This window comes from Rhinolophus sinicus, linkage group LG07 (assembly GCF_036562045.2).
Source record: "Rhinolophus sinicus isolate RSC01 linkage group LG07, ASM3656204v1, whole genome shotgun sequence".
NCBI lineage: Eukaryota > Metazoa > Chordata > Mammalia > Chiroptera > Rhinolophidae > Rhinolophus > Rhinolophus sinicus.
In genome coordinates, this window is record NC_133757.1 from 109,716,574 (window position 1) to 110,293,289 (window position 576,716).

General features: G+C 39.8%; 7 protein-coding genes, 1 long non-coding RNA gene and 2 pseudogenes across 23 annotated transcripts in view; 5 read left to right on the plus strand and 5 right to left on the minus strand.

Moving 5' to 3' along the window:
* Window positions 1-1,762: 1,762 nt before the first annotated feature.
* Window positions 1,763-155,189, plus strand: ZNF827 (zinc finger protein 827). Of its 11 annotated transcripts, XR_012498201.1 has the most exons (16): window positions 1,763-2,418; window positions 31,461-32,504; window positions 41,496-41,668; window positions 47,180-47,660; window positions 63,239-63,472; window positions 84,151-84,390; window positions 86,865-86,922; window positions 103,149-103,252; window positions 138,934-139,071; window positions 142,108-142,279; window positions 143,363-143,529; window positions 147,008-147,199; window positions 147,525-147,717; window positions 149,393-149,459; window positions 149,756-149,788; window positions 151,225-151,313. XR_012498201.1 is itself a non-coding variant. In XM_074338471.1 (15 exons), the coding sequence occupies exons 1-14, from the start codon at window positions 2,376-2,378 to the stop codon at window positions 149,769-149,771; spliced, it is 3,240 nt and encodes a 1,079-aa protein (XP_074194572.1). In that variant the 5' UTR covers window positions 1,763-2,375; the 3' UTR covers window positions 149,772-149,788; window positions 151,225-155,189. The 11 variants fall into 11 exon arrangements, 10 of the variants coding, with proteins under 10 accessions (XP_074194572.1, XP_074194567.1, XP_074194566.1 ...); XM_074338471.1 differs by lacking the exon at window positions 149,393-149,459 and having other exon boundaries at window positions 147,540-147,717; window positions 151,225-155,189; XM_074338466.1 differs by lacking the exon at window positions 149,393-149,459 and having other exon boundaries at window positions 151,225-151,362.
* Window positions 152,636-194,010, minus strand: LG07H4orf51 (linkage group 07 C4orf51 homolog). Its single transcript, XM_019730745.2, has 8 exons — window positions 193,933-194,010; window positions 193,245-193,283; window positions 191,742-191,921; window positions 184,887-184,963; window positions 175,141-175,199; window positions 174,222-174,279; window positions 173,754-173,827; window positions 152,636-152,812 (listed from the first exon to the last, which is right to left on the minus strand). The coding sequence occupies exons 1-8, from the start codon at window positions 193,980-193,982 to the stop codon at window positions 152,636-152,638; spliced, it is 714 nt and encodes a 237-aa protein (XP_019586304.2). The 5' UTR covers window positions 193,983-194,010.
* An 11,162-nt stretch (window positions 194,011-205,172) lies between these two features.
* MMAA (metabolism of cobalamin associated A) lies at window positions 205,173-223,888 on the minus strand. 3 transcript variants are annotated; one of them, XM_019730750.2, is made up of 7 exons: window positions 223,773-223,888; window positions 215,760-216,264; window positions 213,188-213,310; window positions 210,969-211,139; window positions 208,548-208,633; window positions 206,575-206,724; window positions 205,173-205,547 (listed from the first exon to the last, which is right to left on the minus strand). In XM_019730750.2, exons 2-7 carry the CDS (start codon window positions 216,202-216,204, stop codon window positions 205,239-205,241), a joined length of 1,284 nt encoding a protein of 427 aa, XP_019586309.2. In that variant the 5' UTR covers window positions 216,205-216,264; window positions 223,773-223,888; the 3' UTR covers window positions 205,173-205,238. The 3 variants fall into 3 exon arrangements, with proteins under 3 accessions (XP_019586309.2, XP_019586305.2, XP_019586308.2); XM_019730746.2 differs by having other exon boundaries at window positions 222,644-223,778; XM_019730749.2 differs by lacking the exon at window positions 223,773-223,888 and adding an exon at window positions 218,900-219,517.
* Window positions 223,824-224,961, plus strand: LOC109446914 (uncharacterized). The gene is made up of 2 exons (XR_002137294.2): window positions 223,824-223,927; window positions 224,036-224,961. It is a non-coding gene; the product is annotated as an uncharacterized LOC109446914 (long non-coding RNA).
* A 27,971-nt stretch (window positions 224,962-252,932) lies between these two features.
* Window positions 252,933-320,617, minus strand: SMAD1 (SMAD family member 1). Its single transcript, XM_074338727.1, has 6 exons — window positions 320,379-320,617; window positions 291,260-291,843; window positions 266,827-267,084; window positions 264,194-264,310; window positions 257,410-257,759; window positions 252,933-254,308 (listed from the first exon to the last, which is right to left on the minus strand). Exons 2-6 carry the CDS (start codon window positions 291,657-291,659, stop codon window positions 254,165-254,167), a joined length of 1,269 nt encoding a protein of 422 aa, XP_074194828.1. The 5' UTR covers window positions 291,660-291,843; window positions 320,379-320,617; the 3' UTR covers window positions 252,933-254,164.
* Window positions 320,618-442,629: 122,012 nt separating this feature from the next.
* Window positions 442,630-443,112, plus strand: LOC109446893 (small ribosomal subunit protein uS12; annotated as a pseudogene).
* A 31,612-nt stretch (window positions 443,113-474,724) lies between these two features.
* On the minus strand, window positions 474,725-475,097 carry LOC109446894 (ribose-phosphate pyrophosphokinase 1; annotated as a pseudogene).
* A 14,909-nt stretch (window positions 475,098-490,006) lies between these two features.
* On the plus strand, window positions 490,007-536,454 carry OTUD4 (OTU deubiquitinase 4). The gene is made up of 21 exons (XM_074338473.1): window positions 490,007-490,749; window positions 495,179-495,262; window positions 497,752-497,802; window positions 508,164-508,210; window positions 508,865-508,937; window positions 510,425-510,506; window positions 512,115-512,247; window positions 515,473-515,530; window positions 515,758-515,875; window positions 515,968-516,032; window positions 518,389-518,483; window positions 519,470-519,573; window positions 519,675-519,858; window positions 522,897-523,059; window positions 525,124-525,247; window positions 525,532-525,587; window positions 526,281-526,361; window positions 527,880-528,018; window positions 528,608-528,868; window positions 529,883-529,923; window positions 531,487-536,454. Exons 1-21 carry the CDS (start codon window positions 490,591-490,593, stop codon window positions 532,699-532,701), a joined length of 3,333 nt encoding a protein of 1,110 aa, XP_074194574.1. The 5' UTR covers window positions 490,007-490,590; the 3' UTR covers window positions 532,702-536,454.
* Window positions 536,455-541,323: 4,869 nt separating this feature from the next.
* ABCE1 (ATP binding cassette subfamily E member 1) lies at window positions 541,324-565,075 on the minus strand. Its single transcript, XM_019730763.2, has 18 exons — window positions 564,938-565,075; window positions 559,306-559,435; window positions 558,175-558,260; window positions 555,965-556,062; window positions 554,869-554,986; window positions 554,381-554,518; window positions 554,125-554,194; window positions 553,362-553,458; window positions 552,262-552,351; window positions 549,440-549,561; window positions 548,166-548,387; window positions 547,111-547,170; window positions 546,955-547,013; window positions 545,403-545,513; window positions 545,186-545,328; window positions 544,943-545,065; window positions 543,444-543,555; window positions 541,324-541,833 (listed from the first exon to the last, which is right to left on the minus strand). The coding sequence occupies exons 2-18, from the start codon at window positions 559,406-559,408 to the stop codon at window positions 541,786-541,788; spliced, it is 1,800 nt and encodes a 599-aa protein (XP_019586322.2). The 5' UTR covers window positions 559,409-559,435; window positions 564,938-565,075; the 3' UTR covers window positions 541,324-541,785.
* Window positions 564,458-576,716, plus strand: part of ANAPC10 (anaphase promoting complex subunit 10) — a 274,574-nt gene continuing 262,315 nt past the window's right edge. For 2 of the 4 annotated variants that reach the window (XR_002137295.2, XM_019730767.2), the window contains exons 1-3: window positions 565,136-565,258; window positions 566,739-566,865; window positions 574,067-574,157. Coding sequence is in view for 3 of the 4 variants with exons in the window: in XM_019730767.2 (XP_019586326.2) it covers window positions 566,751-566,865; window positions 574,067-574,157 (206 nt within the window). In the remaining variant the exon portion in view is untranslated. Of the gene's footprint in view, window positions 564,596-565,116; window positions 565,259-566,738; window positions 566,866-574,066; window positions 574,158-576,716 lie in introns of those variants that run through there. The other 2 variants (XM_019730764.2, XM_019730769.2) reach the window with 2 other exon arrangements.

The following is a 576,716-nucleotide window of genomic DNA, read 5'->3' on the forward strand; positions in this document are numbered from 1 at the left end:
TAGGTTTAAAGATCCTCTACACTCTGGGCAATGAGTCTACTTGGAATGGGTGGGCTCTGATATATCATTCATATATTAATTTCAAGTCCAACCCTACTGACAGTAGACAAAGTCATGGCAAGTTGAGTTTGATCTGAGTTGAAATATAGTTTTTATATCAAATTAATTGTAACACAGGGAAACTACCAGTTACTTAAGCCAACACTCAAGGAAGAATTGGTTTCGGAAGATGTTCCATTTTAAACTTGATTGCTCTCTGTTTTGGTTTTAGATTTGAATTCAAGCAGGTGTTTCAAAACCTGCTTCAGATAGCATTGCGTGTCACTGGGAAGCTAGATCTTTCAGGGGAGTTGGCAGGTAGGGTGTCATCTTGAGATTTAATTATCAATAAAAAACATCTTTTGGGAGATTCAACACTCTTTAAGCTCCTTTAATAAAAGTGTGCAATATAAAGCCTTACTGTTATTTTTAAAGGGATACAGAGGGATTTTACCCCCATGGCTGTCTTGAATACCACTTGAGTTGTGAGAATTAAGTCAGAATCTCAAAGAAACATTAGCTACCACGTAAGCTGATAGAGTGTCATTTTAATGTTTGTATCTTCACCGTGCCTCCACCTTTTTTGATGAAAAAGTCTATTTTAAAACTGGTTAGAAAATATTTAACATAATAAGATGATGAGTCAGTTTTTAAAAAGCTAAAACGGGAAGATGTAGTTAAATAATGCACCTTTTTATTTTTTAGCTACAGCTGACTCATGACATATAATGTATTCTGCTTAAGCTCAAAGTTTCCTCTTACAAAGAGAGTTTTATGAAACAACTCTTCTTCAGACCATTTTCACTTCAATTACAGTAGCAGGTTTTGGAGTTTAAATCATTAACAACCTCTGAGTGAACTTTTATCCAAATGACTCCAAGTCACAAAGAGAACAGTCCTCTTTCACCAAGTACCTTTTGTGCTAGAGTGAGACCCATCCTTTTCTATTTCCCCCCTTTATGTCTCTCTTTGAAGAAAGATGTGTGATTTCTAAAGTAAGGAAAGTATGTATATAAGTTAATGAAAACTGCCATATTGGGCTTATAATGCAAACTGTAATTGCTTCAATGTAAGCTTCATATACCTGCATTATAGCTGGGAAAAAAGTAAATTTCAGAAGTCAAGATCCTTGTGTGCACTGTAGGAGTATCAAGTAGCAGTTAAATCAACCATCAGGGGTGACCTAATCTTATTTCCCCCCCTTTGTCAAGGAGCTGTAATTTTCATTTAGGCAGCATTTTTCAGTTTTAACTCCACTGGACACTCCCAAACTGGGCACTTATTATATCAGCCTCCTTATTGATTTCACCATATGTTATCTTTTTATTAAAAAAATATTTTTTATTGGAATGTTTTTGGAGAGTGGGTGGGAGACTGTAATCTCCACACACTTAAGGTGATGGGGTAAGAGTCATTCTTTTAGGGACAAAAGCCTGAAGAATTTTATACAGAAGAAAATGTAGTTTAATAAACAAAAGAAAAGTTATGAGAAAAATCTATTTCCTTTTTAAAAGTCAGTGAGAATAACGAACTAATCGTTGTTTAAACAGTGGGAAAAACTTTACCCCCCCCCCCCCCAGATTTGGCGAATAGCGGGATAAATTTGAAGAACTCCATCCCACCCCCGCTCATGCGCCCCCCATTCTTTCCAGACCTAGAGGCTGCAAATCCCAGGCTGAGTCCGCCCTGGGAGCCTTAGGGCACCTTCCTCTTAGCTCTGCGTGTGTGTGTGTGTGTGTGTGTGTGTGTGTGTGTGTGTCTAGCTCTCGCTCTTTCCCTCAGTCTGTGCCTCTGTGTGTGAGAGAGAGAGCGAGAGAGCGAGAGAGAGAGAGAGAAAGAGAGAGAGCGCGAGAGGAGAGAGAGCGAGAGAGCGAGAGCGAGAGAGCGAGCTGTGAGCTGTGCTGCCGCCGCCGCTGCCCTTTGATCCCGACATTAGTGTTAGGGGCTCGGAGACACAGAGCGCGGCCATAGACACCGCCGCACCGGCACTCATTTATTTATACCTCCCATCACACACGCGAGCATAGGACACACACACACTCACACCTATTAGATCCGTTTCCATTGAAGAATATTACGCTCGGGGGACAAGCCAGGTGCACGACCAAAATTTAAAAAAAAAAAAAGGAAAAAAGAAAGAAAAGAAGAAAACCCCTCTCTTCTGGCTCCAGGAAACAAGCTTCAACCCATTGCACACACCGGAGAGAAGGGGTTTCCCCCTGCCCGCCCGCCCCCCAACTACCTCCCCGCTCCTACCAGTGTCTGCCTCTCTGCCCCCACGGGGGTTTATTTGATCTCACATTAACCAAGGAGGAGAATGTGAGAAAAGGGGGAAAATGCCCAGGAGGAAGCAGGAGCAGCCCAAGCGCCTTCCCTCACGTAAGTCATCCCTTCTCCACCTCCTCTCGTGCCATTTTCTCGCCCTCCCTCTCCTCTTTCCCCTCCGCAGCCTCCTCCGTTGTTTTCTGCATTAGTTTAGGGTTACAGAGGTGAAACTGACAAAGACACAGCCCGGGTTACTCCTCGTTTAGGTCTATGCTGAGGCAGCCATGTTGGTGATGATCAGCCCCGTGCCCTTTCTATTCTCTCTCTCTTTTTCTTTCTTTCTCTCACCCCCCCTCTTTTTTTTTCCTTGAGATCGGGCTTTCCCCCCCTTTCCTTCCCCCTCCCCCTCCTCACTCCGGGTTGCTGGGGGGAGGGGGCAAGAGGAGGGAAGAGGGGAGTAGTGTGGATGCCAGCGTTTTTTTTTTTTTTTAAATCGGGGGTGTGGGGGGAGGTGGGAGAGGTTGGAATCTTAAAAAAAAAAAAAATCCTTGCGGATCCCAGTGCCTGAGGGTGCGGGGGTCGGGGCGCGCGGAGGACTGGGGGCCTTGACATGGCGTTTGGGGGTGTCGGGGCGAGGGAGCGCGGCCGCCTGCCGGGTACAGGATCCAGGGAGAGGTCCGTCTCCGGCTAAAGGTTGCGCCGGGGTTGGTCGGCCCCGGAGCCGCCGGCGGCCGCGGCGGCGGCGGCAGGAGCAGGAGGAGGCGGAGGTGGAGGCGGCGGCGGAGGAGGGGAGTCGGGGGCGGGCGAGGCGGGAGCGGCTGGGGAGGGTGTGGGGCACCGCACACAAACACGGGTACACACGCGCCGCGGGGCGGCTGCTCCCGAGGCGAGGGGGCGCGCCGGGGCGCGGGGCAGCCGGGCGGGGGGCGAGGCCGGGCAGCGGCGGGCGGATGTGGGGTGCGGGAGCTGCGCCGAGGCGGAGGCAGGAGGCAGGGCGGCTCGCGGCGCGCGAGGTCCCTGCAGAGCTGAGGGGAGGGAGGAGCAGGGCTCCTGGCCGCAATAAAATGCGGGGTCAGTCGGAGCACACGGAGCCAGGCGAGACTCGGGCGCTCAGACCCCCCTCCCTGGCGAGCCTGAGCAGAGTCCAGGACTAAAGTGCATCACAGCCGTCCCCGGCTGCAGCCACACACACCAACTGGAGACACATACCCGCCGGCACGGCCCGGTCCCCTACCCCTCCTCCACCCGCGCCCCCGGTCCCTCTCCGCCCTCCCTCCGGCTTTTCTTTGCAAGACTCCTAACTTTTCCCCCACTCCCTCTCCAGCTCTACCCCCCCACCCCCAATCTTTCTCCGCTTTGAGTGTTCTGAGATGCTGCTAAAGCTAAAAGTGAAGGAGAAAGAAGCGACTAAAAATATCCCCCGGGGCCGCCCGGCTCCTTGAATGCAGGGAGGAGGGGGCAGGGGAGAAGGCGTGGGGCGGGGTGACGGGGAGGAGGGGACGCTGGAGGCGCCGGAGGGAGGGGTCGGGGGAGACGGAGGGTCAATTTCTCTTCACTCCCCCCGCATTGCTCCCTTCTTGGGGCGGTTTGGCGCTGCTCGGAGCCCGATCCTGCAAAACCCGGGCTGGGGGCGGGAGCGGAACCGGAGCGCCCGCCCGCCGGGGTGTCAGGCCGACGTGGTCGGTCACCTGAAGTTCACGGAGGGTGGGGGAAGGGTTAAGGTTATGGTGTCTCGGGCTCGGGTTGTATGTGAGCGTGTGCGTTTCCGCTGCAGACAGGCAGCGCGATCGATCTCCCCCTCGCGAAATATCTGTGGCGGTGCCTGCCCGGGGGCCGGGCAGGGGGCGCGTGTGGCTCGGGCTGGGCGCCCTCGCTGCTCCGTGTCACCCGGGCCGCGGCCAAAGTGGCGAGCAAGGGCACTTGCAGGGAGCCCTCTCCGCAAACATTCCTCTTTCTTTTCCCCTTCCCGGTACGCAGGAGTCGACGCACAGGGCTAGGGTTGTGCTTTTTTTCCCTTCCTTAAAAAAAAAAAAAAAATGCCCCTGTGCAGTCCTTTCTTCGCCTGCCCGCTAGAGGTTCCGAGGATAATATCACATATGTAATATATATGCACATAAAATCACTCGCAGGCGGCTGCGTGTGTAGGGAAATTTTGTGTGGGTAAAGAGAGGCGGTGGAGTCGGGGAGAGCGAGTTGGGAGGCTCCGCGCTGCGATTCACAGAAAACTCGCAGCAGTTGGTGGCAGAGTGTGTGCGTGCACATGGCCGGCCAGCCACAGTTCCCAGCTCTTTTCGGGGGCGTGTGGGGGGAGGGAGAGAAGGCAGGAATCCTGGCGGGGTCGGGGGGAGGCTTGCCCTACTCGGACAAAATGGGCTTCAGTGTTCTCTGCGAACTTGCCCTTAGATGGCAACTTTGGGAGCCCATAAGCTTGTGTGCGAAAAGCAGGCGGTGAGGTTATTTGGTCATTTTCCTTTCTTCTCGTCTCCCTCTGCTTAAAAAAAAAAAAAAAAAAAACACAAAAAAACGTTGGCGGGGTTAGAGGCAGGGTAGGAGAGGAGAAGGGTTTTATCTGTTTCGGCTTTGATGGAGATGGACTGCCTCCCCTCCGGTTGTGTGTAGCGCTGTCGGGCAGCTGCAGCCTGCCCTGCTGGTGACCTTGACCCTGACCTCGTGCGACTACCCTCTCTGTCTGAGAGGAAATTCAGGCTCCATTTTAGCTCGCGTACTTGGTGGACCTCTCCTGCGCGCTGGTGCCTGGTGATTAAGTTATATTTTGAGAGTGTGTTCTCCCACCCTGTTCTCTAATTGAATGCTGTTATGCAGTCACTTAAAAAAAATCAGCTCTCTCTTCTAGTCGCATAAAGCCACTTTTACTGAAGTAAGAAGCAATTACCTTTGGAAACACTGTAAATGTCCCTCCAGTTTTTAAAGGGAAGCCTAATTTCAGAAGCTTTGCCACTTACCTTTGCATTGAATGGATTTTTGTGGATGTGTGCTGCCTGTTCTAAGCATGGTTTACAAATGTTTTATAAGCAATTTGCATTGGGACTAAGCAATTTCTGGGCAGATTGTGTATTTTGCAATTCAGATGCAGAAACCCAAGGCTTGCTAAGTGCTGAGTGAGTCTTGAAGAAACTTGCAGTGGTATGGAGATGTAACAAATATTGACTTTGGTAAAATTAGTGGTAATTGGTATTTAATGTAGAATATAATTGTAGTCCTAAGTCCTAGTTTTAATGCTAAATTCTTTGTTATTTGTTTGCTTCTGTGTGGGGGAAGGAATTTTGTTTCCCTAGAGAACAGTTTTGTGTTAAAGTTAAAAAATATAGGTAGTCTGGGGATTAAAATTGCCCTGATAGAAGTCGTCCTAGGGTTTTAAGAAATTATCTAGGGGCAGATTTAAAATTTGACTCTAAAAGGAGTGGTGTGTGTAATTTGGGGGGTAGGGAAGGTCGGAGGGGGAATGAGGTGGGGAAAATTGCTTTTGAAACCCAAGAGCCCTTCTGAGGAAACACAAAGATGGTTAACAGCCACTATCGATATAAGGTTTTAAGACTCTAGAGAACCTATAAACACATTTAAGAAGTTCACATTAGAATACCAAAAAAAAAAAAAAAAGAAAGAAAGAAACTTGTGAAAACTGAATCTATAGAAAATTTGGGACGCTTTCCACTTAGTCTTCGGTGTCCTGTCGTCTCCCCGCCCCCCCCCCCCACATTGTCTGTGCACCTCCCATAAATAATGGCTACTAATAGGCTCTTTCTATGTGTTGAATCTCGTTTTCTGCTATTAAATATAATACTAGTCAGGTACAGTGTGGATGTGCGCAGACCACAGGCCTCCCACTCTGCAGCACAGACACCAGGGAACCTGGAAGTTCCACCCTTGAGTAGATTAGTCCTGGAAATCCAGACTAGCACTTGGTATTATCTGATATCAAGTCTGGGGTGAGCCTCGGCCCCTGGCACAGAGTCCCAGCAATTCCCCAGGCTGGGCTTCGGCCTGCTAAGGTTTCCTAGCTCCTTCTGTTCAACTAGACACCCATGGGACTGTTCAGAACTGAATTAGCTTTGGGGATGGGCAAGCCTTTAACCTGACACTACTAACCTAAGCATTAGATTTCTGACTTAAAATTCTACGCAGTCATTTCCTCCTGGGCCTCTGAAGTGTGTGTGTGTGTGTGTGTGTGTGTGTGTGTGTGTGGTGCATGTACAGGGAAAAACAAAAAGGCCTCTCCTGTAGAGTTGAATGGTGATCTTATTGGCTACAAATCAAAAAGAAGTTCTATAGTAGCTTTTGGAGGGGAACTCCAACAAAGGTTGTTAAACCTAAATTATTTTTGAGAAGTGGCTTTAAAAATTATTACTTAAAGCCTTTATTTCTTGGCCTAGAGCAATCATTATCATTTTGGGATTTAAGTATGATTGCTGCTGCTGTTGATGGCTCTTTTACAAAAGTTCTTTCCATTAACAAGGTCCAATACCATGTTCAAAACAAACAAAAAAATGTCCTAGAGGTCCTTGGAGTTATACCATGTGCTTATCTTTAGCAGAATCCCAAACTGCATCGCTTAAAAATGTCAGCCTAAGAAAGAGGAAGAGGGGGAAACTGATACTGTCTGTGACTGTTGGCCAGACCTGGGGCTCAGCCCTTGAACATTATTACATCGAGGATTTGAGGAGGGGAAGGGTAAGAAAAGGGCTTTCTCCTGTGTTTGTTGCATCTGTGAGTCCTTTTTCCAGTGGTGCCATCAGCACTTTTAAGATTTCCTCATTAGCTTCAGCTTACCTAGAAACGTGTATGAGTTTAGATCCTCTTTTATTTATCACTCGAAATCTGCCTGTTCCCAAGGGGGAGCACAAAGGAAAAGTTAAGAAAACAGTTGTTTTGTTATTCTAGTCTTTTCATTGTTTACTCAGTTGTAGGTCAAGACCAGAACAGGTTATTGTGATCTTCATGAACAGAACTTAAAAAAATTCTCTCTTGCTGTCTAGTAAAATTGGGAAGTAAAATGACTGACAAGCAACAGAATCCCTTAGTTTTATATTTTGAAGAGTCTTTATGTGTCTGTTGAAAGAGAAAGGGGAGGAGACTTAACTCTTTCCTCCACTTATTTTTATTAGTTTCTTTTTCCAGTGATGAGGCAATACCTCCTGACTGTGACAGGAGCCACAGGGAAAAAATTTAGAGTCTGAACTAGTAAAATATTTCACTGCTCCTGTCACCCACAGCTAATGATTCTGAGGTACACGTAGCAGGAGAGGCTGATACTGGGCAATAATGGCTATTTATTCTCCTAAAAGAAATCCATATATTCTTAATACGGTAAGTAGGGTCCACTGAGCTTTCCTGTTAAAATAAGAAAGATAGCTCAAAATCACATTCCTTCTAATGCTTCAAAATAGTTTCTAATAAAAAAATTGATTTTTAATTTATCTACGTGCTGCCATTTTGCCCTGGGGATGACACAGCTGGTGTGAGTTGACAAGCCTCCTGCACAAAGTGTTAATAAATCATGCTGGAGAAGTATAAACTGGACAGCTTTCAGCCAGGGTTAGAGCTCATTGTGCATTTGAAGTTTTAGAGTCTTTGAATGGCCTCTGTTCGGAGAGTTCCAAGAGAGGTGTGGAAAATCTCTGTCTCCCGAGGCTTATAAAATTAGATAGACAAAGGCTGGGGAAACACGCAAGGGACAGTGTTGTATTGGTAGAGTAACCAGGCAGGCTTCTTGTGGGGTCAAAAGTTGGTTTAAAATACAAGGAGTCCTATTAACATCAAGATGTCCTTGTAGGAAAGATTGGATTAGAAATGTAGGGTGCCCAGCTGGGTTGCTAAACTGTTTCGTAATCCCAGTAGTTTGGGTTCAGATCGTGTCTGGATGAGTTTAGTTTCACCAAAGAGAAAAACTCATCCAGTGTCACTGACTTTGATCATTTATATGCAAAGTGGTATCTTTGGACTCAAAAATGACAAGGTATGAAAGAAATGATGGTGGAGCCCAAGTTGCCAGTGTGAAAAGCTCCCGGTTTCTGTGTCTGGTCAGTAGTGCTGTCTGTGAAAGCTAAAGGGCAGTTTATTCCTGAGAGTAGTTTAATACAGTGTATCCCTCAGGCTTCCTTGCCTGAAGTTGCCTTGTCCCTCCTCCATTCTTCCTTTTAAAATAGTTCCTGGAGTATTAGGATAGGACAGAAAAACAAACAGAGTAGGCTGGAGCTGATCTCCATTCTGAATGATGGATTACTAATTTTCTATAATTTAATCAGACTGATCGCAGAATGAGGTAATGAGAGTATGACCTACAAAATAGGACTTTTGGGGGCATTAAATGCTTTCTAGCTTAAGGTTTTTACAAGACCACGGGCTCTGTGGTGAAAGAATAGATTTTCAGTTTTCTCTTATCGAAAAGAAATCCAGACCAGGCCTCGTTATGGTAAGACATGTGGGTTTTCTTTCATCAGATTTCATTACTATTCTGGCTTAGTTAAGGTACTGTTGAATCACATTTTAGAGCTATAGCTTGTAAATGAAGATGTTGGGTCCTGTTGCTGATGTATTCTTTTCTGTTTCCTGGTTTGCTAGGTGTAGCTCAGTAATTCATACCATCTAGGGCCAAGTGTACAAAATACTTTCTAGTTCGTGGTAGCTGAAATGCCCTTTGTCATATTTCCTAAGAAACCAATGTGCAAAGCACAGACCTTAGACTAGAAAGAATATTTGATGGGCTGAAAAGTTTCTAGCTGCTTTCTCCGCTACTGTTGAGGAGCAAGTTTTGTATTTCTGTCTTCTGTCTGTAAATTATATTTTTATGACCTTAGAGAATAGTGTGTGACTAGGTGCTGTGGTAGGGGCCTCTTAGATGACTCTTGTGGTTCCCCAAGGACCTACCTTGGAATAGAATTGCTATAGTTATAGGTAGTTTCATAAATTAAAATCAGATTTGGATTGCTACTGGTCTTTAGCTGCTTGGGTGCATATTGCTGTTTATTTTATAAAAGTCAGCTTCACTGGGTGTACACACACACACACACACACACACACACACACACACACACCCTGAGGCTGCACTGTAGCTAATTTTATAAAATGTACAGTGATACACGCCCACGGTGTGAGATCAGCATATGGCCTTTAGCAACTCTGCTTTTCACAGACAGACCTAGGGTTATATTAAATGCAGCAGATTCTGTGTGCCTAAAAAGGATATTGTTTCCAGCCACCCATTCCCTTCTTATTAAAAAACAAGCTCCACCACTAAAGTTCTGTTTCTAGAGTTCTTAAATGACTAAGGCTTGGGTAGGTAGTCTGCTTCTGTTTTTAAGACAGTCCAAATTCAGCCAAGTTTTATCTACCAGCAAGGAAGAAACACGTGGACCTTTTCTGAGGCTTGGTCCTGAAAAGGCTGACCTTAAAATAATGTCTGTTTCTCTTTCTCCCTTTCTTTTAATTTCTGCATGGGTCCAGAAAGTGGTTAGAACCCATTAGAAGCGTGGTGTGAAGGAAAAAAGACAAGGGCTGAGAGAGAGATTCGAGCTCATGGTGAACTGTTTGGAGTGCACTGAAGAAGTTGGCTTTCAAAGGAGACCAGAGAAGGTCAGGGGGGGAAATAGCCTTTTACGTGACCAGCAGCGCTCTGCTTATCTGAGCTTTTGAAACAAACTACTGTACTTGTGGAAGGCGACAGATTTTTCTAAAGTTATAGAGTGCTGGTGTCCTAAGTTGTTTAGTGGTGTATTTTTAAAAGCTTTCGTTGTTGTTTTGTAACAAGAGGGAGAAAATTATAATGTGACTTTGCCCTCTTTTCACTATGTCGACTGTATACGGCCCGACTTAGGTAAAATCAGAGACGCACATGCTTTTTGAGTTCATAGCATAGTGGTCAAGTGTACAGACTCTGGAGTCAGGTTGTTCAGATCCCAGCTCTGCCACTAACTAGCTGTGTGACCTTGAGCAAGTTATTTAACTTCCCTGTCCTCCGTTTTCCTCGTCTTTTGATAGTGATGATAGTCCCCATATCATAAAGTTTTTGTAAGGATTAATTGAATACTTATATAAATAACAATATTACACACACACACACACACACACACACACACAACATGCCTAATTAGTAGTGCTTGCTGCATTGAAAGAGCACACGGAGAATTAGCTATTATTAAGTATATGAAATAGGTTTCCATTTGCTTTCATTGTGATTATACTAATGGCATTTCTGACCCAGAACTTTTTGGTGATTACTGTGTTTTTAATTTTTTTTCAATTTTTTGTATTTCATTAAAGTGATGAGTACTAATATGGTCAAATTCTTTTATAAGGCTGTTACAATAGGGCTTGAGTAATATTTGTTACATAGGCCAATGATATTACGTTAGACTTTTACTATAGGAAGATGTTCCTCTGTGTATATGATTTGACCTGAATTGTATTCAAATTGTATAATAATCATGTGAATTATGACTGGGTTTTACTGTAACGTGAGAATAGTAAAATCCATGTTCTCATTTATAGTGAGATTCAAATGAGAGAATCGGTGTTTAATAAATGTTTATTTATTCATTTATTCAGCAGTCAGTCCACCGATTAAAATCACCCAGGGGAAATTTATATTGGTTTTCCCATGTGTTATACAGGTAATACTTGAAATTTTGCATGAAAAAAAAAAAAAAGGCAGGGCCTGCTGTTTCTGATTGCAGGGAACCAATCTAAGGGGACATAGTAAATGAATTTTAAATGAAGGATTGAGAGGTGTGTGTGTTTGTGTTTTTGTATGTGAGACAGATCATCTAAGTGGACCCAAGCTAATGGCCTACTGATGTATTTTGCCCTACACAGTATGTTTAACAACTTGAAACAACATTTGGAAATGGGCGGTTTCACATAAAAATCTGAATTTTTAGCTTCTTTGCAAAACTTGGAAGAGCCAGCAGCACTGGGTCCACCTCCCCACATGGCAGCAATCTGCTGTCGTCGGTGGCGGCTGTCTCCCTTCCCCGGGCATGTGCTTGTCAGTCTGCCACCGTTCCTACCACTCTGCTGCCATGTCTCCATCTGCACGTACACCTGCCCTCCACCCTTGTGTATCTTACCTCCCGGACTCTGCGGACATTTTCGTTAGAAACTGGCTACCTTCCCCAACATTCTGTGGTCTTTTAATTCATCACCGAGGCTAAGGCATTGTAAACCACGTTCTGTGGCAACACCAAGAAGCAACATAGTGTGGGGAATCACATCCTGGTACCAGATGCATGAGTTCCATCCTGGCTGTACCACATTTCAGCCCTGACCTGGCAAGTTACTGCAGTTTGCTGCCTGTTTTCTCATCTGTAAAATGGGGGAGCATTGCAGGTTCTGTGGAAAGTAAGGAGTTCATACATGTAGATATTTAAATTTAGACTCATGTCTGGCACATAGTGTATGCACAATAAATGCCCGCCACATCGATACATGAGATGAATTCACTTCAACTAAGGATCTCAGTAGGATGGCTTTAACCGCGCTGTGTAATTAATCAAAGACAACTATTTCTCCCTATCAGTTTCTGAGCACCATCAGCCAACTTAGCAGTGCTCGACCCTGGCTGCGTATTAGAATCACCAGGGAGATTTGAAAAATGCAAACACCCCCAGAGATTTAAATTTAATTGGCCCAGAATGGAGCCTGGGCATGGGCATTCTTAAAAACTCCCTGGGTGAGTCTAATGGACAGTAAGCGTTGAGGACTCCTGAACTAACCAGACCTCCCACACTGGGCTGATGCCATTTCAGTCAAAAATAAAGATATGTGATGTTAAGCCGGGGCAGCTTATCGACGATAATTTGTTAGACTCTTCAAATCCTAAAAATAACTCATGGATCTGAGTAATTGACTCCAACTCCTGCAGGTGAGAAACCAGAGGCTCAGGGAAGACTCTGCACTAGGCAGATACACGGACTCTCGTTTTCCCTGTCACCCTTTCCCACCATGGTCATCAGTGTTGCTCACCAGCTTTGTGACCTTGGGCAGGTCACTTAACCCTTCTCTGCTTATATAACACCATCTTGTAAAACGGATAATAGGACATTAACCACACTTTCTATTTATATTATGCTTCCTTGTTCACAAAGTATTTTCGCTGATATCTTTTGCCTGTGAGGCAGACAGGGACAGGCTCCTTCCACCCAAGTGGAAACTGAGTCATGGCGAGGAAGAAAGTAGCTCGAGGTCTCCAGTGTCAGCGCTGTCAAGGACGAGATGGACCAGGTGCTGCTCTGTTGAGGCCCATTGCGTCTCTGAGGTCTGTGGGATCTTTACGGGGGTCCCACGACCTGAGGGACATGCCGGTCGCAGGGGTGCTTGCGCTCAGAGACCCTCCACGACAGGAGGACCCCTTAGGTACTGATGGAGCACATGGCTCTGTGATTCATGAAAATTGGTGTCACCAATAATATTTTTTTCAGAGATTGATTTTGACTTTAGACTAAGCAGAAGGTAATAGAATAAAGTCACGTGCAGTGACTCTTTCTGGGGTCTGCATGATAAGCTCCATATGGAGAACAACCGCCTTTGTATAATGGCCTAGAATTATGAGTTGTTTTCTAATCTGTGCTTGTTTGGCCCTACTTGTTAACCCAACTATCCTCTCTAGAGCATGAAACACAGCTGTATTTGGGAGGAAACAAAGTGTGGGGCACCCTGTGCTTTAGGAAATAGTCCTAAAATGTGCATTATGATTTCTCTCTTCTAGGGAAGAGCAGATTTCAGATAATAACTTACTGGGTTTTAATCTGACCTTAAGAAAGAGGGAAATCAAATTATAGTGAACTGCTTTCTGACATTTATTGGAAGAGAGAAATTTCATAATCTAGAAGTAGGGTTTGGGTTGGCTAGGCTACTTGATCATAGAAGCACTGTACACCGATGGCTACTCCAATACTTGTTGATAGGTGAGGAAATACATACAAAAGAAAAATAAATACAAGTGCCTTAAATATGACTCAAGTATACTCCACGAAGCAGGAACCATAGAAATTACAGATATTAACTCTGTTTATTTTTAAAAAACCTATATTGGCTTTTAATTACAAAAGTAGTCCATGCTTAATATCAATAATTAAAGTTATGTAGGAATGTTTAAAGTAAAATGGAAAATGCCTTGCCATAACTTCTACCGCCGGAGATAACCACTATTCATCAACATTTAAAATCCAGCTTTCGTTTGAAGAACAGATGCATTTCAGAAGAGTTAGCTGAGTTAATTTAAGTACTGAATTCAGAACAAGGACAGCGACATTGGTCTTGTAAACTGATGAGATCTCATGTATAATATTGAATCCCAGATTGGTTGTGTCAGTTTAAAGGGGGGAAATTGATAACGTACTCACCAGAAGGGAGGCAACTAGAATGTTGTGGGCTCTTGAAATCATCATACTTATTGAGGCAATTGGGAGTGCTTAATTTGAAGAGAAGAGTGAGGGTGGATAAAAATCACGCGTGGTAACTACATTCAAATATAGGAAGTTCTGTCAAGTGAAAAAGGGAGTAAACTTACTCTGAATTGTCAATCATCTGAACTTCTCAGTTTGTGCTGAATAACTGATACATGTAACTGATTCCTTGATTCATTCGTTGATTCATTGATTCATTTGTGCAGCAGTGACAGTGCTGCTGTGCCAGGGATTAGGGATCTGCAGAGCTGAATAGAGCCTGTTCCCAGCTCTCAAGGAGCTCAGAAATAGTGGGTGGAAATAGAGATGGAAACAAATAATTAAAATTTGGCTTGAAAAGTATTTTCATAGATTTATGAATGCCGAGCAGAAAACAGACAAGGACCAATATGGTACAAGTTATAGGGAAGATAACTTTGATTTTTTAAGATAAGGGTTTGTTGAGAAAATAAAACTGCCCCCAAAACGAAACTGAAGATCTGATCTTGTATTTACTAAGAAGTTGGTTCAATCCCCCCCAATCAGGGGTGAGTTTTCTAATCAAGTAATGAGGAGTAGGGTGGGGAGGAGAAATATTCAATCTAAATCGTTTCATATTATGAAAAAGAATTCTATAAAGCAAATGCTGTTTTGCTTGGTTTCTGTTAATAAAATGGGAACCCGGTTCCTACGGCAGGGGAAACCATATTTCAATACAGTGACTGGAAAGTCTTTTGGGAATAAGACTTTATGTCAGCACACATGGTGTCACATTAGAATAGTGAGGATTTGATCTTTGGTAGGCTGAGAATTGTAGTCCCTACTTACACTCTTTCATTAAGAAGACGTTTTGAGCATGTACCTGGATCACGGAAGTTGTATAGATAGAATGCAGTCTCTGCGGACTGTTTTTTCAAATGTTGACATAAAACAATCACAGAAAATAAGGGCAAATCAATATGCTAACAACTGCGAGACAATGTAATGTGAATTGGAGGTATAAATGGTTGAGGAAACTCAGAGTAAGAATGATGGGTAAAATATTCTTGGAGAGGAGTGATACTTAAATGTTAATTCTAAATAGCATATTTTTATAAAAATACCTTTTCCAAAAAAATTTAGTGAGAAGAGTGGCATTATTTTATGTCTTTGCAAACCTCTTTAATGTCTGGCTCAATAGAAGACAACTAGATTCTCATTTATGCTGCTGCATTCAGTCAATTATAACGCGTTGTTTTGGATGGAGTGTATGAAGAAAATCCAGCTTCACACAGATGTGTAATAGCCTTTTCGGATAATTATGGATATTCTTTGATACTCCAGCACTACGCCAAGGTTCAAAAAGAGGGAGCTTCTTAAAGGTTAGTTGTAATGTGGAATCTGAAACTCTTTCAGTGAACTTTTTGTATTATGCTATATTAAAATCTACTGATCTTGACTTTGAATGCATTGTCATGCATGTAATATCATGCATTGGTCATTTGAAATATATTGGTTTATTGAGTTATGTAGATCTGCCAAATGTTGACACATTTCATTATACAATGAAAAAACATTTATTAACATCAGCACTGATCTTATTTGGAAAGTCTGTATGGGGAAGATGTCAGGTTCACAGGATATGGGTTTTCCAAAATTTAATTCTTGCTTGAAAGCTTGAATTTTGTCATTGGCTGCAAATACTGTCAGTTTTTCCTTAAAGTTTCAGCCTTACTTCATTCATTCCCAAGACAGTCTGCCAGATATCCAAATTTGAATGACCGTAGTTTGCGTTATTCTTTCAATTAAAAGTGATATTCCATGAAAAAAGTGGCTAGGCCATCTCCCAGTTCAATCACACGTCCTTTTCCTTGAGATGGCAATCGTACTTCAGTAATGCAGAAGTGCTTTATGCATACATTTTATTACATGTAATGTAATATTAAAGTGATGTTTACTCAAGGGTCAGTCTTTAGTCAAATTAATGATTTTTACTGCTGCTTCATTGAAGGCATTCCTAAGTGAAACTGGCAGGGCTATTTTGTTTTTGTCTTTTTGTGAGTGTGTGTGTGTGTGTGTGTGTGTGTGTGTGTTTACTGTGAGTATATGGTGGTGAAGAATATACTAAGTACTAATATGACTTGTTGCCACCGCCTTGTTTCGAGTTAAGGTGTCAGCATTTTACCCACTATTGCTTTTGCATCACCAGTGCAAATATCAACAGAGTAAAGAGGGCAAATAACAGCTTAGTGCTATTATATTTTGATCTTGAGAGTCCTTGAAAGGATCTCAGAGACCCCTGAGGGTCCACAGAGCACACTTGGAGAACCACTACTCAAAGGTGTCTACATAGGAATGGAACTGCCAAGTCTCTTTGTTTGTGTTTCTGCAGTTTTACTTGATGATATTATAATGCAGCACTTTGTGAATATTTTCTGGAGAACCCAAAAGGCAGAGAACTCTGAAGACAGGGAACCCTTATCTCACTCACCAGGGTTCTCAGCTTCTAAGAGATCTTTTTGAAGAATTTTTAAAGTCTCTTGTTCTAATCTGCAAATTTGGAGGAAAATATACATTTCACTTTATAAGATAGCTGTCTGTTTTAAAATAAAAGTAATGTTTCAAATAAATTCATCAGTTAAATTACATGTACACAAATACGTATATAATGTCATTGGTGTATGAAGTGCTTCAGGTTTATGCTATGCCTTCCCTGTACCCCTGTTAGATAGAGATGGAGAGCTCCAGTGGTACCATGAGTCTAGAATGGCTTATCTTGGAGAGTGCATGGTTGCATTTAAGAGAGGGCTGTAGTTTTCAGGCCTGGGGAACTAGGAATATTTCTGGTCTTCTGGCCTGTGTTCTCTTTCTGGGTTGCTTACTATCCTTACTAGCCATTAACCCACTCACCCAAGACAGAAACCTGGGTATAATCCTAGATGCCATCCACTTCCTTTCCTCCCACACTGAATTAATCACCAAGTCTTGTGGATTATATTTCCAAAATAGCTCTAGAATTCATCATGCCCACTCCCTGCCACTGCTTTAGTTTATGCTCTTATTTTCTCCCATAAGAATTGAGATCTTTCCTTTTTTTTTTTGGCCTCAGTCTCATCTCCCCGTTCCCCTCACCCAGCCCCTGGAGTCCAGTCTTCACAGCAGACTTTCTAAAACACTCATGTAACCCAGATAATCCTTATTTAGGATCTTTTAAACATTCCTAAAAGGATAAAGTTTGCTCTTCTTAAGTATAGGAGATACTTCAGCATCGGAGCCTCTTTTCTTCTGCCCTCCTTTACTTTCCTGGTTTCATTCATACTGAATTCTCTGTTTTGCAAACCACCATGCTCATATGTCCTCACTTTGGCATATGCTTTTCCCTATTTCTGGGATGTCTTCAACCCGTCTCATTTGCCCGATAACCTTCTGCTTATCCCTCAACACTCAGTTCTCTAAGAAGCCTTCCTGCTTCCATACCAGTGTCCCGCTCACGGGGCAGCGTTGCACACACCCTCCCTGGTTTCCACAGGTCTTTCATAATTCCTCCCAAGCTGCATTACACTTGCTCATTCATCTATGTCCTCTGGACTGTGAGCTTTTTAAGGATGTGGACTATTTATTCATTTTTGCACATTCTTGCACATTCCAGTACCTGGTGTATAGTGGGGGATCAGTAAATATTGTTGAACAATGAATGAAATGAGAAGTTAAGAACAGGTCAGAGAGTCAAAGATGGGAGCTGTTCCATACACACTGTTGAATAGATGAATGAATGGGTCACAGAATCTAAAGGTTTAAGGGGTAGAAAGGACTTTGGAGAACGTCTCCTGCTGTCTTCCTCTGTCAGAAGTGAGAGAACGATTTGCCTAGCTTTCACAACTGGGCTGGGTAGGGGTGATGAACAGTGCCACAGACATTCATTTGGATGTGGCCTAGAGCTGACTGGTGAAAGTCATGTGCTTCTGGAGGAGACTTGCCGAGAAGAGCAAAGGCCATGGCCTACACCACAGGGGGATACCACAGTGGAAGTGCAAGAGAACTTTTGTGGTTGGAAGTCTGTGGCACATTCCAGACTGTAGAGTCTCCCCTCAGCCATTGGCTGTTGCTCTCTCTCTGTCCTCAAACTGTGCCAAGACTGTAAGATTTTCCTGATGACTGGGCATATTCCACATCTGGATTCCATGGTCATAAAAACTAGAAGTTTCCTGTCCTCTTTGGTTGAGGTGATTATGATATAGAGTGGGGTAGCAATATCAACAATTTTGAGGAAAGCCCCGCTACTTCAAATATAATGTTCTTTCATCTGAGATTTCTAGGTGCCAAGGAAGGAGGGAAAGCGGAAACTGTTCTTCACTAAGGGCTAACTGTATGCCAGGTGCTTTACTTACAGAATTCTGACCTACCTTCACAATAACCCTGGGAAATTGCAGATATCAGTACCCTGTTCTATAAATGAGAGATTGGGCTTAGAGATATCAGGTGGGTTTAGAGGGAGGCAGGGTGGGATTCGAGTGGGAATGTCTGGAGCTAAAGCTGTGTCTACGCTTGTGCCCTTTCTATTTGCCAGGCTGCTTCATGTTCTAGAAATGGTTTTGTTTTGTTTTTTGGTTTTTTTGCAATGCAAAACCTATTGGGGACTTATTTGATCAATTTGGTAAGTTCTTGAAGTTGCATATATTTCATGTACTTGAGGAGAATATATAGTTTTCTAGTTTATGTTGTCTATGCTTTGCAGTTTACAGATGCTTTGCCATCTCTGCAGGACCACCTGTGAGTGGGAGAAGGCGCAGGTGTTATGACCCTGCTTTATGGATTGAGGATCCGAGTAATGGAGGCAGAGTGTTCCACATCTGTCTGGTTCATCTCTGGGTTCCTAACACCCAGTCTATGAGTTAGTATTTAGGCTCTCCAGTTTGTGTTCAGTAAACATCAGGAGTTAGAGAACTGGTAAGTTCCATATTCAGACTAGAACCCAGATGTTTGAATCTCACTGCAGTCCTCCTTCCACTCCTAAACCATCTTGCTTTTCCCACACTTCTAAGCAGAGAGATGCAAAAATGAATTCTGTCTCATTAGCAGGGGTAGGGCTTGGGAACCGTCTGATGTGGCTATCTGGTGGGTTTCCACGAATCTAAACTAGCTTTGGTGGCCCCTTAGAAAAAGATCTTTCTTGCTTGTGCTTCTCTTTGTTTATATTTTTCAGTATAGGATTTTAAATCGTTTCCTGTCCACCGGATGCGTCCCAATAAAATGATTGCAAAGGGATCCATAATCTTACACTGGATTTCTAGAGGATTAGCACCAGGAGGATTTCTGGGGGCATCTAACACAGTGTTTTTCAAAATTAAAACCAAACTAAACTAAAATAAATAGTGGAGCCCCTGCTTTTATGGAGCATTCCAGTAACCCCACAGGGTCAAAGCCGCAGTGCTGGTGAGGGGGATGCTGAGGCAGCAGGTGGGGGCATGGATCTGCAGGGCCATTCCTTTCCCTGGAGTCCCAGGGCTCCTTGAAGAACGGCTTATCCATCACTGATCTGTTCTAACCCTTCATTTTATAGGACAAGAAACTGAGGCACAAAGGTGTTTAGTGACTCACACAAGTGGATGGATTAAGAAGAGGATGATGAAACTGGTCGCTGTATATCTGAATTTCTGATACTGTTTTAAAGCACTGTTCTGCTGTTATGACAAAGAAAAAGTACCTATTCTTTAGAGCAGAGGTCAGCAAACCGTGGCCTGTTTTTGTGTAGCCCCTTGAGCTAAGAATGGTTTTTACATTTTTCAAAGGTTGTTAAAACAAAACCAAAAAGCAACAGCTGTGACAGCAACACCACGAAACAAAGAATATGGGACAGAAACTACGTGCCCCACAAAGCCTAAAATATTTACTGTCCGGTCGTTTACAGGAAAAGATTGCTGACCTCACTGTACAGGATTAACTATTGCTGATAGTAACGTGGCAATACCAGAAGAATTTGGCTTTCTCTAAGTAACTCCAAAACACGTAGATTTATAATAAAGCCGGATTAATTGAGCACATTTATATCAAAAAGCTTTTCAAACTTATTCCTCAAATGAACTTTTTGAAATTGCCCAATACATTTTCATCCTCCTTTTCAAATACAAGTTTTTGGTGGAGAATAAGTGAGTGAACTAAGTTCTTATAAGACATAGCAGACATGGCAGCTGGAGAACTGTAGACAGTTCCATAAGATGGAAAGGAAGTGGTGTGCTTGTTCAAAGACAGAATTAGGGTATTTTATAGACCCACCGCCCCAAAGGCTAATAAGAACAAGAGGACCTGATGTATGAATAATGTAAGAGGTCATTCCCAGGAAATGGCTGTGATCACGCTTTGGGACTGTATGTTCACTGTGGGGCCCCACCTATGCCAAAGGGTTTTTTGTTGTTGTTTTGTTTTTGTGAGCATTTACCTTGGGTTGAGCTTTCCTCTGAAGCAGCAGTAGAGGGTATTCCCTAACCTCATCCTTACCACTTGATGCATTTCCAGAAGCATTGAGCTCTGTTGGGAAGTGGAATGGTTTCTCTGGAGCCTCACTCTTGGTGACAGAGCACTAGAAAACAGCGGCAGATTTCTTTCAGGTGAAAGACCCAGCAAAGCTTAGGGAAACCCCAAGAGGCATGCCTGAGGAAAGCCCGAGGAGAAAGGAAACCACCCCTGGGGTTCTTGTAAGAGAAGTGAGTGGCTAAAACTATTGGACTCCGTGTTTGGAAGGGGACGATCATCCAGCCACAGGGTGTCCTGGCCATTGGAATTGCCCTAGTGCTTCATTTTCGTTTGGCCACCCATCAGTAATGTCTTATGCGTGTGCCTGGAGATCGGCAGGGAAAATAAAAGAAGACAACGAATAGGAATACATTCGACCACTTGATAGCAGCCCTGGCACAAAGCCGGGTGAGAGTAAAGGTTAAACATGTTGGTCCAAATCAGTGTTGAAAGTTAACTTTGAGTGAGGGCTGTCCTTGTAATCTGTGTCCTTTGGTGCCACAAATTCCTGTGCTTCACCACAACTATATTCTCTCATAATTCCATGGCACCAGTATCCTTTCCCGAAGATGTGGGAGGTTGGGAGCTGCTTCCTCTGCAGCTTTTGTTTTATATGTATTTAATCACTAAATAAAAAGCAATTCCATCTCCTCTCCCTTGCTAAATCTCTAATCCCCCAAGGCACTTTTCTTTCTGGATAGATACATATTTTTAGTAAATAAAGGACTTACTGTGTGAAATTTCCCATTGACAGGCAGAATGATGATGGCCATGAAATGTTTCATTACAAGGTGCATGATGTCAATGCTTGGTAAATGTGCCCAGGAAGGAATGTCGCATTTTATGCATAAGCTAAGATTTCAATAAGTAGCCATTTATCTCTTGATGGAGTGCCGTTCTTAGACTACAGAATGCATTATTATGTTATTAGGGCGCTTTTTTTTGTTGTTAAGTTCTTTTTTGATCTATTAAGCATTTCCTGGTGATTTCAGTAGCTTGGTAATTTATCGTTCATCTTATAACAGGTATTGGTAATGGTGGGATGGAAACATTTATACAAGAGGAAATAAAAGTCAAGGAAGCAGATAATCGACCGATTTATCAGCCTTAGCAGACAATTTTTCTGATAACGCCATGGTAGCCATGGTAAATTTACTTCTGATTGCTTGAGGGGACACCTTCTATATGCTTTTTGTAACATGGAGCAGCATGAAAGGGTGAAGAAGCAGGTGATCAATCCGTGGGTTAACCAGTACTGTTTTGGCCTCCAGATTGGCTTTTCGGCCTGTGAGTTCATGTTGTATTTTGAACTGTCCCTTTCTTATTAATTAGCTATAACATATGTGGTGATCGATCATATGCGCGTATATGTTTTTGTTTGGAGATTTCTAAGTAGCTCTCGTAGTAGAACACTTCTCTTGCTTACTGTCTTTCTCAAAATCTTCCATTTGAAAGACGTTTGGCTGAAGTTTAGAGATGGGCAAAAATAACCTATTCGTCTGCTCATATTCTTTCTGGCCATGGAGGACTTGACCCTGAGCGGCAGTGTGGTCAGTTGTGTATAATAATACCTGGCTTATATAAATACAAAACCTACAGTACTAACTGAGGCTACGGTTTAGAATCCAGAGGTGAACAAACCCAGAAAAAAGTCACAGGCCTTCATTCAAACTTAGGTGTATCCGTTTGCTGGGGCTTCCATAACAAAGGACCACAGGCTGCATGGCTTAAACAACAAAAACTGTCTCACCGTTCTGGAGGCAAGAACTCCAAGATCAACGTCCCTCTGACGACACTAGGATAGGGTCTGCTGCAGGTTGCTCTCCCTGCTGCTGGTAATTCCTTGCCTGGTGGCAGCATAACTCCAGTGTGCACATCACGTTGTCCCTGTGTCCAAATTTTCCCTTTTTATAAGGACACCAGTCGTGCTGGATTGGGGCTCATCCCAATGACCTCATGTTCACATGATCATTTGAAAAGACGCTGCTTCCCGATAAGGTCAGATCCACAGATTATTGGAGGTTGGACTTCAACATCTTTTCGTGGGATACAATTCAACTCCTAACACTAGGTTTTCATGCTTAGTTTGCACAGTGTTGCTCTGCCTGGTGATTGTTATCTCAGCTATGGCGACAGAAAGCCACAGATTTAGAAGGAAGGGGCCCTGAGGAGGGCATGATAGAGAAAAAGAATTCAAAAGGACCATTAACTTTAAATAGGAATAGTAACCTAAAATATAGTTAGTTGGTTAGGGCCATTTAATATGGGGGTCAAGCTGCTGGAAAGTCCCAGTTGCCTCTGAGACACATCTATGGGTTACAAATATAATGATCATATTGAACACGTTATGTGTGAGTGTCTCTGCATTTTTAAATCCCATCAGAATGAAATTTTAACATGTTGACTGCTTGAAGGTATCTTGGTACTTCTTGGTTACTTGAAAAATTGCTTTTTTTGGGTCAGGCTACTCTTGTTCTGTTAGATGTTTTGAAGATTTGGGTTTGAGTCTCACTTTGTTACTTGCGACATGTGTTTTTAGGTAAGCCATTAACCGTTTGGAACCTGGGTTTGCTGGTCTATCAAATGAAGACACTATGGTCTAGCACATAACATTTTTGTGCAGATCAACTTTTCTGATGAATATTAAAATATGTAATACAGCAGCAGGTATATTTTTCAGTGCTTTGTGCACAATTGTTCATTCATTTGACAAATGTTTACTGGGAGCCTATTATGTTCCAGCTTTGTTCTAGAATTAATTCATTCACTTGATGATAATTACACCCTGATTTAGTAGTAGCAGCGCTGGTCTTTGGATTGGGACATCTCAGCTCCAGTCCTGCCTATGTTTTTAAATCAGCTGTGGGTCTGGGACATATCACTGGCCGTCTCTCAGCCACTGCTTAGAGATGAGCTATATGGACTAGATCTCTAAGGCTTTGCCATCTCCAAAACAATTCATACAACCAAATTCTAATTCAGCAGATAGGATCATAGTTCCTGATATGCTACAGATCTGTGTATAATCCTGGGAAGTTACCCTCCGTGCTTTAGTTTTCTCTCTGAAGTGGGGTAATAGGACAGCTGCTATCTGTTTTCTGAGAGTAATAATAGTAACAATGACCGCCACGCTTTATTGAGCTTTGACACTGCTGGGTACTTTGCATGCATTCTTGCTTCTCCAAATAGGGTGGGTACATGTTTCTCCAAAGCAGGTGGATATCCAGAGAAACATGGTGCATCCTCCTGGAGAATAAATTTTCCTGAATGGTTTGTGAGAAACGTTCTCTAATTATTGAGTAAGGACAAACACAGCTATAGTATAGAGTACAGAATTCACTTGTAAGGTTAAGCTAAAACTCAGAGAAATTTGGGGCTTCCTGGAGGGGACTTCAGCTTCAGTCCCAAGATCCCCTAGGGTGCAGCTCACTTTTCTTGGCTACTAGGGAGATTTTGCTGGGAAAGTTGGCAAAACAGACTCTTTTCCATGTTTGACTCATTTGAGAAAAATAGAATTAACATTTGTAATTTTGAAAATAGGTCTCCTTTCTAGTACTGACTAAGTGCTACCTTTCTGATAGTCAATCCCATTCTTCTTTCTTATGCATACATTTGACAAATAATTGTCTGCTCTGTATTTGGTAATACAGCACTCTAATGCTTTGAGGATACAGCAGCAAACAGTACAAAGCCCTCTCTTTCATGGCGCTTTTATTTTAATAAACAGTGATGTTTGAGGGGAAAACTGAGGAAGTAAGGGGATCAACCATGTGGCTATTTTGGGGGAGTGGGGAAAAAAGATTCCAGGCCAAGGAAACGGCAAGTGCAAAGGCCCTGAGGCAGGAGCTTGCTTTATTAGCAAGGGAGAGCAGTAGGAGATGAGGTTAGAGGGACACAGATGACACAGGGCCTAGAAATCAAGGTAAGGGGTTTAGATTTTATTCTGAGAAATGAGAGAAACCATTGTGGAGGCTTTGGGGATGGGAGTAGTGGAACCTGACATAATATTTTTAAAAGATTACTCTGGCTGCTGGCTGGGAATAGTGGGGCAAGAATCAGAAGTAAGGAGACCAGTTGAAAGGCTACTGCCATAGTTCAGGCGAAGGATGGTTGTGCCGTATACCAGCGTGGTAGTGGTAAAAATGGTGAAAAGTGGCAAGATTTGGGATGTATATTGAAGGTAGGATCAACCAAATCCGCAAATGAATTAGATGTGGGGTATGAGAGAAAGAAGAGCCAAGGCCGGCTGCAGAAATTTCGGCCTAAGCAATTGTGAGGATGGAGGATTTGCCCTTGATGTCGAGAGGGGGCAGTTTGTGGGATGGGCTTGGGTGCCTCCTCAGTCGCTGGAAGAGCTGACTGACAAGCAACTTTATATGACAACATTGAAACTGGCTTAGATACTGTTTGGGACTCATATTGAAGATAAGGAGGGATGTGTTAATTTGTGTTCCCTCTTTTTGACTCGTGGACATTTAAAACAATCATTTGAACATATTGCTGTGTGCGAAATGTTCATCTCGACCCAGGAGCCCTCCCTGCTGTCTCAGTGCGGGAACTCGCGTCCTCTCCAGACTTCCTGCCATTTCTCCGTGCCCTCACAGCACCTTTCCCCCAGCTGGACTGATGACAGGACTCTGGTTGTCTTCTCTACCCTGGCAGTTTTAAATAACTAGCAGTTCTTAAATTTTCTTCCTGGCCATGCTGAAAGTGGTTGGGTGCTCTGGGCATCGATGTTTCAATAACTGTGATCTCTGAGGCTTTGTCCTGTGGAGCCGATTACCGCCCGTGCATTTAACTCAGGCTGTGGACTTGGAGCCCCGAACCCTTGGGTGCAGGCAGACCTGGTGTGGGGGATGTGCGAAGGCTTTCAGGCTACAAACGGGCAACTCAAAACTTGGCAGGTAAAACAGGTGTAAAGGAGGATATGTTTTATGATTAAATTATAAAATTGGTTCAGAACAGCCTGATGTGGAGCATACTAAACCTTTATTAAACATTATAGAGGTCATTGCTTTTATCTTCCTGGTGCCTCTTCCCTGTCCTTTCTTCTGTGACCCACATTGAGCCAATTGTAGAACCGCCCTCTGGCTTCAGTGATAGGACCAGGGAGCAGAACATGACCTCTAACAGGCCAATCAGAGGGGGAAAGACCTTTCTCTAGTGGTAAGTCATTGACAGTGAAAACCCAGAACCTGTGCAGCCAGGTTTTCTGCCACCTGGGAGAGGTCTCCTGAGAGGATGAGGCTGACCTCTGAGAGAAGAGACTGGAAGCAAATGAGCGAGTGCCCTGAGAGAGCTTTGACATGCTCTCTGCTGCTGGTAGCTCCTCTGTGCCCCTCTCAGTGTTTGGTATAGGGACTGAGAACACTAGCTATGGCTTCCTGCAGTTTCCGTAGTAATTACAGCCACAGGAGCCCGCGTGCCCCTGCACTGAGCAGAAGTGCAAAAATGAGTAACTCACGGTCCTGCCTCCGGTATTGACAAGCTGATGGTTTGATTTCACCACTAGTGAGTATGGTAAGATGATTGATAAAATCTGCCCATAACATCTCAATAGATGGCGTCTTTTTAAAATGAGAAGAATTAAGAATATAAAACATTTTTCATTCGGTTGATTTATCCAGCAGTGATCACCTAAACAGCTTTGTCCATGACTAAGCTATTGCCTGTTTGATAGTTTGTAGAGCAGCAAGCCCGCTTCTAAGGGAATTTTTCAACATTGTCTGTTAAAATCTTCATCCTTCAAGGTCTATTCCCATAGCCACCTTCACACTGGAATGAATCACTCCCTCTTTCGTGCAGACACAACCCTTGCTCTGTTCTATGGTGCTTCCTATGCTTGTGCGACCCTTGCACTGTTGGGCCAGAAACTGTTGCATCTCTGAGCCTCCTTGTTGCAGAGAACAAACAGTTCCTTGAACATAGTAAATGCTCAGTAAACGTTTGTTGAATTAAATCAATTACCAGCATTGCTTTTGCTAATAACTTTTGTGTACGGCTCCTTAAACTTTGCAAACCACTTCTGTATAAAATTGCATGGGAAACTTGGTTGTATGATTTGAGGGAGGTATTATAGATGTAACTGAGAATCCTGATAGAGCTACGTGGTCCGAAAAGATAGGTACAGGTATTTAGCTATAGATGTGTATTCAGTGGAAAGGTAAAATTTGGAAGATTTTTAGATGCAGCTGAACCAGAAGGTGAGTTGGTAGGTACCAGGTGGACATACTTGTGGTCACAAGAAGAGTGTGTTGACTGCCAGAGAACTGACTGTGAGTCAGCTCCATGCATGGGAGTTTGAGCTTATTGTCTTCCGAACCTGCTGGTAAGATTTATGTGAACCGGCTGGTGGGAATGGCTTATTAGTAGATTTAGAAGTGGGGCTTTTGGGCTTCCATCTCCACCTGCTTTAACTTCAGCTAGAAGGTATGCAAATTAATAGATGTCTCTTATATTTTTTTTCTGCTTCGATCTTTCTGAATGAGGACCTTAGATGACTATTGGCCCAATTAAATGCATCTGATTACAACTGTCAAACCAAAAAGGAAGTGAGTTGAAAAAATGCAGCAAGAGTTGTGAATATTGAGTTACTGAGTTTCTGCTTGAGAACCAAAGAATTATAAATAAATGTGTTAGGTAGTGGAATTTCGTTTTGTTTTCCCCAAAGGAGAAATTGTTGCCACATGGAAACAAAATTTATTCGGCATATTTTCATTCTGTAATTGCACCACTTCTATTCTTAATTCTTTGAGTTTCTGATTTAAAGTGAAAAACACAAAAACAGACTGTTGTGTAAAATTGACAGAAATGAGTGTGAACTTGGGCATGAGAGACATAGGTTGTTGCAAAATTAGCCATGGAAATTGCTTCCTATTCTGGAGGTTAAAAATAATGTATTGAGACGGAAGTTATTTACATTGGCCGTTTAGAGGCTTCCCTGGGAGACTTAGTTAGGAAAGCTGTAAAATCCACTGTCAGTGGTTGTGTGCAGGAAGCATTTCCAGGACGGTGGCAAGTGCGGTGCCCTGTGATTACGTGCCACCATTCCATGCTGGTGACAGACAGGGAAATGGAGCTGTCTCGCTGCCCAGGGGCTTCTCAGATTGTGAAAGAAAGTCAAGAGTCAAGCCTTGCTTGTTCTGAAGTTTGTGGTGTCCAAGAAATTAATTCCTTAGATTGCAAGAATGCTTTGTTTGGACCTCCCTGATGAGAGACCCTTTTCTCATGATGGAGTGTCAGAAGGCTGGGGGTTATCCTGCAGACCCTGCTGACGGGAAGCTTCCCACAACTGGACCAGTGCAGCCTTGCAGAACCCCTCCTTGATGAAACTGAATGCGAAAACAGAGAGCAGGCCGGCAGGGGGGAAAAGGAATATTTGTGGGAGAAAATCCTGTTGTCGCTGTTTTGTGAACTGTGAGCATATTTGTTTGAGCCGCTTCGATTTTTCTCTAACCTCTCCACCTCTCCACGTCTCTTGCATTCATTTCTCTGAAAGCTTCCCCCACCTTTCGCTTGACCTCAGGTGATGCCAGAATAATTTCAGATCTGTTTCTCCTCAGGTTTCTGGCCTGGCTCTTTCTAGGCTGTGCATTACAATCATTTGGTGGTTTATTACTTGAATAACCTCAGTTTCAATTGCAGCATCTTCGGAAAAGCGATTAATAGAGTATTATGAGTTTAAAAATATTCTTTATGTATCTGAGATTTTTTGCAGTCCAGAAGAGAGTGTTATCTCTGTGTTTGTGTCAGTGAAGATCGGAGAAATGAATAGTTGAGAAATAGTCAGGTATTGCAGAGAACATAAACCAGTCTGTTTAAGATACGCTTTGCTTGCTTGTTTGGTGCTTGTGTTTTGCCAAGGTTGGGAAGTTGCTTTAAAGGTAGATATCAGCTGTTGGTATATTCAGCTGTTTGGCTCTCCTATCCCTGCTTTGTAGGATTGGAGCCTGAATTGACAACTTCTTTAGTTTTTTGACATGCTTACCCACTACCCACTTGAGCACGTTTGAAAGGGGCGTACTTTTGCTCACTAAGGGTATATGAGGAGCAGGTCAGAAATTTAGCTTTACCTTTGGGGCTTTGCCAGTAGATGTACTGAATTCTTTAGGCATTTAAATCAATTTTTGATTAACTGCAACCAAGAAGAGGCAGAGAGAGAGAACAAAGAGATTCGGGTGTAAGAATATGGGTATTTACCTCTTAATGGTTTGTCTCACTATCGAGAGAATACTGTCCTTATCTAGGAGAAATTTTCTTGCTGATTTCTGTTTCAAGAGGGTGGAAGAATGGATGAGTGGGGGTGTGAGGGCAGACAGCGCTCCCTAGAAGTTGCCATTCAGAGGGCATCTGGCAGACCATCCACTGAGGCTTTGCAGAGAAACACAGGGTCAAGTCTCTGTTGAGAGATTTAGATTCTTTGGTTTGGGCACTAAGGTAGCTGTGTATCTGATTCAACCAGGTAACTTTTAGGATATTTAATAGTCTCAGGAAAATGATGGGCCTGGACATGTGGTTGTAGATTTTTGTGTGTTGGTTTTTTTTTTGTGTTTTTTTTGTCGTTCTCAAAACCCTGATTTTACATACACCTTGTTAGCTGAGCCTTATAGCAAGGTTCTAGACTAACCTTGATGATCTAAGAGCTACTCTAGTTTGACAAAAATAGAATCTGACAGTATTTACTTTTGAATCATCTATTTTCCTGTGTAAGTTCATGTAGCGACTATCAATAAAGATCAAAGAAGAGGAGATATTTAACTAATTCTTACTCTGATTTTTAAATCGTAGTCCCAGGCGATTGTACTGAAAGATGAGATATTTCATCTGAAATCAGGAAAGGTGGCTCGCTAAAAGAACATAAAATTAGTCCAATTGTTGAAATTGGTGTTGGCTGCTGAGGGTCTGGTCAAAAGCATCAGTAGGAGAAGCCTAGATGCGTAGTTCAGGGTCCCACTGATTTCAGCACAGATGAAAAATGTTGGAATCAAAAGGGAATAAGGAAATGTGGCAAATCGCAAGGAACCAGACTGTTTTTTAAATGAGAAAAATTCAATTTTATCTGCTTTTTTCCCAGCAAATTCCATTTGATATTTTACATTTTCTTGATAACTTAATAAAGACCCACAGGAAAGAGTTGCAGAACTTAAGCTTCGTGAAAGAGAATTTGTCATTTGTGACATTTCTTCTCCAAATAGCATGGGAAGATCAATGTATTAGCTTGTAGTTCGTGCATTACTAGTTCTAACTTTCTATTCAGAAAAGACAGCATGTTAGGTAGCAAAACTATCTAACATGGGGAATTTGGGCTCAGTCTCTAAGTATTCACTGGACTCTGCTAGGGACGAGGTATTGTGCTGGGAGGTGTGGGATATGTAGATACTAGTAAACTCCCTGCCTTCAAGGAACATCACACTTATCTTTCAGAAGATAAGCCAACAGCAGACAGATAATTTAGAGTGATATGAAATCAGTGGAAACTAAACGTGGGCATGTTGGCCCGGCATACAGAACCTGGCTACTTCTCACCTGCTGCTCTCACCTTGATCTGCTCTGATCCGTGTACTTGAATTCTCTTTTCCATCTAGCAGCTAGAACAATCCTTTGACAATGTAAGTCACATGGTAGGACTCCCTTCCCTAAACCCTCCAGTGGTCCCCAGTTTCACCAGATGCCAAAGACCTTCAGTGTTTTCCAGTGTCCTACCGATTGGTTATGCAGCCCTCCCCTTCACTGTCTCTCCCCCGCCCCCCTTTCTCTGACCCTCACTCACTCCACTCTGCCCACACTGGTTTCCTTCCCAGGCATGTCCCACATGAGGGCTTTTACCCTGACTCCCTGTGCATGAACTCTCTCCCGGAGATGCTGCATGAACAGCTCCTCACTTCTTTCAAGTCTTTGCTCGAAGGTCGCCACCTCGGTGAAGCCTCACCCTGACCACCCTGTTTAAAATGGCAGCTCCCCTCCTGCCTATCACCCCCAATCCTCCTTCTAATTTTGTTTTATATCTGTCTTCTTCCACTGAAATGTTAGCTCCAAGAAGGCAGGATCTTTGTTCTGTTCAGTGTTGTTCAATCTAGAACAATGCCTGGCATGCAGCAGGTAATTCATAATTACTTGTTGACTAAGTGAGTGAATACATGAGAGGAAGAGATGATTTCTGACAGTGTTCTAGGGAGAATCATGAGGAAGAAACATTTGAGCTGGGTGTTGAAGGACGAGCAGGGTTGGACAATCAGGTTTTCTGGGGAAAGACATTCCCTACGGAAGGAATGTTTTTGAGCAAAGGCAGAAAAGCGACAGAGCTCGTCCGTGCTCCTCGAACGACAAGGAGCCCATCCCAACTGACTGGTGCTTGGGGAGCGGGGCAGTGAGAGTGGTCGTGGCGGGTGCGCGGATTAATGGATAGAAAATAATTTAAGGGCACTCTTAGTGGAGTGAGGGAACGAATTACTAATCACGACCTCGGATAAGACAGCAGGCATAGTGGTGATTGGAACTGAGGATTCTCAGACAAGGAGCGTGCCTAACGTGGGAGATATTGTGACCTTAAGAAATCAGTAGTGTGAACGGTATTTGCTAACAAGATCTGATTTTTATGTAGCACTTGACTGTTTTCAAAACATGGTCACGTGTGTATTATGATTTAAGCTTCATAATAACTGGGTGAAGTTGCTATATACGATAGGCAGGTATTATTTACGTTTTTTGATAAACTTGAAAATAATTAATTGCATCCTATATCAAACCAGCTAAGTGACTTGCCTGAGGTCATGGAGTTAGAAAGTGGGGAATTGGCTTCGCACTGTTCTGTGATTCACAGCCAACGTTTTCCCATTCCCAGCTGCCTCTAATTCTGACTCGATACTAAAGATCCCATGTTGGTTTTATTTACAAAGGTACCAGCTTCTTTCCATTCCCCCCAGTCATTGCAAACAGCAGTTTCTTCATCCAGTTACTTCTGCAACAGATCCGTTTTTGTCTTGCCTCCTTTCCCTTTTCAACTGATCTGGAATCATTACTAGAAGGGTTAATACATGCCATCAGTGGGTGTGTGTTTTTTACCTTTGCCTGTTTAGCATTTTACCTTCTTTCAGGCTTATGCCAAGACTGTCTGACTCAGCAGCTGACATTCTAGTCAGGTCGCTGCTGTCTTTCCTGTGGTCGTTGGGTGGAAGGGAAGAGGAAGCATGTCGGCAGCTCCATTTGAATGTCTTCAGACTTGCCTGTTGCTCACTTTGGGAGTAAACCTGATCTTCTTAATTCCCCCAGATGTTAGTAGGCAGGAAGAGGCGGAGGGCGAGCTCAGTGAAGGAGAGCACTGGTATGGAAACTCTTCGGAGACGCCGTCGGAAGCATCCTATGGAGAAGTCCAGGAGAACTATAAGCTGTCTCTGGAGGACCGGGTCCAGGAGCAGTCCACTTCTCCGGACACCTCCTTGGGAAGTGCCACTCCCAGCAGTCACACGTTGGAGCTGGTGGCACTTGACGGTGAGGTCCTGCGAGACTCCCTGCAGTGTCAAGATCACCTCTCCCCTGGCCTGTCCTCATTGTGTGAAGATGACTCCCCAGGTTCCACTAAACCCTTGAGCAGCAACTTGAGGCGGCTGCTGGAGGCTGGGTCCCTCAAACTCGACGCCACAGCCACGGCCAATGGCAGGGTGGAGTCCCCGGTAAACATTGGCTCGAACCTCTCCTTTTCCCCACCATCCCACCATGCCCAGCAGCTCAGTGTTCTTGCCAGGAAGTTGGCTGAGAAGCAGGAACAGAATGACCAATACACTCCAAGTAATCGTTTTATATGGACTCAAGGTAAGTGGTTGCCAAACTCAACCACCACCTGCGGCTTGTCCCCGGATTCAGCCATCCTTAAACTGAAAGCTGCAGCCAATGCTGTCCTGCAGGACAAATCTCTCACCAGGACTGAGGACACCATGCGATTTGAGTCCTTTCCCTCCCCTTTTAGCTCCCAGTCTGCCAGTTCTACTTTGGCAGCTTTATCCAAGAAAGTCAGTGAGAGAAGCTTGACTCCTGGCCAGGAGCACCCACCTCCGGCCAGCTCTTTCCTTTCTCTGGCTTCCATGACCTCCTCGGCGGCCCTTCTGAAAGAGGTAGCAGCAAGGGCTGCTGGGAGCCTTCTGGCTGAGAAATCATCACTGGTGCCTGAGGATCCCCTACCGCCACCGCCTTCAGAGAAGAAGCAAGAAAAGGTGACCCCGCCACCTCCGCCGCCACCCCCGCCACCACCGCCACAATCCTTGGAATTATTGTTACTCCCAGTTCCTAAGGGAAGAGTTTCTAAACCCTCCAACTCAGGTATGGAATCTTTTATTTCAATCATCGTGTAAGTCTTTCTGACTGTCAATTGCGATGCCTTATTTCATTTTTGCCTTGTTTGGTTGGGTTCCCATCTGATCAGAGGCAGGAATAAAACACTCAGGAGCACAACAAAGTGGGAACCTCAATACTTTGAATAAGCAGTGCAGTGGTCTTTCATGTATGTGTTCCACAAAGGTTTCATTTTTGAAAGGTAATGAATAATCTTAGAGATACACAGTACTCTCCTCCCTTTCATATAAATGATTTTTTTTTTCTTACCAGGTTCAGGCTAGGTCCATACAAGATATATTTAATGGGGGAAGATCAAAGCATCTTTGTCACAGAGAGCATGGTATCACTGAACACAGGGGGAGAAAAAACCCACTGCTTTTGAAACAGTGGACAAGGGAGAACCCCCTCTCCCGCTGCTTCCGTCACAAATGGACTTTTGTATAATCAGTGACTACTCTGTCCTCATTTATCACGCTATACACATTTATGCTAGTATTTTTATTACTTATTTTGTGGAATTGAAGCCTTTTCGCTTATCTTATTTTTTTTATTATTTCTTGTCATGTGAGAACTCTAAAGAATATTGTCATTCAGACATAATCAAAGCATTTCTCGCAAATGCTTTATTTTATTCAAATCCAATGGGATTCTGAAGGACTGTGCATAGGGAGAATTTGAATCCCAAGCTTTTCATGGGAGGACAGCCTTTCCAAAGGGGGAGTCGCTGTCGTACAGACCTGACTTTCACAGTTATTCACCTGAGGGAGAAATTGAGTCACCTGAGTTCTCACAGTGGGAACCTCATTTCTGAGACTGGTTTGTTTTTCAATTGTGCGCGTGATAAATACACAGTCCTGGAGATGGATGTGTGGAGTTTCAGGTGTCTCTCAAGGGTATGTTGCCAGACTGGAACAGAAAGTAGGATATGAGTGTCCCCATTAGTATAAACACTACAGTTGTGTGTGTTTAGCCAACTTTGATTATTTGCAGCCACATTGATGACGAGTGCTTAGAATGGCAGATAATTGACTGAACCATCACAGCTAACATCAATTTGACACATTTATGACAAATTTCCATTTAAATTGCTGAGTGAGCTATATGCACTAATTATAATTACTTTAAAATTTGAGTAAACAGCAGAATAGAACTAGGAAAATGCATCTCTGGAACTTTCATGACTCTAAGTGATCCAAACCTTTCACTCCAGAGTTTCTGAAATGTCAATAAAATCCTGAATTGTTTATCCGTTCTGAGTTTCACTTCTTACCTGCCATCTGGTGAAACAGAGACATGGCTAAAATTTGGAAACAAGGAGAAGAACAGAGGCGCTGAGTAATCTTGCAATGGAATGAATCACTCCTGTTTTATAGAAATTTCATTTAGGGTAGAAGCAGAAGGAGAGCTATGGCTATATGTAAAATGTAATTTGATAAATATTCTCCGCATCTGGTTATTGAATAAATGTATTAATGGTGTTTATACTGTATATTCACCTGGACATTAGTTATTTGGAAAAGCTTATGCAAAATTAATGATAAAGTTTAGTTGACTGAAGAATTGGTAAAAGGTAACTGAGAAAACTGCTTCCTAAAGGTAAACTAGTGGCATTGTTATTTTAAAGTGCCTCAGGCATAACCAGCAATAGTTGTGAAGTATAATTTTTTCACTCAAGTGACCAGATGCATGTAAAGATGAGAAAGAGGTCGTGAGCTTCCAGTGTAGTGTAGACTTTCTGCCTGTTTTGTTGTATATATACACCTGAGGGAGAAGGTGTATTCCTTTTTTGGTTGAAATGTACAAAATCCAAGTCAACACCTCAGTGAGGTTCTCAGCAGGATTTAATGTGGTGATCTATAAGAAATCGTTTTTTCCTTTTCTTTTTACTGAATTTATTCTATTGCCGAAACACTTCATATTTTAATCAATGAATGTTTAAAATGTGCAAGTTGAAAGAAGAGAGAAAGGAACTTCTCGGGTTGGGGCTCTGCAACCGCCTGCTGTTGACTGGTACCTGTGCCCCCTGTTTTCCTGCCTCTGTTCACAATCCAAGACTTGGTAAAAGCAGCTCCCTCAACAGACGGAGTATTTGTGTTGAAAAATCACTCATTTTGTAAAACTCATGCAAGAGGAAAGGTCGCTGTGGAAAAAACAAACAAACATGAGGGCTCTTGAAATGGTCACTTGAAAGATGTTCCAGGCGTCCGTCCATATGGACGCATCCTAACTGCAAGGTTTGTTTTTTATCGCGTGGATTGGAAATAGGAGAGGTGCTCTGCCTCTGAACACTTTTCAGTCAAAGTAAATGTTGTCTGGCATCCTAACTAGATTATGGGTTAAGAAGAAGTTGGTAGAATATCTAATTTTGTTGTTTACTTTTATATCATGGAGAGATGATTTGGTTGGTGTTACTTGGATCACTGATTTTTGAATCTCAGGAGTGAAAGGAAAGGTGGGTCTAGTCCATTTGCCCCCTCTGCTCCCCTTTACACACTGTGCTATTGGTTTCAGGGCAACCTGGGGGCTGGATTCAGAGGTCATTTGGCTTTGCCTAAAAGGCATTTATGGGAATGTGGTGACAGTTGTCACCCACTTTTCTAAACACATCTCATTTTTTTTCTCTACCTTAGAAAGAAATCTTCGTTTCAGTCAAAATAGATAGGTGGACTGATTTCTCACAGCAAATCAAGGGTTTCTGTTGCTTAACGACTTAAATAAATAAATAATAACCCAAAACAAAAATCCACAAAAATAAACGACACACCATCCTGATTTCAAGCAAGGCTTCTATTTTCAAGCTATTTCTCAAAATGTTGCAAAAAGGGCATATAAAGTTGATTCTAGAGTTACAAAGAGGTAGTAATGTGCTAGAAAAGCCAATGTATTGAGTAATTTGGGCTTCAGCATTTCTTTGACCTTCTTTAGGTCAAGGGAAGTCCAAACCATGAAAAAGAAAAAAAGTGTCTTTTCAGTCTGGCCTTCCTCCTCTTTTTTGAACAGGATTCGGTTGTTGCCAGGTCATGGTGTATTTAATTCCTTAAAGAGTCCACTACTCGGTAGCCTTTCCCCCTGCGAGAGAGACGTGACACTTGAGGAGGAGTTTTCTTTCATGTGACCCTGTGCCCCAGCACATGCTACACTGCTCCTCTGAAAGGGGACATGATGGACAGAAGATTATGTCCCTTTGCTATAAAGATAAATGTCACACATTGATTCAATTCTCTTTGAAGTGACTGTTGTGTTGCACCTTAGAATAAAATAATGGTTTTTATTTTAAAGACAACGTTTCTTGTGGAAGGCCAACACGATTCTCTGGATTTCAGGCTCCTAGTTAAATAACAAGGAGCATTTCAGAGAGAGGGTCTCTAAAACATCTTATTTCCCTGAACAAAATTTAAATATACTTAAAAGCAGGCAGGTGTCATGTACCTGGATCAATAGATAGGGGGTGCCTGGCTGCTGTTTCCTGTCATATTTATGTAATCTTATTAACATTATTGCAAAAGCATAGAAAGTGAGGAACCTCTCCCGATACTCGTATTAGGTCCATGGTTATTCTAGCTATAATCTGAGAATGACTACATGTAGGAACTTGCTAAGAAAATTCACTTTTTAATCAAGATTCAGAAGTATCTGTCGCTGATCTCAATTATGTTTCCCCAGTGATTTCAATTTAGACTGCCTCTAGATAGCAGACTTCTCTCTTAGTTTTATTGAATACCTACTGTTAAAATATGTATCGATATCAATAACGGATAAACCCAGTGATATCTATTATTAACATAGTTTTTTGTTTTCCACAGTAGCATTTGAGAGCCATGCCCAAGAAATTCTATTGAAAGATATTAAGTCCATGTATATTGTTGGGAAGGAGGATGGGTCCTCTTACACCTCGTGGGTTGGCAGGCCTACGGTGGAGATGGCGATGATGTATGGATTTTGCATACACAGCGTCACCTGGCATCTTGAACTCCTTTGATGTATATGGTGAAGTCTATATGCGAAAACAACCCACTTGCAACCCACTTATCTAGATTTTCTGCACATTGTCAGATAGGATCCAACAAGAGAAAGTTTGATTTCCTATAAAATAATTACGTTTGTTTTAAAAATACCTTCCTTGAATTAAAACGAGGAAGTTAATAAAACCCTCCATGATTTTTTTTTCTTTCCTTTTTTTTTTTTTTTTTAGCTCAGTGAAATTTTGTTGTTGTAGCTTTGTAGGGAAGAGATTTGCCTTGATCTCCACCCCGTCACTCACACATTACACTTCACTTCAGTTTTCTCATCTACACACTCAGCTAGTTGGGAATTATCGGCAAGATTTCTTCCTGCTTAAAAATTCTTTGCTTTTGCTTTCTGCTTATTCTTTAACTCTGGCTATCAACTCAAGAACTCTTTTATTTTTATTTTTTAAATTGAATATATGCCTTCTTAAAATTCATGCTCCAACCTCCCACAGGATGGTCTCTGCCTTGGGCAGATCTTGTCCATTGTAAGTTGTTTAAATATATATCATTGTACTTTATTAATGATGTAGTCACACTGTGTGCATTTTTAATATGAGCTGCTCCAGGTCCTTTCTGGAAATGGGTCAGGTGTAAGTACACAAATAGCTCTCTGTGTGGACACCATTCATTGAAGAGGTGTGTTAGCTACTGTGTGAAAAGCATGCACTTTTGAGTGAACACTACTTCCGCTGAGACCTACTGGCAGTCTCCTGTATCTTTTGCTTTCACGTCCTGTGCTCATCTCACTTTTCCATACTCTCTTGATCCTGCTCTTTTCACTTAATCTCTTTACCATATACCACACAGTTGTTGAATTGTACGTTGTATCAGCACTGTTTTGGGTGCTGGAGACACCAAGGTGAGGACTTCCAGCCTTGCCCCAGCCAATTCCCCCTTCAGCCGTCTCCTCCCCTCCTATTTTCTCCATTGCTCATTTCCCTGCCAAGCTGAATGTGGCCATCAGAATTCTGGCTAGGCTGAGCCATATCCTACCTGGGCAGTGCAATGGACTCCTGGTTCTTCTGTTTTCTCTTGGCGTCAGTGATAAGCTACCACGATGGGCCAGGCCCTGAGCTTAATATGTATTTATTATGTGATGCCAGTGATTTAAATGTACATCTGCTCTGATGGTGAATTTCCTGCTTTGGAGCACATGACCAGAGTTTATTGTCACTACTAGTACTATTTATTACAGCTGCTACCAATAGCTTCCATTTACTGCATAACAGGCATTTCACACACATTTATTATCTCTTGTATTCCAATAACATTGCCTATAAAGAGAACATGTTTTCTCCAAACTAACAAATTAGCAGCTATCCATCCCACTGGGTTTATTAGCATTTGGTGGGATTTAGTTTTGTTTGCAATGATAATAATTAGCCAATGATATATTTGAGGGAAATTGTTTATCAGACAGTTGTAAACTAGGTAAAATTGTGAACATTTCAATCCTATTGCCTCAAAAATGTGTAGATTATTCTGAGGAAGTGGTCATATTTGCTTTGGCTCTGAATCTGAGTGAAATTTACAGCTGTCAGTTAGTTCCTTGAAAATAGTTTGGCGTACAAGTAGAATACATCCTTACTTCCTCCCTTCTCTAAATATCATATATACATGGAGGGCATCCCACTAAACTACGAATTTTTTTTTTTTTTTTTTTCAATAAATAAAAATGTAGATGTTACCAGGGGAGACTACTGGCCAACTTTGAAAACTGATCATTGTATTCTGGTTATTTTTTACCACTTGGCTTGTTTTCTTCCTTTCCTGCCATGATCAGTTAAAAATCTCAAAATTATAGTAACGTAGTTGTTGACCACATAACTTGCAATTAGCTTCTTTTTACTATGAGTATTCTAATTTTTTCCCAGTCATTCAAGGACACCCTAATTTGTACACGATTCATGTGTATTTTAGTATTAATTAAAACTAAGGAAGGGTAGCTCCAAAATAAAATAGATTTATGTGAAATACTAACGTGCGGGGCTTAATGTAGCGTACTCTGTAATACATTCGCGATACAGGATAAGTGATGAGTGTGGGGCTGGGAAAAATAAGGGAGTATATTGGTCACATTAGGCAAAGCAAGGTGTCTGGGGAAATCGGCAGTGTTCCTTTTGTCAGTTCATGCCTTTTTATTGCCTTCCTATGATGTGCCATGAAATCTCAGGTCAGTGGAAGACATCTCTCAGACAATTTTTTTCTTTCATCTCTCAGACAATTCTGTAAAATTAGGCAGTTTAGGGTTTCAATAGTGGGAACTACTTCCTGAAGACGGGGATTGGCAGCCTGTATCTCTTTTCTTACTACTTTGATGTACTTACAGTCCTAAATAGACATCAGTATCGGTTTTTTCTCCCTCTAGTTTATGGCAATAATCTCACCTAGAGGACTGCTTCAGTCCTTTCTGTCCAGGCGGTTGTTCAACATGCAGTCTTTGTGATCAAGATATCAGAGTGGAAGAAATAACAATGAAGGGTAGAAAATGAGAGGCCCAATGAGGTATAGGACTCCAGGTCAGCAGAGGCAATCAGAGGCAGACAGCAGGAAAGCTCTAGTGGGTTAATAAAGAAGCTTGTTTATAGACCTCAGCAGAGTATGCTTTTCCTGGGGAAGAAGGAAACCCTCCATCCCCACCCCATCCCCCAATCAGAAGAGGAAATACTTGTGATGAAACACAAGCAGAATTTCCAGACTTGAAGGATGTATTTTTAGATATGCAATTCTTTTTAAAGTTACTTGGTTAAGCTAACCAATATTACTTATACCTGTGTTCGTGAAACAGCATTTTTGGAATGCCTTAACTTTATTCCAGACCCCTTCTGGTTCCATCCATTTTAAGTGGCTTTTTGTATGTGGAGACTCCGTTGACTCAATGAATGAATAATAAAATTACTTTGAACTTTACACGTGGGAATATTTCCTTTTAAAATGATAAAAATAACGTGTACATTAAAAATTTCAAATAGTACGAAAGAATATGAAATGAAAACAAAAGTTTCCCTGCCTGACCCCTCTTTTTTAATCCACAGTCTTTCAAAGTCAACTGCTTAATGGTTTCTTGGGTATTGCTTCCAGACAATTTTTATACAAATGAAAGGATATCATTTTTGTTTCATTTATTCATCTTACTCCCCCATTCTTCCTACTCCCCCTCTTTTTTTGCTCAAGTGTTTTAAATCAAATCCCAGCATCATATCCATTTGCTTGTAAATGTTTCCATGTATATTCAACAGATGAGAACTTAAAAAAATAATCACAATAATTATTATGACATGTAACAGGATCAATAATTGTTACATGATACTATGGAACACCCGGGCTATAATCAGTATTCTTCAATTATCTCAAAAGTGGGTATTTTTTTTTGTAATTTTATAATCAGGATCAAAATAAGCTTTACAACTTGTGGGGTGTTTTGTTTTGTTTTGTTTTGTTTTGTTTTAATGTCTCATAAGTGTCTTTTCATCTATAACCCCTGTTCTTTTTAAAATGCCTTTTCCTTGTTGAAGAAGAAACTGGGTCATTTGTCCTGCAGATCTTTCCACATTCTGAATTTGGCTGTTCTGTCCCCTTTGTGTGTTTAACATGTTGTTGTTTTAATCACCTTTATTTCCAGTAAACTGCTAGTTAGAGGCCTGATTAAATTTTTCTGAGAATATTTATTTTGTAGATGGTTTATCAGAAGGCACACGTCTGTCCCCTTTTTAGTGAAGTTTAGATAAATCAATGGTTTCATGTGTTGTCAGCTTGATGCATCCTTTATAAAGTTCCCTATCAACCTTTCACCTAATGGTTTTAGCAACAATTGATTCCCATTTTCTAGAAAACAAAAATAGAACCGCCCTAGACATAGTTTCATGTCTTCCTTTATCCACTAACTCTTTAGTGTCTTTGGCATGTTTCTATATCAGCATCTATAGATGTAGCTCCTTTTTAAGATAGCTTCATATATTTTATTTTATGAGTGTATTACAATTTATTTAACAGTTTGGAAATATTTCTGGTCCCTCAGGATTAAGAAGGGAACGTCTGAGACTTTAACTCTACCTGCTTTTATTTTCTATATTCCCAAATTGCAAGGGCTAGTGTGGCACTGACGAGTATAAACGCATCTGCCCGATGTGTAGGAACAGTGTCACAGCAGAGACCCTTCCCCGTGGGGGTGGTGGAAGAGACAGTGAGCTTAGCTTGCCTTGGAGGAAGTGGTTGGTTGGTTTTCTTTCCTGAAAAATTGAAGCACGTGGGGCTGCCTGGTTGTAGCTCTTCCCAGAATGGGCAGCGAGGCCCAGTCACAAGGCAGAGGAAGCAGCATTTCTTGTTAGTGGCAGCCAGAGGGACAGAAATGAGAGGGTGAAAAGCCCTGACCTTAAGACCCCCTGATGGCTGAATTGGCAGCAGCATCTGCTCAGGCCATAACTAAACAAGACAGCAGTAGGGAGCCTAAAATGGGTCTCCGTTGGAGTTTGGTTTGTGAGGTTTATGATGGCTGTTTGGTTTTCAGCGTGCTGCAGTGCGTTCTTCTCTGTCCCATGTGATTTGTCTTTAGTACTTGCCGTTTTCCACGTTCAGGAATTCATATACGGACTTGAGTCTGGCAGTTTCCTTCAGGACAGCAAGCCTCTGAACGGAGGCTTCTCAACTGAGCCAGGTCAGGCCCAGCAAAGCCCTTTGCAGATGCCTTCCCAAGTGTGGGATGGCCCTTGGAAGTAAGACTTTCAGAAGGCAGGATGATCCGATTTTGAAAAATGGCATCCAGATGGAAGTCAGCAGATGAACATGGGCTTCTACCTGAAGAAAAACAGTAATAAAACTTCCTCGTGGGTAAAGTCTTGAGATTGCCAAGAAAAAAACATCAACTCGTTGTTAGCGTCCTTTACAAAGCAATGCAGTGCGAATGAGTGCTAGATGTAATGTGCCTGTTTGTTTTCCTTAATTTTCCTTTCTTTCTCCTTCTTCCAAGCCTCAGAAGAGGAAAGCGGAAAGCCTTTCCAGTGTCCAATATGTGGTTTGGTTATAAAAAGGAAGAGTTACTGGAAGCGGCACATGGTGATTCACACAGGTTTAAAAAGCCATCAGTGTCCGCTCTGTCCATTCCGGTGTGCTCGCAAGGACAATCTCAAATCCCACATGAAGGTAAGCCAGCCGCGGACAGGCCTCGTGCGGAGGCCCGCCCAGCCAAGGCTGTGGTGCAGGCTGGAGCGAGAGGCTTCTAGGCAGGAGAGGGGCCAGTGGCGGAGCCCACGGATGACGTGCTCAAGGTCCCAAGAGCGGAATGTAACCCAAATGATTCACCTTGAAAAGAGTCTTCATGTAAAGGTCTTCACATCCAATTTACAGCCAAGAATTTAAAGCCAGAGAGAAGCTTCAATACACTATATATGTCGTGTAGAGCCATCCTGTTTTGGGGAGCAGTAGCCTAACCTGGCCTTACATGGCGATGCATTTCTGGGGTACTCAAAGAAGTAGAGAAAGACCTGCACCCCTTCCTAGAGACACTGCCTTCTTCTGCTGCTTATAAACCCAGAGTATAACACCCAGACACCTTATAGGAGGTGTGAGGACATTGAACATACCTGGGCTTCAAGTTTAGGCCTGCGGGAAGTTTGGGCCATTCCTGACAAGATGGAGTCCTCCCTAAGGCTGTCAGGTTCAAGCTGTCGTAGTTCCCAGGGTCACGTTTACCAAACATTGTTTTCAATGTCTTATTGCAAACAATGAGGGGCTTGTGCCTTTAATAAACATATAGTCTTGGGTACACTCTATGTGTCACTCTTCTGTGAGATCTGGGAAAACTTAGTCATCTAGAAATCTTTTTAGCAGACGCCATTAGTACGAAGAGTTTTGTCTGACATTCAAGGAGGAAACTCATAAGATCAAGAGCGTGGGCTTTTGAATTTGATAGATCCTCATTTAAATCTTGTTATGCAACTTACTAGCTAATTGGCCTTGAGCAAATGAGCTTTTAGACTCTTTAATTTTCTCACCTGTTAAATGGGAACAGTAATGTTTAGGAGAGCTGTCATTAGTATTTAAGGAGATAATATTAGCAAAGTATCTAACATAGCAATGTTCTTTAATAGTTATATAATTTCAATAACTACCTTTTAGCACCTTAGTAATAACAACAGTCATTTTCACTGATATTTTCAGTATGGTTTGGCTGTTGACATTGTTTATAAAGTTTTTACGCTCCTGCCGTAAGGATAGTGCCTGGACATATTAAGATATTTGCTTTTTTTTCCAAAACTTGTAGTCTAACCTTTCTAATAGATCAGTACTCACTGTTCAGAATGGTAGCTCTGAAAAAGTGTGATCGGACAGAACCTCTATTGACTTTAGGAAATGGCTTAGAAGATTAAAAAAATATTAAATCCATGATGTAATTTGTTTTCTATCATTTGCCTTTTTCTCCGGGGAGTAACATGCCCTTCATCTTCAGAATCCATTTAACCAAGAGTTCTGGTTGGTTGAATTTTAGTGAGCCTACTTAGTTTTTACTTTAACCCTCCTCATCCTCTATCACCTCTTCCCCAAAGTAAAATCTCACATTTTATACCTGCAAAGTGGATTTCATTAACAGGATGAGACTTCAAGAGAAATGCCTTTAAAACTAAAATTTGTTTTCGTTACTGTGTCCTACGTTGTGTTCAGAAATCGGGTCTGGCAAATTTAAAGCTTCAGTGAGCAGGAAACTTGCATCTCGCCTGACACCTTGTAAGCTTGGTTTCAGCTCAGGGTCACTTAAAACAACCTATTTATAAACCCATGGAAAAAAAGCTGGGTTTTCAAGAGCAGGAACTAGTGACCCTGAAACTACAGGGAGATGAGTTGGGTCCCTTGATGATACAGACGGTCGGCCATGACAGTGTTATAGATGAGAGCTGCAAGGGCTTTGCGGGTCGTGGGGTCTTAGAATGCTTTCAGAACAAATCAATAACCAGTACAATAAAGCAGTTGTGTGAAATTACCACTTTATTCAAACTTATTGTGTCCTAACCTGTTGAGGTAAGACTGGAGCTTTTGATAAGGGAAGTGTGAGAAGGGCTCATGCAAGTTTAATTTTATCAAATGGTGTACTGTTTCTTTTCTCTGCTCTACACCTCACTTGTGGGCCTTTTAAAATTCTTTAATCAAAGGATTCATGGTTTTATTTTCATTAGATATACTTGAATTTTGCTAAATTTTGCAAATGTAGTCCACATAGAAATATAATGGCTGTGGTCTTAGGAATAGATACCCTCTACTGGGTTCATCAGAGACTACAAATAAAGATAGATTTTTCTAAAAGGAATTTTGCCTAAGAAGTGGGGGCAGCATAGCCTATAGATTAAGATCTCCAGCTGTGTGGTCAGAAAAACCCGTAGTTAGAATCTCAGTTCCACGACTTGTAGTAGCTGTGAGACTTTGGGCAAATCATTTAACCTTTCCAAGTTTCTGTTTCTATTCATGGAGATAATCATCATGCAATCTACCTCATGGAGTTGTTATAAGAGTTAAATGAGATAATAGACATGAGCCACTTAACCCAGTGCCCAGCATGAAGTAATTATTATCCGAAAGTATATTATCTGAAGGTATATTAATGATTACGTGTAGAAATACACTAGTGACATGGTCTAAAACAATACATTTTCTTGCTTTTGTCTTTTTTGGATCGATCTTTAGTGTTGAGAATTTAGAAAAACCCACAAAAATAGTATAAAAGTGATCTTTAATCTCATCATACAGAAATAACCATTAGTATCATTCGACTGTGTATCCTGCTATCTAGATTATATAGATTTATTTAAGAAAAAAATCAGATTCTGCTTTATTTGTTCCACCAATATGGTATTAACAGCGTTCGTACTGGGTGCTTGGCCCTGTATGTTTTTTTTAAGCCTGCTTTTCCTCCTTCATATATTGTGCAAATGTTTTTACGAGCTGCTACGGAAGGAGATGTAAATGCCTCCAGCTTCCTCGAGGTTATCTTAGATTTCCATTAAGTCTTTTACAACTTTCCTGGATGAGGGAGCATACAGGAATTCAATGTGAAATTCACCAGCTAACGTTGAACAGAAAAGGTGAGGAGGGCTGCTGCGATAAAGAGTGTTGGGGAAGCAATGGCCAGAAAGAGGCAGGTTGCTGATTGAGTCCCACCGTCTCAAGCCTGCCATCTTGGGAGCTGTGACTCTTGGGTAAGCCCCTTCCCTGCCTGGCCAGGTCCCCTAAGGGGGATGGAGGACATGTCCCCCAAGTTTCCTCATGTTCATCCGACTGCAGGAACTCGACTTAACGATGTGACAGCTCCTTCCCTGCCCACCCCTTAGCGTGGGTGCTGTGCTCTTGGTGCAGAATGACCAGTGGATACGTACGTCTCTGTGTGGCCTGGAAAGAATGACATGTTTTAGACAAGAGTTTTTTCTCATTAGCAGACTAGGGGATTTTAAAGTCAATGTTAGCTAAAGAGAATAAAAATTGTAACAGAAAGTGCTTTTCTGTCGGAGAGAAGAGGAGAAACTAACTGGAGGATGGAGGTAATACTGTTCTCTAAGGCCGAATGTGGTATATAGCCCCTTTGGGAAGGTGTAGCTCAAATAAAATTAATTATAAGTGTGAAAGCCAACACCACCTCCACTGTTTTTCCTTTAAACTGTCACTAATTTCCCCACAACTAAATATAGCCAGGCCAGGACCTGGTGGGAAAAAAGCCCGCATATAATATATGCGCACAGACCCTTTTCCAACTCTGGCTAGGGCTCCCTTTTGACTATAGAACTTGCTTTTCCTTTTTCCAGAAACTCCTACTGGAGCTTCTGTTCTTGGATGAGCTCCTCTCCTCTCCTGGGTCAGTAGATGGAAGGACACTTATGAAATGGAATCTGCCCCACTACACTGCTCCCGGGGACCATGCAAGCTTTCTGCCCTGTGACCTTACCACCTGGTTCCCGGGCATGCTTTGGGCAGCACCTGTCAGGGTCTCCTGGGGCTGTGACCTGATGCCCCCTGAGGTGCCTGCTTCTTCGTGAATGGGGTGGAGGGTGGTGGTGGGGAAATCATCACGCTTCTGTGAGAAAGCAAACGAACCCATCAGCTCCAGAGTGAGATCCCTTGGTGGTGAAAGAACAAGAGGGGTGATGTTCACAGGCAGTGACAGTGTCCATTCCCCTCTCTCCACTCCCCAGACCTTCCAGACCTGGCAGGGAAAGGCTCTAATGGGCAAGGCTTTGCTGCAACTGAATTTATATGATGATTTCTGTTGAAAAATGGATGCTTTGAGGGGGGGGTACCCAGAATCACTTCTGTTGTTTTTTTCAAAAAGCCACAGTGGGGTGCTGTAGCGACAGGATCTCACCATTAACGTTTAATTTCTTTGCTTTTGTTGGTCACTTAACATTATTTAAAAGTATGTTTTGGCTGGTGAATAATGCTTTTGGATTGCATTCAGAATGCATAAACAGCTGTAGTAAAACTTGCTTTCTTGGAAAGGAAGCCTGTGTAGAGGGGCCAGGTGGTGCAGTGGATTAACGAACCAGCCTTTAACCTTTCTCAGACATGGGTTCAAATCCCGCTCAGATCACCACTGGAAGATGAGGTGTCAGTTTTGTTTTGGTTTTGAATTCCAGTTGCTGACTTGTTTGTCCAGATCATACAACTCCCCAAATCATTTGGCCCAAATCTACACAATTGGCAGTTTCTACTCAAGGGAAGGCCAGTCCTGAAATAGCAGGGTGTAACAGGTCAGCACCGAAGTACATTGGCAGAGATGAAAGGGGAAGTTACAAGCTTATGAGCACCTGCCAGCTCGAAGCCTGGCTTGGGCCAGTGCAATGATTTCCTCACTTTTTCAAGCACTAAATTTGGCAGTGACAGGAAGACAAAAAGTTTCTTGCAATTTTTGCAGGTATACACATGCGTGCAAGACTGGAACTGGATTCAAAAGTCAGCATTCTTTCATTGCAGATATCAGAATCTGAGCATGATAGCCCCATGTTTGGAAACACTCGTTTCATCTTGCTGAGACTCCTTGGTGGAGATCAGACCCTGGTTTTTCCCCCCACTCTACTTTCTTCATACGTCATTTTGCTCAAGCCACTCACTCCGGAGTCTCAATTTCCCTGTCTATGAAATGGGAATACCCTGGAGACATTATTTTCCACATTCTTAATTACCTAGAGAAGCATTATGAAAATTGAAATTATGTTTGCAAAACAACCGATTCTGTGGGTGGCAATAATTGGGTACATGCAAAGTGTTACCATTATGAGAGGAATTACTTGACAGATTACCTCTTCTGACCCACCACGAGTAATTATGTAAGTTCGCATTCTGCTGGGTTTGTAATATTTTCTCTGAAGACATCAACCGAGATCAGATGACTGGACTATTAAGAGGATACTGCCCCAAAAGGCCTCCATTGACAGACAGCATCCTCAGTTGTGAACGTGGCTCTAATGATGGACTCTTAACCTACCTGGGCCCGCTCTGTGTTTAGGGATGCCCTCATTACCTGGAGCACAGTAACGAAATGCTCCTCTGGTTATTTTATTTCCTGGGCCAGCCCTTTGTACTGGGAGGTAATTGTTGACAAATAGTGTGGATGTGCAGCAAGGCATTTTCCATACGCACACGGTGGATAGCTCATTCTTCTTGCTTCTTCGTCAGGTTCATCAGCACCAGGACCGGGGAGAGACCTTTCAGTGCCAGCTATGCCCTTTCACTTCCTCACGCCACTTCAGCCTGAAACTCCACATGCGTTGCCATCAGCACTTCCTGAGGACAGAAGCCAAGGTGAAGGAGGAGATCCCAGACCCAGATGTCAAGGGATCTTCCCACCTCAGTGACAGTGCCTGCCTGGGGCAGCAAAGGGAAGGAGGAGGGACAGAGCTAGTGGGGACCATGATGACGGCCAACACTCCAGAGAGGACTAGCCAGGGAGGGGCTGGCGTCTCGCCTTTGCTGGTGAAGGAGGAACCCAAGGAAGATAACGGCCTGCCAGCCTCCTTTACCCTGAATGCTGCCGACAGGCCGGCCAACCACACAAAGCTGAAAGACCCGTCCGAGTATGTGGCCAACAGTGCGTCAGCATTGTTCAGCCAGGACATCTCTGTTAAGATGGCGTCTGATTTTCTCATGAAGCTGTCAGGTACTTGAATAGGGTTGTATTCTCTCTCTCTCTCTCCTTCTCGACCAGTATTCTCATCTGTAAAATGGACTGGTAGGACTAGATGATTGCAAGGTCTCTTTTTACATTCTAATAGTCTGCACCTTCATAATTTTTCCTTTTTTCTTTCTTTTTTTTTTTGGCAGTGCTTTAGAAGTAGGCATTGCTGTATTGCTGTGCTTTGGGTCTAGAAACAGTAGAGATTGTTGATTTCCTTCTGGTTTTTCTCCTTTATGGGTTCTTGTTGTGGGGGGAAGATCACATGGTGAACTAGGTTGGTGGCCGTTCTTTCTGTTGACCTTGGTCCCTATTTAACTTGTCTCTGCATTGGGTTCTTCAAAGTGCTTGTGTGGAACATCTCGTTCGGCATCATTCAAGTTCATTTGTTTTCATCTGAAAGAGTTTTAAAGGACCTACATCCAGAGACAACTATTAGGAATGAGAGACTGTTAAAACTCAAGCAAATGATAAAGATTATCTTAACTTTTTTTTTTCCCCAGTGGAAAATTTTTTTATTGTGGTGAAATATGTCCAACATAAAAGTACCCATTTTTAAGTGTACAGTTCCTTCACATTAAGTACATTCGCATTATCGTAGGAAACATCACCACCATCCATCTCCAGAACTTTCTCATCTTCCCAAACCGAAACCTTGTACCCATTATGTAATAACTCTCCACCCTTCCCTCCCCCAGGTCCTGGTAGCAACGCTTCCATTTTCTGTCTCTATGAAGTTGACTACTCTAGGTACCTCATGTAAAGTGGAATTATAACTTAAAAAAAAAAAAGCGTTTCTAACTGCCCCAGTGCCATTTGGAAAGACAATAGAATGTAAAGTTGTAAAAATGTATTCTTATTCATAGAAATCACTTTCACCATCAAATGATATGTGATGTTTCTTTTAGTTATCTTTTTTTTTTTTCCCCCAATTTCTTTGATTAAGTTGTGGAGTTGAACGGGGGCGTAGAGACACTGAGGGAGGCTGTTTTTCCTGACTCCCTTGGAATGATAAAGCATGTCCTGGGACGGTGCTGCTACTCATTACGGTTTTTTTAAAGTATGATTTTAAATTTTAAAGGCGATGTGGAGGGTGGGGAAAGGTCGGCTGAGAATTGGTTCTGTCTTGCAGTGAAGCCGGCAGTCCCCACGATGATTTCCAAATGCCATTTCAGCTCTTTGGAGAGTGACAATACCCTTTTAAATGGAGAATAATTGGTCACCGCCTTCCTTTAAATGGACTGTGAGTCGCATTTCACTAAATGTCATTGCCAGGTGAATTAGAGGTTCAGCTTCACTCCGAACGCCCTGTGCTCAGTGACACTTCAGTCAGGTCTTTTGGAATGTCCCTGTCACCCCAGATCTTTGCCCCTCAGGAGTACACGACACTAGTTGGAAGAAATGAGAAAAGGTAGGGGATGGAAATGAGGCGTCACAGAAATGAGCTGAGGAGGAAAAGAGAGCGAAGAACTGACAGGCGCCAACCTGCAGTGCAGGTGAGGAAGTCTTGGGAATGATTAAGTCCCAGGAATTCAAGTGTGTCTGACTGTGGCCCAGAAGGACTGGGGGCTCTCTACTCCTCTTCCCCCCACCTTCCCCCTTTTCCATCTCAATCCAGAGGAAAATGGGCTTTTAGAGACTCTGAGTTTTATATGGAACCATTTTTGAAACTATGGAGAACGTGCAGGCTTCTAGTGCCCCTTTTGCCGCTGACCCTTTAATTTTCACCTCCGTGGGATCCCTGGTTCTTTCTTGATGATCTCCCCACCAATAGTATAGCAAAAAGGGGTCCTTTGGGGGTCTTTTCCAGTGCACTCCCAAGAAAGCAAATGGCATCATCACTTAGTGTAACTTAGAAAGGGGTAGTTTCTTTACTTAACAGATGGGGAAAACTAAGTGGGGGTGAATAACTCTTAGTAAGGGGTTACTCTCTTTACTCCACAACCCCAGGAAATTTTCAAGCATGCAGGAAGGCCAGAGGGGATGAAGGAAGGATTAGATAAAACACTTGGTGTATGATGCACCACTCCTGCTCGGCTCAGCTCTGGGTGTCCCACATCCAACTGTAACGAACTCCAGTCCCAATCTCAGGGAGCTTAACATAAGGCCTGCGGCTGCTGAGAGCCAGAATTGCAAACAGGAGCAACACCCGCCGAAAGCATGTTGGTAGATTGGGGTGAAACACTGTGCACCAAAGTCTTCTGTTGTGATCTGTTTTCTCAGTTAGCTATTGATGGGGATTTGTTTACGATTTGGCAGTCGCAGTATTTACCCACTGATCAATTGGCAGAAGAAAACAGATAACAAATGCACACTATTTATGCAAAAGGCCCATGCAGCTATTTTATGGTGGCTTACTAGAGGTCCTGAAACCCGACTTGTGTGCACTGTTACCTAGCAACCTGTTATAAAGTCACCGGGGAGTGAGATGCATCGGTAATTTTTTGTGTGTGTGCATATTTGGATGTAAATGTAAACTTGGTGACTGTGGCAATGCAGCCCATGGGAAGAGAAGATGTTAAAAGGAAAGGAATACATTTTCTGGAGGGATTTTTTTTTTTTTTTTTTGAATTCCACTAACTCTTTGGTTGGTGGGGCCCTGTGATTGATAGCTGCTGTCACCGTGGTGCTGTGCCTGCCGTTGTCTGTGGCTGTGATCCCAGGACCAAAAGGCCAAATCCCAGAGAGCTGTAGCTGGGTTTCTAGCTCTTTCCCTCATCAAATGTAGTGTAGTAGTGGTTAGCACTGGGTCTCGTCCCTCGGCGTCATAACGGTGCCATTGTTCTTGCGATGATTTTTGAGCTGGGCTCTGTGCGTGCACCTGCTGGGACTGTCGGGTGCAGCTGTTTGTGGGCACCGAGTCTGCGAGTCTCTGTGCCAGCCACGCCACTGTCTGCAGAACTGGAACACAGTGACAAATTCAAGCATGCACATACCTACTTGTGTCCAAAGGAGGGGTGGAAAACACTTGATTCTTTCTTGCTTGGTTATTAAGGGGAGTCTTTCTTGCTCCTTCAACTAAAACTGAGCATAAAAATGACTTAGGAGAACCCAGTGGGATTAAAAATCTCTGGTGGAATGGTGCTTTAAATGGACTCTAAATCTTCCTCCTGTCCCCACCTTGGTTGTGATGTTTCCCAGCGTGTGTGATTGTGAAATCAAACCCCTTCTCCAAAGCATCAACTCTTCTTCTGCCTGAGCCCACGCTTAACATTCCTTGGTCCTTCAAGATGAATGCTGCTCCCCGGAACCGAGGCTTCTCCGGCTCAGCACCATAATTGATTCCGGGAAGAGAATGGGGCAGCCCTTGATCCTGGCTTTCTGGACTGAGCGAAAAGAATAATTCTATAAACTTTGCTCAGGGTTTCGCCCTAGAAGGCAGCCCTTTGAGGGCTGCAGCCCTGCGTATTCACATAGATTTTTCTCGGGAGCCAGCAGACATATACACATCATTGCATGTCAGGGCACGTGATCCAGGGGTCCCATGATGGGGTGTGCATGGGAGAGGGGCATACCTAACCTCAGAGCACTGAAGTTACCGCTGCTTCGTGCCTTGTCTCCAGTATTTCTGTATACTTATCTGGTATCCAGCAGCAGTTCTGACTCTGGCTGCACATTACACTTACCTGGGGTGTTGTGTTTTGTTTGTTTGTTTGTATTGTTTTTAATGCCAGGGTCCAGCCCCACTCCCAGAAATTATGATTTAATTGGTCTAGAATAAGGACTAGTCACTGGTATTTTCTTTAAAATCCTCAAATGATTCTAAAATGCAGCCGAGATTGAGGATCACTGCTGTGGAATATAAGCTTGGTAAGTGGTACAGTTTTTTTCAGGACAGCTCTCTTCCCTTGCCTTCTCTCCCCGACCATAAGAAAGGGCACAGTGCTGGGAGATGGGTCTGAGGCATTCACTGCAGGTCCAGGTTGGCATGAATGAGAGACCTGGGTGAGTCATATTCATCGAGCCCCCCCCGTTTTTCCTCATGGGGCCTCATGACAGGAGAACTAAAAGAAGCATCTTAATGTTCTCTAATTAGAACTAGAAAGTCTCAAGACTCATCTAGAACGTCAAGGAGCTGGTAGTATTACCACTTGGAGGCTGGTTCCAAGTTGCCTGCCATGAATGGCCTTACCTTATCTCTTGTTTCTGAAAACTATACTTTTCAAGATCTAAAATTGAATTCTAGCTCTCCAAATTATAACCAAGCAGTTGACAGAAAATTGACATGTCAGTTTGTTGGTGGAGAATATCTTTTTGTTCCTGGTTTTCGAAAATAAAAGATATGAGCCATTTCAACTACTTTTAATTGGGAAACTGGCAAAAAAAAATTTATGCATTCTCCCACATGCTATTCCTTTTAAAAATTGAGACTGAAACAATTTTAACTAGGAGAGGTGAACTTTTTAAAGCAATGACTTACAAATGGGTGCAAGCTGAATTGTTTTTTAATTTACTAGGAGCTCAGCCATAAAATAGCAAAGGTGTTTTTGTATACAGGAAGGGGAGCTGGTGAATGTGTTTGTATCCCACAGGCCTTTGTTCTGCCGCTTCATCTGTTTCCTACAATTTTGTGCATTCATAGTTATACTATGGTTAGTCAATGAATGGTAGCGCCCCATCCTGTGATACCTTGTTTGTGCTGCTGGAGAAGGAAGAATGGGGGATGCCCAGTAAACTGGCTTATCCTTATTGCCTGGTGGTTCTGATTGGCTTCCTATAAAACATCTTAACAAATGAGACTTCTTTCAAGGAAATGCCATCCTTGTGGCTGTCACGCCCTAAGACTTCAAGACCTGGAGCCAGGGGGCTCTCCCAACGCCCCATGCTCAGGTGCCTTCTGCAATGAGCTTATTTTCCACAAAGTTCTGTCTTCAGTTTGGCCTTCTTTTTAATCCTGCCTTGCTTTTCTCATGATGGGCACTCACTGACCATGTGACTAAAATTCCTGGTGTCAGATGTGGATTTAGGGGCCTGATACCTACAGACGGCCTGAATGCCCTTGAAATCTTAGATTTTTATTGAACCTGGTGGTGATTCCTGTAAGAAGGACAGTGTGGCTCCTTCCTGTTGTTCAGTGACTTGGCTCCATGAAACGAGGACTGATCTGAGTCACAGGAAGGGGCAGGTGACATTACAAGAAAGTGGGACCTGGAGTCACACATGCGTGTGCCGGAACTTCAGTGGATGGAGACTTTGTGACATTTACTCACTGTTCAGTATTTTTCCTTAATAATCACTTACATAGTGCTTTACTCTGAGCCATTTAATGCATTTGAACTTCATAACAGCCTTATAGCAAAATAGTATTCCCATTTTACAGGCGAAAACTAAGGAATAGAGTGGTTAAGAGACTTGCCCAAGTTTACACAGTTAATAAAAATGGTGGAACTGACATCACCACCAAACCAGTATTACAGGGAATCACAGAGGAACTTCTTTAAGATGGGAGGGGGGTTAAGGATGGGTGAAAGGGGAAGAGATTAAGAAGTACAAATTGGTTGTTACACAGTAGTCATGGGGATGTAGGGTACAGCATAAGGAACAGTCAGTAATATTGTAATAACCAGGTATGGTGCCAGATGGGTACTAGATCTATCAGGGTGATAGATGGCAATGGGGTTGGGGGGAGGGTGAAAAGGTGAAGGCATTAAGAAACACAAATTGATAGTTAATACAGTACGGGGAATATAATCAACAATGTTGTAAAGATCATGTAACTTGCCAGATGGGCACTGGACTTATCAGGGGGATCATTTCATAGACTGTGTAGATGTCTGACCACTGTGCTGTACACCTGAAGCTGAAGTAGAATAATACTGAATGTCACCTATAACTAATATATAAGTAGATATAGTCACGGGATGTGGAGTACAGCATAGGGAAGATGGTCAATGGTATTATAACAGCTATATAAGAAGTCAGGGGTGGTAGCTTGGGGGGCAGGGTTTATGAGGGGTTTACATGTCTAACTATTACATTACTTTGTACACCTGAAACTAATAAAAAAAAAAGGTGGGACTGAGATTCTAATCCGGGGGGCCTGGCTCTGGTGTTCCCTCCCCTAGTAAGTTAGCAGTGAAACCAGAACTTGGCTCCTCTCTCTGTCCTGTGACGTTGTAGAGTTAGCCAGAGTTTCCAGCATGGGTGCCACTCTCTGAACGCGGTATGTTAGACGCCATTGGAAGTTGCATTAATACTTGGAGGCTTTTCAGGAATTACTTAGTGCAAAGAAGAGTAGTAACTATAAGGCCAATTTATATTTCTGTAGGGCTTTCTAGTGTAAAGCGTGCTTCCAAATATATTGTCTGACAACAACCATTAGGTGAGGAAACCAAGACTCGGCGTAAATCCTGTAAAAGAATCATGACTGGATTCCAGCCAGATCTTTCTTTTCTCGCTGCTGGACAGAGTATATCTAGTTCTAGAATTGCCCTCTAGAATAATTTTTTTTATCCTGACAGACCCCTGGAAAAGCTTTTCAAAGTCTATGTTTGTGCAAAACTGAATTCAGTTCATTTTCTTCCTTTTCTCAGAAATACATTTTCTTCTACTTAATAATGTTACTGTTGTTACTACTTCTGCTGTTACTATTATAAGCATTATTACTAATGAATTGTGTTTACAGTGAGCTGGGCACTGTGCCAACAACTTCATGTCTCTTTTCCTTTAACCCTCTCAACAGCCCTGTGGGGTTAATAATATGGAACCTATTTTATAGATGAGGAAGGTGAGGCTTAAAAGGCTGCAGCTACAAGGGACGGAGCAAAGATTCAGCGCTGCCTAACTGCAAAGCCGTGGCTCACGACCACTTCATTAGCGATTACCTAATTTTTTTTCTCAGTTGAGTGAGCTGTCTTTTGACCTCGTCTGCTTCACTGTTTATTTTCCTTGGCTTCAAACCATGGCATCGTTTCTAACGCATGTTAATTCAGTCACTAATCTGGTTAAAGTTTTCGGTGTCTTCTGAAATAGATGTACAGTCCCGCCCTTCACATGCAGCCCTTCCTGGCCATCACGTCACACCTAGACAGCTGGCCCCTCCGGGCCCCCCACCCCCAGGTGCTCCCCCACCCCCAGGCCCTCCAATGCATTCTGAAGGACCCTTCTTTTAATACCTCTTGCATCGGGCTATGCCTCCACCTGCCTGCTTTCTACTGAGTAACTGTATTCCCACGGCCTTCACAAGCTTATAGGTACACCCCTCTCGTTTCCGTTTCTCTGGCTTTGCTCATGCTCCAGGGGTCTGGTCATTTGAACTATGGAGTTCCATATATCTTCTTCCTCCTGTTAGATAAAATGGTGGTGGAAGGGGGCGGGGGAGGGGGGCTTTTTCTAAAAATAATTAATAATGTTATTAAAGCTAAAGTAACTATTTTCATGCACCTCTGCCCCACAGTGGTCCTGTATATAGAGAATTTCTTGCAACGCAGGTGCCATTCCTGTCATGCCTTTCCCCTGCTGCCTAGCCTGTGGAAACGCTAGCCACCCTTCCAACAATAGTGCCCACTTCTTTAGTAAAACCTTTTCCTGTTGTTCTGGTCTTTACTACTTGTCCCCATTGTGAATTCCAGCGGTACCTAGAGTCTTTATCGTCCAGGCTGCTGCTTGTATTATTGCTAGTTCATTCTATTGCTGAGTGATAATCTTGCTTCTTCCCCTGTTTCAAGTTACTGTGGGGGGAGATAATGTTTCTTTTATAACGTCTTTGTCTTTGTATCATCCACAATGCATTCCATGATGGATTGATTATAAGAAAAATATTCCATTAGTCATATTCTAGAAGTCAGGTTTGCAGAGGTCGTGATATTACTTCACTTGAAAAGGTTTTGCAAATTCACACCCACCTCCATCGTGCTTAAGAAAGAAGATGGAATAGAAGGTGGTGGTCTGTGGAAAGTAAGCAGGCTGTTTAAAGGGAGCCCCGAAGGGTGTGATGACCTTGGTGTTGCCCTATGTCTTATGTTCTAGGACCTCAGCTTATAGGGTCAAGTCTAGGAACTGGACTCTGTCACAGAGTTAAGTAAGAAAGTGTTGCACAATTTAGCAGCTCAAAACAATCACCCTTTTCTTAGTTTATGATTTTGTGGATTGGCAACTCGGGTGTGGTTCATCACGGTGCTTCTTCGGGTCTCCCCTGGGCTAACGCATCCGTCTCATCCATCTGCAGTCCATTGCCAGGTGGGCTGGGGGCTGGCTGGACTGGGGTAGCCTCAGCTGGGGTGGCTTCTCTCTGCTCCCCAGGGTGTCGTTCTTCAAAGGGCTAGCCCAGGCTCGTTCACATGGCAGCTGGGCAGGGTTCCAAGGAGAGAGCAGAAGGGCACGAGACCTCGAGGCGAGGCTCAGACCTGGCCCACCACCTTCCACTGACCAACGCAGGCCACAACTCCAGCTCAGATTCAGAGTGGGAAAATAGACCCTACCTCTTAATGGGAGAAGGAACAAAGTCCCATTGTAAAGGCGTGGGCTTTTAGGGAGGCGGGGCGGATCATTTTGGCCATTGTATAATCTCCCACAGCCCAGAGTTCTTCAAACTCTCTGGGTGTTCCAGGATGACATAAATCATTTAAAAAACTGATGTATAAACCAGAATGTCAGCATAGTAATTTCAAATGGCAAGCGTAGCCATCAAGAGGAGATGTCATTTTGGGCAGATGGTCACGAACTTCCCTGAAAAGTGTTGGAAATATATTATCCACTCTTTAGGCGTTCTTTTTTCTAGGCTCCAATCATGTCTTGCTATTCATACATTTCATTCTTTGGATTTAATAGGATGAATTTAAAATACAGCTTTCTTTCACATTTACTCATGGCTTGATTGGTTTTGCAGGACTTATCCTTCCTGCTTTTGACAAGGGAGATATCCTGTCTGTTAAGTGGATTTCTGCAGATTATGTGCTTGCTGGTTTTAGTGGTTTCGTTCATGGAGAAAAACCTTATTTATTTATTTTACAGTTCTTAAAGCTCCACTCATTGTTATTACTCTGACCCTGTGCCAGACACTGTTTTGTTTTCCCTTTGTCACTATGTCTATAATTGTCGTAGCTGTCATAGGGGACCTATGCAGTCTTGGTTTGGGGACACACATCCTGAAGTGTGGCCAAGGATTAGCTGAGGTGGGGATTAATGAGAAATACGAGATGGTTAAAACTTCACTAAACACTAATTACAAAACTACTTAAGGCAAATTAAGTAGTTTACCTTATTGGAGAGCAAGATTTAAAAATATTTAGCTAATGTTTTAAACATTCTATTTAGATATAATATGCTTAACATCTAAACGTAATACTCCACTGTTATTATTATTTAATTAAATTTTAGCTTTCCTTATGATTGCAGAGAGCAGTTTTTTCTCACTTACAGTGCATAAAATTATCAAAAAATCCCAGGTCCCCAGCCAGGTCATACACACTTACATGTATTTATAAGGGAACTTGGGGACTTGTAACAGCACTGGTTTGTAATCTGGAGAGTTGAGCTCTGATTCCATCATTAACAAGCTATGTGATTTTTAAAAGGCCGTATCCTTCTCTGAGCCTGTTTTCTTATTATAAAATGAGGAAGTGGAAAACAGTCATGGTTTGCATTTTGTTTGTTTTTTTTAACTGTGAACCTATTTGTTTTCAAACAAAATCTTAAGTGCACACTCAACATATAAAACACATAACGTGTATTTCTAAATATAACTTTAGCTTTTTTAGTTCACATTTATTATATTTGTGTAAGCAGTCAAGCAATTAGAAAAGCGTTGCTGTTTGGTAAGCATGAAACGTGAAATTACTGTTATGATCAGATGAGGTCTTACGGCAGTGTAAGTATTGAGTGTATTTCTAAATTTATTTCTCTGATTGCCGTTTCAAGAAACACCCTTTACATGGGAACACTGTGGCAAATGAGGGCATATTTCAAACAATTCAACTTGTAATCACAGGATCCCTTCACTTAAATATATTCAGATGCTTAAAAGGAGACTATAATAATAAAAAGTTTTGCTTCAAAGTCGACATTTAGCAACTGCCCTCCTTCTTTCTCGTAATAAATGGCAGACTGGTAGTATCCCAAACTTTCAATATGCACTAACCCATCTGTCATTCTATAGTAACTCTTGGTTATTAGTCAATCAGCTGTTATTTGGAAATTGATTTCATTTCACTAGTCTCCGATTCCTCATCTGCAGAATGGGGATAATACAGCCGTAGTCCCTACTTCAAAAAATTGTTGTGAACATCAGAGAAATTAATCTATGTGAACACTTAGCATAGCCCCTGGCCTGGAGTAAGTGTTCTATAAATGATATTATACGTCCAGCTGTATCTATATATCTACATATGTCTGTTATCTATGATAGCAGCTTCACCAAAGCAGATATACTTGCATCTATCCTGGCATTTATTGAAGGCAGTGTTTCTCAGCTAGGGGCATACCCAGGGGACAGTTAGCAAAGTCTGGGGAAATTTTCGTTGTCACAATTGGGAAGTATATTGGCATCATGTGGGTAAAGGCCAGGGTTGCTGATGACATCCTATAATGTGCAAGACAGTCTCCCACAGCACATTACCCAGCCCAGAATGCCAGTGGTGCCAAGGTAGAGAAAGCCTGATTTAAGAAATGCCTATAGACTCTAGTAATACCATAACTGTACAGTTTTACATGGGTACACATGCACAGGCGTGAATTTTTTGAAAGATCAGTGCATAGCCAACGACTTCCTTATTAATGATCAATTACTAGAACGCTAACACTTTTATGATAGCAGGAGAAACTGTATTACCTGTGACACACAAAAACCTGAATTAACTTGTCAAGATAAGTTAACATATTAGTGTTCTCCAGTGGATTGACATTTTATATATAACGCAGCAGCTGAGGGTGTGTGTTTTAAAATTAATTTTAAAACAATCTTCAAAACTTAAATTAGAAATAAACATGTGTTGGAACCCCGAAGTATATCCTAGGGTTCCTTGAAACACTGTTTGGAAACCACTGATATATGGTGCCTTCCAGGTCCAAGAGTCTTTGGCTCTGCTTTAAGATGAGGTAGTTAAGTAACATTCTCGTTGGTCTAGTCTTTTCATGTAGCTGTTTAGCATTCACAAAATTGCTAGATTCTGAAGTAAAAGTGAGAGCTCTGTCTTATTAAACTCAAGGAAAATGCCATTTTCCTTCACCCGAGGGAACTGACGGAACAGAAGCTGTCGTGCTGCCGCGTGTTCCTCCTCTTCCATCCTCGTAGTCCAATCTCCACCAAATTCTTTCCTACCAGAAAACATCCCTTACCTTCAAGTCATGCCCCACTCGTCCCTTCCTCATGAACAGTATTTAGTTCACTTTGGATTAATTTTGCAAAGCCCACCATCCAGCTGCTTAGGGTTGTATCCTTGAAGAAACTTGGGCTGTCTTGGAGAGAGATTGGGGGATTTTTAACCAGAAGCCCTAGAGTCTAGCAGTTCTGTGATTTTTTTTTTTGGGGGGGGAATGTGGGGAGGCTCAGTCTGTTAACCGCTTGGGACCTTACTTTCCTCACCTATAAGATGAGGATAGTAATGACATTTACCTTGTGTGGTTGACAGAAGGATCAATGCCTGCGTAACTATTCAAATGCTAGTTGTATGCTTTATTAAAACAATTAAAATAATGGTCTTTAAGGAAGTTATATAGAATTTTCCTCAAGGAGGGGCGTTGTGCTCGCAAGGAAAGCTCCATGTGAACTGATGACACGATGCTTTAAAGAGGGTTTTCTTTTACAACTCATCAATGCCTGCCTATTAGAATTGGAAGCGTAGAATCATTTTATCCCAGTAGCCATTCCTTTCCTTTGCCATGTTAGCCTTTGTCTTGAATCCTCAAAAAGCTGATTTGTCTCCTTTGAATGGCTGCACAACTCCGTTGAGTACAGGAACCTACAGATATGACTCATCTGTGGTAATTGGCTCAGGTCCTAAAATGTTTAGAACAAACAGTAAGAGAAGGGGCCTCTTGATTAGTGGGGCTTCTTCACGGCGTTAGAGTACCGGGAAGCTTTAAGATACATACACAGAAATCAAGGCAGGTGCTGTGCAAGTCCTGTACGAAGTGAGTTCTATATGTGCACAAATGTTTTTGTTAGTAAGAATGAAGTCGAGACTATGTAGTGAGTCAGAAATGATTGTTTTTCTCTTAGCAATTTTCCCAAAGGAAAAAGAAAACACTTTTAATTCCACCTTGCTCTGTAGAAAGACTGCGGGTTTTTAAACTTAAGATAATGAAAAACGATGGCAATTATTCAGTCATTAATTTTAAAGTACAGGCTTTTTGTACTGTTCTCAGTGCAAATGTTTCTGGTTATTGAAAGAAAGCAGGGTAGCCTTCATATTTCTATTTTTCCATTTTTTATTTTGACCCAAATGGTTCGGAAACTAAAACTTGAGCAAAGACGTGTCTCCCACATGTTTTTTTGACATGTCATTAGCCTTGTTTACATTTCCCCAACACTTTATTAGTTTCATGCCATTCTTGGCATTGTCAGGCTGAAAACCAGGTAGAAAGGGCCTCGCAAGTGTATAATCCAACCACATCCAGCTTGCTGTTGTTTTTTTAAGTGTCTTATTGAAGTTCTGTTAAATCCGGGGTGTACCAACAATCCTAAATAGCTTTCTTTTTTTCTTAAGTCTTAAGTAGCATGTATTCTGCCTAATGCTCCCAGAAGCTACTTACATCTTTAAAGGGCATCAGTATAATGGTTGCCCTCTCTTAGAAGCTGGGATTTGCTTCTAGGGCCGCAATCGTTTCTTATCTTTTTCCTAGCCTCACCTTAGAATTTTGAAACATTTTAAAATAAAAGATGCAGCACTGAAGCATTTAAAAAACACACAAAAAACCTAACCATTCACTTTATATCATTCCTTCCCAAAGAATTGAAGTTACAGACAGAACAGACCACACACCGTTTAATTACTCTGTTACACCTAACTGGGATGATCTCAGAAAAGGATTTTATGAAGGGTCCTGGAAGAAAGGCGCAGGGCAAGGGAAGCTTTAGAAGGCAGTTAGCAAAACCCCCGGAAGTGGGAGAAATATGCTAAATAAACAAAGTCCTCTTAGGAGCTACCTTCCTAGAGTTGGGAATACATACTTGTTGCTGATTGCTCTAGAGACTGTCTTGGTTCCCTTTGGTTCAGATTCTGATGCCATTGTCCCCAAAAGGCTAGCCGTTAAGCACTTTCCTTCAGGTCTGGGCTCCTTTAGTCATGCTAGAGTCCAAGTGATTACTAAAAGACACCTCAGTAAGCACTGTGATATAGGCCACAAAGCTTTTAACTTTATCTCTAAGGTCTTATCTCCAATCTAATGATGAGATCCAGGGAAAGCATTTCTGATTGCCTTTGGTGGAATATTTTGAGATTCTTAGTTTTTGTTTACCACAGGTAATAGAGGAGTGCCAGTTGATGTCACTAATTTGTGGCCAATACATTTTGTTCATTCAACAAATACAGATATTGAGCACCTACTATGTGCCAGGCACTGTTCTAAGCACTCGAGATCCATCAGCATTAAAACAAAGATCATTGGCTTCACGAAGAACAGACCATACATGGTCAACGTAATAAATAAGAAAATTATATAGTATGTGATTAGTCCGTTTGGGCTGCTATAACAGAATACCACAGACTAAGTGGCTGGAACAACAGAAATTTATTTCTCACAGTTCTGAAGGCTGGAGGTTCAGGCTCAATGTGTTTCTCCTGAGGCCCCCCTCTCCTTAGTTTGAAGATGGCCACCTTCTTGCTGTGTCCTCACATATGTCTCTCTTTTTATAAGGACACCAGTCATATTGGATTAGGACCCTACTCTAACGGCCTCATTTAATGTTAATTACCTCCCTATCTCCAAATATAGTCACCATGGGGGTTAGGGCTTCGACGTAGGAATTTGGGGGAGGGGGACACAATTTAATCCATAACCGTATGTTATCGGGAGATGAATATTTTGGGAAAAGGAAGATTAGGGTAGGAGAGATTGGAGTACTGTCGGAGTGGGGATTGCAATTTTGAACAGAGTGGACTTCATTGAGAAGGTGGTATTTTAGCAGACTTGAAGGTCAAGTGACATTCAATTGTTGTTACACAGCATAGGGACCAAAGATGGAGAAATGGTGTGAGGGAGGGAGGTAAGGGACACAAGATGGCAGCCCGTGGACCTAAGTTCCAACCCTAGCTCTTCCACTTTATGGTAGCAAAACTTCCAAATGTCATACTGGCCCTCTAGAGTCCAATTTCCAAATAGGCTGGTCTATGTGAACTTGTGATTCCAGAATATACATTCTTGGCATGAGATAGAAAGAAAGGACCCTTCTATCTCATGCCCGTGTGTTGGCTGGGGACAGGGGCAGATAGTGTTTGCTTTGGGGGATTTGTTTTCTTCCTCGCATTTGTTCAGCAGGAATGGGCTTAAGGCTCATTCTAATAAGTGTTACTAAGAACCTTGTATTAGGATGAGATCTTCTTTCTCAAAAGACAAACACACCCAAAATAAGCAGCCTAAAATTCCTACTGTGTGGCCCTTTAAAGGAGAGCAAGATGCCTGTGAAAGGGACAAGTGGTAAGAGAGGAAGCCTGTCTTCTCGGTGTTTCCTGGGTAGTATGTAGCTTAGTGGGTGAAGGCCTGGTACAGTGTGGCCAAGCCACAGAATCCATCCCATAATAGGCCAGTTAGCTCTGCCCTGACCACACACTCCACACCAATCAACCCTGCTAAAAATGGAAAAAGGACATAAGTGGAAAAACTGGTGAAATCTGAATAGAATCTGCAGCTTAGATCATCGTAATGTGAATTTCTTAGTTCTGACAACTGTACCATGGTTATGTAAGCTGTTAACATTAGGGATACTGGGCGAAGGATATATGGGAACACTGCAAACCATCTTTGCAACTTCTCTGCAAATCTATTCCCCAAATAAACAATTTTTCATTAAAAATGCCCTTTGTGGACTCAGAGATGACTTGGGCTACAGACAGGAACCCAAAACACAGTGCCAACGGCATGCGCCACTGTTTGTGGTATATCTCTTAAGTGGCAAAAGTGGTATATCTCTAGTCTGAGCTCTTCTCGCTGGCAAATTCTCCATCCTCACTTTTCACCCCACCCCAGGTTTTCACTCTGGGGATTGCCTCTGACATATGTTTATAATCAATATTTTATGGCAGAACAACTGCCCGAAGGCATTATTCTGTACCAGGATTAGACAGGGAGAGGACAAACAGGTCAGGGTGGCAGCATCCTATCCAGGAAAGAAGACATTGAGGGAAACCAAAGAGAAAAGGCCCAAACACTTTGTAGAGGCAGCATTTCCTAAAATAGGATAGGTTTGGAAGATTCAGAAGCCCACATGCTCTTGGAGTGTATTGTGTTTTCGTGCCCAGGGTCAGCCAGTTTTGATTAGGCCGTGCTCCCTCCTGCTGTTAGCACAATATGATCGTGTATCCATCCTTCATTAAGTTGGGGGCAGCTAAGAGGGGGTGTGGCCTTGTGTGTGTGTGTGTGTGTGTGTGTGTGTGTGTGTGTATAAAATCCCTTTTTTCTTTTGACAGCTGCAAATCAGAAGGAGCCCATGAGTCTTAACTTTAAAGTAAAAGAGGAGCCAAAGGAAGAAGAGGCCCTCAGTGCCACCTTGCCTCGGTCCAGCTACGTGTTCAGCCCGGAATCTGAAGTACCAGCCCCAGGCATCTCTGAGGACACCCTTAAGCCCCAGGAAGGGAAGGCGAATGTGCTAAGGCGGGATGTGTCCGTCAAAGCAGCATCTGAACTTCTCATGAAACTATCAGGTAATTGATTTATTCTAAAATGTTCACATTCGGATTATTTCACTTGCAAACCAACTGGGCTGCTTCCTGCGTGGGTTATAATTAGCCTAATGGCGACAGCATCGCAGTATTGTGCTGAATTCAGGAATGATTGGATTACTTGGCTTACATACCTGTGTTGTGCGTGTGAGTGTGTTTGCAAACGCTAGCCGTGTACCTGTCCTAGTAAACACAGCCTTCTTTTTCTGGCTCTGACTGCAAATTGTGGGAAAACACTGCTGCTTCCCAAGATGATGTGGATCCTAATTTTAAATGGATTCTAATGATATTCAAAGCACTTTTGCTAATTGATCAAAATATCTATTTTTTCTTAATAGACAACCTTACATTTTTGTGCATTTATACTTTATATTCTGTAAGGGCCATTAAAAGTATTTTTCTTCACTTAATAAGCAGTTGAGATGGCACTTGAAGTAATTACCAATAGAGTTGCAATGAGATTTTAGGAATAGAAAATTTCATAATGGGATATTACAATAATTAATCTAAGTCCTTGAGATGAATGAATGCTTTTTTTTTTTCACTAGTATCTGAATGTAATCCCAGCCTATCAAATGTTGGAAAAATAGGTTATAATTTGAAATTCAAGTACTTTGGATTCTTTTCCACCCAGTCTCCAGTCTGTCCCATCCCTTTTGGAACAGGAAAGCTAAACATTTAGTGTCTTTCAAATTCAAAGGTATGACTTTCAGAACATAGAAAGAAAACTTGTGTCAATAAGAGTACTTACCAATTTATATCCCATCCTTAGTTCACTACTGCTTAAAGATAATTTTTAGAAACTATATTCAAAATGCTAAAATCAATCAAAAGCTGTTTTCAGTTTGTAACTTGCTGTGCTTAGAGGATGAAAGCAAGATATGCTTTGGAGGGGGCTCTTTCTTTCTGTCACTTCATGAACGATTCTGACTGTTTCTGGTTGACCAGTAAGTTGGAAGGTAAGACATTCATAGTGAGTAACTTAGAGTCATTGTATCAGAACAGATGAAATTCCTGTATTTGCCAGTTGGTGGGGTTAAGAATTCTTTCCTTTGGTGTTAATTCAGAACGGACGTTAACTTCAGGGGAACATGATTTGTTATAGACAATGTAAAATGCTACAATTATTACATCCTGTTGTAGCCCCATTTTTCTAAACTTTGCAATGACAGTGCAGCTTCTCTTCTGTTAATGGGAGGTCTAGCAAGATTGTGCTGATTGCTGAACGCTTAAAGTTTCAAAAAATGATGTTCAAACTAACATATTTTCATATAGTTGATCCCTCCCTTCTGTGTCAAAAGGTCTCGGTGACCGAATCTGTCTGTTGATTTTCCAGTCAATTCAGATTTTCTATAGCATAAGCTTTCACAGCACAGTGATTTTAATTCTCTTCCGACAGTGACTCGTGTTCCCTCCTGATGGTAAAATGTTAGTATGTGATATTTCTGTTTCAGAGTTTGCTGTGCAGCCACTATTGTGAGCAGGGAAAGCTGGGGTGGCACCAAAAGATAATATGCAAAAATGAGATTTCAGGGAAAATGTTCTTTCAGAAAACATTTTATCTTCTTAATCTGTTGGCTGATGCTGTTTGAGTCAATGAAGTAGGAAATCATGTCCTCGATAATGAGGCCCCTCAAACAGAATACAGCTAAGCAGCCATGTACATTTGATGGTATTGGTGGACAGCAATGGCCTTTCTAAATGTTTATGTTGAGTTTTATTGAGTCCATGTGCTGTGGGGTTAAACAACAGTTGAATGGATGACATGGTCATCTTTCCAAAGGACATCTGTCCCGCTTTGTGGTGTGGAAGTGAAAATTTGTTTGAAGACTAAGATAACACTTTTTGCTCCAGCATTCAAGGTGCAAGAGACCTAGGTCAAAAAAATGTGTCCCAGTCCCTACCCTCTAGATGCTTATGTCTAGTCAGAAGAAATCCAAGGCAAGGAAACTCATTCAGCAAGTGACGTGCGCTTGGCACTTCCTACTTCTATGCCCTAACAGAGTGTGGTCAGGTAAACTGCAAAGAAGTTTCCAAGTTAGTCCTAAAAATAGGCCTGTGACGTAAAAACAAATGTTTTCATTCCTAAGCTGCAAGGTAAAGAGGACTCACCCTTTAGTAGGTTTAAAGTAGATATTAGAGTTTGTAATCACGGATAGATCAGTGCTCTCAAAAGAAGGAAGATGTGAGGAAAAAACTTGCTGTGCTTCCTTTCTTCAAGTTGTAACTTTAGTAATTTCAATGTTGTTGCCCTGAAGACATCCAAGTACAGGGCTTGTCAGTTTGTTCAGATCCCCTTTTCCATGATTCCCTTTCCTGTAGTCAAGAGTAGTAATTCGTTTCCCGAAGCATCTACACAGGTCAGTCAGAGCCGTTCCAGGTGCATCTCACCTGATACCCCAAAGCCTTACCGTAGGCATTCTCGTGAGTGGGAGTCCCTGTTGCTTCCTGCTGTGCTAATTTTCATTTACTGCCTCTGTCCTGCTGGGGAAAATCCTGCTCAGAAAGAGTTGGGTGAGGAACGTACATCCCGTGCATTGTCATACATCTTTTTCCCTCTTTCAATTTAGACCCAAGGAAGAGCTAAGATGTAGAATAAAAGGATTCTTCTCTGATACCTCATTCTTGGAGAATAGAAGCTGTGATCTGTAGTAGTTTAGGCCCTTTCAGCCTTTTCGTTGAATTAATAAGAGGAAACCAGCCAATAATTTTGGCTGCTTTATTTCTAGTTTTCAGTTAATTTATGTCAATTCCTTAACAATGGATGTTGGGCACATGGCCCAGTCAAATATCATGTGAAACTTTCCTATGTGAAGAAACCTCTGTAGGTATATTGTTTTCCTACAACATTGACATTTATGTTTTATGGGAAAAAACACAGATGAGTTAGAGACTAAGCTAAATTTTTTATTAACTGCGTGTTTGGGAAAATCTGCGTTTTCTTCCTTCCTGCGTCTCAAGTTCTATTTCCAATTGTTAATTGGGAAGTCAAGTGCCTGACAGCTGGGCCAAGTAAATTGATTACCATAAAGAAAGCAACCTGCTCTGAGGAAAACACTGGATGCCTGCAACTAACTACCTGTTGTGATGTGATACCAGGCAGCCAAAATAATCAGACTTTTCTGCTTACAGTTGCCAAAGATAATTCCCAGAAGTCTTGATTTCAGGAGGCCCAAAATTCCGAAGTTCAGTATGGAGGACAGGTAACATTAGGTAGACTAAGAGAATTAAGTCCCTATTAAACTCTGGTTTTGCAATGTCGGGTGACCTCGCAAACTGAGGGAACAGATGTGTTACCACAGATAAGTCGGAGTGCTGGAGAGGACACAAAATTGTATCTAGACTCAAAGAGATGAAGTGTGCTCGTCTTCCCTTGGGGAGCCACATGGTTACATGGAAATGCAGATATAAAATGTACTGTGTAGCAACTATACACCAACAAATTAGACAATCTGGAAGAAATCGATCATTTTCTAGAAACATACAACCTTCCAAGGCTGAATCAAGAAGAAACAGAAAATCTAAACAGACAGATTACTCCCAGTGAAATTGAATCAGTAATCAACAAGCTCCCAAGAAACAAAAGTCCTGGACCAGATGGCTTTATAGGTGAATTTTACCAAACATTCAAAAAAGAATTACCACCTACTCTCCTCAGAATATTCCCAGAAATCCAGAAGGAAGGAAGGCTCCCAGACTCTTTTCACGAGGCCTGTCACTTGATCCCAAAACCAGACAAAGACATTAGAAAAAAAGAAAACTACAGGCCGATATCCCTAATGAACATAGATGCAAAAATCCTCAACAAAATATTAGCAAACCGAATTCATCAATATGTTAACAAAATATATATCACGTATGGTTGAACCTAGAAGTAGCAGATAAGAATTCCATTTAAAAATATGAATTGCACACAAATAAGTAGCTGTGAAGTTGGAGTTCTTCAGAAACATTATTGAAAAATTAAACATTTAAATGTATCTCACATGGTAAATAAATCTTCGTATTCAGACCTGAATTTGAAACACGTCTATTGGTTTTCTTATTTCTATGCTGAAAAAAAGAAACGGAGGGGATTTATATTCATTTATCCCTGCCTAGTCTTGGAGAGAAATATAAATTATAATTGCCTCTTGTGGAGGAATCTGAGCAGGACCTGGATTTGAAATACATAGTGATGTAGGGCTCAGGTAATCACCTAAGTAAGCTAGGGCTTCAGTTGGAGATACTTAGAAGCAGGTAAACTTGGGTAGAAAGAAGTTTTAAGATGAATTTAATTTCTGAGTGAACTGAAGCAGAGAGGAAAGTTACCTAAAGATTGACCTTATTAACAGTTTCAATTAAGGCCCTTTTGATTGTCAAGAACAAGTCCCCTCGAGCCAATTTAGGCAAGAAAGAAGCATTTAACAGAAGATGGGGGTTTGGGGTTGACTATGGAACAAACCCTGGGGCAGGGATGCAGCAGGGCCTCAGTCCCCAACTGGAGCCAGAGGCTGGAGGACCGCACGGAAGCCAGGAGGCTCCCCCTCTCCACCTCAGTCCTGCTTCTCTCTGTGCATACAGATGGACTTCTTGTTACCCAGCCACATGGTGGAAAACGGAAGTTGCCATCAGCCTCTGAGTTCAAAAGAGCAACTAATTTCTTAGTCACAATTCCCACTGATTGCCTCATGTCCGACTGGTACCCACCAGTGGACACTTCAGTATCTAAGGGTAAGAACATGTTGGGCAGATGTGGCTGCTGTCATGTAGGATGGCTGAGAGGAGAAGAATCCCCAGAAACCCACCTTGGGTGGGCAAGAGTGAGGGTGCTGTGAGACCAGCAAGAGAAACAATATGTAGGAGCCGCAAAAATTGAGGGGTGGTCATTACTGTTATTGAAATGTTAAATGTGAATGTGTGATGGCCTTTGGGTGATGTTTACCTTTCCTTTCTGGTAGACTCTCGGAGAAGTCCTGCCCAGCCTGGACTTTGCCTAGCCAGCCCCAACTCAAGATGTGCTGAAGGCAGCCCTTGTCAATCAAAGTGTGGTTCCCCACACCTGCAGAATCAGCATGTTGAGGAGGATACAGAAGTACTAGAAATGCACATTCTTGAACGCTACTCAGGACTAAGGTTTTGACAAGCCCCACAAGTGATTCTGACAGCTAGGTTTTGAGAAGCACTGAGCGGAGGAAATGGTTAAACTAGAGAAATAAGTTTTGTCCAGCTGAAAAGAATGCCTTAGGCTGACGCTGATAAAAGAACAAAGCTCTATTAAATGTACATTTTACTTTTCAGAAAGAATCATGTCTCTTCAGTGGCGATTCTTTTTTATTTATTATGAAATAATGGTACCTGGGAACCTTTTTTAGAAGGACACATGTACCTAATATATCAAGAGGATGTTATGAGCCTCAGATAATACTACTGTTTTCAGTGTTTTTTGCTGTTGAATTTCATGATTATTCCTCAGCAATGCTGGCATTCTTTTAGCAGGAAAAAGCTCTCCCCTCACCCCATACTCCCTTTCCCCAACAAATCAGACCATGTCAGGGATCTTCTAAAGAATTCCTTGAAATACATTAGAGATTTTAGCTAAATAATTTCTCGGGGCAAAAGTTATTCATTGTTCTATTTGGTATGTCTCCCTTGGGAAAATTATAGTGTATTAAACTTTATAAGCGATAGGACTTCAATAATCATCTACAAGGCTGGAACATAGGTGTTTTGGTTTTATATTAATGTCATCTCACATTTGCCTCCTTCACACTTACCTAATTAAGGCGCGAGCAATGGAGGCCTCACTGTATCTGCTACCTTGTGACTCTACCTGCTTCCGTACAGCTGAGTGTAGAGCTCATGACTAAAGTGAACAGGTGGACATGTTAGCAAAGCCATGTAAAAGAGTTCAAGAGGAATTTAGAATCATCAGTAGAAAACTACCTCTTTATTTGATTGTTTGTTTATCCCCTTGTCATACGTGGTACTGAAGACGTTGAGAGCAAAAGGCTGTCAAAACGGCATAGTCTAGTCCATCTGAAATGGAACACTGCTTTTTTTCATGTCAACTTTTTTTTTGCGCACCGGGAGAAATCTGTTAAACCCAGGACTCGACTTTTCTAAGAGTTTATATATTTTAGATTGTTCTGTTTTACAGGGGACATCTAGCCTGATTTTTAAAAGCATCTTTATTGAGCTATAATATACATGCCATAGAATTGACCCATTTCAAGTGTGCAACTCAGTGGGTTTTAGTATAGTCAGAGGTGGGCCACCATCACCATATCTACTTAGGGAACATTTTCATTGCCCCAGAAAGAAACTCTACCCATTAACAGTCATTCCTTGTCCTCCCAGAACTACCCTCCCCAGCCCTAGGCAACTACTAATCTACTGTCTATCTCAATAGATTTGCCTGTTTTGCTGTTTCATATAAATGGAATCACACAATATGTGCTCTTTTGTTAACTGGCTTGTTTCACTTAGCATAATGTTTTCAAGGTTCATCTATGATGTTACGTGTGTCTGTACTTTATTCCTTTTTATGAGTGAATAATATTTCATTGGATATTATTAGAATGGATACCAGAATAATGTAATATTAATTTTATACATGGTATAAATGTATATACCACATTTTGTTTCTCTGTTTATCTGTTGATGATCATTTGGGTTGTGGCCCAACTTTTGCTACTATGACTGTTCCTGTACAAGTCTTTTTGTGGACATACATTGTGTTTTTCTTGGTATATAGGTAGCTAAGAGAGGAATTGCTGGGTCAAGTGGTGACGTTTTGAGACACTGCGAAGCTCCCAAAGCAGCCACACCATTTTATATCCCTATCAGCAATGTATAAGAGTTCCGATTTTTTTGCCATTCTTGCCAAAACGTGTTGTTGTCTGTCTTTTTTATTATAGCCATCAGACTGGGTGTGAACTAGTATTTCATTGTGGTTTTGATTTGCATTTCCCTGATGACTAATGGTGTTGAGTATATTTTCGTGTGCTTATTGGCCATTTATATATCTTCTTTGGAAAAAGGTCTATTCAAGTCCGTTTCCCACTTTCTAATTGAATTGTCTTTTTATTTTTAAGTTGTAAAAGTTCCTTCTATATTCAGGGTCTAAGTCCCTTATCAGATATGTAATTTGCAAATATTTTTTCCCATTCTGCTGATTATCTCTTCACTTGCTTGATGGTGTAATTTACAGCACAAAAGGTTTTAATTTTGATATAGTCCAATTTATTTCCCTTTTCTTTAGTTGCTAGTGATAATTATGGCATTATCACATTTTCCATAATTACAAAAATTGTGTAAAAATGCAGACTTGTTTAATATTAAAATAAAAGCCTCTCTTTACTTAATATTAGCACAGTATTTAATTTTCAGATATAAAGCCTAGTTTATTGACTAAATGCTGTCAGGGTGGAGTTGACACTTCTGAGTTCTGTATTTGTATATAGCGTTCTGCACTTGAGCCGATGGCAAGGAATATTTGTATGTCAAATTTTTTTAAGTGACTTAGAATGAATATGACTGGCAATTGGCTTACGACTAAATGGACAGGTGACTTCCCTCATTGCCGTATGTATCCTAAGCAACTCTCAGGATATACCGGGAAGTTAAATCTAAGTGAGGAATTAGGCTCTTTTTTTTTTAGGGCTTGAAAACTCAGAATTGAAGGTATTTGGAGTGCGAAAACTATCTTATACAAACAGGGAATAAATCACTTTAATAAGATAAAAATGTGACATGTTTATATACCCAGAGAATTCTTTCCTTGAAGGTCTAGATCTTGTGAAGCTCAGAGGATATGCAGCGGTGTTATTTACCTGACCGTTTAGGCAGGATGGAGTCAGAAATAGCTGATTGCTGTTCTAGAAAGGCCATTCTTACCCCAGCAAGACGAGGGGACTTGCTTCTGACAGGCTCCCCACCATTGACTGATGTTACCCTCGCTCTTTGACTAGTGAGCACCCCCTATTTATTTTGTAACTTCATACACAGCTGCAGACCTTTGAACCCACACACCTGAATGGCTGTTGCTGCTCTCCCACTTCATGTGGGGCGCTCTTCCAGCTCACACCCTCAGGGTACTGCCCCTGGGCCCCCCTTTCCTCTCAGAGCTGTCACCCATCCGCCACCCTTTTGCTTTCTTGACCTGGCTTCCTCCACCTCCCACACGGAGGACTCCGAAAGGCCAGACTCAAAAGGGCTCTTGTTTTATTATCTTCTCCCTGTTGCATAGTTGCATATGTTAATGTAGCCACGAAAATTTGTATTGGCTTGTGTTCCCAGAAACCAGGCAAGAACTCTGAAAGGAATTCCATGTGCTCCACCTTCATTAGAGATTCCTTTTCTGTTTGGCTGGACTGGGGGAGGGAGGGGTTTGATCACAGCTGTAAGGCTGAAGGTGGGGCTGTGGAGGGGGTTGGGGGGGCGGGGGCGGGCTAGGGTAGGGCATGGTGGAGCGGGTTTAAGATACACCTTTGCAATGTTGAGCAAAAGAATTAAGAAGGACACCTAGGAAGTGTGTTGCAGGGGGATAGTGTGCCCTCCTCCTGTATTCCTGTGTCGTTTTCTTTTTCTGGTATAAATGATTATACATGTTACTTTATCCACAACACAAACTTGTGGCACAGAGAGGCCATTAGCAGATACTACTTGGTGGGGACGCCACTAAGAAGCTTTATTTTCTGAGGGATCCAATTGCAGTGTGGATGCAAATATTTGAGTAACCAGTCAAACATTCTGTTCCATTTCTCATTCAGAGGATAAATTTCCCTGCAAGGTAGAAGCTGTGTACCTTATCGGTGCCTTCGAATAGTCTACACCACTCTAGCCTTTTATGGTTCCTCCTCCCAGACTTTTTGGCTATCATGTTACCCCAGTTATGGTCTTGTGAGGAGCAGCACAACCATTATTTTTCTCAACGAGAGATCTAAGACATTCTCATTCCGCAGTGGTTTTTCTTTTCATCGTCATGTTGACCTTTCACCTTTAACTTAGTCATATCAAAGAAGGGGGACATTTGCATGTGTAATTAAACCCCATGTATCATGTGCCCACCTTGGTACACACTGGTATTGCAGACCTACCTCTGGAGAAGGGAATCCTCTCCCCAATGCCAGGTAGGCTGTTTGCTGTGGCCACGTCCCACTCAGCATCTGTGAGCACCGGACGATGCACACAGTTTGAGAGTGATGGTACCAATTGCACTGGGCAGGGGAGTATCTATATTAACCCAAGAAAGGAGCACTTTTACGAGAACTGTTTGTCCCTTGTTGCCTCTGTTATTCTTATCCACAGCACAAACTGTGGCACAAACAGAGAGGCCATTAGTAAATATTATTTGATGGCAACTCTCTGAGAAGTTTTAATTTCTGAGGGATCACAGGAAGACAAAGGATTGCAAAGCAGTATTTTTCTCTTTATGGCAGTCTGAGGACCTCTGGCTTTCTTTCTGAAGGGATCTGGGTATTCCCTCCTCATAATTCTTCTGTTTACTCCACCCATGTGTATTTTCCCCATATGTAAGCCATCCTGAGTTTGTGCTGGGAGTTGATTGACTTCCTGTTTTCTAAATATGGGATAGCACTTTTCCTGGTTTCCCATGGCTTGCCATATGCTTGTATCATTTATCCCCACAGCTGGAGAACTGAGAGAGGTGATAGGATACACATGTGACCCACCACATTTTATCTTAGGTCTAAAGTCAGGTGGTGAGGGTTCACTGTTCAAAGAATAAGTTACAAACTCATCTTCTTAACTTCCTACTGCTGCCGTCCTTACCCCCATAAGCACGCAAACATGTGCGTCCCGTTCCCTATGTTGCTACCAGAAACCCTCCTACCGCTTTGGAGTTGGGACATTCCTGGGGACAGCCTTACTGGAAGGTCCATATACATGTTGCCAACTATACACTTAAAAGCCCCAGTAATCAAGAGCGAGGGGGGCCCCAGCAGAGCTGAAGGATTGATGAGGACTAATGATGACATTGCAATGCTTTGGGGAACTTACTCTGAGAGTGGACTCATCACGCCTCGACCTATGTGTTTGCCTATCGGTAGGAACTTCGCTTGGAATTCATCAATGCTTATTCAGCCAATATATTGGGTAATCTGTAGATAATCCTTATTTTTCTTCTGTACTTTTTTTTTAAGAGCTGTAGCGAATAAAGAAGAAAACAGACGACTAGGAAGATAATGTAATCAAGACAGATGGTTATCTTTTTTCAATTACTTGTGTGAAAACCTTTTGCACTCTGTTTATCCCATCTGAATACTGTTGAAAATATTTTCCCCTAAAACGTTGTTCACATTAGAACAATTTTCCTATCTGACTCTGTCTTAACTTTCTTGGAGACACCCAGAGTTTGAGTACTCATCCTGTGTGTGGCCGTGAGTGTGCAGGTACTATTAGGGCCTGGTTCTCAGTGGAGGGGTGACCTCCTCCTCTGTTTTCTTCCTCTTCAGCACCTGCTCCAGAGAGGACACAGGAACAGAGAGAGGAAGGGAAATTAAACTGAGTCACTTACGCTACTTGTGAGTAGCTTTTGGTGTAAAACCATTTGGAAAAGAAGGTTGAAACATAGCCAAAATACAGTGTAAGGATATGTATGTACTCTGTGTCCAAAAACCATGGGGTAAAATTAAGAGCCCAGAGGGATCATTTTCTACCATCAGATGGTCCCACCGTCAGTCCATGGACTCCCACAGGCAAGGTACTAGAAACAGGGCCCTATCAAAGGGAAAGCCTCATATCATTGGCTATTAGGGCTTTGATTTTTGGCAAAAGTATACAAAGATTTCTGGGTGGTTAAATGAACCCTATACTTTATCTTTCTTCTACTTGTCATTCTATCTTTCCATTTATTTTCTATTCTTCCTTTTTCCCCCACTTACTCATTCATACAACAAATATTTATTGAGCGCCTACTATTTTCCAAGCCCCGCTTTGGGCATTAGGGATGCAAAGATGAACAAGACAGTGCGTTCTGCTGCATGAAACCTACATTCGCTTCCCATCCCATCTCTTGGTACCCATTTCTCACTCTAGTTAGTGCTGGGTTCTAGTCTCTCTTGTTATGTGATGCTATATTCCCTGCACCATGCTTACCAGCCCCTCCTGGCTGCTAGAAACATCGACCAATGGGAGAGAAGTAGTAAAGACCTCTGGACAGAGATGCATACGCTTGTAACAGGATTCAGTAATATTTAGCATCACCTAAGAGAAGCATTTTAAACTTGTCTGCATGTACTAGAGCCCTTTTACCATCTGTTAGTGGAAACTACTTTAAAGTTTGGTAAAACTCCCAGTGATTGAAATGCTCTTTGCTTGCTCCTGCGTCTCTTTGGGCGTTAAGGACTCCCTCTGTCCTTCTTCCCCGCTTTGTGCATAAAGCAGCGGTCAACTCATCACTTGATAGAGATGGACATTGCTTGTTGGTAATTTTTTATGTCACCAGGAATTCTATTGAGTCTTTCAGGAATTCGGTTTTAAACCTACGTGTACACAACCCACTCCCCCCCCACCCCTCCAGCATTCAGGTTCATGGAAAGATATAGAAAAGCCTATTAATCACAACAAATGAGGGGAACAGGGCTTAGATTTATTAAATGGCAAAGGATAATGATGTTAAATAGCTAAGGTTAGATCAGATACAAGAATTGACCCTATTCCTTTTCTTTTTTTAATGTGAGACAAGAAAAGTATGTTCTGGACATTAGATGAAAAATAGGTTAATTTTTTTTAAATGAGATCATTTGGAATGTTACCAAATGGCAGACATACAGTTTAAATGCACCTCTTTAGCTAATTTCTAGTGAAATCATCAGATGAAAAGAAAACAAGATGATTGGGAGAGGTTTTGCATTAGCACCGGGACACTCAGAGTTCACCGGATAATGACTGAACCACTGCACGTCATTGCTGGTTGGAGACGCTGATCTCTCAGAGCCCCCAATATATTTGATTGTCGTTGGGACGAAAGTGAAATGGACAGAAGTGAAATGTGATGGACGTATTCTGATTTGTGATCGTCGTCCACGTGACCTCTCTGACAGGTCATGTGAATCTCCCCGGTAGTCTAATGCCAGGAGCATCTTACCCAGAATTAAGTCCAAAACTTGTGCTGCAGCCGAGGGTGCAGTTTTGTCACGAGTCTGAAAACATTAATAAATGCCCAGTTGTCTCAGGCAAGGACCTGTTGCACTGTTGGCTGGTATAGGGATTGCAAAGACTGATTAAAAAAATCGACAGAAGAATATAGCATCATGTACTTTGCTCTGATAGAAAATATGTTTCTTGCATCCGTGAAAGGGAGCTTCCAGGTCTCACGAACTCTTTATTGCCTTTAAAGTTCAAGCGTCATTTTTTAGGGCATATCTATTCCTTGCAGATTCAGAACAATTAGTGAAATGGAACACCTGGGGCTGCTCATTGTGTGTTTTTAAAAACTTGATTCTAACTTGACCCCCTGCTTACTTCTAATTGTGAATTCTAGTGTGCATAGCTAATTCTTCTGATGTTTGTTAATTCTCCTTCCTAGGTCTCCAGGTAGTGCACTGATATACAGGGAAAACGCTAGTTTACGGTTTTGGTGATTCGATTCAAAAGGTCCATTCTGATCAAATATCTTTGAACTGTGGGGGTGTGTGTGTGTGTGTGTGTGTGTGTGTGTGTGTGTGTGTGTGTGTGTGTGTACGTACTATAGGGCTCTTCTGTTGGAAAATACTGTTCTTTTTTTTTTAGTTGGGGCGTGGGGGAGTTCAATTTCCTACCTTACACCATTTAGCACCCCTGCCCTCAACTGTGCCTGTTATCCTATAGTCTAGAGACCATGCGTTTTATCCATTCCAGAGAATAAATTTCCCATTCCACTGTTCCAACGAGGAGCTGGAAAATGCTGTTCTTGAAGGTTCTTGTATATTACCGTGTTTCCCCGAAAATATGACCTAGAGTGGACCATCAGCTCTAATGTGTCTTTTGGAGCAAAACTAATATAAGACCCAGTCTTATTTTACTATAAGACCAGGTATAGTATAACATAATATAATATAAATAAAATACCGGGTCTTATATTAATTTTTGCTCCAAAAGATGCATTAGAGGTGATGGTCTTGCGAGGTCTTATTTTTGGGAAAACACAGTATGAGATCTATTAAAAAATCTGCTGCACCACTGTTTTCTTTCATGGAGAGGGTTTCCTCCGTTTCCCTCCAGGAACAGATGGCCAGTATGTTCGGTAAGGAAAGTAGGTAACTGACCAGAACCTGTGTTGTTGCATCTCTCTGGGATGTGGCAGCACGCGTGGGAAAGCCTCCCCCTTGGATTTCGTTCCACACAGCAGAACTAGGGAGTTCTTCCCCATGGAGGACATTGGATTCTGAGCATTGTGCAAAGAATCAAGGGCCGCACCATAGAGAAAAGTGAAATTTCATATACAACTTCCCATGGAGAAGCCTATAACAATCCAAGATTTTAAAGCACACGAAACTGGTCTCAGTTTGCATATGCTTCTGTTTGTGTGATAGCTCCTAGAGAGAAAGAGAGAGAAAGAGGAAAGGAAGGGTAACACTCAGTATCTAAGCATCTGGTTCTTAATTCTCATCACAAGAATAGAGCTACATCATCCCTGTTCCTGGGGACCTAGCTCCCTAACTTAGGGGGAGGGAATGGCTTTGCTCTCACACCGCTTCTCTCTGAGAAGATAAGAGTCCGATCAATGCAGTGTCAGACTTCTGTGGAATAACATTTCCATGTCTGCCTCCATCCTTGCCTCTGCTTTAATAGGTCTGGGGCTTGGTCTCTCCCGGTGCCACCAAGGAAACCCAGCCCAACTCTTCATTCCATTTTGATTTTGGCAAGGGCAAAATCAAGTAAGAGAAAGCAAAGGGAGAAGGCAGCTCGCCTTTATCAGATGCCAGCGAGTGCCAGGTCCTGCGATAGGATGTTACCATGTAATCTCATTTCTTGTTTCTGGTCGTTTGTTTCACTTCACTTCCCCTTGGCCTGCATTGTTGTTTGCAAAGTGTTAAGGAATAAACCCAACACCGACAGGAATCAAGTTTCATACCTGGCTGGTGTTTTCATGCCCAACCATCTTTGAGGATGGCAAGTTAGAGATGAAAGATTTCTAATTTATCTGACAGGAATATCCCTCTAGAATGTGAATTGTTTCCACATGGCACAGCTGGCATTGCTTCTAGAGGCTTTCGAAGCTTCTTGTTACTCTAAAATGCTACTAGTTCAGGATCGTGACAGTGAGCAGTCTAGAGAGAGAGTGGTCACTTATTAGTTTATTTCAGTGCTATTGCCAGTGCTTTATCCTTTCATATTTTGTCTTTAAGTTTAGAGCACGTATAAGTATCTATGGCAGATTGAAGGATCAGGAAAGGGAGCATAGCATTACACACGTATTGTGCGCAGTACTCTTTAGGTGACGAACATACATTAAGTGTATTGAGTGTGCCAGGCCCTGTGCAAAGTCTTAGGGATGAAAGATGAATAAGAATCTAGTGCTCCCCCAAGAGTTCAGTCCGGAGGGAACACGAATCTATAAGTAATAATGGCAGCACACCACAGTATTTGCAAGGTCTATACAATCTAGACGTATGATAGAGCAGCGTGCCAGTCAGGAGAGAGAAAGGAATGCTGCTCACGGAGGGGACATCTAAGTAGTTCTGAAATCTGAATAGGGTGTTGTTGGGAATTTAAGAAGGGAATAAGGTGAGAAACCACCTGGCGTGTCCAGGCAACGGGAATGTGTCAGTGTTGCAGGAGCGTGAAGGCAATGGGAGGCGTGCTGGGAGCCGATGCTGGCAGAGTGGGGCTGGGACTTGACGAAGAGAAGGAATCATTGTAAGCAGACAGGAGCCCAAGGGCAGGATGCAGGAGCGGGAAGGAGGAGCCTCTCACGGAGGTGCTGGTGGTGCCGGTGGTGCCGGTGGTGCCTCTCCCCTTCTCTCTGGGCTTCCGGGGCACACACCTGCTGGGCTAGCCCCTCCCCACCTCTTCTCCTCACCTTTCTTTCTCCTCCTCTCTAAGAGTAGATGGTAACCACCCCACCTACTGCACTCTAACGCCTTCCCTCGCTGGTTTCCCCAGCCCCCTGATTCAGATGACCCCCTGATCTGTGTGTCACTGGCGATTCTTCTCTCACCGCCACTTCCTGCAGAAATCATAAATACTTGGCCAAAACAGAACTGAAAATGTTCCTCCGTATTTCTCCCTACCCCAACTTTTCTATTTCCCTACTCCTATTAATAGCAGCTTCCAAATCACAAGGCTTAAAAGTCATAGAATTATTATTTTTTTTTAATCACACTACCTTTATCCAGGCCACATACAAAGTTTCTTCATAATTTCTCTCACATTGGTCTCGTCATTCTTAATTCGGACCCCTGGTAGGTCCACCACCAATTTCTCCCCATTCAACCTCTGGAATTTCTTGTGAATCTTTTCTATTCTCATGACCATTGATTCAGGCCCTCATTATCTCCTTGCCTGGATTACTACAATAAGCTCCTAGCAACTCCCCTCATTTCCATTTCCTCCCATTCCTTCAAAGTGCCACTGCCAGTTGGTCTTCTGCAATGCAATCTGACCACGTGACTGCCCTGCACACACCGTCCAGTGGCTGGCTCTGGGCTCCCTGTCCAGTACGAGCTTCTGGGCCCAGCACCTGAGATTCCATATTCTGCCCCTTCCTACCTCTCCAGTTTTGTTTCTCTGCAATACAACCTGACACTCTTTGCTAAACAGTATGTCAAGTGGAAGGTTTGGCGTTGGCACCAAGGTTACAGCAGGAAGAATTTAAAAAAGAACAAAATACACTTGGCATAGAGTCAGAAAGTAGACTGATGGTTGCCAGAGGTTGGTGGAAAGGGGAAATGGGGAGTGAGTGTTTAATGGGTAGGATTTCAGTTGGGGAAGATAACACATTCTGGAGTTGGATGATGGATGGTTGGTGATGGTTGCACAACAATGTGATCTACTTAATGCCACTGAACTGCACACTTAAACATGGTTAAATTGGTAGTTAAGTGTCTTTTAACACACACGCATACTATCAATCTCTCAATCTCTCTCTCTCTCTCTCTCTCTCTCTCTCTCTCTCTCTCTCTCTCTTTCTCGCTCCCTCTTGGCCAAATTGAGAGAACATAAAAACGAGAGGTTATTGAAGGTCTGCTACCCCCACTACAGGGTGGAGGAGATGGGGGAAGCAGTATCAGCCCCTCACCCCAAATCTAGAGAGCATGGCTTAAGGGACACCATGTGGGAAGTTTGTCATGTGTTTTCGTCAGTTGGGGAGCCTGGTGGACTGGGGCCTGACGTCGGCCTGAGAACTCTAGAGGCTGAGAAGTGGCCTGGCAAGCTGCTTTGGCGGCTGAGTGAAAGGGAGTTGCTGCTGTGCTGAATGGGGCCTGAACTCGCCTTTTGTCTGATCAGATAAGAGGCAATTGTTTCCTGGGGCCCCGACATAGCCCAAAATTTCCACAAAAGGCCTGGCACGGGTATTGATTTAAGTGCTGTCCAGTGGGGCTGCTTAGAGAATTGATGGTACCTCAATACAAAGGGAAATGGGAGTGGACAGGTGGGTTCCTAGGGGCAGTGCAGGAAATAAATGACCTCAGGCAAGAGGGAGTTCATCCAGGTAAAGGGACGTGCAGGGGAGAGATCAAGGTTAAAGGTCTCTGAAGATCCCATGTGCAAATCCCATAAAGGCCTACTGGCCTCAAGAAGGTAAAACCATTCTAGAACTGGAGAGTGAAGTAAGACCTTTCTTATCCCCTCAGCTCTACTGCCTGCCCTTCTCTGGGGTCTGAAAGGGCAGCTAGTGTGTTGAGGAGAAGCCACAAGAAAGGGAGAACGCGCTCACCACACCCTCCCTCCCTCCGCCTGTAATAGGCAACCCGCAGACTCTTCTAGAAAGCGGGAAGGACGTAGTTTCAAAGGAAGGTTGAACTGTGAATGAGCACATGGGACTGGGCTTTCTGGATTGTGAATCAAGACTGTTTTGCTGTTTGAAGGGTCTGTAAGGCTTTGTATCATCTAAAAATTACCAGGTACGGGCCTGCCTGAGTTTTCACCTAGAGAGAAGGAAGGAACTCTTAGGTTTAAAGAGACAATGGAAAACGAAAATCGAGTTGCTTTTCTGCTTACCCCTATGGGTCCTGCTTATTCAAGCTACCAGTTCCACCTCTCAGTACTGGCCCTCCAGCCAGACCAGACAACATGATATTCCCTGAACACGCCAGGTAGACTACAATTCCTCCTCTGTGCTTTGGTTCAAGGTCTTCCTTGACGCCTCTTCCCACTCTGTATTTTAATTTTACTTCTTGCATTAGAGGGATGTTTATACTTGTCTAATCATTCATTTGGATTTAAACTATGTCACGGCAAGAACCACGTCTTATTCATGCCTGTGCCCCACACATCACCTACCACAGTACTTAGCTCACAGGAGACATTTCAACAAGATGATAGAGTGACCGAATAACTGATGAATGAAATAACACAGTTCGATAGCTAGTATGTGTTATGTTTATGGAGGCAGAAAAGACAGCATTATTGCTCATTGCTTTTCCCTTTCTACTGCCAAGCTCAGGTTGAATAGGGCTTATTGGATTCACAGACCAACTCTTCGATGCTGTCAGCATACACAGTGTTCTAAACACTTCAAAAGAGGAAATACCAGCTTTTTATGGGTGTATATAAATGTTTTTTTAAAAAATTAGGTAAATAACAACGTACCCATATTTTTCATAGAAAAATTACAAAATACAAATAAGCATCGCAATAAACAGTCACCTACAACCCACCTCCCAGGCATAACCTACTGTTACCATGGTCCCTCATCTTTTTCCGTGTGCCAGTTTCTTTCTTGGAATAGCAGGATAGGCTGCTTCGGGTAAAACTAATATTTGTCCTGTTACTGGAGGAAGAGATTCTGATTCTAAAAGGATTTACAATGTGTGTGGAGAGGGAAGACGATGGGAAAGAATCCTGGATGTGTAGGCATGTTCCTGGGTGTGGGAGTCAAAGCTAAGTCAGTGAAATGATTCATTCAACCATTGTTATGTTAGGACGCCCCAGGCTGAAGGGCGAGAGCTGGCCTGGGGACCAAGTAGGGTCTGTAGGAGAAAGCCTGTTCCCAGGTCAGCCTGCCTCCTGTATCCTAGGCCAGCCTGTCCAGGCACCTGGCCGAGGTGGTGATGAATATGCCAGGAGGCCTAAGCTAGAATTTTAGAAGAGCTTTTCCTTTCTTCTTTAAAGCTGTGGGTGCTTGTTTAAATTGGGGGGGGGGGGGGGGTGAGGATTGAAAACTAGACTGTGGCAGAAACCTTAGAGCAGTGGTTTTCAGCAGGGGTGACTTTGACCCCCAGAGGACATTGGCAAAGTCTGGAGTTATCTGTGGTGTCACAACTAGGGGGAGGGAGCTACTGGCATCTACTGGGTAGAGAACAGGGAGGTTGTTAATCATTTGACAATGCACAGCACAGTCTCTCACAACAAAGAAGTCTCTGGCCCCAGATGTCAACAGTGCTGAGGGTGAGAAACCCTGCTTAAAATAGAAGGGAAGAAAACACTTGGCAGTAATGCCTGGAACAGCCAGGACTATAAAAATATTTATTGTATTGTCTCACTTGCCCATTGAGATGTCATTTGGAAAACTCTTCTCCATGAGACTGGAGTCCATCAGGTAGATGAAGAATGTTAGAGGGTTTTATCAGTGGTCAGTGTTTTGTATAGTTTCGAAAGGTTAAGAGTTGTCATAAGAAAGGGCAGAGAGCACTTCATGGAAATTACACTCGAAATTATCCTAAGTAGCTTTTAAAATTGGATTTCATTAAATTCAGTGGTGCAAATAGCCAGGTGTTTTTAAATCCAGGAGCAAAGCTGGGGAAAGGTGTGTGGGGGGGTGTCGGGGGAGATAAATGATGGATTTTCTTTCCAGTTCTGCTCTGTATGTTGTTGAGGTGTTTTTTTCCAAATGGATCTGTTTCTAGTATTCTTTTGTGTTTGTCTTCAGGCTTGGGAATGACTTGCAGGGTTCAAAGACATCATTATGTACCTGTGACAGTGACCCCACTGTTTGTTTTCCAAAGAAAAGAACTTTGAGGGAACACAAAGAGGGAAACCTGTGTTGTGAGTGCACCTATGGGTGATCCAGCTGGAAGACGGGAAGGCTGTCAGGTGCACAGATTCCCTAAGGGGGCAGGAGGCGAGGTCAGTCCTCAAGGAAGAATCAGGTGGGCTGGAAGTGCAGGCACAGAAGCTAGGCATGCAACTCACAAAGCATTTTGGTTGTTTTTTTTTAGCATGATTGAATCAATGAACTTGGTTTTTATGAGCTTCGCGGACATACAGAGAAAAAACAGCTTGGTAGAGATAGGGGGAGGAGGAAGGGATCTAAATTAAATATAACAGTTGCCGGCGGTTTAGTTGCTGACAAAAACAAGTCATTTTCCCTGAGAAGCATGTGTAATATGTCAAGAAGAAAAAAGAACAATTAGCACACTTTGCATGAAAGCTTATTGATAGCACCACATTAATGTTAAGCATTTAATTAAAAATGTTTCTCTGTCGTCTTTACTGCAAATCAATAAACTATACTTGTACTTGACTTTCACCTGTCTCATACTTAGCAAGGAGTGCATAATTTTCTCTGACCACCCAGCTTACAACAATGAGATTTCCTCTTTTACATCCCATAGATCGATCTATCTATCTATCTATCTATCTATCTATCTATCTATCTATCTATCTATCTATCCATCCTTTTTGTTTTCTGGAATGCTGAGTCCACAGTAGTTGCTAATAAATGTTTATTGATTTGAAAGTGTAGCCTTATTGTAAAGTGACCCAAATTAATGTCTGGGCTAATTGTCCCACCTTGTTTCAAAGATGTTCTGTCATTAGCTCTAAGGAATACGTGAACCTAAAGACACTCCAACCTTCCCAAGTGAATGTATGTTTCAGACTAAAGACCAAACATCTAGTAGCCACACTTAAATCAAGACCCGTCTGTAAATTGAACTGTTATTATAACCTGTAAGATTGCTGTTTTTCTAAGAGTTAATCCTTGGGCTGCAATTAACATCCTAGGTGGTCTTGAGGATTGCTAGCTCCCAGCAAGGTGTAAATGTTTCAGTAGAATCAACCCTATTTATCCTTTATTACTTTAGGTGTCTTAGAGAAAGAAAAAAAAATGATCAGAGCTTAAAAAACAGAGAGAAAATCATTATATTAATACACTCGCTCTAATTTGATTCACCAAAATTGAGTAAACTATAAAACAAAGACAGGTATGTACCATCTTCGCCATAAGTGCTGGAAGCAACATGGCAGAGAAGGCGTGTGTGGGAGTGTCAGGAGATTCTGGTCAAGAACCCTGATTTCTAGATCTGGAGACCTAGGTGTGGTTCTGCTGCCATTTGTGTGGCCTTGGGCAAATCACTTACTTTTCTGGGCTTCAGTTCTCTACCTTTTCAGGAAACCAGAGGTGTTAAACTAGTAGTTTTTCCAAATACGTCCCAGGGTGCCGTGGCACTGTCTTCTGAACTGTTTGCTCCCTGACACAACCCCCATAGTTTTCTCTGTGATTGGAAACTGGGTTTGGTTCAGAATTAAGAAACTGGTGTTTCTGTTTCTCTTCACTCACCTGCTCACAGCGGAAAGCTACAAGGAAACTCAGATGGTGAAGATTAAAGAGGAACCCATGGAGGTTGACATCCAGGACTCGCATGTCTCCATATCACCCAACCGGAATGTTGGCTACAGCACTTTAATCGGGCGAGAGAAAACCGAACCCTTACAGAAGATGCCAGAGGGCAGAGTGCCCCCGGAGAGAAACCTCTTTAGTCAGGATATCTCTGTGAAGATGGCTTCCGAGCTTTTGTTTCAACTGTCAGGTATGTTTTTGTGCAGAAAAATGTCAATAATTGGAAATAAATGGGAAGGAATGCCAGTCTTAACAAAGTGGAAAAAAAGAAAAAAAATAAATAAATAAAACACCCGTCTTACAGAATTTTTTTAGACACAAATCAGTTTTGCTACGTTAACATGCGTACTGCCACTCAACCTCACAGTTAATCAAATGTTGCCAAGTAGAACTCCTGCCAAACTTTCTTTAATAAATAGTTAAGAATTGTTTGAAATTAGAACTCTATTCAGTTCTGTGCAAATGATCCCTGTTGACTGGGCTAAACATCTCACCTCTAATTTTGTTTAGGCAGTTGATCTGATTAACAGTCTTTTTTTTTTCCTAACGTGCAAAAGATAAATTACAATTTACTCCAACAGTGTCTGAATTGCCATGAATTTCAAATTAGTGTGCTCTGAATTAATGAGATTTTACTGTATCTTGCAAAAAAAAAAAAAAAAAAATCAAGAAAAGGGCAAAGCAAAAGATGAAGTACGAGGACTCTTTCCAGCTCTGGGCGAGTAGAACATTTTCTGTAAACCAACTGTCTGCTTCAAATACTTGGAATTCAGAAGTGCAGTAATTACCAGCTCGGCTAAGTGTATGTTTTTTTTGTTTGTTTTTTTTTCAGCTAAGGGTCTGGATAGAATAGTGAAGGGTTCTAGTACCTAAATTTTTCCCTTTGTTAACTCTTTCCAGCTGCATATTGTTTGTCCTTAACAGATTGTGTGCTCGTGATTGAGGTTGACGATACGTACACATGTAAGATTCAGATTTACATAGAAATATACCTACCTTGCCCAGAGTCATACATTGGCCTACATATTGAAGAAGCATCAGTACAGTTTGGTACTAGTGTGGGATACACGCTTCTGTTACGGAAAGCAAATTTACAACACCCATTGAGTACCTCATTATTTAAGTATTCACTTGTTTTCCCCCTATGAAAAAATACCAGGAAAGAGAAAAGAAGCTAGAATCTACGTGCCGTCATGATAGTGTACCTTCTCATTGGCCCAGTGACACACCCCATAGCTGTGAAACTATCAGTTGCTGCCAAAAACGGCAGCCTCCAGGTTCTCACACAAGGACTGTATTTGTGCAGAGCTCTGCCATAGTGGAAACAGTTAATTCCGTAAACATAATAGGACACATAGAGCTTTGCAAGCTCCAAAAAGCCTCAAAACGTGTAAGATGCTTCCCACCCCTCCACCTCTTCCACCCGTGCCCCCCGCCCAACACATACACATAGGCTGAAAACGAATCTAAAAACAACATAACTTTGAAGATGATTTAGCCGTGAAAATTTTCAAAAGTGAGGCCGGTGTGGTTCTTTTCAGAGCGTCTCCAGTACATTATCACAGTCTACTATCAGCTAAAAACTCTGTGTCTGAGAGTTCTCACCCTGGCACTGTCACAACTGCCTGGGTGACCTCAGGCAAGCCATTTAGCCCCGATTTCCTGCCTTCTGAAAGAATACTGCCTGGGAATCTAAATTCACCCTCATTGTCACTGGTGAGTGGACAGAAAGGAATTGTCCACGTAAACTGGCATGCAGCAGCTTCAGATTCATGTTACAGACTATGGGACAGATGTTGTAAATCTTTGTTGACATTTTTCCAAAAAATCCGTAAGATTAGGAGTTTTTTTTACTTGCCCTGCCGTTGAAACCTGAAACCCTTGTAGAGTTGGCCAGGTTTTCTCTGGATACTTAAAAGAAGCCATTGAGAGCTGTGACAGGCAGGGCAGAATCCTCACATTGAACTGCACTGGGGAGGCCAGAGTTCAACTTTTTTGTTCTTGAAAGCTAATTAAATAATTTCTGACAGCTGGTAGATACAGACCTCAAGACAGCGTAAGGGAGGGTTTACCTCTTCTTGTCTAATGATATTTTTTGTCCCTTGTGACATTTATCAGAATAAGTGCTCGATGACTGCAGCACCCAGAGGTCTTATGGCTGTTTTTATACCCCTTCTCACAAAGGGGCCTGACAATACAGAATGTTTAAAGGTTGTCATCAAAGTCAGAAGCGGAACAGTTGCAACAACTGCAGTTTTCATGCTGAATCAGAGGAAAGCAGAAATTTTCAGCTGGGAAAAGATCTAGTAGAAGTGTGTGTGTGTGTGTGAGTGTGTGTTTTACTCGGGCATGTGTGTGTGTGTGTGTGTGTGTGTGTGTGTTTTACTCGGGCCTGATGAAAACCAGACAATACACTTCAAATTTGTTAGTAACTATTTCCCTTGGATTGATTTTTAAAGAACTATTTTTGTGGATGCTAGCTACATGCTTTTGATGATGGTCTTTACCAAGAAGACAGGGAGAGCTTGGATGTTTAAAAAAGAAACCAAAAGAAAACCATAAGAGAGAAAGAGAAATGTTGATGGTGTTTCTTCTTAAGCCGTAAGGACACCAGTTGAGTGTGAGAGACCTAAGAGGTACGTGTTTCGTTCTTTCTCCTTACAGAAAAAGTGAGCAAAGAGCACAACCACACAAAAGAAAACACCATCCGGACGACTACCAGGTAGGCTCTTTATGTGGGGTCCCCTTGGGATACCACTTGTGTGGGGGTCATAAGGCCCACACCACAGGTTGAATGTTGTTCCCCAAACCTTTTCCTCCCGCTGGCTTCAAAGGAGTGACGTCCTTGACCACCATTTTGTCTGAGCACTTTGGTTGGTGGTAACATTACAGAAAGTTAGGACACCAAGGGGGAGGACCATTAATATTTATTAAACATCCAAAAGGTATCACTTTGCTGGGGACTTTTCTATATGTGCTAGTTTTTATTCTTTATGATAATCTTGTGAAGTAGATATTATTAGGTTGGTGCAAAAGTGATTGCAGTTTAAAAGGTTAAAAATCATTGCAAAACCACAATGACTTTTGCACCAACCTAATCTCTTTGCAGACGTTTCTGGACTTGAATGTTCAGTTGAGTGACACAACTGTGATTGGCAGCTGGAGCTGTCCGTCAGGAAGGTCCCTCTCAGTTGGGTGCTTATTGCAGCTGTGCTCCCAAGTAGCTCTGTAGCTATAGGCTGATAATTCATCACCAAGGATATCCCAGCTTTTTATCTCACAACATTACTAGGTGGGCAAAAAAGTAAAAAGCAGAAGAAAGACAAAGCTTTAAAAAATTGCAGGAAAACCAGTGTCGCTAACAACTGTGGGTAAGGAAGCTTTCCATGGGCCGAAGGCAGTTTGAGAAGGTCAGCCAGGGTGTGTTGCCCACAAGTCCTCCAGACAAAGGAGGGGGACCCGCCAGTGCTGCTCTGCTCATCCCGAGACTGAACTGGGGGAGGTAAGCGCCAGCCAGCGCACACCCCACCACTGTGGGAAAGGACCTCTGGGAGATGTGACCTCCCGCTCCGAAGGCTTTCAGTCGAGGCACTTTGCTTTCCTGAGTGAACTTAGATTTGTCCTGATGGGAGCGTTGATTGGTTTTGTGCTTTTCATTATTGCAACAAAAGATAAACAGATGCTTTTCTCTTTGATGTGGTGTGAACTGACCTCAGGGCATCATCAGGCATGTGGACAGTGCTCGGTGGAACCTTAACCTGAGTTGTGTTTTCTTTTTAATTCTATGAATTGGAATAGAAGAATATCACATATCAAACAGTAATTAAAATAGAGCCAGCTTGCCTCACACAGAGTTTATATGGTGTTAGGGAAAGTACTGTCCCTCTAGTAGAGAGTGGTGTAAGCCATGTCTCCGTGGATAAGTACACAAATGGGAAATGAGTCTTTTGATTTGGTCTGTGTGTTGCTTTGGGAAATGGGTCTGAAAGGTGGAAAAGCTATTTTGTCAATTTAGTGGGACGTCCAAATAAGAAACATATGCTATTATAGATCCCAGCCTATCTCCTACTGGTAATCTTAAGGCTATTCAGTGTATGTGTTTGGGTCTATGGATTAATAAACACATGACCTTGGCCATATTGGTAGACAGGGAAAGGTGGAGACTAATAACAATAAGTGTTCATTTTCATTTGCTTCCATGAGCTTCTCGGAAGTGTCACAGGTCTGGTTCCCTAGCAGTAGAGCCTACAATGGGGATTCCTGTTGGAGGGGCTTTATTGAGGTGTGTTCTCAGAGGAACCTGCAGGAAGTGATGGGAAGGAGAGGGAAGGAACCTGCAGGAAGTGATGGAGCAGGAGAGGGAAGAAGTTGCGGAGCAAGCATGTGATTTTAGCTGGATGCTGGCCTCAGCTCTATCCCACAGAGGATTCTGGAGCATGAACTGCACCACAGAGTAAGAGTGAGTCCTACCTCGAGGCAAGGGGGCCATCTCGTTGTAGCCCCTTATTATTCATTAACTTCATCAGGGGCTGTGTAGCCTCCCAGGTGAGGGCACAGCCATCACTCCCAGCCACTGGGAGAGAACACTAGTGCCCTAGAGGGCATCTGGGCAGGACCCCAGCAGTAGCTCCTATGGAGGGTTTCTGCTGGCCCTTTAAGATTACCTGATAATATTTGTATAGCAGAAAGGTATGTGGCCAGACCATGTTATTTTATGCTTTTCAGGTGTTCTCTGGGAAGGTAAGAGGAGGTTTGAACTATCCCCAAACAAGTAAAATGTGCCTCCTGGCCCAAATTACCTTGGCTGAAGCTGGAGCATAATTATAGGATAGAAAAAGTGTTTTGTTTTATTTTGTTTTGTTTTTTAGCCATTTGGCAAAAATGAAGCAATCCTTAAATTCTCCTCCTGCTAGTAGATTATGAGTAAGAAGAAATGAGATTTTTCGCCCGAAGCAAAGGGAGCGGTGCATCGTGTAAGCCCCCCACACCCACCCCATCCCGTGATACAGTATTCAGAAGTCAGTATTACAGAATTCTCAGTTTATTGCTCTTCTACAAAATCCTCAGTGTGTTTTTATTTTTCTTTCAGTAGGCAACCTGCTCAATTAGCCTCTCCTCAAATAGATCTCTTTTTTACCTTCTCACCTCATTACTTCAGGTGGAATAGAATCAAGCTGCTTTGTGCCAAGAAATCCTCTTTAACCTGAGTTAACTGATAGCAGGGACGGGAAAAAATGCCAACGCTCTCTATTCTTTTGTGAGTCCTGGTTTAGAAGGAACTCTTCTTTTGTATGCACAAGGTCAGCTTATGGGTTATGTCTTAAGGTATGATTTGTGATACTTTTCAAAAAGATTTACATCATCTCCAAATTTCCGTACCTTCAGATTTGTAAGTCCTTAGTGGGATGTTTGGTTAGTTATCAGACTGTTCGTGTTTGATTTCCTAGAAGCAGCGGGCTGTCCAAAACAATGGCTCATGATTGGGATCAAGGTCAGAATCTTCTGTTTGCGAGTTGCTAGGTACATTTAAGGTAGTTTAATTGTGAAGGGCAGCCATGGGACGCTGGCCTCAGCGAAGTATTCAGATCAACTCTTCTAAATGCCGATGGAGGCATGAGCTCTTCCAGTCAGTGAGATCTGCTGCCCATAGGGTCTGACATCCAGGGGGACGAGGGGAGAGCAGAGACATGCAGTACTGAAGAAAGAAGCTGATTCTCTTCCTGTCTTTTATAAACCCACAGTTGTTTATCATTGATCTTGACTCTCATTGCAGCCACAAGAACTGAGGAAAAGTGTAGCAACCCAGGATGAAATACTTGATAGCATGGCATTTCAATGTGTGCTTAGCAATGAGACATGGGGGTGCTGATTTCCCTGCCTGGGAACCAAGAGAGCATGAAGCCTGTGGATGTGTGTGTAGTTAACTCTCCATCCCACTCAGGCCGATGATTGCCCTCCCTCCTCCTCAAACCCTGCCTGGTCCTGGCTATCCATTGGCAACTCTGTTTGTTAATAGCTCTATTAGAAGGTGGGGCGGTGTGGAGAGGGAAAATGGTGTTAGACAGCATTCCTTGTTAGCAATGTTTAAAAAGAGGTTTAGGTGAAGCTAAAGGTTGAAACTAATAACTAGCAAGTTTCTGGATCATTGGTTCTCCACCTCATTTTTTTTTTTAAACTCTTACAATGGAAAATTTCAAAAGTCGAGAATGTAGCCATCACCCAGTTTGAACAATTCACGACTCAGTTGTTTCATCTCTCCCCTCCTTTTGTTTCCCCTCCCTCCCTCTAAATTATTTTGAAGCAAATCCCAGACATTTAAACAACCGGTTTGAAAAATGCCATTTAAAAAAAAAAAAATCCTAAGGACTTATACTCCGCTATTTAAAATAGGATCATCTTCCCAAAAGTAAAGAAGAAAAACAATCACCAAAGCACACCTTGTAGCCAGGCAGAAAAATCAATCTACTTAGCAGCTAGAATGATTGGATCATGTGGTCCTGCTCACCAGTGCCCTGACCTCACCCCTTCCTTCTGCCTCCTCGGGCACCTTCGTCCCACCAGTCCTTTAGTTGGAACTTCACTGTAAACGCTAAAACAGCCGTCCTTTTGCCTGTTTAACCTTAGAGTCCAGAAAATTCAATCTAAGTGCGTCCCCTTTGAGGTGTTGTGTGGCCTGAGTGTTCTTAATGCCATTCCACCTGACAAATGAGATGACGAGACAGTCCAGTCAGCCCCAGGAGAACAGAAGGACTGACCACTTAGGTGACTGATAAAATCCTGATTTTTCTGTTTCCTTTCCCAGCACAAGCCTAGGTTCTACAGGGAACAGATAACCAGCTAACTTGATCATTTGTAGATGAAAATATATGAGCTATGGTATCATAACCAGATCCCAAAGTTTAATGGAATAAAAAGAAGATCTCCATCTTCTAACATGGACCATCACCCAGCCAGATGCTGGATAAGATCGAAATAGGAAAATGGAACCCTAGAGGCAGAATCAGATAGCTCCTGGCAGGTGAATTGGACATGCTCAATGTTGTGTGACACCATGAACTTCAAACAATGGCTGCCAGGAACCCTCTCTTGGTTATTTGTTCTCTTTTCCCCATTAATAATGCAGTGTCCATGGGGATATACGATTGCAAGCTTATAAGAAAAACTTCTCACCCCTGGCTTGCTGTATTCCAAAAGCAAGGAAGTGTTTACCTGAATTGTCCTTTTCTGCATTACTACACAAAAAGCAAAAGTGGGAAAATCAGAGAAAGGTAGAGTCACATTATGCTGTGCCGACCAACATTTAATTTGCCCAATTTTCAGAATTTGAAATGTGGGCTATTATTCTGTGATTTAGATAATAGCACTTCCAGTGTTTACTGAAGGACATAGGTACCTGGAAGTGTTCAATGTAGAGTTTTCCGGTGTGATGGTTTGGATATATGTCCTTAAATATTTATGATTCAGTAATAGAAATTGCACAAATTTATAAAAGTATGATGTGCTGCCTTAATTTGTGCAATTTTCCCTTTTAGTTTTTTGAAAGACCTAAGAGAACAATGCTCCATTACCTTGAAAAGTAAAAGATTATATACAAAGAACTCTGGAGTAGACAGAAGCAATTAAGAAAATACACAGGAAACAGAGCAGATGAAATTGGTGATTTTTGAGGAGCTCTCCCTACATTGTCTTTACTCTTTATATTTTATGACTTTAAGATTAAATGCACTGAGAATTCTATTTCTAAAAAATGGAAATTACTACTAATTTCATGGAGTGCCTTCAGTTAGGACATTCAGTGAATGCTTTTTTGGTGAAGTCAAGGCTGTTGGTGGGCTATAGTAAATTTTTAAAAAACACCCTTCCTCAAGACACTGCCATCTACTGGAATACGGTCATAATAAATAAGTAAATCTTTGATGTCTGTGATGTTAAGTATGCCCCCCCTGAATGTGGTACGTTTGTGCAGTGCACAGCCTACACCGCTGTCTGTAGCTGCCCTGACTCAAATATTCACTTGAGAGTCTTTTCATTGGCAATACATGCTTTTCAACTTATCTTTGAGTTTTCGTTTTTTCAAAGGAATTAAGCTAATCTTGGAAAACAATGGATCATTTAAAAAAAAAAAAATACGTGTAGCCTGAAACTAGTTTGCGCACTGCTGCCACTTGAGGGTTTTTTTCTTCTTATTTTACCGTACCTTTCTCAGTACTTTTATCTATTGCTATACTGCATTGTCCCGTAGGTATCAGCCTCTGCCATTTCTTCTCCCACCTGTGACATCTATATTGAACTGTTCTAGGTGAAACAGTATGCTTCCAGAACTGTTTACTGTTGTGTTATGTGAAAAAGGCATGTTTAAAATCTCCTTTTCAGGGTCTGAAGAGGGCTGTGACTTTCTTTTTTTCATTTTCCATGGGCTCTCCCACCTTTGTTTCTCCAGGCTTGCAACAGTACCCCGTCTTGTTTGTATAACTCAGAACAATCGGGAACAAAGTGTAAATTTGTAGGTCTCTGTAAGTAGACACCCAAAACCTATATTCTCTCCTAGTCACTTTTGACAGGTTATGCAGAGGTGACATGGCCACAAGGTGGCTTAGATGCAGGCTTCACTCCTGTGCTTCTTATCTGGAATTTGCTCTCCAGAGTGTCTCCATGGTTGTTACTAGAAAGATATCAAATAGTCAAGGGTTGACCTCTGTTGAGGGGTGAAAAGTCCTTTTGGCTGATGCAGCGGGCCAGGGGCATCCACATCTCTCTGGTGTTACTACCTCCAGCTTCCACACGACAGAGTCCTGCGTCTCTGCAGAGAAGACAGCTCATCTGTTCTCTGCTCACCTCTGCAGAGGGCCCGCTGTCCTTGTTTATGTAGAAAGTCCGATTCCTGCGGGAGATCCAGGTCCCTCCACAGGCTGACATTTCTCGGATCCGGACGTGCAGGTTCACTTCCGTGGCCTGTGGTTGGCTCTGGCTCTCTGGGCCTGGCCTCGCGGCTGCAGCAACCCCCGACAAGGCCTGCCATTGTGTGCCTTGTCCTGAGAAGTTTCCTGGCTCCACAGTGGATGAATGCTCCAGCCTTCCTCAACAGGAATTGTTCCTGAAAACTTGGTGTTGGGTTGTACGGGTTGGCCCGCCTCTGAGACAACCCTAAATAGAAGGCATTTGTACTTTTCAGAGGAGAAAATAAAAAACATTACCAATATATATTTCTTCCTTAGATGTGCTATTGTTCTCCTGCAATATTTTAAACAGCCTCTTCCTTCTACGGCTTTCAGCCTTTTGTACCTGAACTTCAGTGATACTGGTGGAATCATAATTTAGACACAGTTGTCTCTGCCTGTGTCTTTTACAACTGCCTTAAAATACATCATCCCTCAGCTTTACTCTTTACAAGACTAAGAGTCTCTTTAAAAAAAAAGAAAGGATCTTAAACTGTAAAACTTAATCTTTTTATAGTTTAAAAAACACTTTTATTTCCAGAGAATATAGGACAGCATAAAGAAGAAAAAATAATCATTTATAATCAGTCCTGCTACCCATAGACAACCACTGCCAAGTTGGTGGTGTATATCCCGGCTCAATTTATATATATTTTCCTATAAAAATTGGATACTACTATATATACAGTTTTGTACCCTTCTGTTTTCACCTAGCAATATTTTAAGAACTTCTTTCCATGTCAATGAGCATAGCTCAATATTACTCTTCTAATGTTTGCATTAGTATTCAATGTTTGCATGTGTCATAATATATTTAATCAGTCTCCTGTTATTGGATATGAAGGGTTTTGTTTTCCCAAGTTGTTGCTATTACAAATGATCCTGGGATAAATTGACTCAAAAAAGCATTCACAGTTTTCAGGCTTTTGCTATGGATTGTCTAAATGACTTTCAGAAAGGTTGAATCTACAATTCTACCATAAACTAATGAAAGAGAGAATATTTCAGAGATCTCTGCTTTACCATTAAAATTCTTTTTTTTACCAATTGGGAGGTTAAAAATTATATCTTATAGTCAAAACCTTTTCATTTATTGATTCCTAGCGATATCAAGTATTTTGTTCACGAGGGAGCATTTATATTTGTTCTTTTGTATATTTTCTTGTATTGTCACTTATTATTCTGTTTGGTGGTTTATTTGGGTTGAACATTTTGTTTGTTGCTATTGATTTTTTTTTTTACTATGTAAAATTTCAAAACAAAGTAGAAGGGATAATGTAACATCAGCATATCCCCATCACCCAGATTGAACAAACATTTGCTATGCTTACCTCACCAATCCTTTTGTCCCCTATATTTTAAATCACATCCTGGACATCATAGCATTCACTCCCAGGTTCTTTGATATATATCTCTGAAAAATGGAAATATTTTCTGCAATACCATTGCACACCCTACAAAATTAACAACGCATTTCACTGTTTTTTAATTGGTGAGCAGATTCTATTTGATCTGCACCAGTGAAGTACACAAGCTATGTCCATGGACTAGGAGGAGAAGGAAACACGTCTTCGCTTTCTTGTCAGTCAAAATTAAAGAAGGGACTGGTGTCTGCAGGGGTAATAGAATGATGAAGTGACCTTGATTCTCCGTCTACCACTAGCCCCATTTGGAACCCACTGAATCCGCAGTGCCAGCCTCAGTGTCTAGATAACTACCCAGCTACAGCTTGACGATGTGTAGCGATTAATTAAATTTTATTCCCTGCAGTCTTCTTTCGTTGAAAATGTGTCTACCCAACAGGATCGGTAACTGGATTTCCAGACCTGGCCCATTTGGAGTCACAGGAGGGCTTCTCTGTTGCATCCCTTTTAAGCTTGAATATGGAATTAAATGTTTTGGATGGTCAGGGTTGACTTCAGGTCAGAGACGCCGAATCATTTTCAATCTTGAGCACTCTTCTCCACCCCCGTGCCTCCTGACTTACCATCCAGGGTTCTTTCATTAAAATAAGTAAATAAAATCATTCACGAGTAGGGGTGCTCGTTTCTGTGGTATTAAAAAGGGAAGGACAGTGTTCACGAGCACCACTAAACTTGTGTTTCCTTTCACTGTAGATTTCCTTTTTAACTGACTATAAGAATGCTGGTAGGAAAACGGGCATTGACTGTTACACCGAAAATGTTAATATCTAGGCCCATTTTGAAAGAAATGCAGCTACACTATCTCTCATCCAAAATGAAATTGAGGGCCCAAGGTAGAAATTAGGACCACGTACAGTCCAAGGTGACATTTAGAGATTGCTTTACCAGAGCAAAATGACCTTACTGAGATTTTTTTTAAGTGCTCAAAACTCTTTTACAAAAATCTATGGAATGAAGTTTGTAATCTATTTCAAATACAATCATTTATAAATATGTTACAAAATATATAGATATGTAAAAAATATTAAGCATCTATTCTGTTATAAATTATTAGCAAATTAATTAATCAAGGACAGTAATATTTGAGAAAAAATAAACACTACCCTAAAAAATGAGGAAAATTGCATTAATCATGAACTTTAGGTTGAAAATGAAATCATGTTATTTGGTCTTTTTCAAAAGTGGAATATCTGAAAATAAAGTGTGGCAACGTTTCTGCTGTTGAGTTCTGAGCATATTTACATGCAGGCTTTTTCACCTCAGAAAGTTTCATCTGACCTTAAAGTATTTCAGGAAATATTGAGAAGGCAGTTATAACTACTCCAAATATTTCCCTTATTCCTTACCTTCGAATAATCCCATCTTGTTTATTTGATATGTTTGAAAGACTTAAAAAAAAAAAAACTTTCGTTTTTTGGCAAGGCCTGTGTTCTGTTATTGTTACCAAGGTTTAGGTTTTGCTCAAAGAAAACATTTCCAGTTTGTTGTCATTTCCTTTAGTTTCATTATATGGACGTGGAGATTCCATATGGACATTACCTGTATCCATTTCAATCTGTCACAGCCATGTTCCACATCTTCAGAGAGTCTTTTAACTAGAGTACCATTTGTTCTTGGAATAACTTTGGCCAATTGCCCACCTCTTCTTGAGGCTTTGGGAGGCATGGGAGATGGTTGTTTTCAACTCAGGTTTCCTGTTCATTTTTAAATGTTATGCAGTGTGTCACTCTTGGGTATGTCTCAAGGTCTGTGATTTAGAGGTCAGAGTTTTAAAAAGACCAGTACAAGGGTTTTAAAGAAATATATGGAATTTCAGTTCTTTAAAAATAACATGACATCAATACAGAAAACTAGTATTTCAGGGCTCTGATGTCATAGCTGGGGTGAAGTAGAGCTTGAGGAGGCCCCCTTACCATGAGGGATAAACAACCATCTAGGTGGCCCAGAGGCTGGGGTCTGCTGGTGAGCAGGTAGCAGCCAGAGAAAGAAAACATTGGCTCCCACAGAACTTTGCCAACCCAGAATGGGGCTGCTGGCTCTCCTTCTGCCACCTACAGCTTCTTAGAAATATCTAAGTCAGATAATTTCGTCTTAAAATTTCCTTAGAAGAAAACAAAGCAAAATAAAAATTAACCCAAATTATTTTGAACAAATTTTACCCAGCTCTTGGGGAAAAAATCTGGAAGCCCTGTTACGTTGTATGATACAGAGCTGGATGGATACTCAAATACTTTTACTTAAAATACCCCATCTTTTTTTTTTTAATTCATTAAAGAAAATTTTGTTCATGTGTCTATTGCAGTCAAAATATCACTTCAGGATGATTTGCTGGAAACTTAAATTTAAAAGAATTTCATTCTATCCTAAAATACATAGATCCTTACGTGTTCTGAGTAAAAAACTCATTATGGAGCAAAACCTTTTTTTTTTTCCCCTATGTTTAATCTTTCTATTTGCCATCCTCAAGTTTGGTCCTAAGAGGTAATATTATTATTGTCTTTTAGGAGGGAAAAAAATCTCTTTGTTGCTCCTTAAAAATTACTGCCATTACTAATTTTTTTTTCTTAACTTTCTCTTACATACTGTATCCACCTTCTTTTCCTTTTTGTTGTGTTTTGCTGTTGCCATCAAGCTGAGAATTCCCGTAATGTTTGGTTTCAGTGGTAGATGGGGAGGGGTGTTTTTAAGTAGATGGGGCTTCGTTTCTGCGTGCAGCACAGCTCCCCGTTGGCACTCAGATGTGAAAGGTGGAGATATTTGTGCCACAATTGGCACTTAGCAAAATGTATCACTATTTAGAGCCATAATCTTTTATAGACTGTTTTATTATTTATTGTAAATCTTTTCTTTTTGCAGCTTCGTGCTGTTGACCCTTCAGGCCGTCTCATGCCTGGAATTGTCCAGTTACAGTGACAGTAGAGCCTGTCACATTTTAACCCTTAGAGTTTCTACAGTGTGTGTGTGTGGGGGGGGGGGGGGAATAAAAATAACACATTCAACATCCATTTCATTTTTATCCAGAAAAGAAACTTGAATAGAAAAAAGTTTTGTCTTTACTAAGTAACAAAAGGCAGGAAAAGTAATGGGGTGTTGGCCAGTCCTAATTCTACAGCTTCCAGATGCAACTTCTGAATACTTATTGAATAAATATTTATACAAATGAGCTAAGTTTTTCAGGTAGCCTGTTACTGTGCAGGCCTAAGGGAACCTCTTGTGGTATATGGTGATTTTGTTCAGTAACAAACAATCCTCTCCCCGTTAGCTGTTAGTTTCAGCCTGCTTCTCTACCAACTTTTTAACCAAAAATGTTAATCAGAAATAATTGCTTTAACAGTTTTTGCCTTTTTCCAGTTCCTTTGCCCACTTTCTGATGGAGAGGCTTTTTCATTGTGAAATGACTCAAGTTCAAGTAGCTGAAGAGTTAGGAAGTGGGATCCTTGCAACATTTACAAACTGGCCCCTTTTCTGGAAGAACTGGTAACTGTCTAAGTTACCAGCTGAAGGACAGCACAAAGGTGCTTCAGAATTGACTACATCGTAAAGCCTGTATTTCATGTATTGTTTTCCTCCCTGGGAAGATGCAGACCCAGTTCATCCTGTGTCTGAATGAAACGAACGTCCCTCTCTCCCACCCTCTCCCACCTCGGTAGTCCCTGCAGCCGGAATGCGGTGCCAGCTTTGCCCACCTAGGCTAAGCTGGGCATCCCTGAGAGTGGGTGGCCTTCTGCACTTTACAAACACGGTGAGGCCCGGGAGCAGAAAAGGAGTTTGAGGAATATCATCTCAACACGAAAAATCACATTGCTCGCTGGCACTAAGTTATAAGAGCAGTGTCCTCTGTCCTCAGAACACAGGCAGAGAGTGAAAGATGACTAGTGATAGTGGAGATCTCATCCATTCAGCAAGCACATGCCGTCGGGGGATGTTCCAAGTTTGGTGGCCTCTCGTTCTCCTCTTCCTGAAACATGGATGTCAGGCTAGGCGGCCAAAAGGTTCATACACAGATGGCTGTGTGGTTAGTCATAGTGCCACCATGAGCTCCCTCTCTGTGCCAAACACCTCAGGACCGCGTTACCCTTCCCCCTTCATCTGGGCTTGCCCCAGGAAGCAGTGGGTACAGACAGTGGACAGGGGTGAGGACTGCAAAGTGACCCGTTCCCCGTGTTGTGGAAGTATCAGAAAAGTGGGGCATTTCTTAACTTCTAGAGAGAAGTAAAGACTGAAGTCCTTTTCACTTGCTCTATTTCTTAATTGCAAAAGTCTTCCTTCAGTTACCTAGGCGCCTGCATACTCAGTGACTTCTCCCATGCGCCCTTCATGCCTGCTGCCTCCATCTCTTTTGTTTTACCTGTTCCAAGAAGGACTGGTGATACTGTGTTATCCACGAGTTGTGTAGCTGTTACGAGACCACACAGAAGGTAGCGTAGCTTAGTGGGTAAGAGTGCAGTCTGGGATGCCAGCCAGCCTGGATTCAAATCCTGGCTCAGCTCATGGGCCTGGGCAATGCGTTCTCTGTGTAATAATAATGGTAGCTATGCCATGGAATCCTTGTGGAGATCAAGAGACGTTAATACACACAGACGACCTTAGAACAGGGCCAGACATTTTGTAAGTGATACATGTGTTGGTTACTGCTTTTCACTGAGCATGTACTGTGGCCTGAGAACTTGAACGTGAAGTACCTTCTGTAACCCTTACATCACCTATGAAGGTGGTATCGTTAAACCTCTTTTCCAGGCTAGAGAGGTTGTGGATTTGACAAAAGTCACTTAACGCTTCAGTGACCCATATGGAATTCAGGCTCAGATCCTTTTAATTCCAAACTCTGTGTAACCCACTGCACTCCCCACGGCCCATCATGGGTGGGTAATTATGTCAAGCGTTGCAGTGGCATGTCTGAGACTGTTGCTCTGTTCACCAAATACCTTCTCTTTATAGGTAAAACCTTCCACCAGGCGTATGCTGTCTTGACTGGGGAACATTTCTCCACTGATTTTTTCGCCCTGTAATATCACGGTCCTTTTGTGCACTTTTAGTATTCAGCGTGACCCCCTTCGAATTTCTGCTCCCTCAGAAGAAGCCTTTTCTTTTCTATACAAGATAAAACTAGCATCCAGGGTAGAAAATTATTTGGAATGTTGTTCCCCTAAGTGATTGTCTCCCTTTCGACTCAATTTCTTCTGAGCGGCTGGGTGATAATAGGGGTTCATTCCTCGCATCAGTGGAAATCTTTGCTGTTGAAGAGAACATGTGATGACACAGAGCTAGCCCATCTACCTGTGATCTTCACCTGCCTGATCTTTTCAACTATTTTTCAGTCTGTGTGTCGATGCCTGTTTGTCACATTGGCCACCAGTGTCACCGTGTCCAATATGGACTGCTCCTCTGGCCGCCTGCCTTGTCTACTGCCGGCACCCCCCTGCCCCCCAAGCAGAGCTTCCTGGAACTGAAATCCTATTCTGTACACCACCCCCCACTCAAAACAGTGCCGGCAGGGCTTCCCAGTCGTGTGAAGACAAAGTCGTGATCCCTGCAGACAGTGTAGTCAGCCCGCCTGCCACGCCAGCCTCACCTCCCTCATAATGGGCCTGCTTCCAGCTCTGCAGACTCTGTTCTCTCCCTGTGCAGGGGACACTTTCTCCGGCCCCTTGGGACCTCACAACTCTCCTCTCCATTCAGGTCTCAGCTCCGTTGTGGCTTCTGCAGCAAAGTCCTTCCAGGGCTTCCTGGCCAGGCCAGACCCCCCACAATAACATGGCGCCTGTCTTCCACAGCACTGGTCGTAGTGGCAGTTCCCTTCCATGTACCCACACAGGTCTCTGCGCTCCCTGAGATATGCAACAGTAGTCAGTCTTGCTGACCATTATGTTCCCAGGCCCTGGCACTTCATAAGCATTCAATAAATTTTACTGTAAAACTGAGGGAATGAGGGCAGTACACATGTTTCTCTGTAGTAAGAAGGGTGGTATTTTCAGATACCCTGTAGGGGCCCCTCTTGGGACTCTTGGTGTCTCCCAAAGGAAGTGCCCACATTTCAGACCAAGCAGTTCTTCGGGATATCCTGAACTCTCAGATTTTAAGGTAATTGCGATAGCCAGAGTCACAGTAAAATGCAGGCCCATTGCTGCCCTTTACCCTGAGCCCAGGGGCTAACCCATGGTAAACTGTCCACTCAGACAGGAGGATATCACTGTCACCTTGTATAGAAGCATCAGAGCTAAGGAGGTGGGAATCGAGAAATCTTACTCTCAGTTTGACCAGTAACCCTCCAAGGTCTCCACTTCCTTAAAAGGTTTTTGATTCTGAGATTAATCTAATCACCCCCAATAGTCAATTGACCTTTGAAACTCAGAGCAATCTTTTCTTCGTTCATTTTATACAGGGAAACTACACTTTTTATCAACCTGTGAGGGTAGGTTGATTAACTCATGTTCCCTTTTGGGCTAGACAGAGATACAAATTAAAAAAATGTATAGCTCACATTTATTGAGCACTCACTGTTTGCCAGGCATATGCGTATTCCATGAACTGTCTTATTCAATCTTCACAGCTCGTGTGTGAAGTGTGGTTACTGTTATCCTCCCTTTTATAGACAAGAAATGAAGGCTCAGAGAAGTTAACTATTTGTGCCAGCTCCCACAGTCACAGACACCATGCTACACTGCCTCGTCCTTTCTAGTGTTTTGTATCACTTAGAGGTTATGAGATACTAGGCATAAAACGGCACGTCTCCCCACTCCTCAACCAACTGTCCTATAGCCAGTTCATTTTCTTAAGTCTATTTAAATTGTTTTATGTTTAAGACATAACTAAAAAGCATTAAATCTAGCCTAATGGTCATGTAAACCTATATTGTTTATTAATGTATGTTTTACTTTAAAAAAATGTTTATGGATGTCTTCCATTTACCTTTGTATTTCCTTTATAATATTTAATAATAGTAACCATAGGCTTGTGGCATGTTTAGAAAAGCAACACCAGTCATGGGAGTTCTAGGCTTGTGTGCTCTCGGATCTTTTCCTTCCCCTGATTTGTGGGGTTTTTTTGTTTTTTGTTAATTTTATTAAACTTACCGGATTGACATTGGTTAATAAAGTTATATAGGTTTCAAGTGTACAATTCTGTACGACCTCATATGTGTATTGCATTGTGTGTCTACCACTCAAAGCCAGATCTCCTTCCGTCACCATATATTTGACCCCCTTTACCTTCTTCTGCCCTCCCCCACTCCCATTTCCCTCTAGTGAACACCATACTGTCATCTGTGTCTTTGAGTTTGTGTTTGTTTATTTCTCTTGCTCCTTTGTTGCTTTCAGTTTTATATCCCATATGAGTGAAAGCATATGATCTGCAGTTCTGCAGGGGCCTGATCCCTACAGGCTGTGTTTCTCTGGCTTCAGAGAGGGTTCAACCAATCAGAGGCCCTGATGGGAAATGGGGGTGGGTCTTAAGGAAGAGCTAAGGTGTTTCTCCCTCTCCATCTCCTGCAGCATCTGGATCACCTCTGTGACTCCAGCTCTCACCAGGTGGCCCCAGGCCCTGGGCTCCATTTTCCTCTTTTTGTCTCTCCAGTTGGGGTGGGGGGAGGGCTCCTGCTTTTCTTATCTCTGGGTTGCATTACTGCTCCCTATGAACTGTCCACTACCTGTGTACCCAGTTCCCTCAATTTCATTTTCCCTGTTGTAAGTAGGCCTTTCCGTTCTCCAGGTTGAACGCTGCTGGATATTCCCGTGTTCTCACATGTGATCGTAATACTTATTTATAGTTTACTTTAAGGCATGGAATATGGATGCTCTGACTGGGTTAAAACCCTCTGATTAAAAGCATCCAAAGCCTTTGTGTTCACTGTGGCTGTGGTATTAGCAGAGACCCTGGCTCGGCGTCTGGTGTCCCTGGTTCTAGTTCCTGCTGAGTCACTAGGGGAGAATCGCTCAAGTCAGAGCCTCAGTCGCATGGAAAATGAAGGTGCACCCAGTGTCCTTTCTGGCTTCCCTGTTAGCTGGCTTTAACTCCTTGCAAACCAAGACAATTCTAGGATGCAGTTTCAGTTTCTGTGGGGACCAGTGAGATGTCTCCTTCAGTGCAGTGGTCCCTGACTTCTGCCATCTGCCCTTCTGAGGTGTGCTATTGGTCCCCGAGGGATCAGGTGACAGAATGTGGGTGAGCAAGGACAAATCTATCACCACTCTGGGAAGAACCTTGAACAGGCTTTCCTGATTCTGACCCAGATGATTAGTCTTCTTTTGGTCACACTCACAGAACATATAGCACAAGAGCAAAATGTACTGCTCAGCTGTCCTGACTGCGTTTAATCGTCTTTCAAAGGTGATATTTCATATATTCACCTTAAATATAAGACCAGTAGGCAGAATGTGGAGATGGTACTTGTCTGATGTAATATAGTTTCTCTGTCTCCATTTTAAATACAATCTTCTTAATAGTCTCTAAACACCATTAAAAAGAAAAACAACCTAATTCAATGTGTGTGTGTGTGTGTGTGTGTGTGTGTGTGTGTGTGTGGCCAGATGCTCTGAGTCCTTTAAATAACTTTAATTTACTAAACTTCACTCCTCCTCCCCCACCCCCAGCCCTTTCTTTTCAGAAGATACATTTAGACAATCACCATTCACCTCCAGTTCAAAAGAGCTGCTGCCCAGTGAGTCTGTGCTTCACGGAAGAATATCAGCTCCAGGTATGGAAACACGTTGGCTTTGCTTCTACTATTGATCGCTTAACAATTCCTTTTCTGAAATGTGTGAATTTTCAGATACTTTCAGCGCATGTGTTGATGTTATTCATATGAAGCTAGCTTTTTAAAAAAGAGGGAGAAACTCAATTTAAACCGCCACCAAAGCTTATTAAAAGAAAATGCAGACAGTAAGAAAATGCGTCTTTGCTTGAGGAGCTGATTGTTGTTTACCTGTTTCATTTGTATAGTGAATTTGTTTTTCTTTGAAATAGCGAAGTATAACCTGAAAACAACTTTTCACTTGCTTTTCACATTGTCAGTATTTTAGGCAGGCATCCATCAAGGTAGGGGAGGGCAGTGGCCAGAACACTAATCGCCATCAGGGCAGGGCAGGGCCCTGGTGGGGTGTGGGCTGCCACAAAGACCACTTTGGATTCATGGAGTAACACAGCTCCTTAAGACAATCTTGCCGTTCAGATTTCAGTATCTTCATATATCCATCTAATGCTCCTTTTTGCCATTTCAGCAACAGTACGTAATTTCTTATCCACTCTTACTTTCTCGTTTCTCCTTTCCAGAGTAAAAAGAAAGATGTACTTGCTGTCCCCTTATCAACAGCATGGCCGTCCCTCAGGGCTCGTGTGTGTGTTGTCAGAGTTATGAAATGAGGATATTTGAGAACCACTGAACTGTAGTTCATCCTCCCTGCTCACCCGCTACCCCCACCCCGACACCAATCCAGCAGCCAGGAAACTTCCTGCTGTGGTTACCTTTGTTCCCAGCCACTGAGAGAATTTCAGTAGTTCTCGGTGGTCTCCATACCCATTCATTTGTGCAGGATGAACCATTTGTGCGGTGGGAGAACCAAGGCTCCGTGCATGTGCAGGAGAGGTTCGCTGCAGGATTGCTGGCTGGGAACCCCTGCAAGAATAAAGTCCAGATGTCCTCCATATCCCGAGGAGCACGGTGTCACAGACAGCTGGAGATCTGAGCATTGTGCAATTCAGAAAGAGCCAAGTAGCATCTTAGGAAATGTTTGCTTGGGTATCACAAGTCATTGGAAGGGGTTTGTAACAGTTGGGAAAAGGCAACTCTCTGTTGTCCTGTAGTCTTGTGGTGGCAGATCCATTTGTTCTCATCTCCAGAGTCCAGGTACCTGCATGCTTTTTAGCTTTGCAGGGGATTTTGAATTCAAACACCATAAATAACATGCTTACACAAAAAACACATTACATAATGCCTGGTTCTAGAGGTGTAAAGAAATTCTGCTTAGTTGATGTCTTCATTCTCAAACAGGGGCTATTTGAACTACTATTTACTTCCCACAGTGTCATTTTGAATAGCCATCTTCCAAGTCCCCAAATTATTGCCCTGCTGTTAAGTTGATGGATTGTGACTTTCTAATGTCAAAATAACTGCCTAGGAATTGCAAGTCTGAGTGCTGTGACCCATCCAGCCAGCATCCTATGATGTATATACAAGCCCTGCATTGCTGGCTTAATGTTTGGCTTGGCTATATTTTAAGAATGGTTTATTGGTCAAGTTACATCTTGACCTCAAAGAATGATATCAGTATATGTTTAACTGAGCGTAGAGGGGTTTCTGTGATTTGCTTGGTAGATATTACACATTAGATGAACTCACTTTTAAAAGTTAACTTTTATTTGATGAGGGGAGTCAGCAGAACTGGAATTTTTGAAATGTAAATCCACCATTCTGAGGGAGAACCAATCTCTCTGTACTTCAAAAAGCCTTTCTGTAAGCAGAGGAAACGCAAAGTAACTGTATTTACATTTTGCTAAAATGGACAACTACAAAGGGACTTTTTAAAAAATAAGCAAGGTGAAAATACTTTAGAAATAGAGTTAAAATTAGAGAAATTAAAAATGATAAGGACAACCTTGTGGTCACAGATGTTTCATAATCTGAAGACTAATTTTGTAAAGAAAGCCTCAGTAATTTGGACTAATTGTGGAGAAAACCAGTCTGAATTAACAAAAGATTGAAGTATGGAGACTTTTCAAGTAAATTTTTTTTTTCAAGTCTGGACCGTGATAAGTGGCCACTGTATACTTACTGTAGCTCCCCAATCCCTTCCCCACAATTCTGAAATCCAAAAACCAGAAGGTTCTGAATAAGTTACTTGGTGACACAAAGGCGATTTATAGCCTTTATGTATTACGCCAAGGGTGAAATTCATACATTTTATTGCTGAACTATCAATGTACTTGACTGTGAAGGCCCACTGGAACGATGCATAAAATCTGGGTGATGCACCATATTATCATTGTGGAATCAGAAAAAGTATGAATCCCAAAATACATCAGGCCCCAGGGGTCTCAGATGTGGTGGCCCCACATTTATTCTAGTTCTCTGCTTAAATGCTATGCTGGTAGCAAGGAAACGGAAGCTACAGCTGAGGATTTTAAAGGTTGTGCGGTGTAAGAGTCATGGATTCCTATAGAAAATTTCAGGAGGCCAAGTGGGCAGCAGATTGCTGACTCGTTGGAGAAGACGTGACAAGAAAGAGGAGTCCAGCGGGGACGCCCTACTGCTGGGACAGCGTTAGGAATGAGGCCGGGGTTCGAGAGAAAAGGAGGAGGGGATGAGAGAAGCAGAGAAAGGGCTAGTTGCCTGGTTTGGGAGGCTGGTTAGCTTTCCCATGAGCAGGCTGAGTTAAGGAATGAGAGAAGCCAAGAAGCAGACAGCTGGCTTTAGTAACTAGGCAGAAAATAATTTGTGGTTAGTATATAAATAAAAGCCTCAGAGTCCTTAGAAATAGTCTGTCGCGTGGTTTAAACGTTGCCATTAAAATATTATTTCAACTCTCTATATACTTTGCATATTTCTTTTTTCCACAGATAATGCAAAAGTAAATGGCAGCCGGGAGAATTCTCAGACTCCCAATTAGTAAAGACCATAATGAATGAGGTTTCACGTGCTTGGTTCTAATCTAAGAAATAGCTCACAAATGCTGAAAATGCATAGCATTAATCCAACAGTATATATATATATGTATTGGTATATATTTCTATCCCTTTTCTCAATGGGATGAAATTCTCTTCCAAACACCTTTGGGGTGAGCCATGGGGCAGGGAGGTGCACCCCATGAGGGTCTCATTTACCGCCAGTGTGTTGTGATTGTGTGGCAGGCCTGCAGAGAATGAGACCGCAGCGTGGGGGACAGCTAAGTGGGGGGCGATGGGTAGGACGGTGGACTGTGAACAGATCGAGAATAGCACAGTTAACTAGGCATTTGCCTTTGGCAGATGGTCTCTGAGACACACAGCTGCCACCGTCCCAGAGACACAGAATAAACACAGAGCTCCACCGCCTCCTGGCCTCCGCCGTTGCCACTATTTCTAGACTGACTTTCCTGAGAACCAAAGAATGCTCATGAGCCGAGACCTAATGCTTTTACTTGCTGTGAATGTCTGAGACAGAGGTAACACCAGGAATCCTTCATAAAACGATGAGTTAAAAGCTGCTGTCACTTTCTGCTGGAGGGACGTGGGGACGAAATATCTTTAAAGCTGCGAGTAGATGACTGAGGGAACCCTGGGTGGTGGTGTTGCTGGTGATGATTTTACAAAAGAAGGAAAAGAACTTCCCTGTTGTGGGGGAGAAAGAATGACGGACTGTGTATCATGTCACGTGCTTCGTCTAATTTATAGCTTTCTCACTTCGCAAAGGATTTATATTAATAGAGGAGAGATGTGAGGTCAGGTGTCTTTCAGAGCACGAAGGGCGTGAAGAGCTCTTCTGTGTGAAGAGCAGACTCATCCCCCCTTGTACCTGAAGCTACTATTTACGTTTCCTGTCGTCTTTCTGTAGCAAAGGCTAGGAAGAGAATTTATATCTCGGCACTGCTTTTAAACAATGGGAGCTTGCTTCTGTTTTATTGTGATATTTGTAGTCACAGTCTGTTTGCTCTGTGTTAAGCCAAAAAACAAAAACACAACCGGGGCGGGTGTGAAGGAAAACGTGGGTCTCCGTGGAGTTCTTTCACAGTGTTTGGAATCGTCGACACTTCTCTGTGTTGTTTCAGATGGAGCTTAGTGTTAGACAATGTAAAACGTATCAGCAATTATATTTGTAAATCCCTACCCTCATTGTTTGCTAACTTCTTTAAAAAAAGAAAAGAAACCGAAAACTCTTTTTGTAGTTATTGCTCATGACATACCAACAAGAAGCACAGAACATGGGAAAAATTTAGTTCCTTTCGGGACCCGATAGGCCGATCAGGATCTGAGCTTAAATAAAAAGGCTGGTTTAGGATGGTGTCCCTTGTCCCCAGGCCAATTCTTGATCCATTTGCCTCTCTGTTCTGCCCCTCAATCTAATATAAGTAGTACCATGTCATACTTTTTTGAAATCTAAATACATAATGCCTTACGTTACGTGCCACCTGTAACTAACCCAGCCTGCCATACTACTAGCCAGACATGAATGACCTCTTTCAGAGAGCTGGCTTAAAAGATGGACATGTCACATTTTCATGTTAAGACTTCCCGACTCATACCTCAAGAGAGAGACATGCAAAGCTGTCCTGGATTACAGTAAAGTGTTTTCTTCAATCCTTTTTCAAACACAGCACATTCCTTTTAAATTCAGACTAAGTCATGGATACACAACAGAACGTGGGGTGTCGTTGGTGTTTATCATTTTGTAACGTACGCTCCTTTTTGATTAAACAGATTCATTCTGTACAGAGAAGGAAGCTAGTAGTTATCAAGGACCTTCTAAATTGTTAGGCATCAGACCTGTGTCACCTCCTTTAATTCTGAAAGCAACGCATTGGGACAGAAGAATGGCGCTCAACTTACAGATGACTAAATGGAGGTTCAGAAATATTTAATAACTTTTTTCCTAGTCTTATTGAGCTATAATTGACATATAGCGTTGTATTCGTTTAATGTATATAATGACTTACTACATATGTGGCAAAATGATCACCACAATAAGTTTACTTAATATTCACCACCTCACATAGTTCTACTTTTTTTCTTGTGATGAGAACCTTTAAGATCTACTCTCTGAACAACTTTCAAATATACAGTACAGTATTGTTAACTATAGTCCCAGACTGTATAGTGGATCCCCCGGATTTATTTATCTTTTAACTGGAAGTTTACACCTTTTGCAGAGATTTAATCACTTGTTCAAAGTCATACAGTTTGTGAGTGAACTGCATAATTCATCTTGTCTTTTTGCTCTGTCATGCTGCCCTCTAAGTCAGATGATGTGTCACCAGCAGTGAGCAACGGAACACATCTCCCCAGTGTCAACCCACACATACCCACAGTCGGCATGTGAAGTATTACTAATACGATGCCTTTTTGTGTGTGTATGTAACATGCCGTTGAGTCGGCTCCAATTCCTGGCGACCCTGTAAAGGAGTGACGTCCCCAGTGTCCTGTCCTCAGCAGCCCTGCTCGGCTCTGTGGACTCCTTCCGGTGGCTTCTTTCATGGATTTGATCCATCTCACCTTTGGTCTGCCTCTTTTCCTGCTGCCTTCTATTTTCCCAGCATTATTCTTTTTCCCCAAAGAACCCTTCCTTCTCATGATGTGCCTGAAGTAAGACAGCTTTAGTGTTGCCATTTTTGCCTCCAGCGATGTTTCAGGCTTCATTTGCTCTAGGACCCACTTGTTCGTCTTTCTGGCGGTGCAGGGTATCCGTAGAGCTGTCCTCCAACACCGTATTTCAAGTGATTCCAGTTTTTTCCTTTCAGCTTTCTTCACTGTCCATCTTTCACATCCGTGCATAGTAACTGGGAACACAAGAGAATGCCTTCTTTTACTTAGGAATAAAATGTGGGTCTTTAAGGTATTTCAAAGAATTTACAAGATAAGAATGTACTATTTATTCATATCATTCTAATTTTGTCTTCTTCCTTTTCTGTCTTCTCTTTCTTCCTTTAATACTTTGACATCTGGTAATCATAGTCCCTTGCAATGTTTCTTTCAGTTAAGAAAGTTAAACAGTTAATGTTCCTTTTCAGTAATCTTTAATGGATTGTTTGGGCCATAGAAATAGTTTCATGAAACTGTGTGAAAATCTCTTGGTGAAATGAGAAGTTGGTGACAATCTGGTCGGCAGCGCAGAAGGAAAAGTTCTAGGCTGGGAATCTGGAGAACCCAGGTTTAGTCCTACCCCAGTTCCCATTGGAAAGAGACGAGAAGATGGCCACGCACCTTCCATATCCCTTCTTTTTCAAAAACTCTGCCATCTGTACTGCTACTATCACTTCAGCCCAGGTTCTTTTATTGTCTTGGTAGGGCCAAAACTGTATGCTGGTACAGGGGGAAATCCGAGTCTAGTCTGTGTCTTTACCCCTGAAATTCTACCATCCCCACTAAGACTTGGGGAACAGGACAAGGCAATGCAAATAATTCTCAAAACACATGGTTTTGGCGGTGGTAGTGACTAGAAAGGGGTCCAAGAAGGGCTTCGAGGAAGCTGGGACATTCCATTTCTTTATCTGGCTGTGGACTACACACATATGTAATTTTGTGAGAATTCATCGAGCTGTGTACTTGTGACAGTATTTCAGTATTTGTTAGGGCTGATTGGCTTATTCACATATAAGTGGGATAGGTTAGATGCTAAGAGGTCACCTCCACATCGAGCGCCGTGCATATTCACTTCCGAGACCACAGCAGTCATGATGACAACAGCGGTCCTTCCATTTGCAGGAACATTTCCACAGGTAGCGTGAACTTATTGCCCTGAACTAAATGACATATAGGTCGATATATCCGATACCTGTTATGTTTCACATTGAGAAGCTATTCCACACTGCTTGCAGCGTTTCTTTGATGGACTTGCAGTAGATGAGCTATAGCCTGTCCAGCTGTTTACTAGAGGGAGAAGTTCTCATTGTTACGGATTTCCCCAGTCCAGATGCTGTTATCTGAGGCTAAAAATGACATGCTCACAACGAGCCCTCTCTGTCCCTCACCAGCCTACTTTGGTTGTAGAGTGTAGGTGAATTCCAAAGGGGAGCGACTGAAACCATTAAGAACTCTTTGTAGAGAAAGAAAGGCCTTGCATTTAGCACTGCCCATTTTGTGTCCAAGTTTGTCCTCAAAAATATAACTTACCAGGTCTCTGCAGACCAACAATTGTGGGGTTCACACACTGAAGTGCAGGCACACTTTTTTTTTAAGGGTGGCAACCTTTCCAAAGGAGAGATTTATACCCGGTTTAGATGCATCACCTGAGCTCTCTATAGAAAGCCACAAAGACAGAGAAAAAAAGAAAACTGTGGGTTTTTTTGGCCAAGCCTCTTTACCTCCACCCAGATGGCACAGGGGTTGAGTCACTTGGTATTGAAGATAATCATCAACACTTTCATCTTTGTACTTTGTGGGAAATGGTAACATCCAAAAGCCCTTTGAAAAACCCAGTTTGAGGACTTTGTTTTTCAGGTGCAGGTTCCCCCTAAGGCTGTGGCCACTTCAGGCCTGGCCTGGTATCTTCTTATGAGCAGAGAAAATATGTATGTGCTTGCGTAAACTTTTCCACACGCCACGTATAAGGTCTCAGCAGTGCCTGTGGTTGTGTTGTTACTTTTGCAAAGACTGTTGAGATGGCTTGAGAATGAATAGTGCTATAAAAGGCCAAATTCTTGAGTATGTGTCCTGGACGACGCAGAATGTTTGTTTGCAGACGGCCATGGAGTGTCCTGGCTTCAGTTGGGGACTGGCTCCTTCCATCTATAAGGCCTTTTCTGTATATACAATATGTTCTTCCATTCCTTTGCTTATCAAAAATACCTATTCTCATTCCATGCAGTTTCTTCTTTGTGTTTATTTCTTTTCAGGGCAGCAACCAGGGTAGAAAAAAAGTCATTCCACTTGCAAACTAGCCCATCTATTTTCATTCAGACAAATCCATCTGTATTACCACTTGTAGGCCAAACGGGTGCCTCTCCCTGGTAAGAAACCCCCATGTCACCCTTTCTTGATGTAGTGACTGGAATGACAGGCAGGGGCTTCACTTTTTGGCTGTTCTCCCTGTGCAGTGTGTTTCCTTTAGCAAAGTACTTATCATTCTGTTCTCCGTTTAGCATCCAGACAAGGAAGACGCTACCCGGGCGCACTCAAGGTCGGGCAGTCTGCATTTACTTAGCGATGTGAGGTGCACCGCACCGTCCGCTGGTGTGCTACCGAAACATCCCCCACACACATCCCTCGACTCTTTAAATTCAACAGGTCCCAAACTTAACATATCATTTCTACCACCTCCCACTGTCCCCGTACCTTCCCTCCAAAATTCATTAATGAAACCCTCCTCTCCAGCTTGTTTTTTTTTTTTTTTTGGTTGTAGTATATAGTACCTTCACCTTCACCCACCATGACACAAACCATTAAGACTGGACACCATTTGTTTGGGTTCCCATGAAGCAGGTCCTAAGACAAGTAGTTTTTTAGGAAGTGAGGTCAGAAAATACGCGAAGTGAGCCAGGGAAAAGAAGGCAGCCAGTAAAGGGTACGTTATCACACAGGTAACCTACTGGGGACAACTGGAGATTAAGTTCCCTGGGAACTCTGGGAAGTGACGGAGGACACACACCTCAGTGTTTCCTCTCCAGGGGTGAGAGAGAACTAGGATACTTATGCAGTCAGTCTCCGGTTACAGGAGAATCAATTCCCCAACACTCTGGTCTACCACACAGAAAATCTACTGATTTTCACAAGTAAGACTAAATTTCTCAGGCATAAAATTCTCTGTAGAATGCAAAGTACAACATAGGGAATATAATCAGTAACATTGTAATAACTATATGTGGTGCCGGATGGGTACTAAACTTACCAGGAAGATCACTTCGTAAGTTACAGAATGTCTAACCACTATGCTGTACATCTGAAACTACTATAATACTGTATGTAAATTGTAATTGAAACAAAGAAAAAGAAAATGCCAGAATAAGAAAAAAACAGCTTGGAATTATTTCAAATAGAACTCTTTCCCATCTGTGAGCTGACCGCTCTATCAAATGAGCTTATTTTTTAAAGTTAATTATTTTATTGAGGGACGGTATTAAATTTTGATCCAAATAAGGCAAAAGTTTACATCGGAATCTCTCATAAATGCTAATGGGAAACTTTGTGTAAGACATATTTGAATTCAGGCCTGAATCTTTCTGAAATTTAGGCAGCTGATGAAATGGAAATATTTCTTTCTCTCAAATTATTTAAAAATTGAACATGGCATTTTCCTCTTGCATGGAAAACATGTCCCACAAACCTTATGACACTGCCTTAGTTGTTTCTTACACGTGAAGAGAGAAACAATTTTCTACAGCTGTCAGGCTGCACACTGCTCTAGTCTGACACTTTTCTCTTCACCTTTTCGAGAAACAACAGACAGACCAGGCCCTACTGGAGGCTGGAAATTCAGTTGGAAATTCCCCCACACATAGCCATTTCTGCCCTTCGCTACCTATCTGTACACTCAGATGCTTTTGCATTCTACCTCATCCCAAGCTTTTCTTTTCCTTTTTCTATTGTGAGCCATAATGGGGCTTACATGAGGTAAGACTTACATTAAATACTCTATTAAACATGTAAATAAGAAATGAGTTCTCCAAGTTGCAGAGAAATACAATGCTCCATGTTGTTGTGTGAACTTGGACCGTGATGTCCCATTCTAGGAATTTAATGTACAAATAGACCTGAGGACGTAACACTAAGGTACACAGACGAGAGTGTGCTTTGTGGCATAAAGATCTGAAAACAAACTAGACGTCCATAGGTCGGGAACTGGTGAAGGGAACCACAGGACATTTGGTGGGAAATTCCACAGCTCTTTTAAAAAGTATGAAGGAAGTCTGTTAGAATTTATTTGAAAAGATATCCAAAATATATTGTAGATTTAGAAAGCAAAAACAAACAAACAAAAACTGGCTGCAGAGAACGTGTGACATGACCTTATTTATGATTTTTTAAAAAGAAATGGTACATTGTGTGTGCCCATAATATGCTCGCATGTACAAAGATGATTTCTCAACAGATAAATTGTTAACAGGGATTACCACTGAGGCACGAAAAGGACAGGGATGGGGAGAAGAGGATAAGTGAGAGATGCTTTTTCATTTTTCAGTTTATATCCTTTGTACTATTTTTTTTTTTAACCATGAATTTATATTACTTAAAAAAAATTTTAAAGTTAAAAAAAGTATGATACCTATGTGTTCAAGCCACTTTTTCTTTTTAGAATCTGTCATTTACAGATATGACGACTTGGATCCTTAATGAGTAATCTCTGAATTAAGTGAACTACTACAAATGTAAAGCAATGATTCTTAGCCATCCCTCCTTCAGTAAGCTTCCTTTCTTCCTCTCCCAATTAGGTGCCAGAGTTAAATGAGTTTTCCGTACAGTTCATGAGAATATAAAGCAGGTTACAAATCCACATGAGTGGTATGATCCTGTGGTTTGTGAAAACGTGTGCATACAGGAAAAAAATCAGGAAGGATAGATGTAGAAGTGTTAACTGTTACCTCTTTAATTAGTATTTCAAGTGATTTTTACTTATATTTTGTGGACTTCTGTTTTTAAAATAAGCATATGTTATTTTTATAATCAGAAAACATCAATAAGCGCTTCATTTTGTACAAAGGAGAAACTGTCTTGCATATTTTGGTACTGAATGCTTGACACCAAATCTGTCTGGAGGTTTGTATCATGAGGATATGCCTAGAGCTTTGGACAAAGAGATCAACTGCAACAGAACCACATTTAAATGTGATCCCAGAAAAATCATGGTAGACCTAAAAGCAACAAAAGTGGATACGCTTCAGCTGGAGGAGATGAAAATGTTGGAAAAAAACTGGTAAGGGGTGTTAGGAAAGGAGACTCCATCTTAAGACATCAAAGTATTTCAGACTAAGGGATATTGTTTCAATGTCTTGTGTTTATTGGCACCTACTGCCTTCGTGATTTTCCCGTTCTCTGTTACATGCACCCTTGGGTACCTTTTCCCATCCAGGGCTTTCTGTCAAAATGACTCATACATCTGCAGAATCTACTCCCCCCCGCCCCCCCCCGCCGCCCCCCCCCGCCCCCCAGCTGTGAGTATCCAGGAATGAGTCACTCAGATCAGTTGCTTCTCTTTTAACTTGAATGGAATTAGGCTCAGGGACATTCAATTGAAAGATTTATGAAAGTGTGGGTCCCAGGAAAGGCAGTGGTGAGGTTAATCAGGGAAATCAGCTATATGATAGGAAACAGAATAATCAGGGAGTCCAATAGCCCAGAGGTAGAACGATCTACAAAAAAAGATTAGGTCCAAACTCTGGCTGTCAGCCTTCACTCGAGTATGGAGGCAGGAATTACTTGGTTATGCGGGTTTTAGGTAACTATTTTGTCTTCAGGGCAAGGTGACTCATACAATTTATTTTTTTTGCTCACTAATTTTGTATGTATTGTGTAGGTACTTGCCAAAAGAAAAGCAGAGGAAAATTTTACTCAGGAAAAAAAATTGTGTACTCTTGCAAATGGTTTTAACATGTAGGCATGCTTTCGGTATGTGAAAGTTATTTTTTGACACTATTTTTGGCCAAATTGTTTTTCATTTTTATGAAAAAATGTTAATTTTTAAAACACTCTGGTCTATCTCCCAACTGTTACTTTTATCACTCGAAAATGTGGTATTTTAAAAATATCATCACTGGTGTCATACTAAGACTTGCCTTGGATTACAAGTCTTTCATAGTAATTAATTTTTTTTAAGCATTTGGACATGAAAAAGGAATAACATGAAAGCCACCAAAATGCTCAAGGCAGTTGTCTTTGAATGATGACGGGAGCTGTAGTTGTGGTTTTGGGGGTATTTTTTCTCCACTTTTCTACAATAGCATGGAACACTTTTATAAAGAAAAAAGTCAAATTTATTACAAAGCGTAAGGTGTTAAGGAACAAAGATAAGATTCATGATGCTTTGAGTTATACTATAATAGTTAATTGTGGTCACACACAAGATAGGCTTTTGCCCAAGGCTTCTAAGCATCTTGTGTTACAATGAACACATATTGGCAGAGTTGTTTCAAAAAATTCAAGTTACATATCCTGCAAGTTATTAACAAAGAGTGTGAAATCTTCATGTGAAATACACACATGACCACAGTCGTTTCAATATGTATTTCAATTTGGGTACTTACTAAGCTCACTTGCGAAATGATTGAAGTTTGAGGATGGTTACTTATTTTTAACCTTACAAGGGAGATTAATGAATTAAATTTATCTCAGGGCACCAGCTGTTAGAAAGGAACTGCACACCATCTTTTTAACGTGGTTGTTGAAAATAGTGTTTAATGGAACAGTCTGCTGTACTGTTGCATTGCGCTATTAGTCTCATAAATATCATTTACGCAGGTGTAACTAATCAAATAATAGCTACTAATGGAGGATATTTTCAATAGTTATATCAAGAAGTATAATGAGCATTTGTTCACATTTCTGTTGCATCTATTTAGTTTCCGAACAGAAGAGGTCAATTAGAAAAATGATCTCTGGCTATAGATGGATTCATTGACATTCCCCTTAGATTATCTTCAGTCTTCTCCATCGGTGTCAGAGGATACCGATGTTATGAAACAAAAATTGAATATAAAAGGATCTGAATGTCATGAAGTATTTGATGAGCAGTGTGTGAAAAGCTATTGTGCGGCTTATGTACCACTAGGGTGAAACGAAAGTTCATTCATTCAACAAATACTTATTGAACACCTATTATATGCTAGGTACTTTTTAGGTCCTGAGGAACAGCCCCTGTCTTTATGGGGTTTACACTCTAGGGAGAGAAACAGACAATACATGATTATTCAGGGTGTGCGTCTATATACCAGGGGTGAAAAAAAAAATGTACACAAGAAGACACTTTGGTCAATGTTGTCCAAGCAGTAGTTCACTGTAATCAGACGTGTCTGGACGCTGATGGTAACCACTTTGAGCACCTCTTGTAATTGCAGAAGTCAAATGTGACTTGTATTCATCTTTTGCTATATTGAGTATTACAATTTTAATACAGTTTTCCTTTCTTAAAATGTGTACACATTTTTTTGGCACCCTCTGTGTATGTGTGTGTGTTTGCGTGTGTGTATTTACATATATAACATGACAACATCATAAAAAACATAATACATATTTATATGTAATATGTAATTATATATGTATATATATAAATGTGTATATATTATATATATATATATATATATATATATATATATATATATATATACATGTATGCACATACACATATACTATATAAAAAAATCTTGAAAAAACTAAGCAAGGTAAGGTGAGGGGCTAGGAAAGGGCCATCTAAGGTAGGGTGCTCAGAGCAAGTTCTCTCTAAGAAGGTACAATTCGAGCAGATATCTGAAGCAAAATCATGTCACGATGTGTGGGACAGAGTGTTCTGGGTAAATGGAGCAGTAACTGCAAGGCCCTGGGATGAGAATGAACTTGGCTTTGGGAAGTGACAACAGGAAGGGAGGTGAGGCTGGAGGGGAAGGAGGGAGGTTGGCTTATAGGGTCTCGTAGTTGAGTAGCAAAGACTTGGGCTTTTATTGCAAGAATGCCAGAAACTATTGGAATGTTTTGAGTAGAGAAGTGACATGATCTCACTTCCATTTTTTAAGTTAACCTGACTCTTTCAGGTTTAATCGTTAAAGCCTGAATAAAGTCCCCTGAAAGGCTTAATGGAAACAGAGAAGCCCAGCATAAAGAGGCAAAGAAAGTTAATCTAATTTTCTGGGTATTATTTTTATAGTGGATGGAATTGGTGCATATCCCTTTAATAATTAATTATTGTTAGTGAGTGTTGCCCAATATTTCTCATTTCATTTTTCTTACTATTAAGTTATAAAAGACGGATTATATTTTTACGTTATTATGTTTAGTTAAAATAGTGGGTTTTTTTCTTAACCAGTTAAAAATGACTGTCTAGACATTTAACTGAATATTTATGGGAAAAAGTTGATAAAACTCATCTCAATAACACAATAACAAAAGCCTCAGGAAGTTACAGAGCTTGAATCAGAATTAAAAAAAAAAAAAAGAAACACAACAAGACAAATCCATTATTTAGGATTCCTTGTAAAATAAAAAAAAGAGAATAGCTTCATAAGAGAAATTAGCTTCATACCAGGAGTGCTCCAGCATTATTTCTAAGGAGCTATGTCAAGGAACTATGAATTCACCAATAAAACTGCAAATATTCTAACAGATGCTTACAAAGCATTCCTAGAGACTATTGTATATGTGTGTTTTGCCGGTATTGCCATTGAAGAGGTGGTTGACAATTCTCAAATCACTAATGATGGCATTTTACAAATCATATACTAAATTGATTGGGTAAGACAATAACACCCGTTATTTACAACAGAATTCCTAAATATTTGTTACATACCTGAATTATTGATCATCAAAAGAGTTCATACTTGCTAGTTCACTATATGAATGTTTTGGAATGGGATGTTTGCCTGTGTCCCATTCATGGAAATAGCACTTAATAAGGGATTGCATTGCCTCCCATACTTAAAAACACTACCATGTACTAAATCATCAAAAGCCTAGGTACTTAGCAAGATGGTCATCACCACGGAAAGACTCAGGCTCAAGACCACCTTTCAGTTATGTGTACCACTTTCCACCAATCTCCATAATCCTCAGATGTTGAAATCACTTTTAAAAAATACTTTGTAATCCATAATAGCTAAGGAAATGTAGATTCTTCATAGAGTTTTCAAGACTTGCATTATATAAATACATTGTTTGGCTAAATTTTTGTTTTAGGTCTTTTTTAGCCACCAGAAGAGAGTCGTTGATTGTCTAGTCTAGACCTGTTACTTCAGCCAAGCTGTTCAGAGGCAGTTTGCTGAGACAAGAGTGAGATAATATGTTTCAGTGATAAAATAAGCTGTCCACTCCTTGCTGGCAAGCTGTGAGGTTGACTACTTAGTACAGAGCTAGAGAGTGAGTCTGAATTACAGTTTCCCCCCCAGATGATACAAGCTGCAGAATTCACTGGGGTAAGGAAGGGGTGAGGGTGGAGAGAGGAGAAACCTTCACAAGTGGTCCATTTACATCCATTTTCACGTGTGTGTGTGTGTGTATGTGTGTGTGTGTGTGTGTGTGTTCATTTCCTTTTGGCATGTGAGAGCAAACTGGTCAAAAATCTCTAAAAGGGCTTTGGTATTTTAAATAGAAATTTCCACTTAAGAAATGTTATAGTTAAAAAAAGAAAGTTCTTAGTTGACTAATTGTTCTCTTGCCATGCTGGCTGCTCTTCAAGGTAGCACACCATATATTAGAACGAGCTATCACAAACAGAAATGAATTTAAGGAAAACTGCATGCATTTTGAGAAACTGGAATTTTTTATTTTTTTTTTTGATGTATAAATAACCCAACCAGGATGTTCCTGGGTGCTTAGCACACTGCATGCATTTATGTCATTTTCATTTCACTGAGGAACTGGCATAAACCTGCATTTGGACCTTCGGGAAATCATTCCTGGCTCAAGCTAAACGATATTGCTGACTCCATTACAGTCTCAGAGTCTTGCGGAGTCATATACACTAATTTATAAGGAATCTTTTGATCAATTGGAAAAACTTCTCTCAGCTCAAAATGAAGGCAGAGAAGATGTCTCACGAGGTCAGCTTGTGTGGTTGACATTCTCAAGATGATGATATTAACTGCTCTCAGACTCTGTCCATGACGCTTTCTAAATCCTTCTGCAAACAGCTGGATTCCAACATGACGGCCTTTATTTGTGCAAGTGAAGAACTAGAAGTGATCCTGATACACTGTTTGCTAGCAAAGAAATGATTTTCTTACCCCCTTGAAGGTGGTAACCAGCTTGGGCTCATTTTTCTTTTTTTTTTTTTTCTCAAATTGCTGAGTTTGGTGGGATTAAAGAGATTTCTAAAAGAAGGAATTTTAAATCTGCAGTAGGAAACAGATATTTGTTGTTGTGTTATGTGTTGGTTCTAACAGACTTGGACTTTTAAAATCTTTTGCCATAACAAAGTAGTTAGAATGATGTACTGTGTTAGTGGCTTTGAAATTTTTTTTGACAAAAACCCAGAGTGAATTTCATGTGTGTATGTATATGTGTGTTAAGTGACTGTGTGTGTGTGTGTGTGTATCATAGATTCATAGATAGATAGATATAAATGAAGCAATCTTCATACATGTACTATGTCTGATATTTTCTAATCTATCCTATTTTATTTCACCTTCTTTTTAATGCTGGTTCAGACCCACTAAGTTTATTTCATTATGTGCCAGTGGGTCACAAGCAGAAATTTGAACATCACTCAGCCAACCAACTGTTAAAGATACCTGGAGTCCTCCCCACCTTTGAGTTCCCTTTTGGGAAACCTAAGAAGGTGGGTGCCAGCTGCTTTGGTTTTGACTCAGCAGGCAGGTGTGTGCTAAACACTTTGTGGATCCTAACTCCCGTCCTTATTGAGATGACTGGGTCACTCCTCAGCCAGACTTTTGAAGCTGTGCCCCACAGTACGAAAAAAAACCAAAACAGTAAGAACCAAACCCTTCCCCAGTGTGGGCTGCTAATATTCAGCTTTGCATCTTATTAGGAAAGAGAAAGTAATGATGTTTCACATTTGTGTGAATCTCATTGAAGAACAAATGTCTCTGAATTGCTTTTCAAAATCTTAAAGTAATGGCAAAGTGAAAATAAGTGGGAGGAAAAAGAAAAAAATTTTAAATTCTGCATTTAGCCATTAATTGAACTCTTATTAGAGTCCTTAATAGCTGAAACTAATCTTTGGTTTTGCACCTTCTTGGATGTAGGTAGCTATGACAATGTCCAGCCTTCATTCGTATTCAGGACGATACGTAAGGGATAAATGACCTACTCCATCCAGTATGTTGCCTTTAATTTCCATTGTTTTAAATAATCTCTTCTTATGAATAGCTGATCACTCTTTCTGCTTCCTCCACAACCCTCCCTTCATGAATGGTAAAATGTACAGATTGAAATAATGAAGTTTTTTAGTTGCTGGAAATGATGGATGACAGCAATCAGCTAAGCTTTTAAAGCATATATATTAAAAGGGAAAAGAAGATATGTCTTGGATTCTACCCACTCCAGAAATCAGCAAAGAGAGAATTCTCTCAATTAAAAGAGAATGTAATTTCCATTCCGCCTTGGGGCATTACTTCTGCGATGTTGATGAAAATGAACATCAAATTGATTGGCTTCCCTTGCCTTGACAGTCATTAATTATGCCAAAGGTGCTGGGGACCTGCCCATCGAGTGGAGGGAGCAGAAAGAAACGCAAGGTGACAGCTTTTTCCTCCCCTCACTCTTGGAGTCCCGTCTCAGGACAGGTGGTAGGACTGATGTATCTTTTTCCACTACATGTCTTCCCTACTCTTTCTAATAAGAGACTTTGAAGATATTATTTGCTTTGAATGAGCTGATCCCATGAAGCACAGAAAAGTCTTCATTCATCAAAATGGATCTAACGCTAAGTATGATGGGGAGTATCGAGGTAGAAGAATTTGACTGGTAGGGCTGAAAAAGCTTACGTATTTGAAAATACCTGCAAATAATTCTCATTTATATAATATCCAAATGTCTGAAAATATGGAGCTAGCAACATAAAAAGGCTATAGGAACTGGAAGTTTAATAGGGCAATACTCTTGATTCAAATTTTCTTTTATAATTAGAGTTTCTATAAAAGAATTCTATTCATACATGGAGGAATTTTTTTTGTTTTTTTTTTACTTCACATAGGCAATTATTTCCATCTGAACCTTGGATAGAGGAAGTTGAACTAATAGCTCAGTGTGCTTGGAATTATGCCTATGACTTTTTTACTACCCTGTGAATTTTCTTCTTGAAAGCTCAGTGAACTTCTTAATTTAAAGAATAAGAATCAGCTCATGCTCCCTGTCCGTGGTTCACAGGGCACCACTGTCATCAGAAGCGTATTAAAGACCTACCTGTCTGTATCCTGCTAGAATTTAAATAGTATAGTCTCTGCTTTTTCCCTGTGTGCGACCTAGAATACATGAGCTGTGTGATTCTCAACTGGGGGTGGTTTTTGCCCCCCAAGGGACATTTAACCGTGTTTGGTGATATTTTTAATTGTCAGGACTAGGGGACAGGTATACCGGCATCTAGTAGCTAGAAGCCAGGAATGCTATTAAACACCCTACAATGCACAGGACAGGCCCCACAACAAAAGGATCTGGTCCAAAATGTCAGTAGTGTTAGGGTAAGAAACCTACCTCAGGTGTTGCAGCTGCAGGTAAAGGGCATATTAAAAACTGAAAGTCATGGACCAGATGGACAAATTAAACAGCATTGCTTCAACTGTGTATAAACATGTACTTCTGGAAATTCTTTCAAGTTTCGCAGCTACAGTTTGGTTATTTAATAGCTCTATTAACACTTGTACTTGTTTCATAATAAACAACTGAGCGACTTTGACACTATTTCAGTATAACAGTGGCCTGAAAAACAAGTATCAAACATGAGAGAAGCGTACTCATGAATTATTAAAATCTCAGGAAACACAAAGTATGCATTATAGAGAGGGACGCCCACCCCTTATAAACTAACTGAGCGTACTTTAGATGATAAAAAAAAAGTTACATGTAACAGTTAGGATAAAGTTTCTACGGCTGGACGGCTATACAAAGGCTAAAATAATGGTGGCTTAAATAATGTAGAAGTTTGTTTCTCGCTTATATAGCAGCCAGAGTGTAAACAGTCCACTTCTGATGTGGTGATGCCAGGATGCTCAGACTCTTTCTATCTTGCTCTGCCAACCTGGGCGTATGGCTTCCATTTCATGGTCTGTTACGGCTGCTCCAACTCCCACCGTCACTTCTACATCCTAAACAGCAGGAAGTCAAGAAGAAAGTCGAGGGCATCGTCCTCCTTTTAAGGGCATAACTTAGATGTTACGCACATCACTTCCGTTCATCTGTTGTCTGGAACTTAGTCACATGGTCTCACCTCACTGTTAGGGAGATTGACAAAGGATTTTCTTGGGTAGCCGTGTGCCCAGCTAACCCTCAGGGGTTCCTTTATTAAAGGTAGAAGACAAGCATGGATGTTGGAGGACAGCTCGCAGTCTCTGCCTCAGATGTCTTGTCTTTGGTTAATTCAAGGTCAGAGAACCCAAAGGCTGTTTAATAATTGCAGATGACCTTTGGTCAGAACAAAGGTCACAGGCTGTGGCGGTGTCTAAAATCGTCTGTTATTTCACTCGGTGACATTAATCCTAAATCACCTGAGAGTCAGTACTGGCTCAAGTGCAAACCTTGAGGGTTCCAGTCTTCTCTCTGCCACTTGCCAGCTGAGTCGTGCCTGGATTTCCTCCTCTGTGAATTGCTGATGATAATAGCCCCTAACTTCTCAGGTTGTGGGAAGGATTAGTGAAGTAATACGTGTGACACTCATTACAGTGCCTCACCTAGTGAGCCCTGCCAACAGCTCTAAACTCTGTCATCATTGTAGGCCATCCTGTGCCTGACTAGCTAATTTGAAGTCTGCTGATTTGAGCTTAATTTATTATGCACCAATGTCTGTTCATCTCATTCGGTTTGAAAATTTCAGTAAATAGCTGTTGCTTTGATCTAATTTTGAGTTACCCTCACCACCAATGAAGTATCCAAACATGGGATTTGATTTGCAATGAAGATAATGCTAGATTGGGGTTGATGTGAACTTGAACTAACACAGGAAACCAGTGGATTTGCCAGCATTTTACATCCGAGCTACGTTGGTGGACAAGCTACAGATTCAGTGTCGACAACCGATGTCCCAGCTGCGTTATCACATTTCTTGATTTCTCAACTGATGTCAAAGATTTCTGGTGTGGTCCAACGAAGTTCCTTAAACTCTAGGTAATGCTTTACTCCTCAGTAAGGAATTGAAGCACTCATCGTGACAACATTGCAACTCAGAAGGCCTACAAATGGCAGTAGTTGTCTTGCTTTCTCCAGTATCTCAGAGTTCAACATCTTGTAGCAGATCCTTTCCTTGTCAGTTCCCCTAATAAGCAGATGACTAAAGATAAGGTTAGAGTACCTTTACAACTGCACACATATGTGTGTGTGTGTGCGTGTGTCAGGGTGTGTGTGTGTATGTTAGAGAAAATCTTGGCCACTAAAACACACATGTGCGTCGTTAGGTCATTTCATACTTTTACCAGTGTAAATTTTGAAAGCAGCTCAATATTTTACCTCTATATATAAAGTGATAGAAGTGCAAGTCATGTATATTGTTGTGTGGAAAGCAGGATTTTCTGTAGGTTATAAATACTCTGATGTGAATATGAAGTTAGTGGGGGCAGCCATACTCTAGATACAATCCTTGCTCTTGATTTTCTTTTTAAATTCCCTTTGGTCCTTACAACATATTATAAAAGTTAATAGGATGATTCTGTATCTACTTAATCTTAAATTCAGTGAGGGAAAATGATGTTGATCCATTATAGTAATTCTTATTTTGTCAACAGAAAATGATAAAGAAAACAATTTCATACAATCATATGGAAATGGAAATTATATTAGACTGGCCTATGTCAAAATATTTACCAGGCTGGCTAAAAATTTGAAGCACTCAGAGGGTGTGTGGGTTTAACAACAATAAAATGAGAATTTTCAGAATAAATCAATTCCATTTCTACCACAGAAGATTTTATCTCTTAAAACTCAACCTATTACAGTATATATAATGCTTAAAACTTATTCAGGCTTTAAGTTAGTTCCTCCAAACAGAAAATGAAGGATTCCACTCTTTTTCTTTTAAAAATAAATGAATACAGGAAACAGAGTAGATGAGAACGGGGGCTGGTAGTCTTACAAGGATGAACAAGCCCCACAGAAAAAGTCCTCTTCCTGTAAGTCAGCATTTGTGAGTTGGGGCGGGCTGGGGAAAGGGGGTGTATGAATAATCTCTTAAAGTTCAAGGACTTCACAAACCTCTCCTTGGCCAACTGGAACGAAGCATAAGACTCTTGTGAGTGACCAGGTGAATGCTTGTCACTTGATAGGATGATAATCCTCTGGCTATTATTATATCAGAGCAGCAGAGGAAGTGTCAGTAAAGGTCAATGTGAAGCTTTCTAAAATACTTTTGCCTAAAGGCAAAGGTTTCCCTCTAAGAGCAAGGTCTGTACTTTGTTCTATAGCGTTTTTTTTCTCCAACATAGGGAAACTCATACTCTGACTTGAGCCAGATGTGATTGTTTGTGAGACACTCTTCAAGAGCTCTAATTTTTGTTTTGGGATAGTATACCAGGATTCCATTGTTTAATAATTATTGCAAATAAAGTCCCAGAATTGTGTGACTCGGGGCCCTTGACCCTAAAAGACCAAAATTCTTTATAAAACATAACAGTGCCTCTGACCTTGTCTCTGACTTGGTATGACCCTTGGAAGGACACCCCCAAGATGTGTGGCTCTGGTCCGCGAGTGTGGTTCGGTTCAGCACCCACCCCATAGGTAGTTAGGGGAAGCAAATGATATCATTTACGTCAGGTATTTTACAGAGCACCTGGCGTGTTGTTAGCTCTGTAAATGTTTTTATTGGGCTATTGTCGTATTTCCTGCACAGGCGTTAAGAGGGTCAGTGGAGAGGTGATACCAAATTTTCAGAGTTGGTTAAAATTTTATTTGCCAGTGATAAAATAAGGTGTCCCTCCCCCTCTTCTCCCCACCACAGGTTCATGCTCCCTGCTCCTGACACCCTCACCCCCTCTCCCTCACCCTTCTCCTTCACTTAAGTATTACCAGTGTAATGGGCAGCCTTCCAGAGCTACTGTATGCACAGACACGTGAAACAATATCTGTGTATATCGATATTTGGGGGGGAACATTTGTTCTTAAGCAGCCCTCCACTTGAAAGAATCAAGAACCTCCTTTCTCATTGAAATGGAGAAATGAAGGAAGAATCTCTTCCCTTCATAGTTGTAAACGGCAAGTTTGATTGCTACCCTATGGAAAGAAATGGTTCCGTCCTGTCTGACTAAAAATGCTATAGAGGACATCAGCATCCTTCTGACAGGGTAGACACTGAGGCCCAAAGTCCTGGTTCGGTGGAGTCCTGTCGGAGCGGATTGCTGCAGTCAGTAAGCCATTTTGTCTCCATCTAGAGACAGGATCTTTTTTTTTTTTTTGTTAATTTATTTTTTAAATTTATTGGGGTGACAATTGTTAGTAAAATTACATAGATTTCAGGTGTACAATTCTGTATTACATCATCTATAAATCCCATTGTGTGTTCACCACCCAGAGTCAGTTCTCCTTCCATCACCATATATTTGATGAGACAGGATCTTTTAACTGCTTGGGCCAAACATGGATGCCCCATCCACACCAAATCTCTTGTACATATTTTTATACGATTTATTTGACTGGCTCCAAATTAAATTGAAAGGGAATTAGAAGCCTCGGAGGAGGAGCCATTGTGTAAAACACCCTACTCGCTGAACAGGTACAGCAAAGAATGTCAGAAAAATCGACAGCTGATTCCACTTCCCGTCTGTTCAACATCCCCCTGGTCCCACATACGTGAACCTAATCAAATTGTGACTTAGCTCTTCCACATTGTGTCACTTAGGATAAAAAACGGTTGGGTTAGAAGTGCATGGTGCCTAAGTAATGTGGTGACATTACCTATAAATAATGCAGTGAGGGAAGACATGCACAGCCACTCCATCTAAGCAGCTGAAGGTGTATCTGATGGCATTTGGCAGACACGTGTGGTGAATAGACCTCATCTAGGTATGGTAGGTTGACATTTGGTTCAGCCTTCACTTTGGAAGAAGTGAGTGTGTCCGTCCATTTGAAAGCCCTGCCTGTGCAAACTCACTTTTTACCCATGGCTACCTGTCAGACCAGTATTTGGTATCTGGTGTTATTCAGTGCTCTGTCCTGCTGTGGATGTTACTAGTTTCCTTAACAGTAGAAAGAGCTCTGTGAATTCGGTCTTGACAGGTAGAGTTTTTCTACTGGTCTTTACCGGTCGGTGTTGGGTATGTGTCTGCTTTTTAAATGAGAAATGTAGTTATCTCTAGGAGTTTCACCTGACATTATCTCCTGTAAGTTTAGAATGTGACCACATTTTCAGCTCCCAAGACACCAATAGGACCTTGAGGCAAATTCATATGCTGAAAAAGCAGCCAGCTGTAAACTACTGAAATCAGAATGTGGCAGCGTTCCAACTTGAGGAGCATTTGTGAGTTCCTGTATTAATATTAAATGCAAGAATCTCCGTTCGTGCAACATTAAGGTTACAAATGTCCACATGCCAAAATTGGAAAATAGCAGAAAATACGATTCTCATGGTGACATCTGTTCTCCACTATAGTGCATGTTCTATAATACAGTGTACAGTTTGAAGGCTGGTTAGTTATGCAAAGCCTTTGGTATGTAGTGTGATTAAGAACCTGAACTTCAGCATGTGGGGAGGCGGAGGATGAGGTGAAGAGAGCGCGAAGAGGGGGTCACTTCCAGTCTGGGTTTTTTTACTATATGACTTGAGGCAAGCACTTAGCCGACCTACACCCCACGTTCTCTAAAACTTAGAAGCAATAATGTGCTTTCTCCCCAGTAATCAGAAGGTGAGGTATAGATTCTGCTGAGGTGCGATCTCCAAGGAATGCTGTACTGCTATCAAAGTTAGAGGTAATGACTTTCTGTCACGGGATAGGAAGTGGTGCAATAGGGACTGTCTAGGACAGCTCAGCCTGTTTATTTGCATGTGATTTGCATTAATTTACATATAGTATGCATCAATACATGTTTTCTCTCCTTTGCCTATAATTAGTGAAATTTTAATCAAATCAAAAAATATTTATTGACTATCTATTATATTTGAGGTCTATGTAAAGACAGAGGATAGGAAGAGATGCTTTCAAAGATGACCAAATCAGAATGTACAAGAAAAACACATACATACAACCTACAGGACACGTAACTACAATATATTGCGTTTCTACTATAGATTAAGATAGTGCCTCCATATTTCCAATTTTATTATTTGATTTTTCTAGAGTTTGATTCGTAAACAAAATATTGGATTGATAATTTTGTATTCGATTTCCTTTTCGATTTAAAAATTCAAATGGAAGATGCCTTTTTTCTTTTTCTTTTTCTTTTTTATTTCTCCTTTTGTTCAACTACTTCTTGGAGTTGCATCACGGAGTATTATCTGTTTCTTAACATTTCTTTAGGCTGTTGGACATTTACAGTTCTAGTTCATGAACTGAAAATCCACTTCTGACTCTTTCAATCCTTAAATGATTAAATAGAAGTTGTTTAGCTTTTTTATTTAGTTATATTGATAATGGTAATGCCTTCACCTTTATACACAAGTTCAATGCTTCAGACCCCTTCTTGATAGGATATGTGTCTGGAATAGGATTCAATTTACGTTGAACCTCCCACACTTCTAACTCCATTCTGTTGTTCAACAAGTATATTTGTGTTCAAAGCAGCTGATAAAGTTGTATTTTCATCTGAGGCCATCAAATGCAGTGGCACTTGCCACCTGGAAAGAGAAAATCACATGACCTAGTCCAAAGGAAGGTCATCAGCCTTTAAGAAATGTCAAAGCCAGCAACTGGCAGCCTTTCCCTACTTTGACATAGAGATTAAAGGTCCTTCACAAAGAGGGGTGACAGCCCCATGGACACCCCTAGAGTTACGTGCAGTATCAGGGAAGCCATGGAGTGTATACCCTTCCAGGTTGGGTTCCCTGGGTTCAGATCCTGGCTCTCTCGCCAGCTGTGTGAAAACAGGCGAATTCCTTAATCAGTCTGAGTTTTGATTTTTCTCATCTATAACATGAGGATAATAATGAGGCCAACCTTAGCATGTTTTTGTGAGGATTAAATGAAATAATATAAATAAAGGGCTTAGCCTTCACACAGTGCCTGGAACAAACAAAGTGCCAAGTAAATCTTAGCTAGTTGCATGTATAATGCCTCTTGTAGCTTCATCTAAATTCACAGCTTTCTCCCCCATTAAAAAAGTACATGGGTATTTGAATTCTCGACAGTGATCTTATTACAAAAATAGCCTATTTTATTTATTTAAAAATAAAATGTTTGCCAAATGTGTTCCTTATTATTATTGGTAACACATTACCAGTGCTGCCAATCATTCTGACATACTTTCACAGGAAAATACTAACCATCCCTTCCTTCCCTCCTCTACAAGCTAACGAACTTTTTCCCAGTCCTATGTGATCCCTACCTGGAGGAAAATAATTACACAAACCAGCAAACAGAATTCTCCACCATATAAAAATATATACCGCTGCTTAATCAAATAAACAGTATTTCTGGGTCAAGGAGAAAAAATATTTGTGATTGGTGTTACCTCGAAATGTTAAATCTGCCATCAACTAACATAAATTTTATAATGTGCTAAAACCCAAGGTCAAGAGAAATGTAAAAAAAGAAAGAAGAATTAAAGTTTCTGTTAATGCAGAATTCAATAGATTAGCAGCAGAGAGAGAAGAAGACTGAAAAATTGAAATTGGATGTAGTCACACAAGAATATTGCAGTGTCTGGGAGCTGATAAGGGTTTTAAGGAAATTTAGAAATCTTTAAAGGAATGGATGATACGATCAAGGCTTGTCCGTTAAGAAAAGAGGACTCGAATAATTGAGAATACCAGTGGGTTCCAGTCTTAGTGAAAAGACCTGCAGAAACCCTAGGGGCTTACTTGGATAATATTTGGAAATGACTGTGGCTTGAATTTTAAAAGAAACATATTAAATATTTTTAAAATACTCTATTGGTGGGATGCATAGAGCACATCATATCATTTTAGGAGTAAATGGACATTAAAATTTTAGTATTTTAGAAAATAGGAGTTTTCATATTTTAGAATTTTTTTTTGAAAGGTTAATTTCTTTAACAGTGGTGATGTCTATTTTCTTTTAGTTTATTCATTCCCTCATTTATTCAGTAAATATATACTGAGCACCCAGTTCAACAATAAACAAAGGAAAGAGAGGCAATTCTCCTATTTGCCCCCCCCCCCAAAAAAAGCTAATGTTTTCCCTCAAGATGTTCTCATATGGGCCCATACTTCATAAAATTTGTAGAAGAAACTCTTTTGGGTTTAAAGATTCGCCACCACCTAATACAGTCATGGGATGGCTCCACACTTGAAAGCCTATTCTTTTTCTTCACTGGGAAAAGTTGAAAGAACAGTCATTATAGGGTCTTATATCTGGGGCAAGTGAAAGCTGACCTGAAAGGAGTTTAGTAATTAAAATTTACATAATTGGTGCTCAGATTTTTGCTAGGCAGCCACCAGCTAGCAGGAAAGATCTAGAAAGAAGCTGAGAGGGCTTAGGCAAGAGAAATGAGGTGGAGGCTCCTGGCTCCATCATTCTCTTCATCTAGGTCCTGAGGGAAGCATTTGGGTTGCCCTAAGAAAGCCCCCTTTACATTTATGTGACCATAGATGCTTCTTCTTTATGGTTGGTGAATACAGGAAAATTTAAAGTAGAAAAAAAAAATCAAGATTGTAGATTTGTCTCTGGTGAAATAAATCAGAACCCTTAGATTTTCTTCTTTGATCTTGTGGTGTTGTAGTATAACTTAACGAATAGTTAAGGGCTTTGGAGTCAGATAGACTCGGGTTTGAGATAGGCTGTCACTTACCAGCTGGGTGAGCTGGAATTCATTGTTCAACCTCCCTGAACCTGACATACCTTTTTTTTTTTTTTTTTTTTTGTGAAATGGGAACAGTATAGTATCTATTGTATAGTGCTCTTATAAGGCTAAATAAAATATGTGTCAACTGCATAGTACATTGCCTAATTGTGACTTAACCAAATGGGGGTCAGCTTTTGTCACATAATAAGGAATTCAGAAGTAGGCAGTATAGAGTGGGTGCAACAGTGTGAGGACCCAGCCTCCTAATTTTCTGCTCTGCCACGCTTATCAGACGGGTTTCATCTTCGTGGCTAAAAGAGGGCTGCTCCACCTCCAGACATCCAAGGAAGAAAAGCCTAGGGTGAAAGGCCTTTTTTCCAGGGAGTAGGGGAGTGTCAGAGACTCCCCAGGGACTCCCACCTACACCTCATTGGCTACAACTGTGTTTCATGGCTGGCACCTAACAGCAGTGGAAGCTGGGAAGGCACGTGCATGTTTTTAACTGGGCACCCTAAAAAAATAATTGTAGCGCTGTTGGATTTTGTGTACAAGCCATCAGCAGTGTCTGCCACAAAGCCACAAAGAAGGCCACAGCTCCCAAACCTGGTGGTTTTCTTGCAACATTGGGACATTCTGAGGGCATTTGCTAAGACTTGGAGTCCTACCATCATCATCAAGAAGAGAGGTGGTCACTCGCCCATGTCACAGGCAAGATAATAACCAAAGCCCTTTAGATATGATTCCTGAATCAATATCGTCAGTTTACTTCTATGTTGCAATGTAAAATTAGGTTGTCATGTAGTTCAACAATCGTGGTCTTTGTGATGCGACTGCCTCATTTATTCAGTAAGCATTTATTGAGGATCCACTGATCTTGGAAACACTAGTAGAAAAATAGACAAGCAACACCCCAAATCCCAATGGGTGTTTTAAAGGTTAAAGCACATAGAGGTGGCAGACATCAGTTTGCCTAGATTCTGGCACTGATGCCGTGTTTGGATGCTTTGATAAGTTCACTGAAGTTCTCGAGTTCTATGTGATCAGCCCACCCATTTCTAGAGGAATCAAGGTTTTCTTCTATTGGTTTTAAGTGACCTGAGTCAAAAAACAGATGTAGAATACTTTTGTGGTTCTTGACCAGTTTAACACATTACAAGTCAATCAGTAAGGATTCATTGAGGATACTAACTATTGCCCAGCATGAAGCAAAAAAATGTTACACATCTTTTCTGGGTTGATCCCAAGGTGTTTAGTAAGAAGCATTCCACAAACCCTCCTTCGTTATAGACTTTGGCGTTGATTTCTTGTGGCTGAGAGGAGCTTGGATGAGACAATGGGGCAATTACTTAAGTTGGGGGGGGGGCTCAGTTTCCTTATATGTCAGAAGAGAACATTGAATAAGGTGATCTGTAAGGTTCCTGCCTGAACTAAGGTTGGGGCAGGATGGAGACTGTTACTGTGGAAACCTAGATTCTGGTACTCAGCCCTGTGTAAATTATGGGGTGCCCTGGGGTGGGAGAGGTCCTGGACCTTTACGCCTCGGTTTCATCCTCATGGAAATGAAGGGGTTGGATTCCAAGAAATCTGAGTCTACTACTTGATCTGTTCTGTCAAGTAGAATTGATAGAGCGCCCTCCCAGATTCTATCAGATGGGTTTATTTCATGGAAATTCGGGGGGAAATACTTGATGGGTTTCATCTTCCCAGGACCTATGTGTGGGCTCTGCTAAGTTTGTTAAGCATTAAAGTTTGAAATGAGCCCAAAGAAGATCAAGGCTGTGAACTCTTTTATGCCTAATAATCTCCGCCCAGTGTTTTTAATTGGCCACAGATTAGCAAAAACTATTGCTAAATTCTGCTATCTCAGCTGTTCCTTGAACTGACGTCTTGACCGGCAGGAAATCCCATACTTTGGGAGTCTTTGAAATGGTCCTTAAAGGGGTTCTGGTTACACCAAGTCCTGCAGAGAGATGGTCACAGGGGACCTAACAGATCTGTTAGGTTCCGCCAAGTTACCCTAAGTTAAAGAGACCCTTAAAAAAAATTAAACATATAGAAGAACCACAAGCACTAAAGCAAAGATATGAACCCCCAAAGAGTCCTTAACCACGGCTGACTCCTTAATTCACGAGCAGAAGGTGGCAACTGGTTTTAAGCAGAGCCCATGAACCAAAGGATAGAGCCAGAAGGGCTCTAACCAGAAAAATCACATGTTCTGCCTAAAAATCGCCTTGTAGCTTTTAACCTATCCAGGGTACTGACTCCAAATACACAGGACTTCAGAATTTCTACAGAGGATTTCAGAATTTCAGCTACAGTATGCCTTGAAACTCTTCAGGCTTGATGAGGAAAGAAAGATCAAAATACCATCTGTCATAATGGAAAACCCAAGCGGCCCCAAAGCCTCTTCCTCAATGAGCAGCCGATGCAGATTGGGTCAATCTGGACAGTTATTTATGCACTGAGGTCACATTTTGGCCCATGATTTCCTTACGGCTTTAACCAAATAAAGCCTTCTCTCTCTGCATTTCTCTTGCCAAAGTCAGGTTGAGAGATGGTTCTTTGGGAGGATTGTTTTGGCAGGAGACACAGGATTTTCTCACACAGCAAAACGCAGCAACGCAGCCAAATGATACACCACTCAGGGGGCCAAATGGTGTTAAAATTGAAAAGAAGCAAACTAGAGTCCTTTCCTTTGTCCCTTTCATCTTTTTGGTTTGGTTTGGGTTTTGGTGTTTGTTTGTTTTACCAAAAATGCTCCCCAAATGTCAATGAACGGTCCAAGGGAGCAGTCTTCAGTAATAACTAGTTTACCTCAGAGGCGACTGGCTTTTAGGATTCTCCTGTTTGATCTTCCTCCTGTTCCTTGTATATTCTGATTTTTGCCATATTACAGTTCCTGACTTCTCTGTGGCTAGAAATATTTTCAGCTGACACCTTCAAGAAAAGAGGCGGAAAGAAATCCTAGTGTCTGTCAATTGTTGCTAAATCCACACGTGTCCACTTGTAACCAAGAATATTAAACTCAGAGCCAAAGAACAGGAGGAGAAGAAAAACCCCTTCCTTGTTTGTTGTAGACTTTGGCATTGATTCCTTACGGCTTGGAGGAGCTTCAGTGAGACCGTGGGTGTGGGCTGTGTTCTCCCAGTCACTAGCCAGGTTACCTGGGGCAATTACTGACGTTCTCTGGGCCCTACTTTCCTTAGATATAAGAAGGGAACATTGAACAAGATGATCTTTAAGGTGCCTCCCTGAGCTAAGGTTTGGGGCAGATGGTGACTTAGCCACTGTGGAAACCCTGATTCTGTTCCTTAGCCCTGTAGAAGTGGGGTGCCCTGGGGTGGGAGACGTCCCAGACTTTTATGCCTCGGTTTCATCCTCGTGGAAGTGAAGGAGTTGGGTTCTCAGAAATCTGAGCCCTCTACTTGATGTGTTCTGTCACGTCTGTCAAGCGCCCTCCCAGATTCTATCAGATGGGTTTATTTCATGGGAATATTTGGAGAAATGCTCAATGGGATTCATCATCCCAGGACTGTGCATGATGAGACTTGTCCCCTTGGATCCCTAGGTCCAGAGTTTGGCGTACTGTCTCTTGGTCACTAAGGCTCATCATTATGAATGAGGGGGCTCAGTTCACTATAAACGAGGAGAGCTAGGAGCCTTGTGTCAGGACCGCTAAATCGGGGTGACTCTCTGTGTCTGTGTGTCCTTATACTCTGTTCCTGCTTCTCCGGCACCACAAAGATCCCTAAAGGGCTTGCTCCTGTGTACGGATTTACTTCATTTAAAACAAAAACAAAACCTGTTTAAGGAAGAGGAAAATCCCCAATGACATTCAAGGCAAAGACCATATGAGTAGGTGGAAAAAATAGAAGAGCATCTATTCAGATAGTACCTCGTAGCCAGGAATTTATGGAAACAATTTATGGATGTCCCAGGACTCAGAGTATAGGAGAATGAGGATAAATACAATGCTTGTAGGAGACGGAAATCCTCTGAGACTTGGTATTAAATAATATATTGGCTTTAGAAGTGTTATTGTGCTATGAAACAATGTAGCAAAGGAAACCATCAACAAAATGAAAAGCCAATCTATCTAATGAGAGAAAATATTTGCAAATTATGTATCTGGTAAGGGGCTAATGTCCAAAATAAATAAAGAATTTATACAACTCAATAGCAAAAAAAAAAAAAATCAAACAATCCAATTAAAAAATGGGCAGAAGATCTGAATAGACATTTTTCCACAGAAAACATACAAATGGCCAACAGGCATATGAAAAGGTGCTCAACATCACTAATCATCAGGGAAATGCAAGTCAAAACCACAGTGAGATATCACCTTTCATCTGTTAGAATAGCTATTATTGAAAAGACAAGAAATAACAAGTGTTGGTGAGGATGCAGAGAAATGGGGAGCCCTCGTGCACTGTTGCTTGGTACAAAAAGGGCTGCAGCCATTATAGAAAACAGTATGGATTGTCCTCAAAAAATTAAAAATAGAACTGCCATATGATCTAGCAATTATGTCTTTTTTATCCAAAGAAAACAAACAAACAAAAAAAAACCCACTAACTTGAAAAGATATACTTGTATGCACCCTTATGTTCATTGCAGCATTATTTACAATAGCCAAGATATGGGAGCAACCTAAGTGCCCATCAATGGATGTATGGGTTAAGAAATTATTAATGCTCTGTCTCTCTCTCTCTCTCACACACAGACACACACACTGGAATATTACTGAACCATAAAAAAGAAGGAAATCTTTTTTTCAATTACAGTTGACATTCAATATTATTTTATATTAGTTTCAGGTGTACAGCATAGTGGTTAGACATATATATATATATAATTTACGAAGTGATTCCACCAGTTAGTCTAATACCTATCTGGCACTATAGATAGTTATTACAATATTATTGACTATATTCCCTATGCTGTATTTTACATCCCTGTGTAACTACCAATTTGTACTTCTTAATCCCTTCATCTTTTTCACCCAGCCCCCTAACCCTCCTCCCATGTGGCAACCATCAGTTTGTTCTCCGTATCTATGAGTCTGTTTCTGTTTTGTTTGCTCATTTATTTTGTTCTTTAGGTTCCGCATATAAGTGAGATAGAAGGTATTTGTCTTTCTCTGTCCGACTTATTTCACTTAGCTTAACAACCTCTAGGTCCAGCCAGGTTGTCACAAGAAAATGGTAAGATTTCATTCTTTGTTATGGCTGAGTAATATTCCATTGTATATATGTAGCACATCTTCTTTATCCGATCCTCTACTGGTGGGCACTTAGGTTGCTTCCATATCTTGGCTATTACAAATAATGCTGCAGTGAACATAAGGATGCACATACCTTTTCGAATTAGCTGGACTTCGTTGTACAAAAGAAGTGCTGGGGTAGGGACTTGCTTTGGGTGGAGACATAGTTGATTCAAACACTGATGGCTTAAAAGAGACTTGCTTGATCCCAAAAGGGCAGGTAGCTCTCTCTGCTGAGCCTTTGGGTGGTGGGAGATGAAGTGGGGAGCTGAAGGTGGGAGGTGGTTTCAGCCAGGTTGTGAAGGAGCTCAGAAGCCACGTGAAAGAGTTTGGCCTTGGGGAGCCATTGGAATTCAGGACAAGACATGATAAGATTTGTGCCTCTGAAAGATCATTCTGGAACCTGTGAGGAGGAACTATTGGACTGGATAGAGGCTGGTAGCAGAGAGGCTATTTGGGAAGCTTTTGCAAAAATCCCGGTGAGAGATGATGCCTCAATTAAGGCAATAGGGTTTTTTTTCCTCCTTCTTCTTGGTTTCCAAAGTTTATTAAAAAATCAAAGTTTATTAAAAATGTCAACTTTAGCTTCCATATTGTTGTCCCCACACACACGCAAAATCAAAATACGGTATCTTTTTGTTAAACCTATAACGTGTGACCAGGGGTAGTAGCCAGGCCAATTCGTCCGGTTCACTGTGAGATGGAGCCTGGCGCCAGTGTCTATGAATAGAGCTTTACAGTGTGCACCCCGGGGACACTGGCCACTGTCCCTGCAGTGGTTTCCTTAATGTAGGGTTACCATCGATATTGCTAATGCATAGAGATTAGCACAGGCCTATGTATCAGTTTTTACAAGTCTTTCTTCACCAGTAGGTTCATATTTTAAGTATTTTAAAAGATTTCTGATAACTTACGATCATCGAGCACCGCAGACAAAATATGCTACTTATCCCAGAGAACCTGGGGTCGCAGCTGGCAGCTCTTGGTGAGAATGTGGGCCAGTCCTGCTTCAGAAAGGCAGACCGTAGACCTTTGGAAGCGTGTCTTAGCGGGGGGCTCCTCCCATTCAGCGCTCACTCTAGAACTAGATGGACAACTTTGAGTGGCTGATTGAATACGTTGGTGGGGAGGGATCAAAAAAGATTCTGAGATTTCTCACATGGCATTTGCGTGGTACCATTCACAGGAAACGTGGAAGAATGTGGCATGTGCTGAAATGCATTTCAGCTCTGTGAAAAGAGGAGCGGGCCTTTTACTTCAGTGCTGGTTCTGTTAAAGTAATACTCTTCCAGCCCAGCCTCACCCAGCTGTGACTTCATATTCTGGGACAAAGCTCCAAACAGCCCGTGGTTGGGTTGGCTTGTTGCATGCAAAATGAAAACAGGTGGCTGGAGTAAATGCAGACAGCAAGCGGGGAGAGGAGCCAATGTCTGGACAAGGCTTGGGGTTCAGGCGCAGGCATGTGGCTGACCAGTACATGGAGTTAATCGTGGGGGCTCTGGCCTGCCCCGCCACTGCTGCACTGTGTTCTTTCTGCTTCGCTGAAGCACAGTCTTCATAGTTTTCATAGTTTCTTAAGGCCGGTGGAGGGGATTGGACTTTTCATGATGCTTCAACTTCTCAAGTGCATGACTAATACTTGAAGGAATTATTAAGAGACTCCTTTATTTTTAATTGCATCACCTTCTTTGGTATTAATTCATTCTTGCGAACGTATGGGAAGACCCTGTACCTTCTTGAACTCTCCTTGTAATGACTATCGCCCTCCTTTGAAGCACTGTCTTGATTACACACTTGATAGGAACTTCTAGAATACCCTCTCGTCGCTGCGTGGCTGAAAGGCCCACTGCCTGGGCTCAAGGACAGCCATCTGAGAGGGCTTTGTGTCCTCAGCAGGCCAATGGCCTGTAGCTTCCTTTTCACCTCCCTTTCCACCACAATGCTAGCGGTATTTTGTCCCACATTCCTACTTTAATAAGAAAACTAGCTCTTCTCCCTGAGGCCTGAAGAGCAGTGTTTTAACAAACACAGACAAATCAATAAATGTGCTTTATCACTGTTGGCACTGCTGGCAGATGCCTCACAGCAAACATTACAACAATGTCACCGTCCTTCCTCCCTCCTTCTCTTTCGGATTTGTCACTGTCTGGCAAATCTTCATTCAGATGAAAATGGATCCAGTTGACTCACCCAAGTACAGATGGAAGCCTGTATTTCGGAAGCAGTTTTAACCAAATTGTGGGAAATAAAGTTCTTGGTTCCATGTTGTTTCTGACTGGTGGCCTGAGCATTGTCATCCGCATGGATCTTATGAAAAGTCTCTCCACCATGTAATTACCACAACGTGGTATCTGGTTCTGTAAAGCAATACTGTGCTTTAAGAAGATTCACAGTAATTTACTGATGTTAACTCAGTAAATTATCTATCTTGTTCTTCAAAGTAAGGCCGAAAGGCCTTTTAGTAGCCCAGGCAAGTGTCATTATGGAAGCATCCCCTTCCCTCTTTTTGGTACTCTCTCTGTCACCTATCTCCTGATATTACTATAGAGGGAATGTTTGTATAATCCGTTAAGTTTAGTAGGAAGAAATATGGATGAAAATTAAAGGCAATCCTATGGGTAATGATGAGAAAATGTAAAGTTTTTAAGATGACAGAGGATGTATTAACCTCCACGTATTTCATTCACAGTTGAGAATTATGTACAGATAACTTGGGGCACTCACCGTTTTCCCAAATATGAGACCTTTGGGGAAACTCAGGTTGTGCACTCTTGCATCTGAGAGTTTTATGTTGAAGTGTCTTAATCCGTTCATACTGCTGTAACAAAATACTCCAGACTGGGTGGCTTCAACACAACAGAAATGTATCTCTTGCAGTTCTGGAGGCTGGAAATCCCAGATGAGGATGCCAGCACGGACAAGTGAGGGTTCTTTTCAGGATCGCAGACTTCTTACCGTGTCCTTACATGGTGGAAGGAGTGAGAAAGCTCTGTGGGTTTCTTTTTAAAGGCACTAATCCCATTGATGAGGGCTCCACCCTCATGACCTAAGCACCTCCCAGAAGCCCCACTTCCTAACACCATCACTTTGAAGATTAGGATTTCAACAAATGAATGTGAGGGAGGGGCGTCACACAAACATTCAAACCATAGCAGGCAGCAGGCAGTTACTGTCACTGAGTCTCTATAACATACTAAGTTCCTCATTAAGGATTTTGCACAACTCAGAACATAGGGCAAAACTTTTCGTCATAAAGGTCAGTGAAAGTGTATTTCCTTTGAAGGGACCAAACCATTTGTTTTCACATCAGAATCTGAGACTCAGCATTCTTGATGTACTGTCTTGTGGCAAGAGTCCACATTTCTGGAATTTTAACATGCAACTCAACCATGCACTCACTCAACAGATTTGTATTGAGTACTGACCGTGTAGTGGGTACAATGCAAAACCCTGCTACCAACCTACTAGAGGGTTGGGTTGGCTGACCTTTAGTGATAAAAAAGAGAAAACACTGGAGACTTGACTAAAACTGGAATCCATTTGCCACCACAACTTTGAAGAATAACCTTCTTACAGACAGGAAAAGAGCATGAAGCAGAGGCTACTGGGACTTATTTGCAATTACCAGCCACATTGTTCAGTAGGAAGCCTCTGCTTAAATCCTGAATGTTGACTAAACTGAAATTTGTTTATGTTGCCTTATTTATGCTTCATGATGCTTTGTTCTTTTGGTCCAGAAACAGAAAAGCTAGTACTAGAGGCAGGAAACGGATTGCCATCCTGGAAGTTCAATGACCAGCTTTTCCCCTGTGATGTGTGTGGGAAAGTATTTGGCCGACAGCAGACGTTGTCCCGACATCTCTCGCTGCACACAGGTGAGTCAGAGCCTGACTACTATGCCCTGCCCACTCTGAACCACCAGATTCTCTATTATCAAGAAACTGAGTTTCTCTGAGAATTATAATAAGAAGTGGTGGGAATGTTTTTACCCTGACTTTTTCAAGCCATTTTATGGAGCATGTTCAAATAAGGCCCTGGAAAGGGTTTTTTATTTGTATTGAAAGGACTCATAGAGTTCAGGTAGGATTGATGAGAAAAGATACACACGTAGGCACATCCAGGTAAAATTCCTCAACTCTAAGGAATGTATTGCTCTCATTTTGAAGACACAGGGAATGGGCTGCACCGTCTTATTGGATTCCTCTTACTGTAAGTGAGAGCCGCGGGGGGACAGAGCACCTTGGTGGAGAAACAGTTGCTCTCTTCACATAAAATAGAGAAATATGGTTGATTCTGTGTGTCGGGAAAGGGAAGGCAACCAAATTAACAAGTGAAAGAAGAAGAAATATTAACTTAATGCAGCAAAAATGAGTGAAGACAAAAAGAAATATGGTAAAATCAGTTGTAAACATAAAGCAAGATGTAAATAATAAAAATGAAGTTTTTCCATTTTTACACTGAAGATCAGACTTTTTAAAAGTTGAGATGTATCTTATGTACAGGAAATGAAAAACAAAATGAAGAAAATAAATAGAGGTTTTGCATAGCACATGAAATAAAAAAGAAGGCAGACAGACAGTATTACTATGACAAGGTTAATTTTCTCTTTTTTATATATATTTTTACATATAAAAATATTTTAATCTTAAATATTAGACTACTAAAGACAACATTTAGTCATATACTTCACCACAAAGAAAACTTTAACATGTTCAAAAAAATGGAGGTTTTATAGGCCATATTTTCTGAGCATACTTAAATGAAATTTAAAATAACCAAGGATCAATAAAACCTCCTACCTAATCAGGTCAAAGAAAAAGGAAGAAAGTCAAAATACAAATTATAGACATCTAGAAGAAACAAAAAAGAGAACACTTCGTACCTAGCCCTGGAATAGCTACAGCTCTAGTTAGAGGAAAATTCATAGACTTAAATATTTTAATTAGAAGAAAAGAAAACTAAAATAAAGGAACTTAGCACTTACCTTAAAGAATTAGTACAAGAACTACAAAATCTAGGAAGAAGACCATAAAACAGATAAATTTCTTTAAGCCTGATTAAGAAAGGAAAAGGAAGCAAAAATATTCAAAAATAGGAATGAAAAAGAAAGCCTCATCGTTAATATAGATGCTATTAAAGAATTATTGGAGAATAATGGCAACTATATGGCAAAAGGAAAAAAGGCCAAAAACTTAGACAACAAAGATAATTTAAGCAAAATTTCCAAAATTGACCTAAGAGGGGAGGGAAAAAAATCTTAAGTAAATCAGTTACCAAAGGGAAATTTTTGAGGGACTTACTCATACTATCAATAAAGGCATCAGGTCCAGGTGGGTTCTTTCTAACCTTTTGAGACTGGGAAATTCTGGTATTATTAAACCTTTCCAAATGACAGAAAAAGAGAAAGTTCAACAATTCACTTTTTAAAAATTCTTTCAATATTTTATTATAAAATTGGTTCTTGAGACACCAACTGGAGTACAAAATTGCCATGTATGTAATTTACACATTTGGGGCAAACATTTATAAAATACTTTTTTTTTTTTAATGGTGAGTTGAAAGTGTTCTTTGAGAAATAGGAATCAAAATGACTAATTTTACAAATGAGAAATCTGTGATATGGAAAGAACTTATTGAAAATTATACCCAATTAGTAAAAGAGGCAGGACTAGACGTTGGTATTTGTTCATATTTCCTTTAGCCTGTGTCTTTTTTTAATACTTTATTTTCCAATTACAGTTGACATAAAATATTACTAGTTTTAGATGATCAGACATTTATATAACTTACCAAGTGATCCCCCCAATAAGTCTAGTGCCCATCTAACACTATACATAGTTATTACAATATTATTGACTATTGCCTCTATGCTGTACTTTACATCCCTGTGAACAATTCACTTTTAACCGAAACTTAACAACCTTGCTTATTAATACAAACGCAAAAATTCTAAAGAAAGGACTCTATTTTACCGGTAGCACAGGGACCCTTTTCCTAGCCCTGCCCCAGGCCACCAGCACTTCAGGTATTGGGGACCACTGTAATAATAATGATGCTTTACATTTTGTTGTAGAAAGACTTTTTCCATGTTCTTCCCTGTGAAGTAGATAAGACAGGTATTTTTTTGAAGGCAAGCTCAGTATTACAAAGTAAGAATTAAGGAAAGAATGAAGTTGTTCTTGTCTCCTGCTTCCGTTCGTTCCCTTTATCTGTTATGAAAGCAAAACCTTCTCCTTTTACTTTAATTTGCTTGATTAACCAAATGAATTCAGAATGCCACTCTGGAAACAGTCCTGAAACACTGTCAGTTTTAGGAGAGGGTTTCCATTAAGAATTAATTGAAATTTTTTATTTTATTTACATAAAATGAAAATTTCCAATTAAATTATTTCAAGAGTCATTTATTTTTCCTTTAATTTCATTAGTGTGTTTTTTCCCTTTTTTCATTTCTTGGCTGACCCAGGCCTGGAGCTTAGGGGAAATGATGGGGCTTGTCTTACACACAAGTCCTATGAATGCTGTGTTTCCCTCCCCCTTCCCCAGCTCAGCACCCACCCATCCACGCCTGACAACTGGGGAGACACATACACACACACTCACCACATACTCACACACAACGCAGTACGCTTTTAGCTCACCTTAGCAGGAAGAGGGGCTTGTGGGTGGCAGGAAAAAGCAGATGGTCTGTTGCCCTGGGACTTTATCTATGACAGTATTCATACAGGAGTGACCTGCTGGGTACGACTTTAGATATTTATAATTCTAGGGTGTTCTCTTTGTCCCCACTTGAAAATAGTCTTGAACCCTCCTTTCCTTGATACTTTTAAGTGTTCTCTTGCAAGGTGTCGGGATTTTAATTTTGAGAGTGGTTGGGTTTTTTTTTTTTTTCTTCCTGTTCTTTCTCCCCCCAGAGGAAAGAAAATACAAATGCCACTTGTGCCCCTATGCTGCTAAGTGCCGTGCAAACCTGAACCAGCATCTGACCGTCCATTCGGTGAAGCTGGTGAGTACGGACACTGAGGACATTGTCAGCGCCGTCACCTCTGAAGGCAGTGACGGGAAGAAGCACCCTTATTATTACAGGTGAGCTGCAGGTGGAACCCACTAGTCCAGCATTCCCAACACTCCCTGCCCATCTGCGAGGGCACATGTGACAAGGCGCCTCTTCTCAGTCACCGTGATGACCTTCGTTTTAATACTTGCTTTGCTTAGATGGAACCCTGCAGTTGCACTGACTCCTCTCTTGGCCTGGGTGGCCCTCGTAGAATTAATTGAAAGGGAAATGGTGTTGGAGGTGGCTCCTGGGTAGAGCTCAAGAGAATGGCAGGGTTCTGGGGGTTACTAGCTTCTGGGTCTGTGCAGCTGGCAAGCTTCCACCTTTGTAACTGAGCACCTTGGTGCATCCTGAGAACTGTCCCAAGGAAAAGACGACCAGGAAAAATAAATCTGAGAACTGCGGAAATAGCCCTGAAAGCATAGTGCTGCATATTTTCCCTGAGTTGTGTTGTCCTTTAGTACCTGGAATTGTATGGTCTTTTCCCATATTCAACCATGACTCAGTGTTTGGTTTGGTTGCCATAAACCCCCAAGCTTCAGGCTCTCTACCAAATCTTGCCCCAGAGAGGGGCCGTACAGATTGGTGGAAACTTGCTTTGGCACAAAGTGTCTCCATGGATGAGTGGCTTCTATCGGGAATTGTCACAGACAGGAGTTCCATCCGACGACCTGTACGTGCGTTCATTCCTACACGGAAGGTTCCCGGAGACAGTGGGAGGCTCAGCGCGTACGCAGGGTGCGCCGGGTTTATCAGTGGCCCAGCCCGTTAATGTCTGGCAAGTCTACACCGCATCCCTTAGCCCAGAGGAATCAGTTAGGAGACGTGCAGCATCTGGAATCTATAATTTTTAATTAACTCTATGGTTATTTAGTAGCGTCATTATCGCATGTATGGGATTGTTACATTATGCTGGCACTTAGTCCATTTGGCACAGTGACCACGGCAGAGGCACCCCAGCGAGCAGCGTTGTCTAATGCAAAGCCTTCTGGTGGGGAGGGAAACGTGTGCAAAAAGCCCCGTTTTCTCAGTGTACTGGGTATAAAGGGGTCGCTTCCATTTAGAACACCTCTCTTCTCTCTCCCCCTCTTGTCTTTCGTCCTCGCCTACAGCTGTCATGTGTGTGGATTTGAGACCGAGCTCAACGTCCAGTTCGTCAGCCACATGTCGCTGCACGTGGACAAGGAGCAGTGGATGTTTTCCATCTGCTGTACTGCCTGCGACTTCGTCACCATGGAGGAGGCAGAGATAAAGGCGCACATTGGCACCAAGCACTCAGGTGACCCTTCCTGCCGGGCCTGCTCACGCTTCTCTCCTCCGTCCGTGCCTGCCCACCTGGCAGACGCCTCCTCATCGCCGCGCGACACAAACATTCCCATCCTCAGGAGGCAGGACCCCTACACACAGAGCCACATTTCCCCGTAACCACAATGCCATTGCCTTGCACGGCTTTGTCCCTCGCTGACCCAAAAGACTCACCAGGTGGGACAGCGGAGAGGTGCTGAGCTGTTTGCTTGTCCGTCATCATCACCATCCTAGGTAACAGCCATTGAGGTCCCCTGGGCTTGCACTGTGGCATGCTGGGACCCGCGTAAGCCTCACAGCCACCCTCTGAGGTCAGTACTATTGTTAGCATACGATGTAGGCGGAGAAACTGAGGCTTAGCACAGGGGAGGTGTTCTGTCCATGGTCATCAATAGATGTGGCTCTAGGAACTCAGACCAGAAGGGCTTTCACTCGAGAGCCCTCTCTCTCTATCACTGCTGTCCTGGCAGCCCTGTGCAAGCCTTGGCAGAGGTTGAGTGTCTCTGTTTTGCTGGGCCAGGGCATTGTGCACTATTTCTGCAGTCTCTGCTTCTGGCCAGGACCCTGCGGCCCTGACACTCTCCCTAATGACGCACGGCGGGTCTGTTCAGGGGCAGAGAAAACCGGAACCTCCAGAAACAGCCCGATCGCTCTCGAGGCCACGGCCAGGACTTGGCCAGCGCTCGCCTTTCATTTCAGGCTCTTGCCATTCTGGCTAACTGCTTCCATTTAATGATGTTCACATTTTGACTTCATCATGCAATTATCCTCTCGCAAGTGATGGTTACAAATGACACCGGCGAGGGGTCATTATGTGAGAATGAGGAGGAGCTCCCCTGTGTTTGCAGGGCTTACACGTTACAAGCTGATGTTGCTGCCGCAGCCCTGGGGGTGGGGTCAGCCCCTCACATCATCGGCACTTGAAGGATTCGGGAAGGGAAATTTCCCTGACAGTTGTGCTGACGATGTGCATGGCCGGGAAGGATCTCTCGGTGCTTTTCCTGGCCGCATTGGCTCCGTGGTGCCAACAGCAATAAAAGCTTGTTTTTGTCAGTAAGTTGAGCAGCTCTGACTTGGAGGTCTGCAGAGAGCCATTCTGCTGAGTGAGAAGGTGCCATTTTTACAGTCGGTTTTCTGACCATAACCACATTAGCACCGTGGGCAGCAGGTGAGCTGGGAAACCCACGCAGAAGACAAATTAAAGTCAGCATTTCTGGAGTGGCGAGTGGAGAGAAAAGCCAGGAGCCTCTCCTCCATTTCCACTGGCTTTTCTGATATTCTGTTTTCTCTTTTCTATTACACCCCCTTTCTTCTATCGCTCTCCACCCCAAAGGTTTCCTAAACCCAGCTGAGAACCTTCCCCCTCCCTCCCTACACCTCAGCCCCCTCCATCACCACCTGACTTCAAGGAAACCATAGAAACCATAACGGCTGGAAAGAAGTCACTTAATTGTCATCCATGGAAACTTCACATTCACAATTAACTGATGTAAACACACTCATCTCCTAATTGCCACAGAGAACTCAGCAAAGATGTTGTTCCCTCTGAGGTGGCGGGCTCCTTGTCTAGCTGGGAAGCCTAGTCTTGCTCATTATCACTCAGAGCCCAGAGTGGAACACATTAAAGAACTTCCTGTTTTAATGCAGTAGAAGCCTTTACTGCTGCTGTTAGACAGTAAGCTTATAACCTGTTTCATAAGCCGGGGGCGCTAGCAAGTGGTTTGCTTTGTTTGTGTTGTTTTAAAGGGCCAGATAGCAAAAATTTTAGGCTTTCAGGCCACATAGTGTGTCACTACTATTCAACTCTTTCCCTGGGATTCGAAAGTAGCCTTAGACCAGGGGTGTCCAAACTTTTTTCAACGTTTTTTACCAAGGGCCATATGCAGTAAAATACACAAACAGCCGGGCCCCTCACTCGAGGTGAAGCACATATTGCCTCACCTGGTTTATTTAAGTAAACTAAATATATTTTTGGAATTTGCTGCGGGCCAATTAACAATGGATCGCGGGCTGCAGTTGGCCCATGGGCCGCAGTTTGGACACCCCTGCCTTAGACAACACAAAAAGGAATGGGTGTGGCAGTGCTCCAATAAAACTTTATTTACAAAGACAGGAGGCTATGGTTTACTCTCCCATCATAAGCTAATGGTCTCATAGTGAGGGTTTTGAGGTGTTTGAATTTGAAACAAAATATGTCAGTCTAAATCAGTAAATTAATAAGCTATGTAACCGCAGTGTTATATAATGCAATGTATGTGCTGTATGATACATATCACAATGTACATTCCTGAGAAGAGGCAGCTTACCGAAGTTGCAGCTGTAGCTCCAGAGCCCGGACCAGTACCTGCACAGTATAGGTGGGGAGTAGAGTCTTCCAGTGAGTGAATGTACGTGTGCAAGCACATCTCACATGTGTGTGTGCGCTAAGGAAGGAGATTACACAAACATGGCCCTGCTTGAACCATAGAGTCTCCTGACTTGTGTACATAGTCTATGTGGAAGAAGTTACTTGGAGTGGAGGACAGCACACGTTGGATGCTAGATCCTCACAGGGTTCTAGAACCTTACGTTGCCATAAACAGCACTGTGAATGTAGGAGCTATTTGAACTTCTCTGGGCCTCCATCCCTTCCCTGGATTTTTCAATGGGCAAGAGATGCCCAATGGGCCTCCCTGCACTGGAGCCTAGAAAGTCTTTCCAGGCAGGAAGCAGGGCAACCATAGGGCCCACCTCTTTGCTTTCCTGTCTCTCAGGAATCACTCTTCTGTACTGCCTGATGTCCTATGCTATAAAAACGATTGTTTGATAAGTTTTGCCTGGGTTTGTCAGTTCTTTCAGTAACAATGGGAAATCCCATCTCTGATTCGCCATCTTGAATGGAAGCAGAAGACCCCTGACACTAGATTTTAATGGCCTGTTGACTTGTTTACTTCTGGCTGTGAAGGGAAGTCCCCTGCACTGATGAAGAGCATGGCTGCTGGAGTCCTGTCCACTGAAATCTCTGCTTCCTCACCTCCTGGCCATGTGACCTAACCCAAGCTAACCCCGCTGTGCCTCCCTCCCCCATCTATAAAATGGGGGTGATAACAGTTGTGTCTCAGCAGATTTTTGAGAGGATAGAATGGGATAAAGCACTTAGAGCATGCAACAGTTTCTGGAACTTGGTAACACATTCAGTACATCTTAGCTATTATTGTCATTTTATTTTAATTATTGTAAGACTTCCATAAATACTCGTCAAATGAATGAGGGCCTGCTGTTGGCCCCAAGTATCACAAGTGTCAGCACCAGAGGTTAACTGGGCCCCTAGTGGGTGCACTGGGGGAGCTGGAAACCTCAGCCTGTACTCCCTGAATGATGACGCCGTCATGAAACCCAATTCCACAACCCCCAATTGCTATTATTGTAGGGTTTGCATCTCCTAAGTCACAAACCTGTTTTTTGTCCCCCAGGGGAAGACAGGAAGACCCCTAGTGAAGCAAATAGCCCCTCGTCATCCTCCCTCTCAGCTCTGAGTGATTCAGCTAACAGCAAAGACGATTCAGACAGCTCCCAGAAAAATAAGAGCGGGAACAACCTACTGGTCATCTCTGTCCTGCCTGGGAGCCAGCCCTCACTGAATAGTGAGGAAAAGCCAGAGAAAGGTAAGGGAGAAGGCGGGTTGGCCTGCTTAACCCTCTCCAGTCTGGGGCGATGACCCAGTTTGGAGAATAAGCCCTTGTCAGAAGTGGTATTAGAAAACAGATATTAGCCCTGGGAACACTCCTTTTGGTTTCATTTGCATCCAATACTGGGTGGCAGGATGGGGCGTGTGACGTTGACTCGGAAGCTGTATGTTTAACTTCATTTAGCACAGACATGCAGGGAACAGTGCCTGGAAGGGCATAGCTCGGGGAAAGGGGGAAGAAGAGGAATCTTGGCCCCACTCTTGCCCTCCCGTCCCTCTGCCCCATGCACCTGTACACCCAGCTTCGGTCCTTCCAGGGTTCGAATGCGTTTTTTGCAACTTTGTCTGCAAGACGAAGAACATGTTTGAGCGCCATCTGCAGATACACCTCATCACCCGGATGTTTGAGTGTGACGTGTGCCACAAGTTCATGAAGACCCCCGAACAGCTGCTGGAGCATAAGAAATGCCACACTGTCCCCACCGGTGGGCTCAAGTAAGGAAAGCAAGTACAGAACCTTTTACTGTGTTGTTATTAAATACCCTCTCCCCATCCCTCCCCGTCCCTCCCCTGAAGGTTTTCGGGTCTTGGAGAGGGAGAGTTTGGCATGAGGGGAGTGAGACAGGCACCTCTGCTGCCTTTAGCTGGCAGTGAATTAGACCTGTCCTCCAGGAGGTCAGCAGACATCAGCAGGAGAATCCATTGCACAAATAACCCGGGATTGTGAGCAAGCGAGAAGTCATGTTGGAGCGTCTCAACACGAGTCTCAGGAAGAGTACACGCATCCTACACTGCTTGAGTTTTATTCAGACTTGATTTTAGTGGACTCGGGTTCGTGTCCCCAAGTGTAAATCGTTACACTGTCACTGCACGTCATCCTATTTTCTAGGTGATTTGCCGTATATCTTTTAATTACAACCACTCCATTCACACCCCCAAATATTGGAACCTTGCCAGTTTGAACAGCCAGGAGGCAACGTTCTTCATGCAAAGCCCATGTGCCTGTGGTGTTCCTGCAAACATGCCTTATGCTTCCCAGGAACCGGAATTGGGATCTCCCCACATGAGATCTGACCTTTTCAGTCACATGATATTCACAGATCCCCCCAAGCCCCAAAGACCTAGAGCATTCGCATCATCATTAACCAATATTTGCAAGAAGCCCTCTGGTCTGAAGTGAGACCAGTCAGTTCTTATCAAATGCACTGTGTGTCTGGCTTGATAATAGGTGTTAAAGAGCAAACAAGGAACCAAACCTAATTTCCACCCTCAGGAAGTTTATGTCCTAGCATGATCAAGATTTAATCTTCCTAGTGATTCTGAAATCAGGGTCCCTGTTCACAGGGCACTTATGGTTTAAGAAAGAGAAAGAAACGTATGTCATTGGACACAGAAAGACACACAGTTTTCAAGGCATAATTATTCACGTTTAGCTGAAATGATCATGTAATTAAAAGAATAAAAATAATTACATTTTACTTAATATAAGAGGGAAAAAAAACTTGCTTTAAAACATTTTTAACTTTGAAACTCACAACCTGCCAGAGGGAGGGGTGGCCTGACTTTCCTGAATAGGCATGGGATGCAGAGACCCAGAACGACCTGGCGTCAAGTGTTGGGGGGCAATGCAGGATTGTCTCCCCCTGGCTCCTGCCTGGTCAGGAGGATGCTCCTCAAAGACTTTCCCAAGCAGAGGAGTCAGGGAGCAGCATCAATTGTCAAATTCCATTTTGTTTCAGTCTTGGGGTGGGGGGCGCTTAAGTGGGAGGGGGAGGGGAGGGGGGGCTCAAGAGATGGGGGAGGGGTAGTTCTCATTCAAGACAACCCATAAATGGGAAATGCCAAGCAAGAACTTATTTGAGAATCTGATTTGGTTTGGTCCCACTGTCCCTTTCTAAATATGTGTGTACTCCTATATGGGAAAAAAAAAAAAAAAGACCACGTATTTCTGTGGTGGGACTAGTAGTGCTCACAACCATTAACTCTGTCACAACCCAGTCACAACCATTAACTCTGCGGCCCAGCCATTTGTGGCTCTGCCAGTTAGCCTTTCCTCCGGGACCAAGGGCGTCCCAAGCCTCCGAGCCACTGGGGAGAATGCACAGTGATCGCTGATACTTTGCCGGTACAGACACTTCCCATGCGGTGCTAACGGTCCCCTGTGTAATAGTTTATGTTCTAGGATGACCAAGTAGAAGAATACTTTGAAAAAATTGATAATGCCTTCTGGCTATACAGTGAGTCTTTTTTGTTTTGTTTTGTTTTGTTTTTGTTTTGTTTTCCCTTTGCCATACCAGAGAATTAATTTGCCTGAGAGAGTGTCGTTACGATAAATAATGGGAACATGCAACACCCTTAGCACTTTCCCTGAGCAGCGCAACAAAGATTGAGCTGTGGGTCACAGAAATGTCCTTAAAATGAAACAGACTGCCGATGTCTAAATTGCTTTTCTGTGATGGAACTGCTTGTACTCTATATCCTGTTCATAATGCAGATCAAATAAGATTATACTATTATTTTTCTTTTGCCGTAGCTCAGGACAGTGGTGAGTTTCAGACTCCTCTAGGTAAGGCCCAGCTTGGCGTAGGGGTTGTGTGTGCACCTGACCTGGGAATGGGCTTTTATTTCTCTCGTGTGCACTCTTCTGTGAGCTGAGGTTCAAAGGCTAACGGCGAGCTTGGCGCTGAGGAGCAGTGCACGGTTCACTTGGTTGTGTTGGGCTCTGCTGAACACCTCTCCAAACCCTCAGGGGACAATTCACTATGGGCCCTGCCCTGCTGGTGCCTAGCAAGAGCTGAGGCAGCCACTTTTGCATTTGCATTCTGTTTGTAAAGAGAGCAAACACGCTACAGCTATCATATCAGCCACTGACTCGAGCCTGGCAGCATCTCAAAGAGCAGCTCAGCAGAACTTGTAAACATGCCCTCCCTGCTCCTCCTAGCCCCTCTGGACAGCCAGGAGGCTTGGGGAGAGCGTAGCCTCATTGCACAGGATGGAGAAACCAAGCCACGGAGGGGCCCAGGCTTTGGCCCAGGGCATATCCAGCTAGAGCCCGGGAAGGTGACGGAGCTGGGACCGGACTCTGTCCAGTAATGACACAGTACCTACCATGTGCTGTACTTACCAGCACTGCCGAATGCAGAAGAAGTGTAAGATACGGTCCTGCCCGCTGAGAATTTATGCTCCAGTTGGATTATTATTATCTCCATGATGTAATAATGTATGAACAATGTCTTCAAGCTCCAGATAGTAGCTGTCACCCTCCCTCTTTACCCCTCACTGGTAGACAGGCTGGTGGGTGGGCGTCCTTCTCCCATGCCCCTGTCCTGGTCCTCACCTTCCTTCCCTGTGTTGGGGACCAGTGTTGTGAGAGTAGGTGCTATGAGTCCAGATCTATGTATACACACACACTCTCACACACACAGACACACGCAGGCCTTCTCATCCTAACAGCCTTTCATAAGCACGATTCTGACCCTACGACTTTCTGTTTGCTGGAGGTAGCTCTCCCCCTGTAAGCTGTTCTTTAAAACTCTTAGCCTTTTCTGCGTGTGCTTGGTGTGGTGCATGAAACGTCGATTCTTTGTGTTGCTCCCATCTAGAGGGGAGGTTGTGAGGTTTAGACCTCTGCTATGTCCGGTTGGGAGTGGGGAGGGCTGGGAAGGGCTGGGCGGGGAGGATGGAGGGAAGTAACAGCTAATTCCTCACATTTTTCTCTGCTCCCCTTCCTGAGGGTTGGCGTTCGCTCTTCTGGCCAGAAGACCCAGAGTAGGCTGAGCGCATCTCGTCAGAGCGCCTCCTTAGTGGGGATGGCTCTGTCAGCAGAGAGAGCCAAAGGGGGTCATGTTAACCTCTGAGAGGCAGCAGGGCTGGGCTGGGCAGGGGCAGGCCAGGCCTCCGAGTTTGCAGGGTGGCATAAGGGAAGGCCGGTGAGGAGGGGAGAAGCAGGGCCACAGCAGAAGCTGTCTGGCTGACCCTCCCTTTCATTGCTTCCCCCGGCAGGTGCCCATTCTGCATTTATTCCACCAACCGCCCCGCTGCCATGGAGTGCCACCTCAAGACCCACTACAAGATGGAGTACAAGTGCCGGATCTGCCAGACGGTGAAGGCCAACCAGCTGGAGCTGGAGACGCACACCCGGGAGCATCGCCTCGGCAACCACTACAAGTGCGACCAGTGCGGCTACCTGTCCAAGACCGCCAACAAGCTCATCGAGCACGTGCGCGTCCACACCGGGGAGCGGCCCTTCCACTGTGACCAGTGCAGCTACAGCTGCAAGCGCAAGGACAATCTCAACCTGCACAAGAAGCTGAAGCACGCCCCACGCCAGACCTTCAGCTGCGGAGAGTGCCTGTTCAAGACCACACACCCTTTCGTCTTCAGCCGCCACGTCAAGAAGCACCAGAGTGGGGACTTCCCCGAGGAGGATAAGAAGGGCCTGTGCGCAGCCTCCAAGGACCCAGCCGGCGCCGGGGCCCCGCTCCTTGTTGTGGGGAGCTCCCGGAATCTCCTGTCTCCCCTGTCGGTCATGTCCGCCTCCCAGGCTCTGCAGACTGTGGCCCTGTCAGCTGCCCACGGCAGCAGCTCAGAGCCCAACCTGGCACTCAAGTCTCTGGCCTTCAACGGCTCCCCTTTGCGTTTTGACAAGTACCGGAACTCGGATTTTGCCCATCTCATTCCCTTGACAATGTTATACCCCAAGAACCACTTGGATCTCACATTCCACCCTCCCAGACCTCAGACTGCGCCTCCCAGCATCCCCTCACCCAAACACTCCTTCCTCGCCTATCTCGGACTACGAGAAAGAGCAGAGACTGTCTGAGGGCAGCCATGTTCTGTACCAAAAACAAAGACAGAGACAAAAAAACACACACAAAAAACAAACCCACAAAACTTAAACACAACCCCAGCAGGTGTATGTTGCTGCAAAACCTACAGACCCCCATGGGTCTGAACCACGTGTACTGTATATCTTTAGTAAGGAATAGAGAATTGGCTCTGTGTGTATACCTATTGCATTGACCTGAAAGCTGCTTTATCCAATCTTCAGAGAGGTGACCGACTGCATACATCTACCTTCAGAGGCATGCCTCCCCAGCCACCCACTCCCACTCTCAGCCCTTCTCCGTACTTTGACCTGAAAACGAATTTTGTCTTGTTAAACCCTAAAGAGAGTGCCCTTAATAGCAATCAGCGCTTGTAAGCTTACATACTGGTGCATTTTGTTTTCTGTTGGGTGAATGGGGTGTGTGGGCGTTTGTGGGTTCTGAAAGAGAAAGCCGTGTGTCGTGTGCCATTGACGTTTCTATTGCACATTCTTCGTACTGGCTTCTTTCACAGCGATGATCGTTTCCCTCCTGGGTTGTTCATCCACTGCAATCTCCCCCCGAGCTCCTTCGTCACCATCCCCTCTCTATTTTATGGCTACAGAGTGGTAGGGTCTGGTGCTTGCTTCATCGATGAAGGAATGGTAGACAGCCGCAGTACTGCTTGACATTTCCGACAGAGGGTTGGACAACTTGTGCTCAGATCTTCTCTGGTTATGAAGACGTGCGGCAGCAAGAGTCCGATTTGGAAATTTCTCGCAGCACTGTAACCAACATCACAAAACTTAAGTGTGTTTTGTGTGTGTGTCCATACGTACACAACGTGTGGTATACACACACAGTGCAAAAATTTTTTTAAGGGCAGATGGTTATTTATATATATATATATATATATATATATATATATATATATATATATATGATGTATTAATTCAGTGGTTACCATTTGTTTGCAGGAAAAAAGATAGTATGAGTGAAAAATTTTATGGTTGATAAATCCAGCCAAGGAGATTAAAAGGGGTTTGGATAAATTCTGGGTATAAATGCTCAGACTAAAAAAAAAGAAACGGCAGTTTTGCACAGTGCTTTGGTCTTGCACTAGTTTTTCTCATCTGCAAAAAATAAAAGGAAGAAAATGTACCTTTTATATGGAACGAGTAGACTGTATGTTTGAAAATTTTGTCACACCCTCGTTGACACATAACCACCCAACAACAAGGTGCTGTTTAGTCCTACGGTTCAGTTTATGCCCCTGAGAAGTTTCCATTGTGTTTGCAGGTCGTCTGATGCTAGCGGTATTCTCCATGTTAGTAATAATTCTGTATTCCATTTTGTTAACGCCTGGTAGATATAACCTGCTAGGAGGCTAACTTTATACTTATTTAAAGCTCTTATTTTGTGGTCATTAAAATGGCAACTTATGTGCAGCACTTTATTGCAGCAAGAAGCAGATGTGTTGGTTGCATAGCCCTTTGCTAATCTTTAGAAGTAATGGGTGATTTCAAAGGAAAAGATTCTTTGGCTGACTGTGTTAATTGCTTGTATTTTTAAGACAACAGAATTTCCACTATGAAACAGGCTGAAAGAGCAGGAAGAAATGTGCTTTGTATAATAATGGGAAGTTTGGGATATAAAAGTTTATATATTATTTATCTATTGAAGAACTGGTGTACAGGAGGAATGCTTTCTTACTGCGTTGCTGTTTTCCATCACATGTTATAATCCTAGAGTTGGGATTTTTTTTTTTCATCTGTTTCACCAGGGGAAAATAAAAGCATCCCTAATTTTTTTCCTCTAGTCAGTTTGCTTCTCTGAAGCCCCCCTCGAAATTGGTACAGTTCTGCAGGAAGCCAGGAGACTGTACCATTTGTCCACAGCACGGCTCCCCACACACACACACCCACCCTTCTTCCCCCAGACCTAGAGCAGGTGCGCTCCACCTCCCTTTGCCAGTGGCAAACCTGTTTACACTAAGGAGATGTCCGTGGGGGCAGGGAGGCTGAGCCAGCTAGGGCGGGCATCCCCCACACCCTCGGTCATTCTCCAGCAGACATTTGTTTTTGGCCATGTTTGAAACGTCACTCAACCTCGCCATGTCAATGTCTCAATAAAAGACACTATAAACAGTTATGGACAATACACTCCAAGAATACCGGGCAAATGGGTGGGTTGGTTTTTTTTTAAAGTCATGTCTTTATCCCCATATAATGGAGAATGTGCCACTTGGCTAATAATGTGCTTTCAAAATTACAAGTTCAGTGATGACAAGTAACAGGGCCACGGTGACCCCACCACAAAGGCTGGCAGAAAAGACCAGTCACGCATGAAGCATACCAGCAGGTTAAAAACCTGAAAGGGTGGCCCTGACAGGACTGCAGATTTCACAGCATGCCACTTGTGCAATATGAGGTCCTAGGCTGAAACTTTCAAGATCGAGAGGGATGTTGGAAGGAGACGTTTACTGCTCAAATGCCATGCATTCACTGCTTGCCACTGAACTTGTATTTGAATGACTTAGTTATGCTTAATGTAATTGGGCAACTTTTTTAGCACTTTGGAAAGCGTCATCAACCTTTCTGGTAAATTATAAAAGTTTTCTGAGTGAGAAAAGGTGTGTTTGGAGTTTGTTTGACTTTTTATATTATTATTGTTGTTATTAATAAAGAAAAAAAACTCTACAGCATTTTTCAGACTCCACTGAGATAATGTGTACCCCTGAATTTGGTTTGCAGTTTGATACTCAGGGAAGGATGTATTCCATAGATATCCTTTCCGTGTAAAACACTAACGTCTTTGAGAAATTCACCTGCCAACTAACTTTCAATTCTGTTTTCACTATGCATTCTTCAATGAAAGCTAGCTTATTTTTCCATATAGTAATGCAGTTAGTTTTCTCAGCACTTTCTTTCTGCTGTCCTTTTTTTAACCCCTCATATTATGTTCAGATGATCATACTGTCAGGTTTGTGTACATTACTGAAAATTTGTATTGTATAAAGCTTTTTGCATTACAAGGCTGTACAGGGTCATTTTGACAGTAACTGGTATATTCCTTTGCATCTTATGTTGCATTGCCAATTTCTAGTGTATCCAGTTTGGAAGTATAATATACTCTAATTAAAAAAAAAAAAAAGGTTGGCTATACTCTTGTTTCTTTTTCTTTCTTGGTTGCCATCCTTCACCGCTGGTTAGACTCAGGCTTTGGTTTGTCTTGCTTTGTTCTGATTTTTTTTTTTTTTCACTTTTCAGTGTATTTTACATAAGGTTAGGAAATGCCCAGTACTAGTTAGAACTGTTGTAAAATGCTAGTCTCGAACAGCCATGGTACAATGCAAACTGTTGAATGTAAGTCATCGATAGCCATTCAGGTTGCCAGCATAGCCATCATTCAGCACAATTGCAGGCCGGCTCCTTCCTGAAATTACTTCGTGACATTTGAAAGTGTTTACCAGCCTTATCCTCACCCACTTCACATCACTTTATTGACCCCATAGCCAAAAAAAGGAGGGGGGACCTGACTAATTCCATTTATTTTAATGAAGTTTGACAACTATGAGATTTTAATAAGGAGGAAAATGGTATGTTTTGTAAATGAAATAATCTATCCAAATGCAAGCAGTAGTTCACCATTCAAAAGAAGGTACCAAAGAAAGAAACAGACCAAAAGGATGGAGAGAGGAAAGACACACTAAGTTAAAACAATTTTTTTAAATCCATTTTAAAGTTCTATCTGTTAGAGACCTTCCCCATGAATCTGATGGTTGATAAAAAAAAAGATAAAGCAGCAAAAGAGAATGTTTTGCCTGGTTCACAACTGGCATGCTTATAAATGTTCTTTGCTCATTGCAAGAAATTATGAACTGCTTCATTCTAACATTTGGAAAAAAATTTACTTTTTATAAAGTTAGACAATGTCGGAGAAGCCACTTTGAGAATGACCAGTCAGTAATCAGATACTATTTTCCCCTTCATTTTTTTCATCCAATAGCTATTTTTCAGGTGATTGAATCAAGCTCTCTCACTTGATTCAAATACCAGCTTTGTTTTGGGGTGGCTAACATTTATTGAAAAATATTAAAACAAGTCAGACTTCTTTGCTTGTTGCTAGCACTAGAGGCAGGAGTGGCTTCTCATTTTCTATACATTTTTTTCCCCTGAAGATTCCACACCTACATCACATTTTCCCTGTGGTTGAAAAAAGCCAGAAATACAAAGAAAATAATCAGTTTGCTAATCCTCTCCTGTGAATGGGTTCCAGTGACCTTGAGGAATGGCCAGGATCGGAGCCACCCGTGACAGAACACACTCTTCCATCCTCACTGCCCTAGACAGCACTACATGTGGGCGGGGGCATCTCCAAGCCAGTGATGTGCCCCTGTTTGAACTTAATCCAAGATCATGCATAACCTTTCCCTCCTCTCATGTTAAATGTATTTTAAGCTGAGACTCAATGCCATGTTTTCTATAATGTGTCTGTGGCTGATCGGCTCCATTTGGGGCCACTGAAAACTGTCCCTGACCACTTAACAGAGCTGCAACACTGATCGCAGGGGAGCAAGGAGACATAGCAAGACGTGATGAGCCCATACATCTCCTTACCCACAGTCAGAAGAATCACATTAGAACGCTTGCCTGCCAGAGGGCACAGGGGTGCTCATGAACGATTGGAGGGGAAAGGCACATCTCACTAGTTGCCAAAACAGAAATAAAGTCACGGTGATGCTTTCACTCCATGCGGAAGAAGGAGCAAGAGGAGCCCAGTACATCTAAATAGGTCGGGAAGGAAGGAAGGGGATAGCAGCCGAGTGATTCCATCCGTGCTTCTAGAAGACAGAGCATGTGAAACAGAGCCTTCCCGAGAGTGCCTTGGAACCTGTGAGCAAAATCACAGGGCAGAAGAGGAGACTCCATTCTAAGAGTCATCAACCACAAGTATTTAAGAGATTCCAGCCAACATTCTTACTTGTATCACACTCACAAAATGACGTTTATTGTGCAAATAACTACGATTAATTAAGAAAGCAAATGTCCCTAAAGCAGGCTCTGGGGTAAATAAAGTGCGGTGACCCTGGGGGCAAGGGGGCCCATTCTACCCCGTCCAGAGTCTGAATGGTCTCAGGTTAGCAATCGAGACCTCTTCAGCAGACCTCCCAATTGTTTCCTGAGAGCTGGATCTGTAAAACAGGAAAATGTAAACCCCCACATTGGTAGGAGCCGCACCAGGAGAGGAAATCCATTGCTGTATTCCCTTGGAATTCCTTTTTAATAAAGTGAAGGTAAATATTAGTGAATTCGTTTTCAATAGATTTATAGATCTAGAGCAGCGAATGTACCTCAATTCATACTTCAAAATTATTTTCCCCTACACCAGTCCTCCAGGTGGCCTTCTACCCTGTTTAGTGAGAATATATGGATTACAGATGATGTTTTCCAACCATGACGGATATTACCATCGAGCCAGATCACCTGAGTTTGAAGCCTGGCGTGGCAGCAACTTTAAAAAAGAGGTTGAGCTAGATGACCTCTGAGACCCTTTTCCACCTAACAGATAAAATACAATAATATACAGTAAGCCCTCACTTCACCTCATCGATAGGTTCTGTGACTTTAAGTGAAAAGATGTATAGTGAAACCATTTTACCATAGACTAACCGAAATAAGAGTCAAGTTCCGATGCCTTCTCATCAACATTATAACACAGTGACATAGAAGGAAACAACATTATTCGAGGACCTGCTGTACTAAGACTGACTCTTTCTAAACTAGCAAAACTTGCCTTTTGAAGCAGAGTGGTCACAAAGCAGAACCCAGTTATAGCAAAAACGGCACCTCAATGTTTTCAAGCCACAGCAGATTGAAGGGAGAAAAAAAAAATGGCTAAAAATATTTGTCTGCCCACTTGAGAGTTTGGGAAGTCTAAAATTTTTCTCTTCTCATTAAACACTAACTCGTCATACTTGGATTGCCTACAGACATCTTGAGGGTGGCCTAAACATATTTTACCAAACGAGGGGCACTTGATCTGGTGCGATGAGTTGGGGGGCAGCCCAGTGGGCATGGGAAGGTTTCATCCTGCCCATCTTGATCTCTGATGCTGCCCCCTCCTTTTCCCACCACCCGACCGTTTCCCACTTCCTTCAGATGTCTGCAGTTGTGACCACTGAGAACTCTGCCATCCACATTTGAAATATTTTCCGTAGAAGAGCAAATGATTTCTTTTAACAGGCAATAAAAGACATGTTAGTGTTAATATAAGGAAAGAATATACTAAATATTTTTATTCAGCCACTTCTTTGAAAGAGACTCAGCCTGAGAACTCTAAGTGTATGAATGCTCCCAGTCACTTCCCTTGGATGGAAAGGCTCCATGTGTCAGCAGAGACACAGGGAAATAACTGAATGTCTCCATCATCAGACGAGTGAAGCCGGAAGAGTATACACTGGGCTGAGACCCGGGAAACTTACCTGGCCATCCTCTGCCCTGAACATAGAGTTCCACCCAAACCATCCCAGAATGGCCAGTGTCTTTCTAGTCTTACAGATTTCTAGATAGAAGATGCCGTCATCTCCTTGGCTTTAGTGTTCTCTTATTTTTATTTTAACTGCAAGGAACAGTCCACAGACTTTTCAGTGTGTGTTATAAAGAACCAATAAGCCCGTCCCCTTATGTCCCACTTCAAACAGAATGTCTGTTAGAACATTCTCCATACAATTGGTTTGATCCGCATTTATAATCTCAGTCTGTCTATCTGTCTATCTATCTAGCTATCTATCTATCATCTATATCATCTATTTTCTGGGTTTCCCTAAAAAGCAGAGCCCTGAGATTTATTTTAGAAAGCAATTCCAGAAACAAAAGTGGTGAACTAGAAAGAGTGAAGCAAGGAAAAAGGGAAAGCCAACCCCAGGGCACACTGGCAGCTATTCATTGCTGTGAACTGGGGTGCAGTCCCTCTGGCACCCCCACAAGGAGATGTGTAAATGTATCTCAGAATCCACAGCCCAAGAGACAGAGGGAAAAAGAGGCTTGAGTGGCCCCAGAGAGTGTTAACTCCCTGGCACTTCCAGGTTTGCCCATGATTCAGAGTGACTGAGTACCTTCCCACAGGCAGCCACAGAGATGGCAAAGAAGCCAGTGGTGCAGAAAGCACGAGATGCGTGGGGAAGCTGAGGTGAGGTGCTGTCAACTACACATGCCTGACCATAGCTGGCTGTTACAGTAAAGGCTGGAGGAAGAAGTTTATAAAACGGGGAACAACAGGGTTCCGATAAAATGATCATATTTGGCATGAATGTTGCCACCGCTTTGCCTCTAAACCAATGTTGGCGATGCGTCCAACCTATTGAGTTAGCTCGAAGCTCTTCTCCTTTGCCCCAGTGGCAGCTGGGCACAGCCAATAGCAGTTTGGGGTCATGATGCTAAGGAATGGAAGCGGCGACACATGAGAAGCAGGTAAAGGCTCTCTCCTCCATATGGCTGAGTCTCTGTAGAGCCCTCCCTTTCTTGGCTTGTGCTTTTTGATTTCCCAAATGGGATTGAGCTCTTCTAGGACTCTGTTACAGGGAAGTCGCAAGTCCGTTACATGGACTGCCTCGGAGCTCAGAGACGCCCCTTGACTCGGGAAAGCCACACGAGAGCCCAAATGAGGCCAGAGAGGAGCCTCCCCAGCCTCTGAGGTCAGCCTCGAGCCCAAATTAAAGGCATCCTGGTGGTTCTCAAATGTCCTAACTTACCATATTTGGGGGTCCAACGAGGGGTTAGCAGCCAGACCTCAGCCAGAGGCTACATTTGCCTGGCATTTTCTTTGTACATATATGTCCCTCAGGAACCGGGGGCTAGCCAGGGTAGTTAGTATCTGTCCTCGTGGAAAACAGCTGATTGAAAATTGAAATATTCCACATATAAGTTATCCCTGTTTTTTCCATCTCTAACCCACAACTAGTGGTCCTTTTACTAATGGAAGATTGGACTGATGGATGGTGACATAGATACATCAAATATATTATATACATATATTATATATGCATAGCATACATACATAGTATAGATATAAACAAGGTAGATATGTATTTATGGGAGCGCATCCAAAAGGAAGGCCATGAATTTTATTCTGGGAGTCACAATACTAAAATATAATATTTTTCATGTTTCCTTTGTGCTGCTGAAAATATAGGTTGATGAAAGAGTAACATATGAAAACAATAATTAAGGGTCAAAGAAATTTCATTAATGAGAATATCCCCTTGCCCATTGTCTCTACAATTAAATAAATGGGCATAACCATGGGTCATCACCACACCATCAGTCAGGGGCCCATCGCAATGGCATCAGACGACAGACATACCAGCAGCAATAGCTAAGTATTCAGGAGTTGTGGTTACACACAGAGGCCATGCATCTTTTTAAATGGGCAGAATAATTAAATTTCCTGCTGATGAAGAACTTCACAATTTGGCTTCTCTGCCTGTGAATGAGGTTAAACTGTGTACAAGCATGATTCTGTCTCCCAGGATCCTGTCTTTAAATATGAGCCCTTCACATTACCCATAGTCCAATGCTCCCCTCATTATTATTCTCCACACCTATTCTTCACAACCCAAAGTTCCCATCCCATTTGGCCATATTCTAAAGCAAGTTCAAGTCTATCCTATCAATCACTTCTCCCCCACAGACTCCCCTTCCGTTCTAACCTTAACCAATTTCTCTCTCTCCTTTTCATTTATTATTTAATGAGTGACAAATATGTGGAAAGTCATATGCTACTAGCTGGTAAGAAATGAAGACAAGATACATTCCCTAGCTTTAAGTAGTTTACCAACCAACAAAAGAAATGCATGTTTAAATAAATGCATTGTAATACCAGGAAAAACACACACAAATTGCTGTGGAGCTACTGAGTAAAGAGCTACTAATTCCAAGTAGGTAGGGGGAGGCTTTCTGGGGGTGTAGCAGGCAAACTGTCGTCTAAAGGGTGAGTAGGATTTTCATAGACAGAAAAAGTGGGGCGGGCATTCCAGATTGAGAGAACAGCTTGAGAAAAGGCAAGAAGGTGAGAAATTGCATGGTGGGTTCTGTTGTGCTAGAAGCTGATAATGAAACCAAACAAAGCCAGCTTGTGTGGGGCTTCGACTCCCTTGTGAAGGAGACTGGATGTTTAAACTACTCTGTAGTTAATCAGAGCTAAGAAAAATTTTGAGTAGGAGAATGGCATGATCTGACCCTGTGTTTTCGGAAGATGATTCTAGCAGCGCTACCAAAGGAAGACTCGAAAGACAGAAAAGACTGAGAGATGCGGTATGTTCAAAATGTCCTAAACTGAAGCTGTCATCTTCTTCCTCAAATCTGCCCCTTATCCATATATTTCTTAGCCCAGTAAAGGCAAACCCACCCTCCAACTTACCCAAACTATAAAACTAAGGCTCAACTTTGCCCCCTTCTATCTCTCCTCCTCCTTTCTCTTCACTTTCTTCGGGCAGCTAATCCATCCGAGTCCTGTTTATTTTGTCTGCCGTGTATTTGATGACTCTGCCTCGTCTTCCCACTCTGAACACCTGGTACAGGTCCTCCGCATCCTTGCCAGGCGTCTCACAATAGCTTCCTGTCTGACTTGGACATGCTTGTGTAGAAAGGATTGTGAAAAATGCATTCCAGAGCTCAGAAGAAAGTTCGTGATCAGACTTGTAGACACAAAGAGGATATGTGGAGCCAGCGGAGTGGGTGATCACACCACAGGGGCGAATAGCACCAGTGACAAGAACAAGGGCACCAAAGACAAGACCTTTGGAGATGCCCGCTTTAATGGAGAAGGTGGAGGAGGCAACACAGGGGACGGAGAAGAAACAATCTGAGAGGCCGTCGGCAAGCACCATCCTGTTAGGTGAAAGGATTTACGTGGAATTGTAAGAAGGATGAATAGGGTGGTCTTGGTGGTCGTTAAGGTCCAGTTTCAGTGACAGGTTGCAGGTGGGAACCAAATTCCAATAGGTTAAAGAATGAACTGTTAGCAAGGAGCTGGTGACAAAGAGAAAAGTCTACTCTTGTATTAAATTTGGCAGTGTGAGAAAAAGAAAAAATCATGCCTACCGAGCACTCGCCAAAGGATGCCAAATCTTCCATTTCCTCTCAGAGAAATCTAACCTTTTCTCATTCCTCCTTCACATTCCTTCAAAGAGGAGAAACATAAGCTACCGACATTACAATCCCCAACCACACTCCAAACCAATTCTCCATAGCCCTTTTGGTGTAACTCATCCTTGGAAGCACCTTAGTCTGTCTTCACACCATCCCTGCTACTGATGTCTGCCTGGACCCGTTTCTTTAGCCACAGACATCCGCAAGAAACACACTGCATGGATAAAATTCAGTAGCACCTGTCCCAAATACAGGAGTCTAGAGAATTGCAAAAAAAAAAAAAAAAAAAAAAAAAAAAAATGGTCAAGGGATGGAAAGTCACTCTCACGACAATTCTATAGGATTCCAGTGTGGAAAGGTGAAGACTTAGAAGGGAATATGACAGGCCTCTAGAAAAACATCATCGATATGGCCAGAGAGCACAGGCTCAGTGACCAAATTCCAGAATATTAGATCTGGGGGGTAAATCTTGACGCTTGAAAGAGGTTGCTCAGGGAGGAGTGCTGGTCTCCTGCTACTCTGATCGTCCCTTTCTGATGCAAAACCTCACCTTGGCTCTCAACCCCTTCTAGGGGGCACACCGCTTCAGCTGGGAAAAAGAGATACAATACAGCTCAGCTGTCCGGCCCACACTTGCTGCCGCCTCACTGACAGGAAAAAAATAACCCTCATCAGACATAATGGGAAAAAAAGGGACTGTGTTTTATGAGATAGAAATGAAATAATCTGCTTTTTATTAAATCACATGAGAAAGTTATTAATTCATGCCAGAAACACAAATGTAAACATCATATTGAAAGCATTTATTCTGAAGGAGACCATCTGGCAGAGCCTCACAGACCACACTTTGAGAAGCAAAGAGTATGTGTCACCATGCCAGGCTCTTCCATGAAAGCAGCAAATCCAGAGGAAGTGAAAATTTAAGGAGAGTACTTTGTAGTAATGACATCTGCTAGATACGTGTCACATGTCTCTCTAGAGGTGGGCCTGCTTTTACAAACACTGTTATATGAAAACGTAAAATTTCAAAACAAGGGGTGGTTATCATTTCAGAATCTCTCCCTTTAAGAATGGACCTTTTCCTTGGGCACCAAATTCCAGAAGGGTCTTTACAGACAAATGCATGGAGCATTAATTGTTTAGCATAAAGGCTGGAGGGAAGATGAAAGATAATGTAGGAAATCTAAAGAGTTAGGAGCCACAGTCAACGACAGATTAACCAAAATTGAAAATACATGATCTTGAAATTATAAACACGTGGGTCGTCGCTTTTTTTAAAAAAAATAAAATGCAGTTATAAAAACCTCACACTCACTTTTTTTTTTTTTTTTTTTTTTTGCAGAAAGCCATGGATATATACAATTTGGAAAGCACGTCGCCCTCTCTGGAGATGGATGGGATACTGGTTACACACACAAAGTAGAAGAAATCTTGCTTTCCAGAAAAGAAGACATGCTGACACAACTTGAAGAAATGCCCGATTCCCTTCAAAACCCACATAAACTCTTTGCACCTGGCTGCCGTACAGTTTCAGAGTTTGTATGCATCTTCTGTCTCCGTTTGCTCAGAGATGCTGGTGTGGGTTGAATATCAGTTCTGTGTTTGAGCCTTTCCCAAATCTCTCTCCTCTGTGTCACACATCAACTCCAGTGAGTGGATACAGAACATCCATGGAACAAATTCCTCAGTCTAGACAAGGGGAGGTCAGCAGAGCTTGACCTTGAGAGTTCATTCCCATCTTGGTCAAATTCAAAACGGTCAGACATCCACCTACCGAAGTAGAATCACTATGCATGCAGTCATCTGAAAAGGGCCACATTACGTGCACATCAAAATGGTATTAATATGACATCCAACTTGCTCAGGCACGTCTCAAATTCTGGTAAGCATAGCAGCAGCTATCACCTAGGAGCTCAGTGTTTGTCCGGGGCATTGGGGCCGCAGCTACTCCTGCCCTAATTACCGTTTAGTTAGGAGAGTAATTCAGATCATACAGACTGCACGTTTACTGTATCTTCGTATCAAACATTTTAACGTGTATATTAAAATAGGAAGAAACAGCCCTTTCTTATGCAATCCAAATCTCCTAGGAGAATTTGGGCCCTCAATGATTACTCCTATATTCCTCATACTTTTAAAAGCTGAATAACTATCTCTCGTACTTTTTAAAAGGTAACACATGCGCACGATAAAATCAAAACTGATTCAATGATTATGTGTCAAGACAAATAATTTCATTTTGTTTGCACCTTCTGCCTTCATTTGCTCAGAGATGCTATTGCGGGTTGAGTGTTCCCAAATATCTCTCCTCTGTGCCACATATCAACTCCGGTGGGTCCAAGAGAATCTACAGATGGAAATCCTCAGTCTAGAGTAGTAAGTGTCCGGGGAGGTTGGCACCGCTTCAAGCACCAGATCTTAAGTCAAGCGTCCTGACCTGCTACAAGCTTGGTCACTATGCCGTCTTCTCTGTCCAAAGCTATAATCTATTCATAACCGCTCATTTGGTAACAAATTAGAGAAATGAGTGAACAAACTATTTGTCAATGCTGCTTATAAGCTATTAATTAACAAAGAATAGGCAGTTAGGTAGATGAAAGATGCAGAAGAGAGAGCGACTGAGAGGTATGGAGAAATAGCAGGACTTTAGAGCATCTAATTATATTTCCTCATTACATAAAAGAAGAAACTGAGACCTTAACAGGGTGGAGGAATCTTAAGCGGGGGGCAAGATTGCTTATTAATTTAAAATAATAATTGTTTCTATAACTCATATTTACCCCAAGCAGTTTGTGTTTCAGTTTCAGTATCAAATCACAGAAAAAACAGTCCCACAGAAAAAATATAATTAACAGCAATTCAAGTCTTAACTTCTCCATAAAACCCCAAAGAGGGAATACATTCTTGATGTAAATCCAAAGATCTTAAACATCTTCGGGCATTTTCCTCACCTTCCTGGCAATGAAATCTCCAAACCTCCCTCCCCTTCCTTTCTCTAAAACCCCTTACCATTCTTCCCAACACTCAGGCCACACAGACCCTTTCTCTTCTCTTCAGCACTTCATTACATAGATGCATTTAACCTTTCTGGTTTTTTCCTTGCCACCCCACACCCTAGAACTAAAGAAAGTCCCCAGCCCTCAGACTGAAAGAGCCTATCAGTGCCAAGGAGGATAACTTTAAAAATAAGCTCACACATAGAGAGAGCGTAATAAAACTCCTGAACATCAACGTGAAAAAGACCATCCTAAAAGGTACAATAAGACACAAGTAAATTACCTATAAAGGAGGGAGATTCACATCAACCATAGCAGTTTCAAGAAACTAATGGGACAATAAATTAAAAATGCTCAGGAAAAATAAATTCCAACTTAGAGTTCTGTAACAAGCCAAACTAACACTCAAAACAGAGATGAAAATAAATTCTGACACATAAGCCCTCAAAAAATATTGTCCACAGACTCTCTGGCAGAGAAAGGAGGGAGGACAAAAGAAAACCTACCAGAGGATGTACTCCAGCAAGAAGGAAAATGAATCCAAAAGGTAATCAAGTAGCAAAGAAGAATGCATTCATGTTTTATTTTTATAATTAAAAAGTCATTTTTTAAAAGGTTGGGGAGAAAGGAAGGTAGGAAACAAGTGAATTCTTTATTTTTATTTCCATTTCATCTTACCTTTGCATATGTCATTACTATTTACAAAATGCCTGCGGATACATTGTCAGTACCCCACATCGCAGGACCTGCAAAAATGTTTGAAGGGGTACCATATTGAGGACAAATAATATTCCAATAAAATTTGGAAATGCAAGTTTCCCTGAGTGTAGTAATGTGCTTCCTGCCATGGAAGCTGGCTGCCTTAACCAGTCATCGTGGTGACAATGACAGTGGTCTAAGGAAGGGCGACGAACTTCTGATTTAGCAGTCTTTCTTCCTTTCTCTCTCTCTCTCTCTCTCTCTCTCTCTCTCTCTCTCCCTCTCTCTCTCTCTCTCCTCCTCTCCCTCTCCCTCTCCCTCTCCCTCTCCCTCTCCCTCTCTCACCCCTCCCTTCCTTCCTGCTTTTTTTCCTATCTTCCTTTATTTCTGTGCTTACCGAGTTGGACTAGATTATGAACCGGAAGAGGAGGAGATGAATGAACATAAGAACTATAAAACTTCAGACCAGCTGACCCCCAAAAGGGCCTCCTTGGATGTCCAGGCTGTGAGTCCGTGAACTAGAGGCCTTGCTGCCAGAGGACAGCAGGAGATGTGCTCTGTGCAAGAGGCTGCTAGTGAAAGCTCTTATGCTCCACAAAGGCTTCTGTTGAGACTTCATGGTACTATTGCCTATGTCATACACCATGAATTTAGGGCTTGGAATCTCTCACTTGAACTTTTTTATGACATCCCAGTGTGTGCCAAAAAAAAGAGCAGCTGCCAAAAAGCAAACATTTTCCTGTCTCTAAAAATAAGTACTGGCAACACTTCAGGCCCCTGTGCCAAGACCTGGCCCTTCCCAGGATAAACAATAGGTGGCTAAGCTGATCAGGGGCAATCACTGAGCCCTGAAGTAGGCCTAGGTCCAGCCTGGATGCCCAGGTCAGGGCATGTGCAGCTGGAAAGCCCAAAGCCAGAGGTGGCTTCCCCCCTCCACAGCAGATGGAGGGCAGCTGCGCCCCCCAGCCAGGGGCCACATATGGCTGAGAGTGGGTAGCCTTGGGTTACACCAGAAACCAGGACCAACCGAGGTCACAGAGCTCGCACCAGCCTCTGCCCCCAAAACCCCGGAGGTACACGGTGACAGATCTGAGATCCTGTCCAGAGAAAGCTCCCAGGGAAGGAAAGTCTCATACATATCCATCTGTATTTGTCACTCAGGCCCATGCCCGTCACCTGTCAAAACCCCTCACGCCCAGCTGAAAGCCCTCACCTGCGAGACACAGACCCAACAAAACCACCTTCGCGTATAAATGCTATAATAACAGTCATCATTCCCACTCTAATTGCCTCCCAACTCGTCAGCTGCTCCTACAGCACTTACTTTTTCAAGCCCCTGTGCCTTGTCATTAGGATTCAAATCTTCCCTTGACCATAAGCTTGGCTTTTTGTTGGTTTGAGGAGTTAAAAGGGCTAAGAGGGGGTTAGGGAAGGAGAGGGGCTAAATATAGCAACTATTTGCAGGCATAATCACTCCATAAACATGCTTCAGTGGAACAGAGTGGAGGGCCGACCCAGATGACGGATGTCACTCACCCGAGTGTCACATCATAAATAAAACTGAATGAGCCCATTCTCCTACAGAACCGGAGTGACGCCTGTTTCGCACTATAAATATTTATGAAGTCATGGTCCTTAAAAGACTTTATTTTTCCAGGTAAGTAGACTTTAATGAAAAAGTGAAGCAGAGCTCTTCCTGCAATTACGGAATAGTCACCACAGCTTTTCAATGGCTATTCCGTGGAAAGGAAAAGAAAAACAGAGAGAAGAAAAGGAGAAATACGGCCTGTTCTACGGGGCTACTGCAGGGAGACCTCCTTTATGCCAGTCAAGGTTCATTTTCATTCAGAAAGTGACAGTCTTGCCGGGCAGGGTGGCGGCAACCAGAAGCGCCATCAGTCATGCTCGGCCCGGGCCTGTGGGACGAAGCCCGCACAAACAGCTCCTTGTCACCTAGCAGAGACCCCTCCCGCCACTTCTAAGGACACAGTCTCCTTAGAGCTCCCAGCTCTCTCAGCCTGTCTCTTAGTAACAGAAAAAATGTACACCTCACCCCATTACTAGGCTCATTTGAAAAGAATCCTGAGAATGTGAGGATGTGTGCCTGGGTGTCTCTCGGGTGTTTATGTAAAGCCTACCACTCGCATTCCTAGTTACTCCTTCTGAGTGCATTAGCAATGGCACCCCAGAAACCCCACCAGAATTGGACCAGCTTTTCCTGCACTCGTCACCACACTGCTGCAAAGAACAAACACCTCTGGGGGCTCACAGGCCATTGTCTCCACAATACATGTCACTTTGCAGCTCCCATGTTATCCAACTCTTAAAGGCACCAAAAACCCTTGCCCAAGTCCATCAAGCCTGTTTCTTTCCCAGGGATGGCCTTCTTCCCAGGCTCCCTCCCCTCCAAACCTCAAGGTGGCCCTGCTATGTCAGGTTGAACTGGCCCCCGCGGGAAACGCTGATGATCCTTTGGCTCCAGCCTCCGGGAAACCTTGTTCCACAAGGAACAGACGCTCTGGTTTTGTGAAATGAGTCACAGGCTGCCTTTACTGACCTATCTGGGGAGGCCAGGCTGCCATGTATGGTCTGTGCTCTGTGCCACCCACCTCTCCATGTAAGTCGGAGTTCTTTGCCAGGACAGCCTGAGTCATAAAACTCAGCACATTCCTTAGGCGTTGGATAGTCTTTCCTTGTAATTACTCTGCTTTTGTTTTATACAGCACCTGGTTTCATTTTAAAAACCCAAATAAAATCTTATGTTCGGGGCTCGGGTAGGATGGGGGATAGAAAGGAAAGGAAAAGAGAAAGAAGGGAGTGAAGTTTAGGAGAGGGAAAACAGGAAAGGGCTGTAAAATAGGCAAGACCTTGAGTGGGACAAAGAGGGAACCGCAAAGTAAAGGGAGAGAGGGAGGGAGAGAGAGAGAGAGAGAGAGAGAGAGAGAGAGAGGATGTGCTAAAATTAAATTGAATTTGGTCAAAATCCCTTTTGCTGTATCTGATGTAACAACTTGATGTCTACGTCTCCTTGCCAAACTAGGCCACAGTACTTTAGTACTTTACTCATAAGCCACGTGACATTCCCTAAGCCCCAAACTTTCTGAGTCTTCTTAATAAACGGACACTAATTTTTGATAAGCTCTAAGGAACTTTCAAGTTATAGCACTCTGATTCTATGAACCAGCCTGTTCCCTTTCTTCTTGGACCACAAACCCTAACCCAAGTGTAAGGGAATATTTTTCCATAAGCTAACATTTGTTTTCTTGTCTTTGGGGGTGGGGGAGGTAAAGGAGTGGGGGACAGCAAGGTAGAAAAGTGGCGTAGACCCAACCATACAAATGTTGCTGGTCAAAATGAATTTCTGTGGCCAGGTTATTTAGTAAAATCATCTACAAAGCTATCAACGTAGGTTTTTAGAATTAAAACAGAATTCTAACAAGCTGCGCCTTGCGTAGTTAAAAAATACTGAATGAACGAATAATAATCATTAGCATGAAGAACTGACTTTCTTGGAATAGGAAAGCATATTCATTACAGCTAAGACCAGGACCATCAGGTAATGGACTCAGAACTTTAAAAGAGGCCTGAGATTCTCTAAATGAGACTGGACAGGACAGAAGTCCTGGAGGTTCCTGAGTGGTTGCAGGGCTGCACTGAAAATGCCCCGTTTGGCAAACTTAATGGAAACCATACGAAGGGGTCTGGGAATGAGACCAGATGGCTTGCTGGGAATGTATTTAGCCTAACCTGGGCTAAAGAACAAAAGTAACCACTTGCAGGTTTTTCTTTCTTTTTTTTGGTGGTGGTGGTGGTAGGGGTGGCTGATGGTGTGACTTTTAATTACCGTTTCAATTCAACAGAAATCATAAAGAGAAGGACGGTCTTGGTCAACAGGAGTAAGTGGAGCAGGGGGCAGAGGGCGGGGAGGGGTGAGGAGGAAGAGGGGGCAGGAGGCAGCTACTTTCCTGACCACACGTGGTTCTGCCTGTTTTCCCAGGACGAGAGCTGCGGGGCCCTTTGCCGCCCTGGATTGTGGCGGGTCCTTCCCGTGTGCAGGGTCCCCGCCTGGGCCTTCCCTCCTGCTCGGTGGATGGGGGTGTTCGTGGGAGGGCCAATGCGGAGGAAGAAGGGATGTAGAAGAGGAAGAGGGAGAATATCGTGGAGGGAGGAGGAGGAGAAGGGCCTGCCGGAAACGGGGACGTGAACCAACGGGGAGGAGAGAAGACCCGGGCAGGGGACCTGGCCGTGGGCGGGGCTTTGGGGACCCGGGGCCCCTCGGGAAAGAGCCAGGGTGTGAAAGGCCTTGACTCGGGTTGCCCCCGCCCGCGAGAAGGCCAGAGCCAATTTGCTTCCCTGCAACTTCGCGCGCAGGACAACCTGGCTGCTTCGGGGCCACTGCGCTGAATACAAAAAGTCTTTCTCACACCCCTGCACCCTGCCCCGCCGGGACTCCCAGACGGAAGGGGACTCGCTCCCTTGGATGCTGGAGCTCACAGCTGTAGGGGCCACACCAGCACTTCTGTGGTTCTTGCAAAAACGTGCAGTTCCAAGTGTTTAAAGGAAAATTTAATAATGAGGATAACGATAACTTCTGTTCCCTCTTCCAATTAAAGAGAACCCAAACTGAGGGGCGAAGGCGTTTGAAGTCCGGGAGAAGTGCCCAGGAAACCCGGCCTGCAAATTCCGCGTATTCCCCAGCACTCTCCTACCTCACAGTCGTGAGTTAAGCGAACTCCGGGCCTCCAGCTTTGTTTCCGACTCCTCTAAATGACTCTTAACGGTCCTCCCAGACTATAAACGTAGTATTGATCAGCGTCTGAGTCTTCAGACGAGGCAACCTTGCTTGCAGAATTACACTGTTCCGGAGGCTGGAGAGAAACGGCTCGGTTGTCAGCACTCACCCAACCAAAGGTTACCTTTTGCGCAGAACTGGGAATGAGATTGCCAGACACCCCTCCTTAGCGGGACGTGGGATTGGTCTACATTGTCTCCCATCGCCTTTGACCTTCCTAGTTCATCTATCCTGTCTCTGCCAGGAAGGCCAGATCAATAAGCAGGAGAGAGAAAAAGAGGCAAGTCCTGGAATCACTGACTGAACCACCCACTGCTTCTCTGCTGCCCCTCACACCGTCCTTTAGCGGCAAGGTCTTTGCCCTGACTGGCCCACCACCCTCCTTTAGTCTGCGTGTAATGAATTTCTCTGCTTTTCAGTTTTACATCATGAACTTCTTGAAGATAGGGCCCAGAAATATAAATATTTAGACGTTTGTTACCAAAGGGATTAGACACCAAGCAAATACTTTTTAAAGTGAGAATATTGTTAATGATGGTTGTAAATTGCACTCAAGCGCTGCTTGATGCTGAGCAGGAATTTCTGCATTTTACATCTCAATGCTTGTTCTTTTCCCAATATAACGTCTATACAAACAAATTAAGTTTTGCCTTATCTAATAAATAAAAAGTCATGATTTATGTTTTAGTCAGAACTCTAGGCCCAGTGTTTCCCAAACAAGTGCTCCATATGAATTATATGGGTGTATGGGTGTGTGTGTGTGCGCGTGTGTGAGTGTACTTTTGCTGTACCATTAACACAGGAGCAAGATGTAATGTCCCTAATTTGTCGGGAATTGTTGACTTAAATGAGGCTACTGTGATGTAGAGAATTCACTTTAGGGGAGGCGTTGGGGAAGCACCTCAAAGAGAAAGGCAACTGTTCCCCAGAACAGCTGTGGACACTGGCAGTAGAATTGCCTGGCACCAGTACAACTCCATGCAGCAAGAGGGATTTATTTATTTAACAATAGTTAATGATTCTCCCAAGAACTCCCGGGAGTCCAGCTAGCAGTAAATATACTTTCAGGAAATTGTCTGTCCTTCCTCGAAGCGTGCACCAACCCTGCAGGGAAGGGAGGTCCCCGGCTGCCCGCACACTATAATTTTCAGTGGATGGCCTAGCTCTACTTGCCCCCAAATAACTTCCTCCACAGCCTGCCACCACACTGCCTTCCCATGCTTGAAGTGTTCCATAGGAAAGCTACCAGGTCTTACAGCAGAAAAATCAAGAAAAAGGCACTATTTCTGGAAAACCACCATTGAATAGACCTGGGAACCGAGGTGGACTGTCCAACCCTGTTCCATCAGCTAAATTTACCAGATTAGCTAGTTGGTGCCCATAAACAAGCATTTTCCAGAATGACATCTATACATAAATGGTGGTTCTTGTGATAATGTGAGGTGATACCTGAAAAACATTTTTTATTTTAATGGTCAGGTTTGTTTTTTCCTAATACACATAACTAGCATACCAAACCCATGTTATTGCAAATATAACTACTTAGGGTAAGGCTGAGTTATTGGGTTGTTGTTGTTTTTTTAAGTCAATTTAGAGAAATCTTAATAAACCAAAGCCCTATAGGAAGCAAAAATAGTTGTAACAGTTGTATGAATGAGGGGAAGTCAGTGGGGTACTTGCAGAAACCAGTTTTTATTCTTGCAACTCATTCTCTAGGAGTCTCTGCCAGAACTCTAAGACATAGAAAGAATCCCATTTTAACATCCTGTTAAAAATTACAGGGTTTTACAATGAGATATCATCTCACAGTTGTTAGAATAGCTGTCATCAACAAGGCAAATAATAACAAGTGTTGGAAAAAAGGGAACTCTCACTCACTGCTGGAGGGAATGTAAATTAGTACAGCCACTACGGAAAACAGTATGGCAGTTCCTCAAAAAATTAAGACCAGAATTACCATATGACCCAGCAATCCCTCTTCTGGGTATCTGCCCCCAAAATCTGGAAACATTTATCCGTAAAGATATATGCACCCGATGTTCATTGCAGCATTATTCACAGTGGCCAGGACACAGAAACAACCAAAGTGTCCTTCGATAGATGATTGGATAAAGAAGATGTGGTACATATCCACAATGGAATACTACTCGGCCATAAGAAAAGATGAAATAGTGCCATTTGCAACAACATGGATAGATCTGGAGATTATCATGCTAAGCAAAATAAGTCAGACAGAAAAAGTCAAGAACCACATGACTTCACTCATATATGGGATATAAAACTCAAAGCAAATAAGGAACAAGAAAACAAACAAACAAAAATTCATAGACACACAACAATTTAGTGGTTACCAGAGGCTAAGGGGGGTGGGTGGTAGATGAGGGTAAAAGGGATCAGAAGGACAGACTTTGGTGGCGGAAGAACTGACTCTGGGTGGTGAACACACAATGCAATTTATAAATGATGCATTACAGAACTGTATACTTGACACATATAATTTTACTAACCAATGTCACCCCCAGTAAATTTAATTTAAAAAATTACAGGGGTTTGAGAAAGTCTGGTCAGGCAAGACAGAACCCCTGCTCTGCAGGGCCATGTCAGGGGGTGCATGGACAGCCACATGAGGAGAGTGGGCCCAGGACACCAGGCACCCAGAGTGGGTTCCCGGAAGGGAGGACGGTCTGAGCACATAATGCCTTCTTTGCAAGAGGCAGAATCCAGCAAGTCACTGATATCACTCATGAAAATTTGGACCGTACAAGAGGAATTCCAATCCCCTTCGAGGCTTGTTTCCAAAACAACTGGAGAGCTCTAGACAAGAAACGTTTACTGCTTCAAGGGAGACTGCTTATCAGAACAGTACTTTTCTGTTTGTCGCTTAATTATAAATTAAGGGATTACTTTCACACCAACTCTAAACACACACGCCACCAACTCTAAACACACACAGGCCACCGACTCTAAACATACATACATGACCAACTCTAAACACACACACGGCGCCATCGCCATCACTGCCACACTGTGCACTTACTGATGCTACCCCAGGGATCCACTTCCGGGAGACAAGTAAAAAGATGCTTACACGCCTCAGAAAGTCTGTCCTTCGTCGACTGTAGTTCATCAGATTCTCAAATGCTGGCTTTTTAATCTTTGCATCTAGCATGAACAGACAGCCAGCCAATGGGTAAGGGCTTGTGATAAACAGAGTCTACCATGGTATGAACAAATGAAATTTACTGATATTCCTAAACCATTTTTTAATCAATAGTTCCAAACCCTCACTTACACACTACCCCGCACCCCAAACCTCTGTAACCACCACAACTTTCTCACACATTTGCTCTTTTTTCAGAGCTGCTGCTGACAAATGTCTCTGTGGGATTTCGCCCTCCTTTTATTTCTTACTGTTACAATGAAGTAACAAGGAGGCAGAAATGCCAAAGGCCTTAAAAGCCTCAGACTCTGGACGAGATGAATATATCACGTGAAGATCTTAATTAAAATAAAGGCAGAACATGAATGTAAAGTAGTAGTATAGGATAGGACTTACCGGTTTTTTCATAATTTGGAGGTGCTGGAGAAAAATCATGGAACAGAATTTGGTGTGCCTGTGAAAAAGAGAGAGAAAGATACATACCAATCACTTTCACAGCAACAAACATTTAACAAAATTCCTTTTCCAATGTTGTCCACCCCATTCAAAAGGCATTTTGATACTGCTGCCAAAAGCCACTATAGTAACAGATACTAATAGTAAAATGGAAAGATAAAATTGGGGAAAATATTTATAAAACATGATAGGTAAAAGAATACTACCCTACTATGCAAATAGCTTATATAAATCAATAAACTAAAAACCCCAATAGAAAAATAGGCAAAGGAAATGAATACCATCGATCCTCATTAGTCATGGATTCTGTATGTGTGAATTTGCATAGTCACTAAAATTTATTTGTAACCCCAAAGTCAATACTTGCACTTTTGAGGTCATTCAAGGACATGCACAGAGTGGTGAACAGGCACATTCTCAGTCGAGGTCGAGCAAGAGGGTACTTTGCTTCGTTTCAGCTCTCACACTGTAAATAAGTGTCCTTTTTTGCGGCCTATGTGGTGTCCCATTTTCTGCATTTTTAAACTTTTTGTCAGTGACTTTACTGCTTAAAATGGCACCCACAAGAAGACTGTGATGAGCCTTATGTAGAACATATGTGTGTTGGATGATTTTCATTTAGGTATGAATTCCAGTGCTGTTGGCCGTGAGTTCAACGTTAATGAATCAACGACATAGAGTAAATAAGGTGTCTTTAAACAGAAACTCACATAAAACAAATTTACGTATTGATCAGTTGGTGAAAATGTGGTAACCAGAGGCTCACAAGAACCTGACGTGACATTTCGCCTAGGAGCAATGGTGTGCCATCATCTAAGCTCTCCGCGGGGAAATGATCATTGAGACATGCTGGCCTTACCACTTTGTGCTTGAGATCCAGGGACTTTCTGAAGGAACGGGTTATATGAGGGAGCAATCCTGCATGCAAACAAACAGGGAAAACCAATGTTACCTTAAAATTTCCTACACTCCCAGTTAGGTTATACCCATAAATTGTACACACATCACTTATTTTCTTTTAGAATCTCACCAACAGAAAAGTAAGCATCAGTGGTAAGATGAAACTGTGATGAAAAGTTAATTCTTAGTAAACCCTCTGGCGTTTTTGGTGGTGGGGGTGGGTAAAATTTTTTATGGTACACATTTCAATTTTGTTTTAAAAAGCAAACAGTACTGATAACAGCTAAGGAGACACTGAAATTATATGAGTCTATAATAAAAGTAATCAGAATAATTCATTTCACATGTCCTTTAGCTTTCGCTGTGAGGGTTTCCTGAAGTAAGTCTGTGATTGGGTCTCAGTCTTTCGTGAGCTTATGCCTCTAAACGGTGAACTTCACCAGTGTTTTCAGTTGTTGTTTTTTCTCTTCTGTCCCGCTTAGGTAGAACAGGATGGTTAGAGTGGGCTGGAAGTGGGTGTTTCCTTTTTCCAGGGTCAGTTAGGCTATAACACCCCAGCAGACTAATTTCTGGTTAACTAGTTTCTCCTTGTTAAGAACATAGTGCTCTGGAATATTTCAAAATCTTTCCTTTTTCCCTCCCTTTGCCAGAAGCATACAGGGTATTTTTCCAGTATTTCACTCTGGGACCCTGGTCGAGTTCCTGGAGGGAAAGCTTACAATGCTGTAGGGACGCCCTATGCTTGGGCCTCCCTGGAGTTAACTCCCAGACTTGTCCACATTGAGCCTCCAGCAGTTTGTCAGTCACAGTTCAGACACTGAGACCCTGGCACTGGTTCTGAGGGGGTTCCCGCTGGGGAGTCTCTGCTCAGGAAGTTGCGATTCCCTGTATTTGCATGTCTGTCTCTCGCTCGGTTTTGGGGGCAGTGGTTTGCCCTGTGTCCACCCCTCTCTTAAGGATCTAAGAAGAGTTAATTTTTTCAGCCTGTTCAGCTTTTTACCTGTTGTTTGGAATGGAGTTATGACTTCCAAGCTCTTTACATGCAGAACTGGAAACCAGAAATCGGGGTAAACATTTTTCTGCCTGGGACAATCTTCTATGATACACAGCGTATACTCTTAGCATCAGAGGCAACCAAATCATGCTGACATTCTGAGGCGATAAATTCTTCTCAAGGTCTGAAGAAGGTATATTTTTCAAACAAGTTTCTTGAGGTATAACTTAGATACCATAAAAGTGACCCACTTTAAAGTGTACAGTTGAATAATGTTGAGTAAATGTATCAAGTTATGCAACCATCACTATAACACTGAAGTCTAGTTGTAGAGCATTTGCATTTTCCTGATAAGATCCCTTATGCCTATTTATGGCTAATCTCCTTTCCTACATCCAGCCCCAGAAAACCACTAACCCACTTTCCTTCGCTATAGATTTGCCTTTATTGGACATTCCACATAAATGGAATCATGCATTATGTGGTCTTTTATGACTAGCTTCTTTTACTTATAATGTTTGTGAGGTTCATCCATCTGGTGGCTGTTTTAGTATTTTGTTGCTTTTTATTGATAAGTGGTATTCTGTGATATGAATAAACCATATTTTGTTATTCATTTACCAGGTGATGGACATAAGGGTTATTTCCAATTTGGGCTATAACGGATAATGCTGCAGTGAACAGTCACGTGTAAGTCTTTGTGCAGACATTGGCTTTATTTCTCTTGGATAACTACCTAGGTGTGGAATTGTTGGACCCTATGGTAAATGCATGTTTCACTTCTAAAGAAACTGTCAACGTGTTTCCCAAAGTGGCTTTACTATTTTACACTCCCACCACCAATGAATGAAGGTTCCAGTTTCTCCATATCCTTACCCAATATTTGTTATTGTCTGATTTTCTGATTACAGCCATTCTTACGGATGCGAAGTGGTATCTCATTGTGATTTTAATTTGCATTTCCCTAATGACTAATCATGTTGAGTTCTCTGGCATTTTTAATTTAAAAAAAAGAAAAAAGAAAAACAAATTAATTTGATTAAGAGTAAATAAAAATTGATCAGTAAAGAAAAATGGGGACTTGTTGGTATAATATGATGGGGTCTGGTCACTGGGGATGAGCCAAGGGAGAGGAATAGCCTTTGGTAAAAACTCATTGTTATTTGTGTTATTTTATGCTGATACTTTTAAAAACTAGATAGCTTAAGCAAAAGTCAAACAAAGAGTTCAACAGTTATCTAGCTAAATTCAAGAAAGAACCACTTTTTCACAGTGACAGTAAAAGCAGGTGGGTAAGAAGTTTATCGTGTATAATTAGCTCTGATTATTCCACTGGCTGGAATCCTAAAAGCTCTGTAAGGATTTTATAAATCCCATAGGCCTGCCTAAGGCTAGTTTTTTGTCACCCTTCCTTTCAAGAATTATATGAGATAATCGTTAATTAGTAAATGATATATTATATTAAAATTTTACAAAGTCATATTGAGGCATTCAGTAGATTATGGGAGAAAAACAGTCATTAGAATTTTTGCTAGACAACTGCATGAGGGATTTACACATTTATGCCCATTTTCTAACCAAATTTGGTCATTTTTCTAACTGAGCTAGAAATCTTTTCGTTAGTCCGCTTATAGAAACACCAGCAACCTCACATATGTGGAAGTATGGTTAGCTAAAGATTCTTTTCCTTATGAGTTCACAGTTGACAAAATCGCGCCCACCTGACCTTGGCAGTTTCAGCTGGCCTTTTGATAAAGGACATTTAATGTGAACCTAGTTTGCTTGTGTGTATCCACCTGCCTGCTTCTGCTTCCTAGTCCTAGAACTGGAACCAAATTAGGCGATTTTGTTGATGGAAAGAAATAACCATGTTAGTGAATGCCAACAAATTCTACCTTTATGTACTAGGCCCTTACATGTTGTGCCTACCCTGAAGGAATGCTACGGGGATTTGGTTTTTAACATCAATTATCAAGAAAGCCAATGTGGGTTGGTGAGCATAGGCTCTTTGAGAATCGGAGAATCTCAAGTTTAGGAGGGTTCATCTAGGTCTTCTAATCACTTAGTCCACCTGTTGGTGTCTGTCATAGCACAAGTCTTAGCTGTATTCGTGACTCAGTTTCCTTTCCATAGATGGGGGATAATATGATCTCCTACCTACTCATCTCTGAGTTCCTTGAAACTTTGAGTTTCTTGAAATGAACCCTCATGAACACAAAACATAATGTTGGAAAGCAAAGTCGAGCCATTCTTCACCTTTTTGAGTACTGTGGTCTTAAATTGTAGGTACACAGACGAGGAGAATTTAGATCGAAGGTTAACAACGCTTTAACCTAGAGTTTGTGGACACCTGGAGGAATCCACGATGTGTGCATGGATGGCTTGCGGAAGTGTCTTTGTAGCTATTTTCCTGAAGGTAGGGTCCAAAGCTTTCATCAGATTTTTCAAACTGCCTCAAAAATGTGAGGTGTCTTAAAGAGAGAGCTGTTAACCATTGGGATAGATGACAGAGAAAATCTTTTCCTGGCAGATTTTTAAGAATGAGGCATTTAATGAACTATATATTAGGTGTAATAAAAATTATTCTATCAACATTGAGTTTCTTAACTGTGATAATACTACTATGGTTCTGTAAGAGAACATTCTTAGGCTTAGGAGGCACATGCTGAAGCATTTAAGGACATACTGTAATGGTGTCTCTATTTCACTCTCAATAGTTCGGCAGGAAGTATATATAAGTATCAACAGAGAGAGAATGAGATAAAGCCACGTGTTAACAAATGTGGCAAAATGTTCAAACTGATGCATCTAGGTGAGGGTAGGTGAATACTGATTGGACTATTCCTTCAACTTTTCTATGGATGAAAAAACTTGTTAAATTGTAAATAAAAGCATAAGGCATTCATTTATCTGCCTTAATTTCACAATTATTGGTAAAGAAGGAATGCTATCATCATATTTTATAGTTGGCTAAAATGATTAGGCAGAAAAAGATTAGGAAAGCCAGCGGGCAGCAGGCCGAATCACATCTGAGCGATAACCAAGGGCAGACCCGAAACCAATGCTTCGTCTTCCTCTTATCTTCTCCCCACATGACTCCAGCCCATCCTGTCGGTAGACACACGGTTTGCTCACACAACCCACGAAAGTCACTGGTGTGCCCACTAAAGGGCTACCTCTCAAGTTCACAGGCAAAAGCAATGGCAGCCACCTCCTAGTTGACGTTATGCTTGACCAGTGAAGTGCACACGGTAACAGATGGCACTTGTGACCTTCTTAATAACAGGCTTGGTTGCCAGTGTTCCCTGGTGTCCAGTCTCTGCAGGGAATTTGGAAACTGTTGCCTGAGACTTGAATATTTTCTGGCAAACACATTTAACCATTTATTAGACTGTTTCCTAATTTAAAAGAGAGAGAGAGCAAAACAAAATTCTCAACACCTGAAAAGGACACTGGTATTCCTGAGTCTGGGGGCCATCCTGGAAATTGTCCGGGGTGTGGGGACACTCAGCCAGCATATTGTGTCATTGTCAGTGTGGTGATGACCTCAGTCCCAGGCAAATTGCTTATCAGGCTTTCTAGAGTTACTGGTGGCCAGTGACAACTTTTTCCTTTCTGTAGTTTACAGGAAATGTATGCACTTCCCACAGCAAGGCATACAAATTGGTCAGAAAACAAACTAGCGCCAGCATTCACAGGTCCCGATGCTGTGACAGCCCACACCAGGAGTGAATGTGGGAAGCCCATGGAGAACGAGCGAGGCTTGTTCTAAGTCACCTCGTTCCCTCTGCTGCACACCCTGGGCAGCAGTGCTGTCAAGGTACCCAGTGAGAGCAGGCGGAGCGGGGTGAGGGCGGGGATGAGGTGAGGGGCAGCCTGCCGGTCCGGCCCTCCCAGGCCCCAACCTTCCCACAGGGGCAGCTTTCCTTTGTGAACCGTGGAAGGCAAACCAGTGTGGCTCTAGGAGAGGACAGTGAAGACACGTGGGCCAAAGCCTGAGGAGTCCTCGGCTCCTCTCACCAGAATAGACTGAAAGGGCTATACCAGGTGCAAGTGGAAAAATCCGTCCCCCGTCAGGCAACGTGTGTGGGGAAGATGACAAAGAAAAGGCAAGAAGGACATTCCCAGGGCATGTGATGGGAGTGGGAAGTGAGGGACGGACTTCAGGGTAGAAACGATCCACAGGACAGGCACAGGACAGTGTGGAGCCACACACAGGACGAGCTGGATAAGAACCAGTTTCTAGGGGGGAGGGGAGTGCGCAAGGGCAGGGGTGCGGGAGGTTTTCATTCGCACTTTTCGTGTTTCTCCCAGTAGCTGCAGGGGAGGTAACAGTCTTTCCGGGTGGCCCCACTTCTGGACTTCAGAACAAAGGATGCCTTAGCGAGGGGACAGTCCCCTGATGGCTCTGCCTCGGCAAAGCTAGCCTGCCTGTGAAGGAGCCTTCACTAGGGAGCTGTGTGTCTTTCCCAGGGAAGCCAGGGGCAGGTGGCCTGGTTTGGCGCCATATAGCAGTTTAGGATTCCAGGCCAGGACCAGCCTGCTGTCCCCTTTTCTCAGGCAGACTGGAAATCTGTGTGGAAAGCCCCTTCTATTCAGACATGCCCTAACCCTTTGGCTTCCACCTTCATTCTGGGGTCCCAGCCTCCAGGAGCAGTAAGTTTTGGAAAAGGTCCCAAAACAGCACCAGGGGGCACAATCCCTGAGACATTATGAAAGCAAAGTTAACGAAGCTTGGAAGCCACTAGGCACCCCCACATTACTAAGAAATGGAAGGTACTTCCTTGCTTGGGCCCCAGAGGCACCAGGTGTTCTCGGGTTGTCTTTCCTCCTTGCCTCTCACCCCAAGTGAGTGGCCATCACTTGTTTCTACTACTGCACGTGTATGTTCCAGATTTGGAGGTCACCTGGCTGTATCTCCTTCAGCCCGTTCCAGAACATGGGTGGGGGATGGAGAGGATGTATAACTAAAATCATGTACCTATGCAACAATGTCACATGCTATTTATCCATTAATCTTTTTAAAGTATTACAATTCTATGTGCTGCTACATAGGATTCTAAAGACAGTTTTTGAAAGGTTGCTTCTATGGAAACTACATTCCAATTTTAAAAAGTACTTTATAAATTCCCTTTCAGAAGACACATTAATAAGAAGCTGCCTCCATAAGGAAGCATGTTGTGAAGAAGAAAAAGTCAACAATGGAAGGTCCATAATTGTTAAACACATAATTATAGGGCATCTGGTTTGTGTTGAGCTCTGTCCCAGATGCTGGAGATACAGAGACAAACAAGACAGACAAGCTCCTGCTCTCATGAAGCTTACACTCTAGAAAGAGAAATAATAAACAAGTAAACAAATACAATAATATATACAAAGCAAACTAGTCACCAAGATAGAAATTAAGATGGAAAGAGTGGGAAGAACTTACTTTAAATATGGTGGCCAGGGAAAACTCTCTTTAGAGGTGACACTTAAATTCAGACTGAAGTTTACAGATCAGCAGAGCCAGGATAATTGCATTTCAGCAGACAATGTACGTACAAATGTCCTGAGGTAGGAAATGGCTCACCGTTTTCAAACTATTAAAGGAAGCCACTGTAACTGGAACAGAGTGAACAAAAGGAAGGAAAGGCATGAAATGGGATTAGAAAGATAGACAGGGTCACATCCATGCAAGACCTAAAAAGCCTTGGAAAAAATTAGAATTTGATTGCTAGTGTGACAGGAAACAGAAGTGACATCCTCCTGTTTATGCTTTCAGACCTCACTGTGTGAAGACATGACTTATGGGGTGGTCTGGTGCGTTCTTATTGCTTTTAGAAATTTTCGAGGTTTGGGGAAGGCTTCACAGAGAACTAAAAGTGGGAGTAAAAGAAATAGAAGAAAAAAAAGGATTTTACAAATGGGCACAGACACTCTTGAAGTAACAGGACAAACCCTATTCATGTTGCTTAGAATATTACTTGGTTCATGTCAATATTCTCCTAAGACACTGTCATTCTTGTAAAAGGCTGTGTAACATCAGAACTGTTCCGGTCACTGCTTCAGACACTTAGAATTTGTTATCTGTCGTTAGGGACTATCCCAGGGAGATCTTACACATATGGTCACATCTGGGCTTTGATGTGGTCATACTATGTAACACCTCTTCCCTAGTACAGATTACGTCTCCTGAAACAGCAAGAGTAAAAGAGGCCAGTGTACCCTTTGCAAAGGGGAACTTGGGCTCATCTCAGGAGGACGCAGGTGTGGGACGCAGGCATAGTGCTAAGAACAAGCGAAGGGGTGGGGCTAGCCCGCGAGGGGTGCCCCAGCCCTGCCACAGTCTGCACTCCACCACCTCTTCATGAATTGTGTCTGCTGGAGAGAAGCTTTTGAAGCAAACAAAACTTGCTAGAATCTGTTTGAGCAGAGCGTCAATGGGGGAAAAGTTCAATTGTTTAGCAGCTCCTGCTGGTAGTACTGAAGTTTTATGACGCGTGATTTCTATTTTTATTAGCAATTGCTTCATTCTTCTTTGAATAGGAAAGGTGAGCATATGATGGGGCCATAACAGGAAAAAGCCACAACCAAATCAAAGACTTAGAAAGAGAATTAATAGCAATATAAAAGGAAAACCACCTTCGTACAGGCAGAACAAATAAGACCGAACTCTTTGAAAGGCAGATGTGAGAATTTGAGAACTTTGTTCCTATGATGACGGTGAAATCACACTTAAGCCCAGCTCATCTGATGTGCATATCTATATAAATGGATACATTTCTACGAAGAGACAATCAATAGACTGGTGTCTACCAGTGGTGAGTAAATTCATATAGCTGGCTTGTACTGATGATTTGACCGTTGGCTTCCAATTTTAACTCCCTTCATTAGGGGTTTCTAGAACAATTAAAGTTGATAATCCAAACATTAAACATGGAAATTGAAAGGAAACACAAGGAGAAGTTATCATTTGGCCAAATTACATGATTCTGCCTTGATATACTATCACCCCTTCACGAAGAGAGTAGCTATCAGTTAAATTAACATGACCATTTGAGGAGAATGAAAAAGAAACATGGACAAAATCTATTAAGAAGTCATCATTATGAATATATACACTTATGTCATTTCTACCTTTCCTGCTATCAATACTTCACCATAAAAACAGGAGAGGAGACAGGAAAACAAAGTTGTATCTATCATAGCGGTAAATGATTGCTTTTGCTGCTCATGTTACCTCCCTTCAAATACTCCCACCCATCAACTGGGGGGCTGCTCAGCTATCAGCTCTCACTAGGCCAGGTTCTCTCATAGGTGATTAGCAGGTTAATCAGATTCCTGACGGGCACAAATAGCACATCAATGGAATAGGATTGGACTTCGTGCAACTCACATCCGTAGCACTGTCACCTCAGCTTACTAAGAATGATGTGGTCAGGCTGTTTAATTTCCTGTACCCTAGCTCCGACTTGTTTCCCAGCCACGTACTGTGTTTCCATTTTATGTTCATTACTGCAAACGGGAGAAAGAAAGTCTTTCTTGATTTTAGCAGTTGCACCAATGGTTAGCTGTCCTGTCCTCTGGCCTCAACAAACCATAGGAGGACGCATAAAATTCATCTCAAATGGACTATTCCCATAAAGTCAAATTTTATTAGGAAAGCCAGCGGAATAGCAATCATCCAAGGCAGCTGTTAAAAACCTGTGTCTCCATTATTTCAGAAAACCCCATGGGGCTGCAGCATAGCTCTTTTCACCACCCACCCCTGTCCCAACACACGCATATGTATGAAACCTTTAAATGTACTACAGCAGAAAATATTACCAGAAAATTTCATAAAGTGCTAAAAAAAATCCTAATTTGTGATTACATTAGTCTTATTAAGCCTTCAAAGATTCAGTCCTGAGAAATGGAAATTATATGGGAAAAGCCTATTGTGTTTCTTCCTCAAAATCAGAGTGTGTGGCAGGATGGCCAGCTTTTCCTTTCCAGTGTGTGTAGCTATTACTAGGATGTGGCTGCCCAGCCGAGGAATCCATTTCTGAGCTGACATCTAGGTGGACGCTTGTGACTAATTCTCCCATTGGAATGTGAGCATAAGAGGTGCGTGTCATCTCCAGGTGGAAGTGGTCAAAAAGCAGGTGTGCCTTCTCCACCCTTTACCCCCACCTGCTGGATAGAGCCAAGGGATTCTGGGGCCCAAGATGAAGGAAGTCTGTGCCTTTAAATCACCATGTGGAAGGTCTACCTGAAATACACCCAACCTTGTCCTTTCTAGGAAGGGAAAAAAGTCTTTTACTGTGTTCAGCAACTGGAACTTGGAGGTTTATTATAGCAGCTAGTGTTATCCTACTTTAACTGAAACAGGGTGGAGTAGTTATAGATTCGCTACTATAGTTTACTAGTTGGTGGTTTATAGCTTTGCTTGCTCCTCCTAGTTCTTTGCTGTACCACGTAAAGCTCTAGATTACATTACCTAGAGCTCCAAGCTCTGGCAGAAGTTCCATTCTGGGACTAATTGGAGGAGGAAAATTTGTGCCCCGTAATAACTGTCATATTTTTCAGAGTGACAGATCCAGAATGGAAGATGCTCAGTTTCCTGCTAACGGCCCCAGGCCTCTGGTAGACACGTGGAAACCACAAGGGCCACCGTCAAGAACCTAAAAGTTATCAACACAGCAACCTTGGCTAAGGGCTCTGCCCAGCACTGAGCTCGCTGCTCTTACCTTTAACAGCCGCAGCGTCTTGGGGACCAGCCCTGCAGAGCGTAGGGCTGCCAGCGGTGCAGTTTGGTGATGACATCCTAAAGGAAGCAAGCAGAAGAAACAATGACACATTAACAGGTTTATAAGTCACAGCCTAAGGATTTAGAGGGATTTTCACCCATCTTCCCATTTGATTTCTTAAACGCTGGCTTCCTCTCTCCCCCCCTTTTTCCACACTCCTGACCATAACCCTGCACTCCCATTAAATCAACCCAAGCTGGACTTTCTCATTGTCTTTAGTGATTTATTTGTTCCCCGATGTCATAAAAGGGTAAATATGTTCAACTTTTATACATGAAAACCTCAACCGTTAAGTTGATAATTGTTATAATAGGATTTATGAGTCTTGCTCTAAGGAGCTGTTTTCAAAATAAATGCTGTGAATAGAATAGGAAATATTCCATTCCATAATTATGTTGGTTTCCCAGCGAAACTTAGAGCTTCACTGCAGTGGAGTAAGTTGGGGACCCATCGATGCTGTGTGTAGGCCTTGAAACACATCTCTACCTCAGTTTCCCTGACGCCAGATATGACACTCTCCTTAGACAAGCCGGGGCTTATTGGGAAGCATACACTATTTTGTATGGAATGGACAGTCATCCATTTCTAGAGCATCACATCGTGGCTATTGTTTTAAGGCCTCCGATTAAGGGAAAGAGGGTCTCCAGGCTCCAGAGACCTGGAGCTGTGTGCGTGAGGTGAGGTACAGTGGAGTTGATGTCAGCCTGGAGCATCCGATGTTTTCAGCCAAGAAACTAGTCCTAATCGTCCCTGAGACAGGGGTGGTGGCCCACCTTGCATCTTTGTTTTCCTAACGTACTAGAGCAGCAACTGAATCTCCTGAGGGTATTGATTTAAAAACGCAGATTTTTGCGTCCAAGCCCAGCAATTACTTTTCAATAGATTTGGGGCAGGTGGTCTCATACAGGTGGTCGGTAGAGCAGTTTCCTGACTTCTGTGGGGTTCCCTTCTTAGCTTCTCTTCAATTTGTATTACCTAAGCAGACAATCCAAACACTACAGTTTGGTTGGGGCTGGGTTGTTGTTTTTTTAATTTCATATATGGAAGTATATAATATGTATTTCATCTGGCTCAAAATGCTCAGCATTAGGTTTGTGTCATTCCTGGGTATTGCCATACTTTGTTCATATTTACTGACATTGTACAAACATCCCATGGCATCTCCATTCTGCTATGGATGGATTGCAGTTATTCTACATTTGGCTTGTTTTCAGTGTTTTGGCTATTATGAAAAAGGCTGCTATGAACATACTTGTACATGTCTCTTGGTGCACATGTGAAAACGCCTGTCAGCTGGATATATACTTAGAAGTAGAACAGCTAAGTCTTAGACTATCCACAGCATCAACTTTAGAAGATGAGACCAAACTGGTTTTCTAAAGACTTGTATCCATGTACATTCCCCACCAGCTGTATTGAGAGATCGCACGGTTCTACGTCCTCACCAACACTTCGTATCGATGGTCTTTTTCCTTTGACCCTTTCTGGAGGATTACATGAGGAAACTCACTGTGGTTTTGATTAGCATTTCCAGATCACTAGTGTGGTTAAGTGCCTTTTGATAAGTTTATTGGTCACTTGGATATCTTGGTTTATGAATTTCACTTTTTAAAGTCTCCCATATTTCTAGTGGGTTGTCTTTTTCATATTAATAAGAGTTTTTTTATACCTATCATAGTTATGAGCCCTTTGTCAGTCACTGAGTTGAAAATAATCTTCTTGCTCTCTGTGGCTCATTTTGATACATTTAGTGGTATATTTCATTAAACAGAACTACTTAATATTGAGGGAGTCCAATTTATCTTATTTTTATTTGTGGAGAGTACTTTTTGTGTTCTGTTTAAGAAGTCTTTGCCAAGCTCAGGTCATCAAGATATTCTCTATATTGTCATCTAATGATTTATTGTTTTGCCTTTCACACTTAGTTCTTTAATTCATCTAGAATTAATCTGCCTGCAATTGAAAACATTCAACTGAAGTTTGGTATCAGGGGGCCCTGTTGCCAGAACAGAGTTTTCACCACCACCCCTACAAAATGGCGTTTCCCGTTGTTTTCTCATCATAAAAGTCATGTGGAGAGTTTGTTAAACATATCGGTCCACTCGTGCCTCACAATCAGAATTTCTTAGGGGAATGGCTGGAGAATCATCATTTTTAACAAAACGGATCATTCTCGTGATCAAACAAGAGTAGGAACCACTGCTCTCAGGAATTATCAAGGGGATGAGAGTGATCAAGCTTCAAAGCCACAAACCCTTCGGTTATTACCAAAGTCCTGCCTTTTTCCCTGAAAACACACTCCTCAGGTTGTTGACACATTAACTAGCGGGCATACTTTATTCAGATTTCCTGTTTTTCCCTAAATGTCCTTTTTCTATTCCAGGATCCCATTGACATTCACTCACCATGTTTCCTTAGGCGCCTCACAGTTGTGAGTTTCTCAGACGTCCCTTGCTTTGATGACCTTGACAATGTTGAGGATTACTGATCAGGAATTTTGTAGAATGCCCCTGAACTGGATTGGGAGCTGATGTTTTTCTCATGGTTACATGAGGGTAATGTACTTTGGGGAGTAAGGCCCCAGAGATGAAGGACTATCCTCATACATCATACGAAGGGTAGAGACCATCAGAACGGCTTATCATTGTTGATATTATCCCTGATCAGCTTGTTTACAGTAGTGTTTGTCAGGTTTCCTCACTATAAAGTTACTCTCTTCTCCTTTCTGTATTCACTGGAAGAGTCATACACACACAGCTCACACTTAAGGAGTAGTGAGTTATGCTCCACCTCCTTCAGTACAAACTACAGAAAGTATTTGCAATTATTCCACATGGGAGATGGGTCCCTTCTACCTCAGTAAGGTATTTATTAATATTTATTCACTTTATTTTTTATAGTATGGACACATGGATATTTACTTTACACTTGGGTCTACAATCCAGTACTACTTTATTTTGTTGATCGAATTTTTCCAGATTTGGCAATTGGAAGCTCTTTCAGTTGGCTCCATCATTGTTTTGTTGATATTTTCATACTCTCTGGCACTACAAGATACCCCAAACTCATCTTGTGTATCTCCTGTCCCATTTAAGAATTGCCATTTCTCCAAGAAACCTCAGTTCCTTTATTGGAGAATGGTATTAGAAACCAAAATCTTGGTATTAGTTGTGGTTGTTGTTAGAAGATATTGTTTCTAGTCTCTCAGCTGATGGTCCATACTGGACCATAAGGACTGCATATAGAGACTGTCTTCCAGAGAACAAAGAAAAGCATGTGTATATGAACCTGTGCATTTATACAATCCTATAAATCTTTTTATATGTAACCACCTATATCAATATTAAGCTAAATATGAATTCATACCAATTTATCCAATTCTAATCCATTACCATGGATTATTCTAGTCTCTTCCCCTTGTTTATGTTTAACCTCCCACTCCAACAGCAAGAAATCTGACTCCCACCATCCACCATCCATTCACTTAATTGTTCATAGTGGTTTCAGAATTGTTACCTGCCCACACCCCAGGGGAAACAACTTTATCAACCAGAGCATAGCACTTACGTACAGTTCCTTTAACCTTTTAGCCTTACAAATTCCATTCATTTCCAAAGTTACTTAGACCAGCACCTTATTCCCACACCCCTTTCAGTGAGGTTATTTCATACATTTGTAATGCAACAGTCCTTTGTCATATTTTGTATTTCATCCTGGGATTCCCCTAGTGTCCTAAATAATTGCTTAAATTTATATATATTAAGGTTTACTCTTTGTTCTATAAAGTTCTATGGGTTTTCACAAAAATGGAATGTCTTATATTCACCATTATAATATCATACAGAATAAGTTCACTGACATAAAAAAAAAAATCCCTGTGCTTTACCTGTCAACCCTCACCCATACTCTGACAACCACAAATCTGTTTACTGTCTTACTTTGCTTTTCCGGAATATCATATAATTGAAATCTTACCGTGTTTCCCCGAAAATAAGACCTAGCCGGACCATTAGCTCTAATGCATCTTTTGGAGCAAAAATTAATATAAGACCCAGTCTTATTTTAATATAAGACTGGGTATAATATACTACAATATAATATAATATTATTAAATACCAGATCTTACATTAATTTTTGCTCCAAAAGAGGAATTAGAGCTGATGGTCTGGCTAGGTCTTATTTTTGGGGAAACGCCATATAGTATGTGATGTTTTCAGACTGGTTTCTTTCATTTAGGAATATGGAGCTAAGATTCATCCATGTCTTTTTTGGCTTGATACCTCATTTCTTTTTATCCCTGAATAATATCCCATTGCATACTCGTAGATGTATCACAGTTTAACTATTCACCTACTGAAGGACATCTTGGTTCCTTCCAGTTTGGGGCAATTATGAATAAAGCTGCTATAAACATTCACGTGCAGGTTTTTGTGTGGACATAAATTTACAGATCAGTTAGGTAAATACCTACAAGCGTAACTAGCAGCTCTTATAGTTGGACTGTGTTTAGTTTTATAAGAAACTGCTACCCCTCTTTGTTTTTAACAAAGTTCCCTGTTTGTTTCCTTCAAACTACACATGGTTTGTTTCCCTGAGGAAGCTCCAGGAAGACAAGGGCCATATATGCTTTAATGACTGCTGTAGCCACAGCATGTAGCCTAAAAGACCTTCCACAGAGTAGGACCTTAATAAATAGTTGATTCATAAATGAATAATTTAATGAATAAACAAACCATCTGGCCTTAAAAATCTATACTTGTGCCATACTTTTGTCTTAGGAATTCCAAAATGCAACTTTCCCCTTATTTTAACCTTGGCAGACAACTGGAATTGATACTGATATTCCATAATAACCTGGGTTCTGTACCACACTAACCTCCATCTCCCAATGGAGTATCATTCTTTTTGCATGTTTATGAATGTCACATATTTGCTGTTAAAACTGATTCAGCACCAAATGATCAAGCTTTCTACCAAGTTTCCTCTGTCTTGCACAATATGGGTTTTCAATGTATGTGGTGAATAAAGAAGGTGAATAAAAAGTACTGTTGTGTATTCGCTAATATTTTCCTGACTTGACCCATTTTTAAGTGATCGGTCATTTCATATTTTATTCAATAATCCCCCTCAGACCATTTTAATTTTGTAGCAGTGCAAAAATGTCTCTTTATAGCCTTACAAAATTTTAATCAAACAGCTTTTGCTCAGAACTTAAGACATTTGTCCTTGGGGCTAAAATTAACCAAGAAAAAGATTTTTTTTTTAAAGTGAATTTAGAATATAACCAGTACTTTCAAAATGAGCTTAATCTGCCCTTCATCTTCATTCATAACCTTTGCTGCTTCTTAGTCTGCAATAGAATAAGCAGTAGTTGTGCAAAGGATATATTTACATTTCTGAGGTTCCAAAAAAAACAGATAAACCTCACAAAGTTGTGCTCTTTTGTGGTTTGCAATGTCATGCCCTGGTTGGAATGATTCACATAATGATCATACTCTAAATAGGAAACAAGTTTAAAGTTCAGTACATTTTCACCAGATGTCATATTTCTGCATTTTTTTCAGTTATTAAATATATTTTTTTCTACTCTGATGAGTGGGTATGTTTGGATACCAGCTTTCAAACACTACTTTCAGACAGGACCCCAGCAGTCAGACAGGACCCCCAGAAGATTTCCCTATCTGGCCAAGAGGTGCCTTGACATTCACAGAATTAGCAAAGGAACTTGCAAAATTAATTGCAGTATCAACATACTTGACAGCTATTAAAAATGCAGACACTGTAGCTTGTTGGAATCAACCAGACAACTGGATTGTGTACATCCAGTTGGAAAGTACTTCTGAGACATTTTAACTTTAAGCATTGATTTGATCATTTGGAAAGCTCTGGAAAGCAATATAACTAATATTTATTAGGGTATTATTTGAGTTATTCCTTACATCTCAACTTGGAGCCAATAATCTGATTGATTTCCAAATAGATTTCCAGAGTTTAGACAAGATATTTGACAATGAATATACACAGGGACATATTTCATAATGAGTCCTCCTGTTTTTCCACATCCCCACTTACGCTGTCTGCAGTTCTCTGATCATGCTTGGGATTCAATGCTGTTTTTACTTTGTGCATCCTCGCTTCACTCAGCGCACCTTTCCTTTCCCCATCTTCTAAACAATCTCAAAGGAAACCTGCTTTATTGAGATCTTTCTCACAATCCCCCTTCCCCCACCACAGACACATAACATCTTCCCGCCTCGTGATGACTTAATTCTATGGTTTCAGTTACTATATTAAACTGAAATTCATTTTTTTTTCCTGTGGGCCTATCACAGGGCTTGGCTTACAGTAAACACTCGGAAAATGTCTTTCGGGCCCTCAACACTGCTCTCACCAATAGACAATACAAGGGTCGGGGAAGTAGAGGATTTAGACGACTTCCTGCTCTGAGGGAATTTTTCAGCTCAAACTGGAAAAGTAGAACTAGACAAGAAACAAAGTGAAATGCTCAGGGGCATCACTTTGCTGAGCAGAGAACCCCGAAATATCTACATTTTAAATCAAATACTCCTATTTTTATCTTTTCAAGAGTACGTACATTATTATATACTGTTTTACATAATTTTATGAGCACTAAATAGAGAAGACGTAATTTCAGCTGATAACTGACATTTACACAGGAAAATACGAAGTGTTCAAGTCTGGGAAGTCTCTCAGGTTTACAATACCCTTTTTTCTAATAGCATTCTTGTCTATTTATAGTGACATATCCAGGTGCAAACTACAAAGAAATCTTACTGGCGACATGCGGGCCACCGCTGTCCTGCATTAAATCGGCTGCATATGGATTCATCCAGTTGTTTTTTCCGGTAACTGCCCGCGTATGTTGTTACACAAGAATCTGACCATCTTGTTTCATTCTGCCAAGATGCTCCAGCCTTGCGTCTGATCAGATCAAACTCTTGAGAAGTAAGAGGGCTAAAGGGCAGAAGAATTTCTGGAGTCAAGTAGAAGAAGTGTGACATAGCTATAGGCAGCCTGCTCTGAATGACAACTTTTCAAGCCCTCCACATAATGAAGCTTAACTGTCTTAAAGTTGCCAAGCAACAGATCACAAAATTCCACAAATACCACCACCTACCCTTCCAAATTTTAACCAGCAAATTTGTAAGTGATATAACTTTCTGGCCTTTGTTCTCAGCAATATACTGATACACATTATGTCAGGAAAGCAGGTGACAACTGCTTTTATAAATAAAACAGCGAATGCTAATGATGGTAGCTTAAGAGGTGGGAAAAGACATAAGAGCATAGCGCCAAGAGTTCACGTCCACTAAAGTCTGGCCTCCAAGGATCTGGAGGCAAACCTGAAGGGCTTGTGATGTCAACAATAGCAGGTGACTCAAACAGCTTCTCATATGTCACAGAGCAATGGTTCTCAAGCTGGCTGCCCGCAATCATTGATGGTAGGCTCAGGAGCTTTAAAATGAGCAGTAGCTCAGGCCTCACTCTCTCACTCCTATAGATTCTGATTTAAGTGGTCTGGAATGGGGCCCCTGCATTGGTCTTTTTTAAAAGCTCACTCCTGGAGAATTCTAAAGGGCATCTGGGGTTAAGAATTAAGGTCACTGAAATGTCAATGTGATCTTTTTTAGGTTGACAGGTCCTAGTATTCGATCTATTCACATGTTTTCCTCCATCCTTCATTAATAATTACTCTAAATCTGGTTAATATGCTTGCCTGTCCTTCTCCCCATTAACAAACAATCCGTTGGCAAACAGAAATAGATCTTTCAACATTCCTCCTTTCTTTAATCAACTCTTGAAGCAGTAGTTCTCAAGTCTTGTACTCATTCACTTAACCTGTGGAATTCTTTATAAATACAGAGATCATGCCTCACCTTGATTGGCAACTGAGTGGATTCATCATCAGCATTAAAAAAAAAAATCCCCATAGGTGATCGGATTAGCGCCGATGGGGCACAGCAGACATTTGGAGGACTGAGTCCCACCTTCACAGACTATAGGTTTGAGGAAAAGCCCAGAAATCAGCATATATATTTATATTGTTCCATGATTCTGATGCAATTGATCTCTGAATACTGGGAATACTGCTCCAGGAACTGAATTTAAAGTCTTCTAAAATGAGATGGACATATTATGGGGATGTGTCTCTGAGAATAAAATTATTTGCAAGTAATTGTAAGTATTTAAATCTAGGAGTTTCTTTCCTTAAAACTTTGAAATTTGAAACCTCAGCACCTTGCTCTAGAAAGATTAGGCAGATCTTTGCAGACCTACCTGCTTTTTCTCATGAAGTTGAAGGCTGCCTGGAGAAATCTAGACGTAATAAGAAGACGGAGATAAAAGAGTGAAGGAGGGGAATAAAAACTGGACTGCCCCACTCTTTTTGACCCACCCAGTGTCAGGTAGCAACTGCTTACATGCTTAAACCTTTAGCCATTCTAGCAAAAATGGTAGTTTCAAAGAAATCTCTGTCAGCTCCATATATTGTTTTGAGACAGGAAAATAGACAGGACTGTGAAAGGTTATTTGTAGAAAACATTTAAAATTTTTCCTTTTAGGCTGTGTAGGAGTCTATAAACAAATACATCCTAAGACAAGCTCTTTGAAAAATAGATTATGGTGTAAGTTACTTTATGATATTCCTGTCCTTTACATTATTTTTATTTCTTCTCTCCAAATCAATTAGGATACCATTTTAACAATTATAACCTCAAGAACCAAGATAGTAAAACTTAACAATTTCAATGAAAACATCTGATCTTGCGTTTAGATGGAATCATAGCATAGTTCATCAATCTATTAGAGGTTGAAGAAGTCTGTTAAAAATAAGGTGGACTTCAAATTAGAGAGTAAGTAGAACAGACTAACTGAATTGTCATACATATTTAATCTCTAAAACCCTAGAATTCTAAAGGACCTCACACTCATTCTTTATTCTCATTTTATCAGATGCTTCACTTACTTCTCTTGGACACCGGTATTCCGTGCTGATGTGTCTGATCTTACTTCCATGTTGAGAGCCTGCACTTAAAATTTCCTTTTGCAATTGAATTATGGCAAGTTATGTTGTTCAGTTATGTCAAATGTGAAGCAAAAACCTAATTAAGAGCACGTTGACAATGAACTCTGCATTGTGAGCACGATTTAGTGAAACTAGAAACTTCCTGAGTGACCTCACACACAACAAAACCAGCAGGGGGCGCGCATCTCACCTGGGGAGGGGGCATGCCAGGTTTCTGTCTAAACCTAAGTTGATTATTCTAATGAGGTGTTAATAGATATTTATTAAGAGTTTCACGGTTAAGTAAGTTTCTGACAAGTTGGGATACACATGTTTCTTTGCTGTAGGACTTAGAGACTATAACATTTCAATGGACATTGTGAATCTTTCAAAGGCGCCTAGATCAGGTGGCATTTCCTAAACATACTGGACTACAAAACTCCTTTTGTGGGGTGGGGAGCATCTCTGGGTACTGCTGTTCTATGGAACAGTCCAGGAAATGAAGAGACTAGTGGTCCCTATAGCTAAGACAGTGAATGGTCTGTAGTCTCTGGAACTTACTAGATCTTGACTAGATATCCAGCCTAAACCACTGACAGACTGGCAAGAGGGTGGGGTCAAGAAGTATTTTTTTAATTGAAATGTAACATCAAACAGTAAAGTACACAAATATATTTTACATGTGTACATCCATGTAACCACTACGAAGATGCATCACTTTTGTTCCTTTCCACTCAAAACAGCACACACACACACACACACACAGGTAACCACTGTTTGGATTTCTATCACTATAGACTAGATACGTCAAGCTGTATTTAGTGAAGACAGAAACTTACCGATGTTACTCCAAGATGATACCCAGAAGAAACCAAGTAACATAGAAGCCTGGAAAAGCAGAGTTCCCTTGAGAAAAAAAGATCCCATATGAAGCTGAAGCTTCCATCTCAGCAAGAATCTGTCTCCTTCCAGAAGGTGCCAAATCCTGATATTTGGATAAGTGTGGCCAACAGCTGAAGGAGCATACGTAATATGTTCTAGTTAATAACTTTGAGTCTGTCAGTTATAACAATATTAACTCTCAGTCCTTCATCTTGCAATAATTTCTCCATGCTTACCAGCTGTGTAATTTGGAAATTTTTAGTAACTTACTTATCAAAAACTGTGGTACACAGTCTGAAGGACACAGGAAACACAGAACCAACAGCAACAGCACTAGACAGAAATAAAAGGGTAAAGTGCAAAGGAACAGGAAAAGGAAATTGATAAAATTGGTGAGGAGAAACCTACCTAAAAGAGTCTTTTTTCTTTTCTTTCTTGACATTTATTTTTCGTTATGTTTACTATTTGAAAACTGAAATTAACTTCAAACAGTGTACAAACTTTGATCCCAATTTTGTTTAATAAAAAGTACATGTGTGTTTATGTATTTATAAGAAAAGACCTAGTGGGTTATATATAAAGTGTTAATACTTATTATAGCTGAGTAGAAGGATTACATGTGATTTTTATATTTTACACTCTTTATTTTTTAATCTTTTAACAATGAATATAAGTAATATAATCAGAGATGTTATTTTACAAAAGGTGTTATTTTACAAAAACTAAAACCAATGGAACACATCCATATATAACCGATCTCCCCAGTCTTGCAAAGAATCTCTTTTAGGTTTACAATTACTCTTCTCTTCTACTTCTCTAGAGTCTAGGCCTTAAACAAACAAACAAACAAGCAAACAAACAAACAACTCTAGGGCAAAGAGATAGGAGTCAAATATGATTCTTTAAAAACTCCCTCTTGTTTTGGATCCAATAATTAGGTAGGGAAAAAAAAGACATACAGTTCTTTCAAGGTGTGTGTGTGTGTGTGTGTGTGTGTGTGTAAAAAAGACAGACAGCTCTTTCAAGGGTGTGTGTGTGTGTGTGTGTGTGTTGGATGGGAAATAAGGAACAGGGAAACAGATAGCGGTAAAGATCAGTTATATAGTAGACTCCAAAGTGAGGAAACTTGACTTCATGGCAGCTATTTTCCAAGGAAACCTGTCTACTCATAGGTCCCCACAAGGAGGTAACCCACAAATTGTGTCACAGAAACAAACAAAAAAACAAAGACTCATAACAACTGAAACTAAAAACTGAGCCACAATAATCGGCAAGGCTTTCTGGATTTCACAGCTGTACCAGCACACAAGTATAGTGACAGCTGATTTCTTCAGTTCACCTAAGGAGTGAGGGGGAAGCAGACTCACAAGCTGAGTGGCCCCATCTTCCCTGCACTATAAAATTAGCCATCACGGTATAATTCTGCTTGTACAACACGCTTAGTCTTACACAGAACCCAATATTAGGATAATCAAAAGTCATTGAGAAGAATATCCTAAAAGGTACTTCAAAGTCCTATTCTTGCTTACATAACCTGAGTCTCACAGGAGAGTTTCATGTAAATAATAACAACAACAATAGAAGCAAATACTTATACGTTCTAGATACTTTCTAAACCCTATACATAAATTTATTTAACTCAAACAACCCTAGGAGGAAGATACTATTATCCCTGTTTTACAGATAAGGAAACTGACCCACAAAAAGTTTCCCCAACGTTCCACTGCTAGGAAGTGGTAGAACTGGAGCTGAAACCCAGGCAGTGTGAATGCCCAGTCTGGACTTTGTAGACTAAAACCTCCATCTTTAGCTTGCTTTACTCTCCTCATCTGTTGTCTTCACCTATCTCTGCCAATGCACCCCACCCCTGCCCCCCACCCTTTGTCTGGTCCCATACCAGCTGACTCTCCCCCCTAACTACCTGTATATTACTGAATTTCATATTCAGAGAGGCTTCTAATCGATGACCTAATAAATGTGCCCGGCAGAGAAAGAATTAGTCTTTATTTTTTTAAATAAACTACCTTGTGTTCCCCAAGCTGAGGTCCACAGACTTGTACATAAGGAAAGAGGTGCACAGCTTTCTGTTATACACATCATTTAATACTCTGAAGATTCTGAAATCAAGTTTAAGAACCATGCGTCAAATGTTGTCAATTAAATATTAACGTGCAAAACCTCACAACCCCAGAAATTTTCCAAGCTGAGAGATTTGAAGCAATGATCACCTATGCATTCCTAACTGGGATTCTAAAAAATTCTGTTAAAAAGAAATTAATCTTAGATTATAGTTTCTGAATGCTTGACGACAAACAATAGGTATATGAACTCCTCAGGGCTTTGAATCCCACCTGGAAGGCGGTGGCAGGGGTAGGGGGCAGGCCCAAAATAAAGGTGCTAAAACGATCAGTTACTACATGTATGTTGGTAAGTCCTCTTACTGTTTAATTGACAGACCCTTCAGTGGCTCCCAATTCAACAGAAAGTTTATTTCCTATGTTGTTGGCTTAGTCAAATATGAACCCCAGTTCTACTCCCTTTTCTGTTACTAAATCTTGTCCACAAGTTTAGACACGCACAGGAGGAAAGTGCACAAGACCTGGGAAGAGACTTCCCTAGAACGACCACAGTTAATGCTCTACCCTCCTCCTTTGGATGCTAAATCTGCTTGGTGGCACATTAAAATGTACAGAGGTATTCACATGCTTGTTTCTGCATTTCCAGGTTATACCGAGGAATGCTACATGAGAGACACAACAGCCTTTTGTCCTACAGAAATGTGGGTATCCTGACAAATGCAGTTTTAGGGTACTCTAGAGAACTGGATTAATTCAATATATTCCTGCCCTTTGATTTGCCATTCTTTGTTACGGATTGTTCGATATGTGGCTTTGTCTCTGTGGCTATGTATAAGCTTTGCTCAGAATTTATTCATTCATCCATTCATTCCATAAATATTTATTGTGCATCTATTCTGGGTCACTGAACAAAACATCATTTATTATTTTGTGCTGTACTGGTCTGCTCCCTACAAATACATGCTACTCCTGTGGCATTTTTCCTGACACCCTAGTTAAGATTCGTGCACTAATCAAGAGCTATTTCAGTAGGGGACTGTGTTAAAAGATAGCATAAACAGAATACAAACTTAATTGGGCACACTTTCTAAATACTGCAAAGTAGGTACACCATGTATGATGAAGTACCTTTTGTTGTTATCTCGATCTCAAACCTCTGCTATAGTTTCTCAAAAAATGATTAAGGCTAAATTATTTTGAGCTAAAAATTCATATTGCAAATACTATATGATAGAGCTCGATGCTAGCGAAGCTTAATACACACTATAAAAAGCTGAATAAACCAGAGTGGGTTTTGTAAGGGTAGCACACTTTTTATGTGCTCCATCCATTCCCCACTCTCTGGTGGGTAGACGTTACCTTCTCCAGGCATAAAAGTCTGGAGTGGCCAGACATTTCATGATGACTTTTCTGCTGCTCATGGCCAATTGCTTTAGAATGTCTCTGTAATTTCCTGAATCACTCTTACTGGAACTCAGCCTCCCAGACTTGTAAAATGTAGGTCCTTTGGGATAGTCAATGCGCAATACTGAATTGTGGCGTATCAACAGAAGCAGGGTACCTTGTCAAGAGAAACACAAGGAATCTCTTGTGTTCCTTTTGTTTTATGCGTTTTCAAGGGACTGAGGGAAGCTGAAATTGGGAGGTCGAAATATATAGTCTTATTTGGGGTGGGGAAGAGAGTAAAAAAAAATCTTTGTAGAATTTCCCTCGTTTAGTTAGGCTCAGGGGGTTGACAACTGTATGTTTCCCAGGGCTGCTATAACAATGTACCACAAACTGGGTGACTTCCAACAACAGGAATGTATTGTCTCCCAGTTCTGGAGGCCAGAAGTCTGAACTCAGGTGTTGGCCGGGACACGCTCCCTGTGAATCGTGTGGGAGAACCCTTCCTCACATTTTCCTAGACTCCGGTGGCTTCCTGGCAATCCTGGCCATGCTTTGGCTTGCAGCTGCGCCCCTCCAGTCACCCCTTCATCATCACACAGCGCTCTCCCTGTGCCTTTGTCTTAAGGACATCAGTCATACTGGACTGGGGCCCTCCAACTCCAACATGACTTCATCTTAGCTCACCACATTGCAAATCGCAACAACCTTATTTCCAAATAAGATCACAGTCTGAGATACTGGCGATTAGAAATGTCAACGTACCTTCTCAGGTGAACCTAATCCAAACCATAGCAATGACGATGATGCAGGATGAATACTATCTGGGCAATGAAATGTTCTGTGATTCACTGAGTGAAATGGTCTCTGTATCCTCTATTATTCCAAGAGCCCCAGTGACTGGAACTAGTGGGAAGGAAGTTTCTGGACCTGGCAACATCACTGGTTTTATCAAGAGGTGGTATGATTTCTCAAATTCTTATCCTAAATAAAGATAGCAGATCTCTGGTCAACAATGACATTTCTAGAATTAAATAGACTGATATCCTTCAAAGGAAGAGCAGGAATAAGTAAAATATGGCCAACAAGAAATACATTTTTCTTAAGAGCTCATTTCTAATCCATGTAACAGAGAGATCCCTGAGTAAACAGATAGGAATGGTAGGTTTCAGTGACAGTAATACTGGCAGCTTAAGCAAATCATTTCATCCCTCTGAAGCTCATTTATCGACCTAATAATTTGTTCAGTGGTGGAAGTATACATCGCTGTTTGCACCACGCACAAATCTGAAGAAACAGTGCCTTACAAACTTGCTGAATAAAAAGAAATCATATTATAATTTATTCACCCCTTGAAACATAGATTGACGTGGGCAACTGATTCTGGGCAATCCACCCATAGATTTCTGTCAGTGACCTCTATTGCCTCCAAAAGATAAAACAGGCCAATCAGGAACTTCAAACTGGGAACCAAGAAACTATGAAGTGTTTAAGTGGGAACTACAGCTGTAAAAATGAGACAAGAATTAGAGCTTAGAAGGCCCCTCGTGTCTATAAATATCTCACTTCTGTGTTTTGGTGGTATATTCCAATAATTAGTTAATAATTAATCTTTTTCATGAAGCTCACATCTTTTAATGTATCAATAACATTTATTTATTTATCTCTCTCCTTATTCCATAACAAATTAAAGCATCTGCAGCAGACATCTGTTTTGTCTGTCTGGCATCCTACTTTATTCTGTGACTAACGACCCACTTATTTTAGAGAACTGGTCTTCCCCCAACTCCACGTGTTTTCAGTCAATCATATTACTCCACACGACCGGCCATGGACCTATGACCTTTCCAGCAGGCCAATCTGTGCTTCTCCGAGATTTTCAAAATTGGATCTATGAGGAAAGGGGAAGTCCTTCCCCTGGACCGACACGCTGGTGGTTGCCACATCTCCAGCGATGTGGAGGAAGCTGGAAAATGAAGTCAGTACACAGGAAGAGATGACATATGGTGAATCTTAGCCATCATTTATTTGTGTCCCCAAAGCTAGTTGCACTCCTACGCTTCACCCTCTATGACAAAATGAGCCAATCAATTCCTCTTTTTTTGCCCAAGCTAGAGGGTTTCTGTTATTTCTAGCCAAGAGTCCTGGCTAATATAGACGCTAATATTAAGTTCTGTTTGGGTTTGGTTTTTAATGTCTAAAATATTATCTTCAAACATAAGCAGAAAAGTCTCCTGGAAAAAAATAACTTGAGGCATCATTCTCCAAAAGAGCAAAATCCAAGATAGTATTTTACAGAAGAAAGGCCCTAAAGAAAAAACACTAAGCAGGCACCTACCGACTGGACTATGTACAAATCCTTTATCCATTCAATACCAGAGCATCTATAAATGAAGATACTGTCACTGAACTATCTTATGGAAAGTATGAAATGAAGATCATAAAGTGCTTTGAGCAACTTGGAAAATAGTGTTTTTTAAATCTAATGTATAAATGCATCATATTTAGGAATTTGGATACATTTCTTAATATTCCTATTGTTCAATTTCTTTCTGTACAATGGGCATTCTACTACCTCTCTTGAGGGGTTGTTGACAGAATTAGCAATCATGTATGTGTGAAGCTGAGAGTTCATGACTCAACCTAAGGTTGATCTGACAGAAAAAGAGGTAACCCTGCATCTTTTGCAGGAGTCAACATTTGAAAAGGGGGCTTTCGTGGGGTGGGGGGTTTTCTGCAGAGGCTGTATGCTTACGTCCTGGAGGAAGAGGCAGGAGGGCTAAGCATGATGAGAGATGGTATCGTATCGGGTCCTACCCCAGCCCAGTGGACTAGCCCCTACGAGGAGAGAAGTGCTGTACACTGGGAACAGCACTATTTCAAAAGGAGTGCAGAACTTCTCCTATAGGAACAGCAGCAGCTAAAACAGTGCGGGCCCAACAGAAGTCGGGCAGCACAGGAGGGTGAGTCTGTTTGTGAATCAGTGGGGAACCCTTGGGACTTCCAAAAATACTTGGGGAGAGGATTTTTCAGGAGACTGAGATCCTGCACGATGTGATGGAACCCTAAGTCAGAAAAATTTGGGTGTAAAAGCTAGTGTGATTTTATTCATTGGAAGAGAGTGTTGATCCTTGAAATAGTTGGGTTCTACATGTAATAAGATTTGGCACATACATATTTGTGTGCTAAATTGCTTTACTGTCAACCTAAGGTGGCTCTCCACAGAATTCTCATCTTAAGATTGGCCAGGTGGATATTACAGAACTTTGCAGATGAAGTCATAATTCTTCTGTGTTAGTTAAAAGCAACATTAGCTGAAATTAAGCATTTAGAGTGCTGAGAGTAGAATAGTTTACTGACTCACATGTGCCCTCACCTCATTCCCTCAAACTGAGGTCTCTAAGCAAAATAAATTACTCCAAGACTACCTTTATGCATCCAATTTTCAGGTAAAGATGAACACAATTTAACTCTTGTTAGTGGCATCTACATTTTACAGAACAAAGTTATTTTTTTTTCTGAAAAAAAGGCATTCAATATTTTATAACTGCTTTTGTGCCATTCTAAAATTTTGTTATGAAACATACCACTAATGACAAAAAAGTGAACTTATATAAACTTCATGGGGCAGGACTTATCACCAAGATTTACGTCACATGGGTTAAGGCGGTTCATAAATTTACTAACCAACTAACCAAAATTCTATAGTGGAAGCAAAGAAAAACAAACAAGCTAAAATCTCTTTCTGATTCTTCTTTCTAAAGGAAAATTTCAACTTGTTCATCATTTCTGAGTCTTACCTGAATAACAATGCTAACAGTGAGTACTGGTGACAGAACCAGTCTAGCACTCGACAGGAATTAACAGTGGTGCCCCCAGATACGCCCCTTAGGTGATGAGAATTCGACTTAATGAGGAATTTATACATAAAGTCTGACTTAGGAAGCATTTGTGTATATGACGCCCCACATGGATTATTCCACCATCTGCACTAATCTATAGAGTTGCTTTTCTTCTCGAAGTCCTGGTAGTTGACTAGTTTTCAGCAGTAGCGTCGTGATTTCTATGATGGCCATCGACTGGGTGAGTGCAATATTAGAATCGTTTTCATTGATTTTATTTTCCTGTTTGTTTTTCCTGCATTAAAGTTGAATTACATGAAGACTGAGTAACATATGTATGCTGTTCATTATCTTTTGTCTTCAGTGCATGCTGGGTAATAGCTACAAGAGCTTCAGGAAAGAGTTAAATAGCCACATGATTGAGTGATTATGATGGCAAAATTCCTTGCTAGGTTGTATTGTGATTGCTAATGTTAACTGTAGCTGTAACTGTACAATTGTAGTCACTTAAATGAAATCTGATATTGTTCTAGCAAAGCGTCTGTCAATTTTGGAGTTCAGTTTGAAACATAACACGTTTTTACCTTCCTACAGAAATTAATGGTATAATTATCCTTTTGACAATTATTGAGTGCTAAGCATTTTACATACAATGTCTCATTGAATTATCCCAATAACTTTATAAAGTAGCTATTCTTACCCTCATTTTACAGACAAGCAAACTGGTGCACAGAGGAGAAATAACTTGCCCCAAATCATATGCTTGTTAGTGACAGCTGAGATTTGACTCTATGTGTAAGTCAAAACCAATGCTTTTGACCAAGTCAGGCGTCTAGCCTGATAAGATCACAGATGGGGGGGGGGGGTTGGCATTTTTGAGCTTCACAAAAGGGAGTATGGATTTAAAAAAAAAAAAAGGCCATGAATATTTTACTAACATTACGCAACTTCCAGTATAGCGAATAACAGAAATAAAGGTGAACAGTATCTTAGAAATTGGTCTCTATATCATAGCCAATGATGCAACAACATAAGGACAAGGCACAGTTTCTAATGCTTTTTACAACTATAACATTTAAAAGTAGTTCGAGCTGAGAAGAAATGCATAGTTGAATTTAGGGCAAACAAAAAACACCCTTTCTGTACCTTCTTTTATAATGCAGTGTACGTCTGTTCCACCGCCACTGACATCGGCATTGTACCACAGATCACAGGTTCGTTAGTCCCTTATCAAGGGAAATTATAAAATTCCTTCTCTGGAAGTTTTTTAAAAGTTTTTCATCGAATAGGCGGATTTGATGGTGGACTCTTCTGAAATTAGGGAACTGACTGGATAACTTCTCAATGTTTCTCCTAACCCTCATATACCGTGTTTCCCCGAAAATAAGACCTAACCAGACAATCAGCTCTAATGCGTCTTTTGGAGCAAAAATTAATAAAAACCCCGTCTTATTTTATATTAATAAAGACCCAGTATTTTATTTTATTTTATATTATATTATTATATTATATTATATTATATTATATTATATTATATTATATTATATTATACCCGGTCTTATATTATAGTAAAATAAGGCCAGGTCTTACTTTCGGGGAAACATGGTATGATGTAGATATGCCAATAATACAAATCTTTTAAAAAAAATGTAAAGGAATGTTTGCTAAAATAGAAATTGGATTCCAAATAGGAGGTTAAGTAACAATGAAAGCTGACATACTGTGTAAAATACTATAAAGGATTCAGAATAGAGTATTTTGAAATTTCTGGGAAGGCATTTTGTGCAATGGAGAGATTTTACGGTTAGAAATAATTCAATTCAAATGTACATAGTTATAACTACCATCAAATAGTATAAAATATATTCAAAGACTTAACTAGAGCAGGAGCTTTAAAGACAATTCTAAAATATCGTAAGAGCATGATGGTAGTAATAAGACCATGAGACAAAACTGAACTCTTATCTAAGGTTTGTGCAGTTTCAGGTATCCCTAACTTTCATATAATAATAGCAAGCAGCCTCTGAGTATTTTCTATGTACCATTCATTACAATGGCCAAATAATTTTCCTGTGTTCTCATTTAATCCTCACTAACACTATAAAGTTAGTACGTCAATTCCATTTTACCAGGGAGAAAACTAAAACTTACATAGGTAGGTTACTTATCAAACTTACACACAGCTAGTAAGCGACTGATCTAGGTTTAAAGTTAAAACCCACACAAACTCCAGAACCCATGCTCTCAATCACTGTGTCATGCTTCCTCCAGAGGACAAAACTTGTTCCTCACCACCAACAATAAAGGAGATTTTTAAGATGCTAGTATGAAGGCAAATGGCCAAGGAGGAAGAGAAGCAAAAATCTTTGATGACATTCACACTGAATTATACTTGAATCACTCTGACCTCACTTGGGTCCTTTGGGGGTGTACTCCAACTCTTGGGGATTAACGGGCGCACATTACTTGAAGATATATTTCCCCAGTTCCCTCTGGGCAGGGGGATAGGGGGTGGGAGGGGAGTGGGGGTCCCAGAGACTAGACAAATAGACTCTAAAGTTTTGTTCACCTCACTACACACTCTGACTGTTTGGTTACTCGTGTACATGGCCATTTCAGAAATTCCTGGAATAGTCGGGTACACTAAATGTCAGTCATGATTGTCAGCTCTTAGAAACCCACTGTGTATTATTCTGGCCTCAAGTAAGACTTCAAAAATGTGGTGATTCTTGCTTACGTTTTCTCTTGAAACTCCCAGAGAATATAGAATCAAAAAAAGCATTTTAAGGTATCTGATCTTCCACTGTCCTCCTCAGTTTTCTCTGTTCCTGACTGATGAGAAGAAACAATCCCACAGTGCCTGGGTTTAAGAATAGGAAGAAAAGGAAATCATAACAGACAGCAGGTACCTTATGAACACTGCCCGACTGCCTGACCTTGGCCATCCATACCTAACATTCTTCGAGTTTTCAAGCACGGTTCACAAATAAGAAGGCCGAGAGCGACAAAAGCATTACTGAAAATATAACCACACAAGTGACTTTTAATATTAAAATACTTCACGAAACGATATACAAAATTATTGTATAGGATGAATTTCATTAGTCTCTGTTTTAAAAGCTTTCAACAACAAGTCTGCTGCTAGGCCTGGGGACAGGGCTCCACTCAGAACCTTTCTTTCCAGAAGAGGAATCTGTTCCCGGACTGTTGGGTGGGTCCTGAAATGTTCTAACACACTTTCCTGAATGAGATTCCACATCCAAACTTTCTGCTGCTTCTGTCGTCTGGCAATCAGCTCCCCACTGGCAAGCATTAAGTCCCGGAATTCTTTCATTTTATCCCACATTTCAGTGATCCCCTCTCCACTTCTGGAAGAAATACGAACTACCTATTGAAAAGGGAAAAACCGGAACCATTTTATTTAAAATGATAGAACACATTCTCATGGGGACTCTGATATTTGCCAATTAATTCTTACAGTCTATGGAAATAGGCAAGTTGCAAAAATGAGACATTTTATTGCGTGTCAAAGTTAATATACTGAAGTAACACACTAGGATTTCTAAGTGCATAGCAGAAATAAATTACTGATTCAAGGTCAAGTTTTTAGCCCAGAGATTTATTTGGATTGAGGATTGCTCAGATGGTCTCGAGAGGCATCATGGAGGAACTGTAAGAGGGTCACAAGGATGAGAAGGGCAATCCTAGGTAGGTTTCTCTGAGGCCTGAGAGCCAGGAGATGAAACTAAGTTGAGCAAACAGCCCCACTGCCTCTGTCAAAGTTGCCTGACTAAGTGCTAAGAGCCGAGCGCCCAGCACCTACATGTACAAGACGGCCCAGACCCAACATACAGTGTGTCTGAGGAGACTGGGAGCTGGCGGTCAGCTACGTCATCACTGTTCTCACTACAGTGATTTGCCCTTACTCTTTAATAAGTGTCCTCCTGCAGACAAAGCTGTCCACATCACTGTTACTGCACCACTTACTACAGGAGTTCCCTTTTTCTCCCTTGTCCCTATTGAAAACAGCATCCAACAAGTATAATGGGAAGGGAAGTTATCACATTAAGACCCTTTTCTCTCTTACTCAAACTCTAATACAGATAATCAAATCATTAACTGCTCCATAATCTTAAGGACTGTTCCCCTTTCAGAATGGATTTGCTTTCACTTCCAAATGGCTCGAGTCAAGCATTAAGCAATCTAATCTATCACCTCACATCTAGTTTTTGACATCTAGTGGTTGAGGGATTATATTTAAAATCATGACTGCCTGCTCTGGCTTTGTCGTAATTTTTTAAATTGCAATCTCACATACAAAGATTGATTATATGTCTAGCTTGGGACTTTCCTCCTTTCTTCTACTGCGCACAGTCCACTCAAGGTAGAAAATGCAGAACAGAATGCAAGCTCACCTTGGGTCTCCAGACTTCCGAACGCTTGCGGAGTAACTTCAGCGCGCTCACATACTCCGCCTGTATCCTCCGCGCTGGTACAACCAAGTCCCCGTCAGATTTAGTTATAGCTACCAGATCTGCCATCTCAATTATACCTCTTTTGATACCCTAAAGAAAGCAGTTTATCAGAATCATTCAATTTAATTACAGCAAAAAATGAGACACCAGACAACGCTAAGATTTTGAAAGTCATACCCTTCTTTAACTCATGTGTTCTCTGCATCCTCCCAAGCCCTGGATACCAGGAATCACAGTGACTAGACAGAAATTACTCAAAAGCACCTGCTCTTGGGATTATGGAAGTCATCTGTCACATCTCTTCTAAACTTAGAGAACAACATGCTGAAATACACTCAGAATTAGAGTAAGTATGTCATCAACATACATGACTGAGTGGCAGGAGGCAGTTCAGATTGTCTCATGATGGATTCTGCTTCTCATGAGCTAACAATGCAAAACCATCCACCACTAAGGTGCTTAAACAGAAAACACACTGATTACTAACATCTGCATTTCCAGAAACAAAGTCTTTGAAGTTTTCCTTAAATGTATAGCTTTCTTTGTGCAATTTGCATTTAAGGAAAAATAACCTGATGGCTAAAAATCCCTCACTCCCTTGATTTAAATTACGTTGCATAAAAACACTAGACGTTCTAAGGTCAAGCTTCATTTAGAAAAATGTAGATTTTTTTCCATCTAAGATTGAAATTTCTTTTCACATACTTTTAAACATAACTTTCAATGATTAAATTCTAATAGTTAATGTTTCTAAATTGCAGCATCCCTATTGTTTTAGAATCCTACAATTGAAAGGGAAGTATTGTGTAATAAAGAATTTTTCTGGTCTTTGTCCAAGGTTCCTGGGAAGTAACCTCTAAATCCTTGGAATTTCCCCAGTGACAGCAGTGTCTTTGTTATTCACCAGGAGTGCCTGGGACAGGACCTGAGTTTATGCAAGAACCCTCCAATGGGGGCTGACCACACCAGAAAGACCAACCATGTGATTAGAGGGTTGGGCCCTTAAGTCATGTGAGATCAGCCTGACCTCCGCGGACGTGTGGCCTGGGACTGAGTTCTATCACATGGTCAATGATTCAGCCAATCGGGCTTATATAAAGAAATCCCTGCAAGAACTCTGACCACTGAAGCTCAGTGAACTCTCTGGTAAGTGACACACATCAACGTGCCAGGAGGGAAATGTGTCCTGAGGACAGAGAAGCTTCAAGTTCGGGACTCTTCCAGACCTTTCCCTGTGAATCTTCATTTGGCTGCTCCTGATATGTATTGTTTATAATACAACTGTAACTAGAATACAGTGCTTTCCCTAAGTTGACTAGAATGTGAGTTCACTAGAATTCACTAGAATGTGAGTCATTCTAGTGAATTATCAGACCTGAGGGGTAGTGGGAACCACATTTGCAGCCGGTTGGTCTGAGCCGTGGGTGGCTCAGAGTGAGGGCAGTCTTGTGGAGAGCGGTGCCCTCAACCTGTGGAGGCTGTTACCACCAGGCAGTCAGTGCCAGAATTGCATTGCAGGAGGAAAGTAAGAATTCTATTTTACAATATGTAAACTATGATAGTGGGATCCCAGTGAAAATGATGTCTTATGACCAACTTTTGAACCAACTACACTACAAACACCCATGCAGCAGTGGTGTCTTTTGACTAGAGCTGCCCATGTATTCCAACTCTCACAGGTGGAAAAATGTACGTTGCATGATTAACTCAAGGTCATAAATTCTATATTGTAAGTTGGGAAGAAATATATAGAATCTGCCTTTGACTCAAGTATTTTAGTCAAATGTGAATGATGTTTTTTTCCTGACTCTAATATAAACTTGATTTACAAAAACACGATCTTGGAAACTTGTACTTTTAGAGATGCATACTTCGTGTTTTGGGGGGAGCGAGGGGGGAGCCAAAACAATTACCTGCAATTCATCTCCTCCTGCTGGCGGCAGTAGTAAAACAAACATGTCAACCATATCAGCAACAGCAAACTCCGACTGACCCACACCTGAAATTTTAAATCACAACTATATACTAAAACATCCACAGTAATTGGAATCTCAACTACACTGATCATCCTTTCCATTCCACTTCATTCACTCGTACAATCACACACTCAACCTCATCCCACTTTAAACACCCCACTTCTGAAGAATCTATTAAATGCCACTGTCTTACCCTATGAGCAAACCGTTAGCCTTCCCGTCTCTCTCCCTCCCTTGTTCCCATTGGTCTTGGTCTTTGTTTGAGGGGAGAACCTCCAGGCCTCCGTTCTCGCCTCCCTCTTGCAGCTTTCTTGGCTTCCCTTTTATCAGTGAGCAGTTTGAACACTGTGATTCTAATCTTAGACTATGCCTGTCAATACTTTCAGCTTCCTTGCCTTCTCATCCTTCTATGTCAGCCCTGAAAACCTCCACCCATGGAGCAATCCAACTGTGTTCCATCCTTTATATTCTGCGGGAGAAATCGCTCCACTGTATGGACCTAAGCGACCCTACAGGGTCATGGGCTCCAACGTCTGCTGCACTTTCCACACGGCCCAGCAAAAGCAATGCCCTAAAATGCCCTCTGTCAGCTTCCTGCCCACTTCTCACAGTGGCTATTACAACACTCACTGTCCCATAATCTCCCCGCATGAGGATGACTTCCCAGTGAAATAAAGGCAAGAACTGCCTCAGCTCCCCGGCCCTCCACAAACAAGCAGATAGAGTACAGGCTCGGCCTTGCTGCCTCCTCTCCACCCGGGTGGTAGAAGTACTGGCTGACAACTACCCTCTTTCCTTCGCACTTCCGCTGGGCCCTCGCTCTGCTTTCTCTCTAACCTCGCCTTTGTCTACAGGCTCTTGTCCGTCAGCACGTCACACAAATTGTACTCAAGTCTTTCTCATCTGAAACCGAACAAGAATAAGACAAAAACTCACAGCCTCCTCCAATCATCACCAGATTTCTCTCTCTCTCTTTATTGCTAAGTTTCTAGATAAAAGCAACATATGCTCACTGTCTTTTGACTACTTCCTATTAATCTCAATCCACTTAAACCTGATTTCCACATTCCCCACTTCACTAAAACTCCTCTCAAAACTCCCTCCTTCCTTCGTGTGGCGGGCTTCTAGTTGTCCAGTCAGTATTTACTCTTCCCTATTTCCTTACCCCAGTGTTACTAAGAGCATCAAGGTACCAGTGAAAGACCACATTCACCAGACCCCTTTCAGCTAGAGGTGATTAGCGAGTGAAAGCAAATCATTAGATGAGGGTTCCAGGAAAGGGTTTTTTCTTTCAAGGAGGCGTACCCCAGCCAGGAGGTATACCTCCTCTGCCTGCCTGCCCCTTCTCCCTGGAACACAGCCGTGACAGAGCTTTGTCAGCCATTTTTTAGCCACGAGCAACCTTCAGGATGGTAGGACCACCACGCCTGCTCGGGGCTGCCTGTCTCCAGGCTTCTTTTACTCACAAAAAAACAAACCTCTTTCTCATCTGAGTCAGTCATTTTGAGTCTCTGAGACAAGCAGCCAAATGCAACTTCTGGGTGATACACTTGGGTTTTCATGGTCCTCTTCTCCCCTGATTCTGTTACTACGCAGGCACCTTTTCCTCCACCCACCCTTAGATGGCGGAGTTCCCAGCCGGGTCTCTTTACTGAACCGCCTTCACACTTTCTGCTCTGAGAATCCTGAGCAAACTGCAGTTCTCTGAGTGGGTCACGTTCTCTCACTCAGCTGTGTCTGCAAATGCCCCTTAGCCCATACTTCATGTAACTCCAACTCTTCCTTCAACACCGAGTTCAACTGTCACCTCCTCCCAGAAGTCTTCCCTGATCCCCAAACATAAGTCAGATTTGTCACAAACATTTATCATACAGTAATATAATAGACTGTCTCTCCACAAAAATGTGAATTTCTTGGGGTTTCCATGTCAGTATTTTCATCACATATAATTATGTGCTAGGGATATAAAAATGAAATAAAACTTGGCCGTGTATTCAAGAAGCACCCAATTCCATCAACATTCTTAGCAAATATTGTAGACATACGAAATGTGCTGAAAGAAAACAGGCGTTATGTTAAAGTGCTGTTTCCATAAGTCATCCTGATGCTTACAGTTCTCCTCTGGCACTTATACCCCCTTGTATAACAGTTACCTAGATACGTGGCTTATTTTTCTTTTAAGGGTAGGATTATAGCCCATATACTCATATCTCCTATAGAATCTGAGATACCTTGTATTTAATTACCTCTTTAGTGAATATCCGCTGAATGAACAAAACGAAATTAGTTGTCACTCATCTTTAGATAGAGTTCATTAGAATAGTATTTTACTGCTATGAAGTAGAAAATCACACTCACCTACGGTTTCAATTAGAATGATGTCATATCCCCCTCCTTCACACAACAGAATAGCTTCATTTGTGGTTCTTGTCACACCTCCTAAAGTACCTCTAGTAGGAGATGGTCTGATGTATGCATTCATATCTCTTGATAACTCAGTCATTCGGGTTTTATCACCCAACAATGATCCTAAAACACAGTTACATTTTTCATCATGAAAACACCTATAAGGGCCAATTATCGATCAGCCAGTTCCTAGGGGAAGTGCTTTATGACACTTTCTCCAAAAATCTCAAATTGTGTTTCATATTATCGAACTTTCCTCTCACACACTATATACAATGATGTGAAATTAATCTTGTTAACATTTCAAGCCCCTCAAAATCTGTAATGGCTTTCCACTGCGTGGAGGGTCACGTCTAGATTCTCCAGCCCAGCTACTAAACATTGAGAAGTTCCTTCAAGATATGATATTTTCCCTTATGATTCCAGTTTAGAGCTCTCATAGGTTCTAATCCTAGAGCTCAGACCTACCAGATATCTCAACTACGTTACTTACTGCACATAAAACTTTTTTTCTAAAGTAATTTTTCGCATGAAATCATGTCTGTGTAAGTCAACAATCTGCCAAAGCTATATTTTATTCTCCTATATATCCAAACACACTGAACTAAACATTATGAAATTACTCTCCCATATAATTGTCTTTGCCAATGAATCCAAAACTGTTGTGTGCAGACTCTCAGGGAGGTCTCAAAGCTACTGCAGAGGGTCTGTGAATACAAAGCACAAGGAGGATTGATTATGGGCCAAAAACTAATGCTTCTCAAATCTTAATGTAAGGTTATTTTTCAAATGGATGTACTGTTGTGATGTGGTAGAAATCTACACTTACAGTGTACTATTTATACTTGTGTATTTTTTTCAAAGTCTATATACAGAGGGTGCCAAAAAAATGTATACACATTTTAAGAAAAAACTATTAAAATTGTGATACTCAATATATACCAATAATAAAAGATGAATACAAGTCACGTTTGACTTCTGCAATTACAAGAGGTGCTCAAAGTGGTTACCATCAGCGTCCAGACACTTCTAATTACGGAGAACTACTACTGTTTGAGCAACATCGACCAAAGTGTCCACTTGTATATATATTTTTGGCACCCCTGGTATATTTTTACATGGGAAAGGGAACCTCATTTTTGGTTTCAGAAAGGTCAGGAACCACATAGCTATGCAACTTTAATCAGACTACCTTATGCCAATCTTTCCGCTAGTATTAGAATGAAACCCACGGCATACAAACCAAACACTTCCACAAAGCACCCTGTATTTCCCTTCACAACACACATTACATTGTAATAGCCTGTGTTTCCCTCATATGATATAAAGTTCCATAAGGCCAAAAGGTCTTATTCACCATTAGACAATGCAGTCCCTTCCTTGGAGAATGCCTCACCTACAATAGGCACTGAAATACTTCTTAAATGAATAACTGTAATGTGAGAAGCTTAAATCATAAAGAAGGATACGAGAAGAAACCTCTCCTGAGTATTTATACGGTATGCTTTATGTTTTCCTTAAATGATCCTTTGTGGAACTACATTTATTCATTATATCTCTGATGAGCTGCAAATTAAACTTTGAGTGACGGCAGGACCTCAAATCAGTAAGTAATGGCAGAGCACTGAGAGCAACGTACTGCACTAAGTGCTGGAGGGAAGCAGTAGTATATTACACGGGACATCTAAGAGCTTCCTGTTGAGCTGAACATGTAATATACACAGGTGACAAGTCATAAAGAGCAATAAGGGTTTTTTTTAAGCTTAAGAGATGTTACAACATTAAGAGGCTAATAATGAATAAGGGCCCATTTTCTGAATTGTGTAGGGGCTGATGTAGCCAGGAAAAACAACAAGAGGGAAGAGGGGCCTAACCTCAGGCCCTGATAGACAAAGGGCTGAAATTCGCTTTTGATTATCTTCAATTTCTGGCAGCGTTCTCCCAGCTCTCTAAGTACCCAGTCTACTCCTGGGCTAACCTTGTCTGTAGAGCCCAAAGCCCAACACTGCCTTCCTCAGCCTCCACTTGCCCACCAGGACTCCCTTCCTTCAGTGTGACCAAACTCAGCTAGAGGTTAGAAGTCACTGGACGACGCCAATTCCCCGTAAGTTGCAACAGAGAAGCCCAAGAGAGCCCTAACTCTGCAATTTAAGAAGATCAGCAATACTCACCACCACTAGTACAGGAAGAAGGGTCCACAGCTAGCACAGATAATTTGTGCCCTCTCTCAGTAAGCATTTTTCCAAAATATTCTATAAAGGTTGATTTTCCAGCACCCGGGGGCCCAGACAATCCTATAGTGAAAAGAGATCTTCTAATTTAATGAAATAAATGAAACGAAATCAGCACTATGATGAGTTCTATTAAAATATCAGACCACCTTGTTTCTCCTAATTTATTAAAACCATCATTAATGTATTTTAACGTTTCCTAAAGGAGTAAATGAAAACCCATTTATTTATCCAGTTCCTGAGTAACAGGGATATAAAAAGGAAATAATTCCAAGTTCCATATGTTCATCAGATTCACTTATAAAAACTTGTCTTTTTACTACAATGTGGACCTTTCGGGACAGACTTCATTGCCTGTTATCAATGTGCTGAATTTCTACATCTGCCCACCTCTCATCATGCTCAGTAATTATTCCACCTACCCCAATTTTGTACACTTTATCTTTCCACTGGGAAAACAACTCATGACTCTAGAAATTGCCAGTGATTAAGTTTTCTATTTATGAGAGAAGTTTTTCATCTTACCCATAACTCAAAGAATACATAATTTGTCTTCAGCAGGAAATTCCCCTACTTGGAGAGTTAGTAGAGAATGGCAGGTAAGAGCACAAAATCAGAGCCAGCAGGTCAGATCTATTTCTAGTTCTGCCTCTTAGGAGCTGTGTAATCTTGGGTAAGTCACTTAACCATTCTGTACCTCAGTATACTCTGCAAATGGATATAATGGCACCTATTTCTTCAGGCTGTTGTAAGGATTAAATGAGGTAATATTGGCAATAAGTCTAGAACAGCTCATGGGATAAAGTAAGAGATATATAAGTGTATGTTCAATAAAGTATATAAAACAAGCATTTAACTGTAACTATATTCAAAAGTACGTATGGCATATAGTATGCTTGGTTCCTTCCCACAATTTTCAGGGCATGTCTTTGTCTTAAACATCTTTATGGGTCAGTAAACATTTTTTGCTTTTATTGATAATACTGATAAAATAACTTCAATAAAGACATATGTTTATAAGGCCTTATAACATGGAAGAACCAGAATAACATCGCAAAACTATGAGTAGCTAGTTGTGTGCGTTGCTGGTTAACTCCAGATATTTCTGGGACATTTTCTCTTCAAAGAACCTCTAAAGCCTAACAAGTAAACACTCTGTCATAACTGAAATTTCTCTTTGGGACTTTGCTATTTTGTCTGCCTACAATACATAAAGATTATTAACAACCAATGTATACTCTCAAAATGAGGGTTCCCTCAATGAGGGCAGAATAAATGTGTGAAAAACCAGGTGGTGAGCTCTTTTTGAAATTATCTTTAAAGCATTGATGCCTGTTATTCTAAAAACTAAGAGGTTTTAGTCCCCATGTTACCAATAAACTGAGATACAAAAATCTAATGTAATGCCAGTCCATTTTTAAGTGTATTTATCCATTCCTCACAAAGTTTCTGTGCTTAGCTCACGATTACAAGTTGTTTTTAGTGAGAGGATTGGTTGGGAACACCTAATTAGCCATTATGAAAAGCTCTTATGCCACCCAAAACTGACTTAATTCTGATGGTCAAACATATCTAAATTATTTTAAAATGCACAATTTCAAAAATATAGCAAGCTTATTTGCAATTACAGAAACAAGTCAATTGTTCAAGAAATTAAATGAACACCTAATATTTTTAGACTGAAAATAAATATGGTCTTGCCTTTAAAATACATTTTGGTATTGAGATGGCTGTAGTCAGAGCCAAATCACTCCCAGAAACTCTTAACAAAAAGTGTCTGAAAGAAGCGATACTTGCCTATAGGAAGACTAATGAAAACACCCAAGAAATAGAACTTTGAAATGTGAGAATAATAATAACTGATAAAACCACCAAAACGGAATTCGCTTTAGACTAGTACGCAGAAGGACTACTGAGTGGAAGGAGTGAGCTGGTTAACAGTTATTCCCCATTCATATTTCTACCGTGTTTCCTGAAAATAAAAGACCTAGCCATTCAGCTCTAATGTGTCTTTTGGAGCAAAAATTAATATAAGACCCAGTCTTATTTTAATATAAGACTGGGTCTAATATAATAATATAATATAATATAATATAATATAATATAATATAATATAATATAATATAATATAATATAATATAATACAATACCGGGTCTTATATAAGACCAAGTCTTATATTAATTTCTGCTCCAAAAGACACATTAGAGCTGATTGTCCGGCTAGGTCTTTTATTTTCGGGGAAACAGGGTATTCTGGGAGCCACATCAAGATTCTTCCCAATAGAAATCTTACATTATTCTCTTAAAATACAGAGCCTTAGTTCAAATGGTCATGGCGTTTTTTTTCCAACATAGCAAGACTAATATTTGCAAACAAAAGGCATTTAAAATTCATCTCAAAGTTCTGAAAAGCAAAAAAAAAAAAAACAATAGAATGCAAACTATTTAGACTTTTTAAAGAGAATTTAGAAAAATATTTACAGAACAGGCCAAAAAAAAAAAAAGGACTGACCCACTCGAAAGGCTCGTGGCTTTCCTTTATTTAACTGTTCTTGTTCTCTGTGATAGACCAAGACTTTCTGAAGAAGGACCTGGGCTAACTCTTTTTTTCTGCTGTGAGTTGATTCTATAAGTGTTATGGCCTCTGCTAAGTGGGCCCTTTGTCCTTGGATTAAACCAGTATAAAGTTTATCCACAAATCTTTGTTCTTTATCAGAAAGTCCTTCTGTGTGTTTCTTTAAGGTTGTTTGTACACATAATTTTCTCTTTAAACCATCTGACAGCAGCATCCACTTTGTACAATGGAGTCTAAGAGACTCAAACGGCCGAGCCCATGGGCTTCCTGATCTGAGATGAGTACTTGAGTGAAAGATTAAGTGGTAACATCGGAAAGGTGTTCTCAAAAGGCGTTTTAGGAAATGCCGGTGAGGATGTCGTAGCAGCACGGGAACATTCATTTTATTTGTAGCTGAAGAAAACAATGGACGCTTTTTTGGCTCAGTGTGATTTGTGATTCTCTAAAAGAAAGAAAAACATATTTTTGCCAGTTCAATATACAACTAAGATACTGAAGTAGTGAAACTACAAGTGTTAGCGTTTTCCCTATATTCTAAAACACACATAACCAGGGTTCGCGGTAGGACAAATGCGTGAAAGTTTCTTACCAAGACACCTTGTTGCTTACGGTTACTATTAAGAGTAACCCAAATCATGGAACTATTGCTCTACTGTGAAGTGCAATGTACATTCAAATTTTCTTCTAAATAGAAAACAAACACACACACACACACACACACACACACACACACACAAAATCCATTAGGGTAGAAATTTTATGTCATGCTCATTTTCTAAGGACTTTACATTCACCTAAACAATTTCTCAGATCAAACATACCCTATTCTGAAGTTCATTCAAAAGGTTAAAAAAGAAATCGCTCTGGTGCTGGCCTTTTATTCATTCTCTACACAAGAAGTGTGATTAGCAGTGCAGGCACTTGAGGCCTAAGTTTAGATACAGTATGTGTTCATGAGACTCACCCTGGGGCACAGATATATGCAAAGGATGACCTAACATAAGCACAAAACAAGCCTTCATGTGGAATGAACTTCGAGGACCGTATACTAACCAGCTCAGTGTGGTCAGAACTGCGTGGGTGCTTATTAACAATGCATGTACCCAGCCCCACGAGTGAGAATCTCTGCAGGTAGGCACACACTACAGTTTGAACCACTAGGGAATTAGATGAGGATCCTTTACTTAGATTTACTGATATTCTCCATTTCAAATTGTATTAGATAATGAAAGCTGATTCAATACACCGAGAGTCAGGAAAGCACAGAGGTTATGAGCCACGGTCACTGAATCTTTGCCACTTAAGCTATAATGACCTTGAGCAAGTTACTGAACCACTTTATACCTCAGCTTCCTCTGTTGAGAGAATAGTTAAGAGAATAGGGTGGCTGTGAGAACGAAATGAGTTCATTCATGAAAAAAGCTTGGAACAGTGCCTAGCACAGAGTAAGAGCTCAATAAACATTAGCTTTTATTATGATTAAAACAATTTATAAAACTTTAGTAAAAATTAGGTCATAGACCTAGCTTCCAGTGGCAAACTAAAATTTAAAGACAAATGATACACACAGACTACCAAGTTTGGGTTTATGATTATTTGAAAATTTTGGTACCTCACAGCACAATGCAATAAATTATTGCTCCAAAGTACCTCTCTAAATTGTATTTCAATGGCCAAGCAGCATAACATTAATTTTAGCTAAATAGCATTAGGGAAAAGAAATAACATTTTTGTATTAGAACTAAAACTGCTCATTTTTCTGTTTTGAGTGGGAGGGGAAAGTTATGACTTCTATTTGTACAATTAGTCTTATTCCAAAAGGATAGTGCATAAAAAATGTGTAAAAATGTTTCTAAAAAAATTTATTAAACACATCCACTACCATCCTTCACACAACACTCAAAAAGACATTTAAAACAAACAAAATATAGTTGCTATGGTAAAAAACAAAAAACAAAAATCTCTCTTTAAAATTTAGAATTTTTATAATTTCAATGAGAAATATCTAATAACGATTCATGATTTAATTTTTATCTTGCCATCACCTGTAACTTGCTTCCCTATCTGCATTTAAATTTCTCATAATATGAGAATCAAACTTGATGAATCCTAATTTAGCCAGTTATTGTGACCATCATTATTATATTTCTATGTCGTTTTCTAAAGCAGACATAAAATTAGCATATATATCCAAAACCCTAGTAAAGAGAATTATGTGCAAGGTGAAAACAGTGATAATCGTGTTTTAGCTATGTTTCTATGCACAGAAATTCTATCAGAATCATTGTATTAAGATTTAAAGTTCGACAGTACTCTGAAATAATGTGATGTCCATGGACTAGTGACCATTTTTAAGCATGGTAGATTTCTTTTTTAAACCCATCTACATGCTATAATAAAAATTAGGTACCCGCAATGCATATCTTCCACTTTTCTGCCTGACAAACTCCTACTCAGTTCAAACACCCCCTCTTCTAAGACACATCTTCCCCCCACCTTTCCCAGGCAGTCAAATGTTCAATCTTCAATGCTCCACAGCCTTTTGTTCACATCTCAGGTAGAGTATTTGTCCTCTTATGTTCTAATTTATCTTTTTATAGACCTCTCCCCACTAATTCTCACTCCTCATCACAGGTGACGATCCTCCCAGAGAAAAGACAGTATCTTACTCTTGATTTCCTCAGAATCTAACATAACACTTGGCGCATGGTAACCTGTTAATTGTTGCTTTAAGGTTCCTGGGTGGATACTCTATCTACTTTATGTTGATCTAATATACTATAAAGAAAAGTTTGAGTAATAATCTTAACCTGGGTGACCTGAGAACCTTTACTAAAAACATTCCACCTTCTAAATTGCTTGTTGAATCAAGGTACCTTAGACATCCAACTAATCGTCCAGAACAGAAAGATTAGCTTGCAAGGAATCAAAACCCTGTAACAAGAACTCAACTAGATGAAAATACGTCCACTTGTAATCATGCAAGCAAGTAACAGTCCCTAAATAAATGAGATGAATAAAACGATCTAGTAAATAGTATATAGATTGCTCTAACATTTAAAATAGTGATTTCTTACAATTGCAGTCTTTCTCAGAAAATCCATGTCAACTATCTGACAAGTTTATGATTTATACTGCAGGGTCATCAGTCTAGGACTGTGTTCTCCGCCCTTTGATGCCAATACAAATCTTAAAAGGTTCCTAAGAAAAAAGAGCCAGGAAAAGGTTACCATTTTACTCCATTCTTTTGCCAAAACCAAGAAGTTATCCAGATGTACATAATTCTAGGTTTTTACATCTTCAACTCTCTCCCTGGGGGCTGATTTTCTTGGTGCCCCCAAACCCTGGGGACCATCTGAATGGCAGAGCAGCAGTTGCTAGTCTTTACTGGATGTTTATATGTGAGATATTGTGCATGCATTTCCTCAGCTAAGCCTCACTACATAGGTCAGATTCTATTTTACGGGTGAGGCTCAGGAAGGTTACACTAGTTGTGAGGCCTGACCAAGGCCTCACAACGAGCAGCAGAGCTTGGGAAAAACTGTGGATTTCATAAACCCAGATGTGTATGGTACCAACTGTAGATTATCACATAAAAAGAGGAATGGTGTCATGTCACATCAAGAGACCATCAAATAACCCTTTACATTTGAGTATGAAAGATGATGGCAAGCTGTTTATCTTCATTTTGTTTATCTTTTTCTTTCTTTCTTTTTTTGCTTAGGCCAAAGTGAGAAATTAGTTTACATTTTCTGTGCAAACCTTATCAGTAGAAGATCCCAATAATGTATTAGGTGACAAAACAGACCAAATTCTTAAAAATTTTTAATGTTTTTTGCTCCACAGGGAATAATTCATACCTGGTAACAAAAAGCATAATATATTTAAAGCAATTAATTTAACCAATCAACCAGACTTTAAATGAGTCTATAAATATTTTAAAGCCAGTGTAACTCAGCCTTGTGTGAGCAATTTTCTACCCTTATATATATGTCACAGGCACAACAGACTAAGTCTACTGGAGTGGCAAAATCATGGAGATAGGGAGAAGGATTTCTCACTTGCTCGTGTAATTAAGCCTCCTTTTCTGCTTTCTTATGGGAAGAAATCAAAGAACCTGGCAAATAATCAAATCAAACTGTTTCAATGAATTTTCATGATTCCCGGGAGGGAGTACACTTTCATCCTATGATTTTAAGCTGAACATTACTGAAATATAAGAGAAATGTTGCAGCATTTACAATATTCAGTAAGATACCTCAAAGCAGTGCCATTCCTAATAAGCCAGAATGTCACTGTATTAATTTACAATGGAAAACATCCAGTGGACAAAAATAGTGAAATAGGCTGGTAGGTGCACCTCCTCCCCTGCAAGGTTCATGTGGACAGCAGCACTTTAGGATTTGTATTTGTTTTCCTCCAAAGTATCTTTTATATTCATTCCCTCCTCTCCAACCTCATTCCTACATTTCTCTCTGATAATGGCTTTCAAGCTTTGATCACAGCCCATAGGAAAAAATATACTTACATCAGTCGACACACAGGCATAAAACTGAAACAAGTTTCACAACACCTTACTTACTTCTATTACACGTGATACATTCTAATAGTCTTTTTCCCTATTCTTTTAATGTAGATCGTAACCTACCAATTGGGCACAACCTTAATAAAAAGCCCCGACCTACTATAGCCACTTCCACCTCTATGACAGTAATTCATTTCCCACACTAGTACGTATGCTGATAAAATCTAAATCTGACTATATTATTCCTCTGCTTAAAATATTTTTTTAACTTCTCTCTGCTGTATCTGTAAAAAATGTTTTTCTGTGATTCAGCCATTCACTCACTCAGCAACTATTTAGTGAGAACCTACTATATGCTAGGCACTGTGCCAGGCCTTGGAATACATTAGTATGTGGGTCTAACATGGCTCCTAACATCATGAAGTTTACAATCCAGCCAAGACAGTCATTACATAAATATCTCATACTCCATTTGAGTGCTCTTACCCATCTCTCCAACTTAATTCATTCACCTCCTCCACTTTTATCACATTGCTGTAACTATTCTGATCTGCACACAGGTCCTGGGGAAAGCCACGCTTTTTCATACATCTCGGCCATTGTCCTGTGATGTTCCTTCTAATTGGAATGCCCTCCTCTCCTTTAATCACCTCACAAATTCCTCCTCAACCTTCAAGAATCAACTCAAGTTCCCTGGCCTCCTCTCCATGTCCTTTCAGGTGTCCTCCTATCTCTTGCCATCATATCACAACCCTCCATTATAGTAACGATCACACTGTTTTGTGATCATTTTTTAAGATGTCACTCTTGCCTAGACTATGAGTTTTCCTTGTATCCACAACATAGTTTATTGCTCACACAATAAATGAATATATACTATAATTTTGTATGAGTCAATAACTCCATTAAGCTGATTACTCAACCAATGTTTGAAAACATACGTTTTTTTCTAATTTTACAGTAAACATACATTTATTTTAAGGACTTCCTTTTTAAAGTCTGATTTCAATATATGGATTTTTTCCTTCATTAAAAATTTGCTCAGCAACAGCCAGTCTGACTTGAAATATTTGTCTTGAAATTGATCCAATGAATCTTTTCAATTTCAATAACTATTATGGCAAGAAAAAGCATACAAGATTTCCAAAATTAATCCATTAGGTCAGTGTCCATAGCACAGCACAGTTCAATGCAGTGTTACACCATGAGTTTCCACTTCTCAATGCTAATCAATTTTGATCTGAAGATAAACTGTCAGATGCCATTAATCTGTTTACCATCTCCCACCACCTCCATAGAAGGCTTTACTTTCTCCTTTTCAATTAATTTCAGGAATTTTGGTAGAGCAGAATGACTTTTTAAATAAGCAACTTTAAAACAGGTCACTGTTATGTAAGAGTCGTACAGAACACATACTGAATTCATGCAGGAAATATTCTAGAGTTCTCTGTCCACTTTATCTTTGATCACCTTTCTAGTTAAGACTCAGATGTCCCAATTTCTACTTTTAGGTTTCCATCTACTTGAAAAGTCTCTATTTCTCTAAATTCCATCACCATTAAATGTTTTGATTCATTTCCACAGCTACCACCCTAGCTCAAATCTGAATTAGCAGAGGGCTCTGAGAGTAGCTATGGGAACTTGGCAATCTCTACTTCTCTCCCTATAAAAATACTAAAACCAAACATTAGGGTTTAGTGAATATGAAAAGAAATAGTGTGCATGAGAGAGCCTGGCAGAGGGCCTAGTATTAAGCAGATGCTAATTAACTGTAAGGAACATTCTTTTCTCCCTCTCCCCAGTCTTCTGTCTTGGACTTCACAGCAGAATTCGTACTGAACGGTGAATGTAATTGATCTCCTTACTATCCACCTCAAATTCCTCCAACAGTTCCCCACATCCTAGTACAGGGTTCTCAAAATGCTGTCCCCAGACCAGCAGCAGCAGCATCACCTGCAAACTGCTGGGAAAAGGAAACCCTCAGGCCCCACTCCAGACCTTCTGAATCAGAGACTCTGGAGGTGGGAGCCAGCAATCTCGTTTCAGAGGCCTTCCAGGTGATTCTGATTTGTCAAGTTTGAGAACCACTAGAATAAAGTCTAGTCTGGAGTTGGGCATTGTAGGGTTTCCCAAACCAGTTCTCTTCCAGTTACTGCACTTTGCGTTCTCAGACCTCTTCTCTTCTAGGAGAGTTTACTCATTATCTCCACTTACTTTCCCAACAGAGACTTTAATCACCTCTCTGAGACACCTCTCCTATCTGACCCAGCTTAAATCCATTTTCTTAAACTCTTACCTGACCATCAGTTTCCAGGTATTTTTTCCTTTCAATTCCAATTATTTCTGAATACTCAGGTGACAATCTGCAGCAGTCACAAACTGCCTGTTCCTGGGCCACGGAGGGTGTGTAAGTGAAGTGGTTGTCAATTAACATTAAAAAACTTTTTTAATCACATAGAGATTTTCAGCCTTTGCTGGAGAAAAATCAGATCTGTGTTTGAGGTACCCACATTCCCACGTGGCAACAATCAGCTGAGAGGCAAATGTTTCAAACACTCACCAGCGCTTTCCATGCCAAACATAGGTTTTTCTTTAGACATCGTCAAATACCTCAAACCGTGATTTCCATTTCTTATGGTTATGGAACTTTTCACATGTTTATTTTGTCTCTCCTGATAGAATACAGCCCTCAAAATAATAATTAAATTTTTATTACATGGAACACAAAGTGATGTGACATGTTCACTACATAAAAGAATATTCTGGACATCCAAGACGACCCCAAGATGATTTAGAATCTGCACAGGACTTCTGGAAACAATTGGGTTTCAACAACTTGGAAAAGTTATAGTAATTTGTTCTTCATTTTGTTTTCCAAAGTATATGTATTAGCACATAACTCTTAAGAAAGGTAATAAAATAAGAAATACCATTTGCTTTATCTTTCATTTTCTAGTGAGAAATACAAATTATTTTAAACAGTATGTTTGCTGGAAGAGACCTAGCCCGTGCCCGGGCACAACATAGTTTCACCCTCTGGCAGTAGCCATCCTGGACTATCCCTGCTATAGTTAACCATTTGCCGGGTTTGGCGGCGGCAAGGGGCGAGTCGCCTTACTGCAGCACAACGGAAAACTCACACACCTGCACAAAATGATGATGATGAAAGTTTTAAAACACTGTTTACAGAGCATTTCCTTTTTTAAGGAGAAAACAAGGAACCTTCCCTCTGAGCCCATTTTGCCGATGTCTGCCTGCCCATACAACCAGCACCCCCAACATCACCCAGTTCAATATTCTTCTTTTTTCCCCAACCCCCAAATCCTCCAGGGGGCGCCCCCGACGACGGGTGGGTCGCTCCCGCAGCCCTAGACCGGAGCCCCAGAACAGGTTCCGGACGCCGCACAAACCCCACCCGTACTCACCCGTTCAGGCCGCGGAAGTGCGGCTTCGCCCCGCCCCTTCCGCCGGAAATGTTCTCACTGCCGCGCGCAGGCGCAGAGCCCACTGCAGGGCGTGGGAGTGGGCGTGGCCAGGGTCCCGGCGGACGTGGCCGCAGGATTCTGGCTTGTGGCAAAGGGTGCGTGAGCATGACTGTCTGCGGTTTTGCGGCCCTGCGGCGGGGCGCTGGGTACTGAAGAAGGAAGGGTGGTTTATGGCCTTCCGGGTATCTTTGGCTTTTCTTCAGGTCCAGATTGGATCTTTCGCCTGCTAAACTCCAGGGTATCGTGCATCACCCGGTTTTGGCGCTTCGCGATGTCCGGGAGACGGAGCCGGCGTTCAGCCCGCGGCCCCGCAGCCCGCGGCGGCCAGCATACGCAGACCTCCTGCCGTTCCCGGGAACCTTAAAGTGTCGGCTGGAGGGCGAGATATGGGGCGTCTGACGAGCTGGTGAAAGAAGAAAACTCAGACTCCGCGAAGCAATTTGCAGCCTGTTGGAATAAATGCTCAACGTTCCGCAGAAATAATAGCTCAAGTTTTTAAACCCTGGAGTGGTTTTTAATGGCTGACGGTCTCGCAGTTTTTTCTTTTAAAAGTTTCCCATTCATATAGGTTAATGTTTCGTAACTTGCACCAAAAGCGAGGACCTGTGCTGATCTCCTTCGGCAAGTCACCCGGGGGAGAGGCTCTCGCCTGAAACGGAGATGAGAAGGAACATGCTTAATATTTGCTCCCTCACTGCGGGGGAGAATGGTAACTAATTTTTTGAAAACCTGTTAGGTTATGTAATAAGCAGTAAAACCTGAGTTTTAGAATTTTTAGGAAAAACTTAATTCTCCAAAATGTTTGCTGTAATGTAATAATGACGGCATCAATGGACGATAACAAGGATCAAGTGATGGCGACTAGGAAAGAAAGGTCATAAATGGGGGTTATGTTACAGATAGTTATCTGGGGGTTATGTTACAGATAGTCCCCACATAGGATTTGCATAGTTGCAAACACGTATGATGGATGGGGGCTTCCTTAACTTGATATGGTTTGATTCTAACTGAACATAGAACAATAAAAAAATTCCTTCTTTAGCGTCTTCATTTTTATTATTTAGACTAAAAGACCACTGCTTTTACCTTAGAGGAATTGTAGACCCAAGAATAGTCAATTACAAACAAATTAAATTGAACATAAGTACAGATGAACCACAGGGTCTAGTAGAAAGAACATGGAAACAGACCTGGTTTCAAATCTCAGCTCCTGAACACAGTGAATACAATAAGGATAGAACGTGGGTGAAGTCAGTTAATTTCTTTAAGCTGAGGGTTGCTCATCTATACAATGTTTTGGAGTTGTTCTGGGTTTTTTTGCTTTTCATTTTTGGTCAGTGTTAACATTTTATGAAAGCTCAGCTTGCATTACCTAAGGCAATGAAGTTTCTTAATTTAAAAATGATTTTTAATCCTTTCCTGTTTTTTATTCTACAAACTCTTAAACACTTCAGTGCGTTTCACTTTTTTTCCCCTTGTACAGGTAGGTGTTCCCTAACCTGTGTTCCATGGAACATTAGTCCTTTGCAAAATGTTATTAGGTGCTTCATGGAAGAAATTTCTAGTACCAATATTGGGGAAAACACAAATCTGTTGCTGTGAGGTTTTTAGAAGTACATCTGTGTAGTATTCTTGCCAAAAACGTTTAGCCTGAATCTGTGAAGAAACACTCAGATAAATTCAGAACATGACTTATAGAATGTCAATATCAAAAAGACAAAATAAAAAGACAGAAGGACTGATCTGCATTAAAAACTATTGAACTGGATAGGATGATGGATGTTTCAAAAGTTATACAGAACATTTGTGGACAGTTGGGGAAATTTGAACATGGAAGCATCATAGATATATTGGTGACTTAAATTTCTCAGGCACCATAATGATATTGTCATTATTAGAAGAATGCTTTTGTTCTTAAGATATGTATGCTTAAGTATTCAGGAGTGAGGTCATGATACCCACACACTTCTTTCAGACAGTCCAGGCCAAAAAAAAAAAAGAATGTAAGAGGAAATATGGCACTATTTTAATTGTGGTTCTATGTGAATAGTAGTACAGTTGACCTAGAACAACGCAAGATTTAGGAGTGCCAACCTCCCCTTCTCCCACACAGTCGAAAATCTTTTGACTCCCCAAAAATCTGCTAATAGCCTCCTGTTGACCAGAAGCCTTACTGATAATCAGTCGATTAACATGTCTTTAATATTGATTTCTTTCAGGTCCAATGGTACCTACATTATGTTTTGTTTTATGGGATAGGCAAAGGTTTACAACTTCTTGCCCTTTAAGGAAGCTAGAATTCCATTTCTGCCTCCCAGCAGGTGGCAGCAAATCAGTACTCTATAAAGTGCAGTAAAATTGTAATTTTTCTTGTCCTGGTAAATGTTCTGGAGGTTATAGATTATGGCTTTTCTTAGCTAGAAGAGCAAAAAGAATATGCTGCCAGATTGTAGGAATTTATATCAACTGATCAGCTAGTTGGGAGAGTATATTTAATTATGTGACTAAATTGTATTACATATTTATATTAATATTGTTCTTCATTGCTTGTATATCACAGAACAAAAAGTCCATTTGTAAGCAGTTCTGTTGGGATAACATTCAGTAATGGTTGTATGTTATCTCCATAGATAAACAATACTCTTCACAGCCGTTAATTGGCAAATACCATCAACACAACATAGCATTTCAAAATTTATGGGACATAGATAAATATTCTTAGAGGAGAAAGTATAGCTTTTTCATTCTTTTATTAGAAAAGATGAGTTAATGATCTAAGTCAAGGCCTGCAAAATCATCCATAGGCCACATCTGGGGCATATCCTGCTTTCGTATACCTTATAAAACTTAACAAAACTAATTTAAAAATAGAGACAAATTACCAGTATCTGGAACAGAAGATCCTACAAACATTAAAACTGGTTCTCAACCAGAGATATTTTGTTCCCAAGGAACATTTGGCAATGTCTAGAGACATTTTTGGTTGTCACAATTGGGGTGGCTATTAACAATATCTAGTGAGTAGAGAACAGAATGCTGCTAAAATTATTCCACGGTACCCCACAGCAATTTTCTGGCCCCAAATATCACTAGTACTAAGATTGAAAAATTCTAATTAAAACCATAAAATGAGAACATTACAAATTTAGGTCAATAAAATTTGATAACTTAGAAAAAACTAACAAACTCCTTGAAAAACAAAAGTTACCAAAACTGACTGAAGAAGAAACCGAAAATCTGAGTAGTTATACATTTATAATAGAATTTGAATTTATAATTAAAAACCACTTGACAAAGAAAAATCCTGGCCCCGATGACTTCACTGGTGAATTCTATCAACATTTAAAGAACACAAAATAAAAAAAAATTAAAAAAAAAAAGAACACAAAATGTCAATCTTATATAAACTCTGAGAAAATAGAGGAGGAGAGAATACTATCCAACTAATTTTATAACGCCAACATAGCCTTGATGGAAATATCTGACAAAGACATTAGAAAAAAAAAATCAGACCAATATCACTCATGAACATAGATGCAAAAATCCTATATAAAATACGAGCAAATTGAACACAGCAATACAGAAAAAGGATAAAATAACAATGGCCAATTGGGGTTTTCCCCAGAATGTAAGATTTGCCCAACATTTAATAAACTAATCACATTAATAAAGGAGAAAAAAATCATGTCTCAATAAATCCAGAAAAAGCATTTGACTCATTTATTGCCAATTCATGATGAAAATAATCACAAAACTAGAAATAAAAGAGAACTAACTTCGTTTTATAAAGGACATCTACAAAAGACCAATATCTACTTAGTGGTGAAATACTCAGTTCCTAGGGTTGGGAAGAAGATGAGAATTTCTGCTCTCATCACTTCTATTCAACTTTGTATCAGTGCACTAGACAAAAATTAAGTAAAGTGAAAGGTGTATAAGATTGGAAAGGAGGAGTAAAACACTATTTACAGTGGTCCATGTAGAAAGCCTATCTTTAAAAAGTTTTAGATTAGATCAAATATATGGTGATGGAAGAACTGACTCTGGGTGGTGAACACACAATGGGATTTATATATGATGTAATACTGAATTGTACACCTGAAATCTATGTAATTTTACTAACAAGTGTCACACCAATAAATTTGAAAAATAAATTTTAAAAAAAGCAAAAAAAAAAAGTTTTAGATTAATAATACATGGTCCATGTAGAAAATCTTTTAAATCTAGAATTTATCATTGAAATCGGTGTGCTCAGAGGAAAGAAGATCAGTATATAAAAATATTTTAAGTATTAGCAAGCAGCAATTAGAAAATGAAATTTTAAAATATACCATATATAATAGTACAAATACTTAGGAATGAGTTTAATGAAAGACATGCAAAAGCTGTACTTGGAAACTGCAAAACATTTTTGAAATGAAAGAAGATCTAAATAGATATGAGTATACAATATTCATGTACACAGAACATGTACCAAGAAAAACCATATTCTGGGCTATAAAATAAGTCTCTATGAGGATTCAGATTGTACAAAATATATTCTCTGAAATTACAATAGAAGTCAATAACAGATTTATGGAAAATTCCCAAATCTCAGTAATCGAAGGCATAGATTGCTCAGGCTGCGGACCTGAGATGTTCAGGTTCACACTGAAGACGTTTTCCTTCTCTGCAGGGCCAGTTGAATCACAGAGGAGTTGATTATGGACATGTCAATGCCACATTCTAACCAACGGGCACTAACCTGGCACTGCCCTGAGATTGGGGTATGCTGGAAGTGGCAGATGTCTGTTACATATTTGAATATTACACTTCAACAGTTACAGCATATTTGAAATTCATGAAATCATCCCCGTTTCTTTCTTTTTCCATCACAGTCTGAAAATACTGAACGGAAAGTCGGAAGCAAGGCTGTGGGCGTAGTTGACAAAACAGAAAATCTGCTCCTGGACAGCTTTTGATGAATTTAATAAGGAGAAAGATAATGAGCATAGACGACATTTGCATAATGGCATAACAAGGATTCATTGAACAATGCTGTCTGGGGAATCTACCGTTTGGAAACCAAATGTAAGATTCTGGTTCTGGTTCTGGCAAAATTACCCATTGTATTTAATGATGATGTGTGGGTTTGGGGGTGTGGGATACCCCATATGCTTTATTCTCTGATCTTAAATATCTTTTCATCCAATTTTTCTAACAAAATAATTGAAATTCATTTTCTAATAAAAAAAAGTTCTAACATCCAGATTTGTCCTAGTGTAGCTCTTTCAACAAGTTATAAAAGTGTACTTTGTTCTTGAATAGACCTTTGAAGGGATTTGGGACCATAAATCATTTTTATATTAAAAAGTTTTTTCACCCTTGAATAGGATTTTAAGTTACGTTCCCCCATAATAATTTATTTTGACTGTCAATTATGGCTAATTTAACCAGATAATTTTCAAATTTCACTTTGTAAGTGGAATTTAGGAGACCTTTCATTCTAGATGTTTCCTTGTAGAAAAAGCACTTTAAGTGTTTTTTCAATATCTACATTGTGCAGGTTTTAACTTCATGCTACTTCAGATCATTCTGGAAATAATTTACCATTTTGGTATAATTTTCTGAAATCACAGGGAAGTGTTCTTTTCTGATACTCTTTCTACTCTGCATTTGAACATAAAGGGAAAATCAAATATAGTTTGTTAATAGCTCATCGTAATTGATATTATTGAACAATGATGGCCATTGTGCTATTATTCTAACATTAATTGTTTCTCTCAACATCCCTATGAGATAGATGGGCCTGATATCCCCGTACTTATGAGGAAACTGGGCTCAAGGAGATTAACATGCCCAAGGTCACATCATAAGTGGGAGAGCCAAGATTTGAGTGCATGTGGTTGAACTCCGGTGTCCACATCTTTAATCACTGGTGTTACTAACTCCCATTTTCCTGTGCATTTACTAAAGTTACAGGATTATTTCAGATCCCCCAACTTATTATGACCTCTCCAGTTTCAGTGTTATCTCTATAGTATAAAATGTGATATAATGGCACCCTATTTTTCTATGTGCAGCAGATTTTCCAATGTGATTCACAATTTCACCACATGATGGTAGCAATGAGGTGAAAACCCATGTGCTTCTAGTATTTGACATTAGGCTCAGACCTAAGTATAAATGTCAACAGAAAGTAATTCAAGGTGTTAAAAAGAGTATTTGTTTTAAGGCAGCCATAAAGAATTAGTTTAGAGGATCTTTTTAAAACATAAGGAATGAAAAGATCACGATTTTGAATGAAAAGGGAGAAGAGTAATTGACTCATAAATGTTAAAAAGATAAAAGATGAGCCTTTGTGTTCATAAAAACGTATGTGGGACAGATGTCAGAACTTCCCACAGGAAGGAGAAAGCCAAAGGAAGAATTAAATGAGAACATGACTTACAGAGAGAGAGAGAGAGAGAGAGAGAGAGAGAGAGAGAGAGACCAGCTGTACAGTGATGTAGTCCCAAGGTCAAATGGATGTGTTCCAAGTGAGATTCCACAGTAAGTACAAATAGGTTAGCAAGAGCCAGTGACTAAAAGATAACCTTTAGTAGGCATCACTACTTCCTTTTCTAACCAGGATAAGCATGACTATTTCTTTTCTCTGCAATACCAAAGGTATAACCTATTATGGAAGGAAGAAGCATTGGTTTTTAGAAATTTATGGAAGCAAATTCTTACACATTCTGTTAATTACCGTGATTCCAGTGACTCTCAGAATGTGGTCCCTGGACCATCAACATGTTTATGCAAATTTTTGCCCCCTCCAGATGAACTGAATCAGAAACTCTAAGCATGGGGCCCTCCAGCTACTTCAGATGTACCTGAAAGTTCAAGGTCCACTGTATTACTTAAGGGGAAAAAAAATTATCAAAGAATTATTAATAATGTAAAGATACTGGAAATTATATTCTAATATTAAAGGAATATTAAGTAAATGGAATGTTATGAAATTTAAACATGACTGATGGTTTTTAATAACTGAAAATGCCTATAATATATAATAGTGGAAATTATAAAATTGATCTCAATAATGTAAAAATTCTTTAAAATAAGAAATAAAAAAAGCTAGTTAACAGTGATTGTCTTGAAGTGATGGGATTGTATGCACATTTTTTTTTTTTTGCTTTATATTGCAAATGTTGTTTTCAAATGTTCAATGAGGAGCCATTTTACACCTATAAAAAAAACCCCAGTTTTATCAATATAATGATTAATGATGAAAGAGAGAAAGACTTTCCAAAGTCAAAATACTGTTTAGAGATTACATCCTTGCCTATTTTTTCCTAAATACATAGTTAATAGGAAAAAATTGACAGTGACAGTCCAAAGCATAAAGAAAAAGCAGTTGTCATGTTGCTTACTAGAGAGACAAGGCACAAATAGACCATAGTTGATATGTTCAGTGTTGAAAGAGGTACAGAGTAAAAATTTGACAGTGAGAGAAAATAATCTTGTTTCAGATACTAACGATGGGCTTTGCTCTTTCAAGTATCATTAGTAAGTAAAAAAAAAAATTAAGTATTCTGAAGTAACGTAAACGAAAATGTCTTCAAATTTAGAAAAGAATAGGCTTAGACATGTTACCCTTCAGGAAAGATTCTTATTTTATTCTATGTTATTTGAATTAATGACCTAGCAAGTCAAGCAAGGTCAACAACAAGAACCAGCAGAAAAAACCCTCATAAGATTAGAATTTTAAAAATTAATGTCTATCTATATTTATGTATCTCTTGAATGTTACATTTTATGTACGATTACTTCTTTATGACAAGTACCTATATAATATATTAAAATTGATACTATATTAGGCCACACAACATGCAGTAAGTTTTTTTAAAATCTGAAACTAAACAGACCACATTCTCTAAAAATAAGAAAATAACAATAAAAATTAATAAGTGATCAAACAAGAGGAAGAAAAGTAATCATTTGGAAATTTAAGAGGGAAATTATTCCAAATAAGTCTTAGAACAGAAAGGAAATCAAAACAATTATATATCCTTTAGAAAAGAAGAATATGAAATAATAAAACTAATGGAATACATCCAAAGATGTACTCAAAAACAAATTCAATATTTAATTATTTTCATAATTTAAAAAGAAAACCTAAAAGTAAATGAACTAAGCCTTCAATTCAACAAATTAGAGAATTTTAAAATCAGGAGAAAGGAAATAATGATAAAAGCAGAAATTAAAGAATTATAAAATAAAAACTATTAGAGTTATGGTGGTGTGTTTGAAGGAAAAATAATACAGAAATACCCTGGGAATTTCTATTAAGAAACACACACATGCACACACACACTAATACATTAGAAATGAGAAAGGGGATAGAAATACAGGTTGGATATAATTTTATAAAAGAAGATCTCCATTTCCAATAAAGGGCAGGCTTCATTATTGAAACCAATGCTCCCAACAGAATGGAACAACTGAAAATGATAGACAGCACATAAAAATAGGTTCTTAAAAGCAACAAAGATCTAATGAGATAGTAAGGAATTTCCAGGCCAAAATGTAAATAGAGAAGAACCCCCAGAGATAGTATTATAGCAGAGCACTTAAACTGCTTTTGCCCTAAGAGCACTTGCTAAACAAACAAACTTTGGCTTTGGTGGCCTTGTAGAGCATGGACAGAAGAAATGAAAGCCCAGGGTTTACCCAAGGTGAAGATCTAAAAGGAGACCCTTCCCCCAGAAAGCCAAGATACTAAAGGGATATTCCTTCCAAATAAAGATGAACCAGAAGTTCCTGCCCCAAGTTGCCTTGGCTCTATGCAGAGCGGGGATGCGAAATAAAAACCATCTCCCAGAAGTTGTAATCATATGAATGCTTCAGGATGCCATATTTCCGTCACCAAGGTAGTCCCAAAAACCGTAAGCCATGTTTTTAAGTTATTTCTGAACTGATAATGCTTCTGTGCACCAAGCAGGGCCAAAGACATCTTCAATTTTGGCCTCTAGGAATCCTCAAAAATAATTTTCCAAGGGAAAGCAATAAGCAGGTCACAGTCAAAAGTAACCAAATGCCACAGGGAAATAAGCCACCATCAACAAGAACCAGCAGAAACAAATTACAGAAACAAATCTACATTGAATTTAGATATTGGAATTTTTCAGTGACAGATAATAAAATTACTATGTTTTTAAAAATGAAGAACAAGCTTAAAATATCTTCAGAGAATGGGAGACTGAAAAATAAACTAGCGTATTTATAAGAGAACTAAACAGCAGAGGGATATTTGAACGTGCTTAATGGTATTTGATGAGGAATCAAAGTAGACCCAAATCCCTGGATTGGTCTCCATCTCCTGATGTCATAAAACTTCCACTTACTGTGAGCGGATTTTAGAGCCTAAATAAGGCCTAGTCAAAGAAGAGGTAGCAGATCATTAAGTCTGACAAGCTTCTTCAATAGAAAGCTCACTACGGAGGCCAACATGAAACAAATGGAGAAACATTAATAACTTTCCTTCACAACAGCAAAACCAGTTAGAAGTCACAATAAAAAAAATGCCTGGTTCACAATACCAACAAAAACTTTGTATATGATACAAAGGTGACATTACTAAAGGGAAAAGAAGGTATTATTTAACAAATGGAAAATTTGGTTAATTAGGTGGGGGAAGCAACGGTAAAGGCATTATGTGAAGCTGGGATTGCCACCACTATTCCTCTTTGAGGTGCCCTGGTAGAAACAGGAAAGACATCAGATCTGAGAGTTTTCTGCCTCAGCTAGCAAATCTCCTAGTAATGTGTGATTCCTAGATCTACATCCAGCTTTATTTATTTAGAGTTTGGAAGGAGATACACCATGTGAGCAGTGGTTGTCTCCCAGTTTCACAGTGTTTTAGTTTAACATGCAAAGTGCACTTTTTCACTTTTATGAATAAAAATCTTAACATTTAAAAATGATAGCAGAGACATATTCTGCTTTTGGTCCCAACAAGATGATGTAACCTTGTTTCTCCCTGCCCTGCTCAACTAAGGACAACTATAAACCCTGGCCATCACGCAGACCCCAGGACAGCAGGACACCTTCACCCAGCTTTTGTTTTTGTTTTATTTTGTATTAATCAGAGAAGTCTGTCTCTAAGGAGCTTCCAAGAATAGGTAAACAATTTTGTTCCACAGAATTTTTAAGCAAAAAAAAAAGAACCTAAATTAGGGTTGCACATTTAGCAAATAAAAATACCGGGTACCTATGCAATATTTGGGACATACTGATCTCCTAAATACTAAGAAATGTATTCGTTGTTTATCCGAAATTCAAATTTAACTAAGCATCCTCTGTTTTGTCTGCCAACCTAACCTAAAACTAAATGCATTTTGAATTTATAGAATTTTGATACATTTGATATATTTTGATATTTGAAATATTGCGTAGGTACTTGGAATTTTGATAGTTACATTACCACAATTATTTTTTTAGGACAGTGGTAGATTATAATCAACTACAGAGCTAGACTCTCAGGGATGGGAACTGGAAATCAATATTTTTTAAATGGACCCTGCCCCACTCTCTCCATGGTCCACCCCTGTCCCAACCATGATCCTAATGTTAGGTCAAAGTTGAGAAAAAATGATCAATATTTTCAGGTGTTTAAATATTCTTCAGTTTACATAGAGCGCCATAAAATGAAAAATCTAGTTTCCAAAATAATTACCATAATCTAATTTGATGTCTCTAAACACGTTGTCTTAACTTGACAGTAATATGTGCAGTATATCTGACATGACCACATAACTTTAAAGGTACGCTGTTTTTTACCATATTTCTTTGGAAATGTTAAGCTTGCTTTCTTCTCCTCAGGAGAAAAATTGCTAAAGATGATGATATAAAAGCAAGCAAAAGCTCTTCCCTATGCCGAGACAAAAAGCAATGCAATGTATTTTTTAAATTGTATTTAGTCATAGCTTTTTATTTCAAAGTAGAAGGAAAGAAATTTTAGGGAAAAAAAACAGATATTAAAAGTATGAGCAGTTGCCTTGAAGCATAATTCAATATTTATCAAATTCTTTGTGTATTTCTACTGAACTTGGAAAGAGCAGCTTTGGGCTCAGACAACTAATATTCAACTGTCTATGATAAATATTCTTAGTTCCACTTACATCAAATTCAAATGTGTTTATTTTGCTTTTTGATTTGACAAGGAGACAAGACTGAACTGCTGGATGTTGCTGTTTTGATCTTATGCACTATTTCAGCTTGTTCGAATAAATGCGAAGTGTCTGTTCATTTGACTAAAAGAACTCCACTGTCCATGTCGGCCCATCTTCTTAGTCACAGTGCAGGCAGCTACACAGCTACACTTACAAAAGGATCAAAAGTTGTGGGTTCAATTGCTCCTACATTTTCTAGACGATTTTGACAGTTCTTGGGACTATCAGCCAATCTTTTGAAAATGGCTTATTTTAAACCTTGAACCCTGTTGAAATCATTAATTCCTCCCTAGGGATAGTTGATGAGGTGCCTCGCAAAATCTCGTGATTTTTGCCTAATGTAAACTGTTGTTTGGAAAGAGAACTTGCCCTGAAGCCAGTAGTTTCGAATGGAAAGCCTGCTGGTCCCCAAAACAGGGGATGGGGGGCACTACCTGGGGCTGATGTCTCTCTCCATGGCCAGCCTTTGGCCTCGCAGGTTTGACTTGTAATCTCAGGTAGAGACTCATGTGAAGCACACTCCTGGAGTGAGTGTGCAACCAGAATGCCAATTTACTGATTGGTTATAAAAATAAAACATATACTTGTCAATAATTCTCTCTACAGGAAAATTTTGATATACAGCCAAATGTCAATCAGAAGAGAGGAAGATAATGGCTAGTGTCATCAGCCTGTAATACCTGCTACTGCAGCTCCGGTTCAGGCTTTTATCTTCTACGTTGCTGATCAGCTGTTGTAATTAATATGTGCCTTTTGTTTTCCAGCATATGATTAAACATTCAATCAGATTACAGTCAAGTATTGGGCAAAGGTGTATGTCTTATTCCCATGGTGATCTTGCGTTATTGGTGAAACGATGCTTCGTAAGCTTTTTAAATAGTTTACTCCCGAGTTTAGCTATGTTTTTCTCTTTTCCTACTTACGTGGAGCATCTCGACTCTGAAGAACAGCTGCATAGAACAGAAATCTTGTCTGTCTCATTCACAACTGTACCCCCAGAGCCGAGAACAGTACCTGTAACATAGTAAGCACTAATAATAATAATTGAATGAAAGAACAAGTTGATGTTGTCACTAGATCTTCCTACACTACACAAATATTATTAGAAAAAAGAACATATGCTAAATTCTCATGGATTCTCATTTTGGAGGATATCAAAAGGAACTAGCTTACACAGCACTTGCCCCTGACCCACCAATTTAAATTAGACTCCCTGTCCCCACCTGCCACTTTATTATTCTCTCTCAGCTTTCTTTTCCTTCAGCATTTACCACAACTGATAGTTTGCCATGTATTTGTGTTTACTTCTTTAAGGTCTGAATCATAAGTTCTGGAAGGCAGGGACTGTGTCTGTTTTATTTATACCAGAATCTACCTACCACCTATCTTTAGGCCACAGACTTCATGTATTTAATAGAAGTCACCTTGAATTTTATGAACTTGATCTACCTTGACGTCGTAGGAGGAATAACTAATGACTTGGGGACTTTGGATATCAGACTAGTTGGATGGTGAGCTATTTGGAGGGCAGGCCACTGTCCTAACACCCCAAAATCCCATCCCATCAGGCAGTACAGCTCACAGCCAACCATGGATCATTGGTGTTCCCCAGGCTGGCTATAGAAGAGCAAGGAAACAGTTTAGTTCATGTTCATTTTGTAAATTTGACAGTCGAGATTAATTTACTATATTTTATTATACTTATATTAATTTATATATTTAATAAATTTACAATTTATTATAAATTGGCATTCTAGTTGCATATTTAATAATCACTAAGTTCCTAAAAGTTATTCATGTCAGCTCACATTCCGTTAATGGTGTACTTTGCCTCGTCTACTGAATTTTATATAAATGCCATTTACATCTGTTAATGCTACCCTTTTTTTTTATTGTGTGTTATGATAGCCAATTCACAGAAATAAATCAAGTGCTTAAAGGTAGTGGGGTGGAAAAGTAGTACTGAGCATACGTAGGCATGTAACTAGAACAGCACAGCCCTATAAATGTGCACCATGGACCGGAGTCCAGTGCAGAGACCGAATGTGAAGCTGCATGTGCCGGCACAAGAGAATCTTGATGCACACGTGAAAATTGGGTTTTATCAGACCAGCAATCAATTGGCCTCTAGTTTCTATTGCATTGTCTGTTACAAAACTTTGTTAAAGAATGGCAAGAAGCCACGGGAGCTTTTGCATTGCTTTCCAAGTACTGTGACCTTTCTGATAAACTGATTGAGTTTTTCCTGAACAAGCACAAAATAATGCTTCCTAATATGAAATTGATAAATTGTGTCATTTAAAGGTGGAGGAGACCAAAACTAAACCATTATTCAAAGTTGTGCGCGCATGCATGCACACACACACACACACACACACACACACACACTATTGCTAAAAAGTTTATAAATCCAGCCGAAAGGCTAATGAATAATCATCAAGCTCAGGAAGAAACTTCAGCTGTAGGAATTTCACAGTCAAAATGGACTGTTGTACATCTTACAATAGGAATGGCAAACAGCACAGAAGGGCAGTGTCTCTCATGAGGGCATGCTAGCAGATATCTGGCTTACATTTGGAAAGAATCACAGATGTGCAGAGTATCAATCAATGCTTGGCAGAAATGCACCAAAATATATGAAAGGGAAGTGTTCAGTGACGATGGGTTAGTCATTGCTCCGGCCCCACGCTAGAGGAGATTTTGCACACAGTTGGCAGTTCCTTTGTGAGCCACGATATAGGCTGGAAAGACACTGACAGCATCAGTAATGCATTCAATGAGGAAGTGGTTACTTCTTTGGATAAAATGGTTGTCCCTTTACCCATTGTTTCACCCCAGAACAGAGCTGGTGGAAGTAGTTAATAATGTGGTCAACGAGTGTTTATCCTTTAAGCGACTTCGTGAAGAAATTGGCAGTAAGTACAAGCCTCCAACTCCACACAAAAGTAAATTATCGAGGTGCAAGTTTTAAACCAGCTTTTGAAATCAGAGATGAGATAAAAGAATTTCTTTATGAACTAGTAATGCCAATATTTTTCAAAAAGTAGTTTTGTCCAGCAGCATATTTCAATGACATATTCTATTTTTAGAAGCCTCAATTTATTATGTCAGAGTGTAAATTTTAACATTTTAAATATTGTGGCTATCAGGATTTCTTAAGAAGGCCAAACTACAGTATAAATATCTTAATCAATAAGCTTGAGTTTAACACTTGATTTTTTCATTCTTTAGAGAAATCCAAGAAATTATGGGACATACTTATATGTCATATCCCCCAAAATAAGATAAATAAAAGAAGTAAATCCAAATCCAAACCTGGAGAAAAACTTTCCAAAGCTAAATGAAATCAAAGTAGAGTAGGACCCCATTTATCATCATCTCTGAGGTTGAAACAGAAAACGTTCCAGATATAGTGATTTAAAAAAAAATCCTACTGTCTGACTTACCACTGAGAGAGAAATCAGAACACATAGGGAGCTCCAACTTTTCTCAGTATATTTCTGAGCTATCTATTTAGACTTATCAGACAGACATTCTGAACACCTTTGCCAATCCTGATGCTCAATAATGATGATTAGGACTTTCTGTTTTAGTACAAATCAGGTAAGAAAAGAAACTGAGGCACAGGCTCTAACCTATGCCTCAAGCTCTTCACCTTTTAGAGGGTTACAGAAACCGTGGTGAGAGATTACAAACAGTATCTCTTTCACTAATATGAAATATTAATAATGACTATTAATTGCAAACTAGTTTGTTTTGGAAGAACCTGGAAAACATGGTAAATAAAATAAGCCTGACAGAAAAGGACAAATATTGCATGATTCCACTTATATGAATTTCCCAAAATAATCAAATTTCTAAAGACAGAAAGTAAAATAGAATTTACCAGGGAGGTGAAGGTGGAAGAGAAGGGGCAGTGAAGAGCGGGTGTTTAATGGGCACAGTGTTTCTATCTAGGGTGATCAAAAAGTTCTAGAAATGGATAGTGATGATGGTTGCATAACAATGTGAATATACTGAATGCCACTGAATTGTACACTTGAAAATGGTTAACATGGTAAATAGAACATTGTGTATATTTTACCACAGTAAAAAATGAATATTTAATTCCTATTTTAAAATTGTAATAAAAGCGTATTTAAATGTACCCTGAATTGTTAGTTTTGTGTGTGCCAAGCATCCAACAAGTGGTCTGCGCATGCATGCTGGAAGCCAGCTCTGGAAATTCTCCTTAGGGATTTTTGAAGTAGCATTTCTACAGAACGGAGGAAGTGCGAACCCACTGGGAGAGGCTGAGAGGACGGCTTGAAGAACTAAGGCCCGGAGGTGAAAGCTGGAGCTCCTCGTAGTTTGCTGTGGGAGAATTCGCTCTCTTCTTATCTGTGGAGATACAGTCTAACGAGAATTTTAATGTTTGGTTTCCTTCTCACTGATGTGAATTCAGTCTGGTGTCAGGCGACAGAAGCACACTTGTTGCTGTTTGATAGCTCTGTATTTATGTTGCCCTTTAACTCATTAGGCATATTAAACTGAAAGTCTTTGGTTGTGGAATTCCTTCTTTTGGTAAAGTATTCAAAATAGGAGGCCTTTGGGAATTAAAACAAAGAAGAGTGTCCTCTCAGACTTTACTGGAAGACAGTTTTCCCTAAAATGGGCCATGGAATGATATGTGTTCCACGAAAAAAAGGTTATTTGTGGTGAAGTAATCATCACCACAGGTTTCTCCATGGCAGAACTTTCCAGAAAGCATTTTGAATTGACAGAAAGATTAGTCCCTTTTTAAAATGTTGTTGATATTGTGATAGGTCTTAAAAACGACCTCCTTTTTATTTTTCACAGAGCATTCTGTGTGACGTGTGTTCTGGGAGCACACTTTAGAGAAGCTTGGCCCTAAGGAATTGTGATATTGTGGTTTATAAGAAGAAATAGATATTTGGTCTTCCTCCCCCGTTTCTGGCACAGAACTCCCAAAACTCCAGGAATTTCCTAAGTGATAAGAGGGATAAAGGTGTCTTGATGTGCATAATAAACTCCTTTCAACCACACCACAGTTTATGTGAATGAGGTAAATTTTGGAAAGTACCTAAGGCTGCGGACTGGTTGTCAGGGGAACCAATTGTGTGATTGGAGGATTGGAACTTTCATTCCCACCCCCTTGATCTAACCTGTGACTCCATGCCAATATTGATCCACAGTGCAATTTTAATAGCTAAAAAATTTCATATTTGTAAATATATATGTATAATATTACAATGCAGTTCTAAACTATTGACATAGTCTGTAGGTTCAAGGACTATATCAATGCCTTCATTCATTTTCTCTCTTCTGTGTTGCACTTTAATGCAATTTTAAAGAAAGGATTTGCTCAGCCTTTCCTAAGCCCTCCACAGCTGCATTTTGACTCTAGCTATAGCCACAGCTGATCAAGGTTATGTGTTTCGCTAACATATTTGCTTGTAATAGAGTTCTTAGATGAATCCTGAAAAATGGCTGTAAATTTCTAGAGACATCTGTTAGCCGCTCACGTGTGTTTATTTATACACTGATTGCTGTCTCACTGTGTACTATAAACTATAAATGATGGTAAGCAACTGAAGCACCACATTTCATATAGAAAATGAGAAAAGCATGAAACTTCTTCCAGGAAAGGAATTTGGAATTGATTTCCATTTTGAATTGAAATCTGTAGAGACCACCACTGCTTTTCCACAGATGATGCTACCTAAATGTTTCCATGTGCCTCCCAAAGCCCTATTTGTAATTATGTTCCTATTTCAAAGGCCCTTGGAGATCAAAAGGGATTGAGGACTGCATTCTGCTGGAGGAACCCCTGTTTCTCAAGAAGGAAAGAATGTGTTGGTGAAAGGAAGACATTTCCCCTGTAGCCTTTTTCAGTGAGCCCCAGTGAGGCTCTCCCCAGCCTGTCAGTCACGGATCCTCTCGCTGCCTCAGCGTCACCCAAACAAATCACAGTAGAGACACATTTTCCTGTGAGTTCAGCCAACCCACACCTGAGTTCCTACTCTGTCTATGGCCAGAGGGACTGCTCCTCTGGTGCGATCACAAACCCCCTTAAATCTGAGGGCCAAGTGGGTCACCAACTCAAAGCTCCTGAAGGCTAGAGGGTTTCTGTCAAAGTAGGAATTAAAATTATGAAAATCAAGCATACTCTGAAATTAAATTAAAAGATGGAAGTGCATATGTTTATTTTTAAAGATATATAGGCAATTGATTCACTTAAGGTATTGCTGTTTCTAAACCATAAACATTGCTAATCAAGCACAAGAAAAACCACAAACTGATAAAGGATTAAAAATCACACACTTTAAGAAACAGAGCTGGCCTGATTCTAAAGTCTATTTTGGTTCATTGATCACATATAAGTTTCTCCTTTCCTTTTGTCAATTCACTCAGGCCATTTCTAAGTATACTTCTATGGACTTAGAAAATAGAGTTTGTGTTTCTCCCAAAGAGAGCTTTCATTACCAATAAATAAACTACACACTTTAAGATATACTATCTGAAAAACTACAGCATATCCATAAAATAAGAATAGGATCATATAAAAAAAAATCATGGAACAATAGTTTTTGGAAACTGAAACATGATATCTGAAATAAAGCATTTAGTTGAAGGGTTGGATAATAAACATGATAAACATGTTAATAAACACCAAAAAACAATCTGTATTGGTTTCCTATTGCTGCTGTAACAAATTACCACAAATTTAGTGGCTTAAAACCACACAAATTTATTATCTTACAGTTCTGGAGGTCAGAAGTCCAAAATGGGTCGTCCTGACACAGAAAAGATCCCTAAAGCTTTCAGTGGAAAAAAAACCCAATAGGTCATCTTAAAAAGATTGATAATCAAACTGGCATTGGTTTCTCACCAGGAATCCTAGATAGCAAAGAGCAACTCTTTCAGTGCCTTCAAAGTTCTTGGGGGAAATCATATTCAACCTGCAGAGCAAAATGTAAAACATTTTCTCGAAGCTATCTTCCATTTTCTTTTTAAAGAAGTAACTTAGCTACACTCCAACAAAATGAGAAAGTAAACCAACAAAGTGCATGAAACGGTATCCAAGAAACATAAGTTCAACCTGGGAGAACAGTGAAAGTAAGTCCTGGGAAGGTGGCTAGCTGTGCAGACCTGGAGAGTGAATTATGTAAATTGGAGGGGTAGGTAACCAGCTTCAGGAGGGAGGGCTCCAGAAAAAAGGAGGATTTGGTAGACTAAATAGTATAATAAAGACATTGGTAAACTTGAAGATGTGATAAATGAACAGAAGGATTCAAGGAGAAAAGCAAAACCAGTTAGAGATGATAGAAGACAGGGATAGATAGATAGAGATACATACATATATACATACATACATATAGGTAAATTTATTACAAAGAACTGGCTCACATGATTATGGGGCAAGTCTGAAATCCATAGGTGAGGTTATCAGGAAGGGAAGAAGACCACACAGGCTTGACTCCGCAGGCACAGAATGAAGCTGTAGCTTCAGGTGGAATTTCTTCTCTGTCTTGGAGGGAAACCAGCCCACCCACGTTAATCTGCCTTCCTTGGAATCAGCTGATTGGGAACTTTAATTACATCTTGAAAATCCCTTTACAGCAACACCTAGATTAGAGTTTAGTAACAGGACTCTAGCCTAGTCAAGATGACATATCAGAAACCCATCACATGCAAGCAAAAGAAAAGGAATCAGCAACTGCAAGAAAAAACAGAAAATTCCTTTATTAGGAAGTTATGGTCCAAATAAAAAGCAAACTAGAAAATGTTATTTTGATTACATGGTAGAACACAGAAAAGGAGAACTTTGAACTTGACTCTAGACTCATCTTCCACTTACAGGCCCAGTTGTTGTGATATTGGATCCATAGAGGAGGATGGATGATCTGAGCTCACCACTTGGTTCTAGATGGATACATTTACCTAGTTATGAACATGTAAATGCTGTGCGTTGGCTTGGAACCTTTAGAAACAACCTGTGGGCAAGTCACAGGAAACTTGACTCTGTTTAAGGAACACTATAAATGCCATCAACCTTGACATTCTACAAATAGAGGTTCAGGTTGTAAGGTTGGGAGGAGAAGTTGAGGGCAAAGTGACGGAAATAAGAATCTTTGAGAGGAGGTGGGAAGGGGATGTGGGAGCCACATAAGTTAGCTAAATCCTCCATCACAGGAGGGAATAAACGAGGTCTAGAATCGATATATTAAGAAACAGAAGTAGAGGCTTGTTAGTTAGAACTGCAGAGATGGCAACCAAAAAAACAAAACCAGAAAACAACAGCAGCAATAACCGATGTACCAATGGTTGCCTCAGAGCAGCAAAATTAGGAAAGGGGAGAGCGGAGTCTAGGATTGCTGCTTTTCAATTAGTATAAGTCCTTCTATACTCTTTGATTGTTAATCAATCCTGTGCATGTCACCTTTATAATAAAATTTTAAACAATTGTATTTTTAACCAAAGTCTCGATCAGAAACAAAGGGACCTGGGAGATACGTAAAAGAGGAAAGTTAGACAAAAGCGAGCACTGGAGGAATCATACTATTCACAGTGGGAATCCAGGATTACCATCTCTATTGCCCATGCCCTCAGTGAAGTCCCGCCCAGGTTGGTGTTTTGGGGTCAGCGTTCAGCATGGTAGAGCACACAGCCAGCCTGGACCAGGGAAGCATCCCAGAGAACAAGTATAGCGTCCTAACAAGACATCCCACCCCTAATCGATAGCAGAGGGCATTTCTCCCATTGCCTGGCGTCTCGGGACATCGGCACTGTGTCCACTCACCTGTACAGTCGGCTCAGATGAAACAGGGCTTGACTACCCTGGGAAGGAACCTGGGGACAGGGAACCATTTAGCCAGTGACCCCAATTCTATTAGATTGTAACCACACACTGCTGGTGATTATGGCTCTTGTTGGAACTGTCCCAGTGTTCATTTCCTCATCGCGTTTCCTGGCAGCCCTGCTCCAAGGCTAGATGAAATCTTGATTCTTGCCAGAAACCATTCTCAACAAACGTTTGCTGAATAAATGCTTGCATACATGAATGGATGATTAGAAGCGGGAGGAATAAGCTTCCAAGAGGAGCTTGGAGACAGCAGGGCAGCAAGCAGGTAGCTTGGGTATCTCTGCAAGTGGGGGTGCAGGGTGGGGACACGAGAAAGGTGCAGGAAGGGGGATGGAGGGCAGACAGCAGCGCTGGCTTCTCTTCTCAGTCTCTTCCTGTTCCTTTACGTTGTCAGTTCTCAACTCTTGTTTCTCTCCTGCCCGTGTGTTTCTTTGCACCTGGCCCGGGTTTTGGTGCCTCTTTCAGGGACCCCTGCTCCTGTTCCTCCGGGTTCTGTTCTGCATTTGCCATGTGCGGGCATGTGACCCTCCCACACACAATGAAAATGCTTTATTTCTCCATATTCACATAACATTCCTATCATTTTCCTTCTGGTCTTTCTTTCTCTGTCCCATCTAGTCTTTTTAGGAATTCCTAGAAAGGACAGAGCTCCACCCCGACATCTCCCCACCAAGCTAGCAGTCTTTTAATGATCGTGACATATCTCATTGAGCTCTTCTGCAATTGGAGCTTCTTCTCCCTGCCTCCCGCTCTTGGAGCTCTCCTTGTGAGACTTTCCCAGCAATCATTCCAAGCTTTAAGTAGAATCACCATAGGCAGCTGTGCGACTGGGAAAGAACCTCCTGTTCTCCTTCAGTGTTATTTAAAAGCCAAGACAACGGCTCCTCGATGACAGATCATTCTTGTCACATTTGTCAGCAATCTCATCGAGGCCGTAGTAACTAAAGAGGGGCGCCTTCAATGAGAAACAGAAATACAGAACCTCTTTTCTTACGACTCCAAAACAGAGAGCCTGGATGCCTCTCTTGCTAAAATCATAAAAAATGGAGTTGAAACAAGAACTTTCCAGGGAACTTCTGACTGTCATTTCCTACAGAGAAAACAAAGTAACAAAACACATAGTAGTCCCTTTAAAAGAGTTCAGTAACTTGGCTCATGAATAAATAAAGCCAGTTGTCATAACTTTAGAAATTAAGAACCTACGAAAATGCAACTTTCAAAGCTCCAACACAGTTCAGTAATTTTATTGTAAAATTTGCATTCTGACCTGTAGTACAAATGCAAAAGATTCTCCAAAGTGTGTGGGGGAGAAAAAAATGAAAGTATCGAATAGCACTTAATCATAGCACAGTTAGATAATCTGGTGTAACACGGAAATCAAATGCAATAAGCGTATTCCTTACCTCTAGTTTTAAAGGGGTGCCCTTTGATATTGTATCTGACTTAGCACATATGGGATACTGCCATCAGTTTAAGAAGCCTTTCTCAGGAAACTGCCGGAAGCATCAGACTTCTCTGACGGGACGGCACCACGGACAAACAGTACAAAGATCCCTGGAGACTGGGTGCTAGACACAGCTGTGACACTGACGTGCTGTGATGCCCGGGACAAAGCATCCAACTGCCCAGGCCTCAGTCTTCTTTGTAAAAGGAGAGGAGTTGATACTGGACTACATCTTCACCTTTTATTGGTCTCGGATGGTTTTGAGAATTTGATGAAAGCTATGGGCCCGTCCACCCTCAGGGAAAACACACCTCAGGACATACACAGAACATTTTATGCACAACTTCAGGGGCTCAGCCCCCCACCCCTAATGCCCACACATGGGCCATCTGAGGGCGTGGGGGGCTACGTGAGCTCCCTGGTCCTTCAAGCTCTCGCCTCCACGATTGTCTGCTGGGCCATTTCAACATAGTTATGAACCAGGCTGGGCCACGTCCTCCACTCTTGGAAACCCCACTGTAGTGTTATGGTCACAAATGCCCTCGAAAAAATATTGTTGAATTTCATGTACGTAAATATTCACCTGCCTGCACGCCTCTCCTGGGTTTTTACGGAAAAATATTCTGGAGAGGTGGAACCTACAAATTCCAAAGAAAGAAAGTGCAGATCTCACCTTCTGACTCAGAGTGAGCTTTCCCTGTGGAAAAAGTGAATCGTGTTCAACTCTAAAAGGATAAAAATCATACTTAAAATAGCAGTTTCTGGGATACCCATTTATTCCAGCAAGAAGAGTTATGAAGCTTTAGGTGAATTCATTCTTTCATTGAGCCAAGCGTTTACTGAGTGCCTATTATATTCCAAGCCAGTGGGTAGCACTGGGGCTCCTAAGGTGAACGAGATACAATCCTGTAATCAAACAGCAGCGAGGGGAATGGAGGAATGTGACGAGAAATATTGACTAGAAATGTTTATGGTTTGAAGGGGTATGTAGAGAGTGCTATGGGAACATAATGGAGGGGACACCCAACGCTACCAGGGACAGACTACACAGAAAAGGTTATGCCTCAAATATTTTTGATGATGAGTTAGAATTTTCTGGGCAGCAGGGGGACCTCTCAGACAGGGGCTATGGGGAAGGATGACAAATTTTCCAGTGTGACTGGAGCTCGGGGCCTGTGTAGGCACACGCTCGGAGACGGGTGAAGCCAGACTATCTTCACATGGTCCGCAAAGAGGTGACACTGTTTGATCTCATTATTACACGTCATATATGGTGATAAGGACTTACTGAGGGATTTTCATCAGGTTAGAGAGGTAACATCGGTATTTTAGAGAGGGGGTGTAGGGAGGATGGATTGGAGGTGAGGGAGGCAGGTTAAGTAACACTCTTTACACACATCTCTTTTTGTATACTCTCTTCGATAAAAGTTTTATTCGCTTAAGCCCTGTGTCCATATGCCAATTTTTGATGCAGATAATTTGCTTTTTAGTGATCAATACTTGTTGGGAATCATCTGACGTCATGTTCATCCATTAGGATTTTATTTTTAACCCCAGTTTGAGCAACATGTCACTTATATTAGACCCCTGCCCAACACATGCCCACAAATATATTTTAATTACGAACTACCACACCTCATTGGAAAAGAAGAGCTTGCCAAATACTGTGAATGTCACTTTCAGTTAGCACTAATTTGCAGTCTCTGAAATGATGCATATGGGTGGGTACCATAGGTGCTACCATATTGCTTCAAATGCTGAAACATTTTATTTCATAATGCAAAACTTTATAGTTTTGTATGTTGTAGAAGTATGAATCCTATTTACATATTACCACCAAGATGCTTTACCTGGCCTAACCTTTATCATTCTTTCATGCCATGGGCGGGAGAATGGAGGAGGTCACCTTGGGACAGTGTGTGCATGGAGCAGAGAAGGCAGCAGGAAAGCCGTGAGGGCCTCCAACACCATGAAATGAGGCCCTCTAGTAATCATTCCATTAAGAGAAAACACCGAAGTTTTTACATTCATTTTAATGGGGATATTTAATGATGGATAACACCGGTTTTGTCTTATGAACAAAAATTTTGGAACTAATTATACTCATTTATCAAAGCATGAGAATGTACTTTTTCATGAATTTCAAATTATTTCCCAACGCATAAAGCGTGATTATCAAAACACTCTTACGATACAAAAGTCGTAGTTAATGTTTGGGTTAAGGGCAAGCTACCTAGTGTTCTCATGGAAAAGTAGATGAAGTCCACTCATCAATATTGGTTGGTCATCTGCAGAATAGGCACGGAGGTGTTTCAGCTTAAAAATCTCTTATATTTTCTAAGGGAACTTCATAGGTTCCATTTTCTGAATTTTAAAAATCTTTCTTTTTTACATATTTATTGAGATATAACTTGGATACCATACAACTTTAATGTTTTCGAATCTGAAGGCAGTTACAGTGAATTTTCAAATAGACACATAAATTAAAAACATCCCACCAGCTTAACCAAACATAATAATGGCACCTACTGTATATTAGGCACCAACTCAGGTGACAGGTATGAAAAGCAGCACTTTACATAACAGTTCCTAATCTTCACACCATACCTGAAGAATACATCTCCCATTTAAAGCTGAGAACATCCAGCTTTAAAGGCTCAGAGAACTTCACAGAGGTCACTAGGGAGGGAGTTCAAGGGTAGGACCTGGATGTAGGTCTGACTCAAGGCCTTTCTCTTCTGTACTTAATCCTGCTACCAGTCTCATGAAAGACAGAAGCTAGAGTCTGGAATCTATACAGAAATCCTCCACCCATTTTAAAGATAGAGCCATGTCACAACCCATTGCTTTGGTGTTGTCAAGGTTTAAATTTTAAAGTGTTTTACTATCATATGGGGATTAGCTTCAGAGACATTTCTTAGTGGTATTACATTTAATGCCTTATGCTTAAGTAGAATTACATATCCTACAAAGGTTAAATTGGCTTTTCTTGTCTCCTTCCTCTCGAAAGGACCTGTGCTAATTGAAGTTTCTAAATATATTTAGGCAAGTGCCGGGGTGGAGAAGGAAAATTGGTAAGGACGTGAGTTAATGGATTTTACTAGATACAAATGAGTTATTAATATATGACGACTGGTAACGGTAGAATCTGCTGTGTATTTAGGCAGACACCCAGGGCAGAGTGGCTGCCAGGTCACCCAGTTGGGAACCATAAACTTCCAGAAGTAGCATAGGAGCTTTTGATGTCCTGACCAGAGGAGAGAAAATTACACTACCAAAATAAATCCTTCCCTACAAAGGGATAAACAAGAATTTAGAATGGAATTACACAGAAAGACAATAGCTAACGTTGTGGTGAAGGAATCCACTGGATGTGAATTGCCAGTGGGGCGTCCTTTCAGCAGATGAAGTAGAACGTGTGTGAAAGTAAGAAGCTAAGAAGAGCTTGAATCCTGGGGGGTTAGCGGCGCTCTAAGACTGGTGCTGGGAATTCCAATTGGAGATCAGGTGTGGCCAACATCCAAGGTAGAATAACCCGGGATGGAACCAGGAATAAAGAAATTATGTTATTATTGGAAATCACAAGGGTAAGAGGTGTCCTAACAGGCAGCTAGTCTATAAATTAAGGGTGGCTTAGGGAGTGATGTAAATGAAAGTCAATTATTAGTTTCAGGAATAGCATAATGGGTAGACATTTATACAACTTACAAAGTGGTCCCTCCGACAAGTCTAGTATGCCCGACACCATCCATAGTTATCACAATATTACTGACTATATCCCTGTGCTGTCTTTTCCATCCCCGTGACTATTTTGTAACTGCCGGTATGGACATTATTCCTGACATGGTAAGATCTGGGGAAGCAACAAATCCATAACATGAAATACAAGACTCTCGGGAGGCTGGGAATTCTGCCCAGTGTGCTTCACCAATCGCATTTCTCTTCTCGCCTGTTCCCTTTTTCCTGAGTTCCTGCTTTAACTGTATCACAAACGCTATGGACTGAGCTAGAAATCCTTCCAAAACCTCAGGTATAGGGAATCTTTGAGAGACACAGATGACATGATTAACGTCGATGAAAAACACCGAGCTCTGGGATGATACCAGCCTCTGCCAAGTGCTGGGAGAAGGAAGCTCTTCACCTTTCAACGTGCTCCTTTCCTGATTCCAGGATAAACTGATGGATGTCCCTGATTCTCTCTGGCTTTTTTTTTCTCCCCTGTGTCTTTCTTCTCTGAGCCCTGTTCTTCTGGATTCTTGATGGTGTAATTTTTTTTTCACCACTATGTCTCTGCTCCTCCCTCGCCCTAATTCCACTGTCACCTTTCGGTGTCTCCTACATCACCCTAAATGACTTCAACGTCCATGTGACTAGACCATATCATTCATTCATTCATTTATTCAGTCAGTCAGTCATTGTTTATGGAGTGCCTACTATCAGTCAAGCACTATCTGGTGACAGCATAAGCAAAAACACCTAACTCCTCTCAGCCTGCTTCTTGGTTCCTTGATTTTTCTCTCCTCCAGTGACCTTCCCAACTCTCCACTACATCAGCATTCTTCATGAAGGGCCTTGGTTCAGGATTTATTGTCTGAGAATTTTGAGAGGCTGCGTTCTCAAATTCCTCTGAGTGAAGTCATGAGAGAAGGCCGGGGTCACTGACACTGAATGTGCTCTTTGCTCTCACCTCAGCTGCCCTGCAGCTGTTTTGGCTTCTTGTATCTAGTCGGCTTCTTAGCCTGGACCACAGAGGCCATCGTTCCGATGCTGGGCATTCATTTCCTAGAATTTTCCCAAGGCTGCATTGTCAATCCTCAACTTCAGGTATTTTACCACATTCTTTTTCTATAATCCTGCCCCCACATTCCAGAGCCTGTATGTAACCCTGCAGGTTGGATCTACAGGTGAGGCCACACCACCCAACCTCAGTTGTGCCACTGATGCTCTTCCCAGGGCTTGAGCTAACTGTTAGTTGACACCCCTCTTCACAGCAACTGCTCTGACCTTCCTGTTCCTCTTCAGCCCAGCTTCAGTCCCCTTCTAGTGGATGACCTTGAGGCGGACATCACACATGCATGCTACAACTCTGTCCTAACACAGCCTTCCTTCACATCTCCTCTCTCTCTCTAGCCACCACCTTCAGATCTCCGTGTCCTCCTCACCAATAAACTTTCCTAGAATCAAATGCTGTTTGCCTCCACTTTTTCAGTTCAAACTCTCAAACCCTCACGGTCTGGCTTTTTGCACGACCCCAAAATACTTCTTTGGTCACTAAAGACTTCCTGATGACCAAACGTAAACCTTTTCTACCTTCTCAATCCTGTACTATTATCCCCTTGCCCGTCAAGCCCTCCTTGTTGAAAACTCTCCTCATGGCTTCTATTTCTGTCTTTCTTAGCTCTTCTCTGCTCCTTGTGTGTACGCCTCACTGTCTGTTCTCTCCTAGACCCTGGACTGTTTCTCTCAACCTTTCTAGGCTGAGCTCTCTAGGAGCTAAAATCCTGGGTGGCGAGGGGGGGGGGGGCGCGCGGAAATCCCATTTCTTAGTATAATGTACACAAGCTCTGTATTGACCTGGCCGCTTCCTACCTTTCCATTCTTTACCTTCACTAGTTGCCCAGCACTCCAGCTACATGGCATCACTGTTCCCCAATGTGCCAGGCTCTCCCATTCTGTCCCTTCTGCATGCCTTGTATACATCTTCCTGTCTCCATCCCTTGCCTGTAAATTCCGACTTAGCACACCATCTCCTTTGAGAAGGCTTCCCTTCCTCTTCCCGTCCAGTTTATGTTCCCTTCTGTAGCCTTGCCTTCACAGCACGGTGTCATTGTTTATTCACTTGTCTGCCTTTCTCACGAGAGTGCAGGCTCCCTGAGGGTGGGGCCAAGGATCTGTTCACTTTTATCACCCAGCACAGAGGCTGGCACAGGATTGGTGCCAATACCTGCTTAACAAATGGAGCTGGTAAGACTAACCGTTAGATCCAAAATGCCTACATAATGCTGAATATCTCTATGACAAGTTGTCATAATCACCTAGTTCAATCACCTTGTTCACTAGGACAAACTAATTCAATTATCAAGTGTTAGTACAGGTGGCTTTTAATTTCTTCTTTTTTATTTTCTTGGACTTTAAAAATCTTTAGTGAACAAGTAAAGATAATTCTCTACAGAAATGAACTAGGAGTCATGTCTTGAGACAAGCTTTATTGCCTCTATGTTACAGATGAGGAATGGGTGCAGCAAAGTTAAGAAACTGGCTGGTGGTCACCCACTACCAACGGAGGCAGTGAGGCAGTGCTACTAGCTCCAGGGCCCCCCTCTTCTAAGCAGCCCAGCTAGCCGTCTCTTAGTGGCAGAAAATACATCCACTAGGAGACAGTTTGCTTTGTTTTCCTTAGTTCAAACTAGCTTAATTTTTTTCTAGTAATCAAACAAATAGTTCCTTTGACTTTTTCATTCCTTTCGTCGAAAACTTCCAGGAGACTTAATAGCCTCGTATGGCTGATGACATTGATTTTCACTAAGATTTTACCAAAAATACAAAGAGCTGCACACAAGCCAAGTTATGCACCAGGCTGCAAAGTCTGAGGCTCCCAATCCAGTAGCCTTCAATCTCCTGAGGATGCTGGGGTTTCTTCTTGGGTAAATCTCCAAGCGGCCAGCGCTGCTGCTACACCCAATTATCAGCTTGCATGACTGACCCGTGAGGCAGCCACGAGAACTCGGAGAAAAATTGCTGTTCACTAGGAAAAGGGTGAGAAACCCTGACCTGACCTCTTTAATGTTAGACAATTTCTAGTTATACCTCACTGTTGAAGCCCAGTAGTTTTAATTTAATCTTCTTTTATTATATCCCACCAATCATCATCATCGCTCCAGAACACCTGTGCCAGGAATGATTTAGCAGGTAAGTGGGAAAACAGAGTACGAGGGAGGGTTCAAGAAAACAGTGACCCTTATACTTACACAGCAGTTATGTCCCCAAGGTATTTCCACATGTGTTTCTTCCAACAGATCTCACCTCAACTCTGTGGTGAGGATACAACATCATCTCCATCCATTTTGCAGATGAGGAAACAGAAGTTCACAGATGCTAAGTGATCCGGCAAAGACACACATGAATTTGTGTTATAACATTACGTCTTCTATCCGGGGTTTTCTCCATTTGCACTGTGATGTTTCTGGAAATAGCAAGATGCGGTAGACATTTCTCCTTGGTCATAGTTTGATGACTAAATGGGGTTGGTAAATAACTCTGGAAAGAGGTATGAAAATGTAAAGGAGAAAGAGTGGCATCTATTTGGCCAGGGAAGAATCTACATCTCCTCAAATCTGCGTCTTTAATGGGCAAACTTTGTTTTAGGGGTGAGGTAGGGGGTGGATGGAGGTGGGGATGGACAGAGAGGATAAGATCACCCCAGGCCGAGTAGATTGTAAAAGTACAGTAAATCCTCATTTAGTGTCTGTAAACATTGTAAATGAAACCAATTTTACCACAGACTATCTGAGAAAAATCTCTCAAGAGAGTAGTGAATCTTATGGATCGTAAAATCTAGTGTGTGAAGAAAGGAAATAACAAATTTTTAATCAAAGTAAGCAATAATGACAGGTTTATTTAAAATTTCCAGTAGAGAAAACCCACTAGTTTTGGAATAAAAGTACTCAATGTATGAGAGCATAAGTGAATATAAAAGATTAGCAGAAGAAAAACAAAACCAAACATAGTACAAAAAAATTTAAAAAGTTTGAAATGGATTTCAACAGGGATGTTCTTTAAACCCTCCAAATACTTAACAGTTACTAAGTTTGGCAAACAATTCACTTGAAAATTAAAGCCTATTTTTGTACTGTAAACTCCATAAAAACTGCTTATTGAAATTCAAGCACTCCATACAATTGATGTTGAAACATATAGGCAGTCAATTTCAGAATAGCAGGAATTATTCATTTGCTCTCACAGTTATATGAAATTAACCAGCTGCATAACTGCTTTCTGGAGCGAATGAGATAGAAGATGACAAAAAAAAAAAAAAAAAAAAGGTAGGATAAAATCTCTAAAAAATTGAAACACAGCAAAATTCAGACATCAGTTTGTTTCTTTAAAACAACAAACTGAAGTTTTACAGTATATTCTACATCTGCAGTTGTCATTTCCCTTACCTCCCCCCACCCCCTCAAATACTCCTAAATCCACTAGTCTAATCAATTCTTAGCTTCCAAATATTCTGTACAGATATATTTAGCAAAGAGCATATGCCTAACATTATTCTGACAGCAGTATGGTTAGCATACAATTTTAGGAAGATTACTATGTATATCATCAAGATTAACCTTTACTTAAAAAACAAACAAACAAAAACCATTACTAAACAAATAGTTTTAAAATATTATGAAAACCCATGAAAAGAAGACTCAACATGGGCTCTAAACCTGATAAAAACACACTTCAGAAAGACTATTAATGCTAAACTTTTGCCAAACGATGACCTTAAAGTGCCAAACACAAAAGAATCTCTTAGGACCGTTTTTTTCCAACAGATAATTTGTCCCTGGCTTGGCCATCTCTCCTTTAACTATACACAAAGTCCTGCTAAAAGTATGCATTGTAGGTGATTTTACAATAGAATGTTAGAATGTAAACTAAACAGGTTCTTGATATCAACAGTATGTTACCAAGGTTTTTTAAATTTCTGAATCCAACAGTTGGTCACAGAGGTCAAGTATTATCAAGGCTCCTTTGTCAGTTCTCAATCGTGTCTGACTCATCCATCCTTCAAGTACATGCAAGGCTCAATAGTTTGCAAGAGGCAGAAGCCCTAGGCCATTTAAGACACAGATGAAATAGGATTATGAGGTGATCCCATCTGAGTAAGAACTTTATCCAGCCACTGGAGGGGGCCGTGCAGATGGATCTCAATCCAGCAGGGGGTGCTAGTAACATCTTGGCGGTGGTATTCGGCTCCCCAACCCTAGAAACAACATATTGGAGGTCATTCAACTTGCTTAACTCAGTGCTTAGACTTATTAAGGAAAAAGACTTCACATAATCAGGCACTTAAAGATACGGGTGCTTTCCACACACTTGCACACACAAATGCACACAATTTGGCAGGCAATTTCAGGGTGTGTTCACAGTTTCGTGACGTTCATCTATGGATTCTGGATTAAGAGGTACTGGTCTTGGGGAACGAATGTTTTAAAATACATTATAAGGCTGTTTTAATCAAGACAGTTTTAAACTTCCATTTTCATTGCCTGTTATGTTACTGATGGTATTGTAATAAATATTATTAAATTCTCACTTGATCCTTAAGAAAATAAGGAAAGTTGTGTTAGACAAACAGACATGCTGTTTTTTCCCTATGCAGCCACTGAAGGTCCTCCTATTAACACAGATTTCTTGAGCTTTTAATCTCTAATCAGAACTGGCAGGAGCACGAAAGTATCCAAAAAGCTAATATTGACAGCTAATCATTGCCTTGAATCAACAGATTCCATTATTCATTTGTACAAGAAGGTAGCTTGCCAGATTATCTCCAGGATTACTGAATTAAGACACCAAGTTTGCAGAGAAGAAAGTCACTATGTGAAAGAGAAAAGTGAGTTAGCTATTGCAAAGATCAATAACTCACCGGTGTGGTGGACACGGAATATGAAATTCTGATAAACTCTTGTTTCATGAGGAACATCAGAGAAGACTGGGTTCTATTTCTCTGAAGGCAGGGATCAGGTTTTATTTATCTTTGATCTCAAACATCTAGCACAGTGATTGGTACACAGCAGAAGCTCTATAGAAATACTTGTTCAGCTGAACTGACACAGATTTTTTCAGACTTTACTGTGCAAATAATTTATAAAATATACGTTTTGTGGTAAAGTCCAAAAAAGATCATCTTACAAATAGCACAAGATTGGCTATTAATATTACTCAAATGTCCTGCACCATTTCTCTAAGATGCTAACTGTGAGAGGGCCAAGTATCCAGGCCTTATGATAATAAAGAACAATATTGTACTGGGAGCAAATGTTTTGTTGCTAATGTATGATAAGCAGCTGCCCTTTATCATGTCAGCAGGAGTTTTAAAATAAGATTAGTTTATCCTTAACTCTTCATTCCAGCACTTATCACATTATAATTAAACACATACTAGGCCATAAGCATCTTGAAGCTAGAGACTTTAGGTGCTTTCTCACCTTTGTATTTAATTCTCTGGAATAGTACTAAAAGTATTTGCTGAATGAATGAAATCTAACACATTTTTAATGCATACCTTGTGTTATAAACACTTTTTATTAGCGTAAAGGTTGTTTTGACTTGTGTAAAAGTAAATAATTAAAAACGTGTAAAAGTAAAGTAATTAAAATTGATTGGGTAATCAATATGAAATGAGTTTGAGGAGAAAGCCAAATGAGCATTAGAGTCATAAATTCTTCTAGAACGGCCCTTCAATAATAAAAGCCTCAGCAAGGGACCTTAGCAATGACTGCCACAGTTCTCGACTCCATTCACCCATTTTAAAGAGGAAGAGCATGAGGGTCAGAAAAGAATCCCCAGGTCTTAACCACACAGTTAAAATGGCACACAGAACGAGAACCTCGATCTCTTACTCTCAGAGGTAGTCTTTCTTCCACACCAATAAAAGCAGCACACAAAAAACAACGCTGGCAAGTCACTGTCCTCATTTTAAAATTCATTTTAGCCCAAATGCTAAGTCAAAAATGTTAATAATGGATGAGAAAGGTCTGTGTCGTCTCATAGGTGCAAAACATACAGGTAAAAATCCTCCTTTAATACTAAAAAGGTGCCAGGCTCAGCTATGAAGCATTATAGAATTATGTTTCGAGAAAACAAACACTAAGAGACTACAATGAAAATCTGCTAACATGATTTAAAGTAGGGGTAAAAAAAGATATTCAGGGAAAGATACCTTTGATCTAAAGGATGATTAACAAAGTCAGGTTCCAAAATTGCCCTCTGTAATAAATACATTACAAAACAGGTTTAACAACAAGTTAGGTGAGCTTCTGAAGAGAGGACATGAAAGGTGGTTGCCTCACCCAAATATATAATTAATTTTGTTTCTCAAGGTAACAGGATAAAAATTTATCTTTGAGAACTCAGAGATAAGTCAGTCACTAGAATAAGTTACTGACTCATGAAATCTAATCAGACATTTTAATTTTTTTACATTTCAATGGCATCTTAAATTCTTTTTTCATTTCCCAGAGGTAGAAAAGGAGGCAGCAAAGAAATCAATTATTGAGAGCAATGTCTTTAAACTTCTCCCTCCTCAAACCTTACAAGACAATCTTAGAGCTAAAGGCATCTATTTCTCTTTGGGAAAAGGCCTTATTAACTTTTGAATTATAAGAAAATCATGAGGTTTACTGGAACCATTAAAAAAAAAAAAAACTCGACCAATCAAAAATAAATCTCACGAGACGAACTTCTATTTTTACAAAAAGATCACTTGGTTATAGTTGAAACAAAAGCAAGAGGTGTTACCATCATAAAAGTATGAAAAACAGAATGAAAAGAAAGGGGGGGATGTGTTTATTGAATTGATCTCAAAAGACAATCATACATTTAAACTATACCTACATGTTAAGTATAGAACATAACGTACTGTAATGGTATTACAATAGCTTAAATAGCGCTATTCAAATAAGGAAAAGTTATTACAGCCTGCTACTACTGACATTTAACACACACACTCCTATATTCTGATGATACTCAACTAACTCCTTACTTAATGTTCTTCAACTTTACATGAAACAATGTACAACGAATATAACGAAACCAATTTCACCACAGGCTAATTGATAGAAAAAAGAGTTAAGTCTCTGTGGTATCTCATCAATGTCATAACAAAATGACGTTGAATGAAACGATGTTATTCAAGGACTGGCTGTTTTCTCCTAATAACTGATATCCTTGTTGAAGTCTAAAAATGCCTAGATAACATGTGGGTTTCTATGGACATGTATTAAGAGGAAATAGATTTGCACATTGGGGGAAAGCGCAGCAAGGCGTGTGAAATCCCAACCAGAGGAGTCCGGGCTCACTTACCTTCACAAAGCTCATGCGTATAGTACACATTTTTGTGAGCTCGTAGACGGTCTCAAAGCCATGGTTCACAGACTGTGCCAGTAACTGAGCAAATTCTTGGTTATTAAAAATTTTCAAACTACACCCACTCGGGATCTTGCAAACAGTAGTAGGATGAAATCCGTGATGGTAGTTGCAGTTCCGACTTTGCACAAAGATGCTGCTGTCACTGAGGCACTCGGCATATACCTCCCCTCCAACATAATAAAGATGGACGCCTACAGGACGACAAAGCATAGAACTAGTCACTCTCGTTTTTTTACAGCTGAAAAGCATCTGTGTAGCTTCAGCGTATGAATTTACATGGATTTAAACTCTGGCTAATTAGAGAAATATTCTCCAACTCTTGCACAACTGAGAAAATCTTAACTAACTGTATTAGTTAATACAATGCCCATATGTCACCATGCATGTCTTGGTTTCTAGGAAATAATATAACAGTCTATTAAAAATTTGTGACAAAGTACAGCCATTTCATCTTGATAAGCATTTAATGCCCTATTTGGTCATGGATTGAAAGCACAGTCTCACTTAAATGTAGCACAATAAAGGTGGACTTTATTATGGGTTCCTGCAAGTATTTATCACATACGGTAGTTCTCTGGCATTTACTTTGTGGCTAAGCTGTTTGAAAATTTTTAGGGTAGGAGAAGGGAGGATCGAACAAAGTAAAAGAACTAGCAAACCACAGGTGGAGGAAGTATTGCTGAGAGCTGTAAGATGTAAGGTTCAGGGGGAAAAAAAACTAGAAAAATTACTCATACTGTGTGGAATCTGATCTCACTGAACTACCATCTGCTCCCAACTTCTTCCTGTGAGAGCTGGAGTGCCAGGAGTGTAGGAAATTGATCCTACCCAGACTTTAAATAAAGGAAAGGGGGGGAGAAAAACCATTCTGGCAAAGCCCCACACCATTAAGGGCGATTACTTTATTACAGGCCACCCAGCAAACACAGTCACATCCCCTGTGGCTTTAAACCATCTACCTTGCAGGGAACGATGGCCCGGCTTAGTGAACATTAACACTATGTCTCACACAAAATATCACGTGTTGTGTTTATATGTACACAGGGTGGCTAAGATTTCTGTAACAATTAAATAGCTGCTGGACCAGAAGTCCATTTTTCTGTCTGACGTAGAGAAAACAATGTAAGAGTGTGTGTTGTGTGTTTTTGTTTTTCACTTTTTTCCCTCGATTATAAAAATGGGAAATTCTCATTTTAGACAATTTAGAAGGTAAAACAAAATATAAAGAAGCAGAGAATACTCTCACTCCTTTAGTGACCTAGAGGGAAGAACTGTTAGCAGTTCGATACACTATTCGGTTTTGAGTATCATTAAACTTTCTTCGCAAACATTTAAAATATCTACATGATTGTAGGGATACAACCATTTATTTAAGTATATTCCCGTTACTGGACCATTGTGTTTACAATAATTTTCTGCAGTTATAACAATGCCATGATAAATGTGTCTGGATCATTTTTGATAATATCCTTAGAAGAGATTCCTGGACATTAAATCATTGGATTGCAGGCTCTTGATTCACTTTGCCAAACGACTTTCCAGAATGCTTGTATCAATTTACACCCTCACCAGTAGCGTATGCGTGCCTCTCTCATATCCCTCATGCCAGCACTGAGTCTGAGTTTAAAACAAAAGCAAAATGTCCCTATTTTAAAGCTGAAAAACAGTATTGTTTTAATTTGCACATGAGGTTGGATATGACTTCATGCTTATTAGCCATCTATGTTTCTCTTATGAATTTACTGTTCATATTTCTTACCTATTTATCCCAGTGGGGTTCTAGTATTTTTAAGAATTTTTTTATGAGCTGCACCTATAGGAAAGATATAAATAATTTACTTCTTATTTGTTTCCTCATTAGTCCTTTGTCTTTTAATTTTGTTCATGGTCTTTTTTTAAACCTATATAAGTTTGAAATCTTTCATTAGTCAAATCTCTTGCAATTTTTTCTACTGCTTTTTATGCTTAGAAAATTTCTACCTCTCTGATCAAATATATTTTCTTCTAGCTTTTTGATAGCTTGCTTTTTAAAAAAAATTCAGTTCAATCTATTTGCATATACATTTGAACCCCTGGCCTCACCCAAAAGCTAACTTTGTTATTGAAGGACCATTAGAAGAATATTCTACTGATTTATTTTGCTCCACTTAACATACATTAAATTTTTAAATATAGTATAGTCTGAGTTTAATTTATTCTACTGTTTTGTCTGCACACTGATTTAATTGTAGTTTCATGTTTTATTAACCCCAACATCAAGAATATTTTCTTTACTCTTCCATTAAAAAATTTAGCTATTTTTACTTGTTTATAATATTCAAAATACATTTTCCAACTTTCAAAAAACATCACATTGTGATTCTGGCATGGATTGTTTTAAATTATAAATTAAATTAGGAAGAATGAATAGCCTCAAAAATTTTCTCACAATATTAGGGCTTCTCTTTAAGAAACACAGACTGTATATTTAATTTATTCAAATTTTCTCTCTCTCTCAATAAAATTTGGTTTTCTTTACATAAATCTCACATATTGCTGGTTCCAATTATTTCCCACAAAATTATGTTTTCTGTTGCTACTGGGAATGTAATTTTCCCCTCCAGTATATCTTCTAATTGGTTATTGCCAGATTAAAGGAAACTGATACATAATTTCCAAAAATAGGTTCTTTAGAGGTTTCTAGATAAACAACCATATCATATGAATCGACACAATGACCATAAGTAATACTGACAGGGGAGAAGGAGGAAACGCACTCATAAATTTCTGATACAAGAAGAAATTAATAAAAACTTCCTGGAAAGTAAATTGGTCAAATACACCAAGAGCCTTTGACCTACTAATTTCACTTGAATCTATCCAAAGAATTTCAGCAATCAATTAATTAATCATATCATCTGCAAAAAACAATTATTTTGGCTTATTTACATTATCTGTAATTCTACATTTGAATAAACTACTCAAGGCATCTGGAAAGATTTTAACAGCATTCCCAGAATTCTTATTTTCTTCCTAATTTTTAATAGGAATGTTCCAGAGTACAATTGCTGATTTTTACTCTCTCTTGAAACGAATAGGCAGCCTGTGAGGAAACACTTTAAGACCATGTAAATATCCTGATTCTTATTTTAAAAATCTCTATACTCCGTATCCATTAATGATTCCTGCCTGATGACTACGAAATGATGACTTTCCAACTCCAGCACTCACTACATTTACCAATCATCCTTCCCCCTTCATTTACCTATTTATTATTGGCATGGACTTATGAATAACTATTGTTTTTCAGGGTTTAATATTCATCACTGTACTTTATTCTGGTGCTCAAATTACCCTAGAGTTGGCTAATGAAAGCCCCTCCAAGTTGCCTCCTGTGATATGTCCACATCATTTTCATAAGCATTTCTTTACTTCCTGACATAACAAAATGTTCCAGGCTCATCTTGTGCCTCCCTGTCCCAGTCTCCACAGGGTTTATTTTTTGCCCTCCTCCATATTTACACGTCTCTGATTTCACAGTGAAAACCTTATTTCACAGAACAATACTACACATTTAGTCATTTGCTTAATCTTATAATACCTTCTAAAAGTTTCAGAACTGATTCATTCATACTGCTACTAAGTAAACAAGTCTACTAAAAACACACAGGGTTCTTTGCAATTACTCTACCCTACCTGCCCCAAACTGAGGATATATAGCCAAGTACTATATTCATAAGTTGTTTTGGATTAATTCTTTTTTTTATTACCCAGTGAGTTGTTGTTCATCTGAAATACATTAGGTTTACTTGTTTTAATTTGCTTTTAGTTTTAGGTTATAAGCAATTTTTTAACATCAGTTCTGTTCTGTAACAATAGATAACAATAGACTCGTGCTGCCAAACAGCAAATCACTACCTCAGCTAATTACTACCAACCATTATGAGTTGATAGACCACAAAAATCACCGATTGGTAAGTGAAGTCAAAAAAAAGGGGGAAGAGAACAATAGAGGAGAGGAAATATGCCAAAGGTGCTGGCCAAAAAAGGAATTCCTTTCTACAGAGCCGCAGTATGCCGATGCTTTTTCAAAGCAATGAAAATCAGTTTCTAATTATTGATAAGAAGTTACTTTACTTCACAGGGAGTTGCCAATAACTACCATAGCTACGCTCTGCTCCAGTCCTCAGAGGCAGGAAGAAACCTTGCCAGCTGGCTATTCTTACAGAATGAATCATATCTCTCTCATCCAGATTTCATGCTAACTTCCTTATATTTGCTTTAAGTCATGCAGAGCAGGTGTGTTTTGTCTCTCCATTCCCAGAATGGGCCAACAATGGAAATTACCCAACTTTACCGACAGGATGCAGCTTGTTAAGTCAAATCTCTTAAGACTAACAAATCTCCCAACAGAACATGCTTCTAAACATTTGCAACTAAAAAGGTTCTAAAGAGAAGTTCGTTCTGTAGTAAAATCTCTTATACCACCACGTTAAGACATTCCAGGAATACAAACTCCGTCTACCCAGTATGCCAATATGCAATGATTTGAGGTTTATGAAGTCTTGGGTGTACAATCATAAAAAAAGAAAGAAAATGCACACTGGCGGCATGAACTGTAACTGTTAAAGCAAAAAGTACTTCTGTTTTCTTAACATCACCCTCCACAAATATTAAAATGCACTTTACTTGAGAATTTGGTAAACAAGAAAAATGATCATTAAAAAAACCACACAAACATCAGCTGCTTTATACACTTAAGCAGGTGAGCCGAAAACAAACATACACTCTCTTCTGTTTGCTAAGGAGCTATCCCTTCTGAATTTGCTCTTATTTCAAAGAACAACATTTTAATGATTTGCAAGTGCCAAACCTTAAGTAAGGCCACAACATCATTAAGAGAGGGCTTTTATCAGCTATCAGGGTTGTTCAAAAAACTATCCATCTAGGTTGAAGGTTGACAATTTTTTTTTCTATAAAAGACCAGAAAGGTTTTGTGGGCCATATGGTCTCTATTGCAAGTATTCAATTGTGCCCTACTAGTGCAAAAGCAGCCACAGCTAATAGGTAATGAATGAACACAGCTGTACTGCAATAAAGCTTTATTTACAAAAAGAGGCAGCAGGCTGAATTGGCCTGTGGGCTGTAGTTTGACGATTCCTGCTCTAAGAAAACCACCAAAGGTAAAAACAACAGCGACAAAAAGGCCAACATTCCTTCCTCATGAAAACATTCTCTGTAAACTTATTTTAACTGGGGGGGAAAAAAAAAGTAAGCAATTTAAAGGTCTAGTTCCTGAAATCTGACATTATAGGCTTAGCAATAGCCAGAACGTCCACAAACTCATGAGTATACAGAAGTGCTGTGTCTGTTCTTTCCTGATATCCTGTTCTCCAAGTAAAAATTCCAAAGACATGTGAGATAGGAGTTATTTTCCCCAACCAGAATCTTTGTTGGCTCATAATTATACCATGTTTCCCCAAAAATAAGACCTAACTGGAAAATAAGCCCTAACACGATTTCTCAGGATGACATGCCCTGAACATAAGCCCTAATGCGTCTTTTGGAGCAAAAATTAATATAAGACCCGGTCTTATTTTCGGGGAAATGGTATGTTTGAGAGGATGTTCTAGAGATGATCAAGAGCTGTAAAATATGGAGCCAATAAAACAGGCATGAAAATCTGTTACAGATTAAAAGGGTGTACATTCCAGTTTATTACACTGCGCATCTAAGAAAGGTGCTTTCAGTTCACCGTCAAATTTTGAGAACTTACATGCAAGCAACTGTGACAAAGTCTGAGGTATCTCCAATTTTAATTAAAACGTTGATAAGAATGAAATAAGACATACTCAGCAGTCGAATTGCATTTAACTTCAATTTGCATAACATTTATACAAGTTCCATGAGCCATGCCACGTGCTGAGTGCACCAGGGAAGCACTTTCCTCTTATTTGGGAGCAGTTTTTATTCCCGGTGTGGCGATGACTTTCTCCTGACACTTCTTTCCCTGAGCTCCCTGAACCCTTCAGCCTACTCAACTCACCCCTGCAGCAGCTCTGGATGAATGAGGGCAACCTCGCCTCAGTCACTGCCAGGGCACATGCAGAGCTGGAAGCAGACTCACCCTCCACTAGAGAGGGCAAGAAATGTCTGGTTCTGCTTAAAGTTCTTCCAGGTGAGAACAGGAAAAACATGAGCCTCGATTCCTTTTTGGAACACGGTTAGAAACAAATGAATACAGCAAGAAAGAAATGCTATTAGTTTGTTCCTCTTGCAGTTATACGTAAATGAGGGCTAGAAAATAGATGGGGTTTATGAAGATCTATCCTAACTACAAAAGAACCTTTTAGAAAGCTTTGTTATATGAACTTCTAAGTTTGGAAATCACCAGTGGAAACTCTATTTCGGTATTGTTTGGCTCATTGTTTCTCAAAACCCTTTTGTCTTTCCCTTAAAAATATTCTTCTATCAGCAACTCAAAATTATTAAGTATTGAAGCTCTGAACAGATGACTACACAATTACACTCAGACCTTCACTAGTTAAATCTGTATTTGTTCTTCATGTAAGAGACTTATTGGTAAGCCAAATAACTCTTTCTATAGAGCTTCTCTTACTGGGCTGTCTTTCTCAAATTGCTATCTTTATAATGACTAACAGAAATTTGTGAGAGAAAGTAACATTTGGACAGATGAACTTTAGGCCCTAAAAAGGGAGTAAGCAGCCATGCATTTTACCTCCTCTGCTGATTTCTGAGGGCAGTGAAGGTGCCATCATATTTGTGTCCATTGGCTGAGAGCCATCCTGGGTCATGGGGTCTTCAGGAGGCAGGTAAGCAGGTGGGGGTGTATCCGCTACAAAGTTAAAAAAAATGTTTTTTTTATCCTCAGTAAACACACACTTGTTTACTAAAATTCTATGCTGAAATTCTCAAGAGATTAAGTTGCCATTTCAACCTTCCAATCAGAAGACTGGTTACTACAGACACTGGACTTGATGCAAACTTGCAGAATTACTACCATCTCACGATGTTCTAAAATTTTAGTGAAAATTCAGTGAGGAGGGGGAAAAGCATGAAATGCCAGTTCCAAAAGCTGTCTGCCTACCCAGGATCATGCCATTTAAAAACAGTCAGAGGAGCATTTAAACATGCTTTCATGCACTCTATTTCAAGAGGGACCTCTGTTTTGTAGTTTCACCAGTGGATGGAAAACCTTTGAATGCTACACAGGACTTAACAGAAGGAGCTTCAGGGTCTCCTGCATTAAATCCATGGGCTCTTAGGAATTTCCCAACTGAGTTTCATCACAATCAACTTACTGACTTAAATTGTTCATCTCCTGAGACTTCTGGCAATCTGTTAGGACTCCCATCTCCCTACCCACTAGTTTTAAAATCCCTAGTAGCAGGGTAATAGAAAACAAATCAGATTATCACGGTTATCTTTTATTTCAGAATTTACACATATGTTTCTTCTGGGACGCTCACTGCCAGCAGGCAAATAAGAGGCAAACAATATGATTTTTGAAACAAAGAACACTAACATAAGTCTTCTGTTTTCTTAAATAAAATAAAGGGTATGGGTTTCCCACAAACAATTCTTTGTGATCAAACTTCAAGTTCCTCAGTGGCTATGGTGAGCCACGTAGCTGTTACGCAGAGCGGGGAACAAAGTCTAACCTCAGGGAAGCAGGAACAACCTGGCTAAGTCCTCTGGACCACCCCCGGCCACTAACCGCCATAAACAGCTAATAGTGCTCCCTGGAGTTCTCAGACATTTCCAAGACCGACTCTGCAGCGGAATCACAACCCAGTGATTTCCACCATCCAGCTGCTAAGAAGCAAGAACTCAGAGAACAAAGACAGGCCTGTGGGGACCTTCTCTGGATGCCTTGTTCACTCTTTCTCCATCTTCTTTTAATTCGGGTTCTTCCGTGCAGCCAGAACACTGACTCGGCTTTACTTCAAGCCAGGAATGAAGACAAAGAACCTCCTCTGAGACCAAATGCCACACATTTCTGCACACAAGCTGGTGAAGATTTCACGGGCAACCTCTGGCAGGCATTAGCACCAAGAGGGAGCAGAGTAGCTACTGGTGGTGTCCACTATTCCCTCAAGGACCTCTTCCACCCCGGGTGACTTTCTCTTCTCCATATTTCCTCTATTTGGCCTATGTCTTAATCCGTGGCAGCCAGGGGGAAAGTGTAAATTCAACCAATAATCTTCAGTTTTTTTCATTCTTGGGCCCACCCTGGGTTTGCCCCTGCAGCTATCTACTCCCCTACTCGCTGTTCATCAAACCCAATGGGTCTGGGAAGGAGTGGACAGGACATCACCAGATGATATTAGTTTGATTTTTAAACTAAGGAATGTCCCACCCTCATCCTGAACAGTTTTGGACTGAAAAACAAACAAAACAATGCAAAATAAACAGACTTGAAATAAAACGAAGCAATACAAATATCCATAAAAGATAGCAGTATCAAGTGTGAACCACTTTTCAATTTTTGAGGACATATCAGCACTGTTGTTGAATTCGAATTTACTTAAAAAGCACTGCAAGTGGCCCAATAAACACGCATGCCCACTCGTTTTCCCTTCTTGAAATGTTAATAGGTGTCAGGTATATCTTTGTTTAGAGTATCTTTCTTGAGGTCCACTGGCAAGAAATTTGGCACTAATCATTTTGTTCTTCGAGATGCTTGCTTATTCACCTATGAACTTGAAAAATGTACTCTCCTAATTAATCATTTATTTTGATAAATATTACACCACCAGTTAAGTCTAAAAAAGGAGGATAATTGTTTTTTGTCTTTGCTAAGTTAAACAAGCAGATGGTTTCCAGTACTTCTGTTGCAATTCCTTTGTTGCTAAAGTATATGTTTCTCGGGATTACATCACCACTTAGATGAATTTAATTAAGTAGGGGGCTGTGATCCCTCAGGAAATATTTTTTCTGAGGTTGCACTGATAGCAGGATTTTTTTCCCACATATGAAATGATGTTGATGGAGGCTGTGTTTCTCCTAAAGCAAATGTGTGCAACGCAGTCTTTCTTTCTCTCTTTTATCATGAGTGAATCCTATAACGATGATGCCACTCCCCGAAGGATGCAGCTGTTTTAAAACCTTTCAAAATAAAAAAACCAAAACTTATTCAAGCAACTGTGGCTGAGGAATAAAAGGAGGCATGTGCTTATTATTTGGCCCCGGGTGTTCTTTCAGCCACAGTCGAATGCTGGGTTCTAGAGCACAGCACCAAGTACCAGAGAAGAAAAGCTCCCTTCATTCCAGGTGTACCAGCTTCTCCTGGACACTGTGATACCAACCATCTAATCTGACCACAGAACAGCACCCAACATTCCAACCTACCTGGCATCTGAAAAGGGCTTCCTGGGTCTGAGCTGGTGGGAGAGTGAGGGTAGGTGCTACTGCTGCTTCCAGGAGAGTTCGGGTAGCTGCTATTGGGAGAATGGGGAAACGGATGGCTGTTGGGTTGCTGGAAGGAATCCGGGAACGTGGCATTGAGTGGCATGTGAGGCTCATTTTGTCCTAAGTTACGGAACTGAGCTAAGAGGCTGTGCTGTGGATTATATTCGCTGTGTCTTGGAACCAGCACTGGAGGAAGAACTGGGAAAAAGGAAAGAGAAAAAAAAGAGACAAAAATGAAAATGTTGAAAATCTGTAACAACGTCACAATAAAGTTGAAACATGATCTGTAAGTAACAACAAATTATCTGAACCCTGTCCTGCTGCCAGCTCAAAAGCACCATTCAAATGAAAAGGCATTTTCCACTCAGGAACAAATGCAGTAAAAAAGTAGTGTCCTTAGTTAGCAGTATAAAATCCAAATGCCAATGAACATAGTTAATTAGACAAAATATGATGTTTTGTGGGACAGACTTTACATTGTGTTCTACTAGTCATACAGTCACATGCCGCTCAATAACAGGGACACGTTCTGAAAACATATATTCGTTGTTAGGCGATTTCGTGGTTGTGCGAACATCGTAGAGTGTATGTACACAGAGACAGATAGATAGGTAGGTAGGTAGATAGACAGACAGATGATAGACAGACAGACAGACCTAGATATACACAGCCCATTACTGTACTTGTACATGCTATACTTTCACAGGACTGGCAGCACAGGTATGTTTGCAGCAGCGTCCTCACAGGTACGTAACGCCTTATACTACATCACCACAGCTCTACAACTAGGTGATAAGAATTCTTTAGCTTCCATTATAATCTTATGGGACCATCAGCATATATGTGGTCCATCACGGACTGAAAAGTCGCCGTGCAGAGCATGACTGTACGTTACAAACCCCTTTTCTCTAAGGATCTTAATGTTTTTACCCACCTCTCAGTAATCCTTATCATTATCTGATATGAAAAAAAAAAGAAATAGGTTATAAAATCCACATTCCATTAACCAAATACTTAAGTATAAAGGTCAAAAATGTTTGTACCAGTAGAGAAGGAAAGAAAACAAGTCAAGGGCCGGCCTGGTGGCTCAGGCGGTTTTGCTCCTAACACCAAAGGCGGCCAGTTCCATTCCCACATGGGCCAGTGCCAGATGTGGCTCAGTTGGTTGGAGAGCGGGTTTTCAACCACAAGGTTGCTAGTTCAACTCCTCGAGTCCCTCAAGGGATGGTGCGCAGTGCACCCTGCAACTAAGGTTGAACACAGCACCTTGAGCTGAGCTGCCACTGGGCTCCCGGATGGCTCAGTTGGTTGGAGCGCGTCCTCTCAACCACAAGGTTGCCGGTTTGACTCCTGCAAGGGATGGTGGGCTGAGCCCCCTGTAACTAAGAACGGCAACTGGACCTGGAGCTGAGCTGTGCCCTCCACAAGTAAGATTGAATGGACAACAACTTGACTTGGAAAAAATCCTGGAAGTACACACTGTTCCCCAATAAAGTCCTGTTCACCTTCCCCAATAAAAAAAAAAAAGAAAAAAAGAAAGAAAACAAGTCATTCCTAAAAGCTCTATGTGATAGGAACCTCAGGAGTTAATAGTTAGCATGGTCAGAAGCCTCCAGAGGCAGAGCCACCACAAACGCAGTGATAATCAAAGGGAAGGGTGACTAACAGCCCTAAGCAGGGTTAGAGCCTCAGCTTCCTGCCAGAGGCACCAGATGGCTCTTCCCAATAATAAAGGCCCTTGGATTCCCTAGCTCGTGGCCTTGGCCAGAAAGAGAAACACAGCCCATTTGGTCAACTGTATGGGAGGAGAGAGGAAGAGATTTAAAATATGTTACTGTTACTGGAAGTTAGGACTCAGAATCTATTTTCCCAAAGAAACAATACTTAGTGGCATTGGGAATTAAGTAGATTGTTGTGGGCTTTCCTGAGTATCAATCCATAATTTCTAAGCTTTCTATAGGAAAAAATGTTCTTACCACTTGGATTATCATGTACTCATGAGCTGAGACTAAGTGAAAATACGTTTTGAAGGTATTAAAATTTCTCATACACTGTTTAAGTTTCACATAATCCTGTACTCGTAGCAATAAGATTTGCTTATTTCCCTACTATTTGACCCCTTAGAAACGAATCTTTTTAGTGTAAGAAACGTATTTTATTTTTAGCACTGATGGAATCTGCCCAAACCAAGTCATCAAAAGAATTCCTCCTTCCACCTTTCAATCGCCATCTGAAATGTAAACTCCTTTGTTTTGCTGAACACAAACATTCCCGATAGTCATAAAGGCTCCCCCAACGCCAACAGAAGTCTATATTCCAAAATAAACTCATGCTATGAAATATCTCAATGCTTTTAAATTCCTTATGCAATCCAACATTCTCTTTTTCTTTTAGCTGCTGCAGCTTGAGTTACGCTTCCCAACTTGCCTTTTTTGGTCATCCAGCTATAGCCTCAATTCTGATTCATACCTTTAAAAGGGGGCAAATATTGGCCTCATCCCCTCCCCGCAAGTGCAGCACCAGACAGCAATCTGAGTCAATCCTCCAGCTCATCCCTTCAGAGGACCCCCTACCCCCCAACACACACATTCTCCCCCCGAACCATCTCTCTTACTGGATCCCGTTTTTAGTGACGCCTATTGCCTGACAGGTTTAGAACTGGAATTCGCCTCTTCCTGTTGCAGAGGGCACTGTATTTGTGCACCCTGAGTTGCTCCTGCAGCAACTGCTGTGTGGTGAGTAGGGGTCTGGCTCTAAGGCACAGCGCTGTCCTTACTGCGCGTTACAGGTGAGATCCATCAGCTTTTGCAGGTAACCTGGGAAGTGAGCCACCAGCTACAACAAATCAGCATCCTATAGATGAACTTGACAAGGAAAACAACCTTTTTCCTCCCTCTGATTGTTAACATATTTTGACACTGCTGACATAGGTACAGGCATCTTTAGTAAACTTAAGAAATGTATTGAGGTATCACACATCTATACTGAAATGCACAAATCTTCATATAAATGCAATCGCATGTACTCTAGTGTCTAGCTTGTTTGGTTCAACAGTATGTCTGTTAAGACTCACCCAATTTTGTGTGTAGCATCTTATATGGAAACATTAGAATTTCTTACTTAGTTCCCCCACTTAACCTCCTCAGAAGATAATCAATTTCCTTTTGCTAGTGTATCCTTCCTGGGTTTCTTCTTGAAAAAATTCAAGCACATAAATATATGCTTTCAGAGTTCATTTTTGTCACTAAAAAGAAAGGCAGCCTACTATACATACTTCTGTACTTCGCTTCACTATCTCCTAGAATTCACTTCATTTTAGTTTATAGCAATCTTCCTCATTTGTTTTTACAGCTAATAGCACCACAGTTTATTCAACCATTCTCCCGTGTCTGGCCATGGGAGACAAGGGAGACAAAATACTGTCTAGTTTACAATATTTTACCATCATATGTAACACTGCAGTGAATAACTGAGTGGATGTATACTGTAGGACTGTTATAGGTGTATCTCCAGGGCAAATTCCTAGACGTGGAAAGACTGGGTGAAACGGTAAATGCAGGTATCATTTTGTTTTCATCAAGTACTCCGTACTAGGGTTGTACCCTTTTGCATTGCCACCAGCAACGTATGAGAGCGAATTTTTCCCCATAGCTTCCAGAAGAGATTATCTTTTGTCACGCTTTTTTTTTTTTTTTTTTTTGACAATTTGATGGGCTAGAAATGGTATTTTGGTGCAATTTTAATTTACATCTCTCTTAATATGGTGAAAGTTAATCAACTTTTCATGTATTTCAGGGGACATTTTAGTATCTTTTTGTGAATTGTCTGCTTGTGTCTTTTGACCACTTTTGGTCTTTTTCATTTAATAATATATGAGATACTAGCTCATGATTTATTATACATTACAAGTATTTTATCACGATCTGTCTTTGACTTTGCTTATATGCAAAAGTTTATTTTTTAATTTTTTGGTAATCAAATTTATCAGTATTTCCTCTTATTGAATATGGATTTTGGTTCATAGAAAGCTTTCTCCTACACCCAGATTGTAAGGAGGAATTCATCCATGCATAGTCGGAATGCACATACAGTTTCTTATTATTTCAGATCTCTGATCCATTTGGAGTTGGCTTATTTATAGTATGAGGAATAGATCTAATTTTATCTTTTTCAAAGTGGTTAGCCAGTTGCCCCAACACCATTTATTAAAAAGCCCGTCTTTGTCCCTGAGATTGAAGGTACCACCATTCTCATAAACTTCCATACATTTATAGGCATTCCATTCCATTTTATTCCAGTCTGTGCCCTAGTACCACTCTGTTTTAATTATAGAAGCTTCATAGTATGTTTTAATATCTGATAGACTAAGTCAGCTTTCCCAGTTCTTCCTTTTCAGTGTTTTGCTTGCATGCATCTTCTTCCATACGAACTTCATTATCACCTTGTCTACCTCCAGAAAGAAAAGATTATTGTTACTTTTACTGAGATCACATTATATTTATACACTAACTTAGTAAGAATTCATGTCTTGATGATGTTGAAATGTCCTAGTTAAGAACCTAGTCAAGGTCTGCTCCAGTCTACTTTTGTGTATTTCAGGAGAGTTCCACCACTACTGTCTGCATTAGTTTGCTGGGCTTACCATAACAAAATACCACAGACCAGGGGCTTAAACAACAGAAATTTATTTCCTCAAAGTTCAGGTGGCTGGAAGTCCAAGGTCAAGGTGCGGGCAGGTTGGTTTGTCCTGAGGTTTCTCTTCTTGGCTTGTAGATGGCCACTTCCTCACTGTGACTTCACATGGCTTCTTTCCCTAGTGTTTTCCTGTGTGTCCTAATCTCTTTTTCTTATAAGGACACCAGTCAGATTGGATAAGGGCTCACTCCGATGGCCTCATTTTAACTTCTTTTACGGCCCTATCTCCAAATAGTCACATACTGAGGAACTTATGATTAGGGCTTCGGGTATATAAATTTTGAGGGAACACAATTCAATCTATAACACAGCATATAGGTTTAGACATTTCTTATTAAATGTATTCATAAGTATTCTGTCTTTTCTGTTGCTCTTTTAAATGGGGTTTTCTCTTCCATTGTATCTTCTAATGGGTAATGATTTATATATACATGAAGGTTACTGATATTTCTATGTTACTTCTATATCCGATTACCTGGCTAAATTCGTTTGTTGTCTGAGTTAGTTTTACCATTGATTTTTTTATATAGAGTTCTCCAGATAAACAATCATATCACCAACAAATAGATAAAGTTTTAATTTTTCCTTTTCAATTGTTGTCTCCTGTCTAATTGCATTGGCTAACAGTGCCAATATAATGTTAAAAAGGTAGTAGAGACAGTCAACTTCCTTGACTTCTTCTTAACCTTGGTGGGAATGCTTCTACTCTTTCCCCATTAAGAAGCTGACTTTAGGGCTGAGGGTATGTGCGTATATTTAAGGAAGTATCCACTTGTAACACTGTCATAAATCCAGTGCAAAAGTATTTCCCAAGTTCTTGCACATTTAAATCTTTTTTCTGTAGCCTTGACACATGAAGAATTTGGCTTGCCTTTCATTTCTTTAAACTTCTAATGTTTTTTCACTAATGCCCATTTCTGTATGATGCTTTGAGAAGTCTGATTTCACCCTACTTTCTTGCCTTTGCAAGTAATGTGCTTTTTTTGCCCTAAAGACTTTTCTTTGTCTTCAAAGTCTAAGTTTTACTAGGATGTGTCTCAAGTTAATCATTGTATGTGGATTTTACAAGTACATGGCAGGTCCTTTCGATATGCAGATTTAGGTTTTCTCTAATTTCTGGAGTTTCCCTTGAATTATAGTTTTACATTCGTTCTGTTCTGCTGTCTCCGGGAACTTGGGAGCTGGAATTATTCATATGTTGGATCTTCTTTGTTGTTCATTCCAATCGCTTTCTCTTAGACCTTTTTCTATGTCTTTTTAAATCTCCTACTTATTCTTTTAGTTGTTTTCTTGCCTTTCTTCAATGAACCCCATTACATTTTAACATGAATCTATTCTCCCTTTGACATATTGAAATTTATTCTTTATTTATGAAGTGTTTTTGTCATTTAAATTTATTTTGAGTGTCATCAACTCTCATAGATTTTCTTTCAATTTTTGTCAATTTCTGTACTTAAGTTTCTGAATTTCTAATTACCCCCTCCCAAAAACTTGTCTGAGGATATTTAATTTATTTTGATGTATTGTCTTACGTGTAACATATTCAAGCCATAGACTCAAAGGAAAATATTTTTAAATCACATATGAGGAAAAAAATAATTTGTCCTGAATAAAGAACCTCAAAACTCATTAAAAAAAATAAAATCCAGTTAAAAATTAGGCAAAAGATTTGAATAGACGCTTCACTAAAGAAGATGGAGCTTAAAAACATTATGCTTACTGAAATAAGACCCAGAAGAACAAATATTTTATCATTCTAATTATATGATGAACTTAGAGACAAAAGTTAGGATAGCGGTTACCAGGGGCCGAGGGAAAAGGAAGAGTTGTTGTTAATAGGTAGAGTTTTGTCGAGGGATGATGAGAAAGCTCTGGACATGGATAGTGGTAATGGTTATAGAACACTGTGAATGTACTTAATGCAATGGAATTGTACATTTACAAATGGTTGAAATGACAAGTAGCGTAATTCCCCAAAAATGAGACCTAGCCGGACAATCAGCTCTAATGCGTGTTTTGGAGCAAAAATTAATATAAGACCCAGTATTATATATTATATTACATTATGTATTATATTATACCCAGTCTTATATTATAGTAAAATAAAACCGGGTCTTATAGGTATTAATTTTTGCTCCAAAAGATGCATTAGAACTGATTATCTGGCTAGGTCTTATTTTCAGAGAAATGCAATATGATGTTATGCATATTTTACCACAGTAATTTTTTTTTTTAATTAAAAGGGTTGACCATACCAAGTGTTGACAACAGGAATTCTCGTACATTGCTGGCTATAATATAAAACTGTACAACCACTTTAGACAACATTTTGGAAGTTTCTTATGAAGTTAAACATGCACTTACCATATGACCCAGCCATTCTATTTATAGATATTTACCCAAATGAAATGAAAACATGTCTGTACACAGAGGTGTGTATTTTATTTGTGGTAGCAAAAAACTGGAAACAAACCAAATATCCATCAACAAGTGAATGAATAAACAGATTATGGTACATCCATTCAACGGACTACTACTCAACAATAAAAAGGAATGAAGTATTGATTCACATGACATGAATGAAGGTGAAAATATTGAGAGAAGGCAGACAAAAAAGAGTGCAAATGGTATGATTTCATGCACATAAAATCTAGAATATGCAAACAAATGTATCAGTAGTTCAGTAGTTGCCTGCGGATGAGGCTAAGGGCTGGAGGGAGAGATTGCAAAGGTGCAGGAATAAACCTGTGTGCGTATGATGAGTGTATTCATTACCATGACTGTGGTGATGCTTTCAGAGATATACATCAAAAATAATCACAATGTACATTTTAAACATGTGTAGTTTATTCTATACCAACTATTATTCTCAGTAACGCTGTTAAAAAAAAAATGTGAAAAGGCAATTAAAATTGTCCTTTGCCAATTTTTAAAAATGGCTAAAGTTTTCTATTATCTAGTCCTTTTCCAGTCCCATCTGCAAGGTTTGGGAACCAATCACTCTGAGCTCTCAACAGAATATTCCCAACTAAAAGTTTAGTTTTACCATCTCCATGACCTACCATGTGCTACTTTGGGGCCTCTAAAATGCATATCTCCCAACTCAGAATCCCCATCCAGGAAAGGAATTCCAGTTCACTATCACAGATACAGCAGCTCTTACAGCAAAAACCAACAAAAGATACTGAAAGGGAAGAAGAGGAGCAGAAAGCCACATGTGAAAGTGGTGGCAACACTTAAGATGTTTTTTTGGGGGCCATTAAAATGCTAATAAGCAGAGCAGCAAGATAAACAATCTTTCTAAGAGATATTTCCCCAGTATTTCTCAACATTTACCACCAAAGTAAACATCAGTGCCAGAGGAGAGTAAACTCTTTGGGGGTCCCAGCAGCTCCACTGGAATAGTGAAATTACATTCAAATTTGCTTTATCTTACCAAATTCACATACGTTTTAGATTCTACTCCTCTTTACTTCTCAAATGTAAAAGAATGATATTTTAAGTAATTTACAATGAAGTAAAACTGGTACTCCGAGAGGCGTGCCATGCTACCTATGGCACTGAGGACTCGGTATGGCACACTGTGCTGGGGTGGGTGGTGCCCTCGTTTGAATGTGTGGGTTTCTGATGTACTCAGTGTCATCATTCTAACAAGTTATTAATTTCGCAGAAAATGACAGTAAAACGTGGCTGGTAACAGCAAGGAGGGAGACAGTTATAGTATAAAATTAGACTCTAGAGCTAAGAGCATACATATAGAAGCAAGGAAACACTCATCCAGTTGATTTTAGGTGACCACCATGTTCTACAGAATTCCCACTATCACCACCACGAATATTTGCTCCAGGCCTGGAACCATGCTGAGCACATCAGACCGCTGTGCAAGTAAGAGTGTTAGGCGGTAACTTACTTACACCAAGTATCAAGCATTGGCAAGGCAACGAGCGCCCTCTAGCACGATGATTACCGCATCATGTCCGCCCAAGTCTCCAGGAATGTTCAATTATGTTCTACACAGTTGGCTTGAGAGAGGGATGCGTAAAATAAATTCCAGAATGTCTATGACAAATGCAAGTTACGGTCACTCAATGTAAAGGAGAAAACTTTAGTCTAATGTAGTAAGTTCCATTATGAGAAGTACCTAATTTCCTGATGGTGTGTAATAAATGAATCATTATCAAATCTGATTTGTATCATTTGATGATTTCTAAGTAGGGCATCTGTGACGTCTGGCTTGCCCGTGACAGTCCCAATGCATACCTGTTGTCTCATGGAATTATTAATAGGTGACCCCGGTCACTCTCAAAAGTGTCCTGGTTTGGACAATAAATTACATGACCACCCAAACTATAAACAATAACTAATTAAATTCAGGAGAAGAAAGAGATGGGTATGGGGTCTGGAACAGCTGCTAGCCCTAGAGAGAAGTGCTAACGTGGAAGAGAAGAGACACACGGAAGCTAGTTAGGCCGGGCTGAGCTTACACACACAAGTTGTGCTACAGTAACAAGGCCCGGGCACCTCTCACCTGTGTGGGAACCTAAGGGGCAACGCTGACGTGCTCTAAGATTTCTCTCCACCTCACCCCGTTCTTCCTTCCACTTCACCAATATTTCAGGTAAGGAATAACAATGGTATCTGTTTTCTGTTGGTGGACGAGGAAAGAATAAACACCCAGACTAATTATCCATGTTTAAACACACCTACGTATGTGCGATTCTTATTTCTTAGGTGAGCGGCTGAAAGAATTAGGATTTCTGTACCAATGGGTAGCAGCTAGGTATTATCCATCATGCCTGTGCCGACAAACCATGGGCATGGGCCTGGCATAGCACAGCACAAGAAACACAGTCAATAATATTATAATAACTATAAAGAAAAAGAATTAGGATTTGCAAACTCTAGGCCTGACTCAGGTCAGGAATAGAAAGGAAGACAGGGTGAAGAATGTCTTCCTCTGAATCTCTTCTTTCCCTGTTTCGGGCTATTTCTATTTGATGGGAACAAACATGGGAGCCCTGACTCCCCTGGGGGGCTGTTTTCTTCAGTGCACTGAATAAGGTTCTTCCCTCTTGGCACCATCAGAGAAGGGCTGAAGTCTGCGGCTTCCCTTTAAGGGTTGATCTTACTGCTTAATCTGAATTACAAGAATCTCCTTTGAAAGAGGAGGCCAACATGAAAACACTTTCTTTATACCCCCACATTTCTCTTAGATTTGAATCATTTAAAAATCAGACTGTGTTGCGTCATTCCCACATCCTAGGAGTTCCAACCCAGGTAAAAAGCCCTAACGTAGTTTCGCATCACCTCTTCAGATGTATCCTGGAGGGAGAAAGCAAGGCTCCTCTTGCGTGATTTCACCACCCCTCCCCGCCACCCACTTGCAAAGCTCTAATTGCTGTATTCCTTTAAAAGAAGGAAGTGTTCTTCCCTTCTTTCCCTGACTTCTCGGGAGGAAAAACAGTCAGATTTCTGCCTTTTCTCAATGATGCACCTCTGCTTTTCAAAGTATTTATGCATCTCTTTCAGTTAAGAAATAAATAAAATCCCTTTTCTAGTCAGCAGGGAAACCAAACTAAGAAAGTTTCAGGAGATATTTTTGTTTCAGGAAGCCAGTTTCAAGAGACATTTGTGATTCTGCTACTGGACTCGGCTTTACAGCGTTGCCAAGGCACAAGGAAAAGCAATGAGAAAGAAACAGCTAAAACTGGAAAGCGGGGCTGAGCTCTGGGAAGCATTCCTGTACACCCTCCAGACTGGTGAGCTTTTTCAAGATTTGGAAAAACTGTTTGAAATTCTATCACCACGTTCTCAGTGGTGAAGTCGTCTAGAAACCGGATGAAGGCTGACAAGATCCCACCTGGGTGGGAACCCCCGAAATGTTCGTGGACAAGCTTTTTTGTTTTCAACAAACAAGTTCTGATAGCAAAGTTGCCAGGCCCATGTTTGTCCGCATAGACATAATGGGAAATAGCTAGCTGCTACCTACTCAGAGGTACAGAAACGCTTTTTAGTTCTGAAGCCTCGGAAAAGGCATTTAGGTAAGGAGTCAAGACTCCCAGTGCCGGCTCTGGCTTTGCCTTCGATCAAATCGCTTGACTTTTCAGGGTGTCAATTCCCTCCTGCAGAAAAGCCAGGGATTTGAACTCCAATTTACTGCTCTCAGCTGTCAAGTCTTCTGACTGATGGCAATGCTGCTTTATGTATGTCTGGAGCTTCACAGTGTACCAAGTTCAGGGCCAGTCTGCATCTCGGGACACGTCACTGAGGTCACCTAAGAGACGGATAGTGGCCAGGGATAATCAGGAATGGTCTGAGAGCAGGTCCCGCTGCAGCAATTCTCACTTAAGGACAGGCTGAAGGGGAGGGGCAGCCATGCTGCCAAAGCAGCTGTGCCCAGTGGAATATCGAGACCAGATACACGGCCCTGGATACAGTGTGCATCCAGTGACCTTCTAAACAGAAACATTTCAGGCAGAAAGTGGGGGAGAGGGGAAGATCACTTCCAAGTTAGCAGTATATGCATTTGTGAAATTGAATTCCTACCTGGGGATACGGCAGGGAAACTTTACACTGAAAAAAACACCCTCAGAACCTTTCACCGAGGTTCAATGAAAATATATATATATCTCCAGAGTACATCCTCGAAGATGCCAGGTTAGCGTTCCAGCCTCCAGTTCCAGGTTAGCGTCGGGGGTGACTGTCCTCTCACCCTACTCTTCACCCAGCCCTCGAAGCTTCTTGCAGTCTCTACCTGCTAGTTTCATACTTCTGTACCCTTTACTGACTTGGCCATATTTCCAAGTCCAGTTCTAATGTCATCTCCTTCAGGGTCTTTCTACCCACTCCCAGTAAAAACAAATTCCTCTTTGCTTTTTGCCCCACTGTGGCCTAAACAGACTTCCATCACAGCATCTGTAACATTTCATTGCTAATTTGACTTTATCTCATCCAGACCATAAGCCCCTTGAGAGTAGAACTGGGTTTTCTTTCTTGTGAATCATCCAGTGTCCGGCACACAGTAGGTCCTCAATGTTTTGTGTTTTGTTTTGTTTTTGTTTTTCAATTAATGTGTATTTGTGAACCATATGACTATTCCTGGACTTTTTATTTAAGCTGATTAATACAGAACAGCCTTTCTCAAAGTATAGTCCTCAGACTTGCTGTATCTAAATGAGCAAGATCCTTGTATAAACAGGCAGATTCTTGTACCTCATCCCAGACACGGTAACTCAGAACCTCCTGGAGTTTGGCTGAAAACAGCCTGAGTGAAGAAAGACAGGAGCGCTGGTGGTGCTGGTGGTGGTGCTGTGGTCACTGGTAACATAGCACTAGGTGTCTTGCTCTCTAGATCTCTAACTACCTGTGGAATTTGAACTTCAATTTTCTCATCTTAAGTCAAATTTCTAGCAATCATCCGTCTCACCTCTAAAACCCTATACAGTGTCAGTCCTGATTCTCAGGACTACAGATTAAAATTAGGGTGATACAGAAAAGACCAATATGGCGTTACACTAAGCTGACAAGAAAATTCACAAAGTGTCCAGTTTTTTGGCCAGGCAACACGGTATCGTGTAAAAAGCAAGGGTTTTGTTTGGATCAAGATAGCACAGGATCCTAGCTGTATAATTTAGGCAGCATACGTTCTTGCCTGTGTTTCCACGTAGGGATGATAAAATAAGTTCCCAGCAGCTCTGTGAGGACTGAGCACGCTGGCTCGTGGCAGGCGCTCAAACCCTGACTCCCTCCCTGTATCTTCTCCTCCTATCCTTACCCGTTTCCTTTCCTTTGCCCAATTATTTATTTGCTTAACTACCACAGAAGGAAGGTGCTATGTTTATTAGAGACTTCATAGCTTGTTAGAGGTAGAGAACTTCAGAGTGCAAGCTAAAAATATCAGGGAAAACTTCAAAAGACACACGTGATGTATAACAACAGGTAAAGGGGTTTTAGTTTTAGACTGGGGAAATTGGAAGCCCTGCACAATTATTTTCTAGCCAATTAACGGTGGCAATTTATCATTATTATTTTTAGTTAGCAATTTGTTCTTTAAAATTCACTTCTTTCTTCTTAAAATGGAAATAACAGTACTTCTCTCAGATTTTCTTTTTACTTAACATTTATATAGTTCTTATACATGCCAAGCGCTGTCCCAAACATCAAGTCATTTTATCCTAACAACTCTGACCTACGCACTGTTATTACCTCCATTTTATAAAACTGGATATTGAGGTGAGACATGAAGTGGCTTGCCTGTGAGTGTGTAACCAGAGGAGGCAGGCGTCCCACCCAGGCAGTCTGGCTTCGGAATCCAGACTCTCACCACAGTCCTTGGTGTGTCTCTCAGAGCTGCACAAGTTACTTCTGACAAGGTCCTGGGCCACGGTGAGCGCTCAGGGAGGGCAGTTACTATTACACTAACGCAGCCGGCGGGCCTAATCATGTTAGACACGTCTCATATGGAAATGACACTTCCCCAGGTGTCACGCTTGGCAATGCGGCTTGATTTGTAGTTGAAGTTGAATGTAATTAGTCCTCATGCTGAGTTCAAATTTGATTCGTGTAATATATTAAACAGACACTAATCTATGAAACAGACACTAGCTGTCAATGATGAAGACTGACCAATGGGAAATAAAGTCTCCATAAACACTTGAAGCACAGGTGTGGACTTTCTCAATTTATCATCGTCAACCCAAATTCATGCATTTCAGGTCACATACATGTGCTACTACCATGTTTTCCCGAAAATAAGACCTCGCCAGACAATCAGCTCTAATGCGTCTTTTGGAGCAAAAATTAATATAAGATCCGGTCTTATTTTACTATAAGACCGAGTCTTATATTTAATTTAATATAATATAATATAATATAATATAATATAATATAATATAATATAATATAATATAATATAATACAGGGTCTTATGTTAATTTTTGCTCCAAAAGACGCATTCGAGCTGATTGTCTGGTTAGGTCTTATTTTCGGGGAAACACAGCACTAAAAAGTCTGCATACCCTTCCCCTTTGAGAAAGAGAAAAACTGATTAAAGGGGGAAAACACTGCTTCTATGGGAAGCAGCACAGTTTGGTGGATTCTGGATTTAGACTGGATTTTGGAGTTAGACTTCTATTTGAATTCTGGCTCTCCGGTTAATTACAAGTTGTGACAACTTACTCAGCTGCATCTCAGTGGCCCTGCTGGTACCTCTACTTCTCACAGTTGTGGTCGGGATTAAATGAGAAAACATGGAAAGTGATAAACACAGTGCCTGACACACAGTAGGCATTAAAAGTTGCTATTTTAATTTTTATCATTACTATTACTGTTGCAACCATGATCCTCCATTTTCCGAAGATTTGTTTAGTGAAAACTTATTTAATGTTATATTCTAAAGAAGAAGTGCACAAAAGTTGCATTGCTTATTTCACTATTGTGGCCACATTACGTTTCAGGAATGCATAGTCTTTTCACAAGCATTATTTATCTGAATCCTTGCCACAACCCTGGACAGTAGGTATGTTCACTCCCCATGTCACAGGTTAGCCAACACTAGTTCAAAGAAGACAAGTAACTCGCTCAAGGTCAAAGATATCAAGGGCCAAAATTTTAGTCCAGGTCTTCTGACCCAACATTCTCCCTGACCATATTTTCACCTTACAGCTAAAGAGAAATATGTATCTCCTTTAAATTATCTTATTTGTCCTGAATAAAAGAAAAATCCACATTTATCAGTCAGCAACCCGCATTCTACTGTGAGCCAGAGCCCCTCCCAACTCCCCAATTCATTCTCAGCATGGATTCCTGTTTTTATCCCCCAGTGGTTTATATTATAATTCATTTCTGTCCTTATTTTGTTGATCAAACTGTCTGATTTAGCCAGGGGCAGCCTCTTTGGGCTGCCCCATGTCCTTATGACATGCTCCTATCAGCTTTCTTTTTAAAAAAATAACTCATTTTAAAATTAGCTGTTGTTCTTATTTAAAAGCTGCAGGTTACCTGTCCCAAAAGCATTTACCCAGAACTGTTCCCAACTTGATCTTACCTAAATACCTGTCCAGTGCACTACCATACTCTGGATAAACTTTTTAGATGCTCAGAGAAAAATACTGTCAGAAAAAAAAAAAAATACTGCTGAATCTGCTACAGAGCCAGCCAGGTATAACAGAGGGACATTAAAGGGAAACATAAAGGAGAAAACATACCAGGCAATTCTACTGTATTGTCATATATGTTTACTTTTAGTTTACAGGAAGTGCCCAAATCTCACTTATAAAAATTAGAGGCTCTCCTCTTGCCTTATTGTGACTGAAGACCCCAGACAGCCAAGCAGGCAGGTGGTCAGGTGACAGTGATGTGACTACGTAAGCCAGGTAACTACTTAGACATGGCTTCTTTCCTGTGAAAGAGTGAAGAGCTAAGAATAGCAGCATCTCGTGGAGAGGTGGTTTAGAACTGAGGTGGTGATGTAGTAGCACGTAAACCTCATCTTTCATTATAAGGTCTGCTACGATTCCAGAGCGTAAAAATGACAATTCAAAGTACTGGGGGGAAAATATGCCAAACAGTCCCTTGTTGACCTAAATCATTTCATTTACGTGTAGCCCATGTTTCCAGACTCTAGCTCTTTTATCAGGGAAGTTCCAGTTACTCCTGGTTGCATAACCCAGGTCACTCCTCGTAGTTGTACGAAGAGCACGTGTGCAATAGAGCAGCACAAGCGGCTTCAGTGCTAATGGTCACAGGCGCGGAGAAACCTTGCTGAGGGCACGGATGACAGTGGGATGGGTAAGCGGGCAAGTTCAGTTATCTCTCCATCTCCCACACAAGGGGAAGAACTCTGTTGACACAGTGGAAGCCCAGAGCAGACTAGACGCAGGGAAACAGAAGTCTGCAGCTTTTCAAACTAGTCCTAAAAGCAGTGTCTAAGGACTGCACTCATCCCCAGCCAAGATGGCAAAGTAACAAAATTGGGGTTTTGCAGCTCTCCCACACTTCAGGTCCTGAGATGGCTAGCACAGTGCTCGTGGGACCAACAGCGGCCCAACGTCCCCGAACTTTCCTCTTTAAATATTCTTTTTGCTTCCCTGTCTCCTTCCCAAACAAATCTCATTTTTCCAAGTATCGTGGCAGAGGTCTGATGACTTGGCTAATTCTTATCATTAGGTCCGATGCTGAGTCTTTCAAGAGAACATTTGCATTTCAAAGTGGAAAAAGACAAAGGGGTGGGATATACATTTGGGGGTAAGAAATCTCCAGTCTTTTCTTTGCCTTTTGGTATCTAGTACCAAGGTGGCTGAAAGTAAAACTGAGATAATCAGCCTGAGATTATGTAAACCCACCCTGCCTTCCATGTCTCTCACTTTTGCGAATCTCCATCAAGAGCATAAGGTACTCCCAGCATGAGGCGAGTCACCTGTCACTCCTCCACCCCAACCACACAAAACACTCCCAAACCTACAAAAAAAATGGCTGTCTGAGGATGAGCCACAGGTGGGCAAAATAAGCCAAAAAGTATAACTCGCAGGTCTCAATATTATTTCACCCAAAGCTAGTCTCAGAAGTATTAGCCAGGGTTTTCCTTATTGTCACACAATTGCAATCAGTTCTTTCATTTATTATAACAAACATTTTTTTGCTGTGGTTTTCGAAATTGTTCCTTTTCCTCAGCCATGTTTTCTTGTGTTGTTTCTAACATTAGCTGGCTAGTGTTCCTTTGCCTTATAAACTAGCAGTGTTGGATCAAAGAGCATTGGACTTTAAGTAAATCAGAAAGTTCTGAAAATGTTTTCTCTCGCCCACCTAATGTGGCACACGTGAAAAATGAATGGAGCTAATGGTCAGGAAAGCAAAAGTATGAGAAAAAGATATTTGTATCATCTGTAACATACAATCTCATAATTTCGAATTGGAGCAGATTTGGCAACAGAAAAATTCCACCCCAAAACAAATCACATAATTGTCTAGATGCCTGCTTCAAAGTATATAATTCATGTAAAAATCATGTACAGTAACTGCTAAAACTTTCCATATGTTCTTTGATTAATAAGTAACACAAAACCAATGCCCCAAATAAGGCATTAGAAACAGTTGTTCAGGAAAAAAAAAATCAGAATAATAAACTACATTTTGCCTTGGATTTAAGAATATGGAATCCACTGAAAGATATGGGTATAAAATCCTACTTGTGACTATATTACTTCCTCTGTTCTAGTAACAGGGTAGATGACAACAGTGAAATTACCAAACACAAGCCACATGCCAATGGTAGCAGTCTCTTGGAGGAAAGTTCACCATCTCCACGTCCACTTGGCTATGTGTGGAGCTTGGACAGAAGCAGAAATAGTGACCAAATGCTTTTGTTCAGAATAGAGCTTCCACATGGGTGGCAGAACGGCTTCCTGAGCAGACTGGGAGCATGGCTGCACAGGCCGGGACACTCCTTGCCCCAAGGCGTGGCTCCCGAGGAAGCCTCTGCAAACCGACTCGGTGGCTTTTCCCAGCACCCACTCACTCGTTAGGCACACGTGCCTGGATCTGCACCTCTCACAGCTTTTAAAGCATTCTTCTTCATCCCAGTGGTACATGTATGGCTCCCCTACAGCAAAAGGTACTAGAGAACCATCCTGACTAGGGCTAGGAACGTAGTAACTATACACAGCAGTATGTCTGTACCACAGTAACTCTTACAGAACACATATGTGCTAATTGTCCTAAGTCTTGACCTTCTATTTTAATTTGTTTCTCCGGTCTACTTTATTTGTAACAATTTCTACTTTGCTGTATGTCTTCTTATAAACCGATTTAAATCCTCTGTACAATGAAATATCCACATGTATCTGTACCACCACATAGACTGGAACAGAATATCCAGATGTGTTAGGGTTGAGTGAGCTTCTTTTGTGGCCCCTCTCAAGCTTATAGGAGTTACTTAGCTGCATGCCCTGAGCACACTTGTTATTCAGTTTAGCACACTGTGCTGTAATTCATTACACACCAGTCTTTCCTGGGCGGACTCAGTTCCTGAGGAGCTGCATTAGGTCAGTGCAAAAGTAACTGCGGTTTTCGCAATTATGTTCAACCATTTAAACCGCAATGACTTTTGCACCAACCTAATATATGCACCATAAATGCTTGAAGAGAAATTTAGACGTAGATGAACACAGTATGTGACGGTTAATTATATGTGTCAACGTGACTGGGCTGAGGGATGCCCAGAGAGCTGGTAACACATTATTTCTGGCTGTGTCTGTGTGTCTTTGGAGGAGACTGGCATTTGAATCACTGGACTGAGTAAACAGGTTGCCCTCATTCATACAGGTGGGCATCATCCAATCTGCTGAGCACCTGAACAGAAGAAAAAGGCAGAAGAAGGCAAATGTGCTGTTTTGCCTGAGCTGGGACATCCATCTTCTGCCCTCAGACATTAGTGCTCCTGGTTCTCAGGTCTTTGCACCGGGACTTACACCAGCGGCTTTCCTGGGTCTCCTGCTTGCAGACAGCAGGTTAGGAGACATCTCAGCCTCCATATGCACAGGAGCCAATTCCTATAATAAATCTCCTCTCATCTATCTATCTATCTATCTATCTATCTATCTATCTATCTATCTATCTATCTAATCTATCTATCTAATCTATCTATCTATCTATCTATCTATCTATCTATCTATCTACCTATCTATCTAGCTATCGGTTCAGTTTCTCTAGAGAACCCTAATATACAGGTCACCATGTTTTACTTTGATTTTTATAGTTAAGATTGTTGCTATTTAATCCCAAATTTTCAAAACACTTGTAATGACCATATCTTGACATCTGGATTGTAACTTTAGTTATCAGACACCTGGAATTCATCACTCAGATAAACTTAAAGGTCGATATTTCTCCTGTCCCTTCCCTTTGAATGGATAAACTAACACAAGACTTAAAAACAAAACAAAACAAAAAAAACACAATAAACCCAAACTTGAATTAGATAGACATTTCTGTCACCGCTGGTTCAAATAAAGACATTCACACTATAAACACATTTTAAAATTTCTTTCTCTTTTTAAAAATATTAATTTTACTAAACCTTGATCCTTGAGTGTCTTTTTAATATTCTGCGTGACAAATAAGTACACAGAGCACCTTTGTTGCACATCCACGTACAGGGCTGTCTTGAGGAAAAGCACTAGTGGGACTGTTGGAGTCGTGAGCTGAACTAGTTGTGAGCTGCTTTTTCCCTGAATCACTATTTTTTAAATTGATGTAATTGCAGATATACGTGCAGCTATAAGAAATAATACAGAGAAATCTTGCCTGCCCTTTACCCAATTTCTTCCAATGGTAACATCTTGCAAAACTACTGAACAACATGACAATCAGAGTACCGACACTTTACAGTCAGACGTGGACAATTTCCATAAACCCCAGGATCCCTCATGTTGCCCTTTTATAGCCACACCCACTCCCTTTCTGCCCCTCTCAACCTCCTCAACCCCTGGCAACCACCCATTCGTTCTCCATTTCTATAATTTTAAGACTCTCTTCTTAAGGTAAAATTTACCAAGTGATGAATTACATGGTGACTGAGGCAGCCAGAGTCAGAAACTTCATTCAGTCACCGGTGAAGAGGATTTTAGGTGTATTTTATTTTTAAACAGCCAGGAGCTGTGATACTGAAAATGAAAGCACCTAGAAGATAACTCCAGGGTGTTAAACATCAAAATTGAAATCTCAGAATTTCAAGCTCAGGTTTAAGATGGCCTTTCAAGTTGATTAAGTTCAAAGTACAGAAAGTGATTTTCAAGAACCATGTGACAAACATAAAATAAAAAAAAAAGAAAAAAAAAAGAAAAGCCCAAATGACAGGAAGTGTCCATGAAGGCATTTTAACGGCAGCAGATAGCAACTGAATGGTCTTCTCAGTACCACAGTCAGATAGCTTACTTCACCACTGGCAGCATTTCCTTTGGTGAAGAAAAAGAAAACCTGCATTTAACCCAACCACTAATAAGTAGCCTTGATTCTAAAGGCTACTAAAAATCCAAGTAAATAGTCACCTGTTACATCACCAGTAGGGTCATAGCCTTCAGAAGCTACACAAACTTTCTCTTTTCTGTAACCGTCCACGCACTTGCAGAAAAAGAAATTCTTAACATCATGTACCCAAACATAATATTGTTTGCATCTACAATCATGCCTCAACGACATGGGGATGCATTCTGGGAAAGGCATCGTTAGGCGATTTTGTCGTTTTGTGAACCTCATAGAGCGCACGTACACAGACCTAGAAGGTGCAGCCTCCTGCTCACCCGGCCATATGGTCTGGCCTTCTGCTCCTAGGCTGCAAGCCTGTACAGCACGTTACTGTAAAGAACAGTGTAAGCAACTATAACACAGTTTTAAGTATCTGTGCATCTAAACACATCTAAACACAAAAAAGGTACAGTAAAAATATGGTATAAAAGATAAAGAATGGTCCACCTGTACCGGGCATTTACCGTGAATGGCTTACAGGGCTGGACGCTGCTCTGGGTGAGCCAGTGAGTGAGTGGGGAGTGAGTGAGAAGGCCTCTGATGTGACTGCACACTGCTGTAGCTTTCTAAACACTGTACCCTTAGGCTACACTAAATTTATGAAAATATTTTTTCTTTCTTCATAGATTACTGTAACTATTTTACTTTATAAACTTTTAATGTTTTTAACTTTTCAACTCTTGTAACAACATCTAGCTTAGAACACAAACATTGTACAGATGTACAAAAACATGTTCTTTCTTTATATCTTTATAAGCTTTTTCTATTTTTAATTTTTTTTGTTTTTTTTACTTTTTAAACTTTGTTATTAAAAATTAAGACACAGACACACACGAGCCCAGGCCTCCACGGGGTCACCGTCAGCATCACTGTCTCCGCTTCCACGTCTTGTCCCATTGGAAGGTGTTCAGGGGCAGGAAAACACAGGGAGCTGGCTGTCTTCTGTGACAAAGGCCTTCTTCTGGAAGACCTGCCTGAGGCTCTTTTCCAGGAGGTGTCACCCTTTTCAGAAATATGTCCATAGTGGTTTGCCTGGTTTGTTTCTTTTTTCATCACAGATTTTCTTATAAGCAGATAATGCACCATGAACATTCCTCAGTATGAATGAAAACCTTTCAATGTGGGGGCCCGTGTTTTGAAACTTTTTAAGAAGATTGGTGAGGTCTGCAAATGTTTCTGCTAAATGCTACCCTGTGAATTTTCTTGGGGGTTCTTCTTTTCTTCTCCCGCAGTTTCCTTTTCTCTTGCCCCTTCGTCAGCTGTGCGTTCCTATTCCAGCTCCCATGACGACTCCTTAGTCAGTTCCTCAGGAACCCCCTCCTGGAGCAACAGTGTCTTCTTCCAGATGCCGTTCACACACTCCTTGGTGATGACACCACCCCAAGCTCAAGCTAGGTGTTTAATGCAAAACCTTGAATATCACAGATGCAGTGATCTTTCCAAAACTGCATCAGTGTCTCCTCAGCTGCAGCAATAGCCTGAGCAAAGGTCCTCCTCAGGCAGGAGGCCTTAAAAGCTGGTACAACTCCTTGATCCATTGGTGGGATCAAAGAGGCGGTGTCTGCAGGGACAAACACCACTTTGATATTGGGATGAAGATCCCCAAGCAAAGGTCCAGGAGCCTTAGCAACAAGAAGTGAAATCTTGAAAGGCACATTATTCTCCAAACCGCACTTCTCCATTTCTCTGGCATAGCAATGAGGGCATCCTGGAAGGAGCTGGGTCATCCACGCCTTCTTACGCTCCTGTAGGACCCTGCAGGCGTGTGCTTACTGATATGCTTGAAGGCCCTGGGTTCTCACTGCCAGATCACAAAGGGGTTTAATTTGTAGCCTGCAACACGGCCCAAGCATGACTGTTACCCTGTCCTTAACAGCCATGAATCCTGGCCTGGATTTGGCCTCCTTACACACGGAAGTCCTTTCAGGCATCCATTTCCAGAATAGGGAGATTTCATCCATATTAAATATTTCTCTGGCAAGTAACTTCCCCCCGTTATTAGCTTATCTAGAGTTTCCCAAAATTCTTCAGCTGCCTTCACATCAGCACTCACAGTAAATTCAGCATCATAGTCAGGTCCAGTCTTTTCTTTCAACATCGCAAACACACTCTTCGCTTTGGCTATGATCTTCCCGGTGCTGACAGACAGACACTTCTGTGTCTGGTCTTCCATCCAGGTCACTGGAAGCCTCTTCATGTCTGACATAGGCCCTTCTCGAAATTTTGTTAGTCTCACTGCCTTCAATGAAGAGCTCCTCTAACAGCTCCTGTCACTTTGTTCTAGCTCAAGATTGTAGCCATGGTGGGATGGGACATGCCTCCCTGGACGGAAAGCAGAAACTATCACTGATTTTCCACCTTCATAGTCCTTCATCACTTTTCATTTCGTTTTCAGGTCAACCACTCGATGTGGCCCCTTACTGGCAACACTAGCAGTGGGTTCTGTACACGTAGGGGCCATGATGAACAAAACAACACAAGAGTAAAACAAGCACAAGAGAAAAGGACGCAATCAAGAGACTCGGCAAACGTGAGACGTATGAGGCTGCTGCTGATCAACACGGCAAAGTAGAAAGAACACACTCTTAAAATAATGATAGAAAGTGTAGTACAGTAAATGCATAAACCAGTAACAGTCTTTTTTATCATTATCAAATATTATGTGCTGTACATGATTGTATGTGCTGTACTTTTATATGACTAGCCGTGCAGTGGGCTTGTTTGCAGCGGCACCACCACAAACACACGAGGGACGCATTGTGTTACGATGTACGATAGCATAGGCCTCACGAAGTGACAGGAATTGTTCAGCACCATGATAATCCAATGGGACCCTGTCGTATATGTGGTCAGCTGTTGACCGAAACGCCGTTACATGGCACATAACTACATTACCTAGACACTACTTTTTACTCTCCAAAACTCTTAACTCCATTTCAGTGTTTGGATAAAAGACCATGTATCTCTGTGTTGAATTTTTAAAAAAATTAACATCACAGCAGATAGGTAACGAGCAGTAAGAATGTCTATATTAGAATGAGGGGAATTCAGTAAAGTTGTTGGAAAAAAGCAAGTACAGGCCCAGCAAGAGCAAGTGTAACAAAATGTAACTTTAAAAGGGACACAATAAAACGCAAACAGTTATCTATAAATAAATCGAAGAAAAGATGTATAAGAACTTTCTGGAGGAAAATGAAAGAAAAAGACCTAAATAAATTTAGAAAAATATTATGCTCAAGAGCATAAATATGTCAATCTGCCCTCAAATGAAATCACTGAAATTCCAACAAAATCTCTGGAGGATTTTTCACAGAACTCGACAAGGTAATCCTAAAGGATCTGACAGAGAAATCACAAAAGCATAGTGCTAATGAATGAATATAACAAGTTGTAGAAAGATCCTCCAATATCATTATATAATACTTTTAAATATACAAGATAATATTAGATACTGCTGTGAATTCATACACATGTACTAACAGTGTGAGAGTATGCACGGGAACGATAAACATCAAATTCAACCGTCAAGTAATTCAAAATACTAGTTACTGAAGGGAACAGGATCATAGACGCATAAACTGGAGTTTATGTTTTATTTGTAATCTTTTATTTCTTAAAACTGGGTGGTGGATACGAAGATGTGATTAGATTATTCCCTGGTCTTTAAACTTTTTTTACGTGTCTTAAATATTCCATTAAAAAACCCCAGAATGCCTTTGATTTAAGAACCATGTTATTCCATGATCTAACAAATATCAATCCAACAGCTACATCAACAACACCTGAAGTACTTGTTAAATACGGATCACCAGGCTACGCCAGAATCAGAATTTCTGGGAGGGGAGCCATGGGATTCCAACCAACGCACAGCCTCATTTGGGAACTCTTGGTAACCACTAGCTATGAATGACTAATCCATCAGCAAAACTGGTTCCAATCTGAAGATGAGATATTTAAGTGGTTAAGATTGCCTAACCACTTTCCAATTGATGCAAATGTCTAGAATGTGGACTCTGATTTGAGAGCTAACCCGTATGAATTTTCAAGCAGTAATATCCTTTGCCCTACCCGCTCTCCCCCCAAAGGTCATACGAGTACATGGAAAAACTGCTAATATCGTATAAAGTAACAGTATCGAAGGATTCCACAGCAGAACATAATTCCTTTATATCCTCCATAGTGAGAATGTCACAGCAAAACTCCACCAAAGATGATAAAAGATGCTATTCTCAAGGACACCGTGGTACAAATCCCTGGCAACTGCCCTCAACATGTATATCCCTCAAGTTCGTAGACGGCAACAGCATGCTTCTTTACTTTGCTAATTGTCTTCCCTTGTATTAAAATCATAGCTAAATTTGTCTAGAGAAATGCACAGAACCAATGGGAAACATAAAAAATTAATTTAGAAAGAAAACAATTAACTAAAAGTTCCAAGTACGAGTACCATGATGACAACTGTATCCCCTGCTCCTAGGAAATGCAGTTAACTAGGGAGGATTAAGTTGTTAGGATGCATGACATATTCGAGGGCTGACAAATATATATATTTTCCCTGATATTTAAAAGTCACAACTGAAAACAGGAAGAGGAATTACTGTGTTATTTTAAAGGACACAAATCAGCTAAATGCCCTCAATCACAAGGACGCACTTACCAGGGCTTTCCACTCGCTTATAGTGGTAGGGATTGATGCACACCTCCTTTTGCTTGGAACCAAAAGGAAACTCGCAGCATTCCAGTGGTTTTAGTTCATGGTGGCTCTGCAGGTCGGGCCAGCGCCACACGCGGCAGTAAATGACATGAGGCAGTCCCTTCCGGTGGGAAACTTGCAGCCTGCCATCCAGAGAGCGGGGAATGGTGACACAGTTACTGGGCTGCCCTGGGCAGCTCAGGGCCTTCTCCAGTTCCTCCATGGCCCCTTTCTTCTTCTTCAGTTTTTTCACCAAAGCATCAACAGCTTTCTCTGCCCATTTTTCTTCTTCATCGCCCTGTTTCCACCCAAGAAGTCTCTTCACCGCTGGACTTGTGAAGGAAAACAAACTGGTCACATTCATAGTGATGGCACTAGGTACACACTCCTTGAGTGTGGTGAAACGAAGGAGTCTCCAAAATGCGAAATGCCAAGAGAAGACAGTTCCCTTTAATTATACAGAATTCTCTTTAGCTGCTTAGTTTTGAGGTCATGAAAAGTAGAAATTACCATTCCTAGTGTTGCAAAACGTAACCCAAAGTCAGCACCTAGAAAAGACAAAAGGAAAAAAAAATGTTTAAAATCATTTCTACCACAAAAACCACAATTTCTTAAAGAATGACTATGGCCAGGTCCGATTTTGAGTGCTTTTATGTACTTCAGTATGCTATGGACTGAATTATGGCCTCCCTGAAACTCATGTTGAAACCCTAGCCCCCAATGTCACTATATCTGGAGACGGAGGCTCTAAAGAAGGAGGATAAATGAGGTCATGACAGTGGGGCCATCATCTGATAGGATTGGTGGCTTTCTAAGAGGAAGGGAGAGCCCTCTCTCTCTCTCTCTCCCCATGCACTGAGGAAAGGCCATGTGAGGACACAGAGAGAAGGCAGCCATCTGCAAGACTGGAAGAAAAAACCAGAAACCAAATTGGCTGAAACCTTGATCTTGGACTTTCTAGCCTCCCCAACTGTGACAAATAAATTTCTGTTCTTTAAACCACCCAGTCTATGGTACATTAAGTCCTCGCTTAACCTCGATAGTTTCTGTATCTTTAAGCACACGAGGTATAAGAAAACCAATTTCACCATAGGCTACTCCATACAAACAAGACTTATGCTCCTATGGCATCACATCAACATTATAACAAAACAACATTGAACAAAATGACATTATTCAAGGACATGTATTTTGCTATGGCAGCCCAAGCAGACTAATAATACACAGTACTTAATCCTTTAAATAATCCTTTCAACTAGGTAATAAAATCACTGCCGTTTCAGACTGAGACACAGATTAAACTGAGACACACTTTAAAAAGTAGCATGTTACTGTTTACATGAGTTCTGAGATAGAAGCAACAGACACCGTAGTGCAAAGAAGTCCAAGTTCTCAACAGATACTGTTTTCTATTTAGATTCATTTATAGGTACTAAAAATATATTTCAAGACACACCTCAATCAACAAAAATTGAAAGCCACAGGAAAAAAATAAAAATACAATAGTTTTAACATCTTTTTTTTTTCTATTAACATCTGTTTTTAGTTTGTTCCTTGAGTATTTCTTGTGCTAAGAGGAAAGGTAGATTATACTTCTACTACATAAATGTAGCAGCATTTGAGGGTATTTATTCCGTGAACAAGCCTGTGCCGATGGGCCACAGGGCAAGTGAGGTTAGGGAATTTATGTCCCACTTTTTTAAATTTGCTTTTTATTGACATGAGAGAAATGAAGCCCATGAACACATATTGTACCAAACTCTTTAGTCAAGTTGTCTCATTTAAAACTTCCAGTTATTCTTCACCAGATGAAAACATGAAAGGTGAGAAAGATTAAAGAGGATGCCTTTACACAAACTCTGGCTAAGATACAGTACCATGTATCAAAACAACCTCCTCCCAAGATGCTGGAGAGAAGGAAAAAGTAATGAAATGAGCTGAACGTGCTTCACAGTGTTTCTGCCTAAGGCAGTTGCCAAAGCCTATGCTATAAGCAGCACGAGGCCTAGTAGCCAAGCCGAAAAAGAACTAGGCAGAGATTTCAGTGGCCTCACAGTGTTGAGGAGACCAAAAAAAAGTTAAGAGTTGAGGGCCTGCTGAGAAGGCAGACCTACCTGGTAAATACACTAGGTTTTCAGTTCAGACCACTAAGCGGGTGGCCCAGTATAAGGGCAAAAACGAAATGGAGCCGTTTTTATACTGAAACACATCCTAGAATTGGATCAAGGTGATGGGAGAAGAGGAGAAAAAACTTACAGAAGAGACAATATTTTCAGATATTGGCCAAGGCTTTTCCAAAACTGACAATACACCTCTAGCCACAGATTCATGAAAGCCTACAAATTCCAAGAAGGACACATACAAAGAAATCTACAAGTTTTGATGTATCGTATCAAAGAAAAATTACTGAAACCCTATGACAAAATTCTTTAAAGACAGATTATTCTCAAATGTACAGTAAGGCTGACAGCTGACATTTCAACAGAAACGATGGAAACAAGAAGACAGTGAAATATCATGTCAGTGTACCAAATGTCAATAAATAGCTGGTGACTTAGAATTCTATGCTTAGTGGTAAAAAACATGCAAAAAATGATTGTGAAATAAGGATGCTTTCCAACAAACAAGATCTGAGAGAACTGGCTTCCAGCAGGAATTCGTCAGGCAAAAGGAAAAAGATCCTAGAAAGCAAGCAACTCCAGGAAAGAATGAGTTCCAGAGGGTAAATAAGGGTAAATCTAAATGAACACTGACTTTACAAAACAATAATAGGAATCTCTTGTGTTGTTTAAAATATACAATTAAAATGCATGATAAAAACAGGGGAAAAGGGTAAATGAAGTTGGTATTCTAAGGTCCCTCCCTGTATTACCCAGGCTGTGATAAAGCATTAAATTATTACTGATATAATTAGTTTTGAAGTACGTCATAATAAAACAACCACTGAAAGAATAATTTAAAAACTATTAAGAGGTAATAGAGGAGTTAAAAAATATGACATGATTTTTTTAAAATATGACTAATACAAAAAATATGAGAAAGGAGAAAAAGGAGCAAATAATGGATGGGACAAATAAAAAACACTATGATTTAGATCTAATCCCTGAAATATCAGCAATTACTTAAATATAAACAGATTAAATATGCAAGTAGAAGGCAGGGGTGGGATGCGGAGTACCACTTAACTATGGTGACTTGCCAGAGACACACATTAAAATAAGAACAAAGAAAGGTTGGGGAAAAAAGGATATAAAAAGATACCCACACATATTCTAGCCAATAAAGCTGGCAAAGCTATCCAATTAGACAAAATAGACTTTAAACTAAGGAGCATCACCAGAGATAAAAAAGAGACATTTCAGGCTGCCCCAGTGGCTCAGGCGGTTAGAGCTCCATGCTCCTAACTCGGAAGGCGGCCAGTTCGATTATTCCCACATGGGCCAGTGGGCTCTCAACCGCAAGTTTGCTGGTTCAACTCCTCGAGTCCCACAAACGATGGTGGGCTCTGCCCCCTGCAACTAAGATTGAACATGGCACCTTGAGCTGAGCTGCCGCTGAGCTGCTGCTGAGCTCCCAGATGGCTCAGTTGGTTGGAGCGCGGGCTCTCAACCACAAGGTTGCCGGTTCAACTTCCACAAGGGATGGTGGGCTGCGCCCCCTGCAACTAGAAATAGCAACTAGACCTGGAGCTGAGCTGTGCCCTCCACAACTAAGACTGAAAGGACAACAACTTGACTTGGAAAAAAGGCCTGGAAGTACACACTATTCCCCAATAAAGTCCTGTTCCCCTGCCCCAATTAAAAAAAAATAGATTTCAAATAATAATAAAATCGGTATGAAAATCTCAAAACCAGAAGAAGACATGGTTTTAGAACAAAATTTTTAAAAAAAGGACATTTCATTTAAGAGTTGATCCACCATGACTAGATCACAGTCACACCATGAATATATCAAATTTTCAGCATGTAATTAGTCTCAAAATACATAAAGCAGAAACTGACAGAATTAAAATGACAGACACAAACCCACAAGTTAGTAAGTACCATACTAACAGATACACAAAAATCAATAGATATAGAAGATTAACAACGTTTAAAAACTTGATCCAACTCATGTACAAAGACCACTGAACCCAACAACAGTGAATGCATATGCGTAATACTTTCAAATACACACGGAATACTTACCCAAATTGACCATATAATGAACCATAAAGCAAATCTCTACACATATCAAACCCGTACGAAATGTCCTTTGATCACAGCATAACTAAGAAGTTAATAACAAAAATTTTGTTATTGAAAATAATTATACTTTTCAATAACTCACGGGTCAAAGAAGAAAACGACTACAAGAACAACAACAAAAAAGGAAAAGTAAATTAAACCCAAAGAAAGTAGAGGGAAATGAGAGCAGAAAAAAGCATAACAGAGAACACCTATAAAATCAAAGTTGGTTCTCTGAAAATACTGATAACCTGGGGTAAATGTCTAGGAAAACTAATCAGTGAAAGAGAAGGTACAGATTACCAATCACAGGAATAAAAGGGGAAAATCATTACTGATCCTCAGAAATTGAAAAGCTAAAGACACTGAACAGCTGTCACAGTGAATTGTGCATGTACACAGTACCACGCGGCCGTCCACACGTCCGTCTCCTCACAATAGGAAAACGATGGGGGAATTAATTCAATCTTACTGTCTTCCTGTCTTTAGAGCCCCAGACTGTACCTCGACAGAGCAGATTCTCAATGAATGTTTAATGAATGATTTAGCTCCCTGAAGAAATTAGAAGGCCAAGTGTGGGGCTTCAACTTTATTCAATAAAATATGAATGAATATCACTAAATGTAAGTATTCCATAAGCTGTAGGGAATCAGTTGTTTCTTTTTTTTAAAATAAAGAATTTTATCCAAATTTACCAGTTTTTTGAAACTGGTATTATTTTTAGTTAACAGAAAACAAAACTATGCTATTATCAAAAGTCACACTTGGCCAGAGTGTTACCTATTGAAATGATCATTTACTAAAGGTTAGTTTTGCAAAAGAACGAGAAAGACATCTAGTCCTTCGTCACCACTGATGAAGGGAATATATTTATTATTATCCTGGATATCTTGTTCTTCTATTCCAAAGACTGCTTTTTATATTTTTGCCAATGACTTTCAAATAGAGGGGGTGTGTTTGTATCAAAATCACTTGGGGCTATTTCAAATTCTATCACGGATAGGTTTGTTATATAAGGTACGTGTCTTGAGAGTGTGGGGAGGATTAAGAGCCACCCTTTCAGACCTTTGTTTTAACTATTCAAATTGACATTCATTCAACACAACTGCACTGAGCGCCTGCTAAGTACCTGGCGCTGGGCTGTACACGAGGACACAGGCAAAGATGGCTACCCCCAACCCCGAAGGAGCTCACAATCCAAGGCAAGAGCCAGTGTGGAAACAACTAAGTCTGCTGGGGCAGACTGGTTTCCTGGCATGACAACACCAGAGGTTTGCGGGGAGAAGGCGTAGGCTGTCTGAGAGCCTCAGCCAGGAGAGCGTGACTGTCCCAAGGTCAGCCAGGAGCACAGGACTAGGAGAACAGGAGGCCCATGGACGGTGCATTTGCCCACCATGAACGAACTACAATCCTGTGTGACAAGCGCTTGAAAACAGGTATAAACAGTAACATATAAAAGCAGAAAAAGAGAGAACCAATAATTTCAGGGATTTCAGGAAGTTTTTCCGAGGAAATATCAAACAGGTCTTCAAGGATGAGCAGAATTCTGTGAAACAATAGAGCTAACATTTTGAGTGATCATTGCATGACAGACAATGTCCCAGGTACTTTCCATCTATTAACTAGTTTAATCTTTGCAACAAACCCTCCAAAGTCAACACTGCCATATGCTTCATTTTATAGGTAAGGAAAGTGCAATATAGAAAAGTTTAATAACTTGCCCAAAGTTTACGTACACGGCTATCTGGCAGAGCCAGGGTTTGAACTCCTGATATTGGGCTCTAGAGCCTCAATTTGTTAACCACTTTTCTAAATTGCCAGTCCTAACAGACACATGACAGAAATGCCAAGGTTCAAGGTGGTTGGAGGCAATCCAGGCTGATAGCAAGGGCAAGGGCCAGGCTGTGAAGGGCCTGGGATACATCTTATCCCGCAGACAAGTGGAAGGTTTCAAATCAGAGCATTGCCATGATGAGATACATGTTTTAGAAAGACAGCTACGATGATATCCTCAATACAGGAAGTATTCTCCATACAGAAAACAAAAATCTAAAACAAAACAAAACAGAAAAACTACCACCTCCAAACACCGCAGGGGCCAGTCAGGAGGTGAACATCTTGATGCCACTCACAAAAATTAAAGTGACAAGATCACAAACTTTTGCATAGGAATGTGCATCGATGAAACAAAATGCAGGCTGATCACTAATTTTTGCCTTATTGAGTTAAGCTTTTTTTTTTTTAAATACGCAAGTCAAATAAGTCATCTACCTCCCATTAGGAATCCAAATGAGTCCATGATACTATGGCCTTGGCAAAACAACTCCTTTTTTTCTCTGTCCCTTTTTTGTACTTCCTGCTTTAGTTTATGTCAAAAGTTAAGTGCCCTTATCAGTTTAAAGTGCAAAATAAAAACATGAGTCAGCAAACAGAGATTTCCTTCCCTCTTCTCCAAATACAAACATTTAACGCTGACCAAAAAAAAAAAAAAAAAAAAAGCATTCATCCAGGAAAGAAACCCCCAGAAGCCTTAAAAAAAAAAAACTTACTCTAAGTAAATATTCTGAACCAGAAAAGGTAAAAAGTTTTCATACAAGATTTTCATCAGAGCATTATTTACTAAAAGAGAAAAAAAATCTAATAATTAGGAAATAGTTACATAAGCTTAGAACAATTCACTTTAAACATTATGTTCATGAAAACTATGTAATAACTTGGGAAAAAACCTTAAGCAGAACATAAAACAGTATAGCATAAACAATTATGTAAATATACTAAAATATTAATAGTGGCTGAGTTTGGAAGGTTTGTCATACCTCTCTCCTACTTTTCTAAACCTTTCAAACACTCTTTAATGAAAAATTGTAACTTCCAATTTTTTAAAAAAGCCTCTATATGTAATTTAATAATTACCCAAAAAAATCAATTTCATAAGCTCAAGCCACACACGAACTCTACTTATACATCAGATTGGACTTGGAGTGTGATCTGATTTCAGAAGTAATAAAAACACAGTTTAAAATAGGGTTCTGAATTCAGAACCCTTTCCTATGGAGTCTTGCCCCTAAGAAGGGTTTCTATAGCACTGCCAGAAGTCAAATGAGAAAAATACTCTTATAATGCTCCTTTTGACTTGGATATTTAATTTTGCAACTTATGTGATATTCCTTAATGTTAAAAGTAAAGCAAAAAAAAAAAAATTTAAATACCTTTAACAGCTATGTAACTTGCTTTATATTTAAAGGCAAGCTAATTAGCCAACTGCACAATAGGTATTTTCTTCATCTTGGCCTCATCTAGTAAAGAAACATGTAATTATCCAACTGTGGGAATATCAACAAAATATACTCTCTGCCGTTCAACCTTTCAGATCCCAGTATCCCACAGAAAGTTTTAAAAGAAAATTATTCTAATGTGTATCTGAAGATACATTTAAAAAGGCAGGGGGAGGATAGCCGCCAAGTGTTACAAATGTAGTACCTTTAATAAAAGAATGAGGGGGAGAGACAGGTTAACGACCAACGGCCTCTGTAGCTTCAGACTAGTGCCATTTTATAATTCTTGCACTGGCATGGAATTCAGTGAGCTAGACAAAATAAACGATCCCATTAAATATTGACAAAATAATTAGATCATTCAATAAAATAAACATAAAATATAGGCTCCAAAAAGTGACTGGGGGAAAAAAGACTCCTAGTACACCTTAAAATAAGGAACTGACAGAGATAAATGGTCTATTTTCAGTGAAGCAAGCAACTCATTTTTTTAATTCACTTCTTGTTCTTTGGTTCATTATTCTATCTTAACTCTAATGGTAAAACATCAAAGCATAAAAGATCAAAAGAATGAAGGAACTAAAATCACAGGGTATTGATTAACTGCACTTTGAAACTGTTTACCAGTTGGATAAGCTATTTAAGAAACAAGACTTTATAAAAATTATTTTTCTATAAAAATGTTTGATCCTTTTTTGGGGAAACAAGTATTTCCAAGTAAGTAAATAAACTAACTTTGTGCGTATTTCCTGACTTAAACCACTAGCTTTCTTCTTAAACAGATGATCCTGTGAATAAACAGAAAAAGACTTGAGCTTCCAAAGACGAGCTACAGTGGGGCTTCAGAGAAATTGTAAGCAAACTGTTATGATTTTTGTAGTTCAGTAGTTTTTAGATCTATAACACATCAGCATACAGAATGCTATGGAGATGTAAAAGACCTCAGAGATGTGTTCTACAAAGTGATCAGTGGCAATATTAATCAATATTATGGAAAGGTATGTGTCATCTATCCTAACACCCAATGTTAGATAGGCCTGATGAGAAATCTTGCTTCCTCTGAGACGCTTAGCTCAAGTAAAAAGTCAAAAAGGGTCAAAAAGTGAACATGCCAGGGGATCCATCTTGTAATATAATTTTTCATTACTCCAAAATGGACTTTTTTTTTTTAACCTACTTGATTTCATTTAGGTACCCAAGTCAACTGTATACTCCTACTATGAAAATGAATAAAGAAAAACCTCATTCAAAATGGAGTCATGAAGGGAGGGCTCTCACATACATACCACAAATCTAGCTTATTTTACGTACCCCAGCAGGAAAGAGCTTACTTTACATAGCCTCCTGCAGGAAGAGGCAGATTTTCTCCTTGCCCAGCAACAACTCAACCAATGAGAGGCTGCCACAATCCCAAATTCTTGCTAAAGACCTTTAGTTCAAAACCTGCCCTCCCAACTTCCTCCCTTCGTCTAAAAAAACATGTTCCTCTCTCTTCTCCGGAATGGTGTGCTTGTCCCAAATTGCTTTTCCTGAGTAAATTCATTTGCTGCTTCATAACCTTTGTTGTTTAATTTTTAAGGTTGACACTACCAAAGGCAGAATTGTCAAGAAAGATCATGATTCCCAAGGAAGATGAAACCAAGATGCCCTAAAAATTCCTAACACTCATAAAAACCATAGAATCACAGAAGACTAAACACTACAGATTAGGGTTAAAAATGCTTAAAAAGATGAAGGCTACAAAGGAGAATGTTTGAGATTCAATACCAGTAAATATTTTAAAACATAAAGAGCAAGCCATCATTAAGCCAAGAATTGCAATTATTGGTAAGGGTAAGGTAGAGAATTCACAAAATGGGGGAGGGGGGAGAGCAGGGGGGAGTCATAACCATGTCCATTAGACTTAAATAAATTAAGACTACAGAATTAATCAAAAGTCCTCAAGAATTGGGAACTTCCAAACTTTTGATAAACAAACCTGAATACCTATCACTCGCAAGTGGAACAGCAGGCAATCCGGTTGCCCGCATAGCAGGATGGCCAAGGTAGAAGCAGCACATATACTCCCGTCCCAGATGGCGAACAACCCTATGAGCAGTACCCACAAAAACCAGTACAGTAGTCTCCCCCTTATCCACGTTTTCAACCGTGACCCGAAAATATTAAGCAGAAAATTCCAGAAATAAACAATTCTTAAGTTTTAAACTGCACACTGTTCTGAGTAGCGTGATGAAACTGTGCGCCACCCACTCTGCTACCTGGGACATGAATCACCCGTGTCCAGCGTCCCCACGCAGTAGACGCTCCCGCCCATTAGCTACTTAGTAGCTGTCTTGGTTATCATTGGACGGGCTATCAAGGCATCGCAGTGCTTGTGTTAAGTAATCCTAGTTTACTTGCTAATGGCCCCAAAGCACAAGATTAGTGATGCTGCCAATTTGGATACGACAAAAAGAAGCTGTAAAGTGCCTCTTTTAAGTGAAAAAAAGGTGAGTACAGTAAATATTTTGAGAGAGCACATTCACTTAACTTTTATTAATCTGTTATTGTGCCTAACTGATAAACTTTCGCACGGGTATGTATGTATAAAGAAAAACATAATATATAGAGGGTTTGGAACAATCTGCAGTTTCAGGCATCCACCGGGGGTCTCAGAATGTCATCTCCCACAGATAAGGGAGGGGCTACTGTAATGAAGACGTGTGGAGACAGCACTCTGGAACAAGAACACAACTCTGAGCGGTTCCTAATACCATGTTGCTCCGAAAATAAGACCTAGTCGGACTATCAGGCCTAATGTGTCTTTTGGAGCAAAAATTTATATAAGACCTGGTATAATATAATATATAATATTAAAATAAGACCGGGTCGTATACTAATTTTTGCTCCAAAAGACACATTAGGGCTGATAGTCCGGCTAGGTCTTATTTTCGGGGAAACACAGTAAAAGCATCAGAGAGTATTTATTATACGGCTCCTTAAGAAAAATGATACATCTTTACTCCAAGCCAAACAGGAAAAAAAAGTTTGCTACACAAGAATAATGCCATTACAACAATGAATATAAAAACAGAGCTGGGTTTTCTCTAGCTATTTCAGTCTTAGAAAATACCCCAAAGTAACAATGCTCTGTGACTTGGTTTCAACAAATAATCTGTTCAAATGTTTCTTCTCCCCTGTTACGCCAATTAGGCACTAACTTGGTTTTGAGATAGTTGTTTTGCAGGAGAAAACAGGTCAAGGGCCTCTGCATTTCTTTTTCCTGTTTTAAAACAGCAGTTAGCACAGGACTTTCAACATTTCTCAATTTCAAATGGGTCAGATGTAGCTAAATAAAACTTATTACTAACCAAAATAAGGGGGGGGGGGAATCCTAGAAGAAGAAGAAAGGGAGGATGGATCTAACCTCTCTTCATTTCTCTCATAGATTCTAAAGCACCTGTTTAACTACCTACTCCATTGCTTAGGAGTTGGGCTAAGAGGAACTCGACTTCAACTGAGTCCTCAGAAAATGAAAACATATTTAAACAAACTTCCTAGGCAACAAAGCGATATGAAGATCCACTGGAGATCACAGAAGAGTTCTGCCCCGTCTTAAAGCAGAAGCTATGTCCTGCTCTCACCAACACCCAGATGTCACATTTCACCTTACTGAGCCTTTCACTATGAAGCCTTGTTTTGGTTACTTCCAAACATGTCCCAACTTTCTAAATGTGTGATTGACGCCACAGAATAGCTAGTTTGCCACTTTCTCACTAAATTGTTTTTCCAGAGATTAATTTTCCAGATCTGAGTAGCATGATGAAATTGTGCGCCATCCAGTATGCTACCTGGGACACGAATCACCCCTGTGTCCGGCGTCTCATGCTGAAGAAACTGGGGGGTGAAGGTGGGAGAGCGGACAAGCTCTTGAAAGCCTGTTTTTAGTAATGCAATTATGCGGACACTAACAGCTAGTCTTCCAGTCTCTCAGGTGTGACTTAAGTGACATGCTAGTGAGAGACGTGATGGGGTCTCTCAGGAGTGTGAAGTGAGTGGGAATCTTAGGAACCAAAAAGGAAAAAAAGAAAAGAAAAAAAGGAGTAACACATAAGCTTTGAATTCCAGCTTACCACTTACTTCTCACTTGTAAGTTCACTGCAAGCTGTGACATTTCAGTCAAATGATTTCAAAAGTGGTGTCCCCATGATGAAAATGAAGCAAGGAATTTATGGATGTCACAATTACATGAGTTTCTAAGGATACAACTGTAGTTTATAGATTTAGGTGTGTCAAGTATTGCTACTCAATATATCTCCATTGTGTTAGAAACTCTTTAACACAAGAACTCTTTCATGTTCTGCTCTGCACACACAAGTCCCTCCATCCTGACAAATCTGGACGGCTTGTAGGGCAACTTGTCAATTTCTCTTAGTCATAGAGATTCCCTACAGAATAGCAAGTGTCAGTTCTCTTTTGTTTTAATAGATGATTATTTGTTAAGTAGACTGAAGGCACTTAAGTTTTCTTACTGTCCTCAATTCCAACAAACAAAGTTGGCTTCTTTCGCTATCTCCTTGGCACTTCTTCTAAAAGTTTACAACATTCCTGAATCCCACTGAATCCCAAATCCCAATTCCAAAACTCATGCTTCTAACAGAAAACTGAACTTCAGTACATGCTGGCCTTCAAGAAGGCCAGGTCCTAACTACCTCACACTGATAACTTTCAATTGTATTCATCTCAGCTCAAAAGCTGTAGTGTTATTTGCCCTGTAAGTGCTCTTTTCTGACGACCAAAGGCATTTTAAAATTTAATTTCACTGACTGCAGAGGGAAAAAGCCTACAGTAGTTGTCTCTTAGAAAAAACTAGTATTCTCTTTGACTCCTTGCTATTGTAGAATAGCAATTTTATAGACAGCAAAGAATGCTAAATGTGGTAAATTTCCGTAAGGGGCCAGTTCTGAATGATTCATCATTAACAAATGAATGAAATTATTTTAATTGACCTATTCACTTACGTCAGCATTATATTGATTGTTTTTACAAACATCTTATTGACTCCTTACAGGAATTCTTCAAGGTGTATGTCATTATCTCAATTTTATTAATTAACTTGAGGATCAAGACCATATTCTAGCAAAGGGTACATCTGCATTTTAAACCAGAACAGATACGAAAGTCTACCAATCAGGTTAGAAAAAAAAAAAAAAAAAGGCAATGCAAATTCCAAATTCACAGATGAAAATGGAACAGGCTAGAGGAAGAAAAAAAACTATCCCTTTTATTTAAAAAAAAAAAAAAATCCTGCTTTATTTCATTTTTGGGAACATATTTTTCTTGTTCCACTGATCTCACAGGTGCTGTTTATGACAACAAACACCGACATCTGTAGGGCTGAGCTGACTGACATTCACAAGGCAGGACAGCCTGAACCCTCTCCCTATATTTAGATCCTTCAGCTCAGATCTTAATTGAATAATTTAATCAGGACCCTCTAGAAGGGAAACACATCCATATTCATCACAGGCATCAAAGGAAACATCTTTGCAAGTTATATCCTTTTACAAACCAACATATGGTCTCACGCCATTCTCCCAATTGTTGAACTCCTCCTCTGGGAAGAACATGGAATTTTATTTCTTTTTATCACTTGAAAAAATCACTTCCCTCCTAATTCAGTAAAACTGGGTGGAGGCCACTTCCTCCACAGGTGAGAGAAATAAAACTTGTTGATATGTCATTGTCAGGAATTTTAAAGTTAACCATTTATTTTATGTACTTTCAAATGGAAACAAAAGGCAGACTAAATCCAGAGTAAAAAATCAGGCACATTCTTCACACTTTCAAATAAAACCCCTACAAATTTTTCTGTCATTTTTAAGATGTTTTTAAAAATGGAATAAGAGACAGATTTGAACAGCAGCTTTCTACTTAGTAGCTGCACTGTGAACCAAACATTTCTCTGAGCCTCAATTTTCTTCTCCACAAAACTTTGTTTCTACCACCTACCCCACTGGTTGTTATGAGGACCAAATATGAATATGTGAAACTGATCTGAAAACTGTAACATGCGGAAAACTGTGACGTACTCTATTAAGAGCAGTTTCACAAATAAGAAAGCTAATTTTAATATTTCACATATATCAAAAAGCAAAGTTTCTGTCCTAGTTCTAACGTTCTGTTTTTAAAAATGGTAAAAAGAAAATCCGATAAGCCCCACAGTCATTCAGTTTATTTGACAAACACGAACTTGTGCCAGACACTATTCTAAGCATGGACATAGCACTGCACAAAAGACCCAAAACAGTATTGTTTAGAATGAGACCCACATTCTCGTGGTTATGGGAGGCCCTACTGAGAAGGTGATGTCCCCACAGAAGCCTGAGAAGGTGAGGGGCTGCGCCACATGGTACCTGGGGGAGCGCACTGCCAGCAGAGGGAAAGGCAAGTGCAAAGGACCGAAGGCAGGACCGTGGCTGAAATGTTCACACAGCAAGGAGGCCGATAAGGTGGGAATGGACGGAGGAGGAGCGAGTGGTGGGAGACGACGCTGGGGAGGGGAGCAGACACGTAGGAACGCGGAGGCACTTCTTAGCTTTCACTCGGAAAAAGACGGGGACCACCGGGAGATGCGAGCAGAGATGTCAGCCATGACTGACTCACGGTTTACGGGAGCTCTGCGCTGACTGGGTTGAGAACAGACGAAAACGATGGAAGGAGGACATCGTAGGGAGACCAGCTGGAAGCTATGGCAATTGTTAAGGTTTCAGATGATAAAAGGTTTGGATCAGCGTGGCAGAAAGGGTCAGATTCTGGATGTATTCTGAAGGTCCCACCATGAACAAATACATTTTCCTGCTTAAGAAAGAAAATAATCAACCCTAAACTTAGAGAAATCTGTTCAATTGTTACAAGTGTAAAAAAGTCCCTTCTGATGGGACTGAGTACCTGAGGTGAGATCAAAGGTCAGCGGGGAGAGAAGTCCCGGAATGATCACAGGAGCAGTGCGGAGGAAACGATGGCTAGAAGCTAAAATCTTGTAGGGATGAGGGTGAATGATGGGGAGTGAAGCAGTGAGTGAGTCACAAGGAAGGGAAGTGAGTCGCAGAAGCTGACATAATGTTCAAAGCTGGGTTTTTCATGGAGGGTGGTGGGAGGATGGGCCAAGGGTGGCAATGAAGGGGACACCACCTCCTGGCCCTATGCTATGAGGGTTAGAAAACAGCCAGCACCTAAGGGACCTACCAGGAAAGCTGCATCCTTAGATGAGCTTGGTCTATGCCCAAGGTCACTCACGTTCCAAACAACCCAGATGTCTAACGGTAAGGGAATGATTACATAATTTACGGTACACCCGACAATGATATAACTGCTAAAAAAGAAAAAAAAAGACACTTTAATGTCTAACATGGAAACAAAAACCATACCATAATTGTTCAGTTCAAAAAAGTTGCAGAACAATATACATAATGTGATCCCATTTTAAAAACAGACAGAAGCAAAACTTGTATTACATGTATAAATACATGTGCATCTTTCAAGGCCTGAAAGGAAATAAACGAAACTGAACAGGTTACCTTCAGGAGTGAGGTAGGAAGGAGAAGGGAGTGCAGGAGAGTACTGTTTTTTTCTTCTAATCAATTATGGTTTTCAATTTTAAAACTCCAATACTACAAATAAAAACTGAAAGTAGGTAAGAGATTTATTCTCTGTGGCTCCAAAAGACAGCATTATGACCAAGAGGTGGTAAGATTTATCTTTTTATAAAGGAAAAAAATAATTGAAAGTGTTTCTGCACAGAATGGAAATACCACTGAACTGGGATTTTTCAGAGAAATTTATTCCTGTACACAGGGCTGGAATATATGGCCTAATTCTGGGAGAACATGGTATGGGTGGGAATGTAACATTTTTTATTAAGCAATTCAGGCACATGATCATAAAATTCAATTTTACAAAGTGCCATAATATAACAAAAAAGTAAGTTTCCTTCCCATTCTAGTTCCCTAGTCCCCTTTCCATTAACAGTTCCAATATCGTTCAAAATTTTCAGTGCATGAATCTCACCCCAAAATGTTTTGTGTTACTCGAATATCTCAAGAGTAATTTGGTCCTGTGCATTTTCCAGTACATAAATCTGTTATTTAGAAGAATAAAATAACTTCTAAAAATCAAAGTTTACATAATCACTGAAACAAACACTGAGATCAGCCAGATTTCATTCTCCTCCACATGACAATCAATGACATCCTGTTTTCAATCTGCCAAAAACTGGACTCGACTTAGAAACGTTCACTTGGCCACCTCACAGGAGAAAATGAACAAAGAGCAGCAGCCCTCTTCCAGCACTGTAAGAGCTCCCTCCAGCTAAGAGCTAAAAGCAGCCAACGCCACGTCTTTCCCTGGGTCAGAGACATAATGCTGAGGATACCGGCATCTCCTGCAGGACGCGGTGAGCCAGTGAGACCTGCACCAGAAACGCAGCCCTTTGCTGCCTCATCACTGTTCAGCCCAGGGCTGTCCGTTAACCTCCCCACAGGGACCGACTTACCAACCAGAATGGGAAACCCTAAGAGTGCCCTTTGAAGGCTTAAGAGCTCAAGGTCTCCCCCTTCTCACGTTCCACTAAGAGCGCGCTGGTCGCCACTAATGCACTATTTAACTGAACAGTTCTTTTAAGCGCGTGCCACATAAAGGTGCCGTGGAAAGAGAATGAGTATGAGACAGTTCCCATTGCCATCACTACCAAGCTTACAGCTATAAAGCGCGCGGGAGGGATGGGAGGGCCATGTTATAAGGTTGATGGTGATAAGTCACATGACACGATCAGGCTGTTTAAGGAGGAACAGACATGGAGAGTGGCCAATTCTTTGCTGCAACTACATCTCCCGGGCATCCGGGGCTCTGTGACACCGACTGTGCAATGGAAATCCAAATGAGTTCAACCGACTACCACCCAGGGGGGTCAATGGTGTGAACTGTGGAACGGATCATCCAAAGCAGACTTAGTAAGAATTAGCCGTTGCTTTTGGAATGTATTCTGCTTTATCAGAGAAAGCTTTCAATTCCTTGTCATGTTTTGCTTACACTAATAATAAAACTATTCAATACTCTGAGAAGACAGTAAATTCTAAAGAAATGCCTGTTCAAGACTCAAATATTTCTGTGGAAAATCTGTAAGTGGATGACGAACAGTTAACTACAATGGTTTTATTGTCCTATAAAAACTTACAAATGTATTTTATAATATGAATCACTCTATCATCCTCTCAAAATTCTATAGACAAAAAGGCTTTATAGAGCATCTGAAACATCCCAGCTGAGGACTCAATAACCTCTCTTTACCATCAGCACCAACTTCCAAGGCAGAGAGTTGTCGTGCAGGCATGGGAGACTGCGTCCGAGTACATGCGTGGCCTCTGTCAATTTTCAGCTCAAGGAGTCAGAAAGAGTCAAATGCCATTCTCAGACCATCAGCACGCCACCACAAAGCACGGAGCACTGTTCTGAGCACTTGAGACCTATTAACTCTCCTAATCCTTACGAGAATTCCAGAAGGTAAGGACTATTTCAGAGATGATGAAACTGAGGTGCAGAAAGGTGACGGGACTTGCCAAGGCAGCCCCTCTCCCAGCCCGCTTCTCCTAAGTACCCTCCTCCTCTGTCTCATGCAGAAAGCAGAGGGACTGACAAGCAAGGATTTGCTTCGAGTTTTATTTTAATCCCTCCAATTCCTTCCCTTCCCAATTCATTTTTTTATTGTTGTTACCTTCCTTCTTTCCTTCTTCCCACTTTCCTAGAGTTTTATGAGGGTAGCAGTGACAAAATTAAGCTCATTTTAACCTAAAGAGCCTAGAACAGGATAAGAAGCTATAAGCGATCCCTCAACAAGGCATAGGAAATTGACACCATTACATCACACCAACAGCCCACGTATGTGTTCAACTATTGATACTCTTTTCTTATGATGAGACTGTGGAACATTAAAATTAAACTCCTTTTAAGAAATTCATTTTCTTTACATTCGCACCGATTATTCTTAGAGTCCTGTACTGAAAACATAAACAAAACAGAACACAAATAACTGGCTCATTTTTCTTGAAGTAATTCTTTTCCATCCAAGCAAATGTAGAGGAGAAAATTTAACTAAAGAACTCTTTCAAGTATTGTATTTTATTACAGGTAAAATATTAAAATACTCATTTGAATGGCTCGTGCACAGCTGGCAGTCACAATGCTATCTACAGATACTGGCAAAAAATACTCCTCTCCACCGCGCAGGATGTGGGTGCAGCGGGGGCTGACAAAGCAAACCGTGTCCCAGAGGGGCAGAAATGGGTCAGTGACACTCACTTCAGTATCCCCTCTGCCTCCTGATACCCCCTTTCCTCCTCTCTTCCAGGGTTTCTCAACCTTAGCTTTATAGGCTATTTAGCAGCACCCTGGTCTCTGCTCACCAGATGCTGGCAGAAACACCCGTCACCCTCCCGCAAGGGAACAACCAAAAGTTCTCCATGGAGACGTGGCCAGATGAACCGCTATATTCAACCCCCCTTTGCTATTCCTTTTCTCCTTCTAATTTAAGCACCTTGGGCCTCCACACCTTTACTTAGCTCCACTTCTGGATTCCAGGACGCAAGGATTGCTGATGTCTGCAGGAAGGAATCAGGGAAAGACATCAAACACACATACCTGGTCTTCCTAGCACTTTCCTCCTCAAATAAGAAAAGGGGGAGCAAATAGTTAATCCTCAGAATTAACTGATATGTCTAGCTCACAAAGCACCAAGTGCTGCTGAGTATAAAATACACGTGCACACTCAAAACAAACTTACAACACAACACAGGTCATGTGGCTGTGATTCTCATGGGCAGGCAAGGTGAGGACCACTCACTGTGCCGACAGAGATCGTAGAGCCACTGTCCATACTTACACCCTCGAGGAACTGTCTAAAGAACAACTGTAATAAAAGTGATTAAAACAGAAGCTAGATGAGACAAGCAGGTAGGTATTACTCCTCAAAGATACAAGATCCTCAGCATAAGCCCTACATTTATGACCCCTTATCCCAACTTTATGAAGTTGCATAAAAAATATACTATGAACAGAAGTATAAATATAAATACACTCAAAAACTTGCTGAAAGAATCAATTAAGGTAGAAATGGGCTCTACCAACTGCATCAGATTTCTCTCCCAATCCTTGATCTTGAAAGACTATCCCAATTATAAGAGAAATACCTTCAAGCTAAGATGATGTAGCATCAATAACAATGCTTGGTGTTTACCTTTTCCTATCATCATATTCTCCCCTTCCCAGTAAGATCGCTTCTTCAGGGCAGAAACTGACTCACACATTTCTCTGTCCCTCTCAAAACAGGGCCCGGTGCTGGATACACAGTAGGAATCCATGAAATACTTGCTGAATTATTTATCAGCTTAACAAAAAACAGAACCCCACCGTAGGGATGCACCTTTTTTAAAGGAGGTTTTCCCGGCCAATGCGACAAGACAAACCTTTTTGGTGTTTAAATGCGAATACGTGCTGTAAGTACAGCTTGGGTGCCAATCACTTAAATGATAAGCTAATTTTGCTCACAGTTAACCAAAAACATTTAAAATCAATCAAACGTTCCCTCAAGCTTGAACAAACTAAACCAAAGTCCTGAGCACACAAACATGAGCAGAGGGACAATAAAGAGGTTCTTATTAATTACTCCAGACTGCAAAGCCAGCAACAGGCAAAAAGCAAAACAGGGAGCTGAAACGGAGGAGCTGGCAAGCTTTACACCACTATCAGCCGTGCTGAGCGTTAGTAGGGCTACACGTACAATTTCTAAGGCAGCATTCACTGCGTCATTCTTCTCTTTCATGAACAGCTACTCCCTTTCACAAAATTCAGACCCATTTGCTCTGCGTTCATCCCGCCTCTCCAACTCCAGCTTTCAGAGTCTGAAGGACGGTCCGACTTAGCATCCCAGTGCAGGCTCCCTCCTCCCTGTCACTGTCATTCAGAAAGGACCTAAGAATGGGGAGGGATGGTAGCTGGCCAAGTGCTGAGCCTGGAGGTGAGATTTAAAGCCTTTTCTTTTTCTAACTTTGAAATATCTGCAGATCATTTACAAGAAAGAAGATGGTGAGGCAGAAGACGCTGTCGAGTGGCTAGGAAAGCGCTCACTGCTGAGCTAAGACTGCATTTCGCTTAGGTGAGGCTCCCACCAATGGCCAGCACAGTGTTCCCTTACGGCAGCCTATGAAAAGCCTTTTTCATACCCACGACCCAGCCATCACCCTTAAGAGAAAATCTGGGAAATTAAATGCTGATGCCTAATTGTTTCAATTTTGTTTTTCATTTTATAAGGGATTTTACTACTTGGGGGAACTTTTCTCACTTTATTTTAATGCATTATTTACTAGTCCATCTCAATCATCAAAACCGTATTCTAAGACCATCTCTGAGTCTCATAAGAATGAGGAAAGATCACTATAAATAAACGCGAAGACTGCAGGTAGGAGAGAAAGAGGCCCATTTCAATGTGCTCTATTAAGCACTGGTGTCTGTAAGGTTCGTCGATCGTGCGCCACTTGACTAAGAAACTTCATCACTGACAGGACACTGAAGAGCTGGGAACACCTCACACTCTAACGAGGAGTCTTCTATCCCAAATTCATGACCTGGAGGGCAGTACGGTAATATCAAGGAAATGAGACGGAGAAGGCCTGTCTCTTAAAACACCAGCTTACGTATACCAGGTACCTCCTTGGAACTCCAGCTTCTCTTAGGAGGCAGGGAAACTGTGGTTCCCTTTCCTTCAATGAGAACAGCCCAGTTTTCCCAGTCTGATAACTTCCTGGTCAACAAACAGTAATACAATACAGAAAAAGAGAAGACTTCGCCCCCATTCCAGTAAAGACTCTGGTCAAGGACACCAAAAACTTTTTATGTTTAGTAGCTGTTTGCGTTTCATTTGTTTGTGAATTGTTTGGTCACATGCTTTACCAATTTTTCTATCGGGGCGGTGTTTCCCACTGATTTAAAAAGATTCTTACAAGAACAGTAACTCACTGCAAATCTGTTACCTGAAAGATCGTTTGTGAGTGTGTACTTGGTCATTTGCATGTGTTCGGTCACATAAGTCCTGTCAAATGTATACATTTTTCCTTTACGTTTTCTGCCTTTGGAGCCACATTTTGAAAAGCTCTCTCTACAGCTGTTTATACCGCTCCATCTCTTGAAATGGCACAAATCAATCCCCCTTTCCTCCTGACACTATGACAAGAATCCATGCCACCCACAATCTTTCTGCATTGAGCATATATTACTCAAATGAAAAAAAAAATTAACACTAATGAATGCTATAAGAAAGGCCACTGATAAATTCAGAATACTTACTTTTTAAAGCTCTGGGCAATTTAAATAACTTTTTAAAAATCATTACAGGGCATTCTTCTCTTAGTCCAATTAACTATACTTTTCTTAAAAACTTTTATCTAGACTCGTCAGGGAAATGCTCTATTTACAAATTCCCACACTTGATATTTCACAACTTCGTTACCAGCATTCCCATTGCTTAACGCTTCTCAGTTCATTTGGTTCATTAGACTCCTTATAACCTGTGACCCCCTTATCTAGATTGGATTCGATACTGTGCTCATTAACATTCTAGACCCTAAAATCACATTGATTTTTATAAATGTTACAAATAACATTTCCCAAGTGCTTAGCACGTGCCAGGTCCTATGCTATGCCCGTGGGGTATTCTGCATTTTACTGACTGTAAAAGATGCACCTCCCTCCCCCCCTCCCATTTTAACAACTCTGAAACCAGGAAACTTATAATCAATGGTATGTCATGTCTAATTGCCAGCTTTTTCGATAGTGCATGAAATAGTTATCTTACAATCGGCATTATCTTCGATTAGATGAACTATGGAAGTACAACTCATTTCATGTTCCAATCAATCCTAAGGCTGGTATGTGCTTTTTCAGATGAGGAAAAGCAAGGTACTAAAGTTAATGGTAGGTAGCTTTCCCAAAGTTATAAAAAGCCAAGCACGGTTTGGGACTTGGACTTAAACCCAAGTACCCTGATTCTAGAACCTCATTTCTTAACCGATTTGCTATCCCGAGGCCAGACTCATCTCTGCCAACATTTCCCTCCAACTATCAGGCCACCAAGTTCTAGTAGAAAGCAACAACTAGCTCATCTTCTCCAGTCACACTGCACTTTACCTCAGGTTCCCCCCTACTGTTTAGACTTTGAATTCTCTATAGATTTCCTGACACGCCAGCTACAGCTCTTCCAAAGCTTCTCCAATATTCTTAGTCTCCCAGGGCCATCTGCTGATTCCCCACCTCACGATCCAGACGAAGGCACTTGCCTCTACACTACAGGCGAGGCCGGCACCGGCGGGCATGAGCTCTGCTATGCTTTCCTTCCTAACCCCATTTTGCTTCTTTCTCAGCCAGGACTCCCTCCTTAGCATGGCTAATACTGCGGCACCTGGGCTCTAGATCACTAACTCTGCCATCTTTGACTGTTTTCTATCCATTAACTGTTGTCCAATACTATAGCCACAGGTGACTATTTAAACATAAATTAGAATTTAAAATGCAGCTCTCCAAGGTTGCACCAGCCACGTTTTCAGTGCTCAGTAGCCACGCGTGGCCAGTGGCTGCCGTGTTGGACAGAGCTGCTCCAGAGATCTCAACACTCACGCTTCCCTCCAGAGGCTTCCCCTTCGTGACTGCCCAGGACACCCGCCTTGTACCTGCGCAAACCGGCAAGTCCTCGGACACCAGCGGTCCTCCCCGAGGGTCTCTACAACTCACTCCTATATCACCTCGAAACAACTCCTGCAATGTTGTTGCATTTCATGTTTTTCATTTTTGTGTGTCTTCTTACCAATGACTGACTAAGCTGCTCAGAACTAACAAATACTCACTGAATAAATTAAGCATACACTTACATTACAGCATCAAAATGATCAAATAAGGGCATATTTAAAATCCTTCTTCCATTAAAATGACACATTTTCTTTCCATCTAACAAACAAAAGGTCCTGCATTTGGCTAACTAACTAATGACTTAATTTACTGTCTAATTATAATACTTAATAGATAATTAGTTCCCTTTTTTCTTGTGGTGTTTGAAATTGAAAGAAAAAGCTGTACAAGTGTGAAATACTTCCACTTTTCATAAGCACACCGCAAAGAAACCACAAAAGACAGACAATCAGAGGAAAATGAATGAATAGCTTTAGTAACTATACCCTAACTATCTGAGATTGTAGGAAAAAAATAGCTATAATACAGCTGCCCTAAAAATTCAGGGGAAACTACAAATAAAGCATTAAAAATTATGTACATAAATATATTTTTGAATAAAAAGCTAGACTCCTGTCGCCTCCTCTTCCCAAGCTTGACCCGGTGAGGAGTACTGACTTACATTCTGAGCTCAAAAGCACACAGATATATAATTAACTGTTGTGTGTGTATGTGTTCCTTTAAATTCAGACTTGTCCAGAAAATTAGTTAAAAAACCAATCCACCACACCACAGACCTGGGTTCTTACAAGGGAACAAGGCTCTGCCTTATTCCAAACACTAGGAACCAAGTAAAGGTTTGACAGAATCGCCAGGTACAGATTCCCATGAACCATGGAGGGTCTGGTGCTTTATTTTCAAGAGGCAGTGTTCCCTAAAGTTCTGATTTTAGCTTGTAACAAATATTACAACGATGTGAAAGTGCTCAAATCCTGCAGTTTCCAGTACCTTCCTGAGAAACTGATGTATTCACTGGAGTCACTGTTTATGAGTTTTGGCTTTTCTCAACTGAAATAAAGCTTCCTGTACACAAATGACTCTTCTACAGAACCTGCTCGTTTCTGCAAGTCAGCAAGCAGTTGCTATAAATGTTGTAATGCTTCTACCTATAGTACTAGTCATGTATCTCTAAACCTGATACCATCTTAATAATGCACACCAAAGTGAAGATTTTAATTTAGATTTTAAGTATGTACATTCATGCTACCTAGCTTAGCGATTTTTTTTTTTAAAGGAAGTTACTCTAGAATAAGTGTTAAAAATATTTCAGGTGTTTTGTGGCAAATCAGATGACAGATCACCAGATTAGACTGAATAGTTGCACTACCAGGTAGTAGCAGAAAAGGAATATAAAGAATCAAAGAGATTTCGGTTTGGGGCCACATGGCGACGCCTCCCTGTGTTATCAAAGCACACCTGGCTAATCTTGGTACCAAAAGGAAAACCAGAGCTGCCAGGTTGTTGAACTCATCCAGGTGCTGTGACAGTGGCACACCTGGAGAGGGCATGGCAGTTCTGGCCCCTCCCCCCGACCTTGCCCTATGTATTGGCTACTCCTGAGTTGTATCCTTTATAATAAAACTAGTAATAGTAAGTTTTAAAAATAAGAAAAACCACATATAGAAGTACAAGTACAGAAAACACATCAGCCTTAATGGCATTTTATAACGTATATCAAACCTCTCTACCTTTTTATATTTAAATTATCCTTTTTCTTCTCAGATCTTTCCAATTCTCTCTCCAGAACCCCCGCTCTTTCTGTACGTACCCCAAAGTTTAGCTTTTGGTTAGGTATGTGAGTTGCTTTTCAGAGTCAAGACATGAGATTCGTATAGCATAATCGCCTGATTTAATTTGAACTTTGTGCAGTCTCGGATCCCCCATTTTCTAGTAAGGTCCAATTGATTAAATCAGACACAGGTCTTTTCCATCTCTAAAATGAAAAAAAAATTCCATTTTAATCTGTAAAAAAAATCTCTCTGAGGTTGTCAGACTTGATTTCTACTCAGCTCCAACAACATTAGGTACAAAAAATAAGTATCATACCAAGAAATTCTTTGCTCCCCTCCCCAAATTACCATACACTGGATATGCTCACACCAAAGCCTCAGGAACACTGCGAGTGTGGTGGGGAAAAACAAAGAAACAAATGGGAACTGAACAACAAGAAGAGTGACACAGGGTCTGGCTTTCCCTCTTCCGATCACTAGATGGGTGACTTTAGGCAAGTCAGCTATCTTCTCTCGACCTCAGATTGCACAACTTGATACAAACCAACTGGATCAGAAAATCTTCAAAGCAACTTTTAACACTAAATAGCTCTATTCTCTACGAAGAAAAATAAAAATCTTAATGTTTACGAAAGCACTTAGCAAGGCAGTGCCATGGATGCCATCATCTGAAATATCACGCAATTTGGATACGTAAGTGTACACACAAGCCTCCCAGGGCATGTAAGAACATTTGGATCAGAGGATGGGAGTGAGAAGAGGGTACAGGAGTCACGGTTTCATCAGATTCTTCAACTGACCGGACCAAAAAAAAAAAAAGTTAAGAATGACTGAACTATAAAGACTACACAAAAGTCGACATTAAATATAAGGAAAAAAATGCTAAGGAATTTGCAAAAAAACTATTCGCATCTCAAGCTGCAGTGTTTACGAGCCAAGGGAAGAATAATTTTGATGAGATAAATTGAACTACTAGAACTTCCTTTTTCAGTACCACCAGCTTATGATTATACAAGAAAAAATGCAAGGGGAAAGTGGCAGGAATTATCCAGAATAGCAAAGATACAACTAAATTGGCTTTGAAATGCATTATTTTTATGTCAGATTTATTCTTCCCATTCTGTTCTGCTTAGCTATGTATTAACATTATGTTTCCTTTCCTTCAAACACTGAAAAGATAACCAAGAAAAGCGTAATAGCACAAAATTTGTCTAAAGGCCTAAAAAATAAAAGCACAGTCGTCTCTACTGGAATAATCGAGTCCGGCAGAACAAGGATTATGTGGGTGTACGTAATAGTTAGGAGTGAGGCTCTAGTCAGCCCTCCTCATTCACATCGTCACCACTAGGTGTGCAGCCTGAGGCAAGGCAGTGAATCACACCAAACTCAGTTTCTTTAGCTGTCAAATGACTCAAAGTTACAACAGTACTCAGGAAAGTTTGGAAGCTTAAATGACATAGCGGTATTAGAAACAAAGCAACAGTAAAAAGTCAGAAAAGAAATAGCTACAATTATTTCTCCTACCCATAGCTCTACGTCCAATTAGAACCCGCGACACCAATGACAAATACCCGTAATCAACCTCATTTTCTCTAGTAGCTTCAATGGTCACATCCCAACTGTTTTCTACCAAGAGCAACTAATAATCGCTTAGTAGCAAAATTAACTGATATATCTCTTTCTTTCTTTGGCTCCACAAACTCCTCAGCAGAGGTAACAAGCTGAGAACTAACTGAAAGATGAGTAAAAAGGAAGGAAAAGGAGAAGTCCAGGTCCCAGAGCAGCACCGTTAATAGAATCTTCTACGAGGGAAATGTTCTATGCGGACACTGTCCAGTATGGTAACCACTAACCATACGTGGCTACTGAACACCTGAAATGTAGCCAGTGCTACTGAGAAGACACATTTTTATTTTTACTTAATTTTAATTAATTTCAACTTAAATGCCCACATGTAGTTATTGGCTACCTTACTGGACAGCACAGCTTTAGATGACCCATAAATTGAATAAAGGTTTCCAGAAAACTAAGCAAAAAACAAGGGTCTTCTTTTTCTGAATTGTTCATATGTGCAATTCAAATATATTTTTCAGTGGAGACCTGATAACTATGACTAGATAAAGATATAACATGTCAGCGGATACATCAATACAGGGCAACTCGGTTCTAATAAAGGGATCAGAAATAAGAAGGATGTTGTCCTCTGATATTTTAGAAGGTCCCTAAGGTCAAGTTAAATTCAAGCTCATACGAAGCGTGACCCACTACAGGGATCAGAGCTGCCAAGGTCTTTATCAGCACCCCCAAAGCATCTGTCTCTCCACTACCAAATGGAAAGCTACTTAAACAATGCAGACTAGACATCTCTGCATTTCTGTTCAATTTTTTCAAAAATTCAGAGTTCTGTAAACCTTCTGCTCTTTCAGAAAAAAATCAGCATTCCTGGTCAGTTCAGCCTTTCCACTATAAACAAAATCCATGTACCACCCATATCTGAAGTATAACGCCAGACTCCTGCTTAGCTGCCCCTGTAATATGGTTTAATTATGATGACTGAACTAATAGGCTGACATCATAGACTTTTACAGGCTGACCCCATGTCATCCTGATGTATCATTTTGCACCAGTTCAGTGCTGTAAATCAATTTAAGATCTCGAGCAGGTTGAAAAGGCTGGTAATGATGCTTTCTCTGCTGTCTCTGGAGACTCTACATTATACACAACTTACATTATTTATAAAGCCTCAATGATGCCTCCATTAGCCTTGTAAGACTACACAAATGAGATCTTTTATACACACAACTTGGCCTTGATTATGTAGGCGACTGCAGTTTAAATATACTCGTCTAATTACACTCAAGTTTATTCTTTTTGCTCAAGTTTATTCTTTTTCCACTCTAACCAAGTTACTATGTTTTATCTTTAAGCCAGAATTATTAGAAATCACAATTACAGTCTGAAATTTAGTTTTTAACTAACAAATATATTGGGGAAAATGAGACTTACTTCCTCTTAATATACTTTAATGAACTCAGTAGAAAGGAATTAATTATCAAGCTCCAAGAGGTGGAAGAGCTTAAAATTTTTAATTGCCTAAAAACTGTCATTCCTCCAAAATGCAAAGGTCCTCAGCTCTTCAAGAGTATAAAATCAAAGGGTTCTGAAAATAGGAAAAATGGATTTGGTTACATACCTAAGGTTGGAGGGATCAAAACTAAATCAAGGACAAATCCCTACCCTTAGAAGAAACCCGATACCACCTGGATCCTCCAGAGGCTCTAGCATCACCCACCTCTAGAAAATCATCTCTCAGGACCCTGGTTACAGTTTCCTAAAAATTGCAATGTTACACAAATGTACACCACCTGCACAGAAATATCAAATGACTGCAAATGGGAAAGAGGGCGGGAGAGGGGAGAGCAAACACTTTAATCAGTATAGCCTATTAGGCCAGGTACCTCATTCAGAATAACACCGACGCAAAATACTTATACGAATTGAAAATGCTGGGGCAGTGAACACTGCCTCTACCTCCATTCTTTTTCAATCGTTCCAGTGCAGCTCATCCACCTCCAATAAAACGTAAAGTGGTAATTATCAGCACGGTGAAAAATCAACATGGGCAGAGAACAGTTTTCTCATTACTGAACGTAGGCATGTTACCCACCGCAGGCAGTTAGAGCAAGAAACGTTGGGAAATAAAGGCATTCTGTGATTTAGGTGCTGAGAGTGTCAGCCAGAGGAAAGACAGACAGAAATCATGCAACTTCTGTATCAATTTCACCTACTTTGCAACTTCAGATACAATGGATAGAGAACATGAGGAGGAAGAAAAAGGCCAGATGTCACAGCACTCACGAAAACGATGCTTTCTCAGGAGATGGTTCTGAGCCGCGCCTCATTTTCAGAAGGGAAGCCTTCGCCTTCCTGGTGATCTCGCACAGTGTATTTAAAAACCGTACGCGCCTCAAAATAAACAAAAGCCGCACCACTGTAGTTGTGAGATCCGGCAGGCGTCTGTCCTTCCTCACTCCCTAAGTACAGTAAGGAAACGCTCTCCCTTTAAGCCGTCATATATATTTGGCAACTAGAAAAACAAGCCCACGTCTCTCTCTGCTCTCACACCCACCACCCCCACCTTCTACAGAAACAACCCCGAGAAACCCTCACAAAGCCAGGGAGCAAAGTAAAAGAACAGTTGTTCAACAGCGAACTCACAAATACACATGCAGTGAGGCAATCGAATCCGGTCAAGGGAAAGGAATGAGACGACACTTGGAGACGCAGGCGGGTGTAGGCGGAAGAGAAAAAAAAAAAAATTACGCGCCGCCGCCGCCAAATCTTTGAATAAATTAGAGGGAATTTCGGTACGAACTTCCCTTGACCTCGACCCCCAAGAGGGTCGTTGGGGCAGAGAAGGGAACCTGTCTGGACGCGGAGGGACCCAGGGCACCGGGTGTCCCCTTCGTGCGAGACCGGCTCCCCGAGGAGCCGAGTGCTTACAGGGCAGCGCCGGCGGCCGCCCTCCAACTCCCGCAAGGGTGGCCCTGGCCGGCGCGGGACACAATGGGCCCGCGGGCCGCGCGGACGGGCCTGGGCCCGGCTGCCGAAAAGGAAAGGGAAACAGAGAGCGGGCGGAGGGGGAGGGTGGCCCGGAGGTCCCGCAGGTCCCGCCGCGGCCAGGGCCGGGGGCGAGGCTCCAGCGAAGGAACGCGGCTTCCCCACCGCAGACCCAACAAAGACGCGAGGGAATCCCGGCCGAGCCCGGTGCGGCCGGCTGGGGCGAGAGAAGAAGGTGGCAGGTTCGCTCCTCAGAGCGACTGGGAGACGCCATCATGGGGGAGGGGGGGTCCCCGTTCCGACCCACGCGGGGAAGAGCCGCCTCCCCGCCGCGGCCCGCGCCCGGCCCTGACGATCGCGGCCGCCCTGCGGGCCCGCGCCCGTCCCATCTGAGGCAGCGGCGGCGCTGGAAAGCCCAGGGTGCCGACAGGCGGGCGGGGACGCGGCAGAGGGGAAAGTTGGGTTCGGGTATGTTTCGTTTTACCGGGTTGGCGACGCGCCCGTCCGCGCGGGCGCAGGAGTGGCCGGACGAGCGGGGTCCCGCGGCCCCGGTCCGGCCGGCCAGGCGCTGCGCTCGCAGGGTCCCTCCCCGCGCCTCGGCCCGGGCTGAGCCGCTCGGCCTCTCCTTCCTCCTCCCGCCCGCCCTCTCGCTCCCGGAGCCTGGATTGATCTGGTCGTGCTGGCGTCAGGGAGTCGGAGCCGCCCAGCCTCCACTCCTCCGCTGCCAATACCCAGCGCACTCGCCCGCCCGCCCGCTCGTTTGCTCACACGCGCACCCGCGCGCCGCCGCCGCCGCCGCGCGACCAGGGATCCTCTCCAAATTCCCCGCCCCGCCGGCGCGAGCGCGGCGCTGGGAGGCCCGAGGACCGCGAGGGGAGCGGCCCCAGCCCCCGGCCCCCTTGATTCCAGCAGGAAAAACAACGCGCATTCTTGCCTCCCCCTGCCTCCTTTCGTCCGGGTGAGCGGACTTGGTGCATTATCTGCAAGTGAAGTTCTGTGTTCGGCGTTTATTTTCTGAAATGCTCATTTACACGTCCACCGCGCCCACCGGAACGTACTGTTAATGTGGAGTACATGTTTGACAATTATCGTTTCAGACTCGCTTTTTGTGTCTCGTTTTCATTGCCCCTCACTTACTCCCCAATGATTTGCAAGCCTCAGAAGTTGCACGTACTCAGAATTGGATAGCCTGTGAACCGATACATGCGTGAAAATCGATTGCATGTGAATCAATACATGCGTTTCGTGCCTAATGGTTCGAGTAGGTAACTTCATTGCTCCAAATCATGACAGATGCCACAATAGCACTCTAAATTTTTGACCCAATTTCTACAATCTTTTCGATGACACCCCTCCCCTCAATTAAAACAGACTAGCTCTCATCTACCTGATCTGCATAGACATTGAAAATACCTTTTAGAATTAATTTTTCTATTAACCAGCTCTCTGGAAGCTGGCATGAAATCTTGGATAATGTACCATAACATTATGTTTAGAGATGAATCCTAAGGAATAAATTTTACATGAACCACAAGTATCATTACCACCAAAATAAAATGTCAAAGATCTCTGTAAATTAATGGTACTTCTAGTTGTTCACATACGTTTACATGTACACATTCCATTTAAAATTCTTCCTTATTAACTATTTTACTATTTCTGCATTCCATGTTTAATTATCCAAAGAAAATGTAACAAACCCCACAAAACACAAAATAACAGTTTATAAATTATAGATCAGAATATTTCTGCTAATTTTTTTGTTAAACTACTTGAGCACTTACTGGTCAACTCTTGGTCCTCATCTTATTTTTCCTAAAAGCAGCATTTGACACAGTTCGTCATTCTCTGCTCCTTGGAACAACACCTGGAGTGAGCCTTGTTAAATGCCACTCAGATCAGGTCGCTATGTTCAAAACCCTTGATAAATAGAATGTGCTATCTCCATCCAATGGAATATTATTCAGTCATAAAAAGAAATGGAGTTATGACACATGCTACATGGATAAACCTTGAGAACATTGTTAAGTGAAAGAAGTCAGGCACAGAAGACCACAAATCGTATACTTCTACTTACTGTATATAAAATATCCAGAATAGGCAAATAATCTATAGAGACAGAAAGCAGAATGGTGGTTGTCTATGTTTGGGGAGGAGGTTAGATGGTGATAGCTAAAGGTTATGGGGTTTCTTTTGGGGGCTAACAAAATGTTCTAAAACTAGTTTGTGGTGATGGTTGCACAATTCTGTGGATGTACTAAAAACCATTGAATCATACACTTGAAATGGGTGAATTACGTGGTATGTGAATTTTAGTTCAATAAATCTTTTTTTTTTTTTAAAGGCATGACAAATAAATGCAGTGTATGCTCCTCGACCGGATCCTGGGTTAGGGAGGAAAGCTATAAAATGACATTATAAAACTGTTAATTTTTTTAGCCAATGGATGACCTTTCTTAGTGAAATCCTACTAGCCCCAAATAGTAATTATTGATACTACACAATCTATGAAATTTGATTTTGCCCCTTGTGCAACTTATTTCTGTAAACAGTGATAGAAAATTGGACTTTAAAATAAAAGGACATTGCCATGGCCAAGCATTTGGTATTCAACGCCAAGAAGTAGAAAAATAAAGAATAAAAAAAAGGCTATTATCGGAACAATTATGAAAACTTGAATATGGGTTGTATACTAATATAGTATCAAAACAACAAAATCCTCCCTTGGCTTCCCATTTCACTCAAAATAAAAGTTCTCACAATGTGTACAAGACTGTACATGATTTTTCCTCCCCGCCCTTCTCTACCACTCTATGCTCGTCTCCTATTCTCTACCTTGCTCACTTCCTCAAGTCACTCTGGCCTCCTTACAAGTCCTGGAACAACCTGGGCACACTGCCACGTCAGGACCTTTGCACTAGCTGTTTCCTCTCTGGAAAGCCGGTACCACAGATGTTCACATGGCCCACTCCCTCACCTCCCTCACGTCTTCACTCAAGGTTTCCTCTTGCAATGAAGTCTACCCTGGCCACTTTATTTAAAATTTCACACACACACACACACACACACACACACACACACACACACACACACACTGCATACCCCTCCCATTTTATATTCTCTTTCCCTGTTTGGCATGGATATTTTACTTATCAGTACCTAACTTCTTACTTAGTCAAAAGCAACGTTCTGTTTATTACTATACTTTCAATGCCTGATAGGAGCTCATTCAATACCTGTTGAATGAACGAATCAAGTATTGTTCAAGTCACAGGAGACATGGTGGCAAAACAGAGAAAAATCCCTACTCTCATCAAGGAAGACAAATCATGAATACATACGGGCATGCACCACAGAAGGACACTTCGGTCAACAACAGACCACATATACAATGGTGGTCCTATAAGATTATAATGGAGCTGAAAAATTCCTGTTGTGATGTCATAGCACAAGGCATTGCTCGTGTGTTTGTGGTGACGCTGGTGTAAACAAGCCTGCTGTGCTGCCCGTCCTATAAAAGTATAGTGCATACAATCATGTCCAGTCCATGAGAATTGATAATGATAATAAACGACTATGTAACTGGTTTATGTATTTACTATGATAGACTTTATCATTACTTTAGAGTGTACTCTTTCTTCTTATAAAAAAATAAAAAGTTTCCTAAATGCCAGGTTAGCAGCAGCCTCATACAGCTCATGCTTATCGAGTTTCTTGATTGCATCATTTTCTCTTGTGCTTGATTTAATCTCATGTTGTTTCATACACTAAGGTGCTGTCCAGGCTTGTAGCCTAGGAGCAATAGGCCAGACCACATGACCTAGTATGTAATAGGCTACACCATCTAGGTTCCTGTACGTACATTCTGTGATATGTTCATACAACAATAAAATAGCCTAAGAATGTATTTCTCAGTATCCACATCATTAAGCGGCCCTTGACTGTATACGAATATGCTAGGTGGTCATACATGGGATAGAAGCAGCAAGATTAGAGGGGTTGGGAACAGGGAGGTTGATATTTCCATAGGGGAAGGGAAAAGCTCACTGACAAGAGGTCCTGAAGGAAGAGGCAGCATGCCACATGATCTGGGAGGAGGTTTTCCAACCTCCCAAGCAGAGGTAAGAGAAGGGCAAAGACCTTCCCCCATGAGTCTCCTTCCCCCATTCACAGAAGAGCCACAAAGAGCCAGCCACAGGAGCGGAGGCGGAGTGTGTGGGCCCAAGTGCTCATGGGCTGGTGGTTGTGGAGTTGGAAACACAGGAACCTTCTTTTCTGTCTGCTTCTCTTATCTTGGTGGAATAGCCATGGACCCTTTTTCCTGAGAATGGTGAGCGTGGAAGAGATGTTGGAGGTTGGAAAAGAGGAGCCAATATGAAGCACTGATATTCTGGGAGAGTTTGAGAGCAAATGAACATTGGGAATGTGGTGAGATTGCCAGGCAGAGCTTCTAAGTGCCTCTTTGAGGTTAGTGGTCATGAATTTAAAGCAAGGCCAGTCAGCATGGCTGTGGATTCTTCTCCAGCCTCCTCAGCCATAGGGGGCAGAGCTGGGTTTAACCAGGGATGCAGTTGTACAGGTGGCTGTGATGGAAGGAGAGTATCCGAGAGCAGAGGGTGTTAGCAAGGGTGTGACTATGCAGAACTGTGAGAAGGAGGGAAGAGAGGATATAAAGGAGTGGGGGCCAAGGGAGAGGCGATAGGATAATAGATTGAAGGTCTCAGTGGGGTCCAAGAATTGCTGGAGTTAGGAACCATTCCCAACACCTGGGGAACAGCCTGAGAATAGGATGCTTGAAATTGAAATCACAGAGCTGGGACAGTTTGGGGTAATGCCAAGATCTAGTGTTGTGACCAGAGACAGCAGATGGCTGAGGCAGGTAGAGGACAGGATCCTGGATCCCAAGGTCCCTCCAAGTATGACTCTGATACGCATTTTTGCCTGGTCTCCTTCACACTCCCACACACACGCTGGCAAATTTGCAACGATATTCCTCTATTTTATTTAAATATCATATCCTTTGTTCATACTTGGATATGATATTCCTCCTTTTTCATATTTAAAAGACATTTAAACATGATATCCTTTGTTCATCCTTGGTATATGATCCTGGCTCCTCCAATTTTCAAAATTCTACCTATTCTTTAAGGCCTGACATCATCTTCTAGATAGTCAGCAAACAAACAAAAATGATTTTTAAAGCTGCAATTGATGGGTTTGTTGAGCTCAAAATTCTCATTTTAACAAATGAGAGAAATGGCATCTAGAAAAGTTAAATAATTTGCTCAAGGCCAAAACACTAGTAAGTGGCAGAATCAGGTCCAATTCCAGGTGTCCTAACAGAGTTCTCTCTTCTCTATTCCAAAGCCTCATCCCTGAGGCCTTCTCTGCTCCCTTCCTCTTGCTGTGCCGTGAATTATGCTTGTATATTATGAAACCCCGTATGTACATTATAGAAATGGATAAATAATGACTAGCCTTCCCTTCCACAAAAAACTAGGTTTTTTTCTTTACCGATGCAGTATTTTGGCACAAATCTCACTAAAAGAGGCTCATTCGAGTGCTGCTATTGCATCAAGCTCATAATACGTAAGGAGCTCATACTAGCTAGAGTTTACTGAGTGTTACATGCTAAACGCTTTAGAAGCATCATCTCTTTCTAGTCTTAGAATCCCTCTGAGATAGATGCCATTATCCTCATCTGCTGGTAATATCAGTGCCTATTGAATAGGGCTTGTGGGGAGTAATAATAATGATGATAACAGCTAACACTTATTTAGTGTTTACTATTTGCCAGGCATTGTTTTGAACAGTACTTTATCCTTAAAAACAACCCTAATGATACATCTCTTATATTATCTCCATTTCATAGGTGAGGAAACTGAGGCACCAAGATATTAAGTGAATTGCTCAAGGTCGTACAACATGGATGTGGTATAATATATGTGTTCAATAGAGGCAGCCAATATTCTTTTCACTCAGTGTTCATAGAGATGTGGTGAGAATAAATTTCTGCCTCCAAAGTCAAGTATTTTAGGTAGACTCACACCAGAAAAATTATTTAGTGGATTATTCAGTTTTTAAAAGTTTTAATGACCGTAATTATCAGGAAAAAAATTAATTTTGTTTCTGGTAGTAATTTCTCTTCACTAGACCTGCATCCATTGGCAAGTTCACCCGAGTTGAAAGGCAGGCTTTGGCTGCATTTAACACAAAACCTAAATGACAGTGGCTTAAGCAAAAATAGGAATTTATCTTATCTCTTGAAAAAAGAAGATCAGAAATAGGAATTCCAGGAATGAGGAGGCAACTCAGGATGTCAAGGCCAAGGTCTCTGTGATTTCCTTGGCCTCTCCTTCATTGTTGATTATAAAATGGGTGCTGTAGCTCCAGTCATCATGTCTGCATTCCAGGCAGGGGAAAAGAAAAAGGATCAAGACAAAAGGAGTGGACTGAGTCTAAAGCCCCTTTAGAGAACACACCACCAGCACCACCATCTATGGTGGGCCATCACCACTACCATGACATCCACCTTCTTCTCATCAATAAATACTGTCTTATGGTCTCCCCTATCTGCAAAGATGGCTACAAAATGTCATGTTTTTCACTTTTAATCTTAGAAAATTGCCAGTGCAACCAAATGGAATTTTTGCTAGTGAAAGAGAAGGGAGAATGAATGTAGCAATGTGCTCCAAATGGCTCACTCTGGCTTGTGAGAGCCGATGGTTAAATTTTTAGGTTTTTTACAAGGCGGTTGTTAAACGCATTGGTAGCTTGAAATTGGTCACAGTGGGAGTATTTACACCACAAAAATCAGCAAACACCACAAATTAAGTCCCCCCCCCTCGTGTTTTTTTTCTTTTTTTTTTGAGAGCCAGTTGTTAAACATTTACCAGCACCCCACTGAATATTGGATAGGTAACTAAGAGTCCCTGCCACAGAAGGCTTTTCATTTTCCTTATTATATTTGTCATTTATCTCTGACTATAATGCTTGAGACTTATGAACACTTAGGCAGGTAATCTTTTGAAGTACTTGGTATATTAATAATCCCCCTCTTTATCCCTTAAAGATGATAGGCACATTCATTTACATTAGGCTTTAGTATTTCCCAGAGAATGTGCAAGTTGTTCTTCGGTATTAAGCTAGGGATGTCATGAAACTATTGTAAATTTCTGTTCAGGAACTTGAAAAAGTTTTATGTAAAAATATTCTGTTCTGGTCAGATTCAGACCTGTGCAGCCTCTGCATTTTGTATTTGAGACAACTGTCATATTAAGTTATTGCTAAGACAGATCAGCTTTTCTAAGTTAAGGTATAACTTTACTGAAGTATTTTACTTTAAAATAAATTCTTCTTCCAAAATTTAACCCTGGAAAATGAGTAAAGTGGAACAATTTTTCCTCCTGGGTATAAGGAGGAATCAACAGTTTTTCATTTGTAAGGAGGAGACTCCCCAGGTGGGTCTTTTCGTTTTTCTTTTGAACACAAACAGGCACTTAGAAACACAGCCCTGATAAGACAGTATAAATTCAGTTGGAAGATATACCAACTGAATTTCATATATAAATATATATAAATTCAGTTGGAAGGTATACCGAAGGTTTTTATTTTTATTTTTTATGATAAATGGACAAAACTGACAAAAAGAAGCCTTCGAAATTTTGCATTAAACTTTAACTTTTTATTTCTTTGGATAATATATTTTATGACAGGAATTTTTACTGTTGTTTTGTCACCTTTAGAGTCCATTATACAAATAAAGATAGTAAATCCTTTACTGTCCAAAAGATTTCTCTTTTTAAAATCTTGCTTTGTATGATATACATTAACTAATGTTATCCAACTGTAGCAGTTGTGATGAAGAATCTTATTCGAAAATAAAAACAATGATCAGTAGCAATCAATCTATAAGGCTTGTGTATCCCATTGAATCAACTATATTTGAGCACTGTCCGTTTAGGGTTTTTTGGAGGATGGTCAACAAATAACATCTGCTTCCTCTCCTGAGTATGGAGACAAATAAAAACCACACCCAGAAGTCAGACAGATGGAACTCAAAATATGATCGTTATGATCTATAAAGCGGATTGGAATATTTAGCCATAGATCTGTGGCCAAATTGGTTTGCCAATATTTTACCTCCAGATTAGAAAGCCTCAGGCATTAACACAGTGGGACAGCCACAGGCTGAAATTTACTTGTACAACTGTGGATCACAAGGGTCACTCCCTTTCAGAGAATGCCCTTCTTCTGGTTTCCTAAAGGATTCTTCCACTCTGCATCAGCATATACCCTGACTTAGCTCATCTTTCAAAAGAAAGGCTAATGTTGCACTTTCCCACTTGAGACAAGGTGATCAGGTTTTTTTCCAGTTAACCCAGGGATACTCCACTTTGCCTAAATAAAGCTCCCTGAAGTTTGCATTTTGTTTTTAGGGAGCTCAAACTCAAATTTTTTCCACTTCAAATTTCTGCAGTTGTTTTGACCGCAAAAGCCATTAACAGTTAAATTGAAATGCTGTGTGTAAAATCAAAGGAGAGAAACTAATATGTAAAAAGATGGGAAGATGACTTACTATAGAAGGTCCCAGCAAAAGTCAAAGAGCAATATTAATTCAGTCAGCAAATGCATATTGAGTGCCTACTGTATGCTGGGCACAGTTTAAGGCACTAGAGTTACTACAATGAAGAAGGAGCTTTTGCTTTTGGTTGGCACATATTTTAAGTGGGGAGATAGACAATGAAGAAAGCAACACAAGTTAAGATGTGATCTTATAAGCTACGAGGACAATAAAACAAGGCAATTAGATAGATTATGACTTTAGGGAATGGGTAGGGTTCTGTTTTAGATAAAGTGGCAAGAAAAAGGCCTCTCTGAGGGAAGAGCTTTGAGCTGAGGTGTTGACAATGAGAAGGAGGCTGAAGAAGGTGCAGCTAATCATTTCAGACCCTCACAAGGACTTTGGAGTTCTGCTAAGTGCAACAGGAAATCACCGAATGCTTTAAAGCAGGGGGCAGACAGGATTTGGGCTACATTGTCCTGGCTTCTCTGTAGAAAAGTAGGAACTACAGATGACCTTAAAAGGCTCCTAACATGGTCACAAAAGAAGATGGCAGCTTGAACTAGGGGTTAGTGATAGTGATGGATCAAAAAGGATAGAACACTATAGCAAGGATAACGGATAAATGCTTCTTTTATTACAAGCTTCTAGAGGACAAGAGTCAGGCCAGTGAAATTTGCCTTTTCATAGTGACATGAGTTCCTGTAAATTTCAGAAAATGTATTTTAAAACAATGCTTGTCTCACATTTATATTTTCCAATCATACTTTCAACAACCTCAAGAGTTTTCTCTCCCAAAATGAAGAAGTACAGAATTTCCCTGCTTACAACACCTTCTTTTCCTCTTTTTTTTAACTTTTTCTCTTTATGGCTCCTTCCCCGATACAATAAACATTCTCTACTAACATCTTCCATCCTAAAAATACAGCTACACATTTATAAACATATAAAACAGAGCCACGAAAACAAAACCCCTCTTGTTCTGAAATATTTCTCTACTTATGGCTCCATGTCTCTGCTCGTCCACACTTCCTGAAAGAGTAGTTTATACTTCCTGCTGCCTCCATTTTCTTATGTTACATTCACCCCGTAACCTGCTATACTCTGATTTCAGTTTGGATCATAACACTGAAACTATTCTTGCTCAGCTAGGGCCACGCATACTGCTGGGTAGGTTGTGTTTGTACAACTTAGCCCTGGTTAATACTTCACTGACCTTCTCATTGCCAAACCCAATGAATATCTTTCTGTCTTCTATTGGATGGGTTGGATTCACTGGACACCACCAGTCATTCTCTCATTCTCAAAAAACTTCAGCTTTGTAAAAATTAGGAAACAACCCAAATATCCATTCCGAGAGGACTGGTTGAATTAAAATAATGGAATACATTGGAGCTGTAATAAGGAGTATGGGCTATTTCCCATAGGCTACATGAAGTAATCTCCAGGGTATCTTGTTAAATAAAAAAAGTGAGGTGGAAAAAAAAGCATGTATAGTATGTTATCATCTGTTTTAATAAAGTGGAGGGATATGAAAATATATCTATGTATATTTGCTCATAATGAAACAATAATGGAAGGATAAACCAAAACTTTTTTTAAGAAGCTACGTACAGGGATGAGAGAGAATAAGACGGAGGAAACAGGGACGGAGCTAGATTTCTCTGATTATACCACGCTTGTGGATTTCACTTTGGAACCATGGAAATGTTTTACCTAATTATAAAGCAAAAGTAATTTTTAAAAAAGAATCAATTAAAACTAAAATCAAAATGAAACAAGTGAACCTAACTGTAAATCAAGACTGTGACATAAACACACAGAGAGGAATTATTTTAATGACAAAAAAAAATACAGTGATCTGACTGTAAATTCCTACTGTACCATAATTTAAGGACAAAGAGAACTAAACAAAATCTTAAACTGTTTTAAGTATCATTAGTAGTATTAATAATATTTGGCTTTTTTATTCTGAAATTATCATAAAAACATATTTAAAAGTAATTATTTTAACATTGTTGCAAACCACACTTTTCAGCACAAGAAAAAAGCAACACAAATACTAATTTAACTAAAGATGTTTTAATCTTAATTTGAATTGGGAATATTAGCATGAACTCATGATGTATTTTATCTAAAAATACATATTCTCTGGCCTTTTGAAGGAAAATTCCTAGAAACAATTACGAATGCAAAGGGAATGAGATTGTGGTCCGTAAAAGAAACCAGAACATTTTAGAGAAATAACTGAATCTAGATGTGGACCAACAAATAGGTAAGATGACTATGGATCATCTTGTCATACAGAAAACAAAAAATAAAAATAAAATGCTACTGGAGTTAATTCAGAAAACTCAGGAAACAACTTAGAAAAACTCCGATGGGACAATTTGTACAGTGATAATAAGATTGTCTATGAGTTCACCACTGTTGATGGCTCTATGGGAAATCACTATACTCTATTTTTATGTTTGAAATTTTATATAATAAAAAGTAAAACACACAAATAAATAAAAACCCTTGGCTCCCATGACAGTGCACTCCCCCAGCTCTCTCCTCCTTCCCTGACCACTTCTTTTGTCCCTCTTTCACGGGATCCTTCTTTGCCTCGTCCATAAAATTTGGTGTTTCATTCTTAACTCACTTCTCTTCTCACTCTACCTACTTCCCATGGGCAATTTCATTCCGCAATCTCACGGCTCTGACTACCACTTCTGGCTCTAACGACCACGTATTTGCCAGTAGGTTCCAAAAAGGAACCTCTCTCTCTGGCCCAGAGCTCTCACTCTCTGAGCTTTAGAGCTCACGTCCAACTACCTAATGATTTATTCTGGAACTCTCACACATCCTTCAAACACAACACATCCAAAACAGATGATCTTTATCCTGGAGTGTGGGCGGCGGTTAGTGGCATTGCTCATAGCCATCCAGAGTAGAAATCTGGAAGTCAGGCTTGTTTTGTTCTATCTCACCTCCCACATCATCAGGTAGGGTCAGTTTTATCTCCTGAGTATTTCTTGAATCTATTATTCATTTATTCATTTGGTGGCTGTTTATTGAGCACCTACTATGTGATAGGCACTAATCTAGGTGCTGGAAATACAGAACTAAACAAAATAGACAAAATCCCTGCTCTCGTAGAGCTTATATTCTAGTTCTAGATTTTAATTTAGATGTTCCTTTCTCTTTCCTGAATTACTGACCTATCCTCCTAAGAGGTCTCCAGCCGTGCCCTCTTTGACTACATCCTCTACAACAGTACTTCTGAAAATGTGGTTCCTGCAGCTGCAGTGACATCACCTGCCACTTGCCAGGAAGCAGATTCTCAGGCCTCACACCAAGCCCACTGAATAAGAAACTCAGGCAGCCTCAGGGTGACGTGGACACATATGCTGAAGTTTGACATCCACTCTCTAAGGAAACCATTGGAGAAAGCTATCTAAAATGCAAGACTGGCCATGTGGTTTCCCCGCTTCGAACCTTTCAGTGAATCTCCCTGAATACAGAAAAAGCCCAAGCTCTGGGGGAGGACACACAGGGCTCTCCATGGTCATGTTAGCCGTCCACTTATAGTGCCTGCTCATCTGTTAGGGCTTACTTCCTTCGTTGTTCTCTCCACCCCAGTCAAAACCCTGAGTCTGTGTTTTTACAATACTGTGCATTTATCCATCATTTGCATGTCCATCATCTGCATATACATATAAGTAAAGGAATGTTTCAAGGGCTCTGGAACCAGATTAGCCGTGAATTTGGCCAAGAAACTCAAGATCTTTGCTCCTTCATCTATACGAGGAATGATTAAAAAAAAAAAAAGAAAACAGTTAATGCTTACATAAAAAAATTCATTACAGTAAAAGACACATTGCCATTAATCCCCCTCAAAATACTCCCCCTCGCTTCAAACACACTTATCCCATCGTTCTTGCCACTTTCTGAAGCAGTTCTGGAAGTCCTCTTTTGTGAGTGTCTTTACTTCAGCCTCCATCATGACAATGCTCCGTGTCACACATCGCTTCTGGTACGGCAACTTCTGTCCCATAAAAACATTACGGTGTGTCCTCATTCAACTTATTCACCGGATCTGGCACCGTGTGACTTCTGGCTCTTCCCCAAAGTCAAAATGACTATGAAAGTTAAACATTTTGAATTGATTCAGGACATGGAGGCAGCCATGACAGCACAACTAAAAACAGTCACAAAGAGGACTTCCAGAACTGCTTCAGAAAGTGGCAAGAACAATGGGATAAGTATGTTAGAAGTGAGAGGGAGTATTCTGAGGGGGATTAATGGCAATGTGTCTTTTACTGTAATACATTTTTTTATTTAAACATTCACTGCATTTTATGATCACATCTCATATAATGGATTAACAGGCTACACCGTAAGGGTGTGAGAATTATGTACAGTGCTGGCTTGTGCTTGGTAAGAGCTCAGTGCTACCTATTTTTATGATTTATCTCTGTGTATGCATCTCCTCACTAGATTATGTGCTGCTACCGGGCAAGTGCCTGGGTGCTATTCAGCAGTGTGTTCAAAAGACTTACCACAGGGTCTGCCAACATAAGAAATGTACCATACATACCTGTAAATGAGTTAATTTCCCAAATGTTCATTTAAAATAGAAGACTCAATGGTTGGGCTCTAAATCTCTGTTGCTAAGTGATCAATATATTGCTTATAGTGAAACATTTATTACTAGAGTAATGCATGAAATCTAAATGGAAAAGTATGATAAATACAGGTAATTTAGTTGACTATTCTACTTAAGTTTCTTAATAATGCTAATTGTGTAAAACGATCTCACTACTAGTTTATTCTTTTGGCAAAACTGTTTTTCACACATTTAAATGGTCCTTTTTTTAAATCAAAGATAAAATATTCTTGTCCTTGAAGCTATTCTGACCCTTTCAGTCACTCTTTGGAGAAATCAATTTTTAGCACATGCTCAGCCACAGGAATCCTTGGATAAGGTACATCTTCCCGTCTTCCCATTTCTTCTCACTTAGTCTAGACATCACAATATGACTTAGGCCTCAAGCCTCCCTCACAGTGTAGCTCCTAAAATTATAGAGAAAACAGCAGAAAACTTCTTTCCCCACATTCTCTGTTATAGTAAGCCCTCACTTAATGTCTTCAATAAGTTCTTGGAATCTGTGACGTTAAGCGAAACAATGTATAACAAACCAATTTTACCATAGGCTCATTGATAGAAACAAGTGTTCAGTCCCATGACATATTTCTGTTCACAGAAACATCCCCAAACTTCTAAATAAAGACCCAAAACACTTCTAATATTAAACATCAAAACAAAGTGAACTATACATACATTTAGAAAGATGAGTATAAACAAGTAAGGTAATTCTTTTCCAACCTGCTTTTTACAGTTCAGGGTCCCGGTGGCTGGCGCTCAGGACACGAGGCAGGACCCCACCCTGGACAGGACACCCCTCTATCACAAAGCCACTCCCATCCACACACATACACGCACTCATACTGGGACAACTGAGACAGGTCAATTCACCTAACACCTAACACCTTTGGGATGTGGGAGGAAACCAGAGTGCCCCGAGAAAACCCACGCAGACATGGGGAGAATATGCACACTCTACACAGACAGTGGCACCGGCCAGGAATCAAACATTTTTTTTCTCTCATCAACATTATAACAAAATGATGTTATTCAAGGACGTGCCGTATTTCCCGGACACACATCACACAAGGCCGACTAACCCACACAGGGAGGAAAACGTACAATCTGAAATAAGTCTTAAGGTATTGTCTCTTTTGCCTGTCACCTGCTGGAATATCTGGCATCAGGCCCAGAAAATCGAGATTTATTTCCCCTTCTTGGAAGCTCTCTATTTCCTCTAGGTAGAGATCCTCATCAGTAAGCAAATGTTCTTTGGCTCAGTGTGGCTTAAAGGGGCCTAGACTGAAGCCCTCCATCACATAAGCCTTCTCCCCAGTGCATTTGTATTAATGTGTTCCTTCCTCTCTCCAGCCTCTCCCAGGAAACTTCTCCCTCCCTGGTAGTGTTTTCAATGGACAGAAATGAACCCTCATCAATCTTCACTCCTACAATGTAGTGTTTGGATACCTTCACGTCCGTTAGCTCACTAGATTCATTTGTTTGTTCAATAAACATTTACTGAGCATCTACCAGGCCCTCTTATAGGGCAAGAAGCAATGCACAACTCTTGCTTTCCAGGCAGTATGCAAGTATGGACGGAACAGCATAAAGAACTGGACTAGCAAGTGCAGATTTCCTGTTCTCAAAGCTCTCGTTATATTACATATAAAAATGGGTCCACTTTTCCCATAGACGGGCTGCATGCTTTACTTCTTATATTCCCAGAAACATTGGGCTAACTGCAGGTGTTGTGGGAATATGTTTAAGCAATTTTAAGACATACCATAAGGGAAATGACTCATGTCAATAGTATATCTGGAATGATCCACTTTATTGACTTGGAGTACAAACACAATCGCCTCACTTTTACTTACTCAATTTATTGCTTGAGCACCCACCTGCCCTTAGTGACAGGAAGTGCACTTACTTCCCTAGGCCTCCCCTAAACCCGCTACTTGGGCAGGAATACTAGGAACTTACTTCACAGGACATGAGTCCTGCTGCAGAAAGCTAGGAAGAGAGAGAAAGCCAGAAGTGTGACCATTCCACTAACGTCATGGCTTGGGATTCTGCCACATAAGGTTACAGGTGGGTCCTGCACATTCTGTTGTCAGGAAATTTGTTCGTGATTGCTATGATACGCGGACTCCTATTGATTCAGCTCTTTCCTTCCCATTAGCTCAGCAGTGGCCTGGCTGAGCTCTGAGGCCACACCTCTTTTAGCTCACACTCCATGCTCAGCCAGCCATTTGCCCTAATGCTTAGGACAGTGCCAGGTGGGCCACAGCTGCAGAAGAACCCAGCCGCAACCTCCTGTCACACTGGAGTAAGTCTTCCCCACGAAGCCTGGTTCGGTCCACGTGGCATCTTCCCTGCGTGGGACCACCTCAGCACATCCCAACAAGGGGTCTCCCTGATGCACATAAAGGCGAAAGACAGGTGTTACTAAGCGATAAACACACACATTTTGCACACCTACATCTACATACAGGCTTTCATAGGCAAGGATTGCCTGTTTGCCTTAAGTTTTCATAACTTGGAGGGTGTTTTAAATGATTCTCTACAGTGAAGCAACATTCTCCAAGCTACTGTTCTTGGCTGTATAATGTAGAAGTGGCAACCCATTCCAACACCAATGTTTCATAAAGAAAAGTCTGCTTCTTGGACTATGGCTTTTGAGTGAGGCCAAGAAATCATCTTTCAGGTCTTGAATGCTCTGCGGAGATGAGGGAGGTAGTTAATTAGACCGTTTGCATCTCCCCTTAACATCTGGTAGTTCTACTGAGCATTACCCTTTTAATAACTGAAGAAAATATTAAAGGGAGAATGTTAGTGTGCTATTTGTGTTGCTTTAAATAGGGAGGGTGGTGTTGAACAAATACAAACCAACGGTGGTGACGACATCCCAGATTCTCCGAGGACAGAGCACTCATTTTAAGGCTCAGCTCTGCTCCTTTCTCCTTCAAACACCTCATCAACTTTCAATGACACGACATGGACTGCAGAACCAAGTCAACATCTTCAGCCAAGCATTCAAAGTCTTCTACAATCTCGGCCTTACCCACCGGTTCATCTTAATTTACCACGATTTTCCTAACCAATTTCTGAGCCTCGGTTATATTTGTTTACTCACTATCTCACGAACTCAGCTCACACGTTTTTGAAGATAAACTTTAATTTGGAATCACTTTAAATTTACAGAAAATCTGCGAAGATGGTACAGAAACTTCCTATATACACCTCACTTAGTGTCTCCTAATGTTAACCTCTTTTGTTATCATGGTACATTGATCAAAATAAAGAAAACAACATCGATATGTTACTGTTAGCTAAACACCAGTTTTCCTTCCAACGTCCTTTGGCTGTTCCAGGGTGCACTCCAGGACGCCAGGTTGCATTTAGACCACACACATTTTCTTTGTCTCTAGCCTCTGTTTACCACATTTTTCCTCCCTCATTCCCTTTCCTCTCCTGACCTATTTAAGTTCTACCTATTCTTCAAGTCCATCCAAATCTTATCTCTGCAATGTCTTTCCTAATTGTTTCTGTCCTCAGGGATTTCTCTCACCTTCAAATTCCAGGACTGCTTTGGTCTGGATCACTATTTGGAATGTGACATATGTTGGCCTGTATTGTTATGTATGTTTTGTTTTTTTAAATTTCATTTGGCAGTTAGCATTTAAGGAAAGGATAAGGTCTCATTCATTTTCTGGCACACCTGGAAGCATTGTGTTCTCAATGAATGTTTATTGGTCATGAATTTATATATTCATGATGTTATTTTATCATTAGCATACATAACTGGGAGTAGGCTGTAAATATTAATTGAATTCTTAGAGGCCCAAGGTTACTACATTTACATTTTATAATGTAATAGAAGGAAATACAATTTGATGAGCAATAATGAGAACGAATATTTACTGAGTGCAGACCATATGTCAGGCAACCTGCTAAATGTTCATAATTCTTAAGAAACTTTATGTGGCAAATACTACAGTTATCCCCATTTGAGGTTAAGTAATTCGCCCAAGACTATCCAACAAGAAAGAGGATGGAGCCAGGACTCATGCCCAAGCAGTATGGCTCTAGAGCTTCTAACCACTTCTCTATAAAATGCTTGTTGTCCCAACAATGACTTCTGATGAGTGATTTGCCCATAATGCTCCTTTTCATCAGCATGCAGTCTTTTCCTAAACTTCTAAATCCCGGTGTCCCCAGTAGCCCACTCACACTGTTCCTGAAAGTTTCACATTACTTTTTTTCTTATTTGTTCCAGTCGCCTTATAATTTGTGTCATGATGTTTCTATTCTCCACACTGAGTTTGAACTTAGAAGCTGTTTTGCATCATGTCCCATTTGTACTCTCCGAGGGCAGGGACTTTGTATCCTCGGCCCAGGACTAAGCTTTGAACACCACAGAATACAACACCAACTGTATTTCCTCTTTGTGACAATATTTTGACTGTCTTAAATTTTTTAAGTTATAGAAGAAGTTTATGCTCATTAAGAAATTCTAAAGCATATAGAGAGAGAGTAGTGAGAGATACCTTCTTTCCTTCCTAGTCCTCGGGGATAGTGTTTAAAATTGGGGCCTTGACACAGATTGTTAAAAATGATGAATATTTTTAATTATTAAAAAAAAAAATACTGACCCATGATTAAAAAACAGAAAACTTTCCAATTATATAGAAGCATATACAAAAACAAAAGCTCCCTAAATTCTGCTTTTCACAGTAAATTGCTCTTAAAAGTTGACTATTGTGAAACCTCCAGAATATTTCTACACGTATAAGCATTTTGGGTTTTGATTTTGTTTTGGGCAGGAATAGAAGCTGGCATGCACTGTGACAGGTGTCTTAGACTTCTGTTGTCTTTAACAGTTACCCATTCTTCCCCCACACACACACACATTCTAGCCACTCTCATTTCCTAGACACTAATCAATCCTTTTCCTCTTTCTTAGTCTTCCCCTTTCTGACTCCAGTTTATCACGGATGTCTGTTCCTTCTCTGAATATCTTTATCCTCAGAAAGTTTACCCATTCTCTGGGCAGGCTACCACCTTCTCTCACTCTACTCTCTTGCTGCCACAATTCTTTTTAGACTTTCTCAACGCACCCTCATTTCTCAGCCCCTTGGTATCTGCCTCACATCCGCCACTCCAGTAAAATTACATCTGAAGGTTCCTGAGACGTCTCTTAATCACAGCAATCCCCTTAGACTCCCACCGTAAGTGCTTCTGAGTGTCCTTTTGTCTCCTTTCTGTTAGAAGCACGCCCTTCTGGCTTCTGAGACATTGCAAACTCGCAGTTCTTCCTTCATCTTTAGGTTTGGAGCCTCCCCTGCTGCTGGCCCTCTGGGTCTTTCGTTCTGATCTCTATCTCTCCCAGTGTGCTTCTCCCTGGGGAATGTCTTCACCTCTCACAACCTCAAACATTGCCCAACTCCACGTGCCCAACAAGAACTAACCTCTCTCAAATTCCAAGTCCACATTTCCAACTATCTGCTGGTCAGAGTCACAATTTTACCTCAAGGCCAGCATGTCAAAGCTTAAAGTCACACCACCTAAAAACATGTCCTCTTCCTGACTTCCTTATTTCTGTTATTAGGTTGGTGCAAAAGTAATTGCGGTTTTTGCAATTGTTTTTAACCTTTTAAACCACAATTACTTTTGCACTAACCTAATAATATTGCTACCACTATCTTGGTCAACTAGGGAACATACTGGTCATTTTCTTCTCCAGTGCCCCTTGCGTCTCATCAATCATCTCTCCCATGAATTCTACTGCAGTCTCTTTTTGCCTGCTTCTTCTATCTAGACCCACCACCTCATGGCTTGGCTTCTCGACTTCACCCTTACCACCTTCTGATTGTTTTATCTTCACACAACGCCCCTTCATTGTCTGTCTCCCCACAAATTGCCAGATAAGTCTTCCCCAAAGCCCGACTCTAATCTTGCACTTCCCTGCTCAGAACTCTTCAGTGAAAAGCCACTGCCTGTGAGTGAAAGACAAATTTTTCAACATAGTTTTAGAAATCCTCTGTAACAGCCATTCTCAAACATTTTTCACTCTGAAAAATTATTGACCCCAAAGTGCTTTCATGTATATGGGCTGTATCTATCGCTATTTATTGTATTAGAAGTTATGACTGCAGAAAGTTTTTAACTATTTCCTTATGTATTTAAATATAACATGAACAAACCCATTCCATGTTAACATGAATACCACATTTTATGAAACAATAACTGTTTTCTAAAACAAAAAAATGAATGAGGAGAGTAGCATTCTTTCACAGTTTTGTCAAATCTCTCCAAGGTCTGACTTGATAGAAGATAGCTGTAATCTCCTATCTGCTTCTGTATTTAATCTGTTATAATATCACAAGCCATGGAGCCACTGGAAAATTCCATTGTGTCCTTAGAGAGGAGTGTGAAAAGGCAAATAACGCCTCAGCATGGATGGGAAAACAGCTTTGGCCTTACAGCCCCTTTGAAAGGGTGGCAGGTCCCAGACCATGCACTGAAAACCACGGCTGTGTCCTCTCTCACTGCTCCTCAACCAAACTTCATACTTCAGTTAATGCAGACTGTCCTTTATCCCCTAAACGTATCCACATTCTCACAGCTCTCCTCTGAAATAATTTTGGTAAACACTTTTGTTTATTGGGATTGACCTATGGTTTGCCAGGGTACAGGGAGTTAGTGAAAAAACAAAAAAGAGATGAGATTCTCCCCCCCCCCCTCTGATTTGCTGGGAGGCACTCTAGACTGGGAATCAAGGAAATTACACAGTAGTGACAATTCTGTAACTAACATTTTATGTCACCTTGGACAAGTCATTTAACTTAGTTAACATCTTGGTTCTCAGTTCTTGAATTTATAAACAGAGGAAACACGATCTCTGGAAGTTGTTCCAGTTCTAAAATAATCAGTGATTTAGAATTAAATGATCCTGAAGTCTATTCTGAATAAATAGTAAAGATGTGCTACCTACAATCTTCGTATGCATCTCTCTCTCATTCTTTCTCTCTCCCTCCCTCCCACCCTCCCTCTCTTAAGTAGAAATTGCTGTCTTTTTATGAGTGCATAAAAAATCAAGTTCTCTGTGTTTACAGTTTCTAATGACTGTCTTGAAGGGCTTCAACGTAGAACCTTTGTTGAATTTTTTTTAAAACTGAGATATAACTGATGTATAACATCATATTAGTTTCAGGTGTGCAACGTAATGATTCGATATTTGTATATATTGCAGAATGATCACAAGTCTAGTTATCCATCACCACACATAGTTACAACTTTTTTCTTATTACGATAATTTTTAAGATCTACTCTCTTAACTTTCAAATATACAATACTAACTACAGTCACCATGCTGCACATTACATCTCTGTGACTTATTTACCTTATCACTGGATGTTTGTACCTTTTGGCCCCCTTTATCGATTTTGCCCACCTCTCACTCACAGTGACTACCAATCAATCTCTTCTCTGTATCTGTAGTTCAGTTTTTGGTTTTTCTTTAATTTTATCTTTTAAGATTCTCCATGTAAGTGAGATCATACGGTATATGTCTTTCTCCTTTTGACTTATTTCACTTAGCATAATGCCCTCAAGTTTCATCCATGTTGTTACAAATGACAAAATTTCCTTCTTTCTTGTGGCTAAATGATATATATATATGCCACATTTTCTTTTTTTTCTATTGGAGAACAGTGTGTTTTCCGAGGACCCCTCAGCTCCAAATCATTGTCCTTCAATCTAGTTGTGGAGCGAGCAACTCAGCTCCAAGTCCAGTTGCCGCTTTCAATCTTTAGTTACAGGGGGCATAACCCATCATCCCATGCGGGAATTGAACCAGCAGCCTTGTTGTTAAGAGCTCGTGCTCTAACCAACTGAGCCATCCGGCCGCCCACCACACTTTTTTAATTCATTCATCCATCGATGGCCACTTAGGAGTTGCTTGAATTGCAGGTAGTTTTAATTAAACTGAGAATAAATTTCCAATACATTTCATGAAATCTGGAATAATTTCAGCCATTATTTCCTCAGTCCTTTCAGCATTCCTTTCTTCTTTGCTCCTCTCCTGCAGGAACTCCACTTGTCACACACCCATGGTGCTCTGTTATTTTTCTTCTTTTTTTCTCTCTGTGTTTCATTTTGGATAGTTTCTATGGCTATGTCTTCAAATTTGTTAATCTTTTCTTAAAACAGTGTTTACTCTCTGTTAATCCCATCCGGTGTAGTTTTCATCTCTAGCAGTTTATTTGGGTCTTTTTTTCTTTATCCCTTTCAAGTCTCTTAACATGCTCATGTTTGCCTCTACTTTCTACAACTTATGGAGTATATTTATGACAGCTGTTTTAACATCCTTATCCACTAATTCTATAATTTATTTCATTGGGTCTGTTCTTATTGATTTTTCTGCTCATTATAGATCATATTTTTCTTTTCTTTGGCAAAGTTTTCTTCTTGCTTGCTTGCCTGGAAATTTCTATTGGATGCCAGACATTGTGAATTTCACATTGTGCATGCTGGATGTATCTTTATTCCTTTAAGTATTCTTGAACTGTGATCTGGGATGCAGTTAAGCTACTTGGAAACAGTTTGGTCTTTTCAAAACTTGCTTTTAAGCTTGTTTAGGTGGGACCAGAGCAGCCTTCAGTCTAGGGTTAATTTGGCCCCATTCTGGAGCAGTACCTTTCTCAATGAGTACTCTGTTGCCCTGTGGAGTGTGAGGTTTTTCCATTCTGGCTGCATGAGCCCTGTGTGATCTCTGGAGATTATTCCAACTGCTCCTTTCTGATGATTCTTTCCCGGCCTCTCAGCACATGCATGAGATGATCGATCTTCAAGGGGAAACCTCTGCAAATCTCCAGAGCTCTCTTTATGCAGGTCTTTCCTGGCTGTGCAGCAATCTCTTCGGTACTCTGTTGTACAATTCCAGCGGCCGTGTCCTCCCTGAATTCTCAACTCTGTCTCCTTAACTCTGGGAGCCACCAGGCTCTATTTGGGTTCCTCCTCCCTGCACTGCAGCCTGGAAATTTTCTTTACGCACTAAATTGGGGGTAATTCCAGGGCTTACTTGGTTAGTTTCCATTCTCTCAGGGATTGCTGACCTGAGCTGCCTGATGTCCAATGTCTGAAAACTCTTGCTTCATATCTATGTTCTCTTTAAGTTTTGTTAAAGTGTTAAAGGTTTTGTCTTTCACATTTAAGCCTTTGATCAAGCTGTAATAAATTTTTCTTTTCAATGGTATATAGTCGGTGTTATGTACTGAACTGTGTCCCTTCCAGATTCGTATGTGGAAGCCCTAACCCCCCAATGTGGATGTATTTGGATATGGGGCTTAGGGAGTTAATTAAGGTTAAATGAGGTCATAAGGGTGGGGCTCTAATGTAATAGGACTGGTGTTCTTATAAAGAGATAAACAGACACCAGGAGAGCATGCACACATAGAGGAAAGGCCGTGTGAGGACACCGGGGAAAGGCGCCATGTGTAAGCCAAGCAGGAAGGTCTCATCAGAAACCAACCCTGCTGACACCTTGATCTTGGACTTCCAGCCTCCAGAACTGTGAGGAAAATAAATTTCTGTTGTTTAAGCCACCCAGTCTGTGGTACTTTTTATGGCAACCCTAGCAGACAAATACAGTAGGATCTAACTTCATTTATACATGTTATCCTACCATGTGTTCTGACAGTCTCATCTTTTCTCCACAGAACTGTGACCTCTGCCATATACTAAATGTCCTGTCTCTGAGCTTTCTATTCTGTTCCACTGGTTAGTTCATCTCTTCCTGCACCAAAACAATACTGTCTTAATTATTATGATTTTATAATGTTTTACTATCTGGTGGGCTAATGTATTGACCTTCATCTTTGTTAGGAGTATTGGTAATTCCTAGTACACCGCTCTTCTGTATGCATTTTAGAAGCAGTTTGTCAAGTGCTACCAAAAGCAATGTAGGGGTTTTAATTGTGTTGCATTGGAACTAAAGATCCTCTTAGGGAGTATTGATATATTTCAAATACTGAGTCTTCCTGTTCATGAATATGGGATCTTCCTTACTTCTTCTTTAATGTCTTTCAATAACATTCTATAGATTATCTATAAGTCTTGCATATTTCTTGTGAGATTTGTTCTTAAATACTTTTTATTGTTGTTGTCATTGTAAATAAATGTTCAGAGTCCATTTGAGTTTTGTGGCTGGTATATATAAATGCAGTTGATTTTTGTGTTTTGAGCTTTTGGCCAACCTCTTTGCCAAATTCATAATTTCAGTAATTGGTCTACAGATTCTTTTGTGTTTCTGTGTATGTCTATCATCTATGAAAAATGACTACTTTTGTTTCTTCTTTCCATTCCTTGTTCTTATTTCTTTCTCTTGACGTATTGCACTGGCTTAGGATATGTAGCAGGTGGAACTTTAAAAAGCAGGCGGAACTTTTTGTGTTGGTCCTGATTTTAAAGGGAATATTTTCAGTGTTCGTCATTTAAAATGACAGTGTATATAAGTTTTTGGTAGTTATCCTTTATCAGGTTGAGAAATTTCTCTTCTGTTTCTAATTTAATAGGCAGTTTTTATGAAAAACGAGTGATACATTTATACTATTTTTATGCTACATCTGTTGAAAATATCACATGGTTTTTCTCCTTTAACACTGTGTAAGCGGGCGTTTTCCCGCCAAATCGCGTGGTAACGCGGGGCTTTTTTGACATTTTCTCGCCAAAATGAGACTTTCCGTAAAATATTCATATCTTTCGATCTATTTGATATTTTTCTATGAAACTTTCAGTGTTTTAGTTTAAAAAGAGGTCTCTATTTATTTACTTTGCAAAATTTTTGCCGGTTCCAACTAGAGGCGATATGACGAGTTTACTCGTTTCCCACAAACAATGTAATATTTATGTGGCAATTGACATATACAGAGTTTCTAATATTAAACCACTCTTGCATTCTTAGGATAAACACACAACTTAGTTATGGTATATCTTCTTTTTCTGTACATGCTAGATTCAGTTTGCTAATATTTTAAGCTTTTGCATTGTGTTCCTAAATTAGATTGACTTATAATTGCCTTTTGTACTATTCTTTATTAATTTAAAAATGCCTCTCAGAGAATGCATTCCTGTTTTTCCTCTTTTTACAATTCTGTGTAAGTCTGTATGAGACTAGAATTATTCATTTCATAAAGTTTGGTAAAATTTGCCTATTGCATTTATATAACAGATACACACCTGAGTCAATTTCAGGATATATTTATCTAAGAATTTGTGCATTTTGCCTTTATTTTCAAATTTATGTTGACATAAGCTTGTTCATAGTACTCAATATTATAACCATGGATAGAACACAAATGTTATGACTCCCTTTTCAATCCAATACTGATCATGTGGTCTGTCTCTGTCACTCTCTCCTTCTTCCTTGATCAATTTTACAAGAGATTGACCTCTTAATAACTATTTGTAAAGAACAAACTTTATAGTTTTGTTGATTTTCTCTTTTGTAATTGTTTCCTAATTTATTAATTTCCATTCTTACTTTTATTACCTCCTTCCTGCCAGCTTATACTGCTTTTTTCCCTAACTTATTAGTTGAATATTTAACACAATTTTCAATCTCTATTCTTTTCTATAACACTCCCTCAAAGTGCCATTTTCACCTCATTCCACAAGTTTTGATAAGTTAAGTTTCATTCATTTGTAAGTGTCTTAAAATTTATTTTTGAACCATGATTTAGTAGTCTATTCTCAATTTCCAAGTGTACATGGATTTTATGTATCTTTTCATTATTGATGTTGCCTCATAAATTTTTAGCATTATTATCTAATTTGGGAAAACTTCAATCCAGTTTCTTTAATGTATGGGCTATAAGATTTCAGGGCATTTCAAGCTTTCTAATGCAGGACACATTTTAAATAAATAGTCTTTGAACTGAAAACACTAAATAAGTAACTTGTCATAGAAGGTTGACGTTCTTGTTCAGTAGAGCATTATGAATTTTATGCTATCTTGGATTACATTTAGAATTTTGACAAATCAGCAAGGAATTTATATTTTTCCTATGGATTTATATGCATAATTTTCTTAATTAATTGCACCACACCATCAGAAACCTAGTCATTATTTCTGTTTGAAATGGATCTATTTTTCTTAATGAATTATGATTTTTTGGAATGACCTGAAAAATTTTTTGCTTTATGTCAAAATTATGTCAAATAATTCCTATTGATTTCATCAATCATCTTTATTATTTTCATATTCTAGTAGTTTTAATTGAGTTTCCTTCTGTTGTTGAATATATAAATTTATAGATGACAAAAGAAAATACTCTTCACATATGTCCAAATCAGGCATTTTTAATGTTTCAAACATCTGTACAAATTGCAGTTAAAATGGCATAATTGGCTATATCAATTTTTTGAATAAACATTTTTCATAAAGGAAAATGGATTTGGATTTGGGTTTCTCTTCCAATTCTTTGAAAATTTGGTTATCCCTAAAATGCAAGATGTGAACTGCCTTATAGAGGACAAACCATTTGGGTACATACAGTTTCTTTAAAGAAAAATCCAAGGTAGCATATACGAGTATATTAGTTCACTAGGGTTATCATTAAAAAATACACTACAGACTAGGTAACTTAAACAACAGAAATTTATTTTCTCACACTTCTGGAGTCCAAGATCTAAGTTTTGGCAGTATTGGTTTCTGATGAGGCCTCTCCCGTTGGTTTACAGACGGCCATCTTCTCCCTATGTCTTCACATGATTCCCCTTCTGTGCGGGTCTGTGTCTAAATCTCTTCTCGTAAGGACACTAGTCAAATTGGATTACTGCCCACCTGACCGCCTCATTTTAACTTAATCACCGCTGCAAGGGCCTGTCTCCAAGTACAGTCCCATTCTGAGGTATTGAGGGTTACGAACTTCAACATATGAATTTTAGGGGGCAATAATTCAGCTCATGACAACCTACATATTTAAAATGGTCCATCTTTTGGGTAAACTGGAAAGACTTTGCAAAACATGAATGAGATGAAAGAAATGAGCCTTACGTGGCCTGTATGCAAACATATGAATGTTTTAAGTTGGACTTGAACTCCTTTGTCCTCACTTTCACAGCAAGAGTATTGTCCTTCGATCGACAATGGCTGTTGTTCAACGGCAGGTTATAATCATCCAGAACTTCACTTTGTTGAACAACAGAAAGATGATTTTCCATTAACAATAAAAGTTAAAAATTGCTCTTAGGGTTTCCCATCATAACTGTGTCACACAATAATTACCATCTGATTAGTATTTGTCACATCTGGTGTGGCATCTCTAAGAATGGAATAATATCTGTTGTCTGGTGAATTTATTCATTTTGTACATATTTCCACCTTGTTTTTGTTAATTCTTCATAAACTATTTTGGATAAAAAAACCACGTTGAGTTTTTATTTTCACATGTTTCCATGTGCCCATGGGTGGAAAAAAGAACAAATTCAGCACTGGTTTGATGTAGTCCATGAAATTTTCATCGTTTGAAGTGCACCACGTTCCACTGTGATCTCAGAACATATCCCCGTTGTTAAGGGTATGAGACTGAGCACATGAAAAAGCGGCAAAGCTCATGCTTTCCAAACAGCTATTGGAGACCAGTTCTGAAGGACGGATAGAAATCCAATTATTTTCTAACCAAGGATAACACTACAAAACAAAGTGTATTTTCAAGATACAAACTTAGTAAAATTGGTAGTCCCAACAAATCCTACCGTGTTTCCCCGAAAATAAGACCTAGCCAGATCATCAGCTCTAATGTGTCTTTTGGAGAAAAAATTAATATAAGACCCAGTCTTATTTTACTATAATATAAGACCAGGTCTTTATAATATTATAATATAATATAATATAATATAATATAATATAATATAATATAATATAATATAATATAATATAAAATACTGGGTGTTATATTAATGTTTGCTCCAAAAGACGCATTAGAGCTGATTGTCCGGCTAGGTCTTATTTTCGGGGAAACGGTAGGTACTTTATAACAAGGTTTGTGAAAGAAAAGGCTGAAGGTTCTTAGCATTAAGCTTCCATGTACTTGGAGTCAATTATGAGAACAACCTGCTTACACTGTTTAGACAATCCTGACTCAAAAGAGAGTTTCACAAATAATAGTGATCACCCCAAAGCAACGCTGGGACAATCCAGCCTACATATCAGTCAGGCCAATTCCGAGTCATCAGAGGCACTGAAGCAGAAGCCAGTTGTCATTTACTGTGGCGCAGGTATTTTTAAAAGCTGAGCACAGCAGAGCCTCCCCCATCAATTCTGACTGGCCTCAATCTGTTGCCTGGAGCTATACTGCAGAACCTCTGATGTACTGCCAGAGGGGTCACTGGAGAATTGTGTATTTGCTCAAAGGTACTCTAACCCTCTTGTCGTTGCCCATAAGTCATAGCATTGAAATGCTCGAATTGGCAAAAACTACTCCAGCTGCCCAGGGCTTCTTATGACAAGCCCTTCAGATCTTCTGCCATCATATCTAACAGTATGTGGAAAACACAGAGATACCTGTATCTCTTGAAATAATAAGCACAGCACCAGGACTGGGGAGTCTGAAGGAAATCCAAGAGGTTAACAACACGTCATAGCAACAACTTGAGGCAGCCAAGTTCCACATCTATAAGAGCATCCCTTATTCATACAAAGAATTAGAACTGCTCACTATTAGAAAGTACAAGCAGTGAAGCATGAGGATCAACTGCAGCTTCCTCAAGTAGATGGTGTCACTGGGGTACAAACAGTATCCTAATTGTGGCCTCCCCTCTGCTCAGACCAGGACTACAGAGGGGGCACCGTTTCTAACCGGTCAGTCAAAAGGTGATACATTTTTGTAAGCCCGACCCAGAGGGATCTGGATGGGATTTCTGTCTCCTCTGTTAAAAGGCACTTTATGTTCTAGCATCAGCCCTGCAGGCAGGGACATTGTGCCATTCATACTTTAACCCTCAGTGACAGGTGCAGTGAAAGACATGGGGACAGGCAATAAGATACAAGTTGGTTGAACTGAATGTCAAACTGGGGTTTAACATCCTGGCGTCTGCCTCCAAGAGTACGCTCACAGTAAAGCTGATGAATCCATCTTCTCTGCCTCCCCCACTACATGGACAGTTGGCGTTTTGAGAGTGGGAATCATGTGTCCACTCCCTTTATGATCCTCGAAGCAGCATGCATGGTGTTATGCCCAAAGTAGGTATTCAATGAACGTTGGTGAATGGCTCGTCCACGTGAAATAGAGGGTTTGTTTTAAAACCCATGTCGTAGGCCTACGCCATTTGAGAACCACTAGAGCTGATTTGCGGGGACTCTCCACTTCAATGTAACTTTTGACACAAAACTCTGAAGTCCCTACAGGCAAATTTTAATTTATACAAGTGTTCAAAAGAGACTACCCTGAAGGTATGCAGGTGTTTCTTAACACAGGTGAGTCAAGCCTGGCAATGGGAACAAAAAAGTTTCTGGGTTCCTTAAAGAAACAGTATGTATAGGAAAAGAGAGAGAATCCTTCTTCTCTTATTTCCTAGAGCTTAGCTAAAACATAGATATAACATGTTTACAGGCAAATTACATGGCCTAATTGGTTTCCAATTCCATCTCACCTTCCTCAGAAAACATAAATCAAACACTCACAAGTAGAAACTGAAATAACATGCTAAATACCTGGCTGGCCCTACTGATCCCTCCCTTATTTTCCAAGAGAAATTATTCATAAAAAGGAAGAAAATGTTCCAAAAGGTTAATGGTGGCCCACTATGGATGGTGAAATATTTATATTCTCTTTTTTTATACTTGTCTAAAATTTCCACAATTTTTATAAATGACAAATTTTAATTAAAAAAATATGCTTAAAAAAAAATAACACAGTATCCTGCTTTCCCTTGGCCAATGGGTGGGCGCATGTTCTGGGCTGACTGGAGTCCTTGATTTTTAGTATTCCTTACATAGCCCGGCTTTCTGCAGATATCACGGATGATATTTCCAAGCTGCTACCTTCATTCTTCCAGCTATGGGACTCGAGAGATAAGACCCCTTGTCCTCCAGCTCCAAATGGAAAAATCGTAGAGAAGGGAAGGACTCTTCCACCCTTAAGTATTTATCCAAGAAAAATGAAAGCATATGTCCATTCTGAAATGAGCGGACATTCTGAAATAAAAGCCTCCTGTCCACTTGTACAGATGTGTGCATAGCAGCTTTATTTGTAAAAGCCCAAAACTAAAAAGACCATAGTGTCTACCAAAAGGAGAATGGGTAAGTAAATGATGACATAATCATTTAATGGAATACTGCTGCATAACACAAAGGAATAAACTATTGATACATGTAACACATGAATAATCCTCTACCCCACCCCCACACAAAAGAATCTATACAATATACATAATCCATGTGTATAAAATTCCAAAAGATGAAAACTAGTTTCTAGTGACAATGCAGACCAGTGGGTTTTGGGGGACAGGAGGAATGCAGGGGCAGGAAGGAGGGACTAGAAAAGGAGTCGGAAGAAACTTTTGATGGTGATGGATATGTTCATTAATCCTGACTGTGCTAATGGCTCCACAGGGGTTTATACCGGGGGTGTCAAAAAAATCTATACACATGACTTGTATTCATCTTTTGTTATCGGTATATATTGATTATTACAATTTTAATAGTTTTTCCTTTCTTAAAATGTGTGTACATTTTTTTGCACCCTCTGTATGTGTCAAAACTTATCAGACTTTACACTTAAAATAGACGCAGTTTACTGTATGTCAGGTATACTTTAATAAAGCTGTTTTTTAAAAAACACAAGGCAATAACAATTAAATCTCTCTTAGATACTATTTTAGGGGCTATAGTTATTCACTGATAATAGTAAAAGAAACGTGCTCCATGTCAGTTTCGTTCACTTGTCCAGTGGCAAGGAGTTCCGGAGGGACTGCCCGAACACAAAGTCACCTATTCTAGTTACCTATTCTAATATGATTGTGATGCCTTCATCTCTGTTTGCTTAGCAGGCTGTGTGTACTTCATCCGTGCAATCTTCCTTTTCTTCCACCCAGCTCTTTGTACAAAAAACAAAAGTAAATTTCACCTCTGCAATATCATTTGGAAATGCTAAAGAGCATCAGAAACAAAGAAACAAAACATAGTTCAAGTGGAAAGGGAAAATCCAGAGGCAACTGGATAATATAACTTTGGCTAATTAGGAGGCTGTCAGTCTGTTTTTTGCACCATAAACCCAGGCCCTACATTTTCAGGAATGGTGTTTTAAAGATTCTAAACATCATAAGGAAGACCAATGCCTTTTACTTCTTCTGCGACGTCCACAAAGCTAGCTTGCCTCAGGTAGGGTACAGGGTACTGATTAAACACAACAGATTGGTGTGATTGATGGCTGTGGAAACTTGAACAAGTTGCTTAATCTCTCTGACACACAATTTCATTACCTGTAAAATGGAGTAACAGTTCTCACCTAGGAAGCGTTGTTTTGAGTCTAAAATGAGAGGCTTTCTTAGAGCAACTGTCCAATGATACATTTTGAGTTCTAGATGTTTTAGGGTAATTCACTTAATCTTCATGACACCCTTGCAAAATAGGCATTATCGCACACCCACACACACTTTACAAATTAAGAAACTGAAGCTCAAAAGTTAAATAATTTATCAAGACAATAGAATTGGTGGCAAAGCAGATTAATCTGACTCAAAAGGCCAATATCTTTTCACTAAGCCATATTATTTTTCTGGCATAGTTAATAAATATTTGCTGATTGGCTGGTATTCAAGATATGACTTTAAAAGTTACTATAATTTAAATATCCAAACCATGGGGGCGGGGTTCTCTATGGAAAGTAGTTAGTTATGTTGTCTGTGCTCAAATGTTTTAAATAGAAATACCATAAGAATCTAGTTCATGCTTTTTAATGTGCTCAATGGTGGCAAAATTTTAAGATGGATATGATTAAGGAAAGTAGACAAACACATTAAATACATTAGTGTGAGTGACTAACTAATCTAGGTAGTTTGGGATAAAAAGCTAGATGGTAATATTGATCCTGTTTTTTCTTTGTAGTTGTCAAAGATAATTTCAAAGAAGGATTGCGAAAAATTCATCAGGTAATGATGGTATCAATAGAAATAAGTGGGTAGTCTTTTATGGTGCCCATTTTAAAGTGGCAAACACTAATTTTAGTGAGATCTGATGCTTAATTGAAAAATATGAAACTCATATCACAGTCATAGCTCATTTAGCTTTGATCTGACTCTGGTTCAAGCAGTGATTCAAGGGTGGCAAATCATTTAAGCTTCTGCTACAGTAGCTTTGCCTGTATAAACATTATAGTTGAGCGTATTGTTAATAGCTGGTTAGTTGTCTTTGGATGTTAATTTAGAATAATTTTAAAATCTATTACATAGATACTATCTATGCTTGTTTGAATATTATAGATTTTTCACTACTGCAATTTTTTAACATTGGAAAAGAATAATAGTTATTCTAACCAATTTAAATTTAGAACCTGGGTTTATAAATAAAGTTAATTATAACAGCAATTCACAGATTTATTGCTGCTAGACAAGAAAGAGGCTGAGTGTCAAAATGCCCGGTTTTAGTTCCAGCTGGAGCTGCTGAGTGACTGCAGACAAATGGTAATTCCCTCTGATCTATCTTTCTCCCATTTTAGAAAGTTAAGTGATATGTCACATTTCTTGTTAATGGCAGCACCTCGGCATTTTTGGATAGACTATAAGTTTAAACAGCTTTTTTGGATTTAAACTCCATTTTCACTGCAGCTATGAGAAACTAATTAAATGTTTTGATGGCAAGGGCTTTTCCTTTATCCAGTGCTTGAAATACGGGGAGAAAATGTTATCCTGTTATTAATCAAGTGAATGTTGTCAAAAAGGATGTAATTGGAAGACAACCTCAATATCTATAAAGACTATCCTGTAGGGAGAAAGAACCTTGAGTAAAATATACAACTTTATCAACTATAAATTTTCTTATATAGAACTGAGTCATACACATTATAATTTGTAATAAATTGAACGCACAAATCATTCTGCTCATTTCCACCTATGACCTAGAATACCTGGTGGAACAAAGCTTTCAAAAGTGAAAGACCAATTGGCCAACTTCCAAGTCATCCGGCACACTAATGTTAATCATTTAAGATTCACATAGCTACACAGCTTCATTGCTTATTCCCAAAGCACACAATACAAAGTATGGCCTAGTTTCTGGTGAACACTGCTATTTAAATTCTTTGTTGTAAACTATTTTCCAAATGCCCCACAGAGAATTCATTTCTTTTTTGCCAGCTGATTAGTCAGGAACCAAAGAAGACGACCATCAATAAGTGATGCCTATGTTTGATGTCTTTGGAAGGCGGCCACACTGCACACACGCACGCGCGCGCGCGCACACACACACACACACACGGAAAAATAATTAACTGAACATCTGTTATTTTCTTTCAAATTTGGGCTTGGCTAAAAGGACACAAAGTACACAGCAACAACCAGCTGCTGACAAGCAAAGTTCAAACATTTTAAGTCTGTGCCAAACTGCGTACTACCTCTTCCTCTGTAAAATTTGATTGTGAAATACAGAATCACAAAATATATAGGACTCTTAATTATGGAACATAATCCGAATTAAGACAGGCTAAATTTGTATGCTACCATGAGAATACACGCTACTAGAATCAAGTTTTATCTTTAAAGATAAGAATTCACCTCTAAGAATTCAGTCTGATGCTAGCAACCTAGACTTTTTAGATTTGGCATCTAGACTTTAATGGGCCAATGCAGGTAGACCCCTAATCAACACATTTTAGTTATAACCTTCAACATCTCAGGTTGTACTTTGTCACTTTATTGCCTTTCAATTTTCTGAATGCACAAATAGAAAATGTAGCAATTAACAAGTGTGTATACTCTGAGAGACATTGGCAAATTAACCAGAGTACCTCTTGTCATCTTTAGGCATATACAGCAGTCTATTCACTTATTTCTACAAATATTCACAGCACTTACTATGTGCCCAGCATGATCTCTGTGGATACAACTATGCACAAGACACTCTCCTTTCTCCAAAGAGGTTATTATACCATATTGCAAACAAGAAGCAAGTACTTTCATCTCAAATAACCAAGTAAAAGAGCTTTGTGCAAAAGGGGAAGATTTTTACAGCTTCTTTTTCATTCATCAATTTGGGGATATGCCTAGAAGTGTGAAGCATTTGTTAGCTACTAACCATACTTAGGAAACTCTATCTGTGGGATTTCAGTAGGGAAACTATGCTAGGCATTTGCAAATGAAGATGTGAACACCTAGCAGCTAACATTAAAATTACTTCCAGTAGTGGAGACATATTTCCGAGGCATGCAGGAGTTCAGTTGTAGGAAATGCCATCAATCTTATGGGGATTTAGTGACTGGTGGTGTATAAAATGAGAAGAAAAATGATGATATAAAAATGTTTTACAGCGTTTAAGACAAAAAATTTAGACATAGTCAATTTCTGTTTTCTAATCATATACTCATAGCTTTTACCCAATTACACCCAACCTCAGTTTTCACCAAGTGGGAATAAACTCAATGATAAATTTTAATATTTTCCTGGTTGCCCATACCCCAAGGACATAACTCTCTTTAACAGCTGCCCAACAACATTAAAGACCTCAGCTTCTAGACACAATAGAATGACAAGGATCAGATTTATTTCCCCATCTTAAACAAATATAAAACTAGACAAAATATAATTACAAAATATAATAGCATACATGATAATTAATAGAAAAGGACATTAAGCTATCTATACCAATAATACATATATTTAAAAAGGTAGAGAAAAGCAGAAACATGATAAACCAAGAAATGGAAGACATAAAAAAGACCCAAATGTAACTTTTAGAGATAAAATATATAATACCTGAGACCAAAAAAAATGCATTGGATGAAATTAACAGGAGATTAGATACTGCAGAAGAAAAAAAACAGTGAACTTGAAGACCTAGCAATAGAAACTATTGAAATAAAACACAGAGGATAAAAAGACTGGAAAAAAGTGAATAGGACATCAGCAAGCTGTAGAACAAGCCTACTGTATTTGTAGTTGGAGCCCCAGAAAAGGTATGTCAGAGAAGAGAACAGAAAAGTTATTTAAATAAACAATGGCCACAATTTTCTAAATTTGATGGAAAGTATAAACTCACAGATCCAAGCTCAACAAACCCCAAGTAGAAAACACAAAGGAAATCATGTGACGGTATAATCAAATTGCTGGAAACCAGTAATAAAGAGAAAAGATAAATGTTACATATAGAAGAATAAAGAAATATTAGTCAGCTCTAGCTTCCATAACAAAACGCTATAGTTGGAGTGGCTTAAATCATGGAAATTTATCTTCTCTCAGTTCTGGAAGCTGAAAGTTCAAGATCATGTGCCAGAATGGTTGAGTTACGATGAGGGATCTCCTCCTGGTTTGCAGATGGCAGCTTTCTGGCTGTTTGCTCACATGGCCTTTTCTCTGTGCAGGCACATGGAGAAAGACAGAGCGTGAGAAAGAGATTTTTCTCTTTAAAAGATAATTGATTGCTAAAAGTAATCATGTATTGTAGGACTTATAACACGTAAAAGTGAAATGTATGATAGCAATACCACTAAGGTTAAGGTTTGGAATAAGCATATATTGCTATAAGGTATATAAAAATGATATGTTATTTGAAGGCAAACTGTAATCAGTGGAAAATGTACACTGTAAACCCAAGAGGAATCACACACACACACACACACACACACACACACACAGAGGGGGGGGGAAACAAAAGCCAATAACAGACGTAAAATGAAATCATAAAAAACATAAACCAAAAAAAGGCAGGAAAAGAAGAAAAAGGTCACAAAGGACAGATGAAAAAAACAAAACAAATAGGAAGATAGTTACTATAGACTGAATGTTTATGTTCCCCCAAAACTCACATGTTGAAACCTAATCCTCAATATGATAGGTTTGGAGGTGGGGCCTTTGGGATGTAATTAATTAGATTATGAGAGCAGAGCCCTTGTAAATGTGATTGGTGCCCTTGTAAGAAGCCCCAGAGGTCTTCCTTGCCCTCTTCCACCATGTGAGGACAGTGAAAAGACAGCAGTCCAGGAATCAGGAAGTGCTCCTCACAAGACACTTGGATGTTGGGCTTCGCAGCTTCCAGAAGTGTAAAAAATAAATTCCTGTAGTTTATAAGCCACCCAGTCTATAGTATTTTTTTATAGTAGGCTTAACTAAGGGCATGATAGATTTAAAACCAACCATCCTGAAATTACTTTAAGTGTAATTGGGCTAAACACCCAATATAAAAGGCAGAGATTGTGAGCTCTGAACAACAGGGTTGCTGGTTTGATTTCCACATGAGCCAGTGAGCTGCGCCCTCCACAACTAGATTGAAGATAACGGGATGCCGCTGAGCTTCCAGAGAGATGGCCAGATGGCTCAGTCCGTTAGAGCGAGAGCTTTTAACAATAAGGCAGCCGGTTCAATTCCTGCATGGGATGGTGGGCTGCACCCCCTGAAACTAAAGATTGAAAGTGGCAACTGGACTTGGAGCTGAGCTGCGCCCTCCACAACTAGATTGAAGGACAACGACTTGGAGCTGATGGGCCCTGGAGAAACACACTGTTCCCCAATATTCCCCAATTAAAAAATTTTTAAAAGGCAGAGATTATCAGATGAGATGAAAAGCAAGATCCAAGCATATGCTATCTTTCAGAAGCCCACTTTAAATATAAAGCCATATAAGTTAAAGTACAAGGATAGAAAATATACCATGTTAAAATGAATTTCATAAAAGCCGAGCGGCTCTAATTAATATCAGACAAAGTAAATTTCAGAACATAGAAAATCACCAGGAACCAAAGGAGTCATTTCGTAAAGATAACCAATTCATCAAGACTTAAAATACTAAATATTTATGTATCTAATAACAGAGTTTTAAAGTACACGAAATAAAACCTCATAGAACCAAAAGGAAAAAAAAATGAATGCACAATTATGGTTGGAGATTTCAACATCCTCCTCTCAAGAATTGGTTATGATGAATTATTCCCTTTTTGCTTAACAAATGTTAAGCAAAATAATAATCAGTTTGTCCTGGACACTCTTACTTCTCTTCTACTCAACTCTTTGTACAAGAACAAACTACCTTTCATCTCTGAGGTAGTATGTTAGAGATGCTAAAGAGAATGAAAAAAAAAAGAAGAAAAGAGAAAATAACCAAGTTGGAAAGAGAAAACCAAGGAACAATTGGGTAATACAGCTTTGGGAGGTCAGATACAAATGTCAATTAGGCGGTTGTCTGTCTGTTTTTGTGCGATACACCTAATTCCTATATTTTTAGGAATGGTGTTTTAAAGATTCTAAGTCACGAGGAAGAAGACTAGTGTCTTTTTCTGTGATGCTCATAATACATAGCAGGTATCAGGTGGGACACAGTGTAATGATTAATTACAACAGGTTTAGATCAAAAAAGTCAAGTTTGACAGATGGCTATGGAACCTTGAAAGTTACTTAATCTCTCTGGCACATAGTTTTACTATCTGCAAAATGAGGGTAATAGAACCGTATTTGTTTCTTAGGGCTGCCATACAAATTATCACAAACTAGGGGGCTTAAAACAACAGAAATGTATTCTCTCACAGTTCTGGAAACCAGAAGGCTGAAATCCAGGCATCAGCAGGGCTGTGCTGCCTCTGAAGTCTCTAGGGGAGAAACCTTCCTTGCTTCTTCCAGATTCTAGTGGCCCCAGGTGTTCTTTGGCTTTTTCCATTGTTAATGAAGTGCTCGTTTAGGCACACTGATTTGGTCTTTTGGTGGCAACATGAATACATTTAGGGTAATGGTCTACATGGTAATAAATGGCACCCAGGACCCAAAAATCTGTAGTATAGCCAGGTGAGGTTTAAGTGAAAGAGCTTTCTATTATAGAGCATATCTATATGGTTTGTTAAGTCTATATGGTTTGTCTCATTGTTAGGTCAAAACTCCTAGAGTGTCATGGTTAAGAGAACTTTAGGGACTCGTGGAAGGTAAACATGTAATGGACATCATTGGCCACTTGCCCTGTTACAGACTGTAATAATCGGACTACAGTTTTTGATGTTTTACTGCTGACAGCTTTTAAGCCTCAGCGCTTCTTTTGTCCCACATCTGAGCAAGATGGTAAGAAAGCCAGGGTGCCCTCCTTTGGCATCAATGGAAAATTCAAACCACAAAAGGTCCTGCTCTCAGCCTGCCCCAACTCCTAACCACAAAGAAAAAAAAACAACCCCTAACCAATCTCCTTAACTTGCTCTTTCAAGACATTTTTGGACCAGTTTGGGAGGCTTGCCATGCTCTCCCCAAAAAGCCTCATCATAATAAGCCCTTTAACACCCTCCTGGTATGTGTGTAGCTTCACCAGTATTGGCACTTGTATCCAGTTGTACATGGGAGTGGCTCCCATGCCCTGGGATGGCCACAATACACACTCTTCTAAGCATTTTACACGGGTTTCCCATTATACAGCTGAGGAAACTGAGACGCAGGGTAACTGGCTAAGGGTCGCAGGGTGAGTAGTAGACCTACTACTAGGATTCACACCAAAGGCCAAACTGTCAGGAAAGACAGCTTTCTGCTGATCAAACCAGAACGACAATGGTGACAAGCAGCAGCACGAGGATGAGACATGTCGTTGTTATTGAAAGTATCAAGACACTGAAGGGATTTTGAAAGGCTGCTTCAAAATAGGATGCAACAGCCTTGCCTTAGCTATCTGGTAATTCAGGCTGCTGTTAGGTTAGCCTAACACGTTCAACCTACGAGTGTTAAAGATGCAGCTCTAGAAAGCCAAGGCTGGTCAATTTGGCACTAGAAAGAATTGTTTCAGGAATGTCTCCTTTTGACCCTCTCCTGGTATTAGGTGGCCCCAGCAATCGGCACACTTTATCTAGATAAAGAAACAGAGGACTCTATTTCAAATGTCTTTCCAAAACTGGCGGATGACCCACAAATTAAAGAATGTGTCACGTAGTTACAAGGTGGCTTTGCTGTTATGGAAGTATCAAATGGGTGAAGCCTTCCTGGAATTTTGGCAGTAGAAAGAGGTAGCTTATATGGGATCCCCTACAAATAGAACCAAAACAGTTAAAAATGCAGTCATGGGTAAATTACCCAGGCGGGGAGGGGGGCAGTCAGGAGTTCCTTTGGAAGTAAATGCTGCTTTTTCTTGATCTTTTACACTGATATAATATTTAACACCAAAGTATGCAGTAGTAGGTGTCATGTTTGAAAGATGTGCAAAAGGACAGTTAAAGGTACTTAAAAAAAAGAAAAAAAGATTGACTAGAGGCCCAAACAAGGGATGAGAAGAATATCAGAACAACCACGTTTGACATTTCTGAGATCTTCCTGTTTCTCAGGTACGCAAAGCACTTCCCATTTGTCATCTCACTCAGCCCCTATAGAAATCCTTAGAAGGAGAGATTATTCCCATTTTACAAGTGAGCAAGCGGAGACTCAGAGAGATGCAGTACCTTATCCAAGGTTACACTCCTGGTAGGTGGCGAAGTCCCAATGCGACCCTCACTCCAAAGACCACACACACCCTGTAATACCGTCTCTGAACGGCTGCCTCCTGACTGCTTCCCCAAGCCTGTGTGGGAACCAGAACGCTATCTATCATTTGAAGATCCAACTTCATTTCCCGCCCCCCCACCGTCATTTGCATTTAAGATAAATGACTATCGATTCGCTCCTCAATATACAATAACTCTTAAGTACACCAGTGGTACATTTACTTCCAAATATTTCCTAAACAATGTTTTACACACTTCATTTTTTCGTATCTACTTAATGTTTTCCTTTAGCTGTTTCTTTTTACTTTAGCGTCTTCCTAAGTCGTAATACTCATCACGTCATAGGTTTGATATGTTACTTACATTTTTCCAACAAATATGAAACACATTTAATTATTAACATAAAAATGTCCACCTGATTCCACAGTGGCTCACATTCCACCACCTGGGAAACTGTTCTTGAACTTGTAAGCAAGGAAAATTGAAATGCGCCCCACCCCACGCCCCACAGAACTGACCTTTTCATAAAGAATGCCATCCCTGTTCCCTAAGGTAGATATTTTTGTTTCAGCCTCATCCAACCAAACGGTGAGATGTCTTCCCAGTTTCCAGAATCTAAAACCTTCTGCCCTCACTTGGTAGAATTGACCATCCAATGATGTGGAGAGAACTGTGTCAGGACCCTGAGACCTTCCCCTGATCTGTTTCTAACTGCTCCCCACTCTGGTTCAGAGTTGTACCACCAAATTGTACCACGACTTGTCCGTCTCCCGTCATCCCCCAACCCAAGCAGGGTCCTCTACTCATCTTCAAAATCTCCTTTAATCTTGAGACATTTCTCCAGGGTACAGTACAATTTCCCATCTTATTATGCCAAGTGTGGAATTAATAAATGAATGCAACGCGTCTCCCAGGTAAAATATTTGCACGTGAATTGGTCTGTCTGGAGGCCACAGTACAGCTCTAAAGGTGGAACTCCAGGTATTTGGGCAGCCTGTGGTGAGACAGTCCTTCCGTGTCCTTCAGCTGATGGCATCAGGTACGTGGCCACCAGTCCCCTCTCGGTATGGTCTGATCCTGCCTCCACCAGGTATCCCTGAGGCCCAGGATAACATGGCTAAGCTTGGAAGTTTACCCCTGTGATATTTCTGAGGGATTGGTTTGGCTCTCCTTCTATTACAAAAGCCGCCTTTTTAAAAATAATAATAATCTCTCCTGTCAACATTTCCAGAAGACATCCCACTATTTGTAAAAAATTTATCATTGTGTTCACTATTTTAAAATCTACTTTATTATTAATATGTTTTCCCATTATTACCCCATTGTTCGTATGTAAAAAAACACATGTCTATATATTAATTATATATCACTTAATTTTGCCTAACTTTGTTTTGTTTTGGTGATCAAAGCACAAAACTGTCACTCCTGGGGATCTTGCAGACCCAACTTTTATGCCTGAAGATTGAAAGAATAAAAGTATCTCCTCCATTAATCTAAAAGTCAGAAACTAGGACCCGCTCTAGAATGGTCCTGCAAAGTTCAAGACAATTTTACGTCTAGTCTAAGAGAAAACAACCAAATGATGTTGAATAAGATATGAGATATCGAATGCAGTTGGGAGAACATGATACATTGCTATCTGTGCTCTTGATCTTTCAATTTGCCTTTATTTATGTATTTCAGGCTCAGCAGCTGCCTCCACACCTAACTGAGGAACTATTGGTATGTTCACTCCCTCTTCTTCCTGGAGGGTGCATCTCCTGGTCCGCGTGGTTTTGGGGTTTTTCTTTTCTTTTCTTTCTTTTTTTTTCCCCATTGCTGCTAAAAGAACATCCACAAAAAGTGAGAGAGGGCTGACCAAAAGGAGTTGGAATTGGCCCAAAACATATGACTATTTCTTGGCATCTGAGAAAGGAAGAAACTTCTTATTATTAAGAATAGTAATGTCCTCCCTGTTCCCTAAACATATGCTGTCTTGAGCAGCTGTGTGTCCCGGGAGCCCTTCTGTTAACTTAGGAAACACTCTAAATGTGGCCCCGTCACCTTTTCATCAAAGAAATCAAACATTCTATCAGATTTTTCCTTCCCAGCTAAAAATGGACATGTTGGGAACTGTAGAACTTGCTCAGACAAGTCTTTTACTAAATATAAAAGCACCCCATTTCTTAGAACTGTAGAGTTGATTCTCCTCCCTCAAATAGCAACATGGGGAAATGTTGGCAAAATATGTCTTTATTCCTAGAGCCCTCAGTCTGAAAATTGTACGTTTGTGACTTAAATATAAAGCACTGGCATCAATTAAAGCAAATGGGAATTTACAAGTCTGTGGTTACATTCTTCATGCATATAAGTGAAAATGATGCCTTTTCTTTTTTTTCCCCCAAGGCAAATTTTGTCACATTTTAAAGTTTGAGTAAATAAAGCTTTTGAACATATTGGGATTAATCAAGAATACCTAAAACCAAATTCTTGTATCTCTAGGAAGAGCAAAAAGGTGGCCAGTTTATTTCTACTGACTTATACCATTACTGATGTAATGATTACTTGCCATCAACATGTCTATTTGTATCAGAGATACCTCGGCGGAAAGTAAATGCTCCTTCATTATTTTCCTCATCTGAGTATGAAAATATTAGTATTTTTTTAAGCTCATATTCTATGCCTGGCACTGTGCTGGCCCTGGGGATAGGAAAGTAAATAAGACACAGTTCATACTCTTGAGAAAAGGTTTCTGTGGAGCCCAGCCCCAGACAAAGAAGTCAAATGTCTACCAAGTCTATTCTTTGGATGAACAAGTTTCATAATTCAACCTGCAGAGAAGGTTGGAATGAATGGTAGTGCAGGCACGGGAAGTGGACATGAGACAACTAGGACATCCCCTAGTCGGTCGGCCTCGTAACATCTGGCTACATTTTGGCAGGCCTGTGTAAAGACAGCACTGGTGAGTAAACTATACATAAGCCATAGCTGTTCTTCAGTTTGTTTTGGCCCCAAGCATTGCCTAGAAGTGAATGAAGCAAGAGGCACCCATTATTCAGGCTATCACCTAGGCCTAAACAAAGAGAATACTGCTGTTGTAAAAGACATTAGATTATCTATCTGGTTTTCACCTGTTGTCTCTCAATTTCAAGCCTATCCTTATGGAGTCCCTGACATACCAGGAGGGAGGAGAAACTGGTAGTTGTTTCTTTGACCCCACCATAGTTCCTTAGGATGGTTCTCAGCAGGACTGGGACCACAGATAGCTCTCCTTTAGTTGAGTCTCTAAGGAATATCTGTATGTTGCCCAAGAACAGTGTTTCTCAAAGGATGAGTCAACCAGGGTGGATTTTTCTTAAAAACAAGGATTCTTGGACACACCCAAATTTGCTGACCCAGAATCTCTAAAAATGGAGCCTGAAATCAACAATTTTAACATCTTTCAAGGGTATTCTTTGGCATACTGAAGTTTGGGAAAAAGTCCACTGCAGAATAGCCTGAAGAGACTGATTTGGGTTTAAGGAACTCAGTGAATGTAGTTAATGTTTACAGGAGAATTAAGATGCTTTGAAGAATCCTAGATACCCATAATGTAAAAAGAGCCAGTGGGTGACAGATGAAACCCTTCAGTTAGTCACACCACTTGAAATTCTTCAATAGTCAAATACTGATTTGATTAAATAAGCTTAAGTCTTTCAATTTGTATGTTCTCTGATGGATTCCAGGAGGAGCTATCGGTCAATTACATTTTGGTATAAATTAATCTTAATGGCTTTATATAAGATAATGGGATAAAAGATAAAAAAAGGAATGTTAGCCCACTTAATGTGTCTCTCACAGCTCAATTGAAAATGCATATATTCCTAAGACTGCCCTTGATGGTCAGTTTTATGTATCATGTTGGCAAGGCTATAATATTCAGTTATTTAATGATAACTACCGTGTTTCCCCGAAAATAAAACCTAGCCGGACCATCAGCTCTAATGCCTCTTTTGGAGCAAAAATTAATATAAGACCCGGCTTTATATTATATTATGTTAGATAAGACCTGATCTTATATTATAGTAAAATAAGACCGGGTCTTACATTAATTTTTGCTCCAAAAGATGCATTAGAGCTGATGGTCCGGCTAGGTCAAATTTTCGGGGAAACAGGGTAATCTAACAATTGTGAGAGTATTTTGTGTGGTTAAATCAGCTGACTTTAAGGAGATTATCTTTGATAATCTGGCTGGGCCTTATCCAATCAACTGAAAAGTCCATAAAAGGAAAACAGGTTTTTCTGAAAAGTAGAAATTGTGCCTTCAGACTGCAGCGTCCACTCCTGACAATGTCTGCAGACCTGCCCTACAAATTTCAGGTTTGCCAGTCCCTCCACAATCATGTAAATCAATTCCTTTAAATAAATGTCTCTGAATAGCTAGATAGATAAGATTATATATATAATATTCCTTTATATTATATATGATATGTACCATTATATATATACACCCACGTGTGTGTGTGTGTGTGTGTGTGTGTGTGTGTCCTACTAGTTCTATTTCTCTGAAGAACCCTGACCAATACACCATCTTACAAACTTTTCTCTTCCTATCTTAACAGAAGGGAGTTGGGGTGGGGGAAGTGTGATGCTCTCAAGGGAAAAGAATGCCACATCCTTGGACGTCATGTTCCTGCCTCAGAGGAAGAAGGCAGGGATACAAGACGAAGTGGCTCCCTGCTCTACTAGAGCAACAAGGGCTCTTAGGCTCAAGGGCAAATAGACTCCTTTTATTTCCAAAACGCCTCCAGAGATGCCATCTGACCCTGACTTAAAGTACCATTCCCATGCTCTGCCCAGGCTTCTAAACCTACCTTCCCTGCACCCCTCACCTGCAGAGCCATGTGAGGGAGAATGGGTGAGCAGTCTACCAGAAGACCATTAGGCTGGACTTCAATGTTGAAACCCTCAAGTGTACACACTTCCTGCTTTGTCCCCACTTCAAGTTCACTCCCTTATTTGTTCCTCAGATTAATTTTTTTTAAAAAAACAAAACTGAAGTTTTCCTGGTTGAAGGCCAAAAAAGGTCTATAAAATGTCCTCCCTTTGAAAATCTTCCTTATAGCAAGTGAACTAACCCTCAGAGCTCTATTTCACTGGCCATTAATAATAACCTTAGAATCCAGAAATAACTTGCCATTTGTGGTTTCCTATGCCTGCTCCCTACAACACACCCCATTAAAGACTCACCTTATTGAAATGGAGTTGGATCAAAGCTGTTGCCTTTGTTTGCTACACCTGTGAGGTGCCTGAAAGTGCTGACACTATAGAAATATTAGAAAGAAAGAAGTGCCACAGGTCAGCAGTTATTTGCCCAGCCAAGGTAATTCATCTTATCAAAAACCAAGCATGGTGTCCATTCCACAATTCTTACTGCCTTCCTCAGTAGATGAGGTCATTAAGTGATTTGGCATTTAAAGGTTCAGCAGTTGCAAGTGCTGGCAACAATTAAAGGAAATAAAAGCTGATTCTCAAAAATCATCCTAGCAAGCAGTGGTTTCCCACCACAAAGAATCTCTTATTTTATCACACCATAGACTTTAGATTTCATGTTGAGATATGTTTTAGGCATTGCTCTTTCTACTTAAAAATTTAATGTAAGGTTTCACATAAGAAAACTACAAAAGGACTTGGCACTGACTTCTGGAATTTATCCAGAACACAGCTTTTATTGTGTTCCACAGCAATTTATCTGTTTAACAAGTGCCACAGCTAGTAAGGGGCAGAAACAGGATTTCAAACCCCCTCTGATCAGGTTCAAAGCCCATATGCATTCTTTCATTCACTCATTTAACAGAGACTTATTAGTCACTCACTCAGTACCAGGCAGTGTGTTATATATGTCAGATCATCTGAAAGAAAGGTTAAGAAGGAATAGTGGTGGTGCCTGCCCAAATCTACCTCCCACCAATCGGAAGTCATGGAAAGGGACTCAGACAGCTCCTGAGACTACAATAGATTGAGCAAAATCTGTGATTACACTATTTACAAATAAGAAACATCACTCAGAAAAGTTATCCATTCCTCTAGTGTTAACACAGACCCAGTCCACTTCTACCCTTCGATGTCCTAAAATGAAACCATTTGGAAACACCCGCACTTTCGGGTGAAACAGGTAATCCTCATTGTTTACTATTTAACCATTTATGTGCACTGAACAAGAAATGTAATTTCTGGAAATATATCTTTGTCGTGCAGGGTGCCAGGCAGGGTCTCGGCTCCCGCTCCCCACATAAGAACGCAGGATATGGTGAGGCCAAAAAGGAACACCCACGGAGCCATAAGTAGAGAAGTCATACCACTATGTTCTCGCTGGCGGCATCCGCCTCTCTGCAATCCGCTCTTGCCAGCCCAGCCACCATCTTCTTGCTAGCCCCCATTTTCTGCTAGCGTAGCCACAGCAGTTATATTAGTGGCCAATGGCTCACTAGTTACAGCTGACGGCCAACTAGCCACAGCTGATGGCCATGCAATCACAGTTGATGGCCATTTACTACCTGAGCCAGCACCTTTCTATGTGAGGCGAAGAGCCTGGAAACTGCACTCCTGGCTCTGTCCCCACAATCTTTTAAAAATAATCCAAAATATGGACCATGTTTCATGCATGAAAATCTTTACTGCCATGTTATTTATAATTAAAAGTTGGGAAAGAGTGGATAAATTATGGTGTGTCTGGGCAAATAATGGTATTCTGCAGTCATTAAAAAAATGTGTAGATTATTAATCATATGAAAATTGTTATGAAACAATGTTAAGGGGAAAAAGCGACCTACAGTACTGTATGGGTATACTATGATTAAAACCTTTTATTTTAACATACCCCAAAAAGACCAAAATGAACCATGATGCTAAAAGTGGTTGTTTTAAAATGGTAGGCTATCTATTACGTGGTAGCTTTCCCTTGTTTTTTAAGCATTCTTTGTAGAGAAAATAAATAAAATAAAAAAAGTTAATACCCTAGTAATAGACAGGACACCCCATGCTAAGTGAATTGATGGCAATTACTATCCCAGTGTGTGGGGAGAAGTCATGCTGGAGGCAAATTAAAAACAGGTAATGAACAGCAAAAAGTCTTCTACAGATGTGGTTACTACTCTCCGAACTAATCCTTCACAGGCATAACACTTTAATTTTATTGCAATTTGTTTGCTTTATAGTTTTTTTCTGTTTTATCTTAACACAGTGACTAGAGAGACACCATTCCTTGCCAAAAGCCGTCTAGATCTAAAACTCTTCTGCTAATGGAATATCTTATCTGCCTGAAGCCAGAGAATTGAGCCAAATGGTTTCTTGGATTCTCTGTCAGCTCTAGGGTCTAAGCTTTGGTGACTTCACTTCTTAGTGTCACTGTGCTGGCAGCCTGGCAGCCCTGTTTTGACTTCATACCATTTCAAGAAAATAGCTGACAAATCAAAACAGAGCTGGGAAGACTGTGAGAGCCCGGCAGATATTAGTGAAAAGCTGGGCACGATTTCTGCAGGGGCTGCTCCCTGTCAGAAAGCTGGAAGAACAGCAGGAGGAAGACTTTTCCTGAATGAATCCCTCAGCTTTCCACCTGGCTGGGCAAGATACCAATCCTAAGAAATCGCATTTTAGAGAAAACCAAACAATTGGATGCAACAGTTTGAGAAACATTGGCCAAAAGTGTAGATGTCGCTTTTACATATCTCTACTTAAGAGATGTTTCACTTTTTATAACTGTCTTGGATTCGATTAAGCAATATTGAGCAAAACACATTAAAAACGTTCCTGCCCCTTGACCAAGGAATTCTAGGACCTAATAATTCATCTAAAGGAGACAATCAGAGAAGGTAGGAAGAAATTTAGGTACTAGACAATGTATGATAAAATATCAGTATCATAAGCAGGAGAAACAGCAACTCTATTAGATTTCTCCAGAGAAACAGAACCAATAGGATATATATAATAATATAATATGATAAATAAAGTTATATATATATATATATATATATATATATATATATATATGAAATGAGGAGTTGGCTTATGTGATGATGGAGGCTGAGAAGTCCCAAAATCTGTCCTCTGAAAGTTGGCAACGCAGAAAAGCTGGTGATGTAATTCAGTCCGAAGGTCCGAGAACCAGAGAAGCTGATGGTGTACATTCCAGTCCAAGAGCAGAAGATGGGATGAGATGTTGCAGCTCAAGTGGACAGACACATAGAAAAAGGGACCAGTTCCTCCTTCCTCTGCTTTTTGTTCTCTTAGCTCCCCCCACACACACACACACTGGGGAGAGCTATCTACTTTACTATCAATTAAAATGTTTATCTCTTCTGGAAACACTCTCACAGATATACCCAGAGTAATAACCTTGAATCTGGATACTCCATGACTCAATCAAGTTGACACATTAAAGTAACCAAAACAACAAATGGAAACACTCCAAATATCCAACAGTAAAGGATGAGTTAAATTATGGTATATCCAAACAATGGAATACCACATGGCCATTCAAAGTGATATTGTATCTCTATTGTTACTGATGCTGATGGATTTTCATAACATATTAAATGACAGAAAGATTATAAGAGACTATCTAGTGTATACCATTTCCATACATGAACTGCTAGCAACTTTGGTTCCCTGAAGGCCATGTAAGGAAGTGTTAACTTTATCCTGAGAACCAAGGGAAATCATACAAAGACTGAGATGTACAGAAGAAAAATGGGAGCAGGGAAGAGAGGTTTCTGGGAGGTCATGTGAGAGATGATTGGTGGCTGGTAGTGGAGGTGGGGAGGAGGAAAACGTGGAAAAATATGTAGGAGATGTGAAGGTCTGGGAAGGAAAATGTTCACAGGCAAACCTTTGGGCTTTGGCTTAAATGGTATAGAAAAGTCAATGTCACAGATTCATGTTAGTAGGCAGAGTCCAGAATATCTGTGAAGGCTTATAAGATAAGGCTTAGGGGGTTTGGTTACTGAGACACCATCCCTTAACTAGGTCTTCAACTACATCTTGCCTCACTCTCTCCTTTAATTATTGTACTCCAGCCATACTGTCTTTTAGCTTGCTCTGATGTGGGGATTGAAAACCTTTAGTGCTATAGGAGGCTGGCAGGTAAATGAGTGACGCAGGTCCAGTGCAGACTGTGAACTGGGAAAGCTTATGTCAAGTGCAAAAGGGTAGCAGCTAACCCCTGTCTTCCCACTGTCTTCTGCATTAGACCTTAAGCTCTATCAGGGCAAAGTTCAAGTTTGTTTTTACTCATCATCATATCCTCAGCAAAGTGCCTGACATATAATAAACACTCAGTGAATGCTTAGGAATAGATGCAGGGATGGCAGGATGTATAATTCAATAATGGCAGAAGCCATGTTTTGATGTACTGCAGTCAATGAGATTTTAGCTATCCAATGCAAAGTAAAATTGTGCCTTCATAATTGTATGTAGGATGAGTGAAAATGTTATTACTCCCAAATCTCAGTGTCTGAATAAAATAAAAGCTTAGCTCTACCTTAGACAACGGTTCACCATGGGTGCCCCTAGTCTGCTGGCTTTCCTCCCAGTGGTGGCTGTGACTGAGGAGCCAGGCTCCTTCTATCCAGTGTTTCTCTCATTCCCTAGAGCAGGGATTGGCAAGCTTTTTTCTGTAGTGGTCCCACTAGTCAGTATTCTAGGTTTTATAGGCCACGTGAAGGTCACAGCTGCTCATGAAAGCAGCCATAGACCATAAGCTTATTGGCTCTTTGTGGATTCCTGACCTAGGGTGTCAGACCTTCCTTGGAGCTCTGCTTCTGGACAACAAAAGAAGAGAGAGTATGGATGATTATATAGGAGATTATGAACCATACCTAGAAGTGGCAATTTTTGCCTATATCTCACTGGTCATAACTCAGTTTCCTGGCCCCAGCCAACTTCCGGGTGAGGGGGACTGGGAAATGTAGTCTAGCTATGTATCCAGGAAGAAAAGAAAACTAGCTTTGGTGAGTTCATAGCATGTCTTTGCCTCAGTCTGCCCTTCTACTCAACAAAGATCTGTTAACTATATGGGAAGATCTCTTCCTATACATAGAACACACTTAAGTTTTTCCCAACGAGGCAATTCAAAATCCGAAGTAGTCCTTGCACGCGGCTCAAAGTCCAGGATCTCCTGGTGAAGCCAGACCTTGCCATCAGGTCCAGATGTAATTCCTCATGGCTGTAAAAGACAGCCATGAGGAATTACTATCCCTGTCCCATAACTCCCCTCCCTAATGAACAATTATGGGACAGGGATAGTACTCCCACAATAACAACCCCTATTTGGAAAGGATAAGAAGACACAAAGCAGGCATTGGTTTGCATTTATCAAAGCCCACAGTGCAGGCCTTCTGAAAGCGCTCTACGCTCTGATCAGGCTCTGATTCAGACCGCTGTCGGGAGCACCACTGTCCATTGCTCTCCCTATCCTCTGCCTCCACCCTCTTGGAGGTCCCATCTTATCCATCATCTTTGTTGGCCACATCTGAAACAGGCCCTGAATGGGGAGGGACCATGTTCTCTTTAGGGCCTTCCCAGCTTTGTAGATTGCTCTCTGTTGGATTGACTTTTGGCCTTAAAAGTTTTTCCCCATTTCAAAGACATTTTAAAGATGGTCATGATGTCTTTGACACTAAAATTACTTTAAAAAATTAAAAAGCTTCTGGCCAGTTCCTTGTACCACTAGACTCAAAATTATTGCCTACACATAAAATCTCAAATTAACGTTATTTCTTAATCTACTCACTATAAGCCATTATCCTTCAATATAATGACCTCTACCCTATGTCCATCTAAAAGATTATGTGGGAAGGACACATTCCTAACATGATCTTTGCCCCAGGGCTGAGTCTTTTGTTTAACTGAAGAGTAGGGTTTCCAGGTGGGAATTCCCACCTGTTCACAGGAAATTTTTTCACTTTCCCATTCCCAAATCCTGAGACACAAACTGTTTTCTGTTTTCCACGATGCATCGTGTCCACAAAGTGACAGCTGATACTACCAACTACCTGGGTTCAAGAAGCCGATTTTCCTGATTTCCTGACCAACTTTTCTCGGTATTCAGGAACAGGAAAGCGAAAAAAATTTCCTGAGAACAGGCAGGTATTCCCACCCTGAAACCCTACTGAAGAGTGTCACTGGCTCAAAGACTTACCTCTTACTCTTTAGGAACCTGAAAGGTATCATCTATCCTAACATTTCAACACCCCAGATTTCTTGACTCTTTATTCCCTTTCATTTCAGCTTGCAAACCAGCCAGTTCATTCCTGAACTCATTTCTTGCCTACAAAACATTAGCAAAGACAGCTAATAGTAGCCAATACTCATTAGCGCTCAAATTATCCCAACCACTTCCCCTAGAGCTCTGGTTCAGTAAGCACATGGTCTTTCGAGATACTACAGGTGACAATTTTTCAAAGTGTCTTGCCACTTTATAGCATAGTATCTATCATTCTAGCTACTGCCATCAGTTTTCTTATCATTCACAACTCACTCACATATTTCAGGTTTCTGCTATGGCAGCACCCCACTTCAAGGTACCAGTTTCTGAATTGTAACAAAAGTACCAACATTTCAGTGGTTTAAAATGATTTAAAAAAAACTAATTTTGACCTGAAACAGTTCTACACAGGTGTCCATGGCTGGAGGGATCTCCCAGGTATCTTTCTTCCATACGGCAACTCGGGAACCCAGATTCTTCCAATCTAGTGGCTTTACTATCCTCCAGGCTGTTGGAATTCACCAGATCTCTGCCTCCAGCCATTAGACATATGACTGATCAATGTCCCATTGGCTAGAACTCAGTTAGATGGCTCTGCCCAACAGCATAGGAGCCTAGGAAATATAGCCCAGTTGGATGCCCAGGAGGGAAAAAATGATGTTGGTGAACAAATAGCATTCTCTCTGGAGATGGTTTATGTAGCACAGTTTTCCTAATACCTAGCAGGCAGTCATGGGTCACCAGACATGTAGGAGTGACCCCATTCTCTCCCTCCCTCAGCTTCTATGTTCTTTCTAGTCATGAAAGGAAAGAAGTTGAGAGTTGTAGCGAGAAGCACAAGCGGCAAGAAACAGACACAGTGAGATAGGGAGAGCAAATAGGGAAAGCCTGTGAGGTAAAAGCCTCTCAACTGACAGCTGAAACTGTGGACAGCTGTAAAAAGGCAAACCCGGTGTCAAACGGCTTCAATCTGTGAACACAGTCCAGGGATCTTAACACTGTGAGTTGAAATATAGTTGAAACTTTCTAATCTGGATAGGGAAAGCTAGAGAACTACATTCAGGAGTGATTTAATAGAGTTCAATGTGAGAAGGTGAGGTATTTATAGCTAGACAGTTACATATCTTTGAATAATATTCTTATTTTATGCTTTTGTTCTTTTTCATTTCACATTTTAGGGTTAGCTATCTGTTTATTTTTGGAAATCGCAATTGATTGAATTATGAACCTTTCTCACTCTTTTTACTTGGCTGCATTCACTAATTAATTCATCCATTGATTCAATACATATTTATTAAAGTCCTATTAAGTGTTAGACACTGTATTAAATATTATTATTAAAGTGCAAATTGGTCCCTGCCCTCATGGAATTTGCAGTCTACTGGGAAAAACAAACATTAAATAAATACTCTGGGACCAACAATGATTTGTTTTAGCATGACATACAAAGTATGATGTTAAGGTTGTAATAGTATCTGGTTATGAAGGAGAAGCACAGAAAGCTTTCAGATGGATTATACAAAAGCCTGAGGAGTCGAGGACAGCTTCCTTGGTAAAATGACATTTCGTTTTCAATTAAATGTTATTTATTTAAAACTTACAAAAGCATATATAGTGAATAGTGTTTTACTGCCTGCCCCCTCTGTCCCAGCCTTCTGGAAGTAACTATCATTCTAAGTGCTTTACATATATTAACTTGCTAAATCTTCCCCAAAATTCTGTGAGTGAACTTTAGTTAATATACCCATTTTAGTAAGGAGGAAACTGAGGCACTGGGAAATTAAATAAGTTGACTTGGGTCACATAGACTTAGGTCTAGGCAGCTTGGCTCCACAATTGTTAATGGACTCTCCTTTATGGTGCCTTGTACCCAGGGTGTGGTTGAGGTTGTTGTTTTAAAACAGCCAATTAGATTTTTTGTTTTAAATAGGTGATTTTAGCCCATTTGTACTTCTTGCTTTGACAGAGGTATTTGGATTTACTTGTGCCATTTTTGAGCTGTTTTATTGCTTAAAAAATTTTTTTTCATTATTTCCTTTCCTTGTGTGCGTATGTGTGTAATATTTCTGATTACTTGGAAGGTTTGTGTGTTTGTTTTAGTGATTATCTTTATGTACTGTAATTTTATATTATATATATAAATATATATATATTTTTGTATATATATATATATATATATATGTATATATATATATATAGAGAGAGAGAGAGAGAGAGAGAGAATTTAATTCTCTATTTCTTTAGGAACTATTGACTGGCTTCTTACTCAAGCATAAGCAAGTCAATTCATTAACTTCGTCCAAAGCTAGTTCTCTGAACCAATTCACCAAAAGTCAATTTGCTGTAATGCCAACTTGTTAAATGACTTTTAAAAAACTGTCCTGAAGCCATTCCGAATAATAGTAAAATTAACATATTTCCTTTCCTTCCTTACCTCCCACTGTGAAAGAAAAAATTATTTATGACACTTGTTAAAGAAAGTAAGGCTGACTTTATTCAGAGGGATGACTACAATAGGTTTTGTACTTTTCTGACTACAACAAGAACAAAGTGGGAATCGATAGCCCAGGAGCAGGGGGGAGAGTCAATGGACGGAAAATTACCAAGAGGAAAGATGAAAGCTAGGGGGATTCTTGCTAGACCAACTCAACAGGATTCTTGCTGAAGGTAGGCCAGGGTGATAAGACACCAAGTATGGCGAATGAGGAATGTGATCAGATATCAACAGTGAAAGATTTGCCCCAAACTGACCCAGCAGGATTCTTGCTGAAACTGGACTAAATGGGCCACAGGCAGAGTCCAAGACCAGGGACTAGTCAGAAAGGGGACTCAGAAGAGCCTGATTCAAGTCTGGTCAAAAGAGAGTCTTTGCCACTACCCCTCCACCACTTATTTTAGTTAGTTATGTTTTTTTCTTAGTGTTTATTGTTACAACTTGAAGTAAAATTATACTTGGTGTTTCTTGATTTATCTTTATCTTTTTACCCCTGGTCATAAAAGATGGGGACATCTGCATATTTATCTTTCATCGTGTCTCCCTTTCTCTCCCACTTTTTTTCAGTTATTTCATTTATGCTTTGTCATGAGTGATAACATTGATAGTCTGTTGTGGACCATTATCCTCACAATTTGCTTTGATTTTACAAATTAAATGGATTGACTGTTTCCTGTTAATCTGTTCACTGTAGTGTTTTTTTGTTTGTTTGTTTGTTTTTATTGGGGAAGGGGAACAGGACTTTTATTAGGGAACGGTGTGTATGTCCAGGACTTTTTTTCCAAGTCAAGTTGTCCTTTCAGTCTTAGTTGTGGAGGGCGCAGCTCAGCTCCAGGTCCAGTTGCTGTTGTTAGTTGCAGGGGGTGCAGCCCACCATCCCTTGTGGGAGTTGAACTGGCAACCTTGTTGTTGAGAGGACTCGCTCCAACCAACTGAGCCATCTGGGAACTCAGCAGCAGCTCAGCTCAAGGTGCCGTGTTCAATCTTAGTTGCAGGGGGCGCTGCCCACCATCCTTTGTGGGATTCGAGGAATCGAACTGGCAACCTTGTGGTTGAGAGCCCACTGGCCCATGTGGGAATCCAACCAGCAGGCAGCCTTTGGAGTTAGGAGCACGGAGCTCCAACCACCTGAGCCACAGGGCCAGCCCTGACTGTAATGTTTTTACTTATCATTTGATTGGCTGAAATTTCACTTCCTCAAGAGCATCATGAGGGGAGCATTTGAAATCTTGCTCCCTGGCATATGCTGTCAGTTTGGCTCAAATAGACTCTTATAAAAATTCAAAAAACAAAGAGGATCATGGGATCTTTATTCCTTGAGTTTTTGTATGTTCAAAAATATTTGTCAGGGAAAAGGACAAGAACCACATGATTTCACTCATCTGTGGGCTATAAAACAGAAACCAACAAATGAACACACAAAACAAAGAAACCTCATTGACACAGACAACAGTACGGTGGTTACCAAAGGGACGGGTGAGTAGGGGGAGGTTGAAGAGGGTAAAGGGGGTCATATATATAGTGATGGAGGGAGACAACTTTGGGTGGTGAACACAATGCAATATACAGATGATGAATTATAGAACTGTACATTTGAAACTTATCTAATGTTACTAATTAATGTCACACCAATAAATGCAATAAAAATATATTTGTTTGTTGCCTTAATACTTGAAAAACAGGAGTAAAATTTTAGATAACAATTTATTTCTTAAATATATGGTAAGTACTACTGCACTTTTTTCTAGTGCTAAATGTTGATATGAGAGGTATGAAATCATCTGTTGGTTTCTTCTTATGGGTGACATATATTTTGACAGAATACTCAAAACTATTCACCTTTTCAAGTGTTAATTTTTACCTGTCCCAACTAATCCCAATTCCCATTACCCTGAGGCAGTAACTTTCATTTTCTCACATATTTTTTCTATGTTTCTCTGTATTAATTAGTGATGCTATTTCATAATTTTTCAGATATAGATATTATGCATTGATTTCCTACAATGGAGCATTTAGTTCTTTTACAACCCAACCCCAACCCACATTATCTATATGTACACACATACTTACTACTATACACTTCCCCTCCTTTCCCCTTCCTCGCCATTTGGAGTTAAATCAATATTCAGTGGTCATATTATGACTGTATAACTATTTCATAGCAGAACTACATAGTGGACAATGATTGTATTTCCTTTCTTGAACAAATTCTTTTGTTTTTTGTTTTTTCTTGTTTGGTTTTTTGGAGTTAAAATTTGCTTCCTTTTTGTATAATTTTCCACGTAGCAGTACCAAACCCTTACCAGAACTGAAAACTTCATTAAAATATATTCAAACATATCAAGTATTGTATACACTTCATATTCTTCTTGAAAATGTCTCTCCTGTATTCCTGTGTCTTTCTGCTCCAGCCAGGATTGTGCCATCGAGGGCTCTGGTCAGCTCTCAGCCTAGGACTTCCCTTCATCATCCATCCTGGCAATTCCTTTCCTCTCTAGAGCCCTTCTTATCTGTACGATTTCTTCATTCTTGGTTATGTCCTCATTTCATTTCCCATTAACCTTCTGGGAAGGTAGGCTTGGGAGAAAAATTGAGACCTTGCACTTTCAAATTATCTTTGTTCCACCCTCCGAATGTATCATTTGGTTGGGTATGGCATTCTAAGTGGAAAATAATTACATCAGAAATTTAAAGAAATTGTTTCACTGTCTTCTAGTGCTAATGTAAAATGTTGCTCCAACTAAATGCTGAAAGAAAAGCACTATCATTCGGAATTCTTTATCTAACAGGATATAGTTCAGGAATAAAGGGAGGGAAAATCAAGACCTTCTCAGATGAAGGAAAAAGGAAATTTGTCACCAGCAGACCTATCCTAAATGAATGGCTAAAGGAAGTTCTTAAAACAAAAACAAAGAAAGGGAGGGGGTGTAGAGAGAGAGAGAGAAGAAGGAAGGGAGGAAGGAAGGAAGGAAGGAAGGAAGGAAGGAAGGAAGGAAGGAAGGAAGGAAGGAATAATTGGTGGTTGGAACATCAAGAAAGAAGAAAGTACAACAAAAAGAGTATAAATATGGGTAAACACATAGACCTTCTATCTCCTCTTGAGTTTTCTGAAGTATGTTTTATGGAAGCAAAAGAGAAGACAAACAATTCCCAGATTAAGTACAAAGGGAATAAAGGAGAACTCACTGCCACAATAAATAGGAGGTCTGGGCAAAGCTTCCCAATTTATGTAGAAATAAGATAAAACAAAACAAAATTAGAAAAAAAAACAACAGTGTCAAACCCTGTTGACATTTACAGGCAGAAAGGAATATGTAATTCACAAAAGAGATGAATAACCAATCTGTCTGAAAACATAACCTATGAATCAGAAAGTAATTCTCCAGAAGTATTTCATGATGTGGAAAAACCTTATAAAAACATCAGTATAATAGAACAAGATGCAAGATCCTGGTGATAAACACAAGAAAAATTGAAAGTGGAGATTGAAGAGCTGGGGAAAAAAACTGAAGTAAACAAAAACTCCATTTCAAAATCAATAAACTAGAAACTTCAAGGAATAACATAGATCTGGCTAAAATACAGAAAAGACTTGTGTTAATTATATAAATGCAGAGGTATTTCTTTTTAATTTTACGATTATAGAAAAGGTAATAGATATGGAAGAAAGACAAAGATGATCCACCATAAAGATATCTTCTGAAGTAGAGAATCCCACAAATAAACACAAAAGGTACACAATATAGAAAAAAATTTCCCAAAATATAATGTATGAATGTGCAGTTTGAAACGGTACACCACATTTTAGCTAAAATTGACAGAACTATCAACATAAAATCAACTAAAACATAACAAAAAATTCTCAGCATTCAGAAAAATACAATCTAAGTCACCTGGAGGTCATCTTCCAACTAACTTGGCCCCATTACTGGGTCTAATAATTTTTTGACAGCTCTAGTTGATTGTTTCAATTGTTAAAAGGTCTTTCTCCTCTGGCTAGTGGGAAGATGCATTATTTCCAAATCTGTGTGATTTTCAAGAATTGTTGCAGCTGCTCCTTTCTAGCAGTTCTTTCTCTGACAGGATCGCTTTCCCAACACATAACCTGATCAATACTTAAGCAAAGATTTAAGGAAAATGCTCTGTAGATCGCCAGAGCTCTTTCTCTCTGAAGATTTTCCTTCCCTGTGACTGTCTCATGAATTCTATGCATCTTGACCTCCCTCAACTAAGAACTCTGACTTCGCATCTCAGTGAGGGTACTGGGTTCGTTTGGGTGCACACTCCCTGTTCTGAGACATGGAGACTCTCTCTAGGAAGCGAGGTGAGCCAATCATAGGATTTTTCTTATTTGTTTTCCTTGTCTCAGAAATCATTCTTCTGTACTATTTGTTGTCCAACGTCTAAAAGTCATTGTTTCATAGATTTCATTCAGCTCTTTAATACTTTAAAGTAGGCAGAGGGATAAATCAAGTCCCTGTTATTCCATAGGGACTAGCAAAAGTCTCAAGCTTCTCTCTCTTTTGTTTTCTTCAAAACCCTAGAGATTTTTCTTAGGAAATAATATTTATGTTGGTTAAGAGACATTTGTTTAAAGTTCCTCAATTCCTTCAGTTTTATTTCTATATTTCTATGGATTTCAAGTAAAAATAAACTTAATATTTTTAATTTAAAAGTAGTTTGATTTTTCTAGGAATTATATCTGTTTATTGTTGTTTCTTTCCATGTGTAAGTATAAAGAGACATCTGAAATAATGGTCAGATGTGTTAATGATAGTGATTCTAGGTGGTAGGAGCTGGGGTGACTTTCCACTCTTTTTCTACCTGGATATTTGTATGTATCACTTTTTACAAAAAATTTAAAGACATCTTGCGATATTTTTAAGGTAAATAGAAAGATTAGGCCAAATGTGGGAGTAATTTTTACAAGGATACTTCAGAGGAGGAAAAATACCTTTTTTCTCTGAGATAAAAGGATAAAAAGATAATTGTAGAGATTTAAAAAAATAATCTGTGTTAAGGGATACAGTTCACACCAGATGTTCAGATGAGCTCCATCATTTTAGAAAAGTAAGAGGTGAGGTCATTTCCAGTGAAATCATTTTTTCATAAAAAACACTTCATGAAAAACATGGACTCCAGGTTTTGAGGCAATTGAATCTTCTGATCTGAGAATTAAATGAGTGTGTCAGTTTTCTGACACCATTATTCCCTGTCTAAATTATAATGTAGTTGAATAAAATGTGAGGGATGAAAATGTAAATAGGCAAGTGGGAACATGGTGAATTGAAGGGGAATAATAATAATAGTAGCAGTAGTAGCAGCAGCAACAGCTACCATTTATTAAATGCATGCTATATGCCAAGCAGAATGATAAATGCTTTCCCTATATTTGGTCCTCTTAGCAACTAAGTTTTATAGAGGTTAAGAAATCTGCCCACAATCACACAGCTAGCCAATGGCAGAATTAGAATCTGAACCCAGACTGTCTGACAAAGATAAAGCTTCAGTTTTTAAATAAGAGTTTTTGATATATCTTTTCTTTATATACTTCTCAAATAGAGATCTACTTTTTAATAGTTTTAATGGCCTTATTGAATTTTGTGTTTCCTTAAATATATTAAAAGAACACCCGATGGCTCAGGTGGTTGGAGCTCCATGCTCCTAACTCCGAAGGCTTCAGGTTCGATTCCCACATGGGCCAGTGGGCTCTCAACCACAAGATTGCCAGTTCAATTCCTCGAGTCCTGCAACGGATGGTGGGCCCCACCCCCTGCAACTAAGATTGAACACGGCACCTTGAGCTGAGCTGCCACTGAGCTCATGGATGGCTCACTTGGTTGAAGCTCCTCCTCTCAACCACAAGGTTGCAGGTTAGACTCCCGCAAGGGATGGTGGGCTGCGCCCCATGCAACTAACAACTGACAAAAGCAACTGGACCTGGAGCTGAGCTGTGCCCTCCACAAGACTGAAAGGACAACAACTTGACTTGGAAAAAAGTCCTGGAAGTACACACTATTCCCCAATAAAGTCCTGTTCCCCTTCCCCAATTAAAAAAAAAACAAAAAGCAAACAAACAAACAAAAAAAACACACACTCAAATGCCCTCCAAGTGTTCTCATCACTGCATGATGAAAATTGAGTTTCCTCTATCTTCTTTCTTGCCTCTTATGTTACTTTCATTTTTTCAAACTCAATTTCTTCCAAAATCATTGGAATGGCACCTTCTAACTCAGCCTGGATAGAGTATCCATCCTTATCTCCTCCTGTTTGGTAATGTGATACCCGGATGTGGATCCAGGACTTCAATTTCAAGTGCCGACACACATTCTCTCTTTGACCCTGGCCAATCTTTTTGCTTTCTTGCCCTTATATGTATAAAGCCAGCAGTGAGAACTGCATGTAAGAATACTCAAGGCCTAGAATATTTATTTTTAAAGCGTTGGAAAGGTCTTTGACAAAACACTGAATTGTGAAGTATTAATTATTTATTGCTTCAAAATAAGGTAAAGTTTCCTAACACAGTATTAAAATAACTCAAACTCCTACTGTGTTTCCCCGAAAATAAGATCTAACTGGAAAATATGCCTTAGCATGATTTTTCAGGCTGCTCGTAATGTAAAATAAGCCCTACCGTATTTCCCCCAAAATAAGACTGGGTCTTATATTAACTTTTGCTCCAAAAGACGCATTAAGGCTTATTTCATATTACGAGCATCCTGAAAAATCATGCTAGGGCTTATTATCTGGTTAGGTCTTATTTTGGAGGAAACACGGTATGAATAATTCACTAGTCTATAGCATTTCCACCAATGCACCCCACATGTGAAAAGTACAAAGTAATTATGCTCACTGACAGTTTGACCCAGGATATGGCTAAAGGCAGTAAAATGCAGCATCTCAAGGGTACCGGTCTTTATTAATATATTTTCTCAACTGCTGCCTAGATTCTTTTTTTATTTGCCCTAATATTTTCAGATCCTGGACTGGAACCTGGGGCTACCATGAACAATCAACCACACTCAAAAGACTTTAGAAGCTCCAATTTTTCTTTACATTTGGGGGCTATGTTTGAGGGAAAATAGCAAATAAATATGCCTATGAGAGCCCATCTTGTGTTCAAGGCTAATGGATCTGAAAGTTGGGGACAGAGTAAGATCAATCCACTTTCTTGGTGAGAGAAAACAAAACGTTAGTACTTTGGTATACTAACTTAGCACTTTTCTTTTGTGAAATCAGAGTACATCACATACTTTCACTTCTGATCTGCAGTTTGTTTACTAAAGAATAACACTGGTTAGGTGGGCTTTCTAAGATACGAAGGGAAGATGAAATCTTCCAGGTCTTACTGCAATAAATACAGAGCCTGCATACAGGTATATGATAATCATCTAGTTATTTCTTCTCTTTTAACTCAGGAGAACGTATCTACTTGCCTTCCTTCAGAGAGGCTACACTTTCCCCTATCTTCTGACATTCTTTAGACTCTGAGCTGGTGTTTGAAAGACTTAATTTAAAGGTGGGTAAGAAAGCCCACTTGAGGAATTAGCAAAATGACAAAGTTCACTGTGTCTGTTCTTTGGCTCACATGGGAAGCAGTGTGGTGCAGTAGCAAGGACCTTAGAGCAGGCAATATAAATTATCTATGTTATAGTTCTGTGATTTATATTTATGTCTATAATCCATTTTGAATTAATTTTTGTGAGAGGTATAAGTTCTCCATCTAGATTTATTTGTTAATAGGAACGTCCAATTGTTTCATCACCATTTGTGAAAAGACTATCTTTTCTTCAATGAATTGCCTTTACTCCTTTGAGAAAATCAGTTGACTACATTTGTGTGTGTCTATTTCTGGGCTCCCTAGTCTGTTCCATTGATCAATGTGTCCTTTCTTTTGCTGTTACCCTGCTGCCTTGATTTCCATAGCTTTATAGTAAGTCCTAAAGTTGGATAACATGTCAGTTCTTGACTTTATTCTTTTTTCTCAATATTGTGTTTGCTATTCTCAATCTTTTGCCTTTCCATACAAACTTTAGTATTAATTTGTCAATATCCACAAAATAGTTTGCTGACATTTTGATGGGGATTGCATTGAATCTATACATCGGGGGGAAGAACTGACATCTTGACAATCTTGAGTCATCCTATACATGAACATGGAATATCTCTCCATTTATTTAGATTAATTTTTTTCATGAGAGTTTTGTAGTTTTCCTCATATAGATTCCTCATATAGATTTGTATCTGGGTATTTCATTTTGGGGGGCCTAATATAAATGGCAAAATATTTTTAATTTTAAGTTCAAATTTGTTTTGAATTTTGTTGCTGGGATATAGGAAAACAATTGACTTTTGTATATTAGCCTGGTATCTTGCAAACTTGCTGTAATTGTTTATTAACTCCAGGATTTTTATTTTTTTTTGTCAATTCTTTAGGATTTTCTACATAGACAGTCATTTCATCTGCAAACCAACAGTTTTATTTCTCCTTTCCCAATCTACATTCCTTTTATTTCTTCTTGTTGTCTTAATGCACTATCTAGGACTTCCAGTATGATGTTGAATAGGAGAGAGGACATCCTTATCATGGTCTGATCTCAGGGCAAAATCATCTGTTTCTCTTCATTAAGTATGGTGATAGTTGTAATTTTTTTGTAGATGTTCTTTATCAAGTGAGGAAGTCCCTTCTATTCTTAGTTTGCTAACAGTTTTTATCTTGAATGGATATTGAATATTGTCAGGCTCTTTTTCTGCATCAATTGTTATGAGCATATAATTTTTATTCTTTATCCTGTTGATGAGCTCAGTTTAATTAATTGATTTTTGAATATTGAACCAGCCTTATATACCTGTTATAAATCCCAATGGCTTGTGGTATATAATTCTTTTTATACATTGTTTGATATGATTTGCTAATATTTTATTGAGGATTTTTGCATCTATATTCACAAAAGATATTGATCTATAGTTTTCCTTCTTGTAATGTCTTTATTTGGTTTAGTATCAGGATAATTCTGGCTTCATAGAATCGGTTAGGAAGTATTCCCTTCATTTCTATTTTCTGAAAGTGACTATAGAAAATTGGTATTATTTCTTCCTTAAATGTTTTATAGAATTCACTAGTAAAAGTATCTGGGGCTGGTGCTTTCTTTTTCTCGAGGTTATCAGTTATTGTTTCAGTTGCTTCAGCAGTTACAGACTGTGATGGTTCATTTTTTGTGTCAGTTTGGCTGGGCCATAGGGTGCTCAGATATTTGGTCAAATATTATTCTGGTGTTTCTGGATGAGATTAAATCTGTGGACTTTGAGTAAAGTAGATTGCCTTCCATAATGTGGGTGGGCCTTATCCAATTGGTTGAAAGTCTGAATATAACAAACAGACTGGCCCCCTCCCCAAGCAAGAGAAAAATTCTCCAGCAGACTGCCTTCAGACCTCATCTGCAACACTGGCACTTCCTGATTCTACAGCAGACAGCCTTAGGAATAGAACTGTAGCATTGATTTTCCTGGGTCTCCAGCCTGCTGGCCCACCCTGCAGATTTTGGAGTAAGTCAATACTTCGCAATAAATCATACATGTATACATATGTAATTGATATATACGTGTGTATATATACATGTATATATTGATATATACATGTATATGTATACATGTATATATACATACACGTGTATACATATACACATATATACATATAAATATATACATGTATATATGTATAAATATATACATGTATATGTATATATAAATATAGACATACACAAATCTTGTTGGTTATGTTTTTCTGAAGAACCCCGATTAATATGTGGAACTATTCAGATTATCTATTTTTCCTTGTGTCGATATTGATAATTGGTATGTTTTAAGAAATTAGTACACGTCATCTAAATGATCAAATTTGTCGGCATAAAGTTGTTAATAATAATTCCCTAATTATCATTTTATTGTCCATGAGTTCAGTAGTAATGAATCCTTTCATTCCTGATATTATTAATTTGTGTCTTTTTTCTTGATTAGCCTTGCTGGAAGTTCATCCATTTTATTGATATTTTCAAAGAACCAGTTTTTGATTTCTCTGTTGATTTCCTGTTTTTCATTTCATTGATTCCTGCTTTAATTTTGATTATTTTTCTTCTGTTTGCTTCAGGCTTAAATTGTTCTTTCCCTAGTTTCCTAAGATGGAAGCTTAGATGATTGATTTTAGCTTTCTTCTTTTCTAATAGAGGCACTTGATATTATAAATTTCCCTCTAATTATAGACTGTATTTTCTTATTTTCATGTAGCACAAAACACAGGGCCTGTGTCGATGAATGTTCTGGGTGAGCCATCAACTCCATTTTAATTTTAAAAAATTAACACAGATTCAAAGTGAATTTACAAAATGAACGAGGCAAAATGGAAGTCGAAGCAAGACTAGGGAAGAATTAAGACGTTCCTCCTTCAGTTGACTACAGTGATAAAATAAATTTCCCAGCTTGACTTACCACATACCTGTCTAACCATCCATGTAAACAGCCTTTTGAAATAGTTTTTATTTAATTTTTTATTTTCAGGTGAGCTGTCTGCATCAGAGATCTTAAAAGATGGAGAAACTGCAATCTGTTAACTCTAACTCTTCAGTTATGTCCCGGTGTGGCATTGTTCAGGTTGCATCTAATGCAGTGCCATGTAGTTATTGGGCCCATGGGGATGAAAGTTACATGCCATGTTTTGCTTCTGATCCCCACTTGCACATGCCACACATACCGCAACCGAAAATAAACATCAAGGGCTGCTGACATTTCAATAAAAGAGTAATCTATTTTGTTGTTGATGATGGTTTATTTTTTGGTTGGCAGCATCAACTGGCAAGTGTCTAGTATATTACCACTACTCATATCGCCAATGACAATTTTGCCAGCAGGATGATGAAAATGATGATTAAACTTTAGTGGTAACGTAGGTTATAGGTGACTTGTCTTTTCTCCAAGACTTCTTATCCCTACTGAATTCCAGTCTTTCAGAAAGACAAAATTCCAGCAGCAATAATCCCACCTCCAGCTCCATTTGTGGCAGGGCCAGCTTCCAGAGGGTTTGGCTGGCTCTCCTGGCTGGGCTTGTAGCTCCAAGGTCTCTCAGCAGACTGGCTGAGGCCCTCACCCATGCAGTCTCAGTACCAGGAAAACGGAGTTAAATCTCTGGTGTGAGTCCAGTCAGAGATTCTACAAAATGGACTGAGGGTCTGTTTGAAAAGACTTTTTAAAAAAGTGGATCTTGTTCTGTAAGATTATTAGCAGCTCCTTGTCGAAGCTGTTCACGAGTAGAAGGGCATCACACACATAACAGTTTATATCTCAGTTGTTCCACCAGTCCCCCTGTCCCCCAAGTTCTTAGAAATTACAAGGTGCTCCTGGAATTAGAACATTAAATAGGACTTGGCTCAGACTGCTCTGGGGACAAAGAGGCGAGTCAGGGGTGAAGCTGCACCCAAGTCTCTCAGCCCCTTGGCTGGATGACAAGAGACTGTTCCAGCCACAGAGTGAAAGGTGATAGGTCACTTACCACCCTGCCCTCCTACCAACCTCAGAGAAGGCTTAACATCTTCCCCCAAAGGGAACCTTTGTCCTTAGAAACCAAGACAGTAAAAATATTCTTCAGGATGTTTCCAACGGTCCCCACTAAATGTTTGTTCTTCTTTCAGTTTTCTATCACTAAATTCCTGGCACTGCCAACCTGAGCAGGACTTGTATGAGGACCACAAAATGAGGTGTTGCCATTACCCTGCTTGGATGGTTTCGCTTCGTTTCGCTTTCCTTATAACCCAGAGTATGGGACAAAGTCAGGCCGCAGGCTGTGCTGAAATGGACAGAGGCTCCCTGAGTTCTAGTCCAAGTTCTGCCCCCACAACCTTCTTTGGGCCTTGGTTTCTTTGTCTCCAAAATTGATCACCTCCAAAACTTATTGTGAGGTAGAATACAATAGTTTCCATTCTATGAAATTTGGAATTTATAGAATATTTTCACATACATTTAAGCCTTACAACATGTAGGAAAGGTATTATCATCTTTCTAGAATAGGAATGAAAACTAAGGAGAAAGAGTGGATCTTACCCAAGATCATAAAACATGTGGAACCCAATTAGATCCTTGGGCTCCAAATTCAGTGCAAACGTTTTATTTATTTATTCATTCATTCATTTATTTTTTGGAGGGGATAGTTGTGGATTTTTTGGTGGTAAGATACACAAAATATAAAACTCACCATTTTAACCATTTTTAAGTGTACTGTTCAGTGGTATTAAGACATTCACACTGTTCTACAACCATCTACAACACTGTTCACCACCCATCTCCAGGACTTTTCATCTTCCCAAACTGAAACTCTGTAACCAATTAAACACTAACTCCTCGCCCTCTTCTCCCCCTACCCCTAGCTAACACCATGCTGCTTTCTGTCTCTGTGAATTTGACAATTTTAGGTATGTCACGTTAGTGGAATCCTGCAATATTTGTCCTTTGTGACTAGCTTATTTCACTTAGCGTTCTCCGTTCCTTTTCCCTAAGCATTCCCTCCTGTGTCCCCAGTGCATAGGCACTTTTTGCATCCTACTTATCAGACCACGTTTTAGTTTCTGGTTTCTCTCTCTTCTCTAGGCTGAGCGCACCCTGAGGGCTGGCACTGTGTCATTCATTCTCCTTTCCCTGGTGTTTGCCACGATGCCCAGCATGTAACATACTCCTATGCTCAAAAATTATTTGAGACATGAAAAATATATGTAATGACATGAACAAATAAAGGAGTCAAGGTTGATTTTCAAGGGCACACAAGTCATTTACACAGGACACAGGCGCATCCCTCCCCTTGCAAAAAAGTAACACCCCCGTTCTCTACCCCAGGGGTAGATGGTTGTTAACACCACTCTTCTTCCTTCCACTCTCCAATGTTCTAGAAGGGAATAGGGACTAGACAGGAGGAGCATTGATTTGGAAAGGTTGACCTCTGGTGTAGAGGGATTCAAATGTAATGTACACAAAAGCCGCAAGCATGACAGTTAAAAAGTAGTGGGGAGCCCTGAGGTTCCTCGTGACTGAGCGGGAGACACAAAGGGCAGAGAAGCTTTTCACTGGTGATTGTGAATGGGATTGGGGCTGGGAGATGGAGAGTTCCTTTCAGGGAAGATTATTTCTTGTTTATCTTCCTAAGTAGCTGGCAAAGGGTGGGCTTCACTAGAGGGTTACTGAACTCAGCTGAAATTGATGCACAAATTGTTATCAATAAAGAAATCCAATTGGCTAGAAACTAGCGAAGCCATCAATTTTAATGAAATGAGAAGGTGTCAAAATCCTAAATGGCAACTTCAAAGTTGCAACGAACCTGCTTTTGTACTTTTGAGAGTTCCTGCCATGGTGAATGGATGTATCTTCCAAAGGATCGCTCTAAGTCAAATGTTTGAAACAGAGAATTCACATGCCATAGAGATGTTATGAGCGGTGGTGGGTCCGTCCCCAGGCCCTCACACAAATGCCTATTTTACCTGCATGGTTAAGCACTGAATCCTGTGGTAGAAAGAACTCAGGCTTCAGAGATGACCAGAGGTGGCTATTACATTTAAGAAGAAAACCAGACCCCAACTAGCACCTAGACAGTGATGTCACAAGTAGTGTCTGAAGGAGTGAGTAGGGAGGGGTAGGGGTGAGAAGACAGGGGGCAGCACAGTGCTAAAAACCCTCCTAAGGGTTCCGTGGCCATGGAGCTGAGGGTGCTAAGAGAGACTGGGATGCTGGTCTAATCTTCTGGGCCGCATCAGAATTACCTGGATATTAACAAACAGCAATTCTGGGCCCTATTGGACCAGAATCTCCAGATGGAGCCCGGGAATTGGTGTGTTTAACAAACTCCCTAACTAATCCTGGTGCACAGCCCAGTTTGGGAACTAATCTCAAACCTCTGCTATCTCTCTTCCAATTAATAGGCTCTGGAATGAGCAAAGAAGGGGAATGGAGAAGCTAGGGAGCTGAAAAACTTTGGGGAGCTGCTGAAATATGGATGGGAAGTCCATAGTTTTAGTGGCTAGGAGGGAAAGGTTGCAATGGTTGCAAGGAAATTGAATCTTAGCTAAGGTCCCAGAGTAGGTGGGAGAGCTGGGATTCTAACTCAGGCCTGTCTCGTTCCACAGCCTTTCCCGTCCTGTGCTGCAAAATTCTGCCTCTCCCATATGGTGAGCAGATACTCTTCAGAGCCTGCCAGTGCTGTTAAACTGTGAATTCCTAAGAATGTTAACCTAACAGTAAAGTTCAGGTGACAAAGGAAAAATCTGGAGGGCAGGCCAGACCAACCAGACCCAGCAAAGCCCATGGAGGCCATCTTCCAAACCTCCTTGTTGACCTCAGTGGAATGGTGCTTTTGCTGCACGCTCAGTTCCTCCAGCCGTACAATAAAGATGATAGTATTTATAGATCTTTACAGCACGCAGTGCAACTCAATTAGCTCATGTTTACTGTGTCCTTTGAAGATGAAAAGTTCTGTATAAGAGCTGTTTTATTAGCCCACATTTCTTGATTTTATTCGACAAGTCTAGAGCTCTACATTGTATAAGACTCTTCTTTTTCTTTATTTTCTGTTACTTCTAATCTGGTCTCAACCTGGAACTAGTGGAATTTCTTGACCTTTCCTAACTATAAATGGTTTGAAGGCTCTAATCACTGGCTAGGATTGACGGGAGGGAGGGGGAGGAGGAAAGAAGCATGTCTGAACAGAAGCTCCAAGCATTCTGAGATCTGCTCCTCAACCTGGAATCCTGCGGCCCTCCCAGCCTTGGCTTTGACCTCCAGCTTGTTGCTTTGTGCATTTATAGCCTCAGAGCTCCTGGCCTTTCAAGTCGCCCTCACTCACCCTGTCCTTCCCCTCCACTTCCACACACATGCACACCATCCCAATGAATGTGAGATGTGGGAGGAGGATGGAAATTTGTTTTTTTATGCAGTATTTGGCAGTTTTCACATGACTTTATAGAAGCATTAAAATGTTATGAAATCTCTGCTCTTTAAAATATTGCTCCTTACCCTTTGCTGAAGACAGTGAGTACTATGTCATGAAAGAGAGAATATTTTTTGACCTATAGAAGTAGCAGAATTAAATGCTGCTTTCAAGATAATGAAAACGATTTTACAGTCCTTAAACCAACAAGTTTTCTTAAAAGCATTAAAATTTGGTAAGGCAGCTCCTTTTTCAAGAAATAAAACTCAATACAAAACTATGTTTAATTTGAAGGCTTGAAAACCTTGCTTACCATTCTGGTGGTCATTCGCCTCAATTCCTTTCAGTGGAATAACTCTTCAGTGTACAAGCTGGCCCTCGGCTGTGTTGCGAGTTTGGGGCAGTTTGTGTTTGGCATCCAAGTGTCCAGTTGTATGTTCTTCTATTGAGTTCCCACTGTTGCTCCATTCCTGTTAAGCACAAAGAGGAGTTGTCCCAGATACTCTCCTTTTGTTCTAGTGTCCCCTCTCCCCTGCCCCCATCTCCACACTTCTCCAATCTGCATGGTGGAGAGAGGGAAGCAGGAGTGATATCCTGAGGTCTGAGTGGCCACCAGGCAACGCCACAGAGAGGTCTAGAGTTCAAGGGTTGAAATGATACATGAATTGCATGGTGGTCCTAGGTCTGCCAAGAAAAAGGAGGGTTTCATCTCTTAGTTCACGTAGTTTTATATACATATATGTATGTTATATGTGCTTATATATGTATTGTAGGTATATATTTGTAGGTATATTCAAAAGGATACATAGAGTGCCCTGTACGCATAATCTAGGCACACAGCCTAAACTGGAGCCAGAGCTCAGAAGACTGATGAAGTTATAACTGACCCGGTCCCTGGCTAGGTAGGGGCAGGACAGTGGTCAGAGCGAAGAAATAAGCCTGACTCTCTTCAGGTTTCCACAAAATAAAGGACGTGGTTCAGTCACATTTTTCTTTATTTTGAGGGAGAAGAACAGTCAGCTTGATTGAGGCAAGAGAAAAATATGAGAAAGAGAAGAGAAAAAGGGCAATGGTGTTAGCATTGTGATCAGCTAGGATTCATTCCTAGACCTTCCATGAGATCCATGGCATAGGAAATTCCTCTCTGGGGACTTGCCTTGTAGGAGGCACTGGGTGGTGGCTGAGAACCTGCCTGGCAGACCTTGAACTCCAGGTTGGCTGCTAAGAATCACTTTCCCAAGCATTTGCATTGTACCACCCACCCCCAGATGATTCCAATGCACATTAAAATCTGAGAGTCACTGCTACGAGTCAGGAAGCAGCAACTGTTGCTTTTGAAAATGACAGCTGTTTTTGAATTCAGATTTAAAGTTCTATTATCTATGGGTTTACATTCGTACCATTCAAAAGAAAGGTAACCTCTTTTAGCCTGGGAGGAGGGCCAACCAGGGTCCTGATCAGACAGCAGCAGATGTTAGGACTGATGGGATCCCGTTGCCCCAGGAGATCAGAGAGGTGAACAGGGAAAGGCTCCTCAACCCAGCATCGGGCCCACTTAGTCTGTTGTTTCTGTTTGTACATGGATTAAACTAAAGTTGGGGGTCGGGCAAAAAAGTTCCTTAGCTGTGAGCTAACGGGCATCCCCAGCCCCAACTCATCTCATAAATAAACAGGGAGACAGTGAGGCCCAAAGTCATTTGGGAGAACTTGAGGGTTCGTGAAGAGAGACAACAAAAGCAGTTGTTCTAACACAATATTCAGAAGAAACATCAGAAAATGTATGTGCTTTTACAACCATCGTTTCTGGAAGGTCAAGCGCCTGACTGAAGCAGGAAACTGAAACAAGGGGCATGTTACTTGTTCCGACATCTCTTCGTTGTTGGAGTCATTGGTGGAGGGAGTAACGCTGCCGATAAAATGAAGGGCAAAAGGAGGAGGCCAAGAAAGCATTTTTTTAAAGGAGCTGGAAAAAAGTACAAAGTGAGAAAAACAAAGGAGGATAAAGATTAGGAAAATGAGAGAAGAAGAAAATCTGGTTGCTTTGTGGTTTGGGGTTTTACATGCATCACTATCAGCAGTTGTCCAGGAAGAACTGTGATCTATGTTTTAATCAAATAACTTTCCATCCATTTTTTTCTGTGTGTATAAGGAAACAATCCTAAGACAGCTGAGTGAATTGTAAGCATCTTCCTGCATCCTGTACATCTGATGGTTTACGCTGAAAATCTGGGTCACAAAGGAAAAATTTTAGAAAGGAGTCCCCTGATGCATTAACCATATTTCTATAGACATTCCCCCTTCTAGGCTTTCTGAAAAAAGAAAAAAAAAATGACTGCAAACATAGAATTTACAGCTCTGGCTACAACACTGAAGGTAAATTTATCTTACTCTAGGGAGCAGTCCAATAGTTGGCAGGGGACTATAGGATAAATGGCATTTTTCTAGAGCTGGAGGAAGTGCCAGCAGAGGCTACTGTCCCTGGAAATTACCTTGTGTTCTGTTATGGGGATTCACCATTTGAAACCTGCTTAAAAATTCCTTGACAAAAATTACAGTGGTTCCAACTGCTTTTACTGTGTTGTTGTTTTTTTCTTGTACCCTGACAAGCATTAGTTGAAAACACAAGTGCTTACAGGGGCTAGGTTGAAAATACAGTTGAGTGAAGCAGGCCATGACTAAGAGTATACAGGACTGCAGAAAACTGGAGAACATCGGCTCAGTTCTAAAGCCTGGCAAATCTATATCCACGAATCAATTTAGCTTCCCCCATCCTCCTTTCTGATACCCAGGTGCGGGAATGATGGAGAGAATCACATGATGTGTTAGGAATCCTAAGCCATCCAAATCACACTACACGCCAACCATTACTTTGTAAATTCTAAGATATGCCAAATCAAGATTACACGCATTCCTGGTTTTCTGTTTTTCTTTTCTTTCTACCCCCATATTTTCACTTATCTTTTAAATCAGTATATCAAGCCCTAGTTCCATATCGATACCCGCATATATCTACCATATGCAGGTAGGCACCATAAGAATATCTAAAGAATGACACAGAGTCTCTGACCTCAGGGAAGTTTAGAATATACTAGAGAAGGCAAGAAACGAACAAGAGATAAAGCAAGATGGAATATATAACCCAAGAGATGTCTCCAGGTGGTTAGCAAATGTGTTACTATGACTCCAGAGGAATTACAGATCAAAGTGGAATGAACTGCAGGGCTCTCAAGTTTCTTGAACAAGATGTGACTTGAAAAACCTTGAAAAGGAAGTAAGATTTAGCTAGTTAGAGGAGCGGAGAGTTTAGATGATAGGTACAGTGAGCAGAGGAATACAAGTAGGTCAAGCTTTTATCCTTCCTTTCCTTCCCTTAGAGGTAACCCAAACTCTAAGTTACCAAGGATGATCAAAAAATAATGGAAAGTAATTGGAAAACGTTGAGGGAGAGGTGTGGCCCTGATTGAATGGGGAACAGCATTTCTTTTCCTTGTATTTTAGAAAGTCCTTTGTGAGTCTGTGTTACTCATTGTAGATTCTGAATTCCTAATGCTTTGTGGCTCTGGCCTGAAACTATGCCAAGGAAAGCACTAACTCCACATTTTGCAGCAGGAATTAAGTCTTAGACAGGATGTCAGGTAGAGTGTAGCCTTTGACTGAAAACAGCAGAAAACACAGCTCGAAACGGCGTAAACAATAAAGAACTGAATTATCTCATGTAACAAGAAGTACAGGGGTTGGCAATATTCTCCAGGTTGGTTAATGCAGTGACCTGACAACATCATCCAAAACTAGGTTTTCTCCAGTTTTCCTCTCCACCATCCTCTGAGCATGTTACCTTTCCCCTTAGAACACCAGCTCTAGAGTTAGATGCCTTGGGTTTAAATCCTAGTTCAGTCACTTATTAAATAATTATATTCTGAAAAGTGATGTGACCATTTTAAGCCTCAGTTTCCTCATAGGTTTGTTGAGAGGATTAAATAACATAATGCAGGTAAAGCTAGTTGCATGTGATGGCATTTAGTAAGTACTCAATAAATGCAGGCAATTGTTATCTACATTCTAGCAGCACATTTTTTATAAATAAACAAATTTTGAAATGACAGAGTTGTATATTTTATGCGCTTGATAGTTTATAGTTCATTTCGCTTCCATATAATAAATATGTAAAGTGCATTTTGTAGGAACTTGGAGCACACTTTTATTAATTTAATAGTATATAAATTTATATATGGAGCTTTGCCTTATAATTTATTTCTGGTCATACTCTGGATCAGGAAGTCAATTCCAAATTACAATCTCATGCCTAAAGGGAAGTACAGTCTGCCAGTATAATGATCTATTTGTACGTGCTTCTTAGAATGCTTTGCAGTGGAAAGTTAGGTGGCCTCTACGTCCTTGCTTCTCCCACACAGCACAGTCTGTAGAAGGTACTCCATTTTATTTGCTTAAGCTGGCTTTTTTATTAGTATAAAGATTAATAGAAACCTAAGTCAGTTTCTGCTTGTGCCTTAGAATCTGTTAATAATTCAGTTCACTGTCCACCAGACAGGCTGGGCCTGGTTCTGCCAGTTTGGAATTCTCTCTTCTCACGTCTCCGTGACCCGAGCTGGCCGGCCGGATGGACAGTCAGCAGTCCCCTGACAGGTTGCTGCCTTCCTCTTTCGGATCCAGAATGTTAAGCTCCCTTTGGCCCAGTGAGTTTTCTAGGATAAGCCTCCAAAATCAATATCTGATGTCTCTATTTGCTCTGGCACCTGCCATTGACTTAGGTAGTGGCAAACAGGTTTAGAATACTCCGAGTTTTCCATCTTCCTGTCATATAGCCAGGGTCACCTGAGGCTCCAGACTAACCCTCCAGCTGGAAGCGCAGAGTATTCTGGGCAGAATTCTTAGCCAATGGACATGTGCTGCACCTGGCAATCAAGAGTCAAGAAGGAGTCCAGTTCCCAATGCTCTTAGGTTTTGAATTTTAAATAAAGCTAAGATTTAAAAATATAAAATAATTTTTGTGATTTTTTTTTTCCTACGATACTTTGCTGTCGTCATTAATTCCTTTAGAACCACAAAGCAATCATCCAGAAGCCTAACGTTTCTCTCTCAGTCTTAATGGGACCATATGCTAAACATCCTTCATTTACATTATTGTGATCCAGACGCATGGATTACTTGAACAGATTTATATCTTGAATCAGTTTATACTGCTGTTGTTCTGTTGTCCTTAGTCTTCATGATTTTGTGCAAGTTAATTAGAGTCCACTCTTCTTGACTTAGGTTTCCAGACTAGAATCCTGATTTTTATACAACAGTATTTATATGGTTAGTTCTGCATTCCCTTCATTATTTTAGGTGCCCACCTGCCTCAGGATCTGCACTTGCTTGTTTATCTTACATATTTTACATGCCGTTTCTCTCTTATCAGGAAAAAACATGCTCTTTATGGAGAAAACAACACTGTGTTTTACGTATGTTGAACATTTCCAAACCCTGGCAATTAGTTGCCTAATCTCATCGTTCCATAGTTTTTAGGAAATTCAGAAACAGACTTGTTTGCATAAGGAATGAATCTGTTTTCTGTAATATTCAGAAAATTTAAACTCCTAGACCTGGAGATTCCCTTATTGTAATTGTATTTGATACAACCAACAGAGTGAAAAGGCAAGCCATAGAATGAGAAAAAACATATGCAAATCATACATCTGATAAGGAATTAATATCCAGAATATATAAGGAACTCCTGAAACTCAATAACACAAAAACAAGTAATGCAATTTAAAAATGGGCGAAAAGCTTGAATAGACATTCCTTCAAAGATGATATACAAATGGCAAACAGTATATGAAAAGATGCTCAACATCACTAATTAGGGAAATGCAAATCAAAACCACAATGATATGTCCAAAGACATGCAAAACACTAATTCAGAAAGATATATGCACTCCTATGTTCACTGCAGCACTATTTATAATAGCCAAGATATGGAAACAACTGAAAAGTCTATCAATAGACAATTGGATACAAAAATTGTGGAGTATTACTCTGCCATAAAAAGAATAAAATCTTACAATTTGCAACAACATGGATGGACCGAGAGGGTATTATTCTAAATGAAATAAGTCAAACAAAGACAAATACCGTATTTCCCGGAAAATAAGGCCTAGCCAGACAATCAGTTCTAATGCGTCTTTTGGAGCAAAAATTAATATAAGACCGATCTTATTTTACTATAAAACTGGGTTTTATATAATCTAATCTAATCTAACCTAATCTAATCTGATATAAGAGCTGGTCTTAACTTACTACAAGACCGGGTATAATATATATAATATTATATATATATATATATATATATATATATACACACATATATATATATATATATACACACACACACAATACATATATAATATATAATATATAATACATAATACATAATACATAATACATAATATATAATATATAATATATAATATATAATATATAATACCAGGTCTTATATGAATTTTTGCTCCAAAGGACGCATTAGAGCTGATTGTCCGGCTAGGTTTTATTTTCAGGAAAACATGGTACCATCTGATCCCCCTTATATATGGAATTTAAAGAACAGAATAAATGAACAAACAAAACAGAAAAAGACTCATAGATACAGAGAACAAACTGATGGTTACAATAGGAGGGGGGTTGCGGGTCTGTGTGAGAAAGGTGAAGGGATTAAGAAGTACAAATTGATAGTTACAGGAGAGTCATGGGGATGTAAAGTACAGTATGAGGAATATAGTCAATAGTATTTTAAACACTACATATAGTGTCACATGGGGAGACTTATTGGTGGGATCACTTCATAAATTATATAAATGTCTAAGCACTATGCTATACACCTGAAACTAATGTAAAACAATATTGAATGTCAACTTAATTTTAAAAATTAATCATGGGGATTTGTAGTACAGCATGAGGAATATAGTCAATGTTCTAATAATCATGTACAGTGTCGGGTAGTCAGTAGACTTGTTGGGGTTATCACTTTGTGAGTTATGTAAATGTCTGACCACTATGTTGTTCTGTATGCCTGAAACTAATAAAAAAGTTAACCCCTCCCCACAATATCACCATATACCCATTAGGATGGATACTATAAAGAAAAAGAAAAAACAGAAAATATCAAATGTTAATGAGGATGTGGGGAAACTGGAACTCTTGTACACTTCTGCTGGGAATGCAAAATGATGCAGCTGCTATGGGAAAAAATATGGAGGTTCATAATAAAAAAAGAATTACCATACGATCCAGCAATTCCACTTCTAAATATATATATTGGATATATACGTAAGTGTGAATATATATGTAAACACTCCCAACTCTATCTACCTATATACATATATAGTCATATATATATATATATATACATATAGCCAAAAAAATGTATACACATTTTAAGAAAGGAAAACTGCATTAAAATTGTAATAATATATACTGACAACAAAAGATGAATGCAAGGTACGTTTGACTTTTGCAATTACAAGAGGTGCTCAAAGTGATTACCATCAGTGTAATTTTAATAGTTTTTTCCTTTCTTAAAATGTGTATACATTTTTTGGAGCTATATATATATATATATATATACACATATATACACACACACATACATATATAAACATATATATATATATATATATATATATATATATATATATATATATATATATATATATATATATCCATATCCAAAACAATTGAAAACAGGATCTCAAAGTGATATTTGCACACCCAAGTTCATAGCAGCACTATTAACATTGCTAAGAGGTGAAGCAACCTAAGCGTCCATTGAGAGATGAATGAATAAACAAGGGGTACATACATACAATGGAACATTATTCAGCCTTAAAGAGGAAGGAAATTCTGACACCTGCTACAACATGGATGAACATTGAACATTCAGGACATTATGCTAAGTGAAATAAGCCAGTAACAAGAAGACAAATACTATATGATTTTACAGGTATGAGGTATCCAGAGTAGTCAAATTCATAGACATAGAAAGTAGAATGGCGGTTGCCAGGGGCTGGGGGTGGGGTGGGGGTTGAATGGAGCGATGCTATTTAGTGGGTATAGAGTTTCATTTTGCAAAATGGAAAAGTCCTGGACATTGGTTGCACAACAGTGTGAATATAGTTAATACCATCACTGAGCTGTGTATTTAGAAATGGTTAAGATAGTATATTTTATATGATGTGTTTTTTACCACAATAAAAAAGGTATGTAGTGAACATAGGAGAACCAGGCATGAATTTGATGCAGACATGAATGAATATGATGTCATTCAGGTGACTGGCAGGAATGAATATATCTTAGTCCTCTTTGTATCCCCAGTTGTTGACAACAAATTCTGTTGAATCTGAGCAAGGTTCAAGAACTTGAGAACACGTAGATGTGTGTGTGTCTTGCGTTGAAGAGGAAAGAGTTGGGATGGTATACATACACATATACACATACATATACATACAAAAAAAATTGTTATCTTCAGAAAAATCTAAACACTGTAGTCTGCCAAGCTGACTCATCTGGCAAGATGTCTGTCGGTAATTATTTTTCCCCAATCACATTCAGAATCACTTTATTCATGCCTTCTAAGACACTAATATCAATTTTTTGGACAGGAATTTCAGGTCATTTGAAAGACCAAGTAGTAAGTCTTTAAATTACTAAACAAAAGACACTACAACGCTGTCAAAAACTTCTGCCATATTAAGCTACAGTGGCAACATGAAGCGCAAATGACAGGGATTATGATGGGGAGGGAGTTTTCCTCCCAGAAGGGCCAATAGAAACAATTGTCGCTATATTCTGATCATTTGGACCCAGGAGAACACATGCCAGGAAAGGTCCAGAGGGCTGAAGGTGAAAGCCAAATGGAAAAGTATAAAGGAGAGAGCTGCCTGCCCCACAGGGAGTCGTGGCTGCACATGCCAGCACCGTCCTGACGCTCTCCAATGACTGCTTAAGCTAAAAGCTTTGAGCTCCTGCCTTCTAGGGGCTCTGCCACCAGGACTACCAGGTTCGGGGGGCATGCGTTTTCTGATGAATTTTACAGACCTTGAGGAACTCTTTCCACAGTGTGTGTGTGTTGGCACCAGTGCTACCAGAGTGGATGCTATCCTAACTCATGGAATCTTTGCTACTCACCATTTCTCAAACTGCCACTAAGTGCTAGGAAGTAGTTGTACCATGGAATTCCATACTTCAGGGCCAAGCACCGATCCAAAATAAGGAGGACAGATGTCTCCGAGAAGCTTGCAGAAGCCATCAGGAGAACCCCAAGTAATTTCTGAGACTTAAAAGTAAAACCAACCCTACCTTTCACCTCTCCTACCACCAGCTCTCCCAGCTGATAACCTGATAAAAATTCTGCAGGAGACCCAGCCTACCTATCCACTTTTTCATATCAGGTATGTTAAAGTTTATCTCAAACTGAGAAAACTCAGATTGAGATTAAGTGCTGGAATTCCTCCTTGCAATGCCTCATTCTGGCTTCTTGGATGATTTTTGTGAGCCGCACAGCTTTCACTGCACTGCAGCTTTGCAAGATTTTAGACTTTCGAGGGTGTTGCGTAGGGGTATTTGGATTTGATTGGAGAAACTTAAAATAGTTTGCATGGGCATGCTCCCAGTGTTTCTTTGTTTAAAGAACTAGCAGCATATTGTGCATGTTGAGTGAGAAAGCAAAGACAGAATCATTTATAATTGTCCCACTGCTTTTGATCACATAGTAAATATAGCAAAACAACAGGATGTTGACATTATTTTCTTATCTCTCCTATTGGTCTATAAGTTCTTTAAAGGCAGTGTCTGTGTCTGCTTCATTTTGGGCATCTTACAAGGCGAGTTCCATACCTTGCAAACAGTAAATTATCAAAAAAGTTTACGAACTAAGTGAATAATATTAATAAGAAAAAAAATAAGTCCCAGGTGTCCCAAGGTGGTTAGCTTTTCACTAACAGTGTCTGAGGCAGTGCAAACTATCCCCACCGGAATATTGTCTTCATTAGCTCACCTGTATCTGCCTCTCAAACAGTAGAAAAATAAGATCTGCTAATCCGAAGTTTTGTCCTTATCTGAAAGAAGTTAACTTATTCTGAATTGACTTCTGCACTCAGCAAGCTGTTTTGAAAAGTTAGTTGTATTTATCAATCTCAAAAGAAAATTGGGTGTTATGTGCAAGCCTTTGGGAGTAAAGAGCTACTGATCTCTTGACCCAACAGCAGTGGGTCAGGCACTTGGAGCTGCTTTTCCTGAAGCAGTAATGGATTTGTATCCATCCACCTGCATTCTCACACTCACACATCTGCCCCATCACCATTGTGCTGAACGATTAATTAAAAGCATTTTTGAGGCAACAGCTGGACTTGGGGGTACACTCCAGGCAGTTAGACAAGATCAACATAATTGGCCTGAGGATTGAACCTGCACGCAATGACCTCATCAAATAAAGCTCTTTATATAAATACATATCACGTTCCTTACCTTTCCCTGAAGAAACATATACGAAAGGACACAAATACACAAATATATGTCATGCAAAGATTGAAGTGGGTTTGAGCATGTATGTATAAAAGCAGTTTCTGTGACTTTTTCTGAGGTCTGGTAGTCTGATTTGTCCTAAGAACACCTAGGTTTTTATCCATATGACTATTAATGTCTCCTTGAAACATAGACTCAAACCTTCAGAGAAGAGCGAAACAACAATCCCCTCTTCTATTAGTGCTTCTCTGAGGCTCTCAGCTTCCTGCCCTGAACTCCCCCTCCCAAATGCCTTGCATCCTCCCTCCCTCCCTCCCTCCCTCAGGAAATAATCTTTTTGGGTCCAAGGCACAAGCATCTGAACAAGTTCTCGAAAAGGAGAAGAAGGAGAGGGAGGAGAAAGGGAGAAAGAGAGAAAACTTGAGTGGAATCTACAGAGGGGAACATAGGTTTTGCTGAGTTAAGTCCAGATATGCCCAAGGCAACCAGCAGGAGCGCTCAGGATAATCACGCAGATGAGGTCTGGGTTTGTCTGCATGGGCCAAATGTGCAGGTGTTACAAGAGAGCCCCTCGAAGAGAAGAAAAGCATCCAAATCATTGCTGCTATCAATATTTTAATCTTTAAGAGCATCAGTGAATGACTGCTATGTTCTAGATCCTGTGAGAAATGCTAGAAATGCAAACATAAGTAAAACACAGCTCTTCTCAGGTTTGGATGAATTTACCCACCACAAGTTTATATGAGTCCCACCCAAACTGAACTGACTGCCACTAACTAGTCTTCATTGGTTTAGTCCTCTTAGATATAACTACAAATTAGGATAACAGTGGGAAGCATAATGTCTGTGTCAGATACATATATAAAATACGACCCAAACATAAGTAGAATGGAGGAAAAAATCCAGAATAAGTGTGGTCTTACATCCTATAAATAACAGGGCAAGAAAGCATTTCTTACATTTTTGATTGGCATGCATATCATGAGGAATATTTTAAGTTAATATATGAATGCCCTGCTGGGTTATCTGTCTTGAATCTAGAGGAGGGCTGATAACCACGTGCTCTGGGAAGAATATCCTTCTGGACCCAACAATTATCAAACATTTACTGAAGCCACTTTTACTTCAGAGCACCCATTTTCCAACAAGAGTCAGACTCAAGTCTTGTAACCAAAACACAACCAAAGAAAGAGGTCAAAGGCTTTTTGTACTTTTACACACATGCCAAATGATATTCATGGCCCTTGGAAAGGAAAACTTTCCCCTATGCCTCACAGGTTACCAGCCAGGGGCCCTGTAAATTAGATGGACAAAAGGCAGATTAACAAGAGAAAAACACAAGAATACTTAGTGATGAGTAATTCAAAGAGGTGGTCACAACTTGAGCTTATATACCATCTTAATAAGAACAAAGAATTTTTAGAGAAGTGACAAGATAAAGGGAAAACACTTTGTTTCTAGGGTGGCAAACTGTGGGAAGGTAAATATATGTGGGAACTAATGGAAGATAAGAGCTAGTTATTAAAGCTTATTATGTAGATTCCTCTGGTGCTATCTGTAGGCTGATAGGGGTTTAGAATGATCTCTGATGATTAATTAACTTCTGTCTTTCCTGGTAGAGAAGGGTGGGGGACACCTTTACAATTTTATGTCCTGTTTTCAGGCAAAAAGGGGGAGGGCAGAGAACTTTCCTTGTATCTGCTTCTTCTCAATAGCCTTCAGCTTAAAATAATCCTTATACCAACGTGGCATATTTGGGGATGGCATATTCTGATACCCTTCATATCATGACACATTGTACACTGATGGCCCTATGACCAACCAAGTAGTTTTCCTGCCTCCACAAAAAAATTCATTTGTAGATGTATTTCTGAGTTTTAGGTTTCTAATCCTTGAAAAAACAAAATAAAAACACCATCTTACCTATCTTTCCATCATATCAGGGAGTTACAAGGAGCTGTGCTCATTCCCCTAGCTATAGTCAAGTCTTAACTGTTGCACTAAATGAAATAGATCTATGGGTGACTTTAAATGGCATCTTTAAAATTATGTATATTTGACTTTAAAATATGTTCTGGAATGGCACTCGGTGATAGAACTAGTTGATATGCTAATAATAAATTGTATTTGAATTTGTGAATATTTACTAGGAAGATTTGATTTCAAAACTCTAGTTTCTCAAACTCCCTTGAACAACCTTTCCTGTGCTCTATTCTATGCTCTCTCACCAAAAGTTGAGTTCGCTTTCCCTGAAAATTTTCCTATAGTAAGAAAGATGGTGAAATACTTGGGTATCATTATAATATAAACAAAAGGAAATAAGATATTGACCATCAGAACATCAGTGAGGACCAAAATAGAGTAACAATGAAAAATTTTGATAGATTAACAGAAAAAAGGGGAAAGGGAAGTTTTCCAGTTTTATTCTGGTCTATAGCAGAAAGTGCTATGCAATCAGATAACTGGAAAGTGCCTTGCCTTTTATTAGCTGTCTGACTTTGAGCAAGTTACTTAAGCTCTCTGATATTCTGGGGTTTTTTTTCCCCTTCTATAAAATGAGAAAAATAATCCCTACTTTTCCATATGGTGAGAATTAGACATGTCTTTAAAACACCTTGTTTGGTGACAATGAGTGTTAGCCGCTGGAATAGTGACCAGCACATGGTATTTAATATTTATTGAATGAATGGCAGCTATAACAACAATAATAATATAGAAGACTTTTAAAAAAAAACACAATCATATATAAAATAAAATTATTACTACATTTTTATGCAATTTATTACATTTTATGCAATTCTGAAATAACCTGAGTCACCAGTTTTTGGGCCAGGGGACACTAAGAGACAAACAGTTTAATTTTCATACTGAGAGGATTAATTCCATCCTCTGAAAGAGAAACGTATTATCCAAAATTGTGGTGTTTAATAGTTCCTCTGAAAGAATTGGAATTTTTAAAGAATTCCAGGAAACCGGAGGCTTCTAGGTAATGAATCATAGAGAAAGAAGTCACCATTTTCTGACCAGAGGTTGATTCGCTAATGTTAAAAAAAGGTCATAGACTTTCCATTACCTTAACTTAAGCTGACCTCTTCTAATGACAAAGCCAAGTATGACTCAGGGAAACCCTGAAGGCTTGGCCAGTGAAAAAGTGTCTCTTTCTGCCATTGACATAGATGTCTTGTATGAGCTTGAACTTCTGCTTTACTCTGCTCTGGGTCTCCTTTCCAAAATAAATTATTCTTTGGCCTTTTCTTTATTCCAATCTTAATTTCATTTGGGTATTTACTGCTTACTTTCCTAAGATGCATGTAAGCAGAAGTAATATATATATATATATGTACACATACACACACACATGCATTTACTACTGTGTGTGTGTGTGTGTGTGTGTGCATGTTTTAGTCTCTTGTGCTTTCCATTTAATAGCATAGCCCCATGACCTTTCTCTGCATGTTAGTTCTGCTCCTTTTATGGAGTTGGGGTGACGCTCCGCCATGTACAGAGTACCATGAACTTGTCCTCATCTGTTCTCTGAGTGTAATCCCTGACCTTTCCTTCTCACGACAGTAATTGCAAGTGCAGAGATCCGTGTTTCCTCTTCCAACAAACCTCTTCATTAAGCATTCAAAAGTCCCACAGTGCACAGGGGTGGTGTGAGGAGGAGGATCAAGTTGAAGTAACACTAAGGTCTGTGGCCCAGGGGCCTTGACTGCTGCACGAAAGCTCATCTTGGAGAGTCACAGTTAAAAGGCAGACGAGGGGGAAGTACTCGATTTTTCTAGTAGCCAAGGGGCCTGGAGGCCTCGGCCCTGTGGGTCAGTGTCACTCACAGGGGGACTTTCAATCAAGCCAGGCAGGATCTGCCTGCTTACAGCCCTTTGACTTCTCTATTGCTTCCGAGAGCTCCGGCTTCGTAAGCTCTGGCTCCTGAGAAGCAGGGCGCTGAATACTGAGAGATCTGGACTAAAGGTGTCTCCGAACACGTGTTTGGAGTCCTCTGGGACAAGATCAAGAAGATGAAAGATGCCCACACCCGGAAGCCAGGTCCAGGGCAGGGCTCGAGCTCGTGGAGGGGGCCCATCCTCTACACCTGCCACTTCCGAAGTGCTTCTTCATGGGGAAAGGCCATCTGCAGCATCTTGTCCTATTGCAGGACGCTCACGCCTGCCATTCCCGATCCCAAAGAGCTCTTAGTGATCCAACTCTTTCAATTCATGTTTAGAGTCACTTCTCAGAATGCAACATGGCCCCAGGAGGGCCTGGCCAAGGAAAGTCTCACCTTTTTTCTGCAGTGATGGCCTCACAACTTTTTAAAGACACTTAAAACATCCAAGTTCTGGTTACACTCTTCTCCTAGAGTAACGACCAGCTCACGCCACACATCAGTGACTCAGAAAGGTCACTTAAGTGACTCTTTGCAGAACAAGAAAAACCATTTCCGCGTGGTACTGCCCACCAGGACAATAGAGTTTATTCGCACCATACTTAAGGGAGGGAGGGGACCATGGACGCATTTCTTCCTCTAACAACAATGATCTGCTTCACTGCATTTTCTGCCCTCTACTCACTATATACTGAAACAGCCGCCACCTCCTGTCAAGGGCACCCACAACAGATGCCCCGATGCTTTGTTGGTTTATTTCTCACTTGCATCCTGTGTGTTAGCTTCTCAGTTCTGTATATTAAGTGAAAAGCTAAATGACCTTCCCTCAGTGAAAATGACAGCCTGTTTAAATATGTGAACACGCACACATAATGTTGATATATATCCCACTGACAAAATCTGAAATGGAGTTTTTGCCTTTGCTTTGCAAAGCTGCCTAAAAACTATGATCTTAACTGTATTTAATAGAATATATTTCAGAAGTAGGGGAAACAAATAGGTGAGTAGAAGAGCTAATGTCATGACACACTCACCTAAGTTCCATAATGCTAAGAAAGCTTCAATCACATTTGCATAGAAAGTAAGGAGCTGTGGCAGAATCCCACCATAATGTGACAAGCAGTGTCCAACAAGATGTACTATATAGACTGTGTAACATGGGCAGTTGCATTACTGTGAGGTGAATAAAATGACCTAACCTGCCCACCAGGAGGTATCCTAGAGAATTTTTAGTGTTCTCCACACCCAGATCCCTGCTGCATTTTGGAACCACTTGGTGGGAGTTCTTCCTGCCCCCACCTCCACCCCCTCACCAGCCAAATATCCGTGCAGATGATTCTGGGTCTCACGGTGGCTGGGACTTCCAGGACAGTGAGAGTGACTCCAGGAATCTCCTGCCCTGTGAAAAGCTGGTCCATCAACCCCACCTGAAAGATGGACCCAATGGGATACTGCAGATCTAGGCTCTGGTTGCCTGGTTCCCAGTCTGACTGCCCACAGCTTCCCCATGAAAAACTTCATGCTCCCCTCCAAAGTCTCAGAACTTCCCAGGACATAAGAACATTAACCCACGTGCATTTGAAAATTAAGGCTGAACAAAGGTGAGGAGCTAATTGGATTATATGCAAATTTGCATTATCCTGGGTATGTTAACGTGGGGTTTTACTCTGTTATAGCCCTGTGTGCTTGTCTCCCTCACCCATATCCTAAACTCCCACTTAAGCCTAGAAGCAAATAAATATTTTTTAAAATCATTATAGAGCTTCTTTTATTCTACGTTGTACAATAATATAGATGATCCCACAATAAATCAATAATAGCAGAGCCAAGAATATATGTCGAGTGTGTTGGGCCCATGAATAACATAACTTACATCTTCTTATGGCTGGTACAAACATTTAAAGAGTAACAGGTAGCTGCTGCTCTTCAAAGGTTCCTGAAATCACACAATATTAAATGGATGGTATCTTAGAAGTCAAAGACAATTATCAGAAAAACCTTCATAAAGCAAAATTTTGAGCTGTGGTTGGCAGTGAGAGGTTTTGTCTGGAGAGAGATTGCATTACGTTACCACAATAATAATTAGGCACAAAAAATGTCATTTCTGTGCCAGTGGTAAAACGAAAATGTCTGGATGTCAATAGAAATAGGCATCAGGGTATGATACAAGGAGTTGAAAACATCATTGAAATGGTGGGTGTTTTGTTGGCAAAAGGAAGACATTGAGCAAGCATATATGTTATTCCAGGAAGCCACAGACTGTAAGAAATCAAAGCTCAGTTGTAAAAGTGCGTGTTTTCTCTTCAGAGAGGAGGCAAAAAGCATGGGTACTTTCCAAGCTGGGAAACCAAACATTCATTAGTTGGGAACACCTGATACATATCGGTACAGCTGCAGTCACAAGTTTTCCTCCTGGGACAGGGGTGTGGAAAGACAAATATGTGTTACAGGGTGAAGAGGAGGCAAATGGAATTGATGCTTATCATGAACAGCCTGTTTAGCGAGATGTTACTGTCCATCCTAAGAGTGAGATTTTCAACCGAAAGTGAGTTTGGAAATCAGAGGTGCCTGCAAATACCTTACAACTTTGTGCGTTTTTTGAAAGTAATTTTAAATGAAGAAGACAGTTTAAGAAAGGATATCTAAATGACTTTAACCTCTTCCATTCCTCGGAACTACATGCTAGGTCTTCAGAGCCAGAAATACGAACTGGCTCACTTCTTCGTCATTGCTGAGAGTTGTATGTATATGTAATGTCTATGGACCAGCTTAAGGCTGCGGTGGGAGGTCCGGGATGCCGCTTCCTTAGCCCTTTCACCCAGCATTGTTCAGGAAAGGATATGTGCAGTAGCCCACACTGAAGTTGCACCATCATTAGCTTTGTGGCTCCTGTATCTGGATTCCCAAAGCAACTCAGAGGAAGCCGTGAAGTAGGGATGGTTTGACCTATTTCTCAGGGTGTGTAGACACTGCCCCAAGTTTTTTAAAAAGTCTCTCTTTTATAAACAATTAAACATGTTACCTACAAATAACATGAGCAATTCTCACTAATATACAATTTAAACCATCACTTCAAGGTAATTGTTCCCAAAGTATATTAATGAGTAGCCTCCTGTGGCCTCCCCAATGGAACCATGACAAAATGGTATCAAATTTCCATAGAAGCCTGGAGCCAACTAAGTGTTTTCTCCAGAGTGCTCCAAGAGAACTGGGAAAATCAAACAAAACCTTAACATCCTAGCTGCTTATGAATAAATAACCCAGTTGATATAACCATATCCTCCCCATGTCCAAGCTCTTCAAACTATCCTATTTAATTCAGCAAACTTTGGGCATTTCCTCTAGGCCAGGTGCTGTGCTTGGCGAACAACAGTATTAAAATAGTCTGTAATATACTTAGGTTACTCTTAGGTTAAGCTATAGCATCTTAATAATGTATCAGCTCAGGTATGATCAGCCAACATTCCAGAGGAGACAACTACAGTCCATTCTGTTCTCCGTATCTCGAGATCAAAACCTGTACTCTGCTAATCAACATCCTGAATGTCAGAAACAAATCTCTGGTGTTTAACCACGTTGACTGACATGACAAATGTTGTATGTTAGATATCGGACATCACTGGTGAAATTACAAGTATTCACGATGCGTGGATTGGTTATAAATATTTTAGAGACTCTCTCCACTTTTCCATGAATAGGGTATAAGAAGCAAACAAAGACTTAGCCTTTACCCTTAGACCCAGAGCTCAAGGCTTGACCCCTAAATAGTCTGGGGTGTAGCTGTTGGTTACAAGGACTTCTGATGGCCTGATGAGTACCACAGGATTAAAGATTCCTGACTTTGTAGCGCTGTGTCAGCCTCTAATCAGGCACGGTAGTTTTCAGGGTTCCTAAGATGACAGAAAGCTGGGACTTGTTAAACTTCCAGTACAGCACAGTTTTGGACCTGCTTGCTAATCAATGTATGGCTAATAAATATCTGTTTATGTGGCAGAATTTGGTTTGAGACTTGCTTTTATTATAACCTAATAGCAAGGTTGAAGAGTAACTAGCCCTCATCCACGTCAACTTCTCATTGGCTACTCTTATCTTCCAGAAAGAACCTAGGAACTGTGTATGACCAAATTGACTTAGATCAGTTGCAATACATGGGCCCTACTTTCAAAGAATTCACAGAGAAGTTTCTACAGGCCTAATTGCCACTCATCAGAGACTACAAAAGTTCCAAGACACTGACCAAATCAATAACCAAGGTCCTCAATGACACGTGTATATATACTCGTATCTCCATTAAGCTAAGGTCCTTGATGAAAGATACTGATTAAAAGTTTGTGGAGAAGGCAATCTTACAGTTTGTTGTGGGCCCAATATTAAAAGTATCAGAGAAGATTTCTTGATGTCTCTCCTCAACTTTGCAGTTCACAGGTAAAGAAAGAATTCTGAATGGCGAAGGTAAAGATAGAAGGCCTTGTACCTCACTATTCAATTCTCGGTTTCTCTCTCCTCAAAAGCTTTTGGTCTTAAGTTGGAATTTTTGTTTATTTTTTTCCCCCAACATTAAAGTTGGGTCACTGCAGTCCTATGACGGGGGTTCTCCTGGCAGTTGCCTGGCATAACTGTTAATACGGAAATACAAGCCAAAATGCATCTTTGTGTTATATCAAAAATGCAACCTGAGTTCTAAAAGTGTGAGTAACAGTCCTTTGGTTGACTCGCCCTCTGACTGCCATTTGCAAGGCATCGTGCTCCTGCCACAAGCTATAATTTACAAAACTGTAAACTTCGCTTCCCTCCATTTCCTCCTCCTTACCCATTCCATCAACCACCACAGCTTTTAAATATAGAGCTGTCCTTTTTGGTCCTACATAGTTCATGGCTAGTTATAGCAAGACTCCCTTGATACTCAGCCAGACTTTGATGATTTTTTTTAAGGTACCAGTTAAGAATACCATAAGTTAAGAATAAACTTCTCCACAAGTTCAGAGTAAAATTCTCCTGCTCCCTTTCCCATAACTACTAAAATAAAGTTAAGAAGTCCCTTTATTTCCCATCCCCACAAAACTATATTTTGGTTCAAATAGCTCTTCTTCCTCATGTTTGAAATCAATAGCCAATATTCATTCACCGTGCATTTTTCTAAACACAGTCTATGGCGGGTATCACACTGGAGTGAACTTTAAAAAAGACTGAGACATATGTACATGAGGTCTGACAATTAAGTTTGCGAACTTGTTGCAACAGTGTTGCTAGCCTTTTTTGATATCAGAAGGATTATACATTATGAATTTGTACCAGCTGGACAGTTAACCAAATTTACTAGTTGGAAGTGCTGAAAAGGCTCTGCGAAAAGTTAGACGACCTGAACTTTTCACAAACAATTCCTGCCTCTTACATCATGACAATGCACCAACTCACATGGTGCTGTCTGTGAGGGAGTTTTTAGCCAATAAACAAATAACTGTATTGGAACACCCCCCCTATTTACCTGACCTCACCCCCAATGACTTCTTTCTTTACCCAAAAGTTAAGGAAACACTGAAAGGATGACATTTTGTTGACATTCAGGACATCAAGGGTAATACATGAGCTCTGATGGCCATTCCAGAAAAATAGTTCCAAAATTGCTTTGAAGGGTGGACTAGGTGCTGGCGTGGGTGCATAGCTTCCCAAGGGGAGTACTTCGAAGGTGACCATAGTGATATTCAGCAATGAGGTTTGTAGCACTTTTTCTAGGATGAGTTCAGCTGGTATACCCTCAAGGAGCTCACAAGACTCATGGAGGAGGAAGACTAGAATACAAATAATTACCACCCGAGGGCGGCCAGATGGCTCAGTTGGTTAGAGCGCGAGCTCTGAACAACAGAGTTGCCAGTTCGATTCCCACATGGGTCAGTGAGCTGTGCCCTCCACAACTACCGTGTTTCCTCGAAAACAAGACCCAATAGGACCTAGCCGGACCATCAGCTCTAATGCGTCTTTTGGAGCAAAAATTAATAATAGACCTGATCTTATATTATATTAATTTTCAGGGAAACATGAGCTGCTGCTGAGCGGTCTGAGGGTCAGCAGGATGGCTCAGTTGCTTACAGCGTGAGTTCTCAACAACTAGGTTGCTATTTTGCATGGGATGGTGGGCTGTGCCCCCTGCAACTAAAGACTGAAAACGGCGACTGGACTTGGAGCTGAGCTGTGCCCCCCACAACTAGATTGAAGGACAATGACTTGGAGCTGATGGGACCTGGAGAAACACATGTTCCCCAATATTCCCCAATAAAAAATTTAAAAATAAATAAATAAATAATCACCACCCAATGACACATGTGATGAGTGATTATGGGTAATAAAATGGAGCTTCTAGAACCCTGGGACATGTGGGCTACTCCTCCGATTGTAGCATACATGATAATTAAGATCACTGGCTTTGGAGACAAACCATTTGCCTTCAGATCTACCCCCATCATTTATTAATTGTATAGTATCGGACAAGTTACATAATCTCCCACATGTAAAATAGAGCTAATATTAATTCCTCTTTCATAGTGGATATAAAGCACTTAGTACGGTGTCTGGCACTCAATAAATGTTAAGCGCTCAATAAATGTTAGCGCTCAAAAAATGTTTATTACTCATTTGTCAAGGTTCAAATCAAATGTGAAGGCTTTATATTCTAGATAAATCCTACTCTCCAATTTTATTTTTTGCAAATTAAAAATTAAAACAACAAAAAATTAAAATAAGTGTGCATATAGAACACAAAAGTATTATATTGTTCCTTAATTTAAAAATATATTTCTTCATTACAAATACCTCAGCCTTGTAAGTGGTGTGGATTTCAAGAACAGTCCAGTAAAACGATGAATAAGAATATAAATTTAAATCAATGAAGCTGAGAGAGGTAATTGTTCTACATAAGAAAATAGCATGTGCTTAGTTATGGTAAATTGGGAATTTTTCTCCCAAGAATCTGCTAAAATGATAAGTAGATTTTAAAATTACAGAACAAACACAAATAAAACAGATCACAATGGGCAATATTGCTGATGAGAGAGTTAACAAAATTTTTGGAAGGCGTAAATTAAATCAAAGAGTGGTGACAGACTTAGCTGCCATCCAAAGGGGCACCTGATTAAAAACAAGCCAAAGCTCTGAGACGTTAAAAAAGGACTGGGAGGCACTTGGTATTACAGAGGGTAAAACAGGAATAGTGAAAAACAGGGGTATGGGTCCAATGTTTGAAAATGGAGTAGTGGGATTCGTACGTAGATAGACCACTAACTCTTGGCACTCTCACCTGCTCACAGGAAAACGAGGCCAGGGACCCGATGTGGGGGTTACTCCAACTGCCACGTATGCCAATCCTAGTTATATACTTGGGGACCAGAGAAATGACCACCTTTAGGTCTATGGACTCTCATGTAAGCCAGACTTTGGCCAGAACTTCATTTAGTACCTGACCTCCTCCCATGTGTCAGGGGAGCCACGGTGATGCTGTGTGTCTCTGGATACCAATGTCCATTTGACCCTGTGTCCCACAAGACCTCACAATATCTAGATATTCCCTTTCCTCCCAAATAAATGGTTGTAGGTCTCTGGGGAAAGACTAGGGTAAGCATTACAGTGTATATTTGCCATAATAGGGTGTGTGTGTGTGTGTGTGTGTGTGTGTGTGTGTGTGTGTGTAAAGAGCTAGGTAGTAACTCCAGAAAAAACAATAGATTATGAAAGAAAGTATATAATCATACTATGTAGTACATTACGTGGCTCTATAAAAAACAATATTGACAGTCAGTATATACTCGTAAAACAAAAAGTTATTATTTCAGCCACAAAAAGTGATGTAAATATAATGATAGGGTGAGGGAGAAAAAGTAGGGTCAGAGTACCGCCTGTGAGCTGGCCCTTCAGCTGGCCCTTCAGCAGGCCACCGTAACACTCAGTCACCACTCTTGTGTGCTGGCTGGTATTGAGAAGGGAAAGCTACTTGTGCATGCTCATAAGGTTCAGAAGAGCCTGGAGAGTCCAAATCTATAGTGGCATCCACCTAGATGTCCTCATCTCATGTGTCAGGGACTCGGGTTTGTCCAACCACAGTCATGACTACCTTGGTTGAGTTTCCAACCATCTTTGAAGTTTATCCAGTCCGAATATAAATTCCAAACTTGATACTCAGTTTTTCCTCTGTGAGCCCATTACAGGAGATAAGAGCTTCTTTGAAAGATACCAAAGAGATGCTCTGGCTTTTACACTTAGTATTACATTTGTTGATTGCCCTCAGCTTTTCATTATCAATCTGTAGTTTCAATGCAATTTAGGAAACAACCACCCAACTCCACTCCGACTGTATTTCTCACCCCACTTCCCTGATACACACACACACACACACACACACACACACAAGCATTTCATATGCCTGAAGCATCTCATTGGCCACTGCATTTTCCTTTGAGGACACATCCTGGCTCACTACCTGTGAAAGTTTTATCAATTGGCCTGCCACCTTGTTCCAGGAACTGCCACGAGAAATTGGTTCTTCATCACCAGCCAGGGAGGGAGTGAACTGGCTCCTACACCCACCTTACTGCCTGCTTTCTCAGACCACTTCTGACACCAATGGTCACAGATTGGATTCTCCAGAAAACAGATGTGAGCTTGACTGGGGAGTGCAAAGCATATGGGAAGGAACACTTGTAAAAGAAAGGGGATGGAAACAAGATTAGGCAGGATAAGTGTCAGACCACAATGCAGATGTGACAAATTCTTCCAGCCCAAAGGGAGGTCTGGAGTGGAGTTGTGAGAGGCATCCTGCAAGACCTGTGAAAGAAGTTCTCTGAAGGGCCAGGCCCTTTTGCCACCGTCACAAACTAGGGCTCCCAGAGGAAAAGTATGAGCTCAGCCACTCTGCTCTGCTCAGTCATTGACTGGAAGGTTCCCCAAGAAAAGGATGACCTTGAGTTAGATGCTGATCTGACCCTGAAGGAGCTAACTGCAGTGAGTCCTTTCTTAAAGGAGGATTTGAACCATACATCTCTGTGTCTGCCACTACCTGGGTCCTATGCTGCACTTACATTCTGGTGAAGGGAACAGATATGTGAACATAAGGCTGCTATTCAATGTGATATGCACAATTCACAAGGTCAACTCAACAAAGCTAAGTGGAAGAGTGAATGGGTGGGATAGAGCAGGAGTGAAGACTCTCTTGCTTTTATCTGCACTGAATACCAATCCTAGGGTCCTGATCATCTTCCATCCCCCTTACTTCACATAGCAACTTGAAAGACCGAAATACGACCATACCATGTATAATACGTGTATTCACAGAGGGTCAATTTATCTTTTAATCCCTAAATGAAAATAACTAAAATGATACTTGGCATCTTCCAACCACAAACAGTAAACTATTTAGCCAAAGTGGAAAGTAATTTGATTTTCCATGGGGTTATAAAAGAAAGCCAAGAAAATGTCTTAGTGCAGGATGCTTTATGCTTTCACAATTTTAGGAATTTAATAGATTTTTCTAATAATCATCAAAAAGGTTTTATCAGGAGATTATGCTTAGCATGGTCCTCATAGGAGGAAAAAACTTTACTGTGGAATGTATTTTGAACTTGGGATAATCAATAAATCATTCTAACTTCTAGATTAACCATCATCTAGAAAAACTCTTGATCTATTCCTTCAAACTGCAACTGCTAGAGTCATTATAAACATACCTGGTTTTTTTCCTTCACTGGAATTTTTAAATTACAGAAGAACATATTTTAGTTGAAAAAAAAGAAAAGAGAATAACACATAAATAGTAACACATCATCTCTCCTTTAGAGGAAGAATGTCAGTTTTGTGATTTCCCAGATGCTTTAATGGGTATCTTCATTTTACTCTGGGCAACTTGCTTCACCTTGCATGCGTAGAATCAGCAGCCTTAGCATTCAAATGTATTTACTGACTAGATCACAATTACCTACAATAGCTTGTTTTATCACTGAATAATTACAATATAGCACACCAAGATAGAGATAAGTGAACTCCACTGTTTGCCCAATCTTACTTAGCCACTATCAAGATCCCTTTGAGTTGAATGATGAAATCACCTTGCAGGATTTCCCCCCAGAATTTTTCTGAAGAAATCATTCTTATCTTGGTTTCCTAGATGTTTTCCCTTCTTATTTATTGAACAGGATACATATAGATACAGATATAGATATAGACAAATGGATATACATTCTATAAAAATACCTGTGGCTATAGATATTCCTTAAAGATTATAAACAATTCTATCAAGTAGTAGTGGGTAGATAATGGATTTCAGGATCTGAAAAGGTCTCAAATATTTGATACTTGCATAAGATCTGTAAGAAAAACTCCTCACAAATGAACAATTTAGGCCTTTCTATACTAATAATATTCTAAGTTCACCAGAAGCCAGAGTACTATGCATGGCTAGTTTACTCTGAGGAACCAAAAGTCATGGTACTTAGAGCAAATGCCTCTACAAGTCCTTAGTCAATGCAATGGAAACCATCTGCTATCAATCATATATCCCATGATAGTAGATTCTCCTTGACTTTAGTAGTGTGACCTTTGTCGAATGGTGTGCAAGAAAACTACTGAGATTCTACAGATTCACATATCCATCCGGGTTTGATATAGTTCATCTATCAAACACTTGTGTGCAATTTTTCAGACACATGGTTTGCTTCTCAAGTAAGTTCTGTTTACTTAGGCAGATGCTACAAATTAGCTCTTAAAATATTGCAAATTAAGTAACGAAATCCTTTATAGTAGATCTGAGTCTAATATGAATTTTGTTACTGATTCACAAGACAGACTAATCCCAGAATTCTATGCAAGTCCCCAAGCAAAGATGTTTTTTAAAAAAGTTATGGACATTTCCCCCAGCACTTCTTTGTTCCTTGGCAGGTGGTATTGCACCTTATAGGTATCCCAGAGATTTGGAAAATTTTGAGCTCAGATTCATTCTTGGCCATAGAAATTGTGAGCTCCCTTAACCTTTTCCCAGCTTCTTCAGTTGCTCCATTAAACCAAAATTCTATTGTGAAAGAAGTACTATTAAAGCATCCACTTAAAAACAAAAACAAAACAAAACAAAAAAGCATCCACTTAAAATTCTAGTTGTAAGAACTTCATTCATTAGGCATGTGTCAGTTCATTGAATACACCATGAGGCAACAGTAATTTATAGCATTTATATCCAGTTAAGACACTTTAAAATGCTGCTTCAAGAATATACCCTATGAATAAAAAATGTTTTTTAATCATCATGCAGAGAATACCGAGGTTTTTCTTTTAAGTCAGTGCCATCAAAAAGGAATGAACTACGGACGTTTTTTAAACAATAGAATCAATTGTCTCTCAGTAAGCTCATCCAGTCACGTTTTCCACCATCTACCCTTTCCTGATGACTCCTAAATCTATGGTTTCAATACACATTTCTCCAAAATATTCCAGCCCCTTATTTTCAACTGTCTGCACTGTGATTCCACTTGGATGTGACTAGAACTCATAACAATGACTCCAAAAGGAATCATATTATCAATTATACCTTATCCAGGAAAGTGAGATGCTTACATTTGACACTCAAAGTATGCTTTGAGCATCAGCATTATTGGCATAATAAGGGAGCTTAAACGCAGAATCTTAGGCCCTCCCCCAGACCTACTGAATCATTACCTACATTTTAACAAGATTCTTAGGTAATTTTTCTACACGTTGCAAGTTGAGAAACACAGAATTAGACTACATGGATTTTAGGGTCTGACAATTTTCAGTTTGTTTTCCAGTTCTGTGACTTATTGACTTGGGAGACCATGAGCAAACTCCTCAGCCTCCCCGACTCCCCATTTGCTCATCTGTAAAAGGATAATGAGACTTACTTGAAAAGGTTGTTGCAGACACATCCAAAAGTATTTTTTTCTGTGTGTGAGAGAAAATTAAATAAGTTAGTTATATAAACTATTAGGTTGAATGGTCAAACATTGACAATTTCATACAGTTCAACCTTACCTGACCTAGTAAGCTCTTAATAAACTACAGGTAATAGGTATCTAGATTAGTTTCTTGGGCTACCATAACAAATTACAGCACACTTAGTAGCTTAAAACAGTAGCAACTTCTCTCTCATAGTTCCGGAGACCAGAAGTCTGAAATCAAGATGTTGGTAGGGTTGACTCCTTCTAGAAGTTCTCCCTATCTTCTGATGGTTGCCCACAGATCTTGCCATTTTTTGGCTTATGTATACATCACTCCAACCTCTGCCACCATCTTCACATGGCCTTTGTTTCTGTGTCTCTGTGTGTCTTCCCCTCTTCTGGTAAAGACGCCTGTCACTGTATTTAGTGCTTGTCCTAAATCCAGTATTATCTCATCTCGAGATCACATTCTGAGATTCTGGATGAACATAAATTTTGGGAGGATGCACCATTCAACCCCACTATGGGACCCTTCCTCCCTTCCTTCCGAGATACTGGTAACAGCAGTCTTAAAAACTCAAGAGTTATTTATGACTCTTCACTGTCTCATATTTCTTATATTCAGCTGTGCCCAGGTGTAGCAATTTCCTTCTTCAAAATGTTTCTCAGCTTTTAGTAAGATGGGGCAAGGCCTGTGTTTTAAAGTTAAGCAAAAATAGAGCAGGATGTAACAAAGTTCAGGCTGTAAAAGGCTCCACTTTTGGGTGAAAACAGCCCCAAGGGCACAGGGCTTGGTAGGTTTATAACATCTTTATTAGCAAAAGGCTCACTCTCTGGGCCAGTGCAGCCCTGCTTTCAATGCCCATTTACTCCCTCTTAACTGAATTGTTGTATCTAATGCCTCCTACTGCAAAGAAGGAAGCATAACCCTTCCTAGGCTTCTTTGGGTTCCAGAGCACCACATTCCACACCTAGGAATACTGCTTCAGTCTACTAACTAGATAACACAGGATGCTGCCATGTTTGAGTGGAATCGAGAGCAAGACAGGGCTCTGCAGCAGCCTAGAAGGCAGTGCTCTGCCACTTGGGCCATATGATCTGGCAGACATCGTGCTGATGGAGACATCAGTGATGAAACAGAGATGTAGAGTAGAGTTTATGACAAACCCAATGGAAGACTCCAGGGTTCTGAAGCAGTGCCATTCCATCTGCAGTGGAGAATTACATAAACACCTTTTGAAAAAAATGGTTCTTCGAGGGCTACTGAGCTGTGGTGGAAAACTGGAACGTTTGAGCAAGGAACACTGAAGTGATTATGCATGCCAAACCTTACAACATGAGCTGGAGCCTACTGACCATGCCAAACTGTATGCCCAGCTTGAGCAGAGGGCACAGCAAGCTGCCTGAGCAGGGAGCCCAGACCGGCCTGGTAACCATCACAGTTTCACCAGCGTCCTGCTCCCAGCTCATACCTCTGGTTGTATCAGGGGACAGAGTGGGAGTCCCATATGATCAAATAAAAGAGAAAAAAATGCCCAAGCTTTGTATACAGATGAATTGGTTTGGCATATACAGGCCAAAATTTGTACGGCAGCAGTGTGACATTCCCACTCAAGAGTGAACTTGAGAGACAAATGCAAAGAGATCAACTTCTCAATTGGGAAGACTATTACCTGAGTGGTGCACTTGCCCGTATTCACTTTGTAGGAAAGGGGAAGTAGCTTGAGATGGAATATATATAGACTCTGGGAGTAGAAAGTGGCTTGTCTGGGTAGTCAAAGACCTGGAAGGAAAAAGATAGAAAGCTTAGAATTTAATCTTTAAAGCAAGGAATTCTGGGGTAGAGGGATGGAATAAGTATATGAATTGCATGTAAAGTATGTAAATAACCAAGTAGACAAAATAAGTTGGCCACTTTATGTTAGCTAGTCTTTACCAATGTCTACTGCAGTGCTGGCAAAATGCACGTACCAAGTGGCCACAGCAGCTGAAACAGAGATATACATGGGCCCAACAGCATAGACTCCCACTAGCCAAGGCCAAGCTGGCTAATAATGTCCAAACCTATCCAATGTTCACTTTCCAACTTTGCAACACCAGAGACCAATGCTAAGCCCCTGATATGACGGCGTTCCAAGGAGACCAACTGACCACTTGGTAGCAGGCTAACTTCATTGGGAATCTTTCACCGTGGACATTCCAGCAGTTTCTTCTCACAGGAAAAGACCCTTATCCCTGGTGTGGGTTTGCCTTTCCTGACCACAGGGAAGCACTACTATCTGGGAATTTATGGAATGCCTGATCTACAGATACGGAATTCCACGTAACATAACCTCCACCTGGGAACCCACTTTCTCACGATAGAGCAGCAAAAAAAAAAAAAGGTGGGCCCATAACCGCAGGATTGACTAGTCATATCATCCACTACTTCACCCCATCACTCAGAGGCGACCGGCCTGTGAGGACAACGAGCAGTCTGCTAAAGGGGCAGCAGAAGCACCAGCTCAGAAGCAATGCTTTGTGAGGATACAGCAGCACCTTCTAGGTGCTGTACACTCATTGAACTAGAGACCTCTCCGTGGCACCGTCTTCTCATGAGGAAGAGCACATGGATCTGGAAGCAAGAGTTAGAAGTAGAATTGACCCCACCTACTATCACTCCCAGGGATTTACTGGGGTATTCTGTACATTCCTGTCTTCACAACTCTGGGCTCTGCAGGATGGGAAACCCTTGCTCCCAAAAGGGGCATGGTCTCACTAGGGGACACAGCAAGGGTCTCACTGAATTACAGACTACAGCTGCCCCCTGAGCCCTTTGGATCTTTGTTTCCAGGGACCAGCAAGCAAGAAGAGGAGTCGCCATCTTGTCAGAAGCAATTGACGCTGAACAGAATGAGAAAGGCGGCTTCCTGGGACACAGTAGAGATGAGGAACATGTGTGGCACTCAGGTCACCCAATCTGAGAACTTCCTGGTATTCTTTGCCCACATGAATGGAAACATGCAACAAGTCTGGCCAGAGAAATTTATGCTCAATAGGAGGGTAGACTCTTCATAGAAACTGCCAAGACTCTCACAGGTGGTAGCTGAGGGTGAAGGGAGAGTGGAGGAGGGAGATGATGAGACCACCTGCAGAGATGGGGGCTCTATGTTGTCATGCTAACCTACCTCTATCTAAGTTTCCCCTCAAGAAGTGAGTTCCACCAGAGCCCATGAGGTACTTTTTCCAAATATCATGGAGAAGTAGATCTGTGTTGCAGATGGCAGACATGGGGATGTGCTGCTCAGCTCCCCTCTGCTGAACAGGAGGAGGAAAGAGGTTATCTGACAGAGGCCAGCTGTTAGCCTCTTCAGGATTCACCTCAGCCTTCAAGCCGTATTCATGCTCTCCTCAGAGAAGACACTGGTTAATGACTGAGCAAGGCTATGGTAAAAGAGATCAGGCTCTTCTTGGGTTGGCCCCAGCAGACGACAGAGGTAGTGGGTCCTAGCCCTTTGCATACAATGCGAGCCTCCTCCAGTGGGCACTCTGCTCTAGAACTTCCTGTTGGGCTAGATGAGACACTGGCAGGTCTTCATCGTGTTCTGATGGTCCTCCCTGCTCAATCCTGCCTCTTCCACTTCCCCTTCACAGGAGTTCCTCTCCTGGGAAAATTGTTTGCACTATTAACTCCGTCTTAGTTTCTGCTCTCCAGAGAACCCAACCTGCAACACATGCTTGCAGGCCATGTTTGTAATCAGATTACCTAGCATAGTGCCTGGAACATAATAGGTGCTCAATAAATATTTGGCAAATAGGGCTGAGTTGTCTACTGCACTCTATGATACACTGTGTGCTTAGTCATGGTCAAGTAACATGGCAGATGGAAACAAATTTCTTCTTTTTTACTTTTATCTTCTAATTCATAAAGCTTTCAGGGATTGGAATGTAACAAGGATGATCTTTTTGTTGGCTTCTTATTAATTAAAATGAGACACCACCTAATTCTTCCAAGTCTTTTGCAGTTTTTTGAGGCAGAAAATTTTCCATGCTGGGGAAGGAAGGTAAATTTGTATTTATATCACAAGGAATTTTCACTAAATATTTCTCTCAGATGACTAAAGATGTGTTCATCAGAGCCAGTCAAATGTGAGATGATACCCGTAAGGACAAGGCAGTTGAAACAGCTCATCAGCCCAAAAAACCACATAAAAGCCCTCACTGCAACTCTGAAGCCACCCACATAGCTGCCGCCAAGCAATCAGTGAAGACAGAGGCAGGAACTAACTCATGTGGTGGCTAAAAGACTATTTGAAGAGCTTGGCAAAAGCTTGTCGATTTTATGAGGGGGCCTTTAGGATGAGAAACAAAAAGTAATTTAGATCAGCTGCCCCCACTGTGAATCAAATTTCCTGTGTCACTTTATATGGCTCTGCAGCTATATATAATGCTTTGCTCCAGAGAACTAATATAAATAGAACCATCCAAATGTACTCCCTAGAATGAAAGCAATTCCGATAGTGCCACTAGATAGATGAGAATTGTCTCTCTCCAGCTCAAAGAGGTATTTAAAAGGCAAGAACTCAGGCCAATTGTTTTATCTCAGAAATGGGAAGAAATGCCTCAATAAATTTTCTTTGAGCATATCGGTGACAAAGTGCGTGAAAAGCTGACCTCGGTACTAAAAGCCTGACACATTCTCCATAACAATCTCTCACTGGGGTCTCGAAGTAGCTTATCTCGTAAAGCAGAATCAAAATTTGAGGAAGCTTAAAGAACTACTATGAATTCCCACTAAACCCTTTCTATTGCTATGAAAAGTCCCACCGGCATTTTTAGTATGAATTTTGGAGTGACTTGTAGCATTGTTTTCACACATTATGCAAAGACCCATGGAGGCAACTAAGACCTCTCCCTGCCTCTTAGCTTAGCCAATATGCCCATCTTAAACTTCGTCTTGGACACTCATTGTTAGAAGTTGTGCTGAAGCTTGTAGTGCTTTTGTGATTGAAAATAAATGCAGTTGAAGATCAAGACTACAAACTTCACTTGAGACATAAGGTACATACTGTGTTTCCCCGAAAATAAGACCTAGCCAGACAATCAGCTCTAATGCGTCTTTTGGAGCAAACATTAATATAAGACCCGGTATTATATTATGTATTATATTATAAAGACCTGGTCTTATATTATACTAAAATAATACCCGGTCTCATATTATATTATATAAGACCGGGTCTTATATTAGTGTTTGCTTCAAAAGATGCATTAGAGCTGATTGTCCGACTAGGTCTTATTTTCGGGGAAAGATGGTACATAAGCCCTTCATTATACTATTTTAGGAGACATGGAATAACTGAGTACTCTTCTACACTCAATTTATACTCAAGTTAAAATATAGCAATTTTCCTTGTGCAGAATTTCCTCACCCCTTTGTTTTACCAAAGCATAAAAGACTCATTTAACAAAAGAGACCTAAGTATACAAGGCACAATCGACTTCATCCAAAGAGAATTTTTTTCACATGTTCCTGTGGATATTTGTAATTTGTTTAAACTCAACACATACAAACATCCCAGTTTGTTGGCACATTAAACAACTGTTACCATATGTCTGACATAATTCTGGGGATAAAGAGTGAATTTTGAAAGTAAATTTGATTCCATGTGATGAATTGCTTTCAGTGGAAACTTTCAATATAAGCACTTTAAATGCAAATTGCTAGAGGAAACTTACCAATAATATACTTCTAATTTCTGTTTAACTGCAAATCCCTTACCAATAATATACTTCTAATTTCTGTTTAACTGCAAGCAACAAAAACAGTTGCTTTTTAAAGGTCACAATGGTTAAAATGTAGGTGTGCAACAGACTATGGTTTTAACTGGCATTAGATTTCCAAAAGTAGAAATATTACGTAATAGCAAAAAAAAAGGCGGGGGTGGTGGTGGTAATAAATAGTATTTATTGAAAATTTTCATGTGTCAAACAGTTGTGAGGCACATTACATTGTTTCTGGTAAGCACACAAAGGAGGGTAGCAAGTCTAGTTACTAATCGTAGTTATCAAAACATAGTATATTGTATTTCTTGGACGCTAACAGCAATGTTTTAACATTCTGTTGGTATTAATAAGAAATCTACTTTTTCCTGATATCAATTAAAGAAAATCTCCATGAGCAGAGGCACATACTTTTTAAAAGTATTTTAGTGAGCCTAATTGTTCATGTCATGCCAAGAAAAAAGGGCACAAAAGTAGTGCTTTGGCACTTTTTGCTTCAAGTAAATGGCACAATAGTTCGAACAGTTGAATACTGAGTAAAAAAAAAAAAAAAAGTAATAATCAGTATATACTGGACATATATATAATTAAGGAAGAAATTCTAATTTTCTAATAAGACCGGAGGTATTATTGGATACCATAAAGAGAACACCTAGGAAGTCACATGACATAACCTGAAACTACCTATACATGACAGATGATGTTCCAGTTACCTACTGAAACAGCAAATTACTCCAAACATTAGTGGTTTAAAATAACGATTTACTATTACTATGTCTTACTCTTCTGTGGGTCAGAAATTTGGACAGGACAACGTGGGGACAGCATGTCTCTGCTCTACATTGTCTGGGGCCTCTCGCTCTCACTCTCTCCCTCTCCCCATAGCTTCTCCAAGTGTCTACCCTGGGTCTCCTCATAGTATGGTGGCCTCAGAGCTATAAAGCTTTTTCCATGGTAACTCAGAGGATCAGACCAAAGCTTCCAGTCTCTTGGTATCGCAACTCTGGTCAACCAAGGTCAAGGGGAGGGGAAGCAGATCACACCTCTCAAAGGGGAACATATCAAGAAAGGTATGGCCCTTTTTTGTCAAGATAGATAATAGAGACATTTGAAAATTTCAGGCATTAAAAAAAAAATCATGATTTCTTTTTTAAAATATTTCAGATGGGAAAAAAATTCACCTTAGTTGTCCAGACAATTACATCCATTCTGAACTCACATGAATAGGCACATTTCAAAAATATCATATTGGATCCCATTACTTTTATCCTATATCTTTGCCACTACTATTTTGGTTTTCTATGTCCTTGATACTTAATAGCAATGATATTTAAAACATGATATTTTAATCCACAACAATAGCATTATTTTCTCCTGTGATGTAAAATAACCAACCAAGAAAGGCAATCTATGAGGAATACCTACTGTGGCTTCAAACAATCCTTCTGAAGAAAGAATGGTTTTGTATTCATATCAGCCTTTAAGTGGATTTTTTAGAAATGCAACATAGTAATTTAACAACAGAATAACAAATCTGAGTTTGAAGGAATGTTGAACCACTTGATTAAAGATAAAATAAATTTGTACCTACTAACAGTCCGAGAAATATATCTTAAAGATCACATACTATAAGTCTAAATAAAGTGAAATCAAGTAACAGTGTAGAACCGTGGTAATCTTTTGGCACTGGGACTTCTGACAGTGTGAAATCAGGACAGGTGGTTGAGTTTCATGAATGTATCAAGAAGCATCAGCCCACCCAAGCTCTCCCACCTAAGATTACTTGCTTGGCATAGAGCTACCTGCTCTGCCTGATATTCAGTTTGGTTCAACGAATGTTTACTGAGAAACAGGTTTTGTGCCGGGAACTGAATATTAAATGACGTGGTTGCAGCCCTGGTGGGAATTACAATCTAACGATGATTTTAGTTCCCATCATTCCTGCACTTCTTGGAACAGAGGCATGGCATCATTTTCCCACTCAACATGTATTTGTGCTTCATCTGCACCAATTATGTGAGCCTCTTGTACACAAAAACAAAGATGCCGTGCTTCTATGGGCCCTGTATTAGTTTCCTAGGGCTGCCATAACAATGTACCACGAACTGTGTGGCTTAAACAATAGAAATGTGTTGACTCACAGCTACAAAGGCTGGAAATCCAAGATCAAAGTGTCAGCATCGTTGGTTCCTTCTGAGGGAGACCCAGTTCCATGCCTGTCTCCTAGCTTCTGGTGGTTTTCTGGCAATCTTTGGCATGCCTTGGCTTGTAAATCTCTACCTTCATCTTCACATGTCATTCCCTTTGTTTGTGTGTCTGTGTCCAAATTTCCCTTTTCTATAAGGACTCTAGTCATATAGGATTAGAGACCTACCCTACTCCATCCAATATGACCTTGTCTTAACTAATTACATCTGCAAAAACCCTGTTTCCAAAGACAGTTACATTCTGAGGCACTACAGGTGAGCACTTCAACACACAAATTGTGGGGACACAATATAACCTATAACATGTACAAAGGACAGATAGTTCCAGAGCAAGTATCTACTTTTCCCAATAAATGAAACAACTTTACTTCTATCTAAGGAATAAGTATGGACACAGTGATTACAAAGGTTTAGCCAGCTCTCAAGTGCTGTAAGCTTTGTTCTGTACGTGTTCCGGGCAGGCATAATTTGGAAAAAAGAAATGTTTTATGCAAAAGAAAGCAGGAGGATTTCATTGAGTGCCTGAAATTTACCCATTTGACAATATTTATTGGGCATTGTCCTGGCCATTGAGGATAAAACAGTGAACAAAATGGACAAAAATCTTTACACTCATGGAGATTACATTCTATTGGAGGAAGACAGAGAGAAAAAACAAACTAAGTAAATAAGTCACATAGTACTTTAGTAGATGTCAAGTGCTATGACAAAAAACAAGACAGGGCAAGAAGGATGGAGAATGCAGGATTTGGCATGGGAGCTTAAATGTTCAACAAGGTGATCAGTGAGGTCTTACCTAAAAGGTGACAATGAAGGAACTGAAGGCCATGAGGAAGCACGGCGTGTTGATAGCTGATGAAGGAGTGTTGCAGGCAAAGGAAATCGCTAGTGGGATAGGAATTTGGCTGATGTGTTTAAGGAAAATAAAGAGGCCAGTAAGGCTGGAGAATGAGAGAGGATGAGAGTGGCTGGTGTGTAAAGCCAACCAGATGTAGGAGGCAGATCATAAAGGGACTTTTAGGCCATTATAAAAATTTCAGCTTTTCTCTACGTAATGGAGGAAGCCATTGGAAGTTTCTGAGCAGAGGAGTGACATGATCTGATTTGGGTTTTATTAGGAACAGTCTGGTTCTAAAGGAAAGGGACAAAAAGAAGCAGGGAGAAGTGCTAGGAAGCTATTGCAATAGACCAGGTGAGAGATGTTGTTGGCTGGACCAGCGTCTTAGAAGTGGAGGGGGTGAGAAGTATTTGGGTTTTGCACATATCTTGAAAGAAAGGCCAATGGGATTTAGGATGGATTGATGTAGGATGTAAAAGGAAGGAAGGAAGGAAGGAAGGAAGGAAGCAAAGGAGGAAAGAAGGAAAGAAGGAAAGAAGAGATGATAAACGTCAAAATTTTGGCTTGTATCTAATGGCCAATTCTCTTCACTTTCCATTGTTCCCAATTAATTATTTTACTGAGGCAATCTGAAAACTACTGAATAGTGAAATCTACAAGTGAAAAAGCCAGGTAATCAATTGCTTTAGACTTGAAATTTTAAAAATTCTCTAGGAAGATGCAATTGGCCAAACCTAGAATGTGAGGAATTCCACAGAATAAAATATCCAGGTTCTTCAATAAATAAATTACAAGGCAAAAAAATGAAAAGAAAAAAACAGGGAAGGTGAACCTATAGATTAAAAGACACTTAAGAGATATGCCAATCAAATGCAATGTGTAGACCCTCTGGATCCAACTGTAAAAAAGACAAAGAATTTATGAGACAATCAGAAATGTAAACATTGATTCGCTTGATGATTAGTCATTTTATAATATTAAGGAGTTACTGTTAATTTGGTGGCATATAATACAGTTAGCTTTTTTTTTAAGGAGTTCTTATTTTTGATAGATGCATAATAAAATATTTATAGACAAAATACGTTGTCTAGGATTTGTGTCATCAGAATCCAGTGGATAAGTATTATTCGTTTTACTTTTCTATTTATTTTATGTATGTTAGAAATTTTATCTAAATAAATATACACACAAATACATCAATACGATATAATGACAACACATTAAAAATTGATAACATTTTCAATTTTAAGAAAGATAAGGGAGATTCTTCCTTGCCTTCTCTATTGGATATCAAACCATTGAAATGTATTGTCTATTAATAAATACAATAAAAAATGTTGAACTGCTCAGGCAGATGTGTGGAAGGAGCTGCTTGTACAGAAGTTATGTCTCAGGACAAGCTGCTGCTGATTTTCTCCTTAAGTCTCCCTATTTTGATCTCCTGCTGGCCTCAGGTTGTCTCATGACTGCTCATTCTGAGGCCATGCTTAATTCAGCAGAATATAAGCCAAAATTAGAATGACTCAGAGAGCAGTACCCCTGAGCATTAGAACACATATCACTGAAGCAAATTTTTCCATGCAAGTTTCATTGGATCAGTTCAAAAACAGTGCTTGCATTGCAAGGAACTGTAAGCTACTATTAACATCTGATTTAGGATGGGGGCTTATTTTCCTAACCTAAGTGATAGGTTTATATCCTGGTACTCTTGGTGAGCGGGTGAGATTTCACTATATGACCACTGTGTATATTATGGGAGTAACATGTATGAATGCAATAAACACATTATATCTTATCTGAATGATAAATATATTTTATTTTATATAAAATGTCATGCCATTCAGCATCACTCCATTAGCTCTGAAATGCATTTTTTATATATTAACCACAAAGTCTTCTGAACTTTAACACTCAGAAACCAATTTCAAGGACATACATTAATCCAAAAAGCCTTCCAAACTTCAACGCTTTAACAAATAGCTTTTATAGAAAGGTGTGAGTAAATTACTTTTCTCACCCTTTTTTTTTTGGGGGGGTGTCTAAAATCAGCTGAAGTTTCACATTTTTAATTTCTTGGTCTAGGAATTTAATCATGGAATAAACAAAGTCGAATAGACTGAAGTTGTGAACAATATTGGGGTTTTGTATTTGTTTCTTCTTTTTACCCAAATGTTCGTCATCATCTAAGTCGCTGTCCCTACGCTTTAGGACTGAAACTTTCCTTCCCTGCTTCAAGAACGGAAATCAAACAGAAAGCAAAGTGAGCAGACGCCACAGTTAGCTCTTTGGGTCAGGGTTTGTTGTGGATCTGGCACAGCATCAGCATTTAGTTTGGTAAAGAAATTATCAGGATGTCACCTTCTAAAGATGAACTGCACAACCATGTTAGTTACCAAAGCAAGTATAATGGCAAAGTTTGTATGTGAGAATCAAGGGCTCTACCACTAACTACCTTTACAAACTCTGGCTGTGAGGTTTACACCTTTCTGACATGTATTCTTCATGGATAAAATGAGAGGATTTGACTGGACAGCCTTGAGTGTACTTTTAGCTTTTAGATTCTGTAATGTCTGGCTTTTTAGAGAGAAGCCCATGAGATTCTATTAATTTAGGATGTCTTAGTTTTACCCTATCTTAAAATTATTTATGAACCTCTAACTTAGTAAACGGATAACTGTGTTAAGCACTATTAGTGCCCACTCGATATCCATTTCCCTCCTTCCTTACTCAGAGAACTCTGATTGAATGTACGCCAACACTGTATTCAGCTAAAACATGGGAGCAGAAGTTGCTGAGTGAGCCTTCCAGTAAAGCTCTTTAAAAGACAGTAGAACCTCCTGGCAGGTATCTTTCATTCCGTGGCCTTTCTCTTCCTCCTGCCTGGAACTTGGACACAAGACTAGAGGTGGAGCAACCGCTATGTGAACACATGGCAACAGGCACAGCTGAGCAGAAAAGTGTATTTGTTTCCTAGGGCCGCTATGATAAAAAAAAAAAAAAACACAAACTGAATGGCTTAAAACAACAGAAACTTTTTCTCTCACTGTTCGGGAGGCTAAACGTCAGACATCAAGGTGTTCACAAGGCCGTGACTCCTTTGAAGCCTCTCGGGAAGGATCCTTTCTTGCCTCTTCTGGCTTCTGGTGGTCCCAGGTGTTCCTTAGCTTGTGGCAGCATAATTCCAATCGCTACCTCTGTTTCACATGGCCACTGTCCTGTATGTCTCTATCTATATTTTCCTCCTCTTATAAGGACACCAGTCATAGGTTACGGCCCATCCTAAAGACCTCATCTTAAGTTGACTACATCTGCAAAGTCCCTACTTCCAAATAAAGTCCCATTCATAGGTACTGGGTGTTGGGACTTCAGCACCTTTTGTGGGGGACACCATTCCACCCACAAAAGTCCTGAGAGCATTCTGGAGCTGCTTTACCAGCTCTGAATTTTCTACCTCTGAACTTATTACATGAGAAAAATAAAGCCCCCAATTTGCTTAAGCCTCTATTTATTCATAGTTTTTTGCATTCACAACAGAACTCAATTCCTAACTGACACAATAACTTCAATGTGAAGACTCTGGTCATTAAAAAAGGATCTGTCATGTGGAACCTATCAATCCAAAGGATCGCTTGTAATTTTTTTTAAGACAGAGACCATTGTTCTCTTATTTAGAAGTGGGGCAATGGGTGGGAACTTCTGCTAAGCTAAGATTTTTCCAGCCATAATTTAAAGATCAAAACTGTTTTCATAATAGAGTTTGCCAGACACTGAAAAGGTCAATGGACATGTATTCAGCAGCCAAATTTAGGCCCTAACCCTGCCTTGGACTCACACCCATCTCAGATATGTCTTCATTAGTCAGCACTACATACCTCAATGAATAAGGACATAAATGCAGCTTTTGTGCTTAAGTTACCAGAAGCACAGGTCACCTGTCCAACACAATCAGGTTCAATTTTATAATACTATCTGCTGCCAGGTGTGGTGCTCGGTAATAAATGTGCCCAAAAACACTTCAAGCAGCCAACACTGAAATTTGTCTTCATTTGGAGAGAGTTGCCAGGAGTCCTGAGACCATTTTCGTGGCATCCATACCAGGAACATAACCATGATTCATTCATCTTATTTATGGGCTCCGGCAGTGGGGACAAGCAATTACTTCCATCATCTCTGTTAGTCAGACAGTCCCGAATTGTTCACTTTACTGCTCAGCGGACTCAATAAAGGCTGACATCACAGTAATTAGATATTCCTACCACTTCCTAAGAAAGAGGAGGGCAAAGTTGATAAGCCAGGACTTTTTATCCTCCCATTCTTTCTCCAAGGAATATTTATTGAGTACCTATTTTGTGCCAGATCCATGCCAGATACTGAAGATTAAACAAATAAGACACAATCCCTACTTCCAAGGAGCCTACAGTTTAGTAACAGAGATAGGCAAATCAACTGTTAATCAAAAGACACTGAAATAAATGCTGTGATAGGATTAAGAACAGGGTATTAGGGAAGCAGGCAGTCAGGATAATTAACTCCAGGCAGGGTGAAGTTTCCAATTAAACTGGCGTCAAATGTTAGACCTGAGTGTGCACTAGGAGTTAGCCCGTTGAGAGGGACCAGCACAGGCAAAGGCCCAGAAGTAAGAGAGCACATGACATATTTGGAGACCGGCACAGAGTTGGAAATGGTCGGGGGCAATGTGCAAAATAGCTATAAAAACAAATGAAATGTGGTCTATATTCTGAAGGCACTGGGGAGCCACTAGAACAGTTGTGAGTCACACAGTTACATGCTCAGGTTTGTGTTTTAGAAAATGTCTTCCTGACAACAGTATATAGAATGGATTAGAACAGAGCAGGACCAGACAGTGAGAAGTCAGTAGCAGGGTGCTGTGGTACTGGTGGGGAAGGAGGAGTAGAAAGGAATGGAGAGACACACTTAGGAGGAAAATTGATAGCATGTGATGAGTTATCAGATTCAGCAGGCACCCAAGGAGGACACCAAGATTTATGGTTTAGTTAACTGGTGTGTGTGTGGCCTTGAGGAGGTGTTCTTAATACATTTCAAATGAGGAAACATGATAAAACTAGTTAATTTTATAATATTGATGCTAAAAATCATATTCAGATTTCATATGCATATTGAAAATAACGGAATTCTGACCCTAATCAAATTTCTAGTATAATGACTTATTGAATTTTTTAATATATGAAAAGCAAATTTATTTTAGAAACTGTATATTGAGGGGTGAATGATGAAACAAAAATACATAGAGTCAAAAGTCATAATGCATAAATCAATAGTTCTCAATTATTTTCAGCTCAATTTCCTTGAAAGCCCCACCCCCTCCCACAGCTCAACTCCAGTGAATAGTCCATATGACCCTGTACCACTAATATAAGGCACGACAATATTTCTTTTTTGTAGAAAATGAAAAGGTGATGTTTTGAAGCCAAAAGGAGCTTCAGAAATAATAAACTATGGATTTTCTAGGTTGGAAATATTGTATAAAAACATTAAAATATTTTAAGATAATAAAATCTCAGAATACCATTATACTGAAATATAGGAGGTACAATGCAAGGAATACATGTGTGACAACTACCGCAAGTGAGGGGGCCTCAGACATGGAGTTGTGTGGATTAACTGAGGCATTATTTGAAACTGGACACCTATCTTACACCACTCACAAAAATTAACTCAAAATGTATTGAGACTTAAATGTAAGATATGAAATCATAAAACTCCTAGAAGAAAACATAAAGGAAAAGCTCCTTGACATTGGTTTTGGCAAGGATTTTTTTTGGATATGACACCAAAAGTACAAGTAACAAAAGCAAAAATAAATAAGTGGGACTGTGTCAAACTCAAAAACCTTCTGCGTGCAGAAGAAAGTCAACAAAATGAAAAAGTAACCTACAGAATGGAAGAAAATATTTGTAAACCACATACCTGATACAAGGTTAATATCCAAAACATAAGAAACTCATATAACTCCGTAGCAAAAAAAAAAACAAAAACCCAAATAATTTAATTTAAAAATGGGCAAAGGACCTTAACAGACGTTTTCCATAGTATATATTCAAATAGCCAACAGGTACATGAAACAGTACTCAACATCACTAATCATTAAGGAAATGCATATTAAAACCACAATGAGGTATCATATCACACATGTTAGAATTACTATTATCAAAAAGACAAAAGATAAGGATGTGGAGAAAAGACAACACTTGTACACTGGTTGGTGGCAATGTAAATTGGTGCCATCACTATGGAAGTTGCTCAAAAAATTAAAAATAGGACTACCATACGATTCAGCAATTCCGCTTCTGGGTATAGATCTGAAAGCAAAGAAATCACTTTCTCAAAGATATATATATCGGCACCCCCATGTTCATGGAAGCATTATTTACAATAGCCAAGACATGAATACAACCAAAGTGTCCATCAACAGATGAATGGATAAAGGAAATGGTATATAGACACAACGGAGTATTACTTAGCCATAAAAAGAATGAAATCTTGCCATTTGTGACAACATGGATGAACTCTGAGAACATTACGCTAAGTGCAATAAGTCAGACAGAGAAAGACTAATACTATATGATCTCACTTACATATGGAATCTGAAAAACCAAACTCACAGAAACAGAGTAGGTTGGGGTGAGGGTGGAGTGGGGGTAGGGGGTACAGGTGGTCGAAGGGTACAAGCATCCAGTTATAAAACGAGTAAGTTCTGGGGATGTAATGTACAGCATGGTTACTATTGTTAACAATACTGTAGTATATTTGAAAGTTGTTCAGACAGAAAAGTCTTCCAGGTTCTCAACACATACATAAATTGTATGTGAGGTAATGGATGCATTAACGAACTTTAGTGTGGTAAACATTTCACAATATATACATGTATCAAATCATCACTCAAATATATGGTGATGGAAGGAGAACTGACTCTGGGTGGTGAACACACAATGGGATTTATAGATGATGTATTACAGAATTGTACACCTGAAATCTATGTAACTTTACTAACAATTATCACCCCAATAAACTTTAATTTTAAAAAAATAAAAATATATATCATGTTGTACATCTTAAACTTACACAATATCTCAATAAATCTGGAAAAATAAAATAAACTCCAAAAAAGAAGGTTGGAGTTGTGGATTGTTTGTCAGGCAGAAAATTTTTAAAGTGTCAGTGTCTCAATAGCTGACTCTTCTGGTTAGACCACTAGAACACCTGACTCCCCTTCACCCAACAATTACTCTCTCTAAAAAACAGCCCAGCTTCCTAAGTGGAAGTTGAAATCATCCTAAAAGCTCTTCCCAAAGAGCAAATGCCCCATTGTGATGTTTCCCTGTGTGGAAGAACAATGTGTACCTTTGATTTTATGACAACTGAAAGATTTGTGATTTTGCTTCCTGGAGAAACTAATTCAATTTAGTATTATTTCAAAGTGATAAAAGTTATCAAAATATTCTCAATAATATGGCAATTTAAGGGTATAGACAGGATTAGACTGGAACATAGATGGCTCTTGTAGAAAAGGAAATCAATTAAGTGAACCATTTTCAAATCAATTTAAAAGCATTTATTAAACACCTACAGTATGCAAAGCACTGCCTCAGGTACTCTCCCTTCCCTGTTAGCTGGTGATAGTCACTGTGTTTGCAACCTAGTAGGGATAACAAACATGTGACTAATAAAAATTCATGTTAGAAATAAAATGAACTCTATGATACTTATATAAGCAAAATACATTTGGGTCATCTTGAAAGGAGAAATTAACTTAATATTGAGGAAGAGAGGGAGGAAAAAAGAAGGAAAGAGTAACAACAGAGAATAAAATCAGACTTTACCTCCCCCCACACACACACACCATTCCCACTTCTCAACCCCTGAGGATCACCTTCCTCTAGGATGTTTCAGAAAAAGGATGTTTGCCTCACATTTGTTCCTGAGTCACTCTCTTTACAGCTGCTTCTGTGAGTCACTTGCTCCTTTCCACTGCCCTCGGTTCTGTTATGATTCTCCATCCTGTTTCCCACCTGGATGATGTAGAATTCCTTTTCTCATGACATGATGATGGTCTCCACAGGAGGATATAAGATCACACTGCTCTTTGTTGCTCTTTATTTAATTTCCCACCACACCAATACAGAACTTGTGTCTATCTAATAGACTTAATTAAAGGGTTGGTGAAAACTAGGGAGATTTAAAATATAGAAGGAGAAAACTTAAAATTGGATGACAAATGTGACAGCTCTCATAGCCCAAGAGGAAAAATTGTAAGTCCTTTACAGCTGTCCTTTTCTGGGAAATATTCTAGCTCCTAACTTTGCTCCCTTACTTGAAGTCCAGCCTCTTCTTTCCCCTTCTAAGAATAGCTTAGCTCTTTAGTCATCCAAATGCAAATCCTTACTATTACTGAATAAACCCACCCTTGACCCTGGCCCTGCACCTGGACACAGCAGCCATAGCAGGGCATTGTTTTAATGCGGAGGTTCAGAGGACAGCCAAGGTGAGCTTTGCACTTAGAAGTCCAATCTCTCCTTTTGAGACTTCCGGACCAATCCATTGTGAATCTATCCTCATCATTCTTCCAATTTTCCTGCTGGACAGCTTTTAGACTAAACAAATCCCCCATATCTTTCCTAGTAGAGTCAATACTTTTCAAAAATAGTACACTCCAAATATATATTAAAGAAGATAAACTTTCTAAATGTGAAGTTATCTGCCTGATATTCACCAACTCACCAAAAAAAAGGCGTTTTATAAGGTTGTGCCAAAAAGTTTTGGTTTCTTTTCATACTTTCACACAATTCCCAGAGGCTTACCTATGCTTCAGAAATAAAACCTACCTTGCCAAGCAACAGAACCACCTATTTGATGGCCAACAATCGCTATATAAAATGAAGAAGAAGCTTTCAAAGTTCTTGCTTTCTTTGGGCCAAGTAGAATTCATGGGCAGGCCTTTTCCTCTTAACCATCTCGGCAGGGGTAAGAGAGACAGTGAAAGAATGGCAATAGACAGCAGCTGGTTTGGCTGCCTGGCACACAATGACCCCATACCCTTCCTTAGGATAGTAGAATCTACCCCCTTAATCTCAGAAATGGACAGATGACCAGCCTGAGCCAATCATGGTACTTTATATTCTCAGCCATAAGAATTCATTCAAGGGTTGGGAACATGGCTCATGCCTGGCCAGTCAGAGTCCTGCTCCAGGATTTTGTAACCTAACAATGAATGAGAGAAGACCCTTTTCCTCTATAGATGATGAAAGCTCAGAACTGACTAAAACCCTGTTTTCCACCATAAAAAAAGAACCTCCCCTCCATAGTAAAACAGAATAAAACCAATGTACAGTGGAAAGCAGAAGTGATATTCAGAAGAGTCTGCGATTCAGTGTTTGAGTGCTTGGGTCCAGTTACTGAGATCTTCACCATGGCTGCAGTTCCTACGAACCATCCCTCAGTCCTGAGTTATTCCAGTATTCTATTAATTTACTTGAGTTTTACTTAAACTAAATTGAATTGAATTTCTCTTCTTGCAAATAAAATGTGCCTGAGATTATACCCTGTCCAGACCAAATTACCTCCCCTAAGGGTGGGGATGAAGATAGCAAAGTTTCCCTTCTGTAAACATAAGCAAATTCTACATATGCAATCAGAAAGTCCTTCTCTGGCTCATGGCATTAGTTTACATAGAGTCAAATGTGACCCTTTAGAAAAGATTTTCTAATATGCTAGTATGATAACACAGATCCTTTTAAAGTATCAATTTAAAATAGCTGACTCTTCTGGCTGGACCACTAGAAAACCTGACTAAACATCCTAATCAAACAGTTGTTAAATAGAGCTCTCTGGGAGGCCCCGGCCAGTCCTGCTGGCCCCAGACCCTTCTAAGTATTGAACCAATTGCATATGGCACAGGCTTGTATTCGGAACATCACTGCAATACATCTATATATATGGTGTCTAATAATTTTTGGGTAACTTATGGTCCAGTGAAGGAAAATGGTGATGTAGCATACCAAGAATTGTACTTGAAATGAGTTTTATCCAGATGATAAAGTTTGCTAGAGGCTTTTTCTCTTCTTCCAACTTTATGAAAAGTATGGAAAAGTTTTAAAGTTGCATGATTGATGAGAAGTTTTGTGAACCTCTAAGTAGGGCTTCCCCTGATCTGAGAGAACTAATGATGGTCATGCAAAACGCAACTGCCACTAACCCAGGCCTATCTTCTATGAAGAACTAGGGAGACTCAAGGAACCATATTCAACTAATATCCCCCTGCTTGATCTTCCTGATGCGTTGCTGCAAGTGTTTTCTTTGGGAATACCACAGTGGCATATGACTTCTACAAGATTTGTGTGTCAATTCACAAAGCCTCTGATCCACTCCTATGAAGAACTACTTCAGAGCCATAGAAATCAAGAAATACTGGGAACTGTAGAATCTAGCGAGGTCTTTATCAATATCTAGACCAGACAGAGCTCGGTAACTTTCTAGACATTCACCCAAGATCCTAGTTGTTACTAAGAGGTGAGAAAGCTCAGTGTCTACATTTTATACCTTAACTATAACCATATCCTTCAAAAGCAATATGAGTTATTAACATGTAACCCTGATGTCAGTTGAGTCCCTTTGCCTCTAATATTGGTTCAAACTCCTGTTCCCTATTTCTCCAGTAAAAGTCCAGTGTCCGTCCCCACATCTCTGGGAATTCCCGGCAGACTTTCAATCTCATTGGTATTTCCGGCTCTGAATGCTGCTTCCGCTGATTAGTTTCATTGACAGATGACCTTGCCATGTGGCACACTCTTCCTCTTCTGCACACATTCACCCAAACATGGAACTCGGCCCCTCTACTCCCACAGGACCCCTACTCACACATGCCCTGCATTCACATAAGGCATTAATGTATACAGCAGAATTTACTCAAAATTTGGGACAGTGGAAGTGGGGTTTACATCACAGAGATAAAAAGTTCATAAGACTCATAACTGCATATTCAGCATCTTAAAGGATTTTAAAGACACATCACTGTATTGCTACACTAGCTGCTCTTTCACACTCCCTGTGGGTTCAGTTTCCCCCCAACTCCAGGAGTGTGTTGTAGAGCAGGTCAGCTCTGTGTTTTCACTGTCTTCAGCTACCCAAGTCCTCAGAATGTACCTTCCACCCAAGTAGTTGATGGAGTATTTCCCTAAAACAGAGTCTGGTCCCAGATGTCAAGAAATTCCACCCTCGTATACACAGAGTGAATTAAATCCGGGAACTGGAAGATTCTCACGCATTCTATCTTTCTCGTGCACTAAATTTCATTGGTTCTTCCTCTGGAACAATAAAAGCTCTCAACTTCACATCTCTAATATCTGGAGAGTATTGTGCTACCCAGTCCATTTGTTGCAGGTAAGTCCTACCAAGCAATGATAATTGTTACTATTCCCTTGGAAATCGGTCTGTGAGAACATTTCGGTCCTTAATAATGCATAATGAATTAATTTAATCCCAGATTGAATATAAAAAGACACATGCACAAGAATGGAAAGGGAGTTAGATTCCTTCCTGTAGCAGAACATGTGGGATTGAAGAATTTAAATGACATCAGAAAACAGCTGGTCTCCGGATAGATGTGTTGTCCTCTAAAGTGATTAATAACCACATCATTTTGAACTTTGAAATGGCTGTTTTCCCAATTCCACAAAACCATTCCAGACAAAGAAATCATTTATTTTCTATTTCGATATGAGCCGTGGTATAGGGAACAGGCATCGCGCCTCCTCTGGATAAGATGGGTAATGAATAGTATGGCCCACGAAGCCATGGATCTGAATTCTTTCCTTTGAATCCAGAAATCGCTGGCATGGGTTGTTCCTGGGCTTGGAGGGCTGGGGTTTTAATGCTGTGGCCTAAGGTGCCAGCTGCCTAAAGCCAATTCAAGAATGGGAGAATCCGGTGACATGTCGTTAGACATCTTTCCTCCTCAGAACTGAGGAGGCGGTGTCAGTGCCACCAGTGATGCAGGCCTCAATTGTGTCTCTGTTCTCCAACTCCTCCCACCCCCAGAATCGGCTTCCACGCCTCCTAGACTCAGTATAAACTCTTTCCCATAGCTCTCTGTGCTCCACCCTCCACCACCGCTGTGCAGTTGCCCCAAACACATTTGGAAGAAACTGGATAGCTTAGTGGTTTCGTGCATGGACTTTTGAGATAGCAAATCTGGCGTGAGTTCTGGCTCCTATATTTATAAGCAGTCTGGACTTCAGCAAGTCATTTATCCTATCTCACACGATTATTGTACAGACTAAAGGAGGTAACATATGAAAGTCATTTAGCAGAATAAACATCAGTGTTTTCCCATTGTTCCAGCACTCTTATTTTATACGTGAGGAACCAGAGGGAGACTGAGGCAGCATTTCTTATCTCAAGGATATCTTGTGCAAAGAAGGAAACAAATCTCCCATTCTTTCATAAAGGCATCCTTGACCAATATCAAGGCCCTTAAAAACATACCTTCTCTTTGATTGAATTTTATTTCTGCAAATATATCCCAAGGAAATAATCACCTATGTGGACAAAGATTTAGCTATACAGATTTTTACCACAGTTTAGTATATAACAGCAAGAAATAGTAGTATACTGAGTGTCCAATAGGGAATTGACTTGATAAACTGTGGCACAGCCATATGATGTAATATTACACGGCCATTTGAAATGAAACTCTAGAATAGTTAATAAGATGAGAAAATGCTTACATATATACACTTAAGTTTAAGGTCTGGGTGGTTAGAATCAGAATAAATTGTGTTTTCTTTGTGCCTCTCTGAATTTCCCATAATTTCTTCAGTAACTAGGCACTGTTTTCACAATTAGTCTTTTAAATAAAAATAATAATAGCTTGTTAGCATCTTCCCAATAAAGTGTTGCTACATTTCACTGGGAGAACAATGAGAGACACATAAACTTGAGGAAGTTTCCCAAGTCCTGATGGAATGAAATTCTTTCCCAAATGTCATGATTTGAAGTGAGCAATGCCCCCAAAGGCTCTGGCACACAGCAGATTCCAGAGTATTCCAGCTTTGGGACCATTAAGACCAACTGCTGTGTGTTTTGAACATCTATATTTCTCTGTATTAGCACATTTAACAGATGACTTCAGCTATGCTGCATTTTTAAAAACTAAATTGATTTATAGTATTACTCATTAGATTTAAATACAAGGTGATTCATCATTTACAGTAAATCTATTAGATAGATTACACTGCAAAATTCACCCCAGTCAGTGTGGGAGGCCTGCCTGGAAATTAAGAATGGGAAGGGAAATTGAAGGAGAGAGATTCCTCTCCGTGATTTGAAATTTAAGCTTAGATAGCTATGTCAAGCATCCGAGCCTCAGCCAAAGAGGACGAGGCATCTGTCACATGTGTAAGATATTCCACTCTAATAATAGCCTACGATCTCTTTTAGAACAGGTTAATGCCTTGCTTCATAAGGAAAAACCTCGTATGTTAAAATACTTTTAGGAGTATTTCCTTACCCCTTAAAATTTTTTTCACAATGTAACTGGACTGCATATGTGATACATGCAACAATGATTGGGTTTCTGCTGGTTAAATATAGTCCCAAACCAACAGCATGTTTAGCTGGGGGCCCTCGCTAACCAGATGTTATTCCATTAATAGTGAGTGAGCTCATCCTTGGTGTGGAAGGTTATTCATTTGGGAGAGAATAATGAAAGTGAGACAATCATTACGTCACCTTTTCCTGTACATTATTCTCCCCTGCATCTAGCAAGGAGACATGCTGCTGTGTTCATTGTAAGCTAATTCATGTTCTTGCTTTCTTAGGTCTACATCAAGTGAATCATGGGGCAATTCTAGTCCAAATTAATTTTTAATATATTATCTGATAATTTACATTGAGAGTTAGACTTTGGGACGGTCTTTGTCTTATATTCAAGCATCGTGACTTTCTGACGTGTGATTACCCGCCCTTGACTCCCAGAGGCACTATCCTCTCTTCACACCTTTGCAAGGGTTCTCCTTTGCCTCAGTTGGCCGTTTGGGAGGCAGACTGCTGTTTCTAGAAACATAAAGACTTCTGAATAACAGAGTAAACTTTTAAAATAATGTTCATGAGATCATGTCTGTTTTTGTTTGAATGACTCATTTGGCACTACCTATCAAACCACAAGTTCAAGTTCAGAGTAAAATTAATTTATAGATAATATACCGTGTTTCCCCGAAAATAAGCCCTAGTCGGACCATCTAATGCGTCTTTTGGAGCAAAAATTAATATAAGACCCGGTCTTATTTTAATATAATACAATTACATTAAGTTGTATTATATTAAATTTTTGCTCTAAAAGACACATTAGAGCTGATGGTCTGGCTAGGTCTTATTTTCGGGGAAACAGGGTAACAAAAGAGGCAATACATATTTGTATATATACACACATATACATACACTTACACACATATACAACACACACATACATATACATGTGTATATGTTTTATAAAAAAAGTAATCTTTATGTGAAAAATTTTGTTTTTTAGAAAACACATTTATCAATTAAGAACCTTAACCCATTACTGAATTTTATTGCAGCTTTCCTTTATATATATATATATATATATATATATATATATATATATATATATATAGTAACAACTCAGCAGCAAGCAATTTTACTTAATTTCTTTAAAAGGCTTTAACTTTCTGCCAAGGACCTAAACTGACCTCATTTTTCTAGTGTCTTGTTTATCTTTATAGAACAAAGAAAAGTGAAACATCTAATAATAACCCACTTGATGAAGCTGTCTCTTGTTTTTGTCTTTTCTAAAATTTCTTACTTATTTTATTGAGGTATAATTGGCATAATTTATATTAGTTTCAGGTGTATAATATGATTCAATATCTGTATATGTGGCAAACTGATCACCACAATTAGTCTAGTTAACACCTGTCACTATACGTAGTTACAGAATTTTTTTTCTTATGAGAACTTTTAAGATCTATTCTCTTAGCAACTTTCAAATATGCAATACAGCTATTAACTATAGTCGCCATGCTGCACATTATATTCCCATGACTTATTTTACGTGAGAGTTTGTACCTTTTGTCTCTTTTCACCCATTTCACCTCTTCCTACCCCCCACCCACTCAAGCAACTACAAACCTGTTCTCTGTATCTATGAGCCTGGTTTAGGGGCTTTTTGGAGGGGGTTTAGATTCCACATATAAGTGGGATCTTACGGTGTTTATCTCTCTCTCTCTCTCTCTCTCTTTCTCTTTCTCTCTCTATTCATTTCTCTCAGCAAAATGTCCTTGAGATTCACCCATGTTGTCACAAAAAGCAGGATTTCCTTCTTTTTTATGGCTGAATAGTATTCCATTGTACATATATACCACAATTACTTTATCCATTCATCCATCGACGGACACGTAGGTTGCTCCATCTTGCTATTACAAACAATGCTGTTATGAACATGGGGGTGCATATATCTTTTCAAGTTAGTGTTTTTGTTTCTTTCAGGTAAATACTCAGAAATGGAATTGCTGGATCATAAGGTAGTTCTATTTTTAATATTTTGAGGAACCTCCATATTGTTTTCTATAATTGCTGCACCAATTTATATTCCCACCAACAGTGCACATGGTTCCCTTTTCTCCACATCCTCACCAACACTTGTTATCCCTTGTCTTTTTGACGATAGCTATTCTAACTGATGTAAGATGACATCTCATTGTGGTTTTGATTTGCATTTCCCTGATGATTAATGATGTGGAGCATCTTTTCATGTACCTGTTGGCCACCTGTATGTCTTCTTTGGAAAAATGTCTGTTCAAATGCCCATTTTTTAACTGAATTGTTTTTCTTGCTATTGAATTGTATGAGTTCCTTATGTTTTTTGGATATTAACCCCTTATCAGATATATGATTTACAAATATTTTCTCCCTTTCTGTAGGTTGCCAATGAAGCTGTCTTCAGCTGGGCTCCCAGTACTGTCTCCTTACTTTCCCTCCTGCTGTCTTGAGCTGTTTAAGTCGTTTTTCTGGCACGTAAGTGTCTCAGGAAGAAAGTGTGGTGCCTAAGGAAATAATCGGCCAATTATAAAGCCTTCCATACTTTTAATTTCTATTATGTTCTTCCCTATATTGGTCTCTACCTCATATCTGCTGTCTCCCACGGCACATTTTATGCAAAGAGCACTGAAGAGGACTGTTAGGGCAGTTAACTCCACCACTTTCACTCTCCCAACTTCTTTTCAGGTTTCAGAGACCTCATTTGTAAAACTGGGATATTAATATCATAGGGGGCAAAAATCCCAGAATGCATGGCACATATATACTCGTATTTAGTACGTTTGAATAATTGGGACGTGCCACTGGATCCAGGGCCATGTTGTGATTTTTGTGAGCCCTAGGCAGTTTTCTCTTCATGGACCCTTTCCTCCATAAAAATATATTAAAACTTGTATTCGGTTGGTGCAAAAGTAATTGAGGTTTAAAAGGTTAAAAATTGCAAAAACCGCAATTACTTTTGCACCAACCTAATATTTTATGACTGTGTTGTTATAATGATAAGCATATTAATAATATAAATTAAAAAATTTTTCTTGACCTAGGAGTTCATTTATTTTTCTTCTGATGTTAAAGGAATTACAACATTTTCATGGGCCCCTAAAAGTATTGTGGGCCATCAGCATTGAGCCTGGTAGATAAGACAGCCCCACCTGCACACAAAATCTCTACCATTGTATCACACTTTGCTCTCTCCTCTCCATCCTGGACAGTTTTTGTTGTTCCTCCCTTCTTGTCTCTTCTCTTCCTTTCTTGCTGATTTTTTCACTGGATATAAATTGCCTCTTCCCCTTCTCTTGAACCTCTCTTAGGTTCTCCAACTCTGGTGAGTCAAGGCACACTTGCCAGCAGACATACAGTTTAAAGAATTAAAAGTATCTAAAACTGACCCGGGAAAGTGGAGGATGATTCAAGTTCAGTCCAGGCTGCTGTCCTCCAGCATTTCTGGAGATACTTCTAAGTGGGTCAGAACCATTTCTAAGTGAAAAGGTACATATGCAGGCACATATATGGAAAGGTTTCTGGAATTGTGTGCACCAAATTTTGAGGATTTTTCTTTTAGGTTGTAGGCTTTGGGTGATTTCTCTCTTTCTTCTTGGGGATTTCTATATTTCTTGCATTTTTTAAATAAGCATGATTTTTAATAGAAAGAATAAAATATTAAAACTTAATTTTAATAAGGATCAATTACACTATTTTTCTAGAACAGACGCTGACCCAGATTCTATTTACCCATTCCAGAACAGTTCCTCGGTCTCCAAAGCACACCTCACTAAATCCATGGCCTCAGACAGTCCCTTTCCAGGAAGAGTCTGGGCTTGGCCACATGACTTACTTTTGCCAGTGGGATAATAGCAAATATGCTGCAAGTATGGGTTTAAATGACTGTTTTCTTGAAACTATGTTTTGGGTTGGAGATTAAGGCACATCTTCAAGAAGACTTTCATGTTTCTCTTAGTCAACACAATCACCGAAAGAGAGAGAGAAGTTGTTTGCATTTTTCTTTAACACATTTTTTATTTGCTATCATCTAAAGTGGAAAAGAACTTCTCTAAGTGCTTAAGTAATTAAAAGGGAGTTGTTAATATGTTGAGACACAATAAGTTGAATATTTTTCTCAGTGGGTGGCCTTCCAAATAAACACACACACGTTCTGATCTAGCCAACCATATGGTCCTCATTTTCTATATCTATTTCTATCTATGTTAACTCAAGAATTCTACCACTGTAAGACGGCTGACTAACCTTTTGCCCCTGTTCCTGTCTCGTATTAAACAGACAGCTTAGCTTGAAACATTTCTTGGGTGCTGTTGTCTTCAGTTTTCCTCACATAGGAAAAAGAGGTTCAAGGCTAAATTACTTAGTAAAAAATTACATTCGCATTATTTTTTTCTTTTAAGGTGTTCCTCTATCTCTGTGTTGTCTAAATTCTTTTCCTTTTGTATTTCATTTATTTAAGGCCATAATCCTACTGTCTCCTTTGCCACCAAGAAAGTAAAAAAAAAAAAGGATCCGGAATGATTTTAGCACATGAAGAATCAGAAACAGTAAACAATCAAGCAAACAAGAGAGCCCACCATGGGCCTTACATCCCACTAGACATGATGGGAAGTTTTAAGTGGTTCCTGGCAAATCCGAGAAGTCTGCTGCCTGGGTGTCCACAAGCTCTCCAGTCTCAGGGTGGGTGGGACTGTGGAGAACTGGATAATACGAGCTCAGGCTGAAAGGGCAGCTGCTACTCAGCTCCAGCCAACTGTTGCCATGTGGGAATGTAGGCCCAATCTTGCCAGGTCAGCTAGTTTTTCCCAACAAGCTAGAAATCAAGATTTTTGCATGAAATCTCTCCGTTAAAAAAGTTGTCAACTAACTCAAATTTTTAAAAAATGCTATGTAGGCCAACAAATGTGCGGGCCAAATCAAATAAGTCTATAGGCCTGATCTGGCCTGTAGTCTGCCAGTTTGCACCTTCTGTTTTACAGTTTAAACTCTCTCAGAACTTTAAAATGCTTACCTCTCAAAATGACTTGGTGACAATTATAATGATCTATGTACATTTTATGCAGAAAAATACCTTGGCTAAGGTTGCTTGTACGTAAATTCTAAACAATAAAACCTGCCACTCCAATCATTTACTACTACAGGGCAAAATAACTACTTGACAGCATTTTTCACTTCTAAATAATTATTTTGATATCATGTATTAGTTTGGTGCAAAAGTAATTGCGGTTTAAAAGGTTAAAAATAATTGCAAAAACCAGAATTACTTTTGCACCAACCTAATAGATTCACCCTAAATTATGTATGTATCAAACTTAACATATTTTCCAGGATCGAGTCTGTATCATCATTCCCTCTACACATACACGTAACATACTATGCCATAACAAAAATGACCTTTATAGAAGATTATTTTGGTTTCCTGCAAAATTGTTACTGCTAGAAATACCAAGCGGTTGCAAAGGTTGTGGAGAAATTGGAACCCTTGCACACTGATGGTGGAAATGTAGAATGGTATAGCCACTATGGAAAACAATATGATGGTTCCTCAAAAAATTAAAAATAGAATTACCATGTGATCCAGCAATTCCACTTCTAAAAAAAAATATATACACACACACACACACACACACACACACACACACATCCAAAAGAATTGAAAGCAGAGTCTTAAAGAGATTTTTGTATGCCCAGGTTCATAGCAGCATTATTCACAATAGCCAAAAAGTGGAAACCAAAGTGACCACTGACAGATGAATGGACAAACAAAATGTGGTATATACACACAATGGAATATTATTCAGTCTTAAAAAGGAAGAAAATTCTGGCACGTGCTATAAAACATGGATGCATCTTGAGGATATTATGATAAGCGAAATAAGCCAGTCATTAACAGACAAATACTGTATGATTTCACTTATATGAAGAGTCAAATTCATAGAAACAGAAAAGTAGAATGGTGGTTGCCAGGTGCTGAGAGAGGGTCATGAGAGAAGTTGTTGTTTAATGGGTGTATTAATCAGGGTTCTTTAGAGAAACAGAACTAGTAAGATATTTAGATACATAGAGAGAGATTTATTTGAAGGAATTGGCTCATGTGATTATGGAGGCTGGCAAGTCCAAATGCTGCATGGCTGGTAACCCAGGGAAGAGACAGTGCTGAAGGCTGTCTGCTGACATAATTCTCTTTTACTTGGGACAGGTCAATCTTTTATTCTATTCAGGCCATCAACTGATTGGATGATTCCCACTCCCATTACTGAGGACTATCTGCTTTAATCAAAAATCTACCAATTTAAATGTAAATCTCATCCAAAAACACTCTCACAGAAACATCCAGAATAAAGTTTGACCAAATATCTGTGGCCTGGACAAGTTGACATAAAATTAACCATCACAATGGGTATAGAGTTCCAGTTTTATAAGATGAAAGGTTCTAGAGATCGGTTGTAAATCAATGTGAATATACTTAACGCCACTGAACTTCACACTGAAAACAATGGTTAAGGTGGTAAATTTTATGTTATGTGTGTTTTACCACAATGTTAAAAAAGAGTCTTGGGCCTGCAGCACCACCAGCAGGATAGGCGAGCCTCAAGGTCTTTGTGCTGCCAGGAAGCTCCACAGCCACCAACAAGACCAAAAGTGGCATGATAAGCAATACAAGAAAGCCCATGAAGACCACTTCATGTGGAAAGGGAATTTTGCTGGAAAAAAATTCAGGGTTGAAGCCAAACAGCCAAATTCTGCCATTAGGAAGTGTGTCAGGGTCCAGCTGATCAAAAACAGCAAGAAGCTCACAGCTTTCTTACCCAAGGATGGTTGCTTGGACTTGGTAGAAGAAAACAATGAAGTTCTGGTGGCTGGATTTGGTTGCAAAGGTCATGCTACTGGTGACATTCCTGGAGTCCACTTTAAGGTTGTCAGAATAACCGACGTCTCTCTCTTGGCCTTAGGCAAGAAGAAAAGACCAAGATCATAAGTTTTGATGATGCACACATGGTAGTAATGAACTTTCATATACCCCCAAAGGTATATTAGAGAGAGAAATTTCCTTTCACTAATTACCAAAATAAATCTTTCCTAAGGGACATTAGGGTGCAAACTGAATTATATCCTAATTTTAGGTTTTGCAAATGACCCAAAAAATGTTCTTCTTAAAGCAAACTTCTATAAAAGTTGAAAGAGGAAAAAAAAGTTAAAAGACTAAGTTATTATATCTTAAAAAAGCTATTTCTGGGGGAAGTCCAGATGACATAATCCAGAGAGATTGCTTCCTGGGAACATAATTTTCCTCAGGTATAGAGGACAGAGTTAGAGAAATAGAAGCTAATATGTTCCTTTGATTGTTTCTCTCAAATAACAACTTTTCAACTGCTAATAAAGAGCAGTCAATTCATGGCTAATCATATGCAAATGGCTATAATTTTAGTATTTTGGTGAACATTGCTATGTATGTACACAGGAGGTAGACTTTGATCTATAGACTAACCAAATCCGTGTTTCCAATGCATTTCAAATAGATTTTCTGGAATTTTACACTCATACTTGAGGATTTTTCATAAGGTAAGTGAAGTATCATTAAATGACTATTATGTTAATCTTAACTTGAAGACTCAGATCATTCACTCAGGTTTCTGTATTCTAAAGTCTTCTAAGTACAAGTTTCTAAAACTCAAACTTAACAAATGTAACAAAAGAATCCCTTCTTTGACCCCACTATAATTCAGCCATTAGTTTATCCTACTAACAAGATTATGAGTAATAATAGCTCTCATCCTAATGCTGAGGGTCAAAGTGTGATAATGGTACAAAAATAACTACCAATTATAATTTAAAAAGGCAATATAAATGCTAAATTCCATCGGAAAGATCAATTTAGCTTTTTTGCATTTTATTAACGATTTCTGTAATGACTTCCCCCCATGAAATTAGAGAATTAAATAAAGGAGATAATTATTGCCAAGATAAAAAGTGAGCATTCCTTCTCCATTAGAAGGTAACCCCTCCATAAGCCTTTCAGTCTCCAATAAAAGCTCTCACTCTTTGAGTAACTCCTTTAAGCCGAAGTAGAGCAAGTCTAATAAAGTGATGACACAGGTGCTGGCTGAAATGCTGAGCTCAGCCATTGCAATTTCAGATTTTTAAGTATCCCTATTTTGAAAAGGAATTTATTATTATTTTCTTTCATTTTTACTTGACTTTTTTTTTCTAAATCCTCAACTACAAATATAAACTTGGCAAATGAGTGAATCATGACTATGAAGGAAATCTCGAAAGGCCACGTAGCCTATTTCTCTGCTTCTGAGTAAAAACAAACTTTAAACTTAGGTCTACTGTGGGGACAGAGCCAGGAGTGCAGTTTCCAGGCTCTCGGCCTCACATGGAAAGGTGCTGGCTCAGGTAGTAAATGGCCATCAACTGCGATTGGATGGCCATCAGCTGTGGCTAGTTGGCTGTCAGCTGTAACCAGTGAGCCATTGGCCACTAGTATAACTGCTGTGGCTACGCTAGCAGAAAAAGGGGGGCTAGCAAAAAGATGGTGGCTGAGTTAGCAAGTGGGGGAGTGAGGGTTGCGGACCCTATGGCTCCTGCTTCCTGTGCCTCCAACCCAGCTGCCAGCAAGAATATAGTGGTGTGACTCCCCTACCTATGGCTCCGTGGGTGTTCCTTTTTGGCCTCACCACATCCTGCTTTCTTATGTGGGGAGCGAGACCCCACAGGCCACCCCGCGCGACACCTACCTTTCAAAATGTATCTCTTCGGAAGGCTTTTCCTTAACTGTCCCCCCACTAGGTTAGGTTTCTCTAGTGTACACTTTCACACCATTTGCTATTTCTCCTTCAAAGCACTTACCACAGATGGACCCAAATCATTACAGCAGGTCCTTGACTAACGTTCTTTCCATTCAATGTCCTCTCGTGAAAACGTTGAGGAGAAAAAAGAAATCCAACATCCCTCGGGGCCACGCTCTGCGCGGAGTATGCGCAGTTCTCCCCACCTCTACCCGGGTTTTCTCTGGGGACGCCGGTTTCCTCCCACATCCCAAAAATGTGCAGGTGAGGTGAACTACCTTGTCTACATCGTCCCAGTCTGGGTGCGTGTGGGTGTGAGTGTGGGTGGCCCCGCCGTGGAAGGGACCCCTCTCCCAGGTGCGGCCCCGCGTTGCTCCCTGAGCTGCCAGGAGAGGCTCCGGCCACCGCGACCCTGAACTGAAAGAAGCAGGTCAGAAATCATTATCTTACTTGTTTTTATTCATCTTTCTTAAATGCATGTATAGCTCACATTTATTTCCATGTTTAATATTAGAAGTAGTTTGGGTCTTTATTTAGAAGTTTGGGGATGTTTCTGTGACCAGAAATATGCTGTGGGAACTTACCTCTTGTTTATACAATTAGCACGTGGTAAAATCGGTTTCCTTATGCATGGGTTCAATTGAAATCGCAGTTTCCGAGAACCTATCCATGACGTTAAATGAGGGCTTGTTGTACTTAAAAGACTCAGTTTAAGATGGCTGACTAACCTCACACATTCACCTCTCTTCCCCACGCCCCCCAAAAAGTCCTACTGAGATAATGAAATATAGCAATACAAATAAATCCATGGCAGGAAGGGTACCAATAGAGCAGAACAGTATGGAATTTCTAGATTTAATCCAGGTAGGAGAAAACTAATGGAGGCAAGCACCCAGAAACCCCACGTAAGTGAAAGGGGAGACTTCTAAACAAAATTTCCCAGTAGAGAATGGGAATAAGCCCCGATCAGAAGTAAATAGGGCCAGTAGAAAACTGAGTCAGAGAGGCAGCTGGCTCGTAACTAAGGGTCTGAGAAATACACGCATCAGCTTGCAACTCTCAGAGCCACTCACTGAGCCTCCGCCCTGGGGTAAAACCATGAATACATTTTTAAATAGCCAAAGAAAATTAGAATTCTGATGAGGTGGGCCCCCACTGTAAGCACTGGGACTAGAGAAGATAGGCAGTAGCCCCTATAAGTGACAACTACTTTGAGGGACACAGAACACTTCCACCCAGAAGAAAAGGTACCCAGCCACACTAAATAAGAAAAACGAAAAACGGAAAAAATGCTCATTTGACTACACTCAATGCCCCTGGCCCTCCTTTCCCTGCTAATCATCACAGCTGGCTCCTATAATAGGAATCTGTATTCACTGCCAGAAGATCAAACATCTTCAAATACACATCAGCCAATATAGATCTTTTCTACAAATATAAACAGATAATTTAAAACTGCCAAACACTGGAATAAAACCAAATTGTTTCATTTTGTTACGTTATTTCATTTTACTAGATTAACCTCTGACAAAATAATTAATACAGGAAATGGAGACAATTTTTAAAGCATATGATTTTTATCATAAGAGAAATTAAGAGAGCATTGCACCCATTAAAACAGAATAGGCTACTGTGGAAAAGAATAACAGTTCTTGGAATTAAAAATTGATTTTCTAAATTTAAAACATTTGAACTTTTTAAATAATAAAAATAAGATTTTCCATGACTACTAAAGATGTTGAGCATCTTTTCATGTTTTTTTACCATTTATAGCTCCATTTCTGTAAGTTGCCTATTTATATTTTTTCCTCTTAGGTATATGCAATTTTTATTGATTTGTGAGTGCTCTTTGTATATTTTGTATATTTATATGTTGCTTGAAATATATGGGGCATTTTCTCTTAACCTCATACTTATCCTTTAACTGTCTTTAAGCATCTTTCAACATTCAGGAATTAAACATTTTATAGAAGTCATCTGCAATTATTTTTCTAATAGCTTGTGGACTTTAATTTTACTTAGGAATGTCTTCTTCGACCCTAATATAATCACAGAACTTCTTCTGGTATAACTATAATTATTAAAAACATCTAATCTCTCTAAACATTTTACAGTTTCCTAATCTGTAAAAATAAAAATAATATCTTCCTTACAGGGTTGTTGTGAGAGTGAATGAGAAAACACATGTAAAATATCTGGAACACACAGGCACCTAAAATATGCTTAGCTGTGGTAGCCTTTTTGTGGAGTTAAGAAAATTCTGAGCAATGAAATAATGGGAACCTGCCAAGATCAAATACATGCAATTATACAACCTCTGCGTCTTTGATTCAGGGCAACTAGACTAAACAGTCTTTCCTTCACCTTCATTATACCGTGTTTCCCCGAAAATAAGACCTAGCCAGACAATCAGCTCTAATGCGTCTTTTGGAGCAAAAATTAATATAAGACCCAGTCTTGTAGTAAAATAATACCGGGTCTTACATAATATAATATAAGACTGGGTCTTATGGGGAAACACGGTAGAAAAGGTTTTCCTTTTCCACAACTTTATGTTAAACAAGTATACCAGATGCCTTGAAAATAGCTTACCATCCACCCTGTTGAGTGAGGAAGATTGGTAGGTGTTTAGGATTTGACTTTGTCATTTCCTTCTTTTCCGCCTCCTTCTTGACCTGTCATAGGGTATCTATGGCTTTGTCTTCCGCTCTCCTCACCTTGTCATTTTTACCCCGCCCTTGCTTTGAATCTGTCAGTCCAAATGCCATGTCCCTAAAGGCTGGGACACTGATGGACGTGTCACCAGTGAAGGATCCAGGATTGCCAAACTAAACGGGGAAGAAGGAGCACTTTTGATACTTCCCTGTCCCCTGATTCCTAAGTTTCTCATCTCATTTTCTTTCACATAAGTTACCTCAACAGCCTCCTTGCCTCTCGGCCTTCCTACCCACCTCTGCTTCCCTCCCACACACATATATTCCATTTTGCTGCCTTAATGATATTTCTAAAGCAAAAACTGATCACATCGTTTTTTACTGAAAACCCTTTAGTGCCCTGCCACTCACTAGCTGTTTGACACTAGGAAAATATTTACCTTCATTGGGTCACTTTCTTCATTTGAACAATACACATAATAATAGTGAGCCATTGCTTTTAATAAAAAATTTCAATATCTTAGCCTGACCTATATCCCTATGTGACCTCCAGTTTCATCCCTGGCCATTCCTCATTTTGCATTTTTCAGTGCAATCGTCCCAGTCTTCTTCCCATTCCTAGAACATAACACACTCACTCTTACCCTATAATTTGCACATGCTGTTTGCTCTGTTTGGATAAATACTCTCCCCCCTGCTCCACTTCTGCCCACCTTCACTGACCAATTCTTTTTTATATTTCAAGGTTCAGCTTCCTCCTGAACTAAATTTCTGACACGTAATATGCTCTGAATAAATATTTGTTGAACTATTACTGAATACTGAGTGCACATTATCTCATTTAATGTTCACAAAATTCCTGTGAGGTTTGGGCTCGTTATTCCCATCACTGTGGATGTTAAAACCAAGGCTCAGAAAGGTTGAGCAGCATGTCCAAGTTGATACAGTTGTAAGTAGCAGAAGCGGTATCCGAATCCAGGGGTGTCTGACTCTAAAGATCAAGTTTGAGTGAAATAGAGGTTCAAGCAGGATACAAAGGAAGAAGTAATAATAAAGTCAAATCTTAAACATAAAGCTCTCAAAAATAAGGCCTTCTCAAGCACAGACTGCATAGGTTTTTGGAAGCAGCACAAAATACTCAAAGCCTAGCTTTTTCACCAGCTCCTAGAGAGAGATGCCGAGGGCCCCCACCCAGGTGGGTTTCCTGGCCAACAAAGAGATGTGGCAACATTCCAGACAGCTCTCTCCAAGGATCACTCCCACTGGGTCTCTCGCATGAGAAATCAGGAATTAGAAGGTTCCGTTCAGATTATTAGATCTCCTTTCTGTGCCACAAAGTGCAGCTCCATTTCTTTTTGAGCAGTCTCTCTTTTTAAAAAAGAAAAAAAAGAAAAAAGCTTCTATCATGATACATAACTTGACCAAAAATTTATCCTTTTAGAGTAGAAACAATGTATAAAGAGTATGCCACGTAGGTATCCATTTCTAGAACTTGGGCCAGCCTGATCTGTAGTCATAGCACAGTAAACGACATTATTCTAGTGTGCTATCCATGGGCACAGATCATAGCTACAGAAATAAAATCATGGAACAAACATAGATCTTTATCTTTTCAAAAGATTTTAATGCCTTCTTCTCTGCTCGTCATAAGAAAATACAGAGAGTCACATGCCTGTGGTCCTGTTAAGTCGTCTGGTAGCTTTTCTAAGTGGTTAATAGTATATAGCTAACAATTTTATAATGGTTTGTCCTCAGACCATGCTGACTTCAAAGAGGGAAGAATGTAACTTCGTCTGAAGATGAATGTAATGATGTATAGAGGGCTAAAGAGAAGGTCAGGAGCAACAATTAGATATGTAGTAATGATGGAATGGTTTGAACACAGGGACTAGGAGTGAGGCACTCAAAACATAATGGATAGAGAGATTGTGAAGTGAAAAGAGTGAAGGGGGGGAAACAATGGATAGCATATATTACGGTTTGTGGGAGTGTGGGGAGGGATGAGGGGCAGGAAATGTGGTGTGGGTGTGATATAAATATCTCTAGAAAGACTCACAAGAAACTGGTAAGACTGATTGTATCTGAGAAATGGGATTGGAAGTACCGGGTTGAAGGAGAAGGTCAAGGGTAAAGAGTAGACAGTTTTGCTGTGAGTGTGTGTGTGTGTTAACCAGGTGCATGTGTTTTTATTTCAAAACAAAACAGAAATGCCCCACGAATGCAAGGCTCAGGAGTCTGGGGCACACTCAAGCTCAGCCAAGCTACCTTGGTTGCAGTCTATCAGAAACATGCCTGGAGTAGCTATACAACTTTTAGAAAATTAAAATTCATGCCCTTTCCACCACATAACCACCCATGAAGGAAAGGCTTAAATAGCTCCACTGTGTCTTGCCTGGAGAGAGCCTGCTGGCCAATATGAGAGCCAAGAAAAGAGTGATGGGAAAACTGAAAGAGAGATGGGCCCTGTGGAGCCAGGGGAAGTGAGAGTTGGAAGTCAATAATTTATCCCCATTCAGAGGCCAGCCAGCTACCAAGGTCAGTGTAAGTCTCGGTCTCTGTCTGGTCTTTTCTGAGGAGTGGTGGAAGGCATTTCAGACCATCATCATGAGGCAGCATCCTCCACTTCTCTCTGTTTGCCTGACAGCAACTTTCTAATGATCATTTGGCTTCCCATGTATCTTGCCCACAGAGAAAATATGTCCCAACCAGAAGAGGGAGGGTGGAGTGAGGCGTGATTCCAGTTCACCTTGCAGTTATGTTTTACACTGCATTTAAACAAATAAAAGTCATTTGTATACAGATAAGATAATAGTTCTGAAAGAAGTTTCATTTATTTCCTACTCTCTATTAAGGCAGCTAAACCATTAGGATTCATTGGCTCGGGGAAGATACGTGATAGCAGAAAATGAGGGAAAGGGTGTAATCCTTTTAGTTTTGTGTTTCAAAAGTTAAAAACTAGAAAGGATCATAGCAATGTTTGAGAGCAGTAAGAGCAGGCCTTCCCTGTCCACCTTAACTACCACTAGAAAAGGATTCTCCACCTCTGGTAAAAGAAAAGAAAGAAGTATTAAGAATATGACACTAGTATGACCTGAGAAAGGGAGTCTGTGCCCTGCTCTCCAGGCTGAGCACTGGAACATGAGCCAGGGCTAAAACCCCAGACAGGATTGTGGAGTCTGATAGCAAGAGACCTGTGCCCAAGCAACTGGGTAGAATTCTGGGGAGGTAGCGTGATCCCAGAGAAGAAATATTTCTTTGATTTGTGTAGGTAGATCAGCGTCTAACCTTCAAGTAATTTTGGTGGGGCTGCAGCATGCATCCAAGGGAGGCAAATAAATAGTTGAGAGGGTCTGGCTAGAATTCTAGGGTTGCACAGATGGGAACAAAAGATGTCTCTATGACAACCTGCCTGGACCAATTCAGGAGGAATAGATTCCCCCCTGAGCCCCTGGGTGAAGCCAGCTTTCCTCCTACACAGCACTACCACCACCAATGCTTTGGAATTGTGTAATCCACAAAACTAAACTTTTATAAACCTTATCAAGTCAGAACTCAGATACAATCCCATGTAAGGGAAGAGGCAGGAATCCAAATTGGCAGAGGTTGAGTTTCTGCCATCCTGATGGAATGGCAACTCACAACATATATTTAGCTGAGTTACATAAGAATAAAAGTTGACATATTTCTTGTGCATCTAAATTTGTGGCCTTAGATTCATGCGCACAATACATATTACATACTTCAGCTTCCTGTGAGTTTGAGAAGTTGATCCAGAGCTACTTACATCCCATATGCCATTGGAATGTTAATTTCCCCATCAGCCGAATAAGGATTTTAACATCCATTGCATGGGGTAAATATGAGGCTCCGATGTGATAATGTATATAAGCAGCCAGGCCCAATGAGATGCTCTATAAATACGATGTTTTCCTCGTGCCAATATCATCATTTCAATCAACATTCATCGAATATTACAATTTCCAAGTTTACAGCTGGTTAGCATTAATTATACTTTAGGTTGGCTGCTTCGTGATGGCATCTTAGCATCTTAATCTCATCAGTAAAATGTGCTCACGTCACATGGATTACTTCTGGGAAGGGTTTCTGTGGCCGGTTAGTCCCACCCACAGTGTGTAGTTTCCAGTAAGCTTCAATCAAAGAGAGTGTCCCCTCCCTGACCTGAGCATGCTGTCATTTCCCAGTCCTTTTGCCACAATCATCTCGGAGGCCATCTTTTGGCATTCTTACTTTCTGTCCCTTATACATAAGCTAAGCCGTGGCCTGCTTGTTCCAGGTCCAGGAAATGTGTGCTGCAGGACATCTCTTCCTGTCGCCAGGTAAAAAAAAGAAGGAGCATCAGAGCAGGCTCTTCAGATACATTATTTCACTCAATCTTTGCAATTATCACCATTTACGGACAAAAATCTAAGGCTCAGAGAGACTAAGCCATTTCCCTGGTACCTAAGAACTAGCAAGTAACAGAGCAAAACTTGCAGCTAAATCTGGAGATTAAGCTAAATCTGGAGGTTAAGCTAAATCTGGAGGGCTCCAAAATTCATGCCCTTTCCACCACATAACCACCCATGAAGGAAAGGCTGTGAAGGGCAAGTACGATTTGTACCAAAATGATGGTTGATTGGAGTACATGGCCAGTAATTAGAGGTATTTGGAGTTGTCACCAAAATACACACATGTGTTTAGATAGTAGCATGTAAACAGAGAAAGAGAGAGAGAGATATCATTTAAACATTTTTCATTGGATTACAGTCAAAACCTGGGTTGACATTTAACTGTATAGTAGTTACAATAATGATAACGCTTTGTGTATGGCTAGTACTCAGCTTGCCTAAGTACTTTCACATCCATTATATGATTTAAGTCTTACAACATTCCTGGCAAGATATGCAGGAAAAGCATCATTATTCCCATTCTAATAAAAAGGCAAAGAGGCACAGACTTGTTCCACATCCCTTGGCAATCTCAGAAACACAGAGCTGAAGTTTCGAATGTTTGAAGTATGTGTAGGCACTTGGGGTGATGGCTGGGGATATGCAGAGGTGTGACCTCCTTTTCCTTGGTAAAGCAGAGAACGAGGTGTACCAGTCAGGACCTCAGCAGGAAACAGATGACATGGTCAAATTGGATAATTTGAGATTTTAATAAAGGGACTATTTGCAAAAGAATGCGCAGAGTATAGGGAAACCACAAGACATCAGTTTGCATCACAGTTGGCATCAGTGAGGAACCATCACCACACATAGGACTGAAGGTCAAGCGGAGGGTGTAGTTATTAGAACAGGTAGAGAAAGTCTGTGCAGAGAGACTACCTGACAGGAGCTCTGGACTTTGGGCAAGGGACACAACCAGCCTGCAGTCACCCCAAAAAGAGGGGTCCAGGGAAATACCTTGATCTTACTCCACTTCCTCCTTCCCTCTGATCACTTGCTGGTGCTTCCTGTTGGCCAAATCCATCTGGAATTGTGGTCAAAACAAGTCAGCCTCTTAAGGCACAGAACAGGGAGCAAACGGATAGGGTTGATCTGGAGAAGCAAACAGAAGATACCCTGCATGTGAGTTTTTCTACTAAGAGTTGGAGGCCACACTAGAACAGTGAGTGTATCAGTAAGACTTCAGCTTACTTGAAATGAGTAAACAAGAAAGCGGGGTTCCTGGACAGGTTCCAGTGCAGTCAGATCAGGAGGCTGGCTCTCTGCGAAGGTGTGAGTTCTGTCCTCCTCTGTGTGCCAATTCTGTCCTCCATCTGCCTTACTAGCTGGTAGCAGAATGGCTGCTGCAGTTCCTGATGTCGCACAGTACATTGACTGGGAAAAGAGAGGGGCGGGCTATATTTCAGCATTCCCAGTAGAAGTCCAGAGACTCACTCTGATTGGATTATTTTGGCTTATATACCGTGTTTCCCCAAAAATAAGCCTAGTCAGACAACCAGCTCTAAGGCGTCTTTTGGAGCAAAAATTAATATAAGACCTGGTCTTATTTTACTATAACATAAGACCGGGTCTCATATAATATAATATAGTATAAGACTGGGTCTTATATTAATTTCTGCTCCAAAAGACGCCTTAGAGCTGGTTGTCCGGCTAGGCTTATTTTCGGGGAAACCGGGTACTCCACTGTAAACCAAACATTATGGTTAGAATATAGAATGCACCAATTGGTTTAGCTGAGGTCAAGATCTTCACCCCTAGATAAAGGAATAGAATGGCTTTCCATAAATCACCTAGATTCTGGAACAGAAATTGGAGCTTTGTGGGATGATTGAAGAGGCCACCAAGAAGTGCCCACTCAAGTAGAATTGCAGACCTGCCACTGTTAGGAAAGGGTGGAGTCATATGGGGCCAAGGAGTGTTTCAGTCCAAAGTGTAATCAAACAGTGGAAGCCTAATGTGGATTAAATGGACAGGAATTTATTTCACTCAATGAAGCAACAATGGGTAGGCCATCAAAGGTTGGTATAGTGGCTAAATGACACCCTTTGGAACTAGGATTCCTTCCTCATAATTATTACCTCATGGTCAAAAGATGTCTGCGGCACTTCCAGGCTTCCATCCAACTTGAAGATAGGAAAAAGCAAAAAGGGGCAAATGATGGTCTAAAGGGAAAACGTGTTCACCTAGGGAGCTATTGCTTTTCTATTTGCAAAGGGAAACCCTTTACTTCATTAGCCAGAACTATGCTGTATGGGCATCTCTTAGCCGCCAGGGAGGCTGGGAAATAGGGAGTTTTTGTTTTCTAGTTCAAGTTGTAGAAGAAGATAAGGGAGAAGGGGATTGGGAATTGTTTTGGAGAGCTCATGTATGGTCTCTGCCACAGGAATGATTGCCTAACAGCGCTGAAGGCCCAGCTGAGGCTGGAAGTCATAAATCTGTGGTGGAGCCAATCAGCAAAGAATCACCCACTTAACAATAATATTGGTTAACTGGAAAAAATGACAGCTTTATACTAAATTTCACTGATTCTGCTAACTACGGGCCAAATTTTCCTAGCAAAGAGGGCAGTGAAGCCAACCACATTAGACAATTCAGGAAAATTGTTGGAACAGTGCTGTTATCTCATTTTCAGAAAAATTAAGAGCAAAATTATAAACTAAAGCCCATAGTCTGTAACATATACCAACCCTAATACTGGTTGTTTTTCCAAAGAAGTTCATTCATCTAGAAAGGGCCTTTCCATCTAGTTTAAAGACTACTAACAAAGTTTTAGTGCATGTCTAGGTATATCCAAAAAACAAACAAACAAACAAAAATCTCTATTAGGGCAGGTCTGCAAAAGGATTCCCTTAGTGTACAGGTTCTCAACTTTTTTGTATTATCGAAACCCAAATATTTTTTGTTATATAAGCATCTAGAGCAGGGTCATCGCCAAAGGTGTATCTAATGAAATATAGCTCAATTAAGTGAATTTGATGTATATACTTGTATAATCCAAATATAGCAGTCTTCTGATCTTTGGACCCCCAGTGATACATCCAAAAAATTGACAAATTCAACTCCAAGAGCCTTGATCTTCACAGGTGTTCTCATGGAGCAGCTAAGAGAGTTTACCCCCACACAACACACCATGATGTTTCCTCAGTCCCACAACACATGGCAGCTGCTGTCCCCACAGTTTTCTTCCTGTCTCTCCCACCTATTTCAGAAGAGACACCCCCATGTCCTTATTCATGTAGAACTACCCACTCCTTTTTCTAGTCTCGTGCAGGTCAGAAGCTTGGTGTATTTTTTCCACCAGTACATCAAAGGCGCCATCCATCTTCCCAAGCAGGAAAGGACCTTCCTTCTTCAACAAAAGAGTCAGGAGAAAGATTGATAAAGGTCAAATCCTAGCCACGCCAAACTCTAGGGAAGTTCTTAATATAACTTCATATAAAGTACCAGCAACTTCCCACCTTTAATAAATAATAAAAGTACAAAAGCATATTGACTTATTTTCACATGGCAGTATATGGCAAAAATAACCAGCATCACAGATTTCACAGATCTTCAATATAAAATGAAAGAGGGAAAGATAACTAAAAAAAATATGAAGCAACACCAATAGTTACATTTTCGTTAGCAGACCATGTGTAACTAAGAAGGGACTGCTGGAAATACAAATTTTAAACTCTTGAATAAAAAATATGTGTTCTATTAAAAAATGAAATAGCTCCCACTGTAAATGTATAAGAAAAGTTCTGCTTCATATAGCATACGAACTAATGAAGTTACTTTGTATTTTATTGATAGATGTATTAATCACTGACAAGTAAAGTGATTTCTATATAAATACAAAAAATGGGGATGTGAAATATAACGGAAAGAATATAGTCAATAATATTGTGATAACTATAGTCAATAATATGTCAGGTGGGTACTAGACTTATTGGACAGTTACCTCATAAGTTATATAAATATCTAATCACTAGAAATACCTAATCATTAGTTGTATACCTGAAGCTCATATAATATTATGTCAACTGTAACTGAAAAATAAAACATTATTTAAAAAATAAAAGTAATAAAATTAAAAAAAAATAATTAGCACAATTAAGCTAACCAACAATTCCATTAATAACTGCTTCCGATCTCTATGCTTGTTAACAACCACCTATAACAAATCCCCATATTCGAGCTGGGTTCTCCAGTTTACAAGCCATGTGATTTTGGTCAAGTCATTTAGCTTTTGTCCATATCTCTCCTTCTTCATCTACTAAACTGAGATGATAGCGTTTGTCCTATATCTATTCTCCAGGTGGTAGATATTATTTACTGACTATACATAGCATCTAGTAAGATGATGCTAGATGCATTGGATACATAATAAAATGTATGATGCTCACTCTAAAATATTTAGCTTTAGTATCACTGTCTACGACGGTATAACATGCTCCGTGGAATTTTAATTCATAGATAATAATAACAGCTACCATTCAGTGAGCACTTATGAAGCACTAGTCTGAACACTTGAAATACTTTATATCATTTAATGCTAACAAGAGCCTGATGAGAGAGATAGTGTCTCATCATCTTTATTTTACAGAAGAGGAAACTGAGACTCAAAGCGTTTAAATAACTCACTCAATCTCAGTTCACAGTAGAATTGAGTAGCAGAACTTGGAATGGAATCCCGGTGATAGAATTGACATGCCCTGACATTTCTTTGTCGTTAGACCAGTGGTGTGGATTAGCACTTAGGCAACAGATGTGTTGGCTGCCTGAATGAACATATATAGCTCCCTATGTGTCCCATAGTTAGAACATTACCAGATTCCTAAGGCACATATTGTTATTTTCTAAATGAAGAAAAGGAAAAGAAACTTCCTCAGACCTCTAATAATTGTCATCATCAAGAAATGAGCTTTCAAAAGCAGACTTTTCCAGATAGGCACTTAACTTTTAAAAGACTAGATTGTAAACTTTTAATTAATTTTGATAAAAATTTCCTAAAATATACCAAAAAAAACAAACTTTTGAGGGTCAGTGGACTGGAGGTGGCTACTTGTTCCCTCCCCACAAGAACTAAGTTGGTCTGCCTTCTAAATTATCCTTTCTATTTTCTGAGTATTGCGACTCACTGTTCCTACAACTGTGATACTGTGACATACCTCTATGGCTTCTTTTTTTCTCTCTGTTTGCTCTTCTTTTCCTCAGAGATTATTCATTTCCTCTTTTCTCTTTACTTTCATTTGAAAATCTGGCTTTTCATAGACAGAATCCACCTTTTTATTTAACTTTGGAAGTAAAAATCACAATGAATTGCACATGCTCCTGTCCTGATGTTTATTTGCCTTTCACTCAACTTCTTTGTCTCCCCTTGCCCAAGATTTGCCTCATTGGCAACAAAGACTTTTTTTATGGGGTCAAAACCTTAGACTAAAGTGGACCATTAGCACTTCATGGCAATCCTTCCATATTTTATTAATTTACTTTCCCACTCTCTGAAAGGAATGCCATCCTTTCTCCTCAAACATTCAACATCTCCTCCTGCACGTCAGCTGATGATCTCACCTCTAATTTCACTGAGAAAATAGAAGCAATACAAAGAGACCCTGCCTGATCTCCCACCACCAAATACATTAACATACGTGTGTCCACACTCACATGTCCTCTCTTTTTGCTCTCTATGCTGTGTTCTGGGCTATTCTTTTTTATGATCATGCAAATCACTAATTCTCCCTTGAACTATATTAGAATTCAAATCGTCTAATACATTTATGCTCCAATGACTATTTTTCATTTACAAATGATCACATCTTTTGTTTCATTTTTGCTTATTTTTATTCCATAATGTTTTGATCTTTTTAGTAGAAGAGATTCCTTTATCTCTTTGATCATCTCAATCATATTTATATTAAAATTGTATCAAACTATGCCAGAGATAAAACTGATTTCATCTATAGTCGCTTTACATTCCAATTGTTGATTCTGTTGGCTTTCTTTCTAAGCAGTAAATATATTCTCATGTTTTGGAATTTGGATTTGCAGGCTCGTATTGAAGCATTTGGAAGCTTTTAACGTTTTTCTTTCTATCTCTCCCCACACCTTCAACTATGAGCTCACCCCTCTCTGTCAGCAGACCCTCCATCAAAAGCCAAGTCTTATAATAGCAGCTTGGAATTCCTGCCTAAAGTGACATTTTGGATTCTGCAAACCCAGTCACAGGGCTATTAGACAGCTTGGCTCAATTTTTGGTTGTAAGATTGTGTCTCGGTACCCCCATCTCCCTAGATCCACAGCTTTCTAAAAGCCATATCTCCAAGTAAAAGTCATCTGGAGTTTTAATATCTCTTCAGCCTCACTCCTGACAAGGGAGGAGTTTTCAAATTGTAATGTTGGATCCAGTTTTCTTACGGAGCAATTTTAGTGTCCTCCACTTCCTCCGCTGCTGCTATCCTGGTCAGTACTCTGTGCTTTCTGGATTTTCCATAAATTTTGTGGCTTTAGTCTATATACTTCGACATTTTTGTTCTGTTTCTATCTGAAAGATGTTTGTATTATTTTTTGAACCTGGATTTATTAGGTTGGTGCAAAAGTAATTGCAGCTTAAAAGGTTAACTATAATTGCAAAAACCACAATTACTTTTGCATCAACCTAATATCTTTATAGTTTTTTTCCCTATAGGTGTCATCTATTATTGTCATATGTTTGGAGCAAAATGGGTTATCAGAGCTTGAATTCAGTGCCTGAAAGTCATACCCATATACTCTGTCTTCTCTCTCGTTTCTGTCAAAAGCCAGTATCTTCATTTGTGCACTGAGTTTCATCCACCCTTACCTTCCTGAGGACTTTGCTCCTGCAAATATTACCCCTCTTTCTGGAATCATTGGTTTCTTCTCTCTTAGATAGTTTTCATCATCACACAAGGGTGAAATATCACCCATTTTATTTTTAAAAACCCCAAAACTCCTCTTGGACTTCACATTCTCCTCCAGCTACTTCTCATTTTTCTGCTCCTCTTTATACCAAAACTCCTTGAAAAAGTTCTTTGTATTCACGGCCTTCGCTTTCTTGTTCCTCATTCTTCCATCTACTCATTCCAATCAGGCATCATGCCTGAGACTGCATTATAAAGACATCACTTTGCTCATGTTAAGTTTGAGTTGCCAAGTAGTCATCCAAACAGAGATAATGAGTAAATGGTCTTGAGGCTCAGAGAGAAGAGTGCAGGGTGAAGATATTAATATGAGACCCTTCAATATATTGATGTTATGGCAGAGATGACTAGGTGCTTATCAAATATTCTTTCTCCTCTGCCTCCTTAGTACAGAACTTCAGTCTTAGCTGCTAAGCATACTGTTGCCTGAAATAAAGGCCACAATTACTAGCCTCCCTCTCCATGAGATAGAAACACATGACTGAGTCTATCCATTGAACTAATGAGATAAACATGCAAATGCACGTGTGGGGTGGGAGTGAAAGGTGCGTCCAAAAGGCTCCTTTAAAAAAGCAGATCTGGGAGAGGTTCCTTTTTCATTTCCTTCTTCCTGGAATGTGTAGATGATACCAAGAGCTAAATCAGCCATCTCAGATCAGAAGTTGGACCTGAGAATGTAAGCCACATGCTAGAATGATAGAACAGACGATCAGAAATAGCCTGAGTTTCTGGGACTGTGTGGTCTGTCATATCAGCTCTGAACTGACTCCTTCTGACTCCTAGTATGTGAGAGAATTAACTCTTCCGTGTTTAAGCTGTTGCAATCAGATCTCTGTTATCAGTAGTGGAAACATGATTGATTAGAGAACAGATGATATGTAAAGCTGTGGAACTGGAAGAGAAATGAGTGGAGATAGAAAACACAAGTGAACTATGCCAGAGCCTGAACTCTAACATGCATAGGAAAACGAGGGTCTAGGAAAAGAGACTGACAGTGAAGGATCAACAAGGTGACAGGAGAACCAGGCCAGTGTTTTGTCCAGGAAGCAAGGGAAGAAAATATTTGAAGTAAGAAGCAATAATTGATTTAGCAACATGGAGATCACTGGTGACCTGGACAAAAGCGAGTTCAGAGGTGTGGTGGAAAAAGCCTGATTTGAATGGGTATAAGAGAGGATGAGAGGAAAGGAAGACAGAAAGTATAAGCAACTCTTTTAAGCGGTTTTGTTTCAGAAAAGAGCAGAGAATTGAGGCAGTAGCTGGAGAAGTGGACTAAAGGTGTTTGTATTAAGATAAGAAGAATAGTGTGCTGGACTCAGTGGGAAAGATCTAATTTAATGATATAAGAATGAGAAGGTAGAATTGTTGGTGCGATATCTTTGTGGGTTTTTTTTTTTTAAGATTTTATTGGGGAAGGGGAACAGGACTTTATTGGGGAACAATGTGTACTCCCAGGCCTTTTTTCCAAGTCAAGTTGTTGTCCTTTCAATCTTAGTTGCAGGGGGCAGAGCCCACCATCCCTTGGGGGACTCTAGGAGTTGAACTGGCAACCTTGTGTTGAGAGCCCACTGGCCCATGTGGGAAAGGAACCGGCAGCCTTCGGAGTTAGGAGCATGGAGCTCTAACTGCCTGAGCCACCGGGCCGGCCCGCGATATCTTTGTTTAAATCAAGTTGCTCCCTGAGCTTAACTTTAATAATCACTTTAATTAATATTTTATTATGTTTTCATAACTAGCTATCATGTAGTTAATGACTTCTAGTTCTCTTTTATTTAGGATAAAAAAGTAATAAACTCAGTGCATTAAAAAATGGTATAAATAATTACAGAAAAGAAATTTAAAGAGAATGCTCGATTACAAACCAATTAAAATATATCACAATTCAAATTTATTTAGATTACATCATTGAAATGCTAAATGTTTCAAATACATACACACACACACACACACACACAAATCTCCAATGTATTAGGAGAAAGCATGAGCTAAAGACAAGAGAGAGAGAGAGAGAGAGAGAGAGAGAGAGAGAGAGAGAAAAGTGCAGTAATTTTACTTTACGGTATGTTTCGTATCTAAGGATAGGAACTTTGATCTACAGCGTATAAGGCATGATTTTGAGTTTGTCTTTCATAGGAATCATAGTAAAAATAAGCAAATACAATTTTAAAATAAGATTACTGTCTTCAAAAAGTGCTTAACATGCTACCCAGTATTAGATAAGGATGAGGACGACAGCAATGTGAGTGTTGAGCCTTCAGTATTTATAATGTTACAAAGAAGCTGGAACTATATCAAGATGAGGCTGTGGATTCTTTAACGTGATAATGGGTATTGACCCTCTAAGTCTCTCTGGGAAGGAACTAGGGCGACCCCTGCTGGGGAGATGAATTGAGGCGCTCTCCATACAGTGCCAGGCTTAGGGTAAATAGGAGGTTGCTATTAAAAAACTTATGTGGGTGAGATGTTAGAATGAGTAAAGAAAAAGAATCCAAGATAAAATGATCGTGAAAGACAGGCTGAATTAATTAGTCTTCTAGAAAAGTTAGAGCAGAGATAGGGCAAAAAAGCCATAACAAGAAAAGCATCATGGGTCATGAAACTCGAAATGGGTCAATTAATATGGAGGTTTTGGTTCCAGACTCCCTGAAAGGACATTTGTGAATTCTCTAAGAGTTCACAGAACCTACATATGTCAAGAAACCCTTCTGGGAAAAGATACTCGTCTCTGAAATGTGTAAATGGTTAATCTGATACACAAAAACTCTTGTAGATTTCTCATAACTTCAGAGAAACACTGGGATTAAAAAGAAGTCTGAGGAGAGGAGATGATGAGAGAACTGATAACCCAAAGGATGGGAAGGCTGGGAAAAGTGATGAGGTTTGATCAGTGTCCCTTCAGTAACCCTTTGCACCACAGTTTATAAATTGTCATACCGAGTTATTTTAGTTGCTGTCTCACTTCAGACAGTTATACTTAATAAAGTAAAGGTGAAATTGAATTCAGCGAGAGAGAGAGAGAGAGAGAGAGAGAGAGAGATTAGTACTGTAAAATGAAAGACTTGATAGATAGGATTGTTAACCTGGGGCTTATGACCCAGAGCATTTGAGGATGGCTTTCAGAGGATCCACAAACCTGGGGGGAAAAAACATATATATTTTATGTCTTCCCCAATATTTAAAATTACAATTAGGGGAGAAAAAATTGTGTATAACTTACATTTTTATTAAAGCGTTGTTTCATGCTATACAAGTAAAAGGCCGCATGCAATGCAATGTACAGTTTGGTATAATTATCATCATTTATGGGTTACATATTAATATCTACCAGACCTTCCTCTGATATGAATTGAAAATGCGATATGTCATTATAATTATGAACATCTTTCTAGCTATGCCTAGGAAATTTCACAAAAAAAGAATGTACATATTTCTTCAGGTTTTATTTGTATCACTGAACATAATGGAATGCAAAAGTCAGAAGGCATCTTTTATGGCAAAATCCTAACCTATGGAAGTGAAAGTCAACAAAGATGAAGTGGTCCCTTACATCCTGAAAATACATTGCACGACCTTCTTATTTTGCCTAAGTAGAAGGCTCAATTAGAAAACATTAAAATTTTACCAAAATTGGATTTGCTCCAATACAGACAGTGTTGTCTGCAAAATTGCTTGCTGCATTACCAAAAAACTTTGATGAAGCAATATGAGGTCTGCCAATTAAGTTCGCGAACTCATCCTAGAAAAAGTGCTACATACCTCACTGCGGAATATCACTACGGTCACCTTTGAAGTACTCCCGTTGGGGAGCTATGCACTGATGCCAGCGCCTAGTCCACCCTTCAAAGCAATTTTGGAACTCTTTTACCGGAATGGCCAGCCAAGCTGTTGTTGTTTTATAATTGATGTCCTGAATGTCATCAAAATATCTTTCTTTCAATATTTCCTCTATCTTTGGGTAAAGAAAGAAGTCACTGGGGCCCAGATCAGGTGAGTAGGGAGGGTGTTCCAATACAGTTATTTGTTTACTGGCTAAAAACTCCCTCACAGACAGTGCCGTGTGAGCGGGTGCGTTGTCATGATGCAAGAGCCATGAACTGTTGGCGAAAAGTTCAGGTCGTCTAACTTTTTCATGCAGCCTTTTCAGCACTTCCAAATAATAAACCTGGTTAACTGTTTGTCTAGTTGGTACAAATTCATAATGAATAATCCCTCTGATATCAGAAAAGATTAGCAACAGCATTACAACAAGTTCATGAACTTAATTGTCAGACCTTGTAAGTCTTGGAAATGGTTAAGTCCCTTTGTGCCTTGGGGGAAAATTCAAAAATGAAAACAATGCCTCTGTCAACTGTTCTCATCCATTCCAGAATCACTCAACTCCATTCCCCTATTTGGAAGCTGAGTGTAGAGGAATTGTCGTTTCCTTCAATGTGTATTGAAGTATTGACTTCCCTTAGCAGAGCCAAATCCTGGTTCCCATGTTATTTGCACAGGACAGCATCACATGAGGGTTCCAGAATATTTTGGGAGTCCTTTTGGCAAGTTCAGAGGCCTCCTGTGGTTTTGAAATTGTAAAAACTTTATTTGCCAAATAAAACTTTAACTCAAACTTTGGTACTGGGATGATTGGGGAACCAGCAGTGCTTGGCAGCACTTCTGGGTTTTCTGCCTTGGTGAAGAAAGAAACTCCACACGTCATTCCTTTCCAGATTGTCTTGCATTAGTGTCAAAGACAAATTGTGAATAAAAATGTTATTTACTCACACAAAAGTCATCCATCTATTTAGTCAGAGTCTCGAGTTTCTGTCTTCCCAAGAAGTTTTGGTAGGAAAACAGAATGAAGTTCTCTGCTGCTGTACAGAAATTCCCTGGCTCTTCTGGAAAGGTAAGCACTTGGCATTCGAGGCAGATAGCTCATACTCGGCCTTAAGATCTCAGATTAAACACCTCTTCTTTACGGTCATATCCCTCTGCTATGGGTTCTCATAGTAGAACCATATACTGTTCCTCCATAGTAATTTTATATTTGCCGTTGTGGTTATTTGATTAATATCTGTCTTCCCCACTGGACTATGGACTCAATGAGGTCAGAGACTAATTCCATTTTAGTTGATCATTGTATCTCTAGTACAGAGCACAATGCTGGGCACACAGTGGTCCCAATAAATATTCAGAAATCCATGAATGAATGAACCAAAGAATAAATGGCAGAAAGCAATTTTTCCATAGGCTTCCAGACATATGTGTCCACTTGAACAATAAAATGTGGCTAACTTTATGATAAGGCTTTACCTAAATTAAGCTAATTCTCACAACAATCTTATCAAATACCATATTTTGCCGTACATAATGCGTTTCCGTGTATAATGTGTACCCACATTTTTGGCCCAAACTTTCAGGGAAAAAAAATCTTTTGTTTTAATTCAAATTTGTATTTGTTTACATTTAGTTGTTTGTTTGTTTGTTTTTTAAGGAGGGCACAGCTCAAAGAGGCCCATGTGGGAATCGAACCAGCAACCTTGGTGTCAATAGCACCTCGCTCTAACCAACTGAGCTAACCGGCCACCCCTGTTTTTGTATTTAAAGGAATTTTAGTATTTGTTTTTTAACATATTATGGTACAGGAAATTTTATGTAACAAATAATTATAAAACACAAGAACAAATACAAGGTACAAGAAATTTTATGTGCCACTAACAAATTTACGATATCTGTTAGAAGGCCAAAAGCTCTTAGTTGTTGCAAGTTCGTAGTAAATTTAACAAAACCGATTATTGGTGTGGCCAGTTGATTCAGTTGGTTAGAGTGCAGTGCTCATAACACCAAGGTCGCTGGTTCGGGCCAGTAAGCTGCACCCTCCACAACTATTAGATTGAAAACAACAGCTTGACTTGGAGCTGATGGGTCCTGAGAAAACACTCTGTTCCCCAATATTCTCCCCCCGCAAAAAAAAAAAAAAATGATTAGTGTATTCCAGGGTATTATTTTGCATATGGATATTGTTATTGATTTCTAGAGTTACACTTTTAACTCATAAGCATAAATAAAATAATTAAAAACCTTTATATAGATACAGAATTAGTACTACCCATGTATAATATACATCCTTATTTTTCCCTCACAAATTTGGACAAAAAAGTGTGCATTCTATACGGCAAAATACTGTAGGTACAATTACTATCCACTGCTGAGGAAACCGAGGCAAGTCACTTAAGTTCTCAGGGTTAGTAAGGGGTGGAGCCAAGCTTCATTCAGTCTAAATTGGAGCCTACACTTCTAACTCAAAGTCCCCTGTGTACTTACTATTAGGGTTGTTGCTGGAAAACTACTTACTCTTTGGGTAAAGCTACCTCTGTGGAAGGTAAGGTTGGAGGTAGACATCTATAGAAACTTGAAAGATCTGGGGGGAGTTTTTCTACCAGCTGGAATCCAGAGTAGCAATTCCTCTGCAGGAAGAAACCTCTAGAACTGGAAAACACTACAGACCTCTGCATGTTACCTCTGGTCAAAATACCACATAGACAGTATCAGTGGAGCAGATCTTGACCAAGATGACCTCAAAGAAATGGTACAAGTGGAATCCAACTCTCAACATGTTTGAGAATTCTAAGATTTTTTTGATTCAAGCCAATCCTCGTCTGGAAAAGCAAGCAATGGGAGTTTTGATTTCATCTGAAATACCTACCCTTGTAATCAGGGATTTCATAATTTACTGCCATTGGAGTTAGAGTTAAAATTTGTAGAATGTCAAATATGACAAGTATCACAATGCCAGAGACCATTCTAAAAGTTAAAAATTCTTATCCAAATTAAAAAAAAAGCCATGTACTTTTGAAATTTCCTTTCAAGCAGAAATTTCCTATTGAATTCCTTTTGTATTTTAAATACACAGTCTGGATTTATTTAAAAATTTTTCAGGTATTGGCTACCATTTTTTGCAAGAAAAGAAGTAACAAAGATCCACTTACTTGTTTAATAAAAGGTTCTCTGTATGTTAGGAGAAAAAACATTGTTTGTAAGCTTACGTGGGTGTTTATATGCAATTTGTGGAGGAAGTAGGAATCACCAGTCTGTAGTTTGAAACTGTCTTTTATGATTTTGTAGCTGAGAAGTAGATAGTTTAAGGGGTGAATATATGGGAAGAATAGGATTTTGTTGGAAGTCTCTATGTAGGTATTCTCCATATGTCCCTCCAGATTCACTCTCTGTCCCTCCAGCTCTTCTTTGAACCTCTGGCAACTGACCTGTATGAAAACAGCATGACTCCCCTGCTTTCTGGCTTCCAGTTGGTTCTTCTACCTAAAGCCACGCTCTTGTCTGCAGCCCCTCTCTTTCAGCTTCCAGTAGCTGACGCTTCCCATGGCCCCTTTAGGCCTAGGGCTGGCAACTGTTTCTACGAGGCGATCACCTTCTATTTCCCTTAACCTTGCCAACATCTCAGTAAATAGTCTCTTCACTATAATCTTCTCAATGACCTTTTGACTGTGTTTTATATTAGCACCCTGATGGATGCAGGCTGCCTCTCTTCTTTCACTTTACCTAGTTAAGAGGATTTTTTTTTTAAGGGATAAAAAACTAAAAAAAATAGATACATCACCAAAGACCTGATCCATGAAAGAAACAATTAATAAACTGGATTTCATGAAAATTAAAAACTTCTGCTCTGTAAAAGACAATGTCAAGAGAATGAGAACACAAGTCACAGAAAGAGAAAAAAATATTTGCAAAAGACACCTGATAAAGGAATGTTATCCAAAATATACACAGAACTCTTAAAACTCAATAGTAAGAAAACAAACAAGATTTAAAAAATGAGCCAAACGACCTTCATAGACACTTCACCAAAGAAAATATACAGATGACAAATAAGCACATGAAAAGATGCTCCATGTTGTATGTCATAAGGAAATGCAAATTAAAATAAAAATGAGATCCTACTACACACTTATTAGACTGGCCAAAATTCACACCACTGACAACACCAAATGCTGACGAGAATGTGGAGGCAACGAAGTTCTAATACATTGCTGATGGGAATTCAAAATGGGACAGGCATTTTGGAAGACAGTTTGGTGATTTCTTACAAAACTGAATATACTGTTACCACAGAATCCAGCAATCACACTCCTTGGTACTTACCCAAAGGAGTTAAAAGCTTTGTCTACACAAAAACTTGTACATAGATGTTTATGGAAGCTTTATTCATTATTGCCAAAACTTGGAAGCAACCAAAATGTCCTGTAGATGAATGGATAAATAAATTGTCATACATCTAGACAATGGAGTATGATTGACTGCTAAAAATAAATGAGATATCAAACCATGAGAAGACTTGAAGGACCTTAAATGCATATTACTAAGAAGCAGATCTGAAAAGGTTACACGCTTCATGATTCCAATTATATGACATTCTGGAACAGGCAAAACTATGGAGACAATAAAAATTATTAGTGGTTGCCAGGGGTGGGTGGAGGGGAGAGAGGAATAGGCAAAGCAGAGAGGATTTTTAAGGACAGTGAAGATACTCTGTGCAATATTATAATGATAGGCATATTTAATTACACATTTATTCAAATCCATAGAATGTACACCAAGAGTGAACCCTAAAGTAAACTATGGACTTTAGTTGATTATGATGAGTCCATGTAGGTTCATCCTTGAAAAATATATACAGAGGGTGCCAAAAAGGGTGCCAAACAAACGTATACACATTTTAAGGAAGGAAAAAACTGTATTGAAATTGTGATACTCAGTGTATACCGATAACAAAAGATGAATACAAATCACCTTTGACTTCAAGAAATGCTCAAAGTGGTTCACATCAGCATAATTTTAATACAGTTTTTTCCTTTCTTAAAATGTGTATACATTTTTTGGTGCCCTCTGTATATACCATTCTGACGAGTGATGTTGATAAGGGGTGAGGCTACGCATGTGTGGAGAGAGGGGATATATTAAAAATCTCTATCTCCCTTTCAATTTTGTCGTGAACCTAAAACTGCCCCAAAAAAGTCTTTAAAAGATTTAAAAATTATTTTAAGTAATTTAAGACTGAATTTTGTACTTGCTCTCCATTTCTCTTCTACCGCTTTTCCTTCTCAGTGTAACCTGAATGCCAGAAGGCTTTCTCCCACTTTTTGACTCACCCCTGCCCTCTCTCTCTATACCAGTATGGAGATCTCCAGAAAACACAATTGAGCACCACAAAGCATTAGTGAATAGTGGTGTCTTTAGAGATATTTTCTTGGGCAGCTGAAGAAAACGGTTGTATCAACCTTTCATAGAATAATTTCCCCTAAATTCCCCTCTTTTGGAATATCTTTCCAAAGTTCCTCTCCAGGAGCAGCTTTCTCATCCTCTCATCTCTCTCCAGAACTCACCTGTCTTTCCAGATGCTTGGCCCTCCCCCGTCCCCTCCCCCACCTCCACACATTTGCACAGCAAAACAAAGACCAGTCAAAACACTGCTCTAACACTACTCTCCTTCCACCAGATGTCCCTGATGCTCTGTTCCATGGATGTATCCTATAATGCGGTCTGAGGGGAGGTAGCAGTAGCTATATATTATCAACTCCCTTATTTCAAAATGATTCTCTGAACCGTTGTCACCAAACCATCAAATCTCTAAAGATTATCTTGATGTATATTTTTTTTCAAAAGAACAACAAATCTCTTTTCTGAGAAGAAACTAATGCTCCCTCATTGCTAAAAAAAGAAAATTCAGACATTTCAGAAATGCATAACTTATAAAGTTAAATGTCCCTTTAATTCTAATATCCATAGATAGCCACTTTGTTGGTTTGAGGAATGGTCCTCCAGGCCTTTTTCTATGCATATACTAACCAATATTATTTTATTTCTTTTTATTTAAAAAAACAACAGATAATTTTTTAATGAACAAAAGATTTGAACAGATATGGATGGCAAATAAGCATATGAAAAGATGCTCAACAGTATCAGTCATTAGGGAAATGGAAATTAAAACCACCATGAGATACCAGCGAGTACCCATTAGAATAATTAAAATTAAAAAGTCTGACCATATCAAGTGTGGGCCAGGATTCTAAGATGGACTTTCATACACTGCTGATGGGATGTAAAATGGTACAGTTACTTTGGAAAACAATTTGACAGTTTCTTAAAAAGTTAGACATCTTCATACACCTGCCTTATGAGCCAGTCATTCCACTCTTGAGTATTTACCATAAAGAAATGAAAGCATATGTTTATACAAAGACTTGTACACAGATGTTTATAGACTTTCTTATAAATAACACAAAACTGGAAGCAATCCAAATGTCCATCAACAGGCGGATGGATAAATAATTTATACTGTATCCACACAATGAGTTACTACTCAATAATAAAAAGGATAATAGTATTGATAATAAAATGATACTAAATAACAACAATAATAGTAATACTATAATAAATGATAAATGATACTACTCCATAATCATATACTAGTCAATAATAATAAAAATTACTGATATATGTAGTAAAATTGATGAATAAAATACTGAGTGAAAGAAGCCAGATAAAAACAGTATATACTGTTTATATAATATTTCCATTTTCTTAAAACTCTAGAAAATGTAAACTAATCTATAGTGACAGAAAGCGGGTCAGTGATTGTTTGGGTGGGAGGGAAAGGTAAGAGAGAGATTATCAAACAGCACAAGGAAACTTTTGAGGGTGATGGATATTTTCACTCTCTTGATTGTGGTGATGAGTTTACAGGTATAGAGATGTAAAAACTTACCAAAGTGTACACAAATATGCAGTTTATCATATGTCTATTCTATCTGAATAAAGCAGCTTAAAAATGGAAACAACACAAGACATACAAGTTTGTTATTTATGGTTCTCAGTGAACACGTATGTGATTTTATTTCTTTTATGTAAAGGAGATGAAGGGCGCGATTAACATCAGTTGTACTAAACAAAATGCCTACCAATAATGAAAAACTATTCAACGAATAATATGTTACCAAATGATCCCCCACTTTTTTTTGCATATTTCACTTGTGTGATCTATAAAGTTTCTTTAAAATAACCACTGATTTAAGATTGGTAAAAATTTATAGTGTAAATGGAAAAATCAGTTATTCTATACGTTTTGTTGCCTTTCTCAGCTATTTCTCAATCTCTGATTGGTTTAATTCTATTTTTATCTTAAATGATTTGGAAAAGGAAATGCTTATTGATATATATTTTTAAATGCTAGTAGTTTTGATGCCCGTATCTCAAAGTCAGACAATCTGAGTTTGAATCAGCGTTTTGATCACAGTTTAAATTTCCTAGCTTTAGTTTACTCAGTAATAAAAAGGGACAAAATGATATCTATATATTAGGGTTTTCATGAAAAGTAAATGTGATAATTCATATAATGTACTTATCATATAGTAAGTACTCAACAAATGTTCGTGTCCTTCCCCTTGTTCTTCCTAAGCAGATTCTTTTACACCAGTACATAATTTGCTATGTAGATAGTGATAGGAAGGAAAATGAAATGTTTCAGGTAATCTTGGAGTGGCAGATGAAGCCTTACAGTTGAAGCCAGTGGAAAAAGGACCCACGCATTCAAGGGGAGAAACTAGACACATCACCTCAGATGTAGGTATGTTGATTCAACAGCCAGCATCCTCCAAGAGCCCAGAGATTCATTGGAGAAAAGAATTCCTTCGTGGAATTCTTGAGAGAAGAGAACACTGCAGTTGCATAGACCTAGGACTGCAATAAGATCTCGATGCAGTGTCGAGTGACTAAGAATTCTTATGGACGCTTGTCATATGTTCCCCGGGTTTGGGGGCAGAGGCTGGTGCCTGAATGACCCTGACCACAGGAGACTGATCTAAGCTATGAGCAACGTCAGGGTAAGGAGGCAAGACAGGAGAGGGCCTGCTGTCTGTTTAGCCATCAGTTAGAAATATTTTGAGTTGCAACGAAGCTAATAATATTTTGAGTTGCAACAAAGCTATCAAAATACAAATTACTCTCACAAACTGAAGACAAATATATATGCATCTACGAGGTGAAAGGGGAGTTTAGGGTTTCATTGGATTTTTCATCAATGTTTATATAGTTCATACATATATGAATAAGAAGTAATTAAACATCAATCCTTAGGTGGTTCTAGCTGGAGGCAGAAATATCTGAATATGTTACGAAGGGAAAATATGTGACCATAAGAAATTATAGTAAGATTCTTTGAAATAAAGTTATATTTGAAGGTAGGGATACTTACATCCCCTTAACTATAAATAAAGTTTGTTCTGCATACAAGTATAGGTAAATAAAACCTTGGAGGGTAATATCACTGAACTCATAATCTGTCGGTTTAGTTGAGTCAGATAATTTCTGTGATCAAAAGAAGCTATTCTCTGTCCTCAGAACAAGTGAGTACTTCTAGTGCCTTTGACATAAATGAGTCAAAGATGGCCTCTGTGTATTGGCCCTTAGTTTATTTCTTCACTGCAGGCTGAGACAATCTCAACAGCTCGTGGTTGGTACCAAACTTAAATTGGTATACATCCAATTATTTTATAAATAGCAACAATCACAATTTTAACCGTTTTGCATCGGCCCACTTTGCATACCCCCAAAACGTCATCCAACAGCGTTACCTACTGCTAAGACAGGTACTTGCAGTGGTAAGCCCCTAAGGCAATGCTGCCAGGGGAGCTCTCTCACCCAGAGACTCCACATCAGCCCCCTCTGTCATCCCAGTCTCCCCTGGGAACTCCCCTGCCTTCCTCTCCCTCTGAATGGTGGCCCCTTGCATTAAGCCTCTGGATGGCCTCATGCTGTGAGGGACTTCCCGTCTCATGCAACCTTTTTCAAGTGCCATCCAATAAAGCTTCTGGGTTACTCTTCCTCGCCTGTTTCCTTGATCAGCCCCATATTCCTCAGAGCCCTGCATAGACTAATTACAAAGTCAGTGAAAAAATTACGAAATGCTGCCAATTAATGATTAAGATACAACGATTGAAAACAATACTGTGAGATACATAGGTTAAAACAGAATTAAAGTGAATAAATGTGAAGATTACTTGGCTTTATTAAGCAATTCATGAACTAGACAGCAAACCATCTGGCAACTAGAAGGGACCCCGAGGGGTTGTACAAAATGGAAGTGTTTTATAGGAAGAAGGATGGGGCAAGCTATTGACAAAGGAAAAGAAAGGATGACTTTTAGACCAGGACGTTTTAGGGAAGGAAGGGAATGGCAAGGGTTTTTCTCATGCAGATTACCTCTTTATACTCGGAGGGAGCGTGGTGGGGATGTCCCACAGGACCTGTTACCTTCCTGGGGCTTGACCAGAAAATTCCAGGCTGGTTGGTTGATTAAGATTACATTTCTGGGAGAGACTGAAACTCCGGTTAGATCAGGTATTAAGTCTAGGTTTGGTATCATGGGCTTTTAGCACAAGTGATGCTTTTTGGGGCCTGTGATTTTCTCTTTAACACATTTAAAATTCATTTATTGTAATCTGAGACTATTAAGGAGAGAAAAAGTGTGGGAATTTTACAAAGATTCAAAAGATGTCAATTTGGGCTTAACAACCAAATATGTTTCAAACTTAAGTAAATTGTTCCTATTTCCACCGTATATTCAAATAGGAATGGACCATGATCTTGGTTCTGTCATTTATTAATAGTGCAAACTTGAGCATTTTTTTTAATCTCTTTGAACTTTCAGTTGTGTACCAATAAAATGGTACACAACTAATCATACTTAGTGTGAAGTTACTGTGAGTTATTGAGAATATTATTTGAGATAAATGTGAGTACCTACTACCTAACAGAGTTTTCCAAATTTGTTAGCTCTCCACCCTAGATATAACAGAACCATGTTATTTCTTTACAAGGGTCATATTAATGTGTATTTTGATTTATGTCATTGATCTTTACAAATAGGGGAGTGTTTCAGCAATAATTTACTACAGAAAAGCTAACGGCTCCAGAGGTAGAGGCAGTCTAAGTCACTTGCTTACGAAAAAGGTTATGCTTATAGTCTCTCCCCTCCCCCTTGCCTTAAAAGAAGTCTTCGCACAATCAATGAGTTGAAGAGTTTCCTTCCTGCTGGCTTTCAGCAGTACTTTGGTTTCGTTTGGAAAACAATGTGGTCTAGTGGCTAGACAGAACACAGATCTTGGAGCCAACCGATTCCGGCAAAGTGTAGAGGAGGCTAGCCACAAAATCACGCGTGCTGAGACCCCAGACAAATCCCTTGACCTCCCAAGCCCCAGTCAAACCCTGGACAACAAAGTGCAATGTGCTAGAGTCAGGCTCCCTTTTTCTAAGAGTAAAGCATCTGTTAAAGGGCCAAAAGAGCTTTAGAATTAAAATATATATGTATATATCATTCAACAAAATGAACTCTGAATGCAGTAGCAAAAAACAAGAACGCAAATATTGTTGTTTTGCATCAAAACCCAAATGTCAGAATCCCAGAGATGGCAATTCCCCCTATCCTTCCTAGCTAGAGATTTGGTTTAAGCTTCTATGATGCCAAGCAGAACCGTAAATTCTGATGTCTAACGTGTTGATTCAGAAAAATGAATGGAAGGGGTTCATTGGATACAATCCAAACTTTTACTATGTGTGGGAGAGAGGAGGGTCTAGTTTGCTTAGAACTTCACATTCAACTTCAAAACATTTTAAAGATTTTTGTTCTAAAACTATCTAATCCAAAGCAAAGAGCTGGAAAATATTTGCTGCAGAAAAAGCAGGCGGGCGGAACTTAGAATCTACATCCTCAAGTGTCAAGATGTGCAGCTTCCCTACTGAGTCATTCTGCATTCTAGGCCTCAACTTTTGAATTTGATTTTAAGTCCATCAGGCTGTCAAAACATACACATATACATGCAATATCGAAAAAATCTCTACAACACATAACCCAGGATCTAATGCCATCTAAAGGCAGCTGTGGCAAATTGCAAAATAAATAGGAAACTTTTCACTCTGGATATAAACATACATGAAATGTTTTAGCTTAATATATTCCTGTATTGATTCTTTTGGAGAGGGAAAATAATTTTCTTTCTACCCTGCTAAATTCTTCTAGCTGGTCTAACAATAGTCAAATGACATACAGCAGATTAACAGGAGGAAATTGCATGGGGATTTCACATAAATATGAAAACTGCAAAGATAGTAGGTAATGAGGTATACAGGTCATTTTGAACTAAGGAGGGGAAGTAGGGGTTTGGACTTCAAAGGGAAGTAAGGCAATTCACAGGGAGATGAAAAGAGTTAATGTTTAGTAAGCAAATGTTTATTGAGTCATCTTAAAACAATGGGACACAGAAAGGACTTTGTGAAAATGGGCCTTACTAGGTTCCTCCCAGTCTATCACCCCGAGTTCATATTAAGCTATTGTTACCTATGATGATAGCTGCCTTCCTGGAGCAGGTCCTCTATCTAAATTCTTGTAGGCAGTTAGGGGGGAGGTCAAAGTTTTTTTCCTGAGTCTTTGCCTTCTTGAAAAGAACCAGCTTAAAATAATATTCCAAAGAGGCATATTTTGGGCTAGCAAATTTTATTCACTTTCAATTCCGTATAATACTTATTAAAGTCAATAAAACTTTTGTCCAAAGATTAAACATAAGCAAAATTACAAATAACTAATCAAGAGGGAAAAATATGAGTGTGTGTATGTGTGTATGTTTGTGTGTGTTCAGCGTTGCAATAAATCAAACAAATATAATTAAAAATACATAGGGAAAGTCTTTTTTTATATGTATGTATGTATTTATTGAGTGGGGCACTTTATTTTTCAAAAGCCTCAGATGTTATTCTATTATAAAGGGACACAGTGAAAAGGTAGGAAACAGATTCCCCATTGTGAGTTCCCCGATGGCTTCTGCAAGAATGATGGAGATGTTGCTCACCTGTGTTTTGGAGCACACTTCATCTTATCCTCCTGAGATATGATATTGGTGACTACTATCGCTTCAAAGCATGCGTTGTCAATGCCAAAAATGGCTGGGCCAGAAAAGATTGCGTGAGTCAAGATGGCATAAACTCTGTTGGCTCCCGCTGAGGGAGGTTTGTCATCTGCAGGGCAGATTGTGCCACAAGAGTCAGCCATGTCATCCACTAGGATGGGTGACCCAATCCTCACGTCTCCCACCAGCACCATGGGTTCCATTTCACTGGCCTTTTTCCATTCGTTGTGAGTCAAGGGCAAGTCCACATTCAACTGGTCTGCAATGGAGGTTGATGTAGGTGATGTTGGATCTGCGGGCAGTTTCTGAGTGTGGTCCGGGATCGTGTCTCATGAAGCCAAAGAACGGAAACACGGACCAGGGAGAGGCAAAAAGTTTTTAAAAGAGGATAGTTTATTAGAGGCAGGAGAATAGGTCGCAGCTCCTGAGCAGGAGGGGGTCCCGAACAGGGGGTGCCCCATGACTGAGGCAAAAGCTCCTACTTTTATACCTTCCCTTAGCCTCTTTGGGGGAAGGGAACTGTTTGAAGAAGGGAACTGGCGCCTTCTAATGAAATTCGTCTACCAGGTTTGTTCTGCTTGCCCATCCTAAAGGAATTAGCAAAGTAACCCACTCTTATCTATCAAATCTGCTCCATTTGTCAGGCCAAAATGAATTTTATGATTAACCTCAAGGCCTTGTTACATTATGTCCTGGAGCAAAGGAGTGATTTCAAGACATGGAGTTTTAGGATATGGCTGTCTTTTCTTTATTCCACCAGGGACATGCTAACTCTCCTGTATCACTGCCGCTGAAGATTTTGATATTCGGCAACTTGGCCAACTATCCTAGGCACTCTTTGCTCAGTGATCACTGCTGCTGCTGAGACCCAAACTGAAATCGGCCCAGAGACTCAGTACTAGTAATCGCTTTGCGTTGCTACTCGGCAAGGCCATCTTACCTAGAAGAGTCTTTTTAAAATTTATAATCCAGCTAGCCAAAAGGTGGAAGCAACCCAAGTGTCCAATGACAGATTAATGGATGATAAAATATTATATCTCCCTGTAATGGAATGTTATTCGGCTTTAAAAAGGAAGGACATTCTGACCCATGATACAACAGTGTTTAATGGGTATAGAGTTTCACTCGGCAAATGAAAAAGTTTTGAAAATGAATGGTGGGATGGTTGTACACTTAAAATTTATTAAAACGGTAAATTTTATGTTATGTATATTTTACCATAATAAAAAAATTTCAGTGGTGGTTTAAGCGGGATGAGATGCACTAGTACACTGCTGACAAAGTGATGTAATATTGCTGGAAAATATGTGATGATTAGTAGCAAGAAATTCTTAAATGTTTGTATCCTTTGATTTGTTAGTTGTGTGTCAGGACTCTACCCAAAATATATATATCAGCAATACATTCAGAGTATTATGTACAAGGATGATCATCAAAGCCTTATTTACAATAGAGAAAAACAGAAAAGAGTTTACAAATCCTATATATAACAAGGGAATAGATAAATAAATTATAGAGGACCCCTATAGATTGGTGTGTTGCATTTATAACCATGTTTATGAAGAATACTTAATGACATGCAGAATGAAATGGAAAAAGGGGATTCTTGTCTGATTTATTTTTGTGTATTTTACATTCTATTATCAGCATTTCTCACTGTTAATTGTAAAAATGTTTATATACATAAACAATTTGTGACATGAGAGAGTTGAATTAATTCACTATTTGAAATACATTATGAAGTTATTTAAGCAAAGTTTCAGAATACCTCATGTCACATAATACTAATGGCCAAAACTATATTCTGTTTTAACTTGATGAGAAATCCATTGAGAATGTTTAAAAAATTTTAAGGCTTTTCTTGAGATGTAATTAGTCCCTTGTTTCACATAAAAAATTATTTGGATATTCAAATTTATTAAAAATTCACTATCTACCATTATGAGAATCCTCTATGAATGAAAAGATCTTACAAATCCTGTATATAACAGGGGAATTATTAGGCCCTATATTAATAGGCCATTAATAGATTAAGTAAGTTGTATCTAAAACTACCATCTCCTTTCAATCACCATTAGACTTTGCTTGAAACTAAAGACGTGATACAAATTTTAGATTAACAGAAATCTTGTTCTGTTAAAATAAAAATAAGCATTTGGCTCCATGCCAAAGACAATGTTTCAAATATTGATTGTTTTATTCAATTTAATGAGTATTTACTAAGTACTGTCTAGGTAGGTATGTGAGATACAGCAGTGACCAAAACAGATTAAAAATCCCTGCCCTCATAGAATTTACAATCTAGTGAGGAAGAAAGAAAACAAACAATAAGTAAAATATAGACTATGTTAGATTACGGTAAGTGCTGTAGAAAATAATAAAACAGAAAAAAAAGATAAAAGAGTTTTGAAAGGAAATGAACAGGGTGATAAAGGAAGGTGATCTTTGAGGAGACGTGATGGAATTGAGGGAGTAAGCCATGCATTTGGATACCTGGGTAAAAGGTAAAGGGCATTCCAGACACGTGCAAAGGTCCTGAGGTAGGAGAACGCCTGTATTGGACAAAGAAGAGCAAGGAGGCTAGTATACCTGGAGCAGAATAAGCAAGAAGGAAAATCAGAGATCAGAGAGAACAGGAGCTCATATAGGGCCTGTCCTTGTCTATCATTGTAAGGACTTCGGCTTTTGTTCCACAAAAATGCCTGGGAAGCCTGGAGATATAATAACTATTTGTGTTATTTTAATTTTTACAAATTGAAGATGTCCTTGATAGCATTATATATATTAGTCTATGTTTTCAGACACACCTCTGCTCCACACGTCTCATCCTACCACAGGTTAGCTTAGAGATGTTCCCATGGAAAAGGAACCAGACACCAAGTGGCAATGGGCATGCGCTTTTTCAAGTCTCTACTTGAAAACATCTCATTGGTCAAATCAAGTCACATGGCTAAGACCAATATAGAGTCCTGAGGCAGAAAATCCCATCCAGAATGGGAAGGTACTACAAAGTTACAAGGGCATGGATATGGGAAGGAGTGAAGAAGTGGGGCCAATTATGAACACAACTCGTGGTTGAGAGGGAGTGGCTGCAGGTCCTTCTCCTTTCTGAGTCAGATGATAACCTAAGGACCTGCACTAGAGGACACCAATACTGGCATCTAAAATCCATCGTTCCTGTGGGAAGTGTGGTTGTCAAAGAAAGGTACAGCCCAACATGAAGATCAATCTATCTAGGTCCAGCCAGCAGGGAGAGGATGAATAAACAGAATCCTCAGAAAGATTCCTTATTGAAAGAGAGCTGCTGGAAGAGAATTAAAAGTATAATAAGAACTCAAAGAGTTTCATGAACAGCACAAATGGACTAGGAATTTAGCATATTAATACAAGAGAAGATGTTTAAAGTTGACAAATTACAGGCCTGAAGATCAAGTGAAAGAGATCTCAAAGCATAGAACAAAAATACAAAGAGATGCAAAATCATTAGGGAAATGAGAAGAGATTTGAAAGATAGGTCCTAAAGACCCAACATATGAATAATAGGCATTCCATGGAAAGAAATAATGGGGAGATAAAAGGGCAATAAACATAGCATAAGAAAATTTCCTTGAGCTGAAGAAGGACATGCAGACTGAAAGGACTCACCGAATTTCAGATGATCTTAATCAGGAAAGATACATTCCTAGGCATATTCTGATAAACTTGAAACTCTAAGTATTTTGGATAAATAAAAGCTTCCAGGGGCCGGCCGGTGGCTCAGGTGGTTAGAGCTCCATGCTTCTAACTCCTAAGGCTGCCGGTTCCATTCCCACATGGGCCAGTGGGCTCTCAACCACAAGGTTGCCTGTTCAATTCCTCGACCCCGCAAGGGATGGTGGGCAGCGCCCCCTGCAACTAGCAATGGCAACTGGACCTGGAGCTGAGCTGCGCCCTCCACAACTCAGACTGAAAGGACAACAACTTGAAGCTGAACGGCACCCTCCACAACTAAGATTGAAAGGACAACAACTTGACTTGGAAAAAAGTCCTGGAAGTACACACTGTTCCCCAATAAAGTCCTGTTCCCCTTCCCCAATAAAATCTTAAAAAAAAAAAAAAAAGCTTCCAGGAAGAAATTTTTTTTTCATTTTTCTTTTTTACTTACAAAGGAAGCAAAGGAAGTAAATAGAGAAACTGCCATCTAACTTCAACTCTGTAATATCAGAAGCTAGAAATTCGTAGAATAACAGCTATACATTATTATAAAAAGAACTGAAACTCTAGGATATTTTATATAGATTAAAAAATATTTGGCCAACTGGGAAAGATAGTTAAATGACTTGGTGTGAGCGAGTCCCAGAGTACAGATAACGTGTACTCAAAGCAGACAGAGGAGGCCATTTGTGAGAAGAGTGAGAGTCACACATTATCCAGTCTGAAATATAAAACAAGGCCAGCATCTATGGCTGCAGCTCAGGGGTGGAGAAAAGGCTAAAGAAGACCTAGGACCTTGCTCTTAAGCCTCTTCCAAGGACAGGGTAGCCTCATGTTTGCTGGAGAGAGGAAGAGCCATCCTGCATGGCTTGTTACCAATCTTTCTTATCCTTCCTCTGTCATTGCTTCCAGAGTCATAACTAACTAGAGTCAGATGCCAGCATGCCCCAGAGGGACAGTAGCAAGGCCTGATTCAGGAGGAGACAGCTCTATCCTAACATAAAGCAACACATTAACAGCTGCACTATTATGGGCTCAGGTCCTTCAGAATAAAGGTTGTAGTCACCCAATCAGGTAAAGAATTCCAACAATGAAGGCACTGGGTGAGGACAAGAGGACTATGGAATGGGAGGTGAAGGAAGTAATAAATATCACCTTTGACCTTGTAATGGTTACAGAAATAAGAGTTGTAGCACGTATGCAAAAATACACACACGCACACACTCACACACAATATCTATTTACCTATCATCTATTTAATCTGTGTATAGATATACACACCAGATCTTTTTCTTTCAGATTTTCCCTCTCTTGCTTCCCCACTATGTTGAAAGAGAATTGGTAGTGCTTAATTTTACAATTGAGTTTATAGGTCAATGTCAGGAGCCACGTTAATGAGGATTGCACGTCACCTGCAGAACCTTGAGATGGATGCAATGGCTGATAATACTTCAGTCTCCCCTTGCTGAGAGGATGTCAGTATCTTTGTTTGCATGATGGATAGTAGCTTCATGTTAGGCAGAGCATGAAGTTTCTCTTCTGTTGATCTAAGGGTAAGAATGGATGCTAAATAGCAAAGAGGCTAGATTCTCGAATCCATTCTCTGCTCTTCAGATGCTCTACTCTCAGAGCGTAACTATTATACATCTCCCAGTTCCTTCTTCCGCTGGCTTTAAGGTAGGTTCAGCCTATGAGAGGCCCTGGCAGAAGACTGAAGGACAGGAGGAAGGGAGAAAGTAAATTATTTGCAACTCTGCCTCATGCAGCATCTGCAGAAGTGGTTGTGTCACATTCTCGGTTTGGGTTCCTGCCAGGCAGCCCGTTCTGTCCCACCTCAGTGGGAAGCTGAGTCCCCCCCATTCTAGCCCATTTTCTGGACTTTAGTAAGTACACCTCCTCCAGTGGTCCTGCTTTGGGGTGGTGGTAGCCTAATCTCTGGGTTGCCTCAATGTCCTATGTCTCAGCTTTTCTATCTTTGGTTTGTGACTATTTAATTCTCTGAATTATTATCCCCTTTTGTGAAAGACCTTGAGTGGTTTCTGTTTTCCTGCCTAGACTCAAACAGAAACGTACATGTATTTCATTATAAATGACCTCAAACTCTTTTAGAAGTAGATAGGAGTTTTAGAAAGTAAAAGATATTATAATCATCTAAATACTTAAAAGTTTATCACAGTCATCTCTTTTAAAAGTCACTGTTATTGATTTTATAAAATGTAAAAAAAAAACTTTGTCCCTTTGTAAATACCAAAGCCCTTTAAATGTAAGATGGTGTTATTATTTACATGAATATTATTGAGTATTTTTCTTGTAATGTGGCAAAGAAATAACCTTTTAAATAGTCTCTTGATTTACACAATGGATGTAGATGATCTTTTGATGGATGGAATTCCACGAACCGACCCAAAAAAAGCATATTTCCCAAATTTTATATTTGACTAAGCTCTAAATATATTCTTTCAGGCATTTCTTTTTCTCCTTGAAATTGCATGTGAAGTTGTAAATAACCCAGATGTTACTGATTTGTTAATATTTAAGTAATCAGCATTGTTTGGTATAAAACATTTGAAGGCTTATGATGTTTTTCAAATATCTTTATTCTTTGAAGACCAAGGTTGAGGACTGCCAAGGCTAAATGAAACTTGAACTACGCAAGACTGAAGTCCAGTGAACCTTAGAAATGTTAAATTTGCACAAAGCCCAAAGCTAACTGATGTTTTCACATCTGGCCTTTGATAGATACCATGCCACCAAGGAAGAGTGGGTTATTTTTTGTTCTGTTTTGCTTTGTTTTTTTGATGGTTAATTTTGCTCTTGTTGAACGTTCCCATTCAATCACAAATTACATTTTATGATTTATGATTTTGACCAGATGGCTTCAAGATTACACTGCATTGGCATGCAAGAAGGCAGCCAATCATATTTGGCCTCTATTCTGAAGCCATGTTTATTTTGGTTTGTTTTGTTGTTTGTTTGTTTTGTGTTTTTTTTTTTTACTGATCAAGTGAGATAACCAGTTGCCAAATAATACCTATACATTTTTTTTCCCCACTTACCCAATTTTAGTAAGCTGATTACAGCCAAAGGTTTTTGAAGGATTTAAGTATATTGAAAGAAGAAAAGATCAACAGTATGGCGGAGTGATTGCACACAAGTTTTTGAGTCAGTAAGACCCAGGTGTGGTTCCTAGCTGTGTCAGTTACATCAATGGCCTTCTCTGTAAGTGAAGATAAGAAATAATAGCAGTCTCATGTAGCTGTGGTAAGTAAAAGAGAAAATATATGTGAAGAGCTGAGTATATTGCCTGGCACATACCATATCTTCAATTAGCTATTGCTACTCGTATTTTAGTACATTTTTCAGAACATACTTTTTCCATGTTAGAAAATTATTTTATACAAGATGAAAGACAGAGATGATAAGACATTCCTATATGTGAGTAGAATCAGTAAAACGTCTGTGGATCAGTGAATAGTTTGTTCACCTGTATAACATTTTTGTTTTGTTTACATTTATTTTTTTTCCAAATGGTACATTTACATAGTTCAAAATTCAAAAGGTACTAAAAATATAGAATGAAAGAACTCCCTTTCATCCCTGTACCCCACTTACCCAGCTTTACTCCTTGTGAAGCAACTAATGTTAGCACTTTTCTGGTGAATCCATACAAGATATGTTATGCATATACAAACAAATATTAATATGATCCCTTTCTTTTGCATAAATAGTAGCATGCTATACAGTTTGCTTGTTACTGAACTTGGCATTTTTGCTTCACAGTGTATTTTGCCTATCATCCCATATCAATATGACTGCATAGTGTTCATCTACGCATTGTTTAGCATATGTGTATATGCTATACATGTCAGTAGGGTCAAGTCTGTATATCTGTAGGATAAATTCCCAGAAGACCTGCTGGGTCAAAGAGTATATGTAATTGTAATTTTAATGGTTATTTGCAAATTGTTTCCCATAGAGATCACACCATCTTATACATCAACAAACAATGTATGTGGACATTTAAGAATCCATTTTCAGGGTTAGAAACAGACCAAAGGTTCAGCTAGCTCAACAGTGCATGCTGAGATCTGCATGCACTTTGAATCCCAAGTCCTTTTTTTAGTGATAAGCTCCAGGCAGAAGCATATCTCAGAGAGATGTCTTTTTGTCTCCATGGTGACACTTACCTATTTAGAAACTTCAAATTATTGTTTCTATGTTACAAAGTAAAATTTTTGGATTAAAACATTCTGCCCACTCCATGTTTAAATAGAAAAGAGACAAGAAAAATCCTCATAGGCAAACAATGGTGCACACACATGCCAGGGAATCGTTCCTTTTAGGAATTTTCTTAGTATGAATTTGGGGGTATATTTTTCTGCTCTCTGAGGCTTTCTTCAATATGCCCTCTGACTTTTGAGAAAGACTTTAATTTGTTTTGTTTATTGACAGAACATGGAAACGGGACAGGTGAGAGTGGGGCAGTTATGAGTTTGCACTTTATTTTCAGCTCCTCTAAGGAGAGAATTTTGCTGGTGTGGACTTTGATGACTTAAATGCATTTATTTTTTTTTTTTTGCTATTAAGAATTAAGATTATAATAAACAGTGTTTTCCAAGGACAAAAATGTGCCTACTTTTCTAATTTTCTTTTCAATTAAAACAGTAATCAGAAAAAAAGAATTCAGCTGAGCTATTGGAAAAATCTCACAGGGCAGAAGTAAACACGATCCAATCCTTAGTGTTATGAATTACAGGAAGAAAAGTCCCTGCAAGATAATCCTTCAAAAACATCAAAGAGGTGTTTCAGGTATGTGTGTGTTCCTGTCACTTGGGGTCCCTATGTGAAAATCTGCCCATTTGAAGAAAGGATTCGATTGGCTGTGAATGTACTTGTTTGCAACACTGAGCAGTTCATTTGTGAATGTGTGCCCATTTGAAGATTAACTGCCTTCTGCATGTGGGCCAAACCATAGGAAGGTGTTTAAAACAAAAGGTTTCTTAGGGTTTAAGCATTCACTAGAATCTCCTTTCACAGCATTGATTTTAAATTCAAATTCATCATTAAGTGAAGCCTAATTTAACTGGTCCAGCTTTCTCATGCTTTTCAGAGTGAATACTTTTCTCCTTGTTTCTTTATTGGTACAGAATTACTCTTTGAATTCTGTATGACTTGTAATTTCAGTTAAAAGAAAGAAAAATAAAAGCAAAACTTTGTCTATTGTGTGATAATAACTCAAATCAGTTATTTGCCATACTTGAGAACAAAAACTTGACTGATACAGCAAGCATTTTGCTTTCCTTCTGTCTGTTTTGACATCATAAATACAGTTATTGAAACATTTTCTGATTGCAAGTAGTCAATACAACCCCACCAGTCTTTTCAAACTTCTAAGAACAGATGTAGAGTTGAAGTGTGAACTATAGCAAATGAATTACAATTACTTTATTTACATCAATAATAATCCTTTTTAAAAAGCTAATTAAAAACTCCAGCAAGTACATTTTTATGGATAACTGCTCACAGTAGCTCTGGGAAAAAGGGAATTAGTTGGGTCAACTAACCAGAAAATGTTTTAAAATTAAAAGTAATTTTGACTTATGACCAAAAATCTAATAAACCCACACCAAAGATGTGGTAATAATTGAGAAAAATGCTACTTCGTGTATCTTTAGGTTACTCTGTTTTTGTTCATCAATGCATATACTTAATTTGATATAATATTTTAAATGGTCTCATTTTATATATCAAGCAAAATTTAAAAAAAAATAAGAGAAGGCAATTTGGCCAGGGGCTATTAAGACAAGAATAGCTATCAGGCTTACTTGCATATATTTGTGTTATATTTTTCTCAGAAAAATAAAACTAGCTTTAAATGGTCACTGATTTTATTTCAAGACTATGTCCAGGGCTTCTCTTCATGGCAAAATAGTAGCGTCAAAGGCAATCAGGCTGATGAGACCACATTCCAGACATTGCCCCCATCCCATTGTGTGTATGAGATTAAACAGGCAGGTAAAGAGGACCCTATCTTGAGTGGATTTAATCTTTCCATGTCTTTATAAGGGAAGAGGTGGACGTGCCTACATGTTACAGCTAGCAGAATGTAGTATTGTATTAGCCAGCGTCCAGTCAGAGAAACAAACAAACAAACAAAACACTAGGTATTTTAATGGGAGATTTTAAGTAGTGAATTGGTTATTTAAGAGGTGTAGGCCTGAGAAAACAAGAGTGGAGCACTGGTGTTACCCAAAGCCAACAGCAGAAGCAATAGCTATATCTACATCTGGGGAAACAAAAGGAAGGATAATGGGATTACTGTTCACCTCCTTGGAGGAAGGGCCTCTTTGGCGGCAGGGAATTGGGCCTACACAGTCAGGAACTGCAAAAAAATCTGGAAAGATGTCTCTTTTCTCTTCCTACCATCTTCTAATCTCACTCTATTGCCTCCTATTGGCAGAACTTAATAGCCAGATGGCAAAGGAGCCTGGGAAACGTATTTTACAAAGTCCAAGTCCTACTATCAGAGAAGCTATACAAGGGTCAATTGGGGTTGTAGGATTCAATTACTTGAATTTTTACAGAAAACGAACCAAAATGCTGTGTGGCAATAAAATTCAGACATTCTTAGGTTACTCTGTTTTTGTAAAGGATTTTATAAGTCGAAAAAATTCCTGGGCAGCCGGTTAGCTCAGTTGGTTAGAGCACGATGCCCGTAACACCAGGGTTGCTGGTTCAATCCCCGCATGGGCCACTGTGAGCTGTGCCCTCCACAACTCGATTGAAACAACTAGTTGACTTGGAGCTGATGGGTCCTGGAAAAACACACTTAAAATAAATAGAAAGTTAAAAAAAAAATCCTATTTATTGGCTAGTTTAGCAGAGAACTAATAAAACCACTAAAGGTATTAAATTAGTGATTATTTTCATGAATTATTGCAATATATTTTCTGTCTCCCGAGTAAAGAGAAACAATGGAGTATTATCTCTATTACTTATTAATTGCTGTATAACAAATTATTCCACAATTTAAGTGCTTAATACAACAAACATTTATCATCTCACACAGTTTCTGAGGTCAAGAATCTCAGAATTAAGAATCTGAGTTTAGCTGAATGGTTCTGGCTCCAGGTTTCTCATGAGGTTTCAGTCAAGATTTCAGCGAGGGCTACAGTCATCTGAAAGCTTAACTGGGTTGGAGGATTTGCTTCAAAGCTTTCACATGGCTGCTGGCAGGAGGCTCCAGTTCCCTACCAAGAGAACCTCTCTGTAAGTCTGCTTAGGACCCATAACACCCATCATCCACCAAAGTGAGTCACCCATGAGAGAGGGAACGTACGAGAACAACCAGAATGCCGAAAGTGTCTTTTATAATCTAATCACAGACGTGAGGTACCATTACTTTTGCTCTACTGTACTCTATTGATCATCCAGACCAACGTTGGTACAAGTAGGGGCAATTATACAAGAGTGTGAGTACTAGGAGACAGGGATCATTGGGGGCCATCTTAGAGGCTGGCTACCAGAATACCCAACCTTTTTTTTCCCCAATTTTTAAAATAATTTTACTTATTTATTTATTAGCTTCATGTGTACAAAACACTGTAATAGTTAGACTTTTATCATTTATACCCTCACAGAGTGATAACCCCCTCCCCCAATCTACTATCCCTCTGACATCGCATACAGCTATTACATTTCCACTGTCTCTATTCCTTATGCTGTACTCCGCTTCTTGTGACTATATATACATATATATATATATATATATATATATATATATATATATATATATATATATATATATAATTATAGGTGACATTCATTATTATTCAGCTTCAGCTTCAGGTGTGCAGCGCAGTGATCAGGCATCTACATCATCCCTGAGGTGGTCTCCCTAATAAGACAAGTGTCCATCGGAAACCCTATAAAATCTTTACATTATTGATTATATTCCCCAAACGGACTTTCATATCCCTGTGGCAATCTTGTGGTTATTACCGATCGTGCTTTCTAATTCCCTCACCTTCCCCCTTATCCCCCCCATCTAGCAACCCTCAGTTTTTCCTCTATGTCTCTGAGACTGTTTCTGATTAGTTCATTCATTTATTCTTTAGATTTCACATATAAGTGAGATCATATGGTATTTGTCTTTCTCTGAGTTATTTCACTGAGCATAACGTTCTCTAGGTCCATCCATATCGTTGCAAATGGTAAGATTTCATTCTTCTTTATGGCCAAGTGTTACTCCATTGTATAAATGTACCACAGTTTCTTAATCCAGCCATCTACCAATGGGTATTTCGGTTGTTTCAGAATACCCAACCTTTTACTGGAAAAAACTCCAGAAAAGTATCATTTTTTAAAACAAAAAAATCCCATCCAGTACTGTTTTAAGCTCCAAAGTTTGTCAAGCAGACTTGAGGTATTGATTATGCATAAGAAAAGAAAGGTGACACATTTGTATAAGTTGAACTTGATTAATTTCATTTGGTTCTCAGTAGCATTGTATCTTTCAGGTTTTATTTGATTAAAATGTCTGCTTAAAGAGTTCTTCGCTTTTGCTGGTCATAAATGGATTCCTCGGAGTGAAGATTTTCATTTTAGATGTGGTTTCTTGAAAAGTTTCATAAGTTAATGTTAACAAGTAAAGATCCTTTGAAAGTGAGTTTCTGTAAGTTTTGGTCCAGTTTAAGGTCATAGGATCCTTTATCGTTGCCTGAATAGTGAGCTATATTTGGGGATTTGGCATACAGAGGGTCTGTCTTGGACTAGGTATCAAAATACCTAAAGGATTTCCTTAAACAGGCCCAGGGTCAGATACAACAGGTGCTTTACTTCTAATTTTGGAACCAGAAGCAGATAGTTTAGAGTGAAGCTGTTCTGTTCTCATTCTGTAGGAGTGAGAACAATAAGTAATTTTGTCAAGACATCGAGTGTAGAAAAGACCAGAAATGTGTTATTCCTTCTGATAACAAACCACATTTTTACAAGATAACACAGAATTTTGATGAATTCTGATAAAGGCCTCTGTTTCCTTAGTATTTAAAAATTCATTTAAAAAATTTGAAAGTGGACTTTAGTGTCAGGTTCTATGCTAGGATATTTAAATGACTATGCTCAGTCTTATTTTGATTATACTATTGTCAGTGAATTAAATTTTTGTAATAGAAAATAAACATATTGTAGAATTAATGATGTATTTGGTTTTCTTTTTTCTTTGTTTTTTAACTTTTGTTTATTTTAAGTGTGTTTTTCCAGGACCCATCAGCTCCAAGTCAAGTACTTGTTTCAATCTAGTTGTGGAGGGCACAGCTCACAGTGGCCCATGTGGGGCTCGAACTGGCAACCTTGTTGTTAAAAGCACCGCTCTCTAACCAACTGAGATAACCTGCCACCCCAGGTTTTCTTTTTTCGTTTTTTCGAAGTATTTTAAAAGAATTTTGGGACTTTAGAAGATGGTGATATTACTTTGTTAAAAATATATTAAAGCATATTTAAATAAGATTGAAATATGGATAAAATAGAAAGTATGCTTGAAACACTATGAGTCACCCCAAATGAAATTATTGTGCATATAAAAGCAAAACTTTTGACTTGAATGACTTTTTAAAAAATGAAAGCAATATAGTCACAAATGTTTCAATTACAAAAAAAAAAAAAACGGTTGACAAATTTTCAAATGTGAAGTCCCTGGAAATATATTTCTTATATATCCTTAAGATATTCAATGCAATCTTACCACGATATATACAGTATACTTTCCATTAATACATACTGAATATGAGATTAGCTTCAGAAATTCTGATTGAACGAATATTAAATGTTAGGAAAGGCATGGTTTTTTTTGGCATATCAGAAAGTCTGTTGCTTATAAAATGAATACTACAGAATCTACTCATTTAGGAATTCAATATTTAAGCTCTACAGTTTAGGTGTTAACTCTCTTTGAATTTTTCTGCAGATTGAAAGGCAAACCATGCTTAAAAAAAAAGAAAAAGAAAAAGGAAAAAAAGACAAGCCATGTTGTAAGTAGTGACAAATTTCAGTAATTCTTTTTGAGTTGAATGAGAAGTGTATGTAGTGTAAATGTTTTTAGAGAAAAGGTTTGACTTGAAACTAGATTTTTCTAAAAGTGATTCCATATTGTTTATTTCTCTACTACATGTACAAAAGTTAATATTGGGACAAGAAAATTTATTTAGGTCACAGTAACTTTTGTAGTCTCCAAAAACAGCAGGACTGGAGATAGAATCTTTAAACATTAAGACATCAAATTGAGATGCTCCAAGGAAAGTGAATACACGTCATTAATTGCTTGCACTTAAAGTACTGAAAACAAATTTCTAGAGTCTTCGGTAGTTTGCATTGGACTCACCATCTGGCCTACCTTGTCCCCATTCCAGAGTTTGACTACATGTCTAAACCTACAGTAATCCCCCACTTTTCCCTTCTTCTGACCCACCCCTAAACCCCACCATGGCCTTGAGACTGGAGTACATTTTATGATTAACTATGTATTTAAATAATTAGGATACCAGCTGCTGTTGTATTGTAACAAAATAAAATTCTGGTGTCACAAAAACGTGCTGGAGAAATGCTGGGTTCTAAACATAACTTGACATTCAACTTCAGAGGGTGGGAAGTTGAGCTGGAAACCTCAAGCACTGGAACCCATGGCAAGTCCAGTATGTTATCAAGCAATTAAAAGATGAATTTTTTAAGAAAAAAAATTCTAAGATTTTCCGACCAGTGACATCTTTTTGTGCTGGGGTGCGCAGCTACAGTGGAAGGGTGAACAAAAGTGTCTGTGGCAAAGGCATCATCTTGCCACAGTGCGTGAGCTGTACTTTGAATTTCTAGCAGGAATCAGCAGTTCAGGGGTGATTTATGGACAGTCTGTGTCGTCCTACACTGTGCCAGTTCCACCAACCTTCGCCAATTAACTGTATTTTCTGCTTAAGCCGTTAAAGCCACCTCCATGGAAACGCCTCGAGAAGAGGGGGTGTGGGGGTGTGGGAGGGAGCAGACAGGTGCGCCCTCTGTTTGGGAATACACAAAGGGCCCACCCAGCCGCCGCCGTGTCCCTGGCAACTCCGCGCACTACTCAGGGCGCGCACTCACGGCGCGAGCTCTTTCTGCGGCACCGCGGTGCAGTGGGCGGTCCGGCGGGCGGGGAGGCACGCGGAGATTACTGCGCGTCAGCTCGCTGAGACCCTCGGCCAGCTCGCGGACGCTGTGCCCGGGAAGCGCGAAGCGACGTCCGGGAGCGCCCGTGCTGTAGGGACTTGTAGTTCGCGTGCCTCCAGGGCGCCGCCTCCACGGGCAGGCCGGCTGCGCGTCCCCGCCCGTCGCAAGCCGACTTCCTGCTGCTGACAAAACTACATTTCCCGGCATTCTCCCCGCTGTCGGGCCGAAAGCGAAAACAAATTCTGGGCTGCGAGGGTGCTGTCCTCCGCTAAGCGCCCCCACCCGCTCCCCGCCCCTCCGGCGCCCTTCTGCGAGGTGGGGAGACGAGAGGCCGCGTCTTTCTCTTTTGGCTTTCTTGGCTTCCAGTGTAGGGAGCGCGGGGGACGCAGGCGTCGTTTCACCTGAGCCGGCCCCGCGCGTGTGGGGGGCGGGGGCTTGCTCGCCTCACCCCAGTCGGCACGAGGAAACTTGTAGGGTAGACGACCCCCGGCCCAGGTGCTGAGCGGGGCAGCAAGGCCGCCGGGACGTGAGTGCTCACTCTCGGGTTTTCTTTAATTTCCACTCGGTTCCGTGGGGCGCGCGGTCCCTCGGGAGGAGGCCGCGTGCGCACAGCCATGCATTAGGCAGTGCTCCCCCATGCGCGCGGAGAGCGCGGACCGCTGCCTCCGGCTGCCGTCACCGCCTGCCGCCCGCGGAGCCCGAGCCCGAGCCGCCGCTCGTTCTAGGCCGAGGCGTTGAGGAGCCGGCACCGCGGCCATGTGGGGCTAGCCCGCGCCGCGCCTGGCCTGCAGCAAGACCGGCAACATGGAGGCAGCCGTCGGCTCCCTCGACGGCGGGGACCAGGGCGTCTCAGAGCCCCGCGAGGACGCGACGCCCATGGACGCTTATCTGCGGAAACTGGGCTTATATCGGAAACTGGTCGCCAAGGACGGGTCGTGCCTGTTCCGGGCAGTGGCAGAGCAGGTAATGGGGTTGGGGGTGGGGTGGGGGCGTTGGGGCCGGGTGGGAAAGCGGCTGCCGGCAGCTGTCCCGGCCGCCCACGTCCGGGGCTGCGCGTGGCCCCGCTGTCGTCACAGCCGCCCATTGTAACGCCGGAATGGGACGCTAGCCTGTCTGGAAGCTGTAAATCGAAACTTAAAAACCCGTAAATTAACTGGGTGTCGTCCCTCTAGGTTAAGAGGTAATGAGTTGAGGACAACCTGTGAGGCCTGCTGAGAGCGTGTACGTTTGATTGATTGCTGGGGACTTGGCGAAATGGTATTTTTCCATTCTGTTCCGCATTCACCGTCTCTCCGTTTTAGAAGCAGAGCGTTCACACCAGTTAACCAAATGTTTACTGGAGGAGGTGGTGCACCAGACTTGACTCGCAGAACGTTAGTTTTTCTGCGACTGGACTTTGGAATGTGGGGTAGTCAAGCCCGCACGATGTCCACTGAATCAAAAGGGGGACAATGTGCAATTTGGGAAAACCAACCTTTTAAAAATACAGAATGTCTTAAAAATAATAGTTTTTGAGTAGATCCCACACTTTATTATGTTCTGCAAGGCAATACAGATACGCTGAAAATCGTTTACTTTTTAAAAGTCTGTTTTGATGTTGGTAGTAGGAAGGGTGTAATTGAGGATTCTTTAGGCCCTTCTTGACCGAGTATTTTCCCTGTTAATGGTCAAAATAACTTTGTAACACAATTGCCTAGGAAGGTATTTCTGGTTTTTCTTGTAAGAACTTATTCTATGTTATATAACACTGTAGTTGGAAGTTATGCAGTTACCAAAACCCATCCTATATTGAAAAATAGCTGTTGAAATAGTTGAATAAAAGTTTCAGGTTACCTCCCTGGTGTGTATTTCATACCTTTCAGTTTGCTTTCCTTTCTTCGGTTTAAGATTCCTCCCCTCCCCTCCGTGGAGTTTTTATGTTTTTGTTTTCTCACCTTTTTTGAATGCTAAATAGCTTTCAAAATTTCTATTTGTGAGTGTTTTACTTAACATCTGTAGACCAGTCTATTTTCATTTTTTTCGACGTTGAAAGGCCAGCCGTTTATTTACCAAGGGCGCTTATTTTCACATCAGTATCATGAAATTGTTTTTTTGAAACAAATTGATTTAACTGGTACAAACCTTTGCATTATATTGCAGGCATTGTCATTCAGACATTTTTCCTAGAGCTCCCCAAATCAAGCTTTGTCTTTTTCAGTTCATTACATTTCTCTAATTTTTAGAAATTCCGGATGTTTCGGTCTTGCCACCCACCCTAGTCGTTACTATTAGTAGGTAAACAAGTCTGTCCCATTTGTGAGTTTGGGGATCTCCATCTGTCCTACTTCCTCTGTCTCAGCCTCCCTGAACTCCTCAGCACCTCCAGAAGCAGAGGGAAGAGGTGGAAGTGAATTCAGCCTCTATTTATATGTATTAGCACTAGTGAGCGTTTGGTAAGGGAAGAGGTAGAAACAAATAGAAATAAGGGACATATGGCACTTATTTGGAGTTGGATTATCCAGATCCTAGTTTATATTGAAGCAGAAAAGAGTGTCTGATTTCCAGTATTCCATGCCATAGATAATTGGTGAACTTATTGTAGTGTGGGATCTCTATTTTTAGGTAGAAAGGGGCGAGAACTAGTTATACTGAAAACTCATTGGTAACATCAGCTAAACCTCATTACAATAAGATGCAATAAAATAAGTTAGGCATAAGGGACTATCTCCTCCACTTATGTGACTGATTTTTAGTATACTGAGCTTAGAAAACTTTAATACCATGACTTTTGGGGAAATTTCAGTAGACATGCACTAACCATGTAGCCTTCATGGCCAATAACAAATTGTGTGTGTGGTGGGTGGGTGACTTAGCAACAACCTCAGGCTGCTCTTAAAAAATATGTACAAAGGATTTAATTTTTTGCCAATATTTTCTCCAAAAATATCAAAATAATTGAACATTACTAAGAAGGAGTCACAGTAAATAATCTGAATGGTGTCTGGGGGGAGTGGGGCAGAGACTTGAATTAGGAGTAAGTCGTACCTCTCCAAATTACCTGATTTAGATAGGACCTTCCCTTTTTACACTACTGGACTTGGGCCTGCAGGAGGCCTGACCTGAATCAGCTTTGTGGCTATGGAGCTAAAAATAGGGCACTCTTTGAGGACTTGCTAAAGCAGTGTATCTGAGCCTTCCTCGGTGTTTATCACTATCGTTTCCCAAGTAAATATTGGAAAGCCGCCTTTTTCTAGCTTATTTTCACGGGTATAATAATTTGCAGAGATATTTGTAATACCATTTGAATTTTTCCTGAGTGTCCTTGAACTTGCACAATATTAATACTTTTTAAACACTTGTCGTGTATGTAACCTTGCTTCTCTTGCAGTGCTTGGTTTTGTAAAGCACCAGCACCCAATACTTGATGGAAGTTGCTGGGAGTTTTGCTTCTGAGTAACAGGTTCAGATTTCATGTGCTAATAAAATCTTTGTTAAAAGGAGAAAAAACAGGAGATATGCCTACCGTTGTTTTTGACAGAAAATAAGCTTTAATTCATTTATGTCTGCCACCTGTTGCTAGGTAAATCACTTTTAAGACTAGCTTCACTTTGCTAACTGCAGGAAAGCCATATCAGATGACACTATGGTTTACTCAAACTAGTAATTCCTTGATTCACAGTAGTGTCCAATATAGCTTCTGTGAAAGAAGTGTTGTTATCATTTGTTGAATTGACAAATTGTGTAATGGTTGTTTTTTCATATGGACAAGCCTTCTGGTGCTGGAAGGTTACAGGGTATAAGAGTGTTTTTAAATATTTCTTAGGACATCAATGTAGGTACACTCAGTTAAGCTGAAAACCAGCTAGTACACTGAACACAAACTCATTGCCAACCTCACTAGAAATAGTGCATCTTCAGTGTATCTCAGTGTAAAGGGACATACTTTGTTTCCCGAAAATAAGACCTAGCCGGACAATCAGCTCTAACGTGTCTTTTGGAGCAAAAATTAATATTAAGACCCGGTCTTATTTTACTATAAGACTGGGTATAATATAATATATAATACTGGGTCTTAATATTAATTTTTGCTCCAAAAGTCGCATTAGAGCTTATTGTCCATCTAGGTCTTATTTTCGGGGAAACAGGGTTACTAGCTGTCCAGACATTTGTGCCTCTGATTCTGTGACTATATAAATGAGTCTTGGCTGTTACTTATCCAGAGACCTATAAAATGTGCAACTGGAACCTCCCTTTAACTTAATTCTCTGCTCACCCTGACTATAAGGAAGAATCACTCAGTTGGCATTGTAGCTTTTTTTTTTTAAAGTATAGTTGGTATACAATGTTATATTAGTTTTAGGGGTTCAGTATAGTGATTCAACATTTTTGTACCTTACAATGTGATCACTCCTCTAATTCTAGTAATTATCCGTCACCATGTAAACTTCTGACAGTATTATTGACTATATGCCCCTTCAATGTTTTCATCCATCCCTTCATCCCCCACCCCTCTGGCAACCATCCCTTTGGTCTCCCTGCATCTGTTTTTGTTTTGTTTTGTTTTTTTAGATTCCACATGTGAGACCATATGGTATTTGTTTTTGTATGACTAATTTCCCTTAGCATAATACTCTTTAGGTCCATCCATGTTATTGCAAATGGCAAGATTTCATTATATTTTATTGTTGCATGATATTCCATTATGTGCGTGCATGTGTGTACACATATACATGCGTGCGTACACAGGCACACACATCTTTATCCATTCGTCTCTTGATGGACACCTAGGTGGCTTCCATATCTTGGCTTTTGTAAATAATTATGCAGTGAACACAGAGGTGCATATATTTTTTCGAATTAGTGTTTTTGTTTTCTTTAAATAAACATCCAGAAGTGAAATTGCTGGGTCATAAGTTCTGTTTTTAGTTTTTTGAGAAATCTCCATACCTCCATACTGTTTGCCACAATGGCTGCACCAATTTGCAGTCCCACCAAAAGTGCACAAAAGGTTCTCTTTTCTTCACATCCTCGCCAACACCTTATGTTGACTTTTTGAAAATAGCTATTCTGACTGGTGTAAGATGATTATCTTATTGTGGTTTTGACTTGCATTTCCCTGATGATTAGTGATGTTGAGCATCTTTTCATATGTCTGTTGGCCACCTGTATGTCTTCTTTGGAAATTTGTCTTTTCATATCATCTGGCTTAAAAAGTACTACTGTTTTTATATGTCATGCCATCTTTGTGGTTAGAGGAAGAGGTGGGAATGAATAAAGATCTAGAAATTAGATAGGGAAATGGAGGGAGACTAATGTGTGTTGGTTGTGAGGTTATTTTGGTGTGAAAGATAGAACTAGGTTGCAACTTAAATCTTAACAAAATGCTTAATGATGTGTTGCTTTTTCTTTTTAGGTATTGCACTCTCAGTCTCGCCATGTTGAAGTCAGAATGGCCTGTATTCACTATCTTCGGGAAAACAGAGAGAAATTTGAAGCGGTAATTTGGAATTTTAGCATGCAATGGTGTCTTGACTTGTTCAGCCTTTAGAAGTGGCCTAGTGGGAATTTCACAGGCTGAATCTTAATGCAGGTTATGAAAATCACCCTATAAAAAAGAACTGCTTTATTGAATTTGCATCCAGTTATGTTGTGTGTGTTTTTTTTTTTTTTTTTTTTTTTGGCTGTTTTGTGGTATTCATTTATTCAGACATTTAGAACGCTTCTATGACAGATAAGACACTGAGTTGTAGAGGATAGAAGGGTGACTTGGGCAGGATCCTTGCATATGAAGAGTGAGCTTTGTCTAACATGGTCAGGGAATTGGATGTTGTGGTTAATAGAGTTTTCTGTGATTGTAACCCCTATGAATTTAAAATATTTCAGACTTAAAATAAAAAATGCTGAGTATAGCTAATAACCGAGCGTTTTATCAGCAGGCATTACTAGGTTTTTAATTTTTAGGGTTCATAATTGTGAATCACATCAGAACACTAATTATGTAAATAATGATTAATAGTTAATAGAATTTTACTTAGCACCTTATTGTAATTTTTTAGTAGTATGTATAGAAGGCTGTGAAAAAAGATGAGTGACCTATTTTCATTTTACATTGAAAGCCTTATAGAATTTACTAGGTATTGGGTTTATGACTAGGATTATGTCATCTGACAACTTTCAATGGTATTTTCCTCTGTTGACTGCCAAAAGAACGTTTACACTTTGTAAATAACTCAGTTCTAAGACTTAGTAGGTAAATAGTTCTCAGTTTGGATGTGCTCTTGGGTCGGTGTTCCTATATTCAAGCAAAATAATTGTTATTGGTGACATTTTTCTGGATGCCATCTTACAAGATGGACAGTAATATATTCCAGAGAGGAGAGTTACCTGCCTGATCAGGAGATATGAAAACTTGTCTTATAAAGAGAAAAGTGGTAATGTGGAAGCTCGATAGAGAGTTTTAGGTTGTAGTGGAGATGAGGGGCATAAGTGGAGTGGTCTTTAAGTATTTGAACAAATTACAAGTGAGTTAGTCACTATTGGCCCCAGAAGGTAAAAACCTGTTGTTGATAGTAATGGAAATTGTTAGCATTGGTTGAGCACCTACTATGTGCTTGGCATTGTTTTAAATGCTTTGTGTGTATTTAGCCTTTACAGTCTTGTGAGGTATAATCAGAGGTTGAAAGTTTCAAGGAGGTAAGTTTCACTTTCCTTATAGTAATAAGCACCTTTAGTTTCTATTGGCCAGATTGGAAAAGGCTGTCATGGGAAGAGGGGGTGTACCCTGTGACCAAGAACGTTCAGTTATGGCCTAAATGGATACTTTCTGATTAGAAAGGAGAATCTCATATTGGATGCAGGCTTGTGTCAGAACACTGCTTAGGTCTCTTCCAACTTTAAATGGTTCCTTGGGGTTTTTTTAAGTCTGTTAATAATCACTTAGTACAGATCTAGCCTCTGATTGGTGGGATATTTAAAATATGTAGCCATTTTATTATAAGTATGTGTTGAAACTTAAGATAGTTTTTGGAAATTTGACAGTATACTATGTATAAAAGAATCTGAATATTAAAAAAAGAGAAACAAAAAAAGACGTAAATCCATGGACACTTAAAAGATTTTTATAGACTGGGAGTGTACTTTAATGTTTTTAAGTGTATTACTTTGCTAAATTGACTGGGAGTGTAATTTAAATAAAATTCAATTTGGTGTTTCAGACATGTCTTTTAGAGCTTTCTGAATTAAATTAGTGCAATCGCTCTTAGAAAAACAAAAAATATTATCACATAGCTTGAATAAACTCAATTTTATTTTTGTTAAAGTAACAATGATTAAGCTGTATTAGAAAATTTTTGTTGGTTCTTCAAAATATTTTTAGCATTATTCTTACCTCTGTTTTTAGTATAACTGACCCAAGATACAATGAATGTTCATATCTGTATTAGTAAACTAATTTCTTAGCTAATGTTATCTGTCTTTATTTAATTCTCTTCCTACCCATTGGCCATTAAATTAATCTTAAAGTACTGTTTTTTTATGTAATTTTTCAGTTCATAATATCACCTGTGGTGACCTTGAAATGCCTTCTCCCTCTTCTGAAAGTCCTGCCTGGGCTCAAAGCCCTCTATAAACAGGTGTCCAGTTGAGTTCCTCTCTCCCTACGAAGAGGGAAGTGTTCCTTCCAGCCAGGTCACTCCTGTCTTCCCAATACGGTGCTGTCACTGCCTCCATATGCCACGTTGTCCCTTTGCCCATCCAGATTCTGTCCAGGAAGCCTTTTCTGACAGTGCTTCCTTCTGTAAATTCTTTTCTATGTTTATGATCTTCACTTAGTCATTTGTATTTTCATAATTAGATTATATATGTATATATATTTTTTACCATTTCTAATGTATGCAAGGTTTGTGTAAGAACTTGGTAATTCACGGTGAAGAGGTTAATTATTGTTTTGATGTATTCTTAATAGACTTTCTTTTTTTCTTTTTTCAGTTTGTAGAAGGGTCATTTGAAGAATATTTAAAACGTTTGGAAAATCCACAGGTATGCAGTAATCTAACATTTTTTTAATATTTAAGATTAATATAGTATATGAAGAAGTTACAGTGAGTTACCCTGTTTCTTTATAAACATTTCTTAGGTATACATTTTTTTTTATTAGTTTCAGGTGTATAAAACAATACAATGTTAGACATTTACTCCTCTCACAAAGAGATAACACCCAAAATCTTACTACCCCTCTGATATCATACAAAGCTATTAATAGTACCATTGACTATATTGCCTATGCTGTGATTTTCACCTTGTGACTACCGTGTTACCCTGAAAATAAGACGTAGCCAGACCGTCAGCTCTAATGTGTCTTTTGGAGCAAAAATTAATATAAGACCGGGTCTTATATTAATTTTTGCTCCAAAAGACACTTTAGAACTTAGTGGCTAGGTCTTATTTTCGGGGAAACGGTATATATACAGAGGGTGCCAAAAATATGTATACACATTTTAAGAAAGGAAAAAACTATTAAAATTGTAATACTCAATATGTACCAATAACAAAAGATGAATACAAATCACGTTTGACTTCTGCAATTACAAGAGGTGCTCAAAGTGCTTACCATCAGTGTAATCTTAATACAGTTTTTGCCTTTCTTAAAATGTGTATATATTTTTTGGCACCCTGTGTGTGTGTGTGTTTGTGTATTATAGTTGACATTCAGTATTATTTTATTTTAGTTGTACAGGGTTGTATTAGGCATTTATATAATCGATGAAGTGATTCCCCCCAATGAGTCCAGTACCCATCTGATACCCTACGTAGTCTACAACATTGATTACATTCCCCATACTGCATTTCACATCCCTGTGACTGTTTTGTGACTACCAATTTGTGCTTTCTAATCCCTTCACCTTCTCCCCCGACCCCCATCTAGCTCTAGCTCTTAGGTATACACTTTACACGGCATTTAATTAGAAGACAGAGCTGTGTATTGTGCACTGGATGTTGCCTAAGGACAGAGTCATGGTGTTTTTATTTTTGTTATAATGGCATAGATTGTAGCATAAAAGACCTAAAATAACAGTGGTGATGAATTTCAGGATGCTCTGTTTGTATGTGTATGGAGATTTGTGGACAGGGCAAGATTTTTATTTATTTTTAATTTTAATTTATTTTTTTAGTTTCAGGTGTACAAAGCAACTTAATAGTTAGATATGTAAACCCCTCATTAAGTGATAACCCACCCCGCAAGCTACTACCTCTCTGACATCTTACACAGCTGTTATAATACCATTGACCATCTTCCCTATGTTGTACTCCACATCCCGTGACTATAAATACCTATATATTTAATAATAGTTGACATTCAATATTACTCTACTTCAGCTTTCAGGTGTAGAACGCATTGCCAGGCATCTACACAGTCTATGAAGTGATCCCCCTGATAAGTCCTGTGCCCATCTGGCACCTTACATGATTTTTACAACATTGTTGATTCGAATCCCCATACTGCATTAACTACCAATTTTTTTTTTTTTTTTAAATCATTTCCAGCTAAAGCCTCCAGTCTTTTTTTTTGTTTTTTAAAGATTTTTATTGGGGAAAGGGAACAGGACTTTATTGGGGAACAGTGTGTACTTCCAGGACTTTTTTCCAAGTCAAGTCGTTGTCCTTTCAATCTTAGTTGTGGAGGGTGCCGTTCAGCCTCAAGTTGTTGTCCTTTCAGTCTTAGTTGTGGAGGGTGCAGCTCAGCTCCAGGTCCAGTTGCCGTTGCTGATTGCAGGGGGCGCTGACCACCATTCCTTGCGGGAGTCGAACCGGCAACCTTGTGGTTGAGAGGACACGCTCCAACCAACTGAGCCACCCGGGAGCTCAGTGGCAGCTCAGCTGAAGGTGCCATGTTCAATCTTAGTTGCAGGGGGCACTGCCCACCATCCCTTGCGGGACTCGAGGAATCGAACTGGCAACCTTGTGGTGGAGAGCCCACTGGCCCATGTGGAAATCGAACTGGCAGCCTTCAGAGTTAGGAGCATGGAGCTCTAACCGCCTGACCCACCAGGCCGGCCCTTAACTACCAATTTGGATTTCTTAATACCTTCACCTTTTTCACCCTGCCCCCAACCCCATTCCCATTTATCACCCTGGTAGATCTAGTACCTATTTGGCACCATATCCAGTTGTTACAATATTATTGACTATATTCCTTACGCTATACCCTACATCCCCATGACGACTGTGTAACAACCAATTTGTACTCATTAATCCCTTCCCCTTTCACCCATCCTTAACCCCCCTCTCATCTTAAAGAAGTCCCTCTAAGATTCCTTGTAATACTGGTTTGGTGGTGATGAACTCCTTCAGCTTTTTCTTGTCTCGGAAGCTCCTTGTCTGTCCTTCAATTCTAAATGATAGCTTTGCTGGTAGAGTAATCTTGGTTAGATGTTGTTGCTTTTCATCACTTGGAATATTTCCTGCCACTCCCTTCTTGCCCGCAAAGTTTCTGTTGAGAAATCAGCTGCCAGTTTTATGGGGGCTCCCTTATAGGTGACTGCTTTTCTCTTGCTGCTTTTAAGATTCTCTGTCTTCAACCTTTGGTGTTTTAATTATGATGTGTCTTGGTGTTGGCCTCTTTGGGTCTGTCTTGTTTGGGACTCTCTGCACTTCCTGGTCTTGTATGTCTATTTCCTTCACCAGGTTGGGGACGTTTTCTGTCATTATTTCTTCAAATAAGTTTTCAGTTCCTTGCTCTCTCTCTTTTCACTCTGGTACCCCTATAATGAGAATGTTGGTACGCTTGATATTGTCCCAGAGGCCCCTTAAACTCGCTTCAATTTTTTGAATTCTTTTTTTTTTTTTTTGCTGTTCTGGTTGGGTGTTTCTGCTACCTTATCTTCTGCATTGCTGGTTGAATCCTCTGCTTCATCTAATCTGTTGATTCCCTGTAATACAGTGGTACCTCGGTTTTTGAACATAATCCGTTCTGGAAGATGGTTCGAGTTCTGAAACATGCAAAAACCGAGACACAGTTTCCCCATAGAAAGTAATGCAAAATGGATTAATCCATTCCAGACCTTTAAAATCAACCCCTAAAACCGCAAATTTAGCATGAATTTTACTATCTAATGATACCATAGATCCATAAAATTTATGGCGTTCGTAAACCTAAATGTTTGTCAACGGAGATGTTGGAAAACCGAGGAACCAGTGTATATTCTTCATTTCCATTATTGTATCCTTTATTTCTGACTGGTTCTTTTTCATGGTTTCCATCTCCATTTTTATGCTTCCTATCTCTGTTCTCCCTGAGATCATTGAGCATTCTTTTTATTTTGACTTTTATTTTAAGTGTGTTTTTCCAGGACCTGTCAGCTCCAAGTCAAGTAGTTATTTCAATCTAATTGTGGAGGGCATGGCTCACAGTGGCCCATGTAGGGATCGAACCGGCAACCTTGTTGTTAAGAGCACTGCACTCTAACCAAGTGAGCTAACCGGTCGCCCCATTGAGCATTCTTATAACCAGTATTTGGAACTCTACGTCTGATAGATTGTTTATCTCCGTTTTGCTTAGTTCTTTTTCTGGAGCTTTGTTCTGTTATTTGGGACATGTTTCTTTGTCTCTCTATTTGGCTGCCTCCCTGTGTTTGTTTCTATGTATTAGGTAGGGCTCCTATGTCTTCCGGTTTTAGCAGAGTGGCCTTCTGTAGTAGGTGTGCTGTGGGGCTCAGTGGCACAGTCTTTCTGGTCACCTGAGCTGTGTGCTCCAGGTGAGTCCCTTGTGTGGGTTGTGTGTGCCCTCCTCTTGTAGTTGAGCCTTGGTTGATAAGTGCACATTGGTGGGAGGGACTGACCCTAAGGCTCACTGGATGTGAGGACTGGCCTTGACTACAGTGGAAGGGTTGTTGTTGCAGGGCTGACCCTACAGAGCAGGATCTGCCTCAGCAGGACTCTGGTGCCCACCCAATCCGCCCCTTAGGTGTGTTGTACTTGGAGGCAGCTGGGTAATGCTCCAGCTTGTTTTGAAGCTGGCCACTGGGGGCGCCAGCCCCAGGACCACCTTGGAGAGCATCTGCTGTAGGTCTACTTCAGCTGTGCCCTGCACCCCACGCACCTCCGGCCCCCCCCCGGGCCACCCAACAGGAGCCACAAAGAAATCCGCTGCCACCAGTCACCAGTGCTGAGCTTGGAAGCGCCTTGAGAGGCCATGCCACAAACGAAGGCTGGCTGCCGCTAGTGCCACACTTAGGGCTGCTCATCCAGAGGTACAGGACGCAGTCAAGCCAGATGCTGCTTGTCTGGGGTCTGCGAACCTTTAAGAGACCCTAGGAAAGTCTGCAGCTTGAGCCAAAGCTGGCTGTCTGCATGAAAAAGCCTCTGAAAGCAGCCTGGGTGTGCCCAAAAGTTGGGCGGGCCTGGGTCTTGAATCGCCAGGGCATGGCGAACGATAGGAGGAGACTCAGATATGGCAGTTACCTGCGTCTGCATGCAGGGAGCGGGAGCCCTCAGCAAAGAAACAATGGCCTCTACCAGCGCCAGCTCACCTGTCCAGGAGAAAGCCGCCTCTCCAGCCCCTGTCCCAAGGCAGACAACTTAATTCCCCACTGTATGTCCCTGCCGCCTTTCCAGCTGCTGCCCCAGCGCTGGAGCTCAGAGCGAGTGATTCTGTTGGTGGGTAAGTCCTCGTGCAGTCCATTTAAGCGGAGCCCCTGTGAGTGCAGCAGTACTTGGTCTCACTCAGTCACAATCTACTGGTTTTCACAACCGGAAATTATGGGGACTTCTTTCTCTGGCACTGGAACCCGGGGCTGGGATCTCTCGCTCCTCTGGGGGCGTGGGAGAACCTCCACAGCTAAAATACTCCTCCCCATCTTGAATGGTCACATGCAGGTGTGAGACCAGCCCGTTCTGGTCTCTGCCCCTCCTACTGCGCGTCCTTGGTTGAAAGGCTTCAGTTTAGATTGGTTTTAGGTGATTTTTCAATACTAGTTGTTTTGCAGATTAGTTGTAATTTTGATGTGGTTGTGAGAGAAGGTAAGCACAGCATTTACCTACTGTGTCATATTGGTTATCTCTGGACAGGACAAGATTTGATTGCTTCCTTAGGTAACTGAGAAGACAAGGTTTTTTAATGGAGGTTCCATTTCACATGATGAGCTTGAGAAGAAGGAAGAATGAAAGGATAGGATAGTACTTCCACACCAGGTCCTGATGCCACACTTTGTCAGTCATGTTGAGGTTAAAAGAATATTTTTTCTGTTTACGAAACTAATATTCTGTGAAAATCCAAATATTGTGGAATGTCATATAGAATGCCATGTAGAATGTTCCATCAGCCCCAGAGGTAATCATTGTTTAAAATGACTTTAGGAAAGGAAGAAGCTACGAAGAGGAGTCAGGTAGAGATGAAAGGGGATAATAATACAAGATCAGAGTGTTTGATCAATGACCGGTGTCTCCATTTGATTCCCTACCCCAATTTTAGTGCTTGTTGTGGGCCAACATTTGTCGGTCACCCTGGGAATACAGAGGTAACTGAGATTTGAATGCTATTCTTAGGAATTTCTTTGTGGTGGGGAAGAGTATCTAATACAAGTGAGAAAGTACATGTTTCATAAGAAGTATAGATATGATGCTGTCGGCATTCAGTTTTATTTGCAGCTGTGTAGGCAAAGCAAGAGTTGGAGAGTGAGTTGGCATTTGAAGTCTGAATAGATTCTGAATAAGAAATCCCTGGGGTGAATATTAGTTTCGTAAACATTTCCGCGTACTGAAAATTGTGAGCAAGGCAGATTCAGAAAGCAGTCCAGTTTGTGTGGAGCATGGAGCTTGAGAAGGTAGGAGGTAGTGAGAAATAAGTCACAGGGCAGGCTGTGGGTCAGATCATGGGAGGTCCTTCATGCTAGGCCCAGCAGTATGGAGCTTATGCTTTAGGTCAGCATTTCTCAAAGTGTGAGCTATATATCATCTGCCTCAGAATCACCTGAGATGATGGTTGTGAAAATGCAAATTCCCTGGCCTCCATTCCTGACCTGAATCAAAGTCTCTGTGCCTGAGGAATTGGGCATTGGGAAGCCTTTGAAGTTTTTTGAGGCAGGAAGTATGTTTTGTTCATTGTTGTGAACCAGAGAATAGTGTGTGGCATTTTTACTGACTGACTGGATGGACGGATGAAAGAATTTTGTGTAAAGATGGTTTGGAAGTGGCTCAGACCAGAGGCAGGAACATCAGTTGCAGTGGTTGAAAAAAATTGTTTAATGCATGGAAAATGTGCACACTATATTAAGTGTGAAAAAAGGAATACGTATAGTATGAATTCAGTTTGGGAGAAGAACACCCTCTGAATCCACTCCAGACCATGATTTCAACACTGAGTTTTGCCGATATACCATGGTCACAAATTCATTTTCCTGAAGTTTATATTTTTTTCTCTTAGTTTATGAGCATCTTTGAAGGCAAGCATTGTATATTGCTTTTGGAATTCCATAGTTATCTTTCAGTTTGGGGTGCCTAATTGATGGTCAATTTGTGTGTGTTAAATAAATGTTAAATCTATGTTGTGTTATATGTTATAGATAGGAAAAATAGAGGCCAGAATGTTAGAAGTTCTAATTTCTAGGTAGTAATATTACTAGTGATTTTTAAAAATTGGTAACACCCCATTGGTAGATTTTATTGCAGTCAAACTTGTAGAGAGATGAATCACACAGTTAACATATTTTAGTGTCTGTCATGTCCTTGGGTGCCAGAAACCATGGAGAAAAGGACATGTGAACAGACATTAAGATTCTTTAACTTGATTTAAGGTAACTTAAATGAGAGTTACTGGTCATTTGTACTTCTATAGAAAATAAAGGAGATGACAAAACCATTTATTTTTTAATCAGAACAAAGTCCACAATGTTATTTTATAGTAATCTTTGTGCAGCCTTTCAGGCTGTTGGACTGTGAGGGTCTGAAAAAGGATAGACATACTGGGAGTGGAACGAAGGGCACAGAGGGAGAAATGAGGTAGCGTGAACTGAACTGAGACTGATCTGAGAGCCTGGGAAAGGAAGGAGGGAAAGGAAGGAAAGTTGATGTGGTTTAAGTACATAGGACAGGTGCCTCTTCTCCAGGCTGCTGGATGGGAAGATTTTTAATTCTTATGACCCCCCCTTCCATCTTATCAAACTTCTTCCCCAGATGTTTTCGGTACCTTCTGAACAGTTGTTTGTTCTTTGTTATTAGCAACATGTTTATGTCTTCATTCGTTTTTTTTTCTCCCTGATATATGGGATGTATGAAATGAAAAGAAATAGTTGACGGATAAACTCCATTGCTTCATCCAATTCTCAGAGAAAGCATCTTTACCATTTTTTAAAAATTATTTATTGGAATATTGGGGAACAGTGTATTTCTCCAGGACCCAAGCAAGTCGTTGTCCTTCAATCTAATTGTGGAGGGCGCAGCTCAGCTCCAAGTCCAATCGCCGTTTTCAATCTTAGTTGCAGGGGGCGCAGCCACCATCCCATGTGGGAATTGAACCGGCAACCTTGTTGAGAGCTCGCGCTCTAACCAACTGAGCCATCCGGCCGCCCCATCCTTATCCTTTTATTTATGAAAGCAGTGGAACATTATGAAAATACCTCAAACATTTTGCAAGAATTTATTTTTGCCCACTTTACTAAGGTAAAATTGACATACAAGAAAATTCACCGGTTGTACAAGTAAGTGTATAATTTGATGAGATTTGACATACGTATTTAGTGTGTAACCACCAGCATAAACATCATATGGGACACTTCCATCACTGCAAAAAGTTCCTCATGCCCCCCCCTCCCCTTTTTTTAAAGGAGGGCGCAGCTCACAGTGGCCCAGGTGGGGATCGAACTGGCAACCTTGGTGTTATTAGCACCACACCCTAACCACCTGAGCTAACTGGCCACCCCTTCTCACACCCCTCTCAGCAACCACTGATCTGATTTCCAAGTTTCACCTTTTCTAGACTCAGAGAGTGATAACAGTGTGTAGTCTTATGTGTCTGGCTTTTTTTCACCTAGCATAATGGAACCTTTGAGATTCAGCCATGTTGTCAAATGTATTAGTAGTTCTTTTTTATTGTGAAGTAGTCATTAGTTATGTGGATACACTATAATTTGTTTATCCATTTACCAGTTGATAGATATTTGGTTTCTTTCCACTTCTGGGGCTATTATGATTAAATCTCTAAGAACATTTGCTTTTAAGTCTTTGTGTGGATGTATGTTTTCTTTTCTCTTGGATTAATACCTAGGCATGGAATTACTGGGTCATATGGTAAATGTATGTTTAAGTTAATAAGAAACCGCCACGCTTTCCCAAAGTGGCTGTGCCGTTTTGCTTTCTCATTAGCAATATATGAGAATTCCAATTGCTCTACATCTTCAATACTTAGTATTGTCAGCCTTTTAAGTTGTAGCTTAAGTTTTAGTGGTTGTGTAATGCTATTACTCTGATTTTTAATCTGCATTTCTCATAATGTTGAGCTGCTTTTCATGTGCTTATTTCCCATCCATATGTCTTCACTGGTAAAATGTTTAGATTTTGCGAATTTTTTATTATGTTGGAGGTTTTATTATAAGAATTCTTTATACTGCATGGGTATATTTTTTGTAAATATTTTCTTCCAATTTATATCTTTTCATTTTCTTAATAGTATCTTATGAGGAACAAAAATTTGCTTATGACTATGAACATTTAAATTATGCATTTTTGATATAGTTCATTGGTTAAAGCAGATCTTTGCAGAAATACTTTCACCCACTGTAAGGAAATATATCAAACATCATAAAAAGTGTCAAGTAAATAAAATTATAGCCTTAAGATAGAAGACAGTGGTAGAACGTAGATTTTTTTTTTGTAATTTAAAATTGATTGGTTAGAGAAGACAATAGGATATTATAACCATTGTTTAGTTAACCACACTACAGCAGAATTTATTCTGAAGATTAAATACTTATAAAATGGTACATTATTTAAGAAGTATTTTGTTGACATGAGTAGAATAGTTTTCCATTTTTTAAGTGATGTAACTAACACATTTTGCAGAAAGCAGATGTGCTTGTGATCTATGCAGACTGGTTTCAGTGAAGGATTTCATCTACACCAGAGGGTGTTGCTTGTAGCAGTTTATGAGATGCCATGATTGTTAAGCAGAGACTTATTTTAAGAAATCTGTTTTAATATATGGCACCCATTTCATTTTGAAAACCAGAGCCAACTTTTAAGAGCTACTAAAATGAAAAGTCTAGAGGGAAGGACTCTGTTCCTTGTCTGAGATCAAAACATTGTCTAAAATCTTTTCCCTATCTCAAATTTATTTCAAGGAAAGTGGCAGCATTCACTTACCATAGTTCATTATTTTTAGTGAGTGTTGGTTACTAATTTCATTGAATACATTGTTGTGTAGAATACATTGTCGTAATAAAAGATTTAATACAGAATGAAGAGTGAAAAATCTTTCATTTTCTCTTATCCTGAATTCCCTGTCTGCATTGTCAGTTTAAGATGTGTCCTTCCAGTTCTCTTTCTAGGAATGTACACATACATATTAAACATACCTTTTTGTTTGTTTTACACAAAAGGGTTATTTTACTATGACTTTTCATACTAGTCTTGAGTGATCTTTCCAAGTCAGTTCACATGGGTTTACCTCAGTCTTAATGACTGCATGTTGTTCCATGCGTAGTGCAGATGAAACGTAAGTTACTTAATAATTCTTTACCTATTAGTGGAATCTTGGGGCTTAAACTTTTTTTTTTAAACTATTACAGATAGGTACAGTGAACATCTTTGTGGACATACGAACTATTTCTTTAGGATAGATTTATAGAAATTGAATTGCTGTCTGAAAGGGTATATGGACATACTCTTAAATTTTTATGTATACTGTTCATTTCTTTCTAAAAGGCATAAAGACTTACAAGGACTGTAGAAGTTGTGTCTCATTTCAAAAATGATTGCTGGGACACTGCTCTGTTTCTGTCTTCAGTCACCCTGAAGATAAGAGACCTGTCCTTTTTTTCTCTTTCTGATTTCTGAGTTCTGCTTCTATTCCACATCGCGTTTTCTGGGCACATCTCATGTGCCGGGCTCTGCCGTGGGTGCTAGTTTGGAGGACAGAGCTCTTGCCTTCAAAAAAATTCAACAAATTCTCACCTGAGAGATACCACTCCAGGGTCTTACCACACTAGTACTAAGGATTTTTTGCAACAGAGACTTGGGCTTTTAAGTACATATTACAGCCTGTTTTATAGAAATGTTTTTGTAATATTTATAATAATGAGCTTTTGTAGTTTATTAGCTATATTGTGTAAAAGCATGTTAAGATTGTTTAGAGGTATGTTGTAAAAAGCATGAGACATTTATGTGCCAACTTTTTTTCTTTAATACAGGAATGGGTAGGACAGGTGGAAATAAGTGCCCTTTCTCTGATGTACAGGTAAACACTCTAATAACATTAAACAAAAATAAAGTTAGTGGGAAATTAGTATATTCCATTATACTAAAACTGTTTAAATAGCAGTTTTATGCATTGGTTATGAAGTGTATTTTCTAAGTTGTTTCTGACATTTAGATATGTCAACGTTTAGAAATTCTAATATTCAAAATATTTTTGGAAAAGCATACAGAAATTTTTCCAGGCCTATAAACTATATCACTTACCAATCAGCCTGATAGAGAAATTATTTTCTACTTTGTCAAGGCTGGCATTAAATGGCCACTAAACTAGGCAAAACACACGTTATTAATTTTACTACTATTGACTAATAGAGGAGCAGGTGAATGCTTTATTTTTTTGTTTTCAAAATGCTTTTATATATTGCTTCCTTATGATTTCTGAGTTTTGAGGTCTCCTTTTAGAATTATATCTGAAGTCACACATATGCAAATTATATTTGAAATTGTATTAAAAATACTTTTATATAGGTATTTTACAACTTATTCCATTACTGCCTTTTGTTTACTGCTATATCTTTAATGCCCAGACCAATGCTTGGCACATACTAGGCTCTTGATGAATGAATGATTGAATGATTAAATCTCAATTTATGAAATATATTCCATAAGCAGTAATTTCTAATGTTATTTTCAGGAAAGATTTTGTAATTTATCGGGAACCAAATGTTTCTCCTTCACAAGTAACTGAAAATAATTTTCCTGAAAAGGTAAGAATTTTTCTAAATGTTTCCTGAAGGATTTAAGTAAAAGAACCACTCAGTTGCTACCTTGACCTCCTAAGCAATAATTTTAAAGTGATTTTTCGAAATATTTCTACATGAAGGTTACCTGATGATTTTTTTTAAGTTCCTGTTAATCATCGATCCATATTATTTTGTATATGTTTTTCTCCACAAATCACTGTGTTGGACCCTGTCATAACATTTTACCAAAGGGAAAAATATTGCATGTGATTAATTAGATTATTGTTTTACATCAATATAAACATTAAATAATAAAATAACTTGTGAAAATAGGTTCTGCTATTGCATCCAGAAGTACTTTGGTAATTGTGATATATTTACCATTATAAAGATAATTTGCTGGTTAAGGTGTCATTATCTATTCACAAAGCAGAAACAATTGAAAAATTACATTAAGTCTAGGAAGAAAACTGATTCATTATAAGAAAAACTAATTTGTGTTAATTAGCTGATTGGTAATCATTCAGGCCAAATATAAGTGTCTTATCACCATTCTAATGGTGGTTAGGAGGCAGGGAATTGAATGAAGGACTACCTGTGTAAAGACTTGGGCTTTCCAAGGTGCTTGGCTCTGGATCTCACCTTTCTCAGTATTGGAATATGACATAATTAAACAAAATGTGTGTGCATTTCTCTTTGCATAAGTAATTGACTAGTTAGGAAGTACAGTTGACCCTTGAACAACATGGATTTGAACTTCATGGGTCCACTTATACATGGATTTCAAAAATAAATATACATTCTGTCCTCTGTGTCCCAGAGTGTCACATTTGTGGATTCAGCCAACCGCAGATCAAAAACGGTATTTTCCATCCAAGGATGGGAATCTGCAGGTGCGGAGAGCCAAGTGTATACATTGTTCTGTACCATTTTATATAAAGGACTTGAGCATTCTCTGATTTTGGTATTGCGGGGGTGGGAGCTGGGGACTGTGTTCTGGACCAATCTACTGTGGATATTGAGGGAGGGCTTGTTAAGTTTTGGGAGAGTTAAAAGTTACATGTGGATTTTTGACTGCGCCCGGGGTCAGTGCCCCTAACCCCCACATTGGTTCAAGGTTCACTGTACTTAAAACTATAAAGAAGCAGGAAAAAATCTTTTGAGCCTGCTTGTTAAAGGTAAGCATTAATAAGATTTTGGAATATTTTCTTAAAAGCTCTTGACTCTTGTTCTTTAAATAGTTGAAATCATGCTGTTTTCATATATTGTAGTTTTTATGATCCATAAGCATTTCCCCAAGTCATTAAGAACTTCTGATTTAATGACTAGGTAACATTTTAGTATATGGATGTACCGTAGTTGACTGCATTGGAGCTTTAGGTAGCTTCTAAAATATTTACTTTCTGTTTAGAAATTATTTATTAGTACTTCAGAGATATTGTAGGTAATAAGTGGCTATATAAATGTCGTATGTGAAGGACTGAAAGCTGTCTTTTATTTTTCCCTTTCAGGTTTTACTGTGTTTTTCAAATGGAAATCATTATGATATTGTCTATCCCATAAAGTATAAAGAGAGCTCTGCTATGTGTCAGTGTAAGTATCTCTCTTGTGTTTGTATAGGAAATGATATTCCTAAGCTACCCAGTCTTAATACAAACAAGTCAGGGCAAATATATTCTTGTATAAAAAGATATTTCTGGGAACATTAGGTTACCAAAAATATTAATACTATAATAACTGGGGGGAAAAAGAGCTAGTAGCTTGAGTTTGACTTGTAAATACAAAGTTATTTCATTCCTGCAGTCATTAAGTTTAATAATAAGGATTTGTATGTGTTTTTAAAGCTGCTGGTGTATAGCTTGAAAGCCTAAATGACCGAGCAAATCAAACATTTGATTGTATTTAGCTCTAGAGTAGGGGTTGTTAACCTTGGCATTATTGATCTTTTGGGCCAGGTAATTCTTTGTTGTGGGAGAGGGCTGTCCTGTTCGTTGTAGGGTATTAAGTAGTATCCCTGCCATCTACACAGTAGATGCCAGTAGATTGCTCTCCCATTGTGACAATCTAAAATGTCACCAGATTTTGCCACATATTCACTGGGAGGATAAAAGGCTTCCTTCCAGTAGTTCCTTGCTTTACCTCTTATCATCTGTTCTGACAAAGTGCACATCACTCATACAAAGCAGTAGTTGGGCATATAACAGCTTTTTCCCCTGTTGTTAAGCCAGTGGTGACCAGTAAGATAATGTGTAATGCAGATTTCTAAAATTGGTCTCTTTTGAGGTATGAAAGTCTAGCTGTCTAAATCCTGGGCTGTTTCCACCTCTCCCAGCTAGTCAAAATCTGGACGTTACAGCTTTGGGAAGGATATCTCATGGAGCCTACCTTCCTATATTTCTCAGTGTCTGTGGTTTCGATGATATCAGGGGTAGAAGAAAGATGATCTGTGAGACGGAGGTCTCTTTGGGGACTCATTTCGAGGGTGGGCACCCATTGTTGATGAATTCTTAGTGCCCTTGTTTTCATAAAGATTACTGTAGTAAAACCAAATGAGAGTCCTAAATTCTATATGTAAGTGTTTTTGACTATTTGGTCATATATATTTCCATGTGTTTTTTTTCCATTTTTTTTGGTTTTGTTTTTGTTTTTAAAGCAAAACAATTGTGTATGCTTCTTTAGTGGTTGCAGAGAACACATTTTATAAGTTTCTTTTTAGTCTCTTATGAACAGTTATCTACTTTCTAGTAGTCTTACTATTTTCCATCCAAACCTCTTAAGGTTGGGCAGATTGTATAGCATCTATAATTCTCAAATTCCTTGTCCATACAATTAGAATAATTACATTATTGTGTGCTGGGATTAAATATGAAGGTACGTAAAGGCTTAACACAGTATATAGAGTATAGTAATTGTTCAATATGCATGTTTAGCTTTTATTATATTTGTTTCGCAGTTGTGATACCTTTTTATGTTATTATTAGTTTTTAAAATTGTATATCTTATTAAATTATTTCAAACTAACTGCACAGACAGAAATTCTGGCTGCTCTCTAGGTAAATTTCTGATTAAATTGTGTTGACCATGAGATGTTGCAGATGTCTAGTTAGGATTTTAGAAGCCTGGGCAGTAGACATTCACAATTTTATGTTAGAACATAAAATTAGTTAATGTTGTATAACATCTCTCTCTTGTTAATTGCAGCTCTCCTTTATGAATTGCTGTATGAGAAGGTCTTTAAAACTGATGTTAGTAAAATCTTGATGGGACTAGACACCTCTGAAGTAGCTGATGAAAACAACAGTGAAATATCAGATTCAGAGGATGACAGTTGCAAGTAAGAATGAATTTAAGTTCTGAAATACCATTATAGTGCCACACAAAGAAATGGTTCAGTAAATGTTGCTGCATGGCGTTGCCTGACACATTGCAGTATTATGATATTCCTAAAATAGAGAAATGTGCAGAAGTTTCTTTTTCCCTGCCACTAATTTTGGGACTGTTTCTTTTGAAAATTGATGTTTTGGGTTGATAAGGATCTATTTCTATGTAATCTAGGTGTTGAATATATGTAGAATAGATTTGGTCCTACCTATATGTGTGTATATTAGAAAATTTTAAGGTTAACCTGTCAATTATTTACGTATCCAGGGATGAAAAAGAGCCCATTTTGATTTACTTTATTTTATTGTTTTCTTTCTTAGATAATGCCACCTCTTTTTCTTTTTAGATAAAAATCCCAAGGTGGGGTAGAAGTGTGAACAGCCTCTGTTTAGGTTGTGAATAGCATGTAACTTTGATTTTCTGAGGCTTATTTTCTTTTTCCACACAGGACGTGTAGGGTAGTGGTTAAAAGCTTGGGCTCCGGACAGGCATCTAAACCTGGTTTCAATCCTGGCTTCCTGCCAACTTACTAGACTTGGGGCAAAGTTACTGTATTTGGCCATGTATAAATAATGTGCACTTTTTGGCCCAAACTTGTGAGGGAGAAATAAGGGTATGTATTATACATGGGTAGTAGTACTAATTATGTATCCATACAAATGTTCTTAATTCTTTTATTTATGCTTATGAGTTAAAAGTGTAACTCTAGAAATCAATAACAATATCCGTATGCAAAATAACATCCTGGAATATAACAATTGGTTTTGTTGAACTTAGGACAAACTTGCAATGACGAAGAATTCTTGACCTTCTATGATGCGTAAATATTGTAAATGTGTTACTGGTACATAAAATTTCTTGTACCTGTATCTGTTCTTATGTTTTGTAATTATTTGTTACATAAAATTTCTTGTACCATAATATGTTAAAAAATAAATGCTAAAATTCCTTTACAATACAAAAAGCAAGTACCTAAATATAAACAAACAAAAATTTGAATTTAAAAAATTAAGATGAAAGATTTTTTCCCCTGAAAGTTTGGGCCAAAAACGTGGGTACGCATTATATACGGGAGCACATTATACCCGGCAAAATATGGTACTTAAATTCACTGAGAAGCCTCAATTCTGTAGCTAAAAGATGAGGATATATTTCTTCAAAGGGGAGAATTTATAAGAATTAAATGAAATAGCATTCAAAGTGTAGTCTATTTCTTAGATAGTGTGTCTAACATATATTAGTTTTTATCAACAATTAAGAAGTTTGTATTTTATAAGAACCAACTCTTTTCATTCCCAGTGAAGCTAAATGTATATTATTCCTCTTGCATCTTAAATAGGGAAGTATCCTATTTGGTTACATACTGTGAAACTAGAGAAAGATGTAATTAAGCCTTAGGATATCAAATCTTTATGAAATACTTAAATCTCCTTTTATCTGTAGTTCTAGGCATTTGCTGAATTAAATTTTTCTGATCCTGATTGAAAATTTGATTGACTACCATGTCTTTGTATGAAGGAAATGAATCATTTAGGTTAGAATCTGGGTCTGCCTTTGTAAATATAACGCTAGGATAGACTAACTTTGCATAGATCGTTCTGCTCCATGGTTTTCTCCAGGCACCTGTCTGATTAAGACATGTCATTAAGCATAGAGGAAAGTTAACCAGGGAAGGTGTGCTCCTTGTGCTGTTGTTTTTCTTTTTATACTGTACTTTTGTAGCCCTTGAAACATGGAAGCCTTTCTGGTTAACTTTCTGTTGTATTATTAAAATTTCTTTTGATTTGTGTCACATCTGGCTTAGAGTGGACAAGCCTTCAATTATGAAATACTGCTATATAGTTATGGCAAAATAGGTAGGTAATGAGGAAGGACCAAGGATGTCATTGTACTCTTGTGCCTGGATTCTTTTTGCGTTCATATTGGTCAGTTCTGAAGTACTGGAAATGATGGGTGCATTTTTAGTGTAGACTGTATACACTTGGGGTCTCTTAAAGATTACTGAGTTTAAGGGTATACACTTGGAAAATGTCCTGAAAACTAGAGATTGATTTAAAGACGAATTGTAGCACAGAAGAGGAGTACAGGGAGCCTCTCATCACATATCCCACTAGACTTGCGATCACTCTGTTGCAGCCTTGCCAGCCCCTTGGTCACCCCAGGGTCTTTGTACTTGCTGTCTGTCCCCTCTGCCTGGAATACTAAATAGCCAGCCATAAGCTTTGCTGTCTCACCACTTTTAATTCTTTATTCAAAAAGAGATCTCACGTCGTTTCCTCATTCCACTTTTTATCATTTGAAGCCTATAACTCAGCACTATCATTTTTTCCTACCGACGCCCCCATAGCACTTACCAGCATTTAACATACTGATTACTTAGTTTGTATCTACTCTTAATAGAATGTACATCTTGTTATAGTGGAATATTTTCTTTAATGGAGCCTCACCTATATATTAAAAAAAGGGAAATTTTTTACATTGAATGTTTTATAAACTCATTCTGTCCACCCAAATTTCTTTTTTTTTTTAGTTTATTGGGGTGAAAATTGTTAGTAAAGTCACATAGATTTCAGGTATACAACTCTGTATTATTACATCATCTATAAATCCCATTGTGTCTTCACCACCCAGAGTCAGTTCTCCTTCCATCACCATATATTTGTTACCAAATTTCAATCTATATATGTTTTCTTGATTGAGCCAGTAGGATTACTGATAAAAGTCTTTGACTTATCTCCCTCCCTCCCTCTCTCTTCTCTCTCTTTTTCTGACACACACACACACACACACACACGCTCACGCTCACTCCTTCTCCATATACACTTTACTAAAACTTGTATGAGCTCATTGGAATATAGCAAGGGTGTCAAAACTGCGGCCCTGCAATCCATTTTCATATCACCCGCAGCAAATTCCAAAAATATATTTAGTTTACTTAAATAAACCAGGTGAGGCAATATGTACTTCACCTTGAGTGAGTGGCCCGGCTGTTTGTGTATTTTACTGCATATGGCCGTTGGTGAAAAACGTTGAAAAAAGTTTGGACACCCCTGGAATATAGCTTTGACTTTTGGAATATAATTGACTTTTTTGAGATTTTTATATGAAGTTTGACTAAGTTAATTGCCTGCAAACACATTTTGTACTCCTAATTATAGTTACATGTCTTCCTTTGTAGGAGTAAAGCTACCACTGCTAATGCTGTGAATGGATTTAAAAACTTGTCAAGTGATCAGGTATTTTTTTTTCTGTTAATAATATAAGAGCTTATGAAATTGTAATCTTATTTTTTTTCCTCTTTTCTGGTACATTTTCAGTACTCAGGAGCATCTACTAGTAAGAAATTTTTCAGCAACTTTAATTTTTGAAGTTTTGTTTTGATTTTATTCTTAAACGTATCTCAAACAACAATGTTATGTAAGCATTTCTGTGTTGATTGGACTTCCTGACTTTGTTTGTTTAGCATCTGAAAAACAATGGGAAATCCTCAAGCCTTCCTTTGTCTAGAAAGGTTCTTAAGTCACTCAATCCAGCAGTCTATAGAAATGTGGAATATGAAATTTGGCTGAAGTCTAAACAAGGTGAGTTTAAAAATCTGCATCTTCCATAAATTTGCTTTGTGGCATTGAAAATAATTATATCAACCTGATATTATACTGATAATTGTTTACAGCTCAACAGAAGCATGATTATTCCATTGCTGCTGGCTTACAATATGAAGTTGGAGATAAATGCCAAGTAAGTAATTATATAGAAGAAAAGATTTTACTTGAAATCTTGTTCTAACAGGAACCAAGAAAACAGATCAAGTTTGAATGTGTTGTTAATTTGGGGTTTCAGAATATATTTATAATATATACATTATAATAGTCACAAATATTTGGCATTTTAATCTATTTAAATACATTACCAAAATTGTATGTATGTAAATTTATCACATGATCTTTAAAAAACAATTCAGTCTTTGATACTATTTGCTTCAAAGAAGTAATAACTTTAGATTTTAGGACAAAGTTTCATTACAATTGGCAAATAATTTACTGAAATTGAATCAAGCTTGACATTATAGGTCAATATGTTTTGTTTATAAAAGTCTTCCTGAAAGATGATACATTTATAATCTTTTCTGTTGAAGAAAGGAGAGTGAACAAGAAGGAGTTTTACCATTTACTTTGAATAAACTACAGCTCTGGATTTAAGTAGCTCCTTAATAAAGGGAAATGTTGGATTAGATCAGTGTTTCTTGGAGTGATTTTGCACCCTGCCCCCCCTCCATTTAGCAATGTCTGCAGACATTTTTTTGTTGTCACAAATGAGACGGTGCTGTTGACATCTAGGTAGCATAGACCAGGGATGCTGCCAAACATCTTACACTGCGCAGGACCTCCCCGCCCCCTAACAAAGAATTGTCTGGTCCAAAGTGTCAACAGTGCCAATGCTAGAGAAACTGGATAAGATAATTTCCAACGTCCCTTTTCTGTCCTTTGTTTACTTAAAAAAAAATAAAAAGCTATTTCCCAAACAAAAACAACCCACATACACAAAAAACGTTATTTGGAAGATAATTTTCATCAAAAAGTGTTACCTTTTAAAAGCTAGTTTAAAAGAGCCACTGACAAGCATTTCTTCTTGACATGTGGGGAAATGCTCATTTCCTTTGTGGTAAAGTAGTTTATGTTTTAAGTATCTGATTGACCAGGATTATATCTGGGCACTTTTAAGAGCTTAATCATGTTCTGATTCTGGGGTATTTGAAAAAGGAAGAAGAGGATACGATTCACTTGTGTTCTTTCTTACGGGATTATCAGAAACATGCTCTAATTACAGAACAGAATTGTGGGATCTTTTACTAGGGTGCTTTGGAAAACATGGAAGACAACACAAGAGTAGAACCAGGAGGGCTTAGGGCTCCCCCCCTCTCGCTACCTCCTTAGCAGAGAAGAGAAGATTGCTTATCTTATGCTGCATCATTTAAGTTGTGTTTCTTGTTATTTCAAATCAAGCATATTTCCTTTGAGGTTGCAGTTGCTTTTGGTAAAGTAGATGCTGTTGATAAAGTAGATTGTAAAGCAGATACTTGTTTTAATTTTTTCCTTTTTAGAGTATTTTGTTTCTATTTCTACTACTTGACAATTACACTTGGATAAAATTTAATTGAAATTTTACTATGGAAACTGCTAGGACTCAAAGATGACTTGCTTACTGAAGTAAGCATGTAAGATGTAGTTTAAACTTTTGATAAATAATAACGTCAGAAAAATCTTTTTTATTATTAAACTGTTGGAAGAGAGGAAGGCGAAGTGTGTCCTGATGTGATTGGTGAAGAATGAAACCTCAGCTGAGGACTTGCACTAATAATGAAAGTAGGAGGTTACTCAGAGCACTGCTGCCTGCAGTGTTCCTAGTGATCCTGTGCAGTGAGGTGCAGGTGCCCTGTTTTGACTAGAAAGAAACTTAAGGAGTTACTCTTGTGTCACAATTTACTATTGGGAAATACCAGTTGTATGTTAGAGAACAGATAATGGATCTGTTTTTAGGGAGAAGATGGGTCACAATTACCCACTTTAAGTATTGGAAAAGTGAGAAGATAATATAGTAATAATAATTGATCTCGTGTCCTTTATATATATCATACCTCCCTCATCCCATCTCCAGAGGCCTATGACTTTGGTACTATTATTAGCCCCATTTTGCATGTGAAGACACTGAAGTATAGTTGTAACTTGCCCAAGGTCGAATTGCTGGTAAGTAGAAACGCCAGGCCTGGAATCCTGGTGTGTATGGTGCCACAGCCCTGAGTTCAGAACCAGGACACGCTGCCTCTCTTGTTTGGAGCTTTAGTAGATTGTGCTCCTACTTGAACTGGTTAGAAAAACAATTTAGAACAATTTTGGAAGGGTAAACAAAAAGTGTTTTAGGTTAGAGGTACATGAGTCTGGGAATTCAGAGAGACATATTATACACTCTTTTCAATTTAGTTTGTGTTTAACAATATATATTTTGTTTTCTCTTTAATTGAAAACAAAATAAAATTTAAAAAGTGATCCCTCGTGCAAGCAAGCAGGTGACTGATCTTTCTGGAATTGTTCAACAGGTTAGGTTGGATCACAATGGGAAATTTTCTAATGCAGACTTTCAAGGGGTTCACTCTGTGAACGGACCAGTTCTGGGTGAAGAACTTGGAAAGAAGTATGTACTGCTTTTCATCTAAAACACTTACTATCTTTTCCATTACCCTAATGTAATCATGGGAATTTCTAAATGGCCCCATTTATTTGCAAATTCAATTAAAGGTGTCGCCTATGTGTAGAAATATATTTATTTAGGTCTTTTAAAAAAACAGTTCTAATTCAAATTCAGTATCTTGCATGATGAGATAGTTTAAATAAAAATACTTGTTTTGTTGCTTACTGTTTAAAATGTGCCATTCTTCACAAAGGCATTTTGGGAAATTAACTGTTGTTAACTGTAAAGTGGGAGCTTTGGAGGGCAGGAACCATAATCATTTCTAATGTTCACTACTGCATTACATGGAGTTACTTTTCAGTAAATGTCAAATGGAGTAAAATTTTATGGTTAACTTTCTGTTACACAGTGTTACTTTAGAGCACCTTTTGTTTCAGTTGCTGCTGCCTTTATTAGAGGCACCTAAACTTTACTATGGAAAATTTCAACCATATGCAAAAATAAGGAGGATAGTACAGCGAACCCCAATATACCCATCACCCTATTTCAGCAATTAACATTTGGTAGTTTTTTCTAATCTGTTCTCCCTAGCCCCTTTTTTAAAAATGGAAATGAAATTGGAATGTCTCAAAAAATCTCAGACATCACACAATTTCTCATATACAACCTTAACTACAGTACCACCACCACATCTAATAGGACAGCAACCATTCCTTCTTTATCTGATCTTTTGCTTTGACTGTATTAAAGCATTTTAGTGTTTTTTTCAGGTTAGAAAATATGCTTTTGATTTATGTCATTTTATTTGATTAGAATTATATCTCGATTGCTAAATGCTTTGTTTTTACTTCAATTTGTTTTTAATACAAGAATTAAAACGGGAAATTATTATGTAAGTTGCAAATAAAATAGTTATGCAGAATTCTTTAATAGATACCCTTATGAGGAATACTTCAAGTTATTACAAGGTTTTTTTCTTCCTTTTGAAGACAATTACCGAAGAACCTCAAACCACCTCCCTCAGAAAGCTGGAACACAGTGTCAGGGAAGAAGATGAAAAAAACTTCCCTTTCTGGACAAAATTGCCATTCTGGTAGGAGCACATGAAGTTATTCTTTCTTTGGGAGAGGGATGATAGTACATGGGGTTGTTTATAATAAGAAAATTATGAGGTATTTTGGCTTCTTGTCACAGACGTGGATTACAGAGGGCCAAAGAATTCAAACAAGCCAGTAAAAGCCCCATCAGCACTACCTCCTCGACTCCAGCACCCTTCGGGAGTAAGACAGCATGCATACCCTAGTCATTCTGCAGGGTCACAGTCTCAGAAACCCACCAGCGAGCACAAAAATCTTAGGACACCCTCACAGACCATAAGGTAAACTTTCTGAATATAAGAGACGTAGAAATTAAGTGAGGGGCATTTCTTTTGTTTGCCGCATTACATGCTTTTGAGTAGTTACAACTTTTTGTTAATATGCATGTCTACAGCATATCAAAAGTATTGTTGGTAAACTATTATGTGAGGATTTCCGTCTTTATAATTCTCTTTAAACACATGACAGTAATGTAGGGCAAGAGATCTTTATTTTTGAATATTTTTTTTCAAATGATTTGATAGATCTTATCCTAGCCAAATCTTATTTCTGGTACTTGATAGTTTTCTGGTAGCCCGTAATATATTAAATACTGGATTCCAAATTGCATTCTAATATGCTCGCTTCGGCAGCGCATATACCAAATTGCATTCCAAATTCCTTGGAGGATCTCTCCCAACAAACAGAATTCTTTGGATGTTTCCCTTTATATAGGAAGTTAAGTCAACCAAGGTGGTTGGTTTACTGGTAAGTTTGGATTGTTTGTGGTAATGTGTCTTAAATGGGGTACCTGTTTTAGGTTTATGTAATCACAAATATCAGCATTCTGACTGAATATCCAGAGACAGATGAGTTTCAGGGTCATAAATTTCTGTGCTGTGGATTTTGTTTTTTCCCTAATCTGCCTTTCTGTGTAGTTTATAACCCTTCGGAGGTGCTTTATTTGAGAGTGTATCTTAAGTGCAGGCTGTCCTTTTCATGTAAACTCGGCCATATTTCCTGTGGGCGCTGGAGCCATCCTGGGTTACTGTGACCAGTGCATTCCCTGTCCAAGCTTCCTCTCCCCAACTGTCTCAACAGCTGTGGCATCATCAGCTTATGTGCTTGCCAAGCTCTAGTCTTTAGTTCCTTTATTTCTGGCATTTGGGCATTCCCCCTTTCTTGGGAATGTACTTAACATTTTGTCATTAATGATAGTTTATGTAATGTCTTCAAGACAGTTGTAGGTTCTTAGTCTGACGTGTTACCAGTACTTTGTTTCCTTTGCCTGGCGTAGCAAGGTACCACAAACTGGGTGGCCTAAAACAACAGACAGTTCTTCTCTCATAGTTCTGGTGGTAGAAGTCTGAAATCAAGTTGTCAGTAGGGCCATGCTTTCTCTGAAGACTCGAGGGGTGGTGGCAGGCATTTTAACCAGTGCAGGCAACGTACCTAAGAGGTCTGACTTATTTTGAATATTAACTTTGGAAACCATCGGAAAGTCATAGGCAGAAATGAGATTTTAAAAAAAAATTCTTATTTTTTTAACAGACTAGGAAAGAAGCATTATTTTCCCTTAAACACAGGGATACTCTGCGGTGTCTTAAAGATTAAAAAAGGGGCCAGCCGGGTGGCTCAGCTGGTAGAGCGTGAGCTCTGAACAACAGGGTTGCTGGTTCGATTCCCCCATGGGCCAGTGAGCTGCGCCCTCCACAACTAGACTGAAGGACAGCGGCTTGGAGCTGATGGGCCCTGGAAAAACAGTTCCCTAACATTCCCCAATTAAAAAAATGAATAAAAGATGAATTATGTAAAAGATCCATGTTATTTGTTAAAAAAGAAATTAAAATACACATAGACTACTGAATGGCTAATTTAAACATACTTTTGTTTACCACAAACTGAATTTATGTCCAGTGTGTTTCTCGTGTTGTATTATCCAGTCTCCCAGGAATTGTTAGAATGATCAGGCAGGTATGAAATGTCTTTGTCTCATTAGGATCCTTTTTTCTTTTATGTGTTAGATATATATTACTTGGTATATCAAAAACACTTTGGCAGACAGCAGTGGCTAATACATAGACATGAAGCTTTAGAGAATTTTTGACGTTGTGACTGATTACATAGGAACCTAGTTATATTTGCAGTTAGTATGCCTTCTTTGTGGGTATGAGAGTGGATTTTACTAGTATATTAAAACAAATTTAGGGACTGATGTGGATCGGATATTTAAAGTAATATTTAAAAAAGACCTAGTCAGAGTTTAGAATTTTATAGTCAACAGGCCACTTGATTTAAGTCCATTAGAGTTTATCTTGACTGTGATGTTCTGTAACTTTCCAGACACTCATGATATTTGCTGAGTCTTCCACCACTGGGGTTTGAGGACTGGTCTAAAATTCTGAGGCTCCAGATTTACCCCCCTGCTTTTTTTTCCAGTATCATTGGGGTTGGCGTCTGCCCTGTTGGATTTAGGTTGTGATTTTAAGTTGGACTATCTGAGGGCATTAAGTGACTAATCTTTACTTTGAGAGTAAATCAGATGGTATTACTGTGTTCTTCCCACTCTTTAGGATGATTCTGTCTCTTCCTATTGTGACAAGATTTTTTCTGTAGGTTTTGGATTTTCATTTGCCACTGTTGTGGAATTGTTAGACATGGTAGAAATAGTATTCATATTGCTTATACTAGTTACAAGCCATATAAAAGCATCAGGGTTATATTAATAGGCTATTAAGTAACTCTATTTGTGCATTTTTTGTCATCCTTTAACAAAATTATATTGAGATGATAGCAGTCTTATCTGTGCATCTAGTATTTAGCCTGGCACATTTTAATTTTTCTTTTCAGCTTTCCATCTCCGTTGGTGGTGTCATAAAAAATTAGGATAGTCTTGGTGTCTCCTTTGATCATTGCCCTTTACTTAGAACAGAAAGTAAGAATGCTTTTAAGACCTAAACTAATAACTCTCTTTCTCTTGAAAGGGAATTCTTATGAAACTGTTGGAATATGGAGTAAAATAAATACAGTGCTTACATTTCTGATCTGATGAAAAGTAAAAAAACACCCCATTATTTCTGTATTACTTGGAAGCGAGTTGTATTTTTCTTTTCTTGTTTTTCACCTAGCTATTGTAAGTTTATCTTCTTGACTCTGTAATGTAGGGTGATGCTACAGGAGCTTCCCATTTGCTGAACATTTATTGATCAGGTTTCCAATAGTTCTGTAATGTCACAGTGTAGCTAAATTAGTCAAATTTGTATTGCAAAACAGGTTATTTTATTTTGGGTACTCAATACATTTGTCTTCTTTTTTATGACAAGAATGTTTTATTTGACAGAAAACCTGATCGTGAGAGAGCTGAGGATTTTGATCACACGAGTCGAGAACCTAACTATTTTGGCTTCTCCCCAGAAGAGCGCAGAGAGAAGCAAGCTATAGAAGAATCTCGTTTACTCTATGAGATTCAAAACAGAGATGAACACGCTTTTCCAGCCCTTTCTGTATGTATAACAGGAAATTATTGTTTGGCAATCTCTACTTAATATACAGTTGATCCTTGAACAGGGGTTTGAATTGTGTGGGTCCACTTATAGCAGATTTTTAAAAATACATACAGTCGGCCCTCTGCATCCCACCCCCCCCTCTGGTTTTGCTTCTGTGTATTCAATGAAACGTGGAATCTGTGGATGTGAAGGGTTGACTGTATGCGCTACGCTGTTTATGGAAGGCACGTGAGCATCTATAGGTTTTGGTATCTGCGGGGGTCCTGGTACCAATCCCCTGTGGATACTGAGGGATGACTAGTTAAGTTTATGCAGATTTTCGACTATGTGGGAGGGGGTTTGCATCCCTAACCCTCATGTTGTTAAAGAGTCAGCTGTAGTATTTATATTAAACCACAGTTTCTAATGATAGACTAATAATTTTTAAACTGAAGGGTACCTTAATGATCATGTAATTCCCCCACCTTTTCACATTTTTTATGAGGAGGGTGAGTTCTAAAGATATTACTAGCTGGTGGCAGGGGTGAGGCAAGTAAATTGGTTAGCTCACTTCTAGTTTAGTATTTTCTTTTGAACAAAAACATGTTTATTTTGCTAGCCAAAGTAATAATATGCAGTAGAGGCTCACAATTCACTTACTAAGCCACAGGTATAAAGTCAGGAGAGTCTCTTCAGTGTTCCGTGTTAAACACACTAGGACCTGGTGACATAATGTGTGCAGTGAGAGCTGTTGTTCAGAGTGTTTGCTCTTGGAGATGGTGGTACATGTGTTCCATGTGTCAGATGCTGGCTTGCAATGGATGCTTCTCTGATGAAAGAAATGTTCTCTACTTTTTGGTTTCTTAATTCTTTTGGGGGAGTCACAAGGGACAACTGTTCTCATGTAGAGTGAAGTAAATGCCAGGTGAGGAGGGTTCATTGGCAGCCTAGGTGAAGTGTCAAGTCAGTTTCGGGCCCTGTGCCTATGGGCTCTTTCTCAACAGTGGATGAAGCGAAATGAAATGTTACAGGAGGCTACCCAGTACACGGTGTAAAACTAATGCCCCCCCCCCCCCCACACACACACAATTCTCTGTCTACTGGCCTCAAATCATTTAGAGGTGTGAGATGCTCCCTTTCAAACAGTTCATCTGGAATAATAGGTCAGTCTGGCACAGGTGTTGAGGCTTAGGAATTATTGGGAAAAGTGCCCACACCCATGTGTGAATTAGGCATGGTCTGTATGCTAAGTATATTTATGTGATACGGTATTTTCCCATAACTCTTAGATAAAAAAAACTACAAAGCATTTAAGTCTGTACTAATAGCATTTTGTCCTTTTTCAGTTAGTGAATGGTACGAATACAACTACTGTAATGTGGGAATAGATTGTGAAATTTTTTGATTGTTAAAATGGAGTCTTCTTACTCATTTTTAGACTGGGCAGTTTGAATCCTGTCTTGGACTTGGTGGTTATTCAGGTTTGTCTTCTAGAAAACGCCTGCCACAGAGGGCTGAGATCCCCTTCTCAGCATTTACTCAGTGCCAGAGGAGTAAAGGACCCTCTAATAATTTAGTTTAAAAACCTGATTTATTCTAGTCCCTTTGTTACACCGATTAGAAGGTTGGATCTCAGGCAGAGCTTACGTGAACTGCTGACAGTAGCATTTCAGTGATAACAATCCTAGTGGCACTGTATCTACTATTTGCACTTAAGTATCTTTCCCCACAAAGGATTGTGGCTTTACAATGGCTGCTTTTGAAGTCTGTATGAAATGAACGGTGCTGTTCTTTGTGCGAAGAATGTAAATTGTAAGGTGAAGTTTTGGTTAGGGTGACTTCTTGAAATGGAGATATGAAGAAGTCTTAATAGTAATTTAGGCCAAAGGTCTGATTGACTAATATTTTGGCTTAATATAATTCAATATGACCCGTAGGTCCTATTTTTTGAAGTTTTGGAAGTATACAGGGTTATGAATTTTGAGATTTTTAGTTAGACGTATAAAGACTAAGATTAATTACTTTAGTTCATATATGTGGGTAAGTCTTTAACACAAAGTATTGGGTTTTGTTTATTTGAAGAGTTCATCAGTCAGTCAGTCAGCTTCTCACAGTAGCAACCCGTGCGTCCAGAGAAAGCCATCCCATGTGAGTGATAGAAAAGGAAGCAGGCGGAGAATGGATGCTGAAGAACGAAAAGATAAAGGTATGTTATTTCATCATTCAAAAGCAGATGCTAGAAATCTGTGTCTAGTTTAAAGTCATACATTGCGAAGAGAGAACCCGTTTAAAATAGGTAAGCAATTTGATGTCACGTCACACTGTAGCAGAGAAACTGACTCTAAAGTTCACGGTAAATGTTATTCTGAAGACTGCATTTTTTGCTGACTAAACATGATTCATGTGGTACTTTTGGTTTTCTGTCTTCCTATTTTGTTCTTCACATCTGACTTGTGGCTGATGCTTTCTTTTTATCTTGATCTGTTTCAGACTCTATCCATGGACATGCTCACTTGGATAAAAAACCTGAGCCAAGCACATTGGAGGTAAAGGTCTTAAATACTAATTGCATCTTTTCTTTTTCCTTAAAATTGTGATAATATAGCAGGAAGAAGTAGAAGAAGATGATGACTTCATTTATAACAGGGAGGTAGACATAGTAGAGAAAAATGATAGTGCTTGAGGAGAATTCACTCACAGATTGTAACCATTTCTTCAAGGGTACATTATGATGACTTATCTGAATTGGTGGAAAGTAGCTTTTACTCTCCATTACCCTACAGTAGATTGAGGTGTTTTTTTTTTTTTTAAACTTTTAAAAAAATTTAGTTTAAGTGTGTTTTTCCAGGACCCATCAGCTCCAAGTCAAGTAGTTGTTTCAGTCTAGTTGTGGAGGGCACAGCTCACAGTGGCCCATGTGGGGCTTGAACCATCAACCTTGTTGTAAGAACACCGCCCTCTAACCAACTGAGCTAACCGGCCGCCCCAAGACAGATTTTTAAAGGAAGAGTGTGCTGTTTGAAACCATGCCCCCAATAAAAACATCCCAGTACTTTTGATGTGATAAAGTTGTGTAGGCAGTTACCTCTCTTTTGAGGACCAGATGTAATAAGAAACAAAACACCTGAGCTGTGAGAGGGTACAGTCAGGTGCAGGTTGGGGGAATTGTGAAGGCAACCATGATGATCCTAGAATGTGGGTCTTTGAAATAAAATTATTTTTTATTTTTGCTTTTAAAGAATATTAGCGATGAGAAATGTGCAAGAGTTTCATCACCATCAAAGTCAAAGAAATTAGAGTGCCCACCTCCAGCAGAACAAGTAAGTACATTGTTGCATCTGACACTGAAGGCTCCATTCTCAGCGTTTCTCAGCTCTGTATGTGGTCATTTAAAAACAAAACATCTACATAGGAAATAGAATATATTTTAGTATCATAATTTGGGTACAGTTATGATTTTTCTTTTATAATTCTGTTGGTTAGTCTACAATGTTCTCAGTTTTTACTTTTTTACTTTTTATTTTTTTAATAATTTTTATTGGGGATTATTGGGGAACAATATGTTTTCTCCAGGGCCCATCAGCTCCAAGTCGTTGTTCTTCAATCTAGTGGTGGCCATTTTAACTCTTTAGTTGTGGGGAGTGCAGCCCACCATCCCATGTGGGAATTGAACCAGCAACCTTGTTGTCGAGAGCTCATGTTCTAACTGAGCCATCCGGCCGCCCCTCCGGAAGCTCAGTGGCAACTTGTTGTCTTCAGTCTAGTTGTGGAGGGCGCAGCTCACTGACCCATGTGGGAATCGAACCGGCAACCTTGTTCAGAGCTTGTGCTCTAACCAACTGAGCCATCCGGCTGCCCCGAATGTTCTCAGTTTTTATTGAATGTTGTTTTATAATCACTGTTTTTTGGACATAGAAGTCATTCTTCAGAATTATTTCATAGAAGGGAGGGGATATAATGATTAGACTGTAATGACAAGTCTAATCATTTTTAAATGAGAGAAATACACATTTAAAAAGCAGTATCATCAGTTTACAAATCTAATGATGAAGGAACCTGAGCTCTAACAGACATTTTGGTTCTTGATTTAATACAGGAGTAGAAAAGGTTCTTAGTCCTTGCCTTTCAGTCAGCGTCCTTCACGTCAGTTAAATAGCATATAATTTTGTGGCAAGTCTTTGTGTGAGGAGTTCTTCTAAGTAACTCATGAATTTCAAGGTGATTTCAATGATTTTGCTTCCTTGCCTTAAAAGTATTGTGTTCAAATTGCTTTAGGATTTGTTTCTGTCTCTACCAGTGACTTTTACAACTTTTGACAGGCAGTCCCTGGTTAGGATCAAATTTGTGTAGAATTTTTCGCTACTGGTTTTTTTTTTTTTAATCTCTTTAATTGCTAAGACCAGAAAGACCATTTATATACTGTGTTTCTCTGAAAATAAGACCTAACCGGACCATCAGCTCTAATGTGTCTTTTGGAGCAGATATTAATATAAGACTCATCTTATTTTACTATAATATAAGACTGGGTCTTATGTAATATAATGTACTATAAGACCGGGTCTTATGTAATGTAATGTAATGTAATGTAATGTAATGTAATGTAATGTAATGTAGTATAACATAAGACTGAGTCTTATAGTAAAATAAGACCGGGTCTTATATTAATTTTTGCTCCAAAAGACACATTAGAGCTGATGGCCCAGATAGGTCTTATTTTTGGGGAAACACAATAGATATTGCAGTTGTATAAAAGATAGACAACTCAAGGTACATTTGGTGGTTAAAATTAATGTTAAGCAAAATGAACTCTTGTCTTTTTCTACTCTCTCTTTTTGCAGAAGCCAGCAGAGCATGTGTCTTTGTCAAGTCCGGCTCCCCTTCTAGTTTCTCCAGAGGTACATCTAACTCCTGTGGTGCCTTCTTTACCAGCCACTGTGCCCGCCTGGCCAAGTGAACCTACAACTTTTGGACCAACAGGTGACATAAGAATTAAAAAAAACTAGTGAACCATCCAACAAAAGCCTTCTAAGTCAGAGACTGAATAAATTCTCAAGTGAGACCTTTACCTTAGAGTAGGGCTGGGTGTGTGGAGCCTCACAGAGCTTTTTGTGACCAACGCTTTGCTGTGTTTCTAGTGTGGAGTACCGTGTTCATTTGGTATTCATTGCAGATATGTCCTCAACGTCTCAGGAACAAGATGTTTGAACTGGTTGATTGTCTTCACTGCTTGCTTTGGTTGCTCAGCACTGACGCCACAGTTTGCATCCCGCATGGGCCAACTCTTTCTGGCCCCATATTAAACCTTTTGCCAGGCTCTGTGTTTACACGTTTGTAAGAGCTACTGTTAGAAGACATTGACACAAAGTTTGTTTCCTGGGCTTATTTCCTCCTGTGTGTCCAGGAGGGTTCTTGGTTGATATAAAAAGCACTTCTTTAGATTGCTTTTTACAGCTTTTTCTATTGTGCAGCATTCTTTACTTTTTAGCTTAATGTAAACATATTTGTAGAGGAGAGAATTATTTTCATCTTTTTATAGTTTTTTGATTCCTTTCCCTCTCTTTTGTAGGTGTTCCTGCGCAAATCCCCGTTTTGTCAGTGACACAGACTCTGACCACTGGACCTGATTCTGCTGTGTCCCAAGCTCATTTGACACCCTCTCCAGTACCTGTGTCAATACAGGCAGTTAACCAGCCTTTGATGCCTTTGCCTCAGACACTGAGCCTTTACCAAGACCCGCTTTATCCTGGGTTTCCTTATAATGAAAAGGGAGATCGAGCCATTGCACCACCGTATTCACTGTGTCACACCGGGGAGGACCTGCCTAAAGGTGAGCTGCTTCTCCAAGTCCAAATTGATTTTATTTATCAAGTACTGATACAGGTTCTACTTACTGAGAAATGTAAGTAAGTAGAGGTCAAGGTAATGTTGCCGAGTAAGCCAAAGGACTTACGTGGGAAGGACAGCAGAGGTTTGGCTAGTAGTCATTCCCTCTCCTGTTTCAGCTTGTGTTTGATTGGATTATGTTTTTTGTATGTTTGGTGACTACCCGTGTCATATTTTTCAAAAGCAGCCTAAAACCATTTTGAATTCTTAATAATGTTAATAACAAGATAACTAAACATTTACTGAGCTTTCTCATCGCTGTTCATTACTTCATCCATGAAACTATAGAGAATGAATATAATAAACAGCGTTCATAGTACTACATGCAACAGTATATATCTAAAAATTTGCTTTTAAAAATTGTCCCTTTGTTTTTTAAATGAATTTTAGTTGCAAAATTTCCTATTTGTAGAAAAACTGAAAGTAATGCAGTGAATCTCTCTGTGCTCTTTGCCTGGATTTATGTAGATAATTCTGTTTTATTAGTCAGTGGTCTGATGTTTGAGTCTGTGGGTAACTGGCTTAATGCCAAGTGAATACCTTGGCTGATTGCCGATTAATCTTATGTTATTAATGAGTTAGGTTTGTGTTGATTTTACTCTTATCCCCCAACATTTTGATTTCATAATTTTTTAAACACCACAGAGAAGTTGAAAAAGAAATACAGTGAACACCTGAGTTTCATTCACACAGATTTAATAGAAATCAGATAAAAATCTCAACTTAGCCATTTTGAGACTTAGATGTTAGCACAGACAAAATATTGAACCCGGAATTATCCTATAGTAACAGCGCCTAGTTTTGGTTATACTATACTTTTTATCTGTGTTTTACCACAGGCTAGAAAGTATTGCAGTAGGCAAGATTGTCTTTAGAACTCTGTTGTTTGAGGATAATGAAGAAAAGCTTTTTGAATGTATTTATCATTTTAGTGAGTGATTGTTTTCTTTATTTTCAGATAAGAACATTCTTCGATTCTTCTTTAATCTTGGTGTAAAGGTATTTACGTTTAATTATTTTAAAGTTAACACTTCAAATTATTTCTGGTTAAATAATCTTAACTCTTATCCTGTCAGTCATAACCTGAGGTTTACTAAACCTTATTATTTTAAGAATTGCATTTTCAGTACTGTGTAGTCTCTTTCTTTTTGGTGGTGATTGAGGCTCCAGTTTTTGCTTAATTTTCCTTTTATTTGGCAGTGATTTCACTCTGTGAGTATATTCAGGAAATAACCCTGTCCTAGGTAGCCTAGTGGAAATGACCTCACTGAGGAATTAAGTGAACCATCTGGGTTTGAAGTTCTGCTTCATCACTGTTTAGGTGTAGAGCCTTCATTTGTGGAATGGGGATAGCATTTTCCACTTACCTCAGTGTTGAAAAGATCAAAGGAAATCACATGGGAAAGCTCTCCTTTGGAAGGTGGTGTGTTCACTAGTAGAGCAGAGGTGTCCTTTGGAAAGTGGTCAGCCAAGAGCTAGCTTGTCTGAGAAAAAGGGTGGAGAACTCTGTCCTTGTCAGTACTGTGCTGTCTCCTGGCTTGGATTCGTTTCTGTGAATCTTAGACTGTTAACACAGAAAATGAAGTGCCCTTCTGTAGCCTCTGACAGTTCATAAAGGAGACTTGATTAATTGTACCATTCACTGCATTCCGTTGCCTGATTTTGTGTTTATCTAGTTAATGTTGGCTTTAGCTAAATTAGCCAGTTAGCTGGTCAGCTTCGTGTGTGTGTGTGTGTGTGTGTGTGTGTGTGTGTGTGTGTGTAGCTAAATTAGCCAGTTAGCTGGTCAGCTTCGTGTGTGTGTGTGTGTGTAGCTAAATTAGCCAGTTAGCTGGTCAGCTTCGTGTGTGTGTGTGTGTGTGTGTGTGTGTGTAGCTAAATTAGCCAGTTAGCTGGTCAGCTTCGTGTGTGTGTGTGTGTGTGTGTGTGTGTGTGTGTGTGTTTAGCTGACCCTTTGCAGGGGAGGGGTTTGGAGGGCTTTGTTTTCAGTTTTACCCTTCTCTGCCTGGGAGCCTAACTTGAATCCTTGTGGAGTGCTCCGGGGGGCGCTAGAACTACGGAGTCCTAATTAACACTGGGGGTCATCTACTCCTGTCAGCATTTTTCTGGTAGAACAGGCCCAGACCAGTTTTCTGGGAAGCATGGGGTCACTCAGTGAGCCAGTGGTAAAGCCAGGATATGAGTGCAGGTCAAGCTAAACAGCCGGCGATTTGAGACAGTCGAAGCTGGAGGCTCAAGTGCTTGCTGGTCTTTGTTTTTGATACTTGGTATCATCCATATTATTTCTGTGTAGTTGTAGCTAAAGGATGGAATTAATCGTCACATTAATTGGGTGGGTTCATTATATTGTTGCCTGTCAACCTTTATATAGGACTTTGGCTTGGTTTCAGGATAGGACAAGGAATGGAGTTTCAGAGCAGTGGCTTAATTTTGTACTTTCTTTTCATGTTGAGTGTCACAGTAATCTAGAACTGGACTGCACATCATACGGTCTTTGCAGGCATGAGAAACTTACCTTGAGCCCTCTCTAAACTTTGTTTTGCCCCTTTTTGTCTCTTTTAGGCATATAGTTGTCCTATGTGGGCCCCACATTCTTACCTGTACCCTCTGCACCAGGCCTACCTGGCAGCCTGCAGGATGTACCCAAAGGTCCCTATCCCTGTGTATCCTCAAAATCCTTGGTTCCAAGAAGCTCCTCCTACTCAGAATGAAAGTGATTGTACCTGTACCGATGCGCACTTTCCTATGCAGACTGAGGCCACTGTGAATGGTCACATGCCACAAGCAGAGATTGGACCGCCAACATTTTCTTCACCTCTGGTTATTCCTCCATCTCAGGTGTCTGAAAGCCATGGACAGTTGTCTTACCAGGCTGACCTGGAATCTGAAAACTCTGGGCAGCTTCTTCATGCTGAATATGAAGAGTCACTGAGTGGCAAGAATATGTTCCCACAACCATCCTTTGGACCTAATCCATTCTTAGGCCCAGTTCCCATTGCACCTCCTTTCTTTCCGCATGTTTGGTATGGGTACCCTTTTCAGGGATTTGTAGAAAATCCAGTAGTGAGGCAGAATATTGTTGTGCCCTCTGATGAGAAAAGAGAATTGGATGTACCCCTGGATAATGTGGAACTGGCTAAAGAAAGTAGTTCAGTTTCAGCACTAGGTGAGTTTCACGAGGTCAAATGTGAAGACACACATTCTCTCCCTGAAGCAAGTGTGAGGAGGCATGAAGGCCGTGCAGAGCAGTCATCCCAGACACCTCAGGCAGATCCGGCACTGGCTTCCCTCCCTCCAGTAGCAGAGGGAGAGGCTCATGTTCCGACTCAGATCCTAAACAGGGAGAGAGAAACTGTGCCTGTTGAAATCGAGCTTAAAAGGACCATTCCAAGTCTGAAAGAGAAACCAGAAAAAGGGCAAGATCCTAAGACTGCTGCTGATACGGTCAGTGGGGCCAATTCTGTGGACAGCAGACTGCAAAGACCAAAAGAAGAGAGTTCGGAAGATGAAAACGAAGTGTCTAATATTCTGAGAAGTGGTAGATCCAAGCAGTTCTATAATCAGACGTATGGAGGCAGGAAGTACAAAAGCGATTGGGCCTATTCTGGTCGAGGGGGCGGATATCAGCATGCAAGAGGTGAGGAGTCCTGGAAAGGGCAGCCAAGCAGAAGCCGAGAGGAAGGTTATCAGTACCATCGGAGTGTCAGGGGGCGACCATACAGGGGGGACAGGAGGAGAGCAGGGATGGGAGATGGCCACCGGGGACAACATACTTGATGGTTGTTGCTGCAGTGTATTAGAGCAGAAACCCTTTCTTAGGTGGAATGTTTCCGAAGGCTTTAAAAAAATACATTAAAATGAAAACCCAAATTGGAACTCTTTCCTCCCCTCCCCCTTTACCCTCACTCCAATTCTGGACAAGAGATTTTGGATATGGTTCAAGGGGGCAGGTGAATTCTTAGTGTTGCCATTTTTCTTTGTTCAATATTTATCAGGTGACTGCTCCCATAAAAAGTAGAAAAGTTTGTTAAAGTATTTTTTATAAACAGCTTAATATAATACATAGATTTAGTGTTTGGTTTTTTCCTTATCTAAGTTTAATTTCAAATGTTGGAAATGTGTGCTTTATAGTGTTTACTAAAGTGACAAGAAAATATAACATTTGACACACTATAGATTCAAAAACATAACATTGCACCAAATAGAAATGTATATTTTATTATGCAATGCCTTAGTCATAAACTGGGCTCCAACAGTTCTTAGCCTAAAACACTGTTGTTTTTTGAAATGCTTCCAACCCAAAGGCCTTTCATCTCAATATCTGTCAAACTTGAACAATGTCTTCTCTTTAATATTACACATGAGACAGCCTATTAACCTGTGTCTTAGAAATGTTGTATATAGTACTTTTAATATTAATAGGGTATATTTTTGAATTTTGGTATTTGTTGAACGTGAGATCGCATACAACAGATGTTTAAGAAATAATAGGAAATCTAATGAAATGGCTGTTTCCACCAAGGATTCTTAGCACTGGTGTAAATATCATGGTGCCTACTCGAAAGAAATGTAGATGCTATGCATTTTGAAAATAATCTGCATCTATTAAAACTGCAGAAATTTTTTAATGCCACTTTAACACTAATGCACTGACAGATTTAGATATTTTGTGAGAAGAAAAGTTAAAAATTTTTAGCTTGACAAGTTTCTAGAGTTACTGTTTTTTTTCTTTTTCTTTTTGCACCATTGTTTATATGTATCACTTTACAGTTGCATGTTCAATTTGTCACAGCTGGAACTATTGTACAAAAAAAGGATGATTGTGACTTCTAGTTCTTTTCTAGAGGATGCTGCTAGAAAATGGTTTTGCTTTGCATTTTATAGCTGTTACCCCTTGCGTATATGTCTCTCGATCATGCTCCCTCCCTTCCAGTCTTTGCAGTATTCACTAGAAGTTAGTTCCTTTTGCATGTTGCACTCTGTTTTCATTTGGAGATTTGATTCTCTGAATTAACACAGTAGTCCTTCATCTGTGTTACACTTTATAAATGACCGTAGTTTGTATTTCTTATTTGTACATACTAATGTGAAAATCTACCCTTTTTTATGTTCTTTTGATCAGGAAGTTTGAGTGCTATGCAAATAAAGTAGTTTCTCTTTGCATGCCATGTATAACTAGCCAAAAATAGATTTTTTTTTGAAGCAAATTACTTTAAAAGCAAATACAATTCACTTGAATTTGACAAACTGAAGCAGATGAGTTTTCTGGGTTCTCTGATAACCTACAGGAATGTTTGGATGCCAGCTAGGCTCAGTGAATCTCCACTGTACTGTAATAATGGTTATTTACCTCTGTGTTGTTTTAATTATCTAATGTCTGTGTAACTGCTGATTTGAGTAGTGATTAGCATTTTAGATGTTTCATAACAGGATTTTTAGAGAGCACTTTGAAAGATAGTATTTTATGATGGTGCTAGGTAAAAATTTTAAAGACTGGGATGGTTGTGTGGAAAAGAAAAAATTCTTGAGAGAACCTGTTGAAATTCTGTTGTTACCTTCTAAGCTTGAACAATTGGAGAAGATACTGCTTTTAAGCCATTTTTTCTTAGTGTTAACATCAACATTTGTTATAGAATGAGATTAGAGGGTCCTTCACTTTCAGTTCATGCTTTTTTTTTATGTAGTTTTAGCTCACCTGACAATTTTTATGAAAATCACGTTTAGATAGGACGACCAGATTTAACAGTTCAATAAGTTTAATCTCAGGAGTCCAAAAGAAATAGCTGTTTCCAGTGTCTTGTTTTATTGACTAGGATTTCATCTTCTCAGTTTCTTCTGGAAATGTTTAAAAATTGGATAGGAAAGAATACTGTTCATTTCTTCACTGTCAGTCTGTCTTACCTCAGTTGAGTAACAATACTCTATAGTTCCTGAAGGAAATACTGATTTGCTTCCTGTTTCCTATATTTTACCTCCATGACATGATGAAAGAGAACTTTACAGATGGTACTTTAGTCGGTAACTTCTGGAATAAAAGAACTCTGATTTTTGGTAATGAGTTTTTAAATTACCAGTTTTTGCATGAAGGTCAGTTTTTTTTTTCTTTAGGTTTGTTTTAAATGTATTAGTTCAGGGGATTTTGCCTTATGCTGAGGTCGAACTAGGGCCAAGCAAGCTTTTGTCCTTCATTTTAACTGAGTCATATGGTTTGTTGACCTGAGATGTAATGTTTCTATAAGAAAAATGCTTGGAAGTGAGAATCATTTGTATTTTGAGTTAGAAATTATGGAACTTCATTGTGTTATGATTATATATGTTTTGAAGAACAAATGTTTAGAATGACCAAAGCTCACCTGTTCTGTTTGTTAGTTGCTTTTGCTAAACTTGATTTTTGTCCCTTTCCTTTTAGTATTGTGTATATTTGTTCTCTCAGATAAATCTTCGGCTCCTGCTCCATGTACTTGTCGGCAGCAGGATGCTAGCCTTTGTGTCGTCCTCACCTGTTTCCTGTATCCCATATGTTCATTTTCATGGCTGACCTAAGCTCACACACACCCTGCCTTGACCTGGCAGGAGTAGGTTTTCCCAACCCACAATGCTGATACAGCTTATTTGATTCAAACTATATATATTCTTGTATTGTGTTTCCTTTGTGACTCAAGGTTGAATTAAAATGCCTGTGAACTGCAAACTTGCTTATGTTTGACTTGGTGCAATAAAGTTTCTTTCTAACCATTTCTGGTTTAGAAAACATTCAGCCATCCTAGAAACTGGCAATATTTATTTATGCCTCATTTATTTTACCTTCAGTTTTAGATGGGGAAACCTTAGTCTTTCACTTATGGGTACTAAGCAAGGTCCATTTTAGTGTAGCTCAATAGATTACATATTTGGCTACACTATTTCTGTTTACTGTATTTTGCTTCCAATTTAATGTCTAAATGCTATTTTTGTTTAAAATCTTAATGGCTCAGTTCCAGTATGTCAGTTTCAAAGAACTAAGATTTTACGAGTGTTAGCCATTTACTCTCCCATGAATTGGGATTTCCCACTAACTGGGGTTTTTTTTTTCCCCTCCTGAAATACTAAGTTTTAGAAAATTCTAGAAGAGGGGTGGGTGCATGTCTTAATGCTGGGAAACAGCACCTTTAGAGTTGATTTTACTTGAATGGATTGAAAATTGCATTGTTACAGAGCTAGAGAAAAATTTAAGTATGAAAAATAATAGCCTTACACTGAGTACAAATAATACTTAAAAGCATGTGAAGATGTGATCATTCGTGATGTTACTTGTAAAAAAAGTATATATACATATCTTTTGAAGTGTTGAAAGGAAAATAGTACTTTATATTCTTTATCATATCACTTTTTGTAAGTGTTGACTATATTCCTGTTTATTTTTCTATGTTCTGTTTTGTAGCCTTAAGAAGTGTTTCAAACATACCTGAATGTATAAGAGTAAATGCCCTACATGGTGTGATGCTGCATTATATATAAAACTGTGTGCATATATTAAATTTTGTCTCTTGATTCTGCTTGTGATTCTTTGGTTCCTGGGTAAACCAAGTACTATAGCATATAGATCTTAAAAGAAATTTAGTAAACTTCTAAAAATAAGAGATGGTTTCCATGGTTTTTATCCAGTCAGAAGATAACTCTAGTATGTGCAACTAAAAAACCACATGGGATATAAACTATGGGGTAGGTACTGTTGTTTTCCCTACTTTATATATATAATAAAACTGACAGGCCAAGTAATTTGACTAAGGTCATGCAGCTAATAAGTAATAGACTTTGGAATTGAACCTAGCTGAGTGGTTTTAAAGCTCTGCCATTTTTTAAAAAGCAATCATTAAATGAAATAGGAATGTAGAATATCTAAAGACTAAAGAGTATATGGTCATTTTATTTTTTTAAAGTTAGTATTCAATATTTGTCTTCTGAAGAAAGAGTAAGTTTTTTTATTTTGAAAATAAAAGTAAACCTAAGTTTCTTAAGGCTATATTTCTTCATTAAATCAAGTCACCTAAGAATATTACTAGTCAGTACTTGATTAACCTATTAATATGGACTTTATCTTAGAATGGCTTCCCCAGAAAGCAGAGCCTGAAAAAAAGGCTACATTCAGTACAAGGGTTAGATAGAAAGGTGATTTAGGACCAGGAGCAGCAAGCTGGGAAGAAGGATAACAAGTTAGAGTACGGTTATTGCTGTGTCACAGAACCTGGGGGGATGAGAGGGAGAAGAGAATGTGGGAAGGAAGCATTTATCTGTTAGCTAGCTATGTGAGTGCTAGTGCCTTTCCCAATGAGTCTGTTGAGAAGCCAGAGTATGGGGAAGAAAGCAAGAGGGGTGTTGGTGTTTGAGGGAGTCACTTGAAGTGGATGGTATAAAAAGGTGAGACCACAAGACCAGTGGGCCACAAGAAATGCCCTGTCTAGGGTTTCTCTATACAAGTTTTCTGTAATTAGAAGGGCCTGTTTTTCACTTTGAATAGTTGTTATATTTTCACTTTGACTTTTAGGTCTATGTCTGGGGAATAATAAAAGTAAACACAACCTCAGAGATACTAAATTTATAAATTTTAAGAAACTTCCAAGAGTGAATCATTCGCTCAGAATAGTGAAGCTACAGACTGGTAAAAACGTCATATTAGAATATTTTGGATTGATCTATGAATTCATTAGAAAAACGAGCTTCAAAGTCTAAATACATATTCCTGTGATTAAATTTTATTTTTCACATTTATAAAAATCTTACGAAGATTAAAGATGTAAATACGGAAGATGAACACTGGTTTTTAAGGCCTCCTGTCTTTGACTATTCTAATAATTGAACTGGCAAGTTACTGAGTTCTACAAAATTCTGTGTAGTAAGCTAATTTTTGGACCAACTCCCTCAGATGCATTAGAAAACAATGCTTGTACCTACTCAGGCATATACCTGTCACTGTGTAACTTGTTGCATGCTTTCAGTAAGTTATTTCCTAAATTAGGAGTTAGTAAAAGATGTAAGTCCTTTATAATTTTGTAAATTAGTGTACAAATCGGGCCACAAGGGAGATCAGAAACCAGAGGCACACATGTGACGTGACACCAAGGCTGTGCTGCTCCATGAGATGGATGAAGGGACACGGTTACTAGTCTCAGCTGAGAACTGTCTAGATACGGGCAACAGCCTTGGGTATATGCAAGGTTGGGAGCTGGAACACATTTAAAGCCAGGAGCACCCCACTAAAAATGGCAATTATGGTAAAAATGTTATAGATAAGCCTTTTCTGGCCTGGGTTTCAGATTCTTAAAGGGGAAATAAACCACAGAATGTTAACCACATTTGTTCAGGTTTGAGGTCCCGGAATCTGCACACTAAGATGAAAAGGGGTTCCAAGTGGTAAGATACTTGGGTAACCTGGCAGAAGCAAACTGAAAGTCTTTGGAGAGACAGACCTCAGTGAAGGAGCCAAGGTGACTTTAACCAAACCAGTTTGACTTAACAGTAGCTTAAACAAAAAGTGTTTGTTTCTCTTTCATAGGAAATGTGGAAGTGGCTGCTAGCAGTTGGGCAGTGTTTGATGTCAGGACTAGCATCCTCGTGGCTTTCTTGGCATCGCTCCTCACCTGAAGGAACGACACATCCACAAGAAGCAGTACCAGATGTTTCCTTTGATTAGGAAAGCCAGAGGGCTTTCTGAAATACCCTATGAGATTTCTACTTTCAACTTAGTGGCTAGTGGGTCAACATGGCCCATTCCTAGCTGCAAGAGAGACTAGGGAAATACGAAGAGGACTGTCATGGTTGTCTTAGCCTAATTATGACCCACCACCTGGGGCTGGGCATGCTGCCTACCCTACCAAATGGGCAAGGAACAAGTTTTGAAAGGAAAGGGAGTGTGTCTGGCACACTAAACCTTACAATTGACACAGATAAAGCCTCACAAACTAAAATACAAGGAAACCAAGAGCAAGAGGTATCAGATAATGCACAGTAATGCAAGAGTTAAGTGAACAAGCTCTAAATATTTCAAAAGATTAAAAGAATGGAAGAAAAAAAAAACTTGATAATTCTAGCTGCTTCTAACTGGTTTTGCTTGTCTCTTCTATCCCTACTTTGAACATGTTCAACATCTCATTTGAATCTTGAAGGCGCTCAAGTCCACTAGAACCTGCGTGTGTTCATCTTCTCCTTTCACTAATCTCTTCAGTGACCACGCTGACTTCTGCCTCTGACCTGACATGTATTCTGCTTTACATGGATTATTTATCATTTATCATTATAGGTGCTATTTTTCCTGCCTCTCCAACCCAGAACAATTTCTCGTCTGAACCAGAGTGCTCATATACACCAGGGACTGGGGTAAGGGCTTGACATACACGTATCTAAATGTTAATACAAATGAAATTCTAGAACCAACTGAGTAGTTATCCTGTCCTTCTATTTTCTGTGGTAAGTAGACTCACTCCTTCAATACAATAGGCAAACTGTACACTAGACACCAACAATATACTAAGTTACAAGCAAGCAAGATATGTGACTGGACTTCAAGATGCTAAAAAAGTAATTTCTAAACAGTTGATATGTACAGAATACAAAAATTCAAAGGTAATTGGTATATATGTGTATATATAGTATCAAAAAAATATACATTTTAAGAAAAAACTATTAATATTGTAATATATACTGATAATCTGAATGCAAGTCACATTTGACTAAGGCAATTAAAAGAGGTGCTCAAAATGGTTACCACCGGCGTAATTTTAATACGGTTTTTTCTTTAAAATGTGTGTACTTTTTGGACACCCTCTATATGTATGTCTCTTCCCTGTTCTTTAACGAAGCTATTCCCAAAACTATTGTTTCTTGAGTATCCTTTTGTGTATTTTATTATTTTGTGTATTTTCATATAGTTGGTGGTGTAATACGTAAACAGTTGAACATGCTTTTTTGCTTAGAGGTTTTTTCCTAATCAGGACATACTGAGAAGTCTCATTCTTTTTGTGACATCTGCATTGATGATATGTCTGAGTTGGTAATACTGATTTTACAGAAAAATTTTTTCTGATGATACAAACTAAAAGACTTCTATTGCTATATAAAATTTTAAGTAACATCTAAATCCATATTTTAAAAATCCCATTTACATAAAAATTACAATTAATACATATTCTATCATCAGTAAGTAAAAACTGTGCTCTTAATATATCGTAAGTATTTTCTTTAGGGCAGAATACAGCATCAGTAAATATAAATAGCTTTTGGTTTATTTTATTTAATATATTTGAAATAATCATTCACAAATTTAACCTATCTTTAAAAATAGGCACTACTTATTTTAGTATAATCCCATTTATGTACAAAACAAAACTTACATATTCACACTCAGGTAAGTGCACAGAAAAAACATAAAAGGATATATATTATTAAATGCAAACACTGGTAACCTTTGGGAGGGTAATGTGTAGGGAGATAACTTTTTATTCCATGTGTTTCTGTATATTTGAATTTTTTACAAACGTATTTATGGATTACATTAGTTTTTAAAAGGCCTATTTAGGGCCCAGTTAAACCATACTTTCCACTATTTGCATATTAATCAAAGCTTCTATTATTTCAAGGAGCTCTAAAAGTCTGTGCAATAATTTATACTTTTCCTCTCTATTTTGCTTGCTCCATTAATTTAGTAAAACTCTTTTCCTCACTTGAAGCATGTTAGTCCCAGTTCATTTATTAGTGAGAAGTATAATCGAAAGTGGCTTCACACTACAGTTACCCCACTGTTCAAACTGAGGGACTCAAGACTTGGATGAGTTTTTACAACTCTTACTATCCAAAACTCAAAAGTCAAATAGATGTATACAATGTCCTCTAATATACAAACTTAGAAATGAATATAGGAATATTTGGTTCCAGGGGACACTTTGTATTGCTATCTGGGCACTTGTTTGCATTAATGTTGCCTTTAGGTAAATGGCTCACATTCCTTGGCCTGCCCATCAGAAATGCTTGGAAGTTTAAAAAAATACAGATGCTTAGGCACCAACTCTAAAGATTTTGAGCCTGCACTTTTAAGGGAAGCAAACATTCTTTAAAATGCTTTTTCCTAAATGTTGATCAGTGATTATATAAATGTATGTTTAAAGAATGACATTACCTTGAGAATAATTACAGAACATAGAATCTAATAGAAGGCTGAAATAGTAATTTGTATTAAAGTTAGGGTTTTTTTCTTGGCGGGGATAAGGAGGTATTGAAGTAATTTTTGATAGTTTCAAAAGCACCTGAAACATTGTAAACAATGGTTATGTTGGTAACAGCCATTTTCTGACAGTGGTGTTTTGTAATAATCTTCCTCTGAAAGTCTAAACACACCGACAATATAGTGCAAAGACTGAAAACAACAAATATAATCCTGATGTTTATTTATCAAATTTCATCAGTGTTGTCTACGACCAGCTTTTAAAATAAGGGCAGTTTCATTATACTGATACACTTGGCAAACCACGCAAGTACAGAAACCTTTTCCAAGATTTTCCATATTTTTAAAAGGGGGCAACACTGGTCAGCATTTGGTACATGAATATAATACACCTACTGAAAATCTTCCCATACATCATGAAAATTTGGAGGTAATTAGTATAATTTGAAATGTCTTCATTTTAGAATGTTATGCACAAAAAGGGCCTTATCATCAAGAACAGAAAAGTGGCATTTTCTGTGTTCAGACTACAATTTACAACACAACTGGCTTTTGAATAAATTATACTTCAGGCTTCAGAATATGTGGGGCATAAAACCTGATTAAAGTTTTATATGACAAAAAAGCCAATAAATGTTTCTTTTTAAATCCGTATTCTCAGGTTCAGTCTAATCATCCAAGAAAAAGTAGTTTCCACTCTTCTTTTGTTCTACATCCTAAAAAATAAAAGAGAAGCAACAAAGATCAACAACATTGTCCTGTATGTAGGGTACTTCTACTCACAATATTACTCCGCAGTGTTCAGGACAGTGTACCTACCCCTTCCCTGCACACAATGTCTGCTTCTGGATGTCCTGGGTTTGCTAGTCAGAGGCACGATCTACCTTTGCTACCGTCCCTACCAGAACACCTCCCTTGGTTCACCTCAAGTAAAGCTCCTTTACGTAAAATGCCTTAATTACACATGAAATTTTGCTACATAAAATACTGTTTCCAGGAAAACTATTAGATTTCATTTTCGCCATTTTACCTTTAAGCTCCTGGTCCAATAGGTCCCTACTGTCAGTTTGAGAACTGCCTAATACACAAAATGCATATAAAACTTTTCCCCAGTACTATTTACTGACTGGCCAGTAATGATCCATCTACCTACTTGCCTAGCTGCTCCTTTAACTAGGATTAAGGTATAACTAGGATGAGTGGACATAGAGAATGATGAACGTGTGTACGTGGGGACTGAACCACGAGTTTCTACAAAAGAAAATGACAGTACAAAGTTCGTAATGCTTTAGAAGAAATTTTTAGGAAAATAAAGCTGTACATAGTGTTCCTGAATTTAATTCCTGTTTTCTGCTTAATATGGTTTTCAAAACTGAGAAAACTCTTCACACTTAAGTCAGAATTTGTCATTTCATTATCCTGGCCAGAGAAGAACATAAGCCCTTTATAAACAAAATATATAGTGAAGGCTAAAAGCATCCAGACATCATGTTAGGTGCTTAAGAATACATGATGTGTACGATGACCTTGTTGTCTCTGCCTTCCAAGAGCTTACAGTTTAGTAGCAAAGCTAGAGGAGTACAAATATGAAAATAATAAAATTCAGTAAATGTGACAGGTGTGTATAACATACTTCTAAAGCTTCTAAGTATTAAGGATGATGGCAAGAGGACTATGAAATGTAAGCAGCCTTTTAAGGAGGCACTGCAGAGGATACTAAACACATAAAAGGGGTTCCTTAGAGTTCATTCACTTTTTCTTTTTTTTGAGCAACCAAGAGATTATTGCCTTCTAAAAACAAACCATATTTCACAGACTACATCAAGTGTAGGGTACACAATTATTTTAGGTACCACAAAGAAAAACATTGCCAATTAAACTGACAAAACGTTTTTCTACTGTTTGGAATTGTATACTCATTGAAGGAGCTTGTTTGAACTCTACAGTTTACTCATGTTGCTCCTGTGCATCCACAGAAGAAAAATACATGAGAAACTGATTAAGGTATGCATACAAACTTGTTTCAATGAATTAGTGTCACCTTCCTGAAGGCATTTTAAATGGCAATTAAACGCAACACATTTCAACAGTGTGTACAACTCAGACAATATCAGCTCTCAGAGAGACAACTCAGGCAGTAATGGCAGCTACATCATAATCGCTGACTATAACACTTAAGTATGCCACCAGATATTAAAATGTGAAAAACATGACTTAGAATTAATGAAATACACAGATTTTAATGAAACAGTCTTCCAATTTGAAACATGCCTTTCAATTATTTGCACTGAGACGTTACCCATAATTTAAGAGTTTTTCTACATACCTTAATTGAATTGAGTTTGTTTATTCTTGGCCTATAATTGTTTGGGTCCCTTCTGAATGTAATTTCAAGCTGAGACAAAAATTTATTCATGCCAGCCAAAAGGGTCTGAGGACTAGGAGAAAAAAAAGATGAACTGTGATTAAGTTTACCCCCCAAATTTGACTACTTTTTGGGATAAAGTGTATTAATCACTGTTCCTTCTAATTCCCCAATCATAAGTCACCTGATAATAGTATAATCACAGCACATTATACACTCTTTATGTTCAGAAATGAGTTTACTTAGACTTATAGTTTGGCCATAATATTTTTATGCAAAACAAACACTTTCTGATCGGGAAAAAGAAACTTAAGAAGTACCACTTTAGAAAAAAATAAGTAGGAAATTACAGAATTTTAAATCTGACATTTTTAGGGGAGAAGAGACTTTAACAGAAAAGACATTATTAACTAGAAATTTGGTGCCAAAGGGAATATGTATAATATAATGGTTTTGAGTAATAACTCCCTTTAAAATTTCTATGCTTTATTCATCTTTTTTACCCAAACTAGGTATTAAATCATGCTAAATCACATCACACGTGGAAATTTTAAGCATTTTGTAAATACAAAGGGAGCATCATTTGAGTAAGTAATCTTTATATAGTCTAAGAACTTTCCTAACTCTCAGAGAAATACATAATTCTCAATAACTGATATAAAAATTTAAAGTGAAAATAAAATAATTCTGGGAAGAAGTTCAGTAAGGTACTTTTATTGGTTGGATAAATTATTCAAATAGCAACTCCATTCCTCCCTAATATGTGAAAACATTATGTTGGAATCACATGAAATTGCTGTTTTTATAGCTAAAAAATGGTTGAATATCAGTAATTTCATATGGTTCAACCAAACACAAGGTTTTAGCACTAAAAGTTAAGAAATTCCTCATAAATTGATTTGAATGTTAGACTTCTCTACATCACAATTGCTCTCAATCAAGCCAGTAGGAAAAAAGGGGAAAAGGTAAAATCATTCATTTTCACTCTGCTATAGGTCAATACCAGATACGTTGGGTCTACTGTGAACTTTACTACTAGCAGAGTAAGTTGGGCAAATCATGTAACCTATGTGGACCTTGTTTTCTTTATCTGTCATGTAAAACACCTATGGTTTTCAATGAATTATTTGCAAATCCAAAATCCTAATGTGTTTTGGAAATCCAGATGATGTGGACAAAAGTTAACCTGAAAGAACAGGTGAGGGGCTCAGAACTCTGCATGCTTATCCACGCCAGCTCCCCCCCTCCCCCAAGTCAGGATTTCTATACTGTAGCCTGAAAACTATTACACCCAGTCCCATCCAATATTCGATCTGAATAATTTTGGAAGTCAGCATCATTTCTAGAATTTCTGGCTCTTTCCTTCTTAAAATGATATGACTAATGTTTATAAGCTTATCGGAAAATTTTAAATAATTTTCTAATTGTTAGAGCTCATTATTTTTAGAAAGTAGTTTTACCTATTTGCAAGTGTATTCTTAGATGGAACACCATCAAAAACGATGACTCGATCTGCTAGGTAGGTAGCCATGATGAAGTCATGTTCCACAACAAAGGCTGTCTTCTTAGCATGGAGTATGAAACTAAAACACACAATTTTGAAATCTTTCATAGTTTTATATCATCAAATATTTACATGCTATATTAAGCATGTATGCCAGTACACATAATCAAAAGTAATAGTCTTACAAATAGGACATTACCGTTTGACAACTCGAGCTGCCATCAATCTTTGTTCAGAATCCAAATATGCAGATGGTTCATCAATTAAATAGACATCAGCAGGTTTGCCCAAACAAAGAGCTAAAGCTACTCGCTGCAGTTCACCACCAGATAATGTCTGTACCTATTTGGAGAAGAAGTTTAGCAAACCATGCAGACATCCAGTTTAACGTAATAAAACAAAAAAAATTTGAATACCTCTTGGTCGATGATGTTTTCAATTTGCAGAGGCTTCATTACATCAGTCACAAATTGTGGATGAGTGTAAGCATCTCTTATCTTTTCATGTAGTAACTGTCTAACACTTCCCTGTTTTTAATGGAAAAAGTATTGAAATTTTATTTCAGTACAGAACTAGTCTAAATATGAATTGTAACGAAGTTCCAGAGCAAAAGTATATCAACAGGTATAGATAGTATTTTTATGCTTATCTGTTATTTATTGCATGTTTTAAGATTTTTCAATTAAAAATCCATCATGTCCAACAAGTTAAAAACAATAATTTTAAAATCTGAAAATAGTAAAATAATAAATGTTTCAGGGGAGAAACCATTTGAGAACAGGAATAATTCTACAAGTCAATGTGGGTTTCAAGTTACCTTAAGCAATCAGATAGCACAAAATATACGATAGGGACGAATCTTAAGATGCTGGCTGGTTGTTTTTTCAGGAGAGGGCTGAGTTTAAGAACTTGAAAGGTAAGCTTATCTTAGTAGAAAGTATCAATGACAAAATTTTTATGGTAAGCTAAGCCATCTCAAATAGGCCTAACATACAGTAAGTGTTGAGGTACTGTGTGTAGATACTGCAGTTAAACTCATTACAACACCTGCAGAAACCAAAGGAGATTAACTTCATGTTTTCATGGTTCATCCATATTGTATCAGTATTTTATTTCTTTTTATGGCTGAGTAATGTTAAATTTTATGGATATGCCACATTGTGTTTATCCATTCATCAGTTGATGGACACGGATTATTTTCCACATTCTGGCTATTACGAATAATGCATCTGTGTGCAAGTTTTTGTGTTCAGTCTTCATTTCCCTTAGGTAAGAGTGGAAATGCTGGGTCATATGCCACTATGTTTAATTGCCTGAGGAACTGCCAGGTTGTTTTGCAAGTGGCTCTATCATTTTGTATTCCCACCAGCAAGTACATGAAGTTCGTATCTCTACATCTCACCAATGCTTGTGACTGTCTTTTTGATTAAAGTCATTCCAGTGGGTGTAAAGTGGTTTCTTATTGTGCTTTAGATTTGCATTTGCCTAATGACTAACGATGCTGAGCATTTTTTCATGTGCTTACTGGACATTTATATATTTTATTTGGAAAAATGTCTAGTCCTATCCTTTTGTCTATTTTTACATTGAGTTGTAAGAGTTTTTTTATATATTCTGGATACGAGTACCTTATTAGACCTATGATTTACAAATATTTTCTGCCGTCCTGTGGGTGGCCTTTTTACTTTCTTGATGGTGTCATATGCAGCACAAAACACTAGGTTTTTAAAGGTTTATTTTGGAAAAAGATGCCAATCAGATTTTAAAAGCATTTTCCCAGCAGTGGAAATGAATCAACGACTGTAGTCCTAATACCTTCTTTAGCTACTTTTGATAAAACTGTACAGAAACTAATTTGGACAAGAATTTTGATATAATGAAAGATTAAAGTTACAGGAAGTTACAGGGTGTGTGTGTGTGTATGCGTGTAAACAAACTTTAATAACCAAATAACAGAATAACACTCACAGTAGATTTGGGACTGATTTTCTGTGGCTTATAACTGACATTTAAAACTGGTACTTCTCCTGCAAAATAATGCAAATAAATAAGACAGTAAATGTGAAAGATGTGCGCAGTTTTCAGTGTGGAACAGAGTAACAGGAGTCAAGATTGTAACAGTACCTCCTTCGTCAGGTTTAAGTCTTCCAGCAAGCATTCTGATAAACGTCGTTTTACCAGTACCTGGCGACGCAACATACAGCAGATTGACTTGAAAGATGCTTCACATTTAGAGTAAGTCTATGTACTACTGGGTTTTAACTGAGAAATTCGTTTTATTTATTTATTTTTGAGAAATTAGTTTTAAAGATACATACTGACACTACTGAATTCTGAAGGTTTTAAAAACAAAAACTTAAACATTCATGATTCATCGCTCAAATATCCTACATTAATTAGAAGGAATATAAACTAGTTAAAGCTTATAATGACCATTTTAATAAATGATAAGCCTATGAAGTATAAGACGGGTTACTTTATAGAAGACTTATATTTAGCTAAAATATCAATGCACACAATTTATTAAGGTAGTATAGTATTGTTATGATAGATATCATTATAAAGTCCATCTCTATGAAATATTTAAGTTAAATGCAACCCAATTCAAAATTCCTCCATTAACTAAAGACTGATACATTGCAACAATCCTAAGTTTTCTTCTACAGTTTTGTAAGCTGTAAGTATACAATTCAAACATTTTTTAAAATCATGAAAGCAATGCCAGATATATGATACTCAAATTCATCTCATATTTATAATGGCAATCTAATATTTAAAAATGCTGGTAATATAACTATTTACAAAGGTAGACCAGTTGTAATTTAAAATAAGAAAAGCTCCAAATGAAAGACTGCATTTAAACTAGATTGCTTCTAAATTACCATTCCTTTCATTCCTAGTTTCTAAGATGAATAAATGACCTACCAATTTGTACAAAGAAAAACTAGCTTTTAAAAACATATTATTATTACTGATTATGAATCAAAATAACAAATATGAACCTGACTGAAATTGAGATTAAATCATAAAATGTGACAAAGTAAACTACACTGAAATGTATGGATTCAATCCAGGCCCCAAGCCTATAACTGAATCAAAGTTTTTCATGGAGGAGTTAAAACTAAGTTACTAGGTAAACAGAACAGACTTTCAAATATCACAAAAGAAGAAAAACTTACCATTTTCCCCCAACATCACCATGATTTCAGAATCTGTAAACTCTCCTGCTACAATTGCTAGCTCAAACTCGCCCATCTTTTTCCTCATTCCGGGATATTTATACATACACATCTTTTTAACCTCCTCTTCATTTGCTGTCTCAGCCACTTTAAAAACAAGTGATGCATCTCTGAATCTCAAATTTTCTGTTGGAACGTAGCCATCCAAAAAAATGTTTATGCCTGTTGAACAGTCATTGACAATAGATTAGTAAAGATTAAGTAAAGACCAGACTTTCTACAGCAATAAATTATTACATAAAAGCCCAAACCCCAGGTTCTCTTGGGAGCAATCTAAGTATAGATTTTAAATTTCTGTGGATTTATGGTAACATGCAGTGAAAACATGGTGTTTTATGTATCTAATGCAAGTTTAAATAATTCATGCACATATATGAGCCTATCACATACACACATACAAAGCATTCTTTCATTATGATGTGACTTTATATAAGACTTTTCATCAGGTTTTATGCAAAAATGCCATTTCTCCTGTTATTTTAAATAAAAAAATTGCAATTTTTCTCTAAAAATTTTAAATACTAAAAATGTAATTTTTTCATAGATTGACAAATTAATAAAATAGTTTAGGGAATAATTTTTTAAATAAACAATTTAAATTGTGACTTCATTTTCACATGAGCTATAATCATACATTGAAGTTATAATTTACTGCATTTTCCCCAGTTTGTAAGAAATTTATAATGAACTTCATTTTTTGCACTGGTATCTGTCTCAGGAACCACTTAGTGGTGGGCTAGTTTTCACTTTTGTCCAATTGCTTAGGTAGGAAGAAACATGGGAAAGAGAGGTCAGACAGTCCCTCTTTCCTGAAAGTTGAAGTAATAAAAATATACTTACTACGCTATTTTATAAGATTTTTAGTCACTGACCTATAATATACTTCTAAACTCTTTTATTTGAACTACTTACTAAAGTATTTTATTAGACTTTTAGATAGTTCTACGAACTTAGGGTACAGATAATGTATACCCTTTATATATAACCTTTATATAATTCTGTTGAGTTATTAAATTCCAGAAGAGCGAAATTTTAGATAAATAATAGAGTGCTATATTAACTATTAGGTCGGTGCGAAAGTAATGGTGGTTTTTGCAATTATTTTTAACCTTTTAAGCTGCAACTACTTTCGCACCAACCTAATATTTAATGTCAACATTTTCTAAGCATTAGAAGTAACAGAATCCAGCATTGTGAAAAGTTTTTCAGGTTACCTTCTCTTACACTAAAAGGCATAGTGACCACACCGTATGCACTTGGCACTCCGTACAAACAGCAGATGAAGTCCGAGAGATAGTCCAGGACACTTAGGTCATGCTCCACCACAATGATGTACCTGCAAGTCAACACAGAGTCTTCAGCGCAACCTCACATGTAGAAGCAAATTAAAACTGTATTGAATTACAACTGCTACATAATGGTTTTTTTAACGACAGTGTCAATTTCAGGAAAATAGATATATTTTTAAAAAATTAAATGTAAAGACCATTATGAAACAAAAGCCATTAAATAAGATTCATTATCAATGTTCATATTTCAAATTGTTTTCCTAAACTAAAAGTTAACATGAAACAGTTATGGATATATGAAATACATGTTTTGCTATAAAGAACATATTTTTAAATAACTTTACAAAGCCAAAACAATTATTATCGACTTAAATCAGATGCAGTGCGGACCAGTGGCTCAGTTGATTAGAAATCGAGCTCTGGGCAATGGTGCTGCTGGTTCGATCCCCACATGGGCCAGCAAGCTGCGCCCACCCCAACTAGAATGAAGTCAGTGAGCTGATGGCTCAGTTGGAGCATGGGTTCTTAACCACAAGGTTGCCAGTTTGACTCCCGCAAAGGATGGTGGGCTGTGCCCCCTGCAACTAGCAATGGCAACTGGACCTGGAGCTGAGCTGCGCCCTCCACAACTATGAAAGGATAACTTGACTTGGAAAAATCCGGGAAGTACACACTGTTCCCCAATAAAGTCCTGTTTAAAAAATATTTTAAAAAAATCAGATGGAGCCTAACCTGTTTATTATTCTGTTTAACTTGTGCATTATTAAGCCCTTCTAAGCGTCCCATACTTGCTGTCCTAGGGGATACAGAGAATATGACAGAATCCTTAACCTGAGAACTTTCAGTGTAGCTGGAAAAGATAAAGAATAGATATGAAATAATACCAAAAAAGACTATACAGCAAAATGTGTTCTATAGATACTAAAATCCAGTGAAGGTCAGAAAGGAAATAAGTGTGTCCTGGAGCACTTTATAAATGGTATGGGATATGAAATGACTTTTGAAGTGACAAAAGTATTGCTAGTGTAGAAACTATTAGGCAAATAGTCATTAACATTTTTTTCTTTTAAGACTTTTATTATTGGGGAAGGGGAACGGGACATGATTGGGGAAGTGTGTACTTCCAGGACTTTTTTCCAAGTCAAGCTGTTGTCTTTTCAATCTTAGTTGTGGAAGGTGCACTTCAGGTCCAGGTCCAGTTGCTGTTGTTAGTTGCAGGGGGCGCTGCCCACCATCCCTTGTAGGACTCGAATTGAACTGGCAACCTTGTGGTTGAGAGCCCACTGGCCCATGTGGGAATGGAACCGGCAGCCTTCGGAGTTAGGAGCATGGAGCTCTAACCGCCTGAGCCACCAGGCCGGCCCCCTTATTACTTTTTTGTAGTATATATTTAGGGTTTTGAATCCTTCATTTATGTTTTTAATTATTTTAAATATTATTTTAGAGTCTCTTTGAAAATATCACCTGCTGTCTGTTGTGTCTGACTCATTTGTAAATGGTTTCCTCCTGTCATTTATAACCCTGGATTTGAGCTCATGAATCCTGTGTGACTGGGGTTGAGTGCATATCCCTCCAGAGTGGTTTTATATTTGCTTTGGCTAAGTTATCAGACTAAAGATTCTAAGACCCTCTTCTTATGTTACTTTCTTATCATGGAGGGTCCTTAGACTCTCATGATTATATAAATTTCAATTCCATATCCATGTGAATAGATTTGAAGGGGGGCCCATCCCTCTACTCCCAGCTAGCTCAGTGAGCGACAAATATAGGTTTTCTTGACATCTTCATGTGCTTTCCCTTTTGCTGATGAGAAAGCAGTCCTTTGAGAGTTCTGGAATTTTATGTTTCATAATCCAATACAAGGGCTTGCTTCGTTCCCACAAGTGGTTATTAAAGCCCAAGACCTATTAGAGAGACCAGTAACATTCCTCCGGAAAGCCACATCCTGTCTTTTCTCTTTATAGTTCTCTCTCTCTCTCTTTCTCTCTCTCTCTCTATTTCTCTCTCTCTCTCTCTCTCTCTCTCTCTCTGGCTTCTATTCTCTAGGGATTTCTCTTGCTTTCTTGTAAGATCAGCTGTGTATTAAATCAGTCACTAAGGAGAGGCACAGAAAATGCTGTGTAGGAAAAAACCCTGCGTTCTGATCATAGCTTTGCCATATAGTAAATTTATAACCTAGGATCGGTGACTAGCTTTTCTGAACTTCAACTTCATCTGCAAATGGAAATACCAGCTAAAGAATCTAACTTAGAAGATTACTATGAGGCTCAAATGAAATGGATTTAAAAATTCTGCAAACTACAAAACCACCCTATAAATACAGGGTGTTGTGATTACATGATAGAGGTTATCAAGAACTCTCTTGTGCTCAGTAAGACTCTAAACTACCAGAATTACTCTGGTGATCCTGATAAATGTTCTACTTTTTTTGTGTTTGAATGACATGTCCATTAAAGGATCTGTTAAAGTTAAGGATCTACTTCCCAGAAACCCATTCATATATTCCAGAATTTGCTTATCATTTCAGAGTATTCCTAGTTCCCTGGGAACAGGCAGGGCAGTAAATGAATTTTGCATTAAGAACCTCTGTTCTAGATAGAGGAAGGTAAATTCAAGTAGTAGCTCCAGTAAACCAAAATGGAAAACACGCACATGTATATGAATTTATGGTCCCAGTGTTTAACCTTTAGAAATCTGTAAAACTCGCCAAACAAAATAATACAGGCATATGCCAAATCTGTACTTACCTATCTGGATTTATTAGAGATCGTATAGTAATAGCAGCCTTTAAACGCTGCTTAACATCTAGGTAACTTGAAGGCTCATCAAACATGAAACTATAAAAAAGAAAAGCAAATATAATTTGAAAGACAAATATGACATAATTCTATCTTGCATGTTATTTTAAAGCACTGTAATATATTAATAGTTTCCGATTTAACAACAAAAATCCCCTTTTATCCTAATGAAGAGTCCACCCTGTAATGGTAATAGCCATGCTGTGCAGAGTATCTTCTGTGCAGAAGCAGAAGAAAAAGCAGGACTGCATATCAGGTCTGGGGAGAGACTCCAAGATTAGGCTAACTTACAAATTGTTACCTTCTCATGAAAAATATTCTGATATAGCCCGAAGAAATTCACAGGGCTTTCCTTTTAATTAGCTAAAGTCAGTTGCATTAAGCACATAACGTTTTTGGAAAAGAAGCCAGCGCACAGAATTATAGACTACTCTGTGAAGAGCTAGCCTCCTTTGGATGCCAGAGCAGAAACGTGGAAGAAGATGGGAGCAATAAATATCTGGGAGGAGAGAGGTACCAGAAGGCAGAAGGGAAACTTGTCCTTTTTCTTCCCTTGTCAGTCTCACATGGCATATGCCATCCTGATTTAGAGGTATTTAAAAAACTTAATTTACATCAAAAAGCCCTGAAACCCATAAGTTGTAAAGTACTTATCTAAATAAATGAGTCCCCCCCACCCCCCCGAAGGAGTAATAGGGAGAACGGGCATGGATGCACAACTGTTTCAACATCTTATCTCAAAATTAGAATCTTAGGTACTACTGTGTTTCCCTGAAAATAAGACCTAACCGGAAAATAAGCCCTAGCATGATTTTTCAGGATGACATCCCCTGAACATAAGCCCTAATGCGTCTTTTGAATAAAAAATTAATATAAGAGCAAAAGTAATTGTAGTTTAAAAGGTTAAAAATAATTGCAAAAACCACAATTACTTTTGCACCAACCTAATACTTCTATTAATTTCGCTCAAAACCACTGCTTTATTAGCAGCATTACAAATAAAACTCTAAAATAAGGATTGAGATATATAAAAGTTGTAAGTAACCTACATATCAGCTTTCTGTATGCAAACGACAGCACAAGCAAATCTCTGCAATTCTCCTCCTGAAAGATCTTCCACATTTCGTTCTTTTAGATGGGTTAAATCTACAGAGAACATAGAGGCATTGCATTTAGTGTTTTAAGTTTTATTTCACCTCTTCAAAGCAAAACATACTGCATGTCATTCTGAGTTTGAATATTTTGGTTGAAAATTGTGTAACATAAAAAGTAAATATAACACCTACTAGCGATTTTCCCATTTATTTCAATAATCCATATAAAGATATCTTTATAAGTTCAGGGCCTATTACAACACATACACGATGTGGTATATATACACAATGGAATACTATTCGGCCATAAGATGAAATAGTACCATTAGCGACATGGATGGATCTTGAGATTATAATGCTAAGTGAAATAAATCAGACAGAAAAAGTGGAGAACCATATGATTTCACTGATTTGTGGTATATAAAACTGCAAACAACAAAAGAACAAGACACAAACAAATGAAACAAAAACTCATAGACACTGACAATAGTTTAGTTACCAGAGGGTAAGGGGAGAGGGGGGTGGTAGATGAGGGTAAAGGTGATCAAATATATAGTGATGGAAAGAGAACTGACTCGGGGAGGTGAACACACAATATGATATATAGATGATGTATTATAGAATTGTACATCTGAAATCTGTGTCTTTGCTAATAATTATCACCCCCAATAAATTTTAATAAAACGAAAAACAAAACACACACGAAACAAGCACTTACCAAGCTGTTGACATACAATTGCTTGTGTCTTTGTTTCATCCTTTCGGTCCAAAATAGACCCCACTGTCCCCTGCCATAACATACCAAAAATACTTATTACTATTTTCTTTCAATATTAAAATTAAATCCAGTATTAAAATTCCTTCAATATTTCCTCCAATATTAAAGAGTTACAAAGTAAAACAAGTTCAATTTGATATATCTTTTATATGTCCATTGATATCTATAAAACAAATTACTCCTAAAGTCAACTGACCTTTGCAGCCTTGGGAATCTGGTCTACATATTGAGGTTTGATAATAGCTTTTAGGTCATCTTCTAGAATCTTGGTAAAGTAATTCTGTAATTCAGATCCACGGAAGTAAGTCAAAATTTCTTGCCAATCAGGTGGATCCTAGAAATACAAGTATAATGATCTGAATTTAACAACAGAATTTCAAAGAGGATGATTATATACAAAACAGAACCCATATTCAAATAGTAACAGAATACTTCTGGCTTCTAAGTTAAGATTGAGGTGGATTTAATTTCAAATCAAGGCATACCAACTCATAACAGTTTAATGAAGCTCAGAATAATCAGTTAAGTAACATCAACAGATTTAAAAGGAAGTTTTATCTATATAGTTTCTCAGCATAATTCCACGCATAATCTCGGGAAAAAAAAAAATCACACATACACTCTCCTTAAGAGTCTCATAAAACCGACCCAAGGTATTCATTTTTATAAGGTGGTAATACATACATCATACTTTCCAAGGTTTGGCTTTTGTTTTCCTGCTAAAATTTTTAAAGCAGTTGACTTTCCAATACCATTAGTTCCAACTAATCCCAAAACTTCACCTGGTCGAGGGATAGGCAACCTGTCATAAGAATACAAAAATAATAAAACTCAGCCTTAGGTAGAAAAGCTACATATTAGAATGATGTATTTTAACACACTCGCACTCCATACACATCCATTAAGCTAAGGGATATATGACAGATATTATTGGATATTAGAAAAGAACCCAGCCAAGATTAACTTAGACTGTTAATTGTTAGAAATGCATCTATGACAATATTACTCCAAGTTTTATTCAATTTTCATTCAAAGTACATTCTAAATTAATAGTTCTTCTTTACATAAGGCTTAGTTTTAATGTATAACAGAAATGCTTTGATAAAAAATTACACAGCAGGTGCAATCTCACACTTTTTTTTTTGCCTGCCATTTACTTACAAGGAGAAAAGTGCCACATCAACCAGAAATATTCCACTTCATTCTCCCTGCTGCAGCAGGCCCCTTAAAGCTGGCAGGTTGAGAAATACCTTTTTATTAGTTAGATCTAGACTCCCAGATTCAAAATATTAGTGTTTAGTAGATTAAAAACCTCAAAGTACTCCTGTGATTTAACAATGTATGTCCAAGGGCAGAGTAATATTCTCTGTAGATCATGAGACTAACAGATAAATAAAATCAAAGACAAATTTCCTCAAAAGTTATTTTGGGAATAGGGGTATTATTAAAAACAATTATTCTCAACCCCAGTTGTGTATTAGAATCATCTGGGAGCCTTTTCAACTTACTGAGGTCCAGACTCTTCATCCAGCGATATGATGTAATTCAAATGGACTGAAACCTGGGCATTAGTAGTTTAGAAAAGACACCCAGGTAATTCTAATGTCAGCCAGAATAAACCATTGACATATACAATATGATTCTGAATGATATTACAATATTGTATTTCTCTTTAGTGGAAGTATAATACAACTTTTTTCCAATTTTGCATTTCTCTGAAAATTCCAAATGTATTTAACTCTTGACTGAAGTAAAGAGGAATGTTGACTTGAAAATATACCTGTGAAGTTTGAAGGCATTGGCACAATATCGATGTGTTGTTTCTTTTTCCAAGTTGCTTGGTAAATTGACAATTGATAAGGCGCCAAAGGGGCATTTCTGTTATTTAAAGTAAAGAATTAATTTTGTGTTAATTTTTAGAAGTATACACATGACTAAAATGGGTAAAGAACTTTTTATAAGTAATCTTCCAAATGTGGGAGTTGCACAAAGATGTAAAATACCATTTCATTTCCTTTTCTTATTTACTAAAAAATAAAAGTTAAGTTCCTCGAAGGCAAGAATCTTATCAATTAATTTTGTGTTCCCCTTTGTGACTGCCACGATCCTAGGCATTTAAAGCGTGTTCAATTCTTACTGAAAACCTTACAGAACTTGAGGTTTTGTGTGTGTGTGTGTTTTACATTATTAGATAAGAGAAGGCTAAGAGGCAAGATAAAACATGGTTATTGAGTACTATACGATTGAATATTCAGCCTATGACAGATGCCTTCCTCTACTTCCTTCTTCCTGTCTTCATTTGCATCCTTTTCTACCTTGCAAAGTCCTTTAAGATCATGGATTGTATCTTTTTTGGTCTATTCCTGTCCCATCAACAGATAGCATACCATTTACACAGAGCAAGGATTAACGTCTTTCTGTTGTGAATTTTAACCATCCCACATGAAAAAGATGCTTCTTATTCCAACTGAGTAAATTTGCACTAAAAAAGGCTTATTCATAGAAAAACTTATTCAAGTAACAGTTGACTATCAATCAGATAAACGTCTAAGGAACAAGAATGGCAAGAACTGGAGGGTCACTTAAGAGTAGTAATATGACTAGAAAAATTTCTCAGGAGTACTGATAACTTAAAAAAGGTACATCCAAAGAGTGTAACTCAGATTAGAGAGCTGTTTAGCAGAACTGTTCAATGAGCTCAGGGACCAATTCAAAAGTCTGTGTGTATAAAGATTTCAGTGAATTCCCATTTTATAAGTCACAAGCACCAGGGAAATTAAAAACAAACAAAGCTCTTGTTTTCTAACAAATTACCACCCTCTAACCAAAACTATTCTTTACATGAGATATTTTTCTGCCAGTGTAGTTACCTCCATTTATAGAATTCTCTTTATTCCACCAATGTACATAAAATGCTTATAGATGGCAAGTAATGTAAACTTGTCTAAATCTACAAGAAAAAAAAATCCATACTGTTTACATAAATGCATTATAATCATCTTAGTGTTCAGGTGGTATATACTACCGCACCCCAGAAAGACTCATCACATTAGTATTTTTACAGCCACTGAAGTGCATACCCAAATTCTGGAGCCTCATGTTTCTATAGCAGTGAAGAAAGAAAAGAGTTCTTCATAAAGTGAACAATGTATTGTTCAAAATCAGATTTCCAGCACCCCAGAACATTGGCAGGCATACAATTAGAGATTAGTAAATATTTGCTGGAAGAAATGCTTCCTTGCTTATATTTTCAGAACAAGGGAAATGCTTTCAGGTACCAATACCAATAAAATCTTCTGGATAGTTTACTAAGGATTCAGAGACCAATGCAAAATATACATAAGCCTTATTAGAATGAATAACAGGGTGGTAAAGGTCGTTTCTGAAATATACCATCTAAGAACAAAAATATTTAAATTAAGAACTTCATGCACTGGCTCCTAAATATCTTTTATTAACTAAAGTTGGAAATTCATCATTCTTAAGTCAAAAACTCTAATGAAACATTTTGATGCAACAAAAACTAATTGAAAAATTACACTATTGAAATAAACCTAACAACAGAAGAATGTGTAATACAGAAGAAGTACTTAAAGATTAGGTTAAATTTAAGAATTCTGGCCACGTGCATTTAAGACTTGAAAAAAAATGTCTGTACTATGACTCTTATTTTTTGTATTCATACTTCCAAAAAGTTCTGGGGAAGGTATGCTACAGAATTTCCTTCTTATAAAAGGATAAAGAAAGAGAGATTAATTCTGCTGGGAAATGGCTTTACAAAATTGAGTATGGCAAGGATAGCTTTTAAATAGGGTGGTTTAATTAAAAAAGCAACAATATTAGATTATTGATATAAAGATACAATTTTCTTAAATTTGTATTCTTTATTGCTTTATATTTTTGCCTCTTTCAAAACAATTATAATGTAGTCAGAATTTTCAGATTTCATTTTCCGGTTACAAATTTAATCCAACAAATAAAATATCATACCTTAATACAAATACCACAACCAATACAAAGAGTTTCAGAAATCCATGCTATTTTGCTCTGGGGTGTAACCTCAATGCATAATTTTCCTGGCAAAGGAAAAGATAAAATTAAGCCATTTTTCCTGACATCCTAATTTTTAAAACATTGTTATTAAGGCAATTATGATTCAAAATTTCCATACAGAAGCAGATTTTCAAAAAACAAAGGCCACACATAGAAATACACTGTCTTAAATCAGTGCTTTGTGGGGATAGATTTCTGAATTTATTACTTACATGAATACTCTTGTCAGGCAAGGAGACGACTCTAAATTTTAATTTTAATTTACTACTGGGGAAGAAAATATGCTAGTAAAATTGTGGCTGATCTTCAAACAGTTTTATTTTTAAGCTGACCGGAATATGTAATTCACAACATACGCCTTGGAGATGATAATTTGACATCAAAGAAAAGAATGAAAAATGTTAGCTAGATCAGTGAAGTTCTATATAGGTGTGTACTCATCTGATATACAGACAAAATTAAAAACTTGGTATTAGGTATATTAACCACAGAATTTCTGAAAGCATGGTAGACTATAACAGATGACATCTAAAGTTTCTTTTAAGATTCTGTAAGCCTATCTACCTCACTAGTATATTTAAAGTAACAATTACTTTAACAGAGCCCTTAAAGACTACCAACAATTCATCAGTTCTGAATGGCTATAAATGTATTTAATCTTGAATATATAGCAACATCTCATGAAGAGTCCTTCTTAAGCTCTTTATTCTTGCTTTTTAATGTGAAAATATTATCAAATACATACACATTGACATTCATTTCTCCATGACTAAGAGTAATTATAGGATTTTGTAGAACAGAAAGAATCTTAGTAACTTGAACTCTGGTTTGATTTTATATTCAATAAAGTTAAAAAAGTAATGATACTTATATATTATTCTATAATTAAAAACAATAGAATCATTTAGTAATAAGCAATAAAATAAAATTTAGAACAAAATTTGGTTTTTACATTTCAAAGAAACGAACAACTAAAGCCAAGAGAATTATGAAGCGATTTCATTTCTCTTAAAATCTTAAATGAAAAATAAATAAATAAATAAATAAATGATCCTCAGAACAGCTTACCCATTCGAACAACAGGGCAACTTTTTTTGCACTCCTGCCGACATTTCTTAGGCTTACATTTGTCATGGTTGACAATAGAAATTCTTGTTAATTTATCCGCCATTATTCTAAGTAAGAATATGCAGCTCTCCTATTAAAGAAAAATGAACAAAATTATGGCACAATGTAATTAAGAGAAATAAGTCATAATGTGTATAAAAATTAGCTAGGAACACAAATTATCACTATATTCAGATATTATCTGGAACCATTATGTTGGTGCAAAAGTAACTGCAGTTTTTACAATCATTTTTAACCTTTTAAACTGCAATTACTTTTGCACCAACCTAATAGTAAAAAAACTAGTAAAAGTAATAAAATAGTAAGGTTGGGAAACAAAAATTTACATATATACTATTTATCAAAAAATTTATATGAAGAAAGAAAAAACCACCATTTTCAACAGTCACAAAAAAAGATATGGGAATCAACAAGATATATACATATGTCAGGAAACATTCAAAATACCACTGAAAAACATAAAAGACCTGAACAAATAGAATAACATGCTGTCTGTTTTTACAATAGAGAATTTATACATTTAATCCAATCTCAAGGAGAAAAGAAATAAACTGGAGAAACCTAATCTACAGCTCTCAATTAAAATGAAAAGTAGTAATAGCCAGAAAAACTGAAAAAGAGCAAGGAGGATGGGGGAACTTACACCTCGCAGATGGAAGAAATGATGCAAGCCTTCAGGAATTACTAGTGATCCCAGTGTGTGAATACAGAATAAAACAATATAGAGACCTGACATGAAAACTAACACATATGATAAAGGTGTTTACTCCTTCCCTCAAACTAATGTAAGATGTCTTATCCATCTGACTATAATGACACTACTGATGAAAATGGCAAATAATTATTAAGGTGCTGACCATCATGTTGACAAACTAGAAAAAATAAAAACGCATTTCTCTAGGAATTTGCAACACAGCTAGGATGAATTCTATGCTAACAGCATTGAAATGAAAAGGAGACCAAGTGACTGCATATATAGACTGCTTACTTTTAAAGCTTTTATAAGTCTTAATATTTAACAGTGCCATCAATTAGGTAGCTAAGGTCAAAGTGAACTTAGAAATCTTTTAAAGTGAACTTAAAAAATCTTTTACAACATTGGGCTTGGTGACATCAGTTTTCTTAGAATGGTGATTAAAGTAAATAATTCCAAAAAGTACCTTAATACTCCAGTTTTTTCCAATACATACAAAAAGCTGAAGCCAAAAGATTACGTATTGACAAAGACATTCTGTTGGCTTTTTCTATCAATGACTGTGATCCTCAATCCTCTTTTTCTTTTTTTTTTAACAGAATGCTTTCCCTTGTAGACGGCAAATATTTCTCACACCTCAGTATCATTAGGCTTGGAGACGGGGATAAGAGGTATCTTGCTCCTCAATGCTGCTTCCAGACTATTATCCTCTCTCCCCTTCACTAAAAAGTCAGCTTTTGCCTCTCAAATCATCCAGCTGCTTCATTTACTGACCGTCAGTCAGATCACTCCATTCTTTGAGGATTTCAGACCTTGGCTAACTTGCACTCTCTTTTACAACCCCTGTCATAATTCTTGGTGATTTCAATATAGTCACAGATGATTCTTCATTAATAGCCTATCCTCTGAGTTCATTAACCTCTCTCCTCCAATGATCGTGTCTTTCACTCTACCTCAGCGCTACTCATTCCTTTGGTCAAACCCTTGATTGCATTACCAGCAACTGCAATCCTTGCATAACCTCCATTTCAAATACCCCATTCTTCAACCACCATTCCTACCTTTTCAGCTCACCCCTCTCATATGCGATCTAATAACCCTTTGAATTCCCGCATTTCTCAGACCTACTATCACTGTCTCTGGATTCTACCACATTTCAATTGTCCCTCAGCCCTTTGTAACTTCACTTCCCTCCACACCCAGCTAAAATTCCCTTGTCCATTACTTATACCCCTAACTACAATCCTGGTTACAGGCAACGCTTCATCTGCATACATACAGCTGAAATAGGTAGAGAAAAAACAAAGCTATGCTGACTGCTGTCATCTCAAGTAAACACTTATGCCAACCAGCAATCACACTATATGTATTTCCAGAGCTAAGTCCATTTGTACACTAAAAGACATCTAAGGAGAATGTTCCAACAATTCTTCCTGTCTTTCACATCAACTATTCTTTGCACTGGCTTATTCCCATCAACATTCACACACTCTGTTATCTGACCCCATCTCCCCCCACCCTCCATTGCTTTATTTCTCCTTCCTTTTATAGCAAGACTACTTGACAGAGTTGCTTATAGTCAGTGTTTCAAATTTCTCTCTCTGTTTTTTCTCTGCAATCCATTCCAAGCTTTAGTGCCTATCATTCCATCACAACAGCTTGTCAGGCCATGACTCGAACAGCTTCTGCACAGATCTCTTTGCTCCTACTCTTACCTCCTCCTACTCCGACCCTTGACAGTTCATTCTCAGTACAGGAGCCAGAACAATCCTCTTGAAGTGTAAGCCAATTCATGTCTCACTCCTCTACTGCAATGGCTTCCCTACTCACTGAATAAAAGCCAAAGTCCTCAATATAACTAACGGGCACTGATCAGCCTGTTAACTTTCTGATGTCATCTCCAACTACTCTACCTGTTAATTTTGTTCCAACCACATTGGTTCCTTGCTGTTCTTAGACATGCCAGACATGTTCTTGCTTCATGGTCTTGGCATTTCCCTCTGCCTATAATGCTATTCCCCCTAGTGATTTGCATAGCTCACTCCTTCCAGTCTTTAATGCTTATTTCTCAGTGAGCCTTCTCTAGCTATACTATCAAAAAATATACCCAAGTGCTCTTCTGTCCCTCTTCCCTGCTTTGTTTTATTTTCCTTCTTAGCTCATTCTATAATATGACAAGTATATCTTTTATATACCATGTTTCTCCAAAAATAAGACCTAGCCGGACAATCAGCTCTAATGCGTCTTTTGGAGCAAAAATTAATATAAGGCCCCGTCTTATTTTACTATAAGACCGGGTATGGTATAATATCATATCATATAATAATATCATATCACGTAACATAATATATAATACCGGTCTTAATGTTAATTTTTGCTCCATAAGACGCATTAGAGCTGATTGTCCGGCTAGGTCTTATTTTTGGGGAAACACAGTATGTATATATGATATATATACACATTTATCTGTATGTGTGTGTGTGTATATGTACATGTATATATATTCTCTCTACATACAGACAATATTATTCCCTCCCCAAGTAGAATGTACTCCATCATGAGGGCAGAAATTTTTGTCCATTTGTTCACCCTAGTGGCTGGACCAGTGCCTAGCACATAGTAGGAGCTAAAACATGTGAATGAGAAAATAAATTTAAATCTTCCTATAGTTTATTACAACTTCAGAAATCTTGCAAGTTACCAGTATTTCATAATGACAGTTATCCACTAAAGTATATATTGAAAAGAAAAAAATCACTCAAAAGGAGACTAAATATGTACTTAATAAACAAAGTTATCTTAACTAATATGTTCACTTTATACTCCCTTTAAAACCTTTAAAAACCAGTTAAAGTCTCATAATGATTAGAAGAGGAAAAAATTAAATGACTTTTGAATTGCTATGAAAAAGCCACCATTCTAAAAGTGACAACTCCCTCCAAACTGAAGAGTCTTTAGTTAGCTATCAAAATAAAACTGAACACTATACAAATCACTTGGTGAATGACTATGATGAATTCCCCTCTATGGGATAAATCTTTTATCATGAAATTGTTTAAAATTTATTTCTGCCAAACTACTAAAATGTTTCACCTAATATTTTAAAAATCAAGCGACAATAAGAGACAATTCTTACAAAGAAATAAAAACATACCAGATGGTTAATAAGCTGATAGACATGGAAAATGATAAATTATAATGCATTTAAGAAAAATGAATACAGATTATTGTAGAACTGTTCATTAACTCTGTAAACTTACTAAATTTCTATATTAGTTTCAAGAATTGGGGAGGGGGGATTCCTATTCTCTTTTTCAGTGAGAAAGATACAGCACAGTAAAGCTTGGAGGGGGAAAAGTATAGCAGATTCCTGGGAATAAAGAGGGATTGGGAGGTATTTCAGATCTGAAAAAGTGTGTTCCAAATCATTCTCAAACAATGATTCATCAGTCATTCTTCCAGCTGGGGGAAAAAAAGGAGTGAGGCATATATGAAAAGCAAAATTACTATAATACTGTGTAAAAGCATTTAAAAGACAACTGTTATTGAATGATGCTAAATATCACGTGAAATATTCTAACCTATGATTATTGTAGTTATTAGTCTTATAAAACACGTAAATTGGGAACAGAGCACAACTCTGACTTCAGAGTCTTAAACTGAAGACATTTAAAAGGAACACTAAACTCATATTGCTTTCTCCACCCCCCACCCCACCAATAATATTAAATGTTCTTCCTAAAAAATTATTTTATATAGGAGAATTTCACTAAAAAACAAAACAAAACAAAACAAAACAAAAAACCCCTTTGGTTCAAATACAGGTAAGAGCCCTTTGTTAATACTAACAAAAGCATTATTGTCAGGTAGCTGGTATAGAATGCATAGAATGTACTGAGGACTGCAACACACATGCCACTATCATAAATGCCCAGTTAGCGGTCCTGTGGAAGAGAGGGTAAAAGAAAAATAAAACATTGTTTTGACAGTTCTCACTCTTACTGACTGAACCGCAAAAAAAAAACACCCCAGAAAAGAGACTTTCGTAGTTTATGGGACGTGGAAATCGGCTTTGACCGTCGTGCCTACAGTCGAACCACTGAAGGGAAATAAAGGCATTTTGAGTAAAGACACCACCCCTGATATCAAGGAATTTAAATCAAGGGGAAAAGGAAAAAGTCACCACGGGGGGAAAATGCCGAATGCTATGAAAGCGCACCAAAAGAAGCTAAAGGCGGTCAAATTGGGAGACTACCTGGGATAACACCAGCAACAGCCCACAGTACATGTTGCTCAAAGAGAAATTCAGAGCGACGTCTGACCGTCATTTCTGTCAAGACTGGGAGTAGACAAGGAGTATTCAACTTCATGGCGGCAAGATGCCATGACTCATTCCATAATCACCAAACTGGAAAAGGTCACGACTTTCCATAATCAAATACGCACATGTGAGAATAGATTCATTTTACTGTGAAAGTGGAAGAGTGGAGATAGTAAAGAGGATTCCGATTCTGAAGGTGTCTTCCTCTCTGCAAGGTAGGAGCGGGGGAAAGGGGGAGTGGGCGAGGTGGAGGTTGGATGGTTGAAGAGATGGCATCTAGGTCCATTCTCGTAGCCTGTGGCGGGGGTGGCGGGCAACAGCTGCCGAGAGCCGGGTCAGCTGCACCGGAAGCACGACGCGCCTCCAAGCCCGAGCTGGCTCCCGCGCTCCGGCGGTTCCAGCTGTCCCCTCTCACCGGAGCCGGCTGCCACGCGCCGCTGCCATCCCCATCGCCGTCACCTAAGGCCTAACCAAAGGTTCTCGGAGAACGTCCCTACAATCTTTACATCGCAGCAGACCGCAGCCCACGGCCAAACCCCTCTGGGCTATTCACTTACCAGGAGAGAACGATCCCCTTGCGGAGAGGAGCGCAGAGGCCAAATCAGTTCTCGCCGTCACTTCTCAAATACTCAACGTGTTCCTACGGCCTCCAGCCAAAATGGCGGTGCCCAGCAGCCGCCTCGCGCATACCATAGGGACGTAGTGCGCGTGCGCAACAGAGATCGCCCGGCGGGACGGTGAAAACTGACGTAATCGTGCTGCGACGCCAATTCAATGTCGTTGGGGGAGCCAGGTTGTCCAGAGAAGCTGAGTGGGAGTGGCGCGGAGCTGCAGGGCATCCTAAAGCTTTGAGCTGCGGCAAGCCGGGTCTGTTAGCTGTAAGTGCGTGAGCTTTTCCCGACGTGGAGAATGGTTCTAGCGTAAGCCGATGGTCTCTTCCCCAACCCCAACCTTTTTTACTGCTCCCAGTCTTCCCAAGGCCAGCGGGTCAGGAGGGGAGCGTTAGCCATTGCCCATGCTAGCACTTCTAGCAGAGATGTCTAGCGAGACCAACGGAGTCTGGTACAGACACTGCTCGCGGTGGCGTTTCCTCTGTGGCCTTAGCTCCTTCCAAACTGTGTGGCCAGGTACCCAGTCTTACCCGAACTCCGTGTTTTATCCACTTGGTGGCGTCCAGTACCAAGTCCTGCAGTTGAATTTTGCTCGGTGATTAGGGATGAGCCTTTTTTTTTTTTTTTTTTTTTTTTGACAATTTGACATTTTTGGACATTTGACAATGATAGGACATTCAGCTTGTAATATGGCCAGAGGTTTAATTGTCTCGTCATAGACCTTACTTAACTTGCTGGTGGCAAATACTTTAGTTTATGATTGGACCTATTCATTCTTGTATTCATTCAGCAAATTGCTAATTGAGCGTTTAAGTTTTAGGCTTTTGTGAAGTTTACATTCCAGTGACTCTACTATTATTTAGTGAGTATCCAGTGCTTGTGTGGGGATTAGGGAACAACTGACCTCTAATAGGTGTCAAGGAGATGATATACATAATTATTGGTTCAGATTTATAATAGCATGTATAACACTGCAGTAGCTGTAACTGCATTACGAAGCAGTTTTACATATTGTTCACTATCCAAGAAGTATTTTTTTTCACGTTTGCTTAGACTTACCAAGATTAACAAAAGATGTGAAAGCCAAAGTAAACTTTTTGTTTAGAATAGGCCAGTTATTCACTTCTAGATCTTGAAGCCATTTTTCTGACTTTATCTTCTATGGTAAAAGCATGTATAAGTGGAGCTCTTGACAACTAGTGGGGAGATGTGATTTTTCTCTGCATCGCTTAATGGATTATTTTAAATGGAGACCAATATTTACATTTCTTGGCATAAGAGTGTTTCAATCTGAGTTTTCTACGGGAAAAACTCAAAGGTCTATGTCTTCCTTTGAATTAAGAATTTTTACTCATAGAAGTATAGGACTATATAGCAGTATAGAATTATAGAGCAAATCAACCTCTGACAGGAAAAGAAATAAAGCCCAGACTTGCCAAAGTCTAGGCTAGAAAAGGAGAGGCTGAAGCTAAAGCCCTGATTCTGTGCCCTTTTGCCTATTATACTCTGCTCTTTTGCAGATCTTGTAAGTCATATTGTATTTTAGAAATTAAAAACCAAATTCCCAAGATTTTTCAATCACAGTGATTGAGTTATCTGTATTTGACAATTAGATAATTAATATCATCCAATGAATTAATATCAAGGGTATACTAGTGATCCATTTTGCTATTACATTTTTATTTTTACCTTTTGTAAAAAGATGCTCAGGTCCTGGTATAATGTGGATGTTCTTTTTTCTACGTAGACTGTTTTAAAAATGACCACACCAAACAAGACACCTCCTGGAGCAGACCCTAAGCAGTTGGAAAGGACTGGAACAGTACGGGAAATTGGGTCACAAGCTGTCTGGTCACTCTCATCATGCAAACCAGGTAAAACAAAACAAAAAAGCTGTTTATTTAAAGAACTACTTACAGGTTCCTTGTGCTCTGGAATGACTTTAATATTCTTTTTGTTTTTATGCTTTATTTTAACTCTGAAATAAATTTATTTGGGTTGTCATTTGTTATGTATTTCTTCCCAATTGCTTCACTAATATCCACTTCAATTTAACTGCATATGTCGTAAGGTCTCCTCTGTATCTTTCCCTGTCTCTGCTATGATTGAGTTATTTGGTTAGTATTTTTGTTGTTGTTGTTGTTGGCTATTTCTCTAGATGAGATTAGTGGGTAGTACATTTTCTTGAATGATTACATATCCCAAAATAACTTTATTTTACTCTTGTTTGTGATAGAATTCTTGAGTGTCAGTCCTTTTTCTATCAAAAGTTTGTGGATTCCATTTCACCATTTCCTTTTTTATCATGTTGCAAATAAGAAGGCCTATGCCTGTATCTCTTTTTCTAAGTAACTTGTTCTTTCTCTCTGCAAGCATTTAAGCTTTTTCTATTTATTCGTAGGATTCAAGACTTTTGCTAGGTTATGCCAGCATACATACGTATCTTTTCTCATCTGTCTAACCTATAATTTTATGGGCATTTTCAATCTATAGACTCAAGTTCAGAGAAAGACTTTTAGCTTTAGGAACTTTGATTATGATGTTACTGTTTAGTAGTTGCTTTTCCTTCAGAAACTCGTATTGTTTACACATGAAGACTCCTGTAGCCATCTTCCCAATCAGGCCTCTTCTATTTACCCTTCCAATTCCTTTCTCTCTCCTTTCATCAGTAATTTATTGAGGTATAATTTACTTACAATAAAACTCACCCTGTTTAGGCTTATAGTTCTATGAATTTTAACAAACACACAGTCATGTAAGCACCATCAAAATCAAATACAGAATATTTCCATCATCCAAAGAAATTCCCTCATACCCCTTTGTAGTTAATCTTCTGTCCCCTGTTCCCCAAACCCCTGACAACCTCTGATCTTTTTTGTGTCCCTTTGGTTTTGCCTTTCCCAGAAGGACATATAAATGTAATCATACTGTATGTAGCTTTTTGGATCTGGCTTCTTTCACTTAGCATAATGATTTCTGCTAAGTGAAGAAGCTCTCTGTGATTTTTCCATGTATCAGTATTTTATTCCTTTTTATTATTGGTTGCTATTCCACTGTATGGATCTACCACAGCTTATTTATCTGTTCCCCAGGTAATGGACGGTTAAGTTTGTGGTAGCCAGCTTCCAAAATGCTCTTGGTCTCCTTTCTGTTGACCCCTCCCTCCCACATTGTGTCCAGGTTGGTCTCTGGAGCGGTAGAATATGGCAGAAGTGATGGGATGTGACTTTTGAAACTAGATGGTAGAAGACATTCTGGCTCTGCCTCACTCTCATTTGGATGACTTACTGTGGGGGAAGCTAGCTGCCATTCTGTGAGGAAATTAGTGTCCCCGTGTGGAGGTTGGCATGGCAAGAAACCATGGCCTTCTGACAATAGATAATGAGGAACTGAAGCCTTTTGTCAAGAGCCAGATGAGTAAGCCATCTTAGAACAGATCCTCCAGGGCCAGTCAAGCTTCCAGATAATTGTTTCAGATAACCGTACTTCAATGAGAGTCCCTGAGCCAAACTGCCCAAACAAGCTGTTCCCAAATTCCTAGCCCATAGAAATTGTGAAATAATACATGTTTAGTATTTTAAACATGTACCTGCTAAGCTTTGAGGTAACTTGTTATGCAGCAATAGTTAGATAAGGTTGCTTCCAGTATTTGGTGATTATGGATAAAGCTGCTGTAAACATTCAGGTACAAGTTTTTGTGTGGACGTATGGTTTTGTTTTTTGGGCATAAATACTTAGGAGTGGAATTGCTGGGTTCTATTGTTTGTATTTCTCCTTTTCAATCTATACTCGTTATTTCCTTGTTTTTCTTCCTGTATTAGCTACTACTTCCAATATGATGATGCATAGGAGTGGTGAGAAGGGGCATCCTTGTCTGATTCTTGAGCTAGTGGGAAAGCTTCTAGTTTCTCACTATTAAGTATGATGTTAGCTGTTGTGTTTTGTAGATATGTAAAGTTGAGGAAGTTCCCCTCTATTTTTAGCTTGCTGATAGATTTTAGCTGAATGGGTGTTGGATTTTGTCAAATGCTTTCTCTACGTCTATTGATAGGATCATATGACTTTTCTCCTTTAGCCTGTCGGTGTGATGGATTACAGTAATTGATTTTAGAATGTTGAACCAGCTTTACATACCTGGAATAAGTCCCACTTGATTGTGGCATATAATTCTTTTTACTAATACTCTATTTGCTATATTTTCTTGAGGATTTTTGCATCTATGTTCATGAGAGATACTGTTCTTTAATTCTCCTTTCTCCTAAGTCTTTGTCTGGTTTTGGTATTCCAGTAATGCTGACCTCATAAAATCAATTAGGAAGTATTCCCTCTGCTTCTACTTTCTGCAAGAGATTGTAGAGAATTGGTATAATTTCTTCCTTAAATGTTTGGTAGAAATCACAAGTGAAACTGTCTAGGCCTGGTGATTTCTTTTCAAAAGTTATTAATTTTGTATTCAATTTCTATAAGAGATTCAGATTATCTGTTTCTCCTTGTGTGAGTTTTGAAAGAGTGTCTTTCAAGGAATTGGTCCATTTTTATGTTGTCAAACTTGTGCACATAATACTTCTTTATTACCTTTTTTTATTACCTATGGGATCAGTAATGATGGCCTCTCTTTTGTTTCTGATGTTAGTAATTTGTATTTTCTTTCTTTTCTCTTGGTTAGGCCAGTTAGAGGTTTATTGATTTTTATTGACCTTTTCAAAGAACGCGCTTGTGGGTTCAGTGGTTTTTCTCTATTAATTTCCTGTTTTCAGTTACATTGATTTCTGCTCTGATTTGTATTATTTCTTCTCCTTATTTTGGATTTAATTTGCTCTTTCTTACGTAGTTTTCTAAGGTGAAAGTTTAGATTATTGATTTTAGATCTCTCTTCATTTATATATATATTCCATGCTGTGAATTTCTCCCTAAGCACTGCTTTCACTGCATTCTACAATTTTGATAATTTGTATTTTCATTCATTCTCAAATATTTTGAAGTTTCTCTTGATATTTCTTCTGTGATTCATATGTTGTTTAATCTCCAAATATTTGGGGTTTTTTCAGTTGTCATTCTGTTACTGATTTCTAATTTAATTATTTGTGGTCTGAGAGCATACTTTGTGTGATTTCTCATCTTTTAAAAATTTTTATGTGTATTTTATAGCTCACAATGTGGTCCATCTTGGTGAATGTTACACATGAGCTTGAGAAGAACTGTGTATTCTTGAGATGCTTGGATATTCTGCTGTCATTGGATGAAGTGATCTATAAATGTCAATTTGATCCAGCTGATTGATGGTGCTATTCAGTTCCACCACATCCTTACTGATTTTCTGCCTAATAGATAAAGGCTGAGATTCAGAAGCTAAAATTCCTTTAGTGTCCTGGTTTTTAGTTCCCCTGTTATCTTTGGATTTCTCGAGAGACTCTAATGGAGTCTGAGCTTGCAGTTCTTTGACTTGTGACTTCCTGATATTATATAGGACCCCTGCTGATATATGGTGGTAGGTTGGGAACAAAAGTGTTCTATAATCCTGTGACTAGATCTCTGTCTTTTAGTGGGACTATATTCATGAGTGTGACCCTCACAAGTGCTTCTCGCCTTTTCTTCTCCTTCTTAGGTGAGACAGGAAGGCTAGAGGAGGCTGGAATTAGGCATATTCCCTCTCCATGTTAGTTAGGCTGTGGTAAAACCCATGTTGATTAGGCTCTGCTAAAACAGTGTTCCTTGAAGTCAGGCCTTTATTAAGGAAAATAGAATGTTATGGGTGTGTTCTACAAGGTTCACTTTCCCCCTCCTTCTGCAGGGAGCACTGGAATTTATTTTCTTTATGTCCCATAGTTTTTAGGTGCTCTTTTTTTTCCTCCCCCTACTCTTTTTTTTCCCCCTCTGTGTTTTGCTTTGGATATTTTTTTTTTATTGGCCTACCTTCAAGTCTACTGCTTCTTTCTTTGGCTTTACTGAGTCTACTGAGGACTCTGTATTCTAAGGGATCTTTCATCTCTGATATGGTGGCTTTTTTTTTTTAATAGCTTTTTCATTTGACTTTTAAAGGAGTTTTCATCTCTGTTGAAATTCCCTGTCTGTTCCTGCTTTTCATGTATTAATACCTTTTCCCTTAAATTATTTTGCATATTAATCATCATTATCTAAAGTACTTGTCTGATATGTCCAACATCTGGGTCATATCCAAGTGTATTTCTATTGATTGCTTTGTCTTTTGATAATATTTGTTTTTCTTGTTTGTGTGTCATAATTTTTTATTGACTGCTAAACGTCACAGGTAGACTAGTAGATACTGTGAGAAATGGTACTTGTACTTTGAAATGGATACCTCTTTTCTACTGCCAGTCCTTGATAGTGGGGGGTTGAGTTAATTAGGAACTGAGCTGGGTGTGGTTTTTTGTTGTGGTGGTGGTGGTGGTTGTTTTGTTCTGTTTTGCTATGGTTACGTTCAGTACCTCACAGGCTTCCTCTAAAAATTCAAATTCCTCCAAAGTCCTTATGGAGGGGGCTGTTGTCCCAGAGGAGTTTTCTGAAGTGTTCCTCCTTCACTCTCCTCTTTCACCTGCATCTATATATACTGTGCTTCAGAGGGTGTCTTTCTACGGTCTTGCTCTGCCTCCAGCAGTAGAATGCTAGGCCTTGTTACTCACTTGTGGGGATGAGAGGCAGGGCTTGTTGTCTGTTTTCCTGGTCCAGCTTCAATCTTAGCCGCCCTTCTGTGCCTGGCCTCCAGGGTGGGGCTTTCTCAGCATTTTGGGCCCTCCTACCTTGATAGCCAACCTCTGCCTGTATCTGTGGCTGGTCTTTTGTGGGAAAGAGTTTTCTGCCCCACTCCTGAGGAAGGACTGTTTTCCTGCTTCTCCCCCAGGTGTAGAGGTTTTTTTCTTTTACTCTTCTCCCAGCGAGGATAGGTCTGTATCTGGGTCCTGGAGTCAATAGGTTTGTTTGATGCCCCTCTCCCAGCAGCTTAAGGCCTTTGTTCCGTAGGAGAGAAGGGTTTGGGAAGGAGGGTAGTACTTTTGCTTTTCCTGTAGTGGTGGTCATGCAAGTACCACTGACATAGGCTTTCCAGTCTCCTGCTCTCCCCCATGTCTTTCTGGGTGTACAGAGAGGGCCTTGGAAGAGTCTGAGAGTCCATGTGAGTTCACCTTGTGTTGGCAATGTCCTTGGCTGCTGTACTTTTATGTTAGCCCACGCTCGGCCTTTAGTAGTTTGTTAAAGTTCTACCAGATTTATTCTTAGGTGTTTGGTCAGTGTTCCTTCCTCCCTTGCTTTACCACACTTGGGACGGTCTGTACGTCCTTTTTCTCCTGAGCCTGGGAGCTGCCCCTTCTTGAATTCCGGGCTGTTTGGTTGGTGTGTGGTTTCAAGCTCTCGAGTTTTCAAGAAAAACTATGAGCTTGTTGCTTATCTAGCTTATCTAGCCTTTTCTTGTTGTTTGAATAAGGCTGATGCTTTTTTCCAGCTTCCTGTATCCTAGACTGCTTCAGAAGTTTCTAATATGCTTTATAGCATCAAATATTTCTGAATTTGCTCAACTCTAGCAATTTTCCATTGCTTGACCTAGTAGTATAATTCTACTGCTGCCCTACTGTGTCAGTAATGGGGTATAAATCAGTGCGAGTTCATGTCCTTTGATGCTATGGCACTTGCAGAGGGCAGCACATAGAAGTCACTGGTTCTCTGAAGATGCCCCAGTGCTCTGACATCGCCTAGGCACAGAAGAGAACAGTAGTTGCCACCACCAGAAGGGTGGTAGGATCACTTAAAAATGTGTTGGGTATGAAAGTCATGACATTGTAAGTGCAGTGTCATACACTGTACTGCATGTGACTTCTAGCTTTGGGTCCATCAGTGAAGTATCACTATATGATTATCATTTTACACATTAAGAATGACTGACTACTCTTTATTAATGAGAAACAACATGAGAAAGTTAATTGTATAACCTTTACTTTGCTTCTCTATGGTCAGGTATTTTTCAGGTCAAGTCAGCAGACAATTGCTAAGTCTGTAACACTGTTGGAGTGTAAAAGATAAAAAAGACACAGTCCTTGCTGTCAAGGAGTTTGTGATCTAGTGGAGGAATTATAGCTTTAAACTAGTCATTATTATGCAATGTAATAATGTATAACTTCTGTTTAATACTTAATAAATGACAGGTCCTGTTCTAAGTACTTTACTGTTTAAAAAACAATTATCTCAATAAAGTCTCCAAAAATCATATGAAGTATGCCCTCTGATGTATTTTTATCATTTTCTAAGTGAGGATACTGTAGTATAGAAATACTAAGTGATTTGGCGAAGATCACATAAAAAGTGGGAATGCTGGAATCAGGCAGCAGGCCCCACCATGGCATACTGCTTTCCACTAAGTATCGGCTCGGTGCAGCAGTGGCCCAAGGGAAAAGTGATTGGTGCTGCTTGAAAGGATCAGGGAAGTCGTCTTGGAGATGATGCTTATTCTGCATGATGGAGCAAGAATAGGATTTCACTGAGTAAGGACATAAACGCAAGAGGAACTTTTGTGTTTTAAGTTTACTCTGTCTTGTCCTGTGTGAATTCTTTATGGTACTTTACACAGTATGTGCAAAAATGTACAGCTTAGACAAAATGTGGCTCATTGAAAGAATTGGAAGTCATCAGTAAGTTGGGAACAGAGGGAAGTGGCCCAGGTAGAGCTGGCTAGTTAGGGAGAGGCCTGACCATAGAAGCTGTGTTCAACAGTTCATACTTGATTGTAGGGATAGTATGAGGCATTGAAAAATTGTTAAGTGTGAAACAGTCAGTGTTTATTCACATTTCAGAAGTGAATATAAATATATACACAGTATATTTAGATGTTCTTTAAAAATTAAAGCCAACAACCAAGAAAACTTGGTCCTAATATAAGCATTTGTGTGTGCAAGTGGTATTGCTTTTAAGACTTGAGGTCTGTTTTAGAGGATAGAAGAATTCTGATTCATTTTAATTTCATCCTATTTACCAACCTTTCTGGACAAATATATATATGCTAATATTACATTTTGAACATATAGTTCTTTCTTGATTGTGAGAACTGATTGTCCCTTGTGGTGTTTTTAGGATTTGGAGTGGATCAGTTACGAGACGACAACCTAGAAACTTACTGGCAGTCAGATGGCTCCCAGCCCCATCTAGTGAACATCCAATTCAGGTAATACATTTTTGAGTTTTTCAATTTGTGTATGCTATAAGTGGACAAAGAAATCTATTTTGCTTACATAAAGTTTAAGAACATAGAAATTATGGTGAAGTGCACTTAACTCCGCTTTTGGTAAGTCTCAGAGATTATTTTTCTGCTTACTTAGAGATTGTTTTCAGTTTACTGTCTTATCCGTTCTGAATTCTTTATGGTGCCTTACACAGTCCTTTTATATAGATAATTCTCAAATATACATTTTCATATAGCTTATTTCAGAAAAATATGCTTTGCATATAACCCAATACAATGACTTAATGCATTGCAGTGAGTACACCTGGAGAGAAGATTGTACGTTCTTTAGCTATAGACTATTCATATAACTTCTCAAATTTGTATTTCTTTTTTTTTTTTACATTACTTTATTTATTTATTAAAATTTATTGGGGTGACAATTGTTTAGTAAAATTACATAGATTTCAGGTGTACAATTCTGTATTACATCATCTATAAATCCCATTGTATGTTCACCACCTAGAGTCAGTTCTCCTTCCATCACCATATATTTTCAAATTTGCATTTCCATTTGGTGAAAAAAACTGATTTTAACTTAGAACTTCTAAGGACATTTTCAGTTTTGAAATGCTTACTTTGGGGCAGGGGGTAAAGGAAAATAGCCATATGTTTATCAGTTGCTTTCAATTTATTAACATAGATGGAAACCAGTTAACTTGGTTATCTTTTCCCATTTCTGCCATTCATTTTAATATTCTGTAGCATTGTATCTTTAGTTTGTTTTTATCTTTCTAGGTTACAGATGAGCAAATTTCTTATGAAAAAGCCAGATAATAAATATGTTAGGCCTTGCGGGCTATCGGGTCTCTGTTAGAACTACTCAGTTACCCCATTATAGCATGAAAGCAGCCATAGGCAATGCCTCGTGACTGAATTTAACTGTTCTAATTCCACTTTATCTTTCAAGAGTAGGTGGTGGGCAGGGTTCAGCCATTGGCCTGTAGCATGCCAGCTCCTGGCGTAGGGTATTAAATGTATACACTAGAAATAAAAACAGCAACTAATATTTTTTTTAAAGACTTAAAATACCAGGTACTTTGCTAAATGCCTTACCCATTCATTTCATTTAACCTATAGCTATTTTTAGTCCTTATATTGTAGTCTCGGAAGTAGAGACTTAGATAAATTAGGTTACTTACCCAAGGTCAGACAGCAAATGAGTGGCAGAATTGCAATTTGAACACAAGTACTCTGAACTGAGAGCCTGTGCTTTTAACCATTGTACTGTATAGCGTAGGGTAAATCGCTTTTCTGTGACAACAAAGGATATTGTTTATAAGTTGTATAATTTAATTGTATTGTATTAGAATGGCAGGGTTTTTTCAGCAAATACAGTTTTATACAGAAGTCCAATGTATTGAACAAAAAATAATGAAAATAACTTATTGAAATAGTGAAGAACAGAAGAATGTTAAATATATCGAAAAGGTCTACTAGCTTGCTGTGTTATTGAAGCTAAAGGCTGATAGTTTAACAGTGGAGATAAAAAAATTTTTTTCAAACAAAAAGAGAAAAGGTCAGGCCCTTCACACCATTTTTCCCTGCTGCCCTCATGGTGCGCAGATGTCCTGGCCGATACTCTCAAGCGCATGGACCATGCCAAGGAGAGAAGCAAATGCCAGGTTCTTACTCGGCTCCAACGTCATCGTCCAGTCGCTAGTTGTGTTGATGAAGCGTGGTTACATTGGCGAGTTTGAAATCATTGGTGATCACAGAGCTGGGAAAGAATTGTTGTGAACCTCACGGGCAGGTTAAAAAAGTGTGGAGTGATCAGCCCCGGATTTGATGTGCAGCTCAAAGATCTAGAAAAACGGCAGAACAACCTCCTCTGGTCCCATCAGTTTGGTTTTGTTATACTGACAACCTCAGTGGGCATCATGCACCATGAAGAAGCAAGACGAAAACACACAGGACGGCAAATCCTGGGATTCTTTTTCTAGGGATGTAATACATATGCGCAAATAAAATGCCTCTGGACAACAACAAAAAAAGTATTTACTGGAATCTAGTTGAATGAAAACATTGATAGCCATAAATGCCAATGTTATTTAAAATACTTTGAACAAAAAGTACCAATACATGTATGGCCGTAAATTGCTTAAACCAAATCATACAAATTAATTTCCCCTCCTCTGCAAATTGCAGACTGTCCATAACTTTTATACCTTATAATTTTGTAAAGTTTTAGGTTTTTAAAATATATTAGTTAACAGATGAACCTCTTGCATGATTGCACTGCAATTTCAGCACTTACACTTCTTTGTTAAAATGCACATGTGCAATTATTGAATAGTTTATTACATTTCTCCCTTATTTTTAAGAAGTAGAGCAAATGGAAAAAATCAAAGTGCTGATGCCATTTAAAAAATAATAGATACTAAGCTTAACAACTTAAGACAATCGCGACTGTGTTAGAAATCATTAACCTCAACCAGAAATTCATTGGACTTTATGAGTCAACTTCACATTGAATGTGGGGAAAAAAAACAACAACAAAGG

Bases quoted from the DNA above. Each gene is read 5' to 3' on its own strand.
- MMAA (XM_019730746.2), bottom strand. From the start codon at position 222,781: ATGTTAATTGACAACCACTTCACTTACACACCCTCCGTGGCCCAGGAA. The intron at 213,311-215,759 runs GTCAGTCCTTTT...TTTTCACTATAG, and splicing joins GCCACGAGCCTTTCGAGTGG to GATTGTCTGGGCCCCCGGGT. The intron at 208,634-210,968 runs GTGAGTGTGATT...TTAAAATTTCAG, and splicing joins CATTCTAATTGAAACCGTAG to GTGTGGGTCAGTCGGAGTTT.
- ABCE1 (XM_019730763.2), bottom strand. From the start codon at position 559,408: ATGGCGGATAAATTAACAAGAATTTCTATTGTCAACCATGACAAATGT. The intron at 553,459-554,124 runs GTAAGTGCTTGT...TGTTCTCTGTAG, and splicing joins AATTGTATGTCAACAGCTTG to ATTTAACCCATCTAAAAGAA. The intron at 547,014-547,110 runs GTACTGTTACAA...ATTATTTTGCAG, and splicing joins ACTTAAACCTGACGAAGGAG to GAGAAGTACCAGTTTTAAAT.
- LG07H4orf51 (XM_019730745.2), bottom strand. From the start codon at position 193,982: ATGGAAGTAAGATCAGACACATCAGCACGGAATACCGGTGTCCAAGAG. The intron at 193,284-193,932 runs GTAAGTGAAGCA...TATTACGTCTAG, and splicing joins AATACCGGTGTCCAAGAGAA to ATTTCTCCAGGCAGCCTTCA. The intron at 152,813-173,753 runs GTAAGCATCTTT...TGTTGGTTACAG, and splicing joins GGACAGACTTTCTGAGGCGT to TGCTGCGAGAAATTTCCAAA.
- SMAD1 (XM_074338727.1), bottom strand. From the start codon at position 291,659: ATGAATGTGACCAGTTTGTTTTCCTTCACAAGTCCAGCGGTGAAGAGA. The intron at 267,085-291,259 runs GTAAGTGCGTCC...CCTTTTTCCCAG, and splicing joins TAAGCGAGTGGAAAGCCCTG to TTCTTCCTCCAGTGCTGGTT. The intron at 254,309-257,409 runs GTAAGTGAGCCC...TGTTGTTTCTAG, and splicing joins TACGCATGAGCTTTGTGAAG to GGTTGGGGAGCCGAATACCA.
- ZNF827 (XM_074338463.1), top strand. From the start codon at position 2,376: ATGCCCAGGAGGAAGCAGGAGCAGCCCAAGCGCCTTCCCTCAC. The intron at 86,923-103,148 runs GTAGGCTCTTTA...CCCCACCCCCAG, and splicing joins ACCATCCGGACGACTACCAG to CCCTTTCTTTTCAGAAGATA. The intron at 139,072-142,107 runs GTGAGTCAGAGC...TTCTCCCCCCAG, and splicing joins ACATCTCTCGCTGCACACAG to AGGAAAGAAAATACAAATGC.
- OTUD4 (XM_074338473.1), top strand. From the start codon at position 490,591: ATGGAGGCAGCCGTCGGCTCCCTCGACGGCGGGGACCAGGGCGTCTCA. The intron at 518,484-519,469 runs GTATGTACTGCT...TTCCTTTTGAAG, and splicing joins GGTGAAGAACTTGGAAAGAA to ACAATTACCGAAGAACCTCA. The intron at 519,574-519,674 runs GTAGGAGCACAT...TTCTTGTCACAG, and splicing joins TGGACAAAATTGCCATTCTG to ACGTGGATTACAGAGGGCCA.